Genomic DNA, 509332 nt, shown 5'->3' with positions numbered 1-509332 from the left:
TCTCTAAGTCGTTTTCTTTTACTAGCTCCGGATTCAAATTTTCTTGGCATCATTATGTGCATTAATCTATCAAAAGCGAAATAAATATTTATTAAATCCAAAATAAACATAAATAAAATAAACAATTACGTTAAAAGCTTAAAAAATACAAAAATAGAAACAGTAGTATCTTGGTTTTGTTAAAATAAACGAGTAACAGTAAAATGAGAATAATAATTAATTAAATAATATATTCTTGCCGACTGCGACAACTACTTTAACCATATAATTAGGTATATACACTTGTATACAGCTTTACAAGTACTAGCCAAATAACGGTAACTAAACTATCAGTTTAATTACCGTTTTTTGGAATTTCCTTTACTGTTCTACGATATTTGACCCTTTTTTGGTGCACAATTTATTTATTGTGTCTCTTCCCAAAAATAAAAAAGAATTTCACATGTATACAATAAATATTAATATTAAAAAAATCTTGGTAATATTAAACTAGCAACCTTGTAATATACATAACTTGCAACATTTTATATAAATAAATGACTAACTTATATCAATGGATTATAAATAATTGTGCAACGTCTACGATACTTTATATTTAATATTAAATTTTCTAAATAGTTTAAAATCTTTTAATGTAATTCTAAATATATATATTATTTAGATTTTTAAATATTCCATGTAATTGAATCATAATATTTAAAGAAAGATGTAATTAAAATCTTTCTGTGAAAGATTTCAATTGCAGTGTTGATTATTGATTTTGAGAACGTTGATTTTGTTTGACAAGCATCATAGTTGCTACAAAAATTCTGAATACCGAAAAAATATTAAAAGATATGGTAATAATTTAGTATAAGAATAAAAGTTTTTTTAATAATTTAAATGCAATCAAATTGAGCTTGCTAATCATGGTAAAAATTGGAATTCATGAACTGTAAAGTTCAGATATTCTCACTAAAAATAAAAATTTTGAATTTATGGTAATAAAAATGATAGCAAAAATCATCATATTTATAGAATTACAATATTTATTTATTACAAGATTTATTCAACTCCAGCTTTGATTTTTTTAAGTTGCGGTAATAAGCATAATAATTCCAGCTTTAGTTAAAACATACAGGCAATAAATAGTAACGATAACTTGCTATGGTCGCTAACATTCACTTTATTACTCGACATTCTACCCTCAAATGACTAGAATCTTGATGCACAAAAAAATGAACTGAAAAATCAATTTAATTTATAAATAACAATAAACTTGAAATTCAAATGCTCTATTTATGTGATATAGAAACTGCTCTTTCCCAACTAATTAATACAAATAGCAGCAGCACACAAAAAACCTCTGTTGTCTCTGGACCGTGTTTCAAAATGATCGCAAAAACTTTCTTTAACTCAAAAACTTATTTATTCTGTTTACAATTTCCACTTATTAAACTTCTAGTATACTTGCAAAAAGGTTACCAACTCACTATTAAGTTACTTTTACACACTGTATATCTACTTCAAATATGACAATAGATTCTCTTAATGACACTTCTTGTTACTGTTAATCTAAATCTTAATTATCCAACTAAAACACATTATAAGAGGAATTGTACAAAGGTATATAACTTACAAAATCTCTGTATCACACATTCAGTCAAAGGTCTTGCACAAAACGTTTTAAGGCAATTCTCTCATCTCAAATCTTGAGCTTCCTTCAGGAAATCTGGCTTCAGAAATATCTTATTGGAAAAACAGCGGACCGTGAACTGTGCCCTGCAGTACCCATATACAGCTCAGGAAAAAAGAAAAACTTCCGAGCGAAGGTGCTTCAGATAATTTGTCTCGCCTTTTCTCCTCTGCTTGGGCTAGCCAAAAATGCCTGGACGACTGCCGCCTCCACTAACTCGAATTGCCGCCAATTGTTAACTGGGATTCCTCTCTGGCCTGGAAGCTTTTCTCTCAGGCGATTGGAACATCTCCTTTCGACAACCCGAAGGCTTCTCTTAAGACTGGGACCGGGAAGCTCCTCTCTGGCAATGCCTGGAAACGGGAAGCCCTCTCTCTCTAGCGACTTCTGGATCCGGGAAGCCCTATATGCTTGGCTCTGTCCCCTTTTATTATGCCTTCTCTGAGACCTCGCACGAAGTTTGTAACCCCCGAAAAATTCGGCATGATTCTTTCATCTTAAGTTTCAAGTTCGGCCCACTCTTTGTTCTCTTCTGTGCCTTCTTTTGATTGTAAGTTGCCGACCATCGGAAAGTTGTTTGAACCTTTCTGACTGACTTCGGAGGTGTTTACGTACAGAGCTTGTAAGCCTTTCTCATACATACAAAATTTAATAAACATCCTTTCTAATGCCGCCATGTAGATCTATTACATACAGCTCTGGTAAAAAACATTGCCTTTGTTTTTAACACTTTAACATATTCTTATTAAAGAAGTATATACAGTTAATTTCCAAAGGGCTATTTACAAAAATATCTAATACAAAATATACAGAGACAAACAAGGTTATTTTTTACAACATTCTTATGGGACTTGATATAAGTAAATGATCGATGTAATGTGCTTTGGAATATTTAAGCTACAATCGAGTTTTTACAATATTGATAAGAACAATAGTCCAAAAGTCCAGTGAAAACCAGCTGTGACAAAATGAAACTAGTTTATTTATTTAAAAACACAAATTTATTAAGTATATCTTTATAGAGTTCATAATTAAAAGGACTCTAATAATAATAATAATAATAATAATAATAATAATAATAATAATAATAATAATAATAATAATAATAATAGATTTCTACAGATGTGTCTCATTTTGTTTTGGTATTATCAAGTTATTCTGAAGCGTTATGAATTTTGCTATTTTATTATTATGCTGCTAATATTTCTTCAAATGCAACACTTTTTACAACAAAATTGGCTAAGTTATGTTGAATATATCTGTTCGCAAATATACTCAAAATCCGTTTGACCTAATAAGAAGGCAGCATACTGATGAAACTTCATCAGCATTCTATCTGTTAAAATGCAATTTCACTCCCCCCACCCGCCATTAACGGACTGTTGTAGTTATGTGCACTGTATTTCTTGGAAGGACCCTTTTTTGCTGCACAATTTCCTTATTGTGTCTCTTCCCAAATAAAAACGAATGTCACATGTGCAAAAATAAATAATCAAAATGTTTGTTTGCATTGGAAATATTATGTCAAATATTTATATTTTTTTAAATAACATTTATTGAAATAAATGTGACATTTTGCTTGCTTTCCTCGCAAAATAAAATTATATGGGTCGCACATTTCAATTTTAGGAACGATTTTTTTATTTATTTTTATGAACAACAAATTGTTCATAAAAATAAATGCTACATTACTCGGGGTTTCCGATTGTGAGTCTTTTTAATTTATATCCAATGGTATTTTATCAGAGATTCTACGCCTTTGTCTTTTGCTTAAAACTGCAACAGTACAATTACTTTGAAAAAATAACGAATTCAAACAAAAAGAAAGTGCGCACAAGTTATCTAGCAGTATTTGTGTGTGTGTGTGTGTGTGTGTGTGTGTGTGTGTGTGTGTGTGTGTGTGTGTGTGTGTGTGTGTGTGTGGTGATAATTTTGGGAGGAGTGTGTTTGCCATTAAAGGCGAATTAATTCTGTTATGAAAATTTGGAATAAAATTTCATTTTGACGCTTGCACCTACACAAGTTTCAAAAGATAAACTGTAGGGAAAATATCACTAAAAACTGCCGCATAATATCGAAATTAGCCGAAAATATGTACCTAACAGTTAACTTCATAACTGCCGTTTATTTTGATTTGTAGTGAGTGATTACGGGGGAAACCAAGAAAGTTGAAATGCAAAAACCAACAGATTACGTTATAGAAATTACGCATTACATGATATGATTCAAGGTTTATGTATGATAACTAACCTTCGAACTAAGATTATGAATAAAATAGGAAACTTAATTTGGAACAGATGGAGGCTGTATTCATTTTTGGATTCGGATTTTCATGAATTTATAAAATAATTGTTTGACAAAGATAATTATCTTCAATCAAGTTCTTGGAGAATTTTGAAATGTATTGGTGATTAAAATAATTAGCCAAAAAATTTAGTGACATTGATCTTCCAAAGTGACACAATATGAAGTGAAGAAAGTATGAAAGGATTTCTTATTTTACGCTGGCATTAAAAACTATAATTATACGATAAAAACAAGCAGCAAATTGAATATAACTCATAGATATTTAATCTGATATAACTTAGATTCCGGATACCGAGCAAACGGCAAGCAACTGCGTTTCTTGCTGTAGGCCACACAACGTAGCTACTACGTATGCCAGGTAATGTGGTTAAATATTCTTTTCAGCGTGAAGGATTATCGCACCTTCTAATGGTTATGACGGTCAAACATGTTCTTTCAGCAGTTGGACAGAATATTATCCAGGTTTGCTGGACGTGTATATACGTCCAGCAAAGAAATGGTGCGCTTACATACATGAATTTTATGGAATACAGAGTTCCTGTTAGTTTTATATTCTAAGGAAAGAACAATGTATTTCAAATGGAAGCGCGAAGCCTCACAAATTTTTCAGCGGCCTCTAGTTTTTATATTATGAATTTAATATTTAAAAATAAGTTTTTTATTTTGCCACTATAACTACGCTGTTTTTTTTTTTTTATTATTGTTCTTTGTGAGGAGCAAATGCTAATGGTAAATGCGGCCCTGCTTTTTCTACACCTTCCATAAAATCTAAATGAGGCAGATGACAAGGTGCTACTGCAAAATCTGAACCTTTTGACAATACACTTAATTCATCATTTCTAAAAGGACGATTACTTATTTAAATTTATAACCCACATTTCACGGCACATGTGGCTGGTTGCTAAATGAACCAACAGCTTCTTTGTTAAAGATACCAAGCAATTTTATAAGCTAGGTTTCAACCCTTTTTCCCAAGTAAGCAAACAGACAAGTAATGTTACTTTATTTGGTAAAAAAGGATTTAAACCTAGATTATAAAGTTACTTGTTATCTTTAACATGGTATAAGCCCAATGTAAAAAAACTTTCTACAACAGCTTCTTTGTTCTAATAATTCAAACTTACATAACAAATTCTGTTTATACTTTAAGCAAGCGCGTCGGTATGAGGAAAGAGAAATTCTACTAAGCCAAAATATTCAGAACTAAGATTGCATTATTTTAATTTCGGAATTTGTTGTTATTAGAAAGGAATGTGACACATCGATAAAAATTAAATAATTGATTTCTTTTTTAAACCAGATATTCGCTATGTTAAACAAACTTGATTTACTAATACCTAGCCAATGAGTTCAAGCAATCAGCATTTGTAGTTATTAAAAATAAAACATGTTACCAAAAAAAAAACACAATTTAATTTATAATTATTATATTTATAATATAATAATTATATTATAAATATAATATAATTATTATATTATGAATGTAACACTTCTAATGCTATTTTAATTTCAGTCACATAGTCGGGGAGCGACACCAGCGATAAAAATACGTTTACTGTTTGATTTTGAAATCTGGAATATTTGCTTAGAATATATACTGGTACATATGTAGTTTGTTGATCTTTATATACAGTATAATGAAATGAATAAATATATGCCTCTACTAATTTCTTTTCAGAAACTTCCAATAATTTGTTAATTTTAAGAGTACATTACATAAGCCATGAGAAATTACAGTATGTTCTTAACAAGAGGTCTGAAATATCTATGGTGTAATCTAATTCATTTTCTGGATACTGGTAGTTATTATTATAATTTTCATTATCCACTAGCCTTAATTAGCGCATAAACTACCTGGAATTATACAGAGATCGCCACCAGACGCGATTAAAATTGAAATTAATGATATCATGATGAAAGGAACAATATTCAGAATGACAATTTACGGCTCTTGAAAAGAAAGCGATGATTGCCTATCACGAGTCTTACTATGAGCGTAGATTATTATCCTGAAAGAGAGAATGTGGGACAATGTAAATTAAGTATGCTAAAATGTTCCGTAGATCCTAAAACTCAGTTATATTTCAATAATGATTTTTTTCTTTGTTTTACGATATATTACCCAAACCATAGTTCATAATAATAAGGAACAAAGTTGCTAATCCATAAAAGTAATTCCGTATGTTTAAGTACTTGTCTTGGAAAACAAATCATCGTTGAAGCACAACAGTAATGGAGAAGACAGGAGTATATATGAAGGGAGGACGATCATGCTATTCTTTAAGAAATCACAGAACATAATATTGAGAATTTTTAAGAAAGAAAGAAAGGAACATTCTATTAAACATTTTCGAGTTAGAATATTAACATGATGATATCAGTAAAATTCCCTCTAATCTTTGCCAGCCTATGTGCGATATATATATATATATATATATATATATATATATATATATATATATATAATAAAAAAAAATATTGTTATTATTATTTTTATATATATATATATATATAAAAATAATAATAACAATATTTTTTTTTATTTTTATTAGTCCGAATTGTTTACAAATATAATTTTGAATAATAATATTAATCAGAAACGAATACTCATAATGATAACAACTAATAAATAAAAATAAATAATAATAAGAAGAATAAAAATTAACGGATGAAAACTAAATAATAATGAATAAATAAAACAAATGCAGCGCTAAAATGACTTGTAGGTAACATTAATTTAGGTGGCAAATAACCCAATAGACGAATTAAACCAATGCGATAAAAATAAGAAGAAACTTAAAATAATAAGAGGAGAAAAAATTAAAAAGGAAATATAGTAATAACATTATGAATAACAAAAGAATCAGGAGATAAGCAATTTCGATAGAATGGTCCACATTAATAACTGAGTCGGGAGTAGTCGATCTCATCTCATCGCCACTTTGTCCTTTTCTATCTAACAAAAGAACACCAGGAGGATGTTCAAAGAAGTCATCTTCATCAGAGTCCTTGTAACGTGAGTCGAGAGTAGTCGATCCCATCTCGTCGCCACCTTGATCTTTGCTTTCTAATAAAAGAACATCAGGAGAATGTCCAAAATAGTCATCATCATATGATCGCTTGCGACGTGAGTCGAGAGAAATCGATTCCATCTCATCTCCGCTTTGACGTTTGCTTTCTAACAAAACAACACCAGGAGGATGTTCAAAAAAGTCATCATCATATGATCGCTTGCGACGTGAGTCGAGAGTAATCGATTCCATCTCATCTCCGCTTTGACGTTTGCTTTCTAACAAAACAACACCAGGAGGATGTTCAAAGAAGTCATCATCATATGAGCGTTTGCGACGTGAGTTGAGAGTAGTCGATTCCATCTCATCGCCGCTTTGACGTTTGCTTTCTAACGAAACAACACCAGGAGGATGTTCAAAGATGTGATCATAATATGATCGCTTGCGACGTGCGGCGAGAGAAATCGATTCCATCTCATCGTCGCTTTGACGTTTGCTTTCTAACAAAACAACACCAGGAGGATGTTCAAAGAAGTCATCATCATATGATCGCTTGCGACGTGAGTCGAGAGTAGTCGATTCCATCTTATCGCCGCTTTGACGTTTGCTTTCTAACAAAACAACACCAGGAGGATGTTCAAAGATGTGATCATAATATGATCGCTTGCGACGTGCGGCGAGAGAAATCGATTCCATCTCATCGTCGCTTTGACGTTTGCTTTCTAACAAAACAACACCAGGAGGATGTCAAAGAAGTCATCATCATATGAGCGTTTGCGACGTGAGTCGAGAGTAGTAGATTCCATCTCATCGCCGCTTTGACGTTTGGTTTCTAACAAAACAACACCAGGAGGATGTTCAAAGAAGTCATCATCATATGAGCGTTTGCGACGTGAGTCGAGAGTTGTCAATTCCATCTCATCGCCGCTTTGACGTTTGCTTTCTAACGAAACAACACCAGGAGGATGTTCAAAGAAGTCATCATCATATGATCGCTTGCGACGTGAGTCGAGAGTAATCGATTCCATCTCATCTCCGCTTTGACGTTTGCTTTCTAACAAAACAACACCAGGAGGATGTTCAAAGAAGTCATCATCATATGAGCGTTTGCGACGTGAGTTGAGAGTAGTCGATTCCATCTCATCGCCGCTTTGACGTTTGCTTTCTAACGAAACAACACCAGGAGGATGTTCAAAGATGTGATCATAATATGATCGCTTGCGACGTGCGGCGAGAGAAATCGATTCCATCTCATCGTCGCTTTGACGTTTGCTTTCTAACAAAACAACACCAGGAGGATGTTCAAAGAAGTCATCATCATATGATCGCTTGCGACGTGAGTCGAGAGTAGTCGATTCCATCTTATCGCCGCTTTGACGTTTGCTTTCTAACAAAACAACACCAGGAGGATGTTCAAAGATGTGATCATAATATGATCGCTTGCGACGTGCGGCGAGAGAAATCGATTCCATCTCATCGTCGCTTTGACGTTTGCTTTCTAACAAAACAACACCAGGAGGATGTTCAAAGAAGTCATCATCATATGAGCGTTTGCGACGTGAGTCGAGAGTAGTAGATTCCATCTCATCGCCGCTTTGACGTTTGGTTTCTAACAAAACAACACCAGGAGGATGTTCAAAGAAGTCATCATCATATGAGCGTTTGCGACGTGAGTCGAGAGTTGTCAATTCCATCTCATCGCCGCTTTGACGTTTGCTTTCTAACGAAACAACACCAGGAGGATGTTCAAAGATGTGATCATAATATGATCGCTTGCGACGTGCGGCGAGAGAAATCGATTCCATCTCATCGTCGCTTTGACGTTTGCTTTCTAACAAAACAACACCAGGAGGATGTTCAAAGAAGTCATCATCATATGAGCGTTTGCGACGTGAGTCGAGAGTAGTAGATTCCATCTCATCGCCGCTTTGACGTTTGGTTTCTAACAAAACAACACCAGGAGGATGTTCAAAGAAGTCATCATCATATGAGCGTTTGCGACGTGAGTCGAGAGTTGTCAATTCCATCTCATCGCCGCTTTGACGTTTGCTTTCTAACGAAACAACACCAGGAGGATGTTCAAAGATGTGATCATAATATGATCGCTTGCGACGTGCGGCGAGAGAAATCGATTCCATCTCATCGTCGCTTTGACGTTTGCTTTCTAACAAAACAACACCAGGAGGATGTTCAAAGAAGTCATCATCATATGAGCGTTTGCGACGTGAGTCGAGAGTAGTCGGTTCCATCTCATCGCCGCTTTGACGTTTGGTTTCTAACAAAACAACACCAGGAGGATGTTCAAAGAAGTCATCATCATATGAGCGTTTGCGATGTGAGTCGAGAGTAGTCGATTCCATCTCATCGCCGCTTTGACGTTTGCTTTCTAACGAAACAACACCAGGAGGATGTTCAAAGATGTGATCATAATATGATCGCTTGCGACGTGCGGCGAGAGAAATCGATTCCATCTCATCGTCGCTTTGACGTTTGCTTTCTAACAAAACAACACCAGGAGGATGTTCAAAGAAGTCATCATCATATGATCGCTTGCGACGTGAGTCGAGAATAGTCGACTCCATCTCATCGCCGCTTTGACGTTTGGTTTCTAACAAAACAACACCAGGAGGATGTTCAAAGATGTGATCATAATATGATCGCTTGCGACGTGAGTCGAGAGAAATCGATTCCATCTCATCGTCGCTTTGACGTTTGCTTTCTAACAAAACAACACCAGGAGGATGTTCAAAGAAGTCATCATCATATGAGCGTTTGCGACGTGAGTCGAGAGTAGTCGATTCCATCTCATCGCCGCTTTGACGTTTGCTTTCTATCGAAACAACACCAGGAGGATGTTCAAAGATGTGATCATCATATGATCGCTTGCGACGTGAGTCGAGAGTAATCGATTCCATCTCATCGCCGCTTTGACGTTTGCTTTCTAACGAAACAACACCAGGAGGATGTTCGAAGATGTGATCATAATATGATCGCTTGCGACGTGCGGCGAGAGAAATCGATTCCATCTCATCGTCGCTTTGACGTTTGCTTTCTAACAAAACAACACCAGGAGGATGTTCAAAGAAGTCATCATCATATGAGCGTTTGCGACGTGAGTCGAGAGTAGTCGATTCCATCTCATCGCCGCTTTGACGTTTGGTTTCTAACAAAACAACACCAGGAGGATGTTCAAAGAAGTCATCATCATATGAGCGTTTGCGACGTGAGTCGAGAGTTGTCAATTCCATCTCATCGCCGCTTTGACGTTTGCTTTCTAACGAAACAACACCAGGAGGATGTTCAAAGAAGTCATCATCATATGAGCGTTTGCGACGTGAGTCGAGAGTAGTCGATTCCATCTCATCGCCGCTTTGACGTTTGGTTTCTAACAAAACAACACCAGGAGGATGTTCAAAGAAGTCATCATCATATGAGCGTTTGCGACGTGAGTCGAGAGTTGTCAATTCCATCTCATCGCCGCTTTGACGTTTGCTTTCTAACGAAACAACACCAGGAGGATGTTCAAAGATGTGATCATAATATGATCGCTTGCGACGTGCGGCGAGAGAAATCGATTCCATCTCATCGTCGCTTTGACGTTTGCTTTCTAACAAAACAACACCAGGAGGATGTTCAAAGAAGTCATCATCATATGAGCGTTTGCGACGTGAGTCGAGAGTAGTAGATTCCATCTCATCGCCGCTTTGACGTTTGGTTTCTAACAAAACAACACCAGGAGGATGTTCAAAGAAGTCATCATCATATGATCGCTTGCGACGTGAGTCGAGAGTAGTCGATTCCATCTTATCGCCGCTTTGACGTTTGCTTTCTAACAAAACAACACCAGGAGGATGTTCAAAGATGTGATCATAATATGATCGCTTGCGACGTGCGGCGAGAGAAATCGATTCCATCTCATCGTCGCTTTGACGTTTGCTTTCTAACAAAACAACACCAGGAGGATGTTCAAAGAAGTCATCATCATATGAGCGTTTGCGACGTGAGTCGAGAGTAGTAGATTCCATCTCATCGCCGCTTTGACGTTTGGTTTCTAACAAAACAACACCAGGAGGATGTTCAAAGAAGTCATCATCATATGAGCGTTTGCGACGTGAGTCGAGAGTTGTCAATTCCATCTCATCGCCGCTTTGACGTTTGCTTTCTAACGAAACAACACCAGGAGGATGTTCAAAGATGTGATCATAATATGATCGCTTGCGACGTGCGGCGGGAGAAATCGATTCCATCTCATCGTCGCTTTGACGTTTGCTTTCTAACAAAACAACACCAGGAGGATGTTCAAAGAAGTCATCATCATATGAGCGTTTGCGACGTGAGTCGAGAGTAGTAGATTCCATCTCATCGCCGCTTTGACGTTTGGTTTCTAACAAAACAACACCAGGAGGATGTTCAAAGAAGTCATCATCATATGAGCGTTTGCGACGTGAGTCGAGAGTTGTCAATTCCATCTCATCGCCGCTTTGACGTTTGCTTTCTAACGAAACAACACCAGGAGGATGTTCAAAGATGTGATCATAATATGATCGCTTGCGACGTGCGGCGAGAGAAATCGATTCCATCTCATCGTCGCTTTGACGTTTGCTTTCTAACAAAACAACACCAGGAGGATGTTCAAAGAAGTCATCATCATATGAGCGTTTGCGACGTGAGTCGAGAGTAGTCGGTTCCATCTCATCGCCGCTTTGACGTTTGCTTTCTAACAAAACAACACCAGGAGGATGTTCAAAGAAGTCATCATCATATGAGCGTTTGCGACGTGAGTCGAGAGTAGTCGATTCCATCTCATCGCCGCTTTGACGTTTGGTTTCTAACAAAACAACACCAGGAGGATGTTCAAAGAAGTCATCATCATATGAGCGTTTGCGACGTGAGTCGAGAGTTGTCAATTCCATCTCATCGCCGCTTTGACGTTTGCTTTCTAACGAAACAACACCAGGAGGATGTTCAAAGATGTGATCATAATATGATCGCTTGCGACGTGCGGCGAGAGAAATCGATTCCATCTCATCGTCGCTTTGACGTTTGCTTTCTAACAAAACAACACCAGGAGGATGTTCAAAGAAGTCATCATCATATGAGCGTTTGCGACGTGAGTCGAGAGTAGTAGATTCCATCTCATCGCCGCTTTGACGTTTGGTTTCTAACAAAACAACACCAGGAGGATGTTCAAAGAAGTCATCATCATATGATCGCTTGCGACGTGAGTCGAGAGTAGTCGATTCCATCTTATCGCCGCTTTGACGTTTGCTTTCTAACAAAACAACACCAGGAGGATGTTCAAAGATGTGATCATAATATGATCGCTTGCGACGTGCGGCGAGAGAAATCGATTCCATCTCATCGTCGCTTTGACGTTTGCTTTCTAACAAAACAACACCAGGAGGATGTTCAAAGAAGTCATCATCATATGAGCGTTTGCGACGTGAGTCGAGAGTAGTAGATTCCATCTCATCGCCGCTTTGACGTTTGGTTTCTAACAAAACAACACCAGGAGGATGTTCAAAGAAGTCATCATCATATGAGCGTTTGCGACGTGAGTCGAGAGTTGTCAATTCCATCTCATCGCCGCTTTGACGTTTGCTTTCTAACGAAACAACACCAGGAGGATGTTCAAAGATGTGATCATAATATGATCGCTTGCGACGTGCGGCGAGAGAAATCGATTCCATCTCATCGTCGCTTTGACGTTTGCTTTCTAACAAAACAACACCAGGAGGATGTTCAAAGAAGTCATCATCATATGAGCGTTTGCGACGTGAGTCGAGAGTAGTAGATTCCATCTCATCGCCGCTTTGACGTTTGGTTTCTAACAAAACAACACCAGGAGGATGTTCAAAGAAGTCATCATCATATGAGCGTTTGCGACGTGAGTCGAGAGTTGTCAATTCCATCTCATCGCCGCTTTGACGTTTGCTTTCTAACGAAACAACACCAGGAGGATGTTCAAAGATGTGATCATAATATGATCGCTTGCGACGTGCGGCGAGAGAAATCGATTCCATCTCATCGTCGCTTTGACGTTTGCTTTCTAACAAAACAACACCAGGAGGATGTTCAAAGAAGTCATCATCATATGAGCGTTTGCGACGTGAGTCGAGAGTAGTCGGTTCCATCTCATCGCCGCTTTGACGTTTGGTTTCTAACAAAACAACACCAGGAGGATGTTCAAAGAAGTCATCATCATATGAGCGTTTGCGATGTGAGTCGAGAGTAGTCGATTCCATCTCATCGCCGCTTTGACGTTTGCTTTCTAACGAAACAACACCAGGAGGATGTTCAAAGATGTGATCATAATATGATCGCTTGGACGTGCGGCGAGAGAAATCGATTCCATCTCATCGTCGCTTTGACGTTTGCTTTCTAACAAAACAACACCAGGAGGATGTTCAAAGAAGTCATCATCATATGATCGCTTGCGACGTGAGTCGAGAATAGTCGACTCCATCTCATCGCCGCTTTGACGTTTGGTTTCTAACAAAACAACACCAGGAGGATGTTCAAAGATGTGATCATAATATGATCGCTTGCGACGTGAGTCGAGAGAAATCGATTCCATCTCATCGTCGCTTTGACGTTTGCTTTCTAACAAAACAACACCAGGAGGATGTTCAAAGAAGTCATCATCATATGAGCGTTTGCGACGTGAGTCGAGAGTAGTCGATTCCATCTCATCGCCGCTTTGACGTTTGCTTTCTATCGAAACAACACCAGGAGGATGTTCAAAGATGTGATCATCATATGATCGCTTGCGACGTGAGTCGAGAGTAATCGATTCCATCTCATCGCCGCTTTGACGTTTGCTTTCTAACGAAACAACACCAGGAGGATGTTCAAAGATGTGATCATAATATGATCGCTTGCGACGTGCGGCGAGAGAAATCGATTCCATCTCATCGTCGCTTTGACGTTTGCTTTCTAACAAAACAACACCAGGAGGATATTCAAAGAAGTCATCATCATATGAGCGTTTGCGACGTGAGTCGAGAGTAGTCGATTCCATCTCATCGCCGCTTTGACGTTTGGTTTCTAACAAAACAACACCGGGAGGATGTTCAAAGAAGTCATCATCATATGAGCGTTTGCGACGTGAGTCAAGAGTTGTCGATTCCATCTCATCGCCGCTTTGACGTTTGCTTTCTAACGAAACAACACCAGGAGGATGTTCAAAGATGTGATCATAATATGATCGCTTGCGACGTGCGGCGAGAGAAATCGATTCCATCTCATCGTCGCTTTGACGTTTGCTTTCTAACAAAACAACACCAGGAGGATGTTCAAAGAAGTCATCATCATATGATCGCTTGCGACGTGAGTCGAGAATAGTCGACTCCATCTCATCGCCGCTTTGACGTTTGGTTTCTAACAAAACAACACCAGGAGGATGTTCAAAGAAGTCATCATCATATGAGCGTTTGCGACGTGAGTCAAGAGTTGTCGATTCCATCTCATCGCCGCTTTGACGTTTGCTTTCTATCGAAACAACACCAGGAGGATGTTCAAAGATGTGATCATCATATGATCGCTTGCGACGTGAGTCGAGAGTAATCGATTCCATCTCATCGCCGCTTTGACGTTTGCTTTCTAACGAAACAACACCAGGAGGATGTTCTAAGATGTGATCATAATATGATCGCTTGCGACGTGCGGCGAGAGAAATCGATTCCATCTCATCGTCGCTTTGACGTTTGCTTTCTAACAAAACAACACCAGGAGGATGTTCAAAGAAGTCATCATCATATGATCGCTTGCGACGTGAGTCGAGAATAGTCGACTCCATCTCATCGCCGCTTTGACGTTTGGTTTCTAACAAAACAACACCAGGAGGATGTTCAAAGATGTGATCATAATATGATCGCTTGCGACGTGAGTCGAGAGAAATCGATTCCATCTCATCGTCGCTTTGACGTTTGCTTTCTAACAAAACAACACCAGGAGGATGTTCAAAGAAGTCATCATCATATGAGCGTTTGCGACGTGAGTCGAGAGTAGTCGATTCCATCTCATCGCCGCTTTGACGTTTGGTTTCTAACAAAACAACACCAGGAGGATGTTCAAAGATGTGATCATAATATGATCGCTTGCGACGTGCGGCGAGAGAAATCGATTCCATCTCATCGTCGCTTTGACGTTTGGTTTCTAACAAAACAACACCAGGAGGATGTTCAAAGAAGCATCATCATATGAGCGTTTGCGACGTGAGTCGAGAGTAGTCGATTCCATCTCATCGCCGCTTTGACGTTTGGTTTCTAACAAAACAACAACAGGAGGATGTTCAAAGAAGTCATCATCATATGAGCGTTTGCGATGTGAGTCGAGAGTTGTCGATTCCATCTCATCGCCGCTTTGACGTTTGCTTTGTAACGAAACAACACCAGGAGGATGTTCAAAGATGTGATCATTATATGATCGCTTGCGACGTGAGTCGAGAGTAATCGATTCCATCTCATCGTCGCTTTGACGTTTGCTTTCTAACAAAACAACACCAGGAGGATGTTCAAAGAAGTCGTCATCATATGAGCGTTTGCGATGTGAGTCGAGAGTTGTCGATTCCATCTCATCGCCGCTTTGACGTTTGCTTTGTAACGAAACAACACCAGGAGGATGTTCAAAGATGTGATCATCATATGATCGCTTGCGACGTGAGTCGAGAGTAATCGATTCCATCTCATCGTCGCTTTGACGTTTGCTTTCTAACAAAACAACACCAGGAGGATGTTCAAAGAAGTCGTCATCATATGAGCGTTTGCGACGTGAGTCGAGAGTAGTCGATTCCATCTCATCGCCGCTTTGACGTTTGGTTTCTAACAAAACAACACCAGGAGGATGTTCAAAGATGTGATCATCATATGATCGCTTGCGACGTGAGTCGAGAGTAATCGATTCCATCTCATCGCCGCTTTGACGTTTGCTTTCTAACGAAATAACACCAGGAGGATGTTCAAAGGTGTGATCATCATATGATCGCTTGCGACGTGAGTCGAGAGTAATCGATTCCATCTCATCGTCGCTTTGACGTTTGCTTTCTAACAAAACAACACCAGGAGGATGTTCAAAGAAGTCGTCATCATATGAGCGTTTGCGACGTGAGTCGAGAGTAGTCGATTCCATCTCATCGCCGCTTTGACGTTTGGTTTCTAACAAAACAACACCAGGAGGATGTTCAAAGATGTGATCATCATATGATCGCTTGCGACGTGAGTCGAGAGTAATCGATTCCATCTCATCGCCGCTTTGACGTTTGGTTTCTAACAAAACAACACCAGGAGGATGTTCAAAGAAGTCATCATCATATGATCGCTTGCGACGTGAGTCGAGAGTAGTCGATCCCATCTCATCGCCGCTTTGACCTTTGCTTTCTAACAAAATAGCATCCGTAGAATATCCCAAATTGCCTTCTTCTTCACATGAGTCCTTGTGTACTGACTCTAGTTTTGTCGATTTCATGAAATCGTGCACTTTAGATTCGTCTTTAAGGTGTTCCCCATTTTGTGCTTTCAGGGTGTGATAAGGATGATCTTCTGTACCTTCGTCTGAGTTTTCAATTTCTGATGGTGATCCACATCCTTGGCAAATAATACCTATATGAAAAATGAAAATCGTAATATTATGTTCGTGTAATAATATCAGTCGTATTTTAGATCAACATCTTTTTTTTTTTTTTCAGACTAAGTGCCGATTGCACTGAACAAAAGAGTAGGCGATTAGAGATCCTGTGTGTATTTTGAAACTGGATTTGAAATTACGAGAAATCCGGTAGATGGTAAATTATGTCTGCGTTATATAAGCGAAAAAACAGAAAAGGAGAAGCTTTTATGTCGAAATGACGACTGTGAGTCATTGTAAGAAAAAGTTCTTCGAGAAATGCAAAATGAGAGTAATTTAATGTGCATCATAATTGTAAATTTTAAATATCGTATAATGTGAGCTTTAGTTTCCAGTTATGTGAGTGTGTCTGTGTGTGTGGGGGGGGGTGATTCGTAACTGTCGAATGGCACAGTCAGCTTTTCATATTTCATATTTTCATATTTCATATTTTCATATAATCCGGTGAAGGAAGCAATGCGCAACTGCTAATTTGCATAGCCGATAACGCATTTATATTAATTGAACAGTTAACTTTAGCTGGTTCTCTCAGAGGTAAACAAATCAAAATTCACTCTTGATTTGTTAAGGAAGATCAATAAAGAAATAATTTTCAGGCGTGGGTTAAATAAATTCACACAATACTCTTGAACCATGTTTCGTGGCTAAGATTGCACATGAGAAAAAAATAAATATTTCGTTACTTAATACAGCACTTAAAAACCAAGTAGTCTTTCAAATACTTACATCTAAAAATCGTCAACAAGGCTCCCATACTAAATTATTCTGGGAGCAGATGGCACTATCCCTACATAAAATCTTCGAAATAATCGCTTGAAAATGATACACTTTAGGAGAGCTGAATAATACACTTCTATTCAACATAGAAGAAGTCAAAGAAATGACACTGGGGCATTGTTTCAAATAATAAAGTAAACTACAGACTGACAATAAACATTTGTTTAAACAAACCTCGCAACCATTCCTTCATTCTATTGTTGCCCCACTGGATTCGAAATCTATTTGAATATCTTTGTTAGAATAAATTCAGAAATTTGCGTTTTTATCTGAAAAATATACAGAAATTAATAAGGACCTGATAGCAATCTAGTGATATTTTAATGCCGCTTTTTATTTATTTTTATTTTAATTAATAAAATATAATTAATTATACCTATATAACATTGAATTATAAATCCTATTTCCATTTGGCTTGTATCCATTGTGCATCGTTGTGTGTGTGTGTGTGTCAGCATCTCACAGCACATCCCACGGCAGTGAATTGGTTGATATCCGCCGAATTCACCTGCGATTCAAGTTGGGTGATATCCTACCGAAGTGTTTTCCTTCATTTTCCTCAATTTTCACATCAGAAGGCCGTTCGTGCGCGTGTCTATGTGCAGGAATCTACTTTGAGCTGCATACTATTTTATACGACTCTGTAAGGTCGTATAAAAAACAGCAATACCTTGCATCGTGTTTGAACAACGCAGGTTTCAAACCTGCGTTGTTCAAACACGAATTTTTTTTTTTTTTTTTTTAAATAATTAAAAAATTTGGAGAGCAGTTTGGTACTGTAACTTAATTAACACCGTAGTGATTTAACATATCGCAGTAACTCCCTTAGCATTATTTCAACTTTGGTGCTGCAAAATGGCGGTCGCTCGACGAAATGTTTATTTATTTATTTTTTTTATTCCATACGAGTAACCTTCTGGAAGCACTTATGAGGGAAGAGGAATTGCAACAAACCTTGTGGAACTAACAAACATAAATGGCTGACACTAGAACTAAATATGAAGTAAGTGGAGATAAATTAGACAAAATTGTCTCTGACGCGCCCACAAAAGAATTCTCGTTAAATGAGCTTTTGACTTTTTCTAAATACTTCTGATTTCTTTATGAACATCGATCCTAATATTGCACGAAGCGTTAAAGTATGGCAAGCATCGCAAAAGGCTTTCGATGATTACAAAGCAGAGAATGCAGAGAAAATGAAGTAAAAACTTGTGCAAAGTACATACTTTAAAAGCAATTTTTGCAAATAAAAGCTCGTGTTCAGTTGACAATAAAAATCTTTACTATTTCGTCGTTTCATTTTAACTTCTTTTAAATTTTCTGTGCACATTAATTAATATTTCTGGTGTGCTTGCAGTAAACAAATGATGCGTAGTCATTATCCTTCCCCACCACCACCAATACTGTAATTGCATAGAACGCGTCACACTATATATAATATAATATATTATAATAATGTTTTAAACAGTGCGGTTTTTCATAACACCGAACTTTTTTGTCACCTATTAACCGTCCTGCAATACCTATTACTGTAATACGAATAATAATAATTATGGAACGAGATGTTTTCCCGGTCTTTCTTGCAAACCAGTAAAAAATTATGTCTATAAATATATGTCTGTTTGTTCACGAGGCTGGTTTGTCTATTTGCATGATGAAAAACCCTTCCACTTCTCATGATACTCGCTTTCAAATGAAGAGCCCGGATGAAAGTTGATCGCGTCCTAGACGAGAGCAACCAGTTGAAAGGTGGGGTCAGTTTTTTTTTTTTTTTTTTCTTCTGACCTCACCTTTCATCTCATAAAACACCACCGTTTCAGGGTTAAACTATACCTTGCCGAAGTTCAAGGTACGTTCGTAAAAATGACGTGCGTGTTCCAGAAACAAATTCATTTTAATTCTTTTTTTTTTTTTTTTTTTAAACCCAGCTGAGTGTAAAATTATATTTTTTTGTGGTTTAATTGACTAGTTCAGTGTCTGAATGAGTATACTAAATTTAAGTAAGGAAAATCTATTCTGTTGGACCTTGAATACTGATCCTCAATTCCCTGCGCATAGTTCTGTGAGATATGGATCGGGAACAGCCTTCTTTAACTGCTTCGGTCAAGTGCTGCACGCAGAAAATTCTGTTAGTCTGTACAAGCGTACTCAGAAGCCGGCGATTAGGCAAGCAAGGTGGGTTATTTTTCCACTGATTAAACCTTTTGAGAAACCAGTCAGCTCTGCTGTTTTCAAAATCGCGGCCGCAGCAAGCTGGACACTCAATAATAAGTTCAAAATCTTTAAAATGAGATTTTGAGAATATCCGTCGGTCACTTAGAATTTTCACGGTAGCATATAGCCATCCCCACCAGCCGTATAGCTGAGGGAATAGAACAGTTATACAAGCTTGGGTGTGCGTGTGTGAGTGGATGTGTTTGCTTGCTTGAGGTACTCTCCTATCAGAAATCAATGCATACCCGTATATTTACAAACAAAATGTCTTAATTAATCTATTTTGTTTAATCGATAGAAATTAATGATACATTGTCCTGCATTTTGCTATAATAACTGCATAAATGTTAAAAACGTCGTGAAAAACTTTCGGCTAACTTTTTTTGATAAACCTTTTTGGTAGTATTGTGCCTCACTGATTCTTTAAAGCTCCATTGATCAACAGGACAGTCAGGTCGTGTCCTGTTGCGGCATTAAATGATGCAAGACGATAGAGCCAAATGTCACAAATGTAGAACATCCGCAGTTCTCAGCACCCACATAAAAATAAATAAATAAATAAATGGAATTCCATACGCTATAATGGCGTGTGAAGAAACTCTACATCGTTACACTGCCATTTTCAGTTGTCATGTCTCCATGGATTACTTTACAGGTTCTGTGAAGCGATGTGTATTATCATAATTAACAAAGGCTTTTGGGTTGCATTTATCTCGTAAAAAATCATGGCATCTATCGTCTGCTCGCATCTTCCCGCACAAAAATTCCATAGGTCTAATGGCGTGACGAGCTAAGTAACCCTCTCAATGACTTCAGAACGGTAAACTGGATCTTCTGCATAGCATACAAAATTTGTATATCGCTTCAGGACATACGCTTTCTAGCATTCAGATGGCGTCTCCAACTGTTGGTAATAATGTATATAATATCTAATGCTATTCCCACTTTCTCAAAGCAAATTCAGATTAACACAAGTAACTTTTCTCTCCCCCCCCCCTCACAACTGTATTCGTATGAATGACTTCTGTCATAAATATTTCGCAATATTTACAATCTAAATTTATTTTAACGCAATATTTTTCGATTTAACATTTGATTGCATATTAGACACAAAATTTCTGGTTCATTTTCTGGCCATCATTAATTAAGCGGTACTCAGTGAAGAGTACCGCTTAATTAATGACCATGAGATGGCGGCTCAAATGTGCCGCCATCTCGTGGTCCCTAACCCTAACACAATATATTTAATGTCTGAAATAATGTGGGTTCTACGGTCGATTTTCTTGAGTTTACAGGACGAAAAACCTGCTTGCCTGTGCCAGAGATCGACTAACTCGGGAACCGGTCGAAAAAAGGCTTAGAAAAATTTCCTTTAGTCGCCGACTAGACTCGAAACCTAGTCTTCCTTCGTGCGGCCAAGCGCCGTGGTTGGCAAACGCCACATCCACTGAGCTACACAGGCTCATAACAATATCAAAAATAAAATAATAAAATCAAAGACTTAGATGAATCTTTGACTCCATGGGATCTTGGGTAATAATAAAATCAATTTTATTTAAAAGCAATAAAATAAATGTCTATATTATATACTCAATTAGTTGTTTTTTTAATATATATTTTAATTAATGGGTTAAATGGGGGGGGGGGAATGCTTTATTCTTCCCAACTTTTAAACCTACATACGATTTACTGTGTTGTATACTGCATATTTCGCAAATTATTTATGGTTAGATCGTTATTAAAAGCAAATAATGAAATTTGATGAAAATCACTGTGTTACAAATGGAATAGCATTCATATAGTTTAATTTACAAAGTAGTCTGTGCAAATAAAACTTTGAAATTATTATAAAAGTAGCAGGACAACCGTTGCATGCTAATATTTTATATATAATTTATAACCAGCTCTATTTCTAACACTTGTAAAGCTAGCAAAGAAATAATGCATGTTTAATTTCTTTTGTAGAGAGAAACTAGTGACATCTCGTTGCAAAAACTCGATGCTGTTTACAAATATTTCAATTGTTGTTTCACTGTATTCAAAGAATCGAAAGGCTCGTAAAAATTACCATGCATGAATTTTAACGAATTAACATAAGCGAGATTATATGAAATACGAACTATGAAAAATTAAAATGTCCGTTAAAATTATGCATTGTGTAGCATTTCAGCCTTGCACAAACATGATCAGAATTTGTCATGTCTAACACATTCAAAGCATGATAATGACACTTGAAAATCTTTCTCTGTTGGTCATCTAATGTTGAACTGAAAAACTATACAAAAATAAATAAATATAAATAAATAATGAAATGGGGCAGCTGGAAAAAAAAAAGAAAAAGAAAGAAAGAAAAGAAAAGAAAAAAGGCCACAAAAAATCAGGTTTCATTGTGTGCGTACATACAATAGTACATGCGCGGTATGTTCCACTATTATTTACCGAAATGGGAAATGAGAGTCTCGAACTTCTTTTCTTAATACATTGATCTCGACAAGTACTTGAAGCGGCAAGGCACGAATGGCAAACACCAAGATTACAGAGACGCCTGTTGTTAGAGCGCAAAGTAAATGGAGATAAACATATGACTACGTTCGTAAGTAAATAAATACAATGGCTCAGCTGAACAAGAGCAGATTTGGCAAAAAAATCATTCAGTTAGAAATGTCCCCCCCCCCCCCATTTCCTCTTACGCTCCATCCAATAAATAACTGGATTGTGACGGGGTGTGTGTGGGGGGATCTTTCGCATGTCTCCGTCCGTCTCTCTGTCCAGTGCTGCAAGTAAAAAAACATTCATCACATATCAAAAAAGGCTGTCTGCCAGTACAGTAACGAGGGTATGAAGTACCTGTGGCAAGTATCTAACTTGCGCCCCCAACCCAAAAATGACAAAAATTTTGAAAATTTTAAATGTAACAAGTTAAATTTTACTAAATGCAATATGTTAAATACTTACTATTAAACCCATCAAAATGAGTTGCAGAATTTGTGTGTCTAAAGTAGTGTATTGCCGAAATTTAAAAATACAATATAAAATAACGGACTTTTATATCTATTTATTTATTTTTATTTTTTACGTTTTGCGCCCCAAACCTAGTTGCGCTTGTGGCGGACGCTTCTTTCGCCAAGCCCTCGTTACGGCACTGCTGTCTGCTTTATTTGAAGTTGTCATTCGCGCTGGTTTACGGTTTCACAATTGTAGTTCGTAGCTTCAAGTAACTCGTAATATGTTAAAGGATTTCATTCGGCATATTTTTTTTTGAATTTCTTCTTAATTGTCAAAATAGTCCCATGCCAGGGCGAATGTCATTGAATATACTCATATAAAATGTTCACTACATAGTTTTATTCTAGATTCTACAGTCTTTTCAGAGGAAGATGTGTTTATCTGCTGGGTATTACTTGTCATTCTACTTTCGTGTGATGTACTTTCAGACTTTATGAAAGTAACATTATCTTATGCTAATTAAACAAAAGAAAAAAAAATAGAAGTGGGCAAAAAAAAAAAAAAAAAAAACATGACAGCGGAAAAAGCGACCAAAATACACATAACAACAATAATAACAAGAAAAAAGTGATTATATATATGTGTGTGAAAATTTTTTACCTTGGAGATAATATATATTAAGGATACCAAGTAATTTTATAAACTTGGTTTTTTTACTCCTTCTTCCAAGTAAGCAAAACAGTTAACTTTGCGCCTGAACGTAGTCCAAGTCTAAAAAGGTAGTGCAACACCAGGGCAACCCTGTATATATATGTATATATATATATATACATATATATATATATAACACCGAGAAAAAATAAATACAACAGATTTAATGAGGTTTCACTACAAGTTTCATCGGAAATGCCGACTTCGTCAGATGAATACAGTACCATGGAGAAAACAACATCATAAAAAAAATATTGTACTTTAGACAAAAACAGAGTTTAGAACATGTAGTAGCTGTGTTTGAAATTGAGTGCGAGCGTTGTTTCTAACGTGAAGCATTGTGCGTGTGAATGATATCATGAGTGCGCCAAAACTGGATTACAGCGCTATGTGAATCGGGCAAGCTAACTGAGATTGTTGTTTAGATGGGTAGGGTCGAGAACTATTTCTTTGGATTCCAAGATATGTCTTTCTAATTCATCGAAGCATTTATGGATGTTTGAAGTTGAGTTCCAGTCTATTTGATGTTGTCGTCCTTCAACATTGGTATTGGCTGAGAATAAAACATGCCTGGGTAGGACACTAGCATGGACTCTGCTATAAGAATGTCATATGTGTTCTTCTAGGCGGAGAGAGAGATGGACTTTTCTGTCTGGCCATAATATGGTTTGCCGCACCTGCAAATGATTTTGTATACTCCTGGGAACTGAAGAAATTTGTGTTGTTCTTTCGGAGGTTGACTGAGGTAAGATTGGAGTCTTGGAAAGGTGGAGAAATATGTTTTAACATTAAATTTCTTTTCGCTAGTTTAGGAGAGAGTGGCTACATCTCCTTACCTTATATAAGAGAACTTATATACGGTAATGAGATGTAGGCTGTTGGGTTTGAGTTATTTTCATTATTATGTTGATTATGTACACTAAGACGATTATAGACATTTTAGGAGAGTAACCGTTATTTAAGAAAATCCTTTTGAGGTAACTAAGTTCTTGTTGAAGTTCATCTTCTTCTGACAACAAGGATCTTGCCCAATGAGCTAGTGTGGAAATAATTCCTAATTTCTAAGGTGGGGTAGTGGTGAGACGAAGAATGCAAGTATCTATCGGTGTGTGCTGGCTTTCTAAAGATAGAAATCTTGAGACCATCCGTTGTTCTAGTAAGCTTTTATATCTAGAAATGCTAAAACGAAGGTTTTAGCATGTCTAGATTTTTGCAAAGAAATGAAACTGAATATTCATTTTATGAATGTCTGGGATGAGTTTGATAAAAGGAAGGAGTATTTTAAGAGAGATGGTTTGCACTTAAATGGATTAGGAGCTTGGCATTTAGAACATTTATTGATAAAGGACAGAGTAAAGGGTCATAAACAGGGAAATGGGATTTGCTAGGGAGGCAGGTGATAGAGTTAGCTGTAAATAGTACTAAGGTCATTAATCGTTGTGAAACTGGGATTAATTGTTCGCAGAATGTTAACAGTAGACAGAGTGGGGTAATTCGCACACAGGGATATTATGGGAGGAAGGGTGTATTGCAGTTTATGTATACCAATGCTCGAAGTATTAGGAATAAGTGTGAAGAATTTTTGTCATTACTGAGTACAACATGGCCAAAAATTATAGGAATTAGCGAAACTTGGTTAACCAAAAATGATATAGTTATTGGGATTGAATGTAAGGGGTAGAGTATTTTCAGGCAGGACAGAGATGACAGAATGGGGGGAGGGGTTTTATTAATGATAGATGAAACATTAAAGCCAAAAAAGATAGAAGTACCTCACTGTGACAGGTATGTAGAGGGCAGTTCATTAGAGGCTGTTTGGTGTGAGATAGAGATTAACAAGGCGAAATATGTAATTGGTTGTTGCTATAATCCAAGGGGAATAAGGGAGAATGTACATAGCATGTATTGGCAAATTAGCACGATGAGTAAAGGTCAAGTAATTATTATGGGGGATTTTAACTTTGGGGACATAGATTGGGGAAGGAATGGTCACAAGGAACAACGGAAATGGAGTTTATACATTTGTTAAGAGATAATTACCTGAGACAGCATGTGATGGAAGGGACAAGAGATTCTAGAGTGTTAGATCTGGTCATAACATCGGAGAACATATCAATAAGTAATTTAGTTACATTGTCTCCACTTGGGGAAAGCGATCATGTGGTCTTGACCTGGGAGATTGAAAGACGTACTGAATATTCTAATAAGAATGGGTATATGTGGAATTACAAGGCTGGTGATTATGGCAAGCTGAGAAGTCAGCTTTCAGCTGTATTATGGCATGAGAAATTCAAGGGGAGAGATGTTGATGGTGCGTGGGAGATTCTCAAGGAGTATTTGAAGAAAGCTGTATCAGACTGTATTCCCAGAGTCAGAAGGAGAAATCAAGTAGGAGTAAAATGGATGACTAATACTATTAAACAAGAGTTGCAGATAAAGAAAAGGTTGTGGAAGACATATAAAGAAAAAGGTGATGAGCGTTCCAATGAGCAATATAAGGTACAGGCAAAGAGAGTAACCTGTATGGTAAGGAAAGCCAAAGCTAATTATGAGAGGAAACTAGCTGATGAATCCAAAAGAAACCCTAAAGAGTTCTTTCGCTATGTGGCTAGTAAAAGGAAGAATATCCATGGAAAGATTACTTTAAAAAGTGTTGATGGTAAGGAATTACTGAAGCTAATCAAATAGTTGAGTTGCTTAGTGTTCATTTCGCAAAAGTGTACCATCTTCGTAGTGATAGTGCAGTGTCAGATGTGCCATTGACAGATGAGAGTATAGAGATAGATGAAATTGAGGTGCTTAATATATTAAAGAACCTTAATGCTAACACTGCCATTGGGTTAGATGGCATATCGGCCCATGTGTTACGAGAATGTGCAAGAGAATTAGCAACTCCTCTAACCAGGATGTTTAATTTAAGCCTCAGTTCTGGTAAAGTGCCAATAGAGTGGAAAGAGGGGAAAATAGTTCCATTGCACAAGGGAGGCTCTAAGACTGATGTTGCAAATTATAGACCAATCAATATATCTGGAGTGGTGGTTAAGATTTTGGAGAAATTAGTTAAAATTAGAATTCAGGACTGGGTGGACAGCAATATGATACTTTATAAGGGGCAACATGGTTTTGTGAAAGGTAGGTCTTGCCTAAGTAATTTGCTTACGTTCTATAATAAAGTAACAGTGGAGTTGGATAAAGGAAATCCTTACTCAGTGATACTGCTTGACTTTGCAAAGGCTTTTGACAGGATTCCACATGGAACTCTGTTACATAAATTAGAGCAAATGGGTTTGGATCCGAAGATGGTGATTTGGATTAAAGAATGGCTGGCGGACAGATATCAAAGAGTGGTTTACGGAGGAGCTGAGTCCAGGAAAAGGCAAGTGACTAGTGGTGTACCTCAGGGCTCAGTTCTTGGTCCTCTATTGTTTAATTTGTACATCAATGATATTGGAAATACCTTGAATGGAAATATCCACTTGTTTGCTGATGATGCAAAATTGGGAAGAGCGATAATCAATTCAAATGATGTGGATATTTTACAGGATGACTTAAATAGGCTGACGCTATGGACTGAGGTAAATGGCTGTCAGTTCAACGTGGCTAAGTGTAAGGTGATGCACTTCGGGAGGATGAAATCGCATGCTGTTTACTATATTAACGGAACTGAACTGCAGGAAGTTGATGAGATAAGAGACTTGGGAGTTATTGTGGACAGAGAACTTAAGTTTAAAGGGCATATTGCTAAGATTGCCAAAACATCACATCAAATTACATGGTTGTTGAGGAACACACTAATAAGCAGGGATAGGGAAGTTATTATTCCACTCTATAAGGCATTAATAAGGCCGCATTTGGACTATTGTGCACAGATCTGGTCGCCAGGATTTCTTGGTGATGCGGAAGTGGTAGAAAGGATTCAGAGGAGGGTTACAAAGATTGTTGCAGGTCTGTGGGATGTTCCCTATGAGGATAGATTGATGATCTGTGGGCTCCAAAAACTAGCTGATAGACATAGGAGAGGAGATATGATAGAGGTATTTAAATTGTTAAAGGGATTTTACAGGATTGATACTGATGATATTCTTAAGACCAATGCAGGATGTGAGAGAACGAGGGGTCATCCCTGGAGATTGTGTAAGAGTGTGGTTAACAAGGGTGTTAGGACTAGATTTTTTACTTGGAGGGTTGTGAATGGGTGGAATGCTTTGCCAGAACTGGTTGTGAATGCTTCAACTGTGAATGAATTTAAGGAGAGGTATGACAGGTATTGTGTAAATAATGGTTAGTGTGTCAATGTCGGGTCTCCCGCGATGAGTCTTTTGACTCCATGGAGACACCGTTAAAATAATAATAATAATAATAATAATAACTTCTGGTTCGGATGTGAAGTTTATATTTTGATGAAAATTGTTTAAATGATCCAGAAAGGTTTGTAAGTTTTCTGGGGCATGCTCCCAAATTAGGAAAATGTCGTCCATGTAACATAGCCAGATTTTGGGTTTCACTGTCGCTGAGGAAATGACCTTTCCCTCAAAATCTTCCAGAAAAACGTTGACTAGCACCAGAGACAGCAGGCTACCCATTGCCAAACCGCTGTTCTGTTTGTAGATCTTGTCTTCAAATAAGTAGCCTGAATCCACACAATGCATAAGTAAGGCAAAATTTTTTTTAGATAACTTGTTTTTAAAAGACTAAAGACTTCCTGAGTTGGAACGTTGGTGAATAGTGAGACTATGTCGAAGCTTACCATTCTGTCAGCTTCGTTAATTTGGATGTTCTTTATTTCGATACAAAATCAGCCGATTTTTTGATATGTGAAAAGAATTTTCCTGTGAGATATTTTAAGGAGAAAGCGAGATATTTCGAGAGATTTTAAGTAGGGGAATCAATAACTTCACCCATTGGTCTAAGAGGAGTGCTTTCTTTGTGGATCTTCGGAAAGCCATATAAACGGGGAATAAGTGGATGAAGAGAGCAGAGCGATAGGCGGATATTCCTAGGTAATTCTGAGGTGGATTCGAGGAGATTATTTGTCTGTTTATGTAGTTCTCTAGTGGGGGTCTCTTTGAAGTTCAGAGTAAGTATTACAATCTAATAATTCAGATATCTTGAGGCAATAATCGGATCTATTCAGGATTACAGTGGCGTTCCCTTTGTCAGCTGGCAAAATATCTTTATTATTCGCGCAGTTGATGAATAACTTTTCTCTCCGAACGGGAAATATTGTCAGTGAGAGGTCTACTGTTGTTGATTGCAAATATAGCTTTTTTCCAAAGGAGGTTTGCATCCTGTGTTGGCAGCTTTTTCTATTTTCGTAAGAAAAAGTTCTTTAGGAACATATCTAGGTTATTTATAGAATAATTGAAGGGACGAAATTAAGCCCATTGGAGAGTACATTTATTTCTGCTGTTGTAAGAATGTGTGAAAATTTATTAACGACAACATTCTTAAGAGCGTGTGAAGCAATATTGGAAAATAAACGGTCTTACGTACGTTTGAGGGAATCAAATTTCCGAATCAATTTATATTTATTGATGTTTTGGGTTCTAACAACAAAAAGTGCACTAATAGATTTAGTCTCATTCCAAGATATATTGTCTAATGAAGACTCTGGGCTGTTTTCTAACGTACCTTTTTTCGAGAATAAAGACGCTAAACTATGTTGGGTATCCATAATCTTTTCTGCTAAAAGTTCTAGTTTGGCTTTGCGATAAATAATATGCGCTCATTTTGTATGGATGGACTCTTTAAATTGTACGAACTTAGGGATGATTGAATGGAACTTACATCTTCTTAAGAACACAAGTCTGTTTATGACAAGTCCAATATTTTTTAAGGGTCTTCCAGTATCTTTATATGAGATGTTGGATATCCTCGTCAGGAGTATGGTTATTTACAGAATAATTGACACGTTTGTAATTATTAATAATTGACATTAACACTGAGAAAAAATACAAGAGATTTAAAAAGGTTTCACTGTTAGTTTCATCGGAAATGCCGACTTCGTCAGGTGAATACAGTACCATGGAAAAAACAACATCTTAAAAATATATTGTACTTTAGACAAAAAAGAGTTTAGAACAAGTAGTAGTTGGGTTTGAAATTGAGTACGACAGTTAGTTCTGGTGTGAAGCATTATGCGTGTGAATGATATCGTGAGTGCGCCAAAACTGGATCACAGCGCTATGTGAATCGGGCAAGTTGTAACTGAGATTGCTGTTTAGATGGGTAGGGTCGAGAGCTATTTCTTTGGATTCCAAGATAGTATCTTGGAATCCAAAGAAATAGCTCTCGACGTATCTTGAAGATAGATCTTTCTAATTCATCGGAGCATTTATGATATTTGAAGTTGAGTTCCAGTTTATTTGAAGTTGTCGTCCTTCAACATTGGTACTGGCCGAGAATAAAACGTGGGTGGATACGACACTAGCACGAGCTCTGCTATAAGAAATGTAACTTTGATGTTCTTCTAGGCAGAGAGAGATGGACTTTTCTGTCCAGCCATAATATGGTTGGCTTGCCACAACTACAAATGATTTTATATACTCGTGGGAACTGAAGAAATCTGTGTTGTTCTTTAGGTTGACTGAGGTAAGATCGGAGTTTTATAAAGGTGGTGAAATATGTTTTAACATTAAATTTCTTCAGGATTTTCGCTAGTTTAGGAGAAAGAGAACTTATATACGGTAAGGAGATGTACGCTGTTGAGTTTGAGTTATCTTCATTACTATGTTGATTATGTACACTAATACGATTATTGATTACTGTCATCTATATATGATAATCGGATCTATTAAGGATGACAGTAATCTATAATCGTCTTAGTTCCAGTTTGGAGTAAAACGTTTCACTCAGAAAACAATGCTCTGAAGTACACACATATATTAAAAAAAAACCTACATGACAATGATTTCATTCAGTGAGTATAATCAATATGATTCCATCAAATCAATTATAACTTCTCCAAAATAAAATTTTTATTTCAATAAATTAAAATCAATTTTTTTCTCCTTGTTAATAGTAACAATGAATAAGTATTATTTTTGTATATTTTTATACAAAAATAGTACATTTTATTTTTCATTCTTCAATAGTAAATAAATAAATTAAATATTTTTTTATGAATTATTTCTGGGAGTGAAATTTTTGCCTTGACCTGCAAATGTATATTTAGGGGAACAAATAAATTCTTCCAATCAGGAGATAAAAATTCTCTTCAGGATTATTTCGTGCAATTAGGGTAAAAAATGAGTTTCTTTTGAATTTTCTTATTCTGAGGAACATTTTGGTTCAATACCATTTCAATCCTGCATGCATGGTTTGGAACAAATGACAAAGTTCTCGGAACTCTCGTAATCCACTTCACATATCTGTGTGGTCTCCAATCTCAATGCTGTTCATTACCATCTCCATAAATTTCAACTTCCTCATATTAATTTTCGCCTACATTCTTCGACTCCTTTTGTTTTGATCAAAGGTGAGGTTTGTGCATATGTTCTCTAATATATCATGCAAAAGAATATCCAACCAAAGGTTAAAATCTCTCGATTTTGACCTCCTTTTGTTGTGTCTCTTCCCCATTCTGTCAAATTCACTTGTCTCTGCTGCTCTCCTGATACCAGTAACTATTTTGCACTGTTTGATTTCCTTTAGTCTATTTTTTTTTTTTTTAGTGCATTCATTTTCCTTGGAGACTTCCACGTTCACAACATCACCTGCTCTCCTCATTCAACTGCACAGATCAAATAGGTAGAGTGGTTGAGATGCTTTCCATCACTACACAATCTTACACAAATTGTTCACATGTGTATCAGAATACCAGTCAATTCCAGGTGTTCTTCCACACCCTAGACTTCCTCTTCCCTAGTGGCAATCTAAATACAATGTGGGTGTATCCTCTAAGCCAGTGATGAGCAACCTTTGTTCTTCAGTGAGCCACAATCGAAAACCTAATATTTCATACGGGCAACGAATACAGTATTAAATAATTTAATGTATTAATCAAAATATTTTAATTTATAGGGTGGAATTTGTTATTTTCGATATAGATTTACAATGAAAAGTTCTTTGTTTTTTTTTAATTTGATTTACTTTTTATTAGTAATACTTTCAATACACACACACACACATAGGTATACGTACATAATTTTTTTAATCAAAAGAAATTAAATAGCTGCTGAGATTTAGTCATCAAGGCGATTTCGACGATCACTGTTTACAATTTTTATTTTCGAAAGCAATTGTTCACACAGATTAGTACTACCAAATAAATTCCAGTCATTATTTGCCTAAAATAGGTAGCCAGCAATGGAAATTTATCAGTTGTAAAGTAACTCTTATAAAAGTCAATATGACTAACATTTTGAAACTTATTTGTGTTACTTTGCAAATCAATTATTTCCATTTGAAATTCTTCGGGAACCCTTTCAACGTCTATATTAAATGGCGATGAGAAATATCAAAATTAGTTGCCGATTCCAAATTTGTAGTTTATTTTCAAAGGCTCTTATTTTATGGAACATTTCATTAATAAGACTGTTCTGTCCTTGAAGATTTACATGCAAAGTCGGACATCCAGTCCTTGTCATTAAATTCTGGAAATGGGTTGTCTTTCATCTCCAAGAATAACTGAATTTCGCTCTTCAAATGGTACACATGCTTAAGCATTGTGCCCCGACTTAACACCATCGAACCTCGGTGTTAAAAAGGATATCGCCATGTTCGCTTTCCATATTTCTCAAAAAATTCCTTAAATTCTCGATGATTCAGTCCTGGAGATCTAATAAAATTTACAATTTTAATGATCTGTGGAACAATACTGGACATTTTCAAAACTTTTGCAGTCAAATTTTCTTGATGCAAACTGCCGTGAGAAATAATTATTTCACTTCTTGTTAATTTTATTTATGTCACTGATAATAATTCCGACAGACAAACATTCATACAAGATATGGCTCGAGTTCTATCTGTTATTATACCGACGATCTTTTCTATTGGGATATTTAATTGATTAAAAACGTTTTCAGTTCCCTGTATATATCTTTTCTTGGTAAGAAATTCTTCGGTAATGTTAAAACTAGAATCCGTTCACCTGAAAAAGACAAGTTGTACCCTATCACTAATATCACAATTTTCATTCAAAGCCAAAGAAATCCATTCTAACTTAGAAATATGTCCATGAAATTCCTCAATACTTTGCGAAACATCATCAATCCTTCTTGCGATTGTAAATCGCGACAAGCCGATTTTCGAAATTATATCTTTTTAATCAGAGAAAGCGACATCTGCTACCGCTAGTAAGCATTCTTTTACTATTTCTCTCAGGGAATGATTTCATTCTTTTTGCCAAAATTTGACTAACAATGTAGTTTGCACGAACTGCAGTATCTGCGGTTAAAGAAGCAGCTCTAAATACATTTTGCCGTTGTTTAAGATTTTTTAGTAGTTGATTCACTTTGTCTTTGCGCAACAGTCCTTGCAAATTATCAAATGTTGAAGAATGTTTAGTTTAATAAAGCCTCTTGATGTTATATTCCTTGAGAACAGATATCTTTTCCCAACACATCAAGCAAGCAGCATTGTCTTTTATGCAAGTAAAAAAAAAGTCGTATGTCCATCTTTCGTTAAAATAACGATTTTCGCCCTCAACTTTGTTTTCTACATTTCGAACTCATTGATTAAATACAGGATTCTGTTTTTGCAAAAAAAAAAAAAAATGTAAAGACGCAATTTTTTAAAAGATAAAAATTATATCACCGTTATAAATTTATTCTTAGGTTTTGAAAGAACTTGTATCAAGAAGTTTATTCAAGAATAAGACAACTATTTTCATACATCGTTAAAGTACGACTGTAGTGCCGACTGAAAATGTAAAGGCGAATGGCACAATCGTCGAAAATTATCGTCGCAAGCAAATATTATTCACGTGACCTCTTAATTCGTGCTTCATATTGATAATACATTGTGCCTTTTGCTAAAATTTTTACACTTCAGCTAAATGGAGTGCAACGTTACGGCGGGCCGCAGGTTGCTCATTACTGGTTTAAATGTTTCCCATGCACTGTCGATATTCTTCCCACCCAGCAACCGACCCCATTCCACTTAACTCAGTATACTCCTCAATTGGTAATAATTACCTGCTTTGTGGTTCAACATGTAATCTTTTCTGAATGGAATATTCATAAGCTTAGTCACTTCCCAAGTGAGTACCACAGGATCACTGTCACCTATCAGAGGCAGAATAGTTACGTCTTTAATTGAAACGATCTCTGACACTATAATCAAATCTAACACGCTTTGACCTGAGTTCCTTCTCGAGGTCAACGAGTGTTATATTTGATTGTAGTGTGCAATTAGTTTTAAACTGTGCGCCGTTCAAGTAGCCCTTATTTTACTTAATAATGGCCCCAAAGTGGAAGAGTAGTGATGTTGGCAATTCGGATATGCCCAAAGTGAAAAAGGTGAAAGTTTTCGACTTCATAATATAAAAAAAAAAACATTTGGAACAAAAGTACTTGATATGGCATCCATGCCTTCCATTGAACATACGACAACAACAGCTGTGCCCCTGACAACTGAACCCAAGGGTCTTTGATCTTTTGTCAATTTGTATGGATCACCAGGATCTCTTAGAAATTTTGTTGTGTTATCAAGCACATGATTTTGCAATGTATCAAACCCTTTAAAAATTCCAGTTGCTCTTTTCCACCTTGAAATTTTACTCTCATAGGCTTATCTAAATATACAGCCAAATCGACAATGCACTCCCTTCCTTTTCTTTATCACCAGCCTCTCGTTCCATAGATTGTTGAGAATTCATTCCCAAAATTATAATATTCCAGATATGTAACAATAATATACAGAAACCTAAATAATAATAATAATAATAAATACATAATTTGGCATATAGATAACACTGTCGATAATAATAATACATAACTAAATAAATAAAAATACATAATTTGGGATATAAATAACACTACTGATTATAACAAATTTAGTATAATAAGAACACAATATATAAAAGATTAAATACATTAGTGATACTATCATTATTATTATGTTTAGATAAGCTGATAGCATTGAATCCCACCCCACTTTTGAGGCAATTGTGTGCAATTCATCCGTTTGTATTTTGGGGTCTTCAGTAGCCTTCTCCTCTTAGTAGCCTAACTCGCCTTCAAATGAAACGCCTGGATAAAGGTTGATCACGTCCTAAACGAGAGCAACCAAAAGGAGGAAAAAACTTTTGACTTTTTTTTTACGGGTTGAAAAAACTTTCAATCCATAAAACACCACCGTTTTAGGTTTAAACTATACCTTGCCAAAGTTCATGGTACGTTCATAAAAATGTTGTTCAAGAAATAAATTCATTTTAATGCCTTTTTTTCTTTTTTAATACAGCTCAGTGTAAAATTGTATTTTTAGTGGTTAAATTGACTAGTTCAGAACCTGAATAAGTGCTGAATTTAAGTAAAGAAAATCTATCCTCTTGAATCTTTAATACTTCAATTCCTTGCACATAGTACGGTGAGATATGGGTTAGAACATCCTGCATAAAATGCTTGTCAAGTGCTGCACACAGGAAATTCTGTTAGTCCATACAAGCTCATTCAGAAGCTGGTGATCTCATTCCCAAAGATAGTCTTAGGACCACAGTTACACCTTAGAAGCAACGTGGGTTATTTTTTCACTGATTAAACATCAGAATATCTCACCCTTTTAGAAACCAGTGAGCTTTTGCTGTTTTCAAAATCAAAATTCAAAATCATAGCTCCAGCCATACTGGCACTCACAATAAGCCCTTTATCAAACCTTAGACGATCCTCTGTTTTTCCCATTGTGGTCAACATTATTGACAGTTACTGTCCAGTAGCATTCTTAAATAGTTGCTTAGAACACATGGTGATGCACATGACCAAGTATTTTCATATATGCTGCATAGTGCAGTTTACATACATCTCTGCATAAAGCTTTCTAATTCGGTATCCGGTATATGTACTGTATATTGTATATAAAGCCTTCTAAGTCTTTAAGTGTGATCCCAGACAATAAAAACATAACGATAATAACATAAAACATGAATTAAAAAGAAGGGCTATGATGGCAAAGGATTCGATGCGTAGACTGTGCAGAAGGAATGGACGCGAGTTTTTGAATGTGCAGAGTAAGTTTGAGGAAAGATTGGATTTGTATAAGAGGGATGGCCTACACCTCAATGCGTTTGCTATCAGGAGTCTAGAAAAACTAATAACTGGTATGAGACCTAACACAGAGTCAGGGAAACTAAATTATAAATTATAAAGGAAGGAATGGTGTGAATGTGAGCGTAAGAGCGACAATGTTATATAACTGTGTTAATGATGGGAATGGGCTTTGTCATGGAAATGTTGATGAGGCGAGGATGATTCAGGTTTATGTTCGTCCAGTTTGGACCCATCATATGTGTGCAAAGATGTCTACATGTGTAAGACATCAGAGAAGAATAGAGATCTACAAGTTGTCCAACTGTGTCAGGCAAACTGCAAACAAGAGTAAACAAAAGAACATTCAGGTAGATTATTATGTCTATACATGAATGCTAGGAGTATCAGAAACAAAGGGGTAGAGTTTTTAGCCTTAGTCAATATGTTGCGACCTCAGATTGTAGGTATTAGTGAGACCTGGCTATGAGAATCAGACCTACTAACTGGTATCAAGTGTCATGGGTACAGTATTTTTAGGAAGGATAGGGAGGAGGACAGGACAGGATATGCTGCTAATGATATCGGATGACTTAAATCCAGTTAGAGTTGAGACCTACGATTGTAGTAATACTAATGATATTTCATGTAGCAGTGAGGTGGAATCTAACAAAACAAATTACATAGTGGGGTGTTGTTACAGACCTGGTGGATCGGTTGCTAGTGATGAAGAAATGCATCACCAAATAGAAAAGATGAGCGTGAAAAGAGTACTCATAATGGGAGACTTTAATTATCCAAATACTGATTGGGTAGCAGTAGAATCCATGAGAATGAAAATGCATTTATTGAGCTGTTGCAGGAAAACTTCCTCAAGCAGCATGTGTCAGAAGGAACTCGAGGGTCAAAGAATGTTAGATTTGATTATAGTGTCAGAGGGCATATTAGTTAAAGATGTAACTATTCTGCCTCCAGTTGGTGACAGTGATCATGTGGTACTCACTCGGGAAGTGACTAAGTTTATGAATGTTCCATTCAGAATAGGTTACATGCTGAACTACAAAGCAGGAAATTATGACCAACTGAGGAGTATACTGAGTTCAGCGGAATGGGATCGGTTGCTGAATGGAAAGAATATCGACAGTGCATGGGAAGCATTTAAGCAATACTTAAATGATGCGATATCAGAATGTGTCCCAAGAGTTTGAAGAATAAATAGCATAGGAGTCAAATGGATGTGTAATCTTATTAAGCAAGAGATTTGTAAGAAAAGGATGATGTGGAAGGAATACCATTTGCATATGGATGATGTCCGTTATGAACGTTATAAGCAGCAGGTTAGAATAGTCACAACTGTTGTACAGAAAGCAAAGTCTGAGTATGAAAAGAAACTGGCTCTGCATGCTAAAGACAGCCCACAAGAATTCTATCAATATGCTACAAGTAAAAGAAAGAATGAATATGAAAGAATAACTCTTCTAAATCCAGATGGCGTGAGGGTTACAGATGCCGAAGAGGTTGTTCAGTTAATGAGTGCCCATTTCGTTAAAAGCTATCAACCTTGTGAACACAACATTGAGCTCACTGTTACCTCTTCACTAGATGGAGAAATGCAGGTGTGTGAGGCCAAGGTATTAGAGCTGGTGCACAAATTGAATAAGAATTTAGCAATAGGGACTGATGGAATATCAGCACATGTGCTAAAAGAGTGTTCAGCTGTACTGGCCATTCCTTTGACCAGGATGTTTAATATGAGTCTCAGAACAGGGAAGATTCTGCAGGAATGGAAGGAATGTATGGTAATTCCATTGCATAAGGAGACCGATGTATCCAACAATCGACCAATTAGTATCTCATGAGCGGTGATGAAGATTTTGGAAAAATTGGTTAGGGCCCACATTCAGAAATGGGTTCACAGTGTATCTCTACTTTGCAATGAACAATATAGATTTACTAAGGGAAGGTCATGTTTTAGCAACTTGCTCACATTCTATAACAATGTTACCACTGAACTAGACAAGGGGAATGGATACACCATGATACTTTTGGATTTTGCTAAGGCTTTTGACAGAATACAGCACTGGAAGACTGTTGCATAAATTGGAGAAAATGGATTTGGGTTATACAATATTAGCATGGATAAAAGGATGGCTGACTGACAGATATCAAAAAGTGATATATGGGGGATCTGAGTCTGCAACGTTTAACAAGTGGTGTACAACAAAGATCAGTACTTGGTCCAATGTTATTCGATCTGTACATTAATAATATTGGGAAGGATTTGACAAGCGACATACAGTTATTTGCTGATGATGCAAAGATAGGTAGGATAATCAAGAATGCTGCTACTTGCAGAATGATTTGAATAGGCTGGAATTGTGGGCATGGGAAAATGGGTGTCAGTTCAATGTCAGTAAATGTAAAGTCATTTACTTCGGCATGATTAGATATCCAATGTTGTATTATATTGGTGGGATTAGGCTAGCAATCATGGAGTGTTAATAGATAGGAAGTTGAAGTTCAGGGACTATGTGGCAAAGATTGCAAATACAACTCAAAAGATAATTGTAATGCTGAAACGAACGTTCGCATGTAAATATAAGGATGCTATTTTGCATCTTTACAAGGCCTTGATAAAACCTCATTTGGACTATTGTGTGCAGGTCTGGTCTCCCTGGTTTCCATTGTGATTCTGATATATTGGAGACAGAGAGAGTACAAAGGAGAGTGTTAAAAATGATATTAGGATTGCAGAATACTGATTATGAAGACAGATTGAGAATTTGTAGACTGTAGACACTAGCAAACAGGAGAAAGAGGGGTGATATGATTGAGATTTACAAACTTCTGAAAGGGTCATACAGGATTTCAATTGATGGAATTTTTCGATTTATGGAAGGTGGGGAAAGGACGAGAGGGCATCCTTGGAAGCTGAGAATGAAGACCGCCAAGGGTGTGAAGGCTAGATTTTTCTCTCAGAGAGTGGTGTGATTGGAATGGATTGCCTTTGGATGTTATGAGTGCAAGCAGTGTGAATTCAAGAATAAGTATGATAGCTGGTGTGTTTAGTATATGGCCTCCCTCGATGAGTCTCTGACTCCCTGGAAGTCTCTCTTAATGATAATAATATGCACGGTTTTAAGATTGCTTTGTGCCACAGCTTCATTCTTGAATTTCTCCATAAAAAAAGAAAGAGGTAATTTTACTCCTGTTGAATCATTTCTACTAGCTTACTAAATAAATTATTTTCGATAAAACCAATTTGTGCAACTACAGAAATGAATTACAAATATGATAAATAATTTGAGATTTTAAGAGAGAGACAGTAATATTCTTTTTTTTTTTTTTAAATAAAAAAATAAAAAAAGATGTTATAACGTCTTTCAAGTAAGTCGACATTCTACAAAACTTCCTACATTTTGTTTGAGAAATACCTTGGGATACGTAAGATTCCTTGTTCTTTCGATAAGGTCTGTCAGATTGGAAGAAGTTTCAACAGGTCTGCATGCAATGCAAATTACTCCTACTTATAAAAACACAGTTTGCAACAATATCACTCTGCTCCCACTTTTTGGTTTGCTCAATGGGTTAGCCACATCTTATCATTAGGATGTCTTCATTCATTGGATTAGATGATTCTTTGAGATGGTGGACAGTTAGATGACTTGAAACCAGGCAGTCATAGGTGAAGGTAACACATTGGTTTAATGTGTGATAATATTGTTTCAGCACTATAAACAAAGTTTCAGGAGACACTAATTACTACAAGAGATGGCCAATGTCAGAATAGGGTTATGTCAACCAGAACAGACTGTTATTTGCATTAAGAGTAAGATGGAATCTTAAGATGTCCTGTCATCAGCTGTCCTTGAGGTTGCTGTAGCCACGAGTGAAAGCATTTCCAACCAGGAAATGTGTTTAAAAGGCTCAGTTCATGGGCTCTGTGCAAGGTTTTAGCCTGCAAACATATTTAGACTTGGTTTGATCAGTAGAGAGAATGAGGAAGATGTTGCCATCTCTCCAACATCAGAGAAAGGAACCCTTATAGAGGGGGGGGGAATTATTCTCAAGTAGGGCATCCCTCTTTATGTTTTTGACAGGGATACCACAACTGCACAGAGGTAATGAGAACAGACTTTGAACCCATAGGGTTATATCAACCAGAACAGACTGTCATTAAGAGTAAGATGGAATCTGTTTTTTGTGTTTTTGACAGGCATACCACAACTGCACAGAGGTAATGAGAACAGACCTTGAATCCTATTTGTGACTTTGTAGGGGTGCAGTTGGTCCAGATTTATGCATGAAGGTATTCTTGCCCATAGAGCTCAAGTGATGGAAGAATATCTTGAAACTGAAGACATCCAATGACTGCCATGGCCAGCAGAATCACTTAAATCTGACCAAACATGTGGGACATCCTTGGGTATTGCACTACATGCTGACAGCCACTGCCCTGGTCATCACATAGTTAGCTTAAGTCTACTCTCATGGAAAAGAATGAGACATTCTGCCACAGAATCATATCCTTATACTGAATGTGGTCAACCACTGTCAGGACTGTATAGCATTTAGAGGGGGATGCACCACACTAATGCAACGTGATCAGTATTTTCAAGCATGTCAACTTCTCAATGTGATGTTTTATGTTAATTCTTATACCCCCCCCCCATGTAATGTTGCTCATACCTGTCTGACTGACTGTTATTGCTGTATCTTCATTTTGTTATTCTATCATATACCACCATACCAAATTTCATCCTTGTTCATCGAAAACCACAAGTTATACTATATTTTGTAAGGTTTTGTTAATTTTTTCAAACAGTATCTTCAAAATGCACACACAAAGGTATTTGAATAGATGCATTTGTATATTCAAATGTAATTTATTTGAAATATATTGCATTTAAATTAAGAAATCTGTTGAAAATGCATCTCTAGGTGTCATGGTGGGAATCAAACCTCTCTCCAAATGACAGGTTGTGTTAATCTAAATAAAATATGTGAAACATTTATGTATTTCAACAATAAAACTGAATATCATGCAGAAGTGGTATTTGTATCCATACAATCATCTTCCTTCAACCCCAACCCTGAAACGCCCACACCTACCTTGTGAAAGTTGTGTGTGTGGGGGGGGTGATATAGTTGGTTCATTAGTATTGCATTTAAACATAAGTTCATCAACAGGATATTAATAAATAGAATCAAAGTATATTTGGCAGATAAATAAATAAATAATAAATAGTGATAATCTGTCATGTACACAGTGTGTCCGTGTTGCTCTGATTCTAGTCACCGACTAGGGAAACTTTTTTTTAACTTTTTCCTTGACCCGTTCCCAAGTAAGTCAATCTCTGGCACAGAAAAGTAGGGTTTTCCCTCCTGTAAACTCAGGAAGAAAAGTGGCTGCCCTTTTTTTAATAGCTTACTTTTATGTATACTACCTTCATTACAATAATTAATTTAAGAATCAGATACTGTGAAATGATTTAATAGCAGAGTGGAAGATAGACGCTTCTTTCTTAAATTAATGTTGTAATAAGAGATAGCAGAAAATCAAACTTTAAAAAAGAGCATCCCATTACTCAGTAGGTTTTGCCTCTCTTTTATAATAAATCAGAGCAACACACACATACACAGTGTACATAACAGATTATCACTATATATTATTTATTTATCTGCCAAATATACTTTGATTCTATTTATTAATATCCTGTTGATGAATTTATGTTTAAATGCAATACTAATGAACCAACTATATCCCCCCCACCAACTTCCCCAACATTCACAAGGTAGGTGTGGGGGTTGAAGGAAGAAGATTTGACTGTTCATGAAAACAGTTAATACTAAGTAATGTGATTAGTACAGTCATATAGACAGAACCATATATATGGGGCTTGAATATGGTGTAATACCATTGCTATTATTATTCATTTTATATAAATGAAAATTCTTCACTGCATCAAAATTGTATGCTAGAGTATACATAAACTGGATTTCTTTCTTTCTTAACCATAAGAAATAAAATTATGCCATTCCTTTATAATATCAGTGTCTTAAGGAGATGAATTACAAGAATTTAATATTTATTTTGTGAATTTGGAATTGCTCAGTCTCTTCTGTTCAACTCAAAGCCATAGTGAACCTAAGTTTTCTCATTAAGTCCAAAATATGTAGGTAGCTCTGAGGGGATAACATCCCAAATGTAAGAATAGGTCAAAAGCATTTTCAATTTGTATCATTATACATAGGAATGAAATAACACCTGGACTTAGGAGGTAGGCATGTGGGAAGAAACTAGTTTCTTGAATGTTGAAGAGGTGATACATGTGATATACTTTAGAGATTCAAGGATAGCAAGTGAAAGATAAAATTTGTCAAGAAGAGAAATTTCACCATGTCTAGAGACTTGGATATAATAAAAGAAACAAGTAGTAGAGGAGGGTTTATTTATTCATAATGAAAAATGGTTTAATAACAATTAGGACAGTTATCAGATTCTTTATTCAAGAATGAGTCGGACTAGAGATTAGTGTATAAGGTTGCAGAGATGGTTGTCCTAGATGTGCTTATTTGTTTAGTTCATGTGTTTTATTATTTATTTAATAAAATAACTCTTCTAACATCTTTTTATTCTCTAAAAGCAGCATAGATTTTAGCCATAACCTTTTTTTAGAAACAAAATGGCAGCCATTGTCCACTTCACCAATGCAAAATTTGAGTGAATTCTCTTCATATGCTAGATAAAAGTCAATATTTCCTAATCCTAATAAGTATTTTTATTTTATGAACTGTGTGTGCTCTATGATCAATTCTGATTATTTGCAAGATAAAAACCAGTTTCTTTCAGGACAAAAATTACTTGTCTGCAAAGATCAACTAACTGGAAATGGCTGAAAGAAATCATATAACAAGTTGAAGTTTAATGGTCTTTCTTCTGAGGCTAACAGTCATATTTAGTATCCATATATTAGTTGCAAAATTTCATTAAAGAAATCTGTACAATATCAGGACTAATTTTTAAGAAGAGAGAAAATTGATAACCCAGTTACAAAATAAAATATAACAGAAGTTTATATAAAGACCATTGTGCCAAACTCAAGCAGTTTGCAGATTAGAGCTCATAATATAGTTCTCAAAATGTTTCATATCATTTATAATGGTGTCCAGGAGCTCGGTCGATAATAACAACCATTGCTCCTGCAAAACTCTCCTAAGATGCTTGAGTTTTTTTTTTTTTTTGGGGGGGGGGGGGAAGGAGGGAAGGCTGAGGAAGAGGGGTTTAGAACAGCAGCACATGTACCCAGAGTGTCCGAGACATGCTGAACAGGATTAAGGTCAAAAGACCTGGCTGGCCAGTTGATACATACAATAGTCTCTTGTTGAAAATATTGGTGCACAAGCATTATTCATCTAACGGATAAATGTCTATCCTGTTACATTCATATGTGGGTGAACTTGTCTCTAAAAGTTGCAGCATTCATGGTTCCACTAAGAAGTACATACAGGTCAATACATCCACTCAAAGAGATGCATCCCCAAAATCCATTTTCTCCACCATAAGTGTCCCTTTCTTGGATACTAGGATTCATGAACTGGTCTGTATGCTAGATGACCAATAGTCTGCAATACCAGGCATTCTCCATTCTAGAGAAAATCAGGGACACATTATCATTCCTCTCATATCCATGAAAAGGACACTTATGGTGGGGAAAATGTGACAGTTTGGGGATGCATTGACCTGTATGTACTTCCTAGTGGAACCATGAATGCTGCAACTTTTAGAGACAAGTTCACCCACATACGGATGAAGAAGATAGCAATGTTCTTATAGTCAATGTGAGATCAAATTGTGGGTGATTTGGGAGAGCACTCCAGTTTTGGCAAGCAGATAATTGGAGATACCAGTCATCCACTGCAGTTGAAGCCTGTTGCTTTCCTTCACATTACTTTTGCGATGCTGTTTGTGACTGTAGAAATTGGTCCCATAGTCCACGAACCACTAAACAACTCTTTTTAATCCTTCCCTCTTTTACCATTACAGTATCAAGGTTTTTCCATTCATATAACTGTAACCATATCTTGAGGATAAGGTGGTTAGCCCTATGGTTGCCAGCATATCCTATGTCTGTAGATGTGTGTGTGTGTTTACAGGGCTGGTTTGCCTGTTCTGGGGGACGAAAAACCTGAGTTTCTGGGAGAAAAGCCCCTCCTGTAAGAGACTGGCTAAGTCACCTTTCATTGAAAGAGACCACTAAACAACTCACGTGCAATTCTGGCTACTTCTTCCTGACTTTGGCTGGCCTCTAGTCTTACCATGGCTCACCACCTGAATTCACCAGTTAAATGATGTCTTGCAGCCATATCCAAGAATTTTGCAATCATGAAATGTCGTGTTCTTACTCCAGAAACGAAACTGAAAACCACTTCAAAATGCTCACATTTTGGCCATGGTTCATTTGCCTACACCACTGACAGCACCACTCATTTGTATACAATAACCAGACTCAGCATCACTTTTCATATAATGCACCTGAGTTTAGAATTTTCTCTTTGTTCCTTAATTTATAGAAAACAATGTAGTTAAGATAAAAAGTTCAGACTATTTACATATTTGTATTCTGATATGTCCATGCAGTTATTATTAAAGAAGAAATGCAAATTTCAGAGGAATTCACAAACAACCAATCTGAGAAACAAAACAACATAAATGAAAACAAACGACTTATGAAGCATGTAAAATAGTATATCCAATGCATCAATAATGCCACAATGCAGTTTCAGTTTATCCATGTCATATACTGCTATTTTCTACTCCCTCCCCACTCCACCCAAATATGTATGTTAAAATTTATAAGATGCCACTTAATCTATTAAGCTTAACTTTCTTATATATATATATATTATGATATATGAGAAAAGGGTAAGTGATGGAATATTTTCGTAAACAGCACAGAAAATTCATCACAATCTTATAACACCATTCAAGGGGAACAGAAAATCATTGTGTAATGTAATTCTTTGCAATCGATCAATATCAACAACTTCTGACTTTATTAAAATTGTGGCAAACCAGTCTAAAAATAAATAAAAAAAAAAAGATTAATAACATTTAACTTTCTCTTTCTGACATCTGAAATATGGCAATTAATTCCAGGGCTGCTTCACCAATTCGCCTATCAGGATTGGAAATCAGTTCCTTCAGCTGTGAAAGCGGCAGCTGTAAAACACACCCAAAAAATAAAAAATAAATAAAAAAATAAAAAATAAAATAAAATAAGAACATCATATGCAATTAAATGAAACAAACTTTTAAAAGGTTAAAACATTTTGCTTCAATCTGCAAAAATGCTGAATTGAAAATAAATTTATCAGATGAGTACAGGATAATTATCTGATCCAGAAAGTGGTGGAGAGCATAAGGGCAGTGGATCTAGCATGTTTCATAAGAATTTGTTATATGTTTTGCTATTCCATTATCGGCATATAGAGCAAGGAGTGGTGAAAGATTTTAACTTCAGAGATAATTATGAATATTAGAAGAAATCTAGATAGGTCATATATGAAAGTGTAGTGTTCAAGATTAAAAGTCTAAGAGCCAGCTTCAAGTTATATTCTTATCAGGACTGAAGCCTTATTACTGAAATAAAGAAGCATGATATATTTCATATGAGATCCTGTGATCTATGAATATATACAGCTTTTGCTTTTAATGACAAGGAATATCAGTAAAATAATGCAGTCTTGAAATGATAAATGTTTATAACATTCAGCATCTATTGTTGTAATATGGAACTTAAAAAAAAACTCAACAGCAATATATATTAAATTTTTTTTGGTGCAATCTGAAGTCCCTTTATTAGACAGCATCATTTAAAAATCTTTTGTTTCCTATGGTGTAAACAGGAACCTGCAGCACTGCATGCATCAATAACAAAATGCTGAAATAAAGAAGCATAATATATTTCACTTGAGATCTTCTATAAGTATATCCAGCTTTTACTATTTTAAACATTCATGTAAAATGTAAGGTGGAAATTCTGTAACCTTGTGGTCACAAATGTTACCAAATATATTCATAGATCATAAGATATGAATGATGAACAGGGAAATTAAAATTTCCCCATTCATACATGAATAAATGATGATGATACTTAATACTAAATAATACAATGGTTTACCCTAATATGACATAGTTTGTCATTCCGTTTCTTTGTGCTGACTACAATCATTTATACCTTTCAACTCTTTGCTATAGCCAACTCTCACTATAGCAAACTACTTCATAGAGACCAGAGAAATAGCTTTTTGTAGTTGGAAGTTCTGTTACAGTGAATTTCCTTTTAAACAGCATTTATGCCATGGAGCTTTTTTTTTTTTTTTTGATAAGGATAAGGACAGTTTACTCAAATGAGAATATATTCTTTCATCACTATATCACAAAAAAAAAAAAAAAAACCTAGCATGAAAGAGTTTGTAAAATCATAAGACAAATATATGTACTTTTCAGAACTCATGTCTTTTATTAGCATGATGTTATGAGAGTATATGCTGAATGTTTAACATTTACTACAAGGTTGTAAAGCTACTACTGGATATATTCATAAAAGACTATAGGATTTCAAATGAAATATATTGTTTATATATTGTTTCAGATGAAATATATTGGTGGAGACAGCGAGTTGTAGAGTAGGTGCTCCTCTACTCATCCCTTGATGAGTCTTTGGGCTCTTTGGAGGTGTTGCATAATACTACTACTAATAATAATATACTGGAGAATGATAAAAAAAAGACAGTAAGAATGATTAAAAGAGAGATATGGATAGAAATAATATTTAGATTTTAGATAATATTAATATTTAGAAACTTTTTGATAGGAACTGAAAAGAATGAGGTAATATATTTTACAAAGGTAGAGAAGGAATGGACTGGGAGTCAGGTGGATTCACTGTTTTTTTTGGTTTTTTTTTTTTTTTGGCCACTAATAAAGTTGGTCTGTTATTTTTCCCACTTCCAAGAGATAAACTGAACGGTTTACATAGAATTAAAGAAACTCCAGAAACTTTACTTAAGAATTCTAAATAAGTTCTAAATAAATATTAACGAACATGTGCCACTGTTCGTTAATCTTTTCTTAGGGAATATTTTCCAGAGTTGAGTTTCTCTTTCAAAAGGTACAACTGGTTCTGCTTAAAGCACAAAGTTTCTATGGTCAAATATAATCCTTCTAAAAAGAAAAGAAGTATAGTAATATCTGACATAATGTAGTTTCAACAGTGCAGGTTTCACTGTGGTTTGTAATTAGTGCAAAATGCATTACAGTACATTTATTGTAATTCTGTCAGAAAGACAACTACATTGATTACATTTTACATTAATAGTTACTCATTGCAATGGAGCAACAATGCGTTTTAAAATTATGGCAGAATGTGTTTCTGAGCATTGCAAAACATTCTTGAAAATTCTCATTTTATGTGCAACTTATGACTGAGAAAAGGAAAGGTAAAGAAACACAAACGGTTAACATTTGTGTTTGGAATGCATTAACTGAAAGGCATTATATTAATGCTCTGCTCAATGTGGTTTCAGTTAGTACTTAATATATTTGGCATGCATTAAGTGCACTATTTGAAGTATTGCTATATACTCAAGTATGACAATGAGAATTTGCATCACTGTCCTACAGTGGCACACTCAGGATTTAATCTTGGGTTGGGGGGGGGGGCAAGTTGAGTAGATGATTTACAAATACACACTAAGCATTGCATATGACCTGACTGAGCATCTACAGTGATCGCCAATACATGACAAGTAGTATAGAAATAGAAGACACAACATAAATAAATAAAAAAAATAATTTTAATTAGGAAAAGATTTTTGGAAAATTTTCTAGTGTTTATTCCCTTTTTCTTTGGGGGGCCAGGGCCCCTTGTACCCCCTCCCTCGGTGTGCCACTGCTGCCCCAGGCATATGAACATGATGCCAAGTGTGGTTATGAAAGCACAAAAAAACTCACAGGAATGAATACTGTAGAAATCTTTTAAATATGATCAGAAAATGAAGGAATGAAGTATACGATATCCTTAAAGAATGGTAAGTGAGCTTTGGATCAACTACTGAGCAACTATTCTATAAGAAACTTACAGCCCATTGAGAATATTATATAAAGTATAGTGATAACAAAAACATGTCAAAGAGACTAGTTGATATCTATGTAAGAGATACATTTGCAAGTTTTTGGCTGCACGTCTTTTACTCCACCGTTTAATTATCTATTCTCCAACACAAACTTAACAGCAACATAAACAAGCAAGGTAACACGAGATTGAAAAAAAAATCTATACATATTCAATCCCAAAACATAAAAATCTCACTAAAATACATTAAAAAAAGTTTGCATGTGCACTTTACCAAATTTATGACTTAAACATACTGCAAATGATGTTCAAAAGTACAACTACAGATATTCTGATCCAATCTGGATAGCTCAGGTAGTTGCATGCTTCTATCGAAACTCCTTCATTGGCAGATTCTCATTGTCAAAATATGTTACAAAAAAAGTTTTCACATGCACTTTACTAACATTTATTATTATTATTATTATTATTATTTTACAGCAACCAAATTTTGTGAGATAAATGACCTAATTTAATTATTAGGTCATTAATTGTTGGAAGTAGTTTTTTAAACACAAAGATATCCATAAACTTACTTGGACTTCCCCTGATGGAAAAATCAGAAACGAAATTAATCACATAATAATAAATCAAAAATACAGAAGGTCACTTCTGTCAAGGTAAGAAAAGGAGCAGACATTTGGTCAGAAGTAGTACTAGCCAAACTAAGATTAAAACTAGCAAATGAAAGAAAGAAAGAATAGAAACAGATATGATATAGCAAAACTAAATAACAAAGAATAAAAGAACAGTTCATCACATCAATTAGAAACAGCACAAAACTGGAGCAAATGGATGAAGAAAAAAATGATTGTCAAAAGAGAGTAAATGATAAATGGAAAAAGTTTCAAGATGCTTATAATGACTGTGCTAAAAAACATTTAAAGATGCAATAAGAAACAAAAGTCCAAAAAAGCATGTAGAAATGACAACAAACACATACATTGAATTACTAAAAGTAGATAAAGGCACTGTTGTGAATGAGTTAACTAAATTATACAATCTGATTCTGGAAACTCAGAAAATACCAGATCAGTGGAAAGAAGATAGTGAAAATAATACCAAAAAAAGGAGACCCTAACAAAATGTGAAAACTGGAGTGGAATTAGCCTTCTATCTGTGCCAGGAATGGTATTTAGCAGAGTATTAATGGAAAGAATGAAAAATGAAATCAAAGTTATACTGAGGAAGGAACAAGCAGGCTTCAGAACCAGAGATGGAACAATATGATAGATTTTCTTTTTGAGAAACTTTATGTAACAAACTTTAGAATTTAATGTCCCCTTGTACTTGAATTTTATATTTTCCCAAAGCCTTCAATTGATTAATAGAGAAATCCTTTGGAAAATTCTAAGCATCTATGGCATACTGAATAAGATAATTAATATTATCAAACAAATGCATGGAAACAGTGGATCTTGAGTTTTGGTGCAGAACTCTGAGGCAGGAGCCTTCCCCAATCTTAACTGGAGTTTGACATGGATGCGTATTGTCCAGCCTACTTTTCAACATAGTGATAGACTGGGTTATGACGAAAACAAAAGCTGGCTTAAGATGGAATATGATAACATGTCTTGAAGATCTAGAATTATGCAGATGACATTATTCTGATTTTTTCTCATTTTGCTGATTTGCAACAGAAAACAGACAGATTAAGAGAAAATGCATCTTCAGTAGGGTTAAAAATAAATAAAGATAAAACAAAAATGATAAGGATTAATAATACAGGTAAAGAAACACTAAAGATAGACAACACAGAAGTGAAAGATGAGACAGACTTTCAATATCTTGTAGCAAAAATCAGCCAAAATAGTAGCACAGATGAAGATATTAAACAGAAAATAACCAAAGCATGCAATGCTTTCACAAGTTTTATAGCCAATATGGAAATCTGCAGCATACAAGATTAAAACAAAATTGCGGATCTTTTTAAGTAATGTTAGATCTGTTTGACTCTAGATAGCAAAAACTTGGAGAATATAAGCAAAATGCAATAACAAAAGTTAAACAGTTTCCAAACCAAATATCAAATAAAGAATTATATAAAATAACTAACATAAAAAGTATTCAGGAGAAAATCAAATTGCATAGATGGATGGGACATGTGCTCAGGATGAACCACAATGACATCCCAAGATGGCTCTGACTTGGACTCCTGAAGGAAGGAATAAGAGAAGAAGACCAAAGCTCACATGACAAAGGATGATGGAGAAGGAAAGAAATAAGCTGAATGGATGAGCTGGTTAGGTTAAGATCCTTTCTTTCCACAACTATCTGGACAGAAAGTTGTGGAAAGAAAGGATCTTAGCCTTATGTGCCATCAGACACATAAGGCTAAGATTGTAAGTAAGTAAGGCTGTCATTAAGAATGTTTAAAGACATTAAGCTCTGCTCTTTGTGCCATTTTAGTTCAAAGTGAGCATGCTGGAAGTTTTTTTTTCCCACTTGGTTAGACTATAATAAATTTAGTTTAATCCTTTATCCAAGTGTAAGCAAAAAAAGTTTGCACCTGAAGTATCTTCAGGACTGAGGCAACTCGAGGTAAAGGTGGACCAAGCTCTCATCACTCCTTGTCTCAGTATCTCCCATAATGCAAAGCATATCTCCTTGCGGACATGTAGACTGGTTTTGACCCAGACCGGTTTCGACCTTTCTAACCAAGTGGAAAAAAAAATTCCAACATCTTTCTCTAAATCCAGAGTATTTTAATAATAAGGTGGTACACCTTTTGGCAACTCGTATAAGTAAATATGACTTCTCCATTGCTTCTGCCTTAGTATCACCACTTCTGGGTCTGGCTCCCACTGACGAGACCTCAATAAAGGTTGAAACCAGTCTGGGTAGTGGCCCTTCCCTTAATGCATAGCATTATACATGTCCACAAGGAGATGTGTTTTGCATTATGGAAGATACTGAGACAAGGAGTGATGAGAGCTTGGTCCACCTTTACCACGAGTTGCCTCAGTCCTGAAGATACTTCAGGCACAAACCTTGTTTACACTTGGATAAAGGATTAAACTAAATTTATTAAAGTGAGCATGCTGCTCACCAAAGTTTGCTTTATATAAATACCTTTATGACCTTCATATTATAAAATTGATTTACAAATCAAAAGAAAAATGTACTCTATATCACTTGCATTTCTATTTGTAATCTTGTGTCCCATGGTGGAGTGAGGTCGACTGTGGGCTCCAGCCATCTAAATGAAAAGAGTAGTCAACTGAATGTACACAGATTAGCCGTTGTTGATATATAACAACATCTAGATAAGGGAATAAGGCAGTGGGACCAGATACAAAAGTAAACCTTTGATATAGTTATTTAAAGACAGCTTCAGAGATAAAGGATATGAGGGTAGGAAGAATTGGAAATTCTTCTTGCACAAGAGTGGGAGAAAGATGTTTTGCCTACTGGTGGTCGTAATGTACTATAGGTCTTCAACATCTTTCTCCCACTCTTGTACAAGAATTTCTCTTTCTTCCTACCCTCATACCTTTCATTCCTGAGGCTGATTAAATAACTATATCAAGGGTTTACTTTTGTATCTGATCCTATGCAACTAATCCAATCTCAAGTAATCAACATTAGGAAGAATGTAATAAAGGGAAAAACGAAGACAGACAATAGTTTGTTTATAGCCACAGCAACTCACACTATGAGGTTAGCATATTATGTTTGTTAACTGCATGATAGCTGGTCTGCCATATGAAAAACATGAGTTTCTGAAAGAGAGAAAGAACACTTTCACTACCATACTCACTCAATTTCAGGAGAAACTGGATATCATGTCACAGATTTGACTTTCCAAATCTCTGAACATTTTATGAAGAAGTGAATGAATATCAAAAATAGTTTAAACATATCCAATTAGCAAAATATATATTTAATAGTCCGTACATGTTAAATTTTGGTGTTTCTGGGACCTCTTCAGGGAAAGAGACCAAAAGGAACAATAATATTGTTCCTTTCGGTTTCGACCAAATCTGTGCACAGTAATCCATATGTGGCCTGATCAAAACCTTGTACAATGAAACTGTAATCTCCTTACTTGATACATGTCAACATCTTATGCATCATTGCCATAATCAGTTGTGCTGTCCTCACAATTTTAGGCGTTTCTTAAATTTTAAATCCTTATACGCCATCACATCCCCAGATCCCTTAAGTTTCGCTTCCTCAAAGATAATGTTGTTCAGACTTTCAGTACATGTATACCCCCTTTTAAAAGTTTAGTAATATCAATGCCCCCTCCCAGGCAAAATACAGTTCGGGGAAAGTCATAATAATATTACACTCAAACATGAATAATTATAAAAGATAATTAGTTTTTTAAAATTTTAACATTTTGTTAAAATGTTAAATTGCAAGCATATGAAACGTTTTTTTAAATTATTAAATACATTTTTAGTTTTAAGAAACAGTATACATAGAGTAGAAACCAAAACTATGACATTTAAATTTTCGATAATAAAGGGTTTAAAAGGGATGAATGAAATTTAGTGGTGGAGAGTTCCAAACGTATGGTTTGAACTATTTGAATTTAAACTTTTAACACACCCTTTGGATCGAAAGGAGTTAAAGAGAGGTGGTTTGGAAAGTTGAGATGAATATTGCTGGGGAAGGAGGTGAAATTTGAGTTTCTACTTAGAAAAGTAGGTGAGGTTTGGTAGACTGGAGATGGTATTAACCCCACAAATGTTAGTGGAGTGAATATGAAAGGTTCTGTTGGGAATATATTTCACTGCAAGGGTCTTGTACATTTTCTATGCAGTGCCTGCATACTGGTCCCTATGGTGGCTACTAGTGGTGTCACTTGATTTCTGCACTAATTTTCCTTATTTGTAGTTGATGACCCACAACCGTTGTCCCCTGTAGGTCGAAAACAATGGCACGTGACTATATTTCTAGAATCAAACTTGCATTCTCCTGCTAATTTGCTGATGTCATCTTTTAGTGATTCACTATTTTCTGTTGGAAAGTTCAGAATAATGGCATTGAATATCTTGTTTTCAGCCTCAACTGAGTCATGTACCATTGAAGAGATTAGGTCGCTGGTTTCATTGGCGATGTTAGGCAGGGTTGCACTTGTGGTGTGGTGCGATCATCGAGTAGCTCAAGATTAGCTTCTAGCATACGGTTTTTTAAGGAGAAAGTTTTGTTCATAGTATTAAGGTGTTGTTTGAGGTTTTTGACTCATTTATAAGTTCAGAAGCTGCTTCACAAAAGGGAGACACAGCGAACAGAAGAAGAGCTGGTTGAGGTCGATAAATAGTTTGTGCACAGATTCCTCTATTTTTGTGCAGGAAGCATATAGCCAGTGGCAACAGAAATCACATAATATACTATTTTTCTTATCAGTAACATCAATTTTATAGCTATGGCACATTATATTATCATTATGTTTGTCGGCGATCGATGGTGCTGAGCTGCCGAGATACCAGGTGCTCTTCCATCATTGGCCTTTGTTGCCACCATCTTTGCTTCACATGGTAGGCATAGTGGTTGCTTGCATGTCACTGATTTTTAATTGAAAAGGTAACTAACTTGATGCAAGGAAAGTGGTATTAAACCTGATATCAAAATTGGAGATGTTAATGTTAGCTCTTTGCTTTATGCAGATGATGTTACACTTCTAAATAAATCTGCTACCAGTCTGCAAGATTCTCTGACTAAATTGAATAACTGTTGTAATAGATATGGTATGAAGGTCAGCAATAAAAAGACAAAGACAATGAAAATAGGCAGAAACACTGAAAATATCAATTGCATTGTGAATGGAGAACCTATAGAACAAGTAAAACATTTCAGCTACTTAGGCATGATTTTTAGTGAAGATGGTAAATTAAATATGGAAATAGACAACAGAATCAACAAAGCTGGTATGGTAGAAAGTCAACTGAATAAATTTATATGGAATAAGAGGGAAATTAGTCAAAACACTAAATTAGCTGTATGCAAGACAGTGTTCAAACTAATTTTAACTTATGGATCTGAGAGCTGGGTTAGAAGTAAAACACTTGATCAAATACTGGAGACTGCATATATGAGAGTCCCGAGAAAGATTAGGGTCACGAACAGATGCCATCAATGGCAATATCATATTAAAAAATGATGATATTAGGAAATAACTTGTCATTGTTAGCATCCAGGAATGTGTTAGAAGAGATAATCTCAGGTGGTATGGTCACTTAAACAGAATGGGAGAGGAAAGATTGGCAAAACAAGTGTTCTCTGCCAGGTTGGCAGGAAAAAAGTACCTTAGAAGATAGAAATATAAGATCTAACAATGTTGGAGTCTTGACAGGTAACAGATTAATTTGTAGGAAAATTGTAGATAGGAAGTTAGTAACAATGTAAATTTTTCATGTAGTACGATCATATCCTGATAGTACTACATGAAAGCACTATCAGGATATGATAGTACTTTCATGTCAGGAATTTGATGTGATGACTAACTTGATGCACTATAAGTACTTATGGGTTGTGCAGAAGTAATCGACTCCTTAGTATTTGCTGTTGTGATTTCCGTTTATTTGTTAATTTGGGTGAAAAACACTTATAATAATGATAAAATGTGGAAGCACAAGTTTAGAGTAACTTATTCACAGGCACCACCTGTGGAACCTGCTAAAGCATTACAATGGAATGACCTGTCATTTCTCCTTTCCATGGTGATTACTGTGTCCAATTTCATGATTCAAACATCTGCCCTGATTGAATAATAGAAATAATTGTAATTTGAATGGAAATTTTAGTTTCTCATTCCACTTCCCATACACTGTACTAATATATTTTAAGTAATTATTGTTAATGTTGCCTGGGAAAGTCCATGGAATCCAAAAATTCATCATGAAACACCCAAACTATCAACAGAATATCTATCAATCCTCTTCTTGAAACCATTAACAGACAATACTTATAACTGACTCTGACAACCCATTCCATTCATTTACCACTCTCCAAGCAAAAAATCAGTCCTCATCTCCTTGCTAACACTTTTACCCAATTTCCAGGGATAGCCTCTTCTTCTGCTCCCTCTAACCAAATGTTGAAACATTAATTCTACATCAATCCTATAAAATCCTTTAAGTAATTTAAATGTTTCTATCATATTCTGTCCTCTTTTTTGCTTATCAATCAACTTTTGTAATCTTCAAATCTATTGACATAGAGAGCATTCCACAGACCATTCATCATCTTGGTCACCAGCCACTAGATCCTCTCCACTTCTTCATCCTGATGAAAGCCAAATGACCATACCTGAGTACAGTAATCCAGATGCAGTCATATTAAGACTTTATAAAAAGAATGATAACTCCCTTATTTCTGCTTGTTAGTGTATTCTTGAATAACCACATAATCTTGTGAGCTATCCTGGCTACTTTAGGAACATGCCCTCTAAACTTCAACTCTATATCTACTACTACTACCCTCAAATCCTTCCTTTCATCAATTTCCTGGAGTACATTTCCCTCAATGTGGTACACAGCTTGTAATTTTTGCATCCCAAAATGCATAACTTTACACTTTTCCACATTAAATTGACATCCATTATGATTTGTCCATACTGTCAGCCTATTTAAATTATCCTGCAAGCTTTCTACATCACCTTGATTAACTATTACCTTACCTAACTTTGCATCATCAGCAAAAAACTGAATATTTCCCTTCAAATTATTTTCTATATCATTCATGTACAAATTAAGCAGCAGTCATCCAAGCACAGGGCCCTGCAATACATCACTAGTCACCTGCCTTCTCCTGGATGCTGCTCCTCCATGTATTACTTTTTGGTATGTGTCCATCAGCTACCCTTTTTATCCACATCACCAGTTTCATATCCATCCCCATTTGTTCCAGTTTGGATAATAGAGTTCCATGTGATATGCTGTCAAATGTCTTTGCAAAATAATTATATAGACATTCCTTTTATCCAACTCGACTGTCACCCTATTATAAAAAGTTAATAGATTACTAAAGCATGAACTACCCTTACAAAGTTTTGCTGCCCCTCATAGAGTATCATATTCTTATCCACCCATTCCTGAATTTTTTTTTTCGACCAACTTTTAGTACTTGTACCATCACTCCTGAGAAAATTGGTCCTTTATGTAAAGGAATTATTTTGCCCTCCTTCCACTCTCTTGGGACATGCTAACCACTCGGCCGGCCTGGCTGGCCAAGTGGTTAGCGTGTCCGCTCTCCAGCAAAGAGGCAGTGGGTTCGAATCCCACTATGGGCATGGATGTTTGTGATTGTCCTATAAACTTTGTGTGGAAAGGGAATCTGCGACCCTACCACTTATTCTATCAGAAGATATCAATGCCAAAACCAGGTGAGGTACGGCAGTGACCATACAGCGTTTACGGACGTCAAATGTGAAAAAAAAAAAATTCCTTCCACTTTCTTGGGACATTGCCAGAGCTGAGACTTAAATTAAACAGCCTAATCAAAGGCACCACCAGTTTCCTGCACATTCTCTTAAAATGCAAGCCAATATCCCATCCAATCCCACAGCTGTATTTGCATTCAAATTCTGCAACGTCCTAACCTCCAATTCATCGATCTCTATTTCTACATCAGTCTCTGTCAAAACAATACCTTCACTTGGATGATATACCCTTACTAAATGCTTACTTAATAGCTTAACAATTTCACCTGCCTCTGTTATCTCTCTATCATCTGCACTCATTAAAGTTATCCTTCCATAGTCATTCTTCTTCTTATGTGTCACAACAAAAAAATACTCACTGGGATTTCCTTTTGCTTGTTTGGCTAATTTCTTCTAATAATCTGATTTTGCCTTCCTTACTATGCTGGTCATCCTTCTTGCCTGATCCTTGTACTGTTCATGAGTTATCTGGTCACCTTTCTCCTTATATACCACACTCCACAACATTTTCTTTTATTGCAGCTCATTCTTAATGATATTGCTCATCCATCTAACTCCTACTCAATTTACCCTAATGACGTTGGATATATACAGTGTAGTATTGCTTTCTCCAGATATCCCTTGACCATCACCCCCCCCCACATGCACTGTGAACACCCTTCCCTTGCTTTATGCCATGGTACTGCTTCAAGCTACCTCCTAAGTGTATCATAATGACTTGCCTTATAGTTCCACATATACCCTTTCTTAAATGGAATTTCCACATGTTTTTCTATCTCCAACTGGAGTTATAGACAGGTCTTCTGACCCTATAACAAGATCCAATGCTCTCTCATACCCTGAGATCCCTCTGTCACATACTGCTTCAAATAATTATCTCTCCATAAGTGTATAAATTCCATTTCCTTGTGATGTTTCCTCCTTCCAATCTATGTCTCCAAAGTTGAAGTTCCCAATAATAATTACTTGACTTGCATTCATTGTACTAATCTGCTGATGCATGTCTTCCACATCACCCCTGGCCTACAGCAGCAGCAACCAATTATATATTTTATTCTATTGGCCTCAATCTCACACAATATTGATGCAAAAGAACTGCCACCACCTACCCGACTGACTCCTAATCTTGTTGGCTGCAATTCATCTGCTATCTTCAGCAGTATCCATCCCCATTCTGTTTACTCTATCCTCTCTGAAAATACTAAATCCATCATATTCTATCCTTATAACTATGTCTTCTACTCTTAGCCAAGTCTCACTAATGCCTATAACTTTTGGTGAGGTTGTATTAACCGATGCCAAAAACTCTTCACTCTTATTCCTTATGATTCTTATAGTAATGGTACATACTATGTATTAGTATGTACCATTCCTTTATCCCCCCCATTCACCTTTACATCCTGAATTGACTACCCATTTGATAATGTTGCCTGAGAGATTCTGCATTTTTTGTTCTCTCTCTCACACACTCACACATCTACATCTGTCTTAATTGCTTCAGTTTTCCCTAACCACACTCAGTGAACCAAGCTCTCTCTCCAGACACCTAATTCTGAATCCATTCAAGTGCAGCGCATCGGCATTGTACAAATCTCTCACTCCAAACTCAGGCCATAGGTCCACAAACGCCACATCATTCCTTCTTCACACCTGCATATTGATTCATTAACTATTCTCAGTTCGACTCTATTATAGCATGGCAGCAGAGTCACAAACTTCATCCTCCTGCTCTTCTTTTTCGCTTCTTCCAACATCTTTCACATTCTCCCTCATACAATACTTCTCACCTTTCAAGTCACTGGTTCCAGCGAAAACAATTAATTCTTTCACCTTCCCTTTCTGCATTCTGGTCACCATATACAAGAGGTTGATCAAACAACCTCTCGTGTATAGGCCCAACAAAAAAACTCAAGATCTTTGACCACTATCTAGGCCTAGGTTCTCCAACAGGGTTACCTTACCAAGGTATTTTAAGAAAAAGAAAAAAAAAGAAAAAAGAAATTAGACTTACCAACAAGTAACACAAAACCAAACTCTACCTCAACACTCAGCTAACAACAACTGCAGGACACTATTAACAAATGTAAAGTTGATTTTGAAAAGAAGTATTCCCTTTTCAATTTCAAAATACAAATTTGTATTTTGAAAGTCACTTGCCAGAACTACCATGTGCAACATCTGCTGCACCTGGTAGTTCTGGTACGGGAACCTTAAATGTCAACCATCTCCTGATAAGTTTTCTTTTCCCTCTCTACTGTATCTAGATGGCACCGATGGTACCCAGATAGTACCATTGTAATATCACCCAAAGATAGGAGGAAGCTTTAGAAGAGTGAATCAAAGATGTTAACAATTTACTATCCACTATACCAAAAATAGCTCACTCCATGCTCTCTTTCTCTCTGGTTTTTCATCAGAAAGAAATCAGAATCCTGAACAGCTTGGATACTAAACAGTTTTTGGTCCTGACAGTATCTCCTTAATTGTGTTCTAGAATTAACACATTGTCTTTAGATTTCTTGAATGTCTGACATCTACCAGACAATATGGAAGCAAGTTGATATTCAGTCCCTTAAAAAGGAGTGATAAATGTCAGCCATCAATCTATTCAGTTCTCTCAAAAATTGTGGAATTCAAAAGCGAACTCGACCACCATGTGTAGGCCTATTAGAGGGGAGGAATTCACCACATTAAGAGTGCATGGCTAACTAAAGAGATCCAATTGCAAAGAGTAGAAAACAAACATAGCAGGTCTCTGTGCCAGACCCAATCAAATGCTCTGGATATGTCTCAAAGGCAGTGAAGTGAGTCAGCATATATACGCTATCTGATCAAAAGTATTCAGACACCCCCCCCTCTCTGTAATTCATAAACTAACATCTACATGTCATCAAGACCTCATTCAGACCCCCCCCCCTCTCTGTAATTCATAAACTAACATCTACATGTCATCAAGACCTCACTTACCGGTATAAAAGGAGGCATGGAGCTGTGTGTTGTTCAGTGATAAGAAGTAGGAGCAGAATGGGTAGGTCAAGGGAGCATAGTGTCTTCGAATGTGGACTAGTTATTGGTTGCCACATCAGTAAGAAATCTGTCAGAGATATCAACCCTCCTCCAGTTGCCCCAAGTCAACAGTTGGTGACATGATTGTGAAGTGGAAACGTGAAGGCAAAACCACAGTCATGTAGGCCGCGTTTAATGAGACAGGGATTGTCGAACATTGAAGGAGGTGGTTCACGGAAATCGCCAGACATCGAGTGAAACAATCACCCAGAAGCCGCAGTGCTACTAACTGTGCAGCCAGCACCACCATGATTGTGCATCGAGAGTTAAGAGGAATGGGAGTTCCATGGTTGAGCAGCTGCCCACAAACCAAACATTTCTCCTATGAATGCTAAGTGCTGCAGTGGTGTAAAGACGCCACTGGACAACTGAAAATATGTGATTTGGAATGATTAATCATGCTTTACCATGTGGCCATCCAATGGGAGGGTCTGGGTGTGGTGAATGCCTGGAGAATGATTCCTGCATTCTCCAGGCATTCACCACATGTGTAGTGGCATCAGTGAAATTTGGAGGAAGTCGTGTTACAGTGTGGGGGTGTTTTTCATGGAATAGATTTGGCCCCTCTCTTGTAACACTGTACAGAAATCTAACTATGGAAGGGTACAAGGGAATTTTGACCCATTGCATACTGTCTATGGTAGAAGATAAATTTGGTGATGACTACTGTCTATATCAGTGTGACAATGCTACCTGCCATAAAGAGGGTCGGTGAGAGAAGCAAAGGGTGGACCTACCCCATATTAATGTCCACTACTGGAAAGTGTGTCACAGGGAAAGTTGGATTACAGTTTTGAGTAGGTGTCCAGATACTTTTGATCAGATAGTGTATATACTCTGAATGAATAATTAGTGACCATATGAGTTTCTCCAAATCCTTCTCCTATTCGTTTTCTTTTTCTGTTTTCCACTGTGCTAACAATATTTCTATCTTCTCTTATTCAGAATACTTTCTAATTAGTCATTTTTTTCTATCTACAGAATGGTCAGTTTTCTTCATCAACACCATAACTCAAATGCATACAGTCTTCTAATGTGTTGATGAATTCCATATTTCACTTGCATAAAGAGCAATATTCCTAACACAATTTTTTATGAATAAATCTTTTTTTTTTGTAATTGCACTTTTTATGTGGAAAATAAATGCCTTATCTTTCTCAAAGCTTTCTTTACCACCGCTATTCTGAATCTCTTCTTTTTTTTCCTTTTTTTTTTTTTTCACTTATGCCACTTATTCAATCTTCTTACATATTCTTATCTTGAAGCTTGGTGTATTGCTTCACATTTGAGCAAGATCTTAACAGAGATTACTGAAGTTCTACTTGTGATTCTACTGGTGTAGAATCACAAGTGAAATTTTACTGGTGTATATATATACAGGCATATATTTTTTAAAAATTCTCATGTTGAGGTTAAATTAAGTGTAAACAGTAGAGAACAAGAATTAAGCTTTAGGTGTACAATTCGATATCTTCTACTTGTTGTTTGTGTGCATCATTACATTTCTATGATATCTATGTGACAGATGATATACTGAAACCATTAAACCAGTATTTAATTCTTTCTTTGTGTTTTTTTCTCCATTAACGTGAGCTTTAACCAGCACTTAATTCTAAATAGATGACTGTTAATTCTTCATGGATAATAATAAATTTAGTTTAATCCTTTATCCAAGTGTGTGCAAACAAAGTTTGCGCCTGAAAGTATCTTCAGGATTGGGGGTAAAGTGGTACAACACCGGGCAACTCCTTGCAAAGGTGGAGCAAGCTACCAGCCCTCCTATCTCAGTATCTCCCAAAATGCAAAACACATCTCCTAGCGGATATGTATAATGTTTATGCATTAAGGGCAGGACCACTACCCAGACTAGTTTCGACCTTTATTGAGGTCTCTTCAGTGGGAGCCAGGCCCACGTGCAGATACCAGGCAGAAGCATTAGCAAGGTCATCTCTACCTATAGGAGTTGCCAAACGTTGCCAAACGGTGTGCCACCTTTTTATTAAATTACTCTGGATTTAGAGAAAGATGTTGAAAGTTTATTTTTCACTTGGTCAGACTATAATAAATTTAGTTTAATACTTTATATTAGCTTGCACACACTTGGATAAAGGATTAAACTAAATTTATTATAGTCTGACCAAGTGAAAAATAAACTTTCAAATTCTTCATGGAGAAGCACAGCATTCAAAGTAAAACAATGCAGTAAGTGGAAATTTTATTTATCATCATCATCATCATCAAATTCCTGACATGTACCCTCAAGGGGTGTACAGGATATGATAGTATTACATGAAAAAAATCACATCATTACTTACTTCCAATCTAAAATTTTCCTCCAAATCAGTCTGTTACTTGTCAAGACTCCAACATTATCAGATCTTGTATTTCTATCGTCTAAGGCACTTTGTACTGTATCAATCCACCTATATCTTGGTCATCCTCAGGGTCATTTTCCTGCCAACCTGGCAGAGAAAACTTGTTTTGCTAATCTTTCCTCGTCCATTCTATTTCAGTGACCATACCATTTGAGATTAGCTCTGCTAACGCATTCCTGGATGCTGACAATGTGAAGTTCTTTCCTAATATCCTCGTTTTAAATATGATATTGCCATTGATGCCATCTGTTCACGCCTCTAATCTTTCTCAGAACTCTCATATCTGTGGTCTCTAATTTTTGGTCAAGTGTTTTACTTCTGACCCAGCTCTCAGATCCATTAAGTTAAAACTGGTTTGAACACTGTCTTGTTTACAGCTAATTTAATATTCCGACTAATTTTTCTTTTATTCCATATGAATTTATTCAATTGACTTCCTACCATACCAGCTTTGTTGATTCTGTTGTCTATTTCCATATTTAATTTACCATCTTCATTAAAAATCGTGCCTAAGTAGCTGAAATGTTTTACTTGTTCCAGAGGTTCTCTGTGCACAACATGGTTGACATTTTCAACGATTCTACCTATTTTCGTTGTCTTTGTCTTTTTATTGCTGATCTTCATACCATACCTATTACAACAGTTATTCAATTTTATTTATCAAGGAAAGTTAACTGGCTAACCTTCCTAAAAAGATGTAGTGATACTGGAATTACACCTACTGTATAAAGTTAAAAATTCTGCTAATAGATAGGCATGAGAATAGATAGGCACCAATCAGAGTATCCTAGCAACAAGTGCAGACATTAGTTCTCAAAAAGAATTTATAAAAAGGAACAAACAGCTCAAGAAAATATGATAACCAGTGTAGTTCTAATTCTCATCTGCATATTCAGATAAGAATTAGAACTCATACTGTTCGACCATTCTTCAGAAGAATGGTTGAAGCTAAAGACACTGACTTAAGTTGAGGCTGAAGTCAGTGTCTTTAGCCTCAGCCACAACTTTGTCTTAGCATCTCATCAAGTCCCAATATTAAACCATTTTGCATATAGAACACAGTGTTCACAACCTGTCTCCAAATATTGCTAACAATATCAGGCCTGACAGATAAGGGTGATGCCACTGTTGTCCTCAATATCAACAAATAAATTTGCAAAATAAATATGTTACTCTGAGACCACACTGCGTACAAACCTTTAGATTACGACTCTACTAATTCCCAGAAAACATTAAAAAAACTTCTTAAAAATGTTACCTCCTAAGCCCTCAGAGTAAACTAAAAAATTCAAATTTTTTAGTCCCCACCCCCAATATCCCCTCTCTGTCTCACAGTGTGATGCTACTAACTCCCCTACATTTAAACTAGCTAAATCTTTAACCCCCCCCCCCCATACACAACTGGTTATATTTTATCTTATATAAAAATTCCATCCACTTCAAATCTTTAATCCAGAATTCAGTTTTAAGCAGTACTGGTATTAGATTAAGTTTTGACATCGTCTCTTTATTCACCAATATTCCCCTTTCTGACACTTAACTTTACTTAAAATTGTTTTATCCCTAGACATTACTGATCTCTTCTGTTTTGCTATCCATGCTGGTTACTAGAATGAGAATGGAAGGACAACATATATACACAGACAGATGATACAGTGATGGACACTTCTGTCTCCCAATCCCCAGCTAATTTATACATATAGAATGTCAAAAAACACACTATTGATACTTGCAGATTGAAACCTTCTATACAGCTAAGATACACTAATAATGTGTTCTCCATTTGGCCACACAGCTCACAGACATCAGACTCATTCCATTCTTGTGTAGAGGCTTAAGTGCTGTGAGGACATTATGTTAGAGGTTTAATGGATTTTTTACAACACTCAAAAAGAATTAAAATAGAATTTAAAACTTCCTATATTTCGTCCTAGTCACTAGGACATCTACGGGGATTACAAAAACAATTAATGTAACATGCACACAAAAACTTACAATACTAAGCCCAACCATGTGGGTGACACTAAAGTCCTATCTAGGTGGAGCGTCCTCTAAGGGCGGTAGTAGGTGGCCTGGAATGTAAGTGGGACCTCTGGTGATGAGTGTTTCCCAAATCTTCGGAAGCTTAATGCAACCGTATTTATTAAGATTTGGTTGGTTTCTGAGAGCTGCTGCTGCTTCTAAGAAAAGTCTCTCTTTCTTGAATTTGCTGTGGTGGAGCATGGTGGTTTTCTTCCATGATACTCTGTGGGTGGTGTCCAACACATGGTCAGCCAAGCCTGAATGGCCATAGTTGTGTTTAACGATGTACAACTTGTGTTCCTCCAGGCAGATGGATGCTGATCTGCCTGTCTGTCTAAAGTACGCAAGCTTACAGGAACAGGGTACTTTGTAAACTCCAGGCAGAGAGAGAGGAGGGAGCTGATCTTTCGTAGAACGGATAAGGGTAGCAAGTTTGCGGTAGGGCTTATATGCTGCGTGTAGGTTATACTTTTTAAGTATCTTGGCTATTTTTTCCGAAGTGCCACGGATGTAGGGTTTGGTGATGGCATTTTTAAAATCTTGTAGACGAGAGGGACGGGGAATGGGGGAGGAATTGATTATTTTTTTGATACTGTGTTCGCTGTAGCCATTGGAGAGGAAAGTTCTGTGTATGTGGTTAAGCTCAGTAGTGAGGGCGGTTCCACTGGAACAAAGATTGTGGGCTCTCTTGGTAAGAGTTTTAATGATGCCATATTGTTGCGAGGGGTGGTGGTGGTGGGAGAGTTTGTGAATGTATCTGCCTGTGTGTGTGTGTGTGTGTGTGTGTGTGTGTGTGTGTGTGTTTTCTGTATACAGTGAAGGCAAGTGTATCATTAGGCAGGCGTGTGACTAAGGTGTCTAGGAATTAAAATAGAATTAAATTCTATTTTAATTCTTTTTTGAGTGTTGTAAAAAATCCATTAAACCTCCAACATAAAAACTCATTCCAAACTCCACCTCATTAGCCAGTATCCGAGAATTAAGTTCACTATAAACAACGGCAACAAAAAACCAATAGTATATCTTTTCTAGACACTTTACCGCTCATTTCCACAACAGTACTCTTTCTTTCTTAGTTTACAAAAATCCAAAAATCCTAATCATAAAGACAGATTCCTAAACCTTCCTATCATCCCTTTCCCAATAATATATTATCATAAAAACTCTAGTTGATAAGACCAACAACATGTGTTCCAACCAGACTTCTCTCAGAGATGAACTTGCCTTTATTCATCACACCTCCCTATCCAACGGTTACAATGCAAAAAAAAAATAAAAAAAAAAAATATATAAAAATAAATAAATAAATAAATAAATAATAATAATAATAAATTACTCTATTGTCCTGTATCTCACATCCTTCTCAACCTACATACAGACATTTTGCAATAAAATGAGTGACACCATCATAAGGAATAAAAAAAAAAATTCAATAACATATAGCAAGATCTGAAAACTTCTAACAGCTGTTGTTATTTTAAAATGCAAACTATTGGTAATAAAGTAGCTAATCACACATATTTATTTGATTATATCATGTGTGTACATTGTTATCTAATGCCTGAAGGTGGTTATCACATAATAAAATAAAATAAATTAAAGATGCCAAGAAATTATATTTTTGGTTTAATCCTTTATCCAAGTGTAAGTAAACAAAATTTGCACCCAAAGTAATTTCAGGACTAGGCAAGTCGTATATAGAGGCTAATGACTTCACATCACCTGCCTTAGTATACCATAATGCAAAGCACATATCCTTATGGACATGTATAATGCTATGCATTATGGGAAGGGGTCAGACCGGTTTCAAACTTTATTGAGGTGGGAGCCAAGAATTGATTCCAAGGTTGAAGTAATGCAGACATCATATTTCTATATACAATTAGTCAAAGGTATCACACCTTATTACTAAAATAATCTGGAAATAATCCACTTGGTTATACTATAAATTAAAGATGCCAAAAATTATATTCTTGGTTTAATCCTTTATCCAAGTGTAAGCAAACAAAGTTTGCACCTGACATCTCTCTCTCTCTAATGCAGAGTATTTTAGTAATTAGGTGTAACACCTTTTGGCTAATCATATATGGAGATATGACTTCTGCATTACTTCAACCTTGGTATCACCCCTGGATCTGGTGCCATTGTGCTGAAGTGGTTGCTTTACCTGAGATATGAGCAACTCTGCTTAGTGGTAGGCCTGCTACTCGGCAGAGCTACCACTAGGGGTTCTTCTCAGCAGCAGGGTGGGCCTGTCACTGAATGGAACTATCATTGAATTAAATGATCCTTTGGGTCACTCATTGTTGAGTAATCTGAGGGGGAAAAAAGCAGAAGAGATTGGGGGGATTGTAATTTATACACTGTAACTTAATACAATTCTGTTTCTGATTTTATTTTCTTATATCTTCAGATGCTTCTAAATTAGTTCTAATTTATTACAAGAAATTTGTGTTCTGTTTAATTAAATATCTATAATATGGCCAGTATAATATAAATTGTGAAATGCCTCAAAGCCTTTTCGTCCTTTACAAATATCTCAATATCAAGCAAAATAAAGAGATTTCACTTACCAATTCTCTGACCTTACTGGGAAACGTAAGATCTTCTTGCTCATACAGTAAAGATTGAATTAATCTAAGGCTGAGAAATCTCAGTTCAATGTCTGTTGCATCTGAAATGTTATGAGATTCATAAAATTAAGTATCATGAAATTCTCATTCTTGTGAATTGTACAATCGCCATTATTTATTTATTTATTTTATGGCTATCTCCATACTGCATGTTTCTTTAACACATATTAAGTATTTATTTCTTAATGCAAGACTAAATATAAGGAAAATAGTCATCTCTTATAATTATAGTATTAATAAATCTATATTTAATTTAGTTCTATAATATTTTAAAACAACTGTTAATATTATTTTAATGTTTGTTAGCCTGGCTGGCCAAGTGGTTAACATATTCCTGTCCAACCAACACGCTGAAGGTTTGAATTCTACTGTGACCATGCATGTCTGTTATTGTCTTTAGGTGTGAGATGAATTTCACTGTCCAGTGAGAGACCACCACCCTGCTTATTGGAGGCCTGAAATGGTTTGAAAAGTCCCATGTTCGACCTCTAGAGTGGTGTCTCCAGATTGTGTGTGTGTGTGTGTGTGTGTGTGTGTGTGTGTGTGTGTGTGTGTGTGTGTGTGTGTGTGTGTGTGTGTGTGTGTAAATGTCTTATATCTTAAAAATCAGAATAAAAAATATATATTTTAATATAAATATATTAAAATAAAAATGTTTAAGTTTTGTGGGCAGGCATCACATTAAAGAAAAAAAAAAGATAAAAATTTATATATTAAACATAACTTTCATTCTGTTTTAATTATCTTGCAAATCATCATCATCATCATCATCATCATCATCATCAAATTCCTGCCATGTACCCTCAAGGGGTGTACAGGATATGACAGTACTACATGAAAAAATTACATCATTACTAACTTCCTATCTACAATTTTCCTCCAAATCAGTCTGTTACTCGTCAAGACTCCAACATTATCAGATCTTATATTTCTATCATCTAAGGCACTTTGTACCGTATCAATCCACCTATATCTTGGTCTTCCTCTGGGTCGTTTTCCTGCCAACCTGGCAGAGAACACTTGTTTTGCTAATCTTTCCTCTCCCATTCTATTTAAGTGACCATACCATCTGAGATTAGCTCTGCTAACGCATTCCTGGATGCTGACAATGTCAAGTTCTTTCCTAATATCCTCATTTTTAATATGATATTGCCATTGATGCCATCTGTTCACGCCTCTAATCTTTCTCAGGACTCTCATATCTGCGGTCTCTAGTCTTTGGTCAAGTGTTTTACTTCTGACCCAGCTCTCAGATCCATAAGTTAAAATTGGTTTGAACACAGTCTTGTATACAGCTAATTTAGTGTTCCGACTAATTTCTTTCTTATTCCATATGAATTTATTCAATTGACTTCCCACCATACCAGCTTTGCTGATTCTGTTGTCTATTTCTATATTTAGTTTACCATCTTCAGTAAAAATTGTGCCTAAGTAGCTGAAATGTTTTACTTGTTCCACAGGTTCTCCATTCACAACACAGTTGACATTTTCAATGATTCTGCCTATTTTCATTGTCTTTGTCTTTTTATTGCTGACCTTCATACCATATCTATTACAACAGCTATTCAATTTAGTCAGAGAATCTTGCAGACTTGTAGCGGATTTATTTAGAAGTATAACATCATCCGCATAAAGCAAAGAGCTGACATTAACGCCTCCAATTTTTATATCAGGTTTAATACCACATTCCTTCATAATGTGATCCATATAGATAATGAATAATAGAGGGGATAATGTACATCCTTGTCTCACACCAGATTTAACATTAAACCATCTTCCTGTACTTCCTTCAATTCTAACTGCTGACTCACAACTCAAATAAAGACTAAGTATTGCTTGATATAATGCCCCATTGACACCATATAACTGCAGCATATTGAATAGCTTCTCTCTTGGCACCTTGTCATATGCCTTTTCCAAATCGACAAAACTTAAATACAGATCTTTGTTATATTCCCATGCTTTCTCGACTATTTGTCGTAAAGTGAAGATCTGATCCTGACAGCCTCTATTTGGCCTGAATCCAGCTTGTTCTTCACCAAGCTTTTCTTCCACAATTCTTCTCAACCGTTTCTCAAGTATACTTGCATAGATCTTGCCAGGAACACTCAGTAGGGAAATACCTCTGTAATTCTCACATTCAGTTTTATTTCCCTTTTTATATATGGGTACTATGAGAGCTCTACTCCAATCATCAGGAATTCGTCCCTCTGTCCAGGCTTTCTGAACTATGCAGTGCAGCCACTGTAAGACTCTTATACCACCATACTTCAGCATTTCTGGTCGAATATCATCTACTCCTGCTGCCTTTCCACATTTCAAGCCTTTGATGGCTTTTTCTACTTCAAGTATGGATATGTATTCCTGACTGCATGCCTGGTCAGTGTTTTTTATCACTGTGCTGTCATCACTGCTTGTTTCATTTAGCAGTTTTTCAAAGTAATTACTCAATACTTCAAGGATATCTTTTTCTCCTGTTTTCATTTCACCTTTATCATCTCTAATTCCTTTTACAGCACTCTTTCCTCCATTCCTAAGCTTCTTCAACAACCTCCAGAATATTTTGCCACCTTCTTGATATTTATTTTCTATATTCTTGCCAAAGTCCTCCCATGACTTTTGTTTAGCTAGTTTTACACACTGTTTAGCTTTCTTACATTTGTCTCTGTATTCTGTAAGAGTAAAAGCTGACTTATTTGCCAGGAACTTTTGATATGCTTTCTTCTTTTCCTTCACTGCTTCTTTAACTTCCTGTGTCCACCAGGGAGTTCTGATTTTTTTATCTTTGCACACAACCTCACCACATGCCTCTCTGGCAGAATCAATCAATGTTTCCTTCAGAGTTTGCCACTGAATCTCCAAGGTTTGATTCCTGTTCTCAAACTCTTTCATTTTCTTTTCAATAATATTTCTGTATTTTAGTCTACAGTTTACATCTGAGAGCTGCTCAACTTTTATTCGCTTTAAAACTTTCTTACATGTTATTCTTTTCAATATGAAATTCAATTTTATCCTGCTCAAGACTAAATAGTGATCACTTCCAATTTCAAATCCTCTGTACACTCTGGTGTCCTGCACCAGGGAGAAAACATCACTATCAACAATAACATAGTCAATGAGACTTTTCTTATTCCTAGCCTCTTCTCTCCATGTGAATTTGTGCACATTTTTATGTTGGAACATGGTGTTAGTAATAACCAGTCCATGTCCTGAGCAGAAATCCAACAGATATTTGCCATTATTATTAGCTTTGCTCTTTTCTCCAAATTTTCCCAAAATATTTTTGTATGTCTCACAATCATTTCCTACTCTACTATTTAGATCCCCAACAAGGACCAACTTTTCCTTTTTCATTGTGTCAGTTGCTTTTTCTAAAGCCTCAAAAAATTCCTCCACTTCTACCTTAGTAGAACCTTCTGTGGGACCATAGGCACAAATAAGTCTCATTGTCCAGTTCCCCATTCTCATATTTGCCCACATTACTCTACTTGAGACTGACTGCCATTCAAGAAGATTAGCCTCGTATTTTGTGTTGAATACTATGGCTACTCCTTCTTTTCCTTGATTGTTATTGCCTGAATATAACATTTTGTATTTATTGCTCAGAAAGATCTCACCAGTTTTGGTCTTTTTGTTTCAGTCACCCCTATTATGTCGATCTGGTACTTATCTAATTCCTCAGCTAGCTCCATTTCTTTGCCATTCAGGCTTCTTACGTTGATAGTACCGATCTTTAACTCTGGTGATGTTGAGTTGGGGTTTGTTTTCAGATTTGTTCCAGTAGCTGACTTTTCGCTGTTCGCCCTGGTTCCCTGGCGAAAACAACGGGGGCCTTGTTTAACCGGGCGACGCCCCAGCCGGCATAAAATTTTGTCATGTTGTACCATCATTTTTTATTTTGGTTTAACCAATAAGAATACAATTTGGTCAGCTAAATCCCAAATTGCCAGCCTATCCTCGTTCGTTCAGTATCAAAGTAGATACCCAACAGGGTGCACCACGAGAAGGTGAGGATTGGACATTAGGTCAGAAGCCCTGGTCGGTTCTCCGCATTCCTTTAAAGGCTATGTGGAGGTCTCCTCTCAGTTATACAGCTTTGACCCTTAAGCACCTGCCTGGTTAGCATATCTGCTCTTCAAGCAATATGCTGCAGATCAGAATCCAACCATGGACATGAATGTTTATGATTGTCCTTAAGTGGAAGAAATTTCATCACATGACATGAGAACACTGCCTTGCTTATTAGAGGCCTAAAGTGTCTTGAAAAGTTTCATATTTCTCTGGTTTCTGGATTATGTAAAAAAATAAATTTCAAAAAAAAAACACATAAAATTCATAAACATAGAAAAAAATTGTTAGCCCACCCATGGTGCTAATGTACTATAGGTTTACAACCTTTCATGGTGGTTGTCACATAAAAGTTATTTAAATATTTCTAAAACAAAGAATTAAGCATGAAATGCTTTTTGATGTTCTTTCTGACAACTGTCACTTCATGTTTAGGTATTTTGTTTATACGAATTTGGAAGTGGTTGAGAAGTGAATTATCTTCTTAGGTAACTTCAAAGTCAACAATTTCAACTGAATTCCCATTTTGAATTCCACTGAACAAGCTGTAAGTGATGAAGTATTTGATATAACTGTAATGATCTAATACAAGTCATCTATCTCGTAACTTGAATACTATTAATCTTCTCCACTCTTCCAGTTCCCTTGATTTTTTTTTCTCTTAACCACTTTTCCTCCTATGTATAACCACAGAGATTAGATCACTAATCCTCTCAGTAACTGAAACCATAATATTGTACAAGTTTCCTCTTCCACAGAATTCTCAGCCAATAGAAATTCCTATCCTTGTGTCCCTGACAGATGCAAGTAGGACAACCTCCATGACTTCAACTCTTCTTTTCCATGGTCAGTCCACTGCTTCAACTCTTCATCTAAACAAATTTAGAGAAATTATCATTACTGGCATAAAGCTCTCACTCCCCACCCCATTCAAAATTCTTGACTAGTTTTCAAGTCATGCCTTAACAAGAGATATTTCACGGCAATTAAAGAAATAAAAAATATTCAGAATACCAGATGGTAGCAAGTGATAAGAACTCCAGCTTCACTATCAGCTAAATATAGCTGATATTTAACAAGCTTTAACAAGAGATATTTCAAGGCAATTCACGAAAAAAAAACTATTCAGAATACCAGATGGTAGCAAGTGATAAGAATTCCAGCTTCACTATCAGCTTGATATAGCTGAGGCATATAACAAATGCAAAATAGCTCTTTGAAAGTAGGTGCTGGCCCTTTGCAGAAGACCAACAGCAAAAAATTCACTTACTATCCAAATGCCAGTCATGCTTTCTGGTCTCTTTCAAAGGCTGCTGGGCACATGTGCTTCTATTTTTCTCTCTCTCTCTCTCTCTCTCTCTCTCACTCTCACTCACCTAGGTGGCATCTCCTAAAAATAAAGCTGACCTCCTGGCATCATTCTTTCCTCCTCCAATTCTACATATATGACCAAGACAAATAATTTCCTAACATACTCACTGCACCACGAGCTTCATGGGGGGGTCTTTCAGCAAAAAAACATCAGAAATCTTAAATAACATTATCATCATCATATTCTTATGTACCCTCAGGAGGTGTACAAGATACTATAACAGTAGTATGAGATGTGAAGTTATATCATTACAAACTTCCTACTGATAGTTTTTCTCCAAACTCCACATCACACACATATCAACCGTTATTACAATTGTTATGTCACATGACAGTTTGAATAACACAGAGTACATAATTACCATACTGAATACTCAACATAATAGAAACTTATTTCTCACAAACAACAAATTCTCACCAAATAAAACTTGTTAAAACAAACATATTAAAAAAGACATTTATGTGAGATTTTACAAGGAATACTCACCTGAAATGTTGTGGGGGGTTCAAGGTTATAATAGAAGATACAGCCAAGAAGTATCTAGGCCCAATTGGAAGACCAAGAGACCCATGGATATCAGCTTCAACATGGTATCTGATTGAAAGGAGTCAGCTGCAGAGACAAAGAGATGCAAGGACTGAAGAATATAAAAGATTACATGGAGAAGTGAGAAAGCCATCAGACAGGAAAAGGAAAATTTTTATGCTAATAAGTTGGGAAGAGATAGAATTCCAGATTAAAATGAACAATTATAAAAGGATGTTTCATTTAGTGCATGATGTAAAGCACAAATTTAAGCCCAAATTGAATGTTATCAAAGACAGGAATGGAGAAGTACTAACAGAAAAATGAAAAACACAGATAGAAACAGTACTGTGAGGAACTGTACAGCAGAAAGGATCAGGATAATTTTGGAGGAGCCCTCTTACCAAGAAAATTTTCGATTTGGAACGCCCTTCACTTAGGCATGCATATTTTTTGAGGCAAAGATGCCCAAGGAACAAGCAGGTTTTAGGAAAGGAAAGGGTACAGAGACTACTCCAAAAGTTTTGACTGCGTTCAGTATAAGAAATTGTGGGAAGTAATGAAATTAATGGGTTTTCCTCAACACATTATCAGGCTGATAGCTAACTTGTACAGTGAGCAGGAAGCACAGCAAGAACAGGTGTTGGATTAATGGATTAGGTTCAGATCGGCAGTTAGGCAAGGATGCCTACTTACGCCTCATTTGTTTAGTATCTATGCAAAGAACATTATGCATGAAGTACTGGATGAGCTTAACACAGGAATTCGGACAGGTGGTAGACTGATCAGTAATCTGAGGTATGTTGATGATTCAGTACTCCTATGTAATGACAAGGAAAAACTAGGACAAATTCTTAACAAAACTGATAACATCAGTAAGAACAGAGGACTTCATCTCAATCCTAGCAAGACAAAGATTATGGTTCTCAAAGGACATACACACAGGAAGCTTCTGAAAACGTTTCCCTTAACAGAGAAAGAACTTCCATTATTAATATGGAGAACTGCTGTTCAGAAGACATCAGAAGAAGACTAGGAATGGCTAAAATAATAGTCAGAGACTTGTCTAAAATCTGGAAAGATAGATTTATCTCCACAGGAACAAAGTTGAGGATTTTGGATGCAGCTGTTTTTCCAATAGTGATTTATGAATGTGAGACCTGGAGCCTAAAGAAGTATGATAGGAAAAGAATAGTTGCTTTTGAGATGTGGCATTACAGAAGGCTGTTGAGGATATTATATACTAAAAGGCAGTCAAATTGATAGTCTAGAAAGGTGCTAAAAAGATAGGCAGAACTTTAAGCTCCTTAAAGATATTGACAGAAGAAAGCTGAAATACTTGGGATGCATTGAAAGGATGACTTCACAAAACAGTAATAGAAGCTAAAGTTCCTGGAAAAAGAGTAAGATATAAGACCTTCAATGACATGGATGGATAATGCGTATGGAGTGAATGATCTTCAGAGTCTCCAGAAAGGCATATGACAGGACCACCTGGTGAGGATTGGTATAGAACATTACTAAGGAAAGGAGTGATCACACAACATCTGATGATGTCCAATGAACTAATGGAGAGATTCAAGTATAATGTATTGCTGGAAAACGTGGCAAGTGAACTGGACGTAAATGTATTGAAGGATACATATATTATGTCGAAGAGAATGTACATGAACACCTTGAACATTGAGACGTCTTCAAATGATAGTAAACACTAAATTAAACATGTTTCTATGTGTTATAGTAATACAGTAATAATAATACATGAGAAATTACCTTGTATCAGCCATACAAGAACTGGAACTGCTTCCTGAATTGAGATAAGATAACTGTGACCCTTCTTATTAATGCTAAGGTTGTATAGAGCCATCAGACAAAGCCTGAGTAGAAAAATAACATAATACATTTTATAAGTATAGTACCATACTGAATAAAATAATTCAGATTTTATTGTCCATATATTGGTTTCAGTTGTGATTATCAGAGTGTATTTGAGTATCTAAATAATCTAGGATATTCTATATCAATTTATATAACATCTGAGCTGGATATGTTTAGAATTATTGCTCAGGTAAGACCATAAGACACATATGTTATATCTGTGAACAAAGTATGTTCTTGGGCCATTCTCTCCATTTTTGGAGGAAAATCCCAGCTGCTGGGAGAGAAATCCTACCACTTCCCTCTTGACTAAAAAGTTTCTCACTTATTTAAAAATTTCATTTTAAATTTGCAATTTGTACTCATTAGAGTTCAAACTCATGGTTACTATTTGCAAAACGTTGCTGAGCAGCCATGAGGTGTAATTAAGCAGGACAACTTCCTATAAATGGAAATGTTTAAGGCAATCATTCCTGTTTAAGTTTGATCAGTGAATAAGAGCTTCACAGCTTTCTTTATATAATCTTGCTAACAGAAACAAGCTTTCCAGTAATAACACTTTAGTTTTTTTCAGCAACCCACCATCTTGTAAAAATGGACCTGATTTCTCCAACTCGCAGAAATAGATGTACTTTTGGTGCTCTTCTAAATGTACGTGAGTGCATTTAGAAGCGTGTTTGTGAAATTCCTTATTCTATTTCAGAGACAATCCAGTTAGAAGCTGAACATATATGATTCAAATCTATATCTCCTCAGCCTAACTTTACTAAAGAAGAAATTTAGGATTTATCAACTCTAATATGTACGAACATAACTATTAATGAGATTTGATAAAGGACTTGTTTTTGCAATCCAAGATAAAAATGATTATTTCAGGAAGTATAACATTTTGTGATCATTCTACATACCAATTCATCTCCAGAGACTCGACACAAAATTGCAAATCAACTGTGAAGAGGACATATTGCAAAGGTATGCAAAACAGCACATCAGGTTATGTGGTTGTTGTTAAAGAACAAACTAACAAGCAGGGATAGAGAGAGGTTATTGTTCCCCCTATAAGGCTTTAATAAGCTGCATCTGGACTATTGTAGGCAGATCTGGATGCCCATATTCCATGGAGAAGTTGTGGAGAGGATCCAGTGGTGAGTAACTAAGATCATGGCAGGTCTAGGAGATGCTCCATTTAAGAATAGGTTGATGGTCTGTGTTGATGGCTTCAAAACCTAGCTGACAGGCAAAAAAAAAAGCAAACATGATAGAAGCATATGTTATTAAAGGGGTTTCAAAGGACTGACACTGAAGACTTTTTTCAGTACATGGTAGAAAGGTCACTCATGGAAATTGTGTAAGAGTGGGTAGCAAGGGGAGGGTGTTAGGACTAAGAGGGTGGTGAATGGGTGGAATGGGTTGCCAGAGGTGGTTGGGAGTGCATCATCAGTGAATGAGTTTTAAGGAGAAACTCATTCACTGATGTTTCTCCTTAAACATCAGTGAATGATGTTTAAGGAGAAACATCATTCACTGATGATGTTTCTCCTTAAGAGAAACATCATAAGTTTCTCTTAAGGAGAAACTTATGATGTTTCTCTTAAGATCATAAGTTTTTGAATGATTATATTTAATCACTGACAATTATGTCCATTTTACATATGACAGATGACATTGGACTACTGAAAAAACGTGTTTTTTTGCATGAATATTGTTTTCTGCTATACTCTGTGGACAGTAGAGTTTCTTCTTTGGGAGAAGAAACACCCAAATGTAATGGTATAGCAGAAGGCAGGAGATGGCAGCCATATGGTATGGGAATGAGAATTCCTAGGAATCTCTTGGATCCCTGATATGCACAAAGTACCTGTACAGGTACCTTTTCCTGGTGGAACAGATATATTTCAGTAGGATAAAGTGTCAGTATTATTTGAAAGTGGTTCACTGCACATGACATCAACTCCTAGATATTACCATGACTGCCATATTTGTCAGATTTGAATCCCATAAAACATTTCTGGAATTAATTGGATTGAGAGATCTAGCATTTGAATCCTGAACACATAAGTGTAGATCTACAGGTAACAATCTGGAAAACACTTTCAAATAATATGATATTCAAAAGTCTTATAGAGTCCATGATATGCTGCATAGCAACCGTTTTAGCAGCGAGAGAGGCTTTACAAAATATTAGAATGATCAAAATATTCTGATTAGACAGTGCAGTGTGTGTGTGTGTATGTCTGTTTGTTTATTTTTTTGTAATAGCAATTTCAATATCATAATGAAGGTTTATTTTCTTGATCCTGAGAAATAGTAATAATATTTTTGGTTTACAGATCAAGTGTTGATCAATTTTATTAACTTAACCAACTAGTTTCGCCAAACTTTAACTGTTGGCGTCTTCAGGGCATTTACACATAGGCCAAAACAATCTCACAATTATGTGTAACTATAAAACTGAAAAGAATAATTACAAATAAAATAGTATCTACTTTATTTGTAATTATTCTAGGCAGTTTTTTACAGTTATTCTTGTCAGTTTTATAGTTACACATAATTGTGAGATTGTTTCAGCCTATGTGTAAATGCCCTGAAGATGCCAATGGTTTAAGTTTGGCGAAACTAGTCAGTTAAGTTAATAAAATTGATCAACGCTTGATCTGTAAACCAAAAATATTATTACCAATTTCAATATCGTTTTCTTTAAACTCAAACGGTTATAGATTGAGTTCTTCTGCATTTAACACTGTACATTCTAATACATACTACAGTTTTCAATTGTTATTCAATTATATATTCTCTTTAACTGTATCTGAGCATCAGTAATGATCATAAAACATGACAGAATAATGTGCAGCTGTTAAATATTTTGTTATAGACATCTCATCTCATCTTCCTTTTCCCTCTTTTACCTTGCGGTGTCGAGGGTTAGTTAATCCTCAAACCGTTCACAGGATAAGGTGGTCAGCCCTATGCTCCAGTGGTGATGAGTTCTCAAGGCCAGTTTGCCTGCTTTGCAGGATGAAAAACCCCAGGATAAACTGGGGAAAAAATCTTGCTGTCCACGCCCAAGACTGGCTAACTTGGCTATGGCTGAGGAAGATCCTTCAGCTCCTCATGTCACCAATGGGAATCGAACCTAGGGCACTCCTTCCCCAGGCATATGGTTGTGAAGCGCACAGCCACTAGGCTAACCGCACGGACCTATTCTAGACATAAGTGTGACAAATGTATATTGAAACTAATGCTATGCTTAGCATAAGTACATTGCAGATGATTAACATATTAGCAATAATTTAATGATAGCAATGTTTCAACTTGTTAACAACAAGTTGTTAACTTGAAAGTTAGTGCAATGAAATGCAAAACTGGCTGTCTGATAGATATCAGCAAATTGTGTGTGGTGTGATACTAACCCTAAAAAGAAAGATAACAAATAGCATATCAAAGGGTTCTGCTCTGCTCTGGAACTATAAATGAATAAATGAAACTGACTAGTGTTTCATTTATTTGCTAATGATATTGCATGTGGATTAACTCATGTTGAAGTTTAATGGAGAAAACACATGTCTAGAGATAATAATTACTAAATTTATTTGGCTAATAAATTAATATGCCAATATTTTACCACACCCATAGATGGCACTTATGATATCCTGCCTTTTGTACTCCACATTAATCTTCCTGCTAGCATTTCTGTATGCATGCATGATTAGTTGTATTTCTTTGTGTCCGTGAAGATGCCTAGGTAACCAAGGCAAAATACTGACATATTAATTTAGTAATTAAATAAATTTAGTTAGTAATTATTATCTCTAGATATGTGTTTCCTCCATTAAACTTGAACATAAGTGATAATCAACATCTAAGTATCCATACTAGAATACATGTAAATTGAATGGAAATGGACATGGTACACAGAGAGAGAGTAATAAAAATTATTTTGATGTAATTAGTTGTCTCTTCAGAAAGATTTAAACAAGCCGGTAGCTTGAAAAATGAGTGACTTCTTTTAATGTTGCTATGCATATAGTTTTGCACTTTGGAATAGAGATGTAAAGCTATGCTTCAGGAGATGTGCAATATTGAGGACCTGGAAGTAACAGATACCAAGGAGTGAAATTCAGAAGACATACCGGAAGAACTGTAACAATCACAAATGAAGAGGATACTAAAAAACAACAACAAGATACTTATTCCACTATAAGGACTTCATCAACCATACCCAGACTATGGTGCACAGATTTGGTCCTCCCAATTTTGGCAGTGCTGAGATTCTAGAGGTTCTTGAGACAAGATTTTGTAATGTGAGTTAGGTTGAGAGAATGAAAAATTAATACACAGCTTTGAATGGGCAGAGAGAGAGAATTTTTTTTTTTTTAATCCCCTATGAACAATTGTATACAAACTAGATTACATTAGTGACATGAGTGAGTTAATGATTACATAAATTGTGAGGTGCTGCTTTAGAGACCATACATAGAACTTTTTCCCACTTCAGGCCAGTGAAATTCTTTTATTCTCTATCACTGAAATAGAGATATATGATATGATAGAGAGATTTAAGATTAAGACATTCCCTTTCTTTTAGTGTTACATGGTGATCACCATTCATTTTAGAAATTATGGACTTTACAACAGCATTATAAGTAACTATTTTAATATCCTGACATTTCGATCTTCATATTAAGATCATCATCTGGAGCATATACAAATATACAGAACAAGCTGAGTTACATTACATACAGTAAGCTAGAGAAACAATGAATTGATCACAAGTTATTCTACTGGCATAACCTCTAGTGAAAAAAATATATATATATTATTTATAAACTACATCAAACTAAATTCTATTTATGATAACATGAATAAACATTCTTTCTTACAGATAGTTTTCTTTCAGTAACAATGATGTCTTATTTTTTAGCATTACAATTGTTACTTTTGATTTAGGATCCTGGATTTTCTACAGTCCTGTTTATAGTTGCTCTTAGAATTAGAAAATTTCTGATCATGCGCTGAACTAGAATATGGTATTATAAATTTTAATAAATTTTTTTAAAAAAATAATTCAGGTTATTTTTTGGGTACCCCCCCCCCCTACCAGATTATTTTATAAAAGGAACAATGGTTGTAGTATTCTATACAATGCTTGATACATTTCTGATGATGTATTGGAGGGGAATTAAGAGTACTTATAATCAGACACAATTTATTAATAATTATGACTTCTGCATCCTTATATTCATTATTCGCATTAAGCTATTTAATAATTTATAAAATTTAAACTAATAACAAATTTCTATTTGCTTATAATAATTAATTACAAATAAACACTTAATATTTGCACATTCACTACATTGCTCCAACTGTTATTCTAAAAGGTTGAAGTTTCTCCTTTTTATCTTTTCTATTAGGTATGTGAGGCACCAATTCCACTGAAATGTATCCATTCTTCTAATCCTATAAAAATGCAAGCAGCACCAACAGCCACTTAACATCCATTCAGGAACCAGCTGCAAATCCACTGAATACTTCTCCCCCCCCCCTCCCCCCACACCATTCTATTTAATTTCCATGCTGCAGTCTTCTTTGCTATATGAAGTATTCTCAAGGTCTACAATCTAAAACTATTCAAAAAGAACATCAATGGATTATTTCTTTTAACTTCTGCCTGCACACAGTATCAGCGTGTGAATGGTCCTGCAACCTTATGTGTGTGGGATTGATATTAAAAAAATTATATTGGATCCCATTAAGAAGGAAATGCATAAAAAGATAATTGTGTCTCATCTTCCCTTTTGTAGTAGGCTCAATGGTCTGTCATAGCCAAGTTACTTGGCTTATTAGAAACCTGATAGGGCAATTAATTCCCTGCATTGTCAATGAACTGTATATATTTCTGGCCATTATGCCTGCTATATGAGATGAAAAACCCATGCCTTTGGAACTAAAAAAAGCCTACCGCCTGCATACGAGACTGGCTAACTTACTTGCAGTTGAAAATCCTGATAACGGCTTTCCAGACAGAATTTGAACATAGGCTTTTCCAGCCAAAGGGCTTCATGTACACCAAATGAGCTATGGAGACTCTAAAAAAGATAACTGTGGAAGAAATGTAGAGAGGTAGAAAGGTGATAGAGGTGCATAAACAGTATAGTAGAGAATAAGCTACAAGAGAACAACAGTCACAGTAAAAAGGGTAGGAAATATCAAATTATAAGAGGAAAGAAAGTTCTTTCATTGTTAAGTAGAAGAAAGAATGAATGATTATGGTAGAATAACTGGTGAACAGAAATGCAGAAACATACTGCTGTAGAAGCACTTGAATAACTAAATAACCCACTTTGTGAATGTATGTTATTTAGGTGGAAATTATAAAATACTTGATACTAGGAACACATGAGAGAATGAAGACAAATGAGCTGGCAATGTTATGTAGATGTGCAAATTCATCTGAAGAATGGAATTGCACATCTGCTGAATATTATGCTGGATCTGCAACAAAGAAGCATTTGGTTCAGTTAGGCATAGTGCAGAAAGAACTGTGACATTGATGATCCTTTCTGTGTAATCCTTGGAAATCAACATCTCACATTAACTATGAACTGCACTGCATTTACTGCAATCCACAATAAGGAAGAGTCTGAGAAAACATCTTGCCATCCTTATAAACTTAAATGGTAAAAACATTATGCAGCCCTTGAAAATTAATATGTGCTAGCTGTGAATGGTATTTTTGCAGTTTGCAGTAAACAGTATGGAATATTCTGAGACAATGTCTTGCTTTCTGTTCCTATAAATATATATTATGCCAAGACACATTAATTTTGCTGAGACATATTTGGACCATCTTAGTATAAGTGAAACCATCATGTCCAAAATTTGTTTTAGTGATGGGAAGTAATATTTAAAAAAATCAAACAGAAAGAAAACCATCAAGCAAGAAACTCTTATTTCTATGTTTATAGAATCAATGGACAATTGTAGTTAATCAAATATTAAAATTAAAAAAAAAATTGCTAACTTCCTTTTTGATGAAATGAAGCTCATACTTTCTAATGGTGTGAGTTTCATTTATGTAATGCCAATTGGTTTATTGTGAATATGATTTTGAATACATTCTGTTTTTTGTGTTCACACTGTATATATATATATATATTAACCAGTAACATATTCTAACAGTTCTATGAAATGATTTTTCCATGGACCAGACAGAATTGAATTCAAGGGTTAATTTAGTCTGCTGACCATGATTTGGATATCATTGATATAAAAATAGAATTTAAAATACATTGTACATATCTTCTAATATATAAGAAAATACACATTACCTTTTCATATCAGCCATGACTCCTGTCTTCTCTCCAAGTAGACATATCAGAGTGTCAATAACCTCTCTGCCTACTTCATGACACATCAAAAAGTCTCGACCAACTGATGCAGCAGCAACATCTAATGAAGATATCTATATGTATTATATTGTTAGAATTATATTTTTAAAAAATTTTACATAGAAAAATTATTTTTAACAGTATAAAAATTACTATTTGATCACTAAAATGCTTTACTAAATGTTCCAAGTTCTGAATGATTGTGTCACAGAATATTACAGTGACAAAATCTTGTTTGTATATATTCATGCCAAATTTCAACCAAAAACCACATGACAAAAAAAGCATCTGATGAAATAATATTTATAAAATAATAATAATAAATAACCATTCAAGAATGGCTAATAATACATATCTAACATATTGTGTTTATGTTTTCTTATTAAATCAAGTTTAAACTATTTTTAATCCTGCATTTATCTTTTTAACAGTTTTTTTATAATGAAATTCACTGAAGTGATAGGTGCTATGGGTAACACATCAGTGCTTCTCATACTCATGATGTCTGACAGAAAACTCATGTTATGGGGAAGTGTCATTCCAGAACCCAACAAAACAGCAAAAATATCAAAGTAATCTTATTCCATCTTCATTCCCCTTATACAGTATATCCATATTCTATTCTGATCAGAATATATTCCTATCATGATCCTGAATAATAATTCTCAAAAATCTAAAATTCCCTAATCCGCATTATGGACTACCATCTTACTGAAGTGAGATGGTTTGTAAATCCCTGGCAACCATAAGAATTATGTTGTTGGGAATGTAACCTCTTGTAGGGCTGCCTAGCCAGGAAGAGGTTGGGGGGGGGGGGGGGAGTTCAATGAGATGTAGTCTCTGGTCCTCCAGGCTGGGGAATGTGCAATATAATTTGTCCATATAATGATAAGCACCAAGGAAGAAATATAGCAGATTTATCTGCAATAAACTGACAATGCAAGAGAAAATTACAATGATTGGAAATTAGACAGCATAAAACATTACAACTGTTGAGAGCAAAATGCAGAGAATTAATATTTTGATTTAAAGAAAATAAAAACAATGAAAAAAAAATAGATAAACACATAATGATATATAGCAGAATAGAGAAGAGCAGAACAGCTTATTGTGAGACGGGCACAATAATAGATTAGAAATGGAAAACAAACATTTAAAAAATATATATAATCTAAAATTTAAAAGAAAATTACACAATATCAATATTTTAAAATTGAAATATTTTATGAAACACTATAAAAACAAATCATTAAGTGACATGGCAAAACATTTTAATGAGAGAAGCCAAAAGTTAGAGGAATTTGAAAATAACCAATGTTTTCTATAAGATAACATAGAAAATGTATGTACAATGTAATATTGCAGATATGTTCACAATATTAAGATATGTTGCATAATATTGTTATTTAATAAATAAAAATACAAGATTAGCGTGAGAAAATAAGTATGAGATTATGGATTCTAGGTGTAATTGAAATCTTGAAGGGGAAATTAAAAAACAATGTTTAAAAGATTAAGTGTGAAAACAAGAAGATAAGTGTGAAATTCACTGAATACAATTCAAATCACCACTTACTCCATAGCATGCTATATATGCATGTTCACATAGTGCAAATGTATTTTGGTTTTCATATAAAATAATAGCTATTATCATCCAATTTTAACAAAAATTAAGACAGCTGGAAAAATTTTTTGCAGTCTTGAATCATCAGTTTTTTCTTTCTTGTTTTGATTTATTTCGTGAAGGTAAATGGATGACGAAGCTAAAACACAATACTGGCCATTGAATTAGAAACCTTTATACTGATATACGTAAACATCACACAACAGATTTGCAAAATACTTAGTCACATGTATAACCACATGTTCTTCCAGGGAACTAGTTAAAAATACCTGACTATTTTAATAATAAGGTGTGTCACCTTTTGACTACATCACTTCTGCATCATTTCAACCTTGGTATTTCTCCTGGGTCTGGTCTGGCTCCCACTGATGAGAGCTCAATAAAGGTTGAAACAAGTCTGGGCAGTGCTCCTTCCCATAAAGCATAGCATTATACATATGTGAGAGGATGTGTGTTTTGCATTATGGGATACCAAGGCAACTGATGTGAAGTCATTAGCCTTTATATACAAGTAGCCCAGTTGTGAAGATACTTCATGCACAAACATTGTTTGCTTACTCCTTTCTTTTAGGCTTGCACGGTGATCCGAATGCATTTTTGAAAATTATGGAGATAACTACCGTGTTTGAATAAAAACTTTAGTTTAATATAACTAAAATCTACAATTCGACATTTCGACCTTTATGTCAAGGTCATCTTCTGGAGCGTACAAATATACACAAGAAACAAGCTGTACTACAATCAAACTGGTTCGTTAAAGACACTGACCAACCGCTACCACAATTGTTGGCCTGACCTCTGGTGAAAAAAAAAAAAAAATAAAATAAAATAAAAATAAAATAAAAAATTATACATCAACGCTAGAGTCCTATTATTTGTGTTGTCTACTATATACATATATTAACATTATTCCAGCCAGTTGGAGTGGAATGGTTTCTAATACTAGCGGATTGGTTAGAGTCCTGACTTTAACGAACCAGTTTGATTGTAGTACAGCTTGTTTCTTGTGTATATTTGTATGCTCCAGAAGATGACCTTGACATAAAGGTCGAAATGTTGAATTGTAGATTTTAGTTATATTAAACTAAAGTTTGTATTCAAACACGGTAGTTGTCTCCATAATTTTCAAAAATGCATTGTTTGCTTACACTTGGATAAAGATTAAACCAAGAATATAAATTCTTAGCATCTTTAATTTTAATGTTAGTAATCATAATATTTTTGTACTTTGGATTCATGGATGCTTAATTTTTATAATATTGTTGTCATTCCCGTAAACTGCTGAAACATGTTATTAATTACCATTATTATTTGACACCTCCAGGGAGTCCAAAGACTCGTCGAGGGAGAGTGTGCCAACAGCATCGAACGATTGGTCCCCTTCCAACTACTAACTGCGCTCAAACTTACTTAACTGAGCCATTAGTAGCAGAGGCTCTACCAATCGACCAACATTAAATGTGAAACATGTTAAAGAAATATTTTATATGTGTATTCTTTTAATATGAAGTCATAACTGTAATATAAATATTCACATTTAAATAATTATTGATCTAGAGACAAAGAAGTAACAATTAAGACATCACAATTTTTTTAAAGTGTATCACTAGCCCAAGTAACCAAGTAACTAGTCAGCTATTTCTATGTTAACAATGGAAATTGTACATAGCATACTGTATTTTAACTGGCTTATTTGTTGCAAGTGCAACATTTTTATTTTTATAATTTTTTATAATATTTATTATATTATTAACTTAATTTTTATAATATTGTTGTCATTCCCATAAATGGCTGAAACATGTTATTAAGTATTGTAAAAAAAAAAGGGGGGAGGAGGAATCAGGGTAACTACCCTTCTAAGGTTATCACAAAGGGGTAAACACTGTTCTGTTTTTATATTTATATTTATTTATTTATTATTATTTTTTTTATAACTGACATACGAAATTACCTTCCCTAAGTCTGGAATCTACCCAAAGTGTTACCTGTTGAAACTGATGTTTCATAAACAGCATTTCTCTACATTAAAATTATTCTGTAGCCACAACTGCTAAACAAACACCATGCACATGTGAAACATGTTAAAGAAATATTTTATGTGTGTATTCTTTTAATATGAAGTTATAACTGTAATATAAATATTCACATTTAAATAATTATTGAGCTAAAGACAAAAAAGTAACAATTAAGACATCACAATTTTTTTAAAGTGTATCACTAGCCTAAGTAACTAGTCAGCTATTTCTATGTTAACAATGGAAATTGTACATAGCATACTGTATTTTAACTGGCTTATTTGTTGCAAGTGCAGAGATTTTACTATTTTCAAGCTGTGAAAACAATCTAAACTGCATGTAGAAAATAAGCAACTTCAATTTGTCAAATTGCATTTAAACTTAATTGCGCAGTGTCCTGCCCAATTAAGTTTTTAAAGCAGCTCTGAATAATCATCAGAACCATTAACATTGTCAATCAAAAGAGCAGTTTCTAGGAAAACTAATAACAGGAAGCACTACAGGGGAAGATACATAGTTGCTCAATAAGATATGTCTAATGGAAATCTATGTAGATGAGTCAGAAACTTAATTGATAGTGAAAACATAGATAAATCCTTCAAAAGGAAAGACACTCGTTTAAGAATCTTGTGTGAAATGAAATAGTCATGAAGCAAAATATATATATATAAAGGAGTATTATTTTACAACTGTAAAAGCCTATAAACCAGGGCCAGTGTTCATCAGAAGGACATTAGGGGGATAATAAAAATACAGTTGTAATTGTTTGTTCACTGAGTAAGATAATGGATTAAAACAAGAATATAATTTGTCTGTTATTATTATTATTTATGGTATCTTCATGGAGTCTGGAGACTCATTGTGGGAGACCCAAATCAACCGTCATACACACAAATTCTATCATACCTCTCCTTGAATCCATTCACTGTCAGGGAACTCGCAACCAATTCTGGCAATCCATTCCACTTACTCACCACTCCCCACACAAAAAACCTGGTCTGCAAACCCCTACTAACTACACTCTTACACAACTTCCATGTTGGATGGCTCCTAGTTCTCTGACTATTCGTCATATCTTAAAAAATTTCGTTTTCATCAATTTTATAAAATTGCTTTAATCATAAAAGTTTCGATCATGTCCCCTCTTTTCCACCTATCAATTACACTTTATAATCCACAAGCCTTCAACCTATTCTCATAGGGAGTATTCCACAGACCTGCCACCAAGATGGCAGCAGGTCTGTGGAATACTCCCTATGTGAATAATGTGGAATACTCCCTATGTGGAATACTGTGGTATAAAGAGGGATAATAACTTCTTTATCTTTAATAATTGTTAACGTGTTTTTCAACATCTAAGTAATTAGGTGAGCTATTTTACCAACTTTTGCAATATGCCCTCTGAACTTTCACTCTTTTCCCATCATTATCCCTAGCCTCATCAATTTCCTGCAAACCAATACCATCAATATGATACACCATATGCGACCTTTTCAACCTGAAGTGCATAACCTTACATTTTGCAACATTAAATTACAATCCTTATCCTTTGTCCACAATGCCAATTTATTAAAATCATCCTGCAGGATATCTACATCACCTTTATCAACTATTGCTGTCCCCAGTTTTGCATCATCAGCAAACAACTGAATATCCCCTCTTAAATCTTTCCCTATGTTATTGATATACAAATTAAAGAGTAGTAGCCCTAGTATCAAACCCTGAGGTACCCAACTAGTTACCACCATCATTCTCTTAGACTCCACTCCACTATATATAATACTACTCTTTGGTGTCTGTCTGTCAACCTATTCACCATCACCCTATTAATACTACTAGCCTCATATCCATTCCCATCCTCTCAAATGTCTTGGCAAAGTCAAGCAGTATCATGGTGTAGCCCAGCGTTTCCCAAACTTTTCCTACAATGGAACACTTTACAAATCCTGAAATTTTCATGGAACACCTTGGTTATTTTGTAATGTATTAATTAATAATTAACTATTAATTTAGCTGATTTTTATTATTAATTAGTAATGATTATTAATTATTAATTAAACATCAATTAAACATAAATATCATTAAATTAATTTGTGCTGATTTTCATTGACATATCCCATTCTGATCACCAAAAATTTATAATATTATAAGTACTTATGAGTGAATGCAGACTTTTTCTCCTGTGTGCTGGTAGTTTTCCCCTCCTTTTGTACATCCTGGAGATCGCTTTGTAGGCTGGTGGTGGTGGATGACTCGCGCTATATGTTGCGTCACAAACACCTTCAATAAGAGATTTCTTAATACCAAAATTAAACAAAGTCCCTTGTCTCTTATTCATATTAAAATTGAAATCTGCAGGCCTATTACTTTTAAAAAATCACAGCACTACAGTTTCAAAACTTTCACCCTACAATACAAACTTGCGAAGTATTCAGTATTACTAGATTTGAGAAAACCGGATACAGAACTACCTTGATCTTCATTTTTAGTGGAAAAATTTTCTTTATACTTCCTTGCTGATTGGTCACTAACATTTGCAACACAGATGTTATTTCTTTCAGTTTTGAGAACAGAGGATATGCCACCCATTGTTGTAATCGGCTTGCAGGCAATTTTTATGATCGGTCATAAACAGCGGTATTTTCTTTCCCGATTGCTGAAAGATTTCAACGTGTGAAAATTGACGATAATTCATGAATATTTCCATGTTTAAAAATATGCTGCTTGATCACTGACATTTACTTCACAGATATCATTTCCTTCAGTTTTGAGAACAGAGGATATGGATATGCCGCCCATTGTTATAATCCGCTTGCAGGCAATTTTTATGACCAGTCATAAACAACGGTATTCCCTTTCCCAAATGTTGAAAGGTTTCGATATGTGAAAATTAACGATAATTCATGAATACTTCCAAGTTTAAAAATACACAGCTTGGTCACTAACATTTGCTACACAGATGTTATTAGGTGTTCTGGGTCTGAGCTTTTCGACATATTCACGAATATTATTCTCCTCAGAATATTTCCACTATAAAATATTTATTCATGAAAAATGCTTAGAAAACTAAAATGACAAATTCCAGAAGACCTTCTCTTGGAAAAGTTATTCACCTTCCATGGAACACAGTTTGGGAAACCCTAGTGTGGCCATTATAGTTCGCCCACCGATTAGAAGTCCCTCGACACTTCTGCGCATGTCAGAAAAAGGAGAATCCATTCTGATAATAGGGTAATCAATCTGTCTTCTGGGATGTGTTTGTTTATTATTATTATTATTATTAGTTTATTATTAGTCAGAAAATTTAGCTTTTCTTTTAAGAACATTGTAGTTTTTAAAGTGTAACTATTTTGCTTGTATAACAGTTGGAAAAATGTACGTAGAGTATTAACAAAATTAAAAAAGTATAGCATAAAACAAAAATTTAACTAAGTTTATTTTTAAGAAAGTTTTCTATAAAATAAAAATAATTATAATGAAAAACAGAAATTTTTTCAAGTGAACTTAGATATTCTAAATTTACAGTTGAGAGAACTGAGACACTTTAATGTCCTAAACCAATTAATTATTTATGACTTGTTGTGACTCTTTTAACAAACCCATGCAAAAAAAGGTTGGAAAAAAATACCATTATCAAATCCTTTTAATCTTCATAGTCATCTGAATCGGTGTCCGAATCGCCATCACTTTCACTTAAACTGATCACCAAAGGTTCGCTTAATTCTTCGATAATTCCATCACTGTCCCAATACATATTTTCCAATGAGGTGACATGAAAGAAATTTTCCCCAGTTTTGAACTGTAATACTTTCAGTCGCCTGTTCTAAAAGCTTAAAAAGTTTCAACATGTCAATATCTCCAGTTACGTTGCGATGGCAAATGAAACTTTTCACTTCTGCCCAAACATACTCAATAGCATTAATATCGCAATGATATGGTGGTAGCCTCAAAGCTAGAAATTCATGCTCTTTGAGCATCGTGTCAAATTTAAATAGTTTAGTTGTGGGAGAGTTTCTTTTGACCAAATTAAGCAATTCAATTTTTCGCATATCTGGGGAATGAGAAATGTTATTTGCAGAGAGCCAATCCATAAGAACTTGCTTCTTATTAGACCAATTTGGAACCTTTGTTTAATCGAATAGTGATATGAAGTATTATCAATTATAACAACAGCATTTTTAGGAAGGTTTGGAATCAGTTTTTCTTCTGCCCACTTTTCGAAGATCGTATGTTGGATTCTGAATATAAAGAGATTTGAGTAATTAATATTTACTTCAGAATCCAACATGATCTTCCATCGCATAAGCTAGACTTGTAATTATTATTTTATGTAAATCACTTGTTTATGAATTAATGCTCATGTAACTACCTTTAAGTTCTAATAATAACTAATTAATCAAGGATATATAATAATAGTGAAAAGACTCTGTATTAAAATATTATTAAGTTTATTTTATTTATTGCTATGTTAATATTATAAGAATTTGTATTCAACATTTTAACTGCATATTAATTGAAATGTAAATATTCCTTATTTGTTCCTGTATGTAGAGGTATAACTGGTAATTAGTTTACGGAATTAACAACGCATATAAAGTATATTAATTAAAGGTAACTTTAATAAATAACTTCTATATTTCGGCAACGTCACGTTGCCATCTTCAGGAACAGAAAGATATGGTATGTGCACACAGGCACTAACAAAAGCAAATGAGGAAGAAAGCAAGAAACTAATATTGTTCCTAAAGTCCTAATGGTGCCCTCTGGCAGGCTAATTTGGTTGTCTTGGCAGTTGGGCTGAAGTTCTCAAAATGTAAGTCTCCCAAATTTGGGGTAGTTTCATGCACCCAAATTTGTTGAGGTTAGGAACATTTTTTAGAGCTGCTGATGATTCCTTGAATAATCTTTCGTATTTAAACTTGCTGCAGTGTATTATTTTTGTTTTCTTCCAATGAATTCTATGGTGGGTATCTAAGGCATGGTCTGCCAGCCCAGAGCAGCTGTACTGGTGAAACCGGATGTAGTCTTTGTGTTCTGAAATCCTGATATTATCGTTGTTAATTCCGTAAACTAATTACCAGTTATGTATGACCAATATATAAGCCTTGCTACTAGAATTGAGGTATAACGTTGTGCAATGCCTCAGTTTTATTATATTTTGTTTTAGTTGTCATGGAGACGTATGTGAAATAGCAAGCACGAGTTTAGAACAGAGCGTGGCAGATTGGTATTGAAAGACTGGAAAGGATTTTAGTAGAGGAGAGTACGAGAATAATTTCGGCGGGAAGAAGGGATATATAAGCGAAGAACAGAGAAAACGATTCATTCAGGGGAATCAGAGTGAGATAATAGTGAACAGAGAGATAACAGCAAGTCGGCGAGTCAGTCAAGTAGCTCGCTAAGCTCTACTAGTCAAGGAGCAAGTTAGCTAGTAAGTTGCTGAATAACAAATAAAGCAACGGAAGATAGCAAAGTAGCAACTGGATGACTAGCGATAATTTTGTTGGGATTTTGACTCAGGACCGAACTTTCAGGGACACACGGAAACTTGAATAGCACAGAGTAACTAAAAGAAATAAGTAGAGGCAGCAAGGTTAAATTTATATGATAGCTATGCTAAGAGATATAGTGCCTAAGAGATTAATTAAATGCTGGAAGAATAGGCTACTGTGCATAAAAACTTCAGTTAAAGAATTACTGTGTGTTACCTTAGTTCATGAGTTATTGGTAGAATACTAAATTGGTCAAGTGATGTCAAAGATAGTACAAGTGTTTTGCTCCAAGCAAGAACCTTTAACTATGTGAATTGCGACCATTAATTTATTCAGTTATTACTAAGAGGATTTGTTTTGTTTTTAATGGTGCTGTTAATTGTTTTAAGTGAATACAGTTATAAAAGGTGTCTGTACATAATTAGATGAACAAGGAAATTTACCGGTAAGAATTATCCAACCTTGTTACTCTTATGCAGAGATATGTGTGTGTGTTTCTTCCTAGAATATCCCAACATTAATAGTAACTTTTGTGGAAAATAGCCGGAGTGTGGATTGAAGAGTGTATACTTGTGAAGGAGTGTTGCTGCCCTTATATATGTAATTGAAACTTAAGTAACTATAAGATATTAATGTAGTTGGTTACTAAGGAACTTATGACATTGAACTTTTTCAAATGGTTAATTGAATTTTGTGAAAGCTGTATTTCAGACAACAGATTGACCATTGCCTGAAATTATATGACTATTACCATATGAGTTAATTATTAACTATTACCATATCATATTACCAGATGAGTTAAATTGTTTGTAATAACTTATTCAGTGATTTAAACTAAAGTGTATAATTTGTAAGCCTATATTAAATGTTTGTTTTATTGATCTAAAGTTGTACTTTGCCTGAATCTCTTTTACTGCACCGTTCATAAAATAATCGAACCAAAGCGGGTGAATAAAATAAGTTAAATAAACTCGACCTAAATACATAATAACACATAAAAAGGGAAATAGTTGAGAGTCAGTTTTACTTTAATTCTTGGACTAATTTAGATATAGAGTGGCGCAATCAATAAATATAAATTTTCTCTATATTTGGATTAGAAATCAACTAGCAACTTAATTTCTTTGTTTAAGAACATCGTAATGACAAATTGACGGATCTAAAGTATGGGTTAAGATGAAATAGGATCCAACACGTAGAATTCATTTGCCTATGGTAATTGGCTTTGTATAGTAAGTTTGAATTCGGTAAAAAAACCCATTTCTCCACTAGCCCACAAAATTATTATGCGCCGCGAGGCATTTCCGGTTTGTAGCACTCCACATTCTTCTTTAGACTGCCAACATTTTCCATAAATTAAATTACTATCAATCCAAGTTTCATCTAGATACACAATCGGTCTTTTCTCCTCCCTGAAACGTCTTATTGCTCTCAAATACCGCGTTCTAGATAAAACAATGTCACTTCGCTCCATGATAAGTTTCCTTTTATTCTGGGACTTTTTAAAACAAAATCCGATTTCATGAAGTATTTTCTTTAAAGTTTTTCTTTTCCAAGGAAAATTAATTTTTTCTTTAAGCACAGGAATCAATTTTGGAACAGTTGGCACTCTTTTCTCGACCATGTAAAATTCGTGAATAGTTCTTCTTATAACGTCTACATCAAAATCATTCAAAACTACGGTTTCGATGGTTTTCTTTACTCTGGCGCTTTTTTTCAGGAGATTTAAATTTTGGCTTACCTTCACCTTTTGATTCCTTACGAATTCTTTTAACAGTCGACCCCGATGCGCCCACAATTGTACTTGCACATTTTATGACTCGAGAAAGGGGAACAAGGAGATGATTCTTTTTCGCAGAATGTCAGCACATTATTCAATATTCTTTTGCAAGAGCTACTGAAACTACAGTCAACAAGTTCTGTTGTTAAACAACAACAGAACTTGTTGACTGTACTGGATCCATCATGCAAATTAATAATAAAAAATAATGCAAAAAATCAACAACAAAAATCAAGCTAGTACTAGTACAGCGACAGACAAGAAAGCACGTGATTTCCCATGTTGGCGACCAATTCGTACATCCTTCATTTCTTTCTCTCCTTCAGCATGAATCGACTATTCTTGGCAAAATGCCAAGGATATTACTTCTTAACCAAGCAAAGTCAATTGAATATTTTGATCAAAACAAAAAGTGCATGTGATTCATTTCCATCAAATTGTAATTTTGAAATAATATTTTGATACAGAAAAATGGTTAAAAACAATCCATTTTTGAGATCAGCAACTGTTTTCTTTGCTGAATTCTACCGCTATCTTATCATTCACATCCTGGATACTACTGATCTTCAAAAGTGCTAAGCAAAGTTCTTTTCCTAATTTCCCTAGAAGCCAAGCTAGTAGTTTGGGCTTGTACGCAATGCTTATACTAAACATCGCTCATGAAGAAAGTTGGTAATGTACAAAATATACAAATGTTTATATTTCCCTGTTAAATGGAATGAGAGAATATCAGATAAAACTATCTTTTTATACTGTACTGTGCATCTATTATCCTATTAATTACTCTGACAGCTACTTGACAATGAAATGATCTTCTGACATATGATAATTTTAAAATTTTTTTATTTTTACTTTCTGGTGTGCATACAACTATAAACTATAAAAATAAAATTTTTATAGTTTATAGTTGTACAACTATAAACTACAACTATAAAAATAAAATTTATTTTATTTTTTATTCATACTCCAAGCTGCCCATACAGTCTGTGTAAATCTATGTGATAAATATTTATTCAAATACAGTATTTATTATTTTCAGGTGTATATACTTGTTTCTTTGTTGATATTCAGACATAACTAACACTGACCAAGAATTAATTTTGGTGAGAGAGAGAATGTTAAACCTTGCATCCTGTATACATTTAATACACTTGTGTGTACCTGGGATCTATGGAGAACCATTGAAAATATCCAGCAGAAGGCAATCAATATATCTATTATATCTGGTCATTACATTTGGCCTATGAAAAAATATATATATATATATGAAGAAATGTAGTCTTCAAAGTTTGAGAAATAAATGAGGACAGGTGATATGATAGAAACATGCAAGATAGAAAGGGGATCTTACAAAAGAATGTTACCTTTAAAGTAGAATATGAGGAAGCATGTGAGGTCCACATTATTCTTGTAGTGTGTAGTGAGTGTAGTGAAATGAAGTAAAATTAGGGACTGTGAATTCATCTTTGGTGAATGTTTTCAAGGAAAGATGGGGAGGGAAGGGGCCCCCTCACTGAGTCCTTGGAGGAGCCTGCACAATAATAACACATTTATTATACATCTTATTTCACATTCAAAATTCAATTGAACATATGTTATTTGGTTATATTTATTAAATATCTGAAGATTTTAAATACACAGATGGCAGAGATTCCCCTCTCAAAAATTTAGGTTCTTTCCCTTGCAAAACTTGCAAACAGTCAAGAAATATGCAATTATAAAACAATAATATACTAATATACTAATATACTGTGTTTATGGCCTGAGATATAATTTCATCTAACCTAAATTCAAATGAAAAAGTAAATTAAAACCAAACTTCTATGCATAAATATGCCTTTCATTGCAAAATTTTCACAGACATGAAATGTGTTTATTTCAAAAGACATGTTAAATCACTAAAGAAAGAAAGAAGATTATTAAGTGAACATTTACTTGTGATTACTCCACATAATGCTAATGTGAATTTGGCTTCTTCTTCTTCAGGGTGCTCACCACTGCAATATGTTACTCTAAAGCTCTGAAGAGTGTTCACTGTCAACTGCAGGAATGTTTCTAAACTGCTCTATATGTATAAAATTAGGGGGAAAAAACTTTATTTTACCTAATAAGTGCTCTAATATTTACATAAATAACTAGTTTGTTGATTTAGTCAGTTTGATTTACTAATTCAAAAATCAACATTAAGAAATTCCATAAAATAACATAAAACATGAAAGGTAAAATGCAAAATATATAATGTAAAAGTAAAAATGGACTGTGAGAAAATTATATTGTTCTATAGTAGGAAAGAGGATAGCTAATTAGTACACTATGCATCAAGCTGTGCATCGATAATGGTCCACAGCTCAGGTTTATTACAGTTAATTCTCACTCACTATAATCAAATACCAAAATTCCTTTTAGACCCTTGTATTAACAATTTTGCTGCAAAGGAAATTATTAGATCCCACTATTATTTTGAACCTTATGAGTTTGTTATAGTGTGAGTCAACTGTAAAAGTGTTCAGAAAGCAGGATTATGTTTTACTGACTTGCTGACAGATAATAAAGTAAAGAAATATATTTGCTGATGTATTGTATGCTATAAAGGGAGCTGAACTTTTTTTAGCCATATCTTTGGGAAATCAGCAGAGATGGTCTCCACTCTTAATTGTCACTGGTGGTTGAGTTCAGGATTATCTAATGCCAACATCTTATGTTCCAAACTCTAAATGATGTTACTGTCTGAAATAATAAGAGTTCGATGGTCAATTTTTCTGTAATGTGGCATTCAATCCCAAATTTCTGGGAGGATCATATTTACCTGCACTATAAACTAACTCAGACACTGGGTGAAGAAAAGTCCTGCAAAGTTCCTCTAGTTTTATGGAAGCATTACCACAAAGTCGATACATCATAATATGGTAATGAGGTATTAGAATGTAGGAGAGGCACACCAGGTACTACAAAAAATCCCACCTTGAGGGATGTTTTGTAGGACAGGGTTGCAGGAGCATATACATGTGGCAGTATGACTTCTCATCACTTGGTATTGCTTCATTATAAATCAATCTATTGAGTGATGTCATTACAGCTTTATTGTAACCTCCAATTTTCGAAATGGTTGATGTGTAAGGGAAAACAACATGCATCCAGTTTTTTTTTTTTTTTAACTCAGTACCACTACTTTACAGATCTCTAAAATGTTGCAAAAAGCATTTAAACAATGAGCACAGATTTTCCAAGTGATTTCTAGGAGTACGAAAAAATTATGTATCACAAATTTATTTCAGAACCTCTATAGCTAAGTCAGTAACAATGACATCCTTTGGTTGGAAAGATCAAGTTCATATCCTGTCTTTAAGATGAAGAACCTAAATTTATATAAGCTTTTCTCGAGTGAATGCAAGTTAGTCAGTTTCATACAGAGGTATATGAGATACATTTAACTCATACACCACTGTCGATAGAATTAACTGCCTTGTCCTGTCAGATTTTTATGAAGTTACTTTGTTGCAGATAGATTATTAAGCATAATAAGTAAGAGAATTGCTCCTTCAGGTTAAACTGTCAATTTAGAGTATTACTTAGGTGTCTGTCGTGACGTGTTCTCTTGACGTTCGAATCCGCCATCTTGCTAAAAGTCACTTTCATAAATAAAGGAAAACTAATTGCAAATTAATCACTGATCTAAGGGTAGAGAAATTTCTATTATACTGCGCCACTCTATCCTTAGATAAGTCTATATGAATTAGTAAGTTTAATTCAAAATTAGTTAGCAGTCTTTTCATTCAATCAGGCCGATGGTATTTATTTTCTTTCTTTCTGGGATTCCCGCTAGATTCGAGTTTTTGTGAACGGTGCAGTAAAAAGAAATTCAGGCAAACACAATATTTAAATTAACAAACAAAATATTTAATATATGGTTATTTGACAAATACATAAATTCCACTTCTAAATATGACAAACCAGTCAAGTTAGCATATCAAGTCAAGTCATTCATATTAATCCAATCTTCCAAACTTTCACATACAAATTCACAGTTTCAGAATTACAAAGTTCCTATACCCAACTTATTACAATAGAAATTCTTAATTAATCAGTTTCCTTGTATCTCTCAACTACACTCTACGATTAACTCATAACAGGCACTAACTACGGCAGATATCATTTCAATGTCTATATTTTCAACTCTCAGCCTCGATGGTATGCTACAGTTAATGTTAGAAACAGCGCGACGGAACTAATACTTAAATCTTCATACACTGAAATAAACTAATATGACTGTCCTTACCAGAAATAATCTTCAGTACTTCCAATATTTTGTGAGCACACTTTCAAATTGTACTTATCACACTTGCGAGACACTAAATAACTAAAACATTACTAATCGCGCTTCAAAAACTCCAGATAACAACTATAAGGTACATTAATTATTCTTATTTTTCATTCATCAACTAGTTTAACTCCGTACAATTCCTTTTCATGGTAGTACAGAAATAAGTCGTAATTGTAGACTGACTGGATTTATTCAGTATTCTTCTTTGAATGTCCAGTTCTCTAATTATCCGATTACGGCAATAATTTCTTTTTATTACTACGGCTGGTTTTGCTTTCAGCCAACTATAAGATTCACTTATATAAAAAAATATCTACTCAACTCCTATCCTTAGGAATCTTTTAATTACTTCTACTTCTTTAGTTTACTTCCTTGCTACCTTATAGTTCCAAAGTTCCGTTCCGACTCCCTACTTACTACTACGTATCTATTTTCTCTTCTCCTCCACAAACGCTCCCTTCACACGCGCTCGTTTATTTCCACACGTCTCTATGGCAACCGATAGACGTAAACATTCTCGCGAATGTTACATTAGGCTATACAACTACATAGAGTTATTACATAACATTAAGCTTTCACAAAAAGAATAAATAGAATAATCGCATTTCAACAAATGCGTAGTTAAATTACAAATATAAGACTTTATAATATTGACATAAGAACAAATAAAATAGCTTAATAACATTTAATACAGAATCTATTTACCATTAAAACATTTCTTTGATTAAGCAATTAAATATTTGACATAATTAAGGTAGTTATATGATATCAATTATAATTTATGTTATTTACATCAAATAATATTTACAAATATAGTTCTTGTGACGGAAAGTCATGTTGGATTCTGAATCAAACAACATTTATTCTATTTTCTACATAATTAGAATCCAACATGTCTTCACATGTTGACCAAATTAAAAGTGACAAATACAGAGTTGGTTATTTTACCATGACAATGCGATGTCTCTGCAATAGTTTGGGTCAAAAATGAGTTCAGTTCTCTGCAATAGTTTTTGACCAAGAACAATATGGTTATAATCTCATACTTTCAGTATCCCTCCCTTTCCCATGGGAGTACATGTGCTGTCATAGTGTGCATGTTTTGTTTCATTCAACACATAATGCAATTTACTTGACTAAGTCATATATTTCCAGCCCATTTTTATTCATTCAGTATCCAACTGGATACCTACTAGCCAAACAAACCATTGAAAAATTAGGATTAGATATTGGGTCAAAAATGAGTTCAGTTCTCTGCATTTTCTCATAGGCTATGAAGATCTCTGTTAGAATTCAGGTTGTAGAACTCAGGTTGTTGTTGAGATGTAGGGGATTGAGAATGATTTCTTTAGATTCTATTATCTTCCTTTCTAATTATCAACAGAAAATGTTATTAGACTTATCCCATAGAACTGTATGGCTAAGGTTTTCTTCATTAGAATTGGCCGAGAACAGAACATGACTAGACAGAGCACTGGCTCGCGTTCTCCCGTAACCGACATCTCTCTTATGTTCTTCAATGCATAACTTGATCATCTCTGTTTGGCCAAAGTATGGTATATCACAGTTTCACCAAATCTGGTAAACACCAGGATATTTAAGGTTGTGATGTCTAGGTTTCAGATGGCTCAGTAAGGAGAGGATTTTCGGAAGGGGTATAAATAAAGTTCTTATGTTGTATTTCCTAAGAACCTTGGCCAATTTGGGTGAGACAGAGCTTATGTATGGTATAGAAATGTTACCTTTCACATCACTGGTCTCTTCATTATGGCGAGCGGGTGGATTTAATAGGAATTTCTCAATTGTTTTTTTATGAATAACCATTCAGTTGAAAAGTGGTCCTGAGAAAATTGAGTTCTTTATTAAGTTCTATCTTTGAAGTTAAATTGTTCATATTTGGTCTAATGTATTAAAACTGAGTACTTTATTAATAAGAGACCATACGTTTATGGAAAAACTGGAAAAAGATATTTTTTCTAACATTTTATCTATACCTTCGATATGGTGGTGATATGTTGATGACGTGTTCATCGAAAGATACCATGGAAAACTTTCTAGTGTTTCTTAATAAAATCAACACACTACACAATAAGATCAAATTTATTAGAGAAGAACAATGAATTACCCTTTCTTGACATACTGGTGAAGAGAGAATATAACAATGTCCAACTGTCCATTTACAAGAAACCCACAGATACACGAAGATATCTACATTATTCGTCAAACCATCATCGATAACAAAAACACAGCATCATTCATGTGCTCTGCAATAGAGCCTTAAAGTTTATTTCAAAAGAAGATGATGTACAGTTAGAATTGTTGCAAATAGCTAAGACTCTATCTCTGAATGGATACCCCACCAACATTTTAAAGAAATTTCTATTCAAAGACAACCTCGAACAACATGTAACTAATTCCCAATATGTGTCCACAGCAGTGATTCCATATATTAGTTCAGTATCCACAAAATTAGCTAGAATGTTAAAAGCTCATAACATCAGAGTGGTTTTTAAACCAACTACTACGATCAGACAGGTCTTAAGATCACCTAAAGATGAAGTCCCATTCTTCAAACATCCTGGAGTATATGTAATTCCATGAATGTGTGGCCTATTGTACACTGGACAGACCTCTCAAAGTCTCGAAATAAGACAGAAAGAACATGTGGGAGACGTAAATCACAACAGAATAATCACATCAGGTTTAGCTCACCATTTTTTGACATCCAATCACATTATAGACTGGAAAAACAGTTCTATGCCTTACACCGAGAATGACTACAGACACAGAACTTTTAAAGAATCAGTAGTGGTGCTACGCACAGGCAGCAATTTAAGTAGAAATCAGGATGCTATTCTTAAAGACTATTGAAAAATCTCATCAATTCTCTCAGCTTAACAGAACTATAATACACGAAAAAACCACACAACACGTGGTCATGTACTGGATTCTGACTAACGCATGCGCACTTCCAAACGAGTATTATCAAATATAATGGCCTAACAGGTACTAAAGCTTCTAATCATGTAACTTGGTGCATTTGTATTTACACCAGTACTGCCTTGATGATGCTAGACAGTAGCTAGAGAAACTGGTTGGCAATTTGTATTTTATTCATTAAATCGTATGGTCTCAGTTTTAAGTTCTATCTAATCATCAAGAAGAGAGCGAGCACGGTGTCCTAGTGCAGAAATGATTCCAAACTTTTGAGGAGGATAATGATGGGATTGACCGTGGAGATATCTGTTGGTGTGGGTAGGTTTTCTGTAAATCAAAATTTTTAATTTCTCCGAGAAACGGATCAGTTTCATGTCCAAAAAAGGAAGACTAGGTTTTCATCTTCAATAACTCTAACCTGCAATTTTTCTTGGCATAAACATATTACAAATATTTCTTCCTAAGCATCCAAAATAACAAGGTTTTCTCTTATATCTGGATATCAAGTCTTCTGGTCCAGAAGGTATTACCTCATATTTCAAGTAGTTCAATATTTATGTCCCTAAATTCACATCTAAATCCTCTGCAAGCATATATTAAGTTCATCTAAAAAAGAAATAAAAGCTAACTATCAAACTATCCAAATCCATCCTCTATCCTCTTCAAACCAGCTAACTATTTTACTACCTAGAAGCTCAACATTTAAATTAGTAATCACCATGGATTCACCAGCTTATGGTCTAGCAGAGCTAGCCAACCTTGCTTATCTTTGGCTATAAGTTATGAAAATGTTTGGAGAAACTGATGCAGTTGCTCTTGATATTCCCAAGATATTTCATCAAGTCAAGCATACAGGTCTATTAACCAAATTACTATTTTAAGATATGCCTTTTACCCTCTGCAGCTGAGGCAGCGGTTTCTTTCTGATAATTCACTTTGTCCTGCTGGACTGGTTGTTCTCTCTTTAAATTTCCTAATAGTGTCAGAATACCTCACAGCTGTGTGTGCTTGAATCCACACTATTCCTCTTTACATTAATTTTTATTTATTCATATGGAGTTTCCTCCCTTTTCTCCCCCGTCCCTATTGGGGCAAGTTGAGCCCCCTCATGGGGGGGGGTTAAGTATTTATGGTTGTAGATCCGTGAGTTCACGGGGCTGGTTTGCTTGCTTGTGGGATGAAAAACCCCAGATAAACTGGAGGAAAAAACCCTGCTGTCCATGCCCAAGACCGGTTAACTTGACTATGGCTGAGAAAGATCCTTATGCTCCTCCCATCGGCGACGGGAATCAAACCCAGGACACTCCTTCCCCGCATAGCCACTAGGCTAACCGTGCGGACTTTACATTAATGACCTTCTATTGCTAACCTCAAATTCTACCCGTATAGTTCTTTGATGACAGTACACTCCACTGCTCTTGTTTAGACAAATCCACAGTATACAAATTTTCCACACTTCAAGATCATCAATAATTAATGTCTTAAACACTGATTTTTCTTGCCATTCGTTGATGGCTAATTTCCTGAATGGATAGCACTTCTGCTCTCCAATCAAAAGGACATAGGTTTATTCCTAATAGATGACTGGATGTTTGTAAATGGTTCTAGATAGTAGATGCATTTCATTACCTGGTGTAGTCCGCGCGGTTAGCCTAGTGGCTTTGTGCTTCTGTTATGTCGTTACTTTTCCTATAATAATTTACCTCTCTACAATGACTACAAGACTTACGAAATTTCCCTGACTCTAATATCTGTATTACTTCTTATGTGTTCATTCTATAAGGAAAGCAAATTCTATATCTCTAGTCAATTCCTAATTTTACTCACGTGCTTACCCTGACTGATAAAGGTTATTCCTTGCTAAAAGAAACGAATCCTCTAATTTCTTTCTGGGGCCATCTCCTCTTCAGATATTGACAAATTTATTTTTTAAAGCTGCGCCAGCCAATATCTTAGAATAGAGGGGACTCTTATTCAGGGAGACTTTTCCAGACTTTTGGTGCACATAGGTGAATAAATTTAGTGCTTAAACTCATAAATTAAATGCTTTACTGTGGCTAAGTAAATTCTGGTTTGCAGTCGTAACCTCTATAACAACATGTTATACCTTTCTTTCAATTCCCCCCCCCCCCCCGCCCGCTATGGTTCAGATTAATGAGTGGTAGTTTTGATTCATATCACAGGCAAAACTCAGGTATAGAAGAAAAAACATATTTATTGGAATCTAAAGACATATACACTTAGACCAATCTTACTTTCAATTAGTTCAATGACATGCTAAATCAAACTGTATCAAACTGATTAATACTCTAATGCATGATCAATACATCCTTCTTTTAAGTTAGAGATTAAACACACATAATATACTCATTATACACTTCTAATCAATATTCTATCTACTATGCTAGCCTTGCACATTAAACTAGTCACAATCATCTATAATCATTCCAGACAATTTGTCTTATGGACATTAGCCACTGCTAAATAATCACTTAAAGTTCTTAAATACTGTCTGTACTCGATTATTACACTACAATGATATTTCCTTTTTACTGACTGGGAAATTATACAACAAAATCTGTACTTTACCATTCCTTGGGGGGGCAGGATCTCCAGGTCCGTCTGAACTGTCCTTCTTTGTTTGAATTACCTCTCGATACTTCCATAAGCCTGCATCCATGTGGTGGGTCACTATGGTCATCAGATTAAGCTATGCTCTACACCTGGCGTTTTTCCTTTGTCTATTCTCGATCTGTTTTGGGCCATCCTCGTTTCTACTGCCAATTCATAGGCTATGTACGCGATATTATTCTGTCGGAACTTTCAGCGAAGGAGCAAAGACAGCATATGCCGACATCTCACACTTTAGTACCAGCAGAAATTCAGACATCAAAGGGAAAGGCACACCGTCCGATATCGTACTATCGCCAAGAAACACCATCAGGAACTTCCTGTCCAGTCGAATCATCAACCAGCAAAATAGGTGAAAAAAAGCCTTGAGAAAGGGGTGCAAACCCTTTTTATTCTCCCTTCACTTTCCCCTTTTTTAGCACCCTGTTACTAGCTGCGATAGCGCCCTCTTACTTTCTGCGATCTTTTCCCGCCCATTACTTTCTTCGTCTGCAGGAATTTCGGCACATCGCGAGATCTCTTGCAGCATCTTCCGGGAAATGAATGTGCGTTTCTTTCCAAGACTGCCAATGCCTCAGGCCCACCCGTGACCTTTGGACTATTGTGTACATCAAATTTACCCATTCATTGTATACATAATGCATTCATATAATACCAATTTATACACACAGTTCTTTACATGGTCTTACAATTCTACTAAAAGGAGGTAATTCTATTTCTATTTACAGTTAGTACTTTATTTCTTCTGCTCGAGTACAAGTTTTTTCTCTCAGCTGATTTTTCTGACTTGTTAAATCGTGAATCAATTGTTTCTTTTTTAAAGTTCTTCATTCAGGACATAACTTCGCAACCATATGCTTGGGGAAGGAGTCTCCTGAGTTCGATTTCTGTTGCCGACGTCAAGAGCTTAAGGATCTTCCTCAGCCATAGCCAAGGTAGCCAGTCTTGGGCGTGGACAGCAGAGTTTTTTCCCCCAGTTTATCTGGAGTTTTTCACCCTGCAAGCAGGCAAACCGGCCCCCTGAACACACGGATCTACAGCTATAAATACTTAACCCTCCATGAGGGGGCTCAACTTGCCCCAATAGGGATGGGGAAGAAAAGGGAGGAAACTCCATATGAATAAATAAATTACCTGGTGTGAGACTACCCTAAACTGCTTAATAAGTACCTAAAGTGGCTTGAAAAGCTCCATTTGGTCTTCACAGCAAAGTTTCTGGATCATATAACCTATAGCTATATGGGTTATATGATCCAGACTTATGCAAAACCTATTTTGCATAAGTCATGCAAAATAGATTTACAACTATCATAGGCAGGATTCACATAAAAAATAAATAAATAACCTCACATTAATTGCCTTAGTATCCCATAATGCAAATCACACCTCCTTTCAGATGTGTAAAATGCTATGCATTATGGGAGGGCTGCTACCCTGACTAGTACTGACTGGGTCTCATCAATGGAAGCCAGACCCAGAAGAAATAATACTAATATTGAATTAATGCAGAACGCATATATTTTCTATACACAATAGCGAGAAGGTGTATCACGTTATTATTAAAATACTCTGAATCACAGATAGTTGTAGAAAGGTTTTTTCACTTAGTTAAAAAGAAAGTTAAAAAAAACTTTTTACAACTATGAAACTTCACTTTTAACTTCACTTTTCTGGTAATATGAAGGAACCTGTCCTGGATAAATACTAAAGTATATTTCAGTTCTGTTTATACTTAAGTATAAACAGAACTGAAATATACAGTATTCACCTTACACTGCTTAAATAGCAGGATATGATAATGATATATTAATTTTTAATTGAAGAACTTTTTACTCCTTTATTTTGCCATAATATCAAGTCAATAGTTTGACTATGCTGATAATGAGGTATAACTTCTAAAACAATATTTTAAGAAACAAAATCATTTATATCATTGTTATTATTGTTCTTGGAGTACTTTTCACAGCTGTTATTTGGTAAATAAATGAAATATATTTTAAAGTATTCCTAGCTTTAAACACACACAACCAGGAGAGAGAGAGAGAGAGAGAGAGAGAGGGGGAGGGATGTAACAGAGATGAGAATGGTAAGCAAGGAAGCAAATTTACTGTATAACTTGAGCACAAAACAAAGCACAAAGGGATCCAACCAGATTTTTTTTTAACATATACTGAAATTTTGTGAAATGAGTGAGATTCTACACTAACCCCTGAAAGTATTGCTTTAACACATTCTTCATTCTGAGATGCTCGCCACAACAGTGTACAAGAAGCTGCACCCATCTTTGTATAAAATGTTGACTGCGCACACAATTTCTGTAGCAATTCTTGAACTTCGTGCTGGGTATTAAATTTCTCCTAAATGATAGAAACAGCAAAAATATACATTTATATAATTTATACATTTTTCGAACTAATACATTCGATTAACATCATAACAGTTTCAGCAATTCACTTATAGATTAAAAACAAATGAAATGTCCCAACTAAAGTCCTAGGAGCACTGCTGGTTTTAATTTTAACCAAATGATAGATTTTCAAAAAAATTCAATAGAGCAAATTGCAATTATTAGCTGAGATCAAAATTCTCGGACCAAAATTTATCTGTACTGAAGTTTAAAAATTGGATTTTTTTAAAAGATGAATCCAGGCATATTTTATTTTCAATTTAATCTAGACAATAACAATAGTCCATCATGGAAAGGAAATTTGATAGAGAGGAAAGCAAGTCATCCTGTTCTTTGGACAAAGAATTTCTGGGAGCCAAGAAGGAACAATAGGCTTGGAAAAACTAGGCTTGTTTAGACAGGATGGTATATTTATTTAATGTTTATAACTGATTGAATGCTGAAAACCAACTGCTTTAACAACACTTCTTACAGCTGGATAATATTATAATTTGTAATAACGCAAATGTGTTGCAAAGCTGTTTATTTTAATGGCTGATCCAAAATACCTTATAATCAAAATGTATAGACTAATCATCAAGTATTTACACTAATGTGCTGGTTTAAACTCATTATCAGCTTTAATAGAAAGAATACAGAACAGAGAAACAATAAATACAAGTTTAATAAATCCTATATTTCATCTCGTTAACAGAGATATCATCAGGGATACATTCTTAAAATTGTAAAAGCACACACAAAACACTCGAAGCAATAAGTGAAAAAATTTTTTATTAAAAGCAGAGTCTATGAGGGGTGCCCTTTATGGGTACTGTTGTTAGCCTTTTTTTCCTACTTAATGTTTTGAATGTTTCATGTGTGTTTTTACAATCTTTGTGATGGAGATGAAGTACAGGACCCAATAAATTTGTACTTTATTGTTTCTATGTGCTGGTTTATTCCATTAAACCTGATAATGAGCTTAATCATCATATACACAAAAACTGCACTGTGATATCAGTGCAAATGCTTAGGTTGTTTTAATGAAGTATTTTCCAAAATTTGTGTATTATATATTAGAGGAATAAAAACAATCTGCATTACAGACAGCTGCTTATGCATGAATAAAACTATTCTTAGTAAATAATCTTTTATTAGCGCAAGGAAACTAGAAACTTTAAAAGAGAATCAGATATCATTTACAATATTTAAGTTAAAAAAAAATGCTTTATTGTAATTTTATTCTCAATCAATTTAATTACAATAAACCTGCATGTTTCATTGCATCACCACCCATTCAACATTTAAGGATTTTAGATCAAACTTTAACCTTCAATACATTAATTTCATCATTCATATTGTTATTATCCTAAGACCCCATGGAATCACAGACTCGTCTAGGAGGTCCCTTATGTCATATACACAGCTCATCATATTATGCCTTAAACAATTTCTGCAGACACCACACTGTCAGGCAATGCATTCCAATCATTCACAACTCTTCATGCAAAAAACCTGCTTCTCACTCCTTTGCTCATGCCCTCCTTATGCAGCTTCCAGGGATGACCTCTTGTTCTCCCACCATTTTATGAAAAACTTCTTCAATGTTAATCCTATAACAACCTCTTACCAACTTGCACATATCTATCATATCACCTCTCTTCCTCCTATCCACCAGACTTAGCCCGAGGTAGTTGTCCATCAAAAATTCAAGAAACTCATTTTCTTTACTTCCGGTTGCTATCCTGTAATCCCAATCTACATTGCCATAATTAAAATAACCCATAATGATCAACCTTTTTCCATCTGCTTATACAACATTTTCTGGTAACTACTCTCCACATTAGCAGATCTAGAGCAATATTTGGATTCTATTCACCTCTATCTCACACCATACTGCCTCAAAACTACTACTATTATTTCCCCCCTTCTCCCTGTCATCTTTTTTTTGTTATTCCAACAAAAATTATTTGAATAAGTGAGACATGGTTGGAGGAAGATGACATCCTAATAGGAATAGAAATGGAAGAGTGTGATGAATTTTGTGAAGATAAAAAGTGTAAAAAAGAAGACTGAGTGCTATCATCAATAGAACTCCACCTTCCTTCATTATTTAGTAACTTCCATGGAATCAACAGACTCATCGTAGGAGACCCACTCAACTAGCAACATGTCTATCATAATAAGCTTTTAAGTTATTTACACTTCCTGCACTCACAACGCACTCAGGCAATGAATTCCACTGACTAACAACTCTCCACACAAAAAATTTACTCCTCACTCCCTTCTTCACCACATCTCTATACAATTTCCACGGACGGCCTCTCGTTCTCATCATAACATCCACTCTTTTTATAATTTCTTCTGTATTAATCTGATAAAATCCCTTAACTAACTTGAAGGTCTCTATCATATCTCCTCTTTTCCTCCCATCAACCAATCTATGTAATGCACATTCTCAAATGTACTTCATAATCAATACTCCATAATCCTGGTATCACTTTGATTATTCATCTTTAGATCCTCTCTACTGTTTCCACATCACAATGAAAACTAGGTGACCAAATCTGAGCACAAGATTCCATATGTGGTCTGACCAGTGCCTTATATAGATGCACCATCATCTCCTTATCCCTACATGTAAATGTACTTTTTATCATAGCAGCAATATGGTGTGCAGTTTTTGCAACATGCACAATGTGCCCTCAGAACTTCAGTCCACTGTCTACATCAATGAAAGATCCCAAATCTCATCCATTTCCTGAAATACAATTTTACCAATACAGCATGTTTTTACCTTTTCTATCTTCACAAAATACATCATCCTCTTAGAGAAAGCTAAACACTGTGTAAAACTAGCTAAGCAAAAGTCATGGGATGACTTTGGTAAATATCAAGAAGGCGGCAAAATATTCTGTAGGTTGTTGAAGAAGCTCAGAAATGGAGGAAAGAGTGTGGTAAAAGGAATTAGATATGATAAAGGTGATTAAAGGTGACATGAAAACAGGAGAAAAAGATATCCTTGATGTATGGAGCAATTACTTCGAAAAATTGCTAAATGAAACAAACAGTGATGGCAGCACAGTAGTAACAAACACTGACCAGGCATTCAGTCAAGAATACATATCTTCAGTTGAAGTAGAAAAAAACATCAAAGCTTGATATGTGGAAAGGCAGCAGGAATAGATGATATTCACCAGAAATGATCAAGTATGGCGGTATAAAAGTCTTAGAGTGGCTGCACTGCATAGTTCAGAAGGCCTGGACAGAGGTACAAATTCCAGATGTTTGAAGTAGAGCTCTCATAGTACCCCATATACAAAAAAGGGTATATAAAACTGAATGTGAAAATTACAGAGGTATTTCTCTACTGAGTGTTCCTGGTAAGATATATGCAAGTATACTTGAGAAACGGTTGAGAAGGATTGTGGAAGAGAAGCTTGGTGAAGAACAAGCTGGTTTCAGGCCAAATAGAGGCTGTCAGGATCAGATTTTCCCTTTATGACAGATAGTTGAGAAATCATGGGAATATAACAAAGATTTGTATTTAAGTTTTGTAGTGGAAAAAGCATATGACAAGGTGCCAAGAGAGAGAGAGAGAAGCTATTCAAAACACTACAGTTATATGGTGTCAGAGCTGAGAATTAACATCTCCAATTTTGATATCAGGTTTAATGCCACTTTCCTTCATAATGTGATCCATATAGATAATGAATAACAGACGGGATAATGTACATCCTTGTCTCACAACAGATTTAACATTAAACCACCATCCTGTACTTCCTTCAATTCTAACTGCTGACTTACAACTCAAATAAGCCTAATATCAAAATTGGAGATGTTAATCTCAGCTCTTTGCTTTATGCTGATGATGTTATACTTCTAAATAAATCCACTACAAGTCTGCAAGATTCCCTGACTAAATTGAATAACTGTTGTAATAGATATGGTATGAAAGTCAGCATTAAAAAGACAAAGACAATGAAAATAGGCAGAAACATTGAAAATATCAACTGCATTGAAAATGGAGAACTTATAGAACAAGTAAAACATTTCAGCTATTTAGGCATGATTTTTAGTGAAGATGGTAAATTAAATATGGGAATAGACAACAGAATCAACAAAGCTGGTATGGTAGGAAGTCAACTGAATACATTTATATGGAATAAGAGAGAAATTAGCTGTATACAAGACAGTATTCAAACCAATTTTAACTTATGGATCTGAGAGCTGGGTCAGAAATAAAACACTTGACCAAAGACTAGAGACTGCAGATATGAGAGTCCTGAGAAAGATTAGGGGGCACGAACTGAGCATCAATAGTAATAACATATCATATTAAAAATGAGGATATTAGGAAAGAACTTGACATTGTTGGCATCCAGGAACCTCAGGTGGTATGGTCACTTAAACAGAATGGGAGAGGAAAGATTAGCATAACAAGTATTCTTTGCCAGGTTGATAGGAAAAAGACCCAGAGGAAGACCAAGATATAGGTGGATTGATACAGTAAACAGTGCCTTAGAAGATAGAAATATAAGATCTGATAATGTTGGAGTCTTGACAGGTAACAGAGTGATTTAGAGGAAATTTGTAGATAGCAAGTTAATAATGATGTAATTGCTCATGTAGTACTATCATATCCTGTACACCCCTTGAGGGTATATATCAGGATTTTGGATGATGATGATGACTGTTCCATACATATCTCCAATTCTCTTCATTTCACTCAGCATCTGTCTCATCTTCAACAACTCAGCTTTCAAATCTTGCATCACATTTTGCTATCGTTCACTCTCACTATTTTATTGCCAGTCACACGCACTTGACTAAGTGCATGTGACTGGCAATAAATGGGCAATGATGACATTTCTCAATGTCATTATTGCCCACTTTCACGTTAATTTCACTCAGTTTTTTAATGTCATTATCACCTGCTTTATCATTAATCAAACTCCCCCCCCCCTCGCTATCACTTCCATGCCGTTGTAACTGACATGGCAGTTACGACGCCATGGTTTAACTCCAACATATATATGTAACTAAAAACGAGTTGTGACATTAGTACCATATGTTAGTCAGAGAGAGAGAGAATGAACCTGTTAATGTATACTGTTTGAAGAGATGGAAACTGTAGTCCTTGAGGAACAATATGCGAGATAGATTGTTCCAGGATATAGCATCACATGAAATGAAAAAAGGAAGAGAAAGTGGTTTGGTAAGTTTGTAGTTAGACTGTAATAGATGTTAACTAACTATAACTCATAAATTTTTAAGCTTTGAGGAAAGTGGAAGAATAATGGATGTCGCTTCAATAGAACAGTACCCGTGGAAGTATATACAGAATGGAATAAGTAGAAATAAAAAAGACAAGATTTTTGGAGACAGGATGCTGTGGACGTGATGTATTTGTGCTAGGAAAGGCCAGAAGCAAATATTAACATGAAGAGAAAAATACAATGTTTGGTGAGCTAGGTATTCTCAAACTTGAGAAGAGGTTGTATGTTTTTCTGAGAGAGAGAAAGAGAGAGAGAGAGAGAAATAAAGAAGATGGGACACATTTTACTAACATTAAAATAGATTAGGTCATTACCTAATCTATTTTACCCCCAATGAATAATGGCATGGATATCAGTGTATGGTACTAGCCAAAAAAACAACAACAATAAAAATGATGAGTAAATTGATTAAAAAAGAAATTAATCAATCTTACCCCCTTTCAAACCCAAAATGCAGAATGCACTAATGTTATCTCTCTATCCTACATAAAAGGTAACACTGACAAACAGTATGACTGTTAAAATTTCATGTCATAACTGTACTCAAATCATTAAAGAAAACTTTTAAACAGAGTGCACCAAAGTTATATCTCTATCACAGCAGTATGGCTGTTACAATTTCACATCATAACTGTACTCAAACTATTAAAGAAAACTTTTAAACTTCCTGCCCAAAGAAGATGCAAGATTCGTAGACCCTTTCTTTTCCAGGAGTTTAAAACATTTCTTATCAGCATGGAGTGGAGTGCTCAAGTCAAGCAGGAAAGACCATCCTGGTATGAAGATAACCATGAAGAATAAGAATAATAATACAATTTATTAGATCAAAAACATGAAAAATCTGGACCAGCTCAGTACGGTATTGAATTTAACCATCTTGACACAAGAAAATTAGTTCATAACGCTATTACACAAATCGTAATAATCTCAAAGACTTTTTTTTTAGTAACAGAAGTTTTCCAAAATACAAATAATTGCAACCAAGCAGACAGTCATCTTGAAGAGCTTCTGCTATGTCACTGTGAAAAATTTTTAGCCAAATCAGTCTTCACACAAGACCATCTCACCAAATGTAAACACCTGCACTTCACATCTCAGCTCTCAACAAGTGATCTTATTACTTGTAGTGCATTTGTTAATTGTCCAAATGATTACATGCTGTACAGTTTTTCAGTGTCTTGATAATGGCAACTTAAGTTTCTGAGAAAGTGGTGAACTGACTTATTGTTTTATTAAAAGTATTTTGCTATACAGCCATACCTCAGTTAATGACAAGTTACTTTTCAGACTGTTGTATAACAAATCACTGCATTTTTATTATTTATTTATTTTTTTTTTTTTACTTGTAGTTGCACCCAATGATTTCGGAACATTTTTAAGCAGCTATATATAATATATGCATAAATGACACAAATAAAGCATTAATTTTGTCAGCTATGTAAAGAAACGTTCAGAATAATTTGTGCAAGCAAAAAAAAAAAAAAAAGGAAGAAATAACAGTAGTTAAGGATAAGTATAGTATTAACTGGAGAAGCACTTTTATAACTTCACTGAGAACTTGACCTGGTTTTTAATAATTGTAATAATAATACTAATTATAAAGTAAGTTTAGTATGTGGCCTATCTCAATGTTCGACACATTATTGTCACTAAATTTAATAATTTTAATCTAAGTATCTAATAGAATCTAATATATCTAATGCAGTATTTTTCAAAATTCTAATCATGATCCAACACAGGAAATACATCTTACACTGTGACCCAAATTTTGTTTTTTAAAGTATATAAAAATATAACAGAATGTTAATATTATACATGAATTTATTAATAATAATAAATAAAATAAAAAAAGTTTCTATTCGGAAACTTTTTTTACCGAGTGATTTCAATGTCACATTTAATTAAGCAAACCAAGAAAATGTTCCTAAATTCATTAAAATATTGCTAGTTGAAGTTTAGAAGTAGTAGAAGAATGGGATCTAATTTCCAATTAATCCATAAGTCTAGATAAAAATTCATTTTTGATAATCAATGTGAGCTGTTAAGACCCACTATATTAATATAATGACCAATATTTCCACTAATTTTTTTTTACAGTGGCATGAAACTGCTTTGCAGAAAAGTTTTACGACCCGACAACTGTGCAGCGTTTTAAAATTATATACAAAAAACTGTTTTAAAAAGAAAATTTTAGATGTGCGGAACATTAATCATGATCCTTTAATGGGTCACGACACACACTTGAAAAAGCTAATGTATCTTAGTTATCTAATGGGACATTATATCAAATATAACATCGTCTGTATTTGAGTTTTAAGTCAGCAGTTAGAAATTAAGAAGGTAATGGAAGATGGCTGGATGTTAAATCAGGTGTGAGACAAGGGTGTATATTATCTCCACTGTTATTCATCTCCATACGGATCACATTATGAAGGAAACTGGTATTAAACCTGTTAGCAAAATTGAAGATGTTAATCTCAGCTCTTCACTTTATGGAGATGATGTTATATTTCTAAAGAAACCCACTACAAGCCTGCAGGATTCCCTAACAAAACTGAATAAGTGCTACAATAAATGTTGTATGAAAATCAGCAATAAAAAAGCAGACTATGAAATTGGGCAATTACAATGAAAACATCAGCATCCTAAACAGAGAAGCTACAGAACAAATAAATAAAACATTTCAGCTATTTAGGCACATTTGGCAAATTAGATATGGAAATATACATCAGATTTAGCAAAATTGGTATGGTGAGAAACCTTAGGGAAGTGAACATATGGCATCAATGGCAGTATCACATTAAAAATGATGATATTAGGAAAGAAACTGATACTGTTAGCATTCAGGAATGTGTCAGAGATAATCTTGGGCAGTATGGTCACTTAAACAGAATTGGAGAGAAGTTAGCAAAACAAATGATTTTTTGCTAGGATGGTAGGAAAAAGACACATAAGACCAAGATCTAGGTGAACTGAAGAGAAGAGGTTGTTAACAGATTAATTTGGAGAAAAATTGTTGATAGGAAGTTATAAGTTAAAGATGCCAAGAAATTATATTCTTGGTTTCATCCTTTATCCAAGTGTAAGCAAACAGTTTGCATGTGAAGTAACTTCGTGACTAAGATACTTGAGGGCTAATGACGTCACATCACTTGCCTTAGTATCCCATAATGCAAGGCACATATCCTTATGGATATGTATAATGCTATGCATTATAGGAAGGATCACTACCCAAACTGGTTTCAACCTTTATTAAGGTCTAATCAGCAGGAGCCAGACCCAGAAGAGATACCAAGGTTGAAGTAATGTAGATCATATACTAAGACAACTGATGTGAATTCATTAGCTTCTATATACAAGTGACTAGTTACGAAGTTAGTTCACACACAAACTATATTTGCTTACACTTGGATAGAGGATGAAACTAAGAATATAATTTCTTGGCATCTAATTTATAGTATAACCAAGTGAAAAAAACTTTCAACATCTATCTCTAATCCAGAGTATTTCAGTAATAAGGCGTGACACCTTTTGACTACTTGTATATGGAAATATGATTTCTGCATTACTTCAACCTTGTATCACTTCTGGGGCTGGTTCCCACTGATGAGACCTCAATAAAGGGCAAAGCCAGTCAGTGTAGTTGCCCTTCCCATAATGCATTGCATTATACATGTCTTGCATTATGGGATACCAAGGCAACTGATATGAAGTCATTAGCCTGTTTATACAAATAGCCCAGTTGTGAAGTGACTTCAAGTGCAAACTTTGTTTGCTTACATTTCAATAAAGGACGAAACCAAGAATATAATTTCCTGGCATCTATAAGTTATAATTATACCCTATAATTATATCATCGCATCCATAGCCTATTCACAGCTTTCAAAAAATTAAGTGTTCTGCTTTGCCACTGTAGACACATGTTGATCTGCACCTGCTAACACTATAAAATTTTAAAACCACCTTACCTTGGAATACAGCTCACATGAGGTGCACCTCATGTACAAAGAGGACAATCTCTCAAATATTCACTCCAATCACTGGTCCATAGACAATCATTATTTCAATGATAATGAAAGTTTATTTTTCACTTGGTTAGATTATAATAAATTAGTTTAATCCTTTATACAAGTGTGAGCAAACAAAGTTTGCGCCTGAAAGTATCTTCAGGACTGGGATAAGGTAGTACAACACCGGGCAACTCGCTGCAAAGAGAGGAATGATGTTAGCTTGGTCCACCTTTCCAACAAGTTGCCTGGTGTTGTACTACCTTACCCCAGTCCTGAAGATACTTTCAGGCACAAACTTTGTTTGCTCACATCAGGATAAAGGATTAAACTGAATTTATTATAGTCTAACCAAGTGAAAAATAAACTTTCAACATCTTTCTCTAAATCCAGAGTAATTTAATAAAAAGGTGGCACACCTTTTGGCAACTCCTATATGTAGAGATGACCTTGCTATTGCTTCTGGCTGGTATCTCCACGTCTGGGCCTGGCTCCCACTGAAGAGACCTCAATAAAGGTCGAAACTAGTCTGGGTAGTGGCCCTTCCCTTAATACATAACATTATACATATATCCGCAAGGAGATGTGTTATGCATTATGGGAGATACTGAGATAGGAGTGATGTTAGCTTGGTCCACCTTTGCAACGAGTTGCCCGGTGTTGTACTACCCTACTGCAGTCCTGAAGATACTTTCAGATGCAAACTTTGTTTGCTCACACTTGGATAAAGGATTAAACTAAATTTATTATTTCAATGATAATGTTCTGTTGAACCACTATCATTCTTTCACTTGGTTTATGAACTGTAAGAACATAAGAAATTGCTGCTTAATATCCATTTACTAATGAGCCTCAAACATACTCGACCAAACTCCTCTTTCATTTTATATACCTTTGTTGTTTTGGAACAGTCTCCATCTGTCATTCCCAAAGACATCCTCCTCCAACTCTTCTAGAAAGATCAGCAGATTCCTATTTTCCCTTTAACCTCCTGTCCACACAAACACAAAACTGAGGTTTTGTATGTGTGGCTCTAATATATATAAAAAAAAAAAAAATAAATAATAATAAATAATCATCAACATCACAGCCATTAACATTTAAATATTTAGTTCCACATAATAAGCTGAAGTTAACTGTTCTAAGCATTTGGTATGTCACAAAAGAATGAAGGAGTGCACTTCTTTACTATATTGTGGAATGTGATGAGGCATGTCTCCATCACTTGGGGCTCCAGAAATCCATTCGGTACAGGGGAGTAAACAGAGACAAGGGGCGAGTGAATTTTCAGCCTTGTTCTAAATGCATTCAAAATATATAATTTTTTTTCACATAATTTATTTATTTATTTTTCTTAAAACATCTTCATTCAATGTTAAATTATTGGATCACAGATAACTGCCAACAAATTCATCAGAGAAGTTTTATTTCCAGAGATGCAAACAGCTGCAATTTTAGTTGCTGGTTATTATTATTATTATTATTATTATTGAGAGAGACCTCCAGGGAGTCACTCATCGAGGGACATCACACATTACATGCACCAGCTATCATGCTTGCTCTTGAATTCATTCACACTACTTGCATGCACAACATCCAATGGCAATTCATTCCAATCACGTGCCACTCTATGAGACAAAAATCTAGTCTTCAACCCTTTCTAGATGGCATTCATTCTCAGGTTCCAAGGATACTCTTGTCCTTTCCCCGCTCTCCATAAAATGCAAAATTCCTTCAACTGAAATCCTGTATGACCCTTTCAGAAGTTCGTAAGTCTCAATCATATCACTCCACTTTTGCCTATCTACAAATTCTCAGTCTGTTTTAATAATAATATTATGAGTATTATTATAGTATTCCATAATGCTAATATCATTTTAACACTATCCTTTGTACTCTCTCTACTGTATCAGAATCACCAAAAAAACAAGGAGCCCAGACCTGTGCACAATAGTCCAAGTGATGTCTTATCAAGGTAAAGAAGCAAAATCACTTCCTTATCTTTACGTGCCAAGGTTCGTCTCAGCAATGATATTATTTAAATATGCTCTGAGTTGTATTTACAATTTTTGCTATATGACCCTTGCACTTCAACTTCTTATCTATTAAAACTCCAAGATCCCTAGCCTGATCAGTTTCTTCTAGCATAATTCCACCAATATAATATGGCATTGGATATCTAATATAACTGAAGTGCATGACTTTAAATTTATTAGCATTAAGCTGACAGCCATTTTTCCATGCCCACAATTCTAGCTTATTCCATTATTCTGCAAGTCTACTACATATCAGCAGCATAACTGATTACCCTATCTATCTTTAAGTCATGCCAAACAGCTATGTCACCTGTCAAATTCTTCCCAATGTCATTAATGTACAGATTGAATAACAGTGGACCAAGGACTGATCCTTGTGCTACACCACTAGTTACCTTAAATCCTGCAGACTCACACACTCCATGTACCACTTTTTAATAGCTGCCAGTTAGCCATCCTCTTATCCATGCTAATATTTTATTATCAAAACATATTCTCCAATTTATGCAACAGTTTTCCATGCTGTATTCTATAAAAAGCCTCAGCAAAATCCAAAAGTATCGCAATATATGCATTCTTATCTAACTCATTGGTAACATTTTATAGAATGTGAGGAAGTTACTCAAACATAATTTCCCATAATAAACCCATGCTGTTCATTACAAAGTATAGATTCTGTTTCAATCCAATTCTGTATGCAAGCCCTAACCAATTTTTCCAAAATCTTCACCACCACTCCAGTAATACTGATTGGTTGATAGCCAGATACATCAGTCTTTACACCACCTTTGTGCAATAGCATTACTGTACATCCTTTCCATTCCTACAGAATCTTCCCTGTTTTGGGACTGAAATTATATAGCCTGGTCAGAGGAATAGCCAGTTCAGCTGAATACTCTTTTAGCACCTGTGCTGATAACTTATCAGTCCCAACTGCTGAATGCTTATTCAGTTTGTGCAACAGCTCTCATACTTCCTCCTCATACACCTGAGTTTCTTCATTCAGTGAAGAGGTAGCAGTAAGCACAATGTTGCTTACACCAGATTGATAGCTTTTAGATTCCTCCTCATATTCCTTCTTTCTTTTACTTGCAGCATAACGATAGAATTCTTAGGAGTTGTCTTTAGCTTGTAGAGCCAGTTTCTTTTCATACTCAGACTTAGCTTTCCGTAAAACAGTTGTGATTCTTCTGGCCTGCTGCTTATAATTTTCATAATGGATATCATCCTTATGCAGATGGTATTCATTCCACATAATTCTTTTCTTTCAAATTTCTTGCTTAATAAGATTACACATCCATTTCACTTCTACTCTATTTGTTCTGTAAACTTTAGTGATATGTTCTGATAGTGTATCATTTAAGTATTTTTTAAACACTCTCATGCACTCTCAATATCCTTCCCATCCAATAACTGATACCATGGCACAGAATCCAACATACTCCTCAGTTGGTCATAATTTTCTGTTTTGTAGTTCCGCATGAAACCTTTTCTGAATGGAATATTCATAAACTTAGCTACTTCCCAAGTGAGTACTGCATGGTCACTGTCACCAACTGGAGGCAGAATAGTCATGTCTTTAACTAAAACTCCCTCTGACACTAAAATCAAATCTAACACTGTTGGACCTCTAGTTTTTTTTCTTTCACACACTGATTGAGGAAGTTGTCTCACAACAACTCAAAAAATTCAGTTTTATTCTTCTCATGAGATTTTATGAGAAGAATGTTTGGATAATTAAAGTCCCGTATTATGATTACTTTTTTTCACCCCCCATCTTCATTTGGGGATGCATATCTTCATCACTAGCAACCAATCCACTACTAGGTCTGTAGCAACACCTCACTATGCATTTGATCTTGTTAACCTCCACCTAATGCCATATGGCTTCAAACTCACTGCAAGATGAAAAACTGTTACTAGTATTACAGTCACAGGTCTCAACACTAACTGGATTCAAGTCATCCAAATATGATTAGTACACCCACCCCATTCTCATCTATCCTGTCTATCCTTCCTGAAAATACTGTACCCTTTACACCCAATACCAGTTAGTATATGTTTGCTTCTGATAGCCAGGTCTCACTAATGCCTACAATCTGAGGTACCAACGTGCTGACCAAGGCAACAAACTCTACTCCTTTGTTTTTGATACTCCTGGCATTCATGTACATAAGTAATAACCTACCTGTGTGTTTTTTGTATACTCTTTTATCTGTTGGACAACTTGTAGATCCCTGTTCTTATCTAGTGTCTTATTTATCTCTACATAAGCCAATCATCTTCACTTTCTTCCTTCCTTTTATCTTCTTTAAGGCTCAAAACTTTATTTTTCTTTCTATATGAAAGACTGTTCATTTTTACATTGCAATTAAAAAATTTAATCTGCTGTAATTTATCCTCCCATAACTTTTAAACATTTTTCTTTCTATATGAAAGAATTCATAAATATGTGCTTTCGAGTTCCAAAAATCTTCATTTCTCTCTCACAGAAATATTACACGGTTCTTTTCACTCCATGCATGTTCCACTACGTGACATATTTCCAATTTTTTTTTTTTCAGTCATGAAGCGATAAATATGAGCCGCCATTACGTTATAATTACATGCTTTACTTGAAAACAGTAAATCATGCACACTTCAAGTGTTTGAAAAAATTAGCATGTATTAAATGCGCATATATTTTTCATATAAATATATACATTTAAATTGAATTATGGTTATCATTTCCAATAAATCTCATTCAAATCAATGCATTCATTTAGTTCAATAATAAACTATCAAGTGCATACAAAATGTGTAATAGATAATTTATTCTTTAAAAAAAAATCTCTAAACCCTGAACTTGCCCTATCCCTCTAGTATTAAAACCTTCTCCTCCAGGATAAAATACTCCAAAAGAGTGCTCATTGAAAAACTCCACTATGTCCTCTGCATCAGTCACTCTATTCCCATTTTTATCCTGCAATGTCATTCTTCCACAATCATTTCTCCTCCTCCTAGCCACATAGCTAAAAAATTCCCTAGGATTTTCTTTGGATCTTAGTGTCAATCTCTTCTTATATTCCAGTTTTGCCTTCCTAACCATACCAGTTATTCTCCTGGCCTGCGTCTTATATTCTCCCATGTATCTGCCCTCCACCCCTCTCCTTATATCTCTTTCATAATCTCTTTTTCAACTGCAGTTCCTATTTGTCATCCACTTTACACAAAATTGTGTCTGCTTCTTCACTCGTGGAATACAGATTACTATTGCTGCTAACAAATATTCTTTCACAATTTCCCAAGCACTAATGATATCCTGGCCTTCCAATTCTGCCCTCCCTGGAACTGTCCCTAGTTGATACCTAAGACTATTATAATCACCTGCCTTATAATTCTACATACGTTCCCTTTTCTTTGATGCACCTGCATGTCTATTCATTTTACAAGTCAAAACCATATGGTCACTTTCTCAAACTGGTGGGAGAGAGATGTCATCTCACTTATTATCAGCTCTTCTGATGCTATGACCAAATCCAAAACTCTTGAACCTCTTGTTCCCTCTATTACATGTTGCCTAAGACATTTGTCCCTCAAGAATTCTAGAAATTCCATCTCCTTATTACTACATGCATTTTCCTCTTCCCAGCTTATACTGCTGTAGTTAAAATCTCCCATAACCATCATTCTTCTTGCAATTGCCAGGCTCAACTGCCTAAACATTTTCCACTCCCCCACCCTCTTTGCTCCCCACTAGCACCACCCCACTAAATATCCAGTTTTGGCTACTTCTACCTTACACCACATGCTTTCAAAACCATTAGTGTCACTGCCTTCCAAAGCCTCCACTCTTAGAGGACATAAGTCATCACTTATCATAAGCAGTACTCCACCACCACACTTTCCTTTCCTATCCTGCCAAAAAATGCTGTGCCCTGCTACTTCAATTCCTGTTATTATATCATCTTCCATCAACAACGTCTCAGAGATCCCAATAATCTGGGCAACACACACACAATCTTTTCTCTCTGCATTTTCTTTTGCACAACCTCAAGCAAGAATTTCAGATCTCTTGCTGGCCGATTTACATTGCCTCTTAAGTCATTTGTGCCCACCATCACAATCATTTCATTCATCCTTTCACCCCTCTTAATTGCCATAGCCACACTTTCTATTGTCCCTGCAGGCAAACACTCCCCTAGCATCCTATCTTGCACACCACAGATCATCAAGTCTCCAAACAACACACCTCTTACCACTCTGTTCCTTGATTGCTCACCTGCATTCCTCACTCTCTCTCCTCTAACCCTTTCTCTCTCTCTCTGTGTGCCCCAACTTACCCACTGTCCTGCCATCACTCTATCCCTGGTTCCAGCACTCCCTGGCATTCTTCCCACTTCCTCTTTTTGACTTTCCATTCTTCCCTCTTCTATCATTCCCATAACTCTCTCTCTCACTCCCTCTCTTCTACTGTTACTATTCTCTCCTCTTTTATCATGCCCAAAACTCTCTCTCACTCCTACTCTGATTCACTTTGCAATAATCCACCTCCTCTTTCAGCTCATCTATCCCTCTCTGCAAGTTAGTCACTCTTACTCACCAGTCAAAGACCATCTCCACAAACTTCACGGTCATTCAAGCCTTCCACACTCCCAACATTCATTTCCTGTACTTGACACAACTAGGTCAGTTATCAAAATATCTAATTCATTGAATTCCTCCCATTTCCTACATTTTGCACCTGACACATATCCAACTCCCGGGACGCATACATGCTGCAAGCATTGCATGCCACAAAGTCCTTAATTATGTTACGTATAATAGAGTTCTTAAATGATGGAGGACTTGGTGACACGCCATTTGTGATTGCAGCTGCAGCCACTATCATTCCTTACTGCCGAGGAACTACTAAACTAAATGCTAAATATATATACACGCTATATAAACACTGTATTATATATATGTGTGTGTTAAAGATGCCAAGCTATTTTAAACTTGGTTTTACTCCATTTCCCAAGTAAGCAAACTGACAAATAAGTCAAGTTTGCACACGCACATATTGCAAGTCTAGCTGACCCTCAAAGTAGTGCAAGTCAAGCCAACTCATAGTAAAGCTAGAATAAGCTCTGATCAGTATTCTTAATATTTATCCTTAATGCACAGCCCTTAGTTTAAATGACTGATACCGAGAGATAAAGAAGTGACATGATTTATTTAAAAAGATAATACTAGTTTACTAGTTTCGTTGAATAGATCAACTGTTACACCTGATATCTTGAGAATATAGAATTCTCAGCTATCATGGTGTAACATGAAGAATAAAAAAAAATATAAATTAAAAACCCTGCATAAAAGATAATAGTTGAATTAATTAAAAGAAAAAGAAAGATTCTTGCATCCAATAAAATATATAAAATATAAAGGTTTTGTTAAACTAACTAACAAAAGAAAGAATATATTAATATTGTGATATGATTTAAATGAGAAAAGTTAAATAAATAAGACAGAAAAGGATTAGTCATAAAGGATGGTATGTGAGAGGCTAGAGATTAAGTTATTAAGTAAGTTCATAGAAAAATTTTGGAAAGGGGATTAAATTAGAGGCTAGCAAAGGAAAACAACAGACTATCGCTCAGGGCCGATTCCCGGATTGAATTGGTGACAATTTCATCGTTACGGGCCCGCCGATCAAATGACGTTTGGCAGAAAAATGCCACCCCCTTTGGTTGGTGAAGTAAAAACAAGAAGGGGGCGGAGAAAAGAAGTTAGAAAAAGTGCCGTTAGGAGAACAGGTATAAAAGGGTTGGAAACCCCCCCCCCCAAGAGGCTTTTTTGGTTTTCGTTTTGATTCCGTTCCAGGAGAGTCCTTTGCGAGCTCTTTCGTAGGGATTTCACGGTGATTTCCTGAGTGGTGAGATTGGAGTTATATCTCCAACGCCACAACACGGAAACAAAAGTGAGCGGAATCTCGGTTCCGTATTTCCTATGTGAGACGCGAAGAATGCCATATAGTTGAGAAAAAGAAAGCATATTCTTTGTGTTTGACTTCAGTGACAACTACAAGAAGGGGAAAGAAATAAAGAAATCGATGTCCACGTGGCGAGTTGCACAGCCGATATATAGATGATTCAGAGTGTGTCTAAGTATAGTTCAACTCCAAAAGGAACGTAGGAGAAGCAGATTATCGATGAGGTTATATCAAGATAATTCAATCAGAAGAAGGTAAAGATCCATATGAAAATCCCAAGAAAGAAAGGTACTGTAAAATATCTCTAATGTTAACTAAAAATGTGTCTGTGATAAGTATCATTATTCTAATACGGAACTGATAAAGTGACCAAGGAAAATTTATACTAGGACTTTAGTATCTGACAGAATATATTGAAAGTAAGCTGGCTAGTGTTAATGTTATGTGAATATTTAAGTGTCCTGAGAATTTTGCATGTCTATTGTATTGTATTGGAAAGTTAAAATGTCATTGTTGTGTGTTAGTGCAGAAAAGGGTTTAGTTAATCTACTTAAGTTTGAAGAGTTAAATAGTGTGAATTAATCTTATTTGTCCATGTCAAGTGAATTTATGTGTTGAATTGTTATGGCAGCATGATCGTAATACCCATTGAAGGATCATAGCCTAATCACTTGTAATAAGCTAATGTATGTTTGTAAGTATTTAGTTTAGCATTAAATTGAGTAATCATAAAAAAATTGAATTGTACCATGTTAGGGAATTTAATAAACCTTTGTTCAAATGATAAAAGAGTTGTCTGAAATTGCTGTCCAATGCACCACTTGAAAAATACGAACCTAATCACGCGGGAAATTAATGTTAAGAAACGAGATAAAGTGTCACGACTGCAACATAGTTACACTTTCAGACATATTTGAGTTCTTTCTCCTTGTTTTTGAATATAATATCTTAAACTAAATATCCCAAAAGGCGCAGTATAAATACAAATATTAGGGGTACTAAGGGGAGAAATAATTTAAATATTAGTATAAGTTTTGGTGATATCTCGTACATAGATAATAGAAGAACACAGATAAGCGGAAATTATAAAATAGAATAAAAATCGAAAAATGGGACACAACATAAATGGCGCAGTCGGTAGGATATAAAGAATAAGAAAGTTAATAGAATAGAATAAGAAAAATAGGTCACAACACAACTTCTTCAGGTACCACAATAAAAGAAATATACAAAAACTAACAGAGACTTAAATATTGCATTAACAGTACTAGTACAAAAGACAGTAGTACATTTTGAAAACAGTAATGCGAGCTTGAGTTCCAAATAAAAGTTGACTACGTGCTGTCACGAGTGGGCCGATATTGAACAGAGGCAATGTGTGCATCAGAGAGAGATTGAAACTCAGGCTGTGTTGGTATGGGAAGAATCTAAGGTAATTTCTCTAGATTTGACAATCTTTCTTTCAAGCTCATCAAAGCACACATGGATATTAGAAGTTTGTGTCCAGTCTACCATGTGTTGGCAGCCTTCATCTGAGTTAACAGAAAAAAGAATGTGGCTAGAGAGAGCGCTGGCTCTAGTCCTGTTATAGGAAATATCTCTACGGTGTTCTTCCATACATAAAAGGATGGATTTAGCAGTCTGACCATAGTATGGCTTTCCACAATCACATAAAATCTTTGTAGACTCCTGGAAACTGAGTGGGAAGATGTTTCTCTTTAGATTTACTAAGTATGGAGCGAAGTTTTGGGAGCGTAGTGAAGCAAGTTCTGAAGTTAAATTTCTTGAGAATTTTAGCCAGTTTTGGTGAAAGAGAGCTGATGTATAAGGCAAAGAAATAAAGGCTCTGGGGGAAGAGGGATCTTCAGAAGCAGTTGAGTGATGGAGAGAAAGAAATTTGTCAATCTTATTAGGAGAGAAACCATTATTAATAAAAGTCTTTTTAAGAAAAAGGAGTTCAATTTCAATTTCTGTTTCTTCTATTAGTAATGATTTGGCCCGGTGTGTTAAGGTGGAAATAATACCAAATTTTTGCGGAGGGTAGTATGGGAAGAAAGTATTAAAATTGAGATTTTAATACTTTCAGAACATTTGGTAAGCTTCAGATCTAGAAAGGGGAGGCAGTCATCGGATTCCAGTTTGAAGGTAAAAGAGATTTTTTCATGAAACTTGTTTAGGTGGTTCTAAAATAAATTGAGGTTGTTGACACCGTCTTCCCAGATGAGGAATATATCGTCTATATAATGATACCAAAATTTTGGTTTAAGGGGGAAGGAGTTAATAGCTTTCTCTTCAAAATCATTAAGAAATATATCTGCGAGAATCGGAAAGAGTGGGCTGCCCATGGACTTCTTGAGCAGACACATTTGTGAAGAGAGAGACAATATCGAAACTAGCCATTAAATCTGTTTTTTTAAGTTTGATGTCCTTGATTTTTGATACAAAATCAGCAGAGTTTTTAATACAAGAAGAGGAAATTCCGGAAAGATTTCTTAAAAAAGTTGCGAGGTATTTAGAAAGGTTGTAGGTAGGTGAGTGTATGCCTTCAACTATTGGTCTGAGTGGGCAGTTTGCCTTGTGTATCTTGGGGAGACCATAGTGTTATATTTTTGTCCTTCGTGTCTTTTACTATATTACTTTGACTTTCTTTTATCTTATCTATTTTTACTCTTGCTATACAGCCTATAAGATATTCTATTAACTTGATTTCTGTGAGACGTCCCCTTTTCGAGCTCAGGCAAATTTATTTGTTCAATTGCTGCACTAGCCTGAGTCTAAGGATAGAAAATGTCTTATCCTCGGGATAGTTCACAGAAATAAAGTGCCACTAATATTATCTAAATATATCAGGAAGCTGTAGATATCCTAGCCTTGCAGTCATAGTCCCTTTACACTTATTTTAACGTGGATATTCCCCACACTTATAGGTTCGATATTTTAATGAGTCATCATGGTCAGATTACACAAATGCATACAATATAAAACATGTTTATTGAATAACTAAGAAAATATATACAATGAATAAGGTTTTAAGTCAATACTAAGGTAAATTCTGTCTAAAGTTTCACACTCAACTTTCATACTTAATATACACGTCATGATTACATTTTAGACATCTAATAAATGAGTTTCACAATAATTAAATATGAACTGGTGTTCATCTGGCACAAAACATTTGTCTAACTCTAAAGGCATATTTAAGTTCAATTATCAGTTCTATTACAACGTCCGTTGAAGTCACATCACTAGGATTCTCAGACAGATAGTTAATGAGATTCCTTTGATTGTTCCTGAAAGTTCTTAGGTATCAAAGTTCACTTTTCTTTTACTGAGGATCTTAATCTCTTTCACTCACTATTATCAAACAATATGGGTACGAAAATGATAGTACTTATCTACACTGCTTGGATCACATCAATTCCTTCGTCTGTTTCTTTGTGGTGGAATATTGCTGCTGCCATAACCTGTCGCCACATGGGATTCACCTGCACAATACAAATTTTGGCATGCTCCAGCTTCCTAACATCGGCACATTCTCGCCGATGGCCCGCACTTTTGTTCTGCTGTAATCTGGTGCTTCATCTAGCCGGGATACACTAGTCTGCTATGGGAGCGTAGGAACTGCCCACCATGGACACAGCACACCAAGAAGTTTCCGGAACAGAAAAAAACGAAGAGGTTCTGACCCGCGCTGCCGTATATACTTCCCTTTTCAGCTAAGATGACAGTCGCATTCCCTTTGTCAGCAGGTAGAATAATGATGTCATTATTATTTATTAAAGACTTAATAGCTGCTCTTTAAGAGTAAAAAATGTTGTTTGGAGGTGGTCTAGCATGATTAATGGTAAAAATGGCTTCCACACGAAGGAGGTTGGCTTCTTTGTTTGGTAATAAAGATGCCGCCTTTTCTATCTTCATTAAGATTTGTTCTTTAGGTATGGAGGTAGGAGCAGTGACAAAATTGAGATCTTTAGCAAGTATACTTTCTTCTGCCGAAGACAGTTGATGGGAAAAATTATTGATAACTTTTTTCAAAAAGGTAGAGTCAAAATGAGAAGTTTGGCGATCTTGCATACATTTAAGAGAATCAAATTTTCTGATTAGGTTAATTTTATTTGAATTCTGGATTTTAGAAGCTTTAAGAGTGCTAATTTCTTTTAAATAGTTCCAAGATGAACTGTCTAGAGAATGAGATAAACGGGTTTCAAGATAGGACTTCTTTGAGAAATAAGCAGCAAGACAACTTTTGGTTTCAAAAATGCGTTCCGATAAAAGTTCCAGTTTGGCTCTACGGTAAATTCTTTCTGCTTTAGCAGTTTTTATGGATTCTTTAAAATTAATGAAGTGTGGAATAATAGAATTGCAACATCAATTTTCCTGATGATGAGGAATTAAATTCACCTGTCAAAGAATATGAAAAGAATTTCAGGACCATTGGATTATCAATTAACAGACTTGTGTTTCTCAAAAGATGTAAGTGCTCAATCTTCTCAAGAACAAATTATCCAAAAAACTCTTTGCTTTACTCTCCCATTGCATAAAGTCAGGATACTTCAAATATGACAATAAGATCTACTTACAAAACTCAGGTCTGGCCATGGGCAGCCCACTCACTCCGATTCTCGCAGATATATTTCTTAACGATTTTGAAGAAAAAGCTATTAACTCTTTCCACCTTAAACCAAATTTTGGTATTGTTATATAGATGATATATTCCTCATCTGAAAAGACGGTGTCAACAACCTCAATTTATATTTGGACCACTTAAACAAGTTTCATGAAAAAATCTCTTTTACCTTCAAACTGGAATCCGATGACTGCCTCCCCTTTCTAGATCTGAAGCTTACCAAATGTTCTGAAAGTATTAAAATCTCAATTTTTATAAAACCTACTCATACTGACTTCTTCCCATCACTACCCTCCGCAAAAATTTGGTATTATTTCCACCTTAGCACACCGGGCCAAATCTTTACTAACAGAAGAAACAGAAATTGAAAATGAACTCCTTTTTCTTAAAAAGACTTTTATTAATAATGGTTTCTCTCCTAATAAGATTGACAAATTTCTTTCTCTCCATCACTCAACTGCTTCTGAAGATCCCTCTTCCCCCAGAGCCTTTATTTCTTTGCCTTACATCAGCTCTCTTTCACCAAAACTGGCTAAAATTCTCAAGAAATTTAACTTCAGAACTTGCTTCACTACGCTCCCAAAACTTCGCTCCATACTTAGTAAATCTAAAGAGAAACATCTTCCCACTCAGTTTCCAGGAGTCTGCAAGATTTTATGTGATTGTGGAAAGCCATACTATGGTCAGACTGCTAAATCCATCCTTTTACGTATGGAAGAACACCGTAGAGATATTTCCTACAACAGGACTAGAGCCAGCGCTCTCTCTAGCCACGTTCTTTTTTCTGTTAACTCAGATGAAGGCTGCCAACACATGGTAGACTGGACACAAACTTCTAATATCCATGTGTGCTTTGATGAACTTGAAAGAAAGATTGTCGAATCTAGAGAAATTACCTTAGATTCTTCCCATACCAACAACAGCCTGAGTTTCAATCTCTCTGATGCACACATTGCCTCTGTTCAATACTGGCCCACTCGTGACAGCACGTAGTCAACTTTTATTTGGAACTCAAGCTCGTATTACTGTTTTCAAAATGTACTACCGTCTTTTGTACTAGTACTGTTAATGCAATATTTAAGTCTCTGTTAGTTTTTTTGTATATTTCTTTGATTGTGACACCTGAAGAAGTTGATCCATTCAATGAAACTAGTAAACTAGTAGTATCTTTTTAAATAAACCATGTCACCTCTTTATCTCTCGGTATCAGTCATTTAAACTAATTTATAATATTTTATACCGAGTAAAAATGAACAATCACAATATATATATATATAAATGCTATATATTCAACTATTTTGCAAAATAGTTGAATATATATAAATAGCGAAAACTTATCTTCTCTTCCACCGCAGATGCTGCCGACTGTGACCTCGCCTTTTCGGTAACCCAAAAATAACACAATATATAACAACGAAACTCCAAAAGCCTCTACTCCACTAAAGAACATTTGTGTTACTGAGAAAAAAATGTAGCACAATTCACAAAAGAATTCCCACTGACACAAAGACCCAGCTGTAATTAAAATTGGTGGCAGAAAAATAAATAATTTAAGATATAATATGCATATGATACAACTCTCATAGCAGAAACTAAGAAAGATCTGGAGCATTTGATTCCAATGGTTAAGAGGGAAAGTAACAAAGCCTGGCTTATTTTAAACATCAGCAAAAGAAAAGTGATGGCTTCTGGCAAATGAAATGAACATATAATAGAGGGAGATAAAACAGAAATCACTGAAAGTTATGATTTACTGGGATTCATAATCAGGAATAATGATAATGTGAAGATAAAAATACAAGAAGGATAGTGATGGGGAAAAAAAAGGTATGTTAAAGGTGGCAAAAATTATAAGACAGAGGTGAGTTAAGGCCATGAAAGTTAGAATTATCAAATCAATGGTATTTCTGGTAATGATGTATGGATGTGACAGTTGGATTATTAAGAAGAAAGCAAATTGATTCATCTGAATTATGGACAAGAGGAGACTGTTAAGAATTAAATGAGACTGCAACAATGACCAACAAGAAGGTCTTAGAGAGTGTAAAAACAGAATGCTCCTTGGAGGCAGCGATTGCTAAAAAAGAAGTTGATGTGCTTTGGACATATTATACAAGCTGATGAATCATTGGAAAAGGCAGTTATGTTGGAGGAGACAGGGAATGAGAAAAAGAAGAAGACTGCAAAAGAGTTGGATGGACAACATAAAAGAACTTATCAACTTGAACTTAGAAATGCTGAAAGGAAGGACAACAGGCCGAGTGGGATGGAGAACCTTTGTTCACAAGATCACCAAGAGTCGAAAACGACTCGATGGCACATAACACGTCATACTATTCTTTATAAATTTTATATAAAACTCAATATACATAAGTTCTTCCCAATTTTCAGACACTACGAAATGCAATCTGTCGCTCACCTGTGGAAAGTTTTTGGTTAATAATTATATAATCTATTACTGCTGAAATTCTCTTACATACCATGCATATTTACAGATATGTTTTTGTTTTATTTTTTCTACAGAAAAATGTGTTTCACTTCTAAAATTGTGCAACAGTTTATTATTTTTAATACTTTCCAGTGAAAATGAATGCAAATGAAAACTTAAATTTTAATACTGTTTTTACATAAAAAAAGTTGCTCAAACATATATGAAACAGTTTCAGATGACTGAAACAGTTCTCTATATGCTATCATTTGATTTAATTAAAACAACAATAACAAAAAAAAGAAACCTCTTTTTCATGTAAATATTCGCTCTGTGCTACATCACACTGATTCTTCCAATGACTGACTTCCATCTGGAGCTGTTGAACATCAAACAATGCAGATGATAAATCTACAAAACAAACAAACAAAAAAAAAAAACATATATATATATATATATATATATTTAGATCCTTTAAAAAAAAAGCTTGTCTAAGCACTTTTGAACGATTTAAAAAAAAAAAAAACAATATTTAATGACTGAACAGCAGAACTAAAAGCAATACAGATATCCCTTGATTGATGGAGCGAAATTAATTGTGCCAACCCCTTTATATGTGTGGAAAAAGTTTTAATTAACACGCCTTTAAATTTACTATGCAAAAATATGCAAGCCTCGAGGAGTGTTTCCTGGAGAAAAAGAAAGTTGTGAGCATGATGATGTCATTCCTCCCACACAGCAGCACTCCCAGAGCCTGAGAGCCAGCCAGTTACTTTGCTGCCAGTAAGAGTGGTTGCATTACAAGCTACAATTGTTCTGCTGTATTACAATTTATGTTCTTCATAAATTTTACAGCCTGTTAATCATGTTAAAGAATAAGAGCAATCCCACAACTGGGTCATTAAGTGAAAAAAAGAGGAGGAAAGTAATTACCTTAGATACAAAACTTAATATAATTAAAAGATTTAAAGGTAGTGAAAGTAAAAGTAAGACTGCAAGCGAATTTGGTTTTAACGAGTCTACAATATGGAGTATTTTATCCAAAGCTGATGAGCATTGCGAGCAAGGTAAAATGGCATCTACAAGTATGCAATGCACACATAACCGAAGTGTTATAATGGTTGAAATGGAAGCTCTGTTGATTATTTGGCTGGAAGACTGCAGTCAAGAGAGAATTCTAATTAGTGAGTATAATATCACAGCCAAAGCCCTAAGCCTCTTTTCAAGACTCAAAGAGACTAAATATAAAGAAGCCAATTCAAAATTTGCAGCAAGCAAAGGCTGGATTGAAAATTTTAAATCTAGGGCTGGACTAAAGAACGTGAAAATAGCAGGTAAAGCTGCAAGTGCCAATGAAGATGCTACATCTACATTTCCTGCTGAATTGCAGAAAATTCGAAGAAAATTGGGGGTGGCGCTAGTGAATGTGGCAGTTATGTTGAGTTATGCTAGAAAATGTGTTTTTAAATTAAAGTATAGTGTGGCTTTTGTCTCAAATTGTGCTGCAGTTTTGCTTCAGTTGGACAGAATTGTCCTTCAGTGGTGTTATTTTTTGAAACTCTGTTGTATATATTGTGCTTTCGCTGCTGTTTGATTCACTACTTCAGCGTCTAAAGATGGTGTCCAACAAGAGACACATGTCAGCGGCTTGGAGGACTTCTACACTAAAGTCTGGGTCTGCGTTGGATTTTTCGCAAAGGATGCGCTGAAGAATGTGAAGGATCTGTGGACTGTTTGGCTAAATGAGAAGAATGAAAATGTCGACGTTGTGAGAAGTGTCAGGAAATGCTGGAGCGATTAGGAATGAAAGCAAATGGCGAGACCGTAGCGGAAGAATTTCGGCAGGAGTTCGTGAAAATGAAAAGTGACCTTCATCTTCTGCAAGAGGAATTGAAAGTGCTCAGTAAGGAGGTTCTGGAAATTAAAACTGAGTTAAATGTGTTGAATAAAGAAATTAGGACTATGGAGATTACTTTAGCTGAAGTAACAGGATTAAGTATGGGAGAGTCTTTGGTGATTGATGAAATAATAAATAGTATGGGAGTGATTGGGAGTCAACAGAATGAAAGCACAAAAAGGTCTAGAAGAAACGAGATGTCGTGAGAGTGAGGGAGTAAGTAAAAGAGTGTTGAGTAATGAAACTGGGAGAGTCATGCTGAATAGCATAGAAAATGAGGCAGTGAGTGATGCTTGTTTGGACTTGAATGAAGTTATGAGTGCTACGATATATGGTGATTCTATGATTAAGGGTATGGAGAGCGGCATGCCTGAGGTGTGCTGGGCTGGTGGAACAATAGAGAGAGTGGCTTTAGCAATAAAGAGAGGACATGATGCAGAAAAGATGATAGTTATAGTGGGTACAAATGACCTGAGTGGTAGTATAAATCGGGTAGCAAAAGATTTAAGAACATTGTTAGATATCATGAAGAAGAAAAGTGTCAAAGGGAGGATAGTGTATACTGCCTTGTTTTGACAATTATGAGTTAAGTAGAGAGATGATAATGAATGATATGATTGCAAGAATGTGCAAAAAAAAGGTCTGGAATTTGTTGATGTCTGGAGTGTGTCCGAAGGCAAAAGACAGCTGTATGCAAGAGATGGGTTGCATCTGAACATGGAAGGTCATAAGCGAATTAAGAAGTTACTGTTTTCTGAACAAGTTGAAGTAACTGGGCAGGGAAACTAAAATTGAAAATTGAGTGTAAGAGGGAGAAACTTAAGCAGTGATTGTATATTTGTTGATCCTTACTCATGGAATAAATTGCAGAATAGAGTGGATAAAAATTGGCATGGGACTACTGATATTAGTGCCATGTATATCAGTTTTAAAGCTGGTACAAGAACTAAAGGGAATCTGCAATTTTTGTATACTAATGCAAGAAGCATTTGAAATAAGAGGAAGATTTTTGGCATTAGTCAGTGCAATCTCACCAAAAGTTGTAGGCATTAGTGAAAGTCAGCAGAAGATGTGGTTACTGGAATTGAATGTGATGGGTACAGTATTTTCAGGGAGGATAGAACAGATAGAATGGGGGGGGGGGGGTACTGTTGATGATAGCTGATGAGTTGAAGCCAAAGAAAGTAGTATATCAAGATGATAGACATGAATGATAGTTCATTTGAGGTAGTCTGGTGTGAAATAGTGACCAACACCACCAAATATACAGTTGGTTGTTGCTATAGGCCAGGGGTATACAGGGAGTAATATTGAATTCATGCATCAGCAAATTAGTGCAATGAGTGCAGGGTTAGTGACTATTATGGGGGATTTTAATTATGGTGATATCAATTGGAAGGGGGAAATATCACGTGGCAAAAATGAAATGAAATTCATACATCTTCTATGAGAGAATTACTTGAAACAGCACATAACTGAAGGGACATGTGACGTAAGAGTGTTGGACCTGGTCATTAGTTCAGAGGATATATGGATAGTAAGGTGTCCTTGTTACCTCCAATTGGTGAGCAATCATGTGGTATTGACTTGGGAGGTTGAAAATTTGTGGATTCCTCTCTTAAGAAGGGGTATACGGAACTACAGGTTAGGCAATTATAACAAGCTTCGGAGTGAGCTTGCAGCCATCCCATGGCAGAACATATTGCAGGAGAAAGATGTTAGCAGTGCATGGGATAAAATCAGCAGATATCCAAGAAAGGCAATATCAGAATGTATCCCCATGGTCAGGAAGACAAACAAGGTCGGCGTTAGATGGATGAGTAGCAGTATCAAGTTTGATCTGCAAAAAAAGAAAATGTTATGGAGAATTCACAAGGAGAAAGGCAATCAGTACACCCATGAGTAGTACAAGGCTCAAGCTAGGAAGTTACCAGCATAGTAAGAAAAGCTAAATCAGATTATGAGAAGACCTTAGCCAAGGAGATCAAGGGTAATCCCAAAGAGTTCTTCCACTATGTGGCAAGTAAAGGGAAGAATGACTTTGGAAGGATAACTTTAGTGGGTGCTCATGGTATTCAGGTGACCAATTCAGATGTAATAGTCGAGTTACTGAGTGATCACTTTTCAAAAGTCTATCACCCAAGTGAGGATATAGCACGTCCACAGATATGAGATCCTTCGACACTTCTGCGCATGTTAAAAGAAAGAGAATCCATTCCGATAATAGGGTAATCAATCCGTATTGTAGGTGAGTGTTTATTATTACACTTCGGAAAATTAACTTCTCTTTTATAATCATTGTAATTTTAAAGTGGTAACTATTTTGCTTGTATAATAGTTGGAAAATTTTATGTATAAAGCATGTGGCTTTGCGTGTTGATGACCAATTTGTACATTGCCTTATTTCTTTCTCCCCTTCAACATGAATTGACTCTTCTTGGCAGTCTACCAACGACAGCTCTCGCTTATGTGGTCAGACTATATCTCTGTACCTGTAGCAATAACTAATGTGAGAATTGAAGTTAAGAAATCAGAGGAACTTAGTATATTGCAAAATTTAAATGCAAACACTGCTGTAGGTTTAGATGGAATATCAGCTCGGGTGTTGCATGAATGTGCAAAGGAATTGTCAATGCCTCTTACTTGGTTATTTAACTGAAGTTTGAACTCTGGTTATGGTCGCTAGGAAGTGGAAGGAAGGCAAAGTAATTCCTTTGCATAAAGGTGGCTCTAAAACCATGGTAGTTAATTACAGACCAATCACCATCTCGGGAGTAGTGGTAAAAGTATTGGAAAAGTTGGTTAAAGACAAAATTCGTGAATGGGTGGATCAGGATATGATACTCTATAGGGGCCAACATGGTTTTGTTAAAGGTCGATCCTGCCTTAGCAATTTATTAACTTTTTATAATAGAATGACATCTGAGTTGGACAAAGGAAATGGCTACACAGTGGTACTTCTGGATTTTGCTACGGCTTTAGAGATACCCATGGAATACTGTTGCACAAATTGGAGCAGATGGGGGATGGATACTAAACTGGTGATATGGATAGGAGAATGGCTCAGGGAGAGATACCAGAAGGTAAGGAGGAGCAGAGCCCAGGATGAGGCAGGTGACCAGTGGTGTGCCTCAGGGCTCTGTGCTTGGATTATTTTTGTTTAATTCATACATAAATGATATAGGAAACGGCTTAAAGGGAGATATTCAGCTGTTTGCTGATGATGCAAAGTTGGGTAGTGCAATAAAAAATAAAGCTGATGTTGAGAGTTTGCAGGATGATTTAAATAAGCTGGCAAAATGGGCAAAAGGTAATGGATGTCAGTTCAATGTGGAAAAGTGTAAAGTTATGCATTTTGGAATTAAAAAATTACCAGCTGTATACTACATTGATGGAAAGGTACTCCAAGAGATTGATGAGGCTAGGGACTTGGGGGTGTTGGTGAATAGGGAGATGCAGTTCAGGGGACACATTGCTAAGGTGTCCAAAATTGCACATAGGATTACTTGGTTATTGAGGAACACACTAACATCCAGAGATAAAAAGGTTATTATTATCTGGTCACCTGGATTCCTTGGAGATGAGGAGGTTGTGGAGAGGGTTCAGAGGAGAATGACTAAGTTGGTGAGTGAGTGATGTAAAAAATGCTCCCTAAATTGATAGATTGAGAGTTTGTGGATTGCAAAGGTTGGTTGATAGGCGGAGAAGAGGGGATATGATAGAAACATTTAAATTACTAAAAGGTTTTTATAAGATTGATGCAGGGGAAATGTTTCAGCTGTGTGATAGTGATGGAAGAACAAGAGGTCATTCCTGGAAATTAAGGAAAAGTGTGGTTAACAAGGGTGTGAGAACGAGGTTTTTCACCTGGAGGGTGGTGAATGAGTGGAATGCATTGCCTGACTCAGTTGTGAGTTCTTTGTCTGTAAATGAATTCAAGAAGAGATATGATAGATATTGTTTTGATAGTTTGGGTCTCCTGTGATGAGTCTACTGACTCCATGGAGATACCTGTAATAATAATAATAAATTATGATTACCGCCAAATTTTCAACGTAGATGAAACTGGTCCATACAGTGGAACCTCGGTTGTCGAACGCCTCTCATCTAGAACAAATCGGTTCCTGAACATATTTTCCGAACCAAAAACGTACTGGTTTCCGAACAGGCAAACCGGCAACCACGTGATCCCCGGGCTGAGATGTATGGCGGGAGATCGTCACTTACGCTGTAGCCTTCTCTCAATCCAGACACCTGCTCGAATTTGCTGTGCCTTTTCTTGATTTTCTTTGTGTTTTGCTGTTTTTCTTTATATAAATTATTATTAAATAAGCCACCATGGGACTGAAGAAGGATAGTGATAGCAGCAAAGTGAAAAGAAAAGTTGTTAGAACCATGATAGGGTTGAAAAAAGAATCTCATCCAAATATGAAAATGAAGTTCGTGTCTCTGATCTTGCTATGTTTGATATGGCGATATCAATGATCTGTACAATACTTAAAAATAAAGAGGCGATCAAGGGGGCTGATGTTGCAAAAGAAGTGAAAGTTCTTACTTAAGAAAGATCTCAGCCGATTGAAGAAGTGGAATAATTGTTGCTGATTTGGATAAACAAGAAACAGTTAGGGCTAGTGATAGTGTTTCTTATGCTGTATTTTGCAAAAAAGCGAGGCGATTACATGATGATCTGTTTAAAAACTCTGATACGAGTGGTGGTAATAGTAAGGCTTGGGTAACCAGACAATTTTTTATTCAGTGGATCCATGAAGTCTTTGCCCCAAATGTGAGAAAATACCTTCAAGAAAACAAATTGCCATTAAAATGCCTTCTTGTGATGGGCAATGCTCCTGCTCACCCTCCAGGCTTGGAGGACAAGTTGGTGGAGGAGTTTGATTTTTATCACAGTGAAGTTCCTGTCCCCTAACATGATTCCTCTAATCCAGCCCATGGACCAGCAGGTCATTTCGAACTTTAAGAAACTCTATACCAAAGCACTGTTTCAAAGGTGTTTTGAAGTGACTTCTGACACAGAATTAACACTCAGAGAATTCTGGAAAAATCACTTCAGTATCCTCCATTGCTTAACATTCTTGACAAAGCCTGGGTGCAAGTGACTTACAGGACCATAAACTCGGCCTAGAGGAAATTGTGGCCAGATAGTGTGCGCCCACACAGAGGCATTGGGAGCTTTGAGACTGAGTATGTTGCTGTTGTCAATGATGTTGCGTCTCTGGGCAAAAGCATGGGCTTGGAAGTTGGCAATGCTGATGTGGAGGACCACAGGAATGAACTCACCACAGAAGAACTGGAACACCTTCAGAAGGAGCAGCAAAAGACAGTGGTTGAAGAAATGTTTTCAGAGACAGAAGAAGGAAGGGAGAATTCCTAGTTCTTTGATCAAAGAAATGTGTGTGAAATGGGGTGAGGTGCAAAGCTTTGTGGAAAGAGATCACCATTTTCGTCTATATTTTATCTATTTATTGTGTTTATTCTTTTTTATGTAAGATTTTATGCATGAAGTACTGTTTTAAAGGTTTAAATAAGCAATCATCTGGGGTTCAGGAACGGATTAATCCATTTTACATTAACTCTTATGGGAAAATGGTTTCAGTTTTCAAACAGCCTTTAGGAATGAATTATGTTCGACAACCGAGGTTCCACTGTATTGGAAAAAAATGCCACTTAGAACTTTTATATCAAAAAACGAAGCGGCAGAGCCTGGCTATAAAGTATCAAAAGATTGCTTAACTGTCATCTTTAGAGGTAATGCTAATGAAGAATTTAAATTGAAGCCACTGCTTGTCTATTGAACTCAGAACCCAAGGGCTTTAAAAGGATGTAACAAGAACTCTTTACCTGTAATTTGGTGGATGAATCAGAAGGCTAGGATTACTCAAAGCCTATTCTAAGATTGGTTTAAGTCCATATTTTTGTCTGGCAGTTGAAGTTTATTGCAAAAGAAATAACTTAGCTTTCAAAGCTCTTGCGCCTAGTCATCCACATTCTCTTAATGATCTGTGTGAAAATGTGAAAGTTTTATTTTTTTTCACCAAATATGACATTGCTACAACCCATGGACATGGGCATCATTGCAACTTTCAAAGCCTATTTTCTTAAAAAGATGTTCTCAAAGGCAGTAGAAGCAACAATGGGAGAAAATGAGATTAAGCTCCAAGAATTCTGAAAAAATTTTAACATTAAACACAAAATTGAAAACTTTCATGATTTGTGCGAGCAAGTATCTTCTAGCTGCATGAGAGCTGTTTGGAAAATCCCTTTTGCCAGAATTCGCTAATGACTTAGGTAGTTTTCATAATCCTGTGAACAACTTGGTTGAAGAAATCCTTGCAATTGGTGAAGACCTTGGTTTTGATTGTTGATGCAGAAGATGTTAAAGAATTATTGGATTCAAATTCAAAAGATTTCAGTGACAACGATCTTCTTGAATTGAACAACAACATGCACATGAAGACAACAAACAAATGGAACGTGATGATGAGGTTCCAAAGGAGATAACAATCAAAGAACTGGATGGAATATTTTGCAGTTTAGAATTGTTTAAGTAGCAAATAATGGATATGGATCCAGATGTTAATCGAAGAATGCTTGTTTGCCGAGGTCTAGAGTTATTTTGCTTGTTATCGTAGAATTTATTCTAAGAAAAACGCTAAAACTGTTCAAATGACTCTTGATAACTTTTTGATAAAAAATAATAACTATTATTATAATTTTTTATAAAATATACTATTATAAAATATAAAATTAAAATATACTATTATTAAAAAATTATAATATAACTTATTACTGTTGCCCACAACAACAATAAGTAATAAAATTTCACCTGCATCTATCTATCTATGCCATAAGATTTCCTTAATAACTTGTATGAATCTATCATATCTCCTTTCCTTGGTTTGTTCTTCAAACTTTGAAGACCACATTTGCTTGGTCTATCTTCATATGCTCATTTCCACACACAATATCATCTTGGTCTGCTACTATTGGATCTTTTCAAATCTCATCCCCTCGGAACCTAGGTCTCTATTTTACAGTGTAAATCATGTGTCATGTTGCATCCTAGTTACGTGAAGTTTCTAACCTCTTTCAGCTCGTGTCTGTTGATCTTTATTTGCTTTTTCATCCTCTTCTCTTTCTCTCTCTGAATATCACTGTTTTAGTTTTTTCAATGTTCATCATCGACCTATATCTCTTTCCTTCTTCACTTAACTCCAGCACCATTCTTTCTAGTTCCTCTTTATCTTCTTCAATAATGACTATGGTTGTCTGCTAATCATAAATTATTTTTGTACCTTGAACTGAAATTTATCTTATATTATCCTTTATGACATCCACTTTGCTTTCTAAAAACATGATAAAGATGTTTAGGAATATTGGGTCTCTTTGTCTTGTGTCTCTTGTTGTCCAGAACCATTTTCCTATTTCTCCACAATTTCTAACAGCAACTTCTGTATTTTCTGCAATAGACATATCAGGTTTCAATCCACTATATAAGATTCAAGTACAGCCCATGCCACCTTCTGATCTATACTGTTAAATGCTTTCTGAAAGTCAAAGCAGGTATAAAACATTGCTATGTAGAGCTTTCTCCACAATCTGAACATTAATATTTGGTGCATAGTACTTCTGTCTCTTCTAAATCCTGCTTGGTCATCTTCCATTAGTTTCCTTATTCTTTCTGTTAATATCATAAGTACTTTTCCCACATGACTTGTGCAATTGTTCTGTGCAGTTGTTGCAGCCCCCCCCCCTTTTTTTTGAATGGGTACCAGAACTGACCTTACCCATTTTTTTGACATTCTCTTTGTTTCATGCAATATTGCACAACCAGTGTAGTTCGTCTATGATCGTGATCATCTCACCACCATGTATGAGAATCTCCCCAGTGATGTCTTCATTCCTGGGGCTTTTATGGTTCTTCAGGTGTTTTACTGCCTTATCTTCAGTATATCCGTTTCTCCCTCTGTGGCTGGTGGTAATATTTTAATCAATTCATTAATTAACCTCTCTTAGACTTCAATATCTTCCTGTGTCTTATCTAACACTGAGAAGTGTCTTGTCAATCTCTCTCCTTTTCTTCTGTGTTCATCAAAGTGACATCATTTTCATATTTTATGGTTGATGATTCTGATCACCTTATTTACTACTCTTGTTCTGTATTTGCCATAGTATTTATTAATATCCTTGCACTGTTTCACTAGCCATTTTGATTATCTCGTTTTGCTTCCTTTTTCACTTAATTGCATTTTGATCTGTAGAAGTTTTAACTTTTATTATTGTAAAAGAGTTTAATTTTTTTTATTTATTTAAATCTTGTTGGCTGTGCCATTTGTAGAAGTTTTATCTAATACTTGTAGAAATATTTATAGATTATTATTTATTAAATCCTGATCATCAATTGCACCTTTTGTAAAAATAGGCTTCCAATGGTATCGAATAACTATACTGAATCTAAGTAAGATCCTAGATATTTGAATTTTGCTAGGATAACTCTATCTATTCTCACAATTCAATCTTAATTTCAACATTAATTAAGAAAATCAAGTCTTTACACCTCTATTTACAAAAAAAAAAAAAAAAAGTTTAATAATGCAAAAATGCATTTAAAAAAATTTACATCATATTCTGAACTTTAACCACAATTTAAAATCTAAAAAGACAATTAATTAAATCACATCTTATCTGGGTCCATAATATTCCAGCCAAGGAGAACATCTTTCTACTAACTCAGCTGTGTTACCAAAAAAAAGTTGAATGAAACAGTTTTTTTTTATCTCTTCAGCAGTTTCCTTTCCTGGAAACCACTCTTTTACAAAATATCAAAAATATTTGTAGATTACCTATTTCTAGTCAGAGATACACAAGTTCACACTTGGATAATAAAATCCTCAATTTCAAACACTCTTTAGTGTTCTTCGTTCTTCCTCCATAAAACACTTCCAGAAAAATCACGCAATAATATTTCTTCATTCTTCTTCAATATTAACAACTTTTTTTCTCTCCCTGTATGAAGGATTTCCAAGGAAAAATTATCATCATCATCAAACTCCTGATATCTACCCTCAAGGGGTACACAGGATATGACAGTACTACATGAAAAATTTACATAATTACTAACTTCCTATCTACAATTTTCTTCCAAATCAGTCTGTTACCTGTCAAGACTCCAAAATTATCAGATCTTATATTTCTATCTTCTAAGGCACATTTTACTGTATCAATCCACCTATATCTTCCTCTGGGTCTTTTTCCTGCCAACCTGGCAGAGAACACTTGTTTTGCTAATCTTTCCACTCCTATTCTGTTTAAGTGACCATACCACCTGAGATTAGCTCTGCTAACGAATTCTTGGATACTGACAATGTCAAGATCTTTCCTAATATCCTCGTTTTTAATATGATATTGCCATTGATGCCATCTGTTCATGCCCCTAATCTTTCTCAGGACGCTCATATCTCAGTCTCTAGTCTTTGGTCAAGTATTTTACTTTTAACCCAGCTCTCAGATCCATAAGTTAAAATTGGTTTGAACAATGTCTTGTATATAGCTAATTTAATGTTTTGACTAATTTTCCTCTTATTCCATATAAATTTATTCATTTGACTTCCTACCATACCAGCTTTGTTGATTCTATTGTCTATTTCAATATTTAATTAAATCTTAATGTGGTATTGTTTGTTTTTGGTAGCTTGGTGTGTCTGTGTGATTTCTGCATTATTAAATTAATATTTTGAAGATATGACAGATAGTGTAGCACATGGCGCCAATGAGAAGGAAAACAATGGTGACCAAATCATCGCCGTCTTTGTTCAGAAATTTTAATGTAAGGGAGTTCATGTGGTGCAATGTCTGCGGGATGTATGCTTTCCCAAAAGAGGCTGGAGTTTGGTTAGATAATGATAGTGGTGGGAGAGTGTGCCAAAAGTGAGGATTTGAAGTGTGTGTCAGGTCATTCATGAGATCGTTGTCGCAGAAGAAAGCCAGAATGTGACAGAAAATAGTGGTTTGATAGGAAATTGCGATGTTGTACCAGATAGTATTGAGAGCGGTGATGAAAGGGAGAGTGAAAGTAATTATACAGAGAGAGAGAGAATGGTCTGAACAATGAAAAAAATGAGGAATTAGTTGCAATGAGTGAGATCGCATGGTTGTGCGGAGTAATACATAGGGCGAAGCGGCAGCTGGAGCGATTGCAAAACTTTTTACCGAGTGCATCAGCTAACGGAATGAAGCAATTGTGTGAAAAGAAAAATAAGTGTATGATTGGGAGTGTAAGAAAAATGAAGGAATGAGTGTTGTATGGTGACTCGTTAGTAAGAGGTGTATTAGATGAGTTTGACAAAATCATACTTATCGGGTGTGAAAATTAAAGATGTAAGTGAGAGTATTAGAGTGCAAAAGCAGAGGGTGAAAGAAATGATAGTCATGCAGGAACAAATGATTTGAAAGGAGATAAAAGTGCTATGAGAGAGGATTTGAAGGAATTATTAAAGGTAGCAAAAGAAAAGAGTGAGAGAGTTAGGATAGTGAGTCTGTTGCTGCGGTATGAGAGAGAAGAATTTAGGAGGAGGGCTATAATTGCAAACGACTCTATGCGCAGACTATGCAGAAGATGTGGTGTGGAATTTGTGGACGTGTGGAGTGAGTTTGATGGGCAAAAGGATTTGTACAAGATGGACGGCTTGCATCTGAATGGATTTGGTATGTGGAGACTGGAAAAAGTGTTGCTGAATGAGAGCTAGTATGAAGGACAAGAAATCAGAATGGGATAGTTAATATAACGCATCAAGATAGGGGGTGGGACTAATGGACCTCTGCATTTCATGTATACTAATGCCAGGAGTATTAGGAACAAGAAGGAAGAAATTTTGGCCTTGGTTGGCTCTTCCTGGCCACAGGTTATTGGCATTAGTGAAACATGGCTGACAGAAGATAATATAGTTAGCATGATAGAATGTGAAGGGTATAGTGTGTTCAGGGGGGGGACAGAGAGAATAAAATGGGGGGAGAAGTGTTATTGATGATAGCTGATGAACTGCAGCCAAGGAGAATAGAAGTTGAATTGCAGGATAGTGAAAAGCTTATTTGAGTCTATTTTGTGTGAGATCGAGACTAGCAGAACAAAATATACAGTTGGGTGCTGCTATAGACCAAATGACAGAATAGATGGTGGAGATAGTATGCATAAACAAATTGATGCAATGAGTGGAAGGAGGGTAATTATTATGGGGGATTTCAACTATGGTAACATTGATTGGAAGGAGGAGAGGACACATGTGAGGAAGGAACTGGATTTTATGCAGTTATTAAGGGATAGCCATCTGAGACAGCATGTAATGGAAAATACTAAGGGTTCGAGAGTGCTTGACCTAGTAATAGCATGAGAATTTGACTGTAATGAATATGACCATGTTGCCACCAACTGGTGAGAGTGATCATAAGGTCCTGACCTGGGAGGTGGCTAAATGTGTGAAATTTTCGATTAAGACAGGGTACATATGGAATTACCGTGCTGGTAAGTATGACAAGCTTAGGGGATTGCTTGGTTCAGTGCCATGTCATGTAAAACTGCAAGGACTGGATCTTGATAGTACATGGGAAGTAGTCAAGGAGCGTTTGCAGGTGGTAATGGGTGACTCTATACCCAGAGTCCGAATAGTGAATCAAGTAGGGGTTAAATGGATGAATAACACCATTAAGTTTGAGCTGCAAAAAAAGAAACAACTGTGGAGGGAATTTAAGGAGAAAGGTGACCTGCAGGCACATGAACGGTATAAAGTGCAGGCCAGAAGGGTAACGAGTGCGGTAAGAAAAGCAAAAGGGGATTATGAAAGGAAATTAGCCATGCAAGCTAAAGAGAATCCCAAACAGTTTTTTCAATATGCTGCAAGTAAGAGAAAAACTGTATACGGCAGAATGATTTTAACGAATGCCGATGGTAGGGAGGTCACTGAATCAATTGATATAGTGGAATTACTGAGTGAGCACTTTGCAAGAGTATATCATCCAGATGGTGACATTGAAGGAATGAAGGAACCATTAGTTTATATGGCAATTGTGGTGAAGAGTCTATTACAAAATCTTAATGTGAATACATCTGTGGGATTGGATGGTATACCAGCATGGGTCTTACATGAAGCAGCTAAAGAATTGTCAGTGCCCTTGACCATATTGTTCAATCTGAGTCTCGGGTCTGGTTTAGTCCCAAAGGGGTGGAAAGAGGGGAAAATAGTTCCACTTCATAAAGGAGGATCCAAGACTGCTGTTGCAAATTACCGACCGATCAGCATATCAGGAGTCGTTGTCAAGGTCTTGGAGAAAGTAGTCAAGAGAAAAATACAGGAATGGATTGATGAAAATGAGATACTGTATGGGGGGACAGCATAGTTCTGTGAAAGGTAGATCAAGCCTCAGTAACTTGCTCAAGTTTTATAACACAGTGATGGCTGAACTGGATAGGGGTAATGGTTTTACAGTAATACTGCTGGACCTGGCTAAGGCCTTTGACAGGATACCACATGGAATTCTAATCCGTAAACTGCAACATATGGGGATGGATATAGGGTTGGTGAGATGGATAGGTGGGTGGTTGATGGAGAGATATCAGAGAGTAGTTTATTCAGGAGTAGAGTCCAAAAGACAGCCTGTGACTAGTGGTGTGCCGCAAGGTTCTGTTCTTGGACCACTACTATTTAATTTGTTCATTAACGATATAGGAAAGAATCTGAGAGGAACGGTTCATTTGTTTGATGATGATGCCAAGTTGGGTAGGGCAATAGTGAATGAAGATGATGTCAAAATTTTGAAGAATGATTTGGATAGATTGGAGGACTGGGCTAAGGAGAATGGATGTCAATTTAATGTGGCAAAATGTAAAGTTATGCATTTTGGGCTGAAAAGGTTAACAGCAGTATACCCCATTGGTGGAACTGAACTCCAGGAGATTGATGAGGTCAGGGACTTGGGAGTGTTGGTGGATAGAGAGATGAAGTTTAGGCAGCACATTGCAAAAGGGCTAAATCAGCTCATCAAATCACTTGGTTGCTGAAGAATACATTGACGAGCAGAGACAAGCAAGTTATTGTTCCTCTGTATCGAGCCTTGATAAGACCCCATCTCGACTACTGTGCCCAGATTTGGTAGCCTGGGTTTCTTCTAGATGGGGAGGAGGTGGAGAGGATCCAGAGGCGAGTGATCAAGATGATAACAGGTCTATGGAATGAACCTTATGAGAACAGGTTGAAGATTTGTGTGTTGCAGAAATTGGTTGATAGGCGAAAAAGGGAGGAATATGATTGAGACATTCAAATTACTGAAGGGTTTCTATAAGATTAATTCAGAGGATATTTCTGAGAACAGGACTGGTGGTGGGATGACTAGGGGCATCCATGGAAGCTGGGCAAGAGTGTGGTTAATAGGAGTTTAGAGCTAGGTTTTTTACTTTTAGAGTGGTAAATGAGTCGAATAAGCTGCCAGAGTCTGTTGTGGGTGCTATGACTGTGAATGAATTCAAGGCAAAGTATGATAGATACTTTGTGAATGTCGAATAGTTGTGATGTTCAGGGCCTACCTCGATGAGTCTAAGGACTCTTTGGAGTTTCCCGTAGTAATCATAATAATAAATAATAATAATAATTTAACCATCTTCACTAAAAACCATGCCTAAGTATATGAAATCTTTTACTTGTTCTATAGGTTCTCCATTCACAATGCAGTTGATATTTTCAATGCTTCTGCCTATTTTCATTATCTTTGCCTTGTTATTGCTGACCTTCATACCAAATCCATTACAATAGTTATTCAATTTAGTCAGGGAATCTTGCAGACTTGTAGCAGATTTATTTAGAAGTATAACATCATCTGCATAAAGCAAAGAGCCCAAATTAACATATCCAATTTGATAATCAGGTTTAATACCACTTTGCTTCATAATGTGATCCATACAGATAATGAATAACAGAGGGGATAGTGCGCATCCTTGTCTGACACCAGATTTAACATTAAACCATCTTCCTGCACTTCCTTCAATTCTAACCTGACTTACAACTCAAATAAAGACTAAGTATTGCTTGATGTAATGCCCCCATTGACATCATATAACAGTAGCATTTTGAATAGCTTCTATCTTGGCACCTTGTCATATACCTTTTCCAGATCTACAAAACTTAAAAACAGATCTTTGTTATATTCCCATGATTTCTCAACTATTTGTCAGAAAGTGAAAATCTGATCCTGAAAGAGTTTATTTGGCTTGAATCCAGCTTGTTCTTCACCAAGTCTCTCTTCCACAATCCTTCTCAACCGTTTCTCAAGTATACCTGCATATATCTTACCAGGAATACTCAATACAGAAATACCTTTGTAATTCTCACTGCAATTTGTGCACATTCAGTTTTATTTCCCTTTTTATATATGGGTACTATGAGAGCTCTACTCCAAACATCTGGAATTCGTCCCTCTGTCCAGGCCTTCTGAACTATGCAGTGTAGTCCTTAAAGACTTTTATACCTCCATATTTGACCATTTCTGGTGAATATCATCTACTCCTGCTGCCTTTCCACATATCAGGCTTCTGATGATTTTTCCTACTTCAAGTAAAGATATGTATTCTTGACTGCATGCCTGGTCAGTGTTTGTTACTACTGTGCTGCCATCAAGGCTTGTTTCATTTAGCAATTTTTCAAAGTAACTGCTCCATACATCAAGGATATCTTTTTATCCTGTTTTCATGTCACCTTTATCATCTCTAATTCCTTTTACAGCACTCTTTCCTTCATTTCTGAGCTTCTTCAACAACCTCCAGAATATTTTGCCACCTCCTTGATTTTTGTTTTCTATGTTCTTGCCAAAGTCCTCCCATGACTTTAGTTTAGCTAGTTTTACAGTGTTTAGCTTTCTTACATTTGACTCTGTATTCTCTAAGAGCACAAGCTGACTTATTTGCCAGGAACTTTTAATATGCTTTCTTCTTTTCCTTCACTGCTTCTTTAACTTCCTGTGTCAACCATGGAGTTCTGATTTTTCTATTCTTGCAAGACAATCTTACCACATGCCTCTCTGGCTGAATCAATCAGTGTTTTTTTTTCCAGGGCTTGACAGTGAATTTCCAAGGTTTGGTTCATATTCTCAAACTCTTTTATTTTTTCTTCAATAATCTTTGTGTATTTTAGTCTACAGTTCACATCTGAGAGCTGCTCAACTTTTATTCGCTTTAAAACTTTCTTACATGTTCTTCTTTTCAATATGAAATTCAGTTTTATCCTGCTCAAGACTAAATAGTGATCACTTCCAATTTCAAATCCTCTGTACGCTCTGGTATCCTGCACCAGGGAGAAAACATCACTATCAACAATAACATAGTCAATGAGACTTTTCTTATTCCTTGTCTCTTCTCTCCATGTGAATTTGTGCACATTTATATGTTGGAACATGGTGTTAGTAATAACCAGTTCATGTGCTGAGCAGAAATCCAACAGGTATTTGCCATTATTATTAGCTTTGCTCTTTTCTCTCAATTTTCCCAAAATATTTTTGTATGTCTGACAATCATTTCCTACTCTGCTATTTAGATCCCCAATAAGTACCAGCTTTTCATTTTTCATTGTGTCAGTTGCTTTCTCTAAAGCCTCAAAAAATTCCTTCAATTCTAATCCAATCCCAATTGCGCAGTTGGATATACAAACTTTGTTTTATCCAAGCAACATCTGAACTGGCATATTGTACTTTTCCTTTGTATTTCCATATTGCACCAGATTTCAAATATGTCTTATTAGTAGAACCTTCTGTGTTACCATAGGCACAAATAAGTCTCATTGTCCAGTTCCACATTCTCATATTTGCCCACATCACTCTACTTAAGACTGCCTGCCATTGAAGAAGATTAGCTTCATATTTAGTGTTAAATACTATGGCTACTCTTTCTTTTCCTTGATTGTCATTGCCTGAATATAACATTTTGCATTTATTGCTCAGAAAGATCTCACCAGTTTTTGCCTTTTTTGTTTTAGTCACCTCTATTATGTCGATCTGGTACTTATCCAATTCCTAAGCCAGCTCCATTTCTTTGCCATTCAGGCTTCTTATGTTGACAGTACCGACCTTGAACTCTCATGATGTTGAGTAGGGGTGGGTATTAGGATTTGTTCCAGTAGCTGAATTTTCGCTTTGCTCTGGTTCCCTGGCGAAAACAACGGGAGCCTTGTTTAATCAGGTGATGTCCCAAAGACTGCCTGCCATTGAAGAAGATTAGCTTCATATTTAGTGTTAAATACTATGGCTACTCTTTCTTTTCCTTGATTGTCATTGCCTGAATATAACATTTTGCATTTATTGCTCAGAAAGATCTCACCAGTTTTTGCCTTTTTTGTTTTAGTCACCTCTATTATGTCGATCTGGTACTTATCCAATTCCTAAGCCAGCTCCATTTCTTTGCCATTCAGGCTTCTTATGTTGACAGTACCGACCTTGAACTCTCATGATGTTGAGTAGGGGTGGGTATTAGGATTTGTTCCAGTAGCTGAATTTTCGCTTTGCTCTGGTTCCCTGGCGAAAACAACGGGAGCCTTGTTTAATCAGGTGATGTCCCAGCCAGAATGAAATTCTGTTCATGTTGTACAATTTGGTCGGCTAAATTCCAAATTAACAGCCGATCCTCGTTCGTTCAGTATCCAGGTAGATACCTAACATGGTATACCATGAGAAGGCGAAGATTGGACATTAGGTCAGAAGCCATGGTTGGTTCTCCACATATTCCTTTAAAGGCTATGTGGAGGTCTCCTCTCAGTTATATAGCTTTGATCCGTAAGCACCCTGGAAAAAGTAACAAACACTTAAAAATCAACTTGCTGTAACTATCTCAAAAACAACCATTAAAACCTTACTGTTTTAATGGAGCTTTTAATATGCGATAAACATTTCTCTTTCTATATGAGAAATTTCATTTATCAAGTTCTGAAGTTTCTATCAATTTCTTCCACTGTTATTCAAGTAGATTTTGTAACATAACAACTAAAACATTTAAAATATCTTTCTTTCTAAAAGACTAATACTAATGAAACTTTCCTCTAATTTCCAAAAATTTTCACATATTTCAACATATCTGTATCACTCTCAGAGAGCTCTCTCCAGCTTTACTAGTTACTCAGTTTTCACTCATGCATGCTCCAGCACATGCAAAACTTCTGGTTCTGCTTCAGTCACAAAGTGAGAGAAACTGCTGCCATTACATTATTTTCATGGCATTTTGCTTGAAGGTGGTAAAATCTCAAAGTTTCAGTCAATTGAGGAAGTCTTTTTAACTTATGTATTTTAAACATACAGAAACATTAAACTATAATACTAATTTTGGCCAGACTAAATTATAATAAAATAAATTCACTTTGTTAAAAATTAGTGCTACACATAAACACAATATATTAATTATGCATGACTACTATATATATATATATATAAATACATACACACAAACAAACAATAAATTGCTTTTCCACACAATATAAGCTGGTAATTCGAAACAGCAAACTCTTTATACACTAATTTACATAAATAAAAATATTGTAGAACACCCACATGCATATACAGATGGTCTACAGCTCTATACTCTATTTTCATTTCCACAAAAATCTCTCTTTCCTAATCTTTAATACTCATTTTTTCTTGAATTATCTTTAATGTCTCTGGCTTTTCTGTCTGTGGGACTGTTTGTTCCATTGCTCTCTTGATTGCAGACACCACTTTGATGTGTTTATTTTCCAGTTCATTTTCTGTAATGGATTTTAGTTTTTCCTCAAACACTTCCTATACATTTTTCTGAGTGATTTTCTTGCTCAGTGTCCTCATATCTCTCTGTATCTGAGACTGTGGCTTCACTTGTTGCTTGAGTTACAACTTGATATTAGCGATCATTAAGCTATGATCCGATTCCATGTGTGCTCCTTGAAATGTTTGAACTGATGTGGCCTATACATCAATGTCAAGCATGTTCTTCTTTCTTTCATCAGGTGACCACCATGTCCACTTCCTGCAGTCTTTTTGCTAGAATTTTGTGTTGCAAATTACCACATCATGCTTCTAGACAAACTCCAGTATTCTTTCACTGCTTTCTCATATTCATATTTGTGCACTATTCTTTCCCATTCTTCATTGTTCTTTCCAATTACATTCCAATCTCCTCCAATGATTAGTTAATCTTTCTTTGGTACTAGTTTCAAGATTATTTCCAAGTTGCTACAGAATAGTTCTATTTCTTCTTCTGTACTTTCTGAAGTGGGTAAACAGACCTGGAACACTGTGATGTGAAATGGTCTAGCTGCAAATTTTGCCATTATTATTCTTTCATTTATTGGTTTCTCTTTTCATTTAATGCTTCTCTTTCTTTTTATACTGAGAAGAAATTCAACTCCTGCCTCTTATTTTATACTATTATCAATCCAGATGATTCTTCCACCCCTAATCTCCCATGACTCTGTCCAGTACATCTTTACTAATCCAATCCCAATCGCTCAGTTGGGTATACAGACTTTGTTTTATCCAAGCGACGTCTGAACTGGCATATTGTACTTTTCCTTTGTATTTCAATTATGTCTTGTTTTTACATTTAGTATATCTACACTCATATATTCTGTTTCCCTCCTACCCTCATATCTGAAAGGCATTCTACTATCTACCATCCAGAGAAGCTTTCTAGAGGTTCAGTTTGGCCCCCCCCCCCACTACCTCCTGAGGGCTCCTTTCTTTGGGATGAGTTATAAGTTATGAGCTATATATAGTTATATGCATACTGTTTCCATAATGAAGGGAAGATGTAAGATGAGAAAGAAAGATGTGAAGAGGATACAGGATGGATAATAATTCATAACACTAATATTAACATAAGTTTCACAGCTTACACATGTAACAATTGTACAGAATTTATTCAAAAACTCAAATATATTTCATGCAACATTATGTGGACATCGTCAGGAGATAAATCATTAACTAGATTCAAAAAAGGAATCAAATCTATCTACCTGACGATGAAATATATTGGAGTTTTTGAATAAATTCTATATAATTTTTGCTACACGTGTAAGCATTGAAACTTACTTTAATACGTCTAGTACACATGTTCCACAAAAGCTATTAATAATATTAATATGTATGAAACAGAAATGGGAGAATACTAACAGGTTCATAAGACTAGGTATCCAAGCTATTCAAGGATTTTTCTGATGTCTTTGGATGAAAGAAAGGAGTCATGCAGGAGTTGGAGGAGAAAAATGGTACCAGGAAGTCAGACTTGCTTTGGATGATGTTACAATGGCACCATCAACCCAGATGTGAGTGTGAGAGAGAGAGAGAGAAGTAGAAACATAGATGGGCAAAAATTGTGCCTGATGGTCCCGGCAACGGACCATAAAGCTTGACTGCAATTTGAGCAGGAGACAAGTTTTGGCCAATGGTCTTTTTTGTAGTAATTGTGTACTGCCTTGCAGATCAAATGCAATGCTAGAGTTTCGATTTCAAGCCACTTGCAACATGTAGAATTTTCTTCAACTGCTTTGGCATACTGGTGTAAATCAAGATTCGTATAGTTGTCTAGGGTTTTTGGAAAGAATGAAAAATGAAAGCTCTCATATTTCAGTTATTCAGATGGAACAGGTGTTTGGATCATGAAGATTAAAACAGCAGTCATCCCAAGGAGAGGAGGAGGAGGAGTATAAATCTTGCAGGGCATCCCATTTGACACTTGCATTGCCAATGCATGAGACTAAGAGTGACTGGATAAAGTGCATTCTGAAGGTAGGAAACTTGGATCGGTTTTCGGTCTGTATTATCAAGAATAAATAAATACACTACAGATGTATTTATCGGGATAACTGATTAAAAGGAGACCAAGAGCATCATGAAAGTGGTAAGGATTCTGATAGGAAGATGGACAATATGTGAAAAACTATTACTGATAGCAAATATTTCTACATCTTTGCCAATGCTTGATCAGTGTAACCATAGAAAGGAAGCCAATTCTGAATTGTGAAAATTGAAATCCTCACAAAAGATGATCTCACTGTTTAGGTATTTGGAATGTAGATGATCAGATAGTTCCAAAATGGTTATCAGAATTTCAATAATGATAGAAGGAGGTAAGAAAATTTTGAGCTACAGCAGATACTAAAAAGGTATTCAAAGTCTGCTATTCTCTGGCACAGAATATCAGACATCATAAATGCACAGGTTTCAACCTTGTTGGCAGAATGAGTTGTGCAAAGGATAGGAAAGTTTAGATGGATGATTAGATGTGTCTATAAGTAGTGGTGCACATAATTTAAATTGGTGTTAAGAACATTAATGTTGGTCTGTTTTTTTTTTAGGAATAATGGGTTTTTGTTGTTTTTTTATATTTTTTTGTTTGGATTATTGTTGTTTAATTTTTTTTTGGAGAGATTAGAGTTTTGTTGATTTTTTTTTTTTTTTTTTTTTTTTTTGAGGGAGGTCTTTTTTAATTATATGCTGCCTTTCATTGTTGCCATGTATTGTTACAAAAAAGTGTTAAAAAGAAAGGAAACATACTGAGGGTAAAGAATCTATAAACATGTCTCTAACACAGAAAGAACACCAAGTTTTGTCCTGTGTGGTATCAACAGTTCTCCATTCATACCACTATACTTGGAATCCCCCTCTAGGCATTACCTGTAAATAGTAAATAGCAGCAATATTATTTCACAGCTGATCAGAAAGCCTTCTGTTGCATTAAGTTCTATCCTGGATAATATCTAGCACTCAGTCTGCAGAACCATTTTACTGCTGTATCCACAAATGGGAGAGATTTAGGGTACCTATGAGGGTTGTTTGAAAAGTTTGGTTAATTTCTAATAGATGGCGACACAATTTGTTCATTCATACCAGTGTTGGCATGTATCATCTTTTCCATTACCTTGGCAAAAATTTTAGCCATGTGCAATGCGTAGTTCTTGTTTGGCAAACATTTAAAATGAGCTCGTTTGCATTTGTCATAAAAATGGAGGAAAATGAGTTTTCTGTAGTGATAAAATACTTTTATTTGAAGAAGTGGACGGCTGTGCACATCAAATCCGAGTTAGACTGCAGTTCATGAAGACTCTGCACCAACATTAAAGACTATTTGTTTTTGGATAAATGAGTTTAAATGTGGTTGTAAGTCCACTGAAGATGAAGCATGCTCCGGACACCTGACTGAGGTCACCACGAAGGAAATGATTGACAAAATCCATAGTATCGTTATGGAAGACCATCAAGTGAAAGTGTGTGAGATTGCTGAGATTGTAGGCATCTATTGATGGCCACTGTTTTTGGGATTCCCATGGAATTATCATGATAGACTATTTGGAAATGGGTAAAACAATAACAGGAGTCTATTATGCGTCACTGTTGGAATGTTTAAAAACACAACTGAAGAAAAAATGGTCAAGACTGGCACAAAAAAAAAGTGCTCTTTCATCAAGACAATGCGCTGTCCCACACATCAGCCATTCCAATGGCAAAATTGCACGAATTTAGGTTTGAATTGGTTCCGCATCCAACGTACTCTCCGGACTTGGCCCTGTGTGACTTTTTCTTGTTCCCAAACTTAAAAATTTGGCTCAGTGGAAAAAAATTTTCTCACATGAGGATGTCATCAAGGCCAATGACTATTTTGCACAATTTGGCAACTTCTACTTTTTAGATGGGATTAAAAAATTGGAAACTCACTGGACCAAATATGTAGACCTCAATGGAGACTATGTTCAGAAATAAAGGTGATTTTTTCCAAAAAAATGTGTTTAACTTATTTTTTTACCAAACTTTTCAAACAACCCTCGTATAATGTACACATTGTAGAAGGATAGTGGTGTCACAATGGGTGATGAAATTCATCTCCCATCTAATAAATATGCATGCTCACAGAGGAAGTGAACAATTTCATAAATGATTATAGTGGATATAAAACATTGAAAGCAATTCATGCAAAGGGATTCATTTTCTAAACTTTTAAGTTTTCAAAAGGCAAACATTTACCATTTGACAAGTTGTGAAAGTTGGATTGAAGCTTTTATATTAAGTGGTTATTGTTAAAATTGTTGATTGTTGAAAGTGGCAAACTGAATGCACACTGTTGGAAAATGTAGTGAGTGCACTAACAGTAAATGAGTACAAAGTGAAGAGTGATGACAAGTTGTGAAAGTTGGATTGGAGCTCTATATTAAGTGATTATTGTTAAGAGGCTTAGTATAATAAGAATCCTAAGGATGATATTTTGAAGCAGCTTAATAATCTGCTGGAATACATATGAGTGGTACAGAACTTGAACATGTTTTTCTTCTGGCTTTGTTACTTAAATAATTTAAGATTGCATACCATTTTCCAATACCGGCATGTAATGTAAAATATCTAGAAGTGCTGGTCCACAAGTATATGCCAAATTATGTCGTAGGCTGGTTACATTTTGTAGGATGACATGCAGGTGTGCCCGAGGAATCAATATTTTATCTTCTATCTATTAAAAGAAACCTGTATTTAAACATCAACTGATACAATAATATTGCTGACTAACATACTATTAAATATATAAAATTACAACATGATCTACAACTACTAAAAGAGAATTATGAATTATTTTACTTGAAACAATACTTTTGATATGCTATATATTGCATGAATTATATGAGCAATATCAATGCACAGAGGCTATGATGAAATATAAATTGTTTTTAATTAAGCTATGTAAAAGAAAATGATAGTGTTAAATGAGTACCAGAATCAAGTGCAGGTGATATTACTGTTACTTGTATTTGATTCTGTGATAGCCAAAGTCAGATACCATCCAAACATCCCAGCCAATTATGAAAAACATTATATGACGTCATATTGTTACATGGGAACATCCCCAGTGAGCCCAATCCTATGGAGGGGGGGGGATCCACTCTACCCATAGACCACCTTATCATAGCTATGTTTCAATTCATTCACAGACTATACAGCCACCACTTCCACTAGCAACCCATTTCACTCACTCACAATTCACCAAGAAAAAAATCATGCATCCCTGACAATCTGCACTTCTACTCAATATTCAATTCAATTTTTTTCTATTCAATATTTTTTCTCCTCCTACTACACATCAAAAGATTTCACTTGCATCTCCACTGCATAAAATCCTTTAACAGTAGCATATATGTGTCTATAATATCACATCTTCTCTGCCTATTTGGCAGTATTTATAGTCACATATGCTCATGCCCAACATTCCACAATTCTGTTAACATTTTTGTTACTGCTTCTATACGTTCACCATTTCCAGTCAGCTTCATTCCTTTTGAATCCTAGAGACCAAATATGAGTACAACAGTACAAATGTGATCGTAACAAGATCTTACAAACAGGCACCACCAGGTGTAATCCACTCACCAACTCGCCACAGGCAATCAAAGGCAAGTGGTGAGTGAATTTTATCCTTGTTCTAAATGCATTCCAAATATACATCATCTTGTCATAAATACTGTTACAACTTCTGCACAACCCCCACATTGCCCACAGAATTGCATGAGCCCAGTTTCGCTAGTGGCACTGTGTGCAGCCAACATTCACATGTTTATCATGCAGTGGGAAGATTATGAGAACCATGTAGCTGTAATAGCACTCCACAAGGTTGGAATGCAGACACCTGTTATTTTCAACACACTAAAAATACTTGGGATCAGTAGGATGTTTGTGTATTGGACTATTAACTGTTATAATAATAAAGAAGATGTATCTGACTGCCAAAGAACCGATCAACCACACTGCTGTAGGATACTACAGCTTGTCAGGGTTGTGAAAGCACACCTCCACCGTAATCCTGTGACAACACAGAAAGTGATGTTGCAAGAGATGAATGTTTCACAGGGAATGATGTCACATGTACTAACTGATGACCTGGAGATTAGAGCCTATCATCGTTCTACTGGACACTTTCTAACACCACAACACCAGTGATACATGAACAACAGACACAGAGATATCCTCTTCATAGATAAGAAGATTTTCACCACTGAAGAGTTGTTTAACTGCCAAAATGACTGGGTATATCCCTGGATGGTCGTACAACATGTGCCATAGTACCCAGGATTCAGAGAGGTCATCACCCTACCTCAGTGATGGTTTGGTGAGGGGTGACATATCAGGGGTATCAAAGTTGCATTTCTGTGAGAAAGGAGCCAAAACCTTTGCCAAAGTGTATCAAGACATTGTGCTGGAACCTGTGGTATGAGCCCTGAACAACACCTTGTTTCACAGTAGGCAGTGGACCTTCCAACAGGACTCAGTCCCAGCACAAAAGGCGAGGACCACACAACAGTGGCTGCAGGCAAATGTGCCCAACCACATATCACCATCTGATGGTGCACATGAATTTAAATAAAATTAATTTAAATGATCTTATTATCTTTAAAGGGTAAAATTATAAAAAGTAGTCTGCGCAGTTAGCCAAGTGGCTACACACTTTGCAACCATATGCCTGGGAAAGGAGTGTCCTGGGTTCGATTCCCGTCGCTGACGTGAGGAGCTTAAGAATCTTTCTCAGGCATAGCCAAGTTAGCCAGTCTTGGGCATGGACAGCAAGGATTTTCTCCCCACAAGCAGGCAAACCAGTTTATCTGGGGTTTTTCCTTCTGCAAGCAGGCAAACCGGCCACATGAACACACGAGATACAGCCACAGGATATACCAGGAGGCAAAGGGCTAGTCACCTTATCCTTGGGAGAGGTACAACTTAGATGAGCTCAAGTCAGCTCTGTAATAAGCCAGTAAGGCCTAATACGTGGTAGGGAGAAGAAGAAGAATTAAAAAAGTAGGTTAAAATATTATTCCTTTCACAGCAGTAGCCCCCATTTTCAGAATGAAACCATCCGAGAGTTGAAAAATTGTTAATTGCACAGATCAAAGATTTAAATCAAAAATCGATACTGTCACCATGCAAATAATAATGAAAAAAACTCTCGGTCTGTAAAAAAATAGGAAAAAGTGAATCAACAAACAGTCAAAAGAAGTGAAAAAAAAATGGTATCCACCCTTTATGTGAAAATTAATTTTACACGGATTGCTTAGAATGCATTCACTAAGTAAAAGGAGTTAATTGTGTATGAAAGATTTCATAAATATTCACTATCAAGACACAAATATCCTCCTTATTTCTCTTACAGCAGTGTTTTCATTCTACACAAGAACCATTACTCTTCACACTTTCAGTTTTCATTTCGGTCATGAAACAAGAAAATTAAGCCATATTAAATGCTGCAACTTAACAACAGTAAATCTTAAGCACTTGAAGTGTACTAGAAAACAAGTAAGTTTTTCGTATCATAAATACATTGAAACAAAATTACAGATATCATTTCCAATATAAATAAATTTTAAATCAAACCTAAGCATTCATTTAGTTCAATATTAATCTTATACATACTTACAAGTACATACAGTATGCATGACATATGTACTAGACAATTTATTATTTAATAAAAAAAGTTTAAACTTTTCTCACAATATAATTTAATTAACAAAATGAACCAGTAATTAAAAATACAAAGATTAAAATTGGCACAGCATATATACATCTTATTCTTCTAACAGCTTTACCCCTGAACTCAGTGCACAATTGTAATATAGTATTATCCAAAGCTTATTTTAAGAGTACAGAGTGTGAATTTAGTTTATTGTAATTAAATGCTTGAAACATTGCATAACAAAAATGGTTTTTAATACTATTATTTAAAAAAATACAATTATGTTGCAAAGACAAATCAGAAACCAGATCACATGACTAAATGAGCCTGGCTTTGGTAAGTAAAACTTTTGTGGCTAGCAGATTTAAGGAATGTTCCTGGAACACTGGGCACCATATATAAAGGATGGGGGGGGAGAAGTTCTTATATTCTTGTATCCTCAGATACAAGAATATAAGAACATAATCCGAGGATACAAGAATATTCTTATATTCTTGTATCCTCAGACACAAGAATATAAGAACATAAGTTACCTTCATAACTCTGCTACTAGTATGTTCTTTCTTGTGGTTACATCAGTTTCTTTAATATCATTTTTGTTCTCGGTATTAATCAGAATTTACAGACCCACTGTTATTCTCTGTGTGTGTGTCATTTTTTTACCACCCTGAATTTCATTTCCCTCTCAACCATCATCCCAAAATCTCAAGTCTTACTACTTTCTTAGAGCAAAATTCCTCATTACAGTATGCCTTCCAGAATTTTTTTCAATGCAAAATGAATAATTTGCATTTAGCAACACTGAATGCCATTGATTATCATTTGCCCACAACAGTCCGTATTCAGATCCTTTTGTAGGTATTCCATACTGGAACTGTTCCTTATCATCCTACCCAACTTTGCATCATTAGTAAACAAATAGAAAGCCTTTCTCAATATCATTAATAAACAAATCAAATAATAGCGAGACAGAATAGTACTCTCTTTCCACTCCACTAGTCATCCCTTATTTCTGCCTCTATTTTTCTATACATTATCTACATATCTTGACATAGAATATTTCACTATTCATCTTATCTTAGGAATTAATAGTACACTCAACTACCCCACTACAAATGCAAAACAAGATAAAAGAAAAAAATATCTTTTAATGGGAGGTTTGTTATAGTAAAAATCCTCTAGAAATGGCACTGCTGTTATGAATGGGACATTTCAGCAGAGTTTATCATGAGCAAGTTCATTGTAAATAGTGATGTTTCTACAGAGAGAGAGAGAGAGAGAAGGGGGCAGTAGAAACCAAATGAACTCAATTAAAACAAAATTACAGTCAATTCTCATTATACAAAACTTGCAGAGACTATAGGAATAATCTGTTATAGTAGATAGTTGGCTATAGAAATTTTTTAGCAGAGCACTGTACCTATGGAGATTTTGCTTCAGGACTTTTCAGTAGTCTATTATAGTGAGAGGGCTTGTTATAGCAAAGTTCACAATAGTGAGTCAACTGTAGAATAAATAAGATGAAATGACATATTTCACTATTTTTGAAAGTTTATTTTTCACTTGGTTAGACTATAATAAATTTAGTTTAATCCTTTATCCAAGTGTGAGCAAACAAAGTTTGCGCCTGAAAGTATCTTCAGGACTGGGGTAAGGTGGTACAACACCGGGCAACTCATTGCAAGGATGGGGCAAGCTAACATCACTCCTATCTCAGTATCTCCCATAATGCAAAACACATCTCCTTGCAGATATGTCTAATGTTATGCATTAAGGGAAGGGCCACTACCCAGACTAATTTCGACCTTTAAGGAGATGTGTTTTGCATTATGGGAGATACTGAGATAGGGGTGATGTTACCTTGCTCCACCTTTGCAACGAGTTGCCCGGCGTTGTACCACCTTACCCCAGTCCTGAAGATACTTTCAGGTGCAAACTTTATTTGCTCACACTTAGATAAAGGATTAAACTAAATGTATTATAGTCTAACCAGGTGAAAAATAAACTTTCAACGTGGAAGAATAACTTGACTGAATGCAGATAGTACTCTAGTGTCAGAAACTAATGAGATTGTTCAATTAATGAGTACTCACTTTACTAAGATATATCAACCAGGTGTATGTAACATGGTCCACAGTACTACTGCTACATTGGATGAAGAGTTAGAGGTGAATGAAAGTGAGGTTGAAGAGCTATTGCATACCCTGGATAAGAATTTGTCAATAGGGACAGATGGAATATCAGCATGTTTGCTAAAGGAATGTTCAGCCAAACTGGCTAGGTCTTTTACATGTTCGTATAACTTGAATCTCAGCTCAGGAATGATACCGCAAGAATGGAAGGAATGTATGATAGTTCCATTATACAAAAACTGATGTGTCTACCAACTTATCAGTATCTCTGCTGTGGTAGTGAAGATTTTAGAGAAGTTAGTAAGAACTTGCATACAGAAATGGGTAGACAAACAAAACAAGCTATACTCTGCAAGGAGCAACATGGGTTTACTAAAGGAAGGCAATGTTTTAGCAATTTGCTCATATTTTATAACAATGTTATGGCCGAGTTGGATAAAGGGAATGGATTTACTAGGATAATGTTGGATATTGCTAAGACATTTGATAGGATACCAGATGAAAGACTGTTGCATAAACTGGAGAAAATGGGATTGGAATATAAACTCTTGACTTGGATCAGTGGAAGGTTGACAGACAGATATCAAAAAATGATATATAGTGGGTGTGAAACTGCCAGACTTAAGGTGACCAGTGGTGTACTTCAGGTTCAGTTCTTGGGCCACTGTTGTTCAATCTATACATTAATGACATTAGAAAGGGTCTAACAGAAAATGTGCAACTGTTTGCCAATTTATTTATTTCGTATCCAAACACAAGTGGTACAGTAGTAAGTAAGTGGTACAACATGATTTACAACAAATTAGGATACATTACAATGAGATCAGCTTAGATTTGGCAGGTGAATTATACAGGGAATAATAATTAAATATGAAAAAAGGGAAACTATACATAACTTATATACAATAAATATGGTCAGATGTTCCTCCAGTATCTTGCATTGCACAATCAACTACTCTTTCTGTGCAAGATAAAAGGTCCTCTTTTGTGTAAGGTGATGGAAGAAGGGGACAAGAAAGAAGGTGTTCCATGGACTGGGTTGTCCACACTCACAATTGTCTGGGTCAGTGAGGTAGCCCCATGTGATGAGGTTTTGTTTGCAGCGTCCTATCATTCAAAGTCTGTTGAGGCATTTCCAAGTATTCCAATCCAAGTGGGCACCATGTGGAAGATGTTCGGCTGTTGGAACACCAGTATTATTTTCAGGTTTGCTGATGATGCGAATTTAAGAGTGAAAAGAGTAATGAAGGAGATAGAAGATGCAGTTGAAGAAACAGTACCAGAAGAAGAGAAGAAAAGAAGAAATGGATTACACAAGAAACACTGAAGTTAGTACAGGAGAAAAGAATGTTGAAGATAAGAAGGGATACATCAGAACAAATAGAAGAAAGTGTAATGAGGTGAAAAAAGCAGTCAGAATGGATAAGATGAAATGGTTAGAAGCTCAATGCAACAATATATAAACACTACCATGGAGAGCATAAAACAAGGGAGGTATACAAAATGATCAGAACCATTAATAGAAAGTGGCAACCAAAACAGACCACAATTAAAGATGAAAAAGGCAAAGTATTGATGAATAAAGAAAAAATTGTACAGCGGTGGACAAGATACTGTAGTGAGTTATATGAAGAAAAACTAGATTCAGATAGCGTTGGGAAACTGACTGAAGAATTGAAGCAGATATCACCACCAGGTAATGAGCATGATATGGACATTTTAAGAGGAGAGGTAGAAAAAACAATAGGACGGCTAAAACACAACAAGAGTCCTGGTAACGATAACATTACTGGAGAAATGATTAAATATGGTGGTGAAAGTATGGTTACAGAAATGCACCAACTATGTAATATGGTATGGAAAGAAGGGAAAATGCCAGAGGAGTGGGTGAAATCAATATTAGTAACATTATACAAGAAAGGAAATAAGCTAGAATGTAAAAATTATAGAACAATTGCCTTGATAAGTCACCTTGGTAAAGTGATGATGATCATATTGACAGAAAGATTGAGAACACAATTGGAAGCATACCTTGCAGATGAGCAAGCAGGATTTAGGAAGGATAGAACTACAATTCAACAGATTTTGACAATGAGGTTAATAGCAGAGAAAGCTAGGAGAAAAAACAAAACACATTGCTTTGTTGACTTTCAGAAAGCATTTGACAGTATTGACCAGAAAGTGACATTAGCAGTTCTGGAATCCTATGGAATTGATAAAAAACTAATAGCTATATTAAACGATGTTTACCAGAATGCAGTTGCAGCAGTTAGAATAGGTGATGATTTGGGGAAATGGTTTAAAACAAGCAGAGGTACTAGACAGGGAGACCCAATATCACCAAGAATTTTCATTGCACATTTAGAAAGAGCAATGGATAAAATGAAAGAAGATGCCAAAGGAATATCTGTACACGGACTGAGAATTAACAATCTGAGATTTGCAGATGACACTGTTATTATTGAAGAAGAAGACGAAAGAGAATTACAAAAAACACTGAAACTGTTAAATGAGGAAGGGAAGAGATTTGGACTTGTTATGAACTTTGAAAAAACAAAGACAATGGTATTTGGTGAGAAGAACATGAAACAAAAGATACAAGTGGATGGAACTGATATAGAAAATGTAGAACAATTCACATATTTGTGAAGTAAACTGACATATGACTTGGATTGTAAAAAAGAAATAAAGATCAGGATTGCAAAGGGAAGAACAAATCTGAAGGCCATGGATAACATCTGGAAAAGTAAAGTGATCAGTCTACAAACAAAACTAAGAGTATTGGAAACATGCATCTTCAGCAGTGTACTGTACGGATCTGAAACGTGGGTAATAAATAAGGAATCAAGAAAAAGAATTTTGGCATTTGAAAGAACTTGTTACAGGAAGATTCTAAGAATAGGATGGGTACAGAAAATCATCAATGAAGTGCTCTATCAGAAGATACAACCAAAACAGAATCTAATGCAGAAGATTATAAAACGGAAGCTGCAATTATTTGGACACATATGTAGAATGAGTGAGGACTGGAAGATAAAGACATTTATGTCTAGTATTTTGGATGGTTTAAACAGAAGAGGTAGACCATACAGAGAATGGATAGACGATATAAAAGACTGGTGTGGAATGGGTGTACAAAAACTGCGGCACTGTGCACTGGACAAAGAAAGGTGGAAGAAGATAGTGAAACAGGCATCAGACATCAACGGGCAGTGAGCCCATGATTCGTGATGATGATGATTCGAAGATTGGCAGCGCAATCAAGGATGCTACTGATAATCCAGCACTTCTAATAAACTTCTAATGAGTCCATTATTTGAGCAATTTTTATGGATACAACATAGATGAAAATGTGCTCTATGATGAGCTGTGGATAAAGGGACACAGACTATAGGCCTTTAGGCATATAGGCCTATTTTTTGCAGATGTCTTGCAACAGCTTGTTGAGATATCTGCATACCTATGCTTGAAAGAAGTCAACTTGCAAGCTGATCTGCTGTGTCATCGATTATGTTTTGCTATTATAACCAAAAATCTGTCTTCATGCTCTGTGGTAGAATGAATGTGACCTCTTAGCAAACATCTGGAACACATTCCATTAGTTTTGAAATGGCACCCAGAGATGGATACAACACTATGAGATTCCAAACTCTCTGGCAATATCAGTAATTTTGTGGCCTTCTTCAACCTTTCCAATAATTCTTCCCTGTGTGAAATCATTCAGATGATGTCTTTGAGACATTACAAGACATTCAAGTTTGCAACTTTATTCCTTCATGAAAAGAGCTTCCTTCAAACACAAATCACTTAGCACATCCTTTTGCCTTTTATCCTGTCGAGTGCTACCATGTGATCGCTTTGTGCATGATTTGAAAATTTGAATGTGTACTGGCTTTCTACTTGAAATCATCAGTTATACAAATTGCCACAAGCTGATACATCTGAATTTGCAATTTTAATTTTCAGAAATAGTGTTCGTCTTTAGGTTTTGGACATCAATATAAAACAATAAAGATACAGTCAGCTCTCACTATAGCAAATACAGAAATAGTTTGTTCTGGTGGATAGTTTGCAATAGTGAATTTCTTTTGGCACTGTATCTATGAGCTTTGGTCAGGATTTTTAAGTCTGTAATGGTCAGTATGTTATTCGTTTTATTATTATTAATAGAGACTCCATGGAGTCAGGGACTCATCATATAATGGCTTATTATAGTGGCATTTGCTATTACTTTCCAAGGTGTATAAATATATTTCTGAGTTATGCTTCATATACAATATAATAATAAATAAATAAATAATGATATATTTTTATTTGTTTTTTTATTTTACTTGACTTCCACTTTGTCTTTGAAATAAATCTTTTGTCAATTCCCATTCTGATTCCAGTTCTGCTACATCTGCTTTAATTTTATATAAGAATTCAAGCTAATGAATGTAAAAAAAAAAAAAGTCTTAGAAACAAACGAAAATAAAAGTTAATTTTAAAATTAAAAATTTTAGAAATTAATAGATCAATCTTCAGTAATTCATATAAAAATTTCCATTGATGAATATATCTTATTTAACATTATTACTACCATTATATTTTCCACTTGGATATAATCTGATTCCTCAAATGACAAATCTTTTTTTTTTTCATCCCCTGTGAATTTCCATAATTCTTCATCATTATCATCAAATTCCTGATGTGTACCCTCAATATGAAAAGGGGTAGGTGTCAAGGATATTATGATACTACTACACGATTAAATTACAGTATTACAAAACTTCCTATCAAAAATTTTAGGTCCAAATTAGTCTGTAGAGTTTAGACTTTGGTCTTCTAATTGTAGCAATCACCCAATTTTGGTCTTCCTCTGATTTTTTTTTCCCCTCCATCCTGGCATCAAACACCTGTTTTGCTAGCCTTTCCTCCCTTATTCTGTTTAAGTAATCATAACCATCTCAGATTAGATCTGCTCACACCCTATTGGAAGCTAATTATATTTGTTTGATACCATCTGTTCACTCCCTTGTTCCGTGCTTGGTCTCTGAAGGAGAGCTTCTAAACTATGTACAAAATAAATAAAAAATACAAAAAAAAAAAAAAATTAAATGATAAAATCTTTATCTCCTTTAATGGCTAGAGGAGACAACATCTCCAGAATCTTAACCACAGAATAACTGCAACTGCTCTATAGTTTACAATTAAATTTAATGGAATATCAGAACAATTAAAAGGTTTAATTATATCTGTGTTGTATTTATTCCATTAAAGTTAATTATGAGTGAAAACCAGTACATAAGCTTAAATAGAATCTATAGTTTATTGCCTCCATTTTACAACTACTCTTATGATATGGCATTCTGCTACCCTAATTACATTCTTTAGGGCTCTTCCAATCAAATTCTTCGATTGGAAGAGCCCTAAAGCTCTACCATTACATAACTAAATCAAATAACACTAAGTTTCCTTAGCACATTTTCTTAATCAAATGTGGCAAAAACTCAAGTTTTACCATTGGCATCCAGAGTACTGGTATTTTAAATTTCAATTTTTCCATTCCTCTAAAAATAACACCTATTATTTCATCATCTAGAGTAGCAGAATATACTGAATTAGCTTTGCATTAGGAACATTCCCCCCCCCCCCACGATTTATATATTCAGCATAATAACAAAGTATCATGTGCTGCTACTATAAATGGCCACACCTATCCTCTGTATGCAATCAGTAAACATTTGCCAATAATGGGAAAACATGGCGATGTACGCCAATTTGACCAGAGGCAGATAATTGGTGCCCAGAGGGCAGGTGCCAGTATTTCGGAAACAGTTGCACTTGTTGGCTGCTCCCATACTACTATATCAAGGGTGTACCAGGACTGGATTAACAATGAACAGACATCCAGTAGAAGGGCTCACATTGGTCAGCCACACATGGTTGATCATTCTAAAGGTGAGCATCAGGAGTCACGACTGGTATCTCAGCAGCAATGTGCAACAGTCACACATCTCACCCACCAGGGCAACAGCAGGACAGTTCAACCATTTCCACATGAACCATGCAGCATACCTTGCTTTGGCTGGGATTCCACAGCCAGAGACCAACAAAGGTACCCATGATGACTGCCAGGCATTGCAAACAACACCTCATGTGGACCAAGGAATGTCAGCAACGTACCTTCAACAGATGGAAGAAGGTCATCTGGAGTGATGAGTCCCATTTCCTGCTGCACCATGCTGACGGAAGGTTTACATTTCATATAAACAGCATGAAGCCCTATTCTCTGGTTGCACAGCTTGGGTTCAACAGGAAGGTAGAGGTGGTGGTGTTATGATATGGGGAGCTTTTTCCTGGAATGCCCAAGGTCCATTGGTTATCATCCCACAAACACTGAAGGGTGAATGCTACAGGGACCTGTTAGTCGACCATGGTGTCATCTTTCAACAGGTCAACACACCTTGTCATTGGGCTCATACAACTGCTGATCAGTTAGAGGTACAAGACAACAAATTTGCCACATTGCCTTGGCTCCCCAAACTCCTGACTGTAACTCAATTGAACATGTGTGGGACATACTAGGACAGGGTGTGAGAACTAATGATCCTCCTTTACAGAATGAGCATGAACTGACAAAGTTGCTACAGTAGACATGGGTCAAGTTACACATGAAGGATGCTCGATACCTTGTGGAATCTATTCCTAGGCGTCGGCAAGGTGTGATTGCACAGGGAAGTGGACAAATGTGTTATTAGGTGGGTATTCCTAATGCAAAGATCACTCAGTATATACAGAAAGATGGCTTCCAGAAAATGAATTGGCAGGATTGTATGCCATCTTCACTCCTATTTCTAATCTATGTGAATCATATCGCTAAGGAAAGTGGTATTAAACCTGATATTCAAATAATAGATATAAAGTTTACTTCATTATCCTCAGAAATGATTCTTCTCCTAGTCTTCTTGTCTTCAAGAGCATTTCACAAGATTAAATACAAGGTGTGATAATTAAATGCTCAGAATGCACACACAGAAACTATATTTGTTTTCTTCTGTAGACTAGTTAGTGGCTACTATTACCTTCAAAGTATTCCCTTTATGCAGCTATGCACTTAGATTATGCTACCTTTGTTCAAACTATTCCTGGAACTGGTCTTCTGGAATGTTTTATATTTCTGTCACCACATGACATGAGATGTGAAAAATTCTGTGTCCTCCTTTTCAAGGCATTCTTCAGTTTGGGAACAGACAAAAGTCACAGGGGGATATATCTGATGAATATGGATGAATGACAGTCTAATTTTGTAATTGATTTTTTAGCTAGAAAAAAAAAATGCCCCTTCAATGTAGCTGCATCATGTATAGGGACTTTGAAGGGGCATTTTTTTCTGGCTAAAAAATCAATCAGAAAATTAGACTGTCATCCATATTCAAATATATCCCCCTGTGACTTTTTGCTGTTTCCAGAACTGAAAAATGCCTTGAAAAGGAGGACACAGAATTTTTCTCATCTCATGTCTTGTGGTGACAGAAATATAAAGTATTCCAGAAGACAAGTTCAATGTGTAGGAGCATTGTAATAATGGACGATCCGACTGTTTGACTTAAAGTACAGGTCTCTTTTTATAAACAGCTTCACATAACCTTGCAAGCACTTCTTTACTAAATAACAATGCTGGTTCACTGTTTGTCCTTGTTTGATGAATTTGAAGTGAACTATGCTCTTATGATTGCAAACACAAACATTTGTTGTCTTGATCTACAATCATGACATGAGCTTTTTCAGTCTTGGTGAAGATGATGTTTTCCATTGCATGCTTTAGTTTCAGGCTATGTTGAAACCACCAAGTTTCATCAAAAGTAATAACTCTATCAAAAACAGCCAACTATGAAAAAAACTATGAACAAGCATTCAAGTCAATACTGTTTTAGATTTGCACTGAAAATTCGGCGAACCCTTTTTCTGTAAAAATGGTTTCTTGCAATCAAAATTTTCCTCACTATTTCTCTGTCTGAATTTAATTCTTCTGCCCTTAACTATATACTTAATTGTCAGTCGAACCAAACTAACTGTCACACTCTTTCCATATTCTCACAAGCTTCATGAGTTAGTGGTTGCCTGGTTCTGCTGCTCCTCACATCTTCCATTTCCTCTTTAAACCTGTTATGCCACTCCACTCAAACACACTAGACTCTTCAAGACATCATCACCATAAACCACTCTTAACATGTCTAGAGTTTCACTTGCTCTTTTGTCTAATTTTACACAAAACTCAATGCTAATGTGCTGTTCTAAATTTCATTCACTCGTTTTTCTGCTGAAAGCGACAAACACACATATGCATAATCTACAGCAGCATAATCTACTTGTCGACTACTGATGATTGTTTTGATACAATTCAAGGCAACAGCAAGCACATGACCAAACATGCATAATCAAGTGGTTCTGACTGACTCATCATGCACATGATTTTACAAAGCCATTCTGGGAATTTGTAGTACCTCATAATTGCTGCAACAAATTTGGTATAAAAACTGGCAATAAAAAGTCTATAATTGTGAAAATAAAGACTTTTTATTGCCAGTTTTCATACCAAATTTGTTGCAGCAAAAATATCAACTGCATTCTCAGTAATGAACCTGTAGAACAAAATAAAAATTTTAGCTTTTCAGGTACAATATTTAGACAAGTAAACACAAATGAATGGAATCAGATTACACAATAAATAAACTGGTATGGTGGAAAGCCAGTAGAATAAATCTATAAAGCTGCTTACAGTTACTTAAGAGATGGTGAGATCCAAAAGAGATTAACTGATGAATTGAAGAAAATATGACCATCAATGGAAAGAGGCTAAAATAATATCAATTTTTAAGAAGGGAAATAGAAGTTTTTGTGAAAATTACAGAGGTATTAGCTTATTAAATGCGGCATATAAATTATAAAGTAAAATTTTAACTAAAAGATTTGCCAATATTACTGACAGTTTGTTATCAGAGGAACAGGCTAGATTTAAGAAACTGTAAAAGTTACATTGTTGATGTATTTTCACTAAAACTACTCAGATCAAAAAGACCAGAATTTAATTTAGACTCGCTTGGCATTCACAGATTATGAAAAGCCTTTGACCGAGTTAACAGAAAAAAATTCATAATAGAAGACCAAGTCTATTTAAAACAGTTATTAAATGCAATTAAGAGCCTACATAATAATACAACTGCAATCATAAATATCAACGAACACACAGCAGAAGAAATAGAAACTAACGAGAGTCTGACAAGAATGTAGCCTTTTTCCTACCTTACTTAATATATACGGTATATAGATGATCTGATAAGAAAGTGGAACTCTGTAGTAAACCCAGGCACAAACATCAATCAACATACAACAGTAAACACAATACTTTTTGCAGATGATCAAGTAAATATACAAAAATCAGAAGATGATCTACAGAGATCAATTCACACAGCAATTAACTAGTGAATACAATTTACGAATCTCATTAAAAAAATAAATAAAATAAAACTATGGCATTCTGTAGTAAATATTCCATATGAACTAAAATAGTAATTGAAAACCAAATTTTATAACAAGTAACACATTTTCAATATGTAACATAACATTTTATACAGATAATGATATAGAGAATAAAATTAAAATTTTGAAGTTATGGCAGTACCAACAATATTATACGGGTCAGAAAAATAGATAGAGACAAAAAACAAAAAAAAAAAAAAAAGATGAAAGTAGAATATAAACAGCTGAAATGAAATTTCTTAGAATAGTTGGAGAATGCACAAGAATGAATAAAATACAAAATGATGAAATCAGAAAGGAATTATAAATACAAGCCATAAATGATAAAATCAAAGAACACCAAACAAATTGGAGAGAATATATACAAAGAAAATACCCATAATTATAGAATAAAGGAGGGAAAAGGCTACCAAAAGAAGTAACAAAGTATAAACTGAAAGAAAAAAGAGACATAATCTAAAAAGAGAATGAAACTATAATCTTTAGGATGCCAAAACAAGCTAGTTCTTGAAAGAAGAAGATTAATTGTGGAGAAGGCTCTAAGTAAAAATACAAATATTCATGCCTAGGGAGGGAAAGCACCAATAGAATGGGTAATTCTAATACCCATTCAAAAAAATAAGGAAGCAGTATGGCCTGCAAAAACTAGAGAACAATTGCTTTAATGAGTCATGGGAAAAAATATTTATGATGTTATAAAGAGAAAGAATAAGGAAACTAATAGAAGAAAATCGAGTAGATGACAAGCAAGATTCAGAAGAGACAGGCATACTGTGCAGCAAATATTAATGTTAAGATTAATTGTGGAGAGAGATCTTAGTAAAAATATAAATATTCAACTTCTACTTCTTAAGATTCAAGCTGTACTTGAATCTTAAGAAGTAGATGGGAATCTGATATTGTCTGTTGCTGAATATCAATGATAATGCAGTGGATGCTATGAGAAATTGTGGTGAAACAGGAACATGGTTCTTGACAAGAGGTACAAGACAAGGAGACCTAATATTACCAAGCATCTTTATCATGCGTTTGGAAACAACAATAAGTGTCATAAAGGGAATTTCAATTCAAGGTACAAAAAGCCATCAAAGGCTTGAAATGTGGAAAGGCAGCAGGAGTAGATGATATTCGACCAGAAATGCTGAAGTATGGTGGTATAAGAGTCTTACAGTGGCTGCACTGCATAGTTCAGAAAGCCTGGACAGAGGGACGAATTCCCGATGATTGGAGTAGAGCTCTCATAGTACCCATATATAAAAAGGGAAATAAAACTGAATGTGAGAATTACAGAGGTATTTCCCTACTGAGTGTTCCTGGCAAGATCTATGCAAGTATACTTGAGAAACGGTTGAGAAGAATTGTGGAAGAAAAGCTTGGTGAAGAACAAGCTGGATTCAGGCCAAATAGAGGCTGTCAGGATCAGATCTTCACTTTACGACAAATAGTCGAGAAAGCATGGGAATATAACAAAGATCTGTATTTAAGTTTTGTCGATTTGGAAAAGGCATATGACAAGGTGCCAAGAGAGAAGCTATTCAATACGCTGCAGTTATATGGTGTCAATGGGGCATTATATCAAGCAATACTTAGTCTTTATTTGAGTTGTGAGTCAGCAGTTAGAATTGAAGGAAGTACAGGAAGATGGTTTAATGTTAAATCTGGTGTGAGACAAGGATGTACATTATCCCCTCTGTTATTCATTATCTATATGGATCACATTATGAAGGAATGTGGTATTAAACCTGATATCAAAATTGGAGATGTTAATGTCAGCTCTTTGCTTTATGCGGATGATGTTATACTTCTAAATAAATCCGCTACAAGTCTGCAAGATTCTCTGACTAAATTGAATAGCTGTTGTAATAGATATGGTATGAAGGTCAGCAATAAAAAGACAAAGACAATGAAAATAGGCAGAATCATTGAAAATGTCAACTGTGTTGTGAATGGAGAACCTGTGGAACAAGTAAAACATTTCAGCTACTTAGGCACAATTTTTACTGAAGATGGTAAACTAAATATAGAAATAGACAACAGAATCAGCAAAGCTGGTATGGTGGGAAGTCAATTAAATAAATTCATATGGAATAAGAAAGAAATTAGTCGGAACACTAAATTAGCTGTATACAAGACTGTGTTCAAACCAATTTTAACTTATGGATCTGAGAGCTGGGTCAGAAGTAAAACACTTGACCAAAGACTAGAGACCACAGATATGAGAGTCCTGAGAAAGATTAGAGGCTTGAACAGATGGCATCAATGGCAATATCATATTAAAAATGAGGATATTAGGAAAGAACTTGACATTGTCAGCATCCAGGAATGCGTTAGCAGAGCTAATCTCAGATGGTATGGTCACTTAAATAGAATGGGAGAGGAAAGATTAGCAAAACAAGTGTTCTCTGCCAGGTTGGCAGGAAAACGACCCAGAGGAAGACCAAGATATAGGTGGATTGATACAGTACAAAGTGCCTTAGACGATAGGAATATAAGATCTGATAATGTTAGAGTCTTGACAAGTAACAGACTGATTTGGAGGAAAATTGTAGATAGGAAGTTAGTAATGATGTAATTTTTTCATGTAGTACTATCATATCCTGTACACCCCTTGAGGGTACATTGCAGGAATTTGATGATGATGATGGTACAAAAATCAATAATTTACAATTTGCAGATGACATAGAAGAAGCACTAGAAAGAATGATGCTGGCATTAAATGAAGAAAGAGATATAGGTCGATAGTAAACATTGAAAAAACTAAAACAATGATATTTGGAAAAAAGGGGATAAAAAAGCGAATGAAGGTCAACAAACAGGAGCTAGAAGAGGTTAGAATTTCATGTACCAGGAAGCAACATGAAAGATGATTTACACTGTAAACAAAAAGGAGAAGATCTTGGAATTCCCATTTAAGAACAGAAGTAAATGGGCAAGATATTGAAATATATCAGGTAATGGGCAAGATATCGGGAAAAAATCAAGTTTTGCTACAAAGTTGAGACTGCTGGCAACATGAATATTCACAAGGTGTTCTCTATGATTTTGTACATGCAAATAGTCAAAGACTCTGTGAGACAAATACTGACATTTGAAAGAACACGTTATAGAAAGATTCTAAGCATTGGGTGGATGCAAAAGGTAATAAATAAAGAATTTCTTATATAATAAGATCTGTGTAATACCCATAATTATAGACTCCAACATGTATTGTATCACAGTAAAAATTAATTTATTATAGAGATATTTAATCTTATGTATCATAAGACATCATCAATGTTAGCAGAGAACAACAATAAGAAATCTGAATTAAAGAAATGGTAGAGTACATGTGTTACACTGCAAGCTCTCCATATATACAGTCATGTGTTTTATTATTATTATTTGTGACACCTCCAAGGAGTCCGAAGACTCACCGTGGGAGGACACCTATTGTACAACTCTCCGTCTCCACCACTATACCAATCCTCTACTACCAATCACCTACATCAGTGCCATCTACTGCCCACCACTACCACAGCTAGTATTTTTTGTCTGTAAATTGTATGTGTTCTGAAGGGCCGATTTGTCTGTATGCAGGATGAAAAACCTGAGTTTCTGGCAAAAAAAACCCTGCTACCTCCGTATGAGATCAGCAAACTCACCTTCGATTGAAAAAGTCCACATAAAGATTCCTCCCGTCATGACGAGAATCGAACTTAGTCCTTTTCCAATCGAAAGGTGGTGCAATGTACCATCGTTCTTCCAATTGCGCTACGGAGGCATGTTTTAATTAATATGCCATTGGTCCACTGTAGGTGTCTGGTATAGCCTGTATTCTTTGTTTTCATTGTTTCATTGGTTGAAAACTATTGGGTTGAAAATAAAAATTAAAATAAGATAATTTGAGTTAAAAAAATAACAATTTGAAAATACAAATTTATTTAATACAGTTAAGAATTACAGTTTCCTAAAATGTGGGAAATTGTCATCCTCAACCTTAGGAAGGCAAAACTGGAATATGACAAGAGATTGGTCCTGAGATACAAAGAAAATCCTAAGGAATTTTCTAGCTATGTGGCCAGTAGGAGGAGAAATGATTGTGGAAGAATGATATTGTTGGATAAAAATGAATAGAGTGACTAATGCAAAGGACATAGTGCAATTGTTCAATGAACACTTTATTGGAGTATTTCATCCTGGAGAAGGAGGTTTTAATATTAGAGGGATAGAGCAGGTTCGAAGTTTAGAAGTGCAAGAGGAGAGTGTGTTTCAAATACTGAGTACTCTGGATGTCAATAAAGCTGTTGGACTGGATGGAATTTTGCCATGGGTTTTGAGAGAATGTGCTAAAGCTCCACTGACCTGGCTTTTCAATGAAAGTCTGGCCAAGGGAAAGGTACTCAAGGAGCATAAGGAGGGTAAGATAGTGCCAATGCATAAGGGTGGTAGCAGACTGGAAATGTCAAATTATAGACCAGTTTGTTTCATCAGAAGTTAAGATTTTGGAGAAATTTGTGAGGGACCATATAGAGCATTGTGCAGGTAAGAGTAATGTTATCTGTGAGAGTCAACATGGATTTGTTAAGGGGTGCTCTTGCTTTAGTAATATAACTGCCTTTTATAATAAAGTGACAAGAATTCCAGTGGAGGCATGGAAGGCACTGGGGGGGGAGAGGGAATTGACCTGCTGTGGGACCTGTTCATGAAAGTTTGCCAACAGGAAAATATACCCGAGGAATGGAGGGAGAGTACTCTTGTCCTCATCTACAAGGGTAAAGGGAATGCACAAGACTGTAAAAATTACAGAGGAATAAAGTTGATGTCCCACACAATGAAAATCCTAGAAAGGGTTATTGATGGTAGATTGAGGAAGGAGGTGGAGATTGCAAAGGAACAATTTGGTTTCATGCCTGGTAGATCAACAACAGATGCTATCTTTGGGTTACAGCAGATGATGGAAAAGTATCGAGAGAAACAAAGGGAGCTACATCTGGCATTTATTGATCTGGAGAAAGCATATGATAGAGTGCCAAGGCAAGAAGTCTGGAGGTGTCTGAGGGAGAAGAAGGTGCCGGAGAAATATGTCAGATTGGTGCGGGAAATGTACAGAAATGTGAAGTCAAGTGTTCGGACCTGTCTGGGACAGACAGAAAGTTTTCAAATAACAGTTGGCTTGCATCAAGGGTCAGCATTAAGTCCATTTCTGTTTAATATTGTGCTGGAGGTGGTAACAGAGGAAGTCAGAGATGATGCGCCTTGGACAATGTTGTATGCAGATGACATCTTGCTGGGTGCAGATTCAAGAGAAGAAGCGGGAACTAAACTGGAATGATGGAGAAAAGTACTGGAAGAGAGAGAGGTGTGAGACTGAGCAGAAGTACAGTGGGCGGCAGACAGGAGACAGATCTGGAGCTGGAAGGAAATGTCATCAGGAAGGTGAGAGACTTTAGATACTTATGTTCAACAGTGGAAGAAGATGGAGGAGCTGAGAAGGAAGTGGGATGCAGGATACAAGCGGGTTGGAGGAACTGGAGGGAGATGGCTGGAGTGTTATGCGATAAGAGGGTGCCAATCAATCTGAAAGGCAAAATCTATAGGACAGTAGTGAGGCCAGCTATGACATATGCTATAGAAACTGTGGCCCTTAGGAAAAATAACATCAGCAGAATGGAAGTAGCAGAGATGAGAATGCTTAGGATGTGCGATGTGACCAGAAAGGATCGTCTGAGAAATGACTATGTCAGGGGAACAGTGAAAGTTATGAACTTAGGAGCGAAAATACAGGAGGCAAGGTTGAGATGATTTGGTCATGTGATGAGGAGGGAGGACGAATATGTGGGAAGAAGGGTCATGCAGATGGATGTGCAAGGAGGGCGGACGCATGGGCCGCCAAAGAAGAGATGGAGGGAGCTGATAGAAGAGGACTTGAGGATGAAGAACTTGGATGTGGTGACAGCCCAAGACAGGAAGGTGTGGAGGAGACTCATTATCAACAGTGACCCCACTTAAGTGGGAGAAGCTGCAGAAGAAGAAGAAGAAGAAGAAGATTAGTGAACTGGATTCAGGATTGGCTGTCTGATAGGTATCAGAGAGTTGTGTACGGGGGAGGGGGACGAAGCAATATCAAGGAGCCAGAAGGTTATATATTGTCAATGGATTGCAGGGTATATTCAGTTGTTTGCAGATGTTGCAAAGCTGGGAAGGGTTATTAGTAATAGTGGTAGCCCTGCAAAAGGATTTGAATAAACTGGACAGATGGGAAAAGGAATGGGGTTATCAGTTTATTTAAGATAAATGTAAAGTCTTGAAGTTTGGGATACATTGATGAGCGGCTGCATATTCTATTGGAGGAAATGTACTGGAGAAAGTAGGGACAGCAAGGGATCTAGGAGTAACAATTGATAGAAAACTGAATTTCAGGGAAAATATTGCAAAGGTGGTGAAGGTAAACCAGAGGATTGCTGCAATACTGAGAAGGACGCTGACCTGAAGAGATAAAAGAGTTGCCATCTCATTGTATAAAGCCCTGATCAGACCACATTTGGACTATTGTTCTCAAATTTGGTCCCCTGGATTTGAAGAGGATAAATTAACTGTGGAATGGATGCAGATGAGATAATAAAAATGGAATCAGGACTGTACAATGTCAGTTATGAAGACAGGCTGAGGGAATGTGGACTGCAGAGTTTGGTATATAGAAGAAGGAAAGATGATATGATTGAGACTTTTAAACTGTTTAGAGGTGGTTATATGGTTGACACTGAGGAGTTCTTTCATTCGATGAAACAGAGGGAAAGAGCTAGGACAAGGGGCTATCCCTGGAAGTTATGAAAGGAAGCTGTAAGCAAGAGGGTGAAAAGTGTTTCTTTGCATGGGTAGTTGAACTGTGGAATGCACTGCCTGATAGAGTGGTGAGACATGAATGGTCAATGAGTTAAAGGTGTGGTGTGGTATGATAGACTTTTTGTTTTCTAGAATGGATCCTCCCAACAACAATGTCTTTTGACTCTATGGGGGCCCGAATCATAATAATAATAATATAAATTATCTAGTAAAGAACTATAAGCTTTTAGGCTTCTAACAGTTTCCAAAAAACAACATACTTCACATTACTGATTCTCAACCTATTTAGATATATGTTTCTAGTGATTAATTAATTTTATAATAGCAAAGATATTATAATTTTTCTTTAGACATTATTAGCACTAGGACAGGGAATTCTAATATAATTTTTAAATGATCAGTCTCATAAATAACTGATCATTAAAACTATCAAAATGTTACCCTACTTTTGATTACTTGTTAACAGTGGCAGGTACACCAACCTGCCTAATCAAATATAATGGTTCTCCCCTTTTTCATTAACTTAATTAACATGATTGCCATGATGGATAACACCATTTCTATAACAGGGAATTTTCTTTTATAAACAATAACCTGAACCTGAAAATAATCAGGTTATTACCAGTAATGATAAACTGACAGTTGTCATCAAACAGACAATGAAATGTCAAACTGTTAATATCCAAAAATATAAGAATTATATAATTCTATTCTATTCTATAATATTCTACAATAATGTTACCACTGAGTTAGACAAGGGGAATGGATACATCATGATACTTTTGGATTTTGATAAGGCTTTTGACAGAATAAAGCATGAAGACTGCTGCATAAATTGAAGAATATAGGATTGGATTATAACCTATTGGCATAAATAATAGGATGGCTGACTGACAGATATCAAAAAGTCATATATGAGGGGATGTGAATCTGCAAGATTCAAGATAACAAGTGATGTGCCTCAAGAATCAGTCCTTGGTCCATTGTTATTCAATCTATACATTGAGAAGGATTTGAATATGCGATATACAGCTGTTTGCTGATGATACAAAGATAGGTAAGGTGTGCTACTGATATGCAATGCTTGCAAATGATTTGAATAGGCTAGAATTGTGTACATGTGAAAATAACTATCAATTCAATGTTAATAAATGTAAGGTCATTCTAATGTAAGGTCATTATAAGGTCATGGTAGGATCATGCACTTGGGTGTGATTAGATATTCAATGTCGTATTATATTGGTAGGATTATGCTACAAGAAACTGATCAGGCTAGGGATCTTGGAGTTTTAGTAGACAGGAAGTTGAAATTCATGGGTTATATAACAAAAATTGTAAATAAAACTCAGAGAGAATAATTGCAAGCTGAAACGAGCCTTTACCTATAAAGATAAGAAAGTCATTTTTCCTCTTTACAAGGCCTTGATAAGACCTCACTTGCACTATAGCATGCAGATCTGGTCTCCTGGTTTCCATGGTGATTCTGATACAGTGGAGAGAGTGCAAAGGAGAATGTCAAAAATTATATCACGATTGTGGAATACTGATTATGAAGACAGATTGAGAATATGTAGGCTGCAAACACTAGTAAACAGGAGAAAGAGGGATGATATGATTGACACAAACTTCTGAAAGGGTTATACAAGATACTAACAGGTGGAATTTTTCATTTACAGAGGGCGGAAAAAGGACGAGAAGGCACCCTTCAAAGTTGAGAATGAATGCTCTCGAAAAGGGGGTGAGGGCTAGATTTTTCTCTCATAGAGTGGTGCATGATTGAAATGAAATGCCCTTGGATGATGTGTGTACAAGCAGTGTGAATGAATTCAAGAAATGGTGTGAATAGTATTGCCTCCCTTGTGAGTTCCTGACTCCCTTTAGGTCTCTCTTGATAATCTCAAGAATTTAAATTTATTCAATGCTTAACACATCAGACAAATTAGCTTCAAAGTTTCACATACAATGTTATACCCAATAGATGTAATCTGGGCCTCACAATGTTTGCTTTCTGGAAAGTTTCCTTCATTTAAAGAGTTCATCTTCATCTAATAAGATAAAAATCAGAAATGAATATTGCCAAGTTCGATTACTATTATTATTATGATTAATAATAAATTTTCATATAACGAGCACAGTTGTATAGGGTGTCCCAAAATTCACGCAAGATTTAAATTTAGTGCCATTTGTGTGGTAAAGTGTTACCAACGAGAATAAAAAGACAGCTGACAGTTCAGGGTTATTAAAAATGAAGCGATACACGAAAGAAATGCATTTTCATTGTTGAGCAATATTTTAAAAATAATGAAGGTTTGGCAGCTACAGTTCGCAATTTTCGTACAAAATATGGTTGGAATAGTGACTTAACTTCATCAACTGTGAAAAGATTAATTAAAAAATTCAAGGAAACTGGATCAATTAGTGATCTTATACACTCTGGCCGTCCTTCAACAAGTCGTTCAACAGAAAACATCGAAGCAGTTCGTGAGAGTGTTGCTGAGAGTCCAGGAACATCAATTCGGCACCGTGGTCTTGAATTGGGTATTTCGAGAAACTCTCTACAGCGTATTCTCATGAAAGATTTGCATCTTTATGCTTACAAAGTTAAATTGACTCAAGAACTGAAGCCTACTGACCACACACAGCGAAGAGAGTTCGCTGAATGGATTATGGAACAACAACAATTGATGCTTATTTTTTGAAACAAAATCATCTTCAGCGATGAGGCTCATTTTCATCTTGATGGCTTCGTTATTCGACAAAATTGTTGCATTTGGGGTTCAGAAAATCCACGAGTGATTGTTGAGAAACAAATGCATCCACAACGTGTCAATGTTTGGTGCGGATTTTGGGCTGGAGGCATCATCGGTCCATTCTTCTTCGAAAATGCGGCTGGTAAGGCAATAACAGTTAATGGTGCTTGCTATCGCGACATGATAATCCAGTTTTTTGTGCCTAAATTGCAAGATATGGATGTGGATGACATGTGGTTTCAACAAGACGGTGCCACATGCCATACAGCCTGAGAAACAATTCAATTACTGCATGAGTCATTTCCTGGTCATGTAATTTCCCGTTTTGGTGATCAGAATTGGCAGCCCAGATCATGTGACTTAACACCGTTGGACTTTTTTCTTTGAAGTCTAAGGTTTATGCCAACAAGCCTATGACCACCTTGAAGGAGGAAATTGAGCGCTGTATCAACGAAATTCAGCTACATTTATGCAAAACGGTCATGGAAAATTTCGACAAAAAGAGTGCGTATGTGCCAGCAAAGCCGTGGAGGCCATTTTTACCAGATATGCTATTCCATGCATAACCCTATACTGTATACTTTATGAATCAATAAGAAATTACAATTTTTAATTAAAAACCTGTGTTTTCTATCAAAATTACTTCTTGCATGAATTTTGGGACACCCTGTATATGGAACCATCACAACATAACACCAAGACAAAATATAATCACTTTTCTTTTGCATTATTACATTAGATTTTTTTTAACATTTTATTCTATTAATATAATCTGCTTAATCAGCTTATTTGACATTTGAAATTATAACATGACCAAAGATACTAATTATATTCAATTCCAGGCAAAATATATATTCCTGTTTTAATCCATTATTCAAGCATAAGGCAACATACAATATGAACATGAAGTATCTTCACAACTAGGATATTTGTACATACAGGCTGTTGACTTCACATTGTTAATAATTGGTTGATTTTTATATAGATAAGGATATTCATAGATATTATATCTTAATATTAATCCTACCATAGAGATGATCTCTGTTTCTAACAATTATTTTTTTTATTTCCGAGTGTACCTATATGTTATTATATGCACAAGGGTTCACTCCAATTGGTGCAATGATCTTAACTCTTTCTTTCAGAATCCAAATAATCATTGACTCAAGACCAAAATACAAAATAAACACATTTAATAAAATAAAAACAATATATATACACTTCAAACAAATATTACATAACTAAGTACAAATTAATTGGATCCAAGGCCTTTAAAAAATAAACTTACACTTAAGACTAGACTAAACACTTTGTATGCACAATCACAAAATGTTCATCGCTAGTTTCTTTCTCTGTCAAGGCCCTTTTCAATAGATATATGACTCTATTCTTCATTTTTACAGGATCCTTTCTCATCACTTATGTAACACACATTAATTCTTCCTGACTTAATTCTTTCTCTTTTCTTCAGAAGAAATAATAGTCAGACTTAATTCTTTCTCTTTTCTTCAGAAGAAATAATAGTCAGACTTAATTCTTTCTCTTTTCTTCAGAAGAAATAATAGTCAGATCCGGCGTCCTTAATACAGATGAAACTTCCTAATCAGAGTTTTCTCGAACATTCCTTTAGAACGTAAATAGCAAATTCTTCTTTTATTCACTAAATGCTTATTGACAGTCTTAACTCATCATCATCATCATCATCTTCCTTATACCCTCTTTTACCTTGCGGTATCGAGGGTCCATTGATCATCGGACCTCACTCCGTTTTTACAGGATAAGGTGGTCAGCCTTATGCCCCGGTGTATCCTATGGCCTGTAGTGTTGAGTTCTCAAGGCCAGTTTGCCTGCTTTGCGGGATGAAAAACCCCAGAATAAACTGAGAAATAACCCTGCTGTCCACACCCAAGACTGGTTAACTTGGCTATGGCTGAGGAAGATCCTTCAGCTCCTCACGTCACCGAATCGAACCTAGGACACTCCTTCCCCAGGCATATAGTTGCGAAGCGCATAGCCACTAGGCTAACCACGCGGACTTCTCTTCCACTTTAAAAAACACAGTTCTAAGATTTCCTTCTCGGAATCTACTACTAATCTTTCAATTAGTGTTTCCTCCAATATTCCGTTTAAAACGCATATAGCAATATTTTCCTTTATTCATCAATACTTATTCCACTTTGAAACTTAATAGTTCCACAATTCCTTTTTCGGAATATACTATTAATTTTCTTCCGACTTTCACATAAAAAAAACTTAAGTTCCTCCGAACCTAAATATCTGCTAGCCTGTGTTCTAAATTCCTCCCGAACGCTCTCTTGTTTACAGCCATTACTCAGATACCGAACGCTTTCTTGTCAGCTGTCAATCACTCATTGAACTTCTCGGCAAGCATGCGCACTCCTTGAAAATGAAAAGCGAGAAACTAGGTGTATAATGGCTGACACGGTTGTTTCCGTTAGCGATAAGAGAATGTCTTCATAAAACACAAAGCTTAATATTTCAAACCATAATAAATTTGTTTAAAGTAATACAACTATTCAAATCCAGTAAGTACATTAAATTTTTAACTGCTTTACATATCACTTTTAGCAAAACAATTTCCATAACGAGCACATCGCAAGTGCCGACAATGCGTGTTATGAAAACAAAACTAATAAACATACTAACATAAACAATACGTAAAAATATTCAGAATTTTAATTATGATTATTTTTACAACATCATTTGGCTCAGTATCAAATAATGCTAAATACATTTCTTTATGAATATGTATATTGCTATGCATTATAGGAAGAATAACTACTCACACTGTTTTTGACCTTTTCACCAATGAAATCATCAATCCCACTGATTGAGAATTTCATTGGTTTAATAATCTTCAAAATTCCAAAAACTCATGAGTGACCTAAAAAGGCCACTCTCTCATGTAACTCAATAAATCTCTTAAATATTTCTTAGTTAGTTCCACCAAAAACATTGTGCCAAACCACAGTCCAACAAAGCCTGCCACCATACACAAGCTTACCATTCTGACTGCAGATAGAAAGAACTCTCCAGAGCAGCTACCAGATGAACATTATTAAAATATCATCAGTGGGAGCCAGACCCAGGAAAATAAGAAAATTGGTATACAAGTAGTAAAATGGTGTATCACCATATTATTAAAATACTCTGGATCAGAGAAAGTTGTAGGAAGGTTTCCATTTGGTTTTAAACTTATTATACTTAGCACAAATTATATTCATTTCTTTTATCCTCATCCAAGTGTAACAAAGCTTGCACAAAAAGTATCTTCAACTAGTCTACTTCTATATAGAGGCTGCTGACTTCACATTAATTGCTTAGTATCCCACCATGCAAAGCACACTTCCTTAAGGATATACATTGCTATGCATTATGAAAAGGGGTAGTTTCAATCTTTGCCCAGTTTCAATCTTTACTGAGGTCTCATTATTGTGGCTCAAACACAGGAAGATAGTGTAGAGTTCAACTTTACTAAGGTTGCACACTCATTCAATCTTAGTATCTTCCTGGGTCAGGTTCCCACTGATGAGACCTCAGTAACGGTCAAACCAGTCTGAGTAGAGATCCTTCCCATAATGCACAGAAACATACACAACTATAAAGAAATGTGCTTTGCATTGCAAAATACTCAAGTAACTGACAAGAAGTCAACAGTTTCTACACAAGTAAACCAGTTGTGAACGTAGTTTGCTAATATTTATTATTATTATTATTACGTGACACTCCAAGGAGTTCAAAGACTCATCGAGAGAGGGCACCTACTCGACAACTCTCCATCTCCACCATTCAATCCATCAACTGCCCACCACCACCACCACTAGTATTTTCACAGACAATCATAAACATCCATGCCCACAACAGGATTTAAACCTGCAGCCTTTTGGCTGGAGAGCAGATACTCTAACCACTCCGCCAACCAGGCCGGCTATTTTAATCCTTACTTGGGTTTGGTGGTGGTTTAACTGCTTTTCAGTCATATCCAACTCTTGGGTAACTTTGCAGACAAGTATTCAATCTTAGTATCTCCACAAAGTATTTTTGGTGAGATTTTTCCAGGATAGTTCACTATTGCTTTCCCTAAACCCTCCATTTTCTCCAGGCTAGGGACCAGCATATAGCTGACGAATCAGACCTATAGCTGGGATGTAGTATTCATGACTGTAATCCTTGTGTGTTCATGGGCTGGTTTGCCTGTTCTGGGGAACAAAAAACCCAACTTTCCATGTGAAAAATCCCCTACCTCCTTATGAGACGTGCTAACTCACCTTCTGCCGAAAGAGATGAAAGGGTCCTCACGTCACTGATGGAAATCGAATCCAGGTCTTTCTAACCAAAGGCTTTGTCTATATCGACTGAGCTGTGGAAACTCCCTTACATGGGTAAGGATTAAAATAAAAATATAATTGATCAAATAAAACATAGTTTATAACTAAGTGAAAAAACTTCCAATTACATAAGGACTGTATAAAGCGAGTTGTAAAGCAACATTACATCAACCTGGTCTTAATGAGAATGATGCTCTACATTTATCTCAATCCTAGAAAACTGTTTTGTTAAACTCTCAACCTCACTAACTTTTATAATTTTATTATCCTTCTTCCATTATTAGATCTATGTAGCTGTAGCCCTGTGGAAATGACACTTGCATCCATAGTGAAAGTGTCATTTCTTCTTCTTCAGGCCACCTGAAGAAAAACCATTCTAAGTTCAATTCTGGCCTAGTCTCCAGCTAGAGAAACTTTTTCTGAACTTTCTTCAAATGGATTCTGAGTTAGTCAATCTCTGGTATGGACAAGTATGATTTTTCCCGTCCAGAAATTCAGGTTAATTCTGCAACTCAATAAACTGAACTCACACTATTTCAGACAATAATATATAATGTCAGGGTTAAGGAATGAAAAGTAATGATAGTTGTCTACCATACTCTCTTCCCCAATGCCTATTAAAATCATTGATAGCTTGGCCAGTTATCTGTGATGACTAAAAGTGAAGGGCTGGTCTCACCTGTTTTCAAAAGTTAGGAATAAATGGGCTACTTCTCTTTCTCTCTGGGAATAAAAGGTGTTACTGAATTTTATATCTTTTTCCATTATTTTTAAGCTATGCTTTTGCTTTTTTATTATTATTAACATCTGACCTCCATGGAGTCAGAGACTCGCTGGAGGAGGTACACACTATTGCATGCTGTGCTCATCCAACCATGCCTTAAACTAATTCAATGTGTCTACATTCACAACACATGGAGGTAATGCATTCCACTCACCAACCACTCTCCATGCAAAGAACCTTCTCATCACACCCTCCTCAGCACCATCGACAGGTATAGCATAGAGGCAGCCTGCTTCACGGTGCGGCTTAATAAGGGCACTCGTTCAGCCATATTGCTGTGGACGCCATTGCTACGCTAACAATTCCTGCTAGCATAGCAAGTGCAGAAAGAAGTTCTTCCAAGCTTAAACTGATTAAAAATTATTTGCGAGCAGCAATGACCCAAGAAAGATTGTTTGGTCTAGCAACTATATCGATAGAGGCAGACATAGCTTATAATTTAAATTTAGAAAAGCTTATAAACAGTTTCATTGTATGATATCCCCATAGAGCAAACATTTAATTAATATTATTATGTAATCGTTTTGCACTAATGTTTCTCTTATAATAAAAACAAAATAGTAATTGGAGATTTTCTTATATTTTTGTCTTATAATCCATCAGGGATGATATTTAATTGTTTACCTCAGGGCACGATCTAATCTGGTGACGGCCCTGACGTCCTTATACAGTTTCCAGCAATGGCCACTTGTTCTACCCTCCTCTCCCATTCTATGAAAAATCTCTTCCATGTCAACACCTGATAACCCCTGACTAGCTTATATGTCTCAGTCATATCCCCCCCCCTTAATCCTATTCCCGAGGTTTTGCAATTTACATTCTCCCAATCTGTCCTTGTACTCGACATTCCAAAGACCACCTTTGTGAATCTTCTCTAAACCCTTTTCAACATATCCTCATCACCCGGTGAATAAATCTGTGCACAATAATCCATATGAGGTCTGATCAAGGCCTTATACAATTGCATCATAACTTCTTTATTTCTGAATGCCAGGGGGCTCTTCATCATTGCCAATATCTGCTATGGGGGTCTTAACAACTTGTGCAATGTGGCCCCTGAATTTATTTCAGGTCCTTGTCCACCATCACTCGCAGAGCTCTCATCTCCTCTACTTTATTTAAAATTTTCCTACCAAGTGTATGCTTTGCATCCCATAGTTGCTAACCAAATTTCAAAACCTTACACACTGCAACACTGAACTGATAGTTCCACTTACCTGCCCAATGATGCAATCTACTCAAGTCCTCCTGTAATGTCATAACATCTGTTTGACTTTACATTGCTCTCCCCAGTTTTGCATCATCTGCAAACAGCTGCATATCACTAGTTAAACCCATCCCAACATCATTAACATACAAATTGAACAATAATGGTTCCAAAACTGATCCCTGAGGTACACCACTGATGACCTTCCTCTTTTGGGATACTGAATCCCCATATATAATTGTCTGATACCTAATCAACAGCCAGTCACTGATCCAAATCAGAAGTCTATTATCCAATCCCATCTGTTCAATTTATTTAACAGCTTGTTATGTGGCAGTCTATCCAATGCTTTTACAAAATCCAAGTACATCACTGTATATGCATCTCCCTTGTCCAAGGTATTTGCCACCTTGTTATAGTACATAAGTTTGTAAAACATGATCTCCCTTTAACGAATCCATGCTGATAACCACAAAGAATACTGCTGTTATCAACCCATTTCTGTATCCTACTTCTCATTAATCTCTCCAGTACTTTCACTACAACTCCAGATATACAGATTGTCCTATAACTTGAAGCTACAGCCTTATTACCACCTTCATGCAGTGGAACAATTTTACCCTCCTTCCACTCCCTTGGAACCTGATGTTGTAAAATTCTTATTAAACAGGTATGCCAATTCCCTGGAACAATCCCTTAAGATGTGTGCCGATATGTCACCAAATCCTATCGCCTTATTGACATCAAAGTTATTCATTTCCTCAAATACCTCCTCTCACTCAGAATTAAGCTATCCTCTCTTATGTCATCTACACTTAAGTTCTTCATGATTTCACACTGATCAGGATGAAACACCCTTATAAATTGATCACTGAATACCTCAAAAATGTCTTCTGCAGTAGTTAGCATTTTACCATTTTCATCCATTAATATCATCTTACCATGATCATTCCTTCTACTTGCCACATATCTAAAAAAACTCTCTAGGGTTTTTCTTTACCTGATTTGCCAATTTCTGCTGATACTGCACTTTTATTTTCCTTACTAACTGTCACTCCCCTGACTTGTTCTTTATACTCTTCATGTAGCTGATTATTACTATTATTCATCTTGTACTGCCTCCAAAGTGACTTCTTCCAGATTTCATGCTTAAGCCCCTCAATTCATCTATTTTATGCCTACTTTATTCAGCCCTTTGGAATATATTCACACATTGATGCTATTACATATTTCTTTGTCAGTTCCCAAGCAGCATTTATTTCCTTACCACTCAAATCTTCATTCCATGCTATTGCTCCAAGCTGTCTCCTAGGCTAGTCATAATCACCAGCCTTTTACTTCCACATATATCCTTTCCTCACAGAAGCCTGTATGTGGTTAGCCATGACCCAGATGATCACTCCATGATCACTCTCACCAACTGTAGGAAAGTGCATCTCCTTTATTGAATGCATTTGTCCCTTTGTTACAATAAATAAGTACACTGATAATGATCTTTCTTTAGCAGAATGCTGTATTATCAACCTAATTCTGAATCTTAGTCCTCCTTAACCTCTCCAACACTTTAATCATAACTCCAAACACACAGATTAGTCTATAAATTCAAAGCCTTAGTATTAGAGAGATGAAATATATCATAGATTAAGAACAGAATAAGGGATCTGGTTGTTAGACATAGAATTCTTGACAACTGTCAGCATGGGACTATAAAAGGTATGCTTTCCTTTAGCAATTTACTTGCATTTTATGGGGGAGGAATTAAACTCATGCTGAATGGGGGAGGGAATAACAATATACAGTGATATGTCTGGACTTAACACAAGCGTATATTATACAACAACATATATGACAAGATGCTGTGTGATAAGCTAGTAGGATGCTATGTGAGATAAAAATAGATAACTGAATAGCTGGATATTAACTGGAGAATATTAACTAGCTGAAAGGCACTAGAAAGACAAAATCTAGGCAGATTGAAACAGAACTGTTTTAGAAGACCAAAATATAAAATATGATAACATGCCCTGACAAACAACAGACAAATTTGGAGGGTAAGTGTTGAAAGGAACCATGGAATGCATTGCCTGATAGAGTGGTGAGGGCAAGAACAGTCAATGAGTGGTATGATAGACTTTGTGTTTCCTAGGAAGGACCCCCCCACCCCCATGATGAGTCCTTTGACTCCATGGAGGCCTGAATAATAATAATAATAATAATTAATATTCACTGAATCACAATGTAACATAATGCGTTACACAGATGTGGTTCAAGAATTGACACCCTGTTTTTCTCTTTCTAACAAGTTTCCTACACATAAGATGAATACAGAAAGTAGCAAAAATTCAGGACTTGTGCATGGGTTGGCAGCCTTTTTTAATATATTTATTTTTTTTTTTTCACATATGTCACAGAAAAAAAAAATTAATAAACTTTTTTTCAAAAAAAAATACTTTCCTGTATAGGGTAGGCTGAACAATGTTTGTTTTTAAAGTAAGGATAACTTGAGATGGAAAAAATGGAAATTTTCAATTGAAAACTCATAAGTTTAGAGAGGACTATTGTATTGTAAATTTAACTCAAACCAACTACTTTTAGTGCATGCATCCCAATAAAATATTTGGGGGGGGGATTCTTAGCACTTTTAAGCACATTAACCCCCCCCCCCAAAAAAAAAGAGAAAAAAATGAAAAAAAAGCCATCAAATAGCAGCAAAATACTTCTCTGTGCCAAATTCTCTAACACAGAATTTCAGATTAATATTGTATTTCTCAGCATAGTTTATTATTTTACAGTAAAACTGTTTCGTGTTAAACTGTTGTAGTCTGGACCGCACAGATTGGAGTTGCGCGATAATAAATGAAATACAACATTCTTGTGAAAGTTTAAATGAAATACAACATTCTTTAAATGAAATACAACATTCTTGTGAAAGTTTAAATGAAATACAACATTCTTTAAATGAAATACAACATTCTTGTGAAAGTTTAAATGAAATACAACATTCTTTAAATGAAATACAACATTCTTGTGAAAGTTTAAATGAAATACAACATTCTTTAAATGAAATACAATATATTTCTCTTTAAACTAATATGGTAATGTGAAACATAAAACCATCAAGTTTTTTTCATCCTGAAGAGTAGTACTTAAGCGAAAAGCCATAAAACTAAACACCACTTACACATACTATTCTTCAACACCGATTTCTCACATTTCTTGTTTTATAAAGACCGCCTATACATGGCATAACCCTGCTGGCTAAATACTTTTGAGTGGATTCTTATATTTTTAATGCTTCTGCGAAAAAAAGATAAGTTTGGCTTATATATTATGCTTGATTTTTCCTGTTTTTAGGGTGAAAAATTATTGAAATGATCATTCACTGAAATATCGAAATTTCTCAGTCAGTGGGTGCGTGTTTGCAGTAGTATACTTACAAAATGGCATGAAGAAACATTGATTTAACAAGCAAACTACCAACATTGTCAGATTTTATATTTCTGTCTTAGATTCTAAGGCACTTTTTACTGCATCAATCCACTTATATATTGGTCTTCTTCTGGGTCTTTTTCCTGCAAACTTGGCACAGAACACTTGTTTTGCTAATATTTCCTCTTCCATTCTGTTTAACTGACCATACCACCTGAGATTAGCTCTACTAACACATTCCTGAATGCTAACAATGTTAAGTATTTCCCACTATTATTATTATTATTATTATTATTATTATTATTATTATTATTATTATTATTATTCAGACCTCCATGGAGTCAAAAGACTCATCGTGGGAGGTCCTTTCTAAGAAACACAAGTCTATCAAGACTCATCGAGGGAAGTCCCTCCTAGGAAACACAAAGTCTATCATACCACTCCATAAATGCATTGACCGTTCTCTCTCTCACCACTCCATCAGTCAATGCATACCATGGCTCAACCACCCTCCGTGCAAAGAAACCACTCCTCACCCTCTTTCTCACAGTTTCCTTTCGTAACTTCCAGGGACGGCCCCTTTGTCATAACTCCCTCCCGCTGTTCAACCAAGCGAAAGAACTCCCCAGTGTCAACCCTGTAACCACCTCTCAACAGTTTAAAAGTCTCAATCATATCACTCCTCCTTCTATCCACCAAACTCTGCAGTCCACATTCCCTCAGCCGATCACCATAACTAACATTGTACAGTCCCGACACCATCTTTTTTATCCGCCTTTGCACCCTTTCCACAGTTAATTTATCCCTTTCAAATCCTGGGGACCAGATCTGAGAACAATAGTCTAAGTTTGATCTGATCAGGGTCTTACACAATGGAATGATAACCATTTTATCTCTGCAGGTCAGTGTCCCTCTCATTATTGCAGCAATTCTCTGTGTTACCTTCAATACATTTGCAATATGTCCCCCTAAATTTCGGGTTTCTATCAATCTTGTCACTCCTACTTCCTCCAGTTTAACTCCTCCTATAGAGTATGCAGCATCCCATCGATATGCCCCAACCTCAAGACCTTACATTTTGCTGCATGAAACGGAAACCCCCGTTCATTTGCCCATCTATCTAGCTTATTCATATCCTCTTGCAGGGCTACCGCATCTGCACTATTACTAATAACCCTTCACAGCTTTGTATCATCCCCAAACAACCGAATATCCCCTTGCAATCTACGAACAATGTCATTTATAATAAGGTTAAACAATATAGGTCCCAGTACTGAGCCCTGTGGAACCCCACTTGTAACCTTTTGGCTCTTTGATATGGCTCCACCACACACAACTCTCTGATACCTATTGGACAGCCAATTCTGAATCCATTTGACCAATCTGACATCCAGACCCATGTGCTGCAACTTAAATATTAGCTTATCATGTGGCACCCTGTCAAATGCATTTGCTAAGTCTATGAAAATGGCAGTATATGCTTTTGCCTCATCTAATGCTCTTGTAACTTTGTCATAAACTTTATCATCTTTATTATTATTATTCTCGTTTTTAATATATTGCCATTGATGCCATCTGTTCATGTCCCTAATCTTTCTCAGGAATCTCATATCTGTGGCCTCTAGTATTTGGTCAAGTGTTTTATTTCTAACCAGCTCTCAGATCCATAACATAAAATTGGTTTGAAGAACACTGTTCAAACCAATTTTATCTTATTACCAAATTCTTCCCATGCCTTTTGCTTAGCTAGTTTTACACAGTAATTAGCTTTCTTCAAGGTCAAGGATAAGATTTCGAAGCCATTAAATGATTTTCCGAATGGATGAGCAGTAAAGTCAGCAGATGCATTAACATTCAATGACATTATCTTTTATACAGCTAATTTAGGGAATCTAGTTGGCAACTGGAAGCAATTTTTCTAAGCCTTTTTTCGACCGGTTCCCGATTTAATCGATCTCTGGCACAGGCAAGCGAATTTTTCTCCCGGAAACTCGGGAGAAAAATCCGCTTTTTCTCCGGAGTCAAAATAATGTGCATTGTAATGTGAGGTGACGTAATGTGAATTCTACAGTCGAAATCGACCGTAGAATCCACATTATTTCAGACATTAAATACGAGTGTTAGGGTTAGGGACCACGAGATGACAGCACTTGTTGAGCCTTCTCTCTTCACTGCGTGCCTGTTAATTAGTGATAGCCTTTGACCAGCCATCTCTGATTGGGTACCAGTGGAGATTGAACTGCCACCTCAGTCTACAAAAGTTAGATAGGGCTAAACGGCCTCGCCTACTCTCTACATACGAGATGAAAAAGGCGTTAGCTGATTTTTTATTTTTTATTATTTTTTATTTGTCTCCGTATTCTCTAAGAGTACAACTGACTATATGCCAGGAACGTTTGATATACTTTCTTCTTTTCCTCCACTGCCTCTTTAACTACCGGTGTCCACCATGGAGTACCGATATATATATCCTTGCAAGCAACTTCACCACATGCCTCTCTGGCTGAATAAATCAGTGTTTTCTTCAAGGCTTGCCACTGAATCTCCAAGGTATGGTTCCTGTTCTCAAACTCTTTCATTTTTTGTTGAATAACGTTTGTGTATTTTAGTCTACAGTTTACATCTGAGAGCTGCTCAACTTTTATTTGCTTTAAAACTTTCTTACATCTTATTCTTTTCAATGTGAAATTCAATCTTATCCTGCTCAAGACTAATTAGTAATCACTTCCAATTTCAAATCCTCTGTACACTATGTTGTCCTGCACCAGGGAGAAAACATCACTATTAGCAATAGCATAGTCAATGAGACTTTTCTCATTCCTTGCTTCTCTCCATGTGAATTTGTGCACATTTTTATGTTGTAACATGGTGTTAGTAATAACCAGTCCATGTCCTGAGCAGAAATACAACAGGTATTTGCCATTATTATTAGCTTTGCTCTTTTCTCCAAATTTTCCCAAAATATTTTTGTATGTCTGATAATCATTTCCTACTCTGCTATTTAGACCCCCAACAAGAACCAACTTTTCCTTTTTCATTGTGTCCGTTGCTTTTTCTAAAGCATCAAAAAATTCCTCTACTTCTACCTTAGTAGAATCTTCTGTGGGACCATAGGCACAAATAAGTCTCATTGTGCTGATATTAGCCCACATTCTCTACTTGAGACTGCCTGTCATTCAAGATTAGCTTTATATTTATTTAGTGTTGAATACTATATCTACGTCTTCTTTTCCCTGATTGTTATTGCGTGGATATAACATTTTGTGGTTATTGTTTAGAAGGATCTCACCAGTTTTTGTCTTTTTTGTTTAGTCATTCCTATTATATCGATGTGGTACTTATCTAATTCCTCAGTCAGGTCCAAGTCTTTTCCATCCAAGCTTCTTATGTTGATATTAGAATTCCACATGGAATTCTATTTCAGTAAATTGCAGCATATGGGAATGGACATAGCGTTGGTGAGATGGATAGGAGGGTGGTTGACGGAGAGATATCAGAGAGTGGTTTACTCGGGAGTAGGGTATACAAGACGGCCTGTGACTAGTGGTGTGCCACAAGGATCTGTTCTTGGACCACTGCTGTTTAATTTGTTCATAAATGATATAGGAAATGATCTGAGAGGAACAGTTCATTTGTTTGCGGATGATGCGAAGTTGGGTAGGGCAATAGTGAATGCAGATGACGTCAAAATTTTGCAGGATGATTTGGATAGATTGGAGGTCTGGGCTAAGAAGAATGGATGTCAGTTTAATGTGGCAAAATGTAAGGTTATGCATTTTGGGGTGAAAAGATTAGCGGCAGTTTACTGCATTGGTGGAACCGTGCTCCAGGAAATTGATGAGGCATGAGATTTAGTAGTGTTGGTAGATAAGGAATTGAAATTTAGGGGACACATTGCAAAAGTGACCAAAACAGCTAATCAAATCACTTGGTTGCTGAAGGATACGATGACAAGCAGAGACAATCAGGTTATTGTTCGTCTGTATCGAGCCTTGATAAGACCCCATCTAGACTACTGTGCTCAGATTTGGTCACCTAGGTTTCTTCTTGATGGGGAGGAGGTGGAGAGGATCCAGAGGCGAGTGACCAAGATGATAGCAGGTCTGTGGAATGAACCGTATGAGAACAGGTTGAGGATTTGTGGGTTGCAAAAATTGGTTGATAGGCGGAGGAGGGGAGATATGATTGAGACATTCAAATTACTGAAGGGTTTCTATAAAATTAATTCAGAAGATATTTTTGAGAACAGGGCTGGTTGTGGGAGGACTAGGGGACATCCATGGAAACTGGGCAAAAGTGTGGTTAGTAAAGGTGTTAGAGCTGGGTTCTTTACTTTTAGAGTAGTGAATGAGTGGAATGCGCTCCCTGAGTCTGTGGTGGATGCTGTGACAGTGAATGAGTTTAAGGCGAGGCATGATAGATACTGTATGAATGTCAAATAGTTGTGATGAATATGATTTGGGGCCTCCCTCGATGAGTCCAATGACTCCCTGGAGTTGCTCGTAATAATAGTAATAATAGTAATAATAGTACCGATCATGAATTCTGGCGATGTTGAGTTGGGGGTGTGTTTCAGGATTTGTTCCAGTAGCTGACTTTTAGCTGTTTGCCATGGTTCCCTGACAAAAACAATGGGGATCTTGTTGAACCAGGCGACGTCCCAGCGGACATGAAATTCTGTCATGCTGTACCATCATTTTAATTGTGGTTTAAGCTAATAAGAATATAATTTGGTAGGCTAAATCCCAAATTTCTAGCACTTCCTCGTTCGTTCAGTATCCGTGTAGATACTTTACAGGGTGCACCATCAGAAGGTAAGGATTAGACATCAGGTGAGAAGCCCTGATCGATTCTCAGCATTCCTTTGAAAGCTATGTAGCAGTCTCCTCCCACTTATATAACTTTGACCCTTAAGTGCCCCACCATTATATTGAAAATTACATTGATTAGTAAATAAAAAAGCCAAAAGTCTTAGTTTCGGCGATGTAAAATTTCACAGGCAAAGCTGTAATTAAATCCAACATCAAAAAAAAATGAGCGCTGCCCAAGTGTCCATATATTTCACTTCCTGGTCTAAAGATTACTCACAACTTAAATTCATTCAAGCTCATGGTTAAAGAATTCACTTAAAACTCACATCGAACAATCTAACAGAAAATTCTGGTATTATGATCATTACAGATAGTATAATAAATACAATTTGGAAGAGATACTTGGAACTATGTGAGACATAAAAACGAAATAAGCGGTAGGAATGATGCGAAAGAAATCCTGAAACGCGAAAATGAATAATTGAAGAAGTATGTAGACACTCTCAAGTGCCAAATCGAGCATATACTACAAAAGGAACGAAAAAAAACTTGAAATAGAGAGAATACCAAAAGAAAAGACAGAAGATTTAACTCACCCCCCCCTCCATTCACTACAGATGAAATAAAACAAGAATTTAAAAAAAATTAAAAATGGAAAATATCCTGGTGAAGATCTAATTCATATAGAATTAATTAAATAAGGAGGATTCCTTATTTAATTAATTAAATAAGGAAACAATATAATGCACCATGTCACAAACTCATTAAATCTATGCCTAGAAAAGGGGAAGATACCAGAAAATTGGAAAAATGCTACTCTAATACTGTTATTTAAAAAAGTGGACAAAGAAGAAGTAAAGAACTATGGACCAATTAGTATTCTCTCTCTCTCTCTCTTTCTCTCTAATCTGTATAAAAGTCTCACAAAAGTAACAACAAACAGGAGGATTCCGTAAAGACTTTAATTCACACAATTGATCATATTCATGCAGTAAAACAAATATTAGAAAAAGCAGAAGAAAACCAATTTCCTCTCTGTTTAGCATTCATTGATTATGAAAAAGCATTTTATTCCATCAAAACTAATGCAATAATCAAAGCACTCCAGAATCAGGGAGTTTCTGGAGAATATATGGACCTCCTCCAGGCAATATACCTCACTGCAACAATCCAACTTCGCACAAGTAGCAATAAAATATCAGTTGAAAAAGTTGTCTGACAAGGAGATTCTCTATCACCAACATCTTTACATCAGTCCTTCAAGAAAATTTAATAATACAAACTGGATAAACCTTGGTATAAAAATTAATAACAGAAACTTAACACACCTAAGATATGCAGATGATATCATAATTTTGCAAACACTCCAGAAGACCTTAACATAATGCTAGAAGACCTGTATTTTGAAAGCAGAAAAGTCGGTCTAAAAATAAACAGAGAAAAAACTAAAATCCTGTTTAATCATTTTGTAACACCAAAAAACATAATAATAGAAAACAATTTCTTGGAAAGAGTCTCTTCATATACATACTTAACTCATCTCATTGATCTAAACTGTGGACTCCAAAAGAAAATAAATAGAGTTCAGTTTGCTTGGAGTGCATTCATAAAATTGAAAAGCATTTTTCAAAACAATGATATCCCACTCTGTTTAAAAAGAGAGACACTTAGCCAGTGTATACTTCCAGTCATCACATATGGTTGTGAAACTTGGTTGCTAACAAAAGCACTGGCAAATAAATGAACAACTCAAAGAAAAATGGAGAGGTTGATGATAAGAAGCGAAACACCTGGATAAGAAGCCAGACTCGCATCACTGATATCATTCTTCAGCACAAGCGACTAAAATGGAAATGGCCCGGACATCTATCCGGAAGAGAAGAGAAGCGATGGTAACCATACTAACGAACTGGATTCCTAAAGAAGAGAAAAGAGGCCGAGAAAGTCCTGAAAGAAGGTGGAGTGATGAATTGTCAAATTTTGTTGGGGAAAATTGGTCAACCATTGCCAAGAACAGAGAAAGGTGGAAAGAACTGAAGGATGCCTTCATCCAGCAGTGGACAGAAAATGGCTGCAACTTATTTTCACCAAAATTGGTGTTCCAGTCAAAACCCATGACATTACTTCTCTTAATTGAAGACCACAAAAAAAATAATAAAAATAAAAAGAGATTGCAGCAATCATCACTCGTTTAGCAGCAGAAGTCTGGTAAACGAGCTCAGAACTCTCAGAAATCTGTGTGTCCACATCCTAGCAAGAATCTGACCTACGCAGTCTATCAATATAATACATTAGCTCTCTCCAACCTTGCGAACAAGATTTACAATTATTTTAAAAGCTATATCATGGAGATCTCAAATCTTGGCGAACCTACCAGTCATCAAATATAAATGTTAAAATCTTTGACTTTTTGAAAAAATGGACATACAACACTTCCACCAATACTAACTTTACCATCATATACACAGACATAAGAAGTGTAAAGAAATACTGGCTCACATAGAGAACACACGTACTAATCCTGACCGAAGTTACAGTAAATGACACAGAACCTCATTCATACAGCATTAATAACTATCAGTCCTACAACTTATGCAGACCAAACAAAAGAGAAGGTAGCATCATGGCATTTATGAAAGAAAAATACGGTGGGACCAAAAAACTAACTTGATTCGAACATTCAGAAACACTAATTTTGGAAATCACAAATAACGACAAATATAGTGTCAAATACACAATAAACATAATACACAGACTCCCAGATAATAATACACTCAGCTTTCTGCAAGAATTAAAAGCATGGGTAAGCAGCATTGAACACGTACAGCACATTGGCTCATTCTAATAGGATACCATATAAATACACTTAATCATGCTTCTTCAACCACCTTGCTATACTAAGTCAGTACAACATAAACCCTACCATAAACTCTCCAACAAGAGAAGAAGTACTCATCAATTCATTAACACAATTATGCATTGACCATATCAACATGCGGGCTCCCATTATACCTCATCAGTAATTAATGCAAATATCGCGATTAATACTTTGCCTCAGCTTCGTTTCATTACGCCATCTCCTTCCCCTCCCAACACTGCAAAATTCAACAAAACTCAATTATGTTTAAGAGCATTGTCGACATCCTTGTAAAAAATACAGATTGGAATTGCCTACTCAAAATACATGACCCTGTAACTTTATAGGAGAACTTCCAACTAATGTTCACAGAAATATACAATAAAAAAGCAACAAATCCTACACAAACGAAGCAACAAACAGACAATAAACCATAGATAAATGGCGACATCCTAAATAGTATTACTGTAAAGGAAAATTTATGGAAAAGACTAAAAGAAGTCACCAGTAACACTCATCTACGAACATTAAATAAAAACACAAGAAATCAACTAACACAAAAATTCGTAGGGCAAAAAGACACTTCTGAATATAATGAAAACATGAAGCAAACATGGGCTACACTTAACGAATTTCTAACTCAAAAAATAAAACCTCACAGCAAGATTTTATTACAAAAAGCTTCGGAGGAGCATCTGTAGCTCAGTGGATGTGGCGTTTGCATACCACGGCGCTTGACTGCACGAAGGAAGACTTGATTTCGAATCTAGTCGGCGACTAGAGGAAATTTTTCGAAGCCTTTTTTCAACCGGTTTCCGAGTTAATCGATCTCTGGCACGGACAAGCGGATTTTTCTCCCGTAAATTCGGGTTTTTCGTCCCGTAAACTCAAGGAAATCGCCCACATTATTTCAGACATTAAATACGAATGTTAGGGTCAGGGACCACGAGATGGCGGCAATTGTTGAGCCGTCTCTCTCTTTACTGCGTGCCTGTTAATCAGTGATAGCCTTGAACCAGGTACCTCTGATTGAGGTACCAGTGGAGATTGAACTGCCAACTCAGTCTCCAAAGTTAGATAGGGCTAAATACGTACTAGCCTACTCTCTATATATACGGGAATAAAAAGGCGTTAGCTGATTTTTGCTTTCTGTTTTTTTTTTTTTTTTCGTTTTGTTTGTTCATATCGGTCAGGATATGAACCAAAAGGAATTAGCAGATTTATTCAACTACTCCTTCACAAACAGTACCACACAACCAGGGGTATAGTCGGGCCAGGACGCACCTGGGCAATGCCCTAGTAGTTTTTTAAAACTCTCAATATTTTTAAATTCATTATAATAAATTATAAGAATTATAATAATGAGACTCATAATGCATTTCCAGCTTTCGGTCAAAGAATAGCCACTTGCCGCTCTTATCATTTTTTACAGAAAACAAGGCAATCTCTCTCTCTGCCATATGGCCGTCACAATAATAATAATAATGGCGCACTTCGTGCTCTGGATTTTTGTTTCCAAGGTAGAGCCCTGGCACTATTTCTTTTAGAACTACACCCCTGTACACAACTCAAAAAGATAATCTACCAACGATCAACAAAAAATTTCTAACACAAAGTCAACAGCAAGCCACGTGTTTTACGATGGTAACAAAACAGGAACTGAAGGGAGCGCTTTTACAGCTAAACCAAAGACCACTCCAGGAATAGACATTAACACCCATTTTTTCCAAAGCACAACACCTAAACGAAATCACAATTTACTTCTAACAAAACTCCATTACAATGAACTGCACCAAAACGCAGATGTTAATTATACATAAACCGATAATCATGCGCCCCGCACCACTATCGCTATACTGTCACACATACCACTGCATTGATAACAAAAACAGTTGCCAATATCCTGAAATTACACCCATAACACATGCAAATTACCTTGGCCTTTACTTAGCCACTGTAAATGGACAAAACATATAGAATACCTACATGCTGAATTCCGCATCATTGCAAAACGTTTCCAAATAAAAAACATGATTTATATCGCGGTATTTGAGAATCGCTACTCAGGTACGGTATAACAGTCTATGCAAACATATCAAACAGCCATCCACTGAAATTAGAAACATTATATAGGAAAATTATTTCAACAGTGATTTGGAGGCCTCTTATTTTGTCTATTCCTGTATATGAGGCCTCCAAATCATAGACCTTTTAACACACTTTGAACAAATAAATCCTATTCTTCTGAGATTCATAAACTTAATATTCGACACCGGTATTATTCCACAAGAACTAAATGTATATAGGTATGAATGCAATGTTGCAACAGCCAATAACCGAACCCTTTATGGCAATGTACAACATTCTGAGCATTAAATATCTGAAACACTAGATAATGTTACTAAGAAATTAGTTCAACAACACTTGTCGTAACAACAGAGACACGTATCGCATAACACGATCCACCCTAACTCTTTACACTCCTAGCTCCTTCAACAACTCGTAGGTTTCTGCAGTGATATCACATATCATACCCACACTACTCAACAACCTTCCACAAAATTTAAAACACAGTCAATTACAGAACATTAAAACACAGACTTTGTAAGCTATACAAACACAGTCAGTATTGCATTCACAGCTATATACACTTCACAAGTCACTAGCATTCAACGCCTACATTTCATCATCAAAGAGTACCAGACAACATAAAGAGTATATGCTAATCCCACTCTCCTCATAAAAGCTAATCCTAGCTTCAAGTAGGTGGGATTAGCACAGCTTAATCAACTAATCCCAATTATCCAATCACACAATTAACTTTCAGGTCACAATACCTTAACAGATATCCTCTACTTCACCCTTAAAGATATTATTTATTCCTATGGCAACCTGTTTCATTCCTTGTTAAATATACTTCACTCTCTTTATGCATATTTTAATATCTGACTTTGTCCACATCTACCAGTATTCTTTATAACTTTATAACTATTTATCTGAACCTCCGAAGCTGAGTCCATACATGAGGAACCTTTTTCTGGTCTCACTTAATGAAAGGTGAGTTAGCCGGTCTCATATGGAGGTAGGGGGATTTTATCACCCGGAAACTCCGGTTTATCGTCCCCCAGAACAGGCAAACACATGGTCCCGTGAACACATGCTTCTACTAGTACCCCTCCAGGAATAAGGAGTAACCAACCTATTCCGTATGATTTTGGTTCCAAATGCCTACATGGTAAAAAGTGTAGATCTACACATGAGTGTAAATTAGCACAAAACAGTATAGGAACTATGTATCTAAAAATAAATGTTGCACAATACCACAGTGGCGGCCGGTAAAACTTTTAATTGGGAGTGCTGCATATACAAAAAAAAAAAAAAAAAAAAAAAAAAAAAAAAAAACTTTTTTTTCCTAATCAGTAACGAATTTATTCATAAATAAATTTACATATTAAAAAATTGCTTTATTAAAAATATTGCATCCTCACCACGAACAAACACCAATAATAAAAGTTTCTTATCAATAGCAATAACAAGCGCAAAAGAATATCGACGTTAGATCGCAGTGTATTTGTTCGAACAATTCCAATTATTAACTATTCAGTCAATGTCAAAACATAAGCTGTAACCTTTAACATGTTGTATTGCATTTATATAATGTTGTAAGCATTGTTATTATTTATAAACACAAACAAAATTTATTTATTTTTTTAATTTTTTCCTTGGGGTGCTACAGTGTCACACTGCTCATGTACGAGTCGCCACTGTTCTGTAACATCCTGTACTAAAATATAATATAATATAAATGTAATATATGAATAGAATAAAAAAAAAAAAGAGCATGCATCCATAAAAAATTTACTTTTTCAGAATTGATTATATGAAATCTAAAGTGAATTGCTAATAAGAAATAAATATAAAGGTAATTATGTTAACTGTCCTCTGAAACCGTGAACTATAATTGCAAACTATTACTGTGATAGTTATAATAATATTACATGAATTGTTCTACTAAACGAAAAGCACAAGTTCAAAGTATGATATGAATTGGAATCTGAATTGAACCCCATGTGAGAAATTGTAAGATATATTTATGTATGTTATTTGATAGGTAATAAAGTGGTACTTAAATTAAGGGGATATTAAATCCCACATAGTTTTAAAATTTGATTAGATGAAATCTAAAGTGAATTGTAAATAAGAAATAAATATAAAGGTATATTGGTATATATAAAGGTATAATATAAAGGTATAATAAATTGCCGAAATGAAGCTTATTAGCTCTTTATACTTAAGTAATAAAGTGGTACTTTATTATGAAGGGGGAAAAAATATTATCGATTTAAAAATATAATTGTGAAAAAGTGAAATGAATGCATTCAGCATTCCTATTGTATGTTAACAGAAAAGGAACTGATAATGTAAATTGTAAATAAAAATAAACTGTAAATTGAAATTTTAAAAATAAATGATTATCATTAATAATAAATAATAATAACTTAATGCATTTTTATTCTCTTATAGCGAGTAGGCTAGGACTTTTAACTCTATCTAGCTTTTGGAGACCGAGTGGACAGTTTACTCTCCACCGGTAGCCAATCGGTGATAGCTGGCCCTTGACTATCACTAATTATAACCCTCCACTGATGAAGAGACCGGCAAGCAAGTGATGCCATCCCTTGGTACATAACCCTAACAGGATATGTTACTGTATACATTAATGTGGGTTCTATGGTCGATTTTCTCGAGTTTACGTGACGAAAAACCCGAGTTTCCAGGAGAAAAAATCTGCTTGCCTGTGCTAGAGATCGACTAACTCGGGAACCGGTCGAAGATAGGCTTAGAAAAAGTTCCTCCAGTCAGTGACTAGACTTGAACTGAGGTCTATCTTCGTCTGGCCTAGGGCAGAAGATGCAAGCGCAACTTCCAATGAGCTATATTATTCATTCAAAACATATAAATGTTAAAAAGTAAAAGGAATCCATTCAGCATTCCTTACTGATAGTAAAAAAGAAACTGTAAATATAATTTGTAACATAAAATGAACTGCAGCTTGAAATATAAATGTAAATGATAAAATACAGAAAAATATCTCTCCTAACACATGAAATGAATCATTGTAAATATGTATGTGAAAAAATGTAAAATACATTGTTAGTATTAATTTTATGCATATTTAAATAGTATATTTATTTAACATTCTGTACTGAACATTTAAAGTGAACAAAAAAGTAATAATAATACTTTTTTGTATATTTGTAATTATTCTGTACATGTGAAGAGGATAATAAACATTTTTCAAAAAATATTATTATATCAACTCTGCTGGAGTCAAAGACGCTTCGAGGGAGATAGAGATGTATACCATTGACAATTACATACACCATATAAGAAGCATGCATTATATTACATTATAATATGAAAAAGATATATATATTACAAAAGTTCACAGAGTTACGAAAATTCTCTCCTGCCTGTAACATATCTATTATACCAAAGCTTAAAGTCTTTCACACTCCTAGTATTCACAAGATACTCAGGCAATGCATTCCACTCACTTATCTCCCTATATATAAAAAAATAATGAAATAAAATCAAATAAAAAAATCAACTTCTTCTGAAGCTTCTCCCACATAAGTGGGGTCATTGTTTGTAATGAGTCTCCTCCACACCTTCCTGTCTTGGGCTGTCACCACATCCAAGGTCTTCATCTTCAAGTCCTCTTCTACCAGCTCCCTCCATCTCTTCTTTGGCCGCCCATGCTTCCGCCTTCCTTGCACATCCATCTGCATGACCCTTCTTCCCACATATTCGTCCTCCCTCCTCATCACATGACCAAACCATCTCAACCTTGCCTCCTGTATTTTCGCTCCTAAGTTCGTAACTTTCATTGTTCCCTTGACATAGTCATTTCTCAGACGATCCTTTCTGGTCACACCGCACATCCACCTAAGCATTCTCATCTCTGCTACTTCCATCCTGATGATGTTATTTTTCCTCAGGGCCACAGTTTCTATAGCATACGTTATAGCTGGCCTCACTACTGTCGTATAGATTTTGCTTTTCAGATTGATCGGCACCCTCTTATCGCATAACACTCCAGCCATCTCCCTCCAGTTCCTCCAACCCGCTTGTATCCTTCATCCCACTTCCTTCTCAGCTCCTCCATCTTCTTCCACTGTTGAACCTAAGTACTGTTGAACAGAAGTTCGGACCTGTTTCGGACAGACAGAAAGTTTTCAAGTAACAGTTGGCTTGCATCAAGGGTCAGCATTTCCTTCCAGCTCCAAATTTGTCTCCTGGCCGCCGCTGCCCACTGCACAACACATATACTCTGTCTTACTTCTGCTCAGTCTCATACCTCTCTCTTCCAGTACTTTTCTCCATCTTTCCAGTTTAGTTCCGCTTCTTCTCTTGAATCTACACACAGCAAGATGTCATCTGCATACAACATTGTCCAAGGCGCATCTTCTCTCACCTCCTCTGTTACCATCTCCATCACAATATTAAACAGAAATGGACTTAATGCTGACCCTTGATGCAAGCCAACTGTTACTTGAAAACTTTCTGTCTGTCCGAAACAGGTCCGAACACTTGTCTTCACATTTCTGTACATTTCCCACACCAACCTGACATATTTCTCAGGAACCTTCTTCTCCCTCAGACACCTCCAGACTTCTTGCCTTGGCACTCTATCGTATGCTTTCTCCAGATCAATAAATACCAGATGTAGCTCCCTTTGTTTCTCTGGATATTTTTCCATCATCTGTCATAACCCAAAGAGAGCATCTGTTGTTGATCTACCAGGCAAAATCAAAAAATCAACTAACACCTTTTATTCCTTAATAGGGAGTAGGCGAGGCCTTTATACCCTATCTAGCTTTTGGAGACTGAGTGGGCAGTTCAATCTCCACCGGTAGCCAATCAGAGATAGCTTGCCCATGTCTATCACTAATTATACCAGCCGCCGATGAAGAGGCTGGCAAACAAGTGCTTCACTCACCTCCTATTCATAACATCCTTGCGCATTTCCAGGATTGCCTCTAATTCTTTCCCCTTCCTTAATTTCCACTATCTGAAAATCTCTCTCTTATCCATCCGCTAAATATTTCTCAAGCACTTGAACGTCTCAATCACCTTATACTTGCCTTTAATTTATCGAAGAAGTTGTCAAGCAACATGCGTTAATATCGCGAACCAATCTGCACACTTACATTCTGTGTCCATTTCCTAACTTGTTTAGATGTAAGCCCAATGCTATGAATTAGTATTATTAACAGTGGTAAAAGTAGTAGTGCATTAGGAATGGGATATCTCCATGGAATGCAAATCATTCTAACTCATATAGAATGTTAATCATTCTTCTTTTTAAATAAATAAATAAATAAATAAAAAGATATTCACCTTTCTAACAGAAACTTATCCTCTAGGGCCGACTTCTTATTCTTTCCTTCATACTATGTATTGAAAAATGTTTAAAAGTCTAAGAAGTTACTTCAACCAAATTATGCCTCTAAGTATCCATCGTTCTCTATTTATTTTTAGCCTATCTATAAAGCACTTTTGCTGTTCTTAATATTCAACATTCATCCTATTTTTATGTACTCTAAATGTCTTTATGTTTTCAGTTTGAAACTATCTCTAAATGTTAGGTAATAACCAGAGCTTCCACTTGAACTCATAGACAACTGGATGTCAATGCCTTATACAGAGGAACAGTCATTTTATTATTTCTATTCATCGGTATCGTTTCAGATACTGTAGTTAAACATTTGATTTGTTGAGTATCTCTATAGAAGATGATTTCCCTGTCCATTTCAGATCCACTTCACCAATAATTGTGACATTTTTAATATAAATGATATGTATCGCTTAAGATTGAAAATGTGTAACTATACATAAAAATATAACGGAAAAACTCACGTAGAAAAATTATTTAATGGTATAATTTTCGCCCGTGTGTCACAGGCATCTTCAGTACAATTAGGCACAAAAATTAAACATTAACTGACAATTCCAAAAAGCGCCACCTAAGTAGCTGGTGTAAGATAACTAAAAAGGTCAATAACTTTCCTAAAAAAAAAAAAAAAAAAAAAAAAAAAAAATTAATACAATAAAAAGTTAGGAAAGATTAATCTTTCCTAACTTTTTATTGTATTAATTTTTTTTTTTTTTTTTTTTTTTTTTTTTTTTTTTTTTTTTTAGGAAAGTTATTGACCTTTTTAGTTATCTTACACCAGCTACTTAGGTGGCGCTTTTTGGAATTGTCAGTTAATGTTTAATTTTTGTGCCTAATTGTACTGAAGATGCCTGTGACACACGGGCGAAAATTATACCATTAAATAATTTTTCTACGTGAGTTTTTCCGTTATATTTTTATGTATAGTTATGTCTACTCACGGTTTACCTCTTTTAAAACTTATTGAAAATGTGGTCTTCTCTTACTTAGCGAATCCTCGACTGCTACGGTCGATCTTGCTATTCGAACTACAGCATGCGCAATTCATTCTGTTAATAAATAAATAAATAGATAAAATGGTACTTGAGCATTTCGTAAATCTTACATCCCATATCAGAACATACCAAACTTAGAATTCCTTCATTTGTTTGGCTCAAAATTTTCTACAACATTTTGTTGTATTTATTTTGTGTATTTATTGATCTCCATTTTCTAGTAATCGCTACAACCTCTTTCATTATCTGTAAGGTGAGATTTTTTTGCAGATCAAACACTTGTTTGATCTTCAAAATGTCATGTCATCTCCTTGGGAACTTTAATGCCCATAAGCAAAATCGGTTTCTATTCTTTAAATCCACTAATTAAGCTTAAAGGGATCAAGTATTCGCTGAAACAATTATCTAAACTGGTATCTCCCAAAAATTTTAGTACAAGCATACACCTTTCAAAACTTTAGTAAAATTGGCTTACCTCCCACTCTCAAAACAAATGCTATTTGATAGAAGTCATAATAACATTACATTCAGACACGTATAATTATAAAGGTGCCTGTACATATGTAATGAGGTTCTCCACTGTTGTGGGGTGGACATCCTTTTATCGTACCCGATGCTCCAGTTCATCCCACAGATGTTCACTAAGGTTGTAGAGATGATCGTTCGGTGTAGGCCAGTCAGGTGTGGTAACATTCATGTCCACAAACCACGCAGTTACAGCAGCCTTATGATCGGTTTCTGATGCTGCAGTTGATTCTCACCTTCCAGTCACGGTCTTTAGCGGGAATGACGGTCCTTTCATCAATTCAGGTGAATGTGTGCATGGCAGTGTGTTGTCGGTTTCTGATGCTACGGTTGATTCTCACCTGCCAGTCATAATCTTGGGTATGTCATCTGAGTCAGCCATTTCTTCTGTGGTTGCTGGGAATGTCAATCCAGATTACTTAACATCTTTATCATCTTATGTTTCTATAGTATCCCCTCTTGAATCTGATGTCAAGGTAGAAACGAAAGATTGTGCAGTCTATTCCACATCTTCTAATATATCAAATGTTTTGCCTGTATTAATTGACTGGTATGATCGCAGAAGTTTTAATGTAATATATGATGATACATCTGGTTTGACTAATATCCCAAGTTTAAGTGATCATCAAGACTTTGCAGTTAGCTACCATCAGTCACATAGGGAATATACATGTTTTATACAGCCATATCCCAATGTATCTGATAGAAGCATGTGGAGTAGACTGTCTTGTGTAAGTTCTCCTGAAACAAATGAACAGACATTTTTAAATGACTGTAATATATTTTATAATTTTGATCGGACCAAATTGTATAATCTATCTTTTAGAATTCCAATATGTTCTAATGTTTTTTATGGAATAGGAAGTATGGGGGGATTAAGAATAACAAAGTATGAGAATGACAGAAGTGAATATGTACATGGAATAAATAGTGCAGAAATAGATACACACATATTGCTGAGTGATATACTAAAGAATGTGAGAGAGGTTCAGGAACAAAAACAAGCATCAGTGGGAGTAAACGGTGTCAAGTTAAGGAGAAGCAAAAAAGATGTTGTGCTGTATGGGAATTCTATAATTAAGGGTGTGAAGGATGGTAGAGTAATTAAAGCGTGTTATCCTGGGTCAAAGATTAGGGATATAAGGGCACCGATAAAGAAAAAAATGGCGGCCAGGTCGCCATGTTTGTTTAAGAGTTTTGATGTAAACGAATTTATGCAATGTGCTGTCTGTGAGATGTATGTTTTGCGAGGAGCGGTGGGAGTCTGGTTAGAGGGTGATAATGGAGTAATATGTGCAGAAAGTGTAAGGAGCATGAGGATCTCAAGCGTGTTTCGGGTGGCGAGAGTGATATCGTTAACGATAGTCAGAATGTAGAAAATGGCGGTGTGATAGAAAATTGAGTGGTAGTGACAGATAGTTGTGAGAGAGTCGTTGAAAGTGTAAATGAAGGTAGAAATACAGAACGAATGGATGATTTGATTGATAATGAAAATGGTGAGATAAATGCGAGTAGTGAAATTGCGCGTTTGAATGGTGCGATACACAGAGCAAAAAGGCAACTGGAACGTTTGGAAAAATGTGTGCTGAACGTACCGACTAATAACCGGCGAAAGTCTGTGACGACAAATAATAGAATGTTCGTAAACTTCAATAAAATGAAGGAGCGAGTGCTGTATGGGGATTCGCTATTAAGAGGTGTGATAGTTGAGAGTTTGACGAAGTCGTACCAGCTGGGTGCGAACATAAAGGACGTCAGCGAATCTATTCCAGTGCAAAAACAGAGGGTGAAAGAGATGATAATCGTGGCAGGAACAAATGATTTGAAAGAGGACAAAATGGAAATGATAGAGGATGTGAGGGAATTACTTGAGGTGGCAAAAGAGAAGAGTGAGAGAGTTAGGATGGTGAGTATTTTACCGCGGTATGACAGTGAAGTGTTTTTAAGGAGGGGGATAATTGCCAATGACTTTATGCGTGGGTTATGCATGGAGAGTGGTGTGGAATTTGTGGATGTGTGGAATGAGTTCGATGGGTGAAAGGACTTATATAAAATTGATGGGTTACATTTGAATGGAGTTGGTGTACAGAGGCTTGAAAAAATGTTGATGAATGATGTGGAAGTGGATGTAAAGACTCAGACAAACTAGATTTATTAAGAGGAAGAGGGAGAGTAGATATGCAGATTTTAGGGAGGCAGTTGAGTGTATGAATGAGTATATTATGCTGGAGCGAGTACAAAGCAAAACAAATCAGAATGGGATAGTTAGTATAAGGCATCAAAGTAGGGATGGGACAAATGGGCTTCTGCAATTCATGTACACTAATGCCCAGAGTATTAGGAACAAGAAGGAAGAGTTTTTGACCTTGGTTGGCACTTCCAGGCCACAGGTTGTTGGTATTAGTGAAACATGGCTGACAGAAGATGATAAAACTAGTGGGATTGAATGCGACGGGTATAGCGTGTTCAGGAGTGACAGGGTGAATAAAAAGGGGGGAGGAGTGTTATTGATGATAGCTGATGAGTTGCAGCCCAGGAGTATAGAAGTTAAACTGCAGGATAGAGAAAAGAGCACATTTGAGGCTGTTTGGTGTGAGATAGAATCTAGCAGAACAAAATATACAATTGGGTGCTGCTATAGACCTGGTGATGGAATAGATGATGGGGATGGTATGCATAGGCAAATAGAAGAAATGAGTGGAAGGAGGGTAATTATTATGGGTGATTTCAATTATCGTAACATTGATTGGAAAGAGGAGAGGGCACATGGGAGGAAGGAATTCGATTTTATGCGGTTATTAAGGGACAACTATCTGCGGCAGCATGTAGTGGAAAATACCAGGGGGCAGAGAGTGCTTGACCTAGTAATTTCAACTGAGAATGTGGCTGTAACGAACATGACCATGTTGCCACCAATTGGTGAGAGTGACCATGACTTGGGAGGTGGCTAAAGGAGTGGAATTTACAATTAAGACAGGGTACATGTGGAATTACCGGGCTGGTAAGTATGACAAGCTTAGATGTCTGCTTGGCTGAGTACCATGGCATGTAAAACTGCAAGGGCTGGATGTTGATAGTGCATGGGAGGTGGTTAAGAAGTGTTTGCAGGAGGCAACGGCTGACTGTATACCAAGAGTCCGAATAATAAATCAAGTAGGGTTTAAATGGATGAATAACACTATTAATCTTTAACTGCAAAAAAAGAAACAATTCTGGGGGAAATTTAAGGAGAAAGGTGACCAGCAGGCACAGAAACAGTATAAAGCTCAGACCAGGATGGTAACAAGGGTGGTAAGAAAAGCAAACGCGGATTACGAAAGAAAATTGGCCATGCAGGCTAAAGAGAATCCCAAACAGTTTTTTCAATATGTTGCAAGTAAAAGGAAAAATGTTCACGGTAGAATGATCTTAAAAAATGCTGAGGGTAGGTAGGTAACCGAATCAGTCGATATAGTGGAATTACTGAGCGAGCACTTTGCAAGAGTATATCATCCAGGTGGTGACTTTGCAGGAATGGAAGACCCAACAGCTTCTTATACTGGAATTGTGATGAATGAAGTAGAGGTAACTAGTCTATTACAGAACCTCAATGTCAATACAACTGTGGGATTGGATGGTATACCAGCTCGTGTCGTACGTGAAGCAGCTAAAGAATTGTCAGTTTCCTTGACCATTTTGTTTAATTTCAGCCTCGGGTCTGGGTCAGTCCCAAGTGGTGGAAAGAGGGGAAAATAGTTCCGCTGCATAAAGGTGGTTCCAAGGCTGCTGTTGAAAATTACTGGCCAATCAGCATAACAGGAATCATTATCAAGGTCTTGGAGAAAATAGTCGAGAGGAAAATACAAGATAGGATAGAAGAAAATGCGATACTGTATCGGGGACAGCATGGTTTTGTGAAGGGTAGGTCATGCCTCAGTAACTTGCTCACGTATTATAACACAGTGATGGCTGAACTGGATAAGGGTAATGGGGTTACAGTGATTCTACTGGACCTTGCTAAGGCCTTTGACAGGATACCACATGGAATTCTAATCAGTAAATTGCAGCATATGGGGATGGATAGGAGGATGGTTGACGGAGAGATATCAGAGAGTGGTTTATTCAGGAGTAGAGTCCACAAGACGGCCTGTGACTAGTGGTGTGCCACAAGGATCTGTTTTTGGACCAGTGCTGTTTAATTTGTTCATTAATGATATAGGAAAGGATCTGAGAGGAACAGTTCATTTGTTTGTGGCTGATGCAAAGTTAGGTAGGGCAATAGTGAATGCAAATGATGTCAAAATTTTCAAGATGATTTGGATAGATTGGAGCTCTGGGCTAAGGAAAATGGATGTCAATTTAATGTGGCAAAATGTAAGGTTATACATTTTGGGCTGAAAAGATTAGCAGCAGTTTACTACATTGGTGGAACTGTACTCCAGGAAATTGATGAGGCACGAGATTTAGGAGTGTTGGTGGATAAGGAATTGAAATTTAGGGGACACATTGCAAAAGTGACCAAAACAGCTAATCAAATCACTTGGTTGCTGAAGAATACGATGACAAGCAGAGACAATCAGGTTATTGTTCGTCTGTATCGAGCCTTGATAAGACCCCATCTAGACTACTGTGCTCAGATTTGGTCACCTAGGTTTCTTCTTGATGAGGAGGAGTTGGAGAGGATCTAGAGGCGAGTGACCAAGAGGATAGCAGGTCTGTGGAATGATCCTTATGAGAACACGTTGAGGATTTGTGGGTTGCAAAAATTGGTTGATAGGCGGAGGAGGGGAGATATGATTGAGACATTCAAATTACTGAAGGATTTCTATAAAAATAATTCAAAAGATATATTTGAGAACAGGGCTGGTTGTGGGAGGACTTGGGGACATCCACGGAAACTGGGCAACAGTCTGGTTAGTAAAGGTGTTAGAGCTGGGTTCTTTACTTTTAGAGTGGTGAATGAGTGGAATGCGCTCTCAGAGTCTGTGGTGGATGCTGTGACAATGAATGAGTTTAAGGCGAGGTATGATAGATATTGTGTGAATGTCGAATAGTTGTGATGAAAATGATTTGAGGTCTCCCTCGATGAGTCTAATGACGCCCTTGAGTTGCCCGTAATAATAATAATAATAATAACTGGGGCTGTGAAATTGCAGAACGATAGAGTGCGTAAGATTATTGCAGTTATAGGGACAAATGATCTACATAGCGAAAGATTTTCTGTAAGACGGGATTTGAAGGATTTAATGATAGCAATGAATGCAAAGAGTGAGAGTGGAAAGATCATGAGTGTGCTACCACGATTTGATTGTGATGAAATGAACAGAAGAGCAATTATAGTAAATGGAATGGTGTCAAGATTGTGTAAAAGGTTTTGCAAAGAAATGAAACTGAATATTCATTTTATGCATGTCTGGGATGAGTTTGATAAAAGGAAGGAGTATTTTAAGAGAGATGGTTTGCACTTAAATGGATGAGGAGCTTGGCATTTAGAACATTTATTGATAAAGGACAAAGTAAAGGGTCATAAACAGGGAAATGAGATTTGCTAGGGAGGCAGGTGATAGATTCAGCTGTAAATAGTACTAAGGTCATTAATCGCTGTGAAATTGGGATTAATTGTTTGCAGAATGTTAACAGTATACAGAGTGAGCTAATTCCTGCACAGGGAGATTATGGGAGGAAGGGAGTATTTCAGTTGATGTATACTAATGCTCGAAGTATTAGGAATAAGTGTGAAGAATTTTTGTCATTACTTAGCACAACATGGCCAAAAATTATAGGAATTAGCAAAACTTGGTTAACCAAGAATGATATAGTTATTGGGATTGAATGTAAGGGGTACAGTATTTTCAGGCGGGACAGAGATGACAGAATGGAGGGGAGGGGTTTTATTAATGATAGACGAAACATTAAAGCCAAAAAAGATAGAAGTACCTCACTGTGACAGGTATGTAGAGAGCAGTTCATTAGAGGCTGTTTGGTGTGAGATAGAGATTAACAAGGCGAAATATGTAATTGGTTGTTGCTATAATCCAAGGGGAATAAGGGAGAATGTAGATAGCATGTATTGGCAAATTAGCACGATGAGTGAAGGTCAAGTAATTATTATGGGGGATTTTAACTTTGGGGACATAGATTGGGGGAAGGAATGGTCACAAGGTACAAAGGAAATGGAGTTAATACAGTTGTTAAGAGATAATTACCTGAGACAGCATGTGACAGAAGGGACAAGAGATTCTAGAGTGTTAGATCTGGTCATAACATCGGAGAACATATCAATAAGTAATTTAGTTACAATGTCTCCACTTGGGGAAAGCGATCATGTGGTCTTGACCTGGGAGATTCAAAGACGGGCTGAATATTCTATTAAGAATGTATATATGTGGAATTACAAGGCTGGTGATTATGGCAAGCTGAGAAGTCAGCTTTCAACAGTACTATGGCATGAGAAATTCAAGGGGAGAGATGTTGATGGTGCGTGGGAGATTCTCAAGGAGTATTTGAAGAAAGCTGTATCAGACTGTATTCCCAGAGTCAGAAGGAGAAATCAAGTAGGAGTAAAATGGATGAATAATACTATTAAACAGGAGTTGCAGATAAAGAAAAGGTTGTGGAGGACATATAAAGAAAAAGGTGATGAGCCTTCCAATGAGCAATATAAGGCACAGGCAAAGAGAGTAACCTGTATGGTAAGGAAAGCCAAAGCTAATTATGAGAGGAAGCTAGCTGATGAATCCAAAAGAAACCCTAAAGAGTTCTTTCGCTATGTGGCTAGTAAAAGGAAGAATATCCATGGAAAGATTACTTTAAAAAGTGTTGATGGTAGGGAAATTACTGAAGCTAATCAAATTGTTGAGTTGCTTAGTGATCATTTCGCAAAAGTGTACCATCTTCGTAGTGATAGTGCAGTGTCAGATGTGCCATTGACTGATGAGAGTATAGAGATAGATGAAATTGAGGTGCTTAATATATTAAAGAACCTTAATGCTAACACTGCCATTGGGTTAGATGGCATATCGGCCTATGTGTTACGAGAATGTGCAAGAGAATTATCAACTCCTCTCACCAGAATGTTTAATTTAAGTCTCAGTTCTGGTAAAGTGCCAATAGAGTGGAAAGAGGGGAAAATAGTTCCATTGCACAAGGGAGGCTCTAAGACTGATTATAGACCAATCAATATATCTGGAGTGGTGGTTAAGATTTTGGAGAAATTGGTTAAAATTAGAATTCAGGACTGGGTGGACAGTAATATGATACTTTATAAGGGGCAACATGGTTTTGTGAAGGGTAGGTCTTGCCTAAGTAATTTGCTTACTTTCTATAATAAAGTAACAGTGGATATGGATAAAGGAAATCCTTACTCACTGATACTGCTTGAACTTTGCAAAGGCTTTTGACAGGATTGCACATGGCACTCTGTTACATAAATTAGAGCAAATGGGTTTGGATCCGAAGATGGTGATTTGGATTAAAGGATGGCAGGTTGACAGATATCAAAGAGTGGTTTACGGAGGAGCTGAGTCCAGGAAAAGGCAATAATGCAGCACTGCGAAATGAAACTGAAAGGATTATGCTAATAAATATTTGTCACACACAAGTAGAAGCGGTTGAACTTCATTGCGCTATTAAGGATACTTTGTGAAACTTAGGATCCTTAATAGTGCAATAATGATATTGGAAATACCGTGAATGGAAATATCCACTTGTTTGCTGATGATGCAAAATTGGGAAGAGCGATAATCAATTCAAATGATGTGGATATTTTACAGGATGATTTAAATAGGCTGACGGTATGGACTGAGGTAAATGGCTGTCAGTTCAACGTGGCTAAGTGTAAGGTGATGCACTTCGGGAGGATGACATCGCATGCTGTTTACTATATTAACTTAACTGAACTGCAGGAAGTTGATGAGACAAGAGACTTGGGAGTTATTGTGGACAGAGAACTTAAGTTTAAAGGGCATATTGCAAAGATTGCCAAAACATCACATCAAATTACATGGTTGTTGAGGAACACACTAATAAGCAGGGATAGGAAAGTTATTGTTCCACTCTATAAGGCACTAATAAGGCCGCATTTGGACTATTGTGCACAGATCTGGTCACCAGGATTTCTTGGTGATGCGGAAGTGGTGGAGAGGATTCAGAGGTGGGTTACAAAGATTGTTGCAGGTCTGTGGGATGTTCCCTATGAGGATAGATTGATGATCTGTGGGCTCCAAAAACTAACTGATAGACGTAGGAGAGGAGATATGATAGAGGTATTTAAATTGTTAAAGGGATTTTATAGGATTGATACTGATGATATTCTTAAGACCAATGCAGGATGTGAGAGAACCAGGGGCCATCCCTGGAGATTGTGTAAGAGTGTGGTTAACATGGGTGTTAGGACTAATTTTTTACTTGGAGGGTTGTGAATGGGTGGAATGCTTTGCCAGAGGTGGTTGTGAATGCTTCAACTGTGAATGAATTTAAGGAGAGGTATGACAGGTGTTGCGTAAATAATGGTTAGTGTGTCAATGTCGGATCTCCCGCGATGAGTCTTTGACTCCATGGAGACACCGTTAAAATAATAATATTTCAGCATTCTCTTGCTGAAAGAGACAACAGTCTATTCCGTAGAAACGTCACAAAGTAGGAAGCATTACATTGTCCAGAATTTTCAGAGTTCAATGTTTGTGGCACTGCACAGGTCATACGCAAAACCAGGATAATACCAGCACATCCCCACCTCCGAATTTCATAGTTGGAGCTGCGCACTCTAGTAATAGACGGTCACCTGGCATGCTCCACATCTGTTCAATTGCTCGATAGAGGGTTTGGGGTGATTCTAAGCTCCGTAACTCAGGTTTCTTAGCTTCTACTCTTCCACTGTACACGCTCTTTTCACCACTGAAGACGACGACGCTGCATGTTGGTTCGGGTAATTCCATGCCCGGAACTCTGCATTCAACATATCTGCCGAAGTATGGTGGTTTTACATATTATCCTTCATAAAACCTCACGGTGACGTTCGGTGAATTTTCCACTTGCAGTTGACTCCCTGCACTTTCATCTCAGTATGGTATGACATATGTTGACTTGGGATAGCCTTTTTGCAACAATCTGCCAAGCAAATAGGCCTGCAACATGGCATCCTATCACAACGCGTCTTTCACATCTACGTCAGTTTCCTTCTCTCTGCCATTTCACACTTTCCTGGTTGCACTGACCTGGGAGCATCATGTTCTTTCAATTTATACCGATTATAAACAAGTGACACGTCACATGGCACCATGCACTTTGCTCATGTTGGTGTGCATCGATTTCTTCTCATGCAATGTGTGTGTGTGTGTGTAGAATTAAAGATGTGACAATTTAATTTTCAGGTCCAGCCCAATAACTAAGTTTCACAAAGTATCCTTAAAGAGCCTGTGTAGCTCAGTGGATGTGGCGTTTGCACACCACCGCGCTAGGCCGCACGAAGGAAGTCTTGGTTTCGAGTCTAGTCGGCGACTAGAGGAAATTTTTCTAAGCCTTTTTTCGACCGGTTCCCGAGTTAGTCGATCTCTGGCACGGGCAAGCAGATTTTTCCTCCCGGAAACTCGGGTTTTTCGTCCTGTAAACTCAAGAAAATCGACCGTAGAACCCACATTATTTCAGACATTAAATATATTTTGTTAGGGTTAGAGACCACGAGATGGCGGCACATTTGAGCCGTCTCTCTTCACTGCGTACTGCTTAATTAGTGATAGCCTTGGGCCATCTGTCTCTGATTGGGTACCAGTGGAGATTGATCTGCCCACTCAGTCTCCAAAAGTTAGATAGGGCTAAATGGCCTCGCCTACTCCCGTATATACGGGAATAAAAAGGCGTTAGCTGATTTTTTTTTTTTTGAAGTATCCTTAATAGTGCAATGAAGTTCAACCGTTTCCACTTGTGTGACAAATATTTATTAGCATATTCCTTTTAGTTTCATTTCTCAGTGCTGTATTATTACTATTAAAGGTATACCAATGCTAGAAACATCCAAAATTTTAAGCCTGCAGAAGTGACAAATGAATATTTTGCTATATTGCTAATTAAAATAAAATAAACCGCAGCACTCACACTATTACAGAGTAAAACGAGTATCAGGATTTAGAGCCACGAGTTTCGGAGTCTCCTGAAAAGGTTTGATTTATTTGATAGCTTGATATCAGTAAATGCTTTTAGGATGGAAACTTGCTGATCTACGTTTTACAATAAATGAGGGCTAAAGGAACTCCGCCTGTTTGCAGAATAAAAAACATCCCGGTCCGTCTCCGAAAGTAATGATTTAATTTATCAAGTACCTTTCTGAGTCCAGAAAAACTGTATGTATGTTTATCTTGAACATTTGTCACATTAAAAAATGTGATTAGTGTTGTAAAAATAATAAATAATGAGCTAACGCCTTTTATTCCCTGATAGGGAGTAGGTGAGACCTTTTACAGGCTATTAAAGCTTTTGAGCGATTCTGAAAGACTGAGTGGGCAGTTCGATCTGCAACGGTAGCCAATCAGAGATAGCTTTCCGCAAACTATCAGTAATTCGCCAACCGATAAAGAGACGATAAAGTTCTATCATATTTTTTGGTACCTAACCCTAATAGGATGGTTTATTGTCTGAAATAATGTGAGTTCTGCGGTCGATTTTCTGGATTTCCGAGCCGATAAACCCGCCTTCCCATGTCAGAGACCGACTAATTCGGGAACTGGTCGAAGAAAGGCTTAGAAAAAAAAAGTTTATGAGGCGATTAGACTTGAACTTAAGTCTATTTTCAGGCGGTTTCGCACGGAAGATGCTTCTTCCACTGAGCTACACCAGCTTCACATTGTTAAAAAATAATCTCTCATTAAAACCGATAAGACCATTCATGCAATAACCTATGATAGGTTGAAAGAAAAGTGATTATGTTACCTGTGGACAAAACTTGAACTTAAGCCTCAATACATAATTTACTGTATTGAATTTTCATTATAGTAGCGCTGCTTCTATGAGCTCTAGTCAGAATATTGAACTTGAAAAAAATGAATGTAATTTTTCCAAAACTTCAAAAAATGTTACACAAATAGAAATGCTTCCAAAAGCATGAACTCCACAAAGATTAAGTGAGTGGTTTGCACATAGCATAAATAACGCTGTAGAATAGATACTTTTTATTTTACGTTGAACTCCACCATGTATTCCAGACATAGTTTCAGTATTATCATATCCCTGGCTACAGCATAAGTTGATATCAAGTGTCCTCTTCTAATTTCTTCAGAATGTCGGAAGTAATATCATTTGCAATTTTTTCTAAAATAGAAAACACACACCTAAGAATGACTCCCTTACTTTAGCATTTCCATTTGTGATGTGCACGTATCTGATAACTTCACACATTTGATCCACCTGAGATACATCAGCAGTACTGTCGAAAAGGATCCCGTAATATTTAGCCTTTTTTATGTCCACCAATATTTTGTCTTTTACATGATTTCCTTGTAAATTTATGACTTCGTTTTGGATTCTGGTTGATAAGTATGAGCTGTATCTCCTATTATTAAGCAGAATGTTCAGTTCTTAATATTCTTTTAGAACAGGGCCACAATGAGATAGAAACTGAATTAACTCCAAAAAATATCCTTTATTTGTCGCTAACGCATCTTCTCTATGATCTCGAAGAGAAAGATTTTGATGAACTGTAAAGAGAATTCCATCCAAAACTCTCTTCTAAACACCCTTCATTCTTATCTTTTACTTAATAATTTGACCTCGAGTAAAGTGAAAAAAATCTACTCTTATTCAATTTTAATCTTGTTGCTAAAGTTTTCCACATTTCTAAGCAATTAAGTTGTTGTTCCGAAGTATCATATTGCGAAATCTTTGGATTTAATTTTCACTATTTATTAAGACCATTCACAAAACGCGATACTCTAGTTGCATCGCCACAGGCAAATAAACGGCAACTAAAACAGTAAACTTTTTTGCTGTCTGAGAATAAACCATCCAAGTTCAAAGAACATTTTCGCCATTTGGAAGTTCTTTGTAAAACCATGATTTTTTAAGTTTGCGACGATCGCCTTTAATTCCTATTCCAGATCTATCTGTTGCATCAAAAGGTCCATCTTTATTTTGAAATACTTCACTTCCTTGCTTAAAAATATCAATTTTAATTTCATCTGGTACTGGGATTGATGGAGCAGCAACATCGTAGAATATTTCATTCCATTTCCTTACTTGTTGGTTTCTATTCTTCTGTCGTATTGAGTTCAATATTCTTTTCATCATCAATATTTTTGGGGTCAGCGACAAACCATTTTCCCATAAGAGTTAATGTAAAATGGATTAATCCGTTCCAGATCACCAGATGATTGCTTATTTAAACCTTTATAACAGTACTTCATGCATAAAATCGTACACAAAAATAATGAAAATGCATAAAATCTTATCAGGAATATTAAGCAATGGAGGATATTGAAGTGATTTTTCCAGAATTCTCTGAGTGTTAATTCTGTGTCAGAAGTCACTTCAAAACACCTTTGAAACAGTGCTTTGTGTAGAGTTTCTTAAAGTTCGAAATGACCTGCTGGTCCATGGGCTGGATTAGAGGAGTCATGCTAGGGGGACAGGAACTTCTCTGTGATAAAAATCAAACTCCTCCACCAACTCGTCCTCCAAGCGTGGAGGGTGAGGGAACATTGTCCATCAGAAGAAGGCATTTTAATGGCAATTTTTTTTTTTCTTGAAGGTATTTTCTCACATTTGGAGCAAAGACTTTATGGATCCACTGAATAAAAAATTGTCTGGTTACCCAAGCCTTACTATTAGCACCACACGTACCAGTTTTTAAACAGATCATGTAATCGCCTTGCTTTTTCATAAATTACAGAATAAGAAACACTATAACTAGCGCTGTTTCTCGTTTATCCAAATCAGCAACAATTATTCCACTTCTTCAATCATCTGAGATCTTTGTTAAGTAAGAACTTTCACTTCTTTTGCAACATAGCCCCCTTGATCGCCTCTTTATTTTTGAGTATTGTACAGATCATTGATATCGCCATATCGAACATAGCAAGATCAGAGACACGAACTTCATTTTCATGTTTGGATGAGATTCTTTTTTCAACCCTATCCTGGTTCTAAACAACTTTTCTTTTCGCTTTGCTGCTTTTACTGTCCTTCTTTGGTCCTATGGTGGCTTATTAATAAAAAAGAAAATCAAGAAAAGGCACAGCAAATTCGAGCAAGTGTGTGGATTGAGAGAAGGCTGCAGCGTAAGTGACGCTCTCACGCCGTGCATCTCAGCCCAGGGATCACATGGTTGTCGGTTTGCCTGTTCGGAAACCGGTGCGTTTTTGGTTCGGAAAATATGTTCAGGAATCGCTTTGTTCGAGATTCAAACTAGAAAGTATATGAAATTCAAAACAAAATTTTCCTTTTAAATTTATTAATCCATATCATAGTTATATTCAATATCATGTAAATATTCTATTATATTTTTCCTATTGTAATTTATAACTTTTTTTTTTCAAAATTCTTTGATCAGCTTCATCGTAATGTCTGCGTTTGTGCCGATGTTGAAAACCTGCTACTGCTCTTTCATAATCAACTTTTTTTTTTTTTTTTGTAGTCAATTTATAAAAATCCATAAATTTGGGTGATCTGTGCTGCTGCCAAAGCTCAATTGCAATTTTCGATAACAGGCTTCCTCAAAATTTTTTGTCCTATCGATTCCATTTATTGTTCTTTGGTACATTATTGTTCTGTGTACCAAACGTTTGAGGGAAAAATCGGTGGAGCCCTGGTTCTATTATTCCTTAGACGACCTATGTATGTATTCGTAAACCATTCTAAAATTGATTCAAATTCATTGGATAAATGATTCTCAAGTTCAGAAATAACGTAAATAATCTCTTGTTCTGGAACGAAAGAGAGTGGATTGATCATTTTTGAATTTAAAACGAATTGCGCACCAGAATTGTATCTGGTTAAAATGCTTACGAAGAATTTGTACGAAATGAAAAAAGGAACTATTTATGTTAGCTTGCGGAAATACTATACGTAAAGTTTGATGAATGCCAATTTCATAATCAACATTTATATTTTGGGGATCAAGTAATGGCCATATTTCATGTATCATAAAATAATTTTGTATGTTTCAAGAGTCTTATTAGGTAGTAAATAATATAAAACAGGACCTCCATGCTTTCTAGCCAAAATAACAAAAATTTGAGCAAAAAGAGGGGTAGAAAGTAAAAATGTGCCATCCAGAAATAATTCATTCATGCTTTGGCTCCACATTGCATAACTTTCATGACCAAAAATTAATATTCTCATTTTGATATAAACGAAAATATTTATTAACTAGCTGAAATCATTTTTTGCATGGCAAATTTCAATATAACTTCTATACAATTTCGCAATGTTACACAGTAAAAATAAGCTTAATTATAAGCGAGATTTTTCAAAATTTCTGTTTATACCTTTCTTTTAACTCGTTTCTCAAAAAAAAAAAAAAAAAAAAAAAAAGTATTTAAATTTACCGGGTATTAGATCAATAGAATAGCGTTGCATATTTGACCTATTATTTTGTCGCTCAGATGTCTGGCACCCACTTGGCCCATCGCCCGTTTGATCATGTCCCAAAATACGAATGTGTACACTTATACGTTGGATAAATAATGTGCGATCTTACTATGAAATTGTACGCTGGTCTTCACCTTGCTTTGATTGGCTTTAAAACAATAAAATTTTAAATTAGTCAACTTTATTGGTTGTTTTCAATCAAGGTCATGCGTATTTCTGTCTTAACACCACACCACTTCATCCCCACTAACTGTAAATTAGAATGTTATACGCCCTCTAGCTTTAGACGTTGCAATAATACAAAAGTAACTAAACAAAATTAGCGCGTTTTAATTCGAATTAATTATCGACATATTGTATATGTACGTCGTATTTAGCACCAAATTAAAAATATATATATATTTACGAATATCAATAATACTAAATTAAATAATTTTCAAGAACTGAAAATAATACAAAAATTTTTATACAAATATCTGGTGAATAGTAATATTCCATGCTCTTGGCCCCAATTCAGCTTGGTGCCGGGACAGATTGTTCCCCTATGGGTATGACACTGGCTGCAATATCTAAATAAAATTATATCCCCGAATCTACAATACGTGAATAAGATGCGTTTTTTTTAGTGTAGCAAAATATAGTAATGACACTGAATTCAAAGAATACATATATACAGAACAGAGGTATTGATCCTGAAAGGACACAATATGTGATCAGTGTTTGCACCATGCTGAGCTTTAAAAAAAAAAAAAAATAATAATAATAATAATTCGAGAAGATAGGACCGATGTTCAAGCATGGGACACGATCTGTTTAGAAGTTCATTGTTGTTCGTTTTTGAATTTTCACTTCCATTGATGATGTTCTGCAAGTTATAAACAAGCTAATGCCTTTTATTCCCTTATAGGGAGTAGGCGAGGCCTTTATACACTATCTAGCTTTTGGAGACTGAGTGGGCAGTTCAATCTCCACTGGTGGCGAATCAGATAGCTGGTCCACGTCTATCACTAATTACAGCAGCCACCGATGAAGAAGCTGGTAAACAAGTGCTGCCATCTCTTGGTACCTAATCCTAACAAGATGTCACTGTCTGAAATAATGTGAATACTATAGTCGATTTTCTTAGCTTACGGGATGAAAAACCCGCTTGCCCGTGCCAGAGATCGACTAACTCAGGAACTAGTCGAAGAAAGGCTTAGAAAAAGTTCCTCCAGTCGGTGGCTAGACTTGAACTTAAGTTAAACTTCGAGTGACCAAGCGCCACTTCTACTGAGCTACACAAGTTTCAATTTCTTTATTTATATAACTTATTAAACTTTCTTGTGTATTGCGTTTCAGTCATGAGTGCCTCTATTAAGTTATTACTGATAGTATCCATTTATGTTTAACGATGAAAAAATGTTGACTTCTCAAGGTGATCATAATTTTTTTCAACACTAAACATAAAATGTGATAAAAGGTGATGAAATGAGCCAATCCCATGAGGATTATCTTAAACATTGATTCGTTTTCTATAAAAGGATTTGTCTTGTTTTTGAAGTGCTACTTAGTTACCTCTCAAAAACTGAAAACATTTGTAGAAGTTCATATTTCTATTAGAGTTTCCATAGCTCAGTCAGCATAGATAATGATGTCCTTTGGTCAGAAAGACATGGGTTTGAGATGTGAGGAAAGGCAAGTTAGCCAGTCTCATATAGAGGTAGGTTTTTTTTCACCAGGAAACTCTGGTTTATCGTACCCCAGAACAGGCAAACCGTCCCGAACACGTGGATCTGACATAGGACACTATGGGAGGCATAGGGCTAACCACCTTATCCTTGAGTTACAGTTGAGAGGTCCAAGAATAGTTGGAAGGTCGTGGGCACTAATGATGGATTACATTTCTGTTAAACTTAGCAAGGAAGCTTCCAAAAAGAACCATTAAAAATGCAGCATGTAGAGCTAGGCAATTAAAGTACAATAGGCAGCCCAGATGTCACATCTTCAAGGAATGCAATGTTTACAAGACCACTATGGTTGATATGCTACAGAATAGACCATCTTTTTTTTTAAAGTTTTATGTCAGCACTGATAAAAGAGAAACTGCGAAAGATTTAAACATGACAAAATTTGAGAAACAAAAGCCTTTTACAAAAAAAAAAAAAAAAAACTATAAAATTTCATTGAATTAATGGTGAAAATTTATTTTAACTTTCCTTGCCCCTATGCTGGAATATTTACAGGGCAATACAAAAGTTTCTGCTAGGAATTTTTGTGTTAAGATTTGAGACATATTTAGTCTCATTTTTTCCATTCATAAAATATAAGGGATTTCTAAAGATTGCATTTGAGGCTGAACCTTCACTGTGTTTCTCCTTAGGATGAGTCACTACAGTAATATTTAATAAGTAAATCTGCATGTGTAAAATCTTAATGAAAAGAGTGAACTTTGGGCCTAAAGAGAATGTGAAAAAATGTATGAGTAAAATGTTTCAAAAGATAAAAAAAGTATAATTACCAATTAAGAACATTACAACAGGAAGTTATACCATTTGGCTGAACTGAATTAATCCAATTCATTACTCTAATTCTCATCATCACCATTTTTTTCATGTATGAACAGGAAATTATATATACAGAAATATTCATATAAAAGCTCATGGAAATAAAGTCTGTTAAATGGCATGTGTCTCATCTTCAAAAGGTTTGCTTATGTACTGATAAAACTATTTTTTTGGTCTTCCCCAGTGTTCATTAGTTGGTCTGTAGAGAGCACTGAACATAAGCAAATGTTAAGTTGGCATCCTAACCAGTTCAGCAAACTTATCTGAATTGTTTCTTTTTTCTGGCTTTCTTCAAGAAAGACAATATTAGGAATCTGATCTTGCCAAGTGCATCCTAATACTAATTTTAGGCATGTTATGACAAGGATATTAACTGCTTGTTGTGACCCACATCTGACAATCATATGTAAATATGGCTTACCTACTGGTTTTGTACAGACAAATATTGGTATTTCTGGTGAGAAGGGTGGATTTCCAGATATTGCTTAGACTTTTATGGAATGGATTGAAGAACTTTGTGCTTTCTTTTCAGTATGTCAGTGAACTGAATGTAGGAACAGAAGTGCTGAAAATTGTCTACTTCAAGAGTTTAGTTCATTTAGCCCAGAGATGCACAACTTAAATGATGCCATGGACCAAATCAAGTAATTGTCATTCTCACCTGGACTGCATTTTTTAAAACTTGAATTTTAAGAAAAAAATAAAGGTGTATATAGTTCCATAGAAACAGCATTTTAATATGATAAATTTTTTTTTTTTTTTTTTGAATCAACGATTTTTTGGATATCCACCTGTAAATTGGATGTTGGGCTCTCAAATTTGCATCTAAGTTTTGTGTACATAGTGGTGACTTGTTTGATATCATGAGAGAGAATGTTTGTTCCAGTATATATGTGTTCCCAAATAATGATGCAATTTTTAATGCTTCTCTTCTTACATATTTGTATTTCTTTGGATCAAAGAGCTCCTAAAAATCTAGATAAGACTATGTTTGCTTTTCAATAGAATTGAATTCTGCAGTTCTATTATTTCCATTTGGACCAATTGCATACATTCTAGTTCCACTCACCTATAAATGAGTATCTTTTCCCTGTTGTAAAAATAATACAAAGTAATTGCCTGCTTTCTAGCATTCACCTCTAAATGCGGCTTCCCTACTATATATATATATATATATATATATATATATATATATATATATATATACACAGGGTGTTCGGGATAAATTTGACAGTTTCGTAAGGAAAAAGAAAATCTTCTTTGTATCTATTAAATTTAATGAATTGACAAAAAAACATTACAGGCAGAGTTAATTACAATACTATCAACAAGATTTACTCAAAATAACCACCATTAGCATCGATCACAGCTTCAATTCTGCTTCGGAACCTCGAACAAGCTGATGCTACAGTCTCCCTGGGAAGGGCCACAAAAACTGTTTTAATTTTATCCATTAACTGGGCTTTTGTATTACTGGAAGTGCGATTGGTGTCTTTTTCAACTGCGCCCCATACAAAATAATCCATGGGGTTAAGGTCTGGGGAGTTTGGAGGCCAAACATTTGGACTGGTGAAGTCGTAGAAATTTTCAGACAACCATTTTTGACTTTTCCCAGAGGTGTGGCAAGGGGCCGAATCCTGCTGCCATACATACGGCCTACCATTGGCTACCCTTGTTATCCAGGGCTTGACTACAGTTAGCAACTCCACGAACAAAGCCCGAATTCCAATGCCAGGGTTCTTCAACACCTGTTCCTGCAGATTTGCGAGGAATTCTGCTGTACGAACGCAATCAGATCGTCTGCTAGGGATCTTTCTTCTTGCTACATCCTCGTAGTCACCATTGCAAGTCTCTAGTTCATGCCTGATTGTTTTTACTGTATTCAGGGAGCATTGGGCAGCAGTCGTAATATCCTTATTTTGATGGCGGGCACGAATCATCATGATACAAGTTATTCTCTTCCATGATTCAGGTGGGTTCCAGCTATCCATCCTTTCTGACATCTTGTATATGAATGAAGAAGGGTACAAACTTTTAAATGAAGAGAAGTGTGTGTTAATACATGTAACTTACGGAAAAATATAATTAATTATAAATATGTCAAATTTATCCCGAACACCCTGTATATATATATATATATATATATATATATATATATATATATATAAAATGGAATCAATTGTTCGTTTTTGTTACTAGAAAGAAGCAATTACCCAAGTATTTTTTTCCAAAGGGAAATAGGAATTTACCTCTAAATGATGCCTATCACTATATCCATTTCATCATTGTTATAAAAAATAAATAAATAAAAAATAATTTTCTTTGAAGCTAAATAGCAAATTTCAACCTCCATGCAGTGCAATGCTTCTTAAGCAGAGGAAGACTTTCCCTTCCATTGGATTTCATGGCTGATCAACACCAAACAGAGTGAAGTTTAAATGTCAAATTTAAAAAAAAAAATAATAATAGCCCAGGAATTTCCTTTGTTGTTTAATATTTGTATAGAGATAAAAAATTGATAGAAGTTAATTTTTGGAAAATTTTTCAGTAAATGATTCTGTCTAAACTAGCATCAAAAATACACGTGCACATTTATTTACAGTTGAAGTTGTGTGTGCTAACCATAGCACCAGACTGCCCCCCAAAAAAAGGACATAAGTTCCTATAGTAGTCAACTATGCGAACTTTTACTAAGCTTTTCTTTACAGAATACCACATGGAACTGTTAAGCAAATTAGAACAAATTGGGATGGATATGACACTGGTTATGTGGAAAAGAGGGTGGCTACTGGACAGAAATCAAAAAGTGATATATGCAAGGGGAGAATCAAGGCAAAAACAGGTGACTAGTGCGTGCAGCAAGGTTCAGTGTTGGGACAACTATGTTTAATTTGTACATAAATAATACAGAATAACCTGAAAGGAAATATTCAGTTGTTTGCTGATGATGTGAAATTAGGTGGAGAGTAATAGTTAATCAAGGCAATGTAGAGAGTTTGTAAGACGTTTTAAGCAGGCTGTCAGTTTGGGGAAAAGATGATGGGTGTAAATTCAATGCGAAGAAATGTAAAGTGATGCATTTTGGAATAAACATAGAAATTGATGAAGCTAGAGATTTAGGGGTGGTAGACAAAGTTTAGAGGCGACATTGCTAAGGTTGCTAAAGTAGCTCATAAAATTACTTGGTTATTGAAGAACACACTAACAAGTAGAGATATGGAAGTTGTTTATTCCACTTTATAAGGCCTTGATATGTCCACATCTGGATTATTGTGTTTAAGTCTGGTCTCCTGGGGATGAAGCAGCAGTGGAGAAGATTCAGAGGCGAGTGACCAAGATGGTGAGTAGTTTGTGGAATGTTCCCTATGAAGATAGATTGAAGGTGTGTGGATTGCAGAAGTTGTTGATAGGAGAAAAAGAGGGGATATGATAGAAACGTTTAAGTTGATTAAAGGGTTTTATAGGAATGATGCAGGGGAAATGTTTCAGCACTTGGCTGGAGGGGCCAGAACAAGAGGTCATCCCTGGAAGTTGAATAAAGTATCATAGACTATACTACATATTCATTTAGAGCTATCTTAGATACGAAACATGTTGCAGAAAAAAACTGCTGCGATTTTTTTTTTTTTGTATTACTTGAAGATAAAATTATTAGTTTTCTTCTCTTCCAAAAAACTGTCATAAGGAAGATTTTCAGAACTGTGTTTGTGGAGATATTAACCTAAATGTAAGAAAATGCAGTGAGTTTTACATTCATGTTTTATTGCTACATAATTATGTGAATTTACCTTTTCGTAATTGAAGCAAATGAAGATGAAGTACAGTTCCATTCTTAAAATCTGCATAAAGAAGAGGAAACATCACAATGTACTCTTGAAATTATCTCCGTTATATTAAAATAATATTTAATTATTATTTATATATAAATTTAAAATAAGAATTTCCTATTTTTTAGGTTACATAATTTCCACCCATGAAAGGTTGTAAAGCTACAATACGTTATGTATACAGGGTTTTTTTTTAAATTTTTATTCATTTTTACCTGGTCTTGGTAACTCTGCTTTAGAGACCAAACAACATCGAACTTTTTCAAGTGACTTCAGGCCATCAATAAGTAGGATGGTGCTCTGGTACTGGGTGATGAAATTCATCTACTGCCTAAAGAAAAACACAAAAATCCATGGCCAAGGTGGGATTTCAAACCCACAGCCTCTTAGTTGGAAAGCACTCAATTCATTTCAGAGAAATTATGGAGACTAAAACCACATTAGATATAATTTTTAATTTCCTGATGTTTCAACCTTCATATTAAAGTTATCATCTGGAATATACACATATATAGAGACAGGGATCTGGAAAAGTGGCCCCTCACATTTCGTCCCCTGTAGATAATGAGTAGGCTACAAAAATGTAAATAATACACGTAATTTTTTAATAATTCTAATTTATTTTGTTTTAATAGAATAAATGCACATTATTTAAAACTCAAAGTTGTATGCAATGCCTCTAAGGTAATCAATCACATTACTATTTTGAAAATATTGGACTATTATTTTGATTCTAGCAGAAATTGCAGCATACCTTTTGTTTCTTTGATTGCCTGAATTACTGGCAATTAGTTTTGTAATTTCGAAATTGTGTAGCTCTTGTTTCTTTAAAGAATCAATGAATTGGTAAATATTTGGGAATAAAGTAGCACAAGTTTCCTGAAATCCAATGTGCCACCCCTCCACGCCGTTGTTGGTATGTTGCTGATCATTGAGTTCATGTATAAACATTTCACAATTCGATGACAAAAATGTGTAATTGCCAGCCTCTCCATTGTCTTCTTCCAATATATGTATCTTCAAAGTAGTTTGCAATCACCATAGCTTCAATGGGAAAGTCATCAGCTTCAACTAAATCTTCAAATGCCTGAATGACGTTAGCAAGAGGAATAAATGCCAATGCCGGAATCATTCGGATACAACGAGCAAATTCATGGTCTTGTTCGTATCGGGCTTTTAAACCTTCATTCTGTACCTTTCGTGAAACGCTTTGAGGAAGATGGAAAAAAAAACAACCGGTATTTACAATACCAGGAAATTATTGTTGGAAGGCTTGCACGGCACTTTGTTCAAAAGCTGTCATGTCGGCGAGGTTGAAAACCCGGTTGTAGATTTTTCAAGAAGAAATTTTTCAAAACCCGGTTGTAGATTTTTTCAAGAAGTTATTCTTGAAGCAACTTGACGTATGTGGCAAGAGTTCTGTTTGGCAGAAGTGTGTAGACCACTGGAATAACTGCATTGAATTGAACCACATGAATTGTATAAAGCTGCTGGAAATGCGTGGGTACTGTGCTAAAAGTTCCATCAGAAAGCCATTCAACTAAATCTTCAAATGTTTGAATAATGTTAGCAGGAGGAATAAATGCCAATGCCGGAATCATTCGGATACAACGAGCAAATTCATGGTCTTGTTCGTATCGGGCTTTTAAACCTTAATTCTGTACCTTTCGTGAAACGCTTTGGGAAAGATGAAAAAAAACAACAACCGGTATTTACAATACCAGGAAATTATTGTTGGAAGGCTTGCATGGCACTTTGTCCAAAATCTGTCATAAGTCGCTGGGGTTGGAAACCCGGTTGTAGATTTTTAACTTCTTGAAGCAACTTGACGTATGTGGCAAGAGTTCTGTTTGGCAGAAGTGTGTAGACCACTGGAATAACTGCATTGAATTGAACCACATGAATTGTATAAAGCTGCTGGAAATGCATGGGTACTGTGCTAAAAGTTCCATCAGAAAACCACTCCTGGCTATGTGCCAATAACTGAAGATTGTTACTAGTGGGAAAAAAAATAAGTATGCGACCCAGGAGCAGTTAGTCCTGAGAATCATACATCAAAAACTGTCGTACATTGCCATCGATAATAATTTCTTGATAATTTTGTGGAATTACTAGGGCCTGGAGATTGTTCGTAAAGCAGGAGTACCATTGTTGCATCGAACATGACGAATGGTTCGTTTAAGTGAATCCTTTTTAGGAAATAATGCCACGACATTGGCATGAGCCTCTGCAATTACTGATGCAACAATTTGCTGTGGTTGTTGCATGTTGCCGTATTTGACCAATCAATTGCAATGCTTCCGACCTTGCAGCTTGAGCTGCATGATTATGTTTAGTTAAGACTTTCACAACTGGGCCTTCCAAACACATCCTTTGCAGATGGAATGTTTTTCACAAACCCAGATTCCATGTTGTTCATCTACAGTTCTCTTTGAAAACACATAAATGTGGCTGTCATCATCTACCAATTTTCTTTTGCCTGTTATTGACGGAACACTTTTTGTCATTATGCACATGGGATTAATCAATCAAGATGCAAAAATAATATGCAGATATTGCACTGCCTGCGACGCTTAGCTTGTTCACGTGATGCACCGCTGATAATGAGGCGGCAAAAACAGCAAACGCATGCAAACCATGTGACAATCGCCCTCGTGGTATAGTATGTATTCTTTCCATTGTGAAAGGATTAACAGTTCCAGTTAATCCTTTCACAATGGAAAGAGAACCCTGAAGACATACAAAAGGGGAGAAATTAGTTTAAAAGCTACGTGACAATTTGTACATGAATGTAATTTTGAAAATTTGTTTGGAAAAGTTAGTTATAAGAAGTTCAGTTCGAGTAATCGAGAGAGTTTAACATTGAATCTCCACTAAAGGGGCTGGGACTTCAATAAAAATTCTAGTTATCGAGAGTTGACTGTATTTACATTTTTGTAACCTACTCATTATCTACAGGGGCGAAATGCGAGGGGCCACTTTTCCGTAAATAATAGAGACAAGCTATATTATATTTCAAACAGTATGCCAAAGAGACAATGATTTGATCAATGGTTTCTAGTGAAAAATAAATAAAAAATTAAAATAAAATAACTACATCAAAGTTATATTCTACTTATAAGATCAGCAGAAGACAATTTCATATAGATAGTTTATTATAGCAAAAGTGGTATCTTAATTTAACATGAGAGTTGTTATTTTAGAGCTAAGATCCTGAATTATGTACAGTCCTATTAATAATTAACTCTTAGATGGAAAGATGGTTAGAATAAGTGCACAATTTCTATCAGAAAAATGGAACATAAATGGCACATTAAATTCAATAACTATGGTAAATCTGGCCTTTCTGATCATGCCCTGAATACTCTACATAGAATTTGGAAAGGCACTTTATGTTTACATCACACTAAAACGTGGTATGTATGTAAATTTAAGGAGACCTGTGAAATTCTTATCAACCACTTTAATCTTAACAATATGATGGTCTAAAAATCCCAAGAATATGGAAGACGTATTCTATCCACATAACCTTTCCATCTCATCTCATCTTCCTTATACCCTCTTTTACCTTGCGGTGTCGAGGGTCCATTGATCATCGGACCTCACTCCGTTTACAGGATAAGGTGGTCAGCCTTATGCCCCGGAGTATCCTATGGATAAGGTGGTCAGCCTTATGCCCCGGTGTATCCTATGGATAAGGTGGTCAGCCTTATGCCCCGGTGTATCCTATGGATAAGGTGGTCAGCCTTATGCCCCGGTGTATCCTATGGATAAGGTGGTCAGCCTTATGCCCCGGTGTATCCTATGGCCTGTAGTGTTGAGTTCTCAAGGCCAGTTTGCCTGCTTTGCGGGATGAAAAACCCCAGAATAAACTGGGGAAAAAACCCTGCTGTCCACGCCCAAGACTGGCTAACTTGGCTATGGAAGATCCTTCAGCTCCTCACGTCACCGACGGGAATCAAACCTAGGACACTCCTTCCCCAGGCATATGGTTGCGAAGCGCATAGCCACTAGGCTAACCGTGCAGACTAACCTTTCCATCTAAGAGTTAATTATAAATAGGACTGTACATAATCCATGATCTTAGCTCTAATACAACTCTCATGTTAAATTAAGACATCACTTTTGTTGTAATAAAACTATCTATATAAAATTGTCTTCTGATAATGTTATAGAATAAAGAGAATATAGCTTTCATGCAGTTATTTTAATTTTTTTTTTTCACTAGAGGTGAGGCCAGTAGAATAACCGTTGATCAAATCATTGTCTCTTGGGCATGCTGTTTGAAATGTAATATAGCTTGTCTCTGTATGTGTGTATGTATACTCCAGATGATGATCTTAATTATGAAGGCTGAAATGTCAGGAAATTAATTATTTCTAACACAGTTGTAATCTCCATAATTTGTCTGAAATGAATGCTGATCACTGTATAACACTAAAGGAAAGGATTCAGCCAAGCCAAGCTGGCAATACTTAATTTTATAATTAACTGAAAACATTTTGCTCTGTGTTAATTATTTTTAATTATGAGGAATGAATAGAAATGGTCGCTTGCAGCTCGTTTTTAAAGATTGCTCGGTGTAATAAAATGGCTACTCCTGCTATAGTATTAGCATCAATGATCCAGAATCCAAAGACTGCGTTTACAAGTCACTTCAGGTCTATAATAAGCAGAGTAATGATATCACACCAGGCAGCACTACTCATTACCAACCAGACTGGCATATATGAATGAATTAAATGGACACAAGGAAGTGCAATCTGTTCGGATACATAACAAAAACTAAGATATAAGAAAAGACAAATGTAGAGTTTCTGATGAGAGATTTTAAATTACTATTAAAAATTAGTATTTACTAACAAAATATCCAACTTCTGTACTGTGTTAATCTTACTTCAAAAATTTCAGGCAGGAATTTTTTTAATTAATATTTCATTGAAATTTAATTAATAAATACTATGATATATATACATCCAGAGTACTGAGAGAAATTATCCATTTATTGACTAATTTTGAACTTTCAGCAAAGTATCTGCATACTGGAATGCTTTGCTATTTTCATAATCATACATATCTAGAGCTACTTCACAACTTTCTCGAACAACTCTTTTATCATCCTTGATATAACCTGTCAGGACTTCGAAACACTCTGCTGTAGCTATAGCACCCAAAGCCTCAGCACATTCATGCCTTACCATCTCATTTTCATTCAGGTCCCTCAAAGATTCTGACAAATGTGGCACACATGCAGAACTCTGTACTTGTCCAAGCACATAAGCAATTTCATGACGGAACAATGCACTTCTGCATTTGAGACCTGCAATTAATATAATATAATATAATACAAAAATATAAGAACTCAATGTAATGATTAATACTTTCATACTTAAATAAAGACATACAGAAAAACAAGTTAAAAAAAAATCATAATTCAAAATTTCTTGGAAGCGGACAAAATGTTATTACAGTTAAATCTGTCAGTTCACTATAACAAATTACTGAAATGTCTTGACCAAAACATTCATATGCACAATATGCCCCAAAAGAAATTCACTATTCCTGTGGTCCCCCAGTAGACTGATAAAAGAGTTGATGGTATAATTTTAACTCACCATTCTGATATTTCAGTGAATCAATTTCATTCAATTAAAGAAATCAAGGTGGTGATTCTGAAATTCTAAACAAATTATACAGTCATAGTGACCTTTTATATTTAAATGTGAGATGCTATTCAGTCAATTTTGGAAGTTGCATTAGAAGAAAAAGACAGACTAGAAGAGTAGAAAGACTGACAAAGATAAAATAGTGATAAAATGGTGGTAAAAAACATCCAAGTACTTGAGTACTTGGAGTACTTAATCTGGAGTACTTGCAGTACACAAAGCCAACAAAAATCTTAAATGGAAAGATAGCTGCAATACATGATATTTGAGTAGAAATGTTCGAATGCATTATCCAGAAGGCCTGGTAAGTCAAATTCTGAATGATTACAATGACTCTCTCATAGCATCTATCCATAAAAAAGGAAAGTTAATAAAACTGAATGTGAGAATTACAAAGGAATTTCCTTACTGAGTGGTTCCAAGTGAGATGTATGCAAGCATACTTGAGAAGAGGATAAGAAATATTGTGAAAGAAAACCTTTGAAAAGAACAAGAAGCTGAATTTGCATCAAATAGGGATAGTCATGATGAGATTTTCACTTTATGGTGAACAGTAAAGAAATCTTGAGAATATAATAATTGGGACCAAAGGTTTACAAAAAACACCTATATTTTTTAAGAAATATAATCATAATTGTAGTTTTTTGTACATAAAAAAAAAAGAAAGTTATTTCGATGTCAATGGTTTCATAAAATCTAATAGATTCGTCTGACGGCATAATGTCTTTTTCTTGTCACACAAAATTTCTTCATAGCAAGCTAATGATTTTTTTATTCCTTACCTTGTGGCTACAATTCGTTCCTCGTTAGAATCTATGTCCTCCAAAATCTGTAAACCTTTCTTTTATGATTGTTCTTACTGTGGATTCCTGTAGATCAAACTTCTTTGCTAGCTCACAAATTTTCATTCTGCCTTCAAAATCCTTAATAATGTTGAGTTTTGTTTCCAAAATCAATGTTTTTCTTCTCTTGCTAGCTGTAGAAGAATCGGACTTGCTTCCTTTGGATGACATTATTATTTTTTATGTGATAAAATTTTTATCAAAAACATAACATTAAACAATCACAAGGTTTGTAAACTATAAAAATCGTGTATGAATGGAGCCCACGCAAAACACGTCAGTGCTTGTTCACAGCATGTGTGACACTGGCGAATGCGGCCGGCACCGGAAAGATACGACTAGTGGTGAGATCTGAAGTGGGATGGGAATACGTACATATATGAAACCGTGTAACTCCGGATTCGCATGAGTCGGGGTATGACTGTACTTAATTTGGAAGTCAGCAGTAAGGTACTGAAAAGCAGTCGGATGTAATATCAGATGTTAGACATGGGCACAACATTATCTACATCAGATATTATTGTATGTACGTGGGGGGGGGCATATATTTTTACTTACTCTCTCACACACTCCAAGTAGTTAAAATTCTTAAATTCAAAATAAACACCTAAAACTAATCCTAGTGACTGGCATGGATGTCCTGTTCAAAAAATCTTCACAGGATTTTTTGAGTAACTTTGCAAATTTAAACAGATGGCAACAAAGAAGTGTCATATATTCCAAATTAATATGGAGATTAGTGTTAATGCTAAGGTAAATCAAAATCAGAATTCTTCTTTACATTAAGGGGGGGGCATATATTTTTACTTACTCTCTCACACACTCCAAGTAGTTAAAATTCTTAAATTCAAAATAAACACCTAAAACTAATCCTAGTGACTGGCATGGATGTCCTGTTCAAAAAGTCTTCACAGGATTTTTTGAGTAACTTTGCAAATTTAAACAGATGGCAACAAAGAAGTGTCATATATTCCAAATTAATATGGAGATTAGTGTTAATGCTAAGGTAAATCAAAATCAGAATTCTTCTTTACATTAAGAGGCCTTCCTGAAAATAGTTTTGCCTACAAAAATTGAAATTCCATTTGCCTACAAAAATTCCAGCTATACACTTCATTTCTAGTTCAAAAGCTTTCCTTCTTCCACAAATGACAAAGTACTATGAGTCAAGTGGGTCATTTTGCTCAGGTGAGGCATAAAGAAAATATGAATTACATCCATTTCTGTTAAATTGGCAAGTTCAAAGTGGATGACCATAACATTAACACTGATCGCTATATTAAATGGCAGGATATGGTACCACTTCACTATAGTTTTTAAATCTGTGAATTTATTCATGAATTCTTCATCCTCAAATGTTTCAAAGGCCTAAAAAGGTCCAAACCAAGTATTGATACTGTAGGTATAAAATTTAACAAAAGTAAGAAACAAAAGATGCGATACCAATATAAACGTATCAGTGTTCCTGATCATTCATACAACAGGTGAAAAGCCAAAAAGGTAAAATGTCATCCTTCTTTATCCAAAAGGGTTTAGGACTGGCAGGATCTCCCAAAAGGGTTAATAAATTATGTTCAGGTGATATCCTTGTGGAACCATCATGAGAGCAACATCAATGGGTGGAATACCAATCACAGTAATAACACCTCAGAAAACACTCAATTCTTGTAGAGGAGAGATATCAGAACAGGATCTCCTTGATGTTCCTGATGAAGAGAGATGTTCAGAGCTTTGGGATCAGGGAGTGACAGGTTTGAGGAGCATCCTGATAAATAGGGATGGCCACCTCGTTCCAACCAGGGACATCATCCTTACATTTGATACAGAAAAGCATCTAATATCTGTAAAAGCAGAGTATCTCAACTACCTTGAGATACCCTGCTCTCAACAACTAATTGTCAAACATCTATCAATAAGCAGTAAAGTATGTAACTGACTACATTGTACAGGCAGCAACAGCTTCAATTCCAAAAAAGTCTCATTTTGATTTCCACTCTATCCCAAGCCTTGGTGGAATGCAGAATGCCAAGAAGCCAAAAAAGATCAATGCAAGGCATGGGGTATATTATGTAGATATCCAGACCACATGAAACTTAATACCATTTAAGTGTGCTTGAACCACGCTATGTGAGACATAACAGTCAAAAACAATCTTGGATTTAATTTATGTCATCAACTAATCAAACAACCAGTGCAAAAATTTTATGAGACAAAATCTGGAAGGTGAAAAGTAGATAATACAGAACACATCATAGGTCTACCTTAGACCATAATGGATGCTGTTGCTGATCCCAAAGCTATTGTAGACACTTTGGGAGAAAATTTTGCCAGAATCACAACATCAGCTTCATACCCACCAAAATTTTCAATATTGAAAGAGCAATAACCGAAACAGCAGCTAAATTTTTCTACTAATGGGCTTGAGCTGTACAATCAGCCATTTGTTAAGGAAGAACTAAAAAGAGCTCTTTTGCTGTCTCACACTAGCGCAGTAGGCCCTGATGCCATACATTATTGATAAAACATCTTCCATCATCTTCTATGGATCTCCTTCTCTTACTATACAACAGAATATTTGCAGAGAATTAGCAGTGATAACTGACTTATGCCAAGAATCCAGAGTTTCTGGATTCTTGGCATAAGTCAGTTATCACTGCTATCCCAAAATCAGGAAAGGATCCAATGAAAGCAAATAATTATCGACCCTTTGATCTAGCAGCTGCTACCTTTGTAAGACATTTGAAAAAATGTCTAATGCAGACTTTATGGTATTTAGAAAATAACAATCTTCTTTCCAATACGCAATGTAGCTTTTGTAGAAACTTGTATAAGAGATATATCCCTGAATGCAAGAACATGGTGCCTTTTGCACACTGCCCACTTAAAGTCTTTATGCTGAAGCAAATGAACCAGCTCTATCACTTAGATGAAAACATTTGTCTGTTAATTATTCCCTAAAAATAAAGTTGCTTCCAGAGCATCCTACATGGACTAGTCTCTTCCTCTATGTTGGGAAGCTAAACACAAAACATATAATCAGACTGCCATACATCCTTTTGGTATATACATTAAAGAAACTATGTGAACTGTTGGCATGAATGATGACAACACTGCCTGCACCAAACATAACAGCTTTGCACTCTCTCACTCTGTCAGCTACAGAGGTCTCACACTCCATCGGTCAACCTGAAATTGTTTAATGTACACAGAATAGCCCACTCTGATTTCTTGAATCTATACCAATGGTTCAAGAAATGACATCTGTGTTGGCTGTTCTGCTGTGTTTTCTGACATTACTATCTCCAACCAGATCCCACCTGAGTGCAGTAATTATACAGCAGAGTTGCATGTCATGCAGCTTACATTTGTGCATATAAAATAAATCTGCTATTAAAAATGTGTAATTTATACAACTTATACAGACTCATTGAGTTCTTTACAGGCTATATAGTTTCTTGTGTATAATTAACCTCCAGTGCTATGTGAGGTGAAACCTGTTGTATAAAACAAAGACCCTTAATTCTAGTGTTCAGCTGTGCTGGATTCACAGTCACATTGGAATTAAGGGAAATGAGACTACAGTTGCAGCTGCTAGATCAGGTTATATTTTCTCCATGTACTGTTTGACAGTACCATATACAGACAGTTTATCAGATCAAAGCTAATTGCTAAGCAGTCATCATGGCAGGAAGCACTGACAAACAAATTACATGATATTAAGCATCAAATTAAGCACTGGCAGTCTAGTCAATATAGAAACAGGAGAGAGGAAGTTGTTAGGCTACACAAAGTGAACAGTCATCTCACACATTCTTATTTACTGAAGGCTGATGACTCACCTATGTGTGAAAAATGTAGCATGTCTTACCATTTGTCATATTTTGGTGAAGTGCCTGTACTTCACATGAGAGAGGAATGAAATATTTACTTATCTAGCTGAGCCACAATACACCCAGGGAGATTTTATCAGACTCATACAAATTGCAAGACGTTTTAAATTTTTAAAAAGAATTAATTTATATAAACACATTGACAATAGATAGGGGCTTCCTCGTCTTACATTGACAATGAATTGCTTAATTTTTGTACATACATATTATTACTAAATTATTCATGACTATTAATACTTTGTGTATTGCTGTAACCTTCACTATGGCATAGTATGACCTTTGTTGTCGTTGTGCCAATAAACAATAAACCACACAATCAACCATTTATTGCTGATTAATAATACCAAATTCGTAACATCTGTTATTCCATTTAGTAGGAGAATCCTGGAGATTTGCACTGGATGTGTTTAGGAGTACATCATAATCCACATAAAGCAAACAACTAAGTTTGATATCTTCAATTCTAATATCAAGTATAATTTTTTTTTTTTTTTTTTTTTTTTTGGATCCATACATGATTCACAAATATGATGAATAAGAGTGGATATAATGTGCTTCCTCGTCTTACTCCTGATTTTATATCAAACCATCTTCCTGCATTCTCTTCAATTCTAACTGCTGACTTACAACTTAAATATAGCATTTGTATTACTCTGTATTCCATTTATCCCATGTAACTGCAGTGTTTTAAAACTGCTTTTCCCTGAGCAACTTGTCATATGCATTTTCCCAGATCTACAAAACTAAAGTACAGATTCTTGTCATGTTCCCATGATTTCTCAACGATTTGTCATAAAGTGAAAATGTGCTCTTGACAACCTCTATTTGGCCTGAATCCAGCTTGTTCTTCTCCTGGTTTCTCTTCATTTCTCAGCTTCTTTTCAATTATACTTGCATAAATCTTACTTGGAACTTTCTCTGTAATTCTCACATTCAGTTCTTAATATCTCATCATCAAATTCCTGATATATACTCTCAAGGGGTGTACAGGATATGACAGTACTACATGAGCAATTACGTCATTACTAACTTCCTATCTACAATTTTCCTACAAATCAGTCTGTTATCTGTCAAGACTCATATTATATATATATATCTTCTAAGGTACTTTTTACTGTATCAATCCACCTATATCTTGGTCTTCCTCTGGGTCTATTTCCTGCCAATCTGGCAGAGAACAATTGTTTTGCTAATAATCTTTCCTCAGGTGGTATGTTCACTTAAACAGAATGGTAGAGGAAAGATTATAGTTTTTTAATATGATATTGCCATTGATGCCATCTGTTCTTGCCCCAATCTTTCTCGGGACTCTGCAATCTCTAGACTTTGGTCACGTGTTTTTACTCGTGATCCAGCTCTCAGATCCATAATTTAAAATGGGTTTGAAAACAGTCTTGTATACAGCTAATTTAATGTTTTGGCTAATTTTTCTCTTATTCCATATAAATTTATTCAGTTGCTTCCTACCATACCAGGTTTGTTGATTCTGTTGTCTATTTCCATATTTAATTTACCATCTTCACTAAAAATCATGTCTAAGTAGCTGAAATGTTCCATTTGTTCTATAGGTTGTCCATTCACAATGCAGTTGATATTTTCAGTGCTTCTGCCTATTTTTATTCTCTTTGTCTTGTTATTGCTGATCTTCATACCATATCTATTACAACAGTTATTCAATTTAATCATTGAATCTTGTAGCAGATTTATTTAGAAAGTATAACATCATCTGCATAAAGCAAAGAGCTGAAATTAACATTTCCAATTTGGTATCAGGTTTAATGACACTTTCCTTCACAATATTATCCATATAGATAATGAATAACAGAGGGGATAATGTACATCCTTGTCTCACACCAGATTAACATTAAACCATCTTCTGCACTTCCTTCAATTCTAACTGCTGACTTACAACTCAAATAAAGACTAAATATTGCTTCATAAAATGCCCCATTGACACCATATAACTGTAGCGTATTGAATAGCTTCTCTCTTGGCACCTTGTCATATGCCTTTTCCAGATCTACAAAACTTGAATACAGATCTTTGTTATATTCCCATGATTTCTCAACTACCTGTCTTAAAGTGAAAATCTAATCCTGACAGCATCTATTTGGCTTCAATCCAGCTTGTTCTTCCACAATCCTTCTCAACCATTTCTCAAGTATACTTGCATATAGCTTACCAGGAACACTCAGTAGGGAAATACCTCTGTAATTCTCACATTCAGTTTCATTTCCCTTTTTATATATGGGTACTATGAGAGCTCTACTCCAATCATCTGGAATTTCTCCCTCTGTCCAGGCCTTATGAACTATGCAGAGCAGCCATTGTAAGACTTTGATACCTCCATACTTGAGCATTTCTGGTCAAATATCTACTCCTGCTGCCTTTCCACATTTCAGGTGGTGGAAATAATACCACATTTTTGTGGGGGATAGTGATGGGAGTTAGCATGAAGGTATCTATCAGTATGAGTAGGCTTTCTAAAAATTGAGAATTTAATGCTCTCAGGACATCTGGTAAGTTTGAGGTCTAAAAAGGGAAGGCAGTCATCTGATTCCAGTTCAAAGGTGAAAGAGATTTTTTCATGGCACTTGTTTAGGTGGTCTAAAAATAAATAGAGGTTATTGACACCGTCTTCCCAGATGAGGAAAATATCATCAATATAGCGTTACCAGACTTTTGGTTTAAAGTGAAAGGAATTATTAGCTTTTTCTTCAAAATCGTTGAGAAATATATCCGCGAGAATCAGATATATTTCTCAATCTTCTCAAGAACAAATTATCAAAAAAACTCTTTGCTCTTCTCTCCCATTGCATAAAGTCAGGATACTTCAAATATGATAAGATCTACTTACAAAACTCAGGTCTGGCTATGGGCAGCCCACTCTCTCCGATTCTCGTGGATATATTTCTCAACGATTTTTGTTTGATGAAATGTGATCCAAAAGTTACCAAAACAAACTGCAATTGTCTTATTTCTAAGATTAATACCTTCTTTCAAATATCATCTGCTAGAAGTTTGATTATTATTATGTATGTATATCCATATTGCAGTGTGCTATGTATACCACACTTGGTGGAGACCTTCATGTACAGATACTGAACAAAAAAGGATGGGCTGACAATCTGGGACTTTTGCCATCAAATTGTGTTGACTTAAACTATAAACATGCATTATGGTGCAACTCAAAGATGTTATAAAGATTTATGATGAATTAAAAATGATGCTTATGAATATCTTAACAGCTGATATATCTGTAAATTGGTGTTGTCAAAACAGTGATTAAAATGTAAACAATTAAATGTATAAAATTTATACATTTAATTATAAATATATATATATATATATATATATATATATATGAAAAAGTTTTAATGACTGTTACCGAGAGATAAAAAGATGACAAATATAATTTTCTGGGCTAACTCGGTTCATGTTCTTGTGGTCAACCCTTTTCTCCTCATGAAGTTGAAGCACCATTTTGCCTTTCCTGTGAAATCAACAATGTTCATTTCTCTTGCCAACCTTTTTGCCTCATATTGAATAAGCCTGGCTGACACACATATCCCACTCTGGTGCTGTTCCATAATCCAAGTGTTAAGCCTCTGCTCCAAGTTTGGCCATTTTGCTCATTTTTCTCTTAAGGTCCTCTTCTTTTTTGGCATCTTGAGTAGTTGTTCTTCCTGTTTTCTCCACTGTCTAATCATACACTCAGTGGGAGGAGGTCCAAACTGTCTCTCTGAAGCTTTATTTCCATGCGTTTTTGCATAATTGATAACTTGTAATTTGAATTTTGAAGAATATGACAATTGTTTTTTTTTATTTTCGGACATTTTTTTTATGAGCTAGTGTTCAAAATATTGTTAATGCATTTACCCCACTAACGAGTTGCAGATGTATGAATGCTTTCAGAGTTTTAATTGGTTTATTCAGAATCAGCTGCTAATGATGTCAATCGACAGAGTTAAAGGCTAGTGATTGGCAGAAGCCTGTTCGCGGAGACAAAGTACTGGCGATTTTGCCACGGCAAACCCAAGTCTCTCAACTGGTTAACCCCCCCCTGGATAAGATGACCCCCAATTTTTGGTCTAAAAATTTTAGGAAAAAAGTATCTTCTTATACATGAAAAAATATGGTAAATATATGTATCTTATGGCTGTAAATCCACATGTCCGCAGGGCTGGTTTGCCTGTTCTGAGGGACGAAAAACCAGAGTTTCTGGGTGAAAAAACCCTCTACCTCCATATGAGACCAGCTAACTCGCCTTTTAGGCAAAAGAGATCAGTTCTTAAAGTTATGGACAGGAATCGAACCTAAGTCTTTCCAACCAAAGAGCTTTGTCTATATACTGACTAAGCTATGGAGGCTCTACTACAGAACAAAATGCCTCTATTTTGTTGAATGCTTCAAACTATAATTTTATTAAACATTAAAAGACATCACAATTCTGAAAACATCTGCATCAATTTTTGTAGGACTAGGCAACAGATATTATGCTGTTAGTCTGGTATAACCAAGTCACCTGAGAAGGTGGGTGGGTGGATAACAGTTATTGTGTGAAAACTCATTCTCATATATTTTAGAAGATATTCCAATTCCTTACCTTCAGCTAATGCAAGTACTGCTTCTCTGCTCCCCAGGTTTCTGAGTGTAAACATTGCTCGATACCTCTCAAAGAGAGGCAATGACTCATCAAGAAGTACATTTTTCAGTAATGAAACATCATTTGTACATTCAGTTGGAGGTGTTGGGTCTACAGATGCATATGGATTTTCAGATAGCTTTTCATGACTTGATTTCTCACTATGTAACCAATAAATTCTCTTAAGAGCTAGCTGACATGTCTCAGCAACCTGCAGATAAGAGAGGAAAAAAAAAACATTCCATTCAGATATAGTTTTGATATATTTTCTTCTAGAGTAAAAGAAGTTAAACATTTTCATATAGATAATTCTTTTGTTAACTTTATTTCATCCTGGAAATTAAGTTTCAAATTTTGTTCTTTTGGCATTTTTTTCATAATTTTTACTATTAATATTAATGAAGGAAAAAAAATGAAAATTTTATTTTTCATACATGAGTGGAAAAAATATACATACAGTAAGATCATAAATTAAAGATGCCAAGAAACTATATTCTTGGTTTTGCTTTAGTATCCCATAATGAAATGTACATTTCATGTGAAGTCGTTAATCTACACACACACACACACACAGTGGTATCTCGCTAATCTGAACCCTCCAGTAATTCGAACTGTGGTTTGAAAGGAAAAAAAGAAGTTTTATTTATCACGTATTATTATTTTGTGTACCATTATTTTGCCTCCAAACTGTACTCCATTGTTGCAACGAATGGATCAGAACATAATACAATCCATTAAATTAAAAGATCGTAAAGACCTGCTTTTAAATGTAATTTCCCAAAATTATGACGTTACCACATCAATAAAAAGTATAAATTTGAAGGATGTAGCATTCTCAATTGATGTTGCTTGGGAATCCTCAAACCTGAAGCAATTTGCATCATGGAAAAAACTGTGGCCTTCTAGAATTTACCAAGATAACTACAGTGATAATACAAAAAGAAGAAATTCAAAATGTGCATAATTTAGTTAAAAATATAAACCAAGATGTTGATATTTCACAAACAGATGCTGAAATTATAATTTATTTATAATTTCAGCATCTGAAATTATAAATAAATCGTCATATTTATAATTTCAGATGCTGAAATTATAAATATGATGATACAGAATGAATTGGAAGACTACGATGACGATAAAGAACTCGAAGAAAAAAAAAGTAAAACATGAAGAGGCAGTTGACAGTTTTAATATGTATATAGAATGGGTTAAGCAGAATGATACGGCATTCCACAAAATATTATTGCTAATGCAGCTCCGAGAAGAAGCATTTGAAAAAAGTTTCGCTTCCAAGAAGCAAAAGAAAATGTGTTATTTTGTGAAACTTTTTTTTTCTGTTGTGTACAAGAAAGCGATTTTTTTTTTTTATGCAAATTAAGTTATGTACTGAACTATGCAATTTTATTAAATCAGAATCCTCAACAATACAGATATATACAAACTAAATTTTTTACTAAAATAAACTTGTATTAAGTTAAGGGGGTAAAAATCCCTTATTGTTTTTCAGCCAGTAAGCGAAACTAAGATCGAAAACTACGATCTGTAACGTTTCATGCTGACGAACTGTCAGCGTATCCAAGCGTAAGTGACCACTTGGTAGTGCCACACCACGGCAACTCATTGCAAAAGTGGAACAAGATCCCTCACTGTTCTTGATATTTTCTCATAATGTAAAACACTCAGCTCTTAAGAGATGTAGTACTGTTTTACATTATGTATTATTTTTTAAGTTTTACATTACAGTACGGTAGCACTTTTTCTATCAGTTACTTCATTTATTTACAGAATTAAATTGATGTACCATTAGAATCTGATTATTTTTTTTGTCTTAAACACTACTTATTGTTGTCTCTTGGGGAAAATTTGCTAATCCAAATGAATTTCAGTATTTTAGCAATAAGGTGCAACACCTTTTGACTACTTGTGCAGTTGACCCTTGAAGAAAGTGGGATTGAACTGCATGGTTCCACTTATACACGATTTTTTTGAATAAATATATTATACATATACTGGAAAAAATTTTGGAGATTTGTGACAATTTGAAAAAATCTGCAGACAAACCGTGTAGTCTAGAAATATCGAAAAAATTAAGAAAAAGTTAGGTATGTTATGAATGCATAAAATATATGTAGATATTAGTCTATTTTATCATTTACTACCATAAAATATGCACAAATCTATTATAAAAAGTTAAAATTTTTCAAAACTTATGCACACAAACACTTACAGAACCATACATGGCACCATTCACAGTCAAGGGAAATGTAAACAAAAGCAAAGATGCAATATTAAATCATCACTGCATAAAATTAACTTAATTAGTTAAATTTAATTAGCATAAAATAAAAATTTTATGATTAATTCATTAGTGTCTAGGCTAGGCTACCATAAAGCAATCATATTGCTGCTTCTTCATTATCAATGTATGATTCGTTATACCTGTAAATTGATATGAATAATTTCATTTCATATTATCCTTTCATCTTTGATGTCAGTAATACGTATAACATCTACAGTGTTTTGTATCATAGAGACAATATCGATGTAGGTACTGACAGACATAAGATTCATTTTGTAAACAGATGATGTAAACTTATGGTATTGATAAATACAGTGCATTACTGTAAATGTAATTTCACGTACGATTTTCTTTAATAACATTTTCTTTTCTCTAGCTTACTTTATTGTAAGAATATAGTATATAACATACATACAATAAAAAATATGTGTTAATCGAATGTCGTGAATTGACATGGCTAAATAATGAGCAAGAATGGAAAAATAATTTAAGAAATTTTTAAATTAATAGTGATGAGAAATCGAACCGGAGAGTCCCAATACTGGTGACACACCAGCTCAATTTCTTGCAATGCAAGCCAATCTCAAGAGCTTCAGATATTCACTTTGATGCACACCAATCCGTATGTGGAATAAGACAAAAATCAGGATCTCAAACACAACAGTATCAGTTGCAAAGAAGATCTTTTATGAAAGAGACATAATTTTGATGTTTGAAAGAAATAAATTGTGAAAATTGAGCGAATTAGAATCAAATGCAAAAATCAATGTTAAAAATCTACATTTATTTTTCTTAATAATGGTTTTTGTCCAAAGACCATGAGTCCTGCAAATCAAATATAGTTGTAATCTTGGGGAATTCTCGAAACTCTTGAGGACTATAACGTTAGTCTAGAATGATACCAATTCCCATTCCTAGTAATCAATACTTATAAATAGTAAAATTGCGACATAACGTACGTTGTGTGTCTCGGGTATTACTGTCAGTGCACAATTCAGTGATTTGTTCTGATTAATTTAATAACAATGATATCTTGTATTTATTAAATTACCCCTCAATGAGTAAAAAGTCAATTCAGAAAACCACACTCTTAAGTTATTTTAAGAAAAATGAAACCGATAAGGATAGTAGCGAAGACACCAAACCAACAGCAGAATCATTGATTTCTGCAGAGTCCTCTTTCAAATGTAAAACGTGCATCTAAACACTGCTTATCGGGTATTAACAGTGAGTGGTTTAAAAAATTCCATTCGTTAGTGGTGAAAGATAATGGAATGAGGTGTTCCATCATCATAACACTAATTATGGGTATAGACCACACTGGTCTGTTCCAGTCTCATTATCCATCCAATATCCATTTTTGAACACAATATGGATAGTATGTTCCATTATCCATATTGGATGGATAATGGAACACATCATCTAGAAAATGATGTGTTCCACATGTATGAAATATGACATATGAAAGAGACAACCCACAAACAAGAAAGTGACTTGGGTAACTATGCCATGCACAAGACTTCGAAAAGAAAGCTTGGTTGATCATGAACAAAGCAAGTTACACACTGATTCTTGTTCAGATATAATTGAAAAATGTATGCTAGAAGAAACTGAAATAGGGCAAATTGAAAAATCTATTTCAATTTTGAATAGCTTGCAGAAAGATGCTTTTCTGGGAGCTTTAAGATCTATGTTAGCAAAAAATGAGTTACCACATACTAGATTATTTGAAAAATTGCTTGAGCATTGCAGGGCTGTTCCTACTTAGAACATCTTAACATTGGTAAAAATGCATTATTCATTCTGTTTTATAATGTGCAAGAGTTGATTGATATTTTAGCATCAGAAATTAGATCTGAAATATTGAAAAATATATATTCTGTAGATTATTTCAGTATTTTATGTGATGAACCTAGAGACATCTCAGTTTTAAAACAGCTGATTGTGTACATTAAATATGTTTTGTCAACTTTTAGAAAAGAGGTCAGGGTTAGCTTTGTATCAACTTGCAATATCATTGATGGCAAAGCTGAGACTATAACTAACAAAGTAATTGAAACCCTTGACAGTCTACGCTTAAAAACGTAATCTGGTGGGCCTAGGATATGATGGAACAACTGTCATGATTGGGAAGCAAAAGGGAGTTGCAAAACTTCTCAAAGATAAAACAGATGGACTCATGTGTAAACCATCAACTGGCTCTTGCTAGTGCCCAAGCAGCTGACGAATGCCTTATTTAGTCATGTTTAATGATATCTTAAGGCAATTGTTTTTCTTCTTCCAAAATTCCTCAGTCAGGATGGCTGGTTTAACCCAAATCCAAAATATACTGAACAGTCCTCAGATTAAACTTAAAATGGCTAGTGACACTAGATGGCTGTCTCATGATTCTGCAATACACTCTCTAAGAGAATGCATGGTGTGTGTGTTATAAGAAAGAGAGGCCAACAAACAAAATAATATCACAGCTGAAAGCTTAAGTAAATATATCAGAACAAACAATTTCGTAGCTTCACTAATGATGCTTTCAGATGTGTTACTGCATTTATCTAATGTCTAGATCATGGCAAAAGCAAGATATTGACTTAACTGAAATAGAGCCAGTCTTAGAAGCCAGAAAACTATCCATCATGGAATTGAAAGACACTCCTGGCAGTAATCTTCAAAATCTTCATCAGTATCTTTCAGGTGAATGGTCAGACCTTCACATTAATTATTCAGAGTCTAATGTTTGGTAATTAGTTTATGGAATTAACAACATATAAAGTATATTAATTAAAGGTAACTTTAATGAATAACTTCTATATTTCGGCAATGTCACATTGCCATCTTCAGGAACATAAAGATATGGTATGTGCACTCAGGAACTAACACAAAGCAAATGAGGAAGAAAGCAAGAAACTAATATTGTTCCTAAAGTCCTGATGGTGCCCTCTTGCAGGCTAATTTGGTAGTCTTGGCAGTTGGGCTGAAGTTCTCATAATGAAAGTCTCCCAAATTTGGGGCAGTTTCATGCACCCAAATTTGTTGAGGTTAGGAACGTTTTTTAGAGCTGCTGAAGATTCTTTGAATAATCTTTCGTATTTAAACTTCCTGCGATTAATTATTTTTGTTTTCTTCCAACGAATTTTATGGTGGGTATCTAAGGCATGGTCTGCCAGCCCAGAGCAGCTGTACTGGTGAAACCGGATGTAGTCTTGGTGTTCTGAAATCCTGATATTTGTTGTTCTGCCTGTTTGGCCAAAGTAGGACAATTTGCAGCTGCAAGGGACCTGGTATACACCAGGGGTCTAGGGGAAGTGGTTGGTCTTTGGTGGAGCGGATAAGGGATGCCAACTTTTTATATGGTCTGTAACAGGAAGTAAGGTCATATTTTTTGAGGATATTGGTTATTTTCTCAGAGGTGCCCTGGATGTAGGGGATGGTGATAGACTTGGTGTAATCTTTATTGTGGAGGGGGGGTTGTGGTTTACAGGTTTCAGTATTTTTTGGATTTTTTTGGGGTTATAGCCATTGGCTAAGAAAGTGTTGAGGATGTGGTTTAGTTCAATAGTCAGGGCCTTGTCATCTCAGCAGATTAATTTTGCCCTGTTATATAGTGTTTTTATCACCCCATATTGTTGTGAGGGGGGGGGATTGCTGGTGAATGTATCTGCCAGTGTGGTGGGTTTTCTGTAAACAGAGAAAACCAAAGATCCATCAAGCTGGCAGGTGATTAAAGTGTCTAGGAAGGGGAGGGTGTTGTTTTCCTCTTTTTCTAAGGTGAACTGGACTCTGGGGTGTTGGTTGTTTAAGTGTGCTAGGAAGGAGTGGAACATGTCTGAGCCATGTGGCCAAATAGCAAACACATCATCCTGGCAGATACATTCACCAGCAATTCCCCCCCCCCTCACAACAACATGGGGTGATAAAAACACTATATAACAGGGCAAAATTAATCTGCTCAGATGACAAGGCCCTGACTATTGAACTAAACCACATCCTCAACACTTTCTTAGCCAATGGCTATAACCCCAAAAAAATCCAAAAAATACTAAAACCTGTAAACCACAACCCCCCTCCACAATAAAGATTACACCAAGTCTATCACCATCCCCTACACCCAGGGCACCTCTGAGAAAATAACCAATATCCTCAAAAAATATGATCTTACTTCCTGTTACAGACCATATAAAAAGTTGGCATCCCTTATCCGCTCCACCAAAGACCAACCACTTCCCCTAGACCTACCTGGTGTATACCAGGTCCCTTGCAGCTGCAAATTGTCCTACTTTGGCCAAACAGGCGGAACAACAAATATCAGGATTTCAGAACACCAAGACTACATCCGGTTTCACCAGTGCAGCCGCTCTGGGCTGGCAGACCATGCCTTAGATACCCACCATAAAATTCGTTGGAAGAAAACAAAAATAATTCATCGCAGCAAGTTTAAATACGAAAGATTATTCAAAGAATCTTCAGCAGCTCTAAAAAACGTTCCTAACCTCAACAAATTTGGGTGCATGAAACTGCCCCAAATTTGGGAGACTTTCATTATGAGAACTTCAGCCCAACTGCCAAGACTACCAAATTAGCCTGCAAGAGGGCACCATTAAGACTTTAGGAACAATATTAGTTTCTTGCTTTCTTCCTCATTTGCTTTGTGTTAGTTCCTGAGTGCACATACCATATCTTTATGTTCCTGAAGATGGCAATGTGACATTGCCGAAATATAGAAGTTATTCATTAAAGTTACCTTTAATTAATATACTTTATATGCATTGTTAATTCCGTAAACTAATTACCAGTTATGTCTAACCAACGTATAAGTCTTGCTACTAGAATCGAGTCTAATGTTATTACGTTTAAGACTACAATATATGATAAATACATAGGCACAGTTATTAAACACCTAGAAACAAGATTTCCAGATATGCCAATCATTTCCTGCTTTTCAAGACTTTTCAATGCAGAAAGTCATGATCGACGTGAGGCTTCTGAGATTCTTTTTGATTATTATTCTAGAAATGGAAGTCCTGCAGGTTTAAACTATGAAAGTACTAAACTAGAATGGGCAGTTGCATCAAAAATGATTAATGGACAGTCATACAAAAATCTAGATCCAAGACAAATACTGCTGAAATTAGCAACAACATCTGAGCTCAGAGTCTTTTCCAAATTTAGCGAAACTAGCTGCTGTTGGACTGGCCATGCCTGTCAGCACGGCTGAATGTGAAAGGGGTTTCTCTGCATTAAAAAGGATAAAAACTTGTTTGAGGAATCACATCAGTCAGAACACTCTAAATAATCTGATGCTGATTTCACTGGAGGGATCCAACAGATTTTAATTATGAAAAAGCTGCTAACAACTGGGCTTCCAAGAAGAAGAGAAGAAATGTATAGAATTTTAAGCTGTAAGCATTACAAGGTTTTTCATACTTAATGAGAAAATAAGAAAAATCCTAGTCTTGTTTGTTATAATTACTATATAAAATATTATCCCCGTTTGAAGTAATTTCTAATAAAATTACTATTTTAATTTGTTATGAAAAGGGTCTTTCTTAATTCATTCAAAATTTTTGTACGCCTGGCTAATGCTTCATTCCACCTGGGTGGTAAAAATTTCTGGGGAGAACACTGCTTCATGTGAACATTTTGTTTGCTTACACTTGGATAAAGGATGAAACCAAAAATATAATTTCTTGGCATCTTTAATTTACAGTATAACCAAGTCAAAAAACTTTCAACACAGTAAGATCTGTTAGATCTGAAATCAGCGCCTTCAGAATTTTCTGACGTCACCATTCCAGAATCTAACAATTTACATAAATTCAAAATTTACATACTTATCCTTTAGCAGGAAAAATGTGTTTTTTGTTTGTAACCACTCTCTGTATAATAATTTTGTGAATTTTTGTGAATTTTGAAACTTATACCCGAGTGTCTAGAATAAATATGGGTCAGAAAAAAGGGCAGAATGAGAGAGAATTATTAACAAAATAATGCAAAGAAAGAATGCGAACTATTTCAACGATATAGGGCAAAGATCACCCTAAATGCAGTAAAGTCAGAAAAATACCTCAGGGCATTATATCTTAGAAAGCACACTGACTTATATGTTCCCCGAACCAAGAAGTCCCGTATGTAAATCAGTGTGGTCACCCGAACGGAGACCAATGGTGAAGCTGTGGAAAATTTCAAATGCGAAAAGGTGGTGCTCTTGAAGATGGTATATAACCCATAACACGGAAGGAAATCATCCCCGTTTTTTCTTGTTTCTGAAATTTCTCTCCGAGTGCTTTGAGAAATCTTTGCGGCTCAGCTCTCATATTTGAGGGCTGACTTGCGACAGAGTTCAGTATGTCACCGTAGTAGAGTTGGCAAGATAAAATCGCAGGCCATAGTAGATGTCTAACTACGTAAAATCTAGGAGACTAGCGTCCACCCCAGTGAGCACGTGTAAAACACGTGGCATTGGTATTGAGAAATCCAGATTCGAAAACAAAGGACGAAGAACGGCAAGAACCGAAGACAAAAGAATTAGATAAGTACTCTCACTTATTCTAGCCTTTTGAGATCGACTTATATTTAAGAGAGTGGAGTTTAAGATTGTATTACAGGAAAGAGTGAAAAGTTTAGATCTGAATATAAATGATTACGTTTTCTTGAGACGAACTTTTGGAACTTTCAACCCGATAAAGATTCTGTATTGATTGTTCTAAGAGAATTCGAAGAGTGTGTTAATGTGCCTTAGAGAGAAAACTGAATTGTAAATTTAAATGTAACGTATACTAAGTTAATTAGGTATTGAGTTTTACTGATAATCTGAATTTAATGTATAAAGTAAATTGTAAACCTTTAAGAGTAACATGTTCTGAGTCATTGAGATATTGAAATTTTGCTTGTATTCTGAACTTAGTGCTAATAATGAGTTGTAATCGTAAGTGTATTATGTACTGATATATTGAGACATAGAATTGCTGATACTTTAAGGTAGAATATTGAAATTGATTAATGACTGAGAGAGTGAATGAGAGGCAATAGTTTAACCTTAGAATTTGATAATCAATTTAATTTGTGTAGTATCATCAATTGGATTTAATAAATGTTTGATTCTTTAAATTTATGTGTATCTGATCATGTTGACTGACTTTGACCCTTCATAAAAAATCTGATGAAAAAATCGAACCCGAGTAAGTGTGAGTGTGCGGGAATACCCCAAGTGAAAGTAAGGTCACAACTGCAAACAAGAATAAGATTATGCCGGAGATTCCAAGTTTCTAGGAATTTAATTATATTGCTAGTAACACCTGTGATTCTATAGTTAACCTAAAGCTAGAGTCTATCCCTAACTTTAATGCTCAAGCTGGCGCAGCAAAAAAATAAATTTGTTTGAGGAATAAGGATAATATATAGGATTCAGGGAATGGATAATTTTCTGGTGGCCCTAAAGATTAAGTTAAGTAAGAAAATCATAAAAGAAACGCGATATAAGGCTTAGTTTGTTATTACTAATGTGGAACGCATAACTACAACGCAAATCTATTCAACATAGAGACACACGCGATAGAATTGATATAAACAACACAAGTAATAAAAAAAGCACAACCCCCCCTCCTGAATCCACAACAGATCATTATTGTTAAATGTTATTTACTGTTAATCATTACTGTAAAATTCGGAAAATTATAGTGATGCACTAGCAAAAACACCATAAAAATCAACAAACCAAAATATCACTTGTGGATCCCTGTTCAAGTCATTATTTAAAAAATTTTATTAGATAATTATCCTCGTATGCAAATTTTCCTCACACTCAAATTTCAAAATACACAACTGAACAAAGGTTTAGATGTGCATTTTGGTTCCACAGAAGATTAAGTTCTACTAAAGACATGAGGTAAATTTTTTTGAGTAATTAAAAAGCAGATATCAAAGAAAAAGGACTATATAATTCTCATTGAAGATCTAAACAGAAGGGCAGGAAATGAATAACATATATATATAGTAAAATGTTTAGGAACAGTTGGAAAAAGCTAATAATAAGTAACTGCTGGATTTCTATTTAGGAGACCTGCATGACTTCACATGGAGAGAGCATACAAGATTAGGAAAGGGATTTTAAAACAGAAAGTAATTAATCACAATTTAGTTTTAAGCAGAATAAAAATTATTATTACGGGCAACTCGCCCGTAATAATAATTATGGGAGAGTCTATTATGAAAATCTATCAGGCAGTATCTGAAGTGAATCATCAGCACATTTCAGAGACAAAATAACAGACATCTCTTATTTCTTGTGTCATCTCCCATTGTTAATATGGGCATATCATTACACTGGAATATGATATTAATTACACAGGCCTGCAATGGAAAAGATGTCTGAATTAATAATCGATTCCTATCCTAATTCCTTTGACCCTTAAGCAGAGGAGACCTCCACATAGCCTTTAAAGGAATGCGGAGAAACGACCACGGCTTCTGACCTAATGTCCAATTCTCACCTTCTCGTGGCGTCGCCCGGTTAAACAAGGCCCCCGTTGTTTTCGCCAGGGAACCAGGGCGAACAGCGAAAAGTCAGCTACTGGAACAAATCTGAAAACAAACCCCAACTCAACATCACCAGAGTTAAAGATCGGTACTATCAATGTAAGAAGCCTGAATGGCAAAGAAATGGAGCTAGCTGAGGAATTAGATAAGTACCAGATCGACATAATAGGGGTGACTGAAACAAAAAAGACCAAAACTGGTGAGATCTTTCTGAGCAATAAATACAAAATGTTATATTCAGGCAATAACAATCAAGGAAAAGAAGGAGTAGCCATAGTATTCAACACAAAATACGAGGCTAATCTTCTTGAATGGCAGTCAGTCTCAAGTAGAGTAATGTGGGCAAATATGAGAATGGGGAACTGGACAATGAGACTTATTTGTGCCTATGGTCCTACAGAAGGTTCTACTAAGGTAGAAGTGGAGGAATTTTTTGAGGCTTTAGAAAAAGCAACTGACACAATGAAAAAGGAAAAGTTGGTCCTTGTTGGGGATCTAAATAGTAGAGTAGGAAATGATTGTGAGACATACAAAAATATTTTGGGAAAATTTGGAGAAAAGAGCAAAGCTAATAATAATGGCAAATATCTGTTGGATTTCTGCTCAGGACATGGACTGGTTATTACTAACACCATGTTCCAACATAAAAATGTGCACAAATTCACATGGAGAGAAGAGGCTAGGAATAAGAAAAGTCTCATTGACTATGTTATTGTTGATAGTGATGTTTTCTCCCTGGTGCAGGACACCAGAGTGTACAGAGGATTTGAAATTGGAAGTGATCACTATTTAGTCTTGAGCAGGATAAAATTGAATTTCATATTGAAAAGAATAACATGTAAGAAAGTTTTAAAGCGAATAAAAGTTGAGCAGCTCTCAGATGTAAACTGTAGACTAAAATACAGAAATATTATTGAAAAGAAAATGAAAGAGTTTGAGAACAGGAATCAAACCTTGGAGATTCAGTGGCAAACTCTGAAGGAAACATTGATTGATTCTGCCAGAGAGGCATGTGGTGAGGTTGTGTGCAAAGATAAAAAAATCAGAACTCCCTGGTGGACACAGGAAGTTAAAGAGGCAGTGAAGGAAAAGAAGAAAGCATATCAAAAGTTCCTGGCAAATAAGTCAGCTTTTACTCTTACAGAATACAGAGACAAATGTAAGAAAGCTAAACAGTGTGTAAAACTAGCTAAACAAAAGTCATGGGAGGACTTTGGCAAGAATATAGAAAATAAATATCAAGAAGGTGGCAAAATATTCTGGAGGTTGTTGAAGAAGCTTAGGAATGGAGGAAAGAGTGCTGTAAAAGGAATTGGAGATGATAAAGGTGAAATGAAAACAGGAGAAAAAGATATCCTTGAAGTATGGAGTAATTACTTTGAAAAACTGCTAAATGAAACAAGCAGTGATGACAGCACAGTGATAAAAAACACTGACCAGGCATGCAGTCAGGAATACATATCCATACTTGAAGTAGAAAAAGCCATCAAAGGCTTGAAATGTGGAAAGGCAGCAGGAGTAGATGATATTCGACCAGAAATGCTGAAGTATGGTGGTATAAGAGTCTTACAGTGGCTGCACTGCATAGTTCAGAAAGCCTGGACAGAGGGACGAATTCCTGATGATTGGAGTAGAGCTCTCATAGTACATATATATAAAAAGGGAAATAAAACTGAATGTGAGAATTACAGAGGTATTTCCCTACTGAGTGTTCCTGGCAAGATCTATGCAAGTATACTTGAGAAACGGTTGAGAAGAATTGTGGAAGAAAAGCTTGGTGAAGAACAAGCTGGATTCAGGCCAAATAGAGGCTGTCAGGATCAGATCTTCACTTTACGACAAATAGTCGAGAAAGCATGGGAATATAACAAAGATCTGTATTTAAGTTTTGTCGATTTGGAAAAGGCATATGACAAGGTGCCAAGAGAGAAGCTATTCAATACGCTGCAGTTATATGGTGTCAATGGGGCATTATATCAAGCAATACTTAGTCTTTATTTGAGTTGTGAGTCAGCAGTTAGAATTGAAGGAAGTACAGGAAGATGGTTTAATGTTAAATCTGGTGTGAGACAAGGATGTACATTATCCCCTCTGTTATTCATTATCTATATGGATCACATTATGAAGGAATGTGGTATTAAACCTGATATCAAAATTGGAGATGTTAATGTCAGCTCTTTGCTTTATGCGGATGATGTTATACTTCTAAATAAATCCGCTACAAGTCTGCAAGATTCTCTGACTAAATTGAATAACTGTTGTAATAGATATGGTATGAAGGTCAGCAATAAAAAGACAAAGACAATGAAAATAGGCAGAATCATTGAAAATGTCAACTGTGTTGTGAATGGAGAACCTGTGGAACAAGAAAAACATTTCAGCTACTTAGGCACAATTTTTACTGAAGATGGTAAACTAAATATAGAAATAGGCAACAGAATCAGCAAAGCTGGTATCGTGGGAAGTCAATTGAATAAATTCATATGGAATAAGAAAGAAATTAGTCGGAACACTAAATTAGCTGTATACAAGACTGTGTTCAAACCAATTTTAACTTATGGATTTGAGAGCTGGGTCAGAAGTAAAACACTTGACCAAAGACTAGAGACCGCAGATATGAGAGTCCTGAGAAAGATTAGAGGCGTGAACAGATGGCATCAATGGCAATATCATATTAAAAATGAGGATATTAGGAAAGAACTTGACATTGTCAGCATCCAGGAATGCGTTAGCAGAGCTAATCTCAGATGGTATGGTCACTTAAATAGAATGGGAGAGGAAAGATTAGCAAAACAAGTGTTCTCTGCCAGGTTGGCAGGAAAACGACCCAGAGGAAGACCAAGATATAGGTGGATTGATACGGTACAAAGTGCCTTAGACGATAGAAATATAAGATCTGATAATGTTGGAGTCTTGACAAGTAACAGACTGATTTGGAGGAAAATTGTAGATAGGAAGTTAGTAATGATGTAATTTTTTCATATAGTACTGTCATATCCTGTACACCCCTTGAGGGTACATGGCAGGAATTTGATGATGATGATGATGATGATGAACGAGGATGGGTGGGCAATTTGGGATTTAGCCGACCAAACTGTATTCTTATTGGCTTAAACCAATATACAAAATGATGGTATAACATTACAAAATTTCATGCTGGCTGGGGTGTCGCATGGTTAAACAAGGCCCCCATTGTTTGGCCAGGGAACCAGGGTGAACAGCAAAAAGTCAGCTACTGGAACAAATCTGAAAGCAACCCCAACTCAACATCACCAGAGTTAAAGATCGGTACTATTAACATAAGAAGCCTGAATGGCAAAGAAATGGAGCTAGATGAGGAATTAGATAAGTACCAGATCGACATAATAGGGGTGACTGAAACACAAAAGACAAAAACTGGTGAGATTTTTCTGAGCAATAAATACAAATCGTTATATTCAGGAAATGACAATCAAGAAAAAGACGGTGTAGCCATAGTATTCAACACAAAATACAAGGTTAATCTTCTTGAATGGCAGGCAGTCTCAAGTAGAGTGATGAAATTTAACATCAGAATGGGGAATTGGACAATGAGATTTATTTGTGCCTATGGTCACACAGAAAGTTCTACAAAGACAGAAGTGGAGGAATTTTTTGATGCTTTAGAAAAAGCAACTGACACAATGAAAAAGGAAAAGTTGGTCCTTGTTGGGGATCGAAATGGCAGAGTGGGAAATGATTGTGAGACATACAAAAATATTTTGGGAAAATTTGGAGAAAAGAGCAAAGCTAATAATAATGGCAAATACCTGTTGGATTCCTGCTCAGGACATGGACTGGTTATTACTAACACCATGTTCCAACATAAAAATGTGCACAAATTCACATGGAGAGAAGAAGCAAGGAATAAGAAAAGTCTCATTGACTATGTTATTGTTGATAGTGATTTTTTCTCCCTGGTGCAGGACAAGAGAGTTTACAGAGGATTTGAAATTGGAAGTGATCACTATTTAATCTTGAGCAGGATAGAATTCAATTTCATATTGAAAAGAATAACATGTAAGAAAGTTTAAAAGCGAATAAAAGTTGAGCAGCTCTCAGATGTGACCTGTAGACTAAAATACACAAAGATTATGGAAGAAAAAATGAAAGGGTTTGAGAACAGGAATCAAACCTTGGAGATTCAGTGGCAAGCCTTGAAGAAAACCCTGATTGACTCAGCTAGAGAGGCATGTGGTGAAGTTGTCTGCAAGGATAGAAAAATTAGAACTCCATGGTGGACACAGGAAGTTAAACAGACAGTGAAGGAAAAGAAGAAAGCATATCAAAAGTTCCTGGCAAATAAGTCTGCTTGTAAAGTATAGTTTCTGGGAAATTCCCATGCTACTCCTCTTAAACACTATTAATATAATTAACGGCTATTTTAACCTGTTTTTGTTTAGGAGTGTCCCTTATATTTAATACACTGGCTAACATAACTCAAAAAGGGGTATATATATATATATATATATATATATATATATATATATATATATATATATATATATATATGGGAATAATAGTTAATTCGGCCAGAGTAATTGAGAAGACTGCTAGCTAATTAAAGATTGATCTTACTATTTATATAGACTAATCTAAGATAGGGTGGCGCAGTATAAATATAAATTTCCCTATTTTAAGATTGGTGACCAATTGTTAATTAGTTAATTTATAGATAAGTGACCTGAAATAAGACCACGGACTCGAAGGACAAGAGTCGTCACGACAAATATTATCCTAATATATATTATCCTAATATATATATATATATATATATATATATATATTTTAGGGCATTACGGGCGAGTATAGAAGGCAATTATGGCAGAATAAAAAATGTGGAAAAATTTTGTACATACCTTGTTTTCGGTTTAAAGATTCCTTCTAAATCCAAGCTCTTGCAGAAAGGTTGTATGTAAACGGGGTGGGGAAGAGGGAAAGAATATGGGGATGTGCTTGAGACACGGGGAAATAAGCTTGGAAACCCGGGTTACTATTAATAATATATATATATATTATTTTGTTGTGGGGAGAGGGAGGAGAGGGGGGAAAACACGAAGGGGGAAGGGTATCCTTATGTGGAAACTGGGGCAAGGGTTCACGGGGTGTGGACCGTTTCGTAGAAATCGTCTGACCGTCGTAGAAACTTCGTGGGAATGAGTGTAGGCTATGTCAAGGCTGCAAGTTGCATCTGCCAAATTTGGGCATTTGTTGTCGCTAAATGGCCGGAGGCGTGGTTTAATTTGTAAGTTTTGGAACGTCCAACATTCGGAAATTAGGTAGGGGCGGTGGACGTTGATAGAATTTCCATCGCATTTTATGCAATAGTTTCAGATATTCTAAGCATTCTTTCGTTTTCTTGTTTGTCAATGATTATGGCTTTGTCAATTTGGGGGATGTGTTTTAGTTCAAGGGCGTGAGCTGCAATTTCTGTCTTCCCTGTATTCTGTGTTTTGTTTTTCTTTTTGATGTTGCGATGTTTTTTGTGTTCAGATATTCTGGAATGGGATTGCAATATTCCCATTCCAGAATATCTGAACACAAAAAACATCGCAACATCAAAAAGAAAAACAAAACACAGAATACAGGGAAGACAGAGATTGCAGCTCACGCCCTTGAACTAAAACACATCCCCCAAATTGACAAAGCCATAATCATTGACAAACAAGAAAACGAAAGAATGCTTAGAATATCCAAAACTATTGCCATAAAATGCGATGGAAATTCTGTCAACGTCCACCGCCCCTACCTAATTTCTGAATGTTCCAAAACTAACAAATTAAGCCATGCCTCCGGCCATTTAGCAACAACAAATGCCCAAATTTGGCAGATGCAACTTGCAGCCTTGACATAGCCCTACACTCATTGTCACAAAGTTCCGACGATGACTGAAACGGTCCACACCCCGTAAACCCTTGCCCCAGTTTCCACATATGGATACTCTTCCCCTTCGTTTTCCCCCCTCTCCCCACAACAAAATAATACATATATATATTTATATATATATTATTAATAATAACCCGGGTTTCCAAACTTATTTCCCCGTGTCTCAAGCACATTCCCATGTTCTTTCCCTCTTCCCCACCCAGTTTACATACAACCTTTCAGCAAGAGCTTGGATTTAGACGGCATCTTTAAACCGAAAACAAGGTATGTACAAAAATTTTCCACATTTTTTATTCTCCCATAATTGCCTTCTATACTAACCCGTAATGCCCTAAAATATAAATATATATATATATATATATATATATATATACACACACACACACACACACACACACACCCCTTTTCGAATTATGTTAGCCAATGTATTAAATATAAGGGACACTCCTAAACAAAAACAGGCTAAAATAGTCATTAATTATATTAAGTCTGCTTGTGCTCTTAGAGAATACAGATATGCAAGAATGCTAAACATTGTGTAAAACTAGCTAAACAAAAGTCATGGGAGGACTTTCGCAAGAATATAGAAAATAAATATCAAGAAGGTGGCAAAATATTCTGGAGGTTGTTGAAGAAGCTTAGGAATGGAGGAAAGAGTGCTGTAAAAGGAATTAAGGATGATAAAGGTGACATGAAAACAGGAGAAAAAGATATCCTTGAAGTATGGAGTAATTACTTTGAAAAATTGCTAAATGAAACAAGCAGTGATGACAACACAGTGGTAAAAGACACTGACCAGGCATGCAGTCAGGAACACATATCCATATACTTCAAGTAGAAAAAGCCATCAAAGCCTTGAAATGTGGAAAGGCAGCAGGAGTGGATGATATTCGACCAGAAATGCTGAGGTATGGTGGTATAAAAGTGTTACAGTGGCTGCGCTGCATAGTTCAGAAAGCCTGGACAGAGAGACGAATTCCTGATGACTGGAGTAGAGCTGTCATAGTACTCATATATAAAAAGGGAAATAAAACTGAACGTGAGAATTACAGAGGTATTTCCCTACTAAGTGTTCTTCCTGGCAAGATCTATGCAAAGTATACTTGAGAAACGGTTGAGAAGAATTGCGGAAGAAAAGCTGGGTGAAAAACAAGCTGGATTCAGGCCAACTAGAGGCTGTCAGGATCAGATCTTCACTTTACGACAAATAGTCGAGAAAGCATGGGAATATAACAAAGATCTGTATTTAAGTTTTGTTGATTTGGAAAAGGCATATGACAAGGTGCCAAGAGAGAAGCTATTCAATACACTACAGTTATATGGTGTCAATAGGGCATTATATCCAGCAATACTTAGTCTTTATTTGAGTTGTAAGTCAGCAGTTAGAATTGAAGGAAGTACAGGAAGATGGTTTAATGTTAAATCTGGTGTGAGACAAGGATGTACATTATCCCCTCTGTTATTCATTATCTATATGGATCACATTATGAAGGAAAGTGGTATTAAACATGATATCAAAATTGGAGATGTTAATGTCAGCTCTTTGCTTTATGCGGATGATGTTATACTTCTAAATAAATCCGTTACAAGTCTGCAAGATTCTCTGACTAAATTGAATAACTGTTGTAATAGATATGGTATGAAGATCAGCAATAAAGAGACAAAGACAATGAAAATAGGCAGAATCATTAAAAATGTCAACTGTGTTGTGAATGGAGAACCTGTGGAACAAATAAAACATTTCAGCTACTTAGGCACGATTTTTAGTGAAGATGGTAAATTAAATATAGAAATAGACAACAGAATCAGCAAAGCTGGTATGGTGGGAAGTCAATTGAATAAATTCATATGGAATAAGAGAGAAATTAGTCAGAACAATAAATTAGCTGTATACAAGACAGTGTTCAAACCAGTTTTAATTTATGGATCTGAGAGCTGGGTCAGAAGTAAAACGCTTAACCAAAGACTAGAGACCGCAGATATGAGAGTCCTGAGAAAGATTAGAGGCGTGAACAGATGGCATCAATGGCAATATCATATTAAAAACAAGGATATTAGGAAAGAACTTGACATTATCAGCATCCAGGAATGGTTTAGCAGAGCTAATCTCAGGTGGTATGGTTACTTAAACAGAATGGGCAAAGAAAGATTAGCAAAATAAGTGTTCTCTGCCAGGTTGGCAGCAAAGAACCCAGAGGAAGACCAAGATATAGGTGGATTGATACAGTACAAAGTGCCTTAGACGATAGAAATATAAGATCTGATAATGTTGGAGTCTTGACAAGTAACAGACTGATTTGGAGGAAAATTGTAGATGGGAAGTTAGTAATGATGTAATTTTTTTCATATAGTACTATCATATCCTGTACACCCCTTGAGGGTACATGGCAGGAATTTGATGATGATGATTAATAGTATTTGGATTTAAATTCAATGCACTGGTATTTATTTTCATTCTCCTTTATTTACAGCTAATTAGTTGTATAGATGCTTTTTTGAAGTGCCTTTTTATGGTAAATAAAGAAAACAAATAAAGAAGTTTCTGCAAAACTTCTCATTCTTAAGATAGGAGAGGGAGGAATGGAGATAAAAGTGCAGGTGGCTACTTTGAATCTGATTCGCTGAGATAAAGGATGACTTTCCTGTTGTCACAGACATATTTTCTTGTATGATTCTTTAGTTGAACTTTAGTCGTTAACTACTAAGGTTATATTTTTGAAAGGTGGCAGCATGTTTTCTAAGTTAGTATGAAGATTTAATGTGTTTGCGGATTTTTTTTTAGTGTTTTTACGTAGTGTCGTGTAATAGTGTTGATGTCATTCATTAAAATTTGTTTAACTGTGTTTTAAGTGGTGTATGTAATGGCTTCAAGAGGTTGCAAAAATTCACCTAACATTTTCTGCTACATATGTGGGGAGTTAGTGGTAAAAAAAAAAACAACAACAAAGAAACATTACAGATTTCATGAAAAAAGTGTACTATGCATATTTTGTGATGAAACTTGGTGACTTAGATAAACTATGGGCACCACATATAGTATGTTTCATTTGTGTAGAAGAACTTAGAAGGTGGTCGAAGGGAGAACAAAAATCTTTCTGTTTCGGAATTCCCATGGTATGGCAGGAACCCTGCAACCATACCGATGACTGCTACTTCTATTCTTTGAATGTTCGAGGTTTTAATGTGAAAAATAAAAAAGACATTTCCTATCCTAATTTACCATCTGCAATACGCTTAGTGGAATGTGATCCTGAAATATCCATGCCAACACCTCCACAAATTTTAGAAGAACTGCTCAGCAGTGATTCAAATGAAGCAGTTGAAGAATTTAATGATAACGAATACAAAGATAGTGGCCCACTTGAACTTTTTTTCACAGACCGATTTAAATGACTTGGTCAGAGATTTGGGTGTTCCTAAGGAATCTGCAGAACTGCTGGACTTGAGACTAAATGAAAAGAATTTGTTAGCCCCCTGGCACGTCTTTCTCATGGTTTAGATACAGAGAAAGAGATTTTCTTCCCTACTTTTCAGAGGAAGGTGATTTAGTTGTATCCTGTAATGATAAGCAAATTTAACATAAAATATGAAGTCATCGATTGAAAGTTGTTTAGTGATTCCTCAAAAAGAAGCCTCAAAGCTGTACTTCTCCATAATTACGATAAGTATGCTTCAGTACCAGTGGCACATTTCATGCATTTGAAAGAATGATATGAAAATTTAGCCTTCATTCTCAGCAAACTCAAGTACAATGATCATGGATGGACAGTTTGTGGTGTTCTTGAAGTTATACCTATGATTTTAGGACAACAAAGAGGATACACCAAATACCCATGCTTTCTGTGCAAGTGGGACAACCGAGATCGAGAGCAACATTGGATCAAGAAGGAATGGCCAGAAAGAGTCACATTATAACCTAGAAGTAAAGATGTGTTACATGAAACTTTGGTTGCTTGGGGAAAAATCCTTTTACCCCTGCTTCACATAAACCTGGGATTGATGAAGCAATGTATCAAGGCTTTGTCAAAAGAAGGAGAGTGTTTTAAATATATCTGTGCAAAATTTCCGGGATTATCTAAAGCAAAATTGAAAGAAGGTTTTTTTTTTTTTTTTTTTTTTTAATCGGTACAGACATCAGGAAACTAATGAAGGATAAACTGTTTGAAGAAAAAATGGCAACTGTTAAAAAAGAAGCATGGAAAGCTTTGAAAGAGGTGGTGACCAAAATTTTTAGGAAATCACAAGGACCCCAATTATAAAATGATTGTGGAAGACATGCCAGAAATTTGGGGATTTGGGATGCTCCATGAGCTTAAAAGTGCACTTTCTCAACTCTCATTTAGACTACTTTCCTGAGAATCTGGGAATTGTCAGCGAAGAGCAAGGAGAGCGATTCTACCAAGACATCAAGGAGATGGAAAGAAGGTATCAGAGCAGGTGGAATGTCAACATGATGACAGACTATGTTGGATGTTGCACAGAGATGACCCGGGAAAAGAATTTCACAGAAAAAGTTCAAAAAGAAGCTTTGAAGGAAAAAGAAAAAGACACCACAACGAAATATAAAGTATATACTAAGGATTAATCTTTAATTTAAAAAATTTTCCAATACTTGCATTCCAAAAATGTTTACAAAAAATTTTAAACAGTTATTTTACTTAATCTGATGCGTTTAATGCTATTTTACTGTAATATTGAGATCTGTTTTGTGAAAAATTTTTACGTGATAGAGAAATATGGAAGAGATACTTGAAATCAGCGGTCAAAAATAAATCAGAAACACTTAATAGTTTTTCCAGGCAACTTTTCATGACTCGAATTTTGCAGGCCTGTGTTATGATAAGTCCAAGTCCCAAACAGAAATCCAACAGATATACTTAACATTATTGCTAGCTTGGCTCTTTTCTCCAAAATTTTCTAAATTATTTCTATATTTGACATTCATAGAAAGACAACAAGTCTCATTTTCCAATTCGATGTTTGCCCTCATTCTATTTGAAAGTGCCTATCATTCAAGATGATCTTTGTCTTTAGTGTTGAATACTACAGCTACTTCTTCCTTTGTTAGATCATCATTTTCTGAATAGACCTCTTGTATTTGTTATTTTGAAGAATCGCATCCATCTATTTTTTGTCTTGTTTGTTTTGGTAACACCAATTTTATCAACTTGGTACAATGGGAATATTTCCAAATAGTATCAACTATTCTTCAATTAGGCGAGTTGATGGTGCCCAACTTGAATTCTGCTGTTGCAAAGTTTAAATTTGTGCCAACAGCTGACTTTTCACTTTGCTCTGGTTCCCTGATGTAAAACAGTTGGGCCTTGTTTATTTGAGTGATGTCCTAATTGGCATGAAATCCCATTATTTTCCAATTCGATGTTTGCCCTCATTCTATTTGAAAGTGCCTATCATTCAAGATGATCTTTGTCTTTAGTGTTGAATACTACAGCTACTTCTTCCTTTGTTAGATCATCATTTTCTGAATAGACCTCTTGTATTTGTTATTTTGAAGAATCGCATCCATCTATTTTTTGTCTTGTTTGTTTTGGTAACACCAATTTTATCAACTTGGTACAATGGGAATATTTCCAAATAGTATCAACTATTCTTCAATTAGGCGAGTTGATGGTGCCCAACTTGAATTCTGCTGTTGCAAAGTTTAAATTTGTGCCAACAGCTGACTTTTCACTTTGCTCTGGTTCCCTGATGTAAAACAGTTGGGCCTTGTTTATTTGAGTGATGTCCTAATTGGCATGAAATCCCATTATGTTGTAAGATTATTTTGTTTTAAGCAAATAGAAATACAATCTGGTCTGCAATTTCCCAAATTGCTAGCCCAACCTCATTCATTCAGTATCCAGGTAGATGGATACTAATAGGATGCAGCATGAGAGGGTGAGGCTTGCACATTAGGTCAAAATGTCCTGTAATTTCTCTGCTTTCCTTCAAGACTACAGGAAGGTCTCCCTGCAGTTCTCTATCTTTAACCTTTCAGTGACCCCTTATATGGTGTAAACAGAACTCTATACAAAGTGAAACAGCGTATGTAAAGTGTTTCACAGTTAAGTTGAAAACTGGCATTTAGAATAGAAGGTACAGGAAATGAAATATACACTCTACTTTTATTTATAACCTATATGGATCACATCATTATGGAAAGCAGTATTAAATCTGATATCCAAATAGGAAATACTTAAGCATTGTTCTTCACTCTATGCAAATACATTATCATCTTAAAGAATCTGCCATGACTCAATAATCTTTTGCTAAATTAAATAATTAGTATGAAAAATTTGGTATGTAAAAAAATTATAAAAAGAAGATAAATAGAAAACTACATTTTTAAGGTAAACCTACAAAAAGCCACACATTTTTGCTATTTGTGCATAATTTTTTATTGAAGATGAAAAGTTAAATATGGAAATAACAGAAAAAGTAATGCACATATTATTATTATTATCTGAGACCTCCAGGGAGTCAAGGACTCATCAAGGGAGGCTAGAAATCACCCAAACCAGCTGTCATACCTTCCCTTAAATTCATTCACACTAGATGCACTCACTACCCCTAAGGATAAATTATTCCACTCACTCACTGCTCTCTGGGAAATAAACCTAGCTCTTAACGCTTTCTTGACTGAGAACAACCTTAACTTCCATGGATGCCCCCTGTGTTCTCTCCCCACCTTCCATATAACAAAAAATTTCATCAGTTGATATCCTATAACACCCATTCAAAAGTTTATAGAACTCTATCATATCACCCCTCATTCTCCTGTTAAGCATAGTCTGCAATCCACATACTCGCAATCTGTCCTCATAATCTAAATCCCATAATCCAGATATAATCTTTGTAACTCTTCTTTGCAACCTTTCCACAGCTTCTTTATCTCCTTGGAACCCAGGAGACCAAATCTGCACACAATAATCCAGGTGTGGTTTTATCAAAGCCTTATAAAGAGGCAAAATGACTTCCTTATCCTCTTATATCTGAGTTGTATTTGCAACTTTTGCTATGTGACCTTTGAACTTTAAATTCCTATCCACCAACAAGCCAAGATCCTTTGCCTCTTCAGTTTCTTGTAGCATAACCATGCTAACATAATATGCTGCTAGAACTCTAATCAAGCCAAAGCACATAGCTTTACACTTACTAACATTAAATTGACAGCCATTTTCGTTTGCCCAAATCTCCAGTCTATTCAATCATTTTGTAATTGCTGCATATCAGTAACATTCCTGATTGCCCTGCCTATTTTCGCATCATCGGCAAACAATTGCACATCTGATGTTAGATCCTTCCTGATGTCATTAATGTACAGATTGAACAATAATGGCCCTAGGACTGAACCCTGGGATACACACCACTGGTCACCTTAAATATGGCAGATTCACCCACAGTATACCACTTTTTGATATGTCTGTTAACCATCCCTTGATCCAAGTCAAGAGTTTATATTCCAATCACATACTCTCCAGTTTATGCAACAGCCCTTCATGTGGTATCCTATCAAATGCCTTAGAAAAATCCAACATTACCATAGTGTATCCATTCCCTTTATCAAACTCGGCCATAACATTGTTATAAAATATGAGCAAAGTACTAAAACATGACATTCCTTTAGTTAACCCATGCTGTTCCTTGCAGAGTATAAGCATGCTTGTCTATCCATTTCTGTATGCGAGTTCTTACCAACTTCTCTAAAATCTTCACTACCACACCAGAGATACTGATAGGTCGGTAGTTAGAAACATCAGTTTTTGTGCCACCCTTGTACAAGGGAACTATCAAACATTCATTCCATTCTTGTAGTATCATTCCTGAGCTGAGATTCAAGTTATACAAACATGTGAAAGGCATAGCCAATTCAGCTGAACATTCCTTTAGCAAATGGCCTGATATTCCATCTATCCCTATAGACAAATTCTTATCCAGGTTATGCAACAGCTCTTCGACCTCATTTTTATGAACCTTTAACTCTTCATCCAATATAGTAGCATTGTGTACCATGTTACATGCACCTGGTTGATATATCTTAGCAAAGTGAGCAATCATTAACTGAACAATCTTATTAGCTTCCGACACTCAAGTACCATCTGCATTCAATAAAGTTATTCTTCCACGTTCATTCTTTCTTTTACTTGTGGCCTAACGATAAAATTCCTTTTGATTGCCTTTAGTTTGCATAGCCAATTTCTTTTCATACTCCAATTTAGCTTTCCTCACAATACTCATTACTTTTCTGGCCTGAGCTTTATATATTTCATAACTCCTCTCACTGTTATTCTCATGGTATTCTTTCCACATAATTTTCTTCTTGTGGATCTCTTGCTTAATAAGGCTGCACATCCATTTCGCTCCCAACCTATTTATTCTTTAAACACTAGGGATACATTCAGATACCACCTCATTTAAGCACTTTTTCAAAGATTCCCATGCATTGCTGACATTTTTCCCATTCAGTAACTGATACCATGGCACCAAAGATAGTATTCTCCTAAGTTGATCATAATTTCCAGCTTTGTAGTTCAGCATGTAACCTGTTATAAGTGGAAAGCAAGTAGAATAAATTCATACGGAACAAGAGATATGTCAGAAGACCAAACTCAACACACAAGGCAGTGTTCAAAATTTTAGTAAAGAAACTGAAACCAGAAACCATGGTTTCTGGTCTCAGTTTCTGAGTTCTGAGAAAAATCAGTGAAATGAATAGATAGCATCAATGGCTGAATCATATTAAAAACAAACAGTTCTGAAAAAGAACTTTAGAAGATCACTATTCAAGAAATACATGCAGAGCTATTCCAAAAAAGATATGGTCATGTAAACAAAATAAAGAGATAAAGATTGGTAAAACAAGTGTCTGAAGTAAACTGGCACAAAAAAAGTTATAGAAGACAACAAAGATATGGGTGGGTTGATGTAGCTAGCAGAACTTCAGAGACAAACATAACAGCTGATCAAATCAGACCTAAAAATAATACTTATCTAGAAGTAAACTACTGATTGTTAAGAATTTTGTAATGCCAGGTGTACCTTGTGAGGATATACAACAGAACATTATCTATTTTAATATATTATTCTCAATGATTTATAATAACTATAGCATGCTGATATTTAGAGTGTCCAATGTTGCAATGTAGGAAGCTCTTTAAGTCAGAGCTGTGTCTGCAAAGTTCCATTCATTAATTAATGAATGTAATAAAAATGACTGCTTGCAAGATAAACCCAGTTATGATGGTGGAGAATTTTTCTTTTTGATACTAGAAAGTTCAAAAAAAAATAAAAAAATAAAATAAGTAAGAGAACATAACAGTGGTGCAATCACTAATAGGATTCGCTACTTTAAACTATTATAATATGACTTAAGCATTATAATATGTCTCTAGAAAACTTTACAGAAAATGGGAGGGAGAGAGGAATAAATTTACTTACTTCTACAACAGGATCATCACAGTGGCTTTTTAGAAGGTCAACAGTATCTAATAGTCCAATGGCTCCTAATGCTTCCCCTATAGAAATAAATAAAAACAGTAGCAATCCACATATTCTGGCTATACACTACCAATTTATACTGACCTGCTTGATGACAGGTTAATAACTGCTTCATGATGAAACCATATTGTTCAAATGGTTTCATCAGCAAAATATTCAAAAACCTACATGCATCTTATAATTCATTTGTCAACCATGAATTCACTAGTATTAGTCATCATTCTTAGATATAGCTATGCTGCTCACTTTATGAGTAGCATACCTATATCCCTATGCATTTATGCCACAGTGCATTATCCTAACTATAAAGTATATGAAGGCTTAATGGTTTGGAAGAATGAACATCAATGGACACTTCCTTTCAAATAAAGCCATGCTTTTTTTTTTTTTTACATTGCAAGTCTTAAAACAGATCTTATTTGTAGGCACCTATAACATAGCCAAATCTCATTCCAACAGAATCCAACACATTTTGGTCGTACTAATGCATCTGATGGTACACAGACTGGTAGTCATGTCATAGCAGAATGGCTCAAACTACTTGACTGATTGACACAAACTAATAAAGTATGATTAAGATGAAAAGTAAAAAGGGTCATCATGGCTAAAGGAAAGCCAATAGACTACTGAGATCAATACAAGTTTCAATTCTCTGAAATGTATTCCAACATTATGTATTTTGGGTAGTAAAGTTGAAATTAATCTGATAGTGAAACTAGACCCAAAATTCAATTAACTATTGGCTTGTTTCTAAACAAATACCACGAAATAACTAAAAGGTAAATGTCAAGTGTATAGTCTAATACACAAGCAAATAATTAGATCCAAAATATCAGGTCATGACTTGGGATATTATAAAACATGAGGAATATTCTGTCAAGAAGGGGTATATGTGAAACTACAAGTCAGGTAATTATGACAAGCTCAGCAAGAAGCTTAACTCTCTGCCATGGCATAAAACATTTCAGGGTATGGATATTAGTAGTGCATGGGATATAGTTAAGGGTCATCTAGAGGAAACAGTGATAAATTGTATACCTAAGGTAAGGAGGGTTAATCTGGTAGCAGTTAGATGGATTAGTAATATCATTAAGCATGAGCTGCAGAAGAAGAAAATACTGTGGAGGATATATAAAGAGAAGGTGACCAGCAAACTCATGAACAATATCAGGTTCAGGCAAGAAATGCAAAATCTGATTATGAGAAGAATCTAGCGAAACAGGTCAAAGGAAATCCCAAAGAGTTCTTTTATTATATGGCAAGTAAGAGGAAGAATGACTATGGAAGATTAACCTTAATGAGTGATGACAGTTCACAAAGAGATAGAGATAGTTCAGTTACAGAGTGACCACTTTGCAAGGATATATCATCCTAGTGAGGTAACTGCTTTAACTTATGCGACAGACACTAATGTGGGAACAGAGGTGGTTGAATTTGAAGTTCTTAGGATATTGAAGAATGTAAATACAGTTGTGGGATTAGATGGTATAATCGGCTAGGGTTTTGAGAGAATGTGCAAGGGAACTGGCAATGCCTTTGACTATGCTCGAAGTCTCAGCTCTGATAGAGTTCCAAGGGAGTGGAAAATAATCCACTTGCATAAGGGAGGTTCTAAGACTGCAGTAGCAAATTATAGACCAATCAGTATCTCAGCATGGTTTTAAAAGTACTAGAAAAATTGATTAAAAAAATATTCAAGAATGGTATATAAAAACATGATACTGTATGAGAGTCAACATGGTTTTGTGAAGGGTCGATCATGCCTTAGTAATTTGTTTAGTTTTTTTTATATTGTAACAGCTGAGCTGAATTTTGTAAAGTCACCTGACAGAATGCCACATGGAACTCTGTTACACAAATGAGAACAAATGGCAATAGATATGATATTAGTTAAGTGGATAAAGGATGCTGCTGGACAGACATCAAAAAGTGGTACATGGAGGGGCATAATCGGGGAGAAAACAGGTGACTACTGGTGCACCACAAGGTTCAGTGCTGGGACCATTGCTGTTTAATTTGTACACAGATAGGAAATAACCTGAAAGGAAATATTCAGTTGTTTGCTGATGATGCAAAATTAGGTAGAGTAATAGTTAATCAAGGTAATGTGGAGAGCTTTCAGGACAATTTAAATAGGCCGTCAGTATGGGCAAAAGTTAATGGGTATCAGTTTAATGTTGAGAAATGTAAAGTTATGCATTTTGGGATAAATAGATTACAAGTCGTATATCACATTGATGGCAATGTACTCCAGGAAATAGATAAAGCTATGAAGATGTGTTCTTCAATAGATTGGCTATTGAAGAACACATTACCAAGTAGAGATAAGGAAGTTGTCATTCCTCTTTATAAGGCCGTGATACACCGCACATTCTGGATTACTGTGCTCAAGTCTTGTCCCCTAGGTTTCTTGGTGATGATGAAGAAGTGGAGATGATTCAGAGGCAAGTGACCAAGATGGCGAGTAGCCTGGAATGTTCCCTATGAGGGTGTGTGGATTGCAGAAGTTGGTTGATAATAGAAAAAGAAGGGATATGATAGAGACGTTTAAGTTGCTTAAAGGATTTTACAGGGTAGATGCAGGGAAAATGTTTCAGCACTTGGGTAGAGGGACCAGAACAAGGAGTCATCCCTGGAAGTTGAATAAACGTGTGGTTGGTAGGGACGTGAGGACTAGATTTTTTTTTTTTTTTTTTTTTTGTTTGGCAAGTTGTGAATGAGTGGAATTGGTTGCCAGTTGTGAGTACTTTGTTAATGGGTTCAAGAAGAAGTATGACAGATTCTGTGGATAGCTGAGGTCTTCTGCGATGAGTCTTCGGACTCCAGGGAGGTGCCCATATAATAATAAATTCTTAATATATATATTTAATATAAATCAGTCTACAAAAGGCTGTAAACTTAAGTACAAAACAGTCTAGTTAGGCAAACAAGTCTATTGTGATCTATCAGCCAATCATAGCTTTATAAGTTAAATGATTGTGACTGACATTAAAGGCAATTTACTGATTTTTTTTTTTTAAATTGACTATATCATAGACTATATTGTATATTTATTTAGAGCTATCTTAGATATGAAACACATTGCAGAAAAAAACTGATTTTTTTGTATTACTTGAAGATGAAATTATGAGTTTTCTTCTCTTCCAAAAAGCTGTCAGGAGGAAGATTTTCAGAATTGTGTTTGTGGAGAATGTGGGTTGCCAGTCAGTTGTGAGTACTTTGTCTGTTAATGGGTTCAAGGAGAGGTATGACTGATTGTGTGGATAGATTGGGTCTCCTGCAATGAGTCTTCAGATTCCACATATAATAATAATAATATACTCACCATATCAAACACTGCTACAGCAAAATAATAGTTTGTTATAATACTAAACCAGATATTTAAAACTCTTATCATCACCCTTCTCTTTTAACAAATTTGCATAGGAAACAGAAAGACCGAGTGGTTAACATATCTGCTCTCCAGTCAAGAGGCTGCAGGTTCAAATCACACAATGGACATGGATTTTTGTAATTGTCCTACTAACTCTGTGCAGAAAGGGATCTGTGACTCAACCACTTCTTCTAGCAGAAGGCTTCATTTCCAAAACCAGATGAGGTATGGGAGTGACCATACGGCATCTACAGACGTCAAATGTGAAAATGTTTACAAATATGATAATGACAGAACATAGATTACGAGGAAACATTGAGTACAGTATGCAGATCTGCTAAACAGGAGTGACAGAGGCCTATAAACTTCTGAAAGTGTGTTATGGGATACCAGATGATGAAATTTTTCATTATGTGGAGGTTGGGAAGAGGCAGAGCTGATTTTATGCATGAGCTACAAGCTACAACTTATGGCTTCACATTACAAGGGACTAATGTCTCAAACAAAGGGTCCAAAGGTACCAAGCCTCCTGGACCACTTACAGCAACTATGATGAATGCAAAACTTAAAAAGCTCCATTCTGGCTCAATTGTCACCCGGAATAACAAGGATCGCGTTGCTTGTTTGGGTGGAGGGCAAGCTTCGAAAAATAAGTTACAGTCCCTTAAACAACACTCTCTCAAGATATGTTACCTAAACATAGGACTATCTAAATCCAAAGCCATCGGCAAAATAGCCAAAGACAAAGCAATTGATATCTTGGCTCTCAAGGAAATCCATGTGCCTGACACAGCACTCAATAGACTAAAGATCCCAGGCCTAATTCTCATGTGTTATAACTGCCATCCCAAGCATGGCCTGGCAACCTACATCTGGCCTGGTTGGTTGGTTGGTTTATAGTTTATTTGGCACAAAAACTACAAAGGTTATACTGTGCCATACTAAAGGTTACAACATTAGCATTTACAGAAAATTGTAAACAATATGTCTGTACAAGGATCTAGTTCCACAAAGCAGCATCTATAGATAAACAGAACTACTGCAGAGGGCACAGCAACACACAAGGTCAGAGGTTATTACAGTATTGCAAAAATTGTTAACAATATAAGTTAATACACAAGATACGAAACACTAAGCCAAGGAAAGCAGTATCTACATATATGTAAAATTATTATAGATGCTTTTATAGCAGTACAAAAATAGGCAAAAAGGGATTATTATATAATATGCGTGTAGTCCGCGCGGTTAGCCTAGTGGCTTTGCGCTTAGCAACCATATGCCTGGGGAAAGAGTGTCCTAGGTTCGATTCCCGTCCACGACGTGAGGAGCTTAAGGATCTTCCTCAGCCATAGCCAAGTTAGCCGGTCTTGGGCATGGGCCGCAGGGTTTTTTCCGCCAGTTTATCTGAGGTTTTTCATCCTGCAAGCAGGCAAACCGGCCCCGTGAACACACAGGTTACAGTCATAAATACTTACGGCAAGGAAGGCAATGGGAAACCACCTTGCTCATAATCATATCTCCCTAGAATGGTAGCATATAGCTACCCTCCCACGGCCGTATGGCAGATGGGAACCAGAAGAAAAAGAAAGAATATAATATGCATGGATGAAAATTAAATTTAGCAATGTAGTATAAACTGAATTTAGCAATGTAGTATAAACTGAATTTAGCAATACATATAAACAGAATTACTAGAAGGTACACAAATAGACAAGGTGTCTTACAGCACTACATGATTATTAGAAAAATAAAGTAGTAAATAAGATGCATACACAAAATTTATATTAGGCAATGCAGTATCTACGTATAAACAAAATTACTGCAGAGGTTTCAGCAGTACATAAATAGATAACAGTACAAGTTAACATATGTATATACAAAACACGTCAAGGAAAGCAGTATCTACATATAGTAAGATTACAACAAATATTATTATACTAATACTTCAAGAGTCAGAAAGGAATTATTATATAGCATATATGCATAAAATTTAAGTTTAGCATTATGGTATTTACATATTAACAAAATTACAGCAGGATGATACAAATATACAAGATCAAGGCCTACAGTAATACATAATTGACCAGATTTAACCTAATGAATAATATGTATGTATAAAAGTTAAGCTAAGCAAAACAGTATTTACATATAAACAAATTTATTGGTCAAATGTGTTTGTACAAATTAATTCTTTCTAAAAAATTAAAAACATCATGCAATTTGCCTCAGTCTGCTAGCATTTCCCTGAGTGTATATGGCTCTCTGAGATCTGATGACCCTCCCATAGGTGAAATTTTTGATAATCTACCAGAATATGACAAATAGTGAGATGTGTGTTGCATTTTTCACATATGGGAGGGTCATCAGATCTCAGTAAATGAGAATGCGTAAGGTGACTGTGATCTATGCGGAGCCTAGCAAGAACAACCTCCTCTCTTCTCTTTGTATGTTGACTAGAATGCCAGTGTTTAATTTCAGGTTTAATGTTATATAATTTGTTTGTTAATGTTTCCTGCCATGTTGACTCCCACTGAGCAATTAGCTTTGATCTTATAAGCCAGGGGTGGCCAACCAATGGCGCATGCGCCAAAAGTGGCACATTGCATGATTAGAAGTGGCGCAACACACAATTAACCTACCACTGAATTCTAAAGTGCGCACTTATTATACTTGTTTGATCTTGAAGCAACAGGCACCGGCAAATGCTGAAATGCGTCACCAGTTACTCAATCAGTTTATAGCCGACTCTTGTAATAATGTTCGATGAACTTCTGATTCGATGTGAGTGAACAATTCTGTGTTTTCGAACTTATATGTTTTTATTAGCCATTCTTTCAGTTTAAGATAAGATTTCTATTTTCATGAAGGCTTAATATAGTTCTGTAGATTTAAAAATAATTTTTTTCATTTTGAACGCATGTCAAGTCCTTGCCCACTCCCCTAATTTGCTGATTACTGAAACCTGCAATTATTCGGTGGGTTTGTATGTGTTTTTATGTTTTTTTTATACAATATCTTTCCTTTTTATTTACGTATAGTAGGTTTATTCTTAAAATTTAAATGATCATCAGCAAAGCTTTCTTAATAATGAGGATGTTTGGGTTGTGTGTGTGATTCCCAGCTGATCGACTGTTTTATGGCAGGATGCGATCTCGTATTTCATTGGACATAATATATTACAAGAGAGAGACGAACATTCTATGAAAAAATATATATATAATATTTTTAAAGTTATAGAATTAGGCCTTCATGAAAACAGGAATCTTATCTTAAACTTGTAGAACTGTTTTTGAATGTTCATAATGTTTAAAACCATAAAATAATTTAAATAAATTATTTAACAATAAGCTTTACATTTTGAAATAATTTTATTTTTTATTTTTTTATTTTTTTTTTTTTAAACGGTCAGTTACCCATTACTTTGCAAAAGAAAATGAGCAGAAGGCGATAGCAAGCAGCAGTTTAATGAACTGTGGGAAAATTAGTTCTTATTTATTGCGGGTCCTTCAGGAAAACCGTTGTACATTATTTGTGAAAGCACTCTCTCAGATAATAGAAGACATGATCTTAACAGATCATGTCTTTTATTATCACTATAGAAAACATCAAGCTGAATTAGAAGAAAAACTGAAGTTAGTTCCTGGGTCCGAGTTGTGGAAAGAATAAAAAAAAGAGACAAAATATATTTGTGAAACGAAGTTGTGAAAGTGTGGCAATGCTGGAGGCGTCTTATGAAATTGCCTTTGTGTTGGCTAAAAAACACAAGCCTTTCTCTGATGGAGAGGAAGTTGTTAAGCCCTGTCTCGAAAAATTTGCAAAATGTCTTGGTGAATGTTGAAAGAAAAGCAAACCAAATTGCTCTGTCCAAGCAAACAATTACAAGACGCATCGAAGAACTTTCCCATGATGTTACCGAGCAATTAAAATACCATATTCATGCTTGTTCTTTCTTTTCTTTAGCCTTGGACGAATCCGCTGACATATGTGATGTAGCCCAATTAAGCATTTTTATAAGAGGAATTGATGGTAATTTTAACATCTTTGAAGAACTTATCATTCTTGAGTCACTTCATGGAAAAACCAGAGGGTCAGACATATTTGACAAAGTAAAGTCATGTCTAGAAAATCAACTACTAGATTCTAGTAAGCTCATCAGTGTTTGCACTGATGGAACACAGTCAATGGTAGGTAGACTTTCTGGGACTGTAATTTACTTGCAAGGTTTTTAGGTCGTTCTCTACTAAAGTATCACTGTATTATACATGAAGAATCTCTGTGTGGAAAAACTCTAAATTTGAAGCGATGTTATGATACCAGTTGTAAAGTGTGTGAATAAAATTAGAGCAAGAGGGTTAAACAGAAGAGAATTCAGAGAATATTTTGAACTGCTAGATATGGAATATGGTGATCTCATCCTTCATTGTGAGGTGCACTGGCTTTCTAAATGACAAGTTCTCAGTAGATTTTGGAAGCTGAAAGAAAGTGTTCGTAATTTTCTGGAAGAGAAGAATGAGCTGCATGAGGAAAAAGCCCTGTTGTGTGATGAGAAATAGCTATTTGATTTAGCATTTTTAGTTGATGTTACCAGCCACGTCAATGATCTAAATTTGAAACTGCAGGGGAAGAACAAATTGTTTCTTAGCTTAGTAAATGACATCAGTGCATTCAAAATGAAATTAAAACTGTTCATCTCCCAGTTAGAAAATGGGGATTTAAGTCAATTTTCCACATTTAAAAGAACATGGTGAATCTGTTGAAGATAATGGCAACTTTAAAGAATATACTGAGAAACTCAGATTATTGCAAGAGTCCTTTAACATTCGTTTTAGCGACTTTGCTGAAGAAGAAGAAGACTGCATACTTGCATTTATAAATCCCTTTTCACTCACTGAACAAAAAATCTTGACAATGCCTAGTAACATACAAATGGAACTTATTGATCTCAGAACCAATTCTTTATTGAAAATGAAATTTAATGAACTTCCATCACTCCCAGATGCTTCTGATATAATTAATTTCTGGTGATCGTTGCCCTGTGAACATTTACCAGAACTGCAAAAATTTGCTCAGTTATATCTGTCATTTTGAAACTACATACAAATGCGAACAAGCATTTTCATAAATGAAAATGATTAAGAACAAACTACGGTCACGAATGACTGATTCAAATTTGAAAAACTGTTTGATGCTTTCTGTAACTGATTTAACTCCAAACATTACAAGCTTAGCAAAAGCAAAGCAATTTCAAAAGTCAATAAAATAATTAATGTTTATCTCGTCTTTATATGAAATCCTTTTATTTAAAACTGCTAAAAGTGTCTATATTACCATATATATAATAAATCATTTTATGCATAACTGTTAAATATATCCATATTACCATATTTTTAAAGGGCTGAAAAGTGGTATAAGTTTGTATGGCGCATCTTAACTAAAAAATGAAAAACTGATGCATGAACTATAAAAGGTTAGCCACCCCTGTTATAAGCTGTCTGTATATGGAACTGTCAAATAGCATGTGGAGAAGGTATGAGCTGATTTAGTAACTGCATCTGCAGCCTTATTTCCTTTAATTCCGATGTGGCTGGGAATCCAGCAGAACTGAACATCAAAATTAAGGATTTTCATTTTGTGAAACAGGTGTAGCACCTCATAAAGTACTGGATGTGGATTATACATAGCAGTTTTCTTTTATATGTACAAGTGCAAGCTGAATGGCATATAACTCTGCTGTATAATTACCACAGTCTGGTGGGATGTGATTTGAGATAATAACGTCAGGAAACATAGCAGAGGTATTAGTTCTTGAACCATCAGTATAGATGGGTAAGAAATCAGCATGTGCTGCTCTGTGTGCATTAAACAACTGCAGGTAAATGGATGATGGGGTACAAGATTTCTATAGCTGACAAAGTGAGAAGTTGCAGGATGGTGTGCAAACCTGCCATAGAGGAATGTTGTTATGTTTAGTGTAGCTAATGTTGTCAACATTTATACTAACAGCTTACACAGTTTCTTTAACATGCATACCAAAAGGATGTATAGCAGTTTGATGCGTGTGATATTGAGCTTCCCAATGCAGAGAAAATACTATTCCATGTAGGGTGATCTGGGAGATATTTTATTTTTAGGGCATAATTAAGAGATAACTGTTTCTGTCGAAGTGATAGAGTCGGTTCAATTGCTTCAACATAGAGACTGGGTGATGTACGAAAGGCACCAGTAGCTATCCGTATACCCTGATGATGGATGGAATCCAACCAACGTAGGTTACTCTGTCTTGCAGAACCATAGACTTGGGACCCATAATCCAGCTTTGAACGTATAAGTGCACGATAAAGGTGGCGCAATGAAGCTCAATCAACATCCCACGCAGTAAAGGATAGAGTACGAAGGAGGTTCAAAGTTCTTTGGCACTTTTATCTTAGTTGACGAATGTGTACTAGAAATGCAAGTTTTCTGTCAAAGATGAGTCCCAAGAACTTGGTTTCTGTAGCTACTGGAATAACAGTATCCCATTCTTAGTTCAGGATCTGGGTGATGAGTGCGTTTTCGAGAGTGTACACAGACACTTTTTTCTGTTGAAAACCTAAATCCATTATTAAGAGCCCACAGACTAACATTATCAATTGCTTGCTGAAGTTGTCTTTCAATTACCCTCATGTTTGTGAGTGACAGTAAATTGTGCAGTGATCAACATATAGAGCATTATTTACAGTGGGAGGAAGGTGTTCAATGATTGAGTTAATTTTAATAGCAAAAAAGGGTCACACTTAAGACAGCGCCTTGGGGAACACCCTATTCTTGATGATAAGGTCGAGATAACGTATTTCGCACTCTGACTTGTAAAGTTCACCTGAACAGAAAGTTTTTAATAAATACAGGGAGGTGTCCTTTGAGATCTAGGTTATAGAGGTCTTTTAACATGCCATATCTCCAGGCTGTGTAATAAGCTTTTTCCATGTCAAAAAAAAAAATGAGACAAGATGTTCTCGCTTCAGAAAGGCATCTCTTAAACAAGTTTCTAAACGAATCAAATGGTCTAAAGTTGATCGATGTCTACGGAAACATTGTGTACTGGAGAGAAGATTGTTGCTTTCTAAATACCAGAGAAGTCTGGCATTAACCATTTTCTCTAGTATCTTACAAAGACAGCTGGTCAGAGCAATGGGTCGATAATTATTTGCTTGCGTTGGATCTTTTCCTGGTTTTGGGACAGCAATGACAATTGACTTATGCCAAAAATTTGGAAACTCTTCCTCTGCAAGTATTCTATTGTATAAGAGAAGAAGATTCATAGAGGATGATGGTAGATATTTTATCATTTCATAATGGATGTCATCAGGCCCTACTGCACTAGGGTGAGATTGTAGGAGAGAGCTCTTTTTAGTTCTTACTTAATAAATGGCTGATTATATGGCTGAAGAATGTTGGTAGAAAAATTAAGCCTTTGTTTCTCTTGCTGCTCTTTCAGTATTAAAAATTCAGGAGAATATGAAGCTGTTGCTGAGATTCTAGCAAACGTTTCTCCCAAAGTATCTGCAATAACACTTTCATTATGGTCTAAGGTAGACAAACAATGTGTACTCTATCTGCCTTTCATTTTCCAGATTTTATCCCATACAATTTTTGGACTGGTCATTTGATTAATTGATGTAGTAAATTGGATCGATGATTGTTTTTGACTCTGACGTCTTACATAACGTGCTTTGGCTTGAGCACACTTGAAAGCTATTAAGTTTGATGGGGTGGGGTATCTACAAAATATGCCCAAAGCTCTTTTTTGGCTGTCTAACATTCCGGGTTCCACCAAGGCTTTGGATAGATTGGAAACTGAGATGATGTTTTTGGGATGGAGGCTGTTGCTTCCCGGACAATGCATTCTGTTATATATTTTACAGCTTTTCATTGATAGGTGTTTGACTGATGGCATCAGCATTAAATTTTGCAAGATGAGAGAAAGTGTTCTAGTCAGCCTGGTCAATTTTTCATATAGGTATCCATGTGGGTCAACATGGTCCCTGTGAAGACATTGTGCAGAGAACAGGAAAGTGATCACTTTCTTATATGTTCTCTTCAATGTCCCATGCGAGTAGTGGAAGAATGGCCTGGCCTCAAGGACATAACCCAATTTGTACCTGATACAGAATACTCTATAGGTATTAAAGTTCAAAATACCACCATCTACAATGTCTACAAACCACCATCACAATCCTAGCCTGATCAGATGGACCAGCCACCACCTCATCCTGCTACCTATGTTGGTGACTTCAACTCTCATCACACCATGTGGGGCTATTCCTCTAACAACCGGGATGGTAATAATCTAGTTAATTGGAGGGATATATATAACCTATATTTGATTTACGATGCCAAGCAGGAGGGCACGCTTCACTCAGCCAGATGGAACAGAACCTACACTCCAGATCTATGCATAGTCACTAAAGACGCTGAAACTATCCTCTGCCAACAACAAGAACCATCCTCAACAAATTCCCAAATAGTCAGCATTGTCCTACATTAATAGACAGGCACATCAAACCCAGTCATCAGCAGAATACCAATTGTTAGATGGAACCTTCACAGATTCAACTGGAATGCATTTCGGAAACAAATCGAGCAAACCATTAGAGCAATTCCACCCACTCCTAACTGCTATCCTAGATTTGTTAAACTAATCAAAACTGCAGCCAAAGCCTCTATTCCTAGAGGCTACAAAAAACAATATATTCCATGCTGGAGTAGAGAAACTGAGGAACTTTTAGCCAAATATGAGGAAACTGAAGATCAATGTTGCTAAGGAGCTCATAGCAACCCTGGATAAAAACAGAAAGGAAAGATGGATCTCAACCATCCATGAACTCGATTTCATCACATCTAGACAGAAAAGCTGGTCACTTCTGAGAAAATTAGGTGGAGCAGAACCAACAACACACAAAACAACAGAGATAACTACTGATCAAATGGCTAATCATTTATTGAAAACCTCTAAGATACATCCCGGCTCTATCAGGAAAATTGCTGTGCAATCTTCCATCCGACAAATCCTGAAGAAGGGACCTGAGCTTCCTGAACTTGTGCACTCAGTATCTTGGGAAGAGGTACAGGTAGCCTTAAAACTCACCAAGAATGGCAAGGCTGCAGGAGTGGATGGTATCCACCCTGAGTTTCTAAACCATCTTGGTCAACAAGGACAAACATGGCTGGCCACCCCTTTTCTCAGAAATTATGACGAACTGGTAAACTACCAAATCTGTGGAGGGAAGTCAAAATAATTGCTGGGCCCAAACCAGGGAAAGATCCAAATGGTGTGAAAAATCTATGACCTATCTCCTTGCTTTGCTCCACCTTTAAGCTCTTTGAAAGAATTCTCCTTAAAAGAATTTCACCACTCATCGAAAAAGCACTCCCGAATGAACAAGCTGGCTTCAGGCCAGGAAGAAGGTGCTATGACCAGATCCTGGCCCTGACAACATAGATTGAAGCGGGCTTCCAGAAGAAACTTAAATCTGGAGCCACTTTCATTGACCTAACATCAGCTTATGACACAATCTGGATCAGGGGCCTCCTCCTAAAGCTACAAAATATAAGGTGCAAAAAAACTTTCCAGCTTTTTTAATCCATTCTCTCCAACAGAAAGATCCAGGCCTATATTGGCTGAAAAAAGAGCAGGCCCAGATTCCTTCACAAAGGTCTCCCTCAGGCCTCTGTGTTATCCCCTTTACTTTTTAACATCTACATGTATGACTTACCATAAACCAGCTCAAGCAAGTATATCTACACTAATGACCTAGCGATCCTACATCAATCTGCCTCCTTTGCCAACCTAGAATCAACCTTGTACACAGACTTGAACATCCTGGAAGAGTACGTCAAGCAGTGGTTCTTGAAGCCAAATCCAACAAAAACTGTGTCCACAGTATTTCACCTGAACAATGGAGAGGCAAATCAACACCTCAACCTTTCTTTCTGTGGAAAAATGGTAGAACACGAGCCTCACCCAAAATACCTTGAAGTGAGCCTGGACAGAAGCCTAACCTATAAAAGGCACATCACCAGTCTGTCCAACAAAATTAAAACGAGAAACAATATCATTTCAAGGCTTGCTGGAACAACCTGGGATGTTGTAGCATAGAAGTCTTAAGGTCGTCGTCTGCACTAGCCTTCGCATTCTCTGCAGCAGAATATTGTGCCCCTGTCTTGGAAAGAAGTGCACGCACACTAACATTATGGACACCCAGCTAAACTCTACCATGTGTACAAATAGTGGGACAGTGAGAAGCACCCCCCCTCTCTCCTATCTAACATTGTTCCACCAAACATACGGAGAAGACAAGCCTTGATTAAAGAATTTAATAAAGCAATGAGCAACCCACTGCTGCCCCTGCACCAGACTCTCATAAATCCACCTAATCTTTGCCTAAAATCTAGAAAGCCTCTTTGAGCCATAGATGAACTCTCTTCAGCTGCCCTGTCATCAACACCTGACATGTGGAGAGAATAATGGTCCAACAATCTCCCAACAAATGGCTTCCTGGTAGAAGATCCCTGTGCTCTGTAGCCTAGTTTTGCTCTTCCCTAGGAAGATTTGGTCATCAATCAACAGGATCAGAACTAACCAGGGCAGATTTGCCTCTCCATTGTTCAACTACCTACTACATAAATAGGGGCTGTTAGACCACCCTTATTGCGATTGTTCTCCCGTGGTTCAGACAATTTACTCATATTGTGAACGACTGCCCAAGGTGCCAATTTCATGGTGGTGGCCTACAGGATATCCACAAGGTGACGAATGAGGCCTTGGATTGGCTTTCCAGTCTGGACATTGACCTGTAGTTGGTATGGTGGTGGCAGTGGTTATGGAGGAAACAGAAGATCAAAATTCCATTCACCATGAAGACGTTTTTTTCGTAGCCGCTCTCATTGTCCTCAAAGCATCAGCAGAACTCCTCCTCATGCTAGAAGATGATGATGCAAAGTGAAATGGGTTTTCTCTAATGGATCAAGATTTCACACAAGTCACAACTGCTCCCTAATAAAACCTCGGATACGGCTACATTTGTGTTGTGATGTGTTAGGAGAACATGCAGTCTTGTCATATTTGGTGCAGTACGATGATAATTTTCCCTAACATGATTATAACAAATTACTTTTGCTTTTTTTTAAAAAAAGGATGAAGACTTAGAATGCAGTTTGTGCCTTTATGTAATGAACTTTTACATGTTAAGATTTCCATCATTTGTTTCTAGAGATTGTGATTGTACATTTCACTTGTCAGTTTCACAAAGCCATATGCGTAAATAAAATAAATTACAAGTATAGATAGCTAAAAATTTACTCAGTAGACGAGAGCCTATTTTTAAAAGTTATAGCTTAGGGATCACACAACCACCACCTTAAATCTGGCCCTGAAGAGGGGGGGGGAGGTATCTGTGGAAAATGAGTTTCTGTACAGTTTAAGGGGAGAACTAGATTTTTCTCTCAGAGCAGCGAGAGAGTAGAACAGCTTTCCTACTGAAGTGCATCTAATGTGAATGATTTTAAGAGAAAGTAATGACAGCTGGTGAGGACTCCCTCAATGAGTCCTTCCTTCCATGCATGCATGCCTGAACATTTTTTAGCCATGCATGCATGGCTAAAAATGTGACATCTATAGATCAAAAAGAATATTTTAATGAATATTCTTTAAAAAAAAAAATAGAATAAAATGAAATATACAATGTTAATAATGTGGATGACAAGTTCCCACATCCCTGAAATGGATAGCCATTTTTCCTATTATATGGTAATACCAATAATTACTATTGGTATTACCATATAATAGGAAAAATGGCTATGATTATTAATAACTATCTGCTGTAGCATTGGCAGAGTCATTGTGGCAGGTTTACTTGACCAGTAACACATCTATAAGATTAATGCAGTTGGCAAACATTCTACTCAAGCTACCACTCTCCATGTAAAATATCTTTTCCCCTCCTTGTTTATATTTTATTAATGCTACTTTCAGGAAATTACCTCTCAATTTTTATTCTCTCACATCCCAATCCCTTCACTAATTTAAATATCTTTATCACTTCTTTTTCACCTATCTACCAAACTGTGCAAAAGTTTGCATTTTCTACTACTTTCATAACTTGCATTCCAGAATCCTAATACTGTTTTTGTCACATCATTGGATCCAGTCCCTCATAACAATGGAAGCCAGGTGACCAATTTGTAAATAAATAACAAAATGAATCTTGTATTCTTGAAAATATTCTTTAAACAGGGATTTATTATTTTTGACATGACCTGCAAATATGAAGTAGATAATTTGTGTTTCTAAATTATCATGTAGTTCATTACTAAGGCATAGTCTTAATCCTGACTTTCCATGTTTATTATAATGGATCTAATTCATATGTGCTTTCCATCTAATATAAGCAGAATGGCCAGTCTGTCCAAAATAAATTTAAACTGTGTGAATAAGGAATCCTATAAACTCCTGGAAGGGACCACGAACATATCTTACTCAGAAAGTTTGGAAATAAAGAAAAGGAAACAGAATAGTTAAAACTCTTCAGAATGTGACCAAGGGTGCCAATGTAAAAACAATGACAGGATATTTTATCTATTGCTGAAACTGTCACACCAAGAATAGCTCCAAATTCCAAGGGCCCCAAAAACTTTGCTACACTACTAATTTTTTTCCAAAAGACAGGATTTACCCATAGCCTCTTTACCCTCCTTGCTTACATTTTCCATATGCAAGAAAGGAAGAAATTTTAAGTATAGTAGCTCCTTTTTCTCATCTCAAAAGTTGACTTCTTTCTTTCAAAGGAACAGGATTCACCAATAGTCTCTTTCAAAAATGGATAAGATTTCTTGTTTAGGTAAGCAATTTAAACCATTGCCATATTAGCTCTTCTGCAGAAACTAGACAATAAGAAATTTTGATTAATCCTGTGGAGGCTGTGGTCATAAAAATTGCAGCTTAGGTCGCGTGTATCCGAGAGATACATTCATTACTAGCACGTGCTGAAATGCAATAAAACTTAAAAAAAAAACACTGCAAATATAATACATGATGGTTTATTTATTTTCATTTACAATCTAGAAATTATTGAAACAAAGAAATATAAAGAATAAAAATTTTTGTTACAAAATAATGCAAACATGGATAATGAAAGGAAATAAAACTAAACAAATGAATTTAACATTAATTAATCAGAATCTTCAATAGTTGGATTTACAAAACGTTCATAACAGTCATTGCAAACAATATTGCTATGCTCAAGGCATAAATACTTTTTACAACACTTGCAAAAATATTTTGATAAGCGATTTGTTTTGGATGCATAGCACATAAAACATCTTTTTCTTTTTCTGTTTGTCGACGGAGCTGTATCTATGTCGTCATTAGAATTTCCTTCAAATTGTGTCTGAAACTTATGAAGTTTCAGGCATAAAGACTTATGCACACCTGTAGAGATTTCTGAACGCCTTTTTATTTGTTCTGACACTAACTGCGTTATGAGATTTCTAATAAATATTCTGCGGCGTATTTTCACATTGTTGTTCAGCATATGAATAGTCTGAGCATTTATTCCTGCAATATTCAAAATTGTGTAGAATATAACCATAGGCCATCTTCTGGTGTTCCTGGCTACATTATATGTACCAATCATTTGGTCCACAGTGTCAACTCCTGACTTAGTTTGATTGTAATATTCCAGTATATCAGGCTTTTGGGAATCTAAATTCACGGTGTTATCAAAGTGCATACTTGAAACTAAAATTACGTTTTTTCCCTTTTTCGGTATATGAGATACAAGTGTGCAATCTGCATCAAAAGCAAATATGTTGGATTTTTCAGACCTATTTTTAGGAGACACAAATTCAGGTGGTAATTGGAGTTTATTCTTACGAACAGTACCTACATATGAAAGTTGCTTCTTTTTCAAGTCGGCGATAAGATTTATATCAGTGAACCAATTATCGGCTGTAATATTACGCCCTGAAAAGTAAATGGGTTCTGCAAGTCTCTTGATTACGTCTACTGGTTTATTACTAATCAAGTAAGGTCCTTCAGGCTGCTCACCTGCATATATTTCAAGATTTCCTGTGTAAAATACTTTTGAATCGACCATAGCAAACATTTTTATTCCATATTTACTGGGCTTTGATGGAATATATTGTCTAAATCCACATTTGCCTCTAAACCCAGGTAACATTTCGTCTATTGTTACATTGTGTCCCATAGAGTAGCATAATTCACAATTTTCTACAAATGGTGAGAAAATGTCTCTCACAGCCGCCAATTTGTCAAATTTCAGGCGTTCTAAGCGGGTAAGTTTGTCATCAAACCTGATACAATTGTGAATAAATCTAAATCTCACTAAAGACATTGTAAGTCTAAAAAGTTCAATCCCACTGCCATCTGTAGCCCATAAATCCTGCAAATTTAGTTGACTATTGCAATATAAACCAGCTAGATATAAGAGACCTAAAAATGCTTTCAATTCTGTTTTGTCTATTCGTTTAGCATCTCTTTCTCTTGAATACCGCTTCGAAATAGAATCGATGTATTTATTTGTATATAATATGATTAAATCTAAAATTTCATTTGTGATAAAGCAATTCCAAGTTTCAAGTTCTGTCTTGGCATTTTTTGCGTTTGGCCGAACTGACGAAAGTTGACACAAAATATTCTGCGGCTGTCTTATAATTTGTCTTTTTATTGGATTTTTCCTCCATTTTGATTCTTTATCCTTTCCAAGAAAATACTCTTCATTCGTGTCTATTTCATCATCACTAGAAATATCTTGTTCGGTATCCGAATCTTCTGAACGAACTTTCACATAATCATCATCTTCTAAATCACTTTCGCATTCGACTCTATCATTCTCATCATCGGACTCGACTAACATTCGCCGAATCTCTTCAACATCTGATGGATTATCCAACCGATATACACGCATTTTTCCAGCCATTTTCAACGGTAAATAATAATAATAACAATTAAACCAATATTATACTGACATCGGAGTTCGCGGTATCTCTCAGATACAATTTACTGACGTGTTAAACCAAACCGACAGCAAAAAACAGTGCGGATATCATTCGTAATATACGCATGCGCAGCTAGTCATGACCTTCAAGCTATACACTGAATATGTGTAAGAATATTTATTTAAATTTATTTAAACAATTTGCATGCATCTGTCAGATCAGTCGCGACCACCGCAGGATTAATTAATTTTGCCACCTGAAAGTTGACATTCATAGGTCATGCCTTTGACATGTTCAAGTAGTGAGGAATAACCCTAAGACATCACAATTGCATTATATTTGTCTGTTTAAAGAAACTTATCAGACCTTGCATAATCAAAAAGTACCTGAAAATGATTTGATAAGCATGTGAAAAGTTGTCGTGTGAATTTTATTTCTTGAAACAGTATTCAAAATACTATCCTAGTAAAGATCGCATCGAAACTACAAATACGAAGCTTTCTGAGCATCAATGCTGTATACCTGATGAACCAATTTTGTATTGCTTTTGTAACATTTTCTATAAATGTAAGATCTCGCTCCTGAGATGCTAGTTAAATTTAATAGAGAAATATAAATAAGCAATAAAATCATTTCTTTTATACGCATGTCCTCTTCACGTTTAATCTGACGTGTAAGCCTCAAAGTGCTTCACGGTATAGTTATTTTCATATTTTTAAATAATTCGTAAAATGTATCTTACCTGCCTCATGACGAACCATTGGTTCTTGCGTAACATCTTCTAATACTGTAATTAAAACCGGGACAGCGTAGGGATCTTGCATCTGACCGAGACAATATGCAAGCTCATGCTTTAGAAGTGCAGACGAATCGTTGAAACACTTGGAAATACAGTCAATTGCAGAATGTCCCCCAAAATTTCGTAGAGTAAACAAGGCCCTAAATCGCTCTTTTAAAGGTCGTAAGGGATTATTTAAAATACTGCCTACTTCTTCAATAACACTATCTTCTCCTAATTTATCTTCCCGACCCATGACATACGAAATCAACGTAAATATATAATACACACAACCAGGAGAAAAATAAACTTCCCCACAGAAAAAGGATGCAATGCGCCCTCTATCCAAATATACACAGAATGAGAATATATTATTATTATTGTTAAATATAGTCTTCAAGTGTATAAACAATTTGCCGGATTAATTAATATGGATTTCTCTGCACTGAGGCAGAGAATTTACATAGAAATTGATTCGAAATGTTTTTGCCGGTATTGTTCCACATGAAAGAACCAGATGGGACAGAATTTTTTTTTGTTGTTGTTGTTGTTCACACTATAGTTCGCCCACTGATTAGAGATCCTTCGACACTTCTGCGCATCTCAGAAAAGGGAGAATCCATTCCGATAATAGGGTAATCAATCTGTCTTCTGGGATGTGTTTGTTTATTATTACAGGTCGGAAAATTAACTTATCTTTTATGATTATTGTAGTTAACTATGTTGCTTGTATAACAGTTGGAAAATTTTTACCTATAAAGCATGTGATTTCGCGTGTTGGCGACCAATTCGGACGTCCTTCATTTCTTTCTCCCCTTCAGCATGAATCGACTATTCTTGAAAAGACGCGAAGCAGGGACCTACAAACGGTGGGCGAACTATACTGGTCTGTATAGCTTCAGTGAAAGTGATATTTGCACCCTCTGAAGAAAAATTCAGGAACTGTTTATAAGATTTTCTTCGACCGGTTCTTTCCGAGTTACTCGATTTCCAGAAAACCGGTGTTTCGTCCCATAAACTCAAAAAAATCGACAGTACAATCCACACTAAGGTCTACTTATGCAGAGGAGCATTCGTCCTTATTTTTCAGGGTCTTGGGGTCCCAATAAATTAGGTCCAATTTAAGGGCCCAAACAATGAGCCAGAACTCCTGAGCACTCTACCGCCTCGGGCCCCGCCCGTCACGAAAAAATGTAAGTACGGCCCACTTCACACTACCTCAGACAACACGTTGTGTCAGGGTAAATTATTTGTTTTTTTAAGGTTCCAGAGAGGTGAGCAATCAATTCATTTTGAATATTTTTCCCAAGATAATGTTGGGCCGAACCACAAGCTACTCTCATTAATGTTCAGACATAGCACTGTCACATCTGGCAATCAGTTCAACAAGCTGTAAAAAATTTCCATTATTAGGGTCAAATAAATTATCAGATGTTCCACGAAATGGTAAGAATTGTTGACCCAAGAACTGGACAACAGCAATTAGGCGTTCTATTACGCTCCTCTAGTGCCGAATTTCTGAATTTAATAACTTTTGCTGCATTGAATCAATTGTCTGTTCTAATTTAAGCCTGGACGATAATTCGATCCACTTTTTATGGGACTCCAAATGGTTTTTTGATTTCTCGTGTTCATTAAGATACACATACAAATAACCCCAATCATTATTATTATTATTATTATTCCTGATACCTCCAAGGAGTCCGAAGACTCATCGCGGGAGGACATCTACAGCTGTCTCTACACCTAACCGCTACTACGAATAATCTCCATCAACGCCATCTACCGCCCACCTCCAACACCATCACACCTAGTAATTTTTGTCTGTAAATTGCGTGTGTTCTGAAGGGCCGATTTGTATGTATGCGGGATGAAAAACCCGAGTTTCCGGGAGAAAAAACCCTGCTACCTCCGTATGAGATCGGCTAACTCACCTTCGAATTGAAATCGACCAGATAAAGATTCCTCCCGTCGCGACGAGAATCGAACTTAGGCCTATTCCAATCGAAGGGCGCAATGTACCGTCGTTCTTCCAATTGCGCTACGGAGGCGCTATATACCCATCAGTAGTGAATGACATTGTATTACAGGAAAACAACTTACAGCAGAAACAAAATACAGAATCTTTTTCTTTTGAATACACAAACCATGATCGATTAATATGTTCTCCATTGCTTAGTTCCCTGGTGTAAAAATTTAATGAAAATTTCCTACCATTAGAGCTGCGCGGAAAAATGAAATCATTGTTTGATTTCTCTGGCGGGTCCTTTTTTACGATTTCCAGTCTTTCGGCTTAAAGAAGGATTCCATCTAGCTGGATCAGTGTACCTATCAAGTTCATCACTTAAATCTCTAGATTCGGAAATTGTCATATCAGTCTCATTTTCGAGATTCCTTGCGATGTCTATGTTACTGGGATCCGAGTTAGAAGTACTTGCCATGAGCTCAGAATCATTGGTTTCGGTACATTTACTTATTTCCTCCTGCCCTACATCAGCTGATTCAGTTTTTAGATATTTAAGTAAAGTCACGCTATGTTTTTGAATATCACGTTCTTTTTCCAGTTTCCGTTTGCGATATTCTGCACCTGATAGTTTTTTTCCCTTTTATCAGACATTGTAATCTATTTGAATATTAAAATTGTTTTAAACCCTACAATAAAATATTATTAGTAGTATGGCATTATTTAATAATTAATGGAGGTTGAAACACTGTACTAACTACTAATTTACATAAAACTCAAAAAAAATCTTATCACTGTAACATCAGTAACACTGAGCAAAATCAACTTTCCTTAATACACGCTCAAAAACAAGTGAAACGTTCTGGAGATTACAGTATCGACGGCCGTTACTCTAAGAGAGGTACTCTAGTGAAAATTTCAATTACTTCGTATATGACTCGTTTTCTAGTACACGTGTCTTGCCTTAGGCAGTAATTCATATAACCGGATTAAGTTTCAAGTTCCCGTGTTTAGTTCACAATGTATGCATACCCAACACTAAGAATTAGCATGATTAATACAACTAACAACTACAAGTTTTTACAAATATATTACAATATATTATACAAAATAGTGACACACAACAGTATGAACAAAATTGGCCTTGGGAATGGCAGATTATGTTAAACTCTGAATGAGATACTATTATATTATAATTCTTCTCATTCAGAAATTAACACCAGCTAACAGTGGGAAATTCAATTCATAGTAAGTTAACAAGCACAAGATGGAAATATAATATCGCATAATGAACTTTTAAATGGAGTTTTATTGCAGACTCCATTGTTGCATATGCAAGGAATAGAGAGGAGAGGCGAGAGGGAAAGAGAGTAAGCGAAGAATGACTCACATAGCTTCGATTACCGAAAAGCATTACGCGAGTATCATTGGTCAACGGATTGTCGGAAATAGAAACAGCATCATGGGCATAATAAGTCACTGGTCAACTTATTATAAAAACTGCGATCGTACGCATTATTATTATTATTATTATTATTATTATTATTATTTTTATTATTATTTATTTATTTATTTATTCCACATCTTCATTTTATTCACTTTCATTTTGGCCGCCCCCCCCCCAAAAAAAAAATTGTTGCCCCGTGCAAATGCACGCGTTGCACCGTCGGTAGAGCCGGCCCTGAATATGTCCATGTCGAACTGCGCTTACAGCTGTTACAACGTTGTACCATGCTTAGCACCAAGCGATTCGGGAATTCTTAAACCAAACTACCTACTTATCCTTCAGAGAAACGAAAATGTGTGTTATATATAGATGAGATCTGGTGAGCATGCTGGCCACTCGATTCCATTAATACCATTGTTCTCCAGAAGTATCTCCACTGCTCGTGTAATATGGTGTGACACTGTCATCCATAAAAATGAATTCTTTGCCTTATAGTAGGGTGACCAGACTTTCAAAACAAAAAAAAGAGACATTTTGAATTTTTCAGCAATTAAAAAAAAACCGGGAAAAAATGGACGCATCTGGTCGCTCTACATAAAAATGGAATAACATATAATTATAATTAGAGTACACAGGACTAAAGTGTGCATTATAATTATGGAGTATCAGCATTATCATTTTTATTATATTTATATGAAGACATTATTTCTTCCAAAAGTGTTAGTTTTTTCAAGATGCACTCATAAAAATCAATACAAGAAATGTCAAAGTGTTTCTTGATTACAATTATTGCTTTCACAGTCTTGGTGTTGAAGAGGTTTTTTCATCAGACCACAAAGAATTCACGAGAGAAAAAAATCTCTCTACAGCTGCGTTTGTTCCTGGGATTGCCATAACAAACGAACAACTGACAGTCCCTTCTTGAGCTACAAGACATTTATTTTCGTTAGTTAATTTCCCTTTGAATTTTTTTTTTGAATTTTTGAATTTTTGAATCGTGAAAAATGACGTAACATCTTCTCTTCAACTGCGGACAGCGGCTGAAAATTTATGTTTTTGCTTGGTCAAATGCTGTTTTATATTAGAGCAGCCTCCATGTTCAATTGAAAAAACCGAACGACACACAGTACGTTGCAAGTTGTTGTTTCGTCGTCTTTCAAGAAGGGTATTCTGAAGTAAGTTTCTGAACACGCAGTTCGCTTTCCATTTAACTGATTAAAACACAAATCCTCGAGATTGTGGTTTTAATCTTTTTTGCTGGCCTGGTTGGCGGAGTGGTAAGCGTATCCGATCTCCAGCCAAAAGATTGTGGGTTTGAATCCCGCCATGGGCATGGATGTTTGTGATTGTATGTGAAAATACTAGTGGTTGTGGTGGGCGGTAGATGGCATTCTACAAATACTGCCGAATTCTTCAATAACACTATCTTGTCCTAATTTATCTTCCCAACCCATGACATACCAAATCAACGCAAAATTTGTGTAGATGATGATTGTAGTTGGAGAATTGAATGGAGACAGAGTTGTAGAGTAGTTGCTCTCCCTTGATGAGTCTTTGGACTCCCTGGAGGTATCAAGTAATAATAATAATAATAACAATAATATATACTCGCTTTAACTTTCGCAACTACTAACAGACCGGCATAAGAAGCACAAAACAATAGTAACAGGGTTACTTTGTCTACCATACGCCCGGATGGTAGACCAAGTAACTGGTTAGTATTTGCGTCCTATCGCAGTGAGAGTGGGTTCATAACGGTTGATAATCGTCATGGCATGCATGTTTTCGATTTGAAGCTATCACATGTCACCAGCAGAAATATTATTCTTTCCATGTTCGAACATACAAGAATGAAGTCATGCCACGAATTTAAAAAAAGGGAAAAAACGGGACTCACGTTAATAAAAAGGGACAATTAGCGTCCCGTTAAGGTTTTGTCTGGACAACAGGACCAGAGTCTAAAAAATGGGACAATCGCGTTAAAAAAGGGACGTCTGGTCACCTTACCATAGAGCATCACGGAATAATTGAGCATTACGCTGAAGAAATTTGTTGCAATATCGTTCACCAGTCATAGTCCCTTTTTCGAGCACTTGTAGCTCGGTGCACCCATGTCTACCAACACCATCATCCCAGCATCTATCCATTTCAAGAACATTCTCCCGATGGTAAGCAGTACCACTTTCACACCAGATCGTGTGTTGTCTAGAATCGGAGGAAAGACTAAAATGATCTCCTCTATAAAGCAGGGCCGGCAGAAGCGGGCATGCGATGCATGCCGGCGCCGCTACGATGGGGGGGGGGGTGCCGCCGCCAGGGAACGGTTCATAAGTTAATTTTTAAGAAACAAAATTTTTATCATAAAGACAAAATAATTCTTAGAATGATCAATATTAAAATAAATGAGGCCGTATACACTGAATAAAAATTTAGAAAAAAAAATGTATATTGCCGCCTCTTAGATCAGCCGGCTGTTTACAATTTTGCAGCTAGAGCAGGCTAAATGCTTGCCTGCAGAATGTTGTGTCTACTGCAGTCTATCTAAAGTGAAACGGTGAACAGTTTTTATGTGCAGAAACGTATTTTCGTACAAAACATTTGTTGCTAGTTATCCGGTCATATGGTACGCATCTCAGTAGGCTACTGACAGTAACGCAGTGAGGACTATTATTTCGTCTCTGTGTCGTGTTGTGTAATTTCTTGTGGGTATAAAATAGAAATCGAATCAAAAATTTAAAAAAAAAAGTTATCCGGTGCACAAAATCATAAGCGTCATGCTGCGAAAGAAGCAGATATTAAGAAACAAACTGGGGCTCTTAATACATTTTTTAAAATATTAAAATATTCTGATGCAGATTATAACCAACTCGATACATCAGAAATCAGAGTTGAAGAACCGAGCACATCATCCAGTTTGCATGAAGATACTATTGCAACTATTGAACAAGATAACTGAACATGATTTAAGTGAAAAATAGTTAGGATTTAGTCAACTACAACAAGATTTAGTTGTAGTTGACCACGAAACTAACACATTGTTAGTCTCTGTGAATTTAGAAGATCCAGGTGAACGGGGAAATATTGATGAAAAATTACGAGTTGTTATAATTGAAATGGGGCCTGTTCAAAATAAAATATAATATATCCCAGAGATACATATGGTCGTAAATTTGGCGACACGTATTATAATAGAAAAATGGAAAACGGGAGCTCGTGCCAAGAACATGGCTCATTTATTCCGAAACTTTAAATTCTGTTTTTTGCTTTTGTTGCAAACTTGTCGCACCTACTGAATCAGCCACTGAGTCTTGTAGAAGGTTATAACGATTGGAAGAAATGTAAGTACAACTTTACATAGACATGACACTAGTTTAACTCACATGAAGAATTTCTTAGAATGGAAGGAACTTGATAAAATTTAAAATAACAAAACTACTATTGATTTCCAGACTCAAAGCATGTATGAAATGGAAAAGAAACATTGGACGAGTGTTTTAGAACGCTTGATTGAAATTATAAAATTCGTTAGTAGCGGAAATTTAGCTTTTCGCGGATCATCTGATAAATTATATGAACGAAATAACGACAATTTTTTAAAATTAGTCGAACTGGTTGCAATGTTTGATCTCGTTATGGAAACTCATGTTGAAAGGCCCTACAACGAATACAATAGGGTACATACACTATTTGAGTAAAGACAGTCAAAACGAAATATTGGAAACTTTACGTAACGCAGTCAGGGATACAATTTTATTATCAATTCTAAAATCCAAATATTATTCCATTATTTTAGGCTGCACACCTGATGCAAGTAAAACATAACAAATGACCATTATTATTCGTTTTGTTTCCTGTGACAATGGAATTGTCAAGATCAGGGGGAAAGTTTTAGGTTTTGCAGATATATCAGATTCCACAGGACGTGGTTTATGCGCAAAAATAATGGAACAACTGGAAAAATGGAACATTCCCATTGAAGACATGCGAGGTCAAGGGTATGACAATGCGATAAATATGGGCTCCAAAATTTGCTTTTTGAACAAACATCCTTCAGCTTTTTACGTGCCATGTGCTGCTCATAGTCTAAATTTAATCATTACCGATGCAGCCAAAGTGAATGCAGATACAATTAGTTTCTTTGCAAGTATTCAAGAAATATACAATTCTTTTTCATTCTCTTACAAACGTTGGGCAATCCTTTTAAAGTTCGTAAAAAAAATTAACATTGAAACAGCCATCAGAAACGCGATGGAAAAGTAAAATTAACCCAATCCGCCCTCTACGATATCAGTTAGGAGAAATTTATGATGCACTTTTTGAAATTTTAAATAATGAAAATTTTAATAAAGAAACTCAGCATGAAGCACAAACATTATGTGCTAAAATAAAGGACTACAAATTTATTTGCTCTCTTATAACTTGGTATGATTTACTTAACAGAATAAACCCTGTGAGTAAAATGCTTCGAGACAAAAATATGAACATTACACTTGCTTTAGAATCTATCGAAAACTTAAAAATATTCTTACAAGAGTAGCGATCAGATACAAATTTTAAAGTTCTAAAAACAGCAAAAGAACTGAGTGAAGAGGTGGATGGAGAACAAGAATTTAAAACTGGTACGGAAGTTCGACGACGAAAGAAGACACGACAATTTGACTACGAGCTTCATGACGAAACGCCACAATCGCCAGAAGATAAATTTAGAGTGAATGTGTTTTATACACTTCTAGACGTTGCAATGTGTTTCGTTAATAAAACGTTTTAAACAACTAAAAGATATGATAATTTCAATTTCTTGTATAGATTACTACAAATTAATAACGAAGATCTGCGAAAAATTTGTGATGATTTAGAGATTCTCTTGAAGGACTGCGACAATAAAAACGTAAATGCAATAGAACTATATGACGAGTTATGTGCTTTCCGGGATATTTTTCGGAAGGATAATTTAAATATTCAAAAGCCCTTTCGATATTCTTAACTTTATTGTGTCCAATAATTTATCTTTCCCTAACTTTTCAATTGCTTTGAGAATACTATTAACCTTAACTGTTAGTGTAGCGAGCGGTGAACATTCCTTTTCAAGTTGAAATTGATTAAAACTTACTTAAGAACAAGTATGTCACAAAAAAAGGCTTGTTAGTGTGACGTTAATAGCTATTGAAAATGATATATGTGCGGAATTAGACGTTAAGACCATTATTTCTAATTTTGTGAATATGAAGTCAAAAACCTTGAAATTTTAATTAAAAAATTTTCAAGTATATTTATGTAATTTAATTTATTTTCTGTTATTCTGTAAAGATATTATTTTTTGAATACTTATTAAATGTTCTAATTATTTCTGAATTATTCTATTATTTTCTCATCTATCTTGAGTTTCTTTTAATTTCCTAAAAGATAGTTCCACTTATAAAAATTATTACAAGTTACTAAAAATTTAGTAACTTGTAAAATGCAAGAATTTTTTAAACTTTAGTTCAAATAAATTTTAACTTTAATTAAAATTCATTTTAATTTGGTTAGCGATTCGGGTCGGTGAGAAGGCTATAATCCCTGTATCATTATATTCAACGATTAAAGTGAAGTGGCTTTATCAAAATTTGCTTTAACTTTTGAGAATTTTTTGAATATACGGGTTTTTAACGATTATCATGCCTAGTCAACACTCCCGGTTACATTTAGCGAACCAACGTGTGGCTGTTCTGTCAAAATTTATTTAATAAATTTCAAATAATTTAAATTTTTATTATCGTAAAAGAACCACATACTCCCGGATCGTTACAGGGGCGCTTATATAGAAATTGCATGCGGGCGTCAAGGACCCAGCGTCGGCTCTGCTGTAAAGAGTACATTAGCACAATGTTTTCGTGTCCAAGTTTTATGGATACAACACCACTGAAAAACATGCTCTGCGTTGATCTGTGGATAAAGGCAGTGGTGTGTTGGTAAATTTTTAACAACCGGCTCGCTTTATGAAAAATTTGATTCCTCACAAAGTTCTATTGTATCTTCAGATGTCTTTGTTTCTGCTTCTTCAAAATTTGTCCTTTTAATGTTTAAGAAATTTCGTTCTATTTCATTTTTTCAACTAACGGCTATCCGCTTTTTCGACCACAAAACTCTAACCCTGATTAAAATTATTTTAATTATTAAAAAAAAAAGAAAAAAACCGAAATAAAAACATATATTAAAGAAAATGTTCCTATATTACCTACAACTTACCTATTATCAAATGAAATCCTGAACAAAAAAAAATGTAACACTAATATTACCACTCGTAGTCGATCAATTTTATTTTTGTATTTATCGATAGTGCAACAATGTTGTATTTCCTAGAACTTAAATATTGGAAGTTCTTGGAAATTCGCGAAAAATAAGGCATTATTGTTTATTCAAATACCTAGTTCGGGAGTTTTGATAACGTGTTTGTGTTTTAATGAATACAGACATTGTTTAGTAAATAAAATCATTTCCAAATTCCCGTTCGTAAATTGACTTTGTGTTTTGTGAATTCTCCTTTATGCATTTATTTTTGATAATAATAATAATAATAAATATAAGTGTTTATTATACAATTTCAAAATATTTACGAGAAAAAGTATATACCGCCATTCATCATCTATCCTTTCATAAAGAATTTTAATAACCGGCTCGCCAGACTTAAAAACATTAACAACCGGTTCGCTAAATTTGAAAAATTTTTAACAACCGGCTCGCACGAGCCTGTCCCAACACACCACTGGATAAAGGGATGCATACTACAAGTCTTCAGGCGTAGAGGCCAAGTTGTCGCAGACGTATACAACAGTGTGCCGAGATATCCATATACATGTGCTTGCATGAAGCCAACTTCCATGCTGAGCTGCCGTGGTGAATCAATTACGTTTTGCTTTTATAACTAAAAACCTGTCATCGTTCTCCACAGTAGAGAGAGGACGACCTCGATACATTGCTATGTGAAATTCCCTGCTCTCGGACGATATCAGTAATTCTAAGGGTCAAGCTTTCTAATAATTCTTTCCCATGTGAAATCATCTAGTGATATCTTTGAGATATTACAAGATATCCAGGTTTTCAACATTATACGTTCAAAAAAAAAAAAAAGCTTCCTTCAAACACCATTCACTAAGTGCAGCCTTTTGTCTTTTTTCATGATGAATTCTACCATGTAACCCTTTGTGCGCGCAATTCCAAAATCTGAATATGTACTCGTTTTCTACTCGAAATAGTAAGTTATATAAATTGCTAGAATCTGATTTTCCTGAATTTGCCGGGCTGGTTGGCCGAGTGGTTAGCGTTCAGCTCTCTAGCCAAAAGGCTGTGGTTTCGAATCCTGCCATGGATTTTCTTTGTGATTGTCTGAGAAAATACTAGTGGTGGTGGTTGGCGGTAGATGATGAAGGTACTTTCGGTTGGTGGAGACGGAGAGCTGTAGAGTGGTGCCCTCCCTCAATGAGTCTTTGGACTCCCTGGAGGTGTTATGTAATAATAATATAATTTGCTGTTGTAATCTTCATAAATAGTGCTCGCCTTTTGATTCCGGATAGCATTGTAATTAGTGAGTCTTAAGCCAGCTATCTCTGATTGATAGTATTGGTATGATTGGTAGATCTAAAGTATTCCTCAGTCTCCGAAAGATAGATAGGACTAAAAGGGCATAGTGTACTGCTTATAAAGGACTAAAAGGCTTAATTAATTTTTTTTCAGTCTACTAGTTTCCTGAAAATTCTTGTGTTTCACATGATCAGGAGAAATATGCGAATAAACGAAAAGAAAAAAAAACAGGTTTTAACAGGCAATGTACATAAATAAATGTTTTTAAAAAACAGAAATAACGAAAGTAGACGCGAATTTGCTATGATGTGATCTGCTTCGAACTACTGGTAACTGCGTGCATGTCATGACTTCCCAATCCACCATCTCAAGAAACTTACTATTTCTTGAGATGGTGGATTGGGAAGTTTCGAGAGATTCGAGGTCTTGATGAGGGATTAGAGTCACCTTTATGTTTTATTGCCGCGCTATGCTTCTTATTTTGTTTGCGACTGACAGTAAATAAGGGAGAATCACTGTTCCTCTGAAGTCTTATTTTTCATATTCATCTGACTGTTTAGGTGGTTGATGTAGATTTCATGTTCTACTATAACCATTATTTAGGAGAATGATGCTTAGTTTATCGAGCCCTTAGTTTCTAAAAAAAAAAAAAAAAATCAGCTAACGCCTTTTTGTTCCCGTATAGGGAGTAGGTGAGGTCGCTTAGTTTCTTTTATTTGTAATTCTGTAAGTTCTATCATGTAGATCATAAATAATGTCTATTCTTTAGGCTGGGTGGTAATGGGATGTAGAGGGGAAATTTAGTTCAGTGCTTGTTGGTTTCCTATACATTGAGAAATTGACTGTGTTCTGGAGGACACGTCTACAAATGTCTAAAAATGGTAAACACCCGTTTACTTCCAATTCGATTTACTCCCACTTCCCATAGCACTCAGTGTAAAAAATCGGCATTATTCGTTCCTATGTGATAGAGCTTACAGAATCTCCACTAATAACATTGTTGCCATCATCATCACTGCTCGTAGAGCCAATACCCGTGTGTCATGCTTGATTCACTATTCTTTGCTATTTCTACCTGTCCGTTTCCAGGTGACTCAAATGAAAGGTAAAACCAAACAGCACGTATTGTGGCAACAAACCAAATTGCTCCACATAAATTACAAAATTTTCTCAAGAGCGTTCGAGTCAGCTGAAATGATAAACATATTGAACAGTTCAACATAACACAGGATTATTCTGCATGAAGTCTGGTATTCGATAATTAACACAACACGCACGTGGTTATTAGTTCTTCGCAGACAACAACACAGAAAATACATCATAGCTAATGCGTGTATTTCACTGTTATTCCTGTTTTAAAATATTTTATTATGTCCGAGTGAGTTATTTGTTATATATATATATATATATATATATATATTAAATTTCTGCTTACAATGTGAAATACAAGAATTGTCCCGAAACCACTTAAGTAATGAATAAATTATTTCGGTCTACTCTTTGTTTTTCAATGTGGAATAATATTGACAGACAGGTTTCTATTATGTACGCACTCACTTGCTTGCTACACAGTGCTACCAATTTAGCTCTTTTAAAGGTAGATCTAGCTCCTTTTTTTCTTCCCTAGCCTCCAAAAATTTTAATCTAGCACCAAGCTCCAAATCTAGCTCCTTCAGAACTAGTTTCAGCTCTTTTTAGTTGTTTTTATAATTTACTGTTAAAGAAATTGTTTTAAATGTTTTCCAGATGCTTGCATTTGATAAGGAATTGAATTCTATGTTTGGTGAGAGCATCATGCACGTGTCAAACGTACGATGACCTCAGTCAGTCACGTGGCCTAACAGTCTGCCATTTTGCCGCCTTAAAGTTGATAGCATCGCTACAAGTCTTTGCACAGTGTTCTGGTTGGTAGTTACGATAGCGGGCGGGAAGTTTTCAAAGACTGATCGTAATTTGTTGCAGTAAATAGTTGTATATCCTTCTTCAAAAATGAGCAAGGAGAAAAATAAAACTTACAAGCAAGTTTTATTGTAAAAACACGCACCGAATGAAGTGCTCTGCAATTGTAAAGAATGTTCTAAGTGAGAATTTTGAAGAAGATTCTAATCGGATATTGGAGATAAAAATTTCAGCTTGCTAATAGGCGATTCTGCACATCTCACAGTTGTGCAAAATCTCTGCGAAAAATATTAGAATTTTTAGTTGCCGAAATATAAGTGGTTTTCACATTCTTCTTCAAGACAAGCAGCATACAAATAGCTGTATCAAATTATCAACAAATGATTCTCCTCTGAAAACTGTAAGCAACTGTGCAAAAAGGTGGCTCTCCACTGAACCTACAGTAGACAGAATTCTCAGCCAGTGGCTGGAATTACAAACTCACCCAGTCACACTCACTTCAAAGTCATGAGTGTGACTGAGAAATGTTACAAAGCTCAAATTTTGTGGGAGATGTACAAAGATGAAAGGAATCTGCTGTACTTTTTTATTTTTGCATCCTGTTCTAGTACAAGTTCAGCAAGTTAACAAAATTTTCGAATCTAACAGTGTGGATAAGACGAGATTATTTGAAGACCTTTCTCATTTGATACGCTCTATTGCTAATATGTTAGTGCTACCATCATCCACAGTCGATCCTCTAGAGTCAGAGGTTGATGACTATTTGTATCCCAAACCACATATTGGTTACAGATTTGAAAGAAAAATTTCAGAGTTGATGATACAAAAGAAACTAACACAAAATGATGAACACAATCTTTGAAATAGAGTAAGACAGTTTCTTCCTGGTCTCTACAAACAGCTTATGCAAGGTTGCCTGAAAACTTGAAATTTTAAGAATGATCTCTTCTTTTTCTGTTGACAATACCCTAAAACATATAAAAGAACCTGTTACTCCCATCTTAGAAATAATGCTCAAAACAGAAAAAGTTGTTGCTGCTGCTGAATACTAATACAATACCATCCACTAAAATAAATGGACAAACATAGCAAACACTGAGCTATTCTGGACTCAAGTACAAGAATACAAAGATGCATCTGGAATAAATCCATTTAAAGAAATTGCTTAGTGTGCACTAAATTTATTAATACTTCCAAATTCTAATGCGGAAATTGAACGAATTTTTAGTTCCATGAATGTAGTTAAAACTAAATTAAGAGACAATATGGAATTGCCAATGCTGACAGCTATTTTGTCAGTCAGGTGTGGCCTCAGGCGTGACGAGTGCTGTACAGACTATCATTTACCAGCATCTACACTGAGTAATATTGGAACGATGGCCACATATAATAAAGCCGAAAAATCTAAGTGAAAACGTGGGTGAATTAAACGCAGAAAACTTTTTAGATTTCTAACAAGGACGAACTTTTTCTTTTTCAGTGTGCCAGCTGCCTTCTCTAATGCCTCAAAAAATTCCTCCATTTCTTAGTAGAACCTTCTGTGGGATGATAAGCGCAAATAAGTCTCATTATGCGGTCCCCCATTCTGATATTTTCCCACATCACTCTACTTAATATTGCCTGCCATTCAGGATTATCATCATATGTAGCGTTGAATACTATAGCTACTCCCTCTCTTCACTAATTTCTATTGCCTGAATATAACATTTTGTATTTGTTGTTTAGAAGCCCTCACCTGTTTGTCTTCTTTGTTTCAATTATTTGAGAAGTAAATGATTTATATTACACATTGATGAAACTGATTAGTATTATTGGAGATTACATGATTTCCAAATTATATGTTATTTATATTCAATGTTTTTATGTATATATGAATAATGAACAAATAGATGAAATTATGCTTTTAAAATTTATATATATGTGTGCACTTGAAAATACAAATAATTAAGAATACTAAGTGTTTCGAATAAATACTGGGTATTTCAGGTGAAACCTTCAAGTATCAAGTGCTAGTTTTAATCTGAAGTACTCAGTACGTTTTTCAAGTTTTCAAAGATATCAAATAAAAAATCATTTGAAATAATTACTTTATCACTATCAGCAGTTTCTGATAATATGTGCTCTCAAGAGAAGGACTATATAATTAGTTTACATCACTCCTAGCTTTTTTTATTATTTTTTTTTATTAACAATTTTAAAATTCAAATTAATCTATATGTCAGGTCTTCAAATTGTCTGATTTTACATTTTAGTTTTTCTAAAGCACTGTTAATTGCATAAATCCATCTAGTTCTTGGACTTCCTCTGGTCTTTTTCTTGCCATCAAAACATTATGCTAACTTTTCATCTCCCATTCTGTTGAAGTGACTATACCACCATTACCACAGATAAGCTCTGCTCACAATTCTTCGATGCTAACACTATCAGCTACCTTTCTAATCTCTTCATTTTTAGTTATAAAAATGTCATTAGCCAATATGTTCACTCCAATTTTTCTCAGAAGTCTCATACTGTGGTCTCTAGCCTTTGATCAACTGTTTCATTTCTAACCAAACTCTCAGATCCATAAGTTAAAATTGGTTTGAACATTGTTTTGTACACTGCTAATTCAGTATTTTGGCAAATTTCTCACATATACATTTATATGTGTGTTAGAAATTTCCCATATATACATTTATTCAAATAGCTATCCTTATACTAGCTTTGCTCATTCTATATTTTAGCATTTAATTTGTAATCTTCATCAAAAACTATAGCACAGAAGATGCAATCACCACTTTCAATGAGAAATAAATGATTTATATTACACATTGATGAAACTGATTAGTATTATTGGAGATTACATGATTTCCAAATTATATCTTATTTATATTTAATGTTTTTATGTATATATGAATAATGAACAAATAGATGAAAAACAATGAGCTACATAGGCCTTAACTATGCCTAAATAGGTGAAAATTTTATTTCTTCAATAGGTCCCCCCCCCCCAAGAACGGAGCTAATCATTTCCATGTTCATGCCATTTTATTTCTGATTTTCATATCAAACTTATTACAGCATTTATTCATTTCAGTTAGATAATCCTGGAGTCTTGTACAGGATTTATTGAGTCATATAATAGTGCCTGCATAAAGCAAACATTCAGCTGAATATCTGCAGTTCTCTCATCAGGTTCAATGCTACTTTCTTTCTCAATGTGTGATTTAAAGAACTGAATAATAGCAGTGGCCCTAGCAAACCATTGGTGCTTTTTTTTTTTTTTTTTTTACTTGTAAATTAAGGTAATGGTTTAATAACATTTTAAGCAGTCATGTACGTGAGTAATCGACAAAGCATTTATTTATGTCAGTTACTGAAAAAAAAAATTATAATTTTTGCAAATGAAAGAGTTAGAAATGAAAAATTTCTTAAGGAAGGGTGAAGGGCAACATACTGACTAGTTTGGTCATGTATCCACATTAAAAGTTTTTCCATTTTGGCAATATGACTGACATTTATGGATAACCATAGTATTAATTCATGTAGCACTTTTCACTTCACTTTGTTTTAACTGTAAAAACAGGTGTGGAGTAAGTTTAGCCTGCAGCCTATCTTAGTGGCTGCAGGCTAAACTTGCCTCATTGTTTCAAGTAAACTTAAATTTACTGATGATGGTATATCGAACACTATCATCACTAAATTTAATAATTTTAATCATGATATCTTATGTAATAGGTTCATGAGACTTCTTCCCACTAAAACAATAGTACCCTTACTTTGATTTTTATCTGTGATTAACAACAACAACAACAAAGTAAAATAATAAGCAGTTTATAATTAGATTGAAACACCAAAACAGACAAAGCAAGCAACAATGTCATAAACTGAGTTCATGAAAACCGTGCAGTGGTTGATTCATAGCACCATCATGTCGCTAAAACCATTGTATGTGTACACCACCATAAAGTCAAGTGTAGTAAATACTGTATAGGCTACATCCTGCTGAGCACCATAAGCCACTTACAACTGTTTCCCAATAAAGATAGCAATATTAAAAAAAATGTGACAGTGAATATTTTTACTTTTCTATTATTTATCATTATTTTGTAAGGTAGGAAGTTTCCTACAAGGAATGTGACTGAAATGTTATGGAAGCAAACACTAAATACAACATTCTCTGAGTTTTATTAGAAAAACACAAAATTACGACTTTTTTAATTTTTCTAATAAAACTTTATGCCCCTTGGTTTTACTATTAGCTAAAGTTTTTCGCTGCCCAACTAATTCTTCTTTAATTCTTTGTACAACAGATTCTTGTCCTGTTTCAAGTAAGCTAAAAAAAAAATGATGGTAAAGATAAATCAACATATTATAATTCAATAAAAAAATTATAAAAGCAAATTAACTTATTATTCAAAAACAGGATCAAAAGTGCATATTAAAATTACCACTTATCAGAATTAAGGTCATCATTAGGTCTGAAACAGGACTGGAAATTCTCAAGAAGACTACACAATTTGTAGATCTAAATGGATTAAATCTCAGATGTCTCAACTTGCAAATGGAACTGATGTTTGTAGTACGACTTTGAACTAGAGATATGCCGAACTCTGGTCAATGTGCAGCAACAAAAATCTCCGACTATACCATTATTTGTGGTCCTGCTTTTAACCTGGGGTATATTTTTGATATTATTCTTTCAGCTGTTAAGTATTAAATATGTGATAGAAAAAACTACTTGGGAATAAACTGGTGAAGGTATCTACAAACTTATGGGAAAAGGCCAATGCTGCATAGTGGTTGAATTTTAGTGCCCTCTGCACAATGTTACCACTATTTTTGCTTAAGGATCATTCCTTAAGCAAATTTTGTCACCTTATCCTTTTAGATAGAAGAAAATATTTTTTTTAAAAAAAAAAAAATTCTTCTTTTTTTTTAAAAAAAGAAGAATCTCCACAATTTGCACAATTTCAGAAGTTTTTAAATTAATCACAGAACATCTCCATGCAATCCATTTTCTGATTTTTTTACTGCCATTTTAATTCTCAAGGTCTGGACATTTTTTAGTTTGATTGTTTATTTGCATTTTCAGAGAAACTACTTTTTTTTCATATGCTACTTGTTTTAGTTATTCTGAATGCTCTTTTTCTCAATTTTGTACTCAATCTTACAGGGTCTAGAATTGAATCCACAAGTCTGACTTATAGTGCATTTTATTATGTCCAAATCACCTTGACTCAATTTTTTCTAAGAAAAAAATTCTCTTAAAATTTGCAAAAATTATAAACAGCTCATTATGAAGCTCAAAAAGTTTAGGGAAAATAAAATTTATTAAATTTTTATGAAAAATAGCAAAATTGGTCACATTCCGTTCTTTTCATCCCTTCAGCTTAGTCAACCTTCTGAAAATGAAGAATATGCATTTTTTTTCTTGCATCTTTCTGCATGCTTAATAGATTCACTTACCAAGACGACCACCCATGTGGTGTGAAGTAAGCAAATCAACTACTTGTTTGAGAATTTTTACATGTCTAGAATTTGCAAAGAACATGTGCACTGCAATTTTAAGTGTTTGTAAAATTTTGTTCTATTTTATCCAAATTTACATAACTAGGAAATAAAAATAACTAGTACTCACTACTTACATATAATTTCTTTTTCACATTATGATCACAGTTCTACAGGAATCAACATCACAAACACATCAAAGATCCCTGACATAGAATGCTAGCAGACAGCAACACTTTTTTCACTGACAAGGAAATAACTGTGTTATATTCTTGTGTTGTCAATTGCCTCTGCAGGTTTGGACATGGCTTTTTAGTGTTTTATATAATTCCTGTTCATATCCCATTTCCTTAACCAAATTATTACCATGTTTCATAACTATCAATGACCATATTATTTTATCACTTTAGTTATCAAAATGAAATGCTCTTTGAAAACATAATGAAGTAAACTATTAAAAAAATAAGTAAGTACAGATTAAATTATTGTTCCACTATTTAGATATTCAAAGTTGCAAATGTTATTTTTTTTCCCCTTTTTGGGCATTCATTCTCTATCGCCCCCCCCATTTGTTATTATCACATGGCATACCACACATGATCCTAAAAAATAAAATTGTCTTGAAAAACAGATGTTACTAAATATGCTGAAAGATGCAACAATAAAAAACAAAAAAATGTGGTTTCTTCATTTTCAAAAGGCTGTCAAGACTGAAGGAAAATAATAATTGGATTAATTTTATTTTATAACAACCCATTAAGAGAATCTCTCATAAAAATTTCGATCATTATTGTCCTTTGGACTTCAGAAGTCAACTTTTTAATTTTTTTGCAAATTTTTTTTCATAAAAGGAACACTATTTTTGTCTTTCTTTAATGATTCAGGGTAATTTTAGGAATACATATTCGACATGTGTAAATGGAACACAAAAAATCAGACTTGTTTTCATGAGGAAAGAGGATTTAGAACACCTAAAGCATTCTGCAGCCACCTTGAAAAAATATTAGTCTGAAAATGGAAATAAGAAATCAAAATTATATAACTTGAGCATTAAAAATCAGAACTTGAATAATATGAAAATAAGATGTGATCAGATAACTCACTTTCATCAAAATACAAAATTATGCAGCTTCAATTTGATTTTTGAACTGATGATTTCACATGGCATGATCCTTACTGAAAATATGGTGATCTAAGTGTAGTACTAATTTTCTTTCCTCCTTTATCCATTCTGCTATATAACATGAGTGATGATTCTAGAGCCACCTCTATGCATTATTATACAGAATCCAAATATTTCTTTTTTTTCGAGGTATAGCTTTAAAATAGTTGTTTCACAGAATGAATTAATGTTTTAAGATGTTTCCCAGTCAGCTAACGAATAATCTATCAATATTTTTCTATGTGCTTATAGAGGGCCTGTAAAGAATTCATCAATTTGAAGAATGCATAGAATACATAATGAGTCAAACAGAAAAATGGATTCTATGCAGGGAGTAGGGATAGATAAAGAAAAGACAAAATACATGCAGTTTCTATTCCAATCTTGACAATTCAATTTTTAAATTTGTCTTCCTAAGAAACTCAACTAGCAGTTTTTAGGTACCTCTATAAATGAACAGTATTCATTTGCTTCAGGATGTCTGTATGTCTCTGTATGAAATGATTTTGTTGAAAATTAATAATTAAGACTGAGGACAATATCAATGTTTGTTAAAATAATACAATAATATAAACACAAAACTACATTCTTTATTGCACAAGTGATGAATGCAATGGAGCTATTCTTAGGAGATGGTGATTTTAACTCTTGGGATATCTGTATCCAGTGAATTATCCTGCATTAATTTTCTTGCTTTAAGCAACATACCTTAATACTCTGAATATTCATTTCATGTTTCCTAATTACATACTTTCACCCTCCTTCATATGAGTAATATTTGGATAAACATTTTCTATGATCATCCCACGTCAGAACAAGTATAACTACATTTCTACCTCTCCCATCTTCTTTTACTATTGCCAATGATCTCTCATAAATGATTCATACTTACTAAAATACCAGATAATCCTGACTTGTCCGTAACGCTCTTCATTTCTTCCTTACATATAATTCTAAGTATGACAGATTGTGTTTGCCATCTAGATAATTTAGATCATAACTGGTGTTCATTTGACAGAGTACATTCATCCAGAGATGTCTTAACCTACAAGTGAATCTTGGAGCAGAGTACATAAAAATTCAATAATTTAAAAGAATTAAATTTTAATTTTTTTTATGATGAATGAAGGAGAGAGAGTACATTAAAAATAATCATGATGTGTGCAGTAATATACAAATAGCACCTGGGACAAATATTTCAAGCAACCAAAATATGGTTGCTTCTTGAAGGTCAATTCCCATACTTGTATAACAGGGATATACACTGCTTGGAAAGAAGTCAACAGACACCCCCATGGGCAAGGTGCATTGTGCCATGTAATGAGTTATATCTTTGTATCCAGCATAAATTGAATGAATATGATGCTCCTAAGTCAGTGTAATGAAATGGTTGTGAAAAGGATTTTACAGGTGAAATGGTTGTGAAAAGGGAACTGACAGAGTTTGAAAAAGACATTGTGACAGGATGCCATGTTGTAGGCCTAACTGTTTGGCAAATTGTTGACAAATTAGGCCATCCTAGGTCAATAATCAGTGATACCATACTAAATGGACGTGCAGACAGTACTGCAAGTACTTACCACAGTAGATGACCTACCATACTCACCAAATGTGACTGTACCGTGCTATAAAAGATATGTAAAAACCATCATTCATTGGCTGATATGTTAAATGCAGAGTTCTGGGCATCAATTGGAAAACATGAATCTGCACAAAAATTCAGAACCGAGGCTCTCAACATGGGTTTCATTGGTAGGACCACAATATGCAAGCCTCACATTACCTAGTTATTGTTTCTAATATAATTAATATCATCATCATCAAATTCGGGGTGCTTAAGGGTCAAAGCTGTATAACTGAGAGGAGACCTCCACATAGCCTTTAAAGGAATGCGGAGAACCGACCAGGGCTTCTGACCTAATGTCCAATCCTCACCTTCTCGTGGTGCACCCTGTTGGGTATCTACTTTGATACTGAACGAACGAGGATGGGCTGGCAATTTGGGATTTAGCCGACCAAATTGTATTCTTATTGGTTAAACCAAAATAAAAAATGATGGTACAACATGACAAAATTTCATGCCGGCTGGGGCGTCGCCCGGTTAAACAAGGCCCCCGTTGTTTTCGCCAGGGAACCAGGGCGAACAGCGAAAAGTCAGCTACTGGAACAAATCTGAAAACAAACCCCAACTCAACATCACCAGAGTTAAAGATCGGTACTATCAACGTAAGAAGCCTGAATGGCAAAGAAATGGAGCTAGCTGAGGAATTAGATAAGTACCAGATCGACATAATAGGGGTGACTGAAACAAAAAGACCAAAACTGGTGAGATCTTTCTGAGCAATAAATACAAAATGTTATATTCAGGCAATAACAATCAAGGAAAAGAAGGAGTAGCCATAGTATTCAACACAAAATACGAGGCTAATCTTCTTGAATGGCAGTCAGTCTCAAGTAGAGTAATGTGGGCAAATATGAGAATGGGGAACTGGACAATGAGACTTATTTGTGCCTATGGTCCCACAGAAGGTTCTACTAAGGTAGAAGTGGAGGAATTTTTTGAGGCTTTAGAAAAAGCAACTGACACAATGAAAAAGGAAAAGTTGGTCCTTGTTGGGGATCTAAATAGTAGAGTAGGAAATGATTGTGAGACATACAAAAATATTTTAGGAAAATTTGGAGAAAAGAGCAAAGCTAATAATAATGGCAAATATCTGTTGGATTTCTGCTCAGGACATGGACTGGTTATTACTAACACCATGTTCCAACATAAAAATGCACACAAATTCACATGGAGAGAAGAGGCTAGGAATAAGAAAAGTCTCATTGACTATGTTATTGTTGATAGTGATGTTTTCTCCCTGGTGCAGGACACCAGAGTGTACAGAGGATTTGAAATTGGAAGTGATCACTATTTAGTCTTGAGCAGGATAAAATTGAATTTCATATTGAAAAGAATAACATGTAAGAAAGTTTTAAAGCGAATAAAAGTTGAGCAGCTCTCAGATGTAAACTGTAGACTAAAATACAGAAATATTATTGAAAAGAAAATGAAAGAGTTTGAGAACAGGAATCAAACCTTGGAGATTCAGGGGCAAACTCTGAAGGAAACATTGATTGATTCTGCCAGAGAGGCATGTGGTGAGGTTGTGTGCAAAGATAAAAAAATCAGAACTCCCTGGTGGACACAGGAAGTTAAAGAGGCAGTGAAAGAAAAGAAGAAAGCATATCAAAAGTTCCTGGCAAATAAGTCAGCTTTTACTCTTACAGAATACAGAGACAAATGTAAGAAAGCTAAACAGTGTGTAAAACTAGCTAAACAAAAGTCATGGGAGGACTTTGGCAAGAATATAGAAAATAAATATCAAGAAGGTGGCAAAATATTCTGGAGGTTGTTGAAGAAGCTTAGGAATGGAGGAAAGAGTGCTGTAAAAGGAATTAGAGATGATAAAGGTGAAATGAAAACAGGAGAAAAAGATATCCTTGAAGTATGGAGTAATTACTTTGAAAAACTGCTAAATGAAACAAGCAGTGATGACAGCACAGTGATAAAAAACACTGACCAGGCATGCAGTCAGGAATACATATCCATACTTGAAGTAGAAAAAGCCATCAAAGGCTTGAAATGTGGAAAGGCAGCAGGAGTAGATGATATTCGACCAGAAATGCTGAAGTATGGTGGTATAAAAGTCTTACAGTGGCCGCACTGCATAGTTCAGAAAGCCTGGACAGAGGGACGAATTCCTGATGATTGGAGTAGAGCTCTCATAGTACATATATATAAAAAGGGAAATAAAACTGAATGTGAGAATTACAGAGGTATTTCCCTACTGAGTGTTCCTGGCAAGATCTATGCAAGTATACTTGAGAAACGGTTGAGAAGAATTGTGGAAGAAAAGCTTGGTGAAGAACAAGCTGGATTCAGGCCAAATAGAGGCTATCAGGATCAGATCTTCACTTTACGACAAATAGTCGAGAAAGCATGGGAATATAACAAAGATCTGTATTTAAGTTTTGTCGATTTGGAAAAGGCATATGACAAGGTGCCAAGAGAGAAGCTATTCAATACGCTGCAGTTATATGGTGTCAATGGGGCATTATATCAAGCAATACTTAGTCTTTATTTGAGTTGTGAGTCAGCAGTTAGAATTGAAGGAAGTACAGGAAGATGGTTTAATGTTAAATCTGGTGTGAGACAAGGATGTACATTATCCCCTCTGTTATTCATTATCTATATGGATCACATTATGAAGGAATGTGGTATTAAACCTGATATCAAAATTGGCGATGTTAATGTCAGCTCTTTGCTTTATGCGGATGATGTTATACTTCTAAATAAATCCGCTACAAGTCTGCAAGATTCTCTGACTAAATTGAATAGCTGTTGTAATAGATATGATATGAAGGTCAGCAATAAAAAGACAAAGACAATGAAAATAGGCAGAATCATTGAAAATGTCAACTGTGCTGTGAATGGAGAACCTGTGGAACAAGTAAAACATTTCAGCTACTTAGGCACAATTTTTACTGAAGATGGTAAACTAAATATAGAAATAGACAACAGAATCAGCAAAGCTGGTATCGTGGGAAGTCAATTGAATAAATTCATATGGAATAAGAAAGAAATTAGTCGGAACACTAAATTAGCTGTATACAAGACTGTGTTCAAACCAATTTTAACTTATGGATCTGAGAGCTGGGTCAGAAGTAAAACACTTGACCAAAGACTAGAGACCGCAGATATGAGAGTCCTGAGAAAGATTAGAGGCGTGAACAGATGGCATCAATGGCAATATCATATTAAATATGAGGATATTAGGAAAGAACTTGATATTGTCAGCATTCAGGAATGTGTTAGCAGAGCTAATCTCAGATGGTATGGTCACTTAAATAGAATGGGAGAGGAAAGATTAGCAAAACAAGTGTTCTCTGCCAGGTTGGCAGGAAAACGACCCAGAGGAAGACCAAGATATAGGTGGATTGATACGGTACAAAGTGCCTTAGACGATAGAAATATAAGATCTGATAATGTTGGAGTCTTGACAAGTAACAGACTGATTTGGAGGAAAATTGTAGATAGGAAGTTAGTAATGATGTAATTTTTTCCATGTAGTACTATCATATCCTGTACACCCCTTGAGGGTACATGGCAGGAATTTGATGATGATGATGATCATCAAATTCCTGCCATGTACCCTCAAGGGGTGTACAGGATATGATAGTACTACATGGAAAAAATTACATCATTACTAACTTCCTATCTACAATTTTCCTCCAAATCAGTCTGTTACTTATCAAGACTCCAACATTATCAGATCTTATATTTCTATCGTCTAAGGCACTTTGTACCGTATCAATCCACCTACAGGGTGTTCGGGATAAATTTGACATATTTATAATTAATTATATTTTTCCGTAAGTTACATGTATTAACACACACTTCTCTTCATTTAAAAGTTTGGACCCTTCTTCATTCATATACAAGATGTCAGAAAGGATGGATAGCTGGAACCCACCTGAATCATGGAAGAGAATAACTTGTATCATGATGATTCGTGCCCGCCATCAAAATAAGGATATTACGACTGCTGCCCAATGCTCCCTGAATACAGTAAAAACAATCAGGCATGAACTAGAGACTTGCAATGGTGACTACGAGGATGTAGCAAGAAGAAAGATCCCTAGCAGACGATCTGATTGCGTTCGTACAGCAGAATTCCTCGCAAATCTGCAGGAACAGGTGTTGAAGAACCCTGGCATTGGAATTCGGGCTTTGTTCGTGGAGTTGCTAACTGTAGTCAAGCCCTGGATAACAAGGGTAGCCAATGGTAGGCCGTATGTATGGCAGCAGGATTCGGCCCCTTGCCACACCTCTGAGAAAAGTCAAAAATGGTTGTCTGAAAATTTCTACGACTTCACCAATCCAAATGTTTGGCCACCAAACTCCCCAGACCTTAACCCCATGGATTATTTTGTATGGGGCGCAGTTGAAAAAGACACCAATCGCACTTCCAGTAATACAAAAGCCCAGTTAATGGATAAAATTAAAACAGTTTTTGCGGCCCTTCCCAGGGAGACTGTAGCATCAGCTTGTTCGAGGTTCCGAAGCAGAATTGAAGCTGTGATCGATGCTAATGGTGGTTATTTTGAGTAAATCTTGTTGATAGTATTGTAATTAACTCTGCCTGTAATGTTTTTTTGTCAATTCATTAAATTTAATAGATACAAAGAAGATTTTCTTTTTCCTTACTAAACTGTCAAATTTATCCCGAACACCCTGTATATCTTGGTCTTCCTCTGGGTCGTTTTGCTGCCAACCTGGCAGAGAACACTTGTTTTACTAATCTTTCCTCGCCCATTCTGTTTAAGTGACCATACCACCTGAGATTAGCTCCGCTAACGCATTCCTGAATGCCGACAATGTCAAGTTCTTTCTAATATCTTCATTTTTAATATGATATTGCCATTGATACCATCTGTTCACACCCCTACTCTTTCTCAGGACTCTCATATCTGCGGTATCTAGTCTTTGGTCAAGTGTTTTACTTCTGACCCAGCTCTCAGATCCATAAGTTAAAATTGGTTTGAACACTGTCTTGTAAACAGCTAATTTAGTGTTCCGACTAATTTCTCTCTTATTCCATATGAACTTATTCAATTGACTTCCCACCATATCAGCTTTGCTGATTCTGTTGTCTATTTCCATATTTAATTTACCATCTTCAGTAAAAATCGTACCTAAGTAGCTGAAATGTTTTACTTGTTCCACAGGTTCTCCATTCACAACGATTCTGCCTATTTTCATTGTCTTTGTCTTTTTATTGCTGACCTTCATACCATATCTATTACAACAGCTATTCAATTTAGTTAGAGAATCTTGCAGACTTGTAGCGGATGTATTTAGAAGTATAACATAATCCGCATAAAGCAAAGAGCTGAGATTAACATCTCCAATTTTGATATAATGCTTAATACCAATTTCCTTCATAATGTGATCCATATAGATAATGAATAACAGGAGGGATAATGTACATCCTTGTCTCACTCCAGATTTAACATTAAACCATCTTCCTGTACTTCCTTCAATTCTAACTGCTGACTTACAACTCAAATAAAGACTAAGTATTGCTTGATATAATGCCCCATTGACACCATATAACTGCAGCATATTGAATACTTTCTCTCTTCGCACCTTGTCATATGCTTTTTCCAAATTGACAAAACTTAAATACAGATCTTTGTTATATTCCGATGCTTTCTCAACTATTTGTCGTGAAGTGAAAATCTGATCCTGACAGCCTCTGTTTGGCCTGAATCCTGCTTGTTCTTCACCAAGCTTTTCTTCCACAATTCTTCTCAACCATTTCTCAAGTATATTTGCATAGATCTTGCCAGGAACACTCATAGGGAAATACCTCTGTAAATCTCACATTGAGTTTTATTTCTCTTTTTATATATGGGTACTATTAGAGCTCTACTCCAATCATCAGGAATTCGTCCCTCTGTCCAAGCTTTCTGAAGTATGCAGTGCAGCCACTGTAAGACTCTTATACCACCATACTTGAGCATTTCTGGTCGAATATTATCTACTCCTGCTGCCTTTCCACATTTCTAGCCTTTGATGGCTTTTTCTACTTCAAGTATCGATATGTATTCCTGACTACGTGCCTGGTCAGTGTCTTTTAGCACTGTGCTGTTATCACTGCTTGTTTCATTTAGCTGTTTTTCAAAGTAATTACTCCATACCTCAAGGATATCTTTTTCTTCTGTTTTCATGTCACCTTTATCATCTCTAATTCCTTTTACAGCACTCTTTCCTCCATTCCTAAGCTTCTTCAACAACCTCCAGAATATTTTGCCACCTTCTTGATATTTATTTTCGATATTCTTGCCAAAGTCCTCCCATGACTTTTGTTCAGCTAGTTTTACACAGTGTTTAGCATTCTTGCATTTCTCTCTATATTCTCTAAGAGCACAAGCTGACTTTTTTGACAGGAACTTTTGATATGCTTTCTTCTTTTCCTTCACTGCCTCTTTAACTTCCTGTGTCCACCAGGGTGTTCTGACTTTTTTATCCTTGCAGACAACCTCACCACATACCTCTCTGGCAGAATCAATCAATGTTTTCTTCAGAGTTAGCCACTGAATCTCCAAGGTCTGATTCCTGTTCTCAAACTCTTTCATTTTTTCTTCAATAATCTTTGTGCATTTTAGTCTACAGTTCACATCTGAGAGCCACTCAACTTTTATTCGCTTTAAAACTTTCTTATATGTTATTCTTTTCGATGCAAAATTCAATTTTATCCTGCTCAAGACTAAATAGTGATCACTTCCAATTTCAAATCCTCTGTACACTCTGGTGTTCTGCACCAGGGAGAAAACATCATTATCAACAATAACATAGTCAATGAGACTTTTCTTATTCCTAGCCTCTTCTCTCCATGTGAATTTGTGCACATTTTTATGTTGGAACATGGTGTTAGTAATAACCAGTCCATGTCCTGAGCAGAAATCCAACAGATATTTGCCATTATTATTAGCTTTGCTCTTTTCTCCAAATTTTCCTAAAATATTTTTGTATGTCTCACAATCATTTCCTACTCTGCTATTTAGATCCCCAAACAGGACCAACTTTTCCTTTTTCATTGTGTCAGTTGCTTTTTCTAAAGCCGCCTCAAAAAATTCCTCCACTTCTACCTTAGTAGAACCTTCTGTGGGACCATAGGCACAAATAAGTCTCATTGTCCAGTTCCCCCATTCTCATATTTGCCCACATTACTCTACTTGAGACTGCCTGCTATTCAAGAAGATTAGCCTCGTATTTTGTGTTGAATCCTATGGCTACTCCTTCTTTTCCTTGATTGTCATTTCCTGAATATAACATTTTGTATTTATTGCTCAGAAAGATCTCACCAGTTTTTGTCTTTTTTCTTTCAGTCACCCCTATTATGTCGATCTGGTACTTATCTAATTCCTCAGCTAGATCCATTTCTTTGCCATTCAGGCTTCTTACATTGATAGTACCGATCTTTAACTCTGGTGATGTTGAGTTGGGGTTTGTTTTCAGATTCGTTCCAGTAGCTGACTTTTTGCTGTTCACTCTGGTTCCCTGGCGAAAACAACATTAATTATTGTTTCACTAGAAACAATAATATACTCAGGTTTTTCTTTTTTCTTGTGTCTTTCTCCATGTGATTTTATGTATATCTTTATGTTAAAATATGATGTTAGCGATAACTGCCCGTGTCCTGCACAGAAATCCAGCAGTCCTTCCCATTATTATTAAATTTTTTTTTTCTTATAACATTTCTTTATGTCTGGGGATTCATTTTCAACCCTATTGCTGATATCTTAGACAAGGACCAGCTTTTTTGGTTTCTTTGTGTCATCTGCCTTCTCTAATTATTCAAAAAATTCCTTCATTTCTTTCTTTGTAGAACCTCTACAGAATCATAGGCAAAATAAGTTTCATTATCTAATTCACCATTTTTAAATTTGCCCACTATGCAACTGTACTCGAAGTGCTTGCTAATCAAGAAGTTTAATATGTTCTGAACCAAAATAAATTTAGACTGAAAAAAAAAAAAAAAAAAAAAGTTATATAGTTTCAACTTACTCACAGGAAGGATTGGAATCCCAAAAGATTTATGTAGTGGTTCATGAGAGAGAAGGAACTAAAATAATGGAAGAATGAAGCCTTTCAGACCCAAATCAATTTCTCTTGAGAGGGAAAAAAAATGTCTTCAGGCTTCTTCTGCAGTGTCTTAAAATATTGGGATTTAGTATTAAGATATACTATAGTTGAACGTTACTTATGTAATTTACATTTTAAATGAGTTTTAGCTGTTCACATAAAACTACAGAATTAATTAAATACTCTATATCAATAATACAGAAGAGTAGTTAATAGGTTTTTTTAAACCATATATTCTATTGAATAAGTCTTTGTTAATTGTGTGTAATGATTAGAGCATAGTGGGATGGTAAATGAAGTTATTTGTAATGAGTGAAGTATTAATGAGTATCTGAAATTTTGGGAGTTGTACAGAGCTAGTAAACAGGTGAAAAGTAATATCTTGAGTAGAAAAGGATACCAAGTTTTTGGAGGCTGAGAAAGCTAGAAATATGCTTATGTAAAGACAGATGCTAAAGTTGGATGTCAACTCAAGAAGAGAGGCCCTGATCATGTGATCAGCTGAGTTATTACCAAACGTAAGAAAAGAAAGTGAATGGAGATCTCTTTTGTAACATAAAAGACAAATTATGTTCTAGTAGCATAAAAAGTGATAAGGATGTCATCACCTCATTGAGGAATGGTAAGGTAACTTCCTTAAATACTAATTTTCTTAAAAATTAGTATTTAAGGAAGGTTACAGAAGATTTTGAAATTCATATGTCTAAGCAAGGTTTGTCATATGAGTAGGAGAGAATATATCTCACTATCATGAATAAAACTATGGAGAGAGAGACTGAGATCAGTGCATTTATGTATAGAAGAAAGAGTATGCAAGAGAACATAAGTCTTAGGGTATTTCCATTAGTAGAAAAGTCTGAAAAAGAGAAAGCCTGTGCACGATAACATGAACTAAACAAATTAAAGAAAATTACCTACCCAATTAGAAAGGTAGTCCATATGATAACAATTTGGTGAGTAGACTTCTACACAAGACCTAATGAAATGCCTTGGAAAGGGCAACAGGAGTTAATTAATGAAATCAATTAAGAATGCATGTCACTGACATTATTGCTTATTGTTGTTGGCATCACATCTGAGCAATTCTGAAATTAAGTTTTTTTTTTTTTTAACTGAAGAAAAGTGTGAATAATAATACAGAAGTTATCTACCTCTAGACAAAGTACATCTTAAGAGCAATATTGATCTAATAGATAATCTTAGATGTTGAATATCATTCATAACTTCTTTTAATAGTATTACAACACCAAAGATGTTTATTAACTGGCTTATATTTCACTGGAATCTTCAGATCACATTACATGTTACAATTAACACGTGACAATGAGTATGTGAAATAATTCAAATTGTAACAGACAAAAGATCTAAGGTCCTAATTTGGCACCCTCTAATATTGTAAAAAAGAAGTATTATAGCTATGTATATTTTAAAATAACAGTCTCCCAAATTTTTGGCAATTAATGCAACCATACTTGTTCAGGTTAGGAAAATGCTTCATAGCCATGGATGACTCCAATCTAATCTAATGCATTTAATCTTATGTGAGAAATAGTGTCAAAGGCATGGTCTGCTAATCTAGACTTATAATAATGGTAGTGAATGTACTTTTTATGTTCTCCAAGGCAGATATTAACAGATCTTCCTGTCTGTCCATAGTAGGCCAAGTCACAGTCACATGGAACTTCATACACCGATTCGACCGATTCCTGAGTTAGTCGATCCCTGGCATGGGCAAGCGGGTGTTTCCTCCTTAAAACTCGGGTTTTTTATCTCGTAAACTCAAAAAAATCGACCGTAGTACCCACATTATTTCAGACAGTAACATATCTTGTTAGGGTTAGGTACCAAGAGATGGCAGCACTTGTTTGCCAGCCTCTTCATCAGTGGCTGCTATAATTAGTGATAGACATGGGCCAGCTATCTCTGATTGGCTACTGGTGGAAATTGAACTGCCCACTCAGTCTCCAAAAGCTAGATAGGGTATAAAGGCCTTGCCTACTCCCTATAAGGGAATAAAAGGTGTTAGCTGATTTATTTTATTTATTTATTTTTTTTATCTCTGTACTGAAATCTCAGTTCAAATTTGTTTTTAATTATCCATTCTTCCTTCAGAGAGAGAGTTTAATTGAAGAAACAAAAGTCCTACCTTTCAGTAATAGAGAATAGTCATCAACAGAAAAAAAAATCCTTACTACATTCATGCAATGTGAATAACAGGAATTCTTACATAACACGCAGAGGCACATACGGAACTGTAAAAATAATCATATTAAAAATTCTGAATATTTTTACGTATTAATATTGCTTGTTAGTTTTTGTTTTCATACACGCAGTGTCTGCGCTTGTGATGTGCTCGTTACGAAATTATTATATTAGGAGTAATATGTAAAGAAGTAAAAATATTGAAGTACTTACTTAATTGATTATTTGTATTATTTATAAGAAAGTTTGTTGTATTTTTAAATGTTGAATTTTGTGTTTGTGAAAGACTTTCTTCAGCGCTGGCGGATACAGCGAGTCAGCCATATTATTACAATGCGTAGTTTCTGACGTTGTTGAAGTGCGCATGCTCCCGGAGTGAACTTGATGTTTGATTGACAGCTGACAAGAAAAGCGTTGCGTATCCAAGTTACAGTGGTAAACAAGAGAGCGTTCGGAAAGTTTTTTAGAACACTGGCCGAGGAATATTCAAGTTGGAAGGAACTTGAATTTTTGTGTGCGGCAGTTAAAGGAAATTTTATATTGTATTCCGAAAAGGGAATAGTGGAAATAATATGTTTCAAGAAGGAATAAGTAAAGAAGAGGGAAATCTTGAAACTAAGTTTTTATAAACTGGCCAAGATATATTCAAGTAGGAAGGAACTTGATTTTGTTTTGTGTGAGGCAGTAAAAAGGAATTTTAAAGGGATCCTAGAAAATGAAGTACAGAACCTTGTAACTTCTGGAAAAGAGCCTTAACAGGAAGAGAATAAGACTATGAACATTTTTTTTGTGATTGTAAAGAAAAAGTGTTTTGTCTTAAGAGTAAGTTTGTATTTTTTTAATAAGGCCTTGGATCCATATAATCTGTATTTGTAGTTATGTATTTTACTAGAAGTGTATATATATTGTTTTAAGTTTTATTAAATGTGTTTATTTTGTACTTGGTGTTGAGTCAATGATTAGCTGGATTCTGAAAAAGTGAGTTAAAGTCATTGCACCAATTGGAGTGAACTCTTTGTGTAAATATAATAACATATAGGGACACTCGGAGTCAAAAATAAAAATAATTGTTAGTAAATGAAATATTATTTATAATACACATTATAAATAACTAATGGCGCAGCCTATTATAGGATAATTCATTAAATATTAACAATGGCACATATACAGGATAAATAAATTCAATATAATTAACAATGGCGCAGTCGACGACAGGATAATTGGTTATGACTAAACTATTTTAGAATCCAAAAGGCAAATCTTGACTCAAATAAAAAAAAATGGCTACAGAAAATAGTAATATTAGTAGTAAAGTTCCTTCAGTTAATGATGAAGAATTTTTTAGGTTAATAAATCCAACCTTAGTAATACCTTCTTTCTCAGGTGATAGTAGTGAAAGCATAGAAACATTTTTTAGGTATGCAGAAAAAATTAAAGATTTAGGAAATTGGTCAGATTTTCACTTGTTAATTATACTTCGTAATAAATTGTTGGGAAAAGCCAAAACATTCTTAAACACATCTCCTTTACTAAGAGATACTGACAATTATGCAACCTTTAAAAGTTTGCTAATATCAGAATTTTCAAATGTAAGAGAATTAGGGCCTAACATTTGGAAGATTCAACAGTGTATCCAAAGTAATAAGGAATCTGTTTCTGAATATTATCATAGATTGTGGACCATTGCTCATGGATTTAATATTTCATCTGAAGAGAAATCCTCTTTAGAATGGTTGCTCTTTAATCAATTTAGGATTGGCCTCAAGGATAATTTAAAAGAAACAGCGTATAAGAAAAAAGTTAGAAATCTTGAACAATGTTTTGAGCTTGTTAAAGAAAAGGAAGAAAGATTAAGAGATATTTTTCATTCCTCAAGCAATAAGCAAGTAAATTCTTTTCAGCATAATCAAACTCATTCTTCTAGCATTGTGAGTACTGATAAAATGAGAGAAGAAAAGCTTCAAAAGGGTAAAGCTGAAAATAAAAAGAAAAAGTCTAAGGAAACTTCTGTGAATTTTACTAAAGATATTCCAGAATCTGATTCCAGGGTAAAATTACATGATTTGGAAAAATATGAGGAACTGAAAACATTTCTGAGTGAAGAAATAGAAAGACAACAGAGACCCATAGTACAAGGACAGGAACTTCTGTTTAAGATGATGTCGGATTTATCAATATCCAAAAATCTTACAGATAATCAATCTTTTTCTTGTAAATCTGATAGCATTAATAGGAATAAAGCATCTCATAGAAGATACATTCCAAAATGTTTTAGATGCAATAAACAGGGTCATTTTGCTAAAGATTGTTATGTTAGAGATAGATCTTGTTTTCAAAATAAGAAATCAGAGAATAAAGGTAAATCTGGAATTAGTTATTATTCCAATATTATACTGGCAAGGACAGAAATGTCAAACTATTCACTAAACATGGGTAAAGCCAAAGACAGCTATAACCATAAAAGAAAGTTTGATGTAGCATTAGCTCCTTATGCTAATGAAAGTAATCCTTTAACAGTATTACAAGGATTTATTGAAGATGTACCTTGTGAAATCTTACTTGACACAGGTGCACACATTTCACTCATTTCTTATAGCTTATTTAACAAAATTAAATCTCTAATTCCAAATGATATTTCAGTTTTAAGCAATCCAATTAAGTTAAAAGGAATATTTGAATCTGAAATTTCAGCTTATAAGCAAATCAATGTCTTTATTTCAATTCCTTGTTTTCCATTGAAAGTTTCTCATTCATTAATTGTTCTTCCAGAATCTTCAAATCCAAATGTACAAATAATATTTGGAATTGATTTTCTGAAACGTCATGGGTTTGTGTGTAATTTTGTTGATAATACAGTATCATTGTGTGGAATAGAATGTTGTTTGGATAGGAAATCAGGTGACAGTGGAAAATTAGAGCAGTCTCCTGAAGTTTTTCTAGATACTAGTGATAGTGATCAAGTATTTAATATTGAAACTCTAAAAAATAAGGATCCTAGTATACAAATTTGGGAAAAGGATAAGATTATCCAAGCTCAGAAGGATGATCCCATACTAAAAACTATTTATGAAGCAGTATTGAAAGAGGAAACTCAACTAGATACATTTTTGAATCTGGAAAACTTGTATTTAGATAAAGATGGGTTACTCTTATCTAGACAAATGGAAGATGGAAAGTTGAAGGTGAAAATATTGGCACCAACTGAAATGATTCCTTGGATTATGTATACTTTCCATGATTCTGACTTAGCAGGACACCAAGGGTTTTCTAGAACTTTGGAAAGAATAAAGGATCGTTACATCTGGAAAGGTATGAAGAGTGATATACTCACGTATGTCAAATCATGCCATAAGTGCCAAATAAGATCCCCTTTTAGAGGAAAAGCTCCTTTACAACCATTTCCAATTCCAACTAGACCATTTCAAGCTGTTGCTATTGATGTAGTAGGTCCTCTACCAATTACAAAGAAAGGAAATAGGTATATTCTAGTAATCATAGACATGCTAACTAGATTTCCTGAAGCAGTATCAATGAAAGACCAATCTGCAAAAACTATTGCAAGAAAGTTTTTGAATATGATAGTTTGTAGATATGGAATTCCTCAGACCTTACTTTCAGATCAAGGAGCAAATTTCACATCTGAACTATTATTACAGTTATGTAAATTGCTTAATGTTAAGAAGATTTTTACAACACCTTATCATCCGCAATGTAATGGTATGTGTGAAAGACTAAATAGAAACATAAAGCAAATACTTTCAAAGTTGGCAAACACCAAAATGAATGATTGGGATACACATATCTCTCAAACATTATTTGCATGTAGGTCTGCTTTTCATTCTGCTATCAAGGAAAAACCATCTTTTGCATTATATGGTTTTGACCCAGTTTTTCCTAATGAACTTGTTTCAGTTATTCCAAATACAGGATACAGTGATATTAATGAATATTTAGAATTAGTAATAGATAAGTTTTCCACTACTCATAGACTAGTAGGTGAGATAAGTAAATTAAGTGCTCAGAAAACTAGACAATATATAAATCGCTTTAGAAATTATAAATCATTTGTACCAGGTGATTTAGTATTGTTAGATGATAAATCTAGTATTAAAAGAGTTGGGAAATTAGGAAAGAAAGCCTTAGGTCCATTTAGAATTTTAGACAATTTTTCTCCTGTGAATTTTAGAATTCAAGATGTAAATAATCCTAGTAAAATTTTAAATGTACATTCTGATAGATTAAAAAGGTACTTTTTGGGAAATAAAAATTTAGTTACTTTAGGTGATAATATGAATAAAATATTGAAGGATGAATGTAGTTTTCCTAATACTAATTGTGAATCTTATTCAAAGTTAAATGATAGGAAAGGGAATAGATCTAATATTCATAATTCAAATATGCAGCGAAAGAAAAAATTAAATTTTGGTAAAATGAACCAAAATACAAGAAATTTTAGAATTCCCAAGACACACATTTCGGATGATGTACAATGTAGGAATAATGATAATCAAATTTATTCTAATATTGATGAAAGTATAGCGGAATTTCATAGGTTGATAAATATGGGATTAAATAAGAAAAGGGAAGTTAAAGATACCTCAAATTTAGTTAGTAAGGATAAGAAATCCCAGAAACTTTTAGAATCACAAAAACCTGTAGAAACTGATTCTGATAGTGATGATTCTATAGATTTAGGACATCATTCAAGTAGTTTAAATGAAGTGTTTGAAAGGTATAAAAATGAAATTTTTAAGTATACTAATTTGGAAGAAGAAATTTCAGAATTATCTCTAGTGTCAGATGATTCTGAAACTAGTGATTCAGAAGATATACATAATGATTAGATAATTAGATTAGAACTTAAAATATAACGATCTAGAAATAAATATTAAAATTTTGTTTAGACGTAGGTTAAATATAAAAAAATTTTTTTAAAAAAAAAAATTTTTTTTCACAGAAAAATGAAACTGATGTAAAAATAATCATATTAAAAATTCTGAATATTTTTACGTATTAATATTGCTTGTTAGTTTTTGTTTTCATACACGCAGTGTCTGCGCTTGTGATGTGCTCGTTACGAAATTATTATATTAGGAGTAATATGTAAAGAAGTAAAAATATTGAAGTACTTACTTAATTGATTATTTGTATTATTTATAAGAAAGTTTGTTGTATTTTTAAATGTTGAATTTTGTGTTTGTGAAAGACTTTCTTCAGCGCTGGCGGATACAGCGAGTCAGCCATATTATTACAATGCGTAGTTTCTGACGTTGTTGAAGTGCGCATGCTCCCGGAGTGAACTTGATGTTTGATTGACAGCTGACAAGAAAAGCGTTGCGTATCCAAGTTACAGTGGTAAACAAGAGAGCGTTCGGAAAGTTTTTTAGAACACTGGCCGAGGAATATTCAAGTTGGAAGGAACTTGAATTTTTGTGTGCGGCAGTTAAAGGAAATTTTATATTGTATTCCGAAAAGGGAATAGTGGAAATAATATGTTTCAAGAAGGAATAAGTAAAGAAGAGGGAAATCTTGAAACTAAGTTTTTATAAACTGGCCAAGATATATTCAAGTAGGAAGGAACTTGATTTTGTTTTGTGTGAGGCAGTAAAAAGGAATTTTAAAGGGATCCTAGAAAATGAAGTACAGAACCTTGTAACTTCTGGAAAAGAGCCTTAACAGGAAGAGAATAAGACTATGAACATTTTTTTTGTGATTGTAAAGAAAAAGTGTTTTGTCTTAAGAGTAAGTTTGTATTTTTTTAATAAGGCCTTGGATCCATATAATCTGTATTTGTAGTTATGTATTTTACTAGAAGTGTATATATATTGTTTTAAGTTTTATTAAATGTGTTTATTTTGTACTTGGTGTTGAGTCAATGATTAGCTGGATTCTGAAAAAGTGAGTTAAAGTCATTGCACCAATTGGAGTGAACTCTTTGTGTAAATATAATAACATATAGGGACACTCGGAGTCAAAAATAAAAATAATTGTTAGTAAATGAAATATTATTTATAATACACATTATAAATAACTAATGGCGCAGCCTATTATAGGATAATTCATTAAATATTAACAATGGCACATATACAGGATAAATAAATTCAATATAATTAACAGAACTATGCATTTCTGAATGTTACTGAGAGGATTTTTTTCTATTCTGCATCACAGAAAGTAGGATATATGATTACTTTGCTTTCCTTAAGCTGCTCAACTCATCCAGGGAGGCTATACTATTCACACTAGCTGTCATACTGTTCTTGATTTCATTTACACTACCTGCACACACAACATCCAGCAATCTATTCCAATCATGCACCACTCTGAGAGAAAAATCAAATCTAGCCATCATCCCCATTTTTGAAAGCATTCATTCTCAACTTCCAAGAATGCCCTCACATTCTTTCACCACCCTCCATAAAATGAAAAATTCAATTTACTAAAATTCTGTGTAATCCTTTCAGAAATCTGTAACTCTCAATCATATCATCCCTCTTTCTCCTGTTTGCTAGTGTCTGCAGCCTACAAATTCTCAATCTGTCTTCATAATACGTATTCCATGATCCTAATATCATATTTGAAACTCACCTTTGCACACACTCTCTCCACTGTATCAGAACAACAACAGAAATCAGGAGACCAGACCTGCAATAGTCGAAGTGAAGTCTTATCAAGGCTTTGTAAAGAGACAAAATGACTTCCTCATCTTTACATGTCAAGTTCGTTTCGGCAATGAAATTGTTTAATTATTCTCTGAGTCCTATTTACAATTTTTACTATATGACCCTTGAACTTCAACTTCCTATCTACTAAAACTCCAAGATCCCTAGTCCAATCAGTTTCTTCTAGCATAATTCCACCATTGGATATCTAATATATCCAAAGTGCATGGCCTTACATTTATTAACAATGAAGTGACATTCATTTTCACATGCCCACAATTCTAGCCTATTCAAATCATTCTGAAAGTAGCATTATCAGTAGCACTCCTGATTACCATACCTATCTTTGCATTACCAGCAAACAGCTGTATGTCACATGTCAAATCCTTCCCAATGTCATTAATGTAAATGATTGAATAACAATGGACCAGGACTGATCCTTGAGGCCACCACTGGTTTACCTTGAATCATGCAGATTCACATCCCTTCAAATATGACTTTTGATATCTGTCAGTCAGCCATCCTCTTATGCCAATAGTTTCTTAATCCAATCCTATATTCTCCAATTTATGCAACCACTTTCCATGCTGCATTCTGCCAAAAGCCTCAGCAAAATCCAAAAAGTATCATGCTGTATCCATTCCCTTTGTCTAGTTCAATGGTTGCATTATTATAGAATGTGGGCAAGTTGCTAAAACATGACCTTCTCCTAGTAAATCCATGCTGTTCATTGCAAAGTAGGGATTCTCTTTCAACCCATTTCTGAATGCGAACCCTAAGTAACTTTTCCAAATACTTCACCACCAGAGATACTAATAGGTTGACAGGTGGATATATCAGTCTTTACATCACCCTTGTACAATGCGACTACCATACATTCTTTTCACTTCTGTGGAATCCTTCCCTATTCTGAGACTCAAATCATATAGTATGGTCAAAGGAATCACCAGTTCAGCTGAATACTCTTTTAGCATCAGTGTTGATATCCCATCAGTTCCTATTGCAGAATTCTTATTCAGTTTGTACATCGGCTCTGGTACTTCCTCTTCACACACGAGTTTCTTCATACAGTGAAGAGGTAGCAGTGTGTTTAGTGTTGCATATACCAGGTTGATAGCTTTTAGCAAAATGGCTACTCATTAGTTTAACAATCACTTCTGCATTAGTAACCTGCATACCATCTGCATTCAGTAGAGTTAGTCTTTCAAATTCATTCTTTCTTTTATTTGCAGCAGAATGACAGAATTCTTTTGAGTTGTCTTCAACTTGCTTTCTGTACTTTATATTTTAATAGTATAACTATATGCAACATGCCAATTTCATTTTAAAATATTTATTTTGGATTTGAAAGAGTGAAAAACTTCATTCTAATTCAAATAATTCTTATTTATCTATTTTCTATTGAAATGAAAAAAACTACCACATATCAGTAATCCATAAAAAAAAAAGATAAACTTACTGAACAAGTAAAAATGCTCCCCTGTTGCAACCCAGCCATGTTTTCATGACTCCCACAGGGACTTCTGCTATTAAAATGTCACTGAAACAAACTAAACGAAAGATAATGTCAAATTATTCACTCTATTTTATACATATTTTATGTCAAAAGTGTAATGTAAAAATTGAATTAATAAAGATCTCAGCATTTTCCAACTTATAATTTCACATTTTCTCTATGGATAGACAGCTGCTATGTATTCTCATAATTCAATCTAAAACTTAAATGTAACTATTTTATTTATTGTTTGTAATTTAAGGAAATCCATAAAATTTAAGAAATAATTTTACGCATTTCAGACTGTTTTCTGATGATCAATTTCTTCTTATATCAGCATAAAATTGCAACTGGTAGCTGTTAAACTGAATATTAAGATGCTGATTTTCATCTAAACTAACTGAACTTGTGTATGGGCAGCAGAGATTATGACGTGCTCGATGACCTGAAATATGTAGTCATTTTCACCAATACACACAAAAAACATGACATCTGTCCAAAAAGTATATGAGATAATGTGACCGCATTAATCCATATTTTAAAAATAAGAGACCTATAAATTTGGAGTTTGGAATTGTCTTTTAGATAAGATAAGCCATATTCTGCCCACTGTTTCTTCTTCTCTTTGAAACATTTATTGAAATACATTTGAAATATCAGTAAATTAAACAGGATAAACAAGCACATATAATTAAACATGCTTGTTATCCTGTTTAAACATTTCAATAAATTTCAGTCATTCCGAAGTTTACTATAGGGAGATAAAACAGTTTTTCATACATTTGTTTTTAGAAGATGATTTTGATGTCAAGATTGAAACACTGAGTAACTAAATTTAATTTAAAATTTATTACTCAAATATAGCAGCAGTTTCCATACGTTTCTATAAGAGAATGACTAAACATTATGCAACAATGAAAGAAGAGAAATTACCTTTCTAACAAAGTTGTTCAATATAAATTTAATACTCGCTTCCACCTGTACTAGCCTTAATCATTAAATTATCCTCCCTAGCAAGTGATACTCTGGGACTGAACCTAGTATTCTTCTCAGCTGGTCATAATTTACTGCTTTGCAGTTCAGCATGTAACATTTTCTGAGTGGAACATCCACAAATATACTTAGCTATTTCCCAGTTCAATATAATATGATCACTGTCGCTAACTGGAGGCAGAACAGTCACATCTTTAACAGAGATCTCTGATGCTATAATCAAGTATAACCACTGACTTTGAGTTCTTTCTGTGAAGTGTTGCTTGAGGAAGTTGTGTGAGAATTAGGAAAGTTGAAGTGGTCTTATAACAGATGTGAGATTAAAGATTTTTCACAAACATACAGAACTGGATTCTACAGCCTGCTAGTTAGAAAGCAGAGATGCTATACACTCAGCCAATCAGACAAGGTGCTTTTCTGCTTGGGAGAAAAACCATTTCAAACTACATCAACATACAATCAGTAGGATAGTCTCAAAACAAGACAAAAATCATAAATCACCTAATGATGTTCATCAACATTTATGCTTCGTTGAAATATGAACCCCTATGTTGGATGGTGAGTGAATATGCTATTCGTTCTACACTATTACACTATCCTGACTGAATGCTTGCAAAATATTTACTCCAGAATATTTTTGTCTTTGGTTTATTACTTTTATTGTCTTTATCAAAGATAATTGTAATACAACAATAAAAGTACAAATGACAACAAAAAAATGTAATCAGTTGTACTTTTGACTCTATTTCTCAGCTTTCATATCAGTCATGAAAAAAAAAAGTATATATATATATATATATATATATATATATATATATATATATATATTTTTTTTTTTTTTTTAATGCGAATCCCAACCAAGAAAGGTATCTATTATTATTATTATCATTGGAGACCTCCAGAGTCAAGGACTCACTGAGGGAAGCCATACATCACCCATATCAGCTGTCACACCTTTCTTAAACTAATTCACACTAGATGCACTCACCACTTCAACAGGCAAACTATTCCACTCACTCACTGACTGCTCAGAAAAATGAGAGAAAAATCTAGTTCTCACTCCATTCTTAACCACACCTGACTGGACACATAAATTCAACTCCATGGATGCCACCTATCCTCTCCCCACCTTCAATATATAAAAAAAACAATTCCATCAACCATTATCCTATAACACCCTTTCAGAAGTTTATAGGCCTAATATCAATATCATTCCTTTTTCTCCTGTTTACCAGTGTCTGCAGTCCAATTAGTTTGCTTTACTGGAAGTAAAATCAATGCCATCTCTGTAATGGACTGGCTAACTAGCTATTTTCAGATGAAAAGCTCTTTATAAAGTTTCTGATGTTCCATGAAAAAAGGTTTTCTGATGGATCTGAACACATCTTTCCAACCAAACTAATATTTGTACCAATTCAGAGTGATTATTCATGTATCTGCTACATAATGTTATAATTTAAAGATACCATTTTCACAGTGCATCACTTTTTTCATGATGGTGACTATGAATTTAATATCTACCATCATAACAAAGTATTGGTGTTGTTCCATAATAAAGAAAATTCAGCATTTGCTAAAATAATGTCAGAAATGACATCAATGTTTTAATTAATATGCTGATATGCAAGAAGAATATATTACAGTGGTATACAAATTACCATTTCACTTGCATATTTTATTTATTTTTTTATTTTATTTTTTTGTCTCAACTAATTTAAGAATCCTTTCTTAGGATTCTTAAATATGATGTGCATATAAATACTACCAATACTTTTGACCATGGACTAAGAATATTTTTTATAATTGATCTATAAATTTCAAGTTCATTGCACTGCACACAAAAAAATGTACCTGTTTCAATTTACAAACATGTTGATTGTTGCAAGTCAATTGGCAGGCAAATATCATCGTCCTTCAGAGACTAATTAACCATGGATATCTTCAAAATTTCTGATTCACCGCATTACTCAATGCACTTTCCAATACTAATATCATGAGGTAATTCATAATTAGTCTCCACTTGGGGGGGGGGGGGAGAAAAAGGAAGATTAATAAATTTAACTATTAATAAATTTCAACATTTTTTAATAACTCACATTATTAACAGCAGAAAATTCTTTGATTAAAAGGAGTTCTAACTTACATAATGAATATGTGTGAGATCATTAGTTCACAGAAGTAGTCAAAATTAATATTAAAATGAAATTTAACATCACTCTTTAACAAAGAAAAAAGTAAGAGTTACACTTACCTTTCTCTTCTCTCCTCCTTTTTACATCATTTTGTATTAATTTTTTTAAGACAAAATTAGTCTGCGGATGTTCTATGAGATAAGTTGAATTTTTTGACTCAGTATATGGTTCCTTCAACAAGTTTGCAACTGCTTTTAAGGCGCCTGTAGTATCACCTGTATTGTTTATAAATTCAAAATAAACTACAAACACTATCATATTCTGATATATTTAAGTCTCTCACTAATTTAGAAAGATCAATGACTACAATATGATAACTAATATTCACACAATATAACTGAACTGAACTGAACTTCTGTGGGTTATCCATTATGGCATATCCAGTATGAATCATGAAATGGTTAACACCAAGAAAAAAATTATTTAATCAACTAGTTTCTTAAGCCTTATCATATATATCTTCAGGAAAAATTTGAAAAAAAGTTTGTATTAACAGACTAAATTCTAAAGTAACAACTACATGCATAGAATAAACTTAAAACTATATGGTGAATATAAATTGCACTGAGTTGTCAGTCATGCAGTTCATTGTTGCATTGTGTAACATCTATTGTAGCCTAATCCACAACTTTGAAGGCCTTTAATGCAATACTGACCAATGTTAGTTTAAAATAAGACTGGTTTTGTTACACTGAGATGGACACCATAACAATGGTAGTTTCTTTGCATATATAAGTATGTAGTTGGTGAATTCAATATATGGCATTTCTGTGCGTTGCCAAAGAACCTGATATATTTCCTTGGTGAATGAAATGCAAATCTCAATTTGTGAGTTTGCTGTTTTTTCATATCTTTGACATGTTCTTTCATTTCAGCCTTTTTCATTTAATTTTTATTCTTTTTCATGCATTTCAGTTTCTTTGAATCTAAGCACATAGTTGCTAAATTCAATATATATATATATATACATATATATATGTAGCATTCCTGTGAGTTGCTGAAGTATCTGATGTTTTTAATTTCGCAGTGGTATGAAATGCTAATCTCGATTTATGCACCAGCCATTTTCAAACATCTTTGATGTGTTTTCTTGAAGATACTACATGCACAGAAAATTTTGTACACTCCTGGTCTCTAGAGAAAGACAGGAGGTTAAGGATGTCTGAGTGACCGTAGCATCATGGAGATGTTTTGTATTGAAACCAACTTTTATGTTCTACTGTTTAAGGACGTCAATTGTTTTTTAATGTAAGGCAAAGAAACTGTGCCTTTGGTTTTCTTGTTCCTGTATATTGCTGAAATACATAATGGATTTTGTAAGATGCTATTAATTGCTTTAAAACTGATTTGATTAAAGATATCGCTAAAATTTTAATTTGTCCAATCAAGTGTAACAAAAACCAAGGTCACATTTTAAACTGACTTTGGTCAGCATATATTAAAGAACTGAAAGCTGTGAATTAGGCTATAATAGATTACACACAATGAGCCATATGTCTGATAGCTTGATAAGATGTTCACCATCAAATTTTAGTTTATTCTATGTATGGCACTTATTACTTTAGAAACTGGTCAGTTAATACAAGTCTTTTTTCAAATTTATAACTTAATCTTGAAGATGTACATGATAAGGCAGAAGAAACTGAAAGTTTCTTGTGACTTTACCATTTGTGGTATATACTGGATATGCCATAATAATTCACACAATCCTTTCTTCTGTTTCAAAAGTAGGGTTATATAAATTTTCAGAGTTGAAGACCAAATTCTAATATGAGGTGTTTTTTCCAGTTTAAAGCATCTCCAATATTAGTCTGTTATATTTCCACTGATGGAAAATGTGGCGATTAACTTGCATATCAATATTTAATCTTATTCCAAGACTAAAAACTTATATGTCATAACTGGTACCTATAATATGAGGTGAGTACTGGAAAGTTCTGGTAAACACCTAGAACAAAAATGATATTAAAGCAACTGATATAACTACAAGAAAGAACATATCTTAAATCCCTTTAATCCTCATGTTCCATCAAATTGTAATAATTTGTTCTTTTTCCTTTAGGATATATAAAATAACATGTCAGAGGTTTGAAAAAATTTGAAGACACAGAGGTGTGGGCTGTCATCAAGTTTTTTGCACTGCAAGAAATATCACAACTGAGATTCACCGAACTTTGTGGGAGACTTTAGGGGACTGTGCTTCATGATATCCAACAAATGCCAGATGCCCCCAGGTCAGGAAGACTTTCCACAGTGATCACACCTGAAAACATCAATACAGTGCTTGCTATAATCCTTGATGATAGATGAATAACAGCCAAAAACATTGCAAAGACTCTGGAGAAATCCAAGGAATGAGTTGGGGGTTATTATCCACCAACATCTGGACATGCAAAAGCTCTCAGTAAAGTGGGTCCCCAAATGTTATTTGGTCTCCTTGTCATAGTGATGAAGCCATGATTCATCACTGTGACATCAATACTGAAACTCAATATGACACTGAAAAATCAATACAGTGCTTGCTATAATCCTTGATGATAGATGAATAACAGCCAAAAACATTGCAAAGACTCTGGAGAAATCCAAGGAATGAGTTGGGGTTATTATCTACCAACATCTGGACATGCAAAAGCTCTCAGTAAAGTGGGTCCCCAAATGTTATTTGGTCTCCTTGTCATAGTGATGAATCATGGCTTCATCACTATGACAAGGAGACCAAACAACAGTCAGTGGAGTAGTAGACACAAAGGTTCTCCATGGCCAAAGAAGTTCTGAACCCAAAAGTCAGCAGAGAAGGTTCTTGCCATTGTCTTTTGGAATATGGATGGTGTAATTCTTACCAAGTACCTTGTTACAATGCTGCTGCATCATTTGCAGTCCTTTTGAGAAAAAAAGTCTTTTCCTTGTTGCACAAACCAGTCCTCAGCTGCAGATATGACTTCATCATCTATAGTAAATTTTGTTTTGTTTCTTTAAATTTGGGAACAGAAGATAGTCGAATAGGGTCAGGTCTGGCGAATAGGGTGGGTGAAACAGACATTGAAAACCCCCCCTCCCCCAGTTGTGTATTGTCTGTTGGGTTTCATGAACATTGTGAGTAGGTGCACTGTTCTGCAAAAGTAACGCACCTGTGCTCAGTTTCTCACAGCATTCTTCATTCATTACTTCAAAAGGTGAAACTGTTGCAGCAGCAGCTTATTCAACTGCTCTGAAGGAAGTAATGAATGAAGAATGCTGTGAGAAACTGAGCACAGGTGCGTTACTTTTGCAGAACAATGCACCTGCTCACAATGTTCGTGAAACCCAACAGACAATACACAACTTGGGTTTTCAATGTCTGCCTCATCCACCCTATTCGCCAGACCTGACCCCATTCGACTATCTTCTGTTCCCAAATTTAAAGAAACAAAACAAAATTTACTACAGATGATGAAGTCATATCTGCAGCTGAGGACTGGTTTGTGCAACAAGGAAAAGACTTTTTTTCTCAAAAGGACTGCAAATGATGCAGCAGCATTGTAACAAGTGTATAACACTTTGTGGGAAATATGTAGAATCATGTGTAAGTTACATGGTTCTACCTCAATTCCTTCAAGGTGATCATCACAACTTTTCAGCACACCCTCGTATTTCAGTAAGGCTTTATCATTTAATATATTGAAGCTACTTGTAAAGATAACATTGTTGCATTATGCACCTATTCTATTCTAAAAAAATATCAAATTTAAAATGTAATATTGATGAAATTATTTTTCAATTTTGCTATTTTTAATAGGTGAAACAAATAAAAAATTAAATTTCCAAGATCTGGTGTAGAATAGAAGTTAGCAATAATGCCAATTTAATTATTATCTTCACAATCAACTACTTATATAATAAGAGCTGATTTCAATATAAGTTGTCTTAGGTATCCCATAGTGCAACACATACAAGAAAAAGCCTAGAATATGTTTGTTTCCATGGGCAGTAATGCTTTACATAAGTATCTCCCATATCCTTTCCCTTAGGAACAGATATAAGGAAATGATGACAATTTCTACATCCAAACTATTTAATTTCATAAGATGTTAGGGTAAAGTAATATTAACTACACGTTTATATTATTATTCCATAATATATTTGTTTCAATTTTACCCAATATGGAAGAATATATATATAGATTGGAAAATTTCAATATTCATCCCACTTCCAAAATAGCCAAATATAAGGAGAATGTCAAAATTACAGAACTATTGCATTAATTTCATGCAAGTAAAGTAATACTGAAAGTAATAAATAAAAATAAAAATAATGGTAAGAGAAATGCAAGAATATTAAGCATTTACTGCTCCTAAACAGAGAGTTGTATGACAACAAAGAAGCTTCAGTAAAAACAAGTTTTTGGAAAACACATGGTGTTAAAGTGAGAGATAGGAGTGAGGCATGGATAGATATTATTTTCCTCTCTTATCCTTTTAACATTTTAGTGAATACATCATAGACCAGGCTAGATTAGATAATGACCCAGCAGGAATTAATACTGAATGTAAAGATAAAAATAATAAATAATTTGAGATATGCAAATAGCACAACTCTCATGGCAGGAATTAAGGAATATGTGGATTCTTTCTTAATTCTCTCAGTTAAGAGGAAATGCAAAAAATGCTGGGGAAATATTATCATTATTACCACACACTCCATGGAGTCGGTAGACTCATCGTGGGAAGTTCATTCAACTGACAACATATTTATCATATAGAATCTTAAAATCCTTAACACTCCTTGCATTAACAACACATTCTGGTAATGCATTCCATTCACTGACAATTCTCTATGTAAAAAATTACTTCTCTCACCCCTCTTCACCAAACTTCCAGGGATGACCTCTGGTTTTTCCTCTCTCACCTTCTACTCTTTTTATAATCCCCTCTGGATTAATCTGATAAAATTCACTCACTAACTTAAACGTCTCTATCATATTGCCTCTTTTCCTCCAATCCACATTTCTCCAACCTCCCTTGATTGCCAGCATTCTAGAGTCCTGATATTGTCTTAACTCACGCTTCTCTCGATGTTTTCATGGTGATGTTTCCACATCACCATGAAAACTAAATGACCAAATCTAAGCACAATAGTCTAAGTGTGGTCTGACCAGTGCTTTATACAATGGCACACCATCTCTTATACCTACAAGTTGGAGTACTTCATATCATAGTGGCACTACAATGTGCAGTCCTTGCAGCATATGCTTCAGTCTGCTGTCATCATTCCTCCCAAATCTCGAATCCCATCCACTTTCTGCAGCACAGCACTGACCATATAGTACACAGCCTTATATTTCTGCACTCCAAAATGCAACACCTTGCACTTATTAATATTAAAATTACAACCCCATTCCTTTGTCAATGTCACAAGTCTAATCAAATCATCCTGAAGGGAATCAATATTAGTGGTGCTACTTATAATTCTCTTCAACTTTGCATCATCAGCAAACAATGAAGATTCCCAGTCAGTCCACATGATATATCATTTATAACCAAGTTAAACAGCAGGGTGCCTAAGAACAGAACCTTGGTGTATGTAATTGGTTATCCTCTCCTTTTTTTGAAACACTGCTCCATCATACACAACTTGGTGGTATTGTTCAGAAAGTCAATTTCCGATCCATCTAACCAATATGTTATCTATTCCTATTGTCTGTACATCAAATTATCATATGGTAATCTATCAAATGCTTTTGCAAAGTCAAAGAATATCACTGGATATGATTCTCCCTTATCTAACAAACTCGTCACTGTCCTAAAATGCAATTAAATTGCTAAAACATGACTTATCCATTACAAATCCATGCCGACTATCATAAAGAATACTACACCAACAAACCCAATCTTGTATTCTATTCCTAAACAAGTTTTTTTTTTTTTGGTTGTTGTAGTATTATGTGATTAGATACTATCTTTATAAGAATAGCTGACTTCAATGCAAGTTGTCTTGAGGACAACTTGCATTAAAATGCATGATCTAGGATGTAGTGAAGTCAATACACTGGTGTCCAAAAGCTAATGATGAAAACTACATTTTTACTATGAAAAAATTTTCATGACTGCAGCCAAATTTGGATATAAATTTATTGCCAACATACTAATAAATTATATTACACAAAAAACATGTTATAAATTTTTGCAAAAGATACAAATTTCCTAAGGATGCAGTTAAGGAATTAATGTATGGTACTTATTACAGAAAACTATGAAGAGAGAGAGACATTTCAGTATGGAATATATCACCCCAAACTGCAACGCAGCTCTCACAACGTCGTACCATGCTTAGCACCAGCGATTCAAAAGTTCTTTTGACAAATTGGCCCACTCCCCCTTCAGAGCAAGGATAAGACCTTGTTTGTTTTCTGGAGGGGAATTTCAAGCAACAATGCATCTCCTAATTGCATCCCAAACATGTTCTATGGGGATGAGATCTGGGAAGAATTCTGACCATTTGAGTTGATTATTATCATTGATCTCCATAAGTATCTCTACTACTTGTGTACAATGTGATGTGGCATTGTCATCCATAAAATGAATTCTTCATCTACAGTACCAGGAAACAATGAAACATGACATTAATTCTTTTCTGCCTCAAATCATCTAGATGATTTCTTTGAGAGATTACAAGACATCCAAGTTTGAAACTTTATTCCTTTATGAAAAGAGCTTCCTTTAAACACAATTTGCTTAGCACAATCTTTTTCCTTTAATCCTGTTGAGTGCTACCATGTGACCCCTTTGCGCACAATTTGAATGTGTACCCGCTTTCTACTTGAAATAGTCAGTTATACAAATTACCATAAACTGATTCATCTGAATTTGCAGTTTTAATCTTTAGAAATAGCGTTTGTACTTAAGTTTCTGAAACTCTCTGAAATATCATTTCAGAGAGTTTCATTACATATTCAAACTACACACTGTATGTAAACTTGGATGTCTTGTAATGTCTCAAAGGCATCACTAGATGATTTCATGCAGAGAAGAATTACTGGAAAGCTTGAAGAAGGCTGCAGAATTACTGATATTGCCAGAGAGTTTGGAATCTCACAGCATTGTATCCAGGCTCTGGGCAGTATTTCAAACCAATGGACTGTGTTCCAGATGTTTGCTAAGAGGTTGCCCTTGCTCTATCATGGAGCATGAAAACAAATTTTTGGTTATAACAGTGAAATGTAATTGATGCACCACAATGTTGTGAAAGCTGCATTGCAGTTCAGGGTGGACATATTCCATACTGAAACATTTCTCTGCATAGTTTTCTGTAAGTACTGTACATTAATCCCTTGAATTACATCATGAGGAATTTGTAACTTTTGCCAAAAATGTATTGCAATTCAATTTGTATGAAATTTACAACACATTTTTTGTGTAATATAATTTATAAGACAACAAATTTATCCACATTTGGTTGTTGTAGTAATGAAAATTTGTTCATATACAGGTAAAAACTTAGGTTGTCCTTAGCTTTTGGACACCAGTGTATAATAAACTTTCTCATGCATGTCTCAAATATCATTTCAGAGTTTCATTACATATTCAAACTACAAACTTTATTATGTAAGATGAAACACTTAAAATTTCTAGTACAAATTTAGTATATTTTTATTTCTGATGTTCATTTAAAAGCCATTACTGTAGTAATTTACAGTGGGCAATTTCACAGAAATTAATGGTTGAAAATTTAATTTAAACTGCCTGTAGCATCTGAGGCCCTCAATTAATACAATCCTGAAAATAACGTGAGAAAAAAAAAAGATTTTTTCCTTTTCATAGAACAATAAGATATGATTTTTATCTCACAGTTTAACAAAGATATGCTATACAAATTTAAAAATACACATGAACAAAAAAAAAAAAATTTTTTTTTTTTTTGGTAAAGAAATTTATGAGTCAAATTAAAGCAACACAAAAAATCATAGAAAGTTTTTATCACTTGGTTATAAATTAAATTAAAAATACCAAGAGATCATATTCTTGTTTAATCCTTTATCCAACTGTAAGCAAACAAAGTTTATATGTGAAGTTTCTTCACTTCTATACAGACCTAAAAAGATGCATACTTTGAATTATGTGATACCACGTAGCCTAAATGTGAAGAAATTTCACATGCGAGCTTTGTTTATACTTGGATAAAGGATTAAACAAGAAAATAATTTCTTGGCATTTTTAATTTAACAAAAAAACATGTATTCAAGGAAGTGACAATTCAGTAAGATACACTTGATTCTCACTATTGCAAACACTGCTATTACACTCACTTGCTGTAATAAACTGAAAAAAACATGACAGATACAATGCTATGCTATAAAAAAGGCTGCAGCAAACTATCTGGTATGACAAACCTCCTGTAGATCCTACATGTGCTGTAGGGAAAGGCAACTGTATAAAGTTGGATAAAACATATGTAAATAAAGTATATAGTATACACCTGGTCATAGAATACGCTATGCAACTGTTTGAAAGACAAAATTGAAGTCACATGTCATCATCAACAAATTTCTGAAAGGAAAAGTCAATAGGTATACAGGAAACTACGATAATACTATATGATTAAGCATACATCATTACTAACTTCCCATGAAAAATTTCTTCCAGATTCATCTGTTATTTATCAGGATTTCAATAATGTAAGATGTTATATTTCAGTCTTCTAAGGCAGTGCTTCCCAAACTGTGGGTCGCGGCCCCCTTGGGGGCCATAGGTTTTGTTGAGGGGGGGCCGTGAAATAATGAAAACAAATTTAAAATGTTTTAAGACTAAGTAGATTTTTTTTATTTTAAAAGAAACGTATTTAACTTTTATTATTTATTATTTGTTATTTTTTATATTTTAATGGAAAAATTCACACATTGGTGTTGGTTCACAAACTTTGCTTCCTGCGTATTTCGGCACTTAATGAATATTAGTAAATATTGCTTATTCATACGTTTCATTTCAAAGCAGTGGTTAATTGTATTTACTTCGAATGCTCTCCAGGGAGGCTCCAAATCTTCCTGTCTCTTTCATCACGCCGTTCGTAATCAGGGACTGTTGATATTGACTCTATATACATATCAAAACTCGTTTTATATTATCACTGTCATCCGAGCTAGTTTTCTGTTACCAATAAAAGTTTTGCATATACTTCACACATGAAAAAAAGCTTAAACAAGTTCATGTGGGGAGATAGTAACTTGCTTGCAGTGGTAAACAACATGCCCTCCCTAACAGCCACTATACTGCAGAGGCAATAAAAACAAGTACTTTTATTATGCCAGTGAATAAGGTATGAGGAGTCTCTGTAATATATTTCTCAACAAATAGTGCAATTAGAGACAACTGGGATAAAAACACACTAATTAATGAATCACATGTCCCCTCATACAGAAACTATGTTCTATAGACTGAAACAAAACCATATGTTGCATGGGCAAACACAGTATATCTAACTAAAAACTATCGTTATTAATTAGATGTGTGTGAGATCGATTTCCCAAGGCAGCAATAAAATTCAACCGAACGTGTTAAAATTCGTAAAAGTGTTAAAACTAAGTAATATATATATATATATATATATATATATATATATATACAGGGTGTTCGGGATAAATTTGACAGTTTCGTAAGGAAAAAGAAAATCTTCTTTGTATCTATTAAATTTAATGAATTGACAAAAAAACATTACAGGCAGAGTTAATTACAATACTATCAACAAGATTTACTCAAAATAACCACCATTAGCATCGATCACAGCTTCAATTCTGCTTCGGAACCTCGAACAAGCTGATGCTACAGTCTCCGTGGGAAGGACCGCAAAAACTGTTTTAATTTTATCCATTAACTGGGCTTTTGTATTACTGGAAGTGCGATTGGTGTCTTTTTCAACTGCGCCCCATACAAAATAATCCATGGGGTTAAGGTCTGGGGAGTTTGGAGGCCAAACATTTGGACTGGTGAAGTCGTAGAAATTTTCAGACAACCATTTTTGACTTTTCCCAGAGGTGTGGCAAGGGGCCGAATCCTGCTGCCATACATACGGCCTACCATTGGCTACCCTTGTTATCCAGGGCTTGACTACAGTTAGCAACTCCACGAACAAAGCCCGAATTCCAATGCCAGGGTTCTTCAACACCTGTTCCTGCAGATTTGCGAGGAATTCTGCTGTACGAACGCAATCAGATCGTCTGCTAGGGATCTTTCTTCTTGCTACATCCTCGTAGTCACCATTGCAAGTCTCTAGTTCATGCCTGATTGTTTTTACTGTATTCAGGGAGCATTGGGCAGCAGTCGTAATATCCTTATTTTGATGGCGGGCACGAATCATCATGATACAAGTTATTCTCTTCCATGATTCAGGTGGGTTCCAGCTATCCATCCTTTCTGACATCTTGTATATGAATGAAGAAGGGTCCAAACTTTTAAATGAAGAGAAGTGTGTGTTAATACATGTAACTTACGGAAAAATATAATTAATTATAAATATGTCAAATTTATCCCGAACACCCTGTATATACAATGAATGTTATGGCAGTTTCGCATATGGAATTCGGTTGAAGAGAGTTAGCATTTCAACTCAATTGTCAGCTATTATCTTTCGGTTGCGCGATATTTTGTTAATACCGCACCAATCATATGCACGTTTTAATAACCTGCCTTTGCTGTCTGTTTCTCGTTAGGCTTAATTACCTTAAAGGGAGAAAAGTCACAAAAGAGAAAAATGTTCCTGGCCCAGGGATTCCCTTATTCAGGTAATATTCACTAATTTCATGTTATCAGTCTGTGGTGTGCCAGTATCGGTAAGTGGTGATATTATTTGATCTATTCTACGTTAAAAAATTTAACCCTGAGATGGATAAGTGGCTGATAAAAAATATAAAAAAAATTCCCACGAACAATCAGAAACAGACAAAAAAAAAAAGACAGTATTTCATATTTTACCAGAACAGCCTGCATCGTCTTCAGAACCAAACGGTTCTGAAGACGATGGGGCAAAAATTGTAATATATGCATTTGATTTTTGCAATATTCGCTGTGTATGTTTTGTATTGAATATAAATACAATAAATATTATAATAATATATCCTTCTATTACGATTTTTTTTTCGAGGGGGACCATGAAACATTTTAATTTTTGGAAAGGGGGCCCTGACATCCAGAAGTTTGGGAAGCACTGTTCTAAGGGACCTCTAACTGCTTCAATCCACCCTGATCTTGGTTTTCCTCTGGGTTTTTTGCATGAGAATTGGACAATGAGACTTATTTGTGCTCATGGTCTCACAGATGGTTATAATAAGGAAGAAGCGGAGGGTTTTTTGTGTTATTATAGAAGACAGCTGATACAAAAAAAGTTGGTCCTTGATAGAGATCTAAACAGCAGAACAGGTAATGAATACTAGACAAATATTTTAGAAATATTTGGAGAAAAGAGCACACCTAATAATAACGTTAAGTACCCACTGGATTTCTGTTTGGGACATGGACTATTCATTAATAACACTATGTTCCTATATAAAGATATTCGCATACTGAAACATTTCTTTAGAAATGTTTCAGTATGCGAATATCTTCAGTCTCTAGAAGAAGAGACAGAAACAAGAGTCTCATCAGTGGCATTATTGCTGATAATGGTATCTTTCTGCTGTGCTTTATGATATTCAATTTTATTCTGCTCAAAACTAAATGGCGAACAGACTAAAACTGAATCAAATGCTGAGCAGCTTTCAGAGGTGAACTGTAGACTGAAATATACAAATATTAATATTAATACAGTAAACCCTCAATTTAACGGACAAAATTTCCGGTCTGTAGGTCACATGCGAAAATTAACACCCTGTTAATTTTAAAATGCCTTTAACCAAGATTTGCTTATAATTAAATTAACAGGTTATTTTTTGTTATTAATTTCCTGTTATTTTTAACAAATTTTGGCGAATAGGCCATCATATGTTGAAAAAACACTGTAGTAATTTAGCCAACATAAATGAGTCACCACTCATAAAACATGTTCGCCGAATGATTAGGAAGTGATCACACCAATCACACTGTAACTGATTCTTTTGTTGCGTGGAGTGATTTTCTGCGACAGTTTTATTACACACATTTTTGTAATTTTAGGGAGTTAATTATAAAAAAACAGCAGAATTCAAAATTTCAAAAAAAACTTGACAGGTTTTTCAAAGCAGAATTATCTAAACCAAGCACCTCAACATCAAACATTAACTTCGAATTAACTTATTTAAAAGTGTAAAAATTGTGTGTAAAACAATTTATTTGTTATTACAGTGCTAATATTGATCAAATTGCAGTATAATGTTACAGATATTTTTATTTAAAAAAATTCGCGATTTAACTGGCTTTCGATTTAACGGACACATCCCTATTAGTCCATTAAATCGAGGGTTTACTGTAAAAATAAATGAAAAAGTTTGAAAACAAAAACCAAACCAGGAAGCTTCAGTGGTAGACTGAGGGAAACACTGACTTATTCAGCCAGGGAAGCAAGCATGAAATGAAGTTGTCTGCAAGGATAGAAAAATCAGAACTCCATGGTAGAATAAGGAAGTAAAAGAGACTTTCTTTGCACTTTCTTCTTTTCATGGAAAAAAAAGAAAGCACAAAAGAAAGTCTCTTTTACTTCCCGAGTTGAGAAATATTCAAGAGAAATGCAATCAGTACTACAACCATTAAAAACTTGAAATGTGGAAAGGCAGGTGAAGTAGATGATATTTGACCAGAGAGTTTCAAATATGAAAATATAGTTTAACAGTGGCTATACTGCATACGTGGGTGGTCTGAAAAGTTGTCAGCCTCAACCATAAATGGCAACACTATCGGCAAGATTTTTTTTATCTAAATTGGTACACCTGTCATAAACATCCATGTGAAATTGCAAGTCGTTCTATCAAGTAGTGTTTTTTATACAGCTGTCAGAAGCCAAAGTGTTGTCTGTATCCCTTGAAATGGATAAAATTGAGTATCGTGTGGTCATAAAATTCTTTGTAAAAGAAGGATTAACGGCAAAAGAAATTCATTCAAAGTTCATAAAAGTTTATGGGCACTCTTCTCTTTCATTTTCGACAATGAAGAAATGGGCTCCCGAGTTTAAACGCGGCCGTACCAGCCTTGAAGATGATCCATGTGAAGGACATCCAAAAAGTAACACCACCACCAGAAATCACTGATCAGTGCGCGATACGGTATTCGATGACCGGCAAATTGAGTGTGTGAAATTGCCGAGACTATAGGCATTTCAAAAGAACATGTAGGATATATTTTGCATGAAGAATTGCAAATGAAAAAGATTTGTGCAAGATGGGTGCTGTGCTGAACAAAATCGCACTAGCATGAAAATCTCTGAACAGTGCTTGGAGCATTTTAACAAGAATAAAACTGATTTTGTGCATAGCTGATAGGAAAATTGGATATTTCTACTCAGCTCCTTACTTTATGCAGATGTTATTTTGTCATATTCATAAATAAATCCGATACTTCAAATCTAAAAGGTTCCTTAACTGAATAACTGCTGCAACAAATTTATGAAAATCAGCAATAAAAAAAGACAAAACAGATAGTAACATTGAAAGCATCAACTGCATTCTGAATGGAGATCCTATAGAATAAGCAAAACATTTCTGCTATTAAGACACAATTTTCAGTGAGGAATGGCAAACTAAATATGGAAATGAACAGAATTGCAAAGCTCGTATGGTAAAGAAGTCAATTTCTCTCTTATTCCTTAAATTTATATTGGATAAGAGAGCAGTTAGTCAAAACACCAAACTATCCATAGAGAAGACAGGTTTAAACCAATTTTAACTTATGTATCAGTGAGTAGTATTAGAAATAACACCTGTTTGAAGACTAGAGACAAGAGATATGAGAGTTCTGAAAAAAAAAACTGGAAATTAGTTAACAGATAGCATCAATGATAAATTTATTAAAAATGAACACGAATCATATTCAGAACAAACTTGACACTGTTAGCATTCAGGAATGAGAGCAGAGCTAATCTAATCTAAGGTGGCATGGTCACTTAAATTTTGATGAAACTGATACAGTGAGAAGTGCCGCAGAAGAACAAAATAGATCTGACCTGAGACAGATCACTTTGGAGCAACAATGTCAATAGGAATTTCATAATGATGTAAAACTTTCATGTAGTAGTAGTAGTATCATAACATCCTCTACTCCTCCTGAGGGTGGCACATATCAGCAATTTGATGATGATAATATAAGTTACCTTTTCTATAACTTACCATACTAACTTCATGATTACTTAAACAGCAACTTACCTAAAGCATGGTCTAAGATAGCCAAGGTTAACAATGAAAAATCCTTTTTAAGGAGTTGAAATGGACAATCTTCAACCAATTTCAAAAATGGTCCAGAGGCAACTTGTAACAGTTCTCTTCTACGTACATCTACAGTCTTTTTACTTTATTAAAAATGAAAATAATAAATTAGATAATAAATGATTAAAGTGCTGACTTTAATAATAACATGAGAAAATAAAACTTTTCTCATGTTATTATGCAGATACTTATCTCAAGAATTAAAATGTATGTAAATATGGACATAAAAATATTAGTATAAAATGGGATCACAAAAAAAAAGGGGGGGGGGGAGAGACTAGTGGTCATGAAAGACTTGTCTGAAACAGGAAAGAAATGAAAACGACTACAGGACTAAAAGGCTTATGCTGTATATAAGCCTTTTAGTAAGTTGTACATATTAAGAAGAAAGAAACTGGATATACTGGGAATAAATGAACTTAGATGGACAGGAATGGGCCATTTTCAGTCATGGGACTATATTGTGTATTACTCAGGACATGAGACGAGTCATAAAAATGGAGTATCTTTCTTACTCAGGGAAAAGATGACCAGATATGTATTAGGCTATAATCCAGTGAGTGACAGAATCATTTCTCTCAGAGTCAGTGGACATCCAATGAATATGATCATCATACAGGTTTATGCATATCTAATTATTAACTATCGAACTACTACTTCTTGTGCCTCTGTAGTTTATGCACTACAGAGGCACAAGAAGAAGAAAACATAGAAGAATTTTATGGCAAGTTACAAGAAGTGATAGATGCAACACCAAAGTGAGATTTATGGCTACTTATCAGAGAATGAAATGCAAAAGTGGGAGGGAACAAGGAATAACAGGTCATTTTGATTTAGGTATTCATAACACTGCAGGGAAGAGACTAGTTGAGTTTTGTGCAGAGAATTCTTTGTTTGTTGCTAACACCTGCTTTAAACAACACAAACAGAGATTGTACACATGGATATCACCTGATGGACAATACAGAAATCAAATAGACTATATACTTGGTCAAAGAAGATAGAGAAATGAAATTCAGTTTGTCAAGACTTTTCCAGGTGCAGACTGTGGAATAGACTATGAATTATTAGTGGCTACGATACATGCAAAATTATGGAAATTGAAAACAACACAAATGTCAATTAGATATGATCTTGGAAACATACTGGCCGAATATAATATTAGTATACAGAACAGATTTAACTTTTTGTGAAATTTGAATTTGCGTGAAAGAGAACCACATGAACTATGAAAAGAAATTTTTTCCATATAATTAAACATATAATTATATTATATTTAAAAATATAATAATAAACATATAATTAAAACAGAAGCAAAGAATAATATTCCAACAATTTGTAAGAAGAAGTCCAAATGGCTGTCAGAAGATGTCATCAAAACTGCTCAGGAAAGGAGGAAAAGGAAGGCCACAGGAAATTTACACAAAGTATGGCATTTGAATGCAGAGTTTCAATGACAAGCCAGAAGAGACAAGTAAAATACTTTAATCAGGAATGCCAACAAATAGAAAACCAAAACAAGAAAGGAAAAAAAAAGAGATCTTTTCAAAAAGATCAGGAAACTGACAGGGAAGTTCAGCGCCAAGGTGACAATATTGAAAGATAATCACAAAGAATATCTTACAGAAGCCCTTTACAGAAAGGACTCCAAAATTACTAAAAAATACGAAGGGCAGGATTATACACAGGAACCATTACCACTGGAGAGTGAAGTGAGGTGGGCACTGCAACAGCTATCCAGTAAGAAAGCACCAGGAGGGAATGGAATACCTATTGAGCTACTCAAAGCCCTAGGAGAAGAAGCAGTTAAAATTTTAACAGTCATTAAAGTTTTAAAGTTTTAACATTTTCTATGTCAACGAATTTGGATCACAACTACATGGCCTAGGGAATGGGGAAAAAAATCAGTATATATACCTTTATTGAAGAAAGGCGATGCAAGAGAGCGCAAAAATTACAGAACAATAGCACTGATTTCTCATGCAAGTAAAGTCTTACTTAAGATCATTCAGAAAAGATTGGAGCCATTCATGAAGAGAGAAATGCCAGAGGAACAGGCAGGATTTCAAAAAGGCAGAGGAACGAGAGATCAGATCTCCAATGTGAGATGGATAATAGAAAGAGCAGGGAATATCAAAAGAATGTCTACCTTTGTTTCCTTGATTACAGTAAGGCGTTTGACTCTGTCGATCATGTGAAACTGTAGAATGTGTTAAAAACAATGGGAGTACCAGAGCATTTCATTATCCTTCTGAGGAATCTTTATTGTGAACAAGCTACTGTCCAAGCAGATCTTGGAGAAACTGAGTATTTCATAATAGATAAAGGGGTGGTGTGGCAAGGATGTACCTTATCTCTGTACCTGTTTAACTTGTACCGTGAATACATTTTAAGAATGGCAAGGCTGGAGGAGTCTTCAGTTGGAATTAAAATTGGTGGAAGAAATATTAATAATTTGAGGTAAGCAGATGATATCACCTTGCTAGCAGAATGCAAAGAGGATTTGGAGGAACTTATTATGAAAGTTAAAGAAGAAAGTGCTATGGCCTTAAACTTAACCTCAAAAAGATAAAAGTTATGGCAACATGTGACCTTAATGATTATGAAGTAGATAGGGAAGTAGTTAACAATTTAGTGCTCCTAGGATCCCGAATTGATAAAGATGGGTACTGTACTGAAGAAGTTAGAAGATTATTACTCGGAAGGAAAGCAATGACAAATTTAAGCAAGATCTTTAAAGAGATCAACCTTGCAACAAAAATCAGAATTGTGAAAGCAATGGTATTCCCTGTGATACTGCATGGCAGTGAATCTAACAGATAAGCTTAGATGTTAACGGTTATTCATAACTTAAGTTTTTTTTAACGGTATTAACAACACCAAACAATTTAATCAAAAGATGTTTTATTCACTGCTTATATTTCGCTGAATTTCAAATCAGCACCATCAGAGCACAACACCCTTGTACACGCAACAGTGAGTAAGTAAAACAATAAAATTGCAGTGTACAAAAGATCTGAAGTCCTATTTATGAAGCCCTCTAATGTTGAAAAAAAAAATCATTACAGCTATGTGGGAGTTGCTCTTAGGATGACAGTCTTCCAAATTTTTGGCAAATTAATGCAACCATACTTGTTCGGATTAGGAGAATTCTTCAAAGCCATTGCTGACTCAAAAAATAATATTTCAGATCTGTAACAACTCCTAAACAGCACATCTGTTTTCTTCTATCTAATCTTGTGTGAAGGAGTATCCAAAGCATGGTCTGCCAGTCCTGACTTGCCATAGTAACAGTAGCAAATATATTTTTTATGTTCGTCCAGACGGATGTTAACTGATCTTCCTGCTTGTCCATAGTAGACCAAGTCACAGTTACGGGGAACTTCATACACTCCTGGTTGAGCTAAAGGGTGAAGTTTATCCTTAGGTGGACGGATCAGAGTTGCTAGTTTTATATGCAGTTTGAAAGTAGTGCAAAGGCCATGTTTCATCAGTACTTTGGGTATCTTTTCTGATGTACCTCTGACATAGGGAACAGAGATGGTCATGTTGTATTCCTGTGTATTAGGGGAGGGAGGAGTAATGGGACTGTGTAGTATTTTATCTATTCTGTAGGGATTGTAGCTGTTGGCTAAGAACATATGGCACAGATATTTGAGTGCTGTGGTCAGAGCTGTATCGTTAGAACAAATGGCTCTGTGTGTGTGTGTGAGTGTTTTTAAAATTCCATACTGGACTGGATGATGATATGATTGTTTATGCAGGTATCTTTCTGCGTGTGTGTGTAAGCTTTCTGTAAATGGAAAAAGATAATGATCCATCTGAAAGGCAGGTGACTAATGTGTCAAGAAATGGTAAACAGTTATTAGATTCTTTTTCTACTGCGAAGTGGATTTTGGGGTGTTGACTGTTTAGGTAGGTGACAAATGCATCCAAAGTGTCTTGTCCATGGGGTCAAATGACAAACACATCATCTACATAACCAAACTAGTGGCTTGTATGTAGCTGTGGTAAGTACTTTGTTTTCAAAGTGTTCCATGTAAAAGTTTGCTAAAGGGGGAACCCATAGCAGTACCATTAATCTGTTTGTAGATTTTTTCTCCCCAAGTAAAGTAACCTGCATACATAGTAAATTTGAATAATTCAAAAATATGAGGGGAAAATTTACACTTGATCAAATCCAGAGTGTCCATAAGTAGTATATTGGTAAATAAAGAGGTCCTTTCCTTACCGTGTGATGGTACAGTAGCCGTGAGTTCCCTTTTACGAGGGGGGGGGGTTACAGCACCATCTAGTCCCCCAAATTTTATTCATTTTTAGTTTTTAGGATACAATTTTTAACTACTGTTTTGAAATGGACTGAATTTTTTACAAAAAGTAGAGGAGTTGCCAGTAAGGGGAGCAAGTGACTTGGCTAACTGTTGGTTAAGTCTCGAGTTATAGAAAAATACAGATTAGAAATAATGGGATTAAGTGAAACGAAATGGACAGGAACTCGAAAAATCAAATTAAACTCTGGTCACTACTTAATCTACTCTGGGAACTAAAATACCAATGACCCCACAAAGGGAGTTGCACTAATGATGACAAAGAAAGCTCATGGTGCACTAATGGAGAGGAACCCAATATCGGAAAGAATATAAATGCTAGATTTAAAGCTGGTAAGCAGAACATTACGATAACTGCTATATATGCACCAGCAAATAACGTGATCAAGGAAGAAAAAGATAATTTCTATAACATGCTACAGAGAAGTATAGAAACAACAAATAAAAAAGATATGCAACTTATAATTGGAGACTTTAATGCTAAGGTCAGAAATTATAATACTATAATACTTTCCTATAAATATAATAATAGATAATACTTTCCCATAAAGAAACTTATGGGAAAGTATGCAGAAGGAGAAATAAATGAAAATGGAGAGTTACTTATAGACTTCTGCATGTTCAACCAGCTTGTAATAGGAGGGAGTCTCTTCCAACATAAAAAAAATACTTAAGTGGACTTGGATAGCACCAGACAGGAAGACAAAGAACCAAATGGACCATATAAACAAGAAATTGGAGGAAATCACTTCTGGATGTCAGAGTTAAAAGAGGAGCCAAGGCATATTCAGATCACTTTCTCCTAACATCTACCATAAAAGTAGAAATATTTAAAAATAAACAATGAACAATAGGAAGAGGTTTAGAACTGAAAAACAAAGAGAATAGAAATAAATTTACTCGACTTTGCAGGATAAGTGGGATTAACTCGAAAAAGAGGAGGACATAACAGAGAGGAAAAATGGACAAAGATTAAAGTCATACTAATATGCACATCAGAAAACGCTAAATTAAAAATAGAGGAAAGAGAGAGATAGAATAAAAGAGAAACTGTTATGTTGAACAAGAACAAGCAGAAAGATATAGAGCAATTAACAAATAAATAAACAATGCAAGAAACGATAAAAGAAACGGAGACTCTAGCACAAGAGGCAGAGGATGCTGCATACACAAACAATACTAGAAAGCTGTATGATATAAGAAGGAAATTAAGTGGAAAAAGAAATAAATGGATAGTTCCCATATACAATAAAAAATAAAAACTATTATTAAATAAAAAATAACAGATAAATAGATGTGTGGAATTCTTCTTGGAGAAATTTCAAGAAATGACTGATGGCAACCAGAGCATAGAATTAAATGAACAAAATGTATTATTGGATATAAATTTGAACGAAATAACCAAAATAGAAATTACAAAAGCAATAACTCAAATCAAAACAGGTAAAGCACTCAAAGCAGATAACATACCAGGCGATATACTAAAAGCAAATCCAAAACTTATATCAGAAATATTATATCCCTTACTAAATAAGATATGGCAGAAAGAAGAGTGGCCTAAGGAATGGAATACTGGATTACTGGTTAAATTACCCAAAAAAAGAGAACCTATCTGAATGCAAAAGCTGGAGAGTGTAACATTGCTGAGTGTTATAAATAAAATACTCTCTCTCTATGTTCACTGGGCATCTAGATGCCGTATGGTCACTCCGTTGCTCGGTGATGTTCCACACCAGGCCTTGCCATGTAGTCCTGTTGTTTGCTTTTCTGGCAGCCTCAACTCTCAGAAGATCAGTCACTCCACACACGCCATCCATCCATCTCATTGATGGTCTGCCCCTGCCTCTTTTTCCAGGAACTTTACCTTCTATTACTGTTCTGAGAAGTCCTCCTTCCATCCTTTCTATGTGTCCAAAATATTTTAACTTTCTTCTGTCAATATCCTTAAGGAGTCTTAAAGTTCTACTAATCTTTTCATACCCATTCATTTGTACGCCTTTCAGTATATGATATCCTCAACAGCCTTCTGTAACACCACATCTCAAAAGCAGATATCTGTTTCTTATCTGACTTCTTTAGGTTCCAAGTCTCGTATCCATAAGTCGCTGTTGGAAAAACAACTGCATCTAAAATCCTCAATATCCTTAAGGAGTCTTAAAGTTCTACTAATCTTTTCATACCCATTCATTTGTACGCCTTTCAGTATATGATATCCTCAACAGCCTTCTGTAACACCACATCTCAAAAGCAGATATCTGTTTCTTATCTGACTTCTTTAGGTTCCAAGTCTCGCATCCATAAGTCGCTGTTGGAAAAACAACTGCATCTAAAATCCTCAACTTTGTTCCCATGGAGATAGAGCCATCCTTCCAGATTTTAGACAGGTCTTTGACTGTTGTTTTAGCCATTCCTAACCTTTTTCTGACATCTTCTGAACAGCAATTCTTCACATTAATAATGGATCCCAGGTACTCAAACTTGCTGACTTCCTCAATTCTTTCTCCATTAAGATACACTTGTTTCTCAAGAGCTTCTCTGTTTGTTTTTCCTTTGAGAACCATGATCTCTTGTCTTGCTAGAAGTGAGTTGAAGTCCTCTGTTATTACTGATCTTGTTAACTTTGTCAAGAATTAGTCCTAGTTCTTCCATGTCATTACAAAGGAGTACTATATGATCAGCATACCTCAGATTACTGATCAATCTACCTCCTATCCTAATTCCTGTCCTGAGCTCATCCAATGCTTCACGCATGATGTCCTCTGCATATATATATACTAAACAAGTGAGGAGAAAGTAAACATCCTTGTCTAATTCCTTTTCCAACTTGAAGCCAGTCAGTCAATCCAACACCTGTTCTTACTGTGGCTTCTTTCTCCTTATACAAGTTGGCTATCAACCTGATAGTGTGTTGAGGAAAACCCATTCTTTTCATTACTTCCCACAGTTTCACATGCTCAACACAGTTAAAAGCTTTAGAGTAGTCTAAGAAACCCATTACCAGAGGGAGTCTGAATTCTTAATATTTTTCTATGATCTGTCTAAGGCAAAGGATCTGATCTCTGGTGCCCCTACCTTTCCTAAAATCTGCTTGTTCCTCAGGCACCTCTGCCTCAACTTTGGCCTCAATCCTATTTAGCATGATCTTTAATAAAATTTTGCTTGCATGAGATATCAAACTAATAGTTCTATAATTCTTGCATGCCTTCATATCACCTTTTTTGTGTAGTGGTATGAAAACTGACTTCTTCCAGTCTCTAGGCCATGATCCTGTCTCCCATGATCTGTTTTTAATATTATCCTTGCTAGTAAAATACTATCAAGGATAATATTAGAAAGAATCAAAAGAGAAATAGAAAAACAACTAAGACCAGAACAAGCAGGATTTAGAGCCAATAGATCATGCACCGACCACATTGCTACTTTGCAAATTATCAAAGAACAACCACTGGAATGGCAGGCAAGCTTATATTTAAATTTTATCAATTTTGAACAAGATCTCAATAGTATAAACAGATCTTCCCTATGGAAACTACTTAGATATTATAGATCACAGAAAAAATAATAAGAATAATTAAAAACATGTATGAAGATTTTGAAATTAAAGTAATACATGGAAATATCCTCTCAGAACCATTTAAAACAAAGACAGGAGCAAGGTTGTATCCTCTCCCCTACTATGTTTTTAACTGTAATAGATTTTGCAGATATCTGCTTACTTTCACAGAAACACCAACATTATAGAACAAAAAACAACAACACTTGTAGAAACAGCCAAAAGTTTATATACATTGGTTCAATAGTATCAACAAAAGGAGGAACTACTGAAGATATAAATAGCAGATAACAGCTGGTTTATTCAACTTTCAACCAACACTCAGAAATATTTGGAAAAAAGAACTTGTCTATAAAAACTAAAATGAAAACATTTAACTCAAATGTAAAGGCAATACATTTCTAATATAGATTAGAAATGTGGATGTTAAACAAAAAGATAATTAAATATGATACATTATATTGGATTTTTTTATTGGACCATGATTTTGATAAACATATATACATAATCGTCGACAAATTTCCCTAGCTAGGGTCTGTCTGGCATCTTCAAGAAGAGAAAAGTTAAACAAACTGAAGAGCATGCGTGACATTAAGAGCATAAAGCGTGGAGAGCCATTGTTATTAAATGCGTTTTATAATTTTTCGCGTAATTGAGTTCTTCTAAACATAATGAATTAATTAAGTTTTTCCATATGTCTTTTAATGTTATGCCTTGGTTTCTATTGAGGTTGTCTCCTGTCCAGAGTACCACTGCAGCTTCTTTAAAGATTCTACATCTGAAATCTATATTGGAATGTAAAAGAAAAGCTTGGTGAAGAACCTTGGTGAAAAGCTTGGTGTCAGGATCAGATCTTCACTTTACGACAAATAGTTCAGAAAGCATGGGAATATAACAAAGATCTGTATTTAAGTTTTGTCGATTTGGAAAAGGCATATGACAAGGTGCCAAGAGAGAAGCTATTCAATATGCTCTGGTTATATGGTGTCAATGGGGCATTATATCAAGCAATACTTAGTCTTTATTTGAGTCATAAGTCAGCAGATAGAATTGAAGGAAGTACAGAAAGATGGTTTAATGTTAAATCTGGTGTGAGACAAGGATGTACATTATCCCCTCTGTTATTCATTATCTATATGGATCACATTATGAAGGAAAGTGGTATTAAACATGATATCAGAATTGGAGATGTTAATATCAGCTCTTTGCTTTATGCAGATGATGTTATTCTTCTAAATAAATCCGCTACAAGTTTGCAAGATTCCCTGACTAAATTGAATAACTGTTGTAATAGATATGGTATGAAGGTCAGCATTAAAAAGACAAAGACAATGAAAATAGATAGAATTGTTGAAAATGTCAACTGCGTTGTGAATGGGGAACAAGTAAAACATTTCACTACTTAGGCACGATTTTTAGTGAAGATGGTAAATTAAATATGGAAATAGACAACAGAATCAACAAAGCTGGTATGGTAGGAAGTCAACTGAATAAATTCATATGGAATAACAGAGAAATTAGTCGGAACACTAAATTAGCTGCATACAAGACAGTGTTCAAACCAGTTTTACCTTATGGATCTGAGAGCTGGGTCAGAAGTAAAACACTTGACCAAAGACCAGAGACTGCAGATATGAGAGTCATGAGAAAGATTATAGGCGTGAACAGATGGCATCAATGGCAATATCATATTAAAAGCGAGGATTTTAGGAAAGAATTTGACATTATCAGCATCCAGGAATGCGTTAGCAAAGCTAATCTCAGGTGGTATGGTCACTTGAACAGAATGGGCGAGGAAAGATTAGCAAAACAAGTGTTCTCTGCCAGGTTGGCAGGAAAATGACCCAGAGGAAGACCAAGATGTAGGTGGATTGATACAGTACAAAGTGCCTTAGACGATAGAAATATAAGATCTGATAATGTTGGAGTCTTGACAAGTAACAGACTGATTTGGAGGAAAATTGTAGATAGGAAGTTAGTAATGACGTAAATTTTTCATGTAGTACTATCATATTCTGTATACCCCTTGAGGGTACATGTCAGGAAATTGATGATGATGATGACATCTGAAATCTTCTTCAATGTATGGCATGGAGCTGTTGTCCCAATCTATGGAATGGTTTGAAATTGAGAAATGATGTGCTAATCCTGAGGTGTCTGTTCTGTTGTTATTTACATCTCCGACATGTTCTTTCTTTCGAATTTCTAGGCTTCATGAAGTTTGGCCTATGTAAGTCAGTCCACATGAACATGGTATGCTGTAAACTCCTGCGTATTTGTAGAAAGCGATGCTATCCTTAGGAGATCTTAACATGTGCCGTGTAGTTAAAATACGTTTAAAAGCAACCCTGGTGTTAAAAGGCTTTCATGATTGTTGCTATTTTGATGGAGACTGAACCTGCATTAGGTAAGACGATGGACGATGCATACTGTGTCACTAGAGGTTGTTGCTGGAGGTTGTTTTTATAGGGGATCTTTTGAAATATATTTTTGGATAGAGTTTTTGATATAAGTGAGAGCTCATCAAGTACATCTTTTTCTTCTGTGATGATATTTTTTGCTCTGTCTTTTAGCATATGTATGATGCTAAGTTTCTGTGCATAATGATGATTAGATATAAAATGAAGATAGCATCTGGTGTCTGTAGGTTTGCGATAGATTGTGAGCTTGATTTGGCTGGCAAAACTTTTCGATGATTATGTATATATGTTTATCAAAATCATGGTCCAATAAAAAATCCAATATAATGTATCATATTTAGTAAAAAAAGGACCAAATATTAACTATCAAAAAGATAGGAAGACCTGGACATTGTGAACTAAGAATCTGTTTAAGAATGATAATGGAAATATATTGGCCAAAACAAATATCAAACGAAGAACTATGGCAGAGAACAAACCAGAAACCCATGTTGCAACAGATACGTGAAAGGAAATGGAGGTGGTTGGGGCATGAGTTAAAGAAAGAAGATAAAATAATAGTAAAACAGGCTGTAGATTTCAGCCCACAGGGTAAAAGAAGATTGGGAAGGCCAAGAGAAACACGGAAAAGAACAATACTGAAAGAATAGCAAATATTAATAAAAAGTGGAACCAAATAAAAGCAGAAGCAAAAAACAGAATCCAGTGGAAAACGGTGGTGAAAGACCTATGCTCCCAGGTGGAGTGAAGGGGATTAAGTAAGTAATACATATGTCTGAGCCTCTGTAGCTCAGTCAGTATAGACGAAGCCCTTTGGTCAAAAAGACAGCTAAAGAACCTCAATAGTTCATGTAAGCTTAAGAAGAAGAATATATATATGTCAAATTGATTAGTTCTTATTTATTATCTTCATTTTTAACCTAATTCTACCATTGATGCCACCTGTTCACTCATTCTGCACTAATTTTGCTCAGGACTCTCATATCTGTAGTAGTCTTTGAGTAGATGCTGCATTTCAAACCGACTCTCAGGATGACAGGATGATTAAGTAAATGAAGAAGACAAGCAAAATAACTGAAGTGCCACAAACTTTACCATAAGTTATGTGGAGCATCAACAGCATGCAAAATGGAAAAGCTGCAGGTGGTGAGGATGGAGTCATAGCTGATCTTCTAAAAGCAAAAAAAAAAAAAAAAAAAAAAAAAAGGGGGGGGGGGGATGATCTACGGAATCTTGGCAAAACTTTTTATACTATGTCTGAAGAAAAATGTATCAAGAGCATGGAAAGGCTACAACCACAAAAACAGGCAGGTTTTCAAAGTGGCTTTAGCACATGGACCATATTTGAGTTGTGCAACAAATTATTGAATAATGTAATGAATACCAACTACCATTATATCTTGGTTTGATTGATTATGAGAAAGCCTTTGTAAAAACTTGTGCAATACTTAAAACATTACAAAACCAGAAATGGAGGAGCTACGCATGTGGACCATCAGATTAGCATACACCAATGCAACAGCAACAATTCACTTCAATGGAAACATCTCTACTGTGGAAATGAAGATAGGTAAGAAAAGGTGACAATATTTCCAAAACAATTCTTGGCATGCCTAGAAAAAAATATTCAAACTGAAGATATTTAAACCATTTATGCTTTGTAGATGATATGGTTATCTTTACGGGAAAGAGAAGACACTGACGGTTTTGGAGTCATCTTGGAAAGGCTTTTGTCCAGTGGTGGATTGACACTGGCTGTTGATTATTTATTTTAATGCAGTTGGCATTTTCCATATTCCTATTATTTTCGTTTTTGTCCTTTTATTTCTGATTTTTATACCAAATGTATTACCAGTTATTCAATTTAATTAGACTCCATCTTCTTCTTCTGCAGCTTTTCCCAATTAAGTAGGGTCGCTGTTTGTAGTGAGTCTCCTCCACAACCTCCTGTCTTGGGCTGTAGCTACATCCAAGTTCTTCATCCTCAAGTCCTCCTCCCCTGCACAGCCATCTGCATGACCTTTCTTCCCACATACTCTTCCTCCCTCCTAATCGCATGACCAAGCCATCTCAACCTTGCCTCCTGTATCTTTGCTCCTAAGTTCCTAACTTTCACAGTTCCCCTTACATAGTCATTTCTCAGACGATCCTTTCTGGTCACACTGCACATCCACCTAAGCATTCTCATCTCTGCTATCTCCATCCTGCTGATGTTATTTTTCCTCAGGGCCACAGTTTCCATAGCATACGTCATAGCTAGTCTCACTACTGTCCTGTAGATTTTGCCTTTTAGATTGATTGGCACCCTCTTATTGCATAGCACTCCAGTCATCTCTCTTTCTCCAGTTCCTCCATCCTGCTTGTGTCCTGCATCCCACTTCCTTCTCAGCCTCACCATCCCCTTTCATTGTTGAACCTAAGTATCTAAAGTCACTGACCTTCCTGATGACATTTCCTTCCAACTCTAGATCTGTCTGCTGGCTGCCATCCACTTTGCAACACATATACTCTGTCTTACTTCTGCTCAGTCTCATACCTCTCTCTTCCAGTACTTTCCTCTAACTTTCCAATTTAGATGCCACTTCTCTTGATTCTGCACACAGCACGATGTCATCTGCATACAACATAGCCCAAGGCATATCTTCTCTCACCTCCTCCATCACAATATTAAACAGGAACGGACTTAATGCTGACCCTTGATGCAAGCCAACTGTCACTGGAAAACTTTCTGTCTCTCCCAGGTAGGTCCAAACTCGTCTTCACATTTCTGTACATCTCCTGCACCAGTCTGACATATTTCTCCGGTACCTTCTCCCTCAGACACCTCCAGACTTCTTGTCTTGGCACTCTATCATATGCTTTCTCCAGATCAATAAATACCAGATGTAGCTCCTGTTGTTTCTCTTGAAACTTTTCCATCATCTGCCGTAACCCAAAGATAGCATCTGTCATCGATCGACCAAGCATGAAGAAGTCAATTGCTCCTTTGCAATCTCCATCAAGAAAACTCTCTAGGATTTTCAGTGTGGGATATCAACTTTATTCCTCTGTAATTCTATCAGTCTTGTGCATCTACTTTACTCTTGTAGATGGGGACAAGAGTACTTTCCCTCCATTCCTCGGGTATATTTTCCTGTTGACAAACTTTTATTAGCAGGTCCCACAGCAGGTCAATTCCCTCTTCCCCCAGTGCCTTCCATGCTGCCACTGGGATCCTGTCAGGGCCAACTGATTTTCCATTCTTCATCCTCTTTATGGTCTCCTTCACTTCCACTCTACTAATGTTCTGCACCATCCCCTCATAAGACTCCCCATCTTCTCTGTGAGTCCTTGCATTTTCTTCATTCAAAAGCCCTTCAAAGTATATTCTCCATCTGTTTCTTATATCCACATCCCTCCTTAATACCTTTCCTCCAGAGTCTTTGATATGCCTCACATGTACGATGTCCTTTGATGCCTTATTTCTACATTTTGCCAATCGATAAATCTTTCTCTATCCTTCCTTTGTTTCTAATTGATTATAAAGGTCTTGATATTCCATGGCCTTCGCCTGTGCCACAACTCTCAGCTTTTCGCTTTTTCTCTCTGTCCTCTTCCACTCTCGACTCGTCCCACTTCTGGTTTGCCTTCCTCTTAGCCGTCACTGCTTCTTGTACATTATTATTCCACCACCAACCCTCCTGCTCTCTAATCTTTCCGGATGTTTCACCAAGCACTTCAATTGCACAGGTTAGAATTGCTTTTGAATTATGTACTCCACCAATCTTGTACGCTTTCTAGTCCATCCGAAATCCTCTCTAACACCCGCTCCCTAAAACGGTTCCTCACACTCTCTTCTTTTAAGCAAAACCACTTAACTGTCTTCCTCCCATGGCTTCCAAAAGGTTCTTATCTTCGGCCTTATTTTAAAGTCTGTACACAGCAGCCGGTGTTGCTGCGCCACTTGATCTGTTGGGATTACCTTACAATTTGTTACTGCCTTAAGATGTTTTCTTCTAGTCAAAATTAACTTACAATTTGTTACTGCCTTAAGATGTTTTCTTCTAGTCAAAATGTAGTCAATCTGTGAACTGTTGTTGCCACTTCTAAATGTTATCAAATGCTCTTCCCTCTTACAGAAAAAGGAGTTCACAATTGCCAGGTCAAACGCTATTGCAAAGTCCAAAATCCCCTCTCCTTCCTGGTTCATCATTTCCACTCCATGGCCGCCATGCATCCTTTCACAGTCCCTATTCTGTCTCCCTATATGTCCGTTCAAGTCTCCTCCGACAATCACCATCTCGTTTTCTTCCAATTCCCTCATTTCTTCATCTAGCACGTTCCAGAATTCATCTTTCTCTTTTGCTGTACAGCCAACTTGTGGGGTGTATACACACGTACAACCTCAACTACATAAAATAAAGAGCTAAGTTTAATAATTATGGTTTTGATATCCATTTTAACGTTACTCTCCTTCATAATGTGATGGGGACAGAACTAGGCCTTACAGCTGATTTTATATTAAACCATCTTTTTTATGATGATAGGGAAAAAAAACTATATGTGAGTCTATAAGGACATTGTGATATTTGTCTCTCAGATGGAATGACTTGAATTTGAATTTCATTGATGAAAAAAAAAAAGGCTGCATTTCTCTCTAGTAACTGCATCATTCACATATAGGTGAATGATGCAGTTACTAGAGCCTACAAAAATCAAGCGCAATATTGGTGACCTGAAAAATAACAGGTTAATGCAGAAGAATATCACTGATAAAAATATAACAATAATTTAAATTATATAATACTATCATAGTAGCCTATAATTGATGAAGATAACAGAATTCCAAATTATCAGCTTGTCTTTGTTTATTCAGCATCCAGGTGTTAATAGGAGGTTTCTCTTTATTTTATACCGTTATATTTATTTATCTTTATACTCATTTGTTTTATTACTAACTTATTCACTCGTACTTATATATCTTCTTACTTACTCAAACCTTACTCATCTAAAATCCTACTCGCTGCGCTATTGTTATATCTTCTTTTACTTTCTTTATACTTTCGGTATATATAATATACTTCCCTAAGAATGCCTTACTTAACTCCACATAAGAATGCTTCCTTTTCAGACACTGGCAAATTTATTTTTTATTGCTGTGCCAGCAAGAGTCCTATAATATGAACTTATTCAAAATTCAGGGAATATTCCTAGGTTAATTGGCATTCATTCTAATATACACTAAATAGATACTGGTTCTAATTTCAGTCGTGGCCAATGATCTATTTTACTCTAACACTCTCATTAAATTCCCTCCCACTATGGTTCTAAATTTTTGCAAGTGATAATATGAATTCTCGAATCAAGCACAAATCAGGCATATACAACAAAACATGTTTATTGGAACAAATTACACTTTACAGCTATAATTGGAATATGATACCAAGCTTTTCAAAATCTCTTGCTAAGTTAGTTACTCAATACTAATTTAACAGAACACTCATAGATTAACTTGGTAATCCCACACAAACTATAAAACATTAAATCTAGCTAATTATGTTACTCAAAACCCAAACTCTTATTTCATGCTACATTAAAACACATCTCACAACCCGTTACTATTCTGATAAAATTCATCTACAAAATTTCAAATTCACATATAATCTCAGTCACATGCAGCTAAAGTTTCACTCTTGACATTCCTTTGTTTATCAGAACTACTCTATCTCAAATTACAAATCCTTATTATAGTCCACTATGAATTGTCCACTTAATATGATCTAACACTAAATTCTGTCTCATTCAAACATACAGCAAAGGTCTTTATGTTACCCAATCTTTTTCTTCCGAAGGTCGGCCATGTGTTTTCGGGTCCTCCTTCGATCGGCTGCTTCTGCAATAGGCTTACGACTACACCGTCCGTTTTACATTCTTCCCGGACTCGAACTTCTCACTGCCTCAATACAGCGCATTCTCTGCTCCTACTTGAGTGGGACATTCCTCTTGCTCGACCCTACTCCGTCCGCTAGTCAGGAATCCTCGAAGTCAAGTCAGGAACAACCAGAAAAAAGTCCTGCATTATCGCGCGCATTCGCTTATATTTATCGCGCGCATTCGCCCATACAACCCTTCGTCTTCATGCCCCTAAGGTGATCCACCAAGTCCTAGCTGCCACTAGGTGCTGTATTCCAGGAATCCCGCTTGCGTCATATTCCTCATACGTTGTAGCTGGCGGCATTACGGCCGATACGTGCGTAAGTAACTCGACCTTTGCACTCGTACTCTTAACTTCTTTGACGACTTATTAAGTTTAAGACAGCTTAACGGGACAAGATTATACTACAATTTCCTTATTAAAATTTCATTAATCCTTCAATTTAGCTTTCAACTACAAGATTTTTCTAGTGCGATTTACATGTTATTATATAAATTCCTTTACAACAAAATTCAGAACTGTGTGCTGTCAACCAGGTATTATCTGAGTTAGATTCTGAATGAATAATTTCTCAAAAAAATCGTCCATTCAGGATCTAACACAGGTATTGGGAATGTACCATGAGAAAAGGACTAGAGCAAACAGTGCAAGATTAGCTACTGAAACAACCTCAAACAAAACTGAAGATACGCACTATGAACGTAAAACGTATCATTGGAAAAGAAGTAGCACTACAATAGAATTATAGAGATACCATGAATATATTTTTTAAAAAAAAGTGTTGTAACTAAGACAAAAGCAGATGATAACCATCTTTTAAATAACAAGTATGAAATGATTTCTTCATGAACTATGGATCGAGGAAAGGAAGGAACAAAGATTCGATACTAAATATGAAGACAAATGTCCTGAATGGGACTTGAAAATAGAGAGAATCAGGAAAATTTTTACTATAATAAACTATTGCTGCAATCCCCACAAGTTTGCTATAGTGAGAATCATATGTAAGTCTATTACAAACTTTTAAGAGTTCAAGTAAATTAAATAAATGCAGAGAAAAATTTGGTTATGAAAATAATCATTCTAAAAAAAAAAAAAAAAAAAAAAACTATCCTGAATACTGAACCTATAGAACAGGTAACCCTCAAGATTTCCTTAACTATTTAGATCTTCTCATAGAAAGGCTTATACGTTGGTCATACATGATTATTAATTAACTTAAGGAATTCACAACGTATACTAAAATATAAATTAAATTAAACTTTAATATATATTTCCAATATTTAGATCTTCAGTGAAAATGCAAACTGATTAATTATGCAAACAGACAACAGATCAAGTAATTCTAGAAAAATGGGGAACTAACTGAATAAATAAACATAGAGAACAAATATCAGTCAGCCAAAACACCAAGTCTATGCATAAGTATATATAAGACATATATTTTCCTGGCCATATCTTTCTTCTGAAAGATATGGCCAGGGACAGATCTGAATGGAGAATGTATGTTCATAGAATCACCAGGAGTCGAAAACGAATCGATGGAACATAACAACAACAACATATATAAGACAATGTTTAAAACTAATTTTAACATATGAATCTAAGAGTTGGGTTAGAAATAAAAATAATTCAAAGACTGGGGACCACAGATATGAGAATTTTAAGGATTGGTTAATTAGATGGAATTACAGCTAAAGCAAACAAGATTGCATGCGTTTTCTGGCCACATTTCCAGTTTTGCCAGTAAAAAACCCTACCACCAATTCATGAAACTTGTTAAATCACAATTAGTTGAAAAGTCTTAAAAATGCAGTCTTTTTTTTCATCAATGAAATTCAAATTCAAGTCTGAGGGACAAATATCACGATGTCCTTACAGATAAGTTACAGTGCCTATTCTTGCAGTCTGAAGAGTTAGCACCAACGGCAGAATCATATAAAATATGAAGATATTAAGAAATAATTCATAATCAAATTCCTGACATGTACCCTCAAGGGGTGTACAGGATATTATGATAGTACTATATAAAGAACTTATATCATTACTAACATCCTATCAACAATTTTCCTCCAAATCAATCTGTTATCTGTCAAGTTTCCAACATCATCAGATATTATATTTTTGTCTTCTAAGGTACTTTTTACTATATCAATCCACCAATATCTTGGGCTTCCTCTAGGTCTTTTTCCTACCAACCTGGCAGAGAACAATTCTTTTGCTAATCTATCTTCTAAGGTTCTGTTTAAGTGACCATGCCACCTGAGATAGCTCTGCTAACACATTCCTGGATGCCAACAATGTCAATGTTCTTTCCTAATATCCTCATTTTTAATATGATATTGCCATTGATGCCATCTGTTCACAGCCCTAATCTTTTTCAGGACTCTCATATCTGTGGTCTCTAGTCTTTGGTCAAGTGTTTTATTTCTAACCCAGATTCTCAGATCCATAAGTTAAAATTGGTTTGAACACTGTCTTGTATACAGACAATTTAGTGCTTTGACTAATTTCTCTCTTATTCCATATAAATTTATTCCATTGACATATAGCCTTTGTTAATTCTATTGACTATTTTCATATTTAATTTACTGTCTTCACTAAAAATTGTGTCTAAGTAGTTGAAATGTTTTACATGTTCTCCATTCACGATGCAGTTGATATTTTCAATACTTCTGCCTAGTTTCATTGTCTTGTTATTGCTGATTTTCATATGAAATTTATTACAACAGTTATTCAATTTAGTCAAGCAATCTTGTAGACTTGTATTGGATTTATTTAAAAGTATAACACCATCTACATAAAGTAAAAAACTAAGATTAACACCTCCAATTTTGATATCAGGTTTAATACTGCTTTTCTTCATAATGTGATCCATACAAGGATGTACATTTCTACTCTGATAATGAATAACAGAGTAGATAATGTACATCCTTGTAATCCCAATTCATAAACCAGGTAAGGACCTGCACCTCCTCCACAATTATCGTCCAATCAAGGTAAGGTTGTGGAGAAGGTCATCCTCTCTCGACTTGAAGCCTCTGTAAATGAATTAGACATCATTCCTAAAGAGCAGTTCGGCTTTCGGCAGCACCATAGTACTACCTTACAAATCCATAGAATTGTGGAATACATCACCACCAGCTTTAACTGGCACCAGTCCACGGGAGCTGTTTTTCTAGACCTATCCAAAGCATTTGACAAAATATGGCATTTCGGACTGCTACACAAACTTATCTTAGCCGGTATCTCACTAAAAATGGGTCATCTAATCTGATCATATCTTCAGAATAGATCAATACAAGTCAAAATCAATGGTTCTACCTCATCCCAGTACCAAATCTTGACTGGAGTGCTGCAGGAATCCCTACTGGCTCCATTATTGTTTTCTATATACATGTCGAACATCCCACACAATCCGATGTCTTCCATCTTGGCCCTGTATGTGGACGATAATACAGCAATACTAACCAGATCTCTCCGAGCACATTTCATTACGAAAGCTTCAAGAAAACCTTCTAAAGTTAGAGGTTTTCTTGAAGCTCCATTTTGGAGGTTGACTTCCAACCTCCATTCTCCAAATGGAGGTTGGAAGTCAACCCCCAAAAAAGCTCAGCCATTCTTTTCTCGAAAAGGCCAATATCTCCTGCAGGAGACGTATTACTATTCAATACTAAAATTCCCTGGCAGACAGAAACAAAATATCTGGGTGTAATGCTTGACAAAAAGCTAACTTTAAACCAACACATCAAGTCTATGTGCGCAAAGGCATCTAAAGCCATCGCTCAGATCTATCCGCTAATAAACAGAAATAGCAAGCTAAGTAACAGAATCAAATTCTAACTTCGCCTCTCCAGCCTGGAGCCACACCTCTAATACTAACATTATTAAAATACAACAAGTACAGAACAAGTACTTGAGAATGATTCTGAATGTCCCATGGTATGTTAGAAACAATCAACTTCATAGAGATACAAATATTCCTTATATTTTCTCCTTCCTACAATCTTCAGCAACTAAGTTCTTCCTAAAGACGTCCATACACCCAAATGATCTAGTGCAGCAAGCTGTAGCATATGAGGCTACGGATATGTTCAAATATAAAAGACCAAAAGTCATTCTAACTTCCTGCAGCGATGCAATAATCTCCATGCCCATCCAGGGTGAGCAAACTGCTCATAAATTCTACCCTCATTGTAACCGCAACAGATAGCGGGGAATATGACATCTTGCTTCACCCTTAAAGACATAAATGTCAATTGTCTTGGTATTACTTCTGGGTCTGGCTCCCATTGATTAGACTGGTCTGAGTAGTGACTGACTCTTCCCATAATGCATAACATTATACATGTCCATAAGGATAATGTGCTTTGCATTACAGGATACTAAGGCAAGTGATGTGAAGTCATTAGCTTCTATATACAAGTTGCTTAGTCCTGAAATTACTTCAGGCGCAAACTTTGTTTGCTTACTTGGATAAAGGATATAACCAAGAATATAATTTCTTGGCATCTTTAATTTATAGTATAACCAAGTGGAAAAACTTCCAACATATAGTGACTGAGGTTGTTATAATGGTGTTTGCTGTAGGGAGAGTCAATGGTATTCCTGTGGTCATTAAGAGGTTTGCTGTAATGAGAATGACTTAAGTAAAAAGATTCTTACACTCAAATATCTTTGTTTGCTTATGCTAAGATAAAACATAGATGAAAATAAGAGTATAATGTTGTGTAAGGTATAATATAAAGGTTACCCAAATGAAGAATGGTTTCGGCATTTCAGGGTTGGAAAGCAGATATTCAAGACATTTGTTGATTTATGCAAAGCAAAATTTGTCAAATTAGCAAAACTGTTGGCTTGAATGAGAATGTCCACCCAAAGCAGTTATTGATAATATACAAAATGACCCCTAGGGCTCTTCACTTTGTATATTATGCTGGTATTAGTTGCAAAGTTTAAGAATAAAGATCCATCCACCACTGTATAAAATGTGACAAATTTGGACACCCATTGAAAATCAGAAAGAAAGACCATAAGAGGAACTTAACAGTGCTTTTGTTCCAAACTTAATCAAATACCACAGAGATATAAGAGCACCCATAGGAGTCTCTCCAAATTTTTTCATGGTATTTGTTGAAAGCTGGATAACATTGGCAAGGAAATACTTTTTTCAATTACAGAAGCATTACACATTGGTGATCATTTATTAATTGAGATTGCAGAGAAGTTTATTAATGGATTTCTTTGTTACTAAGAAAGAAATGAAGTTAATTTTACAAATTTCGGCTTTGACAAAGCCTACCTTCCATATACATTCAGAAGAACAACATCAACAAGATTATTCTTTAGTTGATCTGGAAGTGTCCTAAAGCACTGAAATTAAGTTCAATCACATATAGTATTTAGCAGCTAATCTAAAGAATAAAATTTGTATTCTTGATAAAAAGAAATGTTATGGTATTTGGTGATTCTCATGGAGATAAACAAAAGTCATACTGTATGCTAGAAGGATTAGGGAGAAAGAAACCCAGAACTTTGTTCAGGAGTAGAAGTATGTTTAATTTCAATTTCAGCCGTCCAATATGCTAAGTATTGGTTAACATCAGACAATAAAATGAATCTACCATCTAGTAAAAAAAGAGACAGTCTTTTATCTGGAGGTTCATTTCCAGATAATTTCCTCTGATCTGATGGTTTAATGCCTGTTAGTTGGTGGCTATATCTAGTTCTAACAGAGACTCACCAACTTCAAGGTGTATACAGAAGATCTGGTTGTTGTAGATCAGACTTCAGTCTAATCTACAACAACCAGATGTTTTTACACTTTCAAGGTTTGGGTCTAATTACAAATTGCAGATGCATTCCGGAGTTATCTCAAAAAATCTAGTCTCATATTTAGGCTCTTAGTCTCAATTTAAATTAAATCTAGAGTGAATATAAAGACAAAAGGAATGATCTGTTCTAGTGGAAGTTTTGCTGCAGTGATTCCTTTTGGATACCAAAAATACTGTGGGCTCTGCCCAGGAGTTTTCAATCAGTGAGTGCATTATAATGGTGTCTGATAATTAAGATTGACTGTATTCCAATTTATTATTATTTGGATACCTCTATGAAATCCTACAACCATGCCTACCATATCTCTCCTTAAACTTGCTAGTAAAAAACTCATTTGTTAAGAGATTTTACTTCCCTCTGGTAATAAATTATATTCATTCACTATTTGGCAAGGGAAAATATCTAGTTTTTCACATCCTTGTCAACTACATTCATATATGATCAATGTTTAGCGTGATTATTTACTAGACTACTGAGACACTAGTGAGACTCTAGATGAGAAGTTATTGTTCATCTGTATAACACCTTGTTGTGTTAACCTTAACACAACAAGGTGTTATACAGATGAACAATAACTTCTCATCCATATGTTATTCCATTCTTAAGAAATATTTTTTTAAGCATCTTTGGTAGTAAATTCACTATTAAATGGTGCAAATAAGCAGACAACAAGTATAAGAATGCCACTTTAAAAACACCATGCTTTGGTTTCTGATTTTTTTCCCTTAATTTAATGCTGTTCATTATTGGAGTTAATTATACAGGAATTCATATCACAAGATATGGAAAAATATCAAATACTGCACATCATACAAAAACCTAAACAATAAAGATGCCTTTTGAAAAATAAATTTCACCATTCCTTTTTTTTCCTTTTGTTTTATACGTTTAAATTATGAAATAAGATCATGTACTAAAACATAAAAATAAGTGAAATGGAAACAAATAAAATCCATTATGAGAGAGAAGCTTTTTTTTTTTTTTTTTAATGAAAACATATTAGTATACTATAATTTCAATACTGAAAATCTGAAAACTGGAACAAATCTGAAAACACACCCCAACTCAACATCACCAGAATTAAAGATCAGTACTATCAACATAAGAAGCCTGAATGGCAAAGAAATGGAGCTAGCTGAGGAATTAGATAAGTACCAGATCGACATAATAGGGGTGACTGAAACAAAAAAGACAAAAACTGGTGAGATCTTTCTGAGCAATAAATACAAAATGTTATATTCAGGAAATGACAATCAAGGAAAAGAAGGAGTAGCCATAGTATTCAACACAAAATATGAGGCTAATCTTCTTGAATGGCAGGTAGTTTAAAGTAGAGTGATGTGGGCAAGTATGAGAATGGTGAACTGGACAATGAGATGTATTTGTGCCTATGGTCCCACAGAAGGTTCTACTAAGGTAGAAGTGGAGGAATTTTTTGAGACTTTAGAAAAAGCAACTGAAAAGGGAACAAAAACAATGAAAAAGGAAAAGTTGGTGCTTGTTGGGGATCTAAATAGCAGAGTAGAAAATGATTGTGAGACATACAAAAATATTTTGGGAAAATTTGGAGAAAAGAGCAAAGCTAATAATAATGGCAAATATCTGTTGGATTTCTGCTCAGGACATGGACTGGTTATTACTAACACCATGTTCCAACATAAAAATGTGCACAAATTCACATGGTGAGAAGAGGCAAGGAATAAGAAAAGTCTCATTGACTATGTTATTGTTGATAGTGATGTTTTCTCCCTAGTCCAGGATACCAGAGTGTACAGAGGATTTGAAATTGGAAGTGATCACTATTTAGTCTTGAGCAGGATAAAATTGAATTTCGCATTGAAAAGAATAACATGTAAGAAAGTTTTAAAGCGAATCAAAGTTGAGCACCTCTCAGATGTGAACTGTAGACTAAAATACACAAAGATTATGGAAGAAAAAATGAAAGAGTTTGAGACCAGGAATCAAACCTAAGAGATTCAGTGGCAAGCCTTGAAGAAAGCCCTGATTGATTCAGCTAGAGAGACATGTGGTGAAGTTGTCTGCAAGGATAGAAAAATTAGAACTTCATGGTGGACACAGGAAGTTAAAGAGGCAGTGAAGGAAAAGAAGAAAGCATATCAAAAGTTCCTGGCAAATAAGTCAGCTTGTGCTCTTAGAGAATACAGAGACAAATGCAAGAATGCTAAACACTGTGTAAAACTAGCTAAACAAAAGTCATGGGAGGTCTTTGGCAAGAATAAAGAAATTAAATATCAAGAAGGTGGCAAAATATTCTGGAGGTTTTTTGAAGAAGCTTAGAAATGGAGGAAAGAGCTGTAAAAGGAGTTAGAGATGATAAAGGTGACATGAAAACGGGAGAAAAAAATATCCTTGAAGTATGGAGTAATTACTTTGAAAAACTGCTAAACGAAACAAGCAGTGATGACAGCACGTGGTAAAAACCACTGACCACGCACAGTCAGGAAAACATATCCATACTTGAATTAGAAAAAGCCATCAACGGCTTGAAATGTGGAAAGGCAGCAGGAGTAGATGATATTCGACCAGAAATGCTGAAGTATGGTAGTATAAGAGTCTTACAGTGGCTGCACTGCATAGTTCAGAAAGCCTGGACAGAGGGACGAATTCCCGATGATTGGAGTAGAGCTCTCATAGTACCCATATATAAAAAGGGAAATAAAACTGAATGTGAGAATTACAGAGGTATTTCCCTACTGAGTGTTCCTGGCAAGATCTATACAAGTATACTTGAGAAATGGTTGAGAAGAATTGTGGAAGAAAAGCTTGGTGAAGAACAAGCTGGATTCAGGCCAAATAGAGACTGTCCGGATCAGATCTTCACTTTACGACAAATAGTGGAGAAAGCATGGGAATATAACAAAGATTTGTATTTAAGTTTTGTCGATTTGGAAAAGGAATATGACAAGGTGTGAAGAGAGAAGCTATTCAATATGCCACAGCTATATGGTATCAATGGGGCATTATATCAAGCAATACTTAGTCTTTATTTGAGTCATAAGTCAGCAGATAGAATTGAAGGAAGTACAGAAAGATGGTTTAATGTTAAATCTGGTGTGAGACAAGGATATACATTATCCCCTCTCTTTTCATTATCTATATGGATCACATTATGAAGGAAAGTGATATTAAACATGATACCAGAATTGGAGATGTTCATGTCAGCTCTTTGCTTTATGCGGACGATGTTATACTTATCAATAAATCTGCTACGAGTCTGCAAGATTCTCTGACTAAATTGAATAACTGTTGTAATAGATATGGTATGAAGGTCAGCAATAAAAAGATAAAGACAATGAAAATAGGCAGAATCATTGAAAATGTCAACTGTGTTGTGAATGGAGAACCTGTAGAACAAGTAAAAGATTTCAGCTATTTAGTCATGATTTTTAGTGAAGATGTTAAATTGAAATGTATAGATATACAACAAAATCAGCAAATCTGGTATGGTGGGAAGTCAATTGAATAAATTCATATAGAATAAGAGAGAAATTAATCAGAACACTAAATTAACTGTATACAAGACAGTGTTCAAACCAGTTTTAACTTATGGATCTGAGAGCTCGGTCAGAAGTAAAACACTTGACCAAAGACTAGAGACCACAGATATGAGAGTACTGAGAAAGATTATAGGCATGAACAGATGGCATCAATGGCAATATCATATTAAAAACGAGGATATTAGGAAAGAACTTGACATTGTCAGCATCCAGGAATGCGTTAGCAGAGCTAATCTCAGGCGGTATGGTCACTTAAACAGAATGAGCGAAGAAAGATTAGCAAAACAGTGTTCTCTGCCAGGTTGGCAGCAAAATGACCCAGAGGAAGACCAAGATATAGATGGATTGATACGGTACAAAGTGCCTTAGACGATAGAAATATAAGATCTGATAATGTTGGAGTCTTGTCAAGTAACAGTCTGATTTGGAGGAAAATTGTAGATAGGAAGGTAGTAATGATGTCATTTTTTTTCATGTAGTACTATCATATTCTGTACACCCTTTGAGGGTACATGGCAGGAATTTGATGTTGATGATAATTTTCAATACTTTTATGAAAAACTGAAAGGGAACCATTACTTGGGAGAGATGAAAGTTAAGTAATTTTCAATATATTTTTGTGTTGTATCACATCACAAACTGATGTTGTTAACTAAAAATAGTCAGAAATTCATTGATGTTATATCATCAAGCTGGTAGTCAACATATTTTATTAGCAGTATACAATGAGAGTACAAAGTTATATCTAAAAGAAAGCAACTAACCTTGTTTCAGTGTTATCCCCTTCTTGCAAGATATTAACAATATCTGGATGAAAATATCGATTATCTCGAGGACAAAGGAGATAAAAGAATACTTTTCTTGCATTAAGATCTTCAGCAACTTCAATACCATTTGCAAACAGTTCCTGCAATGTTAAAACATAACCAAGTTTAAGCAAAAATACAGATACAAATTGCTTTTTGATATGGAATTATTTATTTCATCTAAGGCCCATGTTCTGATGTTGTTAATACAATAGTCTACTTCCTAAAACTATTTAATTATGATCTACCTTATTTTTGTAAACATTAAAGTCATCTTATCTGAGAACATTGCAAATGATGTTTTTTTAATGCGAAATTGCTATTTCTGATTTCACACTTCCATGTTCAATTTGTTATAAAGAAACCTGAATGCCCCAGTTACTTGAACAATGCTAATGATTAAACATACATCTGTGTGCTCAGTTGTTAAACATTACTTCCAGGAGGATAACATGGAACATCACAAGGTAGTTAATTGGATGATGGTTTTTCAAGAATGTGAAGGTAACCTTTCTTTGTTTCTTTGTTCACTGGTCTGCTCAGTCACCAGATCCCAACCAAAGTGATGTGAACTCTGCAAGGTGCTAAATGCATTCTACAGAGATGCAAGGCCACAGTTCACCAAACAGGCCGATCTGAGAGCTAAATGGTGAAAATTAATAATAAGTAGGTGGGTGTACTTAATAAACTGGCTACTCAGTAGCTGGTATATGATTACATGTTATGGTACAAGTACTTATTCTGGTGGTGTAACTGACTACAATTATTAAACAGTTTTAAGATACTGATCTTGTTCAGGCAGTAACTCATAATATAAACCATAGTTAAAGAATTAGAATATATCCTTTAGAGATCGTGAAATATATATCTAATACTTTTAACACATTATATTAAGATGATACATTATTTGTTTTTATTCTACCTGATTTTTGTAACCAAAATATATCTTCCTAAAAAAAAAAAAAAAAAAAAAATTGTTAGACTACAAGTGTTTTCCAAGTATGAAAAATACAGTCATCAAGTAGAGTATAAATAACTGAGGATAACTAATTCAAGTACTGGTCAACAAGTACTGAAAATTTGATTATTTGAAGGTCAAATAATTGATAATCTTCTTTTAGTAATGCCTTGCTCCAACTGATTGTTATTGTGCATATATTATTATACCTGTTATATTTATGCAGTAAATGTAACATGTAATAATTTTATATAACAAATAACAGATGTGCTATAGGAAATCAAGGGGAAACTGTCATTTCTCCTGGACTGAGGATAGAATTTGGCAATATGGGGAAGTAAGACTTTTTTTGGCTCTTCTTTTCAACAATGCTGTTAGTTCATTGGCAACTTTGCATATATTATTTTAAGATTTCAATCTATAAAGGCTAAATAAAAGGTCAGCAAGGGTGTGAGGAATGGGTTATTTTTTACAACATGTGGTAAGTGTGATGTTGAATTAATTTAACAAAAGGTAAGATAGAAATGCTCACCTTGATGCACTTAGGACTCTACAGAGATAGTAAAATTATGAAAATGCCAAAACCTTTTTTTAAAAATCAATTTTGTTATATGATTGATGAGATAGCTTTTCTCTTCTTCAAATGATGTTTTGGAGGGTGTCAAAGAAGTAAACAATCAAGGTTTTTTTTTAAATCTAAAGTAAGGGCTAGAGTTTTTTATGTTTATTTATTTTTTAATGTTTTCATTTTTACATAACCCAAAAACTCTATTCTCAAGACCACACATGGAATTTTTTCAAGCCACCAGACCTCATAAGTGGGGTGATAGTCTCATGGTAGATGCTGAAATTCATCTCCTACCCAAGCCTGTAGCATTCAATTCAAACCCACAGCCTATTATTGATTGGAGTGCAGATATGCTGACTGACCAGGTAGTCAGCATATCTAGCATCCTCAACTAAAACACTCACTACTTGTTTAAGGCATGCCAAAGAAAAAGCCATAAATGAAGACCCGATAATTTCTTATTTCTTGAATAAATTTTCACCAAATGAACTTGTTCTCTGCTTCTAATATTCTTTTATTAGACATCTGTTTTATTACTCCATCTCTGAGTAGTGTAAACAAAGAAGGCATTATTAAAGCTTTCTCTCTATATACATGGAATTATATTTGGGGAGGGGGGGGCATACATACAAGGTGTGTGTGTGTGTGTGTGTGCATATATATATATATATGTTAAAGATGCCAAGCTATTTTAAACCTGATTAGGCACCCCTATATTTTTGAAAGTCCCTTAATTATCATGGAATTTTTCAAAAAAAAACTTTCTACATATATATATATTCATGAGCATTGAATATATATACAGGGTGTTCGGGATAAATTTGACATATTTATAATTAATTATATTTTTCCGTAAGTTACATGTATTAACACACACTTCTCTTCATTTAAAAGTTTGGACCCTTCTTCATTCATATACAAGATGTCAGAAAGGATGGATAGCTGGAACCCACCTGAATCATGGAAGAGAATAACTTGTATCATGATGATTCGTGAACGCCATCAAAATAAGGATATTACGACTGCTGCCCAATGCTCCCTGAATACAGTAAAAACAATCAGGCATGAACTAGAGACTTGCAATGGTGACTACGAGGATGTAGCAAGAAGAAAGATCCCTAGCAGACGATCTGATTGCGTTCGTACAGCAGAATTCCTCGCAAATCTGCAGGAACAGGTGTTGAAGAACCCTGGCATTGGAATTCGGGCTTTGTTCGTGGAGTTGCTAACTGTAGTCAAGCCCTGGATAACAAGGGTAGCCAATGGTAGGCCGTATGTATGGCAGCAGGATTCGGCCCCTTGCCACACCTCTGGGAAAAGTCAAAAATGGTTGTCTGAAAATTTCTACGACTTCACCAGTCCAAATGTTTGGCCTCCAAACTCCCCAGACCTTAACCCCATGGATTATTTTGTATGGGGCGCAGTTGAAAAAGACACCAATCGCACTTCCAGTAATACAAAAGCCCAGTTAATGGATAAAATTAAAACAGTTTTTGTGGCCCTTCCCAGGGAGACTGTAGCATCAGCTTGTTCGAGGTTCCGAAGCAGAATTGAAGCTGTGATCGATGCTAATGGTGGTTATTTTGAGTAAATCTTGTTGATAGTATTGTAATTAACTCTGCCTGTAATGTTTTTTTGTCAATTCATTAAATTTAATAGATACAAAGAAGATTTTCTTTTTCCTTACGAAACTGTCAAATTTATCCCGAACACCCTGTATATATATATATATATATATATATATATATATATGTGTGTGTGTGTGTGTGTGTGTGTGTGTGTGTGTGTATTTTAAGGGACTTTCAAAAATATACGGGTGCCTATGTAGTTCTGCGTGATAGAAACTTAAGTTACTGAAGGGATTCTATATGATTGACACAAAAGAAATTTTTCAATATATATGGGGTGTAGGGAGAAAACAAGGGATCACGCTTGGTGGTTGTCTAAAAGTGTCGTTAGTAAGAGTGTGTAGACTAGGTTTTTTAGTCATTAAATATCTTTCTAAATATATATATATATATATACACACACACATATATATTCACACAAAAATACTGATATTTTGTGCATATCGTACACAATTTTTTTTCTTAAGGGATACTGAATTAAATTTAAATTGTTTTATGATTTTACTGTGGGATATTAACATCCTTATTGGTTTCACTATTTGTGAGAACAGGAGTAAAAATTTTCAAGAATCTGGTTGTTAAAATCATGATTACTACTAACTACTACAATGATTTTCTGCATTTTCATAACCATTATCCAGAATTGTATTACATCATACAAAAGCCTTATTGGCAAGAAAAGGTAATGCAAGTGCTTACAAAATTTTCTTTGGCCTCCTGAAAATGTCATCTATAGACACACACACACACACACACACACACACACACACACACACACACACACACACACACACACACACACACACACACACACACACACACAATAAACAAGTAATGGAAGAAAATCATATTTCTAAAGAACTCCAACTGTAAAATTTTTCAGGTGCTACAGGCAACACTTTGCTTTAGTATCTGTGTTAAGTGCTTCAATTGCATTATCAGAACTGTAAGGATATGTTCAACAAAATTAACAGATCTAAAACAGGAATACGCTTATCAATGAAGGTTTCAAAAGTTAATAATAAATTAATAATTTATTATGAATTAATAAAAAATATAAAAATTGTTAATAGCCTTTTGTTAAATATAAATAATCCAAATAATGAAAAAGAAACTATATAAAAAATCTTGGGATTATTATTTATACTGGTACTCAATAAAGTCAAAAGATTCATTGCAGGAAAGTCACACTACCCATCAACACAATAACTATCACACATGTCCTTAAACCTATTCACTGTTGGGATGCTCACAACCACCTCTGAAATTCATTCCGCTCATTCACCACTCTCCAAATAAAGAACCTAGTCTACACACTCTTACTAACGACACTCTTAGACAACCACCAAGTATGATCCCTTATTTTCTCCTTACTCCCCATATATATTGAAAAATTTCTTTTGTGTCAATCATCTAAAATCCCTTCAGTAACTTAAGTTTCTATCACACAGAACTACATAGGCACCCCTATATTTTTGAAAGTCCCTTAATTATCTTGCAATTTTTCCAAGATTTCTGGAATTATTCAATTTATTAAGTCATTTGGTATTTGTCCCTCATGGAGAGGTGATAAATACCAAATGACCTAACAAATGTAGATTGCTAAAAATGAGCAATCTGCAATCATCAAAAGAGAACTTTAAAACTAACTTTCAATTCCAACAACAATTTTTACACTTCATTCACTCTAGAAAACAGAAAACATTTCCACCATACTAACATTTTTCAGCAATCTTTGAATACAAAAATACAATTATGAAGAAAAAAAATTTACTATAAAAACAGAAGTTTCAAATATTAAAAGAATAGAAAGTTTCAAATTTGAACTACATAAATTAATATTCTACAAGTATTTCATATTAAAAATATTCACACAAAAATTCCATATCACAAACTGAAAAAAATATCACTTTTTATTAATTTCTAATAACAGTTTTCCCTCCCATTTCATCATTTAAAAAGTTAAAATATTTCTCCATGTCAATTAGAAATTTTATAGTTTAGTGAATAACATGCATAAATCAAAACTCAGTAATATACTGGTAAAAATAGAAGTCAACATGATTATCAAATGACAGTCAAACATCCTGTGAAAACTGATGATTCTTTTTAAAGAGATTCTGTTTTCAGAGCTATTTCCAGTTTCATAAAACTTGATATTTCAATCCAGTTCTTTTTTCCTACTCCCTTAAAATACTTTATCTAGTCTTTCTAAATAATCATCAAGCAACTGGTGACTTTTCTCTACTTTATTTATTTTGTAATTATTGCATGTTTTTAATCATTATCACGTAGGATCATCCATCCAGGGAGTAAGACTTATCAAAGGAAAATTGTCAGTTCTACATAGGCATTTCACAATGCATTTTTAAAACTGGTGATGCATCCAGAGATTTTATTTAAGAATGAAATATGAGAAATTTTATATTACAAGATTTTGAATTTTTTTTCATAATGATATTAAAAAATCTGATGATTTTGTGAACGGAATAACTTGTTTTATTATTTTATTGTTAAGCATAATTTTGACTTTTTGAATGGTGTTTCCACACAAGCCATAACTTTTGTTTCAGAGATTTTTCATTTAAATTTTTTTTGCTATTTCATTTAGATGGTTAGTTGCAATTTGGTGTTTATCTTCTGAATTTGAAATTAGTACTTGATCATCTACATAAAATATTGTATTTAGCTGCATATTATTTGTTAGTTTAATTCTTGAACAGTTTTATCTCTCCATTCTTTTAGGATTCCGTTTATATAAATGTTGAATAGGATTGGAGATAAACCATAGCCTTGTCTTACTCCTTTATTTATAGTTATAGGTTCTGATAATGTTCCATCTGCAAATTTTTGTTCCTCTGTATAGACTTTTTATTACTTTAATTAATTGAGGAGGTATTTTATCGTCTTGTAATATTTTCCAGAGTAGATTTCTCTTCAAGTTATCATACATCTTTTCATAGTCAATAAATAGCAGGAAAGTGGCCAGGTTAAATTCTTTTCTTTTTTCTATGATCTGTTGCATTGTGAAAAAGACATCTGTGCATCCTCTCCCTCTTCTAAAACTACACTGTACTTTTAATAATTTTCTGTATATTTAATTAGTCTGTTCTTTAAGATGTTTGCAAATAGTTTAAATGTTATTAAGAGAGATGCCTCTGTAATTTCCACATTTGTTCTTGGGACCTTTTGATATTTCCAGATATTATAGAAGAGTTTAAGTAGTTTTCTTTTAAGCTATTCTCTGCATATTTAAAGAGCTCAATGCATATTGCATCCCGGCCTCGGCTTTTACTATTTCTTGAGTTTTTAAATTCTTTTTCTAATTCTTCCATTACTATTTCTGTACTTTCCTATATACTGATATCTTTGATTTTGTGAGTTTTGTCATTGTGTTCTACTTCTTGTTTTTCATTCCACAATATTTTATAGGGTTTTATCCAATCCTCTTTGGAAAGTAGATTATTTCTTAATTGGTCATTTTCTGTTGTTTGTAGTTGCCTGAAAATTTCGAAACCTATTCTTTGTGGTCCAGTGATATCCTGATCTAATGATTTAACATATTTACTCCAATCTTCTCTGCATATACTTCTGGAAAGCTTTCTGACTTCAGACCATAGTTTCTTATATCATATATAGTCAACAGTGTTTTTACTCTGCAGATAGATTTTAAAAGCCTGTTTTTTCCATTCGATTAATTCCTTTAAGTCATCATTCCAAGTTCTGAGGCATTTTTTGTTTTTTCTTGATTTGTATCCTAAACTTTCTTCTGATGCTTTTAGTATGGTTTCCTTTATATTTTTCCAGTTTCAATATTGTTTGTGGTAGGTTTTATTTTATCTCTTATTCTGCTTTTATATAAGTTTTTGATACTGTCCTGTTCTAGGAGGTGAATTTAAACTGTTTATTAGATGTTGGTACATTATCTTTTTTTCTTTTGAAGTATGTGGCTCTTTTTATGAATTCAAATCTGCTATCAACTAACATGTGATCACTATCAATTTCACTCCCTCTAAAAATCCTTGTATCTTTGATATTATTATTTAGTTTACTGTTAATAATAATGGAATCTATTATTGATTTAGTTCCTCTTGCTTCCCATGTGTACTTATGTATATTCTTATACCTGAAGAAAGTATTACTGATTTTTAGATTACTAAATATGCAGAAGTCTCTTAATAAAATTCAATTGTTATTGATTACTGATTCTTCCTCTGATTCAATGCATTGTATTAATGAGTTACTTCCCACTCTAGCATTAAAATCTCCCATCAAGATTGTTGCTTCATTTTTATTTGTTTCATCAATACATTCCTGAATGTAGTATTGATGAAAACCTATTGGTGCATAAATTCCAAAAATATTACTATTTTGGTGTTTTGACTAATTTCTCTCTTATTCCATATAAATTTATTCAACTGGTTTCCCATCATACTAGCTCTGCTTATTCTGTTGTCCATCTCCAAATTTAATTTGCCACCTTCACTAAAAACTATACCTAAATAGCTGAAATATTTTACTTGTTCTATAGGCTCTCCATTCAGAATGCAATTGATGTATTCAATGTTTCTGCCTATTTAAGTTTTGATCATTTTTACTGCTGATTTTCATGTCAAATTTGTTAAAGCTGTTATTAACTTTAGTTACAGAATCCTGGAGACTTGCATTGGATGTTTAGGAGTAAACATCACCTGCATAAAGCAGACAGCTAAGTTTGATAACTTTGATTCTAATTTTAACTTTAATGTTACCTTCTTTCATAATGCGATCCATATATATATGATGAATAAGAGATCTTACACATGATTTTCATCAAACCATCTTTCTGTACTTCCTTCAATGATAACTGTTGACGTACAATGTAAACATAGGCCCTGTACTGTTCTGTATAATGTTACATTTACCCCATATAATTGTAGCATTATTTTGAAAAGCTTTTCTCAGGACACCTTTTCATGTGCCTTTTCCAGGTCTACAAAACCTGGAAAAGGCACATGCCTCCCTGAATCAATATAGATTCTTGTTATATTTTCATTATTTCTCAACCATCTGTTATAAAGTGAAAATCTGATCCTGACTTTTATTTCTCATGAACCCAGATTGTTCTTCTCCAGTTATCTTTTACATAATTTTTTCATAGCAGTATTTTCTGAGGTATCCTTGCATAAATCTTACCATGACTACTCAGTAAGGAAATTCCTTTTGTAATTTTCACATTCAGTTTTACCTCCCTTTAGATAGATGGACATTATGAGAGCTCTACTCCATTTAATCAGAATCTAACCCCATGACCAGGCCATGGGGCCAGATTCTGAATTGTTCATCCAACTTGCATAATTCACATTCTGTATAATGTGAATTATGTAGTGTATTTACTGTAAAATGTATATATCACCAAAGTTGACCCTTTCTGGTTGAATATCATCTACTATAGCTGATGATATAGTAGATGATATTCAACCACACCACACCAAAAAAAAAAAAACGCACCAGATTTTTTTTTTAAACACAAGTATAGAGATATACTACTGTCTGCGATCCTCTTGAACATTTTCTACTATCATTCTGTCACTGCTTGTTTCATTTTAAGTCTTTCAAAGTAATTACTCCAGATATCTAGGGTATTCCTATCTTCAGTTTTCAAGTCACCTTCATCATCTTTGATTCCTTTTACAGTACTCCATTTCTAAGCTTTTTCGATACCCTTCAATTATTTTGCCATCTTCTTGATATTTGTCATCTATATTCTTACCAGTCTTCCCACGAATTTTGGTTAGCTACTTTTACACATAGCTTAGTACATTTTTCTCTGTATTCTTTTAGGCCATCTGCTGCCTTATTTTCTAGGTGCTTTTGGTATGGTTTCTTCTTTTCCAGGAATGTTTCTTTAACATCTGATGTCCACCGTTTTTTTTTTTTTTTTTTTTTTGCTGACAACTTACTCATGCCTCTCTGAATCAATTAATGTTTTCTCAGTTTCATTTTTTGTTGTATAATGTTTGTATAGTTGAGTCTACAATTTACCTATAAAAGCTGCTCAACTTTAAATTTCTTTTAGAACTTTCTTATATATCGTTCTTTTTGACGTGAAATTCATATTTATCCTACTTAAAAGTAAGTGATGATCACTTCCAATTTCAAATCTTCTGTATACTCTAGTATCCTGAAAAGCATGAGGCTTTTCTTATTTCTTGCATCTTCTTTCTCCACGTGAACTTGTGCACATCTTTATGCTGGAACATGGTGTTAGTAATGACTAGTCCATATCCTGAATCCAGCAGATATTTACTGTTATTTAAAAGTGTCTTGTGGATTTATTTCCTACTCTGCTGTTTAGATCTCATTTAAGAACCACTTTTCCATTTTCTTTATGTCAGCTGCCTGCCCTAATGATTCAAAAATTCCTCACTTCTTCCTTACAACAACCTTCTATGGGCTATAGGCACAAATAAGCTTCACTGTTCATTTCCTCATTTTGAAGTTTGGCCATATAACCCTACTTGTCATTAACACAGACATGAAGATAAACTTCAAATCAAGAAGTTTATCTTCATGTTTTGTGTTGAATGCTATTGCTACCTGCTTTCCTTGATCACTGTTGCCCAATGTAACATCGTGTAATATTAAGTAGAATCTCACCTGTTTTGTCTTTTTTTGTGTCAGTAATGTCAATTACATTCATAAAGTACTTTTCTAGTTCTTCTGCAAGTTCAAATTCCTTTCCATTGATATTCCTTATGCTGATGGCTCCTATCTTCAGTTTTTCTAACGTTGGGTTTGTATAGATGTTGAGTTGGAGTTTGTTCCAGTAGCTGACTTTTAACTGTTTGCCTTGGTTGAAAACAGTCGGGCTTCATTTCACCAGGTGATGCACCAGATGGCACGAAATCTCATCATTCTGTATCATCATCATAGGTATTTCTGGTTTAAACCAAAAGACAGTACGGTTTGGTTTGCTGAGTCCCAAAGTGCCAGTTCATCCTTGTTCATTCAGTACTCAGTGCCTACTAATGAGGTACACTACATGAACGTGTAGTGTACCTCACTAGTATTAGGCATTAGGTCAGAAGCTGCAGTTGGTTCTCTGTATTCCTTAAATATGATGTAGAGGAGGTCTCCTCCCAGTTATCTGGCTTTGATCCTTTAGTGACCCAGTAATATTTCATATATATATATATACATATGTATATGTTTTATGTATATTTATAAACTTGAAAAACATTATCTTTTTGACTACATCATGAGGAATTCATAAATAGTTTTTAAAAACAAATTCTTTAAAGTTCATCATCATCATCAAATTCCTGCCATGTACCCTCAAGGGGTGTACAGGATATGACAGTACTACATGAAAAAATTACATCATTACTAACTTCCTATCTACAATTTTCCTCCAAATCAGTCTGTCACTTGTCAAGACTCCAACATTATCAGATCTTATATTTCTATCGTCTAAGGCACTTTGTACCGTATTGATCCACCTATATCTTGGTCTTCCTCTGGGTCGTTTTCCTGCTAACCTGGCAGAGAACACTTGTTTTGCTAATCTTTCCTCTCCCATTCTATTTAAATGACCATACCACCTGAGATTAGCTCTGCTAACGCATTCCTGGATGCTGACAATGTCAAGTTCTTTCCTAATATCCTCGTTTTTAATATGATATTGCCATTGATGCCATCTGTTCACGCCTCGAATCTTTCTCAGGACTCTCATATCTGGTGGTCTCTAGTCTTTGGTCAAGTGTTTTACTTCTGACCCAGCTCTCAGATCCATAAGTTAAAACTGGTTTGAACACTGTCTTGTATACAGCCAATTTAGTTTTCCCGACTAATTTCTCTCTTACTCCATATGAATTTATTCAATTGACTTCCTACCATACCAGCTTTGTTGATTCTGTTGTCTATTTCCATATTTAATTTACCATCTTCACTAAAAATCGTGCCTAAGTAGCTGAAATGTTTTACTTGTCCCACAGATTCTCCATTCACAACACAGTTGACATTTTCAATGATTCTGCCTATTTTCATTGTCTTTGTCTTTTTATTGCTGACCTTCATACGATATCTTTTACAACAGCTATTCAATTTAGTCAGAGAATCTTGCAGACTTGTAGCGGATTTATTTAGAAGTATAACATCATTCGCATAAAGCAAAGAGCTAACATTAACATCTCCAATTTTGATATCAGGTTTAATACCACTTTCCTTCATAATGTGATCCATATAGATAACAAATAACAGAGGGGATAATGTACATCCTTGTCTCACACCAGATTTAACATTAAACCATCTTCCTGTACTTCCTTCAATTCTAACTGCTGACTTACAACTCAAATAAAGACTAAGTATTGCTTGATATAATGCCCCATTGACACCATATAACTGCAGCGTATTGAATAGCTTCTCTCTTGGCACCTTGTCATATGCCTTTTCCAAATCGACAAAACTTAAATACAGATCTTTGTTATATTCCCATGTTTTCTCGACTATTTGTCATAAAGTGACGATCTGATCCTGACAGCCTCTATTTGGCCTGAATCCAGCTTGTTCTTCACCAAGCTTTTCTTCCACAATTCTTCTCAACCGTTTCTCAAGTATACTTGCATAGATCTTGCCAGGAACACTCAGTAGGGAAATACCTCTGTAATTTTCACATGCAGTTTTATTTCCCTTTTTATATATGGGTACTATGAGAGCTCTACTCCAATCATCGGGAATTCGTCCCTCTGTCCAGGCTTTCTGAACTATGCAGTGCAGCCACTGTAAGGCTTTTATACCACCACACTTCAGCATTTCTGGTCGAATATCATCTACTCCTGCAGCCTTTCCACATTTCATGCCTTTGATGGCTTTTTCTACTTCAAGTATGGATATGTATTCCTGACTGCATGCCTGGTCAGTGTTTTTTTATTACTGTGCTGTCATCACTGCTTGTTTCATTTAGCAGTTTTTCAAAGTAATTACTCCATACTTCAAGGATATCTTTTTCTCCTGTTTTCATGTCACCTTTATCATCTCTAACTCCTTTTACAGCACTCTTTCCTCCATTCCTAAGCTTCTTCAACAACCTCCAGAATATTTTGCCACCTTCTTGATATTTATTTTCTATATTCTTGCCAAAATCCTCCCATGACTTTTGTTTAGCTAGTCTTACACAGTGTTTAGCTTTCTTACATTTGTCTCTGTATTCTGTAAGAGTAAAAGCTGACTTATTTGCCAGGAACTTTTGATATGCTTTCTTCTTTTCCTTCACTGCCTCTTTAACTTCCTGTGTCCACCAGGGAGTTCTGATTTTTTTATCCTTGCACACAACCTCACCACATGCCTCCCTGGCAGAATCAATCAATGTTTTCTTCAGAGTTTGCCACTGAATCTCCAAGGCTTGATTCCTGTTCTCAAACTCTTTCATTTTCTTTTCAATAATCTTTCTATATTTTAGTATACAGTTCACATCTCAGAGCTGCTCAACTTTTATTCGCTTTAAAACTTTCTTACATGTTATTCTTTTCAATATGAAATTCAATTTTATCCTGCTCAAGACTAAATAGTGATCACTTCCAATTTCAAATCCTCTGTACACTCTGGTGTCCTGCACCAGGGAGAAAACATCACTATCAACAATAACATAGTCAATGAGACTTTTCTTATTCCTAGCCTCTTCTCTCCATGTGAATTTGTGCACATTTTTATGTTGGAACATGGTGTTAGTAATAACCAGTCCATGTCCTGAGCAGAAATCCAACAGATATTTGCCATTATTATTAGCTTTGCTCTTTTCACCAAATTTTCCCAAAATATTTTTGTATGTCTCACAATCATTTCCTACTCTGCTATTTAGATCCCCAACAAGGACCAACTTTTCCTTTTTCATTGTCAGTTGCTTTTTCTAAAGCGTCAAAAAATTCCTCCACTTCTACCTTAGTAGAACCTTCTGTGGGACCATAGGCACAAATAAGTCTCATTGTCTAGTTCCCCATTCTCATATTTGCCCACATTACTCTACTTGAGACTGACTGCCATTCAAGAAGATTAGCCTCGTATTTTGTGTTGAATATACTATGGCTACTCCTTCTTTTCCTTGATTGTCATTGCCTGAATATAACATTTTGTATTTATTGCTCAGAAAGATCTCACCAGTTTTGGTCTTTTTTGTTTCGGTCACCCCTATTATGTCGATCTGGTACTTATGTAATTCCTCAGCTAGCTCCATTTCTTTGCCATTCGGGCTTCTTACGTTGATAGTACCGATCTTTAACTCTGGTGATGTTGAGTTGGGGTTTGTTTTCAGAATTGTTCCAGTAGCTGACTTTTCGCTGTTCGCCCTCGTTCCCTGGCGAAAACAACGGGGGCCTTGTTTAACCGGGCGACGCCCCAGCCGACATGAAATTTTGTCATGTTGTACCATCATTTTTTATTTTGGTTTAACCAATAAGAATACAATTTGGTCGGCTAAATCCCAAATTGCCAGCCCATCCTCGTTCGTTCAGTATCCAAGTAGATACCGAACAGGGTGCACCACGAGAAGGTGAGGATTGGACATTAGGTCAGAAGCCCTGGTCGGTTCTCCGCATTCCTTTAAAGGCTATGTGGAGGTCTCCTCTCAGTTATACAGCTTTGACACTTAAGCACCCCCTTTTGAATGAAAATTAAAATGGTCCTCCATAGTGCATTTGGAAGAACAACAGTACATTGCACCCTTCAATTAAAAGAGGCCAGAGTTTGATTCTTGTCATGATGAGAGGAATCTTTATATGGGCATTTTCAGTCGAAGGTGAGTTAGCCGATCTCATATGGGGGTAGCAGGGTTTTTTCCTCCCAGAAACTTGGGTTTTTCATTTCACATAAAGGCAAATCAGCCATGAGAACACACATAATTTACAGACAAAAAATACTGGTGGTGATGGAAAGTAGATGGCATAGGTAATAGTTGTGTATAGTGGGAGACTGTGAGGTGTTTGTAGTGGAGTGGAGTTGAGTGCCCTCCTATGATGACTCCTTGGAGATGACACACAATAATTCTACTGTAAAAAAACTTGAAACTGACATGCAATATACATATTGAGTTATGTGTTAAAAATGTGCCTGCCCAATGCATAAAGGACACATGTATGTGGTAGCAAAATCCTGGCAGTTGAAAAAAATACATGTGAAATAGCCGGCATGAATGTGTTAATATTAATAGAAAAATAAGTTTAAATAAAAATAAAATAAGAAAAATAGAAAAAAAATAGCCTCAGGAACAATAAATGCACATCTTATCTCAAACATTCAAAACTATTAGGTATAAATATCCACTCAACCTCATCTGATGGTTTACATTTAAATAATTTCTTCGTTATATTCAGTTATTATCAAGAGTACAAGGATTGTTTCGAAATTATTTGTGTAGGAATAAAAGATGGAATTAATTCTTACCAAACAAAACGGCATCAACCAAAATTACAAACAATGTATTAAAATATTTCTACAAATTATCTTAAAAAAATCTACAAATAAGCACTACTACTATTACAATGATATTCAGATTACTGTTCTATGGATCCAATCAGTGTGAGTTCACTTTAGAAAGAACTACAAAAGCACTAATTTTCATACAAAACAATCATAAATGTACCTAATTTATTTTTTATCTTTTCAGTATTTTTTAATAAAAATTTTTCTATATTAATTAGCAAAGTTTAACAGTTCCTAATAGCTATTAATTTTCCTAAATTATCATACTTTTTTTTAATATTAATCCCACCTATGAAATGTCGCAAACCTTTTGCAAAATGTAGCAAAAAGTTGCATTGTATGTAGAATAGATAAATAGGTAGAATCTGCTGATGTGTTTCTTGAATAACAGAGATTGCAATCTTTGCAGGAGACAACATAAGGGAGGCTCTTCCAGAGGGACAGAATTAAATAGAATAAAAGAAGAAGAAATAAGGTAATTTGATATGTTTGAAGCTACAAAATGAATGGATATTAATCAACAGCTTGATCAACTTCACTCTTAGAAGAAAGTAGAGGAATATATATCAGACCAAAATATATGTCCTTATAATTAAATAAATATTATCTTTGCCTTGTGCGTTTGTGTAAATAATTCATATTCTTAAGCCTTCTTTAAGGTAGGAATACAGTGATTAGTCTCTTAGATGAGAATACAGAGTTCCTTCCTATATCAAAGTAAGAAAACTAGTCAGTGAACATGTATAGAATCAGAAGGCACAGCGAACAATGGGGGAAAGGTTAACCATTGATTTTTGTTCAACAACATAGTTTTAATGATACTGAATGTGTTTAATTCTTTACCCCTACTGAACTGACAACTGAATACAAAATCAAGTGTCTAAGAAACAGAGAAAAAAAAGATTCCTTAGAAAGTTAAGTTCCACTATCACTATAAAAATTAACTGATTTGTAAGTGACAAAAATCAAATATATTATTATAATCAATATAAACATGTCAACAGCAGTGCTGCTTGCTACTTAATAAATACCTTAATGATGACCTTTTCAATATATTTAGTATCGTCAACACTGTCAAAAATAGAAAGAAGAACCAGAAATCCATGTTCATCTATAGCAATCTTTACAACTCGTTGTTTCATACTCTTGATGATACATTTCCGATCCTATTAAAAATCAAATAACTCTATTTATTAGGTGAAACTGAAGTCATAAACTAATGATTAAATGAAATTTAATTATTAAAATTAATTAATATAAACATAAAAATTAGGTCACGACTCTGACCAACACATATACACCCAAGACAAAAACACCAAGCCGACATGACATAGCCTTCACTTTTCACATGAGCTCCAAAGACGACACACAGTCGAAACGGCTCACACCCCATTACTCCCACCCCTAATCTTGCTTCATCATATTCTATCCTCCTTTTCCCAAAAAACTTCAATCTTTCATCTTCTTTCCAAAGAATTCACAGCCCACCCTTAAAAACCAGGTTTTAAATGTTTTATGGATAAGACAAAATACCTTTTGTCTTATCCATAATTCTCCCACATCCTCTATCTCCACATTTCCAACCCCCCCCCCCCCCCACACACACACACTTTTATACTTCAGTAATATCGCCATACACCAGATGTCACAAAGACATGTCCAAAATTATTCCTTCTTTATATTCTTCATATATCTATATCCTTAAATTATAAGTAATGCCCTAAAAAAATTGAGTAAAAAGTCAATGACATCATGAAAGGGGTACTCCTAAACATAAATAGACAAAATAACTATAAAATTAATATTTATTTAGAGGAGTAACAAGGAAAATTTTCCAGAAATAATAATATATTAACAATATTTATGAAACTAAACAGCAATACACACACACACACACACTGGCCTGGTTGGCCAAGTGGTTAACGTATCTGCTCTCCAGCCAAGAGGCTGCAGGTTTGAATTCCACCTAGGTATGGATGTTTGTGATTGCCTTTCACCTTCATACATTCATTCATACAAGTGAATAAACACTCCGCCAAAATGGACTGGGTCGCAATGGGGATGCACACAAGATATACAAGAATATTATTATAACTACTGTATTAAAATATATTAGATAATATATTGGACAATAAAACAAAAAGACAAACAAAGATTAATAACAGCAGAAATGAAGTTTATAAGAAAAACTGCAAAGTATACCCTATTTGATCACAAAAGAAATGAAGAAATTATGAAAGAATTAAACCAAGAACCAGTAATAGAAAAAATAAAAAAATATAAAGATAAATGGATGGAACATGTTCAAAGAATGAAAACAAAAAGATTACCAAAACAAGCATTAAAGTACAAGTCATTAGGAAAAGAAAACCAGGACGTCCTCTTAAACGATTCAACAATGTCTTCTAAGGCCGGAACAGGCCACGCTAGGCCTAAATCCTTGATATGCATGATGATGATGATGACAATAAAATATATTTGCACCCATTCACATTAATGCTAATTTGATTTTTTACTGCTAATTTTAACCCCGAGATTGTTTCAGACCATGTATTGACCAAATACAACAATGTCACTTGATGGATCAAGACTCCTCCAGCAAGACAATGCTTCATGTCATAAGGCTCAAATTGTGCAAGTATGGTTCAAAGAGTAATATTCAAACATTCCATGTGCTCTCCTGGCCACTTAATTCTACTGATTTAAATCCCAATGAACATTTGTGAGATCATGTGAAATGCCAGCAACTGTGCTGCTTGGCCAGTAACCTGTGAGACATTATTCTGTCTAGAATACTCCAGGCCACCTTCCATGGTCTAGTGGAGTCAATGCCAAGACAGGTGCAAGTGGTTATCTCAGCCAAGAGTCCTAGCATGCTAACAGGTAGGTTGTCATACTGTTTTGGCTCATAAGTGAATACATTAGGCAGAATTTAATTTTACAACATATTTGGTCAGGTCTTTGACAGAGCTGTCATTCACCTCCCACTTTTTTTTTTTTTTTAATTTTATTCTTAAATAAAAGAGATAAACCAGTTTACTTAAGGACATCACCACCATTCATAATATTGTTTTAACCCAAATGTCGAAAACCAACATTTGTTTATGGGTAATTCTGTGACAAAAATGTTTACAGCTCAATCAGTAATAACAATGTTCTTTGGATGAAATTCCAACTTGGATATAAAGAATTTTTATAACAGCTTTTCAATGAAAGATGAATTAGCCGGTTTCGTGTGGAGATGATAGAAATTTCCCTCCCAGAGAAATCGCTACCATTTGTGGTTTTTCATCCTATAAAATGATAAACTGGCCAGAAGAACACAGACAATTAACAAAGATAATACAGTGGCTTTGTAACCTTACTTCAGCCATAATTCGAAACAACTGAATCCAATCCAATCCTGTGACCTGTTGTTTTTAACTGCTTGCCAGCTGTGCCTGTCAGTAGTATATTTGGCATACATCTTCAGGTGAATTTGTCAGTTTTATAGAAAGATTTTTTTCTCTTTGATTTCAGGGGGGAAAAAAAAAAAAGAAGCAATTTTCCCCTAAATCCAGCCAAATCTAACTCAGCTTATCCTTTTTCCCATTTTAAGAACAGGTTTGAACTCAATTCTCTTTCTAGGCATGCAACACAGTGAAATCACTTGACATGGAAGTGATCCCTTCATCTTACAGTGGAGACACTTTCATGGACAGCTCGCTTCATCTACAAACTCTAGGAAGCATATATTAATCTTCTATTACAGTAGTGTATGTGTACTGAGATCAACTGTTGTTATTACATAAAAAAGTATAGTCACAAATATAAATTCATGCTCAAATATTTGATGCATGGATGATCTAATAAAGATAAAAAGAGAACATTACTTCCTGTATACTATATAATTTCTTCCTACCTTATGTATTAGGCCAGGTGACTTTTCATAAGACTGGCTAAATCACCTTCAGTTAAAAAGCTTTCTTAAAAAGTTCTTATATCTCATGTTGTAGATGAGATACTCAGTGCTTTCTGTTCAGGGAGGAGAGATGTGTTCTGCTGAAGTTATGCACACTTCAGAGTAGTTACTACATACATAGATATTAATGAAAAAGTTGTTATGTATGCTTGATTCATATTATAGTCAAGTCAAAGAGAAAGCTGTGTTTGTTACACAAGCCAACACAAATCAGTATTTGCACCCAGAAACTGATGTTTCCATTGGCAGTTGCAGTAATACATAGTGATTCCTGAATCTAACTAAATATGCAGCAATATTTAATAAGCATAGAGTTTTTGACTCTCCATTTACAGAGAACTTTCAATCTTGAGTAATTCTTCTTACAGGTGGTGCTGCAGTGGTCCTTGTAGTACACTTTATTCTCTTTAATATACTGATCCATATAGCTTCTTTTATCGCACAGTACTGAAGACAGAATGAGAAAACAAGATATGTTTACAGTACTGCGTGACAAAGATTATGGCATACTAACTTCAATGACTTGTCAGTTATCTGAATTACAGACGTGGTTCCATAAAATTTACAATGCAGATAAATAGTCAAAATCACTTTTAAGATCAAATGCTGGTTAAAAGCTTTGGACTACTAAAGTAGCAATCTACTCAAGAAATATGACTCTGAGTTGAGCTTAAAAAAAAAAACTTTATTACTGCATCAGAATGGTTACTTTAGCAAGCAAAACTGATGGGGCATTCTTTCTGAATAAGTCTAGTATGAAAACCAACCACTCTTAAAAAGTGCAATAACACTCTTTTTAATACAGGAAGTATTTTGTTGAAAACAGTAACCATTCTCAGAAAAATGGAAACTGTGACACACCCGTGAGAAGAATGTCCTGAGATCCACATAATCATGTGCCAATTTAACAGTTCACACTTTAGTCAGATGGGTTTTTGAAGTTGGGGGGGGGGGTGTGCATGCTATAAAAATAAGCATTTTCACTTTGAAGACAACTAGGCTAGTTTTTTTTTTTTTTTTTTTTTTTTTTAATTATGGCTAGCTAATTCACTGTACTACATTTTTATATTTCTGAGAGAAAAAAAAAAAGAATTTTTAATATTATCAAATTCCTATGCACCCTCAAGAGGTATACAGGCTATGATTATGTGATTGAGTTTACATAATTAATTTTCTGTCAATAATTTTCCAAATGTCTGTTAACTGTCAGGGCTTCAATACTGGCAGATATTTTAGAGCAACTTCAGAGCAACTTTTAATTACAACAGTCTATCTACATCTTGATCTTCCTCTGTCTTTTCCTGCCATCCTGGTATAAAATTATCAAACACTTATAGCACTTGTTTTGTTAATAATTCTGTTTAAGTGACCACATCACCCCAGATTAGCACTGTTCACTCCTCTAATTTTACTGATAAGTCTTAACAGAGAGCACTGTAGTCTCTATTCTTTGATCAACTGTTATACTGCTAACTTAGTGTTTTGGCTGTTTCTCCCTGCCATATCAGCTCTGCTTATTCAATTGTCCCTTTCTATATTTAATTTGCCATCTGTGTGTGTATTTAACTTGTCATCTTTATATGCATGTATTATATCCATTATAAGAATTCATAGTGTAGTAAACCAGAATAACACAAATAATTTCTTGAACTAAAACAGAATATTTCGTCTAAGACTTCACATGAAGAAGTCCTAGATGAAATATTCCGTGTAAAATGAAAACTAGTAGACAAAGAAACATTAAAAGATTAAGATGGCAACCATTATACAGCTATAAAAGAATCTGATGATTTTAGAAATATTTCTGTGTTTCATTGTTGAGTAGGCTGTGCATACATAAGCATTCACATTTTCATGTTCAACTAGCTATAGGATAGGATATATTCTGATAAGTTGATGTGGTTTATATTTAGTTGATTAGAATCCAACACCATTTTTAAGATTCACAAATTCTTCTCTCAGTTATGCTCCAGCAAGAGTGCAATTATACATATTATCTCAAATCAGCATTCACTCCCTTCATCAGGACCACTATTCTGATCTGTGAAATCTTAACATGGTCCACTAAAATATCTAGGTGTTTACTGACTATGGTGCATGACATCATACCATGAATGGACTGAAAAAATCTACTGAGCAACACTTGAAGAACATGTCTCATTTTGGAAATTTTGAACATCAAAGGAGAGAGAGGGGCCTCAGCTCTGTCATTACATGCACTTTCTTCAGTCCACAAAATGCCTTGGCAGCGAGATATTAAATAGTATCGATAAGTATGAACTATTACACTGTTGCTATAACTTAACCAAGAGAAGAATGTGAGAATCCTTAGAAATGGCATTGGATTGCAAACAACTAAATATAAACCTTAGTCCAATGCAAAAGAACATGTAAGCATGCACAGTGTACTCAACAATGCAATGCACAACTAGAAATATTTTTAAAATCATCATATTCTTGTATAGCTATATAATGGTTGTCACTTTCTTAATCTTTTACTGTTCCATTGTCTACTAGTTTTCATTTTACATTTGAAGAAGTTCCATGTAATTAGGGTGAAATGTTTTGTTTTTTTTAAATTAAAGTAATTATTAATATCTTATTCCAGTTTATGCCCTTATGGACTCTTATTTATTAAACAATGAACAGACAAAGTCTATATACAAATACACACACACACAATAGATGCCACTTATTGTGATCACTTTGGGACAGTCACTTTTCAATAACAATAACTGCATCATTTATTTCAATTTATTATTATCACCATTATTTAATTTATCGTTATAAACAACTTTTTAATAAGCAACAACATAAAATTTATTTTAAAAACTTACCTAGTGTTGTCTGTCATGTGTGTGAATATAGTAGTTCATGAATAAATTGCTCATACTCATAATGCCTTTCAAAGTTTGTTGCTCTATGTTGCACACAGCAATGAAGTATTCGTAGAGCTTCTTGTATCTGGGCATTGGTTGGGAGAGCTTCTAAAATTTGTTCTCCTATACTTGTATTAGGTTCACTTTCTTCTAGTTTAAAGTTCTCATTGGAAGCAGCTTGACATATTTCCAACACTGTCATTGTAGCCACCACTTCAAATGTTGTTATCAACATCTAACCAAGTTTCAAATTCATCTTTTGACATACCATCTGGGGTTTTATCAAAAATTTCATTTTTAAGATTTTCAAATTCTTCGGAAGGAGTTTCGGTTTGTTTTAAAAAAAAATCACCTTTTCGGAAGCAGTTTGCAAAAAAGATTTCCCTTCTTGATGTATTGCATTTGGGCAGTGTCATGGAAGCAAGTCTCAGAGAAGACTATTGAAAAGTTCAGTAGTTCAGTATAATCAAGTTCAGCTATAATCTCACATGAACTTCCCTGTGATAATAAGCTTTAAAGCACGTATAATGCCTTGGTCACATGGTTGAATTTAAGCTGTAGTGTTCAAAGGCAAGAAGATTATTTTCATGTTCTTTAACGATAAATTGTTTATGTGTGCAGTGCAGCTGTCTAATGACAAAACAATTTTTCGCTTTAAGATTCCCCTTCGCTAACCAATTGTTGAAAATGGAATTAGTCATCCAAGCATTTGTACTAGAACAGTAGTCAACAGGCAAACTTTTGATACCTTTAAAACACTGAGGATTTTTATTTTTTCCAATCACTAGAAGCTCTCGTTTCTCACCTCTCATATTAGACCAACAAAAGAACTGTCACTCACTCTTTTAAAGATTAAAATCCTTTAGTACTTTCATTTTTAAACAAATAAGTATGCTCAGGCATTGCACGAAAATAGAGTCCTGTTTTGTCTGCATTGTAAATATCCTCGGGAGAATATTCAGCAATAATTTTTGGCCACTCGTTCTTAATCCAAGCATCAGCTGATAAAAAATCAGCACTTTTTCCCTTCACCATGAATATGCTTGTACACAATATCCTTTTGCTTTTTCCACCTGTTAAACCATCCATCAGTTGCAATGAAATTTTCTTTACCCATTGTTTTTGCAAGTTCTGCTTTCTGACACATCAAAGGTCTATTAATCGAAGCATTCTTTTCACGAACAATACTAAACCAAATTTTTAATGCTGATTCAACTTGAGCATGCTTACCAGATTAGGCTCTCTTCCAATCTATGTTCTCATTAGTAAGAGCTGAAGTTTCAATGTTTGATCTGTTTTTTTAAAGGCTTACACAAGACTGGTTGTGAAATTTTTAAATGTACAGCTGCACTATGCTGACTCATTTTGGGCAATTTATCATAGAACTCCAAAATTCTTTGCTTTTCTTGAAAAGATAAATCTTTATGTTTTTTACTTGCTTCTATCATAATGCTAAGGGCTGTTTTAATGAGAACTTAAAGTCAAATTCACTTACTAAAAGAGAGCACAAAAATAAACTTAAAAAATCACAATTTGACTATATTTATAACCACCTACATTTGCCTGGAAGATTTAAGATTAAAAAAAATATTAAGATTATATGAAGATACCACCTGCATTTGCCTGGAAGATATAAGATTTATGGAAGAATAAGATTAAAAGAAGATTAATACAAAAGATTTTGACAAATGTTCTTTGTCAAATTTTCTCCTGATTAAAAGTTCTTAATTCTGAGATACAAAAGGCTAAACATTTGAGGATTTTGACAACAATAATCGGAACTTTAATTATAATAGATGGATTATTTTAAATTCATTTTAAATGGTGTGTGTGTGTTTTGGGACCAGATGATTTTTATAACAATAGTTGATTGATAATATTATCTGCGATCACAATAAGCGGATTCTACTGTATATCTATAAAATAACTTACACAACTATATAGCTGAATGATAAAATAGAAAATAATTAATTTATTTCTAAAGGAACTACTACTTCTGTCTTTCTAGAAGACTTCATTAGATGCATTACACAGAATGTGAAAAAACAGAGATACATTAAAAACATTACTCGAGTCCATCTATCAAAGTTTTAAATTATCAATGGATTGCTCATATTTGAATGAATTCTTGGACTAGATGCGTTATTGCTCTTGTGCATGAGGATGTTGTCTCATGACAGCCATAGCTGAAATAACCAGAAAGGTTGTGATTGAGGTTAACATTAAGGTGAACATGATTTAGTGCAATTTCTGGTGATTCCAAGATTTTTCTCTCAAGTTCATCATTGCATTTATATGATTTCTGATCCATCCCATTTTCTGAGTGTATAGTGGATTGATGGTCATCTGGATCAGATGAATTAAGAACATGGCTGGATAAGGATGTGACTCTGGTTCTATTGTAGGGACATATCTGAGATGTTCTTTGATATGAAGCTCAACTGATTTCTCTGTTTGTCCATAATATGGGGAATTACCACACCAATGAAGGTACACTTGGATACTTCAAATTGTCGTGTTTTGGTTTTATCAGGCAAAGCCAGGATTGAAACTTTGTTAAGAGGTGAATAAGTTACAAATCTTATATTTCTTGAGGATTTTTGCCAATTTGTTAGAAACAGAGCTGATATATGAAATAATGATATAATTGTTCCCATCATTACTCTCTTCGACGGTGTGGGGAGGATTAAACATGAGTTGAAACTGTTTTTGATAACCATTCTTCTGAAAAATTGATAAAAGCAACTTTAATTCTTGGGCAATCTCTTCATCATTGCTGGGTTCCAAGAATAATACCAAGCTTTAGAGGTAGATAATGAAGGAATTGAGGATGAAGATCTGTTGGTGTGAGTAGGTTTCTGTGGAAAGAGATCTTCAATTTTTCAAACGAACAAGTAAGTTTTACATCAAGAAAAAGAGGACTGTTAACTTCAAGTTCTGCTGTGAATTTTATTCTAGGATGTTGGTTGTTAAGATAGTTCAAGAAAAACTCTTACAGTGAATCCAGACCATGGCTCCAAATCAAGAAAACATAAACATCTATACATCTTTCAATATTCTTGTTTCAATAAAAGGAGTTAAAGAGTGTCAAGTCTTTTTTTTTTTTTTAGATAATTGACCTTGTAAAAGAACTAATATTTCTCCTGTAGGTACATTAGTAAACAGAGAAGAGATATCAATGCTGGCCAAGATTTCATCCTTTCCTGACTTCAATTGTGTGTCACTTGAAAAAGCTTTCAATAATTTTGCCAAATGCTTAGATAACTTTTAAGTAGGCGAGTCAAACCTATCCAGAATTGGTCTTAGTGGGATGTTTTCCCTGTGTATTTTTGGAACCCTATACGTGCATGGATAAGAGGATGAAGAGACCGGAGAGATAATCGTAATTCTCTAGAGAGTTCAAAAGTAGTCTTCAGGAGATTATTTCTATGGTTATGTAATTCTCAAGTTGGATCATTTTCAAGAATGGAGTAAGTATCTGTATGTAACAACACTGACATTTTGTATCACAAAGCAAATATTTGTTTTGTGATATTTATTCTCTACATTTCTCCTATGACTTATATTCAAGTATCCTTATAGAAATTTAGCTTTCTTATATGGAGGTAGAGGATTTTTTCACCCAGAAACTCAGGTTTTTCGTCCCTCAGAACAGGCAAACCAGCCACATGAACACACATGGATTACAGCCATGAATACTTACGACCCAGCAATAGGCCTGATTCATCAGCTATATGCTGGTCCAAAGTATGGATAAAATGGGGAGTTGGGGAAAGCAATGGTGAACTAGCCTGTAAAAATCTCACCAGAAACACTTTGTGGCAAGAACACTCTCCTACAAAGTTACCAAGAGTCGAACATGAATGAATAGTTAAATCAACATCATACTGTTCTCTGGATTCTCTAAGAATAGATGCTAATTTATTTGCTAGGAGAACTTCTGATATGATTTCTTCTCTTCCCAGATGGCTGCCCCCCCCCCTTAACTTTTTAGTCCTTTCTATGGAGTACAGAAGAAATATTTCATGTAGTACTACTACTGACATACAGCATGATGATGCATCTGTAGAAGAAGATAATTTGAAACTAGGAGGAATAAACAGTCATCTAGCCTCTGAGAAAATTGAAATACCCTTTATATAGCTGAAATATTGATAGTGAAGGAAAGGAAAAGTCACCATCTTTCCTGACTTCAATCAAGAATGATAAGCAGAAAATTTATTCCATTTTTTTTTCAAAGCCACAGGAATGTAATCTCATATGCATTATATTCTTTAGCCAAAGCATTATTTGAGTTCCAAACTACATTTTTTTTAAAATTTCTACTGATTGTTACTTTTCTATAAACTGAATGTGCCTTTCCTAAAACTCATATAAGGTTAAAGCATGAAGATCACTTGGATAAAAAGAGAAAGCATTTGATTTCTATTGCATACCTAATCTAGCCATATATACATACTGTTATAACTTGAACAGTGCATAAACCTTTAATCTATCAGTAAATCATTCACAGCTTTCAGTATATATAAATCACATGTATAACACGCATATAGCAGCACTTAATTTTTGAAATATTTCCCTTTAGCCTTCATGCATGCCCGAAGTCTGTGAGGCCACATATCGATGGTGACACACACAACATCCAACAGAAACACTGCCACTACTCGCTCCAAATCCATCTTCATGCTGGCGATGCCAGAGTGTCGTTTCTTGCAGGCTACTCTTTCAAACTCCAACCACAATTTGAAGTCCAACATATTCTAATCAGGCCTTCCAGACAGCAATCAAATGGTGATATAAAGTTAGGCACAATGATCTCCAACCACTGTTGTGTGCAGGGACTGAGTCCTGTTGGAAGATCCACTACCTCCCATGAAACAAGGCATTGTTCAGGGGGCTTTACCACAGGTTCCAGTACAATGTCTTGATACACTTTGGCAGAGGTTTCTTTCACAGAAATACCTCTTGGATATCCCCTGATACGTCACCCCCCACCAAACTATCAATGATAGTTTGGTGGTGGGGGGGGTGACGTATGATGATGACCTCTCTGAATTTTGGGTGCTAAGGCACATTGTGTGTGTGTGTGTGTGTGAGAGACCATCTGAGGCATATACCTGATCATTTTTCAGTTAAATAACTCTTCGATGAAAATTTTCTCATCTGTGAAGAGGATATCTGTGTCTGCTGGAGAAGTGCCTTTGATTTTATTACCCTCTGCCACATAAGTTGTGGTATTAGGAAGTGTCGAGTTGATAGACTCTCACCTCCTGATCATCACTGAGTACACGTGACATTGTTCTCTGAAAAAACATTCATCTCGCGAGGGATGAATATTTCATTTCTCACTACATCACTTTTTGTATTCTCATAAGATTACTGTGGAGGCATGCCTTCACATACCTCACAATCCGTTGCATGCTAACACAGCATAGTCGACCTATTCTTTCATGGTCAGATACATCTTCTGTATCATCATAATGGTTAATAGTTTGATACACAAACATCCCACTGATCCTGGGTGTTTGTAACATGCTGAAAATAACCGATGGTTGCATTCCAATCTGAAGTGCTATTACAGCTACACAGTTCTCATAATCTTCCCACTACATCTTAACCCTTACAGCTAGACAACTCTCTCTCTCTCTCTCTCTCTCTCTCTCTCTCTCTCTCTCTCTCACACACACACACACACACTCTCTCTCTACTGATAAAAACACGAATATGAGCTGCACACAGTGCAACTAACAGAACCAGGCTTATGCAATTCTATGGGTAGTGCATGGATGTGTGGAAGTTGGAATAGCATTTATGGCAAGAGATGTTCCTCTTGTTGTTGTTGAGTCCACTGAAGAGCTTTTAGATATGACTATTTGTAGACCTGCTTTGGCAATCTGTTAAACTTTGATGGCGTAGAGCTTTTCTCTAGCTTTATTGTCAATTTTCTGTAGAGCAGCAGCAATTGTTGGACAAGAATAAATATGGACAGGTGTTAGTTTTTGCATGTTTCATAGCTCTCCTACTACTGTCTGGCTGAATTTTCATGCCTTTAAAATGTTCTGTCCTTAATCTGGTGGTGTTGATTGTGGTTATTTCTCTATTTTCATTAATTTCAATGATTTCATTCTTCTTCTTCTTGATAATTTGTTTTACCAATCTTATTTTGGCGACAGAGTTAGCATCAGTTAGTGATAGTGGGTGTAATTTTTGAGGTAAGTATCTTGCATCTTTGACTAGTCTGTCTGCTCTTTCATTGCCTTCAATATTTACATGAGCTGGTATCCATTGCAGTGTACAGTTCTTATTTTTCAAATTTAAAGTTGTTAGTAGTTCATGAATTTCTTGTGTGAGTTTTGTTTTTCCATTTTTTGATGCTTCAAGTGCAGATTTTGAGCCGCTATAGATGGTTATTCCTTCTGTAATGTTTATTGCTGGATTTGAGAGATAGAATTTGTTTGCATGGCTGTTAATTCACAAGTAAAGTTTGAGGCTATTTTGCCAGCTGTGGTTTTGATTTGCATTTCCTCGCCTGCAGGTAATTAGAAACCTCTGAACCTCCTTGGGTGAGTGCTTCATCAGATGATCCATCAGTGTAGGCCAGGATTTCTCAAATTGTGTTCCGTGAAAATTGAATAAGTTTTCCGTGAAAAATTATCAAAATTAATATGAGCCTGGAATGGTTTTAAATTCTGTGACAAGTTCAAACATGTTTGAAAATCAGGGGCTCCTCATTTTGCATATGGATTGTGCTATTAAGGCCAGCATGTGCTGACCTTGTCGACAACCAGCCGCCTGTGGTTGTCGACACCTCCGAGCCTGAGTGAAGTACAGAGGTACCTATTCTAGGAATAGTGCAGTCACAAGCAAGGTCAATGCAATGTGATGTGGCCTGGTACAGGTTTGGATTATTTAAGTGATGTATAGTGTCAAGTCCTTTTCTTTTATTTTCTTGCTGTGAATCCTTTTTTGAACAAGGTGAGGAGATTGAAGTTTATCATTAAACTTAAATCTCCTCACCTTGGTAGAATAGTAGAAAAGAATGGCTCTTTGCTTATTTCAATGGATAGGTGCTCTAAGTCAATCTGTTTTCTAATTTCTTGATCATATTGTAACGTAGATGATCGCTTTAGTCTAGATTTTCTTGTCCAGGCATCGAAAGTTCTGTCTGAAAGATGCAATCCTGTTGGTGGCTCCTGATTCTGTTAGTGAATTTAACTGTGGAGAGTTTTCTTCTGTATTCTAGTATGTGAAGCCGACACTCTTGAACTTTTAAATTATTTGTGGATGAGACTGCACCTATGATAATTTTTGCTGCTCTTGATTGTACTCCGTCAAGTTTTTCTTTTGAGCTAGTAGAAGCTGGAGCCCAGATTGGTGAGGCATATTCCATAGTGGGTCGTATGAGTGCCATACATGTAGTTTTGAGTGTCTTTGGTTTTGCACCCCACTTTGTTCCACAAAGCCTTTTGACGATATTAAGCTTTTTAAGACTCTTTCTTTTAAGGTTACACGGTGATCAGCATTCAGATTTATGAATTTAGGGACACAAAACACACGTGTTGAAATGTTTATTTTACTTATTATTAATAAAATTAACACTTGACATTTCGACCTCTGTATTGAGGTCATCATCAGAAAGATACATGTGTATAGGAAACCAAGCTACATGCTCTTGCACTCTATAAAGGTAAATTAAATCTACGATGTTAATTGATCTTTTTCTTAGACTGATAGGTGATAAAAAATAAATAAATAAAAAATAATAAAAAAAGCTTTTTAAGAGCTTTATTAGATATATTTGTAATATGAGTTGTAAATCTCAGTTCAGTGTCTAGAGTTAGGCCTAAGTATTTTGAAGACTTTTTTCTATTTTGGTATTATATAGTCCACGTGGTTAGCCTAGTGGCTGTGTGCTTCGCAGCCATATGCCTGGGAAGGAGTGTCCTAGGTTCAATTCCCGTCTGTGACGTGAGGAGCTGAAAGATCTTCCTCAGCCATAGCCAAGTTAGCTGGTCTTGGGCATGGACGGTAGGGTTTTTTCCCCAGTTTATCCTGGGGTTTTTCATCCCACAAAGTAGGCAAACCAGCCTTGAGAACTCAACACTACGGTACATAGGATACACCAGGGCATAAGGCTGACCACCTTATCCTGTGAACGATTTGAGGTCCGATGATTAATAAACCCTCAACACTGCAAAGTAAAAGAGGGTAAAAGGAAGATGAGATGAGAGATGGTACTATATATTTTGATTTGAGAGTTGTAATTGTGTCTATTTTTTCTATCAGTGGAGATGATGCTCAGTTTTGTTTTTTCTGAGTTTATCTGTAGTTCCTTTGCCCATCTTTCTAAGCCTTTTATTGAATTATTTAGGACTTTTTCAGATTGTTGAGGATTACTGCTTGTGTGCAAGATTGCTATATCATCTGCATAGCATGCTATTTTTGCGTCATTTATTATGAGAGGATGGATATTGTTCATAAAGATGAGAAATAGGAGTGGGCTTAAAACAGAACCTTGTGGGACTCCAGCCCAAGTTCATCAATTTTTACTTTCGTTTTTCTTCCTTTCATTACATCTGAAATCCAAATTAATGCATTTCCCTTTATTCCAGTATCATATGCAATTTATTAACTTTTGTCTCCAGATGTGATCATAGGCAGCTGTGAGATCCAAGAATATTGCTGTTGTCTTCTTTGGTAGTTTTTCTTTTGTTTAGTTTACAGAGAGTGCTAGTCAAAGCTGTAGTCAAAGTCTGTAGCTGTTACAGTCACTAGGGTTTTTGTTAAGTTTTAGTAAGGGTATAATGACTGATGTTTTCCAGATTTTTGGTAGTTTACCTGCATTCCAAGAGGTGTTAAATATCTTCAGATGGCAGTTTATGGCTATTTTTCCCATGTTTTTAATCATATGTCCAAAGATAAGATCAATTCCAAGTGATTTATCAGGGTCAATTTGACTAATTGCTGTTTCTAATTCTGTCATTGTGAGGTCCTGAGTAAAGATGCCTTCAGACAGATAGGTTCTGGATTGTATTGGCAGCTGTTTTGCAATTTTCTTGCACTTTTTTATTGTATTATTGTATCTTCTTTATTGTATGCAGTTTGCTTGCATTAGAGTAATGTTGGGCTAATAAATTTGCCATCTGTTTGTTTGTTGCTGCTGTACTGGTTCCTGAGGAGACAGTGTTTAAAGAGTGATCAGTATCCAGAAGTGTTGCGTTGTTAATAATCTGATGATGTTCCAGTGTTGTGAGTCTTTTCTTGGATGTAGTCTATTGCAGAATTCTTCCCACTTTTTTTGTTTGCAGTTAGAAATTTCATCTTTATGTTTTGAGTTAATTCTATTAACTTCTTTCTGTCATCTTCTGTATTATTTTGTTTTCACTGTTCGTTGATAATATTTCAGTGATCATAGCACTGATATTGTAATCTTTCCAAAATGGAACCCAATTGTTTTTCCTGAGACCTCTGGGAATTGAATTTTTTGAAGCTTTCTGCATGTTGTTAGTTATTTATAGTAGTTGCTGATCAAGCTCTTTACTAGTGGGTGTGCCAGTGCAATATGTTTCTAATAGTTGTGTGTATTTAGGCCAATTTGCTTTTCTGTGTTTTGGACTAGCTACACATTAATGGTTGTGATAATAGGTCTATGATCACTGATAGCATTCTTTAGTATTTTCTACTGGGTAAGACTCGCAGTTTCATAATCTACTGCTGTGATGTCTAATGCTTATTCTGTGCATGTTGTTTTTGACAAATATGTATTTTGCCTGTTGTTTATGATCTCAACGTTTAGATAATCAATTATGTCTTCTATTTGTGCTCCTTTCCAATCTAGTTGTGGGAAGCTTCAAGTTGGGCTTTTGGCATTTAGATCTCGTAAAGGATCTTTGTGTCTGACTTAATTGTTGAAGTAATTCTGTATTTATATCTGTGTGATATGCATTGCCTACTGTAATAATGCATTTTGGTAGAAATATCTTGACTGCTTGAGCCTCTATGTTATTATTTATACTGCTGTTTGTAGTTGATACGATTTCTTTATATTTGATGTGTTTGGTCCGTAGGAGTATAACTAGACCTCTGCCCTGACAGAACGATCCGGTCTGTCTTTCCTTAATGTTGAATGGCCTCTGATTTTGATTTAGTTTTGTTTCTTGTAAGCATGCAATGTGGATGTCATTTTTGTATATAAAATGTTCTTAAGTTCTTTCATCTTTTTTTGAGTGCCATTGATGTTTAGCTGAAGTATGTTGAGAGTCCTCGTAGCATATTTCTCATCGAGATCCCGGACTGCAGTTCTCGAAGCATTGGCTATGATCAATGATAGCATTCTAGCACTGTCCAAACTTACTATCCCGGACGAGGTAGTAAGTTTGTGATCAGAACAGATGCTCTTCATGGAATTGGGTTCCTCTTATTATAATTATATGTACTAACTGATCACAAATGAATCAGGAAGAGGGAAAATAAATATAAACAATGTGCTATGCTTTTTGAATGGAGAACCTATAGAAAAAGTTCTCAGAAAAAAAAAGGAGAGTGAACAGACAACATCATCCACATAGTCACATGAAAAATTAAGCTATTAGGAAGAAAATTGAGATAGTCTGCATTCAAGAATATGTAAGCAGAGCATATCTGAGGTGGTATGATCACTTAAACAGAATGGAAGAGGAAAGGTTAGCAAAATAGGTATTAGATACCAAGATGGCAGGAAAAAGACTGGAGAAAGACCAAGATCTAGGTAGATTGGTGCAGTCAGAAGCGACCTAGAAGACAGATAACATCTGACAATATTGGAGTGCTAACAAGTTTCAGATTAATATGGAGACAAATTGTTGATTGGAGATTAGTAATAATGTAAGCTTGAATGTACATATTAGGAATGATGATTTCAATTTAATAACTGCCCACAGCATTAATGTAATCCTAAAAGAAATGAAAATGTAAACTCCTTGAACCAGGTGTGTTCTGTGAATACACCTGGTGAAGGAGTTTCCTGGACAACTGATCAAAAACTATTATATATCATCATGATCATAAAATCCTACACACTCACTGAGGGTATATGCCAATATGTACTCTTAGTGGGTGTACAAAAATATCATGATAATACTATATGATTAAGTTTATATTATTAACTTCTCATCAACTAATTCTTCCAGATTTATCTATTATTTACCATGACATAAAGAGTATCAGATCACATTAAGAAGCAAAGTGGCAAACATCATATCAAAAGTAGAGATATTCAAATTAGCTCTTTACTTCATGCATATGATATTATACATCTAAATAAATCCATTGAATGTCTGCATGATTCTTTGACTAGTTTGGTATGAAACTAGTCAAAGAATATTATACCGTAACAAGTTTGGTATGAAAATTGGTATAAAATTTGGTATGAAAATTTGGTACGTAACAAGTTTGGTATGAAAATCAGTAACAAAAAAAGCAAAACCCATGAAAATAAGCAGGAACATGGATAATACAAACTACAACTTGAAATGAGAACCTATAAGATGAATAAAATATTTAGACAATTTTCAGTGACAATGGCAAATTAAATATGGAAATAGACAATAGAATAAGCATAGCTGGGGAGTCAGTTGTATAAATTATATGGGACAAGAGAGAAATTAGCTGAAACACTAAAATAATAATGTACAAGACATTGTTCTAACCAATTTTCAGATCTCAAATCTGGGTTAGAAATAAAGCAATTCATCAAAGAGCAGAAACAACAGATAGAAACTTTTGAGAAAAATCAGGGGCATGAATAGATGCCACCAACAGCAGAATCACATTAAAATGAAGATATTAGGAGAGAAATTCATATTCCTTTCTTTTAGGCTTACACAGTGATCCGAATACATTTTGGAAAGTTATGGAGACAACTACCGTGTTTGACAACAAACACGGTAGTTTGTTGTCAACAACTACAGTGTCAAACACTGTAGTTGTCTCCATAATTTTCCAAAAAGAAATTGATATTGTTTGGAGCCTGTAGCTCAATGGATGTGGCATTTGCACACCACAGTGTTTGACTGCACAAAGGAAGACTTTGTTTCGAATCTAGTTGTCGACTAGAGGAAATTTTTCTAAGCCTTTTTTCAACCGGTTCCCTAGTTAGTCGATCCCCAGTTTTTTCAGGAGGAAAAACCAGGGCAGGTGGGTTTTCCTCCCGGACACTCGGGTTTTTCGTCCCGTAAACTCAAGAAAATCGACCGTAGAACCAACATCATTTCAGATATTAAATATATTGTGTTAGGGACCACGAGATGGCGGCACTTATTGAGCTGTCTATCTTCACTGTGTGCTGCTTAATTAGTGATAGTCTTGGGCCAGCTATCTCATTGGCTGCAGTGGAGATTAAACTGCCTACTCAGTCTCCAAAAGTTAGATAGGGATAAACGGCCTCGCCTACTCCCTATACGAGAATAAAAAGCCGTTAGCTGATGATTTTTTTTTTTTTGATTGATATTGTTAGCATTCAGGAATGTGTGAGTAGAGATAATCCCAGGTGTCATTGTAACTGGTTTTTTTGAATAATTATTCCATCCTTTTATAATTATTATACATATATATAATTAAAAAAGAATGGAATAATTATGAATAAAACAAATACAGAATGAAAATTTGTATGAAAATGTGTGTCGTATACACTCATATTCATAGAAACTGCATCACCTTACATAAATATAGTTTTTAGTAGTTAAATGGTCATTTCATTGGTGTCATTCACACAGGTTTCTGGATAATGTAATAATTGTCGGTATTGCATCAGAATTTTTTTATATTAGAAATAGACAGCAAGGTCTAGTTTTTGCATTTTCGTGCTGAGATTGCTATGGCCAGTTATGTGCAGTTAACACCTCGCAGAAAAAGTGCAATTCAAGCTTTGAATAGAGAAGGCAAGGCTATTCCTCTTGTGAAATAGCTAAAAAGGGGTGTCCTGTAGTCAATCTACTGTGGTACAGCTGCTGTCAAAAGTGAAGGAAATCAGATCTGCTGAAAGGAAGAAGGCACTGTCTACACCTTGCCAAGAATGAGTTCTAAATGGCTCTGCCTCAAAAATCACCACCTGTCATCCAGAGAACTGAAATGGGAGTTGTGACAAGCTCTGTAACTGTCAGGAAAAGACTTATTCAACAGGGTTTGGTTAACGAGAAGTCCTTGTTAACCAAAAAAATGAGATTGGCTTGGTTAAAATAGTTGTGTGTATTTAGGCCAATTTGCTTTTCTGTGTTTTGGACTAGCTGCACATTAATGGTTGTGATAATAGGTCTATGATTACTGATAGCATTCTTTAGTATTTTCTACTGGGTAAGACTCGCAGTTTCATAATCTATTGCTGTGATGTCTAATGCTGATTCTGTGCCTGTTGTTTTTGACAGATATGACAAAGCGCAAGCCATATGAACTCCTGATCAGTGGAAAAGAGTAATCTTTTCCGACGAGAAAAAGTTTAACCTGCAGGGTGTCGAAGGCAGACAGACAGTTCAAAGACAATCAGGGGAAAAATTCAACCATGACTGATGTTAACAGTCAAATTCTCAGCCAGTCAGATGATGTGGTACAGCATATCATATCATGGTGTTGGTCACTTGCATCTCACAAAAGGTTCAGTGAATGCACAAATGTACCAGAAAATTTTAGAACTGCTGCCAACTATCAGAGATCACTTTACCATAACAATGAAATGCATCTTTCAGGATGGCTCTGTCCTTTGTCATAGGGCAAAAAGTGTAAGTAATGTTGTTATAATCCTAAAATGTACCATATGAATTGAGTTTAGTACTGAAAAAAAGCTTTAGTTTTTGTTGCAGGTTAATAAGTGGCTGAATGAACACTTGATTCAGTGACTACCATGGTTAGGAAACAGTCCAGATCTCAACCCTATTGAGAATAGAAACTGAAATACACAAGAAGCCATTATAAGGGTGTGAAACCATGAATCGACAGTTGCATCTATCAGGAAATTGATTTTGTCAATGCCTCACAAATGCCAAGCTGTAATAAAGGCAAGAGGAGAACTCACTAAGTACTAAACAGCAAAAAGTGAATTTTTAGTTTTGAATATTACTAAAACTATGTAGTTTAACTAAATTTTGATACCAGTATTCATTTTTCCAGTGAAAATATCATGTTCACTCTATTTTGAAATATTTGCAAATTTGCCAAGTTTGTTGTCATTTCCTAATTAAGTCACATGATGTACTAAAAAGAGCCAAATATTAATCAAAAATAAAAATGTTATATTACCTTCTTCATTATCTTTGACAATTACTGTGTTATTATCCCTTTTCAAACAGGCATTCAAATTTAATTTTAAAAAAAATGGTTAGAGCAGATGTTGTTGTTTCTATGAACATGAGCATATAATCTAATGTATGCCATTCCTATTCCCTCAGTCATATGGCTAGTGTGGGTGACTATATGTTACCATACCAGGGAGATGATTATGAGCAAGGTGGTTTCCCACTGCCTTCCTTGCCATGGTATATTTATGATTGTATATTTATGTGTGTTCACAGGACTGGTCTTGAGGGATGAAAAACCTGAGTTAGCAGGAGAAAAAAACTCTCCACCTTTGTATGAGCCCAGTTAACTCACCTTTAGTCGAAAGAGACCAGATAAAGTTTTTCTTCATGTCATAGACGGGAATTGAACCCAGGTCTTTCCAAACAAAGAGTTTTGTCTATAACAACTGAGTTACGGAGGCTCCTAATATAGCTAAAACATAATAATTTTAAAATAAAGGAATCATTACTAATATAATATACAAGATTAAGATAAACACATGAAATTTTAAAATGCTGCCAATCCAAAACCCAGGTCTTCCCAAACAAAGGGTTTTGTTTATACCAACTGGGTTACGGCGGCTCCTAATATAGCTAAATCATAATAATTTTAAAATAAAGGAATCATTACTATTATAATATACAAGATTAAGATAAACACATGAAATTTTAAATGCTGCCAATCCAAAACTGAAGAACAAGCTTTTCTGAACTGTATATCATAAGCCCTTTAGTGAGCAAATTACCTGGTAAGGTTCATATTATAAAAAATAATGCTGCTACATCTATGGATTACATAAGTTGTCACAAAGGTTCAAAGGAATCACAAATTATCTGTTGACATGCTGGTATAAGGAATGACTTCAGAAGAAGCAGTCACAATGAATGTTAATAGACTTTTTCTTGTAACATACAGAACTTTTTAAAAAAATAAAATAAAACAGTGCTGCTGGCATAGGCATTTCAAGAAGACTTAAATTTTATCACATACAATGAGCATATAAAATATCAGAAATAATATTTATATAAATTTACTGTGGTATGGTACACTATTTCTAAGAATTAAAGTTGGTCTTTTAATTCTTTAACTCTTATTCTAATAACAAAGAAAAGAAACTTCATTTGATTATTTTTTTTTAAATTTAAAAACATTCTAAAAAAAAAAAGGTCAAATATAAAACTGACATTTACAAAAACATTGTATAAGTAAATGAATCATACATGCCTTAGCTGTACCATGCCATATACAGAACATTGCTACCCGTGATCCATCTTTAGTGTGAAGCATCTCAATCACTATTTCCTTTAGAGAGTCTATAACTTCCATTCTTGAAGCAGAATCAGCGATCTTCATAAATTCTCTTAAAATGTGATGTACAATGGTATGCTGGACAAGTGACCTGAAAAACAAATTAAGTAAATCAAAAATTATCTTTATTATTTATTTCCTCTCAAATTATTTCTTTCCACATGCTTTTAATAGATGAAGTTGGCCTAATACATACTGAAATTCATGCCAATCTTTTGTGTGTGTGCATTATTCATTAATCATCAAATTTCTGACATGTACCCGTAAGGGATGTACAGATATTACGATACTACTACATGAACTTATATCATGACTAACTTTCTATCAACAATTTTCCACCAAATCAATCTGTTACCTGTCAAAACTCCAGTATTATCAGATCTTATATTTCTGTCTTCTAAGGCACTTTTTACTGTATCAATCCACCTATATCTTGATCTTTCTCTAGGTCTTTTCCTGCCAACCTGGTAGAGAACATGTTTTGCTAACCTTTATTCTCCCATTCTGTTAAAGTGGCCATACCACTTAAGATTAGCTCTGCTAACACCTGGATGCTAACAATGTCAAGCTCTTTCCTGATATCTTCCTTTTTAATATGATATTGCCAGATGCCATCTGTTCATGCCCCTAATCTTTCTCAGGACTCTCATATCTATGGTCTCTAGTCTTTGGTCAAGTGTTTTATTTCTAACTCAGCTCTCAGATCCATAAGTTAAAATTGGTTTGAACACTGCCTTGCATACAGCCAATTTAGCATTTTGACTAATTTCTCTCTTATTGCATATAAATTTATTCAGTTGACTTCCTACCATACTGGCTTTGTTGATTCTGTTGTCTATTTCTGTATTTAATTTATCGTCTTCATTAAAAATTGCGTCTAAGGCTGAAATGCTTTACTTGTTCTATAGTTTCTCCATTCATGATGCAGTTGATATTTTCAACGTTTCTGACTATTATCATTGTCTTCTTATTGCTGATTTTCATATCAAATTTATTACAATAGTTATTCAATTTAATCTTGCAGACTTGTACAGGATTTATTTTAAAATATAACACAATCTGCATAAAGTAAAGAGCTGAGATTAATATCTCCAATTTTGATAACAGGTTTAATACTGCTTTCCTTCATAATATGTCAGACAAGAATGTACATTATCCCCTCTAAATAACAGAGGAGATAATGTACATTCTTGTCTGACACCAGATTTAACATTAAGCCATCTTCCTTTAATTCTAACTGCTGACTTACAACTTAAATAAAAACTAAGTATTGCTTGATAAATTCCCCATTAACACCATATAAATGTAATATTTTAAATACCGTTTCTCTTGTCACCTTTTTGCAGGTCTACAAAACTTAAATTTCTGGTTGAATATCATCTACTCCTGCTGCCTTTCCACATTTCAGACTTTTGATGGCTTTTCAACTTCAAGTATGGATATGTTTTCTGATTGCATGCCTGTTGAGTGTTTTTTTAACACTTGCTGTCACTGCTCATTTCATTTAGCAATTTTTCAAAATAATTACTCCATACATCAAGGATATATTTTTCTTCAGTTTTCATGTCACTTTTATCATCTCTAATTCCTTTTACAGCACTCTTCCTCCATTTCTGAACAGCCACCAGAATATTTTGACACCTTCCTGATATTTATTTTCTATGTTCTTGCCAAAGTCTTCCCATGACTTCTGTTTAACAAGTTTTTACACAGTGTTTAGTTTTCTTACATTAGTCTCAGTTTTCTCTAAGAGCACAAGCTGACTTATTTGCCAGGAATTTTTGATAAGCTTTCTTCTTTTCCTTCACTGCCTCTTTAGCTTCCTGTATTTACTATGGAGTTCTGATTTTTCTATCCTTCCAGGCAACCTCACCACATGGCTGAATCAATCAATTTATTTTTCCCCTCAGGGCTTGCCTGAATGTTCAAGGTTAGGTTTCTGTTCTCAAATTGCTTTATTTTTTCTTGAATAATGTTTGTGTATTTTAGTCTACAGTTCACATCTGACAGCTGCTCAACTTTTATTTGCTTTAAAACTTTCTTACACATTCTTTTTTTTCAATATGAAATTCAGTTTTATCCTGCTCAAGACTAAATGGTGATCACTTCCAATTTCAAATATTCTGTACAGTCTAGTGTCCTGCATCAGTCAGAAAACATCACTTGGTTTTTGTTGATAGTGATGTTTTCTGTTGATAGTGATGTTTTCTCAATGAGACTTTTCTTATTCCTTGCCTCTTCTCTCTATGTGAATTTATGCACATTTTTATGTTGGAACATTATGTAAAACATTTCTGTATGTCTGACAATCATTTCCTACTTTGCTATTTAGATTCCCAACAAGGACCAACTTTTTTTTTTTTTTTTTTTAATTCATTAATCAAAATAATCGTGTCAGACCACAGTGCACTGTAAAATTTTAAATACTTCATGAAATACACTTATCTTTGAATTCTCATAATTCCTACTTAAAGTGCTGACGAGTTCACGTTAAATGCGATCTTAAAAGGAATAAGGTGCCCCATTCAATTCATCTGTCATGTGTGTTCTCAAGACATTTTATGAAAGGAAAAACTGCTGGACTAGGGGAAAGAAAAACTCTCTCTCTCTCTAAGAAGAGATACATAGCACCTAGAGGTGGTATTCAAAAACTAAGGTTCCCAGGAAATGGCTGTATTGCAACCAACCAACACCACACAAACATTATGTTTATGGGATGGGTTGTTTAGAATTATAAACTAAGGCTCAGTTTATCTGTTTTTACAGAATGAAAAACCAAGTTTCTACGAGGGGAAAACTATTTCACCTTTAAATTCAACAATTAAGACATTTTGCATAGTTAATACCATTTTCAATTTAAAAATCTAATTTGTCATCATCATCATCAAATTCCTGCCATGTGCCTTCAAGGGATGTACAGGATATGATAGTACTACATGAAAAATTTACACCATTACTAACTTCCTATCTACAATTTTCCTCCAAATCAGCTTGTTACTTGTCAAGACTCCAACATTATCAGATCTTATATTTCTATCATCTAAGGCACTTTTTACCGTATCAATCCACCTATATCTTGGTCGTCCTCCTGGCAGAGAACATTTGTTTTGCTACACACACACACTCACTTTAATTAGACCACTTGTAATGGCAAATTTTTTGAAATTATATATAGCAATAACTTCAGTGTATGACAAGATGAAATTAAATCAAATTTAGTATTTAGGATATACATTAGACTATGTCAAATATTTCAATTTTGATTTACCAGATCTACACCACCTATACTGGCAAAATGATTTGAACTGATACATAGTAATAGTTCTATACTGGCCAAATGGCATTTAATGAAATCTTGTATTTAATATTTCTATTGCAGTGAGCATAAGGACAGCCCTGTTAATGCTGGACTGGATGGCTAAGTGGTTAGCATACATGCTCTCCAACTAACAGGTCATGGGTTTGAATACCACCAATGGGCACGATGTCTGGGAGATGAGTGTTCCACTGTGAGCGGTCATCTCCCACCTAAGGGTGGTGAGCAATGGTCTCATATTGCCCAGTGTGAGACAACTGCTCTGTTTAGCGGAGGACTGAAGTGGCTTGAAAAGTTCAATGTTTGGTCTCTAGAGGAGGGTTTTGTGACTATGTAAAAATAAATAAAAAAAATTCTTAGCCCTTTCATAGAATAAATGCATTATAGATTTACTAATAACCTTTTGTGGGCAGGAACCATATAAATTCCTCAATGCCACCAAAATAAAATCTGGTCTTATTTTATATCAGAAAGATCACACTTAATTCCCCCCCCCCCCCTCTGACCACTTTGATAATACTGTAATTGCCACACATGATCAGATCTCTCTTCTGGGACTGACTTACACCTCCAGCCTCTCCTGGTATAAGTACATTATATTCATAGTTGGGTGGGGGAATTAAGTGTGATCATTCTTATATAAAATAAAAACTGATTTTATTTTGGTGGCATTCAGGTATTTATGTGGTTCCCACTCACAAAAGGTGGGAACCACATAAATACATCAATGCCACCAAAACATTCACTCAAATATATATGTTCTTTTGCAGCAGTTAGATGCTTGATATCCAGAAGAGAGCATGTTATGTTAACTAGTGAATGCAGAATCTTCTTTGATTAAAGGATATTTGCAATAAATATTATAACAGCTGGTGGATATGACTGGGTACCTAGATCTGTTCTCATTTAAACATCTGTCCTGCCATTTAACAAAGGTCATTACAACAAATCCAAACATGTTTCCACAACATGACATTTGCTCCATTCTCATCATCATCAAATTCCTGCTATGTACCCTCAAGGGGTGTACAGAATATGATAGTACTACATGAAAAAAAAATACATCATTACTAGATTCCTATCTACAATTTTCCTCCAAATCAGTCTGTTACTTGCCAAGACTCCAACATTATCAGATCTTATATTTCTATCGTCTAAGGCACTTTGTACCGTATCAATCCACCTATATCTTCCTCTGGGTCGTTTTGCTGCCAACCTGGCAGAGAACGATTGTTTTGCTAATCTTTCTTCGCCCATTCTGTTTAAGTGACCATACCACCTGAGATTAGCTCTGCTAATGCATTCCTGAATGCTGACAATGTTAAGTTCTTTCCAATATCCTTGTTTTTAATATGATATTACCAATGATGCCATCTGTTCATGCCAATAATCTTTCTCAGTACTCTCATATTTGCAGTCTCTAGTCTTTGGTCAAGTGTTTTACTTCTGACCCAGCTCTCAGATCAATAAGTTAAAACTGGTTTGAACACTGTCTTGTATACAGCTAATTTAGTATTCTGACTAATTTCTCTCTTATTCCATAAGAATTTATTCAATTGACTTTCCACCATACCAGCTTTGCTGATTCCGTTGTCTATTTCTATATTTAATTTACCATCTTCACTAAAAATCGTGCCTAAGTAGCTGAAATGTTTTACTTGTTCCACACGTTCCCCATTCACAACACAGTTGACATTTTCAACAATTCTGCCTACTTTCATTGTCTTTGTCTTTTTATTGCTGACCCTCATACCATATCTATTACAACAGTTATTTAATTTAGTCAGACAATCTTGCAGACTTGTAGCGGATTTATTTAGAAGTATAACATCGTATGCATAAACCAAAGAACTGACATTAACATCTCCAATTTTGATATTATGTTTAATACCACTTTACTTCATAATGTGATCCATATAGATAATGAATAACAGAGGGGATAATGTACATCCATGTCTCACACCAGATTTAACATTAAACCATCTTCCTGTACTTCCTTCAATTCTAACTGCTGACTTACAACTCAAATAAAGACTAAGTACTGCTTGATATAATGCCCCATTGACACTATATAACTGTAGCATATTGAACAGCTTCTCTCTTGAAACCTTGTCATATGTCTTTTCCAAATCGACAAAACTTAAATACAAATTTTTGTTATATTTGTATGCTTTCTCCACTATTTGTCGTAAAGTGAAGATCTGATCTGGACAGTGTCTATTTGGCCTGAATCCAGCTTGTTCTTCACCCAGCTTTTCTTCCACAGTTCTTCTCAATTGTTTCTCAAGTATACTTGCACAGATCTTGCCAGGAACACTTAGTAGGGTAATACCGCTGTAATTCTCACATTCAGTTTTATTTCCCTTTTTATATATGGGTACTATGAGCTCTACTCCAATCATCGGGAATTCGTCCCTCTGTACAGGCTTTCTGAACTATGCAGTGCAGCCACTGTAAGACTTTTATACCACCATACTTTAGCATTTCTGGTCAAATATCATCCACTCCTGCTGCCTTTCCACATTTCAAGCCTTTGATGGCTTTTTCTACTTCAAGTATGGATATGTATTCTTGACTGCATACCTGGTCAGTGTTTTTTTACCAGTGTTGTCATCACTGCTTGTTTCACTTAGCAGTTTTTCAAAGTAATTACTCCATACTTCAAGGATATCTTTTTCTTCCGTTTTCATGTCACCTTTATCATCTCTAACTCTTTTTATGACACTCTTTCCTCCATTCCAAAGATTCTTCAACAACCTCCAGAATATTTTGCCACCTTCTTGATATTTATTTCCTATGTTCTTACCAAAGTCTTTCCATGACTTTTGTTTAGCCAGTTTTACACAGTGTTTAGCTTTCTTACATTTGTCTCTGTATTCTCTAAGAGCACAAGCTGACTTATTTGACAGGAACTTTTGATATGCTTTCTTCTTTTCCTTCACTTCCTCATTAACTTCCTGTGTCCACCATGGAGTTCTAATTCTTCTATCCTTGCAGACAACTTCACGACATGCCTCTCTGTCTGAGTCAATCAGGGTTTTCTTCAATGCTTGCCACTGAATCTCCAAGGTATGGTTTCTGTTCTCAAACTCTTTCATTTTTTCTTCAATAATCTTTGTGTATTTTAGTCTACAGTTCACATCTGAGAGTTGCTCAACTTTTATTCGCTTTAAAACTTTCTTACATGTTATTCTTTTCAATGCAAAATTCAATTTTATCCTGCTAAAGACTAAATAGTAATCACTTTCAATTTCAAATCCTCTGTACTCTGGTGTCCTGCACCAGGGAGAAAACATCACTATCAACAATAACATAGTCAATGAGACTTTTCTTATTCCTTGCCTCTTCTCTCCATGTGAATTTATGCACATTTTTATGTTGGAACATGGTGTTAGTAATAACCAGTCCATGTCCTCAGCAGAAATCCAACAGGTATTTGCCATTATTATTAGCTTTGCTCTTTTCTCCAAATTTTCCCAAAATATTTTTCTATGTCTCACACTCATTTCCTACTCTGCTATTTAGATCCCCAACAAGGACCAACTTTTCATTTTTCATTGTGTCAGTTGCTTTTTCTAAAGCATCAAAAAATTCCTCCACTTCTACCTTAGTAGAACCTTCTGTGGGACCACTGGCACAAATAAGTCTCATTGTTCAATTCCCCATTTTGATATTAGCCCACATCACTCTACTTGAGACTGCCTTCCATTCAAGAAAATTAGCCTCGTATTTTGTGTTGAATACTATGGCTACTCCTTCTTTTCCTTGATTGTCATTTCCTGAATATAACATTTTGTATTTATTGCTCAGAAACATCTCACCAGTTTTTGCATTTTTTGTTACAGTCACTCCTATTATGTTCGATTTGGTACTTATCTAATTCCTCAGCTAGCTCCATTTCTTTGCCATTCAGGCTTCTTATGTTGATAGTACTGATCTTTAACTCTGGTGATGTTGAGTTGGGGTGTGTTTTCAGATTTGTTCCAGTAGCTGACTTTTAGCTGTTTGCCCTGGTTCTCTGGCGAAAACAATGGGGGCCTTGTTTAACCGGGTGACGCCCCAGCCGGCATGAAATTTTGTCATGTTGTACCATCATTTTTTATTTTGGTTTAACCAATAAGAATACAATTTGATCGGATAAATCGCAAATTGCCAGCCCATCCTCGTTCGTTCAGTATCCAAGTAGATACCCAACAGGGTGCACCATGAGAAGGTGAGGACTGGACATTAGGTCAGAAGCCCTGGTCGGTTCTCTGCATTCCTTTAAAGGCTATGTGGAGGTCTCCTCTCAGTTATACAGCTTTGACCCTTAAGCACCACCTGCTCCATTCTCAGTGGTGATAAATTTTGATTGGTGTAGTACCCTTAACATAACACAGAAATTAGATTTCAGCACCCCACTATGTATGATTACTTATGCTGTAACCTTACTTCTGATGGTGTGGTTAACAATGCCATGGCTAATGAAACTGATGAAATCACCCTTCAACTAACACTCACTCTTGTGAACAATGCATTTTCAATGTGTTTCCTTATTTTTTGAAATATCTTCAGTCACTATTTAAAAAAAAGATTAATAGGTTAAACTTGACTTACTTTTGTGCTATCTTTTTAATCACACCTTTCATATATTCAATTATGGCTGCTTTATGTGCAGAATTCTTTTCAAGAACTTCAGCTAGTGTTGTGACTGTTTCATTCTGTAAAGAAAAAAAAAAAAAAATCAATTTAACCTAAATAAATTACACAAAATTAATAGCAAATTAAACTTCCATCTTAAGAATTATTTATTTTCCATTGAACAAAAATTTTTTTTACAAATATAAGATGATTATAGTAATATATAAATATGTGATTAAGAAAAAACAAGTTATCATCTAATGTTAATTCTGTAATTTGTTTAGTTTAGATAATATCAGCAGGTCCTACAGCTCTTTTGACAATAAAATAATGAAACAAGAGGAATGATGTAGTGGCATAATTCTACAACTATAAAAATAGCTTGCCAGAAATAGTAAAGAAAGAGAATACGTAAACCCTGATATTGCTACAAGGTTGGGTGTCCTCTAAGGAATATCTGAAAATTGTTACAGATCAAGTCCATCCTGCAATATTGGCTCTTTATAACACAGGTGACGGTTGTTTTGTGGATGACAATGCTACCATCCATTGAACAAGAATTGTTCAGCAGAGGTCAATGAGCATGACAATAACTTCCATCATCTTCCCTGGCTGCCACAAAGCCTGGATCTAAACCCACATTGAGAATGTATGGGGTATGTTGGAAAAAGTTTGTTTAGTTTGGAGAATATCTGTAGGTTCTACAGCTCCTTGCCATATCCAGGAGCAAAGTCCTCTTCAGTCAAATCTGAGCCAGTTCAAGGACTATCTGGTGAAAATGCTTGGTATGTTCTAGACATAGGCACAATTCAACACCTTGTGGAATCTATGCCAAACTACATGTGCTGTAATTCAGACTAAAGGAGGTCTGGCACAGTATTAAATAAAAGTTTCTAATTCAGTGGAAGTATGTGTATATGCTGACCGCTTTTTATCACAAAAGGGTAAAAAATTTTTCATGAAAAAGACAAAGATCAGGCTTGCCTGTTTTGTCAATTTTTGAAGCATAAATTAGGTGGAGAGTAGTAAATTTTGACTTCAGGATGTTTAGCCCAAATATACCCACTGCCTCTTGGAGACAATTGTAGAGATGAGAGAGAACTGGGGAGACAGCCATACATATTACTGCATGCAATATACACAGTCTTGCCATAAACACTGTCATTTGCACAGCCTGTGCCACTCACAGAAATGCACAAGCCCAGTTCCGTTAGTGGCACTGTGCACAGCCAACATTTGTATGCTTATCAGTAGAGAGAGGGAGTTCTCTAGCTGCATGAGTTAAAAGGCAATGGGGAGATTATGAGAATTAGGTAGGTGTAATAGCACTTCACAAGGTTAGAATGCAGCCACCTGTTATTTTCAACATGCTATAAAGCACTCGAGATCAGTAGGATGTTTGTGTATTGGATTATTAGCTGTTTTAACAATACAGAAGACTTACCGGGGAGCTTAAGGGTCAAAGCTGTATAACTGAGAGGAGACCTCCACATAGCCTTTAAAGGAATGCGGAGAACCGACCAGGGCTTCTGATCGATTGTCCAATCCTCACCTTCTCGTGGTGTACCCTGTTGGGTATCGGCGAACAGGGTGAACAGCGAAAAGTCAGCTACTGGAACAAATCTGAAAATAATCCCCAACTCAACATCACCAAAGTTAAAGATCGGTACTATCAACGTAAGAAGCCTGAATGGCAAAGAAATGGAGGAATTAGATAAGTACCAGATCGACATAATAGAGGTGACTGAAACAAAAAAGACCAAAACTGGTGAGATCTTTCCGAGCAATAAATACAAAATGTTATATTCAGGCAATGACAATCAAGGAAAAGAAGGAGTAGCCATAGTATTCAACACAAAATACGAGGCTAATCTTCTTGAATGGCAGTCAGTCTCAAGTAGAGTAATGTGGGCAAATATGAAAATGGGGACCTGGACAATGAGACTTCTTTGTGCATATGGTCCCACAGAAGGTTCTACTAAGGTAGAAGTGGAGAAATTTTTTGAGGCTTTAAAAAAAGCAACTGACACAATGAAAAATTGGTCCTTGTTGGGGATCTAAATAGCAGAGTAGGAAATGATTGTGAGACATACAAAAATATTTTGGGAAAATTTGGAGAAAAGAGCAAAGCTAATAATAATGGCAAACATCTGTTGGATTTCTGCTCAGGACATGGACTGGTTATTACTAACACCATGTTCCAACATAAAAATGTGCACAAATTCACATGGAGAGAAGAGGCTAGGAATAAGAAAAGTCTCATTGACTATGTTATTGTTGATAGTGATGTTTTCTCTCTGGTGCAGGACACCAGAGTGTACAGAGGATTTGAAATTGGAAGTGATCACTATTTAGTCTTGAGCAGGATAAAATTGAATTTCATATCGAAAAGAATAACATGTAAGAAAGTTTTAAAGCGAATAAAAGTTGAGCAGCTCTCAGATGTGAACTGGAGGCTAAAATACACAAAGATTATTGAAGAAAAAATGAAAGAGTTTGAGAACAGGAATCGAACCTTGGAGATTCAGTGGCAAAACTCTGAAGAAAACATTGATTGATTCTGCCAGAGAGGCATGTGGTGAGGTTATCTGTAAGGATAAAAAAATCAAAACTCCCTGGTAGACACAGAAAGTTAAAGAGGCAGGGAAGGAAAAGAAGAAAGCATACCAAAAGTTCCTGTCAAATAAGTCAGCTTGTGCTCTTAGAGAATATAGAGACAAATGAAAGAATGCTAAACACTGTGTAAAACTAGCTAAACAAAAGTCATGGGAGGACTTTGGCAAGAATATAGAAAATAAATATCAAGAAGGTAGCAAAATATTCTGGAGGTTGTTGAAGAAGCTTAAGAATGGAGGAAAGAGTGCTGTAAAAGGAATTAGAGATGATAAAGGTGACATGAAAACGGGAGAAAAAGATATCCTTGAAGTATGGAGTAATTACTTTGAAAAACTGCTAAATGAAACAAGCAGTGATGACAGCACAGTGGTAAAAAACACTGACCAGGCATGCAGTCAGGAATACATATCCATACTAGAAGTAGAAAAAGCCATCAAAGGCTTGAAATGTGTTAAGGCAGCAGGAGTAGATGATATTCGACCAGAAATGCTGAAGTATGGTGGTATAAGAGTCTTACAGTGGCTGCACTGCATAGTTCAGAAAGCCTGGACAGAGGGACGAATTCCCGAAGATTGGAGTATAGCTCTCATAGTACCCATATATAAAAAGGGAAATAAAACTGCATGTGAAAATTACAGAGGTATTTCGCTACTGAGTGTTCCTGGCAAGATCTATGCAAGTATACTTGAGAAACGGTTGAGAAGAATTGTGGAAGAAAAGCTTGGTGAAGAACAAGCTGGATTCAGGCCAAATAGAGGCTGTCAGGATCAGATCTTCACTTTACAACAAATAGTCGAGAAAGCATGGGAATATAACAAAGATCTGTATTTAAGTTTTGTCGATCTGGAAAAGGCATATGACAAGGTGCCAAGAGAGAAGCTATTCAATACGCTTCAGTTATATGGTGTCAATGGGGCATTATATCAAGCAATACTTAGTCTTTATTTGAGTTGTAAGTCAGCAGTTAGAATTGAAGGAAGTACAGGAAGATGGTTTAATGTTAAATCTGGTGTGAGACAAGGATGTACATTATCCCCTCTGTTATTCATTATCTATATGGATCACATTATGAAGGAAAGTGGTATTAAACATGATATCAAAATTGGAGATGTTAATGTCAGCTCTTTGCTTTATGCGGATGATGTTATACTTCTAAATAAATCTGCTACAAGTCTGCAAGATTCTCTGACTAAATTGAATAGCTGTTGTAATAGATATGGTATGAAGGTCAGCAATAAAAAGACAAAAGACAATGAAAATAGGCAGAATCATTGAAAATGTCAACTGTGTTGTGAATGGAGAACCTGTGGAACAAGTAAAACATTTCAGCTATTGAGGCACGATTTTTACTGAAGACGGTAAATTAAATATAGAAATAGACAACAAAATCAGCAAAGCTGGTATGGTGGGAAGTCAATTGAATAAATTCATATGGAATAAGAGAGAAATCAGTCGGAACACTAAATTAGCTGTGTACAAGACAGTGTTCAAATGTTCAAACCAGTTTTAACTTATGGATCTGAGAGCTGGGTCAGAAGTAAAATACTTGACCAAAGACTAGAGACCACAGATATGAGAGTCCTGAGAAAGATTATAGGCATGAACAGATGGCATCAATGGCAATATCATATTAAAAACGAGGATATTAGGAAAGAACTTGACATTGTCAGCATCCAGGAATGCGTTAGCAGAGCTAATCTTAGGTGGTATGGTCACTTAAACAGAATGGACGAGGAAAGATTAGCAAAATAAGTGTTCTCTGCCAGGTTGGCAGCAAAACGACCCAGAGGTAGACCAAGATATAAGTGGAATGATACGGTACAAAATGCTTTAGACGATAGAAATATAAGATCTGATAATGTTGGAGTCTTGACAAGTAACAGACTGATTTGGAGGAAAATTGTAGATAGGAAATTAATAATGATGTAATTTTTTTCATGTAGTACTATCATATCCTGTACACCCCTTGAGGGTACATGGCAGGAATTTGATGATGATGATGAGAAGACTTACCTGACTCTATCTGTTAAGTTAGGTTTCACAGCTTGTGAGGGCTGTGAAAGCACACCTCTGCCGTAATCCTATGAAAATGCAGAAAGTGATGTCACAAGAGATGAACATTTTGCAGAGAACAATGTCACGCACTATTTGATGATTTGAGCATGAGAGCCTATCATCCTTCTACTGGACACACTTCCTAACACCACAACTTATGCAGCAGAGGGTGATAAACTCAAAGGCACTTCTCTGGCAGTATGCGAACAGACACAGATATATCCTCTTCAAAGATGAAGATTTTCACCACTAAAGAGTCATTTGGGCATATACCCAGAACAATTGAGTGCATGTCCCAGATGGTTGCACAGAATGTGCCATAACACTCAGAATTCAGAGAGGTCATCATCCATGTCAGTGATGGTTTGATGAGGGATTTCATATCAGAGGTATCCAAGATGTATTTCTGCAAGAAAGGGGTCAAAACCTCAGCCAAAGTGTATCAAGAAACTGTGCTGGAACCAATGGTACGGTCCCTGAACAACACATTGTTTCATGGTAGGCAGTAGACCTTCCAACAGGACTCAGCCCCCTGCAGAAAAGGTAAGGACCACACAATAGTGGTTGGAGGCGAATGTGTCTGACCACATATCATCATCTGATTGGCTGTCTGAAGTCCCAATCTGAATCTGTTGGACTTTGTGGTTGGATATTGAGAGGGTCACCTGCAAGAAATGACACCCCAGCATCGCCAGCCTGAAGGTGAATTTCAAGCAAACAGTGGCAGTTTTTCTGTTGGATGCTATGCCTACCACCACCACCACCGACATGTGGCCTCACAGATTTCAGGCATGCGTGAAGACAAAAAGGAGACATTTCAAATATTGAGTGCTGCTATACGCATGTTATAAATGTAGTTTGTATGTGCTCAAAGCTGTGAGTGATTTACTGATAGATTAAAGGTTTATGTGCTGTTCGAGTTGTAACAGTATTTATGGCTAGACTAGGTATTATTATCAAAAATTCAGAAGTCGAGCATCTTCTCTAGTACTAAGCATATATTTTTTAACTTGCTACTCATATTCACACAACATGAAATGCTGAAATAAGGAGCAACCATAATAGATAATCAAATTCCTGATATATACCCTCAAGAGGTGTGTGAAGGATATTATAACAATATTAAATATAGTTTACATTAACAGCAACTTCTTATCAACAATTTCGGTCCATATTACTCTTATTACTTATAAGCATTTATATTTTCATATCTAATATTTCAGTCTTCTAGGGTACTTCTTGAATTGACACACATAGATCTTGGTCTTCTTCTGCCATCTTGACATCAAATATCTGTTTTACAAACCCTTCCTCTCCCATTCTGTTTAAGTGACCACTGCTTAGATTAGCTCTGCTAACAGATTCTTAAATACCAACAATCTCCAGGGGTGTACCCTCAATTGTTCTGGGTATATGCCCATATTTAGTTCCTTCTAAATATCCTAATTTTTAACATGATTCTGCCATTAATGCCATCTGTTCGATCCCTTCATTTTTCTCAAAACTCACACATCTGTAGTCTATAGTCTTTCAAGCTTTATTCATGACCCATTTCTCATATACATAAGTTAAAACTGGCTTGAACATTATCTTATACACAACCAGTTTAGTGTTTTGACTAATTTCTCTGTTAATCTATATAAATTTATTCATATCTGACTGACTCCCTACCATATCCGCTTTCACATTCACACTTAAGTTTTATTTATCTTTTTATGGATGGATGCCATGAGAGCTCTAATCCAACTATCTGGAATTTGACCCTATGAGGCCGTCTGAATTATGCAATTTAGCTACTGTACAATTTTTATGCATCCATTTGAACATCTCTGGTAAAATATCATCTACTCCAACTGCCTTTTCACATTCAGGTTTTTTGCTGGCTTTTATCTCCAGTACTGATATGTACAACTGATTGCATTCTTCTTGACTATTTTCTACTGCCATTCAGTCACTGCTTGTTTCATTCAACAGTCTTTCAAAGTAATTACTCCAGAATATCTTTATCTTTAGTTTTCATGTCACCTTTATCATATCTGGTTTCTTTTTATTCTTTCCTCTATTTCTAAGCTTTTTCAATACCTTCCAGAATATTTTGCCACCTTTCTGATATCATCATCATCAAATTCCTGCCATGTACCCCCAAGGGGTGTACAGGATATGATAGTACTACATGAAAAATTTACATCATTACTAACTTCCTATCTACAATTTTCTTCCAAATCAGTCTGTTACTTGTCAAGATTCCAACATTATCAGATCTTGAAAGTTTATTTTTCACTTGGTTAGACTATAATAAATTTAGTTTAATCCTTTATTCAAGTGTGAGCAAACAAAGTTTGCGCCTGAAAGTATCTCCAGGACTGGGGTAAGGTAGTACAACACCAGGCAACTCGTTGCAAAGGTGGAGCAACGAGTTGCCTGGTGTTGTATCTCCAGGACTGGGGTAAGGTGAACCACCTTACCCCAGTCCTGGAGATACTTTCAGGCGCAAACTTTGTTTGCTCACACTTGGATAAAGGATTAAACTAAATTTATTATAGTCTAACCAAGTGAAAAATAAACTTTCAACATCTTTCTCTAAATCCAGAGTAATTTAATAAAAAGGTGACACACCGTTTGGCAACTCCTATAGGTAGAGATGACCTTGTTAATGCTTCTGCCTGGTATCTCCAATTGGGCCTGGCTCCCACTGAAGAGACCTCAATAAAGGTCGAAACTAGTCTGGGTAGTGGCCCTTCCATTAATGCATAACATTATACATATCTGCAAGGAGATGTGTTTTGCATTATGGGAGATACTGAGATAGGAGTGATGTTAGCTTCCTCCAACTTTGCAACGAGTTCCCGGTGTTGTACCACCTTACCCCAGTCCTGGAGATACTTTCAGGAGCAAACTTTGTTTGCTCACACTTGGATAAAGGATTAAACTAAATTTATTATTATCAGATCTTATATTTCTATCGTCTAAGGCACTTTGTACTTTGTCTAATCTTTCCTCGCCCATTCTGTTTAAGTGACCATACCACCTGAGATTACCTCTGCTAATGCATTCCTGGATGCTGACAATGTCAAGTTCTTTCCTAATGTCCTCATTTTTAATATGATATTGCTATTGATGCCATCTGTTCACGCCTATAATCTTTCTCAGGACTCTCATATCTGCGGTCTGTAGTCTATGGTCAAGTGTTTTACTTCTGACCCAGCTCTCAGATCCATAAGTTAAAACTGGTTTGAACACTGTCTTGTATACAGCTAATTTAGTGTTCCGACTAATTTCTCTCTTATTCCATATGAATTTATTCAATTGACTTCTTACCATACCAGCTTTGTTGATTCTGTTGTCTATTTCCATATTTAATTTACCATCTTCACTAAAAATCGTGTCTAAGTAGCTGAAATATTTTACTTATTCCACAGGTTCTCCATTCACAACACAGTTGACATTTTCAATGATTTAGCCTATTTTCATTGTCTTTGTCTTTTTATTGTTGACCTTCATACCATATCTATTACAACAGTTATTCAATTCGGTCAGAGAATCTTGCAGACTTGTAGCGGATTTATTTAGAAGTATAACATCGTCTGCATAAAGCAAAGAACTGACATTAACATCTCCAATTTTAATATCATGTTTAATACCATTTTCCTTCATAATGTGATCCATATAGATAATGAATAAAAGAGGGGTTAATGTACATCCTTGTCTCACACCAGATTTAACATTAAACCGTCTTCCTGTACTTCCTTCAATTCTAACTGCCGACTTACAACTCAAATACAGACTACGTATTGCTTGATATAATGCCCCATTGACACCATATAACTGTAGTGTATTGAATAGCTTCTCTCTTGGCACCTTGTCATATGCCTTTTCCAGATCGACAAAACTTAAATACAAATCTTTGTTATATTCCCATGCTTTCTGAACTATTTGTCATAAAGTGAAGATCTGATCCTGACAGCCTCTATTTGGCCTGAATCCAGCTTGTTCGTCACCAATTCTTCTCAACCGTTTCTCAAGTATACTTGCATATATCTTACCAGAAACACTCAGTAAGGATATACCTCTATAATTCTCACATCCGGCTTTATTTCCCATTTTATATATGGGTACTATGAGAGCTCTACTCCAATCATCAGGAATTCGTCCCTCTGTCCAGGCATTCTGAACTATGCAGTGCAGCCACTGTAAGACTTATACCACCATACTTCAGCATTTCTGGTAGAATATCATCTACTCCTGCTGCCTTTCCACATTTCAAGCCTTTGATGGCTTTATCTACTTCAAGTCTGGATATGTATTCCTGACTGCATGCCTGGTCAGTGTTTTTTTATCACTGCTTGTTTCATATAGCAGAGTTTCAAAGTAATTACTCCATACTTCAAGGATATCTTTTTCATCCGTTTTCGTGTGACGTTTATCATTTCTAATTCCTTTTACAGCACTTTTTCCTCCATTCTGAAGCTTCTTCAACAACCTCCAGAATATTTTACCATCTTCCACCTTCTTAATATTTATTTTCTATGTTCTTGCCAAAGTCCTCCCATGACTTCTGTTTAGTGAGTTTTACACACTGTTTAGCTTTCTTAACATTTGTCTCTGTATTCTCTAAGAGCACAAGCTGACTTATTTGCCAGGAACTTTTGATATGCTTTCTTCTTTTCCTTCACTGCCTCTTTAACTTCCTGTATTTTTTTCTATCCTTGCAGACAACCTCACCACATGCCTCTATAGCTGAATCAATCAGGGTTTTCTTCAAGGCTGGCTTCACCACATGCTTCCCTGGCCAAATCAATCTTTTCTTCAGTCTGCACTGAATATCCAAGATTTGTTTCTTGTCTTCAAACTCATTTTTTTCTAGAATATTTAATACTGGGTCTACAGTTCAATCTGAAAGCAGCTCAACTTTGATTTGTTTTAAAACTTTCATAGACATTTTTCTTTTCAATATAATATTCAGTTTTATCCTGTTCAAAATTAAATGGTGATCACTTCCTACTTCAGATTCCCTTTATATTCTTGTATCCTGAACTAGTCTGAAATACTAGTTCAGGATACAAGACACTTTCATTGTTGACAGTGATGTCAACAATAATATAGTTAATGAGGCTTTTCTTATGTTTTCTCTTTATGTGAATTTTTGCACATCTTTATGCCAGAACACACTGTTAGTAATCACTAGTCCAAGTCCTGAACATAAATTCAGCAGGTACTTACTATTATTCTTAGCCTTTCATCACAAGATGAGGATTAGGCATTAACTGAGAAGTCCTAACTAGTTCTCTAAATTTTTTAAAATGTTGTGGAGATGTCTTTCTAGTTATCTAGACTGTCAAAGTCTTACATCGGTTTTCCTTTAAGTATTCATATTACTGGCTTCTAATTGAGGATTTTCCCTTTTCTTAAGCAATTAAGGCTAAGGTGTAATATGATATGATATATAATTTTTTTTTTTTTTAACTATTCCATACTTTCCTTGTTAATGGTACTAGTGATTTGGACTAGTGATTACTAACAGTGTGTTCTGGCATAAAGATGTGCAAAAATTCACATCTTTATTCACACATTATCACACATTAACTATATTATTGTTGACATCACTGTCAACAATGAAAGTGTCTTGTATCCTGAACTAGTATTTCAGACTAGTTCAGGATACAAGCATATAAAGGGAATCTGAAGTAGGAAGTGATCACCATTTAATTTTGAACTGGATAAAACTGAATATTATATTGAAAAGAAAAATGTCTATGAAAGTTTTAAAACAAATCAAAGTTGAGCTGCTTTCAGATTGAACTGTAGACCCAGTATTAAATATTCTAGAAAAAAATGAGTTTGAAGACAAGAAACAAATCTTGGATATTCAGTGCAGACTGAAGAAAAGATTGATTTGGCCAGGGAAGCATGTGGTGAAGCCAGCCTTGAAGAAAACCCTGATTGATTCAGCTATATTATTATGGAGGGAACACTGATTTGTGCCAATACAGTTAAAAAAAAAAAAAAAAACACAGATCATTTTTTAAATTGCAATGTGGTAAACGTTTTTTTTTTGATTCAAGACTTTATATTACTATTAATATAACCAGCTTGAAAAATGCCCATTTTGTTGATTATCAATGACTTTGTTGTAATGAAATGTGAATCAATGAGAAGACAGGATATACACACCTCATTGTTTTAGTATGCACTTAGTCATACCTAAAGGTAAATTAATTGTGACACAGCATATTAAAACAGATACTGAGCAGTATTAGGTTATTTCTTCCTCAGTGATGAAATATGCAGAATTTGACTGTTGGCAGTGGATATTAAAAAACTCAGAAAGCTGGGAAAGAAGTATTTATTTGTCCAAAATATTTCTTTATATAGATTCTATCCTAAATGCTTTGATTATTTTTAGAGTTGCCACTGTGTCATATCACATTACTGGCCCTCTGTCCATGTAATGATGTTTTGGAACCAATCACAATTCCAAAACACATTAATATAGTTAAGTGGAGATCTAAAGCTTTTATTTTATTGAGAATTTTTATGATACTGAATGTTTTCAATGTTTCAAGACATTATAAATGTTAGAAGTGAAAACATAGTGAAAAATAGCTAATGTCCTTAATTTCAAAAAAAAATAAAAAAATAAATGATCTTATAAAATGCATAAATTTTTCTTCACAGACTGATAAGCACACTAATACATTAATTAACATATTTGCTTCATTGCTAGTAGCTATACAGGGTAAAAATTAGCAATAGCATTAACAAAAGATTATAAATTGACCAGATCTGGAAATAAACACACACGACTATAATATATGATGCAGCCATGGTAAAGTGCATGTAGACTAATCTAACTAGTGAGTTGGTATAAAAATTTCAAGCCATGAATATAACCATAAAAGGTAAAGATTTATTCTTTTTGTATATTTCAGAATAATACTCACTCACTTAAAGAGTTATATACCACCTATGTGATGAAATAAATTCATATGATAGCAATGATTTTACCTTTAAAACTGGAAAAATAGGACCATAAAATTCCTCCACTAATTCGGCTCGCTGGGCGGCATTAGCATATTCATCATAGAGACATTCTACAATTGAACTGGCTTCCTGATGGATTAAAACAAAATATGAATGAGTAGTATAATAAGAAAATATACCAAAATACTAATTAACAACGAACAAGTCATAGTATGGTATGTAATTAAGTTTTGAGGAATTAAGACATATAGGTCAGCCTATTTATCATCACAATCAGCATCATTTCCTGGCATATTCTTAAAAAGATTTAAAGATACTGTGTTCTAACACAATTAAGATTGCATTAATTGTTTCCTGTGAACAATTATCTTCCTGTAGAAGATAACTATTTACTAAAAACTTACGACTTCATACTATTATTAATGCAATCATAAAAGACTGCAAAGATTTATTTCTTTTTCTTTTTTTTGTATGTTTTAGAATTACCACTCCTAGGATATACCACCTATATGATGAAATAAATTCAAATGATATCAATGATTTCAAATATCATCTGTTTATCAATCTTCTATTTACTAATTCTGTTTCCTGTTTACACATCTGTTTACTAATCTTCAACCACACATTTTGAAAATGGCCTTCGACATAATTTCTCGCTATATATAATTGTAGCAATGTATGTACTCCTTCAGAGTACATACATTGCTATGATTCGAAATTACAGATAAACTTTCATATATGTAGTTTCCTGTCGCTGGAAACTACATATATGCTGGAGATATATGTAGTTTTTTAGATATATAAACTTTCATATATGTAGTTAGATGCTGATTGTGTTTTATCATCACAATCAGCATCATTTCCTGGCATATTCTTAAAAAGATTTAAAGATACTGTGTTCTAACACAATTAAGATTGCATTAATTGTTTCCTGTGAACAATTATCTTCCTGTAGAAGATAACTATTTACTAAAAACTTACGACTTCATACTATTATTAATGCAATCATAAAAGACTGCAAAGATTTATTTCTTTTTCTTTTTTTTGTATGTTTTAGAATTACCACTCCTAGGATATACCACCTATATGATGAAATAAATTCAAATGATATCAATGATTTCAAATATCATCTGTTTATCAATCTTCTATTTACTAATTCTGTTTCCTGTTTACACATCTGTTTACTAATCTTCAACCACACATTTTGAAAATGGCCTTCGACATAATTTCTCGCTATATATAATTGTAGCAATGTATGTACTCCTTCAGAGTACATACATTGCTATGATTCGAAATTACAGATAAACTTTCATATATGTAGTTTCCTGTCATGAATCTGCTGTTTAATTTTCAGATTGGTTCTTAGCTAAATCTATATGTTAAAATTCATTTGAATGCAGCCTTACAAACTGCTAGCTAAATTTTAGCTGTTTTCCTCACTTGTTCCATATAAGCTTATTAAACTGGTCCCCAAGTGCCATTAGAATATCTTATTTAATCTATAATCTATTTCCAATATCACTAAAAAGTGTCTTATGTAGTTGCATTTTATTTGGTGTAACTTTCATTACTGAAAATTTAACTGTTTTTGAATCTTGCTTATTTTCATATAAAATTTGTTACAATAATTCTTTAATTTAGTTGAAAAGTCTTAAAAATTTATAACTGATTTATTTAAGAGAATAACATCATAGTTAGATGTTAATTTTGAGAAAACTATGCCATGCCTTGGTATATCGGATGGAAATTTAAAATTATGGGGAACGACGCCCTCATGGATAATTACTATAACATAGTTAAAACATTTATCTGGATCTGGAGAATGGAAACAGTAGCTAAACCATGGAAAGGAGGAGTAAAATAGCTGACCTGGTTGGCCGAGTAGTTAGCATATCCTCTCTCCAGCAAAAAGGCTACGGCTTCCAATCTTGTGGTGGACATGGATGTTGTGATTGTCTATGAAAATATTAGTGGTGATGGCTAGCAGTAGATGGCGTTGGTGTAGTTGCGGTTCACTGTAGTTGGTGAATTGAGTGGTAGAGACAGAGAGCTGTGGAGTAGGTGCCCTCCCTCGATGAGTCTTTGGACTCCCTGGAGGTGTCACGTAATAATAATAATAATAATAAAATTATCTGGAATATTCTCACTTGGCATTGTTGTAATGTCAAAGGACAAGAGATTGTGAATGGCTGAGAGGATGTCACCTCAATAGTGTATCAGAAGGAACTGGTGAAGAAAAAATCCAGTGTTGGGTGGGTGACGAGGACTCTTGAAAAGTCTTAAAAATTTATAACTGATTTATTTAAGAGGATAACATCATAATTAGATGTTAATTTTGAGAAAACTATTCCATGCCTTGGTATATCAGATGGAAATTTAAAATTATGGGGAACAAAGCCCTCATGGATAATTACTATAACATAGTTAAAACATTTATCTGGATCTGGAGAATGGAAACAGTAGCTTTTTTCATTTGTTTCAATTGTTCATCTCCTGACAAAGTTCTGGTCAGGAGATGAACAATTTGCTTTAGGTTACTGCTTACAGCAAATACTTCAGCTTCTCTCCCAGCTTAGTCAGTGGAATTGGAAAAGGGGAGCCAAATAGAGTTGTGGACTAAAGTCCAGTGAAGTCCACCATAGCATTTTCTATATGAAATCATTCATTATCAAAGCTGGTTAACTTAGATTCTACTGATTTATTGCAGAAATTTTACTTCTTATAATTTGTAACTTTTATACCATTTCAAATTATTGAATCAGAAGGGAAAACTTTGCCACTTCTGTACGAGACTTGTTCAGCTCACCTTCAATTAAAAAGTCCTTAGAAGTTTTTTGCATTCTAGTGTTCTTTTATCTGAATCATATGTAATTGTTTTGTCACTGAAAGCAGTCTGATTTAAACAAAACTGAGATAATATGAAAAAATTTTTGAAGATCCCAAACAGCCTATCTGAATAAGATCCAATAAATCAAAAGAGAAATGTTATATGCACATGGACAGAATGACAGACTGACATGAATAAGCATGTAAGTATTTTGCAAAATGCATCTAAAAATATCCCAGAAACTTAGGATTCTTCTCTCATAGAAATAAATTGGGCAAAGTACATTTGTTTCTTCACAGAATTAATAATCAGACACACCAATCACAGCCATTACCAGTAGGCAGCAAAATAAATAGATCACTAGAATACAGACAAGCCTTGTGAGCACAAAAATGAGTCAGAATTAGAAATATTTCATCTTTCCCTATCAGTATAGTATATGGTTAGTGGAATGTATAGCACTTCCTATCATCTCTCTTTCTCTGATGAATGGGTATATTTCATCTTTCCCTATCAGTATAGTCTATGGCTAGTGGAATGCATAGCACTTCCTATCATCTCTCTTTCTCTGATGAATGGGTAGGTCTGAATCCCATGATGGACATGGAAATTTGTGAATACAGCTGATTCCTGGCATAGCATCATTATCATGGCAGAAACCTTAAGAGAGCTATAGTTTCTGAATTCAGCTTTGAGATAATGCTGGATTTAATATCCACTTGATTTATATTATTTTGCATCGCCGAAATGAAGCCTTTTGGCTCTTTATTTTAGTGAATACTTTACGCACCAACTGAGAGTTTGCTTATGAAAAATACACCTCTCCAACACTTTGATTCCTTAGTACTGAATGAGAGTTTTTGCTCTCTTTAAGGTTTCTGCCTGGTCTCTGAGGAGAACCAATCAATTCGAACTAGCTGTCAGGCGAGTGAAACCTTATCAGAATGGACAAATAGGAGGCAAATATATGGATTTGGGCAAAGCAATTATGTCTCCTATAAGGTCTGGCTAGGGCAACTCGTAAATGCCGGCGAGTGTATTCCTGTAAGCTCTCTGGTCAAGTTTCGTACGAAACTTTTATAGTTTCTGTATTCGACTTTGAAATAATGCTGGATTTAATATCCGCTTGATTTATATAATTTTGCATTGCTGAAATGAAGCCTTTTGGCTCTTTATTTTAGTAAATCATTATCATGTGTTATTTCACAGAGAAAAGGTCAGGTCTCAATCTCCTTCACTTTTGATAACATTCTTCTCAACAACCAAGATCAGTTTTATCTTTTCTTGGATTGACTTTAACATCTAGTCTATCCTGTATTGCATGTACACAGACTCTTCAGATTCAAAAAACATTCTTCATGCTAAACATTTCTTCTACTCAACTCAAACTTTTTTCACTTGGCTTATATTATATAATTTCTTGCATAAAACAAGAAATTATATTCTTGTTTTAATCCTTACCCAAGTGTAAGCAAACCAAAGTTTGTGTGTAAAGAAAGCACCTTCATGATTGATCTACTTGTATATAGGGACTGTTGGCTTCACATCAATTGCCTTAGTATCCTATAATGCAAAGCAGACTTTTTTCCCAAATGTGTGTGTGTGTGTAGTGCTATACATTAAGGGAAGGAGAACAACCCAGAACTAGTTTCTATTTTTACTGAAGTCTCATTATCATCCTAGAACCAGATCCAGGACAATACCAATGCTGAATCAATGTAGAAGTCATACGTTTTGCACATACAAGTAGTACAACAGCATATCACCATATGAATAAAACACTCTAAGGGAAAGCTGTAGAAATTTTTTCTTGTTAGCTTTTCTTATAGAAATTATATTCTTGTTTCAATCACTATCTAAGGGTCAGCAAATAAAATTTGTATAAAGTATCTTCACAACTAGTCTACATGTAAACAGAGGATGTTAACTCCTCAATTACGTTGGTATTCCCTAATGCAAAGTACCATTCCTTTCAAATGTGTATACTGTTATGCATTATGGTAAGGATCACTATCCAGAGTGGGTTTTACTTTTATTGAGAATTTCATTGGTTTAATATCCTCAGGGTTCCAAAAACTCATAAATGACATAAAAAGGTAATTTTCTCATGCAGCTCAAAAAACTCTTACAAATCTCTTTGCTTCATCCAAAATAGTATGACAAACCTCAGTTTAGCAAAGCCAAAAGCAAAACCCACTATATGACAAGCATGAGCTCTGCATGGCCACAGACAAAGCCCACCCATTCATCCAGGGATAGGAACCTTCCAGGGCAACTATCAGATGAACATTATAAAGATTTCATTAGTGAGCAGTGGAAGATATCAAGGTTGAATTAAGGTAAAAATCATATATTTTCCATATACAAATGGTAAAATGGCATTTTACCTTTATATTAAAATACTTTCATAGAAACCTATGGGAAGTTTTTTCACACGATTATAAAGTATATTATACTTAAATATATTCTTGTTTTAATCCTTATCCAAGCATGTAGAGACTGTTGACAGATACGAAAACCAGTCTGAGTAATGATCCTACTCATAATGCACAGCAAATACATGTTCAAAAGGAAGTGTGCTTTCTATTATAGGATATTAAGACAATCAATGTGAAGTCAACAGCCTCTACATAAAAGTAGACTAGTCATTAAGAAACTTCACATGCAAGCTTTGCTGCTTACCACTTAGGTAAGGACTAAATCGAAAATATACTTTCTTGGGAGAAATATAATATAACAAGATATAACAAATAAATATAATAAATAATAATATATATATATATATATATATATATATATATATATATATATATATATATATATAACATGAATATGATTTATTGGGATTGCTTATGGGTCAAAGCTACAAAACTGGAAGGAGACATCCACATAGCATTTAAGAAATGTAGAGAAGGATAAATAGATAGAGAGATGGTATTGAATATCTTTTTGTCAGAAAATTTCATGTATCTGTTCCAAGCAAATAAGTGGATACTAAGGCAAATCCTTGGCATCTGTCCCTGTAAGGCACATTTTTATTTTGTTTGTTCATTTTTCATGAATGTCCCATTATGTCACCACAGTATGTATTCCTCTGTTTTTAAAAAAACTTTCCATTCATTTTTAATCTAATTTAGTTACAATTCAGTTATAAATTCCTCACATAATTATTATTCTTTTACAAATCCGATTTCTCTTGTAATTTATTATTCCTTCATGAGTTTGGTTTATAATTTTATATTTACTGTCTCAAATTTATGTTCCAAAAAATTTTAAAGTTAACAAGACAAAAACACAAAGACCTTCCCCAAGGTATGTCTGAAAATACATCATTCATGTTTTAGTTTTTTATTCATATAAATCACAGGAAAAACCAGTGTTTCTATATGGGGATGAACCTTAAGAATATAAGGATTTGCTATATTATATTGATTGTATTTTAGAGGAGCAACATGAAAAAAGTTCAGAAAGATAGCATCTAACAAAAATATTTATTTCAATCAGGAACTTTTTATAAGTGCTCTACTTGCTTTTTTAATAAAACACCAATTTTGGATTTAACTCTAGCAGAATATTTTATTTTAAGAATAATTTCATTTCATTATATAAAAAATACTCTTACAATGTTTCTGGCAACATATACTTAAATTAGATAACTGCAGAAGTTCTTTGTAACTTAAATGAGTTACTGAGATTTACAGAATATCTTCAAATGAGAAAAACTGATCCATAGTCAAATAATAAAACAACTCTAACTGATAAAAATTAATACATAAAAAGTGAACAATGAAACCAGTGGAATTTAAAATAGTATTGAAGTGACAGTATAAATTTAGAACCAGTTTTAAATTGCTGTTTTCTGTTAATTAATATAATAAAATATAAAATGCTTACTTTGCGTGTACTTAATTCAACCACATGTCCACGAAGTGATTTCAGAATGTGTTCTTTCTGCTCTTTTGTTCTACAAAGTAAAATTTTTCAATTAAGAAAAACTAACCAACATAACAAATGTTAATAACAGTTAGATAACAGTATACAACATAATTTCTTGAAATGTATTATGTTAAATTGTAATAATTACTGTGAATATGAATAACAATACACAAACATGACATTTTTCTCCATTGTACAGGTAACCCTAGTATAATGCGGTACTTATACAACGCAGTCTATAAATTGTAGTAACCCTTGTTCAATGCGGTTTTTATAAAAACATGGTCTACAAATTGTAGTAACCCTTTCTCTTTTCATGTTTTTCACCATGCGACTTGAAAATCAAATTTTATTTTATTTTATTTTATTAATAGTTACTAAGTTATAACAAAAGAATTAACTTATAAATATAATTCCTATTCATGCATCACTGATTTGTAATAATAAAAAGAAAAAGTGCTCATTTTAGCAATCTGTTTTCAATGAACATTATAAATTTAAAAAATTAAACTTAAAAAAAAAAAGTTAAACATTTCATGAAATGATATATTTAGTCTATTTATTATTTATACTACCAAAATAATGAGGTGCTTACCCATGCCTTATCATCTTTAACAGGTAGAATTTAGAAAATGTTTCTTTAGCCAAAGTAAATATAGAATCTATAGAGGGAAATGAATACCATATATAAATTCTCAGAAAAGAAAAATATTAAACAGAACACACTCAGAAACAGCAGTATTACATAATTCTCACTACACTAAACATTATTATAACGTACAGCCTCACTATAATAAACTATTCCTCTATGGGTCTGCTACAGTGAGAAGTAACTATAAATTCTTGTAGACAAGCTTAATTGTTAGACATACGTCTAATTTTTTAGGAAATTAAAATGTAAACTAAATTATTAATTATAAAAACTTTAATTAATAACCATTTATATTTTGGCAATGTTACATTGCCATCTTCAAGTATCACAACACAAAGATATGTGCATGAAGGCACTCACACTAAGCAAAAGAGGCTTAGTCTGAAGAAAGGCAACTGAAGTCAGTCCTAGAGTCCTAAAAGATGCTCCCTAGCAAGCTAAATTGGGTTGTCTTAGCCATTGGGCTGACGATCTTAGAATGTATGCTTCCTAAATTTGTTGTGGTTTGGGAGGTTTTTCAGAGCTGAGGCTGATTCAAGGAATAATCTTTCATACTTGTACTTGATGCAGTGTAATAAAGTGGCCTTCTTCCAGCATATTCTGTGGTAGGTGTCTAATGCATGGTCAACAAGTCTTGAGTGGCTGTATCAGAACCAAATGTAATCCTTGTGTTTGAGTATCCTGTTCTGCCATAGTAGAATACTTTGCAACTGCAAGGGACCTGGTAAGAGATGCCAATTTCTTACGTGGTTTGTAACTAGTTGCGAGTTCATATTTTCTTAGAATTTTTGTTAGTTTTTCGGATGTACCCCAGATATATAGAATGGTGATAGATTTAAAGTAATCTATGAAGAGGGAGGGGGAGGAGGGGGGCAGTGGTCAACTGGTTTTAATACTTTTTGTATTTTTCAACACCCAGAAGAGGGCACTGTTATCTGAACTGATTAATTTTGCACTGTTATATAGGATTTTTATAATCCCATAGTGGTGGGAGAGAGGAGGTGACTGCTGGTAAATGTCTCTACCTGTATTTGTAGGTTTTCCCTACTCTGATTACATGCCAGCCTGATGGATCCCTGGCTTTCTCTGTTTACAGAAAAATCCATCAGGCTAGTGTGTAATCAGAGTGTCTAGGAAAAGGAGACTGTTGTTGTTCTCCTTTTCCAAGGTAAACTGAATCCTCAGGAGTTGATTGTTTAAGTGTGCTGAGAAATTGTGGAGTATATCTAGGCCATGTGGTCAGAGTTTTTTTATGTGTGAAAGTTTGTTGTCAGTATATTGTGTGAGCACTTTGGCTAAACATTTCACTAATTTGTATGTGAGGAAATCGGTGCCATCCACAATGAAACACAACGGTACGTTTCGACTATGGATTTTTGGTAGTCCATATATCTGGGGGGGATTGTGTTAAAAGGTTTTAATCTGTTAGTCACTTCCACAGGCCAAGAGGTAACCTTCTTAATAAGCCTATGGAGTGTTCAGATTTGAGTGCTAGTGTGATCATATTCTATAGAGAGGTAGGTAGAACGATCTAAAAGTAACGAAGAAAGCTTACCTGTGTAATCTGATTGGTTTAGAACCACAGTAGCATTTTCCTTATCTGCTTTAGTAATTACTATTTTTTTTTTGTTGCTTTCATTTCTTGCAGAACTTTGAATTCTTCTTTTGATAGATTGCTTTTTGGTGGTTTGGGTAAGAACACTGGCTATATCCAGTCTGCTATTGTTGGCAATATGGTTGAGAAGGCTGAGGATACTTTGTCCTATCTGTATCATTTTTTTTCTGCAGGGATCTTTTTGGGTGTAATAGCGAAATTGCGGCAATGCATGAGCGTGCTGATTGCTTCAGGGCAAGGGATGATAGATTTATTACCGTGTTGAGAGGAAGTTCAGGTTTTCCAGACAACTAAATCAATTAGCCTTTTTAAAACACTGCTGGGATAATATTTCATTGGTCTTTCCCAAGACCAATGAAGCTATTTGCGCGCTAAAAGTAAAGCTTGCCGCTACGCTGAATGTCTACCTTTAGACAATCCTTGCTGATGTCTGAAACATTTCACCAGAAAATGAATTTCAAAGAATTTGATGTCAACACATTAAAAAATTTGAAAGTTTACAAAAGAACACAGCTTCCAAACCTCAACTATCTCTCAACATGGTAATAAATCTATGATCCCTTACCTTGAAACAATCAGCACACTTAGGTGTACCACAACTTCACTATAGCACCTAAAAGATCCCTGCAGAAGAAATGATACAGGTAGAACAAGGTACCCACAGCCTTCCCAACACATTGCCAACAATATCAGACTGTATATAGCCAGTGTTCTTACCCAAGCCAAATAACCAAAATGCAACAAAAATATAGTACAGGAATACCTCGATTATCATGGTTATTGTTGCCACGAAAAATACCGCAATATCGAATCCGTGATAATCGGGATAAATAATGCTTGTAAAATGGGTGATCAATGCCAAGGATTTTTCAAATCTATTAATTAAATTTTATATATCAAGTAAAAAAGAAATGTGTTAAACGTGTTAAGTAAAAAATGAAGGTTCATTAAGAAAAACAAGATTATTCTTTAATCTTTATTTATATATAAGAAATACATACAGTACATACAATTATTCTTTCTTGGATAAAAATTGGTGTAGAGTTGTCTGGTGGAATTTTTTCTTTCTTTTTTCTTAATATAAAACTCGGTAGCAATGGATGGAATTTTCAATTTCCTGACGAACTTTTCAGTGATCGCTATTCAAGATTTTTGTTCTTTAAAATTTTCAGCAATTCTAAACATTTTGTCCATTTCTTTGAGGGTAAATTCCTTCGGTGCCAAGTCAATTTGTTCGTCATTATCATCGATTTGAGCATCGTAAGCACCTTCTCTCGAAGTTAATTAGGTCTTCATCATCCAGCTCCTTATCATGGGACTGAAGCAGGTCCTGAACATCACCTTTTTCAATTTCTTTTAGTCCTAGATCGAAGCCAAGCTCAGTTATGCCATTGATAACATGGGTTACTTCATTTTCAAATCCTTTAAAATCATTTGCACAATGAGTAATAATTTTTTGCCACGCCGCTCTCAGATTACTAGATGTTACTTCACTCCATGCTTCCTTGACATTCTCAATGCAATTTTTGATATTGAATGCCTTCCAGAATTCTGTCAAAGTCATAGCTTCATCTCCTGTAGTCTTTTCTATTGTTTGTGAAAAAATTCTTCGTAGGTAGGTAATATGCCTTAAAGGACGTGATTACACCTTGATCCATTGGCAGGATGATGGAAGTGGTATTAGGTGGTAAATAAATAACTTTTACATTTTCGCACAAATCATTCAGTGCTGTTGGATGACTAGGTGCATTATCTAACATCAACAAGATTTTAAAATCAAGATTTAATGACTTGCAGTACCTTTCAGCTTCAGGACAAAAACAGTTTTTAAACCAATCCTCAAAAATAGTTTTCGTCATCCAAGCTTTTCTATTGAATCTCCAATGAACAGGGAGAAAATTTTTATCTAAATTTCTAAGCGGGCAAGGATTTTGTGAACGATAAATAAAGTGAGGCTTCATCTTGTAATCTCCAGAAGCATTGCCACATAGTAAAAGTGTTACGCGCTCCTTCGAAACCTTGTAGCCAGGCTGTGATTTTTCATTTTTGCTAAAAATGTTTTAGTGGGCATTTTTTTCCCATAATAAGCCTGTTTCTTCAGCATTAAATATCTGATCATCAGTATAATTTCCTTCTTCCATGATCTGATGCAATTCACCAAGAAAACTAGCTGCTGCTTTTTCATCGGCACTTGCAATTTCACCTTGTACACGAACACTATGAATGCTCAACTTTTTGAACTGATCAAACCACCCTGAACTTGCAGAGAAAGTTTCTTCCACTACTGACGCCAAATCATTTTCGCTTTCTAATTGTTTTCTTTTTAAGGTTTCAAACAAATTCAATGCTCTTGTTTTTATAGTCATTTGACTAAGAGGAATTCTCTTTTGGTTACAATCTTCTATCCACACTGACAATAGCATTTTCATTTCAATCATAAGATGGCTTCTGTTTCTCGTAGTTTAGGACACAGACAAGGTCGATGCACTCTGTCCTAGTTGCTTATAGTTTGCAGCGTGGTCTGAAATATGGCGAACAGTTGATTCATTTAGACTGTACTCTCTTGCAATTTTGGCTTTGGTTATGCCTGCTTCATACTTATCATATGCAACATATCTTATCTTCTAAGCTGATCACTCTACGTTTCTTCTTGATATCTGTAGACTTGAAATCATCCTTGTTTCTTTTAGCATTCATTGTAGGGGTAAATAACGAGAGAAATAAATATCCACATGTACTTCAGGCAAGGGCGGATAGTTACTGGTAAGTGGTGAGAAGGCGCCATTGGATAAAAACGAACTCGAACTGGTTGCATATGTAGTGGGCTACATCTCGCAGCTGCGATAATTCAAATTTGGAGCGCAATAATTGGAATTTTGGTATCAAATTATAAACCACGATAAATCGAGAATCACGATAATCGAGGTATTCCTGTAATTACTAAAGCAGATAGGGAAATACTACTGTGGTTCTAAACCAATCAGATTACACAAGTAAGCTTGCCTCTTTACTTTCAGATTGTTCTACCTACCTCCCTACAGAATATGATCTCAGCAGCACCGAAATCAGACCACTCCATAGGCTCCTAAAAAAGGTGACCACTTAGCCTGTGGAAGTGACTAACAGACTAAAACCTTTTAACTCTAGACACCCACCCCCCTCAGATATACGACTACCAAAAATCCATATGCAAAATGTACCATTACATTCCATTGTGAATGGCACTACCCTGCCACATACAAATTAGCCAAACGTTTAGGCAAAGTGCTCACACAATATACTGACAATAAACCTTCACACAAAAAAAACTCAGCTTACTTTAAAGCCAGTATAGAAAACCTCTCACTCCAAGACACTGACATAATGGTCAGCTTTGATGTCTTCCTTATTCACCAATGTCCCATTCAAAGATATCTTAGACCTCATCCAAGCCAAATTTCCTCCCGCTATCTCAGCCCCATTTCAGTTCACAATGAACTCAGGCTATTTCGTTTGGCAAGGAAAAATTCTATAAACAGATAGAGGGGACAGCCATGAGTTCTCCACACCCTCCACCCCTGGCCAACTTCTTTATGGAAACCTTTGAAGAAAAAGCCTTAAACTCTGCCCCACATAAACCCACTGTCTGGTTAGGCTACGTAGATGACATGTTCACCATTCGGCTGCATAGACTAGATACACTCCATAATTTCTCAGCACATTTAAACAATCAGCACCCAAGGATTCAGTTTACCTTGGAAAAGGAGAACAACAACAGTCTCTCTTTCCTAGACATTGATTACACAAAACCTACACATACAGATGAAGATATTCACCAGCAGTCACCCCCCCCACCACATTCCCAACACTATGGGATTATAAAAACTATATAACAGTGCAAAATTAATCAATTCAGAAAACAATGCCCTAACTACTGAACTTAACCATATCCTTAACACCTTCTTAGCCACAACCCCCCCCCCTCTTCATAGCAGCGATTACTTTAAATCTATCACCATTCCATATATCTGGCGTATAAAAAATTAACAAAAATCCAAAGGAAATATGACCTTACAGCCAGTTACATACCACATAAGAAACTGAATTGACATCTCTTATCTGTCCCACAAAAGATCAGCTACATCCCCTAGACCAGTGATGGCAAACCTTTTTACCCAGGTGTGTCAAACATCTTTTTGTTTTAAATATTGACGTTGTTGATGTGCCACTTGCATAAATGCATTATAAATTAAACTACATAATCATAGATGGTGACTTATACATATCATATTAGGCTATTTATTTAATAGGACATTGATATAAAATCTATGAATTCATATAATACAATTAATTTAATAAACTGAAATAATATGAATTCATAGATTTTATATCAATATCAAATTGTTGCTGAGTACTGGTAGAAAGTTTCTTTATAGAAGGGCTATAGTGTGTACATTTTAATGCTACACAGGCAACGTTTAAAACCTTGCTCCATCTATTTCTCCCTTTCGATTTGATATTATTTAAGGCAGAAAACAGAGTTTCACAAGAGTATGTAGAAGAGAAAATTGTTAGAAGAGCTTTATCAAAGATTTTAAGAGCATGAAAGTTTTCGGGAAGGCTATTCCACACGCTTAGAATTTCACAGTCTGAATTTTTACACATGGTATCATGCAGGCATTCCCGCTCAAGTTCTTCTAATTCATTTCTAAGAGCAATAAACTTTCTTTTCCAGATAGGATTACACTGGAAGTCGGCTAGCATTTCTAGATATTTTAAATCCAACCACTCAGAGTCATCTAATTTAAGATACATGAATTCTGTTTCATCAGGATGCTTTATGAATTGGATTGTTTGTTCCAACATCGAAATTGCTTAAATCTAGAAGAAAACTGCTCAGTTACTGACTTTAGAACTTCGATAAATTGGTTGATATGTTGTTCACGATTTTTGGGACTGGTTTCGTTAAAACAATTTTTCACTTTTGGGAAATACTTAAAATTGTTACTTTCTAAATCAAGTTGAAATATTTTGAGTTTATTCTCAAAGCTCTTCATTGTGCCAAACATAACATCGACATATTTTCCGAAACCTTGCAATTGTATATTAAGTTCATTCAGGTACAATGAAAAATCTGTGAAAAACATCAACTTATGTTTTTATATTCTGAGCCAAGCAGAATTGTTCAAATGAGAAAATTCGTGCTCCATGCCCTTCATATTTAAATATAATTTAATTTCATTTAAACATTCAACAAATTGTTCAAATACTTGGCCACGACTCAACCATCAAATATTATTGTACATTAATATTAACAGACCATTGTACACTGATCCAACTTTGCTTAAAAGTGAATTAAATTCTCGTTTGTTTAAAGCTCTGGCAGCAATAAAATTAGTTACCTTTGTCACAATTCTCATCACATCATCCAAATCCTTTAAGCCTGATTTTGCACACAGTGTCTCCTGATGTATAATACAATGGAAACAAACCAGGGGATGACCAACATATTCTGTAAATTCTTTGATAAAACCGACATTATGGCCAACCATATTAGGCCCGCCATCAGTTGTAATCGAAATTACTTAATAAATCTGTTTCTCACGGAACACTTTAACAACACAGTCGCACGTGTCTTTACCTGTCGAATTCTGAGGTAAATTTTCTAACTTTATCAATTCCTTGTGCATAGAATCACTGTGAACATACCTTGCAATAATAGCCAATCAAGTTGATGACGTAATACCTGTAGTTTCGTCGAGACAAATGGAAAAACAATGGCATGAGTTCAAGTCTTGTATTTAATTTTCTATACTAGCATTCATTGATATAACTCTGTCTTTAATAGTATTCCCACTTAATGGTAACTCTTTCGTGCGCTTTACAATAGCTTCCTTATTATGAATGTCCTCAAATAAAAATGGTGCGCACTTTACGAAAGCTTCTTTAATATAATCACCATCACTAAGTGGTTCCCATTTTCAACAATAGTATGTGAAATACTGTAACTTGCAGCTACTAAATTTGAAGGTCCTGAAACAAATTTAATTAAAATGGTTGGTGGGGTAGCAGTGTTCACTTTACTTGGCCACTTTGTCTGTTTTGAGGGATGACAAGATTGTGATTCTGCCAGTTTTAGATGTTGCGATATGTATTCTTTCTTCAAAAGTATTTTCTAGGAGCCATTTGTGCTAAGTTTCAAAATGTCTTCTTACATTCCAAATTCTACTCACAGATACCACACAATTTGCAGAGAACTTTATCGCCTCTATCAATAACACCATATTGTTCAGTCCAGGCATCTTGGAAATTTCTTCCACTTCCTTTTAGTGATAATTTTAGTTTTTTTATTAGTGCTAGCTATCATTGCAAAAGAGTTCACAAATTAAAAAAGAGCACGATTATATACAGTGGTAATTAAGCAGTAATAATTAATAAGAACTAACAATTACTGGATATGAATTATACACCAGCAACTCAAATTACTTAAGTGGCAGGCCATGCAAGACTACCACTACTTCTTCTTTCAGCAGGGTTGCCAGATTTATTACCAGTATGTTCGTAGAAACCTTGTTACGTTTTACTCTCTATGATGCTACTAAATAGCAGAAATTTAGTAGATTTTGTTGGAAGTCACCGTAAGTTGTTACTATTTGCATTATTTAACATTTACTGAATTTATTGCAACTATAAAAATGTTTTCATTATTTTCTCAGATAAATTCAATATTTAATGCTGCGAATTATATTTTCTGTTAAAGTGGTTTTAAATGTGTTTAGAACTTGTATTACTCAGTCGAGAGACTTGGAATGCATGCACAAACGAATTTCACACAGAAGTCAAATGAAACTTTAAGTTTATAATATATAAAGCACGTATTTATAAGTTTGTATCATATAATATTGATAATAATTTTTATAAGTTTTTATAATATCATGTGATGACTACGCAGAAAGAAAGAAAGAAAACGTAAACTTAAAACGCACGCTGTTTATAGGCTAGTTACAAAATAAAATAGAAATAAGCTAACTACAAATTATAATTCTTTCAAAGAATTATATTTTATAGTTAAAATATAAAAAAAAAACATAAAATATAAATAAAAAACCCAAACCTACCTTCGCCTTAACTGAGAGCGATCTTAAACAATTTATCACAGTTTTTTCGTCAGAATACCAATATTTTTCAACATCCAAGGTGTATCACCTGAAACTCTCAAGTGTGTCAGTGCTGACACGCATGTCATAGGTTTGCCATCACTGCCCTAGACCTACCAGGAGTATACCAGGTCTCTTGGAGTTGTAAACTGTCCTACTATGGCCAAACAGGAAGGACAGCCAATATCAGGATAACCAAACACAAGGACTACATCCAGTTCCAATAATACAGCCACTCAGGACTTGCTGACAATACAATGGACACCCACCACAGAATATGCTGGAAAAAAGCCACTCTACACAATAGCAAGTACAAGTATGAAGGTTTATCCCTTGAATCAGCCTCAGCTCTGAAAAACTTCCCAAATCTCAACAAATTTGGGTGTATAAGACTGCTCCAAATTTGGGAAGCATGCATTCTAAAATTGTCAGCCCAACACTCAAGACAATCCAATTTAGCCCGCTGGGGTGGGGGTATCATTTAGGACTCTAGGACCAACTTCAGTTGCCTTTCTTCAGCCTCATTTGCTTGGTGTGAGTGCCTGTGTGCATACATCACTGTTTTGTGATCCCTAGAGATGGCAATGTTACACTGCCAAAATATAGGTAGTTATTGATTAAAGTTTTTATAATTAATAATTTAGTTTACATTTTCATTTTCTAAAAAATTAGAAGGAAATATACTAAAGTAAAAGGAGGCTCTGCAGCTCAGTCTACAATGATGCCTTTTAGCTGGAAAGACTTGGATATGAATCCATCTAGAATGCAAAGAACCTTTAAAAAGTCTTTTCATTTTAAAGTGAGTTAGCTAGTCCCATGTGGAGGTGGCAGGAATTTTCCTAATGGAAGATTGTGTTTTTCATCTTACAAAACAAAAAAACTGGCCCCATGCACTGAAATGACAAGCATAGCAGATTATGTAAATTATCTTATGTAAAATATACAGAATTACCACCCAGTCAGGACTCTAAACCAGTTTCTGGGAAGACAAGTTACTTGGCCATGAGAGGCCACTGAGTAACAAGAGCACTGGGAGAGTAAAAAAAAAAAAAAAAGGTACAGTACAATATAAAAACTTTCATCATCATCATCAAATTCCTGCCATGTACCCTCAAGGGGTGTACAGGATATGACAGTACTACATGAAAAAATTACATCATTACTAACTTCCTATCTACAATTTTCCTCCAATTCAGTCTGTCACTTGTCAAGACTCCAACATTATCAGATCTTATATTTCTATCGTCTAAGGCACTTTGTACCGTATCAATCCACCTATATCTTGGTCTTCCTCTGGGTCGTTTTCCTGCCAACCTGGCAGAGAACACTTGTTTTGCTAATCTTTCCTCTCCCATTCTATTTAAGTGACCATACCATCTGAGATTAGCTCTGCTAACGCATTCCTGGATGCTGACAATGTCAAGTTCTTTCCTAATATCCTCATTTTTAATATGATATTGCCATTGATGCCATCTGTTCATGCCTCTAATCTTTCTCAGGACTCTCATATCTGCGGTTTCTAGTCTTTGGTCAAGTGTTTTACTTCTGACCCAGCTCTCAGATCCATAAGTTAAAATTGGTTTGAACACAGTCTTGTATACAGCTAATTTAGTGTTCCGACTAATTTCTTTCTTATTCAATATGAATTTATTCAATTGACTTCCCACGATACCAGCTTTGCTGATTCTGTTGTCTATTTCTATATTTAGTTTACCATCTTCAGTAAAAATTGTGCCTAAGTAGCTGAAATGTTTTACTTGTTCCACAGGTTCTCCATTCACAACACAGTTGACATTTTCAATGATTCTGCCTATTTTCATTGTCTTTGTCTTTTTATTGCTGACCTTCATACCATATCTATTACAACAGCTATTCAATTTAGTCAGAGAATCTTGCAGACTTGTAGCGGATTTATTTAGAAGTATAACATCATCCGCATAAAGCAAAGAGCTGACATTAACATCTCCAATTTTGATATCAGGTTTAATACCACATTCCTTCATAATGTGATCCATATAGATAATGAATAACAGAGGGGATAATGTACATCCTTGTCTCACACCAGATTTAACATTAAACCATCTTCCTGTACTTCCTTCAATTCTAACTGCTGACTCACAACTCAAATAAAGACTAAGTATTGCTTGATATAATGCCCCATTGACACCATATAACTGCAGCGTATTGAATAGCTTCTCTCTTGGCACCTTGTCATATGCCTTTTCCAAATCAACAAAACTTAAATACAGATCTTTGTTATATTCCCATGCTTTCTCGACTATTTGTCGTAAAGTGAAGATCTGATCCTGACAGCCTCTATTTGGCCTGAATCCAGCTTGTTCTTCACCAAGCTTTTCTTCCACAATTCTTCTCAACCGTTTCTCAAGTATACTTGCATAGATCTTGCCAGGAACACTCAGTAGGGAAATACCTCTGTAATTCTCACATTCAGTTTTATTTCCCTTTTTATATATGGGTACTATGAGAGCTCTACTCCAATCATCGGGAATTCGTCCCTCTGTCCAGGCTTTCTGAACTATGCAGTGCAGCCACTGTAAGACTCTTATACCACCATATTTCAGCATTTCTGGTCGAATATCATCTACTCCTGCTGCCTTAACACATTTCAAGCCTTTGATGGCTTTTTCTACTTCAAGTATGGATATGTATTCCTGACTGCATGCCTGGTCAGTGTTTTTTATCACTGTGCTGTCATCACTGCTTGTTTCATTTAGCAGTTTTTCAAAGTAATTACTCCATACTTCAAGGATATCTTTTTCTCCTGTTTTCATTTCACCTTTATCATCTCTAATTCCTTTTACAGCACTCTTTCCTCCATTCCTAAGCTTCTTCAACAACCTCCAGAATATTTTGCCACCTTCTTGATATTTATTTTCTATATTCTTGCCAAAGTCCTCCCATGACTTTTGTTTAGCTAGTTTTACACACTGTTTAGCTTTCTTACATTTGTCTCTGTATTCTGTAAGAGTAAAAGCTGACTTATTTGCCAGGAACTTTTGATATGCTTTCTTCTTTTCCTTCACTGCCTCTTTAACTTCCTGTGTCCACCAGGGAGTTCTGATTTTTTTATCTTTGCACACAACCTCACCACATGCCTCTCTGGCAGAATCAATCAATGTTTCCTTCAGAGTTTGCCACTGAATCTCCAAGGTTTGATTCCTGTTCTCAAACTCTTTCATTTTCTTTTCAATAATATTTCTGTATTTTAGTCTACAGTTTACATCTGAGAGCTGCTGAACTTTTATTCGCTTTAAAACTTTCTTACATGTTATTCTTTTCAATATGAAATTCAATTTTATCCTGCTCAAGACTAAATAGTGATCACTTCCAATTTCAAATCCTCTGTACACTCTGGTGTCCTGCACCAGGGAGAAAACATCACTATCAACAATAACATAGTCAATGAGACTTTTCTTATTCCTAGCCTCTTCTCTCCATGTGAATTTGTGCACATTTTTATGTTGGAACATGGTGTTAGTAATAACCAGTCCATGTCCTGAGCAGAAATCCAACAGATATTTGCCATTATTATTAGCTTTGCTCTTTTCTCCAAATTTTCCCAAAATATTTTTGTATGTCTCACAATCATTTCCTACTCTGCTATTTAGATCCCCAACAAGGACCAACTTTTCCTTTTTCATTGTGTCAGTTGCTTTTTCTAAAGCCTCAAAAAATTCCTCCACTTCTACCTTAGTAGAACCTTCTGTGGGACCATAGGCACAAATAAGTCTCATTGTCCCGTTCCCCATTCTCATATTTGCCCACATTACTCTACTTGAGACTGACTGCCATTCAAGAAGATTAGCCTCGTATTTTGTGTTGAATACTATGGCTACTCCTTCTTTTCCTTGATTGTTATTGCCTGAATATAACATTTTGTATTTATTGCTCAGAAAGATCTCACCAGTTTTGGTCTTTTTTGTTTCAGTCACCCCTATTATGTCGATCTGGTACTTATCTAATTCCTCAGCTAGCTCCATTTCTTTGCCATTCAGGCTTCTTACGTTGATAGTACCGATCTTTAACTCTGGTGATGTTGAGTTGGGGTTTGTTTTCAGATTTGTTCCAGTAGCTGACTTTTCGCTGTTCGCCCTGGTTCCCTGGCGAAAACAACGGGGGGGGCCTTGTTTAACCGGGCGACGCCCCAGCCGGCATGAAATTTTGTCATGTTGTACCATCATTTTTTATTTTGGTTTAACCAATAAGAATACAATTTGGTCGGCTAAATCCCAAATTGCCAGCCCATCCTCGTTCGTTCAGTATCAAAGTAGATACCCAACAGGGTGCACCACGAGAAGGTGAGGATTGGACATTAGGTCAGAAGCCCTGGTCGGTTCTCCGCATTCCTTTAAAGGCTATGTGGAGGTCTCCTCTCAGTTATACAGCTTTGACCCTTAAGCTTTATGTATCCATAATAATAATTTTGAATCACGCAAATATCTATGAATGTATGACACCTACATGCCAAATGAACATTACTGTTTCTGGAAAAAAACAAAAAACAAGAAATTTAAAATCAGCTCTCACTATATCAGGCACTTATAATTAACTCATTTTAAGAAACTATAAAAACCTCTGGCTAAAGTTTTAGGGTACCATACTATTCTAAGGAAAATTCACTATAGCAAATTATTCAGTAAAATGAACTACTCCTGTGCAATTAATTTTCTATGTAAATTAATTAATATTTTCTGTAAATTAATTAATATTTTCTGTAAATTAATTAATTAATTTACACAAATTTCATTTAATTTATTATAAGTCAATTACCAGTAGTCCATATGATCAAATGCCTGAGTCAGGATATTATACCTTAACTGAACTAGATACTTGCTAATTCATTGTAATAGGTTCTTCTTCTTCTTCCTTTTCCCCTCTTTTACCTTGTGGTGTCGAGGGTTTTCTATTCATTTAACAGCAACCACATACACAAGGATAAGATGCTTAGCACTACGCCTCCTGGTGTATCCTATGTCTGAATTCTCAAGGCCAGTTTGCCTGCTTGCGGGATGAAAAACCCCAGATAAACTGGGGAGAAAAACCCTTGCTGTCCACGCCTAAGGCCAGCTAACTTGGCTATGTCTAAGAAAGATCCTAAACTCCTCATGTCAGTGACGGCAACTGAACCCAGAACACTCCTTTCCAAGGTATATGGTTGCAAAATGCATAGCCACTCGGAGAACTGTGCGGACTTTAAGATACGTTATACAAATGAAAGAGGAAGTTTGTTTACATGACTTGGATTGAGATTTTTTTCATTATTATTATAACATTATCATCTGTGGTATATGATAATTCAGCCTTCACACTGCAAATAACCTTCATGCATAAAAGAATTGGCCAAAAGCCTTTCTGAAGTGATTATTAAAAGTGCTATATATTCCTTCTGAATAAACTACCATGAAAACACACACACACACACACATACTGCTCAAAACAATTAGGGGATATTTTGGTTTTCTTGTAAATTATAAAGTTATAAAAATAATTTACAAATATAACACATTTATTTTAAAATATTCTTAATATACAACAGTGTAGAACATGCAACTGCATACAAATTCATGTTAAGACTTGTCGAAACGTGCCTTAGCTGTATTAGCATGTGGGGGATATAAAAGCATGGCTTGTTGCGCTCACTTCTACAGTGCATAATTATCACTTCAATTGTAAACTTGTGTCACCTACCACCCATTATTTTGTTAAAAATGGCAGAGCAACATGATATCCTGGAATCCATGGCTTGGAGAGTCATTGGTCGATTAGAAGCTGGACAAACACAGCAAGTTGTCACTCAAGCATTTCGTGTATCTCAAAGCGTAATTTTGTGACTTTGGAATCGCTTTCTGGAGACAGGAAATGTTCGAAATTATCTTCATGCAATAGGTTTATATGCCCAAAGACCAATGGTTTGCATTCCCCTTACTGCAAATCACAGAAGAATTTGAGCACAGGAACACCGCAATTGGACAAATGAGGATTGGACTCTTCGTACTTTTTAGTGATGAGTCTAGGTTCAGTCTGCAACCAGATAACCAACATATCCTGATATGGAGTGAAAGTGGAACAAGAAATAATCCACAGTTTGTTGGTGAAAGACCCCAACATCAAGGTGGGAGTTTGATGGTATAGGCTGGAATAAGTATAGGTGGCAATACTGATCTCTATTTTATAAGAAACGGTTCCTTAAAAGTCCAAAAGGTATCATGATGAAATTTTGGAACCTATAGTTTGTCCATATGCTGCTGCAGTTCACCAAGCATTAATTTTTATGGATAATAATGCTCGTCCACACCGTACAGATTTGGTACAAGAGTGGTGTGAGGAAGAAGGTATTGAACGAATGGACTGGCCTGCCTGTTCACTGGATTGTAATCCACTCGAACATACCTGGGATGCTTTAGGTAGGCGTATTTCTGCTCAACTGGTGGCACCACGATCACTTCAAGAGCTCGAAATTGCTCTCACAGAAGAGTGGGGAAATATCCCACAAGAACTGTTTGATCATCTTATCTGGTCCATGCGATCAAGATTGTTATTATTACTTCCATCCATTTTCTGATTATTCCTGGTAACACCATTCTAATTTTGGAACATCTCCTAACCTTTTATCACTTCTCACATGCTATAATACTTTCCTTTTTATTGTTCAATCTAACTCCCTATAAATCTTTAACATTTTTGGATGCTGACATAAAACAATTGTTGCACCTTATCCACTGCAAAAAGTCCAGGGAAAAACTCAATCTGTGAGTTGAGTCCTTCCGTATTACTGGTGTACATTCTTTGCTGCAGCTGCCACCATTTTGGTAATGTTAACTAGCACTTCCATGTTAATCAAGATAACCGAAGTGAACACTAAAAAAACCGCAAAACCACAGTACAATGATTATATCCAGTCTGTCTATCACACAAAAGCACCATCATACAAATCTACACAATATAATTTAGGAAAAAGAAAGAAAAAACACTTTTCTTAACACAGTTAAAATATACAACATTTATATATGTTACAATTCACACACACAATATTAATTTTTTTTTTTTTAATCAGATGTTAAAATGCTTACCTTTTAATTCCTCAAACAGCATAGTTCTGTGTTCCTCGCTACCAACGGATAACAAACATTCAATTACACGAACGGTATCATGACGAATGATAAGCTATAACAAAAATAAATAAATAAATAAATAAATAATAATGTACCAAAATAGTTAAACTTTGAGTGATCGGGATAACAAAATGATCCAAAATAGTCCAGAAAGATAAATCTAAGTTTATTATAATAGAAACTGATTGCAAAACTAAAGTAGTATACAGTAGTACATATTTTAAAATTTTTTTGAAGTTTCATTGGTAAACAAGTGTTTCGTTACTAGCCTATAATATAAAAATAGATTATCTTTCACATATACACATATATCCAAATAAGTCTTTTAGGCTCTTTTCTTCTATACAAGCTTAATTAATTACAGAACATTTTAATATGACAAAATTTGTAATTTTTTTACAAAATTTAGTATATGAGAAATAAATCATATTTATTACCGTTTTTAAGATCAAGAATTTAACTTCATTACTCATCAAGTCACGGATGATGAATAATGTTCACCTTAATGATTATTTTGTCCATAAGCAGACACAAATGCAAAGCAGCTCTTAAATATCATCATCATCAAATTCCTGCCATGTGCCCTCAAGGGGTGTACAGGATATGATAGTACTACATGAAAAATTTACATCATTACTAACTTCCTATCTACAATTTTCCTCCAAATCAGTCTGTTACTTGTCAAGTCTCCAACATTACCAGATCTTATATTTCTATCGTCTAAAGCACTTTGTACCGTATCAATCCACCTATATCTTGGTCTTCCTCTGGGTCGTTTTCCTGCCAACTTGGCAGAGAACACTTGTTTTGAACACGAGGAAAGAGAACACATCTTTCCTCGCCCATTCTGTTTACATGACCATACCACCTGAGATTAGCTCTGCTAATGCACTCCAGGATGCAGACAATGTCAAGTTCTTTCCTAATATAATCGTTTTTAATATGATATTGCCATTGATGCCATCTGTACACACCTCTAATCTTTCTCAGGACTCTCATATCTGCGGTCTCTAGTCTTTGGTCAAGTGTTTTACTTCTGACCCAGCTCTCAGATCCATAAGTTAAAACTGCTTTGAACACTGTCTTGTATACAGCTAATTTAGTGTTCCGACTAATTTCTCTGTTACTCCATATGAATTTATTCAATTGACTTCCTACTGTACCAGCTTTGTTGATTCTGTTGTCTATTTCCATATTTAATTTACCATCTTCACTAAAAATTGTGCCTAAGCAGCTGAAATGTTTAACTTGTTCCACAGGTTCTCCATTTACAACACAGGTGACATTTTCAATGATTCTGCCTATTTTCATTGTCTTTGTCTTTTTATTGCTGACCTTCATACCATATCTATTACAACAGTTATTCAATTTAGTCAGAGAATCTTGCAGACTTGTAGCGGATTTATTTAGAAGTATAACATCATCCGCATAAAGCAAAGAACTGACATTAACATCTCCAATTTTGATATCATGTTTAATACCACTTTCCTTCATAATGTGATCCATATAGATAATGAATAACAGAGGGGATAATGTACATTCTTGTCTTACACCAGATTAAACCATCATCCTGTACTTCCTTCAATTCTAACTGCTGACTTATAACTCAAATAAAGACTAAGTATTGCTTGATATAATGCCCCATTGAAACCATATAACTGTAGCGTATTGAATAGCTTCTCTCTTGGCAGCTTGTCATATGCCTTTTCCAGATCGACAAAACTTAAATACAGATCTTTGTTATATTCCCATGCTTTCTGAACTATTTGTCGTAAAGTGAAGATCTGATCCTGACAGCCTCTATTTGGCCTGAATCCAGCTTGTTCTTCACCAATTCTTCTCAACCGTTTCTCAAGTACACTTGGATATATCTTACCAGAAACATTCAGTAAGGATATACCTCTATAATTCTCACATCCAGTTTTATTTCCCATTTTATATATGGGTACTATGAGAGCTCTACTCCAATCATCAGGAATTCGTCCCTCTGTCCAGGCATTCTGAACTATGCAGTGCAGCCACTGTAAGACTTTTATACCACCATACTTCAGCATTTCTGGTCGAATATCATCTACTCCTGCTGCCTTTCCACATTTCAAGCCTTTGATGGCTTTTTCTACTTCAAGTATGGATATGTATTCCTGACTGCAGGCCTGGTCAGTGTTTTTTATCACTGTGCTGTCATCACTGCTTGTTTCATTTAGCAAATTTTCAAAGTAATCACTCCATACTTCAAGGATATCTTTTTCTCCTGTTTTCACGTCACCTTTATCATCTTACAGCACTCTTTCCTCCATTCCTAAGCTTCTTCAACAACCTCCAGAATATTTTGCCACCTTCTTGATATTTATTTTCTATGTTCTTGTCAAAGTCCTCCCATGACTTTTGTTTAGCTAGTTTTACACAGTGTTTAGCTTTCTTACATTTGTCTCTGTATTCTCTAAGAGCACAAGCTGACTTATTTGCCAGGAACTTTTGATATGCTTTCTTCTTTTCCTTCACTGCCTCTTTAACTTCCTGTGTCCACCATGGAGTTCTAATTCTTCTATCCTTGCAGACAACTTCACCACATGCCTCTCTAGCTGAATCAATCAGGGTTTTCTTCAAGGCTTGCCACTGAATCTCCAAGGTTTGGTTCCTGTTCTCAAACTCTTTCATTTTTCCTTCAATAATCTTTGTGTATTTTAGTCTACAGTTCACATCTGAGAGCTGCTCAAGTTTTATTCGCTTTAAAACTTTCTTACATGTCATTCTTTTCAATATGAAATGCAATTTTATCCTGCTCAAGACTAAATAAGTGTGTAGAGGCATAAGTGCTGTGAGGACATCATGTTGGAGGCTTAATGGATTTTTTACAACACTCAAAAAGAATTAAAATAGAATTTAATACTTCCTATATTTCGTCCTAGTCACTAGGACGAAATATAGGAAGTATTAAATTCTATTTTAATTCTTTTTGAGTGTTGTAAAAAATCCATTAAGCCTCCAACATGAAGAACAAGACTAAATAGTGATCACTTCCAATTTCAAATCCTCTGTACACTCTGATGTCCTGCGCCAGAGAGAAAACATCACTATCAACAATAACACAGTCAATGAGACTTTTCTTATTCCTTGCATCTTCTCTCCATGTGAATTTGGGCACATTTTTATGTTGGAAAATGGTGTTAGTAATAACCAGTCCATGTCCTGAGCAGAAATCCAACAGGTATTTGCCATTACTATTATCATTATACCCAAAATCTTAAAGCTGAGGTTTTCTGCAAGCATCAATTAAACTAGTATTATGACTTCGACTAGATCTTTATTTATTGTTCCATAAAAACTAATCCAAGTTTTCTCTAGTTATTCTGTGGAATGGCTGTGTTCTAATACACTGGTTTTGATAAATTAAGAAACAAAGTTGAAAATCACAATAACCTGAAAACGTTGTGATCCATTTCACAGGATGACTTCAAGTGTTCTAACACGTTGCACTCCTTTCTCATTCCATATACATTTGTTCTCTGAAACATCTTTCTTCACATTGTGTTCTCGAATAACAAAATTTCAAGAAGTTCAAATAAAAATATCAAGAGGCTCTTTTTTTTTTCTTGACTGCTTGCTCACATATACACACTGCTAATGTGTTATTGGCTTTTGCATCCTCTCTTATGTGGGAATAACATAGAAATCTAGTCATAGTTACTTTCATCAGGAAGGACAGTTTGTGTCACAACAAAGTTCATTTAAGAATAGTTCCAGGAATATGAGTGACATTATGACTTCATGTCTGTTTATTCACTCAATTCAACCTAGCATTTGTGGGATAATGTGAATTCTGTTTTTAACAGAAAGCAGACTCTACAGTTCAATCTGAAACTAATGCAAGATGCAGTTATGTTTTAAATGGAATATAACAGCAAATGACCATTGAGGATACCACACTTTTCCAACAAAAACAAGCAGTTTCACTTATGGTAGGGGATGAACTGCATGGGAACTGAGAAAAGTTTCAAGGAGTGATCAATTCTTTCTATACAATACATGTGGAAAACATAAAAGCATGGTTCCATTATAAGTGATCACAACAAGATAGTGGAATGATGACCTGGAATACTTTCTCCTTAGTTTTGTAATACTGGCACAGAAAGGACTGAATGGTGCAGCCTACTGGAACATCACTGCTGACAAGTGCATCCATTAACATTTTTTACCGTGCATGTGATCAACACTTCCAACTGAACAGCAGACAATATGATAGAGTATGTGTTGTCCAAAAATGGTTATAGAACATAACAGTGATTTTATCTTAATGGCTTGTCTTTATCACTAGATAGTGATCCTATTTAGTAGTTTTGGGATACACTGGAATGAGATGCTTGTGAAATGGATCCAATAGAATGACAGAAAATGATTATGTCGGTTTAGAGTAAGATATCTGAGAAAAATTTCTAGAGTTCACAAAGTCATAAAGTCAAGACTAATCTGAAGGTTCACAGAAGTCCAACACTAAGTGAATATTTCTAATAAACAGGACAGTCAATATACAGAATTTCATTAGAATCTATATTAGTCAACGATGTACTACTGATATCTCATTACATGAATATAAAATGCAAATTCGCTCCAAGATAAATAAATAAGAATGCTATGTCTGAGAGTGAAATTGCATTTTTATATTCATGATAAATTTCTCACATATCTTGCTCAAATAGGTGAAGATAAATAAGTGGACAGTGTAATGACTAGAGGTTGGAAAGTGTCAAACAGCAGAATCCACTAATTCATCAAAATAATAAATTAATCCTTTGCCATATGCAAGCTCTCGGGGGGGGAGCTGTAAACCCTAGAGAGTGTGTCCCCTGGGTGGCAGATAAGGAAGCTCACCATATGTGTATGTGTGGTGAGATGGTCCAAATATACTGAATAAGGACTCATGGACCAACAGGGCCATCATCTTGATTGTAAGGGAAGTGGCACTCCCATTGACCCCTAGCTGGATCATTCCTCCTCTTCTTCTACTTTGAGGAAGATCCACTCACTTTAATCTTTCCTATATCAGCTAACTCTTCTTATTTTATGACCCTCATGCTATTAGAATACTAGAGGGCCAAGGGGTCTTTTCATTTCTGGCCATTACAACTATGCCCTCTCTATAAACCTTACTATAATCTACTCTTTCCCCCTTCAATATACCCTATTCCTCCTATGGGTTTAAATTTGGAAGAAGGCTAGTTCAGAACCCTTAAGGTAGCAGCCCTACCACTGAACTATTCCATCGTCAGGCTAGTCCCCTGACATGGAGAAAATAATTCTACTTATAAGCTGACAGAAAAAGATAATCAGATTAAGTCTATGGAAAATGACCCTGGAATGGAAAAGGTAAAACAAAAATGGAAATGACAAAATATAATACACATAGCAAACTGGAATGTAAGAGGAATAGCATATAAAGAAATAGAATTAGACCAACTATTAAATGAAAGAAATTTTAAAATAGCAGTAATCACTGAAACAAAAAAGAAATTAAAAGGAACTATGAGAACTGAAAATTTTAATGTGATATATAGTGGAGTCGACAAAGACCAAAGAGCACAAGCAGGAGTCATGAATTGAATTCATAACTCTCTTTCAAAACAGTTAAAACATTATAAATTATGGAATGAAAGAATAATAGAAGCTAGAATAAAAATAGATAGAGACTATTTAACAATAATTGGTTTATATGCCCCAAAAGAAGGAAGAGAACAGGATAATATTGATTTTTATAATCAACTACAAAACATATATAATAAAATAAATAAAAATGATTACATAATTTTACCAGGAGACTTAAATGCAAGAATTGGAAACACGAAAATTAATAATAATATAGGAATACATGGAGAACATACGCTAAACAGGAATGGTAAAAAATTGATTGACTTTGTAGTTTATAATAACCTAAAAATAATGAATTCCATTTATAAACATAAAGACATACATAAATATACTTGGGCAACAAGAGGATGGAAATCAATATTAGATTATTTTATCTTAAATGAAAAGACATCAAAATTTTCACTAGATGTTAGAGTTCACATAGGATATGAAATAAGCAATAACCACTTCCTTGTTAAAATAAAATTACCACCTAAATGGCTACAAGTAACAAGAACAGAGAGAAAATTTGAAACATTTGTTTATAAAACTAGACTATTGAATGATACAAATATACAATGGCTATATGAACAAAGAATTAACCAATATCTAGATAAAATAAAACAAAATGAAGAAATAGAAATAGAATGGCTTAATGTAAAAAACAATACTAAATGCAGCAGCAAATGAAAGCTTAGGAAAGACCAAAAAATTCAATAAAAGGAAATAACTGAAGATCTGGGATGATACAATCAAAGAAATAATCAAAAAGAAGCCTATCAATGGCTTAATATAAAAACGATACTAAATGCAGCAGCAAATGAAAGTTTAAAAAGACCAAAAAATTCAATAAAAGGAAAAAAACAAGATCTGGGATGATACAATCAAAGAAATAATCAAAAAGAAAAAAGAAGCCTATCACAAATGGTTAAGCAGTAAAAGATTAGAAGATGAAATAGAATATAAAAGAATAAGAGCCATAGCTAAAAAAGAAGTCAGAAAAAGACAGAGAATCATGGAACAAATTGATTTCTAATTTAGAACATGATTTATATAAAATAAGACCCAATGTATATAAGATTTTGAAACACTTAAATGCAGATACATAAAATTAAACACCGAATTGAAATTAGAAGAATTTCTAAATTACTACACAGAATTGTGGACAGACAAATATTTTAAAACTGGCAAACAATTAATGAAAATGAAAAGGAAATAACTAAAGAAGAATTAGAAATCCGCCTGAAAGAAACAAGAAACGGAAAATCACCTGGAGAAGATAAGCTAGGTTCAGAACTATATAAATATGCAGGAACAAGATTCAAAAGAAAGACTCTTATTATTTTTAAATAAAATTTATTCAACTAGTATTTCTCCCCAATAGAATGGAAAAAAGCAATTGTGATTCCTATCTTTAAAAAAAAAGGTAATAGAGATGACCCTAAAAACTATAGAGGTATCAGTATACTAAATTCCTGTTACAAAATATATAGCAGAATCTTAAATAGCAAACTAATGAAATATTCCTAAAACTTTATTTTAGAAGTACAGAATGGATTTAGAAAAGGATGATCATGTATAGACCCAGCCTTTTGCCTAAAATTAATAATAGAGAAAAGAAGAGATACAATTTAGAAACACATATTGCATTTATTGACTTTAAAAAAGCATTTGACAAAGTTAAAAGAAACATATTATTTAACATATTAAAAGAAAGACAAATACCAAATAATATCCTAAAAGCTATCACAAGTATATATGAAAATAATCAAATACAAATAAGATTAAATCACGCACTATCATATACGAGAGAGATAAACCAAGGGGTCCGACAGGGATGTCCCCTCTCAGCAACTCTTTTTAATACTTACTTAAATGAAATAATAATAAAATGGAATAAAAATTTACATCAAGGAATTAAACTTTCTCCTACAGTGAACCTAAACACACTACTTTTTGCAGACGACCAAATAATAATTACAAATTCTGAAGATAACTTACAGAAAGCTATTTTAGATCTGAATGAGATAGCCAAAGATTATGGTATGATAACATCAACAGAAAAATCAAAAACTATGGCCTTTAAAGGACAAGATCCAGCAAGAACTAAAATAGTAATAGATAACAAGATCTTAGAACAGGTGAATTCATTTAACTACCTAGGATGTATGATCACATATGAAAATGAAAAAGATATAAATGTGAAAATTGCAAAATATTTAAAAATAACATGTGTAATTAATTCTATATTTAAACCAAACCTAGTTCAAAAACAAACCAGACTAAAAGTATACAATACATTAGCTCTACCAGTCTTAATGTATGGAAGCGAAATCTGGACAATAAAACAAAGATTAATAACAGCAGAAATGAAGTTTATGAGAAAAACTGCAAAGTATACCCTATTTGATCACAAAAGAAACGAAAAAATTATGAAAGAATTAAACCAAGAACTAGTAATAGAAAAAATTAAAAAATATAAACATAAATGGATGGAACACATTCAAAGAATGAAAACAGAAAGATTACCAAAACAAGCCTTAAAGTACAAGCCATTAGGAAAAAGAAAAACCAGGACGTCCTCTTAAACGATGACTTCTAAGGCTGGAACAGGACATGCTAGGCCTAAATCCTCGATACACATGATGATGACGTATGTAAGCTGTATAAAATATTTTCATTTCAAAAGCCAGATTTCAAAGCAATCATTTCCAGGTCAAAATGCAAAAATATACGAAATCTATTCCGTTGAGAATGATTTGACATGTCTCAGTAGCTTGGCTGATAAAAACCACTGCTTGTTATTTATTAAGGTATGGAAGTTCATGAAGTCCTCAACAAATGAGCTTATATTGTATTTTGCAAAATTTTAAAAAACTCTTACTGAGATTGTAGCTTTTGTGAGTGACTTTCCCATTTTGTAAGATTTTGATATTTTACTTTCATTCTATTTCCTATTCAATTAAAATATCTGAAAGAGGGGAGGGGAAAGAAGAGAGTTAATTAAACCATACCTCTTTGGCATTTCCCTTGATTAACTCAAGAAGTTGATTCACTAGTTGCTCTTTCTCTGTAGCAGGACACTTTTTTCTAGAAAAATAAAATATGATTATCTTTAACAATACTAAACATTGTTATAAATTAACATATTCATGCCAGCATAAAAATCTCACATAATTATTTTACTTATGTTTGTTTTTTAGTTTTATATATAGTGAGCGAAAAATTCAGTAATGAGGATTATGTTTTTGGTATATGATAAAGTAATCTTTAAAAATGTGTTTGTACTGTATTTATTAATGTAATTGTATACACTTAATATTACTGGCGCTACCATGTGGTAAAGCAGTAGTGTAATAAAGGAGACTTAAATGTAATTGTCAGTAGTAACCTGCTTACTGCACGTTGTAATCCTTGGGGAATAACACAGAAATGCTGTATGTATAATACTGTATGTTTGTTTACAGTAATGTTGCCACACTATTATTGTAAGTGATAATAACTGATAATTACAATCTTGAGTCACTTGAGTTTTGCTTTGAATACTGGTAAAGAAAATGCATGATAGTTGTTTTTAGAACAGCTGTCATTGGGTAACAGGAACACTATTATTATTATATGACACCTCCAGGAAGTCCAAAGACTCATCAAGGGAGGGCACCTACTGACTAATTCTTCATCTCCACCAACTACAACGAACCACAACTACCTTTATCATCTACACCAGGGGTCTCCAAACTACAACCTGCGGGTCAGATGCAGCCCACGATATGATTTGATCCGGCTGGCCAATTGGACTAATTTTTCAATAAGAATCCGCAAAAAAAAAAAAAAAGGGGTGTTGATAGATTTCAAATACATTAATTAAAATTGTGTTCAAAATATATTCCCGAATAGCAAAAAGTAACTAATCCAAGTTACGGTCTTTCTGACTGTAAAAGGTCAGTTAAAATGGACTAATGAAGAAAAAAAATTTTAAAGAATTCAAAATGAAATAAAAAAGTTACATCTGAATAAACTTTTTTATCAATAAAAAAAATTTATGTCACATGAAATAAGAACACTTAAAAAGTCGGTAAAAACACGATTAAAATGAACTAACGTTTCAAAATCCATTTGACTGTGTTGTTACTGATGCCAAGTCAGTCAACTTCAAATGGAAATTATTGAACTTCAGGCAAATGAACATATTAAAGATAAATACAAGGAAGGAAACTTGATCGATTTTTATAAATTTTCGAACTCTGAGCAGTTCCCAAATTTGAAGAAATTTGCTTGAAAATTTATCTCTATTTTTGGGACAACATATCTTTGCAAACAAACTTTTTCCCAAATGAAATATATCAAGTCAAAATATAGGGCAAATTTATCTGATGAACATTTGAAATCGCTACTTGTAATTAGCACTTCAAAATTTGAACCCGAGTTTAATAAGATTTTAAAAATACATACACAGTTACATCATTCACATTAATGGTTTTATTATAATTTGTGATAAAAATATGAGAATTTGCTGATAGTGTTCATTGTCATTAATATACGATAATTTAATCTCACATACTCTGTAATCAGTTTTTATCTACTTTCAATAAAACTCATACATCTAGTTCTAGAGTTTTTTTATTATTACGGCCTGCTGAACAGTGCTGAAGTACCCAATATAGCCCTCATGGCAAAAAGTCTGGAGACCACTGATCTACAACAACAACATCTACCGCCAACCATCACCACTATTATTTTCACAGACAATCACGAACATCCATGCCCATGGCGGGATTCGAACCCGCAGGCTTTTGGCAGGAGAGAGTGGATAAGCTCGGCCAACCAAGCCAGCAATCCAGAAGTTCTATCCTTTTCTGGATAGAACTTTTCTATCCAGAAAAGAGTAAGCAAGGAAAGAGAGCCAAAAAAGGTGAGATAAACTACCAAGTTAAGTTCTATCATCTTGAAAAAGTTTTATAGTCATCTTTAACTACTCTCTCCAAGGATGAACTGGGAAGAGAATAATCGAAGGAGAGTATAATGCATCAAGCCTTTGTGTATGAGAAGCAAAAGTTATCTGCAGTAAAGTTCCTTTTATTACATTAAGAATTAATGAATTCCTATCATTTCAGTGATTATTCTTCATGCCTACTTAGGAAAAAAAAAAAAAAAAAAAAGAAAGAAAGACATGTTTAAGGATACTTGCTTACTGAAAGACATATGCAAGTATAATAATTATGTGCACTTTTTATCTTTGATTGTATTCTAAGGAATTTAAGAGACGAGACAGAGTGAATGAATGAGTAAAAATAAGGGATAATTTAAGTCCATTGTTTCTACTCATATTGTCAATGTAGTAAGGTCTCACAACTCTCTTTGTATGAGGGTGGTCTGAAAAGTTCTTGGCCTCACTCATAGATGCCAACACTATCAGCAAGATTTTTTTTTTTCTAAGTTAGTACATCTGTCATAAGCATTTGTGCGAAATTGCAAGTCATTCTATTAAGTAGAATGTGTTTATATAGCTGTCTGTATAAAATCCTTTGAAATGGATAAACTTGTGTATCGTGCAGTTATAAAATTCTTTGTAAAAGAAGGTTTAAAGCCAAAAGAAATTCATAAAAGTTTATGGGTACTCTTCTCCTTCATTTTTGACAATTAAGAAATGGGCTGCCAAATTTAAACATGGCTGTAACAGCCTTGATCCATGTGAAGGACGTCCAAAAAAGTGTAACAACATCAGAAATCATTGATCAAGTGCACAATATGGTAGTATTGGATGACCAGCAAGTCAAATTGCATGAAATTGCTAAGATTATAGGCATTTCCAAAGAATGCATAGGATATATTTTGCATGAAGAATTGCAAATGAAAACGCTTTGTGCAAGATGGGTGCCATGCTTGCTCACAGTAGATCAAAAACACACTTGCATGAAAATCTCTGAACAGTGCTTGGAGAGTTTTAACAAGAATAAAACTGATTTCCTTTGCTGATTTATTACTATAGATAAGACTTAGATTCACCATTACACACCAGAATCCAAACAGCAGTCAAAACAGTGGACAGAATTCAGTTGTTCAGCGCCAAAGAAGACAAAGTCAGTTCCATCAGCAGGAAAGGTCATGGCATCGGTGTTTTGGGATGCTAAAGGCAAGGCATCTTGTTCATTAATTATTTTGAAAAGGGTAAAACAATAATTGGGGAATATTATTCCTATCTTTTAACCAGACTACATGAAAAAATTCGTGAGAAAAGAAATGGTTTGCAGGAGAAAAAAATTATCTTTCATCAGGACAATGTGCCTGCCCACAAAGATGTTTTGGCAATGGGAAAATTAAGGAATCTGCATTATGAATTGTTGGAAGATCTAATCTATTCCTCAGATTTGGCTCCCTCTGATTTCCATCTCTTTCCAAAACTAAAACTCTTCCTCGCTGGTCATCGTTTTTCTTTGAATCAAGAGGTGATTGCAGCTTTAGAGGGGTATTTTGCAGATCTTACTGAGAATCACTACAGGGATGGGATAATGGTGCTAGAGCATCACTGGAATAAATGTATTAGTCTTAAGGGAGATTATGTTGAAAAATAAAAATAATTTTGAAATTATGAATTCGTTTTTTTCATTGTGAGGCCAAGAACCTTTCAGACCACTCTTGTATAAATGTTCCAAGAGATTATTACTTTTATGAAGAACCTTAATTTTCTTCCAAAGAAATTGCTGCCACCACCAGACACCCGTGGCAGCATGCTCAGCAAGTACTGATTACTCTGGCTCATGGAACTTAATGTAGTCTAAATGTTCATCCCAACATACAGCTGCAGATCTACCTGTTTGGCCAAAATACTATAATCCACACTGGCAAGGAATTTGATATACTCCAGAGTTGAGGTTGAAGATATCAAGGCAAATAAATCGTCTTACGTTTCTAAAACGCTGCCGGGATAACAAAGTGATCCCCAATTGTGTGAAATTGAAGCACCGTTTCACTTCCGAGAAAGCTCTACGCATTTATAACCGCACTAGCTTCGCCCTGTTAAGAGAACAAATTACCGCGACGCGCGTTCTCCTTGCCGACGAAAACAAAACCTTACGGGCGTTAGAGGAAGAGCTTTCTAACACACTCGGCCTTGATCTATGGTCTATTCTTCATGACATCTCATGCACATCGGCAAGAAAGGAATTCGAAAAAGTTCGTAATCGGCACGTGAAGAGATACGAAAACCTGACAAAGACTTCTACTTCTGTACCCCAGCCACCACTTAACCCAGTAGTCAACCTCTCGTCGGCAGTTTTAAAGCCTGAAGCAACCACCGCACTTTCACGTGGTCACAATTTCGCCCTAGCTCCAAAAAGGATACCTGCTGAAGAAATCATGATCCAAATAGAGCGTGGAATCCGCAACCTGCCTAACCATATCGCCAACAACGTGAGATTGGATGTAGTCGGTGTTCTCACTAAAGCCAAACCTCCAAAATCCAACTTATCCAAAAACGAATATACAGCCCTACAAGAATTAAAAAACAACAACAAAATAGTAATCACCAAAGCTGATAAGGGAAGCGCCACTGTGGTACTCAATCAAAAAGACTACAAAGGTAAGCTAAATTCTTTAATACGAGACCGTACTACTTACCTCCCCATTGAATATAATCCGACCAACTCTCAGATTAGAACTATCCACAGACTCCTTAAGAAGGTCACTTCTTGGCCTGTGGAAGTCACCAACAAACTTAAACCTTATAACTCTAGACCCCCCCCCCCGATTATATGGACTCCCAAAAATACATAAACAAAATGTGCCATTGCGTCCCATAGTGGATGGCATTGATTCCCCCACATATAAATTAGCCAAACATTTAGCCAAAACGCTCACACACTACACTGGCAACACACCATCACACATAAAAAACTCAGCCCACTTTAAAGCCAGTATAGAAAACCTCACACTCCAACACACTGACATAATGGTCAGTTTTGACGTCTCCTCCCTATTCACTAATGTCCCACTCAAAGAAACCCTTGAGCTCATCCAAGCCAAGTTTCCTCCCGATATCTCAGCCCTATTTCAGTTCACAATGAACTCAGGCTATTTCGTTTGGCAAGGAAAATTCTACAAACAGATAGAGGGGACAGCCATGGATTCACCACTTTCCCCACCCTTGGCCAATTTCTTTATGGAGACATTTGAAGAGAAAGCCTTAAACTCCGCCCCACAAAAACCCACTATTTGGCTTCGTTATGTGGATGATGTGTTTGCTATTTGGCCACATGGCTCAGACACACTCCACTCCTTCCTAACACACTTAAACAACCAACATTCCAGAATCCAGTTCACCTTAGAAAAAGAGGAAAACAACACCCTCCCCTTCCTAGACACTTCAATCACCCGCCAGCTTGATGGATCTTTGGTTTTCTCTGTTTACAGAAAACCCACCCACACTGGCAGATACATTCACCAGCAATCCTCCCCCCCCCCTCACAACAATATGGGGTGATAAAAACACTATATAACAGGGCAAAATTAATCTGCTCAGATGACAAGGCCCTGACTATTGAACTAAACCACATCCTCAACACTTTCTTAGCCAATGGCTATAACCCCCAAGAAAATCCAAAAAATACTAAAACCTAATAACCACAACCCCCCTCCCCCCCTCCACAATAAAGACTACACCAAGTCTATCACTATCCCCTACATCCAGGGCACCTCTGAAAAAATAACTAATATCCTCAAAAAATATGACCTTACTTCCTGTTACAGACCATATAAAAAGTTGGCATCCCTTATCCGCTCTACCAAAGACCAACCACTTCCCCTAGACCTACCTGGTGTATACCAGGTCCCTTGCAGCTGCAAATTGTCCTACTTTGGCCAAACAGGCAGAACAACAAATATCAGGATTTCAGAACACCAAGACTACATCCGGTTTCACCAGTACAGCCGCACTGGGTTGGCAGACCATGCCTTAGATACCCACCATAAAATTCGTTGGAAGAAAACAAAAATAATCCATCGCAGCAAGTTTAAATACGAAAGATTGTTCAAAGAATCTTCAGCAGCTCTAAAAAACGTTCCTAACCTCAACAAATTTGGGTGCATGAAACTGCCCCAAATTTGGGAGACTTTCATTATGAGAACTTCAGCCCAACGGCCAAGACTACCAAATTAGCCCGCAAGAGGGCACCATTAGGACTTTAGGAACAGAATTAGTTTATTACTTTCTTCCTCATTTGCTTTGTTCCTTAGTGCACATACCATATCTTTATGTTCCCGAAGATGGCAATGTGACATTGCCGAAATATAGAAGTGATTCATTAAAGTATCTTTAATTAATATACTTCATATGCGTTGTGAATTCCGTAAATTAATTACCAGTTAAATCATTTCAAAAAATTTCAAACTTAAGTTTCTTTCTATATTTGGCTATAAAACATGAATAGATTCAAAACATACTCCATTTCTGTAACTTAAATATGCCAAATTGAAGCCTTTGAGCTCCATACTATACTATACTAAATGCATACACTCCAATTTTCAATTAAGTCTGTTGAAACATGAATCTAAGAAGCGACTGCACATCATTTTATAGTATAGCTGAAAACCCACCATACCTGCTCTTCTTCATGAAGCATCCCATAACAACTACAATCTTCAGCATTTAAGGAAAAATACTGAAAGGTTCCCTCTTCATATTCAAGAAACATGGTCATTAGGTTCTTTCTCTTCTACTTGCCTCTCTCTCTCTCTCTCTCTCACTCACACACACACACACACACACGCACGCACGCACGCAACATCAATTTGCAGGTTTTGTAATCTCTCATGTGTGAGGTTGACATATAGAGTGAAAATGAATATTCTCCAAGTAGTTAATGCCTGTATTTTTTACAACACACTTATTTTTAAAATCTCAGTTTTTTCTAACAACACATTAATTTGGCACCAAAACAGCAGGGATGCTTAACATATAGTTCAGCAAATGAAGGTATACTATACTATAGCAAACTGTACAAGCAGTTCCATAATGAGCACACCACAGAAAAATGTGAATGAAGTGTGGTTTCATCCTGACATTAGCGGAAGGTAAAAGTCTTATGCTTTTGACTTTTTATCTTAAACATCTGTAATAATAATAAGAATTAAAGATGCTTAGGATAAGAATTTCCCTAACTTTTTGGCAAAGTTTTATTGTTGGGTTATAAAGCATAATCATACTTGACAAATATTTTTGTTTTAATACTTTGCTCAAGTGCAAACAAATAAACTTTGCAAGTGACTAATCTAATCATGTGCCTGACTAGTCTACTTGTACATAGAGGCCCATTAACTTCACATCAACTGCCTCAGTATCTGACAATGCAAAAATATGGAAAATTACCCAGGCCAATTTCAACCATTACTGAGGTCTCATCAGTGGAAGCCAGACCTAGGAAGATAAAATGCAATTTCATGTCAAGTATAATATACTTTGTAACCCAGAGGTTACAAAGTTGTAATTTCAGTTTCATTTTATACAAAAATACTACCATACCACCTTTATCTAAAATCGTATCTACTGTACTAAAATCCATATTGCTCAACTTCAGATTTATGCAAGAAAACAGTGATTATCTCTTTGGACATATATGAGATTTGACATCATCTTCACATGATATTTTAACATCCTCTAATGAAACCTCTCCATATCCTAATATTGACATCTTCAAAAAACTGAACATTATCCACACCTTACTCTAAAATAATTCAATTTTAAATTCATATACTGGATTAATTCTCTCTGACATTCTATCCTTGATAGATTTGGTTATCTCTGTTAATTTTTTTAAATTCAAAAATAACTTCTTTTATAACAGTCAGCTTGCTAAGTTATTTTTGACTCATTTGAAGTCAAATATATTGCTTCCCCCCCTTCTCCTGGATTTATATTCTATGGCCAATATGCGATGATGTCCTGTACACTGAGGGAAAAAACAGTGTGTTGTCCTCATCAACTTCACTTACAATTTTAGTAGAATAAAAAAAAAAAAAAAAAGTATGAGTATCAGCAAGATAATTCTATTAACTTTTTCAATTCAATATTAACCAGATCAAGGAACCACATAAAATCATTTTCACCAGTGCCAGAAATTGCCAAACTTTTTCAGACTCGCAAAGATGCAAATCAATCAAGAAATATTTGAATCACAACACTGTATAATTGTCCTCTGTGCTAAAAACCATGATTCTCTCTATCACTATACTGGCTCTACAATCAGATCATTATGGTCAATGGAAACCAGGAGACCAACCCTGAGCACAACAGACCAAGTGAGGTCTTATCAAAACCTTGTAAAGAGGCAAAAAGACATCCTTATCTTTACATGTGAAAGTTTGTTTCAGCATTGCAATTATCTCTTGAATTGTATTTGCAATCTTCGGTACATGGCCCCTGAACTTCAACTTGCTATCTACTAACACTCCAAGTTCCATAGCCTGATCAGTTTCTTCCAGCATAATCCCACCAATATAATATGCCATTGGATATCTAATCACACCAAAGTGCATGACTTTGCATTTACTAACATTGAACTGACATCCATTTTCCCATGCCCAAAATTTCAATCTATTCAACTCATTCTGCAAATATTACAAGTAGCATTCCTGATTACCCTAACCTATCTTTGCATCATCATCATCAGCAAATAGCTGTATGTCACCTGTCAAATCCTTCCCAATATCATTAATGTACAGATTGAATAACAGTGGACCAAGGACTGATCCTTGTGGTACACCACTAGTTACCTTGCATTCACATCCCCTCCCTATACCACTTTTTGATATCTGTCAGTCAGCCATCCTCTTATCCAAGCTAATATTTTATAACCCAAACCCATATTCTCCAATTTATGCAACCGTCTTCCATGCTGTATTGTGTCAAAAGCCTTAGCAAAATCCAAAAGTATCAAGGTGCATCCATTCCTGTTGTCTAGTTCAATGGTAGCCTTATTACAGAATTTGAGCAAATTGCTAAAAGATGATCTTCCCTTCAACCCATGTTGTTCACTGCAAAGTAGAGATTCACTGTCAACCCATATCTGAATACGAGTCAACCAATTTTTCCAAAATCTTCACCATCACCTGAGATACTCAGGTGATGGCGAAGATTTTGTCACCATCACCTGAGTATCTTTGTATCACCCTTGTGCAATAGGATAACCATACATTCTTTCCATTCCTGTGGAATCTTCCCTGCTCTGGGACTCAAATTATATAGCTTTGTCAAAGGAATAGCCAGTTCAGCTGAACACTCTTTTAGCACCCATGCTGATATCCCATCAGTCCCTATTGCTGAATTCTTATTCAGTTGTGCAAAAGCTCTAATAGAGGCTCCATAGCTCAGCCCTTTGGTTGGAAAGACCTGGGTTCGATTCATATCCAAAAAGAGAAGAAACTTATCTGGTCTCTTTTGACTAAAGGTAAGTTAGCCGGTCTCATAAGGAGAGGAGTTTTTTTACCTGGAAACTTGGATTTTCCATCCCCTAGAGAACAGGCAAACCATAAACACACACAAATCTACAGTCATAAAATACATACTTAATCCCTCATTAGGAGGGCTCAACCCTAATATCTCCTCTTCATACACCTGAGTTTCTTCATTCAGTGAAGAGGTAGCAGTGAAATCAATGTTACATACACCAGGTTGATAGCTTTTAGCAAAATGGGCACTCATTAGTTGAACAACCTCTTCTGCATCTGTTCCCCCCCCACACACACACACTGTCTGAATTCAGAAGTGTTATATTCATTTTCATATGAAAATGAATATAACACTTTCATATTCATTCTTTCTTTTATTTGCAGCATATCAATAGAATTCTTGTGGGTTGTCGTTAGCTTGCAGAATCAGACCCTACTGTTCATACTCAGACTTTGCTTTCTGTACAACAGCTGTTACTCTTGTGGCCTACTGCTTATAATTTTCATAATGGACATCATCTGTCTATTACGAATCTCTTGCTTAATAAGATTACACATCCATTTGACTTCTATCCTATTTATTCTTCACGCTCTTGGGACACATTCTGATATTGCATAATTTAAGTATTTTTTAAATGCTTCCCATGCACTTTCGATATTCTTCCCATTCAGCAACCAATACTATTCCTTTAATTTGTATATTAATGATATAGAGAATAATTCAAGGGGGATATTCAGTTGTAACTATGTCAATAGTTGATAAAGGTGATGTAGATATCTATATCCTGCAGCACGATTTAAATAAATTGGCATTGTGGGTGAAGGATAATGTTTATCAATTTAATTTTGCAAAATGAAAAGTCATGCACTTTGGGCTGAAAAGGTTATATGATGTGTATCATACTGATGGTACATAAACAAGAGGGGAAACCCTCCTTTCTGATGACACAAAGGAAACTTTTTAATACAAGACAAATAAAGAGAGAACTAGGAGAAAGCCTAGTTTTCTAGTTCTGGCAAGTTATGTAAGATTGTGGTTAGTAAGGGCATGCAGACTAGATTTTTTTTGCTTGGAGAATGGTGAATGAGTAGAATGGATTGCCAGAATTAGTTGTGCCTTGACAGAAAATGAGTTTAAGGAGAGTATCATAGGTACTGTGTGTATAATGGTCAGCGTAGGTTTCCCATGAATGAGTCTTCTGACTCCTTCGAGATAATGGTACAATAATAATAATGTGACCAAATGATTCAAAGTCCCATGTGGGCTCCATGCTGAATGAGACCATGAGACAGCCTCTCTCAAGGAATTAACTACTTCTAACACAAAGCAAACTTCGCTGGTAGATATATTTAAAATAATTTAGCCTGTCATTCAGCCCAATAAAGAAGCGTCATCTATCCATAGAAGACATTTTAAATACAAACATTTATTTTAAAGCATGGTCCAAGGCCATACTTGATCAATCCAATCTAAATTGGAATGACTTTCTCTCCTTAGTAAAAGTATGAAATATAAACACATTATATCAAATTAGTTGGATGCTATTTCTAGTTCATTTCTCATCATATCTATGACTACATTATGCCATGTCTGTTCATGCCTAAACTAGCTGGATGCTATTTCTACTTCATTTTTCTTGCCAGAAGTGTGAAATCTATTGTAGTGAGTTCTACATTTTGAATTTTGTTATTCTATTAATCATCATTGCCAGTCATGATGGATTGTTAGATTCAATCTAAAGTATCTGCTGTGAGATAATTTCATATTATCAACAAACCTCTTTCTATGTAATGCAACACTGAATAACAAGATTGCCCACCTCCGTCATCAATTTCCTGATATGTATCCTGAAGGGGTTTTCAGGGCCACTATGATAGTACTATATGATTAAGTTTACATTATTATTATTACCTCCTATCAACAATTTTCCTCCAAATTAGTCTATTACTTGTCAGCACTCCAATATTGTTGTACATTTCATGTTTCAAAGGTACTACTTTACTCAATTAATATACCTAGATCATGATCTTTCCTGTCACATCTTGGCATCAAACATCTGTTATGCTAACATTTCTTTACCCATTCTATTTAAGTGGTTAAATCAGGTTAGATTAGCTCTGGTCATTCATTCTTGAATGCTAACAATGTAATGATCCTTTCTAATATCTTCATTTTAATATCATTCTGCCAGTGATGCCATCTGTTCACTCCCCTAATTTTGTCACAACTCTCATATCTGTGGTGTCTAGTCTTTGATCAAGTGCTTAATTTCTAACCTAACTCTCAGATCCTTGTGTTGAGTGGATTTTAACAGTATAGATTGATAAGAAAATAACTATTTATTGACTTAATTGCTAATATTTCGCTGGCATTCTATCCAGCATCTTCAGAGCACACAAACAAAGTTTTTTACAGTAGCAAGACAACCACAATCCGGTATAACAGTGGGACTAGCATGAGCAATTGTAGCATGTAACACAAAGACTAAAGTCCTAATTAGGCATCATCTAAGTTGGAAAAAAAAAAAAAAAACGAGAGAGAAAGCAGGTATTAATTTGGTCTTAGGATGACTGTCTCCCAAATCTTTGGTAGATTTATACAACCATACTTGTTGAGGTTTGGTTTGAAGGCTTCTGTTGATTCAAGGAACAACCTCTCTGACTTGTAAAAGCTTCTGTGCAGCATTTTTTTTCCTTTTCAATCGATGCCTGTGTGCAGGGGGTATCCAAAGCATGGTCTGCTAGACCCGACTTGCCATAGCAAAAGTGGCGGATATATTTTTTGTGTTCATTGAGGCAAATGTCCACAGTTCTTCCTGTCTGTCCATAGTAGGCTCGATGACATGAACAGGGCACTTCATGGACTCCTGGATGTGATAAAGGAGAGAATCCTTAGGTGAATGGATGAGAGCTGCCAATTTCACATAAGGTTTAAATAACAGTGCATAGTTGGTGTTTGTTAAGCACTATAGATATCTTTTCAGACTACAACAAAACTGTCACCATCCCATACATTACAGGCACATCTGAAAAGATATCTAGAATAGTTGGTGCTTAACAAACACCAACTATACACCGTATTTAAACCTTATGTGAAATTGGCAACTCTCATCCATTCACCTAAGGACAGATTCATTTATCACATCCAGGAGTCTATGAAGTGCCCTGTTCATGTCATCGAGCATACTATGGAGAGACAGGAAGAACTGTGGACATCTGCCTCAGTGAACACAAAAAATATATCTGGCAATTTCACTATGGTAAGTCGGGTCTAGCAGACCATGTTTTGGATACCCCTGCACACAGGATCGATTGGAAAAAAACAAAAGTGCTTCACAGAAGCTTTGAAACATACTCCAAACCTCAACACGTATGGCTGTATAAATCTACCAAAGATTTGGGAGACAGTCATCCTAAAACCAAATTAATACCTGCTTTGTTGAAAGTTTATTTTCCACTTGGTTAGAGTATAATAAATTTAGTTTAATCCTTTATCCAAGTGTGAGCAAACAAAGTTTGCGCCTGAAAGTATCTTCAGGACTGGGTTAAGGTGGTACACAACCAGGGCAACTCGTTGCAAAGGTGGAGCAAGCTACCAACACTCCTATCCTAGTATCTCCTATAATGCAAAACACATCTCCTTGCGGATATGTCTATTGTTATGCATTAAGGGAAGGGCCACTACCCAGACCGGTTTCGACCTTTATTGAGGTCTCTTCAGTGGGAGCCAGGCCCAAGTCGAGATATCAGGCAGAAGCATTAGCAGGTCATCTCCACCTATAAGAATTGCCAATTGGTGTGCCACCCTTTTTTAATAAATTACTCTGGATTTAGAGAAAGATGTTGAAAGTTTATTTTCCACTTGGTTAGAGTATAATAAATTTAGTTTAATCCTTTATCCAAGTGTGAGCAAACAAAGTTTGCGCCTGAAAGTATCTTCAGGACTGGGTTAAGGTGGTACACAACCGGGGCAACTCGTTGCAAAGGTGGAGCAAGCTACCAACACTCCTATCCTAGTATCTCCTATAATGCAAAACACATCTCCTTGCGGATATGTCTATTGTTATGCATTAAGGGAAGGGCCACTACCCAGACCGGTTTCGACCTTTATTGAGGTCTCTTCAGTGGGAGCCAGGCCCAAGTCGAGATATCAGGCAGAAGCATTAGCAGGTCATCTCCACCTATAAGAATTGCCAATTGGTGTGCCACCCTTTTTTAATAAATTACTCTGGATTTAGAGAAAGATGTTGAAAGTTTATTTTCCACTTGGTTAGAGTATAATAAATTTAGTTTAATCCTTTATCCAAGTGTGAGCAAACAAAGTTTGCGCCTGAAAGTATCTTCAGGACTGGGTTAAGGTGGTACAACACCAGGGTACAACACCAGGTCCAAAGCTTGCAACGAGTTGCCCTGGTTGTGTACCACCTTAACCCAGTCCTGAAGATACTTTCAGGCGCAAACTTTGTTTGCTCACACTTGGATAAAGGATTAAACTAAATTTATTAATACCTGCTTTCTCTCCCATTTTTTTTTTTTTTTTTCTCAACTTAGATGGCAACTAATTAGGACTTTAGTCTTTGTGTTGCATGCTACAATTGCTTATATTAGTCCCACTGTTATACTGGACTGTGGTTGTCTTGCTACTGTAACAAACTTTGTTTGTGTGCCCTGAAGATGCTGGATAGAATACAAGTGAAAATATTAGAAATTAAGTCAATAAATAGTTATTTTCTTATCAATCTGTGTTCGCATCTATATTGTTAAAATCTGATCAACATGTATGACGAACACATAAGCCTTTCCACATGGTCTCAGATCCATAACTTAAAACTGGTTTGAACACAGTCTTGTACAATGCTGGCTGAGAGGATCTTAGCTAATTTCTCTCTTATTTCATATAAATTTATTCAAATAGCTCCCCAACATAGCAGCTTTGCTTATTCTGATGTCTATTTCCAAATTTAATTGGCCATCTTCACTAAAAATAAACAGCTGAAACATTTTACTTGTTCTATAGGTTCCCCATCAAGAATGCAGCCAGTTTTCTATGTTCCTGCCATCTTTTCATAGTTTTGGTATTTTAACTGTTGATCTTCATGTCAAATTTGTTACAGCTATTATAAAATTTAGTTAGATAATCCTGGAGACTTGCACTGGATTTGTTTAGGAGTACATCATCTGCATAAAGCAAAGAGCTAAGTTAAATATTTCTAATTCTAATATCAGGTTTAATGCCACTTTCTTTCACATAGATGATGAAAAAGACTGGAGGTAACCTGAGTCCTTGTCTTATCTCTGATTTTACATCAAGCCATCTTCTATATTTTCTTCAGTTCTAACTGTTGACTACAACTAATATAGACTAAGTACTGTTCTATATAACATTCCATTTACCTCAAGTAATTGAAGTGTTTTGAAAAGCTTTTCTCTGGGAACCTAGTTATATGCCTTTTCCAGATTTACAAAACTTAAGAACAGATCCTTTTCATATTCTCAAGAATTCTCAACTATTTGTCATAAAGTGAAAATCTGATCTTGACAACCTCTATTTGGCATGACCCCAACTTGTTCTTCTCCCCGTTTCTTTTCCACAGTTTTTCTCAGCCTCTTTTCAAGTATGTTTGTATATATCTTACCTGGAATCCTTAGTAGAGAAATTCCTCTGTAATTCTCATATTCAGCTTTATTCCCTTTTTTATAAGTAGGAACTATGAGAGATTTGCTCCAGTCACCTGGAATTCAACTTTCTGACCAGGCCCTGTGAATTATGAAACTTTAGCCACTGCAAAACTTTTATACCTTCATAAATGAACATTTCTGGTCTAATATCTACTCCAGCTGCCTTTTCACATTTTAAGTTTTTAATGGCTTTTTCTACCCCAAACACTGATATGTACCTCTATTTTATGTAATTCTCACTCATGAAAGGTTACAGTCTTATTGTACATTAGCAGTGACTGGATTAAGAATCCCCCCCACCACCACCATTTTATTAACTGTTATAATTTTTTTTGTATTTTTATTTATTTTTACATATTCTGAAAACCCTGCTCTAGTGACCAAAGATGGAACTTTTTCAAGCTGCTTCAGGCCTCTAAAATAACTCTAATAAGTGGGGCAGTGGTCTCACACGAGGCGATGAAATTTATCTTCCAGCTAAAGACAATCACAAACATCCATTCCCATGGTGGGATATGAACCCACGACCTACTGGTTGAAGAGTGGATATGATAACCACTAGGCCAACCAGGTTGGCAATTCCTCTTAAAAGTTTTCTACTACTGTCGTGTCATTGTTTGCTTCATTTAACAATTTTCAAAGTAATTACTCTAGATCTTCAGTTTTCATGTCACCTTTATCATCTTTGATTCCTTTTACAGTACTCTTTCAATAAGCTTTTCAATAACCTTCAGAATATTTTGTCACCTTCCTGATATTTATCTTTTATATTTTTACCAAAGTCTTCCCATGACTTTTGTTTAGCTACTGTTTTCTATGACTGCATCTTTAACATCCTGTGTCCATCATGGTTTTCCTAGTACTTTTTCATCCTTGCAGACAACTTTGCCACATGCCTCTCTAGCTGATGATCAATGTTTTTTTGGAGTTTGCAACTGAGACTCCATGGTTTAGTTCTTGTTTTCAAGCTTTTTTTTAAAATAATATTTGTATAGTTGAGTACAGTCTACCTGTGAATGCTACTCACCTTTCTAACATCCTGTTCTTTTTGATGGGATGTTCATTTTAATCCTACTTAGCACAAAGTGATAGTTACAAGCAATTTCAAATCCTCTGTACATTTTTGTACCCTGACTCAAGATGAGGACAACTGTGTCAACAGACACAGTCAATGAGGCTTTTCCTATTTCTTGTATCTTCTCTTCAAGTGAACTGGCATCCACAAAATAATGTGGAGAAAAGATATATATAATTGCTCTTGTAATGTAATTCTTAAAATGCAAAATATTAGCAACAATTACTAATAAAAAAAATGGTTTTTTTTTCGCACTCCCAACTTCAATTAGAAATTAATTATGTCTGTGTGTTGCTATTTCTTGAAAATAATAGTAATGGTCATACTTAATGTCATAATAGCATTGTCACATTTATCTTTTTAATAACATGTCTATGTTTTGAAATAGCATTGCTATACTTATCTCGTTAATGTAATCAAGGATGGCATCATCATAATTTCTACTCAACCACAACTAGAACTGAACAATAGAATTCTACTCACTGCATTTATGCTACAACAATGCACAGTCATATGGCAGAATCTGCTGAGTAACTTAAAAGCTGATGAAATTGGGAAACATTACCCTGCCATTGGTATATTGTAATCTTGACATCTTCACTTAAATGAAAAGCCTCTTAGGGCAGGCATTTTTAGAATAAATAAATATAAAATCTTAAGTGTCATTCCCCTTGTGAATATCACCACTTTGCAAATAGAATTTCCTTGATATCAGGCACATTTCAGGAAAAAAGTTACCAAAATAAAGATTATACTAAAGGATGTCCAAGTGAAAAAAAGGAAATTAAGAAAATTTGCTGTTATTGCTTTTTCATGAGCATTCATTTTAAAATATAGATTTAAGAAGACAACTATAAATCTTCTTAGATCTTCTCAAATGAGTTTTGATTTCATTCAAACATCATTTATATATATATATATTTTTTTTTTTTTTAAATTCCTAAGTTTATATTAAAAAAAATTAAATATAAATGTAAAAAGATAACTATATACCTTCTTAGATCTTCCCAAATGAGTTTTGATTTCATTCCTATATCATTTACATATTTAACTTTATATTTTAAAAATTCCTAAGTTTATATTTAAAAAAAAATTAAATCTAAATGCAGGACGAAAACTATATACCTTCTTAGATCTTCCCAAATAAGTTTTGATTTCATTCCTACTTCAAAGAATTTGTCCTCTGCTTTCTGACGAAACCTTTTCCTCTCTTTCTTTTTCATTTCGAACAGTTTTATCTTCTTGGTTTTTGATGGGTAATTTTGATATGAATGCTTCCTTTTTAAATTGTTTTCATTCTTCATGAAAGAAACAATTCCACTGTCTGGCTTGACAATGGGAGAGATAGTCATTTTCCTGTTTTCTGTATTTATGTTAATTCTTTTCTGAAAGGTGGGGGAAAAAAAAGGATATATTCATAATATATGATGGGGTATAATCAAAACTAGCTGAAAATTATTGCTTACTAGCAAATTATTATAGATAAAAAATGTGTAACTTGTCCACTATGAAATAATCCCAGTGATTGTTTTTTAAACTATTATTCCTTATTCTTTAAACTATTATTATAAAGTAAAACTTCTAGTGATATTCTTTATATGCATTTGATGCATTTAATTTTATGATATCCAGCACAAAATGTCTTTTTAATAATTATTAAACTTAACAGTTGAGGGAGGGACAGGAGCAAAGGAAGCACAGAGAATATAGCAAAGTAGCGTATTCAAATGGTTCTATTACTAGGGATCATCTTGATATAGCATTATGCTATATATATTTTTTGGCATAAGTGAACACTGAATTTAAGTAGATGGAACGGTCTTGTTATTTAATGAACAGAATCAGCATATATAGGAATGTGTTGCTTGTTTTGTTCCATAAAACTCAGATGATGCTTAGCTATCTGGTAGTAATTTGCACACCAAAAAAAAAAAAATTCCCAAATATTTAGCAATTCTGGGAAGCCTGTACTTTGAATTTACGTTTGTCGATAGTGACTATTTTTTTCCCCTATTATATCAATGCAATGGTCTACACTATTTGAAATCACCTATATCTAACCTTTATATGTTCTTTTCTACAAGTAGTGACAGATCTAAGGGGTGCTTTAAGGGTCAAAGCTAAATAACTGAAGAGACCTCCACATAGCCTTAAAAGGAATGTGGAGAACTGACCAGGGCTTCTGACCTATTGTCCAATACTCACCTTTGAGGTGAACCCTGTTAGGTATCTACCAATATACTGAACGAACGGGGATGGGCTGGCAATTTGGGATTTAGCCGATCAAATTGTATTCTTACTGGCTTAAAACAAAATATTAAATGATGGTACAATATAAGGAATTTCATGCGGAATGAGGGCATCATCTGGTTAAACAAAGCCCCATTGTTTTTGCCATGGAACCAGCGAAAAGTCAGCTACTGGAAAAATCCTAAAACCCATCCCATCTCAACATCACCACAGTCAAAGATCGGTACTATCAACATAAGAAGCCTGAATAGCAAACAAATGGAGCTGGCTGAGGAATTGGATAAGTACCAAATCGACATAATAGGGGTGACTGTAACAAAAAATGCAAAAACTGGTGAGCTGTTTCTGAGCAATAAATACAAAATGTTATATTCAGGCAATGACAATCAAGAAAAAGCAGGACTAGCCATAGTATTCAACACTAAATATGAGTCTATTTTTTTCAATGGCAGGCAGCCTCAAGTAGAGTGATGTGGGCAAATATTAGAATGGGGAACTGGACAATGAGACTTATTTGTGCCTATGGTCCCACAGAAGGTTCTACTAAAGTAGAAGTGGAGTATTTTTTTGAGGCTTCGGAAAAAAAGAAACTGACACAATGAAAAAGGAAAAGTTGGTCCTTGTTGGATCTAAATAGTAGAGTAGGAAATGATTGTCAGACATAAAAATATTTTGGTAAAATTTGGAGAAAAGAGCAAAGCTAATAAATAATGGCAAATACCTGTTGGATTTATGCTCAGGACATGGACTGGTTATTACTAACACAATGTTCCAACATAAAGAGTGTGCACAAATTCACATGGAGAAAAGAGGCAAGGAATAAGAAAAGTCTCATTGACTATGTTATTGTTGATAGTGATGTTTTCTCCCTGGTGTAGGACACCAGAGTGTACAGATGATTTGAAATTGAGATCACCATTTAGTCTTGAGCAAGATAAAATTGAATTTCATATTGAAAAGAAGAATATGTAAGAAGATTTTAAAGTGAATAAAAGTTGAGTGGCTCTCAGATGTGAATTGTAGACTAAAATGCACAAACATGATTGAAGAAAAAATGGGAGTTTGAGAACAGAAACCAAACCTTGGAGATTCAGTGGCAAGCTCTGAAGAAAACATTAATTGATTCAGCCAGAGAGGTATGTGGTGAGGTTGTCTGCAAGGATAGAAAAATCAGAACTCCATGGTGGACACAGGAAGTTAAAGAGGCAGTGAAGGAAAAGAAGAAAGCATATCAAAAGTTCCTGGCAAATAAGTCAACTTGTGCTCTTAGAGAATACAGAGACAAGTGTAAGAAAGCTAAACACTGTGTAAAACTGGCTAAACAAAAGTCATGGGAGGACTTTGGCAAGAACATGGAAAATAATATCAAGAAGGTGGCTAGATATTCTGAAGGTTATTGAAGAAACTCTGAAATGGAGGAATATAAAAGGAATTAGAGACGATAATGTTGACATGAAAACAGAAGAAAAAGATATCCTTCAAGTGTGGAGTAATTATTCGAAAAATTGCTAAATGAAACAGCAGTGATGACAGCACAGTGGTAAAAAACACTAACCAGGTATGCAGCCAGCAATACATATCCATACTTGAAGTATAAAAAGCCATCATGAAATGTGGAAAGGCAGGAAGAGTAGATGATATCTGACCAGAAATGCCCAAGTATGGAAGTATAAAAGTCTTACAGCAGCTGCACTGAAAAGTTCAGAAGACACCAATTCCAGATGATTGGAGTAGAGCTCTCATAGTACCCATATATTAAAAGAGAAATAAAACTGAATGTGAGAATTACAGAGGTATTTCTTTACTGAGTAAATAAAGAAATTTCCTGGTAAGATTTATGCAAGTATACTTCAGAAACGGTTGAGAAGGACTGTGGAAGAGAAGCTTGGTGAAGAACAAGCTGGATTCAGGCCAAATAGAGGCTGTCAGGATCAGATTTTCACTTTATGACAGATAGTTGAGAAATCACGGGAATATAACAAAGATCTGTATTTAAGTTTTGAAGATCTGGAAAAGGCATATGACAAGGTGCCAAGAGAGAAGATATTCAAAACGCTACAGTTATATGGTATTAATGGAACATTATATCAAGCAATACTTAATCTCTGTTTGAGTTGTAAGTCAGCAGTTAGAATTGAAGGAAGTACAGGAAGATGTTTAATGTTAAATCTAGTGTCAGACAAGAATGTGCGTTATCCTGTCTCTTATTCATTATCTATATGGATCACATTATGAAGGAAAGTGGTATTAAACTGATATCAAAATTGGAGGTGTTAATCTCAGCTCTTTGCTTTATGTGGATGATGTTATACTTCTAAATTAGTCCACTACAAGTCTGCCAGATTCCCTGACTAAACTGAATAACTGTTGTAACAGATATGGTATGAAGGTCATCATTAAAAAGACAAAGATAATGAAAATAGGCAAAAACATTGAAAATATCAACTGCGTTGTGAATGGAGAACCTATAGAACAAGTAAAACATTTCAACTATTTGGGCACGATTTTTAGTGAAGATGGTAAATTAAATATGGAAATAGACAACAGAATCAACAAAGCTGGTATGGTAGGAAGTCAAATGAATTTATAAGGAATAAGAGAGAAATTAGCCAAAACACTAAATTAGCTGTATATACAAGACAGTGTTCAAACCAATTTTAACTCATGGATCTTAAAGCTGGGGTCAGAAGTAAAACACTTGACCAAAGACTAGAGACCAAAGCTATTCCAACTACAGATATGAGAGTCCTGAGAAAGATTAGGGGCATGAACAGATGGCATCAATAGCAACATCATATTAAAAACGAGGATATTAGGAAAAACTTGACGTTGTCAGCATCCAGGAATGCATTAGCAGAGCTAATCTCAGGTAGTATGGTCACTTAAACAGAATGGGAGAGGAAAGATTAGCAAAACAAGTGTTCTCTACCAGGCTGGCAGGAAAAAGACTCAGAGAAAGACCAAGATATAGGTGGATTGATACAGTAAAAGGTGCCTTACAGGACAGAAATATAAGATCTGATAATAATGGAGTCTTGACAGGTAACAGATTGATTTGGAGGAAAATTGTAGATAAGAAGTTGGTAATGAGGTAAATTTTTCATGTAGTAATATCATATCCTGTACACTCCTTGAGGGTATATATCAGGAATTTGATGATGATGAGTGACAGATCTACCTGATCTCATATGACCCAAACATAACAAGGCTGTAGGCGCACGATATCTTGCAAATTTCAGAAAAAAGACATGGGATGGAAATAATTTTTAGGAAGAATGAAAATAAGGGAGATAAGCAACTGAAAATGTAATATTTAAATCATGTTCTTAAGGATTTTTTTGCATTGTTTAAAATGCAAAAAAATCGTACTAGATATGTAGGGGGATGGCAACAGTGTTATTATGGATTACATTTGGCTGGGGAGGGAATTGCAATTGTCTTGGAAGTTTTAAAGGGACAACATTCTGACATGAAACTACACTGTACAAATTTGAGTAATTAAATATCTTACATTAATGAATATAAACTGTTTTTCTATTATTAGTTTGATCATGGTTAAACTAAGTATGCTTAAAGATCGAAGCTTGATAACAGGAAGATCTCCATATAGTCTATATGGAATGTAGATAACCAAATGGGCTTCTGATCCAATCCCATCATTCTATGGTGTGCCCGTTTACCATATTCATCTGGATGCTGAAAAAAAATGAGGACAGATGATTTTGAAGCACACTTAACTGCAATGTATATTAAATGAAACAAAATTATGATGGTGCAACATAATGAGATATCATGACATTAGGGTGTCACGTGATTAATGAAAGCTGCCGTAAAAATTTGAGAAATATCAAGTTCCACATAATTAGTGTTACTAAAACCAAAAAGACCAGAAGACCACATCAGCTGAGATCCTTCTAAATAACAATATGAGATGTTTTATTCAAACACCTGGAATTAGGAGAAGGAAGTGTCAATATCATTTAACAATAAACATGAGATTTTTGAATGTGAGCCAATTGCAAGCAGAACATGATGGAAAATATCAAAATGGTAAACTGGCAATAAGAATTATTTGTGCCTAAGGTTATACAGAAGAAACAGTAGAAAAGAGACATGGAATTTTTTGTCATTGGAAAGGGCAGCTGATAAAGGAAACAATGGTCCTTGTTACAAGCATGGTAAGGAAGACTAAATCATATTTTGAGAGAAAATTAGCTAAGAAGGCAAAAGTAAATCCAAAGGATTTTTTTTTTCACTATGTAGCAAATAAGAGAAAGAATGATTATGGAAAGATAACTTTATTAAGTGCCAATGGTAGAAAAGTGACAGAAGCAGAAAAAATAGTTCAGTAACTAAGTTATCACTATGCAAGGGTGCATCATCAGGGTAATGACTGAGCAGTTACTGACATGATGGAGACTGATGTGAGAACTGAGGTAGATGAACTGGAGGTACTCAGTATATTGAAAAATATTAATGTGGATTCAGCAGTGGGCCTGGATGGTATGTCAGCTCGTGTGTTACAAGACTGGGCAATGCCCCTGACAAAGCAGAGGCACTGTCAGGGTTCCAAAGGAGTGGAAAGAGGTTAATATAGTTCTATTACAAAAAGGTGGTTCCAAGACAGAAGCAGCAAATTATAGACCAATTAATATTTCAGAAGTATTGGTTAAAAGTAAAATTCAGGAATGGGTGGATAGAAATATGATAGGGACAAAATGATTTTGTAAAAGGGAGGTCCTGTCTCAGTAATTTATTCACATTTTATAATAAGGTGACAACAGAATTGGATAAAAAAAGGGTTACGCTATGATACTGCTGGACTTCACAAAAGCATTTGACAGAGAATACTGCATGGAAAATTATTATATAAGTTGGAGCAAATGGGAATGGATATGAGGTTGGTGGCATGAATGGGGGAGAGGGCTGACAGACATCAGAGTGTGGTGTATGATGGAATGGAATCAGGGCAAATGAGGATGCATATTGGAGTGCCCCAGGGATCTGTACTAGGACAACTACTCTTTAATTTGTACATTTATTATGTAGCAGAAGAAATTCAGTTGTTTGTCAGTGATGCATAGCAACAGTTGATAAGTAGATATCTTGTAGGATGAATGTGGTTAGTAAGGGTGTGTGGACCAGGTTCTTACTTAGAAAGTTTTTTTTTTTTTTAAATGTGTGGTTCCCACTCATGAAAGGTTATTATAAACCTATAGTATATTTTGTACCATGGGTGAGCTAAGGATTTTTTTTTTTTTTTTTTGCCATTTTTATCAATTACAGTGAAACCCCAAAGTTACGCACTAGGTGGGACCAACAAAAAGCGCGTAAGTCGAATTCGCATAACTCGGGGTATAATTTTGCATGTAATTTATATATACAAACATACAACTGGGACCAAAGGTTTACAAAAACACCTATATTTTTTAAGAAATATAATCATAATTGTAGTTTTTCGTACATAAAAAAAGAAAGTTATTTCGATGTCGATGGTTTCATAAAATCTAATAGATTCGTCTGATGGCATAATGTCTTTTTCTTGTCACGCAAAATTTCTTCATAGCAAGCCAGTGATTTTTTTATTCCTTGCCTTGTGGCTACAATTTGTTCTCGTTAGAATCTATGTCCTCCAAAATCTGTAAACCTTTCTTAATTAAGCTGAGACCTTCTGTTAATTTTGCAATTGTCATGTGCTTTTCTGGTAAAACTGGATCTGAGGTTTCAGTCTCTTCGCTACTGAAGGGTGTCTCTGATATCGGAGACACCCCAAGAATCTCCGATAATCCTTACAGCATCTAAAACATTAAACCGTTTCCAAAACTCTTTAACAGATAGTTGCTCATTTTGCCTCATAGCTTCATTCAGAGTTGCAAACGAATGCCGTGTGTAGTATGCTTTGAATGTTTTTCTTTTCTTGCTAGCTACAGAAGAATCAAACTTGGTTCTTTTGGGTGACATTATTATTTTTTATGTGATAAAATTTTTATCAAGAACATAACATTAAACAATCGCAGGGTTTGTAGACTATAAAAATCATGTATGAATGGAGACCGCACGAAACACGTCAGTGCTTGTTCATAGCATGTGCAACAGTGGTGAACGTGGCCGGCACCGGAAAAATACGACTAGTGGTGAGGCATGACGGGAATATGTACATATAAGAAACCGCGTAACTCCGGATTCGCGCAAGTCGGGGTATGACTGACTGTATACATATTTTAATTTATTTTATATAGTCTGGAAACTATGTCCTAGAGTAGTGTTTCTCAACCTTTTTTGGATCATGCCCCACATCAACGCCTCAAATATTTTGATGCTCCATCTCAACGTCTCAAAGATTTTGATGCCCCCCTCTAGCATAATAGTCAGCCAAATTCTGAAAAAGTATAATATAAATATGTACATGTGCATTTTCTAATGGCCCCTCAAAATATTCAAATTGCCCTCCTTTGGGGCATATGCCCCAAGTTGAGAAACACTGCTCTAGAGAAAACACGGAACTTTTTCAGGCACTTCAGGACTCCAATAAGTGGGGCAATGGTCTCACACCAGGCAATGAAATTCATCTCCCACCTAAAGACAATCATGAAACATCCATGACCACAGTGGGATTCAAACCCGTGACTTGTTGGTTGGAGAGTGGGTATGCTAACCACTTGGCCAACCAGGCTAACAAATGAGTGAATGAGTGGAATGGATTGCCAGAGGTGGTTGTGAGTGCCCCAATAGTGAATAAAGAAAATGTATGATAGGTCTCCCCTGATGGGTGTCGTTTGGCTCATTGGAGTACCTATATAAATAATGATGAAATTTTCAGAGACCCCTAAGCAATGCAAAAAAAAAAAAAAAAGATTAAAGTTAAAATTATCAAAAATCGGTTGAAGGATACAACCAACTGAGATGTCTAAAATGAAGGAGGAAGAAGAAAAAGCTTTTTTCTTTCTTTTTTTTTTTTTAGTGTTTCAGTTCTTCCGTTAACTGTATTTGACATTTCAAACTTTGCATATTATGTCCCTATCAAAAATCTGCCAAATAAGCAACAGATCTAATAATATTCAACATTGAAGCTACCGTGACTCAGGTTCAGAGTCATGGTAGCTTAAATTTCAACCTTAAAGATTCTATGAGAATTTAGTGACTCTACAGTACTTGGGTTAAGAATCATTATCATGATTACTGATCACATTAAAAAGGAAAGCAATAACAAACCTGATATCAAAATTGGGATATTAAGTGAAGGCCTTTACTGTATGTGGATGACATTAAATTTTTAAATCTGCTATAAATTATAAATAGACTTTCATCAAATTAAGTTGCTTCTGTAATAGATATGTTATGAATATCAGAAATAGAATAATGAACCTATGAGAACTAGGCAAGAAAACAAAAGGCATTAATGGTATTTTCAACTATGAACCTACACAATAAGTACCAGTTTTACAATTCAAATTCAATATGGAAACAGCAAATTAAATATAAAAACAAGATAATTAAAAAAGCAAATTAAATATTGAAACAGATAATAAAAAAACAAGGCTAAAATGGGTAGGGAAGCTAGCAGAATACATTTATACAGAGAGAGAGAGAGAGAGGTAACTTAAAACATAAACCTAGCACTATACAAGACAATGAGTTTCAACACTGGATTTGAGAGTTAAGAAAAACATTTAATCAAATATCTGAAATAATGTATGTGGGAATTGTTGGAAAAATTAGGGAAACAAACAGTATATACAGTATATAATAATCAGGGCTCAAAAAATTGTGCTAGCTCACTTGGTGGACAAGCATGTCACTGGTCAGGTATCAACCTGAGTCAACAAATATATCAAACATGCATGTTTGTTCATTCATGGACTTGGTCAATTTATAATCTTTTGTTAATGCTATGACCAATTTTTATCCGTGTTAAGTAATATTGAAAAAATATGTTAACTACTTATATGTGTGTTTCATCAATGAGACATGAAGGAAAAAACTCAGAGGTTATTAGTGACACATGACCACTTATTTATTAATTAATGATATATGATAATTTTCATACACATCTTCAGTTCTAACACAGTATGTCTTAAATCACTTCCATGAAAAACACCAAACCATTTTGTCCATGCTGTTATAAAATGTAGGGTAAAAACATTCAAAATCAATAAAACTGTCAATAAAACAAAACACTCACATCTACATATATATTTAACTATAGATTAATCTGTGCAGCTAGTCAAGTGACTATGCGCTTCACAACTATATGCCTGGGAAAGGAGTGTCCTGGATTCGAGTCCCATCACTAACATGAGGAGCTTAGGATCTTTCTCAGACATAGTCAAGTTAGCTGGTCTTGGGCATGGACTGCAGGGTTTTGTTTCCCAGTTTATCTGGGGGTTTTCATCCTGAAAGCAGGCAAATCAGCCTTGAGAACTCAACGCTTCTCAGACATAGGATACACCAGGAAGCATAGGGCTAACCACCTTATCCTTGTGTACGGTTGCGGTTAAATGAATAGAAAACCTTCGACACCACAAGGTAAAAGAGGGAAGAAGAAGAACTATAGATTAGTAGGTTTCTTCATTCTGATAAGCTCTGAAGCACAGAACCAGTGATGTCATATGACACAGTGACAACTGAGAAAATCTTCAATAAACATTTATGTTACAATTTTAGAATAAATATAGAAAATTATGTATTTTGGAAAAATGAAAATTTTCATACTTCTTTCTCAACTTTCCAAGTTTTAATACCCACTATTAATGGTTTCACTTCTGTATATTTCATTACTGAGTATGGCATCTCCTATCCACTGGTTATCTATTTATGTTATCTTAAAATAAAATAACACACATCCTCACACACACACTCGTCCATTTAGACAGTGCTCTTGCAAAGTTGAATCATCTGCTGATCACAATAAGATCTTATCTGAAAGATCTCAATTGCAGTGAATGCAAGATCTGATGGATCCTCAAGGTGACTCATTGACAATTATTCATACTATCTTTAGTGACTTTGGGTATCAGCTAGTTACTAGATTTATTCTAGTTCTCTCTCTCTGTTTTTTAAATCTCTTAACTTAGAATTTAGGATTATTCTACGAACTTTAAATGGGCAATCCCCAGTGGGGAAGCCTAGAATTCGAGCAAGCATTTGCACAATTCAGAAGTTTCTATGACTTCTTGCAAATGAAATGGCCTAAATGACTGCAGGATAAGCTTGAGAAGGCAACAAATACGCTGATCATCGACAACAGACCAGAGTCCCAGACTTTGTACTCATAATCTGAATCATATTTAATTAAGGAAACAGCTGAGGAGTAAGACAGGTTCTGCGCAGTCAAAAGGGAAAAAAATGATGCAAGGAATCAACATCCAATGAAACTGCAACCTCCATGGAAGCAGAAACAAACCAATATAAGGAAAGATCTGTCCTCCTGCAAGCAAAGGAACAATAGATGGAAGTGGCCACAGCTCTCAAAACCTGTACTTTCATAAATTTCATGAAAGCCAGGAACATGGACGAGGGGTTCTGAATACCATCAGATATGGCAGCCAACTACTGCACACTCACTAAACTTTTAGATCATAAAAACATCCAATATCATATGCTTGCTTTAAAAAGTGAAAAAACCTTCAAACTTTAAAATCAGTAGTACTGCGCAGTATTACAGGCGTGACTGGAAAATTTGCCATAAACATTTTCGCTGTAGGAAAATTCGGCATAAATATTTATGCCAGAAGACATTTTGCATTAATTTTTGTAAATAATCAATGGACGACAAAGAGTATTATGAATTCATTCAAAAGGCAAATCTTTATTAAGGTGAATGTCAGTGATACATAACATAATGAGATCATTTAAAAATTGTGCAAATTAAAAGAGATGCTGCGTAAATAATTATAAATTCATTAAAAAGGCAAATCTTTATTAAGGTGAATGTCAGTGATACATAACATAATTGTTAAAAGTATGTTTGTTGCTATATCGATGTTTCTATATGATTTACTTTATGATTTATGCCTAATTTGTTATTTACTTAAATCTATCCTTTCTTACCTAAAATCTTATACAATCAAAATCCTACCGGCTGTTCTATTGTTAAATATTTATCTTTCGTGATTTATTCTCTTTTATTCACTTACTTTAATCTTATTCTTATATCTAGGATTGTTTCCTCTTCGGATACTGGCAAATTTATATTTTGCTGCGCCACCAGTATCCTATAGTAGAAAAGATCCTTCTCAGGGAGACAATACTAGATTCTTAGCTTTCTTACACAATATCTTATTTAACTGCCATATAGATTTAGATTATTGCAGTCGTCACCTAAATCTATTATTATATTCACTCTCTAAATCCTTTCCGTCAAAATAGGTTCTATTTTTATGAGTGGTACGTTGCCATGTATTCTGTGAATCCAAGTATAACAATGTCGTAAAAGTGAGGAATGAACCCAAAGGGGTGAAAAGATGAGGACGGTGTGCAAAAAGGGGACTGAGAAAAGAAGGCACTCTATAGAAGAATATAAGGGGTTGAGCTCGTATTGGAATACTCTCTCTCTGGTCGTAACATTTTCCTGTTTTGGTTGTTCGGAAGTTAGCGGGCAGTTTCGCGTAAGGGGGGGGGATGAAGTCTGTGATAAGATGTCGGACTGCAAGCGTTCTTAATATGAAGTAGGATTCTATGCAAAGCTGAAGGTAAAAAATTCCAGTCTTAGCAGAATCAAGCCATTGCTGAAAAGTCCCATCGAGTTGTTCCTGAAATGCAAAGATTTGAGTCCGTTTTCAGCAGAAGGAATGAAGATAAGATAGCCTAACCCCCTACGTTGCCGTATGGACAGCCAATAGATGAGAAGTATCCAGACATACACGTGGTACAGAACGACGCGGAAAAAGCTCGGTAAGGTGCAATTACTCTATTTTGTGTGAAAGTTCATTAGAAAAGAGAGAGGATTGTTTACGAATATGAAATTAAGAACTGTATTCTAAAAACTCTGTGGACGGTCTCTATTTGGAAAATTAATCTCCTTTGAGAGTAAGAAGAATTGTTTGGAAGAGATCTTTTGTAATTTTGTATGTGATAGGATTAACTTGATGCGATAAGAATAGTAGAATTTAGTATCTCAGTAACATTAGAATGTTTGTTAGTGTTCTCTTGCGAGTAATACTACTGAAAGGTATTTAGCTTAACTTCATATCATTTGCTATCTATCCCAATATGCAGTTAATGTGTTTAGCATGCTTTATAAGATTTAATTAATTTAGAAAGTGTTAACCTCTTAATTCGAGTTTTATTTAGTATTGAGCATAACTGAGTGTATGAATTTTGTATTGTGTTTTAGATATTCCAATAAACATGCCATATTTACCTGAACCTGATTACGATTCCGACTTACCACTCATAAAAATAGAACCTATTTTGGCGGGAAGGATTTAGAGAGTGAATGTAATAATAGATTTAGGTCACGACCTCAATAATCTAAATCTATATGGCAGTTTAAATAAGATAATGTGTAAGAAAGCTAAGAATCTAGTATTGTCTCCCTGAGTAAGGATCTTTTCTACTATAGGATACTGGCTGGAGTAGCAAAATATAAATTTGCCAGTATCCGAAGAGGAAACAATCCTAGATATAAGAATAAGATTAAAGTAAGTGAATAAAAGAGAATAAATCACGAAAGATAAATATTTAACAATAGAGCAGCCGGTAGGATTTTGATTGTATAAGGTTTTAGGTAAGAAAGGATAGATTTAAGTAAACAACAAATTAGGCATAAATCATAAAGTAAATCATATAGAAACATCGATTTAACAATGGTGCAGCCAACAGGATGTGATTAGGGCCCCCTAAAATTAAGGTTAATAGGGAATAATCACTATAAGTTGGTCTTTGATTCGTATAAGGCAATCAGGCATTTGTTGGAATATCAAAGAGTGTGGAAAAAGGAAATTTTAAGTTTGTAAGATGAATGCAGGTAAGCCTCAACCATCGAGCTCAGATTTAGATGACTCTGAATTCTTTAGGACGATAAATCCTCAACAGGTCTTTCCTCAGTTCTCAGGGGAGGAATCTGATGATGTTCTAGAGTTTTTTGAGTACATAGAAGAACTAAGAAGAATTGGTAGATGGAGTGAGCTCCAACTGCTAATTCTTCTCCGAAGTAAGCTTATTGGGAAGGCAAAGGCATACTTTTATTCCTCGCCTGTCTTAAAAGAAACTAGAGATTACAATAAATTTAAGGAGGTCCTAATATACCAGTTCTCTAGAGTAAGGAATGTGGGACCAAATTTATGGAAGCTCCAGAAGATGGTACAAAAAGACAAAGAAAGTGTGTCAGACTATCACAACCGAATATTAGCTCTTGCCAATACGTTAAGTGTCTCTGACGAAGACCGGCACCATCTCAACTGGGCAGTCTTCCAACATTTTAGAGGGGGGATTGAGACAAGAACTGAAGGAAACAGCGTTTGGGAAGGACATAACAAATTAGAGGAATGCCTGACAGCAATAAGACAAAGAGAGCAACTTCTTGGAGACATTTGTCCTGCAGCCTCAGTTGGGTCCGTCAATGTCATTAGAGAAGAGAGAAGCAACATTAGGGATCAGGACATTAAGGTAGATCATACAGAGAGGAAAGAGAAGCAGAGGGGCACAGAAAGGATGTGAAGTTAGTAGACCTGAGACAGACTACCAGGTTGCAAATAGCAGCCCAAGTCTTAGTGAAGTACGCTCATTGATCCAACAAGAAGTAGAGAGATTACAACAGCCCATCATGGAGCGTCTTGATGCTGTACTAGGTCAACTGACAACAGCTTCAAGGGTAAACCACGAGAACTCCTCATTTCCAGAAGAAAGAATTAATAACATGATCCACCAGGAAGTTGAGAAGATGCAAGGCCCCATTTCTTGATAAAATGGACACGATGATGAGTAAGTTATCAAAGCTGTCAGCTAAATGCAACGGGAATTCTCCTATGTCCTCGGATGGAGATAATTCTAGAAGTTACTCCCGGGAGCCCCAAGATGCTATAGCTGCAATAAGTTGGGACATCTAGCCCGTAACTGCTTCAGCAAACAAGGGAATTCAAAGAACTATCATTTTGAGGCAAAGTCACATGTGTGTAACAAACAGAAGGGAAGGAAAGGGGGACGACATCAAAAGGGAAACATGGAATTAACAGCTGAAGGAACGATATGTGGGAGAAACTTTAGGGCACTAGTAGACACAGGCTCACAGGCTTCTATTATCCCCGATAACTACTTCAGGGAGATTGAGCCATATATGAAGGGAAGGGTAAAACACCTAAGAAGACCCATCAAGCTTCTGGGAATACCCTCCACTATTACCCAAGCTACTAAATCTGTGAGGCTGAGAGTGAACTTGCCAAAATTTGGAATATCCGCTTGGTACAATTTTATAGTCCTGCCAAGGAACTCTCTTCCTCACCTAAGAGTAATCCTAGGAAGTGATTTCCTATTTAAGTTTGGATTTTCTTGTGATTTCATTAGAAGGGAAGTTTCTTTTCAGAGAAGAAGTAAAGGGAGCACTGGGGCTGAAAGGGTACCGCGGGCAAAATGGGGAGGGAGACACAGGTTTAACACACTCAAAAATCCAAAACTGAGTGAGGTCTCCCCGTCAAGGACCGTAAAGGAACCCGAGATAATCAAACCAGAGGAAGAAAAGAGTGAGAACGGTAAGGACACACTGGAAATTAACTATGTAGGTGTTAGGCATACCATAATTAACCCTTTAAGGGAACTCAGGCCCAGGAAGAATGCAAGGTTTGTCCCCAGAGGATTGAGGGAGAAGCAAAAATAGTTTTTATAAAAAAATTAGAAAAACTTTTTTTTTTTTATAAAAAGAGGGGGCCTTTGTTAGATCCTAAATGAAGGAATCTTGGAAAGAAATCATTCATTTGGAATCTAGCATATACAACTTGCTGACAAAGAGAAATACCTGCACATCAGCTGTAATTAAAAGTGAAACTTCTTCACTTTATGTAAAATTTGTATTCTTTATTTCAAGTGCCTTATATTTAAGCTGATGTGATTATATTAAGATTTCATTTTTTTAAGTATGTCTAAAAAGAGAGATAATCTGATTTAAATTTAAACCTCACTTAAGCTATGTAAAAGTGAGTCATCTAAAAAGTTGCTAAGCAATAATTCCTGGAAGGCATAAAGCTACACGTGTACAGTGTAATGCTAGCGGCTATAGCTTACTCGGAAAATTACGTTGCCATGTATTCTGTGAATCCAAGTATAACAGTGTCGTAAAAGCGAAGGATGAACCCAAAGGGGTGAAAAGATAAGGGCCGTGTGCAAAAAGGGGACTGAGAAAAGAAGGCGCTCTATAGAAGAATATAAGGGGTTGAGCCCGTATCGGAACACTATCTCTGGTCGTAATGTTTTCCTGTTTTGGTGGTTCAGAAGTTAGCAGGCAGTTTTGCGTAAGGGGGGGGGGGGGGAATGAAGTCTGTGATAAGATGTCGGACTGTGAGCATTCTTAAAATGAAGTAGGATTCTATACAAAGCTGAAGGTAAAATATTCCAGTCCTAGCAGAATCAAGCCGTCGCTGAAAAGTCCCATCGAGTTGTTCCTGAAACGCAAAGATTTGAGTCCATTTTTAGCAGAAGGAATGAAGAAAGCGTAACCCTTACTTTGGCATATGGACAGCCAATAGATGAGAAGTATCCAGACATACACGTGGTGCAGAACAACGTGGAAAAAGCTCGGTAAGGTGCAATTACTCTATTTTGTGTGAAAGTTCATTAGAAAAGAGAAGATTGTTTATGAATATGAAATTAAGAACTGTATTCTAAAAAACTCTGTGGACAGTCTCTATTTGGAAAGTTAACCTCCTTTGAGAGTAAGAAGAATTGTTTGGAAGAGATCTTTTGTAATTTTGTATGTGATAGGATTAACTTGATGCGATAAGAATAGTAGAATTTAGTATCTCAGTAACATTAGAATGTTTGTTAGTTTTCTTTTGCGAGTAATACTACTGAAAGGTATTTAGCTTAACTTCATATCATTTGCTATATATCCCAATGTGCTGTTACTGTGTTTAGCATGCCTTATAGGATTTAATTAGTTTAGAATGTGTTAATCTCTTAGTTCGAGTTTTATTTAGTATTGAGCATAATTGAGTGTTTGAATTTTGTATTGTGTTTTAGATATTCCAATAAACATGTCATATTTACCTGAACCTGAGTCATGCCTGATTACGATTCCAACTTACCACTTATAAAAATAGAACCTATTTTGGCGGGAAGGAATTAGAGAGTGAATATAATAACAGATTTAAGTCACGACTGCAATAATCTGAATCTATACGGCAGTTAAATAAGATATTGTGTAAGAAAGCTAAGAATCTAATATTGTCTCCCTGAGTAAGGATCTTTTCTACTACTGACTGGCGCAGCAAAATATAAATTCGCCAGTATCTGAAGAGGAAACAATCCTAGATATAAGAATAAGATTAAAGTAAGTGAATAAAAGAGAATAAATCACAAAAGATAAATGTTTAACAATAGAGCAGCCGGTAGGATTTTGATTGTATAATGTTTTAGGTAAGAAAGGATAGAGTTAAGAAAACAACTAAATTAAGCATAAATCATATAGAAACAACATTTTAACAAACTTTGGATGGCAGGAAAACCAGAATTACTTCGCGAGGAAATGAAGAGATATCAGTGTGATATACTAGGACTGGTGGAGATTGCGATGGACATCAGAAGGAAAGATAAATAGATGCAAAATCACATGGTCATGGCATGAAGCAGGAGCTGGTTTCCTTCTTAGCAAAAAAGCTAGAAAGGCACTCTCAGGCTACAAACCAGTCAATGAACGAATCATAGCAGCAAGATTTTATGCAAAACCATTTAATATATCAATAGTCCAGATATATGCACCCACGTCTGACAGCACAGATGAGGATATTGACTTTTTTTTACAAAGATCTGACAGAGACAATAGAAACAATACCAAAGCAAGATGTACTAATTACTGAAGGAGATTGGAATGCCAAAATTCGGAATATATAATGATTGCTGGGAAAGAGTCATGGAAAAATATGATTTCAGAGAAAGAAATAAATGAGGTGAAAAAATGTTAGAATTTGATGTGGACCATATGATGATCTGTAACACAAGATTCCAGCAAACGGAGTGTAGAAAATGGACATGGTAATCAAATGATGGAATAACCAAGAGCATGATTGATATGATTATGATTAAAAGAAGATGGATAACATCAGTACAGCAGTGTCGAACTTTTCAAGGAGCAGATCATAGTTTAGTGATTGCAAACATCAAGCTGAAATTAAAAAAAAATATATAAACGAAGAAAGCAAGAATAAGTGAAGCAGAAATAGGAAGATTTTACAGAACAGTGTTAGAAAAGAAACTTAAAAGTGTGAACAAAGAAAAAAATTTGAATCTAAGAGTGAAAGGATTAATGAAGGCAATAGAAGATGCAGTTGAAGAAAAAGTACCAGAAGAAGAGAAGATCAAGAAGAAATGGATTAGACAAGAAACACTGAAGTTAGCACAGGAGAAAAGAATGTTGACGATAAGAAAGGACACATCAGAACAAATAGAGGAGCAATATAGAAGAAAGTGTAATGAGGTGAAAAAAAAAAAGCAGTCAGCCAGATAAGATGAAATGGTTAGAAGCTCAATGCACTAATACAGAACAGTACTATGTTTAATGCTCTATGGAGAGCATTAAACTAGGTAGATGTACAAAATGATTAGAACCATTAATAGAAGGTGGCAACCAAAACAGACCACAGTTAAAGACGAAAAAGGCAAAGTATTGATGAATAAAGATAAAATTGTACAGTGATGGACAAGATACTGTACAGAGTTATATGAAAAAAAGCTAGATTTATATAGCGTTGGGAAACTGACTGAAGAAATGAAGCAGATATCACCACCAGGTAATGAGTACAATATGGAATCGCTCAATTGGTATCGACCTTGTTGATCCGGGCAACGTCCCAAGCCAGCATGTTGTCGCTGTTGATCATATAGGCATCAGATAACAATCATGTTTTTTCTTGATGGTCAGAGCATCAATACTCATCTGACTGATCCTCTTCCTTTATCCAGGCTTGGGACTGGCATGAGATTCTCCCCCCTAAGGATTCCATGGTGGCTTTTTGCTTTGCTTCCTGGCAAATGGAAAGGACACATCAGAACAAATAGAGGAGCAATACAGAAGAAAGTGTAATGAGGTGGAAAAAAAAAAAATCAGAATTAACTTACAGACTATTCAGTACCTTAAAGGGCTTACATTCATCATTAGATCCCGAAACATTAATGGTTGACTTCGAGAAAGCAGCTATCTAACATATTTACATCAACAACTATAACAGGTTGTTTATTGGTTTGAAGATACGCTGTCAAACAGATGCTGAATTCAACAAGAAAATTAGATGCTTCACAGCATTAGCATTTCTTCCAATGAGCGATGTTACTGATGGATTTGTTGAATTGATGATTCCGCAGTAAAAAGTTATTATTTAATTTTTTAATTATTTTTATCATCCATTGATTATTTACAAAAATTAATGCAAAATGTCTTACGACAAAAATTTTTAAAGCGAATTTTCCTAGAACCTATTACAGGATTTTGTCACCACCAAGGAAATCATGAGAAACCTCTAAAACCAGGGACTAAACCACTATTAAAGTTAGCTGCATGCTCTGAGCAGATAAAGGGCCACTGTCTCTTGTCCTAGTTGAAATCAGTGAACAGTACCAAGAAATCTATGACCTAAAAACAGTTTGGAACCTGTTATAAAACAAAACATTATGACGGAAGGCATCAACTGAACAATGCCACAATTGTCAAAAATTCAACCCCTCATAACACTGCTGCAAGGCCAATATCCACTGTGTTAAATGTGGAGAAAACCATGCAATGACTCCTTGCAAAATATCAGAGACATAGCCAGCTAAATGCACCAACTGCAGCAGACCACATATAGCCAACAACAGAGAATGCATGTAATATTTCTTGGCGACCCAAAAATCAGCAAAACAAAACCTAAGCGCCCCATCAACAACTGAACAAGCATCCACAGCAAATGCTGACAATCTCCAATGTCACAACAAAACATCCAAACATGTGTCCTTGTACACAGAGGTGATGGCTTCAAAACCTGCAGGAAAAAATAAACCCCCAACGCTCAACCAAATCCAGCAAAGCTGCAGTCAGCAGCTGCTGTGGGTGAAACATTAATCGAATTCAGCAAATCAAACTGCAGCCAAGACTTGACAAACAAGTTTGTGAGACACACAAGCAATCCTTACTGCAGTAGTCAATGGCTAACAAACATAAGAAGACCAAACTTTTTACAAACTGTTCTGGAATGGCAATGCTCTATGAAACAAAACGTTCAAATTGTCAATCAATATAGAACACAATGAAATTGTAAATCTTGCTACCACCAACATAGAAAATACAGGAGTGGCAGTCCAAACTGCAAATGTGGGTTACCTGAAAATATACTCCGTATATATAATGAAGAATTTATGGAGACAAAAACATGTATTGGAGCAATTACTTTACTTATAATTATGAAAATAACACTCGACGTTTTGAGTTCTTTATTGAGGTCATCATCAGGAAAACATACATATGTGCACAGGATACAAGCTACATAACACTACACAAAAGTAAGCTAAATCTAAATGGTTCGTTAATCGTTTACCCTAGCCTGACCTCTAGTGAGAAAAATAAAATAAATAAAAAATAAAAGTAATAAATAAAATACATACAAAAACAGAAATAAATTAACAAAATAAAATAAATTTTCATACATAGCAGTGTAATAATATACAGATGATAGAAAAAATCTCTAAATAAATACAGTTTTTATAGCAGAAGTACATTAAACATATCTCTACAGTCTTCTTATATTAAGGTTTTGTATTAGGGTTCTGCCATCGTGTACTGGATGCTATATAAGGTTGCAGATGGGTTCTCCAGATTCTCAGAATTACTAATCCATCACTTTTATTTAGATTTGGATGATGTTTCAGCATCTCACAAGCTTCCTTGAACTTTCTTTCAAACTAGATTTTAAAGTTATCTTTCCAGTTGATTCTGTAACATTTTGAAGTTCATGGTCTGCCGAGTGTTTTACCATAGTGGAGGAATTTAATATGACGTTTGTCTGTCTTTTCTTATTGGGATGATGTGCCCTGTTTCCCCTATGTAGGGTAGGTTGCAGGTGCACTGAATTTTGTAAATCCTGGGTGGCTTATATAGGGAAGGAGATCTATGGATGAGGCGAGTATACTTCTTAATTTTGCAGAAGGTTTGAAGGTTGCTTTAATGTTGTATTTATGTAATGTTCTATTTATTTTTTGGATATGCTTGTTGTTTGTTCAGGTGGCTTAGTTATGTATTTAATGTTTCACTGCCATGGGGAAAATATTATCAGCATATCTGAGCCAGACTTTGGACTTTAGGCTTGCTGAATCTAGAGCTCGTTGCTTGAAGCCTTCCATGCATTTCTGCCTAGGAAAATAGCTAAAAGGGTAATACTAATAAGACTGCAGACAATCGCTAATGAATAAAATCTCATTCCCAGTGAGCAATTTGGATTCTGGGAGAACCACTTAAGAGAACAAGTTCTCAGAGTTGTGGAAAACATCAGCATAGGATTCAATAGGAAGCAGCACACCGGGTCAATCTTCCTGGACACTGCCAAAGCAATCAACAAAATATGGCACAATCGAACTCCTGCAGGTCCACCAGGACTGGTCAAACTTACCAAACTGTATCTCATCCATCACAAACTCAACTAAAGCTACATACAGGGAATTAGATTGTCTGAATGCAATGTTACTGCAGGCACCCCCCCCCCAGGAGTCCCTGCTATCACTTCTGCTCTTTGCCATCTATGTGGTTGACATCCCACTCACAACTGCCACTGCAATGGTCCTATGCACAGATGATACTGCAATAATGCTCTGCTCTTTGCTAACCTAGATTGGCAACCAAAAATCTGCACAACACAGTCTTAGTATTAGAACAATGATTCAAAAAAAAAAAAAAAAATGGCAAATTGATGCTAATCCCGACAAGAGCACTGTAGTGCTATTCACAAGAAGGTGACTGTTCTCGAAGGGCAAAGTTGTCATGTTAGGAGTCTTCACTGAATGGCAGAACCACAGCAGCCAAATACTTAAGATTACAACTAAATAAAGGGCTTTGCTTTAGAACTCAGATTATCCATAGATTATCTGCTCAAAAGAAAATAGGGCAATGGGGCAGATATATCTATTTCTCATGGCTAACCCACATGGAGTCACACAGCAGATTCAAACATTAGCAAACTATAGACAATCCAAAACAAATGTTTACGAATAGCGTTTAAGGCACCATGGTTTGTAAGAAACATACAGCTTCACCGAGAAAAACTTTCCTGTGTGAAAAGTCTGCAAAATTCTTTGCAAATACTGCTATTCACCCTAACCCAATAATCTGCCAAGTAGTAGACTATAGTAAGCATGATCCTGCAACACATCAACATCCCAAAACCATACTGAAGTTTTTTTAAAAAAAAAGCATTGCCAGAAGCTCAAAATGGGTCAGTCAAATAATAATATTCCAAGCCCATTTTAGTCTACCACCTAATGAGAGACTAAAACAAATATCTCAGGACAAACACCCCCCCCCCCAAAAAAAACATACCGTATTTTTCCATGTATAAGATGATACTGCAATAATGCTCTGCTCTTTGCTAACCTAGACTGGCAACCAAAAAAATGCACAACACAGTCTCAGTACCAGAACAATGATTAAAAAAAAAGGCAAATTAATGGGTAAAATTAGTGGGTAACCGGTTGAGAGACCACCCGTGGTTGCCGTAGCGAAACTACTGGTATCTTGTCTCCATGAACAGGTTTTCGCTATTAATGATGTCATTAACAGCTAATTCTGAATAAACCAATCAGAACTCGGAAAGCAATCGTATGTCTGCAACTCGTTGGCAGGGTAAGTTAATGCATTAACAATATTTTGAGCACAAACCCATAAAAATGTCTGAAAATAAAAAACGATTGTCATATTCTTCAAAATTCAAGTTAAAAATCATCAATGATGCAAAAGAAAACATGGAAATAAAGCTTCAGAGAGACAGTTTGGACTCCTCCCACTGAGTGTATGATTAGACAGTGGAGAAAACAGGAAGAACTATACTCAAGATGCCAAAAAAGAAGAGGGCCTTAAGAGGAAAACCAGAAAAATGGCCAAACTTGGAGCAGAGGCTTAAGACTTGGATTATAGAGTGCCTGAGTGGGATATGTGTGTCAACCAAGCTTATTCAATATGAGGCAAAAAGATTTGCAAGAGAAATGAACATTGTTGATTTCACAGGAAAGATAAAATAGTGCTTCAACTTCATGAGGAGAGAAGGGTTGGCCATGAGAACACGAACTGAGTTAGCCCAGAAAATGTCACTAGCTTATGAGGATAAAATCCAACAGTTTTACTCCTATGTCATAAAACTTATGCTTTTGAACCTAGTCAGATTGCAAACATGGATGAGGTGCCTCTCAATTTTGATGTGCTTTCCAACAGAACTGTTGATATGAAAGGGGGCAAAATAGTGGCAATCAAAACAAGTGGTCATGAAAAGACACACTGTATGGCTGTTCTTTTATGCTGTGCACATAGTACCAAACTGCCTTCCATGCTCATTTTTAAGAGGAAAACGTATCCTAAAGAGAGAATACCACCTGGCATTCTTGTCCAAGTTCATGAGAATGGCTGGATGAATGAAGAGATCATGGCTATTTGGTTTGCAAAGATTTGGTCCAGAAGACTTGGAGGGCTCTCGAAGAGGCCAACTCTGTTATGTTTGATCAGTTCCGAGCACATTTAACAGAAAGGACAAAAAAGGTTGCAGTGGATTTGCAAACACAGCTAGCAGTTATCCTGGTGGACTTAGGTCAGCTACAACCACTAGATATTTCTATCACCAAGCCCTTCAAAGCTCTGATGAAAGAAGAATGGAATAAATGGATGCAAAAATCAGGTAAATAACTTGACACCAACAGGAAGAGTGAAAAACCAACCATTACTGAGGTATGCAAATAGGTCCTTATAATGAAATTGAGTCAAGCAAGAGGTGGTTGTGAAGTCCTTCGAGAAATGTGGAATCAGTAATGCCATGGATGAAACTGCTGAGGATGATCTCATAAATATAGACAGTGACTCAGAAGACAGCAGTCGTGCAGTAGAGGTTGAAGAAAGTGATATGTCTGGAACTAATAGTGATGAAGAAAATGATATGCCCAGAACTGAAAACGATGCATAATTTTTTAGTATGTATCTTAAAAATATTACCTAATTACTAAATATACTCTGAATATTTAAAAAATATATCAATTGTGTTCTGTTTTATGTTTAAAATATTGATTTCTTAATTTTGGGTTCGAAAAAGTAGGGTTAGTCTTATACATGGAAAAATACAGTATTTTTTTTCTTATTTTTAAAAAGAGGGGGGGGGAAGGACTCACTGGTAGTCAACAGCCCACACACTGAATAAGCCAAGTATTCAATAATATTCTTTAATCCAGAAATTCATTGCAAATCTGACAAAAGGATAAAGAACCACAGGAACAATCAATTCATCCATTGTACGAGAACAGTTAACACAACCAACATCTGTTTTACTTCTCATAACTCTCCCCAACTTTGCATCATCTGCAGACAACTGTATATCACCATTTAAGTCCTTTTCAATGTCATTTAGACTCAAATTAAACAACAATGCCCCCAAAACAGATCCCTGGGGCACACCACTAGTGACTTTCCTCTTCTAGGATATCACTCCCCTATACATAACCTGCTGATACTTATCAGAGAGCAAATCTCAAATCCAATGCAGTAATCTGGGGCACACCATTAGTGACTTTCCTCTTGTGGGATATCACTCCCCCATACACAACCTGCTGATACCTATCAGACAGCCAATCTCCAATCCAATGCACTAATCTACTATTCATCACCATCTGTTTCAATTTAACTACAAGTTTGTCATGTGACAATCTACTAAAAGTCTTTACAAAATCTAAATATATTACTGTATGTGCATCCCCCCCCTTATCCAATGTATTCATCACCTTGTTATAATAAGCAGATTGGTAAAACACAATCTTCCTTAACCAAACCCATGCTGATTATTGAAGAGAAATCTACTGCTGTCAACCCAGTTCCAAATCCTTGTCCTCACTAGCTTCTCAAACACCTTGACCACAACTCCAGATAAGCTGACTGGCCTGAATTTGAAGCCTTAGTTTCTCACCTCTTTTAATGAAGCAGAACAATTTTGCCACCTTACTACTCCTTTGGAACTAGGACCAATCTAAGACTCATGTTAAAAGGTAAGTTAAAGCTTTTGTTAACTCCCTGGAACATTCCCTTAAAACACGTGGTGATGTACCATGTGTGATATACCTTCAAGACCCATGGTCTTGTTGACATCAATCAGTATTCCTCATAAGCTTTATATCATGTGTCATTGTAACAGCATATACTACAAAAATACTAAAACAATATTTTCTTATGAATGGGAAAAAACATCTTACTGTTTCATTAGATTGCTGAAAATGAACTTTCTTCAGCTGTGCAGGTTTTGTTTCAGTTTTCCTTTTTATGATACCTACTGGAGACCACTCATCTTTATCGAGAGATATGGACTTCATATCTTCATTTTGAAATTCCGATTTAATTTCAGCAGCAGTTGAGTATTGCTTCTTCATAATCTTTGTTTTTATACTTGACTTCTTTATTAGGTTTTTCTCCCTTCTCACGGTGGTCTGTTGTTTGAGAGCCTAATAAAACCTGTATTTAAAAAAAAAGCAGTTAGCATTTTCTTGGTCCAATTAATATATACTGTCATATTAAATTTTAAACTTTAATTACATTCTCAATTTATCCCCACTACCTTTATTGATCTGAATGAACAAAACTCTTTGAAAACATTAAGTCAAGTCAGGAAGAAAGCAGCAATAGGATAACTTCTGCCCAGATAAACTTAAATCTCCCTCAGGAAGGTAGAGAATTACTGCACAGAATAATAAATAGTAAACTAAACATTGCAATGATATACAGCTTTGATGGATTATATAATGCAGCAGTCAGGCCTGTGGGTCTCAATGTAACCCATGAGTCCATTTTATACTGTCAATAAACAGCCTAACTGAGATAAGGTGTTTATTCTCCTTAATAGTGATAATATTTAATACGAATCCTTTTTTTTTTCTATATTTGTTTCAAAACTTTTACAAAACATCTAATTGAAGTGCAAAATAAAATGACAAAACTGCAATGATTTTCTATTTTAAAATTTAAGATATCTAAATAATGTTAAATAAATAGGTGTATATACAGTGCTTATTTTGTAAAACAACAGATAATACTGTTTGTTTGGCATAATGTATAAAAAATTACCATTTACCTTTTACTCATATGTGAAAATGTCAATGGTAATATAAAAGTGCCTGTATGTAGAACTATCCCCCCAAAAAAACCACTGCTTATATATAATAAAATTATATATCAATCTATTCTCTCTTTTTTTATTTGATCATGTTTCTATGAAAGCCAAGTAGCTTAATCACAACAGGCCACTGAGTTTAACACAAAAAGGAAATATGATATAATAATGATATAAAATGTATATAATGATATAAAAATTATTGTTCAACAGTTGGTCTTGAAACTACCATAAAAAATGATTGTACCATATTGTACAATACAGAATAAACTTTATGGGTGCTGCATATTTCAGTTTCTATTTCTTCTAGTTACCCCTACAGCAGGTGAAAATAGTGAATATATATCAAACAATAGACTACATCTCTTCGCATACAATATATTTCTGATTATTCACATCTCTATTTCATAAGAATAATCATGTCTGTAATATATTTATGATATTTGAAAAGAAGTAGTGTTCTTCTTCTTCCCTTCAGGTATTAGGCCTAGTGACGTGTTACGGAGCTATCTTTAACCCTTCTAAGCCGTATCCATCCCAAGGATAAGGTGGCTAGCCCTATGCCTCCCAGTGTGTTCTATGTCTGTAGCTGCATATGTTCACGGGGCTGGTTTGCCTGCTTGTGGGAGGGAAAACCCCGCAGTCCATGCCTAAGACCGGCTAACTTGGCTATGTCTGAGAAAGATCCTTAAGTTCCTCACGTCGACGACAGGTATCGAACCCAGGACATTCCTTTCCCAGGTATATGGTTGCAAAGCACATAGCCACTCAGCCAGCTGCGCGGACAAGAAGTAGTGTTTGTGTTATGATCCATCAAGTCATTTTCCGATTCCTGGCGACTCCACGAACATACACTCTCCATTCCGATCTGTCCCTGACCATGTCTTTCAGAACCTCCAAGCACACTCCAGTTGCTTCTTTAACTCCATCCACCCATTTAATTCTTGGTCTTCCTCTTCTCCTGCTTCCATCAACTTTAGCACGCATCATCATCTTCTCCAGACTGTCATTTTTTCGCATAATATGTCAGAAGTATGACAATTTTTGCTTGATGATCATAGCTTCAAGGGAGCAATCTGGCTTTATTCTCTCTATCACTGATTTATTGGTTTGCTTTGCCGCCCACGGTATTCTTAGTAAGCTTCTCCAAACCCATAATTCAAATGCATCTATCTTCCTTCTTTCACTCTTTCTCAGGGTCCTACTTTCACATCTATACAGCACATGTAATACTATTGCTTTCACAATTCTGATTTTGGTTATGAGGCTAATATCTTTATCTTTAAAGATCTTGCTTAAATTTGTCATTGCTTTTTTTCCAAGTAATAATCTTCTGCTAACTTCTTCGGTACAATAACCATCTTTATCAATTCGGGATCCTAGGAGCACAAAATTGTTAACTGCTTCCATTTTCTCCCCATCTACTTCAAAATCATTAAGTTCACATGTTGCCATAACTTTGAGGTTAAATTTAAGACCATATTTAACACTTTCTTCTTTAACTTTCATAATAAGTTCCTTCAAATCTTCTTTGCATTCTGCTAGCAAGGTGGTATCATCAGCATACCTCAAATTATTAATATTTTTCCCACCGCATGTCAAAGGTTTCTGCACATATGCTGAAATTTAATTTATTTATTTAATTTATATATTTAATTTATTTAATTCAAAAATGAATTACATACAGAAAAGAGACAATTAAAAAAATTCAAAATTTCTTTTTCAAAATTTTCAAACTTATAAAGATGGTTTCTTGAAATTTTCTGTCAGGAATCTTCTGTTTCTTTCAATTTCTAATGCACTGTTTTCTGCTCTATCAAATGACATCTGTTTGTTTTTGACTTGCTTTGCATATAAAAAGTTGACAGAATGATCTGATGAAAAGTATATCCTTCCAATTTACAACTAAATTTGGTGCAGAAATAAGCTTGACCAAGAGCGTTCATATTTTTATTCGTCCCAAAAGTTTGGGAAGAAATTTTCAATGATGAGGGACAACAGCAATCAGAAATTGCAATTGCCAAATCTCATCACTGTTATAGTCCAGTTTTTTGTTAATATGTACAGGAGAAATTTTATATATATATATATATATATATATATATATATGAATCCAATCCACATGGTACTGTAAACCTATACTGCATTAGTAATAATATAGCGATCACAACATCATTTTTTTTCTCTCAATCTCCTTCAAGTTCCTAATAAGCAGTGTGGTGGGTTCACACTGGGTGATGAACTGATTTATCTCCTAAAGATATTTACAAACATCTATACCCATGGTGAGATTCACATCCACTGTCTGTTAATCCGGGGGTCGGTACACCTTTCCACATCACCAACAAAGCTGGCAAATTCAACTGTAAGCAATTCAAATATATATATAATACCATCAAAACTGATAATGGCAAAGAAATAATAGAACAGTATCTAGCAATTCAACCATTATCTGGTAACCTGATCAGAAGGTGATGGCTGTTAAAACTGGCATTAGATGTACTGTTAAAGCATAAAAATGTACACAAAAAAAAATAAATACATAAAATAAAATAATAATAAATAAATAAATAAAACAATAATAATAATAAATAAATAATTCATTCAGCCTTCTGTTATTACATCATATACTATTCATGACTTTCAGTTAAATTATATTGTTTCAGTACAATAATCTGCAATTCTGCTTTAATATAAAAAAAAATAATAAGGTAATAACAAGCTATTTAGCAATGATGAACAAACTACTCAAGGCAATGGGAAGAGCTGAACAGAAGGACAGTGTAAGCAAAGGATAATGCATGCCACATTTAATGTAGCAAAGTTATGAATTTTGGGCTGAAGACAGTGCATGCTGTGTGTTAAGTGTATTTAGGAGTGATGATCATGACCAGTTGAAGGACATATGGCAAAATAGTCAAAAGATCGCTTGGATTTTAAGAAATTCACTGACTAAAAGGATGAAAGAGGTTATTATCCTCTTTATAAGGCTTTGATACATCTCGTTACCTAAATTCCTTAGAGATGTGAAAATGGAGATGATTCTGAGATGACTGACCAAATCAGCAATCAGTAGTTGATATCCCATCTAACCCCAATTTTTAACCTGCAAACTTTATCAGCTAGGGTTTTGTGAGAATGTGCAATGGAACTGGCAATACCTTTGACTGGCTGTTTAAGTCTCAGCTCTGAAGAGTTCCAAGAGAGCGGAAACGGGGCAAAATAATTCCTTTGCATAAAGGAGGTTCTAAGACTACAGTATCAAATTACAGACTAATCAAGTATCTCGCTCATACTGGTAAAAGCACTAAAAAATTGGTAAAAAAGAAAATTCAAGGATGGGTAGATAAAAATATGAGGGTCGACATGCCTCAGTAATTTACTAACTTTTTATAATAGAGTAACAGCTGAGCTGGATAAAGGGAATGGCTACACAATGATTTTGCAGGATTCTACAAAGGCATTTGACAGAATATCACATGGAACTCATCATCATCATCAAATTCCTACCATGTACCCTCAAGGGGTGTACAGGATATGATAGTACTACATGAAAATAATTACATCATTACTAACTTCCTATCTACAATTTTCCTCCAAATCAGTCTGTTACTTGTCAAGACTTCAACATTATCAGATCTTATATTTCTATCGTCTAAGGCACACTTTGTACCGTATCAATCCACCTATATCTTGGTCTTCCTCTGGGTCGTTTTGCTGCCAACCTGGCAGAGAACACTTGTTTTGCTAATCTTTCTTCGTCCATTCTGTTTAAGTGACCATACCGCCTGAGATTAGCTCTGTTAACGCATTCCTGGATGCTGACAATGTCAAGTTCTTTCTTAATATTCTCATTTTTAATATGATATTGCCATTGATGCCATCTGTTCACGCCTATAATCTTTCTCAGGACTCTCATATCTGTGGTCTCTAGTCTATTGGTCAAGTCTGACCCAACTCTCAGATCCATAAGTTAAAACTGGTTTGAACACTGTCTTGTATACAGCTATTTAGTGTTCTGAATTAACTAAATAGTGTTCTGAAAACACATGGAACTCTGTTTTGCAAATTAGAACAAATAGAGATGGATATAACACTGGCTAAATTGATAGGAGGGTGGCTGCTGGACAGATATCAAAATACTGTATGGAAGGGCAGAATCGAGGCAAAAAAACAGGTGATTGGTATGAGATGCAAGAGTCAGTGGTGGAACCGCTGTTGTTTAATTTATACAGAAATGATATAGGAAATAACCTGATAAGAAATATTCAGTTGTTTGCTGATTATGCAAAATTAGGTAGAGCAATGGTTAATTAAGGTGATGTGAAGAGCTTGCAGGATGATTTAAATATGCTGTCAGTATGTGCAAAAGTTAATGGGTGTCAGTTTAATGTCAAGAAATGTAAAGTTATGCATTTTGGGATTAACAGATTACAAGCCATGTATCGCACTGATGGCACTATACTCCAGGAAATGGATGAAGCTAGACATTTAAAGGTAGTGGTAGTAGAAAAAGAGTTAAAGTTTAGAGTGTTCTTCACTAGTGAAGAACACAACAATTAGAGATAAGGAAGTTGTCATTCCTCTTTATAAGGCCCACATCTGAATCACTGTGCTCAATTCTGGTCCACTGGGTTTCTTGGGGATGAGAAAGTGGTGGAGAGCATTCAGAGGTGAGTGGCCTGTGAAATGTTCCCTATGAGAATATATTGAAGGTGTGTGGATTGTAGAAGTTCGTTGATAGGAGAAAAAGAAGGGATACGACAGAAATATTTAAGTTGCTTAAAGTGTTTTATAGGACATATGCAGGGGAAATTTTTCAGCACTTGGCTAGAGGGACCAGAACAAGGGATCATCCCTGGAGGTTGAATAAAGCTGTGGTTAGTAAGGGTGTGAGGACTAGATTTTTTGATTGGAGAGTTTGAATGAGTGGAATGGGTTGCTGGAGTCAGTTGTGAGTGCTTTTTCTGTTAATGGGTTCAAGGAGAGGCATGATGATAGTTTGGGTCTCCTGTGATGAGTCTTCAGACCCCATGAAGGTGCCTGTATAATAATAATAAAGTTAATTTGACAGGCAGAAAGGGGAGGATATGATAGTAATATATATGTTATTAAAAGGATATTATGGAGAAGATGAGAGGAAAAAAAATTGTCAATATATAATTGGATGCCAGAGAACAAGTCATTACTGGAAGTTATGTAAAATTGTGATTGGCAAAGGCATGGGAACTAGATCTTTTGTATGGAAAGTGGTGAATAAGCAGACTGGATTACTGTAGTTAATGTGGGTCTCTCACAATAAGTCTTCAGACTCTGTACAGATGCCTGAGTAATAATAACAATAACATGCACATTCATTTTGCACGGTATAGGGGGTTAAGAACAGTATATTTTTGTACGATTATTAATATAATTTTACATTCATTTTTTAAAATAGTCTATTTTGATTTAAATTATTATTAATGACAATCTCACCCAGTTGTTGCAAAATTGTACTATGGGACAAACAGGCAGCGAATGTGCTCTAAGGTCAAAGCATTTTGATTTTCTTGCAACGATGCAGTTACTAAGCACACAAACAAGAAACTCATGGCAATATCTGTATAGAAATATATATGCGTACTTTAACTATACGTATTATTTAAAAGAAAAATAAGACACAAGTCGGTACTTTTACTTACGCTACATAATATGAATAAAATGAGAAATCTTTCATCTAATAGTGGAAATAAAAAGGAAATCTACATACTGTACTTATATGTATAATCTTATTAAAATACCTAAACACGACGCGATATACAACTGAAAAATTCTCACGTGTTTAGTAGAAAACAAACTGTTTCCGGTTCCGATTATATAAGACTGACATCTAGAGACAATAAATGTGATTGATAATTACAATTATTTAATAATTATTTGATAATGATTTTAGTAAATTAATAAATTTTAGCAAATTACATTATTATTATAATGATAGTAGGCAGGTTTGGGTCAGGTGAAAGATAGGAAGCTGGTGATCGTCTCGTGCAATTCTGGACATAACAAAATGGACAACATCGGAACCAGAATGACTTCGCTTCATGAAAACAGCGTTGGAAAAGCTTCATCACCTCCGCAAAGCCACTGTATATTTTTGTGGGATTTTGTATTTACGATTATTAATATAATTTTACATTCATTTTAAAAAATAGTCTATTTTGATTTAAATCATTATTAACGACAATCTCACCCAGTGGTTGCAAAATTGCACTATGGGACAAATAAGTAGAGAATGTGCTCTAAGGTCAAAGCATTTTGATTTTCTTGCAACGATGAAGTTACTGAGCACGGGCAGAATGAAGCTGAAACTGTGCAGGGGAAAAAAGGCATCATCAAGAAAAAGTTCAGTATCAACAACATATCACCAATATATCATTTGAAATTGATGAGCAGCTTTGATTTACTCAACCTTCATGGAAAAGACACAGAGGAACAATGGCGTCAGATTAGAAATACTATCTTCGAAATTGCTGAGAAAATGTGCTACACAAAAGCCAATAATAACAAACTAATGGCTATCTGACAATACTATCAAAATAGTTGATCGGCGAAGAATGGCTCTGGCCACTCTTCAAAAAGCAACCCAGTTTTCTAACGTAAATCCAAGAAGGACAAGGAAAGACAAATAAACGAACGATATCAACATCTAGAAGAAGCTAACAGAAAGGGATATATCAGAGCCCTGTTTGCTGAAGTGAAGATGATGCGATCCAGTTTTTCTGCATGACAATGAATAATCAGGGACACTGCAATGAAAATTAACTGAGCAAACAGCAAAAAATCAAGAACAGGTGGAAAAAATACACAGAAGAGGTATTCGTCAACCCCAACTGAAAGCGAAGAAGACAATGCAAATGGCCTTATGGACAAAGAACCAAACAAAGAAAATGACTTGTAGGAAAAGTAGCTAGGACCATGAGAAAAATACCAAAGAAGATAGCCTCAGTTATCCTAAAACCAGTATACCATTCGTATTAGCACAGCATTAGCCTTTGTGCCAAGAGATATGATCCCGTTGTAAATGGCCTAGGGAGTGGGTAAAAATCAATATTCATCCTATTACCAAAGAAGAGTAATGCCAGAGATTGCTGCAATTATTGCACAGTTGCACTGATTTCTCATTCAAGCAAGATCATACTGATGATTATTCAAGAGCCGCTAAAGCAGGGCATTAATCACAAGCTGCCTGATGTTCAAGCTGGTTTTAGGAAAGGGAGTGATACTAGAGATCACATCGCCAACATAAGATGGATCATTGAAAGGACCTGTGAATACCAGAAAGACCTGTACATGTAATTCATTAAGTACAGCAAAGATGACTGTGTAGATCATGATAAGCTATGGGTGGCTCAGCATGACCTTGGTGTCCCATCTCACCTAATCAAGATTATTAGATTGCTGTATTTTGACCAGCAAGTAGCAGTGCAAACACTTAATAGTGATACAAATTGGTTCAGGATCAGCAAAGTTGTGACAGGGATGTATTTGTCCTAATTTCTGTTCAACTACTATGCAGAAGTGATCATAAGGAATTAAGACACTGACCCATCCAATATTAGAGTGAAGAGAAGAGGAAGAACTATATACAACTTCAGGAATGTAGATAACACATTCTTATTGGCAGAAAGAGAAGATGACTTTACTAAATCTAATCTTGAAAATCAAGAAAGAAACTGAAAAAATGTTGTTCACTTCATCATATAGAAAACAAAGTGCATGACAATAGCAGCTAGTGGAGAAATGAAATTTAAAATCAATTTTAAATGTCTACCCATCTCAAAAGAGATGGGAAGACAGTCTCCATTCTTCAAGTCATCACTAATGAGCTCAAGCGATCAATAAACATGGCTTTACAAGGGAGAGAAAGAGAGAGAGAGAGAGATTATGGCCGACAGCTGTTGACATTTCATGGTCCTATATATATAAAACTTGTATTACAGTCTATAGTAATGTGAGATCTACGTTCGGTTTTGAGAGATGTAGAGTGAAACTCGCAAGCTTCTGAGAGATGCCAAATATTGACATGCAAAACCTGAAGAGAGAGAGAGAGACCTAAAAGTGTTCTTCTACACGAGTAAGCAAAAGAATGCAATGGGACTGATCCTGGTTTCTCTGGATCTAAACAGAAACTACTAAATTATTAATAATAATATACTATAGTCAAAATATTAGGGACAATTTAACGATTCCCTTGGATGGGTGGATTCCTACCCAACAAAGTGTAAGTAAAGTATTAAAAAAATCAAAAATCAGCTAACGCCTTTTTATTCCCGTATATATAGAAATGTATTAAGGTGCATTTATATATAAATGGAAAATTTCCTCCCCGAGGTTCGACTGTGTATTTAATAATTATTAAAATTAGTGATCTCAGTAGCTGCAAATGGATGATAAGATTAGCCCTTACCACCAATAAGTATATCCCTGTGGTCTGTAATGTGGTGTAACACTCTAATGAGAAAGTAAGAATGTTACAATAAATAAAAAGCCATCGTATCAACTAAGGACAATATGGATCAGCATAATCATTAATTATAACAGAAGTTCTGCAGTTTATAGTACTGCTCATAAGAAGGAAACATTGAAGTTGGAAATCACATTGTCTGTGAGGAAATGAATTTTAAATTTCCATTTCTTCAGCATTGTTGCTATATGATATAACTGTAGATAACTATAGGATATCAGCCATTTATTTCATGAACCAAACGACTTAAGGTTATTTTAATGAGCTTATTATGAGCCCAAATCACTGTTCTTATTTAATAGATATTGGACATATCTAATAAACAATGGAAACGATGTATATTTTGACATTATAAACTTCACAGCTTCCACGTAAATACTGGAAATGTGATTAGCTTTCATATTATTGCTCGTATTCCAATTTGTTGTTTTATTTCGCATGCTGATTGGTGACTCTTAATCTGAACTAATGGCTTGAACAGTGCTTCATTTAAAAGGGATCATAACTATAGTTAAGCCAGTTATTATTTTGAACTATTTTTATATGTAATGCATTTTTTTGAATAATAAGATCTTGTT

At 35.3% G+C, this 509332-nt stretch overlaps 3 protein-coding genes across 7 annotated transcripts; all 3 read right to left on the bottom strand.

Annotated features, from left to right (window-relative positions):
* Positions 1-44460: 44460 nt before the first annotated feature.
* On the bottom strand, positions 44461-187027 carry LOC150095606 (heat shock factor 2-binding protein-like). 3 transcript variants are annotated; one of them, XM_090410383.1, is made up of 11 exons: positions 186992-187027; positions 176717-176765; positions 162708-162803; positions 153124-153262; positions 129166-129269; positions 104353-104502; positions 94192-94321; positions 81286-81406; positions 73853-73956; positions 66055-66155; positions 44461-44670 (listed from the first exon to the last, which is right to left on the bottom strand). In XM_090410383.1, exons 2-11 carry the CDS (start codon positions 176744-176746, stop codon positions 44563-44565), a joined length of 1083 nt encoding a protein of 360 aa, XP_090266509.1. In that variant the 5' UTR covers positions 176747-176765; positions 186992-187027; the 3' UTR covers positions 44461-44562. The 3 variants fall into 3 exon arrangements, with proteins under 3 accessions (XP_090266509.1, XP_090266508.1, XP_090266510.1); XM_090410382.1 differs by lacking the exon at positions 186992-187027 and adding an exon at positions 178759-179728 and having other exon boundaries at positions 176682-176765; XM_090410384.1 differs by lacking the exons at positions 94192-94321; positions 186992-187027 and adding an exon at positions 178759-179728 and having other exon boundaries at positions 81286-81419; positions 176682-176765.
* A 42767-nt stretch (positions 187028-229794) lies between these two features.
* On the bottom strand, positions 229795-285562 carry nero (deoxyhypusine hydroxylase nero). The gene is made up of 4 exons (XM_090410172.1): positions 285195-285562; positions 266026-266102; positions 239817-240066; positions 229795-230132 (listed from the first exon to the last, which is right to left on the bottom strand). The coding sequence occupies exons 1-4, from the start codon at positions 285484-285486 to the stop codon at positions 229822-229824; spliced, it is 930 nt and encodes a 309-aa protein (XP_090266298.1). The 5' UTR covers positions 285487-285562; the 3' UTR covers positions 229795-229821.
* Positions 285563-302249: 16687 nt separating this feature from the next.
* Positions 302250-506271, bottom strand: peng (Pumilio and CPL domain-containing protein penguin). 3 transcript variants are annotated; one of them, XM_090410312.1, is made up of 16 exons: positions 506210-506271; positions 499341-499596; positions 474609-474868; positions 457303-457378; positions 448625-448718; positions 432726-432792; positions 432089-432158; positions 425392-425496; positions 413692-413795; positions 405696-405870; positions 384356-384490; positions 368675-368817; positions 342283-342425; positions 328049-328204; positions 324769-324859; positions 302250-302414 (listed from the first exon to the last, which is right to left on the bottom strand). In XM_090410312.1, exons 2-16 carry the CDS (start codon positions 499512-499514, stop codon positions 302285-302287), a joined length of 1923 nt encoding a protein of 640 aa, XP_090266438.1. In that variant the 5' UTR covers positions 499515-499596; positions 506210-506271; the 3' UTR covers positions 302250-302284. The 3 variants fall into 3 exon arrangements, with proteins under 3 accessions (XP_090266438.1, XP_090266436.1, XP_090266437.1); XM_090410310.1 differs by lacking the exon at positions 506210-506271 and adding an exon at positions 505933-506064; XM_090410311.1 differs by lacking the exon at positions 506210-506271 and adding an exon at positions 505727-505837.
* Between the last annotated feature and the right edge of the window lie 3061 nt (positions 506272-509332).

Source organism: Typopeltis vanoorti, chromosome 20, assembly GCF_054136105.1.
Source record: "Typopeltis vanoorti isolate ZY-2024b chromosome 20, IOZ_Tvanoo_1.0, whole genome shotgun sequence".
NCBI classification, from domain to species: Eukaryota; Metazoa; Arthropoda; class Arachnida; order Uropygi; family Thelyphonidae; genus Typopeltis; species Typopeltis vanoorti.
This window is presented reverse-complemented; position numbering and strand designations above follow the sequence as displayed.

Excerpts from the sequence above, each read along its gene's own strand:
- peng (XM_090410312.1), bottom strand. The coding sequence starts at position 499,514 with ATGAAGAAGCAATACTCAACTGCTGCTGAAATTAAATCGGAATTTCAA. Across the intron at positions 474,869-499,340 it reads TTCAGCAATCTAATGAAACA|AAAAGAATTAACATAAATAC; the intron begins GTAAGATGTTTT and ends CCCACCTTTCAG. Across the intron at positions 448,719-457,302 it reads TCAAGGGAAATGCCAAAGAG|CTTATCATTCGTCATGATAC; the intron begins GTATGGTTTAAT and ends TTTTTGTTATAG.
- LOC150095606 (XM_090410382.1), bottom strand. The coding sequence starts at position 176,765 with ATGAAGATGAACTCTTTAAATGAAGGAAACTTTCCAGAAAGCAAACAT. Across the intron at positions 153,263-162,707 it reads AAAGACAAAGTGGAAGTCAA|ATAGAAGATAAAATATTGAT; the intron begins GTAAAATAAAAA and ends TTCTTTTAATAG. Across the intron at positions 81,407-94,191 it reads ATTATGTGGAGTAATCACAA|ATGTTGCTGCTGCATCAGTT; the intron begins GTAAATGTTCAC and ends TATCTTCATTAG.
- nero (XM_090410172.1), bottom strand. The coding sequence starts at position 285,486 with ATGGGTCGGGAAGATAAATTAGGAGAAGATAGTGTTATTGAAGAAGTA. Across the intron at positions 266,103-285,194 it reads AATGGTTCGTCATGAGGCAG|GGGAAGCATTAGGAGCCATT; the intron begins GTAAGATACATT and ends TTATTTCTATAG. Across the intron at positions 230,133-239,816 it reads AGTACTTGCATTAGCTGAAG|GTCTCAAATGCAGAAGTGCA; the intron begins GTAAGGAATTGG and ends TATTAATTGCAG.